Here is a 551847-nt window from a genome sequence, read left to right as displayed (position 1 = left end):
TCACACTCGCTACTCTCAGTTTCAGTCCCTGTCAGTGTCAGTTTCATTCTTGGCAGAGTTTGCACAGAATCCCCTGGGGCTCCAGGGTAATCAGTCTCAGAGGATATCAGGGGGAGGAGCCCTCTGGGTTAGAAGTTGGGGGCTGCAGCTCAGCCTCGATTTTGCAACCACGGCCAGTAAAAATCAACTATTGTTTCTACTGTCCAGTCTCCCTTCTCTGCTTTCTGCCCTGATTATTGGGCCCTGCCACCAGTTGTGTGGAACTCACAGCACTCCCAGGCAGCGCCGTTCAGGGAAATCTCAGCACCTTCTCACTTCTCCTTCCTCCTGTAGGAAGCTCTGGCTGTAAGATGCAGCTTTATTTCTCCCAGTCCACTGCCCCGACACCCGACATCCAGGGTTCTGACTTGTGGTAGCTCTTATGCTCAGATCCCACACTCGGATGTGCTGGTGCACAGTCTGCTGAATTCCAGATGTTCAGCCTATTGTTGTTTCAAGGGGAGAGATCTGGGGACATCTCTCACTCTGCCATGTTTACACTGATTCCTTCTTTTCACTTTTGAAAGGTAATATTTCAGGGTCTAAAATTCTAGGTTAGCAGATTTTTTTTTCCTCACAACACTTTAAATATTTCAATCCACTCTTTTCTTTTTAAAAGATTTCTGATAAAAAGTTGAATGTAAATCTTATCTTTGCCCCTCTGTAGGTAATGTGACTTTTTTCCTCTGGCTTCTTTCGGCATTTATTTTTACCTGTGATTTTCTGTAATTTGAAAATGATGTACTTAGGTATAGTTGTGGGGGTGGACATTTATCCTACTTGGTGTTCTATGAGCTTCTTGGATCTGTGGTTTGGTGTCTGCTATTATTTTGGTGAAATTCTTAATCATTATCGTTTCAAATATTTCTTCTGTTATTCCCATTTTACATATGTTACATCTTTTGTGATTGTCCCACAGTCCTTGGATAGTCTGTCTTTTTTTCAAAGTCTATTTCTCTGCTTTTCAGTTTTGAGGTTTTTTATTGAGATATCCTCATGCTCAGAGATTCATTCCTCACTATGTCTAGTCTACCAATAAACCTGTTAAAGATATTCTTCATTTCTGTTACAGTGATTTTTATTTTAGCATTTCTTTTTTATTCTTTCTTAAGATTTCCATCTCTCTGAATACATTGCCTATCTGTGTTTGCATGCTGTTTACTTTATCCATTAGAGCCCTTAGCATATTAATCATAATTGTTTTAAATTCCTAGTCTTATAATTCAAACATCCCTTCCACGTGTGGTCCTGATGCTTACTCAATTTCTTCAAATCATGTTTTTTGCCCATTGGTATGCCTTTTAACACATTTTGTAAGCCAGACATGACTTACTGAGTAAAAGAAAACTGTTGTAAATAAGCCTTTAGTGTGTGCTGACGAGGTGGGAGGTAGTTGGGAAGGGGAAGCATTCTATAGACCTATAATTAGGTCTCAATCTCTTAGTAAGTCTGTGCCTCTGAGTTGTGAATTTCACAAGTGCTTTCAAGTTTTTATTTTCCTCCCCTCTTAGGTGAGACAAGATGGATAGAGAGGGCTGGAGTTAGGTATTTCCCTTCACCCATGTGGAAGGCTAGAGCTGACTGTAGTTGGGTATTTTCCTTACTCTAAGATTTGACAATACCCCAGCAAATTAGGCTCCTGTTAACTAGTTTCTTCTGAGGGCAGACCTTGTTAAGAACAGAGTGCTCTGGTGTATTTCAGAATGATTCCTTGTCCCCAACCCCTAATGCAAGCATAGGAGACTTTTCTCTGTTGTTTACTGTGGGATTCTGGTGGAGCTCTTAGACATAAAACACAAAATTATGGCAGACGCCCTATGACTGGGACTCTCTGGAATTTTTAACTCTCAGACTTATCCACACTGAGCCTTCAGCAATTCTTCAATTATAGTTCAGGTTTCCTTGCCCTAGTGCAGATTCTCACTAAGGTTTTCACTCTTGAGTCTCTGCTCTAGTAAGGTGATGGCCAAAGCGGAGGGTGTTGGAGGGGGGCTGGGAGAATGGGGTGAATGGTTAAAGAAGTACAAATTAGTAGTTGATAGACAGTCACAGAGATGGGGAGCACAGCATAGGGAATGCAGTTAGCATGAATATATTGGCTAGGTGAAGAGCCAGAAGAGAGAAGGAGTAATTGGGGGTATCATTTTATAAACTATATAAATGTCTAACCAATGTACTGTATACTTGAAACTAATAAAGTAAAATTAAATTTTAAAAAAGAAAGCATTGATTTAAAATGTATATGGGATCGATATGAAAAAACTACAAAACTCTGATGAAAGAAATCAAAGATTGAAATAAATGGAGATATACATAGTGCATAGATAAGAAGACTTTGTTATTAAGATTTCAATTCTGCCCAACTTAATTTACAGATTCAATATCATCCCAATCAAAATTCCAGAAAGTATTTTGTGAATATCAACAAAGTGATTCTAATGTGTATATGGAAAGGCAAAGACCTAGAATAGTCAACACAATATTGACTTCAAGACTTGCTATAAAGCTATGATAATTGAAACAGTATAATTCATGAAAGAATAGATAAATAGATCAACGGATCAGAATAGAGAGACTAAAAATATAGTCAACTGGTCTTCAACAAGGGCACAAAGACAATTCACTAAGGAGAGTATGGTCTTTTCAACAAATGATGCTAGAACAATTAGACATCCATAGACAATTTAAAAAGAATCTAGATGCAGACCTTATGCTTTACCCAAAATTAACTAAAGATGGATCATAGACTTAAATATAAAGCACAAAACTATAAAACTTCCAGAAGATAATGCAGGAGAAAATTTAGGTGACTGTGTTTGACAATGAATTTTTAGCTACACACCAAAAATACTATCCATGAAAGAAAAAGATTGATGAGTTGAACTTTCTAAATATTAAAAATGTCTGCTCTGTGAAAACACTGTTAAGAGAATTAAGGAAAAGCTACAGACTGGGAGAAAATATTCGCAAAATACATATCTTTAATAGACTTGTATCCAAAATGTAGAAAGAACTTTTTAAACTCAACAAGAAGAAAACAAGCAACCTAATATAACAATGGGCAAAAGGTATGAAAAGATATCTTACCAAAGAAGATATACAGATGGCAAACATGTATATGAAACGATGATCAATATAATTTGTCATTAAGGAACTACAAGTTAATACAACAATGAGATACCATTACACACCTATGGGATGATTACAATCCAAAACTCTGACAACACTGACCAGAATGTGGAACAACAGGATCTCTCATTCATTGCTGCTGGTTATGCAAAATGGTATAGCCACTCTAGAAGACAGTTTGGCAGTTTCTGACAGGTAAACATAGTCTTAACATATGATCTAGTAGTCATGCTCCTGAGTATTTACCCAATTTAGCTGATAATTTATGCCCTCCTAAAAACCTATATGTGAATATTTATACCCCCTTTTATCATAGTAGCCCCAAACTGGAAACAATCAAGATGGCTCTTCAGTTGGTGAATATATAAAGTGTCATACATCCATACAGTAGAATATTATTCAATGTTAAAAAGAAATTATCAAGCCAGAAAAAGGCACTGAGGATACTTAATTGATATTACTAAGTAAAGAAGCTAATCTTAAAAGCCTATGTACTCTATGATTCTAATTCTATGACATTCAGGAAAAGGCAAAACTATGGAGAAGTAATAAGATCAGTGGTTGCTAGGGGCTAGAGGAGAGAGGGAGGGATGACTAGATGGAGCAAAGGGGATTTTCCAGGCAGTGAAACTGTTCTGTACAATACTGTAATGATGTATATGTGACATTATGCATTTGTCAAAACCTATAAAATGCACAATACAAATAGCAAACCCGAATGTAAATTGTGGACATATTGATTCATTAATTGTAACGAATGTAACATACTAATGCAAGATGTTAATAAATGGGAAACTGGGAACGTGGGGAGGGGTGTATATGTGAATTATTTGTACTTTATGCTCAATTTTTTTTAAATAAAGAAAATGGAGGAAAAAAAGTCTGATTACTAAAGCTGACAAAGCCTACTAAGGAAAGCCGGCTCTCAGTTCTTCTCACCCCCGCTGGTTTTCACCCTCAATTTGATCCCTGGAAATTCCCCTTAAATTTGGGAGATAATCTATGACTCTAAAAGACATTTGTTACATTTAATTCAGCATTTCTAGAGTAGGTTTTTAGTTTAATTAGTTCACAATATTGCTAAAAATGGAAATCAAATATTCTCCTTCGTATAAAAACTTCAAGGCTCTCCTGGTTGCAAATGTCAAAACCAAGTTGAATCAATTGGGCAAAAGGCAAATTTATTGGCTTATGAAATGTAATACTAAGTCTGAAAACTGAGGGAAAGACTGGTGCAACTGAACCTGCAGAAATAGCCACTGAGACACCTCTCTCTGGCTCACACCCTTAGGCAGAGCTGGCTCCTTCTTATCAATACTCCCCACACTTCCCCCACCCCATCCCCTACCCTAGCTTGCTGCATGGTCCAGGGTTCTATGCTAGCAGGCTGCAAGCTTCTGGACCACATGAAGTGCATAGCCCTGCTGCCCCTTGGGCCCTCTAGAGTTAGAGAAGCCTAAGTCCATTGCAGGCCTGGAGCATATTACAGCTACTCTTTTTTACCTCCCCACTATGGAAGGACGTGATTAAACTGTCCTGGAAGAAGGAGAGAAAAAGATTTGGTCAGAGCTCTGTGGTTGTTAACCACAAAAAAATAACTAATGAAACCAGGACACAAAAAGGAATGCACTGGAGGAATACAGGGGGCTCTAGATTTTAAAGAAGAGTGGATAATCTGGCCTTTAGGAGAGGCAGTGGGGTCACTCTGTAGTCAGAAACTAGAGGCAGGCTCTTCAGTGTGCTATCCCAGAGAGATAGCTAACCTGACCACACTCTGTCCTTGCTCTGCTTTCTGGAAAAGGCCAGCTGGAATGCCTGGGCTGTGTGCAGGAGCAGATGCCTCCGTCAGACACCATGAAAGAAGAAAGAGAACAATTTCCAAGGAAAAAAACAGGCAGACCCACAAGAAAGAGGAAGGATTGCTGGGCGAAGATGGCAGACATGAGTCTTAGAAGGATAAGGGGTCACTGTCAGGGCCAGGAGTTAGGCAAGAGAAGAAACAGCTCTCTCTAACATAAAACTATGATACTGCATCCACATCATGTGATGAGAGCATGTTTATATGATAGAGAAATTGGTAGGGAAATAACTTGGAGCTCTCCTGGAAGGACAAAAAACCTGCATCAGGATTATGATAGGGACAGAACCCACAGCCTTCATCCCCCAGTCATTGGGGTATTTTATTGGGCACATCTTCCTTGGAATCAGCAAAGCTTGAGTAAATAACACCTCCCTTTGAATCCAGCTGGTTCTGAAGATTGGCAAGACCTAGGAGAGAGTGCATTGGTCGCCTGGGGGACTGTGTGAGGATGGACATGTCTAGAATCAGGTAGGCACTGGGATAGGCGCTTAAGAGATTGCAGGAAAAAAAGGAGATTGAGAGAGAAGAGTCTGCTCGTGGACGCACTCCTCTGTCCTTCACACCTCATGATGCTTTTGGAGGTCCTTCTGACCCTGTGTGAAGGATTTAACATATCTCATTATAGATAGGTCAGGGGAGCATTTGGTTGGTGAAGAGTGGTTCAGCAGGGGATCCTGGAGAAATGATGGTCACCCATGGGTGGGGGACTCAGGTACAAACAGGGCTAGAAGGGCATTGGCTCTGTGGATATCTGGTGCTTTGGGAGTCAGTAAGACACCTACCTGCATGAAGACCTTAACAGGCTGGAAAAAAAAAAAGTCTTTCTCTGCAAGAGTTAGCAAGAAAATAAGGAGCCTTGAGGCTGTCCATACAATTACCCCACTTATTCAGAGACTGGCCAGGGACGATTCAGAGAGGAGCCACGACCTGGAGATAACCCATCACTCTACTTTCATAGCTGGCTTTTCCTAGCTCCCACCACCTTGTAGCTGGCAGATGTGCTGCAACCTAGTCTCCACTGCTCCTTCATAATTGCTGCCCTAGTCATGGCTGGAGTAGTGCATAGATAAAGGCTCCTCATATCCAAGTCACACACTACTGTCTGCAGCCCCATCACAGGTGGTCTCATTCTTGACGGGTAAGATTGAGAGTCAGAGAGGCTGTGTGATTCCTGAAGTTACACAGCAAGAGGAGCTTGGCCTTAAGACCGGCCCACTGTCTCATCCCATCTTGCTTCTCTTGGTCTCCTGATCTGAGAATCAGTACATAGTAGGGCTGCATTAGACTTCTCCTGAGTCCTGACAGTGGGGAGCACAGGAGAAAGAGTTGATAGTGTCATATAAATAAAAGTCAAATTGATGCCTGCCATCATCCATTTTTAAAAAGCATTATATAAACCATGTATGAAGTTTTTGGTCTTAATTCTGTAAGATAACTTAAGTTTGAATAGTATTCTATTAACCAACATGACTATATTTCTGCAAGCATAAAAAAATAAGATTTTTTTTAAAAAGCATTAACAAGAGTTTCTTTAACAGTCAGAAATTAAGTTTCTTTTACTACTTCAATTTATATTTTCATTCTACTTCTCTCATAGAATTTGATCCTAATATAATACACATTCTGTGCTTGAAATGGTTCATTGAGCACTGTCATATGTCTCTGTAACAAAAATATATGATTTTAATTTTAATTTTTAAAAGTTTCCCATAATCAATTGATTCTGTTTTTAAAAATGTCATCTGAGTTAAATTGTAACAATCATTAACACACAATTGAGCAATACATCATAAATATACTTAAATTTTAAAGAAGCATTAGATATTAAAACTTCAGTTTTGAGAGAAAAAATGGTGTAGATGATAGAGGCTCTGTTCATCCCTCTGGAGACCAAATCAAAGTTCTGACGAGAACCAGGAGCAGCAGCAAGGAAAAATTGCCTGGAATCTAGATGAACAAGCCATACATCTAGGGAGAAATCCAAGACAGCACCCTGCAACGGCAGAAGGTAGGACGGGGCAATGACGCAGGGCTGCCTGGTCTCCGGCAGCTGAGACAGAGGCTGCAGCAGCGGCAGAAGCCTCTTGAAGGAGCCTGAACTGGGTTTTTGTGGTGACAGACCTGCTTGCTCTGAGCACCAGCGCAAATTTGGCCACACATAGGGGGCACCAGGGACTTACAGGGAGATAGTGTTGGAGCGAGGGCCAAAGCGAGACGCGTTATGTACAGAAGTGCCAGCAGTATCCATTGTTCCCTGTTGAGCCTTCCCCACTCCCAGTGTGCAGACACAGCACTGCCATAGCCGTGACATTATCAAACTCAATAACAGAGGTCACTCCACTCAGAAGATTCCCTGAAATCCCACCTCCCCCAACTCACGGCCCCACCTAAGCTACATCTAGGTGTATCCTCAGTGAATCAGGTGCTTCTTGCTGAGACTCGCATTGGAGGCAGCCTCAGTTTCTGGTGTGGCCTTTTGAGGCAACTATAAGCACAGCACCTTTGGATTGTTTGCTGAATCTTAACAGGTGGCCCCAGAGGGGTAGAGGCTTGGGCTAAGTTTGGCCTGCAGCTGAACTCCTCTCAGGACTGTGGCACTGGACACCTACTTCACAGAGCCACACTAATAAGACCAGGAGACTTAGGAGCTTTGGTTAGCACATAGAAACACACATGGAAAAGCAGCCAAAATGGGAAGACAAAGAAGCAGAAACCATACAAGAGAAGAGAACAGAGATCCAGATATAATGCAGTCAAGTAATCTAACAGATGCAAAGTTTGAAACACTGATTATAAAGATGCTCAATAAACTTTTGGAAAGTGTAAATAAATTCAGTGAGAACGTCAACAAAGAGATAAAAAACATAAAAATAGAAGTGGGAATTATAAAAGGGAACCAGTCTGAAATGAAGAAGATATTATCTGAGATGAGAAGTATATTAAATGGAATAAACAAAGTGAATAAAGAAGAGGATCAAATGCCCTATCTAGGGGACAGGAAAGTGAAGGACACTCAATCAGAATGGCAAGAAAAAAGATGCCAAGACTATAAAAATAATTTAAGGAGGATATGGGACACTATTGAGGTTCCAAATATTCATCTGATTGGTGTAACTGAAGAAAATCAAGATGTTGAATAGCTGTTTGAAGAAATGATGGAAAACTTCCCTAACCTGGCGAATGAATTGGATATAAAACCCCAGGAAGCTCAGAGGATTCCAAAAATCAGGGCCCACACCAAGACACATCATAATTAAAATGCCAAAGGTTAAATACAAAGAAACAACATTAAAAGCCGCAAGAGAAAAACAAATAATTACCTACAAAGGAACACACATAAGACTGGCAGCTGATTTCTCAAAAGAAACTATGCAGGACAGAAAGACTTGGCAAAAAATATTTGACAGGAAGAAGATCCAGGATATACAACCAAGAATAATTTATCCAGCAAAGTTATCATTTAGAGTTAAAGGACAGATAAAGAGTTTCTCAGACAAAAATAAACTAAAGGAATTTATCACCACCAAGCCAATATTACAGGAAATATTAGAGGGACTTCTTTAAGAAGAACAAACATGTACCAAAAACAGGAATAAAGAATGGTAACAATTACATTCCTATCAATAAGTACCTTAAATGAAAAAGAATTAAGTGTTCCAACCAAAAGATAGCATGGCTAAGTGGATAAGAAAACAAGACCCCTACATGTGAAAAGGAAGGGGATGGAAAAAGATGTTGTTTTGATGGACCTAGAAGGTGTTTAAGTCAGACAGAGAAAGATAAACATAATATGATTTTACTTATATGCAAAATCTAAGGAATAAAAAGAATAAACTAATCAAAAACAGACTCACAAATATAGTGGACAATTTGGTGATGGACAGAGGGAAGGGAGGTTTGGGGGGCTGAGAAATAGGGGTGAAGGGCTAAAGAAGTCCAAATTAGTAACTGATGGATGGTCATGGGGATGGGGAGTGTGGCACAGGGAATTTAGTTAGCATTAATACGTTGGCTAGGTGGAGGATGAGGGGAGGGAGGGTTCAGTTGGCGGGGGTCGTTTTATGAACTATATAGATATCTAACCAATGTACTCTATACTTGAAACTAAATTAAAAAAATTTTTTTAAATTCAGTTTTATCGGAAGTGTGTCTTTTATTGAAATAGAACTTTTTTCAATTACTTCATGTATGTGTGAGTGAATACTGCTTGTTGCTAGCCTGAGACAGTTAATAGCCTGAGACAGTTAATCCTTGTAAAATCAGGGCCTTGGTTTCTGTTTTGCCTTTTAAAAAGCTCTAAAGGCTTTCCTCTGCCTGACTGCTGCATTCACAGGATCAGCTTGTGATTATTTGGAGTCTGGCTTGGTTTTCTCTTGTTTGTTTTCTTTTTCACTTAACAGCTGTGTGTTAAAAGTAAGTCACTCTTACTGAAGGATTTGCCTGGGATTTCTGTAGTAAAACAGAAGGATTTGCAACAAATGCTCAAAGAACCCTCTGCAAAAGAGGTATTTTTCAAGTGATTGAGAAGCTCAGAATATATTGCTTCATACAGGGGCTGCAAGCCCGTCCTCCTCATTACGCAGCACTGACAGACATCCCTGTTAATGTCCAATGATTAAATGTCATTGCAGAGGCCCCTCGTTCTCTACAAGTTTTGCTCCCGCAACTTCATCTACAACCTGTTCCTTCCTTTCCAAAGCTAGTTTCCCACTTATCAATAAGCCCACATTTCCCTGCATTTCGTTGGCCTTCTCCAGAAGTAAACCATGTGCCCTTCCCTATCCCATCTTTGGTCCAGCCCTAGGACACTGTGCTGAGCACGGGGGACACTTGGAGACAAATAGTACCATTGTTGCCAAATGAAAATAAAATCAGGCATGGACACATCCTCAAGTGAGTGAGCTGCAGGCAAGATAAGCAATAGGGGGAAAATGCTCATAAAAATGGTGACTAGTTCCCTCCTGGTAATTTATCCTAAAGAAATAATTCAACAAATAAAAAGTTCTATTTATATGGCAATTCATGAAAGCATTCACTGTAACAGCAAAAAAACTGAGAACCGCTTAAAATATACTTTTCAGGTGCATAAGTGAATTATGATAAATTCACTTGATTTGTTATGACGTGACCATTAGAACAAGAATTATGGCAAATTTAGGTAAATGCTGTGAATCAAGTGGTAGTTTCTGTCTTCATTGCTTTCCGCAATCCTGCCAAAATAAAAGGAAAAGAAAAAAATGTATAAACCTACAAAGGTGAATGGGATGGGAGTTAACAGTAGACAAGGAAGGTCAACAAAAATTCAAAAAAGACAGTAAACAGGGGAGTGATGCTCAGGGAGCAGAGCAGAAAAGGCCCAAGTGCTATGCACCAATGACATATGGGCTGTTGTTGTGTGTCACAGAAACTCAGAAAGTTTCCTGAATCAGAAGTCCCCAAGTACAGCGTGGGTAGGATGAGGCCTGAGGAGGAACCAATATATTTTCAAACCTATAGGATCTCAAAAAACAATTTATCTTGAATCATCTTATTGGAGGAAGCAAGTGGAAGGAATTCTTCACCAAAATGAAGGCCATAAACCAAGAAGAAAATATGGGATCCAGGAGATAAGATTCCCACAAGAGAGAAGTGAAAGGAACTCTTGAGATGTTGAAGGAAAAGTCCCAAGACAGTATCTATGCAAAGTCCAGGCTGGAGAAGAGACAGGAGGCCTTTGGGAGATATATTTACAGAGAAAATAGATCAATGATGAGAAAAATTATCTGATATACTTGGCAACATAAAAATATTGTAGTAATAGGTTGTCAGAGAGTAAGGAAAGAATTAGGAAGATTCTCAGAAAACAAAGCAAATTAAAAAGAAGGCAATAATTAACTCCAGGAAAACAATATGGTACACTATATAGTCATAATAATGTAAATATTATCAGTTTAACAAAAATTATAAGAAGGATATAGGGAAAAGAAGTAAAGGGAGAAGATAATAAAATCTTCATACAGTATAATTTCTAAAATGGTTGAATCAAGATATGGCTATATGAACATGTTTTTCAATAATAAGAAAATAAATGCTAGAAAGAACTACAAGGATTGAAAGTGGTTGTCTCTGAACAGTGGGAAGGATGAGAAGTAGTGAGGTATCTGAGCCCAGGCCCAGGCTCTGAAGGGTGAGAAGTAGTGAGGTATCTGAGCCCAGGCTTTCCCCAAAGTACATCCTGGAACAAGCATTTGGTATAAGCAGTTTATTTGGGACATGATTCCAGGAAACATTGATAGGCAAAGGGAGAAATGAGACAGGGAAAGGAGGGAAACCAGTACAGAATGAGCTAATAATCAGGTTGCCACTGTGAACTCGATCTTGCTGAGAATCTCTGAGGGACAGTGTAAAATACACCTCAGAATTGTCCCTAGTCATACCTCACTGGCTAAGGGCTGCTACTGAGTGCTATGTGGGTACCAAGCACATTCCTATGGCCAGTTGATACCTATAATTAGGAAGATGCAAGTGCTCAAGATAGGAAGTCATTAGTGTATAAAAGAACTGTCCACTGAGACTTCAGATAACTTCTGAAGTAGGTGAAGTAGATAATAATGGGATAGTAAAAGTGTTGCTACATACACGAAAGTATATTATACTTTATAAGCTACTAGTAGTCTTTGAGTCTTAAACTACAATGGAAGCTCTCTAAAATGACTTCTAGTCAATCAATAGATATCCTCTAATCCCTCTTCAAGTATAATACCCATTGCACATAAATGCTAATGGCTACTCTCAAAAGTGACTTCATACTTCCATTCCCACTAATCAAGTAAGTATGCTTACCAATGGTCAGTATCGGTTGTTCCTAAACACTTTTAGGCCAGTTGTACTTGTTTGTATTATGCGACTTAGTTAAATAATTTGTAAATCAATTAAATAGGAATAATGCAAACCAATGATATACAAATGCAATGTGGGCAAGACATCTTTAAAAGATTAGGGGAAAATTGTAAAAATCTAGAAGAGCTATCTTGATTTCTGCTTCTGGCAGTATGTTAAGTATTCTGAAAAACTCTCCATTCTGTGCCCTGATCTAGATGAGGAAATAAATAGTTTCTGTTGATAACTGAACATTTAGATCTAGTATTTTTACACTGCCCTAGCCATGAGGGTATCCTGGCCAAGCCTAAGAGATTAAATAAAATAATTACAGTTAAATCAAATTAAAGTATTTCTAGTTTAGTAGCACTCTCTGGTACCAAATCACCTGGGTATCAAATAGAAAACACCAATTGGAAACACCACTAGAAAACACCAATCATCTCTGGAGAAAAAAATTCTTAATCTAGTCTCCTAATAATTCTCACAGATGAAACTCAGCTGATGTCTGTCAACCACTGGCCATTGGTGCCAATTCAATGCCAATAGAAACCCCAATTTGGGGTACAGCGAAGAAGGAAACTTTAAACAGCTCAAGTGTGATACAGCACAGCTGTGAGACCAGCACAGCTACGGAACAGCTCAATAGTGTTACAGCTCAATTATGAAACAGAATAGGTATGGAACAGCATGGTTGTTAGGCGGCCCTGGGGTGAGGTGGCTCTCAGGCAAGTTGCCCTCTGATGAGGCCCCTCTCTAGCTAGATAGCTCTGCTTTGCTCCACCCCACCCTGCTGTGCTCTGTTTGCTCTGGCCCACTCTGTCAGCTCTGCTCCACTCCAGTCTACTACACTCTGCTCCAGCTAGATATCTTAGGTATTTCAGCACCAGCCAGAGAAACTCAGTATTCAGGGTTCCATGAAAAGGGAAAGTACACTCCCTGATCCAGGAGCTGATGTACATAGAGAGAATCTCCACTTGGGTCCCTGATTGGTTACTCCTGAGGCAAATGAGGATTCCAAATCTTCACAGTCAGATTGGTCCAAAAAGCACTGTCCTGATTGGTCAGAGTGGAGCCCCTCTGATTGGTCACCGAAGATGCTAACGGTAATACAGCTGCATAGACTGGACAGAAAAATCTCAGTCCTATTAGTTGAAACACAATTCTAGGAACTCTTTTATAAAGGTTCGGGATAGCTCAGATGGCAAAAACACAGTGTAGTCAGTATAGGAGGCAGGCAGTTTAGTGCAGGCTTTTCCTTAAAGTGGGGCTTGCATGAGAGGCCCCTGTTTAGAAACAGTTGCTAGGCTCTGCTTTTAAAATTTTATACCAGTTAGTCACCAGGAGCCCTTCTTAGTAAGTATCTTGTTTCTCCAGGTTGGCATGACTCAAAATGAAAATTCATTAATCAGTAGAGAAAGTAAACATCAGACTTAGCCCCCAAACACAAGATTTCAAGTGATCTTTGGCAAATGTGCAAAGACCATTGAATTATCAAAGACAGTTGGTAAAATTGTTATGTATGAAAAGTTTGAAGATATAAACAATGATGTTAAAAATGAGGAAGGTTAAAAATTCTACCAAAACTGAATAATCAAGGAAGTTTTTAAAATAAACATAGTTTAAAAAAAGAACTTGGGGGAGGGGGTGGTGGGAGACATTTAATGGCTAACTGCTAAAAATAAAAATAAAAATCTTATTGCCTAGATAAACAGCAGCTGAAGAAATAGTGAACAAGAAGACAAAGCTGAAGAAAATGCCCAGATTGCCCAGAGGAAAAAATAGATATGGAAAATAAGAAAGAAAGATAATAAGGCAGACAGAAGAAGACTTAACTTGTGTCTAATCAAAATTTCTATATGTGATAACAAAGAATGAAGAGGAAGTATTTGCCTTCATAATTGCTAATAGTATTTTCCAAGATCAGGGAAAAACTTTTATACAAAAGTACAATATTCACCAAGAAGGACAAAACTAAAAGACGAAGAGACGGTCTTAAAAAAAAACAAGTAGTAGTAAAAGTTACCTACAGTGAAACAGCAGTTAGACTTCTCTGTAGAAACAATGGAAGCCTGAAGACAGTGAAATAATATCTTCATAAGCTTAGAAAAAATAACCTAGCATTCTATGCAAGTGATACAATCTTTCAAGAATGAGGCCTAGTTCACAGATGACATAATCTTATGTGTAGAAATCCCTTAAGATTACACATACAGACACACACATACACTGTTAGCAGAATACGAAAATAAACATACAAAAATTAGTGTGTTTTTATAGTACACTAAATATGAATATCTTCAGGGAAAATAAGGAAAAAATCCCATTTACAATAACTTTAAAAAGAATAAAATACTAAGGGATTAACTTAACCAAATATGTGAAAGACTTGTACGCTGAAAACTACAAAACATTGCTGAAGGACATTAAAGAAGACACTAATAAAAAAAAAAAGGAAAACACCAATAAATGGAAAGCCATCCTGTGTTCATGGATTGAAAGACTCAATATTGTTTGGATGTTTGTTCTACTCAAAGTGATTTACATACAGATCTAGTGCAATTCCTACCAATATCTCAGTAACTTTTATGGCAGAAATAGAAATCCTATAATTCATATGGAATCTCAAAGGACCTGGAAAAGGTAAAACAATCTGAAAAAAACAAATTAGAGGACTCACACTTCCCAATTTCAAAATTTACTACAAAGTTGCAGTAAGCAAAACAATATGGTACTGGCATAAAGACAGACATATAGAACAAATTAAATAGAATAAAGAACCCAGAAATAAACATTGCATATGGTCAAATGATCTTTGGCAAATGTGCAAAGACCATTCAATGGGGAAAAGGTGTTGGGAAAACTGGATATCCACTTGCAAAACAATGAAATTTGACCCTTATTTTACACCATATACAAAAAGAGCTAAAAATGGATCAAACCCTAAACATAAGACCCAAAACTATAAAATTCTTAGAAGAAAACATAATGGGAAAGATTAATGACATAGTATTTGGCAATAACTCCTTGGATATGACACCAAAAGCACAGGCAAAACACATACAAGTGCCAGCCAGATTAACATAAAACCTCAGGCTAAATGCCTTTTTATCTTAGTTTCTATTACCCAATACATCATGTCCAGCTTTCAAGAAAATATTACAAGTTATCCTGAAAGAAAAAAATATATACAAAAACATGATTTGAAGAGACAAAGCAAGCACCAGAACCAGAGTCCAGATATGGCACAGATTTTGGACTTATCAGACCAGGAATTTAAAATAACTATTATTAATATGTTAAGGGCTCTAATGGAAAAAGTAGACGACATGCAAGGAAAGATGAGTAATATAAGCAGGGAGATGGAAACTCTAAGAATGAACCAAAAGGAAACACTATAAATCAAAAACACTGTAAAAGTAATGAAGAAAACTGCCTTTGATGGGTTCATCACCTCACAGTTACCTTTTTCTGTTTGCATGGTGAGAACATTTAAGATCTGCACTCTAAGCATTTTCTAGTATATAATACAGTATCATTTACTATCATCACTATGCTGTACATTAGATCCCTAGAACTTATTTATCTAATAACTGGAAGTTTGTGTTCTTTGACCATATCTCTCCCATTTCCTCCACCCCCAACCTCTAGTAACCACTATTCTACTCTGTTTCCATGAGTTCAGCTAAATCTAAAAAGATTTTACATTTAAGTGATATGATATACAATATTTGTCTTCCTCTGCCTGACTTATTTCACTTAGCATAGAGCCCTCAGAGCCCATCTATGTTGTTGAAAATGTCAGGATTTCCCCCTTTTTCATGGCTTTATCCATTCATCCTCTTTATCCATTCATCTTCTTTATCCATTCATCTTCTTTATCCATATCCATTCATCTGTTGATAATCGCTTAAGTTGTTTCCATATCTTGGCTATTGTGAGAAATGCTCATGGGACTGCTTTTCTTATTCTTAATTGATCTAACAGATAGCTGTTTGTTTAAAGTAATAATAGCAATGTATTAGGTAATCATAGTATATGGATAAGTGAAATGGATGACAGCAATGTTTGAAAGGATGAGAAGAAAAGTTGGAGATGCTCTGATATAAGGTATGTGACTGCCCATGAAATGATGTAGTGTTACTTGATAATGAATTTAGATTAGTTGCAATTCTAGGGCAATCACAAAAAAATTTATAAGTATGACTGGTATGTTAAGAGAGGAGACAAAATAGAATCATAAAATGCTCAATTAAAACCAAAAAAGATGAAAGAAAAGGGGAGATAAAAGGAAGCAAGGATCCAGTGCAATGAATTGAAAACATTTACAAGCATGGCAAATATTAAACTAACTACATCAATAATCACTTTAAATGTGAGTGGTCTAAATATATCAATTAAGAAACCAAGATTGTCAGAGTAGATAAAAATATATACAAGTCCCAACTATACATTGTCTATAATAAACCCACTTAATGATACAGTTAGATTAAAAGTGTCTACGGCCATGCTACCCTGAACAAACCCAATACCGTCTGATCTCAGAAACTAAGCAGGGTCAGGCCTGGTTAACACTTGGATAGAAGACCTCCTAGGAAGACCAGGTGCTATAGGTGTAAAAAATTAAAAAAAAAATAATAAGGGATTGTAAACTGACAAGGTCCTTGCAATCTGTGAGGTCAACCAAGGGTTGCTTCACCTAAAAAAAAAAAAAAAAAAAGATTAAAAGTGAAAATATGGAGAAAGATATACCATGCTACCACTAATCAAAATGAAGTTGCTGTAGCTATACTGAATTCACAAGAGGCAGACTTCAGAACAAGGAATTATTACGGATGAGGAAGGGCATTACATAAGATACTCTAGCAAATGAAAGGCGGGGGAATAGCACAAGAAAATCGATAGTTGATGATGTTGGGTAGTGGGTATATGGGAATTCAATGTATTACTCTATTTTTTTAGTATGTTTGAATCTTTCATAATAGGTTGTTTTGTTCAGAAACTGGTAGTACGTCTGAAAAAGGAGTAAAGGGAGTAGGGCCAAAATAAAAACAGATTAAGAGCTGAGAACAGTCAAATTGCTATATCTTCCCCTATTCCCCACCTTGACAGAAGATTGGTGGGAATGAAGAAAGGGCCCACAATTTGGGGCAGCAGAGAGGAAGAACCAGACCCTAATCCTGAAGACAAAAGACTAAAAATGAGTCTGGCTAGCCCTAAAGGAGATACTGACTTCAGAGTTTCCTCAACACAGAGCCCATGGGATCATATCACAATGAAACTCAAACTCCACAAGCCTGCCCTCTGTCTAGGACTTCCAATCTGCTTTTAATCCCTCCTCAAAATCATGAACCGCACATGACTGGACATCTGAGGAAACTTTTAATGTGGAAGATGGAGATGAAAACAAACAGGGAAACACCACCTGGAGGAAATAGAGACCAGGCAAGGGTGGAAGGGAAGATACATCCATGAAACAAGAAGAGGATGCTATAAAAAGGAACAGAGAGAATAAAAAGAGCTCTTGGAATTTGAAAACATGGTAGGAGAAATTTAAAAGTCAATGTAAGAGTTGGAAAGATAAAAATAAAGACATCTTTCTTCAGCAAATAGAGTAAAAAGATGTGAAAAATAAGAGACAAACAGGAAAATTAGATAATATGACCAGAAGTTCTACCACTCAGTAATAGGGATTCCAGAAAGAGAACAGAAAAAGCAAGAGGAAAATAAAAATCATTCTACTCACCTAAAAGATTTGTCATAAGTGTTTAAATATATTAAATGAAATGGCTAAGAAATGACATGGATAAGGCAAAGGTGAACATCAGTAGACTTTAAATCCACATGTGCAAAGCAAAGATTGCAAATTCAAAAGCATAGACACCACATGACAACCATATAACAACAAGAAATGCATGATCCTTGACTAAATCCTGGATTGTAATATATATAATTATCAAGGACATTATTGAGATAATTGAGGAAATTTGTCTATGAATGGAATAATAGATATTATTGTAGTAGTGTGCAATAGTATTGGGGTTCTGTAGAATTTATCTGTTCTTAGGAAATATGAACTGAAGTATTGAGAAGTGAGGTGTCAAAATGTCTGCAATATACTTATCTTCAAATACAGGGTCAAGGGAGAGAAAGAGAGAGAGAGAATTACAGAGACAGAGACAGAGAGAAAGCAATTGTGGCAAACGTTGTCAAATGGTAAAGTGGTGAATCCAATTGAAGGTTATTTACATGAGTGTTCATTGTATGATTCAATTCTTCTGTAAGTTTTAAATAAAAAGTGGAGCAAATAAAGGATTTATTTCTTTCAGCTATTAGAAAAGCATAGGATATCATCTTATTTCTTGTCTTTGTGCAGCAACCCAGACGCCATAGGCTCGGTTCTCTGAAAGTAGATTCTGAGATGGAATTTGGGATAGAAGATGTATATTGCGGTACAACACCTATGAAAGGAAGGAGGAGGTAGCAGGATTGAGCAGAGGAGAGTTAGCTGTGATACGGCAAGAAGAAACTTTGGCCAAGCTAGCTCAGAGCTCTGAGGCGAAGATGGCTCCATCCACATTGGGTCAAAGTGACTGGGCCTCTATATCTCCACTTCAGTCACTAACTGACATGGACTACTCTGGGAAGAGTAATGTGATGACTCTGCAGCTGAGGCAGATGGACCCTCTGACCCCAATGACCACCATTTCATGACCAGGCAACAAGTGTTTTCTTGATGGGGCCATGGCAGAGAACTTCTTTCTGAGATTATCAGGCTTTCTCTTTTCACACTGGAAGTTCCTCAACTCTGGAGCTTCAATTTTCAAATCTAAATATTATGTTCAATACTCAATTAATCTATCCAGATTTTAAATTGAATGCCTATTCTAATCTCACTATATATGGTGGTTGTTTGTTTCCTAGATTATCACAAAAACAAGTTTAATCTGAAGCAAACTTACCAATTTTTTAATTAAAATGATGATAGATAATAGATAGATGATAGATAATAGATAGATAGATAGATAGATAGATAGATAGATAGATAGATAGATAGATAGATAGATAGATAGATATAGCTAGATGATAGATGATAGATAGGTAGAAAGAAAAATAAATTGCATAGGGATGAGTGACGAGAATGAGAATTGCCATGGGGTCTTCTCAAGCTATCATTTTTAGATCCCTTTGACAGTGGCAAGAGTGCAATTAATGTTCCTTTCCTCTTAGACAGATAAATGCACAAGGGCAGACATGCAGCCTCCATGTTGGAGAATGATGGGGTGTGTTGGGGCCTGGGGTGAACTGGAGTACGTATTCCTTTACCAAGGGGACAATACCACTCAGCTAACCAATTCATCATGGCCATGTGGGAAAAAGGACCCAGAGTTTACAGATCTTCTGATCTCTCAGTAAAAAGCAGAAATCCAATTTTCATGGCCTATTTTTCAACTTAGCTCAAATTTTGTTTTAATACACTTTGAGCCAAATAAAATGTTCCTGTAAACTGGATGGAACCTGGGTAAAAGGCATCCCCACCAGGTGATAATCTGAAAAATTTTCTGTACAAACAACTGTGCCCCCCAACACCTGTACAGACAGACACACACACTCCTCCTTTAAAGGACCACAGCAAAGCTCCTACGATTTTATCAGTTAAGTGTCTGCTGAGAAGCTCAGAACATTACTGACATTCCATCATTGAAAACTGTAAACTTATACTTTAAGTTTAAAGTTTAAGAGGTGAATTTTATGATGCATGAATTATACCTCAATAGAGCTGTTATATTGTAAAAAGGCCAAAATATGCTCAAATACAACCTAAAACTTGAGGAACTTGGGCACCTTCCATCAACCACAGGTCAGGCAGTGCCCATGGCTTCAACCTTTTCTTCCTCCTCTGTCATGTGCCACACTGTGTTCCCATTAATCATTGATTTTTTTTTTGCAGATAATACTTGTTAAAGAATTAATAGCATTGTTTTAGAACTAATACTGCCTAAATATTGTCTTTAGTAGGATTGTAATCAGCTTTATCCACTTCCATCTAATCTGATTGAAGAAGATTTTTCTACAAAGCCTTTTTTGCAGTTGTTGTTGCTATTAAAAGGCCACCTATTCATATTTGCTTCAAACTCTAATTCCCAGGATCAATTTATAATTATAAGTTCATAAATGATCTAACCAGAGATTGAATTACTATACTTTTAATTAAGACATAAAAATGAGAGAGAGAGAAATGGATTTTCACATATAGTGGAAGGTGTGGGGGAAATGTTGGGTACTGCATTACTGAAAGTATTTTAGCCTATTTTCCTCAGTTCTGTGTTAAAAGTCTGTTCTTCATAATGCCTTTTGACCTTCTGCACTTACTCCATCATAATTATCCTTTAATACTCTTATAAATGAACTTTTAGCTTATCTTCCATTAATTCTTCAGAACAAGCAAAGCCATATAAATAAAGTGTTTAACCCTTTTGTGAATCCTCCCTTTCACAGGGGCAAGGTGGAAATTCCTAATCAGGGAATTTCATGACACTTCCATGTAGACCAAAATGTGAATCACAGTCACTTGCCTCTCTTCTCATTCCCAAGTGAAGATTTACAACTTGTATGTAGAATTCAGAGTAAGGAAGACCTGCTAGCACCAGACTTGGGAAAGCTGAGATTAGACAGCTAGGGTGCTAGAGGCATGGGGATGCTCAGCTTGGTGCAGAGCCCTAGAAGCAGGGCCACTGCAGGGCTATGTAAGCCCTGGGACAGGAGGGACAGGTCCATGGAGAGCAGGGCCTGCCTTCATCTTCAAGATGTGTGAAGAAGCTTCGATTTAGACTAGTAGCTCTGATCATGGTAAGACAAGAAGCCTGGGCAGGTCAACTTGAGTGCCCACTCTGCCACCTGGCAGATGTGCAACCTTCAGCAATGGACGTGGCCTCCCACAGCCTTCATCATCTCATCTGTAAAATGAGAAGGGTTGCAGTGTGTGTCATGCATGGTGTTGAAAGGCATCCCTCCCTGAAGAAATCAGGGCAAGTAGAGCTCCTAGCACAATATCATTGAGACTCACTGGCCAGATACCCTCCATGCATACCTGTACATGCTGAAGATACTTCTCGCAAACACCTGTCACCCTACCTAGGGGATTTTCTCTGGCATGGGTGCTCACATGACAACTGGGAATGCAAGAGAGTTAGTTCCTCAGAAACAGCCCCCAACCAACAGGGCAGGTAGCTGATGGACAACAAAAACATCTGCCACAATGGCTTGAAGGTTTAGAGAGTAAGCCAGAGCTCATCCAGGGACTCAATCTCGAAGGTCCAGAAGGATCCAGAAGATACAAAAGGATCAGACTTCAGTATCAGAGCATGATCTAGCAAAGGAAAGTTTCTGATTCAGTTTTGCTCATATGAAAACATTGCTTACAAATAATTATATAACAATAAATCACATTTAGTTAGAGAGTTAATGAACCAAATCTTACTGAAAAGTGTAAAATTTTATAAAAGTAGAACTGTTCCAGGAAACCCAAAACAGCTTTGACTACCTGAGTCTGCAACAGGCTTCCCTGAAGAAGCTGCCATGTTGGTGAGACAGGCATCTCCTTGGAGGCCTAGAACTTGGGCATCTTTAAAACTTGCTTGTCACCTCAGCCATTCTCCCTCCCTCATTTCCCACCTTCCTATGTCTTGCCACACCTCCAAGGAGCCAAGTTCTTTCCCCCACTTTGAGTTTTATATACACTGTTGCCACTACAGGGGGCACCCCCTCCTCTTTCTTCCTTGGCCAAGAGCTCCAACCTCTAGGAAGCCTCCTCTGGCCCTACTAAATTGGAGACCTTCCTCTGAGACCCACTGTAACAAGAGATGCCTCTCTAATCAGGTGCTTTGGGAGCAAAACATTCTGTGGGCAGCCAGCTGGTCTAATGACAAAGACCATGAGGACAGTGTGTTTGTTCCCTATAAGCTGTATGAAACTTGAGCAGTTTACTCAGCTCTCCTGAGCTTGTTTCCTTCTCTTTAAAATGGAGATGATAAATGTGCATTTTAAAAAAAATAAGATTGTAGTTAGTATGCTAAGTGTACATAACAAATGACTGGGAAACATTAATGAACGGGGTAAAAATCATTAAAGGTACCTCACTTTTTTTTGTGGGCTCAACACTCACTTTTCATGGCACACATGCCTATGAAGGCTTAGCAAACAAAATAGAGAGGGGCCCCCAGAGAACTCTCTTTCTAGTCTAGCCTGTGGCATAATACCACCTGGGGTATCCCCAGGAAAACAAGAAACAAGGAGCCAGCAGATGCCCCGAAAAAGTCCAGACGAGTAACGACAAAGAAAAATGAAGTTGGGAGATCCAGATTCCAGTCCCAACCCTGAAGCTCACCATCCAGCCCTTCTGTCTCTACTTCAATTATCAGTAAAATGAAGGCTAGATTAGACAGATTTGTATACTGTGTGTTTTAACTTTATTTCTGGAAGAGGAATAAATGCAGATGGCTCAAGCTTAAAATTACCAAAGGGCTCTGCCAGTGCCTGGTGGAGCTGTCCACAGGCCACTGTGTGTCGTGACTTTGCAACCACCAGGGAGGCAACTCATGGCAAGGCTGCTTGCTGTGCCCTGCAGTACCTCAAGATCATGGCAGGCAGCAAGTAAAACTCCAGCTGGACTCGTGGACATACACTTTTGCTTTCTGCTCTTCCCACCCCCTGGCTCAGGCATCTGTCTAGCTCTGGTATCCTCTGGAGGTACCATCTCTACCTCTGACACAGACTGCCTCTCTGCAGGCTGAGGAAGGCATGGGGCCTGGAGCCAGGGACCACGGCCTCAGGTGGCCCAGGATCCATCCTCATGTCACTAGTGATGATGAAGGGGAATGAAATCAGGGGCTCTCTCCTACAGCCCAGAATAAATATGCTGCTCCTTGGATTAAAAAAAAAATTACAAAAGGATATTCAATGGCACTCTCCCTTCCCCCTCAACACTGCTTGTACATGCTTCCAGAGGTAGTTCATACATTCACTAACAAATGCGCTATTCATTTTATTTATACAATGGCAGCTCCTATGCACACCTTCCGCATCTTTCATTTTTCACTCACCAACACACCTTGGTGATTGGCTCACATCAGCACACAGGTGCTATTGAATTTCTTTTCCTTAAGACTGCAGAGTCTTCCACTAGACAGAAGCACTATAAGTTTAGATAGCTTTTTAGTTCTGAAAATCCAAGCTGTCCATTCAAACCTGCCTTTCATCCTGGACAAAGTGGGCAACAGGAAGTTGGTCCCTCAGGAAAGCACACTTCTTCTCCCCAGAGGTACACTGGGGAGGGTCCCCTCCCAGAAATCAGACTACTTCTCATCAAACCTGGGACAGTCATTTTATAGCCAGATGGCATCTTGGTGGCAAACCAGTGCTGAAAGGCTTTTTTTTAGTATGGCCGGGCTAACACACAAGGCTCCTATTACCAAATGTAGGACACCCAGTGAGCTCACCCCATAAAACACTCAAACACATTCCAGAAAATGCCTGACCCAAAAAGACTGCCCCTGCCCTTCCCCAAAACTGGTCTGGCCCTTTTTGCCAGGATAATGTTCCCATCAGCCTGGTTCATCTCTTAGAAAAGAAAAAGATAATTAGGTCCTAAAGACTAAAGATGTTGCATCCTCCTTGGAACCCCTTGTCCTACAAACTATAAAATTACAGCAGGGTTGACTAGAAAAACTGTCATGGCTGCAACAATGTCCAAAAAGGAGGCTTGGGAAGACCACAGTATGTTCATCCAGCCACTTCACCTCCTCATTCTAGAGGGCAGATTAGGGTAGGGGGAGCCTCACAGAGAATAGAAAGAGGGATGGGCAGGTGCATACAGAGAAGGAGTAAAAGCAGACTGAGCCAATATCAGATAAAGATAAGTTAAGGTGGATATTGGATGTTGACTGGAAGAATGGAGAACTCGAAGACTGCTAAAATCATTTTAACAGAAAGAATATTCCAGATATGAAAAATAATAAAGTGGAAAGGATATTTTGAACAAAAAGAAAGACAGCATATTAATTATCTAATACTGTATCAGATTATCCCATAACTTAATGGTTTAAGGGAGCAATGATCAATTATTATCTCTCATGGTTTCTGTGGGTCAGGAATTTACAAACAGCTCAGTTCTGGTTCAGGGTCTCTAATGAGGTTGCATCATCTGAAGGCTGGAATGAGGCTGGAAGATCCACTCCCATGATGGCTCCCACACATGGCTGTTGAGTTGTTGCTAGCTGTTGGTAGGAGACTTTAGTGCCTCTGTAAGTAGGCCTCTCCACAGAGCTGGTTTAGTGTCCTTGTGGCATGGTAGATGGCTTCCCGCAGCATAAGCAATCCCAGAGAGCAAAATAGAAGCTGCGATGCCTTTTCTGACCTCACAATTGGAGGCCAGCCAACTTTGAGTCAGTGTGGGAAAGATTGCACAAGAATGTGACTCCAAGGAGGTAGCCCTCTTGGAGACTGGTTACCACAGACAGAGGGATACAAGGCATTCTATGGAAACAGAAAATTTTCAAGTTCATGAAATTCTGTAAACATTAGTAGATGATAAGAATGAAGAATTAGTGAGAAGAGGAAAAAAATAAAAGCAAACTTTCTTGTACTTGCAATGGACTGTGGTACCCCAAACTTTTTTTTCATTTTCCACCTTCTTTGTTATTTTTAATGATTTAAATATATATCAGTAATGCATTAGTAATGCAGGTGACAAGAAATGCCTACCTTGACCCACACAACCTTCAATGCTAGCCCCACCAGAGACAATCACCGTTGCCACATTGATATAACATCCCAGAATTTACCTTTACAGTTTTGTCTTTGCATTATATTTCATATGTCTGTATAGGTGTGAAATAGATTTCATTTCATGAGAAACATAATTTCATTTTGTTGTTTTTACATAAATTGTATTATGCAGTGTATCACTGCTCTTCAAACTACTTTTTCACTTATCAGTTCATCTGGGATATCATTCCATGCATTTAAGTCTACCTCATTCTTTTTCATTGCTGTTGGCACTCCATAGTGTGTTATTTAACTATTTGCCTAATAAAGAGGACTTGGGTTGTTTGTATTTTTTCTATTACTAACAATGATAAACCTTGTATATGCATTTTTGTATCCCATTTCTTTCTATGTAGTTTATCATTTTAAGTATATATAGATATAGATATAGATATACATGTATATACTTAATCTTATTGTGTTATGATTAGAAAGTGTGACCTATATTGTGATTTCTATTTTTTATATTTTGTTGACAATTTCTTTATGGCTTAACACATGCCCAATTTCTGTGAGTGCGCTATGTATGGTTGAAAATAATGTGTATCCTCCAATGGGTCAAAAGACCTATTATCTATTATATAAATATTGTCATCAGTGGTGTTCAAGTGCCCTGCTTATTTTTACTTTCTTGATCTCTTTAAGTTTGGGGAGATGTGCATTAAAAATCTCACAGATTATAACATTTTTAAATTTCTTTTTGTATTTCCATTCATTTTTATTGTAGATATAAAAGTTTTTCACATTTATTCACTGTGTTCTGTGTGTCAGACTCTGTGGTGAGGACATTGCCTATATTATTATCTCATATCATCCTCACAACAGCCTAGAAGAGAGAAATTATTATTATTATTAGTGTTTTTATCAGATGAGAAGCTCAAAGCAAAGAGAAACTCTAGATCACATACCTAGAAAGCAGCAGGGTCAAGATTTAATTCCTACACTTTAATCCAAGATGTGAACTCTTACCAACCACTACAGCTATTGTTTTTCATTAAGGTCTGCCATTATTTTATAAACCACTAAGGGAAAAAGCTACCAATTTCTCTGACACAATGCTTTCTTATCCATGAGAATTTTTATATTTATTGAAAGAGTTATTTATAAATGAAATTTTCTATTAATAGAAAAAAGAAAAATATGAGTGAAATGTATTAGTTAAGGTATTCTAAGGCTTGTTTTCTTTCAGAACCTGATGATTTTTGTTTTCTTTCAGAATCTGATGATTCTCAATTGCTTTTTGAATTAGAGCCATTAGGACCATCAGAGCTCTGGTCCCCCAAGAGCATGTTGAGACAGAGTTTCTTTAAAAGCTCTTCACTATCGTCTCTGAGGTTTCCTTCCTAGGTATTCACATCCATTCATACCAGTGCTGCTGCTTTATTGATGTTACCAAAAAGTGTCAACAGGTCTCAGATTATAACTCTCTCCAAATGTCCCCTACATGGCTTGCTGACTGAAGTGCACAGCTTGCAATCATCCATATGGCCATCAGAAGTACAGATCAGTTCATGGCTGCACAGTGTGTGCCACCCAGCCAATAGCCATTGAAAAACATCATGATAATGGCACATTGTAATTTCACAGCTGTTAAAAGGTTAAAAAAAGAGCGTCTTTGGCATATATTTCAAGACTATATAGTTAGGTACATGGAAATTTGTGGTACATTCTCTGGGTGCCTTGTACATTTATCAATATAAAATATGCTTTTCACTGCTTTCCACCTTAATTTCTAAGGAGAAACTATTTCAGAAATGCCCTAAAGTTTATTTTCAGCTCGGTATTTAGCCTAAATATGATATCTGTTTCCAAACCTGAAAACTGTAAACTGAAAAGTAGATGTGCAAAATTAACAAGAGAGTTATTGTAAGTTTATCAACACAATGTATTCTTGATGATTTAAACTTTCCTTCTGCTCTCCTGAGTCTCTCACAGCTAACCACACACTACTTTAGAGTCTGAATAGTGAATCCTACTAAAGAAATGTTTATGGAATAGGAAATGAGCCAAAGAAAGTGCCATGCTATTGCCACAGGCATAGAACAAATATGGCTAAGTTTCTTGAGTGAATTAGGAATCATAGGTATACATTGTTTTGCCCTCACTTTTCAGTAAAGTGTGTTAAGGGAGTAATTGTAGTGCAGGGTGATGTAGGAGAACTACTGTCCTTGGCAGATAGAAATATAAAGATGCTCATTGTTTCTCAGCCAAGACCTTGGAGCTGCCATGTGTGCACCTACACAAGCTATTCAGACAGGATGTGAAGTTATGTGGGATCACCTACTATCCTTTTGAGTTGCTGAAGGGATGAAAATGATTACACAAGACTGGTGGGACCAAGGAGCACCGCCAAAGACTTGGCTATAGCAAGTCAAGGCCAGAACCACATCTGTTTCAGTTTATCTCTATGTTCACAGAGCCTAGCAAGGTATGAGAAATGAAGGCAAGAAAAAGACATGGCATGAGCAGATGCCTTAGCTGCCCTTGAATTCCTGTATATATTCCTGCTGCCCATGTGACTTGATTGAAAGAAAGTCTTACAGAGCTGTGACAGGCCAGATGAGCTAGGATTCATTGAGCTGATCCAAGAGTCTTAGTTCTTTTAGTGAAAGAATTGGCATTGGGTCATGTGTCTTTAGAGCTTCCCAGACCACCATTAGTTGTGCCTTCTACTTAAAATCATTTGAGATCCATACTGCAGTGGCACAGTCATTGGTCACTCTCCAAAGCAAATGAGGTATTTATCCTCACGTGATCACAAGTAACAAAGACTCCACAGCATTCGTGGGTGAATACTTTAAGAACTTATCAACCCCCAGCTTGGAAATTCTTTGGGTCTTATCTAGTTTATTCCACTTAGTTTGTCCATGATAGAGATGTCTAGGTGAGGGACTGGCCAGAGATAGCACATTTCAGGAATGAATTACAGAGAAGTGACTGCTTTGTTGTTTCATTTCTTCCTACCCACCAATGTCCAGATAGTTATTTTGCTGAGGAATGAGCATGTCTCCATCATTACAGAGATGTTAGTCATAGTTTTTAAGTATAAAATTCATACAAAATTATAAATGCACAAATCATAAATGTACAGTTCACTGAATTTTCACAAAATGTTTACACTGAGATCAAGAAATAGAAAATTACCAGGACCCTAGATGAACCTTACCCCCAAGCACCCCTACCACGAAAGATACCAGTCTCCTATCTTCTGTCACCATAGATTATGTTTGTGAGTTATTAAACATTATATAACCAGAATCATACAAAGTGAATTCCTTTTCCTCTGGCTTTTTCACTCAATATTACCTTTGTGTGTTTATCCATGTTCTTGTTCATCCATGTTCATGTGGGTAGCTGCGATTCATTCACTGCCATTGCTGTGTAGTTATTTCACAATCAAGTTATCTATTCTACTGTTGACTGGCATTTGAATTATCTCTAATTTGGGAAATTACAAATAATGCTGCCATGGAGAGTTTGGTGAAAAAGGTTCATGTGTCTTTGCATAATCAGCTCCCTAGCAGAAAAATCAGTGGGATATGGCAGATATATATGGTCAGCTCTCATGGATACTCCACAAACAGTTGCCCAAAGTGGTTGTCTCATAATTCTATTAAATGATGCTTTGACTTTACATTTACATAATATTATCCCCACTGGTGGAAAAAACATGGCGGAGTGAGAGACGTTCCCAGATCTCTCCCCTTGAAACAACAATGAGCTGAATATCTAAAACTCAACAAAAAATACCCAAACTGCACACCACGACTGAGTGTGGGATCTGCGCATAAGAACTACTACAGGTCAGAACCCCAGGTATCAGGTGGTGGACTGGGAGATAAAGAAACTGCCTCTCACAGCCACCAAAGCTCCCTGTAAGAGGAGGGGGTGGGGTGAAGGCAAGGAGACTTCCCTAAACAATCCTGCCTGGAAGTGCTGGAACTTATAGCAGCCTGCTGCAAGGCTCAGTCATCAGGGCAGAAAGCAGAGAAGCAGGGAGGGACCACAGGAAATAATAGCTGATTTTTACCACTCCTGTTGCAAAACCAAGGCTGAATTGCAGCTTGCAACCCCAAACCAAGAGGGACCCTCCCCCCATAACGAGACCAATCACCTGGGAGCCTCAGGGGAATCTGAGCAAATGCTGCCTGCCAAGACTGAAGCTACCTCTTGCAGCCTCTGGAGCTCCCTGCAGGGGGAGTGGGGGAGAAGAAGGTACAGCAAATTCCCTGAACAGCCCTGCCTGGGAAAGTTGTGAGCTCCCTGTGGCCAGCTGGCTGCAGGGCCCAGTCATCAGGGCAGAAAGCAGAGAAGCAGCCGGCAGAGAAACAACAGTTGATTTTTACAGACTATAATTACAAAACAAAGTCTGAGCCACAGCCACCAACCTCCAACACCACAGAGCCCCAGGGGGATCTGAGCAAATACTACCAAAACTGTTGCTAACACTGACAGGGACTGAAACTAAGAATAGCAAGCATGATTAAATATCTATCGGAAAATAAAAACGCATTTTTAAAGCTTTATATAAAGCAGGGATCCAAGAGGCTTACGCGACACCTACTGGAAACCAAAACAAAAGCACCTTCTTTGCAACACGCTAAAGAGAGATCTTTATATAACAAGTCTTCTTTCTGGAAATAAAGCAGAATACATGTCTATTAATGCCCAGGCAGGGAAATAGCCCGTTAAATATAATGAACAACCCAGGTGAAAGGCATCTCAGAAAGAAAGAGAATAATCTCTAGAAAATAAGCTTACAGACATAGAAAAATGTGACTTAAATGACAGAAAATTCAGCATGACAGAGCATTCAGGATGGTACATCTGAAAAAACTGAATGAGATCCAAAACAACTCAAATTAACAATTTCAAGAATTGAAAAACAACTAAATGAGCAGAGCAAAAAGATTAAAACCCACAAAAATAACAGAGTAGACCTTCTGGAGATGAAGAATATACCACAAGAGTTGAAAAATGAAATAGCAAGCTTGGGAAATAGAGTCGACCAAATGGAGGAAAGGATCAGTGATATCAAAGACAGAAATCTAGAAATATATCAGAAGGAAGAAGAGAGAAACCGAAGAATGAAAAATAATGAAAAAGAAATTCAAGAACTAGCTGAGACCATCAGGAGAGGAAACATAAGAATAATGGGCATCAAAGGTGAGGAAAAGGAGCAGGGACTAGAAAGCATTTTCAGACAAATAGTGGACGAGAATATCCCAAATCTAAGGAATGAGTTGGAATTCGGAATTCAAGAAGTCAATAGAACACCCAATTATCTCAACCCCAAAAGGCCTTCACCAACACAAATTGTATTAAAATTATCAAAAATCAATTACAAAGACAGAATTCTCAAGGAAGCCAGGGAGAAAAAAATGATAACTTATAAAGTTAAACCAATTAGATTATCCTTGGACTTCTCAGCGCAAACCTTACAAGCCAGAAAGGAATGGAATCGAATTTTTAAGCTATTAAGTGAAAGGAACTACCAGCCTAGAATAATGTATCCAGCTAAGCTCTCCTTTAGATATGAAAGAGAAATTAAGACCTTTCCAGACATACAAAAATTGAGGGAATTCTCCACCATGAGGCCTGCACTACAGGAAATACTGAAAGGTGTCAGTTCACCTAAAAGAAAATGACAAAAAAAAAAAAATACATAATTAGGAGTAAAGTGACTATCAGGCAAATAGAAGCAGAGGAATGCAACCCATACTAAGAACAGGGCATTATAAACTTAAATAATAAGAAGAGCATTGTTATAACAAGATAGTAATAAACATTCAGCATACATAGAAACAAATTGAGATAACAATGACTGAAAAGGGGGCCGTTCAAATATTCAATACACAAAGCGGAGTGGAGATAAGGTATGTGCAGAAGAAAATAGACGACTGTATATATATATATACAGTCGTCTATTTTCTTATTATATATATAACTATCTTTTACATATTCATAATGGTACCATATGCTAAGATTAGGAACTGAAGCATATAACATAAAACAAGAAGGACCAGAGGGAAATCCTACAAAAGCCAAACCAAAAAAAAAAAAAGAAGAAACACAAGGACAAAGAAGCAATGGAAACACCAAGCTACCAGAAAGCAAAACATAAAAGGGCTATAAGAAGACCTCATATTTAAAAAAATCATCCTAAATGTAAATGAACTGAATTCACCAATAAAAAGGCACAGAGTTTCAGAATGGATCAAAAAACAAAACCCAACCATATGCTGCCTCCAGGAGACACATCTCAGCTCCAAAAACAAATATAGACTCAGAGTGAAAGGGTGGAAAATGATATTTCAAGCAAATGGCATTCTGAGAAAAGTAGGAGTAGTGGTACTAATATCAGACGAAATAGACCTCAAAATAAAAAAAGTAAAGAAAGATACTGAAGGATACTTCATAATGATAAAGGGAATTGTGCACCAAGAAGACATAATACTCATTAATACCTCTGCTCCCAATCAGGAAGCCCCAAAATATGTAAAGCAATTACTAACATTACTAAAGGGAGAAACAGACTAAAACACTATCATAGTAGGGGACCTAAATACCCCACTGTTGGATATGACAGATCATCCAAACAGAAAATCAATAAGGAAATAACATCCTTAAATGACACATTAGACCAACAGGACATAATTGGCATTTACAGAGACTTCCATCCCAAAACAGCTGCTTATACATTCTTCTGCAGTGCACATGGAACATTCTCAAGAATCGATCACATATTGGGACACAGAGATAGCCTCAACAAATATAAGAGAGTTGAAATCATACCAACCATATCCCCTGATCATAATGCTCTGAAACTAGAGATCAACTGCAGAAGTAAGTCAGGAAGAACCACAAATACATGGAGAATGAACAATATACTACTGAAGAATAACTGGATCAGAGAAGAAATAAAAAGAGAGCTCAAGAGATACATAGAAATGAATGATAATGATACTACAACATATCACAACTTTTGGGACACAACAAAAATGGTCATAAGAGGAAAATTTATATCACTGCAAGCCTACCTCCAAAAAGAAGAACAAGCCCAAATAAGCAACCTAACGCTTCATCTAAAAAAAAAAAAACTAGAAAAGGAGGAACAAATGAAGCCTAAAGTCAGCAGACGGAAAGAAATCATCAAAATTAGAGCAGAAATAAATGAAATTGAAAACAACAACAACAACAAAAAACAATAGAAAAAATAAATGCAACAAAAGCTGGTTCTTTGAGAAGGTTAATAAAATTGACAAACCTCTAAAAGAAAAAGGAGAAAGGACATAAATAAACAAAATCAGGGATGAAAGATGGGAAATTATGACTGACATCGCAGAAATACAAAGGATCATGCAAGAATACTATGAAAAAGTATATAACACCAAATTTAATAACCTAGAAATAAATGGACCAATGCTGAGAAAAATACAACCTTCCTAGACTGAATCAAGAAGAACTGGAAAATCTAAATACACTGATCAGCAGTATGGACATTGAAACTATCATCAGAAACCTACCAAAAAGTAAATGTCCAGGACCAGATGGCTTCACCAGTGAATTCTATAGAACATTCAAAGAAGATTTAATACCTATTTTCCTCAAACTCTTCCACAAAAATTGAAGAGGAGGCAATACCTCCCAATTCATTTTATGAGGCCAATATTACTCTGATTCCAAAACCTGGTAAAGATAACACAAAAAAAGAAAACTACAGACCAATATCTCTCATGAACATTAGATGCAAAAATCATAAACAAGATACTAACAAACTGAATACAGCAACATATTAAAAGGATTATACACCACAATCAAGTGGGCTTCATCTCAGAGGCACAGGAGTGGTTCAACATATGCAAATCGATTAATGTGATACACCACATAAACAAATTAAAAAATAAGAATTACATAATATCAATAGATGCAGAAAAAGCCTTTGACAAGATAGAACATCCATTTATGATCAAAACACTTAACAAAATAGGCATAGAAGGAAAGTACCTTAACATAATAAAGGCCATGTATGACAAACCCTCAGCCAACATTGTACTTAATGGTGAAAAACTAAAACCTTCTCTCTAAGATCAGGAACAAGACGAGGCTGTCCACTATCACCACTGTTATTCAATATAACATTGGAGGTCCTAGCAAGTGCAATCAGACAAGAGAAAGATATAAAAGGCATCTGAATAGTGAATGACGAAGTCAAACTGTCACTATTTGTGGATGACATGATTCTCTATATAGAAAACCCTAAAGACTCCACAAGAACACTTCTAGAAACAATAAGCAAATACGGTAAAGTCTCTGGATACAAAATCAATGTTCAAAAATCCATAGCTTTTCTATATTCTAATAATAAAGTCTCAGAAAAAGAAGTGGAAAAAATTCCTTTTGCAATTGCAACAAAAAGAATAAAATATCTAGGGATAAATTTAATGGAAGAAATGAAGGCCCTATATAATGAAAACTACAAGACCCTATTAAAAGAAATCGAAGAAGATACAAAGAAATGGAAAGATGTTTAGTGTTCTTCGATTGAAAGAATCATCATAGTTAGAATGACCTTATTATCTAAAGCATTATACAGATTTAATGCAATCCCCATCAAAATCTCATCAGCTTTTTAAAAAGAAATAGAACAAAAACTCATCAGATTTGTATGGAAGCACAAAAGACCCCGAACTGCCAATGCCATCCTGAGAAATAAGAACGAGGCTGGAGGCATCACTCTGCCCGACTTCAAACTACTACAAAGTGACAGTAAGCAAAACAGTGTGGTACTGGCAGCAAAACAGACACATGAACCCGTGGAACAGAATCAAGAGCCCAGAAGTAAACCCATATTTATGTGGGCATATAACTTTAGACAAAAATGCCAAAAACATACACTGGAGAAAGGAAAGCCTCTTCAATAAATGGTGCTGGGAAAACTGGAAAGCCACCTGCAAAAGAATGAAACTAGACTGTTGTCTATCACCACACAACAAAATTAACTCCAAATGGATTAAGGACCTGAATATCAGACCTGAAACAATAAAAAGTATAGACAAAAACATAGGAACAAAACTCAAGGACCTTGAACTTACAGAGGATTTTATGAATTTGACCTCAAAGGTAAGGGAAGTAAAAGCTAAAATAAATGAATGGGACTACATCAAACTAAAAAGCTTCTGATTAGCAAAAGAAATTGTCAACAAGGTAAAGAGACAACCATCTGAATGGGAAAATATATTTGCAAGCAACACCTCCAATAAGGGCCTAATATCCAAAATATACAAAGAACTCATACAACTCAATAACAACAAAAAATCAAATGATCCAATCAAAAAATGGGATGTGGACCTGAACAGACACTTCTCCCTAGAGGACATACAAATGGCCTACAAATATATGAAAAGATGCTCAACATCGCTAGCTATTAGGGAAATGCAAATCCAAACCACAATGAGATACCATCTCGCACCTGTTAGAATAGCTATAAGCAACAGGACAAGTAATAAAAAGGTTGGAGAGGATGCGGAGAAAAAGGAATCCTCATACACTTGGTGCGACTGGAAATTGGTACAGCCACTATGGAAAAATGTATGGAGCTTCCTCAAAAACTGAGATTTTATCTACCATATAATCTAGCAATCCCTCTCCTGGATATTTACCCCAAAGACATTAAAACCCATATCCAAAAAGATATTTGCACACCGATGTTCATAGCAGCCTTATTCACAGTGGCCAGGATATGGAAGCAACCAAAGTGTCCTACGATTGGTGATTGGCTAAAGAAGCTATAGTACATATATACAATGGAATATTACTCAGCCATAAGAAAAGATGAAATACTGCAATTTGCGACAACCTGGATGGACCTCGAGATAATCATGCCAAGTGAAATAAGCCAGACAGAAAAAGTAGAAAACCACATGATATCACTTATATGTGGCATATAAACCTAAAAGCAACAAATGAGCGGGACAAACAGAGACTCATGGACATGGACTATAGACTAGTGGTTACCAGAGGGTAGCGGGTGGAGGAGGAGTGGGGATTTAGATTGGGTAAAGGGGGTCAAATATAGAGGGATATGGGGGAGGGTAAATTGGGTAAAGGGAATCAAATATATGATAGCTGAAGGAAACTGGACTTTGAGTGGTAAATACACAGTGGAATATACAGATGTCAAATTATAACGTACACCTGAAAATTATATAATTGTATTAACTAATGTTACCCCAATTAACTTAATTTTTTAAAAAAGAAACAGTTTCATTTGGAAAGTTTACACTTAGGCTCAAAGTCTCAATGAGATTGTTTTCAAAAAAAAAAAAACCAAAATCAATGGGGATTCCTTCCATCCAGGTGAGACAAAGGGCCACTGGAAACCCAGGTGTCCTGTTAAAGGGCCCACACAAAGACTCACTCACAGGCACTCATTCAGGGACAGCTGCTCGAGAAGTGCCAGAGAAATACAGAGAGAAATTGAGTTGTGTGAATTTAGGGCAAGGCTGGAAGTACAACTGCCATTGTTCCTGGGTTGAGAACTCATCCTGTACAACTGGCAGGCGAGAGCTATCTTTCCTATTTGAGCCCTCCCCCATATGGCCAAATCTGAATTTGCATTGGCCTGGTGAACTCTGCACACTTCACTCTGGTGACTCCCTGGGCCCCAACTCCAGCCAACTCGTGCACCATACCTCCGAAGGCTTTTTTTTCTTTTGCAGTAGGCAGCCAGTGTTGGCCAATGCTGCAGTCTTTCTTGGACAGCTCTCAGGGGTCCCCGGGCGTCAGGTGTTCAGTGGCTGGCCTCGGTGTGCTCTATGTCTTCTGCTGAGTGACCCTAGGCTCAGCACCAACTCTGAGTCTGCATTAACTAGGCGAATACAACTCACCCTACCCTGGTGACTACCTGAGATCCCACCTCACCCAAATTATGTACTACCCAAGGCTCATTCAGAAGCTCAGCTTTAAGGGCACCCAGCAGGCAATGGCAGGCCACAGAGTGCCCTGGGCCTTTTGCTAAACTAGTAGCAGCCAGCCTTCATTTGCAGTGTGGGCCCTCCCTCGCACCTCCAGGACCAACACAGGCAGCGGCCAAGAGCAAATTTCTTTGTAGCTCCTAAAAGGTAGCCCCGGGCCAGTCACAGGCAGCAGCTGATCTTGGCTTCCCTGGGAACCCTCCCAAGAGGCCCAGAACCTATACACCTGGTAGCAGCCTTCAATCACAACAGAGCACCACCTAATTATCCCCACAAATGGAATGCCCAAAGAGTGGTCTTGGCAGGCACCAGAGCTCACTGAGGCAAATCCAGATCAAGCCCCTACTCTGGTCATGACCAATCCTAACAACCAGTCTGCCTGAAAGTCAATATCATGCAATGAGGTGCCAAGAGCAATCAAGGCTCAACTACAAGACGTGGGGTCATGCACAACCTACACAAGGGATGCTCCTGGAGCACTTACCTCAGGTAATCAAGGAGACTATGCCACTGGGCCCCACAGGACACCTGCTACATAAGGCTACCCTGCCAAGACTAGAACAGATAGCAGATTTACCTAACACAAAGATACAAACACAAAGAGGCAGCCAAAATGAAGAGACAAAAAAACATATCCCCAATGAAAGTATAGGACAAAACTCCAGAAAAAAAAAAAAACTAAATAAAATGGAGACAAGCAATCTACCAGATACAGAGTAATACACTGGTTTTAAGGATGCTCAAGGAACTTAGTGAAAAACTCAACAAAGAGATAGAAAGCATAAAAAATGACATAGAAACCATAAAAAAGAATCAGTCGTAAATGAAGAATACAATAACTAAAATGAAGAATACACTAGAAGGAATCGACAGCAGAATAGATGAAGCAGGTGATGGAATCAGCGATTTGGGAGACAAAATAGCAGAAAACACTCAATCAGAACAACAAAAAGAAAAAAGAATAAAAAAAATAATAAAGATAGTTTAAGGGTTTTCTGGGATAGCATCAAGCATACTAACATTCACTGACCATGACTACAGTAGAGGAGCTGTTGTTCAGGGGCTAACTCCATGGATAGGATTCATTTTAGCAGTGCTCTGTTGCCTGCCAAGTTAGCCCTTTGGGTGTGTCATTTGAGGAGGTGGTTGGGTAGTACTCTGGTGTGGTCTGAAACTGGCTTCTGGGTGTATTGTTTCTAGAGCTTCTTGGAAGGGACATGGGTGCAAGCTAAGGTCGGCCACTGCATATGCCCTGCCCAGGGCCACTTGGTATGAGCTGCAAGTCATCTGCAGATAGTTGCCACTTGTGCTGGTCTTAGAGGTGTCTGGGAGAGGCTAAGCTATGAATCAAGGCCAGCTGGTTCATAGTGTCAGGTTTGGGGCTGCTTAGCAAGAGGCACAGGGCATGCTAAGTCCAGAGGCAGCTTGTTTGGGGTTTATGAACCTCAGAAAGATTTTAGGATAGTCCACAGCATGAGCCAAGACATGCCATTTGTGTGGAAGTCACTGGAAGCAGCTTAGATGGGCCCAAAAGTTGGGTAGGGAAGGGTCTCAGGAATCACCAGGGCGGGTAAATGGTGTTAGCCAAGTTGATGGAGATATCAGATTTGGCACTGGCCTGCACCTGCAGGCTAGGTTGGGAGAAGGCTCAACAAAGGAATAATGGATTGTGCCAGCATGTCTGTCTGGGAGAAAGCTGTACTTTCAGCCCTCGCTCTAAAGCTAGAAAATTCAGTTTCTCCCTGTATGTTCTGGAGCTTTTCGAGCTGCTGCCCAACACTGGAGTTCAGAATGAGTGAATCCATCAGCAAGTAAGTTTGTGTGCTGGTCCTTTAAGAGGAACACCTGAGTCTCCAGTAGCCCTTTGTTTCACTCAGCCACAATCTACTGGTTTTCATAGACAGAAGTTGTGGGGACTTCTCTTCAAAGCACCGGAACTCTGAGTTGAGGAGCCAGGTGTGGGGCTGGGATATTCCTCAAGGAGGACCTCTAGGGCCAAGATATTCCTTTTGATTTTTAACTGCCACATATGGGTGTGGGAACAGCCCCTTCTGCATCTCTGCTCCTCCTACCAGTCTCAAGGAGGCTTCTTTGTATATCCTTAGTTATGGGACTTCTGTTCAGCTAGACTTCAGGCAGTTCTCAATGATGGTGCTGTAGTTTAACTGTGATTTTGATGTTGTCATGGGAGGAGACAAGCACAGTGTCATCTTGACCTAAAGTTTCTCCAGCTTCATTTTTTAAAAATTAATAAACACACTGTTTAAGAGTTCTAAAACATAGAAAGAAAGAAAGAAAGAAAGAAAGAAAGAAAGAAAGAAAGAAAGAAAGAAAGAAAGAAAGAAAGAAAGAAAGAAAGGAAGGAAGGAAGGAAGGAAGGAAGGAAGGAAGGAAGGAAGGAAGGAAGGAAGGAAGGAAGGAAGGAAGGAAGGAAGGAAGGAAGGAAGGAAGGAAGGAAGAAAGGAAAGAAAAGACTAAGAAACTATCACAAATGGGAGATTAAGGAGACATAATAGCTAAACGCAATGTGGTATCTTGGATTCTGAAACAGGAAAAAAATAACATTAGTGGAAAAACTGGTGAAATCCAAATAAATTCTGTAGTTTAGTTAATAGCATTGCACCAATGTGAATTTCTTAGTTTTGATAAAGGTAGCCTAGTTGTGTAAGTCCTCCCTGGACTTGCCCCATGAGTCCCTCAGAGAGTTACCAGTGATGCACAGCGGATACTGGTTTATGTTGTGGCCCTGAATTCTAGGATGATGAGGAAAAACAGAGGATGGCACTTTCCTGAATTTTCTCTATACCTTGGAAACCAATGTTCTCCAGCAACAGTCTTCAACATTGTTCTGCTCTCTGCCTCCTTCTGAATGTGGGGACATGGGAACACAGTACACACCTGAAAGACTTGACCATGACTACCAGTACATGCAGCCAGTGTTAATATAGTTAAATTACTTGGTCCTCATATGGTGCTTTCTGAAATATCCACAAAGTCGGGTCCCCACCCTGCACCATAAACATGTAAGGTAGGACTCTCTTAGTCTAGCCTTGAGGCAGACAACTGACTCTAGAGGGTATTTCCTGGTTCAGACTGGCCTGCAGTCCCCTCCCAACAATCCTAGAGAGCAGATGCACAGGTCTGGGGGAGGAGGGAACACAAATGCTGGGGTTCATTACTGAGTTGGTCACCCTGTATATGTGGTGCCTTCAGAAGGGCCTTATGGAATGTGTCCAAGAACTGTCCCCCGGAGAGGAAAGGCCTTGTGGGTCAGCTTCCCACAGGTACTGCACACTTGCATCCAAGGAACCCCAGACAGGAATATGGAGGCTACACCAGGGCTGGCACTCAGATTAGCACTCCTAGGCAAAGTGGAATGGCAGGGGAGGGAGAGAAGGGGCTAAGAAGATGAACAGTGGAGGAGCAGGGTCCAGTACATTTTCAGGACTTCTAGAGCACATACCCATTCTTCTGGCATCTTTGAGGCTCTTACCAAGTGTTCTCTGCCTGGGGACATGACCAAACCCAAATGAGAGCAGTCAAAAGAGCCAAAGAGCTAACATCCCTAGAGGCAGCCCTCAGCCAACCACAGACTATTGTTTGCAGATAAACACCCCAGCTTCCTGCCAACCAGACTGGTTTACACAGGCTCCCAGAGGCCCCCAGAAGGCTTGAGCCAGTGCCCACAAAAGTACACTCGGCTGTTTTCACTTTCTTGTCTCACTTCCCCAGTCTCTCACAGTGCTTTCCAGGATCACATGCCAAACTCTTTGCACCAAATCCTTGTCTCAGATCCACAGTGACTGAGCCATAGTTTGAACCCAGCACTGTCCGATTCAGGGCCCAAATGCTTAACAACTATGCTGCCCTCAGTTGTTGGGGAAATTAGTTACTGATAGGTCTCACTTGGCATTTTGGATCCATGCTGTCCCAGCCACTGAGTGCCATATTTCTGCCTCCCTGCTCCCACTAACATCTGACTATCATGAGCAAAAAAAAACCAAACACTGGAGATCCTGGGCACCTTCTTTGCTTCTCCAGATCAAAGGAGCCATGAAGTAGGGAAGTTGTTTATTCACATCTCTGTCCTGCATCTCAGTTCACCCAAAGCCCCGCTCAATCCTTCCATGCTATACATCAATCCCTGTAGCTCCACACTGCCCATGGCCCTTGCTTTATTTGTTATTTATTTTTCTCATAGAAAAATTATTTGTAGGACTGGTCCATTCACATACATTTAGACAACCTGAGGAAACAGCGGCTGTGCAACATGAGGGAGGATGACACCTAAGTTCCAAAGCCTGTGATGGATGTGTCTTATGTGCAACCAAACTAAACTTCCTCACCAGGGGAATGGCCTCTGGGCCTCATCTTACTGGCGGGTCTCAGCTTAACCCCCCTTCCAGGGGCTAACAGTGTTTCAGTGGAAAGGGAGCCTAGCACACCCTGGGACCATCAGAGAGGAGGTTTCCCCACATCTTTCTCCTTGGGCCACATGGGTGGGACTCCCTCCTGACCTCCTTTGCTGTCTCATTCCAAACTCTCCCCAAACCACCACAAAAATGTATCTCCTTAAACCAATAGGAGAAGTAGTACAGCTGTTGTGGTGATGGGTAATTTTGTTGTTTGTCAAGTGACCTCACTGAATTGTGTATTTGACAAAGCTAAGAGTGCTGACATTGTTCTATAAATGCCAAAAGAAGCCATTCTGTGATTCTCACTCTTTGAAAACTGCCAGTATGCATCCTAAATTTGAGGTGCTAGCCCAAGTGCTGCCCTGGGTTGCCTCAACCATTGAAAAGCCCAGTGATTGAGGTCTGCCAGGGTGGAGCCATGAGTGCTGGTTGGTATGTCTAAGTACTGTACCCAAGTTTCCCCTAACAAGTAACTGGCGGTGGGAATATTTCCAGAATATCACAGGTGGCACACTGGGTGGCCCTGGGCATCCAGCCAGTGTGTCAAGACCCTCCTTTGGGAGCACATCTCCACCAGCGCTTCCACCAGTCATCACATCTCCATTTCTCTACCCAAGCAGAGCCCCCTGAAAACTCACTTTCTTGGAACTCTGTCCCCACCTTGGCCTTGTCTCCTGAACTCTGATCCATGCCATCTCTTCCCGGCTCCATTATCCCAACCTCTCCGATTTCATCTCAGTCTGTTTGACAAGACTCCTGAGGCCAAATTTGTGAAACAGTGCCTTCTATTACCTCTGTTTGATTCTCAAAATTTTTTCTATGATATCCCATCCACAACAAGGTCATGCCAAATGACTGTTCCAGGCCCCCACTAGCTATTTGTTCAGGAAACCCTGTTACTGTACATCAGATGTATGTAGCGTGGGAAGACTGAACAAATGCCTGTGGTCAACAACGATGTGTCCCTGCCCTCCCATGACTTGGGCACTATCCCCACAAGGAGGCTCAAGACAGTGCTCTGGACTGCAGTTCTGAGGCCTGCTGGGGATGGGGGGTGGGGAGATGGGAGAAAGCCAAAGCCAGCAGAGAAAGAATAAGAGCTGCAGCAAGGAGGTAAGGAGGAATGAGGGCATGCAGCACAGGCCTGGGAATGGGCCACCTTATGCTGGAATCCCTGTATCAATATGCTTGTTACTTAATCCTAAACCTAAAGCCTCAGGTTCCTCTTCTCTGAAATGTGAATAATAACATCAACTACATATGTCTGCTATGGGGATGAAATGAGATAGGTGTAAACATTTAGCATAAGGCCAAGCCTGTGAGAAGCATCTGTAATCGATGCTATTATCATCACTATTGGCCATTTTTCACCTCTTTAAAGCCTCTTACAAAACCAGCTGTTATTGATGGCCCCTTGAGAAAGGAGAGCAGGTTTTTAAATCAACATGATTAAATTTTTTTTCTCCTGGCAACAATTGTTAAAACACAGGAGGCCTTGGAATTTCTTTTAAAAGAGCATTCCATATTGCCAGTCTTGGATGATTCTTGAAGAAAAAAAAAAGGCCTAGATCATTTCTTAACTTCTGGAGTCCCAATATCTTGATTCTATAATCTTCAAATCTCCCTAATTAAATTGGTTAATCGTGGAACCCTCCCCTGGCCTCAGTCCTTCCCAGGCCTTGCACTCATTTCATGCACAAATTCCATGCAAGGGACAACTTACAATGGCCTGATTACAAATTCATCTCCCCTCATCAACATGCTGCACAGACAGACTTCCCTACTCCACAGCCACCTGCTTTGTGAGAAGGCCAACTGGTGACTGGCAATTAAAATGTCTTCTAAGCAGACAAAAGACCCATTCAAGTATGCAACTATCTGAGGGCAGCCGCCACTCTTTTACTGGTGGTTAGGTTTGTGCTGCCTGGAGCCAGCTGCTGAATCCTAAGAGAAGAATGGAGCGGGCATGTGATCTGGACAAAAGCTGTTGGCCCTTGTGTCCCTAGCCAACCCACCATGCAGAGCATCCTCAACATATGGGTCCCCAGGGCCTTCCTTCACTTAACAATCATGACTTCCCTCTTTAGGAGACAATATATAGAGACATTAAGAAGGCTGTGTGACTGAATTAAATTTTCTTAGCAGCTAGAACCAAGATGCTAATTGGCTTGGCTCAAGGTTCTCCCCCTCCGTGAAACAGATTGGCTCATTTGTAGGTGACTAATTATTAATTGAAGCCAAAAATAGAAAGAGATGGGAAGGACATATCACCTCTCACTTAATAATGCTAAAGCTTTGTTATTCAAAGGCACAGTAGAAGGGCCTGGGGTGGGGGGAAGCAAGTCAGGAATCTCATGTGTACAAATTGTCGTGTTGATGCTTTTCTTCTGTAAAACATGGTGGAGAGGATTTTACAATAAACGGTTATCATGAGACAAGATAGAGGTAAGGGTGGGGTGGGGACAATGTCATCTCAGGCCTCAACAAATTTAAACTTTCGAGAGATCATCAGAGTTTGCATAGAACTCTGTATAAAATAGTGTAATTTTGACTTACACTGTCAGAATTTAAAAATTAAAAGGTACTTCATACAACCTTTAATTTATGTCCCATGAGGAGACCATATCTTTGACACTATAAATTAATACTTTTAATAAATTTAATAGTTCTCTTGTGAATGACACAACTTCATTGCATTGTATTTTGGTATATTAAAGGCATTTACTTGTTAAATTCAAATAACTGATATACAAATAAATTTTTTGGTAACCCATTTTCCCCCCACATTTATTACGAAAAATTTCAAATGTACAGAAATGTCGAAAGTGAACCCCTATTTAGCTACTGTGTATATTCTTCAATTGTTAAAATTTTGTTACACGTGCCTCATCACAAATCAATCCCTCAGTCCACTATCAATTCATCTGAGTTGGCGTCTAAGTTATTGATTAGCATCCTTCATTCCCCTAAATGCTTCAGCATGCACGTCAGTAACCAGAGGTCAATATTTTTATGGCAATTTTTACATAAAACATACATAATGTCACATTAAACTCTGAAGTGCACCATTCCATGAGTTTGGACAAAGTATGCACCTATGGCCAAAACCCTCTCAAGATAAACAACATTCCATTACCTTTAAAAGTTCTCTGCCAGGATTTCTGGTCAAGAGGTAAAGTAGGTAAACACAGTGCTTGCCTCCTTTCATGATCACATCAAAATTACAACTACAGAACACCCATCATCGAGAATCGCCTGACATCTAACTGAACAAAAGTTGTACGACTAAGGATATAGAGAAGAAAATGCCTCGAGACTGATAGAAGAGGTGGAGATGTGGAACAAACTAGTCCCACACCCACATGTTGGTTAAAAATCAGGAAATATATCTCGGCAGCAGGAGTCCGTCAGAGAAGCAAGGGGTCCCAGACCCACACCAGGGTCCCCAACCTAGGGTTCCAGTGCTAGGAAGAGAAATCCCCATAACTTCTGGCTATGAAAACCAGCAGAAATTGTGGCTGAGTGAGACAGAGGGCTGCTGGAGTCCCATGCAACCTCTTAAAGGGCCTCTGCTTGGACTCACTCACTGACAAACTCACTCTGAGCTCCAGCACAGGGGTAGCAGTTTGAAAGTTGCTAAGGACATATAGAGAGGAACTGAGTTCTCTGCCTTTAAAGTGAGGGCTGGAGGGGCAGCTTTCTACCAAACAGAAGTACTGACAGAAATCTCTGTTCCTTTGTTGAGCCCTTCCTCTTCCTGCATGTAGACACAAGTGCCACCATATCTGAGACTCCATTGACCTAGCTAACACTGGTTGCCCCACTCTGGTGATTCCCTGAGACTCCGCCCCACCAAATTTGTGGGTTCACCCAAGCAACTTTCAGTGGCTTTTCCATACAAATAGCCTGTCTTGGCTTATGTTCCAGACTTTCTCAAAATCTCTCAAAGATTTACAAACCCTAACAAAACAGCGTCTGGCCTCGGCATGTCCTGTATCTCTTGTTGAGCAGCCCCAAGCATGGCTCTAGTGGCAGCTGACCTTCGTTCATGGCTTGGCCTCTTGAGGCACCTTCAAGCCCAAAGCAGGTGGTGGCCATCTGTAGATTGCTTGGTGGTTCATGCCAGGTGGCCCCAGGCATAGCATATGCTTTAGCTGAGTTTGGAAGTGTGGAGAGTGGATTGCAAGCTGACAAGGTCCTTGCAATCTGTGAGGCCAGCCAAGGGTTGCCTCACCTCAATGAACCCTCCCAAGAATGGGGAGGTATGAACTGTTCTGGAAACAACGTGGTATTTCTCCAAGACAGGGAAGTACACTTATAGCTATGAACAGACAGAATGACAAAAGTTCATAATAGAATGTGGGTTGGGTGATTGTGACAAAGATGATCTTATCCTAGCTAGCAATTGTAGGCTTTTGTATAATAGCAGCTTACAAAAATAAAACTGCGCCACTACTCCATCATCAGTGGATAGTTGTCCTCCTGATCCCACTTTTGTCTTTCTCTTTCTTTTCAGCATCTCCCACTGTTCCTACTCAGGTATCAAGCAGGCTGCACTGGACGTGGCCAGTGGTGCCCGAACAGCTACCTGAGTACAGGAAGACTCAAAACAGATAAGTAAGGACACTCCCTCAAGTAAGTGTATACATAGGGTAGAGGGAGAGTTTAGAGGCTAGTCTATGAGTTTATGGAAGGTGCACCTGAAAAGTAAGAAAATTAGACTAGTACAGTCGGGAGTAAAACATGAGACAAGAAAGATCCAAAGACTGCAATATTTTTGTAGAAATGCTTAAAGCAATGCTTAAGGCTCAGGGATGGGGTTCTGCGTACTCATCAGATTAAGCAATTTTTGTTCAAGAAACTTGTCCTTGGTTTTCAGAGGAAGGCACAGTAAATTCAGAGACTTGGGAGAAGGTGGGGTTGCACTTGTGTGACCGCTTTTCGGCTGAGGGGCCAAAGGACTTTCCTATTCCTACCTTTGCTTTATGGGGTTTAGTAAGGAACACATTAGTCCTACTCCTTCAGATAGTCATCTCCCTCTTGCTTCCCCACCAGGAGAGATGGCACAGATGTTAAAAAGCACATGGAGGGGTATGAAGCACTGAAGAAGTCAGGAATGGAGTCTACTGTTCCTAAGTTGGAGAAGCCCCTTCCTCCGGAGTATGAGCAGGAATTCAAAAGAGAGGCCAGGAAATATCATCATCCAGAATCTTCAGATGAGGAAAAGTCTATCATGTTGTCAACTAAATTAGAAGAACCTTAGTATGATGATAATGGAGTACAAACTCTGTTAGAAATGAAATCTGCTTTGAGTAGAGATAAGAGAATTATAGGACTTGTTATTGCAGGACTAGTAGCTCCTATGTCATTAGTAGCTACTGCAGTAACTGCAGCAGCGGCCTCATCACAAAGTATACAAAATACTAATTTTGTTAATGAGTTGGCTCATAATACTTCTATGGCTATGAAGACACAGAAGGTATTGATTTAAAATTAGAGGTTAAGCTGAATGCTTTAGAATCTGTTGTAGTGCAGATAGGAAATGAAGTAGAAACTCTTGAAAAAAGAACAAGTTTGTGCTGTCATGCTGCATATAAAGGGGTATGTGTAACTAATGTAATCTATAATCACTCTAAGTGGAATTGGCAACGAGTGAGATTGCATTTACAAGGTATTTGGCATCATAATAATTTAAGTGTAGATTTGCATAATTTGAATCAGGAGATTCTGGATATACAAAATGCAAAGAATACTATTATCAATCCAAAAGACTTAACTAAAGATTTATTAGATAGTTTGCATGAGTTTAATCCTTTGAATATGCTTAAACATACTTTTTGAATTTTAGCTGGAAATGTATGCTTACTTGTTGTATTCTTTTGTGCTTTTTCAGTCAGCTGCTGAATCCTCCAACAAGTAGCACAGTCTCAAATTACATTGCATGCTCTGTGGCTTAAAAATAAAAAAGAAGTGGGAGATGTGGAGAGTGAATTGCAAGCTAACAAGGTCCTTGCAATCTGTGAGGTCAGCCAAGGGTTGCCTCACCTCAACGAACCCTCCTAAGAATGGGGAGGTATGAACTGTTAGGGAAACAATGCAGTGTTTCTCCAAGACAGGGAAGTATACTTATAGCTGTGAACAGACAGAACGACAAAAGTTCATAATAGAATGTGGGTTGGTGATTGTGACAAAGATGATCTTATCCTAGCTAGCAGTTGTATGCTCTTGTATAAAAGCAGCTTGCAAAAATAAAACTGCACCACTACTCCATCATCAGTGGATAGTGGTCCTCCTGATCCCACCTTTGTCTTTCTCTTTCTTTTCGGCATCTCCCACTGTTCCCACTCAGGTATCAGGCAGGCTGTGCTGGATATGGAAGGGGCTGTTGGGCTCCTCCCAGGAGGTGCCAGGGCTGGCATGCCCGGGGTCCAGCTTTAGACCCAGTCAAAGCATTACTCGAGGCCACATCTGAGAATGACATATCCAAAGGGCAGGCACCAGAGCCCTGATAAAGTGACTCCTGCTCTGTAGAGTCAGCCCTTGCACAACAGCTCCTTCATTGTGGTCACCAGCCAGTCATCACAACCAATCAGCCCCTGGGTCACTCCCTTCCACTGATGTGCAAACAGCAACCAAGCCTCAACTATATAGGAGGCACAAACAGCCAATACAAGAGACATGCCGGGACCACTCAACTCAGGTAACCAGGGAGACCAAGCCACTGGGATCCACGAAATACCTACTATAGAAGGTCATTCTAAGACCAAGAGGCAGAGCAGCTCTACCTAATACATAGAAATAAGCATAGGGAGGCAGCCAAAATGGGGAGACAAAGAAACATGTCCCAAATCAAAGAAAAGAACAAAGCTCCAGAAAAAGAACTAAACAAAATGGAGATTAGCAATCTACCAGATGCTGAGTTCAAAACACTGGTAATAAAGATGCTCAATGAATTTAGGGGAAGAGTAGATAAACTCAGTGAGAACTTTAACAAAAAGATAGAAAACATAAAAAAGAACCAGTCAGAAATGAAGAATACAATAACTGAAATGAAGAATGCATTAGAGGAAATCGACAGTAGATTAGATGAAGCAGTAGATTGAATCAGCAATTTAGAAATTAAGATTACAGAAAACAACCAATTAGAACAGCAACAAGAAAAAAGAATCCAAAAAAAATAAAAAAAGAATAAGGATAGTTTAAGGGGCCTTTGGGACAACATTAAGTGTACCAACATTCACATCATAGGAGTACCAGAAGGAGAAAAGAGAGCAAGGAATTGAGAACCTATTTGAAAAATAATAACAGAAAATAATAATAACAGAAAAAATAATAACAGAAAATTTCCCTAACCTGACTATGGAACTAGACATACAAGCCCAGGAAGTGCAGAGTCCCAAACAAAATGAACCCAAAGAGACCCACACCAAGACACATCATAATTAAAATTCCAAAAGTTAAAGACAAAGAGAAAATATTAAAAATAGCAAGAAGAAAGCAGTTAGTTACCTACAAGGGAGCTCCCATAAGACTATCAGCTGATTTCTCAACAGAACCTTTGCAGGCCAGAGTGGATTGGCATAAAATTTTCAAAGTGATGAAAAGCAAGGACCTACAACTAAGATTACTCTATCCAGCAAAGCTATCATCTAGAGTAGAAGGACAAATAAAGAACTTCCCAGAAAAGGAAAAGCTAAAGGAATTCATCAACACCAACTCAGTAATACAAGAAATGTTAGAAGAAATTCTTTTAGAAGAAAAAAGAAAATAGATAAAAAATATGAATGCTAAAATGACAATAACTACACTTCTATCAACAATTACTTTAAATGGAAATGGATTAAATGCTCTAATCAAATGATAGATAGTGGCTGAATGGGTAAAAAAAACAAGACCATACATATGCTGCCTACAAGAGACCCACTTCAGATTGAAAGACACATAGACTCAAAGTAAAAGGATGGAAAAGGTTTTTCATTAAAATGGAAACAAAAAACAAACAAGCTAGGGTAGTAATACTTATGCCAGATGAAATAGACTTTGAAATGAAGGCTCTAACAAAGAAGGACCCAGTAATCCCACTTCTGGGTATTTATCCCAAGAAACCCAAAACACTACTTTGAAGGGACATGTGCATCCGCATGTTCATTGCAGCATTATTTACAATAGCCAAGATATAGAGGCAATCTGGGTGTCCAGCAAAGAATGAACGGATAAAGAAGAAGTGGTACATATATACAAAGGAATGTCATTCAGCCATAAAAAGAGAATAAAATTTTCCCTTCTGCAATAACATGGATGGACCTAGAAGTGCTGAGTAGAGTAAGTCAGAGAAAGACGAATGCCATAGGATTTCACTTACATGTCGACTCTAAAGAACAAAATAAACAGATCAAGAAAACAGAAACGAACTCATAGATATAGAGAACATTTTGATGGTTGCCAGATGGAGGCAGATTTGGGGGAGGGTGCAAAAGGGAAGGGGATTAAAAAGTACAAATCTGTAGCTACAAAATAGTCATGGGGATGTAAAATACAGCATAAAGAATATAGTCAATAATATTGTGATAACTATATGGTGTCAGATGGCTACTGGATTTATTGGGGTGATCACTTTGTAAATTATATAAATGTCTGATCACCATGTTATACACCTGAAACTAACCTAATATTGTAGTCCAACTGTAATTGAAAAATAAAAAACATTAAAACAAAAAAAAGTTCTCTGCCCTCTTCCATTCAACCCAGTCTCACCCTCAGCTCACTCCCATCCCACCTCATAGGCAACAACTATTGATTTTTTTCATCATAGTCACAACTCATCTTTGCTATTTATATCTTAATATTCCTGGAACCTCAGTATATAAAAGTGGTCTAAAACTCTCTTAATTTCTGTGAGATACAGGGAGCTACATTACTATTCATTAAAAAATAAAATAAAATAGAACTACCAAATTATCAATGTACCCCTGTAAGTCCAAGAAGGCAGAGGGCAAATTCTAAATAATTAGCTGGTTTTAAGCCCTGAGTGCAATTTGTCATTTTCTTTACTGCAAACAGGGAAATTTAAGCCTGTTGATGTGGCTGTCTTCATGGGCCACTTCAGAACAGATCAATGCTTGACCGTACACTTTATTAGAGAACATGGGGCTCTTTGAATCTTTTGAATCAGAAATAAAACCACCACCACCACTACCACCAAAAAAAAAAAGGAAATTAGAAATTGATATGAGTCTCATATTTTTCAGGCAAAAATCATCAGTGGATACCAAAAGGGGGAGAAGTTTGAGTGTGAAGATATATACATAGTCTCAAAGTATTGCCCCACAAGATACTTACTAATTTCACAAAGATACATACTAACTTGACAATGAAGAAAGGGCAAATGCCATCTTAACCAAGGATAAAAGTCAACATCATCAGTGATTGGACAAATGCAAACTATGTGCCTTCTGATAGGATTCACAGAAAAGGCCCATCACCACTTCCGTGGTATTCATGACTAAAATGCACTATCTGAATCTAATCATAAGGAAATATCAGAAGAACCAAACTGAGAGGTATTTAACAAAGTAATTTACTATTAGAATGGTCAAGGTCATGAGGGAAAAAGGCTGAGAAACTTTTCTAGATTAAAGGAAATAAGACATGACATTGATTACAACATGTGATCAAAGACTTTTGAGTTTATATCCAGAAAGGAAATTGCTAGATCATATCTTAACTTTACTTTTAACTTTTTGAGGAACCACCAAATCTGTTTTCCACAGCAGCTGCACCATTTTACATTCCCACTAGCAGTGCACAAGGGTTCCAATTTCTCTATGTCCTAACCAACATTTTTTTCTTTTTTTTCATTATAGCCATCATAGAGGAAGTAAAGTGGTCCTACATTATGGTTTTGATTTGGATTTCTCCAATGTCTAATGATGTTAAGAAACTTTTCATGTGTTTCTTGGCCATTTGTATATCTTCTTTGGAGAAATGTCTATTCAACTCTTTTGATCATTTTTAATTGGGTCATTTATGTTGTAAATGTTATTTATATATTCTGAACACTAGACCCATTTTGATATAGAATTTAAAAATATTTTCTCTCATTTTGTGTTTTCTTTTCACTTTCTTAATAGTGAGGTTCTTTGATGCACAAAAGTTCAAATTTTGATGACATCTAATTTATCTATTTTTTCTTTTGTTGTTTGTGCTTTTGATGTTTTATCTAAAAAGCCACTGCCAAATTCAAAGTTATGAAGATTTACCACTGTTTTCTTCTAAGAGTTTTATAGTTTTACCTCTTACATTTAGGTCTTTGATCCATTTTTAGTTATTTTTTCATATGTGGTATAAGATAAAGGTCCAACTTAATTTGCTTGCATGTGGACATACAGCTGTTCCAGCACTATCTGTTGAAGATTTTTCTTTCCCAATAAATGGTCTTGGCACTCTTGCTGAAAATCAATTGACCACAGATATACGAGTTAATTATCTATTCCATAGCCTACATATCTATCTTTATGCCAGTATCACACTGTTTTGATTACTGTAGTTTTTAGTGAATTTGAAAGTGAAACGTCTGAATCTTCTAGCTTCTTTCTTTTTTAGTTTTCAGGATTGTTTTGGGTGTTTTCGATCTTTTGTTATCCCAGGTGAATTTTAGAATCGGCTTTTTTATTTCTGCAAAAAAAAAGACTGTTAGTTTTTAAAAGGACGACATTGAGTCTGCAAATCACTTTGGGGAGACTATTGCCAACTTAACAATACTAAGTCTTCTAACCCAGGGCTCTGTAACCCCTGGGCCATGGGTACCAGTCAGTGGCCTATTAGGAACCAGGCCTCACAGCAAGAAGTGAGCAGCAGACAAGCAAGTGAAGCTTCATCTGTATTTGCAGCCGCTCCCCAGTGCTAGCATCACAGCCTCAGCTCCACTTCAGATTATCAGGCATTAGATTCTCATAGGAGCACTGGTGCCTGGTGCCAAAACAGCTGGGGACTGCTGTTCTAATCCAAGAACACAGGACAGCTTCCCATTTATTTAGATCTTCTTTAATTTCTTTCAGCAATGTTTTGAAGTTTTCAGTGTACAAGTCTCATATCTCCTTGGTTAAATGTATTCCTAAGTATTTTATTCTTTTTAATGCTCTTATAAGTAAAATTTTCTTAATGTCCTTCTCAGATTGTTTATTGCTAGTATATAGAAATTAACTAATTGTAGTGTAGTGATCTTGAATTCTACAAATTTGCTGAACTTGTTTATAAGCCCTAGTAGGCTTTTTGTGGATTCCTTGGGATTTTCTATATATAAGATTATGTCATATGCAAATGTTGATATTTTTACTTCTCCCTTTCCAATTTAAATGCTTTTTATTGTCTAATTTCTCTGGCTAGAATGTATAGTACAGTGTTGAATAGAAGTAGTGAAAGTAGGCATCATTATTTTGTTCTTGGTATTATAAGGAAAGCTTTCAGTCTTTTATCTCTGAGTATAATGTTAGCTGCGAGGTTTTTTTTTTTTTTTTACAAATGCCCTTTATAATATTGAAGAAGTTATTTCTATTCCTATTTATTGATGGTTTTTATTATGAAAGGGAGTTGAATTTTGTCACATTCTTTTTCTGCATCAATGTGGGTGATCATGTGTGCTTTTTTCCTCATTCTATTGATATGATGTATTGATTGGTATTTATGTGTTCAACCACCCTTGTGTTTCTAGAATAATCTCACGTGGTCATAGTGTATAATCCTTTTGAAATATGCTGTTGAATTCTGTTTGCTATTATTTTGTTGGGGATTTTTCTATATACTGCTATAAATTGAATTGTGTTCTCCTCCTCAAATTTGTGTGTTTCCACCAATGTGACTATATTTGGAGATAGGACCTTTAAGAGGTAATTAAGGTTGCATGAAGTCATAAGGGTGAGGCCTAATCCGAGAGTACTTGTGGCCTTATAAGATCTCTCTCTCTCTCTCTCTCTCTCTCTCCTACAGTGAGAAGGCAGCCATCTGTAAGCCATAAAGAGAGAACTGTCCAGAAACCAACCCCTGCTGGACCTTTATCTGGGACTTCCAGCATTCACACCTGTGATAAACAAATTTTTTTTTAAGTCACCCAGTCTGGTATTTTGTTATGAAAATCCAACCAGACTAATACATATATTCATAAGGAATATTATATGTAGTTTAATTTTCTTGTGATGTCTTTGTTTAGCTTTCGTATCAAGATAATGATGGTCTTATAGAATGAATTACAAAAAATTCTCATCTCTTCAATTTTTCGAAAGAATTTGAAGGGATCGTTGTTAATTCTTTAAATATTTCGTAGAATTCACCATGGAAGCCCTCTGCTCTTGGGCTTTTGTTTGTTGGAAGGCTTTTGATTACTGATTCAACCTCTTTCTTGTTATAGTTCCATGAAGATTTTTCTATTTCTTCTTGAATTAGTTTTGGTAGTTTATGTGTTTCTAGGAAGTTGTCCATTTCAACTAGGTAATCTAATTTGTTAGCATATAATTGTTCATAGTATTTTATTATAATCTTTTTTATTTCTGATTTTAATAATTAAGTTTCTTAGTAGTCTACTAAAGGTTGGTCAATTTTGTTGATGTTTTTAAAAAACCACCTTTTGGTTTTGTTGATTTTCTCTGTTGTTTTCTATTCTCCATTTTACTTATCTCCACTATAATCTTTATTATTTCCTTCCTTTTTCTATCTTTATGTTTAGTTTGTTCTTTCTAGTTCTTGTGGTAAATTTAGGTTATTAATTTTTATATCTTTCTTCTTTTTTAATATAAGCATTTAGTTATGAATTTCCCTCTGAGCATTGTTTTTGCTGCATCCCATGTTTTAGTATGTTGCGTTTTGTTTTTATTTATGTCAAATATTTTCTAATTTTCCAGTGATTTCTTCTTCGACCCATTGACTGTGTTTTGTTTGATTTCCTTATATTTGTGGATTTTTCAGTCTTTCTTCTGTTTTTGAATTCTAGTTTCATTCCATTGTGGTCAGAGAGTTACTTTGTATAATTTAAATCTTTTAAAATTTATTGACCCTTGTTTTGTGGCCCAACATGTTAACTATCCTAGAAAATATTTCCTGTGCACTTAAGAAAAATGTGTATTCTTCTGTTATTGAATTAAATGTTCTACATATGTGTTAGAATTAGGTGATTTATACTATTATCCTCTACTTATTCTCTTCTGTCTAGTTGTTTTATTCATTTTTGACAGTGTAGTATTGAAATTGTCTCTATTTTCCCTGTTAATTCTCTAAATTTTTGTTTTATATATTGTGGGACTCTGTTACTACATGCATATATGTTTTAAATTGTTATATCATCTTGATAGATTGACTCTTATCAATATATAATGTTCTTCTTTGCTCTTCTAACAATTTTTGACTTACAGTCTGTATTGTCTGTGAATAGTATAACCACTTCAACTCTCTTTTGGTTATTGTTTGTATGGAATGTCTTTTTCCACCCTTTCACTTTCAACCTTTTTGTATCTTTGGACTAAAGTGAGTCTCTTATGGACAGCTTATGGTTGTATCAGTTATTTGTGCATTCTTTTAATCTCTGCATTTTATTCAAAGAGTTTAGAGTCATTTACATTTAAAGTAGTTATTTTTAAGGAAGGATTTACTTCTGCCATTTTGTGATTTGTTTTCTACATGTCATTTATTTATTTTGTTCATCCATTTCTATATGGCTACCTTCTTCTGTGTTTAATTGATCTTTTATACAATACTGTTTTTATTTCTTTTTCTGTATATTATTTAGTTATTTTCTTTATGCTTGCTTTGGGGATTATAATTCACATCTTAAACTAATAATCTATGAATTGATACCAACTTAGTGTCAATGATATCCAAAAACTCCGTTCCCATACAACGTCACCTTGACTCCTTTATGTTATTTTCATAAATTACATCTTTATATAGTGTGCCCAATAATACAAATTTATAATTATTGTTTTATGTATTTGTCTTTTAAATCATATAGAAAAAGTTACAAATCAAAAACACAATAATACTGGCTTTTATGTTTACTTATGTACTTACATTTACCAGTGATCTTTATTTCTTCATGCTGCTTTGAGTTACTGTTTAGTGTCCTCAAACCACCTGGCTTTACAACTGCTCAGATGTCTGCTTCCATCAATGTAATTGGCTCACCTTACTTCCTGTCTGTAATTCTCATAGCACTTAGCCTGGTGCCTTGCTGAGTGAATCGGGTTCACTTATGGTTCACAGTAAACAATGAGGTGAAGGAAATGCCTAACTATTCAGGGTATTTTATTTTCATTATTCCCAATGCTTCATTCATCTTGTATATTCCACATATGTATGTTCAAAACATAAAAGACTTGCTTGGCCAGTGGAAACAAAGGTGCACGAGTGGTCTCAAAGCTTAGTGACTGTTTTTGGTATGCCAGGTTGTAATTAAAAATAAAAACAAACACTTAGGTTGGGGTCTGTCTTTCGAGAGACAATTTGAAAACAGAAAACATTTAAAAGGTTTGAGTGGCATCATCATCATCATTTTGATTAATAAAATGATTAGTCTTGTTTCTGATAAGGCTGCACTAGAGAATATAGCTTTGATGTGGAGCCACAGCTGTGCCTCTTCAGTCCACACCTTAGTAAGAGATGCCTACTGGGCACTTGGCATGAACCACATACATGGAGAATATCTGCCTCAAGTGTGCCAAGCCCCTGTGGTAGGGGCAGTGGTAACCTCCAGATCAGCATCTAGAAATCAGGCCTGTGCCCTGGTCTATTCGTATTTGCCACACACAAGCAGGAAAAGGCAAACATGATTTCAGCTGGGAGACACGCAAGTCCTAAAGCAGAGTTAGAATTACTAAAACCTCCTCAAGGATTAAGTTTCTAACTCTCATTTAAAACTAATCTAATTCATGTGAAATTTTAAACTAAAGAGAAAAAAATATTAAAGTGGGATATACTAAAACACAATCTTTCCATATTGTTGAAAAAAGAATTTCCACTTTTCTTAACCAAATTTTGCCTTTATCTAAGTCTATAAAACGGCTGGATTACCTTAAAGGAAGAGACTGGGTTCAGTTTCTAGATCTGTGGAGTAATCACTGTACCTACTGAGCAGGAATCGTTTTCAGGCCATTTCTTACCTTGATCCAATGACATCAAAAAGATGCTGCCAGTGATCGTTAATTTCGTTGAGCTTGTCATCGATCTCAGCTGCTCTTGTCTTGCTGCTGGCCTTGATCAACTGGTCACCCATCTGCTTTAATTGTAACTCATTTTCACTGAACAAGTTTATTTCTTCCATGCAGTCCTGGCAAAGGCACCAAAACGCAAAGCTTCAATTACTACCAAAATTCATTTCTTTGCCAGGCACAAATATACCGTTGCCTCTTGAAACTTTAAAAATGAAAAAATTTCTCACACTTGTTAATACAAGTCTTCAGTGTGTAGCTGACTAGTCAGCGCCCACTTGGCACATGTGTAATACAGAAGGAAGCAGTTACTTTCTTGATTCGACAGCCTTGTTTTCCCCTCACAGGTTTCTTCTAATCTAAGCTACTTGAGAGTTGAGGACAACTGAGTATAATTAATTAGCCTAACATCAGTAAGAGTTTTTCTGAAGTTTAACTGAGTGGCAAGAATGTTCTTTCTACTTTCCCCGTGGGGACTAGTGACGTTTGCCAAGGGCAGCTCCCTAACAAAGACACCTGGAGAAGCCATAACTCACCTGGGATGTGAACTGATGCTTAAGGAGATGCTGACCCCTTCTCTGGTCAGACTTCCAGAGAGAAAGTAACCCCTCTCAGCACACAGCACCATGCCCACCTAGAATGACCCCACACCTTCCATCTCTCTAGAATCCTCACTTACCAGCTCTTCTCTGAGAAGAGACAGAAATAGTGAGAAAGTTCCTTCAAATTTCTAAAATGTTGTTGGAAACACACCTATAACATTATGCCGCTCTGAGCCCGGGCCTGAGGAGGGCATTGGATTCCGCGGTAGATGTAACTGTACCCATGGGGGTATTCCTGCTTACCTTCTGTAACTTCTCAATCATTTCTTCAATACTAATATCTGCTGTCTGCAGAACTTTGTTTTCCATCTGCACCAGCCACACACACAACTTTTCATTGAACACAATCCATGAATTGAGTCTGTCTTAAATCTCCTGTTTGCGTACAGACACCTGGAAACAAAAATGCATTTGGCAGCTGAGAACAGGCAGGAAGGAAAGCATTTCCCTTCCCCTCCCCCCATCAAAAGGACTATGAATTTCATTCATTTTAATCAGTAGCCCTATAGACTGAAAGTACTACGTTTTTGCCGCTTAAACTCCTAAAGTTTAACATCAACGGAAGTTTCTTACTCCTTTGATAAATGTCATAAAAAGCAACAAAATAAAGATTGCTCCTGAATTGTAACTGACCAAAAAGATCCAGTTTTATCCAATATCATCAGGTATATTAAAAATTAGAAACAGGAAAGGTTAAATGAATATATTAACCATCGCCCAAATTTCTTCTGTTCCTTGTTCTTAATATACATTTACTAACTGCTTGCTACATGCTAATTTATAACTTTATGACCCAAATCCTTTCCCTTTTAAAAAACGATCATCTTTATAGCTACTTAAGGCCAACATCCTGCCTATTTAATTTAAAATCTATATTACAGATCACAGTATAAACCTAACATTTCTAAGCAAATGGACCACAAAAATCAAAATCATTTAAATATTCTAGTGTTGTAGTTCAGAACAAAAAAAGTAAAATAAGATTAAAAAAATGCACATCACTCATCAATTCACCTTCCCATCATGTACTATAGCTCTGGATAGAAATCATGGCAATGGGACCAAATAATGGTCTGCAGCAAGCAGGATGACCCCAAAATACACAGTGCTCCATTATGCATAAACAACTCTTAAGCTGACATTGGCGAAGGGTCTTCCTCCTTAAAGGGTTCAAATCTGATACGTCAATAAATATAAAGAATGCAGATCTGACTTTCTAAATGTACAAAAGTCTTCTCAGGTCTTAAAAATCTTTAGACTCTTAAATTTAAAAGGGATAGCTAAGAGTTCTTTTGGCAAAAGTTTTAATACCTCACTTTACCGATGGTGAGACAAAGGTTTAGTTCCCAGAGATTTTCCTGTTATGTACAAAAAAACCCTCTGCTCTTCTCAGACTGAGGAGAAAATGTCTAATGTAGGGACACCCACCCAACCAAATGTGCTAAGAAGGTGAAAAGAATAATACCCACCCCCAAACAAGTTTTGTGTTTCTGTTCCTCAGGGCATCTCAGCTTCAAAAAATCCTGGCCTTTTGCACAGAGTCATTTTCATAATGGTAATAATAATCGAGAACATCTGGGCACCAGTCTTTGCTGCTTAACTTTTAGGATACTTTTCACATTTTATATTATATAAAAATTGAATGAAAATTTATAAAGGACATTTAAAAGTAGAGTACATTGTGAATACTAAAACCCAGAAGGAAGAATGTTTTTACTTTATTAAAATTCATTCGAAAAGTGTCTGAATTCCAACTCTTAATACATCTATTCTTAATTCACAAAAATTAGATTAAGGAATTTATTTTTCTTAGAATTCTTAAAACAAAGATCTATTAGCACTCTTTAATTCCACCCTGATCTTATCACAAACACTTCCTGTAGAATACCCTGATCACAGTGAGCTGCTGAGATACTAAATGTAGCAGTTAATCAGTTCTAAAAGAACAGCTACTTGAAATAAATATTGGGTTGCAAGTCAATGCAGAGTTTTCGGATAAAGTGCCCCCGTGCAGGCATAAGTACGACTCCTGCTGTCTGTGGGGCACCAAAGAGATGCTGCCGAGATTCTGCTCTGGACAAGATCTCTGCAAGTCCTGATTCTAATATTCCAATTAGTACTCGACACCTACACAAGACAGAGAGCAGAGCCCACACAACTGTTCACAATTGCAATCCCTCCTTCCCTAGATGATTTTTTAAAAAGCTCATTAAAAATGTGCAAAGTCCCAGCACTGAGTGCTGGAGAAACAAAGGGTCAAATCTGCTAAACCATGTTGCTGCTGTCTAAAGGCACAGCAGCCGGCCTGGGCTCCAACTGAAAAGGGCCTCCGGTTCAGTGAAATTAAGCTCTTTTCTACTTTGTCTGGCCTTTGGAGACATTTCAATAAACTCCACAACAGCCATGCCCTGCAGTTAACTGACATACTCTTAAGCAGAGGTCCTCCCATTGTCTGTGCAAATGCTCTTATTTGCTCCTTCAAAACCATCACGTCCTCCACAAGAATGTGCTGAGCTAAGTAGGTCTTCATAGTGTGAAGTTCTTTGAAGTTCTGAGTCCAGTTACCCAAAGACTTATCTAGTTCCTGCGTTTAAACACAAGAAGGGGAAGTGAAAAACTCAAACCTTTAACTCAAGCTGCTGTTGTTTCCAAACCTGTAGGCTAATCCTTTGATTGGACTCTGGGGGAGGGGAGGCCAGGAAAGGGGGTGGAATTTTCTGAATGAGAAACGGCCCAGGGTGAGCGTCTGCAGTTGTGGTTGGCCAGTTCTTCGCCATCTTTTTCTCAAAAAGAAAACTCTTTTCTACCTTCATTTTCATTTCCTCAGGTAGTTCAGTTTTTTATATAATTCCATTTTAAAGTCCTGTAGATATTTATTTGGAGGAAAGCAACAATCACACACATACACAATTCTGAAACTCTGTTACAGAAATGTATAAAGTGTGACTTCTCATTTTTAAAAACACCTAGGAAATGCATTGTTGCTACTGTGGCAATCATATAAGAACAGCTTCCGTTCAAAGGGAAATATTTTGGTTAACTTTCAAAAAACAAGTTAAATATAATGAAAGAAAAAATAAATTGTTCCCTAATAATTGGCAGAGATTAGCAGACAATTTCCTTTGGCCCTGAATACATTTACTTTTTAAAATGAAGTGTCTGTCAAATTTAAACTTTTTTAATTCTTAGAACTTAATCATGAAAGTTACTTTTACAACAGGGGAGGTAAAAGGAAAAAGCCAGAATACTCAGGAGTCATCTGGATTTTTACTTTGCTCACAACTCATACTTCGGCACATTTGAAGGGTCTCCATTCACACATATCTATTGGAATCTGAAAGAAGAGACTATTTCATTTACATCAGAAATAAAACTGAGCAGTGGTAACAATAAAACTGTGTTAATTCTGATTGATTTTCAGAGTTCTAAAAGCTACAGTTGCAAGATTTCATAACTTGCTGACAAAAATTTACATTTAATAACTCAGTCTAGAGAATTCTTTTTTAAGGTTGCAGGGAAATTAAGAAATAATATCTTTATCAGAAATCCCCACTTTAAGTTTTTGTTACCTAGTTTTGGCCTTATGATTCTAGTAAAGTGGATGACTGCGGATTCTGGTGTGGAACACTTAATTAGGTACATAATATAAAGGCGGTCACTCATAAGTGGAGGTATACCACTCACTGACTGAAAACTAGAGGAGACCCAATGACAACAGCTTCATATAATGTTTCTCTGCTCAGTGATGCTGACTCAGATGACTGCCCAGTAGGGAGGCGTGTTTAAGTTATCCACAGCCAAGTTTAAATCAATTTGGTTTGGAAATTTGGTTTCCTCCTATAACTGAAAGGATAATTAACAGGTATAAAACTTTTGGATATAGGCATTTTTATGATTCTTAACCAATATTACCAAAATGTGTCCTCAAAAGAATGACTCCACGTACCTTTTGGTGTTGAGTTTCATGTATTTTGGAGGCAAATATGTGTAATTATTCCTAGCTATTATTTAAATTTGTATTTAATTACTAGTCTGAAATACTACTCACTCCTTTACCCTGAAGCAACCACAAATATATTTAGTTAATTCCTACTGACATTTTTAGTTCTCAGAAACAAAGGTAATTCCTCAGATAAGGCTTCTCTGAGTCACTGGACGAGGTTGAGACTCCTGTTTTATGCTCTCATCATCCCCTGTCCTTTTACCCTCTAACACTCACCATGCTTACAATAATTCTCACACATTCCTATGCACATAGTGGGACTCTGGTTAACAGGTGTCTCTCCATAACCTAGACTGTCAGCTTCATACTGGCCAGGGCCATGACAACCTTGCTCACAAATGCAGTGCTCAGCACCTACCACAATGCCTTGTGTAATGTAAATCCTCAGATATCAAAACACATGCTTGAAAGGCATTGTCTTAAGAGCTTTAAAGTATTCATAGATATTTAGTGTAAAAAGCAAGGAATCGAACAATATATAGAGCAAAGTCTACTGTGGAAGTTTATTATAGTTGATGCTCATTATTTGTACCATTTCGAAAATCATGCTTCTGTCATTAAAATACTCCAGATTCTCTACCAAACTAATTGCAAGAGAAAACACATCAGACAAGTTTCCCTTTGTTAATGTAACCAGCTAAACTGTCTATATTGCAAATTTTTTTATATAATACATAATGTAAAACAAAGTTTTTTGGCTACATAAAGTGGTGCATTGCACAGGCGTTGGCTGGACTCTCTAATACAGGATGACAGCATTAAAGCCTTTGCCTGTGGACTTAACTTCCAGCGATTTGTCAAGTCTTTTTCTTTACACTACCATTGGGGTAAAAGAGGATCAAAAAAGAATGTGTATACATATAAATATTGACTTGTACGTGCACAGAATCTCTTTGAAAGAACATACAAAAAACTGGTAACACTGATTGCTTCTGTGGAAAGAAAGTGATGGGAGAAAAAATTTTCATGTACAGTAGACCCCACTTATATGCGGGGAATATGGTCCAAGACCCCCCAGTGGATGCCTGAAACAGCGGATAGTACCTAACCCTATATATACTGTATTTTCCTACAAATATCTATGATAAAGTTTAATTAATAAATTAGGCACAATAAGAGATTAACAATAACGAATAGAACAATTACAATAATACACTGTAATAAACGTCACATCAGATCTCTCTCTCTCAAAATATCTAGAATTTCTGAACTGCAGCTGACTGTAACTGAAACCATGAAAAACAAAACTGTTGGTGGGGGTTGGGGAACTCCTGTGTACTTTTTGTACCTTCTGAATTTTGAATCATGTGATATTACTTATTCAAAAATTATTTTTAAAATAAAACTTTCCCAAGGACTCAATCGTTTAACAAGTTTTATGAACAGATGTCCACCTATAGCAAATTTCACAATAGTGAAAAGTTAATATATAAAATATATAAAGAAATCAGAGAGAGAGATAGAAAGGGGATGGAAGGGGATGGAGGGGGAGCGTGAGCGCACACGAGAGACAGAAGTTATTCCACAGAGCAACTTGGCTGTATCTGGAATGTAATTTTCCAAGGAGGAAAGTAAAGCTCAGCCTGGTCAAGCGGCTAGTGTATCTCCCCCAAGTGATTCAGGAATGATAAACACTGCCCTAGACAGGCTTCAGATTACCTGGGATCTTTTGGAATATGGTCATAGGTTGAATGAAATCCATGTGGTTGGCCTCTCTCCCTGATCCTTTCCACTGAGATAGAATACTGAGGCTATGGAAGCTGAAAGGATCTCACTGGAAACTAAGAAGTGTGACACGTGGGAAAAATTATGCCTTCTTATGAGTTTACAGGGTGCATTCTGCACTGGTTTCTAGACTTTATGGAGGGAAATTCTTATGTGTCAACTGAGAGAGTGACTCCACATCCACTCATTTGATATTGAATTGTAGATCTAAACCTGAAGATGTAGAGATGATAAAAACTTTGAAAATTAAGGATAAGGAGGAATCTTCTCAACTAATAAAGACATCACCAGCAAATAAACTTAATGGTGAAATGTCTGAATCATTCTCTTTAAAAGCAGGAACAACACGAAGGAGCCAACCATCAGTGCTTCTACTCAGCATTGTTTTGGGAGTACTGACCAGTGTTGAAAGAATAGAAAAAATTCTAATTAAAAGGAAGAAACAAAAAAGGAGTCATCTTTCACAAATGGTGATTGTCTATCATACAGACACCCAAAAGAATACAAAAATTATTGAAATTAACAAAGGTTTAGCAAGATGGCTGAATATGATATCAATACATAAAAATAAGTCACATTTCTAGGCACCAGTAATAAAAAGAAAATATAATTTAAAAAGGTAGTATACTCAATAGCTTCGAAAATAATACACCAAGCAACAAATCTAACAAAATATGCACAATACAATATAAAGAAAATTATAAAACATTGAACATGACTAAAAGGGAAAAAATGCCATATTCAGGAATAGGAGTTCTCATTGTCAAAGAGATGTTAATTTTTACCAAATCAATCTATAAATTCAATACTATTCCATTAAAACTCTTATTAAGATATTTCATAGTTTGACAAACTGCTTCTAAAAGTTGTGGGAGATCAAAGACTCAAGAACATCCACACTAATGTGGGAAAACAAGGTATGGATTCATATCACACCTGAAATGAAGATGTTATAAAAGATGAAACAAGTAGGCCACTAGAACAGAGTAGAGAACCAAGAAACAAATCATATACGTGAATGTGGAAACTTGACATTTGACCTTGGTCTATTCAATAAACAGGTACAAGGACAACTGATTAGCCATATGAATAAAAAATTAGATCTTTATCTCAAAATGTATGCAAAAATCAGGTCTTCAATGAATAAAGATGGAAAGAGTAAAACTTGAAACCTGAAGAAGAAAATATAGGAGGGTATATTTATGACTCTAATTATAGAGATTTCCCAAAGGAAATAGAAAACACAAATCATAATTGAAGATATTGATAAATTCATCTATATTAAAATAACAAAAAATCATTTGTTCAGCTAACGACACCAAAAAAAAAAAGTAGAAAAACAAGCTCTTGGATGGGAGAATACATTTGCAATGTCTATGCTCAACAGAGTTGAAGTATTTAAAATAAATAAGCAGCTACTTCAAATCAATAAGATAAAGACAAACAGCTAACAGAAAAATGAGTAAAGGATATAAACGGGCAATTCATAGGAAGGCAAATCTGAAGGGGCAATAAACATGAAAAAAATGTTCAACTTACTAGTAATAAAACTACAAAGAGATACCATCTCACATCTATCAGACTACCAAAAGTTTTTTAAAAATTGGATAATACCAAGTGACTGGAGAAGAAAATTATATTGATATAATGTGTACAATACAGCAGTGAGAATGAATGAGCTATAGGTAACACAGATGATTCAAAATCATAACGAGGGAGAAAAGTTGCATCGTATGTGTTCTATAGTATGGTATTATTTATGTAAAATTTAAAAACAAAAATTATACTTTATTATAGTTGAGATGTATATTTTATTATACATTGAGAACTATGTACATATGTAGTAAAATGATAAAGAAATGCACAAGAATGATAAAAGACCAAATTCAGGGTTGTGGATACTTGTGGGAAGGGAAAGAACGTGAGAAATCATACAGAACACTTTAACTGTTTATGTTTTATTTTTTGGCTGGGTGATGGTTTCGTGGCAATCTGTCATATCATTTGTTATATTAGAAATATTGTGCATATTAGAAATTTTTACACGAAATAAAAAGATGCAGGGAGGAAGATATTATTTTCCAGCACAGCTTTGTCTACAAAGGCCTAAAATAGCCAGGAATTTTTGCTAGTGTGATATTAATTAGGCAGAATGTAGTTTGGAAGGTTTTATAAAAGTGCTATAATTGAGCAAAAAAACCAACCTACCAGCCTCTGAAAAATAAATTCTTTAGTCATACTTTCCTCTCATTTCAAAGACAAGGTCATCTGATAAGGGAATAGCATTCGATGTAATCTCAGAGGCCACATCTTATATTACAGAGGACAATCAGATAGAAAGAGGACCTGAAGCAGAAAACCGCCGAGATTCCAAGAAGTGAATTTCTGCAAAAGTCTCTCATTTTCACACATGGATCTCAAAAAGCATGGATTCTAATTCCTTTGGAGACCAGGATGCTTTGTTAGATAGAAGACAGGGAAAATGTTTTTCAAATGAACATGAAAACAGTTTCAACACAGAAACTGAAAGGTAAACAAACACTTCAACTTCTCAGAAAACAGTTAAGTGATTATCTTGATCACAACCTCAGCTTTCAATATCTTAATCAGCTCTTTTTCTTTATGGAGGTCCTCATGAAGTTCTGGAAGAGGATCTTCACTTTGAGCCTTTAAAACGTGCAGCCTGCTCTTCAACTCTTTCATTTTCTTTTCACACTGGTCCCATGTCTATTTGAAAACAGTATTAAAATTGGTAAGTACTTTGCTTCTTAAGAATGGATTGTAGAAACAGAATAACTCATTTAATCCATGTAATTGCTCTACTAAATGTGCTTTTTGTAACATGGAAACCCAGTTCCTGTCTTGATCAAACCATGATCTAAAAGAGCAGATGAGACACCAATTTGGTTCGATGCCTCTTTGCAGCTCTACAATGCGGCTCATTTCAACCATGGTGTTGGTTGGTTTTGCTTTGAAATACAGTTAACTCTTGAATAATGCAGGGTGGTGGAGGTGGTTATGGGTACCAACCCCCATGGAGTTGAAAATTCCCATATAACTTAAGTCTACCCTCCACATGTAGAGATTCCCAACTGCAGATCGAAAATACTGTTTTAGACCTGCAGTTGGTTAAATCCGCAGATGCAAAACCCTAGGTTGCAGAGGGCCTACTTTATTGAAAAAAAGAATCCGCATTTAAGTGGCCAGCACAATTCAAACCCATGTTGCTCAAAGGTCAACTGCATTTCTTCCTCCCTCCCCATATCCCTAACCTATATAATCTTATTTCTATTTTAATTTTCAAAAAGTTCACGTTTAAAAGGCTACTATAAGGATTAATCTTTAGCATTTACAGTCTTGGGCATGCAGTAGCACCAGAAAGCTAAAGCACTCAGCCACTTTTCTTGTCTTCTTTTCTAATGTCATTCCTCTGTTCTCTTTCTTTCCCTTTCTAGACATAGTTTGGCTTTTGCGACCCTGTCACAGTCAAGCTTCACTTGGTCTCCATTTCTCACTACTGCTCTGCCAGCCACCTTCTGCTTAGAACACTACAGTTTATAAAGTGTTTTTAATTCACTGTCTTATTGTAATTGTAATAACCTTAGGAGGGAGGGCAAGTATTATTATTATTACGTTTAAAATGTGAAAACTGAGGTTGAAAGAAAACTGACTGGTCAAGGATATAAGGTTAGAAGCGACATAGTCAAGAGGTGACGAAGGCTGCAGGCCAGTGCCATTTTTTTGCACTATATGTTTCCCTTTAACCTTTTACATTGCCGAGCAAATAAGATGCCTGCATCTTCAAATGCAGGATGTTTACAATTGATTTATTAGAATAAATTTCTACTCCTGAGGTAACCAAATATGGATAAACATAAAATCAAACAATATTCTATTCCTCAGGACAAATGATACCTAAACATACTTGGGCTGGCCCAATTTTATGGCAACACCTCACATAAGTGGAGGCCACCTGTCCAGCAATAAACTCTCTTTAACACAACCAAGAAGGAGACAAGGAGAGAAACAAAACTGTGAGTCCTTATCTCCCCCACCAAACCGTTAACTGCACTTACCATCATGCTTTACAAACACAGCAGGTGCTCAACAAATGTTTGCTAGTTAATGAATGTCATATAGTCTGCATACCAAAGAAAATTCAGATACTTTATTCGCAGGAGAGATGCTCAGAACCTAACTCAGCACATATTTATTCTTTATTCAGAAAAACATCTATGACAAGCTTGGTTATCTGGTTTAGACACACAATCATTTAGAGAGGAGAGCAGGCTCCTCTCTGTAAGAAGTAGGTATGCTCAGAGAAACAAAAAGAATAGACAGCTTCATATTAAATAGAAAAACCATAAAAACCACATAAGACTTCAAAGAGCATAGCAGTGTAGGGGCTAAACTCAAAGCACCTCAGAGTCCTTGAGAACTTGATATTTCAGCATAACAAAGCAATGACTTTCCTAATAATTCAAAACAAAATATTTCAGTTCTTATAGATAGAATCATAAATTATCTGGGAAAATAACTTATATGGAATGTCAGAAGCCAGCCGACCAAGTCAAACCAGGTACCTGAATGGGGGAGCGGGGACTGAGAAAAAAGAGAAGACAGACAGGGTGCAGGAGGGAGAACAGATCTCACAACTGTCTCTCCAAGTTTATTTCTTATGCTTCTTTTTATACATAATCTGTTTTGTGTATCCCAAAATAACATAAGATCGAGGTACAATTTTCGACCCTCCCTTTGACACTCCCTTCAACACTCCCTTCGACACTCCCTTTGACTATTCTTAATCTTCTTGCTGGAATTCCACAGAACCAGCCTTTTTCTTTTTTATGCAAGCAGGCCTCCAGAGATAATCCATGCACTCTTTGAATTTGGGGAGCATTAGCTCCCTACAATGGAAAAGTGCATTCTCTTTTATTACCAGAAAGATAAAGTATCATTGTGGTTATTTTCATATACTATACCCCAAAATAGAGTACATATGGAACCTTAACTCTACTGAACTCAAATAAGTTTCCTGTTTCATAAAAGTAAATACAAAATAGAACCTCAAGTGTTTATATACTTAATATTAAGCTTTTTCAATGCTATTATTATTCTACATTAAATAACTGGTATGATTCATGGATTAGGACTTAAGGTCCTTTGGGAAACTCAAAATCACCCTAAAATCATTCCCATTGTCACATAGCAAACAAAAATTCTATGCACTGCATTCAAATGCAGTATCATGAATGGACAAGTAAATGGTGTGTTTACCTCTATAACGCTCTGGAAGTGTTTAATCATCTCTCCCACTTGGAGCTTTGTGTCCTTCCAGTTGTCCTGAAGTTGACGGATTCTCTTGTCAATAGACTCTTTGCTTTCCAGGTTAGTTGTGTTCAGTAACTTTTCCCCAATGTCTAAGGTTAGTGCATAGGTGGTTTGCCATCTCTGAAAATGAATTTCTTTATTCTAAAAAATGAAATAAAATAAAAATTATTTGCTTAAGCCATTTCAAATTTATCAAAAGACTTGCTCCTCCTCTAGTCTTCCTTGACTTGGTCAATAGCATACTACTATTCACCAAGATGCTCAAGAAAGAAACCTAGAGTCATCCTGATTTAGATTTTTATTTACCTGCTACATTCAAATCATCAGTGTCATGTAAATGCTATCTATGAACATATCCTTCTTTATCTTTACTGTGATCACCTTTCTCTTATCCATCATAACAACTGTCTAAGACTACTGAAATAGCCCTGCTGGTTTTGGCAGACGGTATTTTTCACAAAATGGCCAGAGCAATATTCCCAGTCCCACATGCTATTCCAGAACCTATTCACTCTCCATCAAGTGGTGGTGCCTCTGACCCCTCCTCTTGACCTTATGTGGACATATGTGATGGCCTTGATTAACAGAAGATGGAAATGACATATGTGACTTCCAGGGCTAGGTCTAAAAGGCAGTATAGCTTCTTCCTGGATCTCTTTTTCTTGGGACATGTGCCTTTGAAGCCATGAGCTGCCACATAAGTCTGGCTACCAGAAGCCTCCATGTGAAGTGACTACAGGGAACGAAGCCCAGGAGCCCCAGCTGTTCCAGTTCCTAGCTGTCTGAGTCTTTCTAGCTTAAAAGTGCAAGACATGAGAGAGAGTGAGCCTTCAGATGAGTTCAGCCCCCAGTCACCATCTGACTGGAACTGCCTGAGACCTTAAGCAAAAACCACCTAGCTGTCAATCCCCAGAACTGTGAGAGACAATAATCAACGATGATTGTTATAAAGCAATAAATATGCTAGGGATTTCTGCTCTCTTTTTGCTCCCCTATAATCCATCCTGCTCTGAGCAGCCAGAGGATCTTTAAAAAATACAAATAGATTCCTGCTGCTCCCTCTTCCAAGTGAAACTCTTCCAAGGCCTCCTATTACATCGAGGCTGTAATCCAGCTATCACATCTCACCTGCAAAATGCTCCTCCCTGTCTGCCTCTCAAATTCATTTCCTATCACTGTGGCCTCACTGGCTATACTCCAGTGGTACTAGCTTTGTTGCTGTTCCTCTGTTTTGATAAGCTTGTTCCCATCTTGAGGAATTTGAGAAAGCTATCTCCTCTGTGTAAAAGACTTTCCCCAAATCTTTGCATGGCTGGCTCCTTCTCATCATTCAGGTTCTAGTTTAAACATCACATTCCTAGAGATCACTCAATTTAAGGTAGCCACCCAGCCCCTCCATCACTGGCCCTGTTTTAATGATCTACATATGCCTTATTGCAATCTGATATTTTCTTGTTTGTTTATTAATTTGTCTGACTGCCCCCATGAGTGTGGGGGTCTTCTCTTAATCTACGCCTTACTTCTAGCACTTAGAATAGTGACTAGCACACAGCGGGAAGTCAATTAACGTTTGACGACTGGATTAATGAAAGAGGAAAAAGCATGGGAGTTCAGAAGGGGGGTGTTCTATTTAGTTGTGCCTCTAGAGAGTGGTTCTATAGCTCAATGGAACATTCCCTGAGAACTGCCAACTAATTACTCTGGTCCTATGCTCATCAATCAACCTTCCGACCGAAAACTTTGGTGCCTAAATGAATTTGCCCTTCAAGAGCAAACAGGAGTCCCACTGTAAATTACTATACTGGTGGTCAATTTATACATTACTCAGTGCCTTAAAAACTTGGGTGGTGTGAGTCTGTCACCCCAAACTTCTCCCATTCTACCCACCCATCTCTCCACTCCATCCTTACTTCCATGGCCCAAGAGAGCCCCACTGTCTCAGGAAGAATAAATAAGACAGGGTTTCTGACCCCACAAGGCCAGAAATGAGGTCGGGTAAGGTCATGGTGACCCTACCCAGGCGGCTCCCCCGTTGCAGACAGGCCGTTTGAACCATGACATTGCAGTAAACACAAAACCTGAGGTGAATGAACATCTTCTGAGTAATGACCACCCTGTCGTCTCACGCTGCGACCGTGCATGCACTACCTTCAGCTCATGGATCAGACTTCGGGTCTGGCAGAGGTTGTAGCAATCCTGGCTCTTCACTGCAGACAGCACGTGGCTGGCGTCGGCGAGGAAGCGATGCAAGTCTTCCTTGGAGGTGGTAAAGTACTGCCACTGCCTCACCAGCCCATCGACCTCTCTCTTCCTCTGCCGAATGCTCCGGGCGGCGCTCTGCCACTGGTTCTTCAGCTTCGTGAACTTCGAAACAAATCCCAGTCTTGGGGAAAAACAGATGGTTAGAGAATCCTGACATGAACACGTAGGAAAAATAACTATTGCAGCATAAAAGAAACTCAGATTTGATAGTGATAGGTTCAATTTACATGGGAAAAAAACCCTTGAAAATCTTAGCATAATTCAACTTAAATATGATGGGAAACTTGGAGCTGGAACAGGGGCAGTATGTGGGTTGGCAAAAAGCTTTTAGCAGAAGATATCTGCACATGACCTGCTATTGTGCCAGCATGTAGGACAACCATACTCTTAAACAAACTGAAGTTTTAATGTCCGTTATGCCAAATGCTGTATGGAAAATTATATACCAGAAAAGTGGGAAACAGATGAACAGATAGGTATCTTGTAACATTATCTACACCTTGAGGGTTATACTTTATGTCATTTTAGCAATAAAAACATGCTTCCTGCAACAACTCAACTAGTTCTTTTCCAGATAAATGACACCCTTCACATGATAAATAAAGCCTTTTATTTATTATGGAGAAAGTCATGCTTTGCTATACTGATCAAATCAAAACTAGCCGATCATCTTGGAGCTGGCTTAAATTTATTACTTCAAAGCTAGGAAGAAATGGGCTTTATATTTCTTATTTATGCTGAAAGAAGATTCAGAGGTATATGAATGGTAATAGGGAGAAAAAACAATGTCTATCAGGATATGTGAGAAGTTTTTAAGACAGGCCACTTCTGGGCTCTGTTGCCACAATACCAGTTGTTCGTGCGGGCTTACTTTATTGTCACTGGGATGGACAAAGAGGCTCTGCTCAGCCTGACTGGCACTACCCAGTGACCCCAATCCCATGTATATAGCATAGAGAGAAAATCCCTTCTTTCACACCTGTGGCATAGCTACTTACTAGGAATAGCAGCACCTTCAGAATTATTTTTTTTAAATAGCAAAACATCATGAGGCTGAAGGTAGAGAGGAAAACACACTACAGAAGAATCCTTTGGAGTAAAAACTTAGTTAATTGTGCTTGGCAAGTAGGTATTTCCAAAGTGTCTGGTCTGCTAACCCTACCCAACCACCACAGGGGACAGTGCCACCACTGTTTTTATGGTCAAGTAGCCAGACCCATCCTAATATACAGTCAGAAGACTGGCCCCAGTCTGGCCTATCAACTGACACAGCTGCAGGGCACTGCCGCGGTCAAGACTCCTGTGGTAGCTGGCCTGCCCCGGCTGCACTGGCCCCGCATGCACTGGCCCCGCATGCCTGCACACTCCAGAGAGCTTACCTCTTCTCTATTTCTGTTATGTCCAAGAGTTGTAAGGACTGGGTGACATAGGAATCAGCAACTGTCTGGTTTATAGAAACTTCAGCTTCTAACATCTGTATGAGTTAAAATACAAATATCAGCTTGTAGAATTCATTGTGAATCTGGAGTTTACATTTCCTATTAAAATCTAAGTTCACAGAAGACATCTGAGATGATAATTTTCAAATTAATTAAGCCTAACTGCAAAAAGAATGCTCAACCATTATGTCAACACAACCTATAAATGTAATCTCAGAGGCAAAATGATCCAGTAATAACTATAACTAATCCCTGTTTATTGGGCATTTACTATTTTCCGGGCACCATGTAAACACATGTGTTGTCTCACTTATTCCTCAAACTTCAGATTTAAGTAGTATTAACATATCCATTTGAAGAGGAGGAAGCTAAGGTATAAAGAAGCTAAGTAATTTATGCAACGTCACTGAGCTTTTTGGCTGGATGCATTTTATTTTCATTGCATGATGTTAACATTACAATGCAGACAAATCAGTTACATTAAAAAGTTACAGTGAATTAATCATGCACTTTTGAAATGAAGGATCTGCCTGTAATCACCAAGAGTATTTCCAAATATAAATCAGCACAAGTGAAATTATTAATGCTGCAATTATAATTATACCAGGTTCTTTGATATTTTAGAGAATTACTCAGTAAAAATGCAAAGATGAGTTGAAGTACTTTAACATGCTCCTGGTAAAGTGATATAATTGCATTCTCTGGAAGCAAAGTTGTGCTAGAGGCTTCCACCTACTACAGAAAATCTAGGAGTTCTATGATTAACAAAATAGAGCAATAAAACCAAAAATTGAAATTTGTGAAATGTGTGAGAATTTTACACATGATCAACTGATAACAGAATTTGCTTAAAGACATACATTGATAGGTACTCACTGTATCTTATTTCAATCTGTCTTTCTCTGACTCCTGTCCCAGGGTGAGGGGTGTGAGGGTGACAGAAAGCACTGGTTTACCTCGTATGTTTTCTGCTGTTCCAGGAGAGCTGGAAGGCTGTCAGCAATATTCTCCTTGATTATCTCTTCTGTCTTCTCCAAAAGCTGGACCCACTTTTCACAGCAATAAAGAAACTTTTTGTTTAATCCGATTTCCTGAAGCTCACTATAAAGGTTTAAAAACAAACAAAATGGTGACATATAGCAATGACATTACTGAGCTCAAGCCGTTAATTTTACCTTAATTGAAACAGAATGGCCGAGATGGACTGTTCTGACTTGCAGTGTTCCAGTGCTGTTGCCATAGCCTGAATCCATCGCCAGTTTATATTTTGCAATGTCTTCACAGCTATGTCACTAAGTGGGAGCTTGAGACTTATTTCATTCAGATGTTCAACATCAAGGGATTGGGCTGTCAGTGCCAGTACATGATTCTGTTAAAAAGAAAAATTCTAGATTTTTAGATGCTAATAAGATATCGACATGATGAAAAGGTCTTAGAGATCCTGTAGAGCAACGGTCTCCAAACTTTTTGGCACTAGGGCCCAGTGCTCCTATGAGAATCTAATGCCTGATGATGTGAGGTGGAGCTGAGGTGGTGATGCTCGTGCTGGGGAACAGCTGCAAATACAGATGAAGCTTTGCTCCCTAGCCCACTGCTCACCTCCTGCTGTGCGGCCTGGTCTGTAACCCAGGAATTAGGGACCACTGCTGTAGACCATCCTTATCTCAAAGATAAGGAAAAACGGGGGCCAGAATAGGTAGATGACTTGCCCACAGTCAAATAGCTTGTTCGTGTCAGAACTCAACATGAACCCAGGTCCCTCAATCCTGTAGCTTTTCAAAAATGATAAGCTGCATACATGGCCAGAACCTAAACAGCTCAGGAACTAGAAAGAGATCTCAGGCTTCGTTTTTGAGGAAGACAAAAATAAGTTTTTGTTTGTTTGTTTGTTGGTTGGTTTTAAAGACCCATTCTGGACCTTCAAGTCCCATTTGATCTGCCAACTTTCCCTTCAACAGATCATGCAGTTTATCTACAAATCAAATGAAAACTTTAATCCTTAAAAGAACCGCAGCAAAGCAAAGTACTTAAAACATCTGTATTTTGGTAGAACATAAAATCGTAAGAAAGCAAACTCATCAAAATTTTATTTTTAAAATGATATTCCAGGGACAGTGTTTAGGTCAAGAATATGTTAAGCAAACATTCTTCACAATATCAACAGACTCTATTGTAACAGTCTAGGTCAGAGTTAGTAAACTTTTCCTGTAAAGGGCCAGATCATAAATATTTTAGCCTTTTGTAGGTCATATGATCTCTGTCGCAACTATTCAACTCTGCCCTTGTAACACAAAAACTCCAATAAGCAATGCATAAATGGAAGGGGATAACTGTGTGTCGGTAACACTTTATTTACAAAAACAGGTGGTGGATGGGATATGGACGGTGTGCTAAAGGTTCCTGACTTCTTTACATCATCATATTGGTCCTTAGGAGTATGCAGGATCCAGAATTCTTTAAATCTCCCATTCATTTATGTTAACTGTTCTAAACTTACTATGCTAATAAAAGAAAACATATAATTAATTTAATAGGGTATTTCACTTTTGATCTTCAACTAACTAGAATAATTGAATCACAACAGCCAATTCCTAAATTATTCTAGTTGACTGAAGCTAATTAGTAAAGACAGCAAAAGTTAAAAATCTTCTAAAATTACTGTGGCTATCACTAAAATAGATCCCTATGCTGGCATACTTTTCTAGACCTTAGGGATAAAAGGGCAAGAATGAATGACATAAATTACTGTTCTTTAGAGTCAAGATAAAAACAGATGCTGTAATGTGAAGGTAATTAGCTTATTTTTTATCCTATGGTGAATCTAAGTCCTTAGAAATAATAAATATTGGCAATACCAGGAATGACTCAGGATTTCCTTCTTTTTCTTGCTGGTAGAGTTTATCCAAATTCTCTTCTTCATGCATAATAAGACCTTTTAACGAGTCCAACTGGTCTCCAAAATCCTTGAATTGCGATAGGACAAACTAGAACCAGAGAAATTTTCATCAGGAACAATTTCCATATGCATATATAAGAAGCATAGCCTTAGGAGCTGACAAAAGTTCAAGTTGTTTTCAACCCCAGCAGCTCATAATTATCTTGAATATTCAGAAGACTTCTGATGTTTACTCTGTGCTTTTGGCAAAGCATCAAGCCTTTGGGGATGAATGGCTCACTAGCTTGAGGGGGCCGTGCAGAGGAGGGTTCATGAGTACTATGTTCTCACAGTCCTGCTAGTTAAATATTTTTTTCCTGATGGTACTGAGATGTGATATTGGAGTTCCATGGCCTTCTATGCAGCTTTTTCACAGTGAATGCATGAAAGGCTTTTCAAAAAGTGACTAAAGAATATAACAAATGGCCATGCTTTAAGTAACTAATTTTATTATTCCAAATGGAGATCCAAATAACTATGAGATCTGAACAGTGTATGAAATATATCACTTCTTAAATTAACATATTCAATAAAGAAGAAATGGATGCTTAAGATATGCCCATTACTCATGTAATTGAAGAATCACATGATTAAAGAATGATGTCAATGGCTGATATGTTCAGGGCAGCTTTATTCTGTAGTTGCCCTAAGGAGCAACTAATAACATATTATTTATATGTATATATTTCTTATATATTTGATCTATTTCTTATGTCCTACTGGGAAATGTCCAAGACTACAATATGAATGAAAAAATAAAATGAACCTCAAATTCATTTGCTTTCACAAGCAGCATCTTTTCCAAGTAAGAAGCTCTCTGGAGCGAATGCTGTTGACCAGAGAGAAGGACATGGGTGTCAGACTCTGTGGGTTGTGGGAGTCGATCTAGCAGAGTGGAATTTTGGAGAAAGGCTTCTATTGTCTTCTGCACATCATGCTGAAGCTCCTGGTGGAGAAAAAGCGATCAAAATACACTTCCTCTGCCTTTTACAACATGAGCCCCCACCACCTTGGGCTCCGTCAACATTGAGGAGAATTTCTGCCCTAAAACGGTGGGTTTGGCCTTTTGTTTCTGTTTATTATTTTAAAGAGCTGAAAAGGCTAAGCTTTAGTTGTATGATGTCCATCACTGGTGCTGTCCTGAAATCTGTCAGTTCGGAACTAAAACTGACTACTGACCAATAGAGTTGGGGCTTCTAGTTTATAGAAACTAGAGACCACTTGGGTAGAGTCCTGTGTTTTCTACTTCTAATCCTCAAACAATGTAAGAATCTGCTTTAATGTCAATACAAGAATCAATGTAATCCTGTCCTTTGAGACTTTGTGATGTCAATGGATTCATCTGCAGAGACTGCAGGATCCCATTAATCAAGCTATATTTAAGGCTACTCTGAAAATACTGTGTGCGACAGAAATACATATCTCATTAAACTGGTTAATACTTTTCAATTTGCCCTATAGTATGAGAAGATATAAAATGCAGCTGTTCACCCAGTTTAAAACTTTAAAGTAGTCACTTTCTGAGCATTCATTAACATTTTAGGATAAAACCAGAGGAACTTATACAGCTCTTAAATATTGTCTAAAAATCACTATACCCACAGAAAAGCCATATTAACACGGAGGCAAGTCCATGATTATTTCTAAAGTGAGAGATTAAATATCTATTATTCTTAGATGATCACACTCAGTTGAGATACTTTTGCTTTTGAGACTCTGAATGAAATTTTTGCTTTAGAGATTTACCTGCTGGAGTGGAAGGAGAGACGTGGAACTAGGTGGCATCAGGTGTCCCTGACCCAGCTACCTGTAGCCTAGACCTAGCCTCTGAGCAGCCACCTGTCCCTCCCAATCCCAGACATCCCAGTCTTGCCCGTGTCTTACACAGCCTGCTCACATACCTGTCCTGATTCAATTCTCTGCCCCTGTGGTCTGTCTAGTCCCTGGGTCATGGCCCTGTCTTGGCCCTTGGTTTTCCGTCTGGGCTTTGCACCCACCTTTACGTCCCGCAAGGCCGAGGTCAGGATCTCTTCCAGGTTGTCTCCAGACATGTTGATATTCGCGAGCTGTCGGTACTTCGCTTCCTGCTGCTCTAGCCTTGCTACAGCTTCCGTGTGAGCACTGGTGTGGGCCTTCCAGAGCTGCAGCAGACTCTGGGCCTTCCGCGACTGGTCTGCAATGTCCTGGTTTACCTGGGTCCATCTGTTAGGGCAACATAAACAACAGGTTCCTCATCCCATTCTTTCCCTTGCAGCGAAGGCTCAATGCACACACCCTACCAGAAACTTATTAGCAGTTGGACTATTAAATGCCTTTTTTAATTAATGATACCACCATTATATAAACAAAAGTCCAAATTGGGATATTTAACTGACTTTATAATTCTTAAAAAAAATTAAAAATATGTGATTGGTAAGAAATATTTATTGTATTATGAATGTCTCTTAGGCAAAGTTAGAGAAAGCACTGAACTGTACGCCTTATGAAACTTCTCCATGTTGGAGGGCCTCCTATTTTATAGAGGGGTCTTTAAAAAGGCCTATTCAAATAGTGTTTATATCAAATTTATTTTCCAATTATAAAAGTCACACGTTCCTTATATAAAAGTAGAAATAAATGAAACCGTTTTCGTTCCATACACATACTGCAGGACCTTGCCTTTCTTTCCCATCACTTAATCAGCTTTGGGCCATTCAACAAAAGGCCTTTCATATCTCACTCAACAAAATGAAAGTCTTGTAATTAACTAGGGCCACACTCCTTAGAAGGAGCTTTCTATCATAAGCACTTCATCGAAAATTCCTCTAAAGCCTACAAATCACTTCCCCGAGAGGTATTCTAACATCCCCTTTCTTCCATCTTATAATGTTTCCAGTGGATCAGACTGGCTATCTGGCCCACCCTCTAGTCTGTTTCTGACTGTGAGTCTGGTGTCCCTGAGGACAGCACTGGGCATTTAGTCTCTGCCCTCTGAAAACTGCTACGCTGGGACTGTAATTATGGCATTTCTAGACTGGTTATACTAAACACTTGTACAGGGCAGGTAATAGGCTTCACAACATCAAATCGTACATGAACTAGATCCTTCAAAACAGAAATGAGAACAGTATGAAACTAGCCATCTCAGATGATTAAGAGGATAAGGCTTTCCAAGGCTCATGACACTTCACCAACCACAAGTTATTAAGATATCTGATCTATTATTCAAATTGTATCTTAATGCATACCTTATGTGAGTATCTTGGCATTTCTCTTCGATTATTTCAGCAACTGAGGGGCAATAACCTTTGAGTCTTCCAATAACTTCCTGGAGTTTCTGCCAACTCCCTTCACTGCTCTCAGCTTCGTCTTGAAGAGACTAAGAGAACAGAGCAGGAACATTAGTTTCAGAATGGCTACTTCCAAAGAAGGCGGCAGCTTTTCAAGACTTGCTGTACATCACAAAAATAACAACATTCAAACATTGATAGGAGTAGGATAAATGATTAGAAATGTAAAGAAGTAATCAACTGAGAATGCATTCTTTCACTTTGTAAAAAAGTGTACTTAAAAAAGCTGCACCAAAATCCAAAACGTTTTCATTGTGAAATAATGCAGACATTATAAATGAAGAAAAATTCAATGTCAACTTTCACAGAGTTTCATTCACTTGGCTCATGTGATTCATTCTGGAATTTCCAGTTATACTTTTGCGGCTGCTTTTAAAGTATTGTTTTGTGCACTGTCGAAAGCACAAAAGCAACTGTGTCCACTACTTTGCTTCCATTGGAGATTTTGTCAATAAGGCACTGTGTCAAGATTGGGTTCATTTACCTGAAGGTTCTGCACCTGGCATCTCAAGGCCTCCAGTGATAAAACTACAGGCTTGCTGTGTTCCACGCAGTAACAGAATCGAATTGTCATCATATTTACATCATCATAGAGTTTATCATAAATCTTCCACTCCTGTAAAACGAACTGCATGGAGGTTTTGAACTCATTGACCTACATGAAAAGGTAGAGACATATTTAGAAAATCATTGAGAAGAGGCTCTCTCATTTTTTTTTCTTTCCAAGGACTCTGACATTGTATCCAGTTTAGGCATTTCAATTTGAGGGTATTGGAGGAGCTTCGGTGATTAACTGAAGGTGGAAAGAGTAGGTCAATGAAGAAAAACTATCAGAGAGAGCTAAGTTTTAGAACAGGTGAATGGAAACGAACCCTGAGACCAGAAGGATCAGCATGGAGAGAGTTCAGCCTAGCAGGGACAGCCCAGGGAAAGAACATTGGGTGAGGAATCAGAGTCTGCTAATGTATGCTTCACAGTATTAGCTTTCTGACATTGGGCAAGTTATTTAACCTTGAGTCTGTTTTCTCATGTACAAGACAGATAAATAAAATAAATAGTCTGTGAAAATGCTCTGAAAACTGTAAATCACTATAAATGTAAAATGTTACCTGTACCTGGCACTTCTGTCTGATTACTAGAGAACAAGCATAAGCTGGAGAGAAACATGCTTGGCCAAAATGACAGGCAAATGCTAGGCAGGTGGAAATGCAATGGTAGGCATATTTTGATCGTTTATAGGTATTGATGATCATTAAAGAAAGGAGGTTGAAACTTTTAATGATCTCAGGTACAATTGAGAATATATAAATATATTTTTATACGTATTATATAAAGAATACTTATAACTCAATAAAAAGATAAATAACTAAACTAAAAAATGGACAAAGGATTTGAATTTCTTTAAACAACAAATAGCCAATCATCACATGAAAAAAATGCTCAACATCCAGTCATTAGAGAAACGTAAATCTAAACCATAATGAGATATTACTTCACATCAACTAGGATGGCTATATTCAAAGTTGGATAATTACAAGTATTGCCAAGAGTGTACAAAAGTTGGAACCCTCAAAGATTGCTGGTAGGAATGTAAAATGGTGCAGCTGCTGAAGAAAGAAAACAGGCATCTCTTCAAAAAGTTAAATATAGAGTGATTATACGACCAGACAATTCTACTCTTAGGTGTATACCCACAAGAACTGAAATCAGTCTACAGCCATGCAACTGTGAACAAGCCCGATCCCGTCTGATGTCAGAAGCTAAGCAGGGTCGGGCCACCCAGGGATGGGAGACCGCCTAGGAAGACCAGGTGCTGTAGGCGTCAAAAATAAAAAATTAGGGATTGTAAGCTGACAAAGTCCTTGCAATGTGTGAGGTCAACCAAGGGTTGTCTCGCCTAAAAAAAAAAAAAGAACTGAAATCATATGTTCACACAAAAACATGTACACAAATGTTCACAACAGCATACTTTATAATAGGCTAAAAGTGAACACAACCCAAATGTCCATCAATGGACGAACTAAATGTGGTAAATCCACACAATGGAATATTACGCACCCATGAAAAGAAATGAAGATCTAATAAATGCAGATCTAATAAATGCTACATTAGTATTCTTGAAAACATGCTAAGCAAAGGTACATGGATGCAAAAGACTACATATTGTATGATTCCATTAATACAAAATGCTCCAAACAGGCAAATCCAAAGAGAGAGACAGTAGATTAGTGGTTTTCAGGGACTAGGGTAGGGAGAAATGGGGAGTTGACCGCTAATTGGTGTGGGGGTTTCTTTCTGAGGTGACAAAAATGTTCTAGAATAACAGTGATGGTTACAAATTTCTGAATATACTAAAAACCACTAAACTGCATATTCAAAAGGGTAAGTTTTATGGTGGGAATTATAAATCTATTTAAAATTAGTATCAGAGTAGAAACAAAGTGTGATTATTAAGTTGGCCCAACCAGATATCTTTATTTGCAGTATGATCTAGAATTTCAGATGTAGCCACACAGACCTGCATTCAGGCCCTCTGTTTTCTGCTTATCAACCACAGGGGCTATTGCACATCCACAGCGATAGGGAGGCTTCCTCAAACCCTGTCACAAACAGGGATCAACGAAAAACAACATGGGATGCTAAAAATGTTAGTCTTACCTTGGCAATTAAGTGGACCAAGTGTCTTTTATAAGGGCTGAAGGGCTCAGAAAAACCACCAGAATCATTAAGAAAGAGTAATAGAAAGGAAAAAAGGGAGGCAGGAAGGGAACTCCTTATACATGTACCTCTCCAAAGCTGGGACCTATCTGGGTGGCAGGGATGATTCGGACACAAAAGTGCCTATGGGCACATGACACACAAGGCACTGCCAGGGTTCAGGCCGCATACGGCCTTCTTGGCTTCTACACATAAAGTCTGTGTAATTTCCGGTGCTCTTAAGGGTAAACCCCTTAGAATATTATAGCTTCATGGAGAAGAAATGGCACATGTGGTTTGAGGGAAAGGATAGAAAACCATTAAGCAAAATTTAGTATACCAGAAACAAGCAGGAACATTTTCAAAATGTTAAAAGTAGAATCAGCCAGTAGGGCAGCATTCAATGAGTGCTGCATAGGCCATGCTACAAAGGTAGAAATGACAGTAGGTATTATCCCCATTTTACAGACCAGGAAATTGAGGCTTAGAGAGGTTAAGTACTTGCCCTAGGACACAGGCAGAAAATGGTGCTGCTAGGACTGTTATTTAGGCAGAAAATGCAAAGCTCTTGCTCTTAAACACTAGGCTATATTGACTTTGGAGAGTTTATAGTTGGATAATCTAGGTCACATGTCCTCTATATTTAAAAAAAATAGTTTTACTGAGATATAAGTCACACATCATATTATTTACCTCTTTAGAGTGTAGAATCCTCATAATTTTAGAATACTTTTATCACCCCCCAGAAGAAACCCCATATCCGTTAGCAGTTACTCCTTATTATTCCCCTAACTCTCCCCCATCCACTAATTTACTTTCTACCTCTACAGATTTGCCAATTCTGGATATTTCGATAAATACGATCATACAATATGTGGTCTTTTGTGACTGGCTTCTTTCACTTAGCATGTTTTCAAGGTCATCAATGTTGTAGCATATGTCAGTAATTCATTTTCACGGCTGAATAACATTCCACTACATTATACATATACACGCACACATACACACACACATATGTGTATATATATGTATCTCCATTTATCAGCTGATAGACATTTTAGTGGTCATGAATCATGCTGCTATGAATATATGTGTACATGTTTTTGGTGCAGACATGTTTTCATTTCTCTTGGGTAGATACCTAGAAGTGGAATTGCTGAGTTGTATAGAGTTATAGACTGTCTTCCAAAGCAGCTGCACAATTTTACATTCACCATCAGTGTATGAGAGTTTTGATTTCTCTGCATCCTTTGATAATACTTGTTATAGTCTTGCTTTTTATTATAACTATCCCAGTAAGTATAAAATGGTATTTCATTGTGGTTTCAAATTACATTTCCTTGATGTTCAGTGATATTGAGCATCTTTTCATGTACTTATTGGCCATTTGTATATCTTCTTTAGAGAAATGTTCAGATCATTTGTTCATTTTTTCATTTGTCTATTTGTCCTTTTATTATTGAGTTATAATTCCTTACATATTCCAGATGTAAGTCTTTTATCAGACATATTTTGCAAATATTTTCTCATTCTGTGGTTCATGTTCTTAACTTTTTGATAGTGTTCTCTGAAACACAAAAGTGTTTAATTTTAATGCAGTCCAATTTACCTATTTTTTCTTTGGTTGCTAGTGCTTTTGGTGTCCTATCTAGGAAACCATTAACTAATCCAAAGTCATGAAGATTTACACCTATGTTTTCTTCTAAGAGTTTTGCATTCTAGCTCTTACATTTACAACTTTGATCCATTTTGAGTTAATTTTTGTTCACGGTATGAATGTAGGGGTCTAACTTCATTCTTTTATATGTGAATATTGAGTTGTATTCATACCATTTTTTGAAAAGACTTTTCCCCACTAAATTATCTTGCATCTTTGTCAAAAATCAATTGACCAAAATGTAAAGGTTTATTTCTGGACTCTTAATTCTATTCCATGTATCTATATGTCTATCTTTATGCTAGTGCTATCTACATGCTTTTTACATGCATTCTCTCATTTAATCCTTTTCCCCACTCTATACTTTTAAGATACTGTAATTGTGCTGTAATTATATGTTCAAGTATGCTTCTTTCAGTGGCCTGTGAGCTGTAAGGGTAAGACTCATTTCCTTTCTTGCTTATCTTTGTACCCTCAGCAGTGAGCATAGTGCCTCACATAAGATATCTTTAACAAATGGCTCACACGAGATATGTTAAGCTCAATCCCCATTTTCCTGCCTGAGTTGTGGGAGAGGACTGAGGCTGAGGGTCACCTATGGATTCCATTCATATGAGCTTATTCCCAATTCCCTCTTGGAACAAATCGTTGAAAGTATACTTTAGTAGATGACAAATAATCCATAATAAGGACTCTCTGGGAAACATGGACATACCTATAATTAGTATTTAACACTTTTCTCCCTCCATTTGTGGACAAATGTCAAGTTTGCAATTTCTCCCTATGCTGGCCACGCCCCTGGCTTAATAAAGGCCTCAAGAGACAGGATCAATCTCTCTTAGGCACGTCCATGTCTAGGGGAAATCCGAACTGCTTCTTCATAGCTTCTCCTGTGTATCTGGCCAGGAAACAACACCAGATGCTCTGTTGGGGCATGGAGACATTTTTGTCTGTGTGAGTACATCAGACAAAACAAAGATAACCATGGGGATTTCTAGGCTACCAATGATGTTGGAATCAGCAGCTTTGCTTCTAGTTATCCAGTGCAAAAAAAGGTATCTGAAATGCTTTACTTTACTACACTTCTGTACTCTTCTCAGCAGCTTTTCAGCTTCTGGTATGGAGCAAGTCTCCACGATTAAACATCAACCAATAAGATAAAAGGCGGATATGTGACGAGAAATAGTGTACTTCAAATGAATTCTAATACCTGGTTGACAACACTGCTCCTCTTTTGAAATAACCCATCGATTCTGGATGCTGTTTCTTCCAACAATGGCATTGTCCCACTCTCCAAAGTCAGGTAACTTTGTCTCAACTCATCTAGTGCTTTGGATTTAACTGCAAGTTGATTTTCTATATCCTGGAAGAGAAAAAGAAGTTTTCATATGCATAATATCACAATACAATAAGGTGTAAGAGATAGGAGTTTGCTCTTTTCAAGTAAAAATGACATTAGAGTATATAATTAAATAACATTACACCAAAGACATTAACCATCACACTCTTAATTCAATTTTTATAATGAATTCTGACAATACAAATTTACATTATTACAATGTAAATTCTTACAATAATTTCAATTATTTCAAAGATCTAGATTTTAGAAGAGTCTAGGTAGCAAATACTTATTATCATAGTATAGTAGAAAGAGTCCCCATTCCATGTCTGCCCTGTACTGGCTGTCTAATGAGGTATTAAGTCATCAAACTCTCAAGTTCGCATTTTCTCATTTGACAGGAAACACTCCAATAATGAAAACACCTCATGTCGTGCATAACTTAGAACTCAAGTGAAACAGGGTGACCTTTTGGGGGATGGTGTAAGACTAAGCAGTGGAATGTAGGCTTCTAGTCAGGAGGCATATTGGATCTGAGGTGGCTGGAAGAATTCTAAAGTGGAAGCGGCTAGTGGGTAGTTAGAAACAGGATGTGACCGTTTGAAAAGCTCTCACATGGCGGTGTTGCTGCTCACGTGTCATGTACAGTATTATTCTGTAACCTTCTAAGTAAAATTGGGATATGACATAACTTTCCACCCCAACAGCGAGTAGTGCCACACCTGCATGTAGTGGGTACAGAAGCAGCATAACCTGGGATCTGCAGCCACAGGAACGGCTGAAGTGTTTTCAGTAGAGAGTGACACAAACAGGGCAGTGTGTAAAGACTGACCTACATTTGGGTGCGGGCACCTCGAAGACTAAATGACCTGGTAAATGACAACTAAACGAGAAGGCACGGTCAACACCCTCAAGCCCAGATGTGATCCAGACAGCTGTTCCAAAGGATAAGTGGCCCTTTCAAAACACATTACACAGTAGGTAGGAAAAAAAAAATCACTTTCCTTTGGAGAAACAGAATGAAGGACTCAATTACTGAAACTCCAGAGTAATTTTGTGACTGTTTGATAAATCTTTTAAAAAAACCAAAAATTGTAAACACCTAAGTCAAAATTTCCTTTGAGCATTTCTTTCTGAGGAATAACATTCAAACCTCGAAAATAACCATGAAAATATTTTGTTCTGTTTATCATAAAAAATGACATTTTGCAATTTAGTAAAACCCATAGATAATTATCTATTTGACGTAAGAAAGGAAGTACATGGGGGCTTGCAGGGGAGTCCCCAGAAACTACCATAGCTTGCCCTACTCCCTGGGGCATGAGTCATGCCTAAAGAGCCTGACCGAGTCGCACGGGACAGGTGTTGTGTGTCTTCTCACCTGACAATCCAGGAGCATCTTCTGCACCGAGATAACACTTTCAGGTTTTTGTAAAGTTTTCAGTCTCTCTTCTTGTGCCTCCATCCAGTTGTTCAAAATCTGTATTTTGTTTTCATTCTCAGTGATACTTTCCAAAAGTTGTTCTAAATGTTGTATCTACAAGTTAGGAAATAAGAAAATAAAAATTTGTTTTAAACATGTGCTTTAAAAATGTAAATGTCATGTCATGATATAATATTTTAAATAAGATAATTTTGTTTCTTCTCAGAAAATATTCTAATATTTTTCATAAGATTTCGCAATAACTTTTGGAATAAAGATTCATAAATCAGGAAATAGAATTAAATCTCTTTTTTAAAAAATCTGACATTTGAAATGAAAGCTAATCTGCTAAGAAAGGTGGCTGTTTTGGAATTCTATAATATCTGAACAAAATGAAATCATGTTGCTAATGCTATATATTTACATATACATACATATCTAGAGTATGTAAAGTTTTGTATTTATTTTCCAATGTCATAGGCATTTGCTGTATCATGACATATGCTGTATATTAACTTAAAAGGCTGCCCAATATTTCACGAAGTGACACAGTATATCTTGATTAATTATTCCTCTGTAGTTAAAAATTAAGGCATTCTACTTTCACTAGTATAAATAATTGTGAATTGAACACTGTGCACATATCTTTTTCTTTATAAAGGACTATTTACTGAAGATAAATGTGTAAGAGGTGCACTGCTAGGTTAAGAGATAAGAGATGATTATTATGATTCTTGAAATTTTCAGAATGCATTCCAAAAGAGTAATATTTAAGCCATTATCTGCAATGTATGAATGTGATAACTTTGGGCTTTTATTTTTATCTTATTAAATTTTTCTAAGTTAATAAGTGTGTAATGTTACATTAATGTTTATTTTTAATATCCGATAACTGAAGTTGTAATCTTTCCATGTTTGTTAATAATTTTCTTTGTGAATTGTCTGTTTTGTCCATTTATGTACTTGAATCATACTTGTATAAATCCAATTGTATGCACTCTCTACCCAATAAAGAAATCAACCAATTGTCACTATCAATGATATATAAATATTAAATATTTTTCCATGAATAAATCACTTTAATCTTTTCAGAGTTATGGAAAACCTACTAAAAAGGCCACATTTTTCTTCCTTTTATAATCTTTTCAAAGCTGACATATCTTGCCCCTTTTGAACATTTACTTTCACAGAAAGTGTCAAAATCTGACCATTTAGTAGCCTCACATAACACTTGATATCTTAAATAAAATTTCTCTTCTTCATTTACCTAGCTCAATTTCCCACCAAGAAATCTAAAAATCTATAAAAGAAGCCTATATAAGAAATCTAGAAAAGGAACATAAGAACTATTTTCATACTCTAATGGAGAATGCTTAAACACAAGATTTATAAAAGGGCTATAATTGAGATGATTACTAGGCTTAACTGTAAATTAACTATGTCTTTTAAGATTTTTCAGAACGTGGTATTTTGCAAAGGCCAAGTCATACATCACATTGTGACACATAAGCACACCTTTCTATTCAGTGTTCCATGTACCCGGTGCCATTGGCGGTTCATCTCTCCCAGGTGCTCTGCAAACTCCGTCCTTTCATAGCGCTTACTTTCTACATCACAGGTGCTTAACTGAAGTAATGACTGGTTAACAAAGTCAACTATCCATTGTTTATAGTCCATTTCCATTCTAAACTCCTAAAACAAAATAAAACAAAATTAAACAACCAAAGCCTGAATTGAAGTAGGATAACTGGAGGTCCCCTTTGGTGCACTCTAGGGGGCGCCAAGCTCCCATCCATTAATCAAGGTGCACCTGTCAGGAGGCACCAGTAAGGAGTTATGTTCTATCTTCTCCAACCCCACCAGATGCGTGGGGTTGGAGAAGTATTGAGTGAAGAGTATTTCTGGAAATTCCACATTCCTGGGAACACAAAGACTCACCACTTTCAAGGAGGCTAAAAAGTCAAAGGCAGCACCATGTATTGGTAGCTACATCATCTGAACCAATTCAGAACCCAGAGGCTGAAGAAGGGTTCCTATGAGAGGCCACCTGAGAGCTACAATGGAATTCAGAGCCATCCTGGGGGCTAACAGAAATAATGGGATGAGAAGTCTGAAGTTAGGACTCCCAGAAAACCCAGGACACCTTTAAAGAACTTTACCAGTTTAGGCGGCTTCTCCATTCCTGTGGGGACAGTCTAGGCTACCCGGTTTAAGTTCTACAGCAATCCCATCCACAGCCGATCACACTTCTGTCAAACCTGTTACTTGCTGAGTTTACCCTGACAAGCTCTAGCACGTCCTTCGGGGATATCCAAGGGGGAAAGCCATGAGGTATTTGCTAGGTTACTAGAACCTGCAAGAACACATACATGTGGACCCTATAAAGATGCCACTACTCACCAAAGTTAGGATGTGATAGAATATGAAAATAAAATCCTTGCTAACATCATGCTTTGTGATTAAGCTATTTATCTTCTGCCTACCACAGGCTCAATCTATCAGCCTGTGAGGCGTTTGAAAGCAATGACCAGGGTCTTTCTTCGTTCACCTCTGTGTCCCTAGGGGCTAACGCAATGCCTGGAATGCAGCGAGTGTTTGTGTGCAGCTTGTTCAATATTGCTTAAATCTACTTGAAGTCCAATATCATGGAAAAGGCCACATTCTTATCTGTTTTTAGGATACCAACTGTATCAACTTTTCCTTATGCATTCTCTTATTCAAAGAACATTTACTTAACACCTATTGGCTGCCAGGTATTGGGCTAGGTGTGCTATTTCACGGAGGTGAAGGATAGCCCCTGCTCTCAAGAAACTAAGTCAAGGTGGGGAGAGAAGCAAGCAAGCAAATTATAATACCATGTGACAGGAACTACTGATAGCGCAACGGAGAAACCTAATTCCAGAAAGTAAATTGATCTGGCTGGGAGAGTCAGGGGTAGATTTCCATGTGAGAAGATACTTGAGCTGACTCTTGAAGGCTAAGAAGATTTCTATAGTTAAAAGTGGAGCACTGGAATGCTAGGCCAAAGGTACAGCATGTTCAAAAAGCACGAGGAGGGAGATCACCAGAAGCAGTCAAGGGACCGTAAATCATTTTGTCCAAGCAGAGTCCAGGGTTTGCAACGGGAGAACAAAAAGACAAGGCTGGAGAGGTAGAGTGGGGCCAGAACCACTTATAAGCTTGGGTTTTGTCCTGTGGTGATGAGAGCTACTGCAGGAATTTAAGCAGAATAAGAGCGAGTATACTAACTTCTCTCTCGAGAATCATCCACCATCCCATTCCTCACACCTAGAATTAGTTTTTCTAAATTATATCCTATATGTCTCTTTGTTCAGTATTTCCTCTCTAATTGACTTGCTTACTTACTCAGTGAAAAAGCCTCTGGATCTTTTTGTATAATTACCTTGTATTTCTGAAGGAGATTTTTAACTTGAGATGCAGAACTCAGTGAAAGTTCAGAGTCTTCATTTGTGGTTTTATGTTCCACGTTGTTCATCCAGCTAATCATCTCTGTGATTGCTTTACGAGATGGCAATTTCTCCATCTGAAGCTGCAAGGACAAAATAATTTCCATTTAATTACCTTCAGTTAACAAAATGAATCAGGGCATCACTTAAGATGATATCTGATTTGATAGAAGGTCTTGCTACATAATTATGCAGGTTACTGACAAAAACAAATCCAGCATTCAAACTTAGAATAAGCGACCTCAAAACAATGACAATAACCTTCACATAAACTAATGCGGTAGTGCCGATAAATTGGGAAATAAAGTAATTAAGCCTGATTTCTCTCTCAAGAAAGATCCCATTGGAGGAGAGTCCAGTAATTAAGACCTATATTCAGTGGTGCCAGAGAAAAAAATAGGTAGTGTCAATGAAAATTATTGAGTCAAAGAAATAATTTAAAAATAGTTGTGAGCTAACAAGTGAATGCTAATTCAAATGCTGGGTCTTGAAGTGCTTATCGTACCTGGTGAAGTTTCTCTTGAATATCTGGAAGTTGAGTTATAAGTATTGTCCACTGCTGTTCAAACTGTGCTAAAGAAGCTCTCAGTGTAGCTGTATCAGCTTCTTTCAGGTGAAGAAGTTGGTTCCCAGTACTTAGGACTGCAGTCTTCAAGGAGGATTTTTCATCAAGTTCCTTTGAAAACTCCTACAGGAAATAGTTTTAAAATTTAGAAACTTTTAACATTTGAATATAGCACAGGAACTAAGAGTCAGAATTACTGGTTAAGAATCCAAACAAAAAAACTGAATTCAAATAGCAAATATTCGAATGTGAATGTGTAGTGCACACACGCACACACACACACACACACACACACACACACGCACATGCACACACACTTTCCTAAGTGTGAGGCACTGTTCCAGGCCTTAGATATACGGTGGGGAACGAAAGAGGTGGGATTCCTGCCCCCTGAGTGGCTTATCATCTAGTGGATTAATATTTTGAAAAGAGACAAATCAAGATTTCAATTTTTAAAAATTATGAAACACAACATGAAGTTCACATTAAATGAACTAAATGGGACATATTTTAACTAAAATATTTCAAATCTTTCCTGTGTACTTACGGGTTTTCTAAAGCATATTTTAAAATATCTACATTTTAATACCAAAGTGAGTAATCACAGCACAATATATAAAAAATGGTAAGAGAAAAGACTAAGGGAAAAGACTAAAGGGTTTCAAAAGTATCATTTATATTGCAAAAGTTATACTTTCCTTGCAGAAAAAATTCTCAAAACAGTTTTAAACCATGTAACTTTAATATTTATGAATTAATAGTCCTATGAGGTTTTTGTTGGGGCAGGGGACTTATTTTCTGCATTTGTAAAAACATGCCTGCTGTCAGAGAAAGTTTTAAATTTATATACATTTCATAGGGTCAATTAAAAATATACTTTATCGTTATTATAACTGTATAAATGGACAGTATAAAGAAATGGTTTGGAGAATGCAGCTCTCTTAGTCCAAGTCTTAATCCTTATCCATAAATGACCAGAGAGACTATCATGTCATTTTCCTGATCATTTTCCTGATATTTATTTCTGACCGATGATTATGAGCATATTCTATTATGACTTACAAAAAAATTGTCTATGTTGCTTCTGATTGTATCCAAGTCCTGAGACACATTGAGGGACTGTTCTTTCCAGTAGTTCAGAGTTTGCTGGGAAGATTCCAACCACTTGGTTAACTGATCCGAATCTCTGTTATAACTAATAGGAGCAAAATGCGGGAGAAAGGAAGTTAGAAATGTGCTCGATTGGTGGTATGCATCACCAGCAGATTTTCTTATTTTACTGTGTTTTCCTGTGTTGATCAGCCCTATTATTCAGAAAATCATGGTGTTTTTAAGGATTGCACCCTGTTTTATCCCCATGTACTAGATACGATTCTCCTGCCATTGTCTATGACTCTTATGACTAATCAAGAACAAAGTGACATTTTAAAGTCTAAAATACCCTTTGAAAATTTTTTTTTATCAAAGCTATAAATAAGTAAACCTACGAGCAAGGAGAGAGACTACTTTTATCCATCAAACGTCTTCTTATAGATTTGTTCATAATAAAAATATAATCAGCTCAAAGTGCTGTTGGTTAGATGCCAACATATTTACTTGACATGATGAAAATATCCAAATAAAATGCTGTCTCTCTTTTAACTTTTAAACTTCTTTGGATTAAGACAGCTCCCTAAGAGACAGGGGTGACAATGAGGTTTAAATGTTCTATGTTTTTATTCTGTACCTTTCCTTGAGGGTTCAAAAATTAGATCAACTAAGCAAAAAAAAAAAAATCTCTGAAGAACTCCAAAGACTTTTTCAAACTATTCTGTTAGCTGAAAATATTAAATATTTTTAAATTTTAAAACTTTTTGAAGGAGGTAAGAGAGCAATATCATGCATGGCATAAAGGTAACATGCATAATTTTATAAAATAATTCCCAATTTCCACAGAACTGATTATATATTATCCTGAGTCTTAGCAAACCAGCATCGGAGACTCTAGATTCTACTCAGCCAGGAAGAGGGACTCAACTGCCTCAGATTGTCAAAGAAAATCCACACAGTAAGAGGACTGCATGTAAAACCTGGCTGACTGTAGAATCTCTCTGAGGTCTTTCTCCACTGCAAAATTTGACGCCAATAAATCCCTAAGAAAACATACCTGAGCAGATGCCTGAGAAGCGTTTGTAGTCTGTGTAGTTCATGGTCAATTTTTTTGTTTAGGGACAACCACTGCTCTTCTAGTTTTGCAATCTGGCCCTCTAGTTCAGGACAGTTCACGGATCCCACCAGCTGTTTGCCTTCATTCAGAGTCTGGTAAAGCCGGGCATGCTTCTCATCAATGTTTCTTTTTATTTGCTAGTAAGAGTCATAGAATGAATTATTTAAAAATGAAACTGGCCAGTCTATTCACAAATTCTTCATTAAAAATCTACTGTAAAAGCTACTGAATAAACATTACCACTTTCCTAACCCTCAAGACTCTTGCAGTCTGGCTGGACAAACATGGTTAATGGCTTGCCTATCACCTTTCACAATGAGGGCTCCAACTACTGTATTTCTACGGCTCAGGTTCAGCTCTATGGACTTACACATGCAAAAAGAAAACAATTCACAGATTTAGATCTGAGAGTTCATTCCTCCACCTAAAAACAAAAAAAAGCTGGCAATCTACAGGGCGCAGTCAGCTTGCAGACAGGTTTTGTGTGACCTGAAGATTATTTTGAAAGACAGGAAATTTTACATAGAGATCAGGATTTCCTGTGACTCTGGGAAAACTGGATCTAGCCATCTGGGTCTGCATTCTCAGGGGGCAAAAATGGGCTGGAACTGAGCAGCTCTCTCTGGTTCCCCTCCACCACAGTCCCCACCACCCCTCTTCTCACTGTAGACCTGGTCAGCATCCCTTTTTCTGTTCTCCTGCCTGGCCCCTGTGAGCATTCTATATTGCAACTTAGGTATGAAAGAGGTAAATAAGAAAGCATTTATTATCCTTTAGACCCAAAAGGTAGGCAAAATTTCATTTGGAGAGTCCTCTAAATGTAAGAATTCAGTACGGAGAAAAGAAGAGGAGTTCAGGAGAATAAATTAAAGCAGAGAGCACATCATTAACAAAACTTCATGAAAAGAATAAAATTCTTCAAAATTGAATACAATGACCCCCTGAAGAGAACTCTGTCTGAAGGCACTTATCTTCCATGATTGGGTTCAGCCAATGCCACTTATCCTGACAGTTATTTAATCTTTAAAAATAAATTACGATCAAAATAGAACTTTTGCTGTTTTCCAGTTAACCTAAGCCTTTTAAAAAATTACCAGCTTCCTGACCCCAGAGAATTGAGATTTACCTTAGAGCAGGGGTCCCCAAGCCCTGGGCCTCAGACCAATACTGAGTCCGTGGCCTATTAGGAAGTGGGCCGCACAGCAGGAGGTGAGCAGAGAGAGAGAGAGAATGAAGCTTCATCTATATTTGCAGACGCTCCCCAGCGCTAGCATCACCACCTCAGCTCCACCTCAGATCATCAGGCATTAGATTCTCATAAGAACACTAGTCCCTGGTGCCAAAAAGGTTAGGGACCGCTGCCTTAGAGTCAGGCTCAATAAAAGAAGATGGCAAAGAGATCACTGTAGCTTTCTAGGCATTTAGAGAACGTAACTACAGTGTTCTAAGGTCCTCTGGAAAATGTTCCTTATAGGAGCTTAAATGTCTCCAAGGAATGGCAGAGCCTTGCCAAGAATTTCGTGCTTTCATTTTCCATCTAGTCTATTCGGGCAATGAATTTCCTTTTGAAGTTTTAAAGTTGATAGTTGATAGCAACCTCTAGCCACATAATTCAGCTTCTCATTATATATATTTTAAGTCAAAACTAAGTATTTTCGGTTTCTGTTGAGAAGATTTAAAACTCATTTTTATCTTGGTCATGTTCTCAATGCCACTTGAAAGTCGTTTAAAGGTTTTATCTTTTCTGTGGCACTGAAATCTGAGACATGGAGACTTCGATAATAATACTATAAGTTCCATAATTTTTAAAGTCTTATGATACTTGTAACAGGTAATTATCGTCTATCTCATATGGGCTATGTCCAGCCAGAGCTTCACTATAGTAATAAAACTAAATATATGTTTAGAGGCCCATGGTTTGCAAAGTTCTTTCTATACTTTAGCTTATTCTCATAACCACTGATATCCATCTCCTGAGACAGGCAGAACTAGCTTAATTATCTGTATTCTACAGATAAAGAAACTGAGGCTTAAAGACAAGGAAGGTGACAGAGCCAAAGTGAGAGCTAGGACACAAACCAAGGTCCTTGACTCCAAGGCAGATATGTGGTTATGCTGAGGAGTTCATGATCAAACTTGTAGTCTCCCCAAATATGTTCACGTCAGTAGTGTGATAAACAATATTTCATTTTAATTCAAATCATTCATCTTCAAAGTCAATCAGTATAGTCACGACAAAATAAAAAACACAAAGTGCTAGAGAGCATGTCTTTGACAGCTTAAATGGAAGCAAAGTACCTGGTAAAATGAAATTCTTTCCACTAATCTTTCTTCCGTCTCCTCCACCAAACTCACAGAGGGCAATGTAGATATAAGAATCTCCAGGTCCTTCTCAAGAGATGCATAGTTTTCATCAAATTCTTCCCATTTCTAGAGAATCAAGAACATAAAATCCAGTAGGAGCCCTTTTCTAGATTAATTTTGTCATTGTCTGGAACTAACCATAAAAATAAAAATGAACTCTGAGACTGTACAAAATTAAAGCACAGAATCCTGGGGCTTCTGAGAGATCTAATCCACTCTAGTATGAGCTCAGTGTCTAACGGAAAATAAGTACTGCCTTTGCAGAGAAGGTTTTTAAAAATCCAGTTGGCATTAGTGTTTTATGCTTGTCTCATCAAATTGAGGAGGGACTAATATGATTAAGTTAAGCTATGTTCTAGCATATACCTCTGTGGAGGCCTCAGGGCCATAAAACAGTCTCTTTTTTATTTGGAAAGGCGAAGTGTTCATTTTTAAAGTCTTTCTCAACAGATATCCTGTTAGGCTGCTTCTGCAACTCCCTGCTCCAATCCCTGTCCACCGAACACTACCCTACCATGCTGCTTAGAGGATAATTCCACTGTTTGAGGTGATTGGCTTACCCCTTTATCGGGGGAGTACTATTGCTTTCCCCGGAATCTTGCCTCATCCTAGCTCTGTTTCCATAGAAGCCCACCTCTAGGGTCTCGGCATACTACAGGGCAGACTTATGGACACTAAATATTATCTGTTGGAAAAAGAACCACTGTGCTAATTCTCGTATCTGTTAAAATAGAGGGTCATGTGGCTATTCGGGGCACCCACTGGGATTATGAAGTCTTTGAATACAATGAAATATCAATGTCGATTCGACACGCTAACTAGAAAATTTTATTAGCGTGAAATAAAACCATATCATATCACATTATTAAGTTGAATATTTCTTTGCTTTTTGTTTATTTCCTTTATGTGCTAACATCTACTGTGTTTAAAAAGTTAAAGGGGAAAACTTTAAAATTGAGAAAGCTTTATGCAAGCTTTTTTTCTTTGAATTGGGACAAGACTGTCACCAATCCACTTCAGCAACAGAAAGAACATCTGAGCCTGTCCTCTTCGGAGAGTACGGTTCCTGAACCACTGACTGCTTCATACTGATTCACTCAAGGTCTCAACACGTTTTCAATTTTATTTGTACCACACAAACCTGAAAGGTAGAAAGATGCTGTACCATCCCTAATTTACATATAAGAAATCTCAGCTAATATTTCATTCAGGAGTAGTAGTCAGAAGTAGAATAGGGTTTCACAATGCTCATTGTTCGCTCCCATTTAATTACTGCTTAATCATAACTAGATCCTTGTTTTTGACATCTTAAAGCGATGGTTGAAAATCTGGAATTCCCAGCTTAAGTACAAAGCTTATCTAATGCAAATACCTGCAATAAACTCTGTAGCTTTATTCCGCATTGGTGTGACTTTTCTTCTAGTAATTTAACTTCTTTTGCTTGTTCTGACCAAAATGACTCTTTCTTTTGTAACAAAGAAGGAAGCATTTTGTTGGAGAATGTCTGGATCAATAGCATGTCAGCAACAAGCTTCTGGAAAAAAAGCTGTAAAATGGAGGTTTTAATATTTATTTCTACTTCGTGAAAATTTTAAAAGAGCAAGCTACTTCAACATTTTATACTGTTATTTTGTTGTTTTTTTTTTTAATCCAAAATCCCAGGACAGCCATGTAGAGTCAAACAGAAGAGAAAACAAAATCGACTATGCATACCTTAGTCTTTGATGGAATTTTAACAAATCATGAAGAAAGACTATCCTAAAATATTTTCCATAAAACAGTTCATCTTAAAAGGGCAAATATTATTAGTCAATTTCAATTTCATATCTTCTTAAATCAGTTATTCTGAGGTTTAAGAAACTTTACAAAAAAGATACTGACATAGCCGATTCATTTCAAGACAATGATGGAAAGATGGGTTAGCCCAAGGAGCCCATATATTCAACAGCCGGGGGTTCCTCAACGCTGACTCAACTTCTATTCCATAAGATAGCTAACTAAAGGGAATTTGTTGACAGGGTCTGTTGGGATCCTGGTACCTAAAAGCTCCCAGAATGGCACTTTAAGAACTTTTAAAGGGAAAAGGTTTTCCTTCATTTGGTTCTTCTCCATTTGTAGCAGCTGTCCTCTCTAACCGTTTGGAGGAAACTTGTATGAATCCCTTCTGTTCCTTGATGAGGATACACAGAAGGGTTTATAACAGCAGGCAGAACAGGGCCAACACACTGTAGATATCTACTGATATTTTCTCCTCTTCCCCTCCATTCTTTATATGTATTTACCTTTGAAATTCTGACTCAGGTCTACTTATTAAAGGCTTTGAAGGCAGGAACTTTGTCTTACACATTTTTTATTATTAGCACTTAAGTTACTACATATCTTTAGTTGATGATCATGAAGTTTTTTAATGAAATGAATGGAAAACTAAAGAGTTTACTGTAGCATTACACTACGTACACATTTTTAATATATTAAATAGGTATTTCTTTTGATCTCAGTTTTCAGGAAAGGCTTACCTAAGTTGCCAAATACAATTTTCCCTATTGAATGCTCTCAAAACATGAATTCCAAATTTTAAATTTGTCTGAATGACTCCTCGGTGAATACGTCTTCTCAATCAACTGAAAACTTCATGAAGTAAGGAAATGTATCTGCTTTCATTCACAACCATATTCTTAGAATTCAACAGGGTTCCTGGCATAGTGAGCGCTCTAACAGATGTTTGTTAAAAGAATGAATGAATAATGTATATTCCACCAACGAAGAAAATGGACGCTCTCTGTTCACACTCAAGAAAAACAATCTGTGAAAAGGTGATCTGACCTGTGTATCTTACCTTGTGATTTTGTATTTGTGCCTGTAAGGCCACTTTACTTTTGGTTTGTTGTAAGTGGTCACGAGCAAGCTTTTCCTTGCCAATCTTCACTAGTTCCACCATGCCTTGCAACAAAGCATCTTGCTGGCTCTCAGAGATGGAAGGGCTACAGAGTTCTGAGTACCTGGTTCTCAGGATACCCCACATACTGTCCAGTACATCCTAAAAAGAAGGAATAGGTGTGCACAAACATTTTCATCCAACCATGAAAATAATCCAAATGAAGAACAAATCTAAACTCCCTTGGTAGAATTAAAAAAAAAGTCTTACTCTTTACAATCATAATAATTTACTATGATTGAATGTTTTCTGCTCAGACGTACCTCTAATTTGTAAACCTCTTGGAGTAAAGCATAAGGTAAATGAAGCCTCTCCCCTTCGGCTCTTAGTTTTGCCACTTGACCCTCAGAGTTCTGCAGTTCTACTGTATGTGCATCTGCTTTCTAAAGAGACAATGCAAAAAAGCGAAACCCTTAATAAATTAGAGAAGTGTATGTACGCATTTAAAAAAAATTAAGCAGTAAAGAATTATGGGAAAAACAAAAGTCCCACCTCCCCTGCCTCACCTCCAGCTCACTTCAAAGATCCACACTTGATAGTCCATTACCAGTGCATTCTAAGCATGTACCAGTAGAGGTACACATGCACATCCTCAAACTCACCAAATTGCACACATTCTGTTCTGCAGTTTGCGCTTTTCACTTATCAGATCCTCAGTATCTCTTCAAATCAGTACAAACGTCTGGCTTCTTTTAAACACACACATGGTATGTCATTGTAAGGCTGCACACTGCTTTAGTAATAGTCTACTCTTAATGGACTTTTGGGCTATTTAGAGTTTTTAATTTAAGCAGTACTGCCAGATCCATCCTTGAATATTTATAAACATATTTATCTTTACGCACTTATCTTATTTCCTTGGGATAAGTGCAACCCAGTACCTAGAGCAGTGCCTGAATATAGTAGGTCCTCAATTAATACTTGCTGAATAAATAAATGAAGCAAAATTGCTGCTGGATTGAAGAGTGTTTAAAATTCTGATCCATATCATATATTTACATATATCTATACATATATATACATATACACACATATGTATATAAATAAAAAGAATTCTGACATAGTCTAGCCAATGATCCCTAGAAGCTGAGACTAATCAGCTCTCTTATCATTTCCCAATGTCCTTACCAACACTGCACAAACTTAAAATTTTGCCCAGTTGAGAAGTGACAGTGGTCTTTTGTTGCTTTTACATTTCATAAAGTACTACTTAAGAGATATTTTTAAAGATCAACGTATTTTCCTTTTTTATAAATGTACGTAAGTAAGCCTTGCCACTGCTGACAAAAGGAAGTGGTTCAGAAGCAGAGCTTACACACAAGACTCTGGTCCCAGGTTAGGTCAGTTTGAGTTACTTTGACTTGATTACCTGAAGCTGTTCTTCAATACTCTGGCCACTAATTTCATTCAAAGACTGCTGTAAAGATGTTTTATTCTTAATAAGTTGATCATATAGTCGCTTTATTTCATTCTGTAAAAAAGGTAAGTGCAGGAAGCAGTGAGAGTTTCATTTAGGCCTTGAACACCTTTTTAAAAAAACTTAGTTGTCTTTTAATTTTTGTTTTCAGAAATTTCAAACATATACCAAAATAGAGAAATCTCTGCATTACCATGATGCAGCTTTGATAATTACTGACTTTTGGCTGGTTGTCTCTCTACGTACTCTCTTCCTGAGCTTTCCTGACTGTACCTAACCTACCTTCCTTCAGATTGTTTGAAGCAAATCTCAGATATTATTTCATCAGCATATGTTTCAGTATGTATCTCTAAAAGATAAAGATTCCTCCCTTTAAAAATACTACGAATCAAAAATAACTCCTTGGTATTAACGGTCCAGACGGGGGTCACATTTCTCTAATTGTCTATAATTGTTCTTTTAGGTTTGAATTGGAATCTAAATGAGGTCCAATCGCTTGCAATGGGTTAACAGGTGTCTTAAGTCTCTTATAAATCTGCAGGTTCCCCACTCATCCCTCATTTTTGTGTCTTGGAATTTTTTGGAAGGGGTTGGGGAATTGGGTCACTTATTCCGCATAGCTTCCCACTGTCCAGATTTGGCTGACTGCACCCACTGTGCCACTTAACATATTTTTCTGTCCTTGTGTCTATTTTACTTAAACTCTAGAGACTTTATTAGATTCAGGTTTGATTTTATGGGCAAGACTCTTTCATGAGTGGTGTTGTGTTTCATTCTTTTGTTATTAGAGCATTTGAGTAGCTTCCTAACCAGTCTACTTGGCCCAAGCCTCTCCTCCAATCTAGACAACTGCCAGATGAATCCACCTGAAACATACATGAGCTGTCATTCCTTTGCTCAAATATTTTAATGGTTCCCTCTTATCTAGAAATCTTCCCATACAACACTCATGAAGTGGCTGAATGTAATATAAGAATGAAACATTACTTTAGTTCAGTGTAAGTTCACACCCAACACTTTGGAAAGAGGCTCGCTTTCAAATGGTCTCCAACCACAGCAGCAGAACTAACTTTCATAGAAAGAATGTCTCACCGCTTTCCTTAGAGATTCCCATTCACATACGCTGCCAGGAATAGGAATTAATGGAAATTAGGAGGAGTCCGTGCTATAACGTCAAACAGTGCCAAAGCATGGCGAGCACCCAAACCTGTACCTGGTAACTGCGGTTGTAGTCAAGGCCAGCTTTCAGAGACTTGCTTCTAGACGCAGCTGTAGCCTGTGTGTGCTCCAGGTAAACTTGGAGGTTATCAAAACATTCAGGGAACAAATTGGTGTTCTTGCCAGGCCAAGTCATGGCTTTCAAAAGATTATCCTTCTTGTCACTCATAGCTAAGGAAAGTTTTTTCAGCTCAAGAGCCAGTGTCTGCAAAATGGAGAGGCAGGAAGACACAGTGAATGCGCTCTGAGCTTAAGAGGCTTCAGCTCTGGCTTAAATAGTGGGCTGTCTGCAGTAATGGTCAACACCTGGGCTTGCTGGAAATTCCCTACCTCGTAGTGCATCTGTTGGGCACAAATATCCCCTCTGAAGAGGCCGGGTGTCTGCAGTATCTCCTCCACACTGCCAAGGCAGTGACTGAGGGTTAGAAATAGTTCAAATAATTTTTTATCCAAATTTATGTATGTTTCTTCTGTCACATTTTCCTGAATCAAGAGGAAAAAAGAAATAAAAATCATTAGGATTCCTCGACTTTCTAAGCTTACACTTACTATGGTTTCTGTTAGAGCTTACAATTTGTTATCCTTTTTAAAAATTAGTCATTTCAAACACTTTGTGAACTAGGTAGCCAAATAAATAAAATTAAGATGTTAATTCTGAGGGAAACAAGTTTAAGAAACTCAATGTTAGGTAGAGAGTTGACTACTGAATGGAATTAAAAGGTAAATCGCAAGATGAAGGACTTCCTTAGTGGGGCCACCCAGGTGGACATGTGGACCCACATGAACTCTACTATCCCTCTTGTCACTGCTCCCTGCCTCCCACATTTTAATGTAGGAGAATGTGGGTTAAAGAATCCAAGGTATGGCCTGGAGAAGGAAAAGAAGTTATGAAACGTGAAGGGGTTGATTAGTAAGAGGTATATCTTAAAGATAGGAGTGGTACGGCATGGTGACTACACTTAAAAAATACTATATCACATGTCTGAAAGTTGCTGATTGAGTAGATCTGAAAAGTTCTCATCACAAGAAAAAAAACTTGTGACTGAGTGGTGATGGATGATAGTATTGTGTCAGCATTTCATAATATATACAAATATTCAATCATGTTGTACACCTGAAACTAACATGTCAATTATATCTCAATTTTTTGAGATAGGGATGGGCTGTGGAAAGGAGAGAGTTGGGGTGTCATTAATGGGCTGACTGTAAGAACTGAGGCCACCCTTAGATGTGGAACTCCAAGGGGGGCCCTAGGGTTGTGTAATTGTGCCCTGGTGAGTTTCAGAGCTACAGGTCTGTTTTAGCATAAACTGTTGGAACCATCTTTTTTTCTTTACCCAAGGTCACCTCAAATTTTTGACTGATTCAGGAGCATGTCAAAGCTAGTAATCGCACCAATTTGGGCTTTGCTTCCTACCATCTTCTCTGAAGGGTACCTAACGTTACCCAGCACACCATCTCGGTGTTAAGTCTACTCAAGGTTGGAAACCTTGCTCCCTCCTTCCTTCCTCACCCTTCCAATCTCAGAGCACCACTGCAGACAGTACTAATCAATCACAATCCTGGTTCCTGCTAATGGTGGACTCAGGTTCAGAAGCCTCTGCACTTGGTGCTCTAGGCAGCCAATGCCGTATTTATTAGAGTTGGCGAGAGAGATAAATTCTATTTGCAATTCTAGGACCCACTGCATCATGTGTTCTATTATTTGTAAAGAAAATTATGACCAATTTACAATATCACATCTCCCTTCTTTATGGCAATGAGGAAAACATATAACATGTAACTGCTACCTGTGTCTGAAGATTATTTGCTTCTTGACGCAGGTCTTCAAGTTGGGCAGTATACGTTTTCAGTTCTTCAGTTGTGGGGTATCTAAAGTTATACACGCTCACACTAGGCAGAATATTCACATCTGTGGCAACCTATTTGAAAAACGAAAACCTTATTACAGACAGTTTGAGATCCTGCTGATGTTCACATAAAATAGTAAAAATGCCTTAGCACGTCGTATCTTCCAAGTTACCTTCTTGGTTTATAAGAAAAAATAGGGAAAATAATAAAGTAATAAAAAATAACAGAAGTCTTTACTTAGAAACCTGAGGGTCCATTTAGATATCAAAACAAGGGAAAACAAACCATAATTTCAAAAATAAAGTAAAATTATTCATCTTTCAATTTAGTAGCAATGCTATCCATGTTGCAAGGTTAGCTGTTTCCCTTCCCATTTACTAGTAGACTCTTGGTATTTAGCCAAGTCTTAAAATAAAATATAGTCACCTAGGGGACAGATTTGCATCTTGATTTGCTATTGAAAAACAATATAAGCATTGAAAATGAGCTGTGACTTCAGAAGGGAGAATGATTCAGAGTTAATTTCTTTCTAAAACTGGAAAATTAACATATAAAAAGGAAAAGGGTAGCGTGGTGGGTGACACTGCTTGGGCAAAGGAACGACTGAAGGCATTCTACTCCTGGCAAGAGGAAGACACATGTTCTAGTATGGATGCCAAGAAGAAGCCAAGAGTAAGGCTAAGGCCCTACCAATGTGTAGGTATTTAACTGGTCAAATAAGGTTCTCTGCAGAGTAGAACAGAAAATTTCCCACCAGACTGGGGAACTGGGAAATTGTTGGTAACCTTTGCCTGGGCAGTTCAAGTGCAAAGGTGAAGGCAGCAGCTTGACTGCTGTGAGCAACAGTGCTATCCTGCTCATGCACTCCCTGCTTATAGAGAAATCCATCAGCAGATGGCACAGTAGGAATAAAACCAGTAATGGCCATGATAAGGTGTGTTGGTGGACAAGTACCACTGGCACAGGGCCGGCAAACTGTGGATTCCAAGTAATCTTTTGATGAATGAATGACATTCATATAGCACTGCATCATTGTTAAGTGTTTTCTACATCTTTCTTTTATTCATTCAATAAAGAGTAATTGAGATTTTATGATGGTCCAGGTGCTGTGCCAGGCACTCAAATGTGAACCAGGCAGGCACAGTCTTTCTTCTCATACCATCTGATGGGGAACATGGATAAATAAACAGGCACATAGTATAGGAAGAGCTACGATCAGCATCAGGGAAGCCCAGGGTGCTCTAGAAGCATAAAGGAGGGGTACTTCACACAGATTCCCAGAGGTGTGTAAAAGGGTGGGCCAAGTGAAAAAACCCACTTGGCATCTTTGCTCTCTAAAAAATAAATTGCTATGTAATGCAGAACATACATGTGTATTTAATGAATGCCTGTTAGACTTTCAAAGATAAACATGCTTATTTACACTGTGTACAAACACACACTGACCTGAGGCTCCACAAGCTGAGGAAGAGGCAGCTTTATTTTTGACGAGAGTTCATGATCTAAATATTGCCATTTATCTCCGCTTTGGCTCTGAGTTGATAAGACTGATTCTGGGGTATCATTTTCAAGGCTAGATGCCTCACTGCTTTTGAGCAAAAAAAAAAAAAAAGGTAAAAAGAAGAATCAACATACAAAAAATTTATTACCTTCAGACAATGTTTTATAAGTGAAAAACACTCTTAGTTCTCTCAACCATCAAACTACTGAATGTCCAAATCTTTAAAAATGTTTTACCTCACAGATGATATCTGAGTTGTATCTTTATCATGCTGGCAAAACTCGGGCCACATTTTCTTAGCATTAAATTCTATGAATTTGATTAAATCTTTCTGTTCCATTGGTTTCAACTCTAGAACCTATAATTGAATAAGATTGAAATGGTCCAATCAATCAAAGTTTTCAATTAATACCCAAGGGTTTCTTTTATTGAGATAACTGGATTTTGAACCATTTCCTAAATCATAATTTACTATTTCTCTTTTTTGCTTGCTTGTTCTCATTAACTTTTATTTCTCAAAAACCTATTTAAAACATTCACACATTGACCAAATGTAGTTTAATACGTATTACACACGTGGGAAATCACCAAAAATATAGTAACATATTTTGAAACAACAGGGAAAGAGGTGTTATAGTTAGAGATAAGTGCACCCTGAAGATAGCTGCTTAGTTTGATATAAGATGCAAGTTAATAAAGTAGCAAAATTAGAGTGTCCCCAACAGTAGCAGTGAAAGTGAAGCAGGTGCTGCATCAATGCTCAACACTCGGAGCTGCTGCACACACAGGGACACCCACACTTCATACTTTCCGTTCAGTCGCATAAGAAAATGCTTCAGTGGTGGTTCAGTATTTGGTTCAAAGGGAAATTCCGCATAGAAAGCTTTATTCTTATCCCTACAACTGTTGGGGGCTGAAATTACCTGCTGTTGCTGAAAATCTTTTTGTCTGATGAATTGTGGCCTTTCCATTACAACAGATTTAAATTCAGAAAGGTTATCTGTTTGGAGAACTTTCTGACGCTTTGAAGGTTTCCTTAGAAGGGTAGAATGCTGCAAAAATTTTTAAGATGGCAGACTATTTAAAAAGATGATCCGCTTTATTTCAATTCAATAACGAGACTATACAATGGGAACACTTTATATGAAGTAAATGACAAATGCATTTTGTTATTTACTATAATTTTACACTATGATTTAATGTACTTATTTCATAACAACTTTATAAACCACTACATTTGATGAAGTGGTCATCTTATCATTTTCTCAACTTATTTCAGCCAATGAATTACTAAAAGCCAGGAAATCTATTGCCTTTTTTCCTTAAGAACAAAGTAAAAAAGATAATAAAAACAAGAAATAGTATTAAGCTTATAAATTCAAATTTCCTCTGTGTCTACAACATAGATGTTTTAAAAAGAGAGAACAAATTAGAATGAAAGGGGAACCAAATGGCTTGTGTATCTTCAGCTAATCTTATTTCTGTGAATAGAAGTCCTCCAACTAGGAACCACCATCTCGTGTGTATGCAAATCTTATATAGCAAGATCCTACTCATGAGATGTACATTTGCATCTATAAACAGAGAATTCTTTTAAGTCACAAAAAACACTTTAACTATATAATACCTTCATCAGTACACATAAATATTTGTAAATAAATAACGAAAGCACCCTGGAAATAGGTTTTATGTTTCTGATGTCAAATTTTAATATTATCTATAAAGGCCACATTTTCTAGTCAATTAGTCACAAAATGCATCCTTTAAAATACATACTTCCTTTATGAAGAAGACTTACACCAGACCTCATTACCAGCAAGATCAACCCAATCAAACCAACCAAATCAAACCAACACCGTCACTAAAAACAACCTAGATAGGAAAACTGCATTAGCAAAATGAAATCAGTAACAAAAGCTGGAACAACTATTCCTCACAGTTTGAAGAGGACTAATTCTTTCTTACTTAGTATAATTCGCCTATAGTTATTTCATCACCTCCTTCTAGAGTTCTCTCCTGATGGGCCTATCACATATATATACACACGTATGTCTACATACATGTCAATGCATGGCCATATTTTACCTGGTCCTCACTGTATTTCTCTTGAAGCATTAGCTGGACTTTTTCCAAGTTGCACTTCACAGTTTTTAGTTTCAAGGAAAGTGCTTCGGCCTCCTGTTGGGTGGCTCCACTATCTCCCAAGCCCTGATCTCTGCAGTTCTCTAACAGAGAGGCGACCTTGTGCTCGATCTCTGTTAGCATAGCCTAGGAAATAAAATCATTTAATTATTCACAGTTTTCGTCTTAAACAAATGTTACACTCCAACACAAGTCTGATTCACTCTCTCTACCTAAGTGTGTATATAAGTCCCAGAAGCCCAGGTTGGAAGAGATCTTGAGGGGAAAAAAAAATCCACATAATTCCTGTGCTTTTCTACAGGGGTGCAACCAAATCGGCCCCAAATTGCAGCTGTTATTCTCTAAAAGAATCTAACATAAGTGATTCTACAATCACTTTAGAAAACACAGCTGAATGCATCCAGCATAGCATAGTAGTTAAGAACACAGACACCGAAACTAGACTACCTGGGTTCAGATCCCAGCCCTGCCACTTAGCAGCTGGGTAAACTTAGGCACCTTACTTTGCATGAGTGTGCCTCTAGTCATCTGTAAAATGGGGATAATATCAGAACTTACCTCTTGGGGTCATTTTGAGGAGTTAGAATTGAACCCACATACTTAGGCCAGTACTTGATACAAGTCTGTGCTGACTGTTATTTTTCCCCATCTTCCTAACCTTTTTCTGTTGCAATCCCAGTGGTGAGTAGTAATAAAAAAGAATTAAACAGAACTCTGAAAATCCTTTCCCTTGCTCTTTTCCTTTTCTTTCTCCAGCCAAATAAGCTTCTAAAGTATCAGAAGAAGACCACAGAAGAAATAATTTGGAGCCTAAAACAGTAAGTCATTGATATAACTTGTCAATTCACACATGGGTCTAAAAATAAATCAGCTGGATGAAGCAAGTTTCTCAATAAGACACTGTATTTCTCCTCGGCAGATCAAGTTTGCCCTCTCCTGGGGCTCAGGAGCCCAAACAGTCATGCCATCTGGCTGGGCACACACATGTAGCAGCACCTTTGACTCACATTCCAGTACTGCGATCATATGTGCTAAAAACTCAGCGCGTCACTAAGAACAAGCTCAGTTCTTTCAGAGAAACTTAAGGAAAAATTCTACCCTTAAAACAAATTTTCAAATAATATATCTAAAAACTCCTTCATCCAAGCAAACTACTTACTTGGATCTTGTACAGACTCTTCAAAGCTTAAACAATATGTACTCATAGATTTTAAGAGTGGCTATAAACAAAGCGTACTATAATTTTGCATGTTTTTTCCCCTCACTTAGCTATTTTATATATACTTTTTCATGCATCTACATATCTGTGCTTCACGATTCCCACTTTAATAGTTGCAAGTTGATATTACATTAATCACTTAACAATAGGGAAATTGTTAAGCCTTTAAGCTGTTTCCAGTTCTTCAATTTTGTAATCGATGTTGCCATAAATATTTTTCTCCTTTTTATGTTATTTTTGGAGGGTAATTTTAAAGTAATGGTCAAAGAATATTAAGTCAAAGATGAACATTTTATATGCTGGCTGCTGACCTTCCAAAACACTGAGCCAATCAGACAGAACTATCAGACATTAGTGGAGCTATTTTTCCAGAGTTTTCCATGATGATATAATTTTTGCCAATGTAATGCAGGAACAAGACAACAGCTACTTTAATTAAAATGTTTTTAATAATCAAAGCTGAACATTTCTTCTCAAATTACCGAATATAATTTTTCTTGACTGATCTGTTTGCTCCTATCCTTTGGACATTTTCCCACTGAGAACTTAGAGCATTTTTATAGACCACTGTAAGGCTTTTCATATGTTTCAATATTAAATATGTTACATAAATAAGCCAAAGATAGCCTCTGTATATTGGCCCTTAGGTTGTTTATTTGTTCACGGCAAGCCAGGGCCATTAGCTCAAATCTCACTGGCACCAAACTCAAAACTGGACCCTACATCTGTTAGTCATGGTTAAGACAAACTCTGGGGCTCTAAAAGACCCCGGCCTCTGCTGCCCTTTGGAGCTCTTAGACATTACCTAGGCACAAGGCTTCTCTGGATTCCCAGATCCCACCAATCCCCCGGGAGATTCCTTGTCCTCTTCCCCTTCCGGGTGGTGGCCCCACCCCATCCCATGCCACAGCTTCTGTAAGGTCTCCTGCTGCAAGGGACTTCCCAGTACACTAAGATGCTGCCAAAACATCACCCAAACAAAGCTCATTGTGTGCTGCCGCCACCTTGTGGTTGTGTCTTTTCTTTGAGCAGCCACCAAATCCCTGAACTCAATGGAAATGCCCCAAGGAGAGGATTTGGGGATGATCAAGGAGTTGGTATGGAGTCCACCCAGTGAGCAGGACAATCTATTGGCAAACTGATCCTAGATGACCTTAACTGGCTGGGACTTGACATTTGAAAAGCTACAGGTTCAGAGTAGCATGGCGTTGTTCTGTGCTGTAGTACCGTCCTGTCCAGACTCCCACACCTCATCAGCCAAGCTACACAGTTACGACAGTATTTGAGAATATGGTCTACAGTAGGAGTTCCCTGTGGCCAGGCTAGTGAGATCGGGGTACTCTGAGATGATGTCATCATCATTGGGAACCGCAGCAAGAGACAGCTGAGCCAATTAGGCAGAGACTACAGTCCAAAGCTGGTCTCAGCGCCACTGGGAGAGGCGCCTCAGCTGTTGTGGCACTCAATTGTGCTGCTGCAATGTAATCAGCCTAGCCCCTCCCTGGAGGGATATAAATATAAGGATCCCAATCTTGGGGCTGAGCCTGCAAATGTTACCAAAAGTGACTAAAGGCAAGGAATTTTACATTCCTGTTCCTCTAAGGAAGAGCAGGAGCATTCGCAGTAAAATGGCAGCAAAGCCCTTTTAAGTTATCTCGTCAATCTTGTAAATCGAGATATTGTTTCATTTCATTCTTTGATTAAAAATTCAAAGAACTTATTACTATGAATAAAAATAACCGTTAGCATTTATTGAGCACTTTTTATATCTTTTATATACCAGACATTGGTTTATATACCTTTTCTCATTTAATCCTGGCAAAGTACTAAGAGATAACCTGCTATATGAAGAAAATGAGGTGAGAAATTCACTTCCTCAAGTTTACAGTTAATGGGATGGACCTGGATTTGGACTCTAGATTCTGAGCTCTTTCCCTCTACTGTCTCCCCAAATACTTTGTTAATATAAATCATTTCAAGGAATTACCCAGAGAACAGAAAGTTGAGTGCAAGATAAACAGAGGGGTCAGAGTAATAAAAGGAAACACACTGTTGCTTTAAGAGAAATTCACCTAATCGTGGAAGGTGATTGGTGAACAGACAAGCCCTGAACTCCGACCCATTAGCCTTACCTGGCACCCTACCAGCTGCTGTTCCACCACTTGCTGCATGTCTGCATTTAAAGTTTCCGGCTCGAATGCCACGTTGGCTTGGTGTAGCCACAGCTCCAGCTCGGCCACCTGGGTCTTGCAGACATGGAGGACTTCTGCAGGCTCAGGGCTAGGTTTCTCCACCGTGCCCTCAAAAGCTCCTTGCTCGTCAGAAAAGCCCAGAGCTACAGCCTTGATAGGAAGTGTGGCACCCTAAGATAAATCCAAAGATAATCCAGCAGTGAAAAGCCAGGAGTCCAAAGTTTTCAGATTTGGACTTGCAAAGACCTGAGAACACACGCAGCATTTGTTCAAAAAAAAAAATAAACACACACACACACACACACACACAGAGACAGAAGTAAGAAAGAAAACTGCACCTCCACACTCATAGCAACAATCATGTGACCTGGCGCCCCAGGTTTCCAAGCAGCCAATCTGCAGGTACACAGGTACAGTGTTCCCAGGCACAGAGGACACAAACGGGCTCCCAGTTCATTAACAGTAGGCCCCAGGAGGCAGGTGAATATAGTGAGAGGGTGAGCGTGTGGGCGTGTGTGTCTGAAACATTTCAGAGAGTTGGCCAGTGTTTAAAGTGCGTGACACGTGATTAAGCAGTGCTTACATTGCTGTGCGCTCTGTTCAAACAGAAAAAAGAGATCTTTACACACTGGCTGGGAAACAAGGAAATATAGCATACACTTTCAACTTAATATCTTTTCAAGTAGTTAGATTATAAAATATTTTAGTTTTCTTTTCCCCTAACATACATGCTATGACTCATCTAAACTTCTACTAAAAATAGCTTGAGGCAGTCAAGTAATGAGCTTCGGTGGGATAATCTGAAAACATTTCTCCTATTCTTCATAGAGAATCCCTAAAACTACTTTTCAACCTCTAGATATTCAAATATTAAGGAGTAGATGCTTACAGTATAATATAAAAAAACTGTGATGTATTCTTTTTATATTGAAACCACAGAGCTGCTTAGCAATCCAACAGAAAAATTTCTCGGATACCAAATAAAAATATTCTAGATATTATATAATAGATACTTTCAATTTAGAAGTAAAAGATGATCTGATATAGAGATAAATTTGCTTTCCACATCCTGTTCCAGAATATTGAAAGAGTATATAAACCCTTCTAGAGAAATTCCTTTAGGTGTAAGGATTTGCGTTTTGCTCTATAAAATTATTGATCTTAATATATATTTTGTTATAGTTATAAAGAAACACAGTATTTTCTACAAGAGATTTTGCTAACTACATGTTAGCATCTAATAAGGAACAGTTTTGGCCAAATGACATACTTCTAATGAGAGCTGCAAGCAAACGTATACTCTAATTCAACTCAAATGCACGTTTCCCAATGTTTGTGGAATTTTGTTTAAACATAGGACTTTCGGGATAACTGAAGTAAGCAAAATTGGCAAGCAGCAACAAAAACAAGAGGGTACGGCAATATCATTCATTCTCACACACACTGATGAGTATCATGAAAGATGGTTTGGCAAAAGTGTCTCTGGGTTGTTCTTGTTCCCTTTCACCATCTATTAATTTCACGTTTGCTCTTTTCTGCCTAAATGCTACTTCTCCCCTGCCCTTATCAATATTTTCTTCAAGAATCACCTTCTTAAAGACGTCTTCCCTGGCCTTGTATTTTCTCTGCGGTTCATACAGTCAGATCTATACTTGTACTCAATTATACCTGTTTCAATTCTTCTTTTTTAATCCTGATTTTTAAAAAAAGCAACAGCTGTGTGATTTTACTGCCAGACACAAATTTCTAGTCAGATACTGCTCTATCTTAGTGGCAATGATTTTGGGATCCTCTTTTTTTGTCACATGAAATAACAATCTGTTAATATTAATACATTTGTAATAACAGATTTATCATCTGCCTTCTTTATTTATTCAAAAACATTATTTATATGCTACGCACATTTTTTTTTAATGCCAATATTGAGTTTCTTTGCTTTCTCACTAATGAGGAAACACGGAAGGTGGATATATAATCTGGGCTGTATTTGCTAGTTATTTGAACCTGAAGAGAATACAAAGGTGAATAGAAGAAAAAAAGTATTTTCAACCACAGGACATCAATAGCTGAAGGTGGCCTGCGGAACCCGCCTCTTTTTATAGTCAAAGAAACCCAAATACATTTAACTCTTAATCAGTTCACACACCTCCCATTTCACCCCATTGCTCCTGAGGAGCTCCGGCCTAGACTTAAGTTAGTTGGCCAAGGTCACACAGTTCTGAGATCATTTAAGTCTGAGTCCATAGTTTTTTCCACAATAGCATCTCTGTTCAAAATCTTTTCTCAATGATAGCCCCAAATTCTAAAAGCAGAAATTATTTAAATAAATGTTTTATGGTTGCACACTTTGGGTAGGGGATGGCAAAAAGTATTACCACAAGCATTTCTTGTGACAGAGAATCATGTCATCTTTACAGCATAACTGTAAATCAGTAATACCTAATTCTTTATTGGGCTTTAGAGCCAGACCACAGTGCTAAATGTGATACACAAGCCATCTCATTATTTTACACCACAAGCCCAGTGTACAGATGAGGAAACAGAGGCTTAGAGAAGTTATTCAAACTGCCTATGGCTGTGCAACTAGTAATTAGAGTCAGGATTCGATCCCTGATTTCATTGTGCCTTACAGTCTGCAAGTCCACATTCTTGACATAACTCTGCCAGCCCTCTAGTATTCAAGTTAGCCTCTCAGTTAGTGAATGTCACACTGCGTGATTTCTGCATCAACACATCACTGATCTAAGTAACAGCCTGTAGCTATGTATATTTCATGTCAAAATACCAGCCCTTTAAATTCACTCCTTAATATTTTACAGTCAATTATATAAATATCTACATGTCTCCTCCCGGGCCCATCCCTTTTAATAAAATGCAAAATTTCTGGCTAAAGTGCAATTACACAGACATGCTATTGGGATGGTAGCAGTTTATTTTGCGAGGCCAAACCTGCCTTGATTTCACATCTTTCAGTACTAAACACTTAAATTAGGAAGGCAGACTGGAATATTCTGGGTTTGACTCCTTACTCCTCCATTTACCAGCTGTACTTTTACTCCTTGAATTTTGATTTCCTCATCTGTAAACCTAGGGTAGGTATTAACCTGCCTTATTTAATCTGAGGATTAAACAGCAAATATAAAGGCCTCATGTAATAGGCAGTTAATCAATATTAGCTCCTCTCCACTTTCACTGCCCCCATAAGCTGTATCCACAGAAGAGAGAATTAGTTGTTAATGGAAAGACTAGTTCACTCTGTGAAACGATTAAGTGAAAAATCTTTACTTGCTCTGTGCCATGCTTACTTTCCATATGAACATCTGGTTGCAAATCTTCCAGTTCTCCACCTTGACAACACAGATGAAGATATGAAAGTTCACAAAGAACTCTTGGCTTGAAATACACAGTCTTGAAAACACAGAGAGCTTGTCACCTGTAGATACTCAGGTACCTAAGCAACTGCCTTGTTACCAACAGGGACTTACCTCTTCTGTTTGGTTGGGACTCAGGGAGAATTCTGGGCCTTGCTCAGTGCTTTGCGACCCTGGTGCAAGAATTTGTGCCATGGAACTATCACATGTGCTTATTTTCCCAGTTGCCTCCTGCAAAGAAATCAAAAGAGGTCCAGAAAAATTCCTGCTCTGCTGCCTTGCAAGTCGCTCTTCCTACACCTACTCATTTTATAAATCGCCTGCTTGCAAAAATGTTCAGACAAGTCAGATATATTTCGAAAAAAGTTTGTTCATTAGGGGAAAAAAATCACCTTCTTCAGGTTTGTCTTTATTGAAAGACTTAAATTTTCCAGTTTTCTAGTTAATGAGGAGCACAAAAAGATTGTATATTTAAGTAGATTATTATGAGAATTAAAATTAAATGAGATTATATGATAAAAGCCACATTTCAAATAATGGGGGAAAAGATGAATTCATTAAAACTGGGAACAACTATCCAGGCATTTCATGAAGACTATAACTAGGTCCTTGTCTCACTCTGAACAAGGAATTCTAATTTGTATCTAATATTTAATGAAAAAGTTATACCACAAAAATTCCTAAAGAAAATACCAGTGACTCTTTTTCTAATATAGTAGTGGGGAAGGACTTTTAATGCATGACGGTAAAGAAAAAGAATGTTAGTATTAACAACATAAAAAATAATGTGCACCACAAAAGACACCACAATCTAAATCAAAAGAGAAATAACAGATTGGGATAACAACTTACAAAGTGTTACTATTCTTAGTATGCTAATTACTCTTATAAATCAATAAAGAAAACATCAACCCCTACACAGGAAAACAGTTAAATGGCATGAATAAGCCATTCATATGAATGCAAAAGCCAAAAAACGCCTAAAGGGATATTCAACATTCTTAGAATATAAATGCTATTTAAACTACCTGTTAAATACGGCTAAGATTGAAAATACACAATATCAGCTGGGAACAGGAAAGAGGCATTTGTATGCATTTCAGATAGGAATAAAACAGATGTAGTCTTTCTCAAGGACAGCTTGGTAATATGTGTCACATTTTAAATGGATATATACTTTGATTCAGCACTTCCACTTACTAGGTGAATCAAGGTTAAACAATGGGAAAATGTCATGTACACACAAAAAATTGACCATGTGTGGTAGGAAAAGTATAGAATGTTGTCATCGACCAAACTTGATTGCTCTAGTGATAAGCTACGTGATCCTGCACAAGTTAACTTGGACTCTGAGTCTCAAGCTTATGATTGTTAAACAATGACAGAGTATAAAGTATCTAGCAGTTCTTAACCAAACATTATTTTTTAGTTCCTTGTATGAAAAACAGTAACTGCTGTTAGAAAGGTATGAACCAAGAGCTAAAGGTAAAGCTTGGTTTAAGTAGCTTGGTTTAACTTTTAACTAAAAGAAGGTAAGGATCATGAAAAGCCTGGAATGCCAGACTATGAAGTTTGCGTTTTATCCAGGAGATAATCAGAATCCATGAAAGACTGCAGATTGTTAATAGTTTTATGAAAAGCTATCAGTTAGTATTGTATAACACGTGTTAGGAAAAATGACTGAAGGCTGTAACCCAATTAGAAGACTACTCCAAAAGTCTAGGGAGCGACAATTGCCTAGAATATGATGATGGCAAAAATAATGAGAAAAGGATGTAAAGACTGAGTTGACATCACTTGACCACTGATTGGATAAGAAAGGTAAGAGAAATGAGGTATCTAAGATGACCCTGAAATTTGTCTTAGAATCTGAGAAAATAGTGGTGTCATTAATAGACACTGAGAAATGAGGAAGGAGAACAAATTTGAAGGAATGTTGGCAAAATGGGTTTGAGATGAAAGAAATAACATCCAAAAAGAGAAATCTATCAGGAAGGTAGAAATGTGGAACAGATTCAAGGGAAAAGTCAAGACTAGAAATGTGATTTGGGAATCACTGGCATAGAGGTGAGTACCAAATGTATGTGGGGGATGGGGGAATTGCTGTGAGAGAAAACAAAAAGGAGAACAGAACATTGGGGGACTATCGACCTACACAGGGATGGGGCAAGAGAAGGAGGTGCAGCAGGGGTCACAGGCAGACGAGACAAGAAAGTGCAGAATTTAGAAAGTCAAAAGAAGATTGTACTTTAAGAAGGATGAGGTAGTCAATAGCACCCAATGCTAGAGATATCAATAAGGATGAGGACTAATAAAAGGGTATAAATTAATGGTTCAGAAGTCCAACGGCATTTAAGTAGAGCCAGGACTAAAATCTTGATTGGAAAAAAGGGGCAATGGCGAGGAACACCAAGTAAAGACATTTAGCTGTAAATGAGAGGAAGCACAGTAACCGACATGGGAAGCAGGATCAAGAAATTCAATGCACTAAAGTACCATACTGAGCCCAGAACAGGACATAAAAATGCAGAAGACAGAGTTCTTGCCATTCATGAAACTGTGTCAGCGTGTACATAAAATTGTAGTAAGTCATTACTTCAGGTCAGAATGCTATTGGAAAACAAAGAGAAAGAGACGGGAGGTTTCTTGGAGGTGGAAGTTGAGATGGGCCTTTGTGGACTGGTGGGCAGTCTACAGGCAGATGAGGAGAGACGGGCTCCCAGGGACACCAAGTAGTTTCTGAAGAGAGTCTGGGCTCTGGGACACTCAGTTTGCTTGGGGGAGAGGCTCCAAGGAAGAGAACTGGTTAGGGAGGGAAAAACAGAATCCTTCGGAGGTAGAGAGAGAAGGAATCTGTCAAAGGCAGAGACCAGAGATGTAGGTACAGGCCCAGCCTGGTGCGAACGATTAGTGAAAAAACTGGCCTGGCAGCGGGAAGAGGGGCAAGAATGGGGAGGGGAGGTGTACGAATCATAATGATGCAGGCAGGGATGGTTCAGGAGTAAGGGCAAAGCATCCTGTTCACGTCAGGTATAATGATTTTATAAAGTGAGGGCATTTGCCTTCAATTTTGAGAATCTGGAGAAGATTTAAAAGGTCATAAGAAACAAAAAGACTTACCTCATTAACTTATCTTATACATTATTTTGTCAAAAAAGATTATAAGGAGATTCCCCACCACGACCCTGCCAACTACTCCCCGAAAGAGAGGTGTGTTAAATGCTTTGAAACTCTGTGATGAACTTTTTAGGTGCTCCTTCCCTAAGCGATCTTTCAAAACAGAAATTCTTTTCTCTGACTTATTATATATAACCTATCATCCCAGGCCCCCCTCCCCACAAATGTGTTCTGCCCAGTATTACCTGAATGATTGTTCCAGAGGACGAAGATGCTCTATCTTCCTCCATGTCCCTGTCATGCTTCCAGAGTGAAGACCAAGACACAGAAGATGGCTCTGCTTTCTTATCTCCTTTCTAATACAGTAATCAATTGATCAGCAGAGGGAAGTGATGTCCTACCATCATAACCAGCATCCTTCTCATCTCTTTTATGTAAAACTCAGTTTACCAAGCAGTATGATGATAGCCCTAATTCGGCCTCTCCCCCTATTTTCATCTCTTTGGCTAACTAAATCATACGTCGCCAAATATGGTTGCTCTTCCGGAGCCTAAAATACATTCTTAAAAGTCAGGAATCAGCTTCCATCACATAAAGATCTTTAAAACAGGGTGTTTTTTTTTTTTTTAAGGAATTTAATCTACTTTGATAAATTTAACCTTAAATGCTGTCTTTAAGATAACAGCCTGATGAATGTGTATTTTCTTTGTTGCCGTCAAAGACACTGGATATTATAAACATACCAGCTCAGAAGAAAGAAAATACAAGTCTCAAATTAGAATCATGTAGATGTGCACTCTTTTTTTGGCCCGTTACCCCGCTATATTCTCACAATTCTGTCTGCCGTGAAGGGGTATGATCAGATTACAAAGTCGTCTGATAGTCAGAGGACAGTTAACCTGTCCTCAGCTCTACCATGTCTTAGTGATAGACTGCGGGACAGCAAGTTGTTCTCTGTGACAGCGGAGCTATTTAACAATCTACAAAACGAGCAGAAAACATGTCTGGTGGTGACCTGTGAGGTAGGAAAACTTTAAACTGCTATAACTTTCTTCCTACAAGACCCACTGTAACTTTAGTTTTTAAAGTATGAGATAAGAAATTGGTATCAGGAAATACAACGGCAAAGTTCTCATTCAACCAGTTATAATGAAGTAGTAAGACCAGTAGTAGTTGCTAACCATCTCTCCGTGTCCTTGGCAATGCTGTTTTAGACTAAAAAAGTAATTCGAATATGGAAAAATAAGGTTCTAAAAAGCACACCAGGAGTACCAACCAAACAGCATACTCTCAAAACTTCAGAGAAAGTACTCAGAAGTCAGGATACGGCAAAGAACTTCATCTTCTCCCTCACCCCAAAAACAGTGTGTGAATTACATTGGTCGCTCTCTAGGGAGAAGCTGTTCAGATGCACTTAAATGTTAATGACATTGGAGACCTACTTTGGTCACCCTTACATCAGCATTAATTTAAAAAATCTTTATTGTTTCCATTCATTTTAAGATCTTCCCATTGCCCTTCTTTTAGAGATTTCGGTTCTAACAAACTTTAAACAAGAAAACCATTTTCCTTACTTCACTCTTCAGAGAGCTCTCTTCCACCTCTTCCCTGACTGCTGGCAGGAAAGGCATGGATCCTCTTCTGTTCAACTGAAAGGCACAGCACAAAGACACCTGCATCACCAAGATCCCAGTCTGGCTGCGTTATTATATAGCTAAGTTTTTCTTCACTTTATCTGAGATGCCCACCTACACAAGTAGCCCACTGGGTCTGGCAACTCCAGCTTATCCAGCCAATGTCATGATACAGGCAAATCTTATATCCCTTTCATTTACATCTCCCACTGTGGCCCCTTATCAAACAATTCAAGAATGTGATTCATTGATGTAGGTTCAGAGTGGATTTAGAGGTGCTGGGTCCATTTTGGAGTCTGCAGTGGGCTGACTTTAGTAGAAAGGTATTTCATAGGGTGACTCCCACCTACCTGCCTGTGGAATTTCATAAGCAAGTTCTTAAGTAACTCAAGCATAAGAATTCTGGGTTGCGTCCAAAACATACACCCTGAAGATTTATACTCATTCGTGAACAATCTCAGGTGAAGTATTTCTACTTTTAAAATCCTATAGTATATGCCACAGACACAGATGCCCCAGGTTTTTTTTTCTTTAGGAGAACAACACTACCCATTAAAGCTCCTGTGGAGTATGGGACTGGCATTAACCTAAAGTCACACCCACCTTCCACTCAGAAACGTCCCTCTCAGCCACTGCGTCCTCTTCTGACGCTCCAACTGGCAGCATTTCTTTTTCTACTTCATGCTGTTCTTGCTGTAAATGCTGGTGAAGTTTTAATATGGCAGCCTTTAAGTTCACCAGCAGGTCTTCTTTTTTCTGGTTCACACTCATCATCTGCTTTCCAATACCTTCAATTTCTCCCTGTGCAGAAAGAGTGTTTGCATTGCTTTGGGAAGTCCCAGGCTTTTGCATGCCCACAGGAGCCTGCTTCATTTGGTACATGGGATGAAGATTTTTCTGTGCTATTGGTTTGCAGAGCCAGGAGCCACTCTGGTACAGTCTAGTTCCTCTGCATCCTGGTTGTGTTTCCCAATGACCTGGGGAGGGTTTGCAAGCTCCCCTAGAGAATGCCCTAGTCTCACCTTAGACCTTGTCAGTCAATCTCTGGGGGTCAAGCCGAGGCTCAGGAATTTGTAACAAGCTCCATAGGGGACTGTGATGCGCACCCAAGGTTAGGAGCCACTGCTCTAGGGGCCATAGGATCCTAGAATCCACAGGGTCAGGGACCAGGAACAAGCGCCCCAGGAGATTCGTAAGTAGACAACATTGGGAACCAATGAGAGAAAACAAGGTTAGAATTCTCAAACTTTTATTATTGGCTGTGAAGGCTTCTTTAGTATCACTGAATTCATTTACTTCTTCTCACAGTCAAAGCCTCCTACCAAATGGAAATAAATAAAAAAAGGTACCGTGAAGTATAATTTACTGTGGGAATGATGGACAGACGATTCCAAGCTTTATAACGTTACTTTAAAATTTGTGTGATAGATATGAAAATAAAATTTTTTGTACATGGTAGAAATGAAGATGCTCACTGTCTAAGAGGGTTATAGAATTATAAATTTTAGAGAAACAGGTGTTATCTAGTCTGACAACCTCCTCTCTAGCAGCCCTACAAGGCACCGTTAAACCTCTGCCTGAGGTTTGCAGGAAGTGCTGTATCAAAGGGAAGCCTGCTCCTTTTTAGCAAAGCTTTATGTGTTCAAATTTTGTTCCTCATATATTACTCAAACCCCTATTCCATTATTCTTTCTTTCTTTCCATCCATCCACCCTACAGCTAGTCACAGAATCATTATTTTACAGACTGAGAAACTTAACATGTCTACACTTATAAGTGAGAATCCTGAAGTCCAGAGAAAGAAGGTGATTTTTCTGGAGCTGCAGCTAGCTCGTGACAGAGCACAGACTTGGACTTCTTGATGCCTAGCCCCCATGGCCCTTCTACTATTGCACACATTCCAACACCAGTACTCCTACTGAAGTTCAACTTCATGCGATCGCTTAGGGAAATGATAACTGAATTAAATCTGAGTCGGCTGTGGTATGTGTCAATTTTCAATAAACACTAAACTTCATAGGTATAGTGCCTCCCAAGAGACATAATACTGCAGCCATTAGAATGACACTTAGAGAAACACAATAGTCTGCAGAGCCACCGGCATGATGGAGGCATGGTAGGGCACTAAGCAGCCATGCTCAATAGCATCTGCAGACCCCTGGGGGTCCACATTCCATGAGGTCAAGTTCATTTTCATAATACTATTAAAATGTGACTTGCCTTTTTCATTGTGTTAACATTTTCCACTATGGGATGATGCAAAAAGCAACGATGGGTAAAACTAGAGCTGTCTTATATGAATAAAGGACAACAACTATTTGAATAGTTACTAGTTTCTTCACTATCATGCACTTAACTGTAAAAAAAAAAAAAAAGCCAGTTTCACTTAAGAATATCCTCGATAAAGAATATATATTTTTAATAATCTGTGTGACAAAGCGGGAAGCATGCTTAAGGCACTTCTGCAACATACCAAAGTATGAGGGTTGAGGAAAAGCACTCATGTGGTTATTTGAGTTTCAAGCTGACCTGTCGATTTTTTTCATAGAACACTATTTTTACTTAAAAGAAAAAAAAAAAAATAGCTGATATACTATACTTATATATGTAAATAGTAAAAGATTTTTCTGAAGAGATAGATGTTGATAAATGTAAAATCCTATTATTATCAACTACTGAAATGTGTCAACATTTGGAGAATCTGCATAATTAGTGAAACAATTTTTCCAAATGACCAAGCATGATGTTAAAAAAATCATGCATGGTGAGAAAATCTATTTAGAGTATAAGATAGACCAGTAGATTTTAATATAAATTAGGAAAAGTTTATTGACATGGTTTCAGAGTCCATTTATCAATGAACCTATGAGGAACTTCTACTTGCTGGAGTTTAGTGTAATTCCAAAGAATATCTACAATTATTCAGGGTCTTTTCCATGTACATCTTGAGAGGTTGGATTGTTTTTATAGACAGACAAAACTACATATCTCAACAGATCAAATGCAGAAGCAGATGAGAATCTAGTTGTCTCCCATTATAGAGTTTGCAAAAATGTAAAATAGTGTCACTCTTCTCACTACATTTTCATTTGAAAAATATAATTTCTTCCATAAATATGTTATTTCTATTAACATGTAATGGGTTTGTTATTTTATTTTTATTTTTGTAAGAGTTTACTTGAGCCAAACTGATGACATATGCCAGGGAGCAAGATCTCAAATGCTCCTGGTTTATTGTTATTTTAAAATAAATGAAACATATTTTTCATTTCTCAGTTTAAATTTTTCTATATAGGTAGATATAGCTCACATAAACTAAAGTTCTTTAGGATTCTCAAAGTTTTTAATATAAAGGGAAATTTGACACTTTTACAATATTGAGTCTTTAAAATTGAGTCTACCACTTAAGAGTTGTGTCACCTTGGATCCCTCTGAACTTTGCCCTTGAGGTCAAGTAATTTGCCCCAGGTCTCAGAGCTAGCAAGTGGTATAACCCAGCTTTGAACACCATAGCAATTCCTTGCCCACATTAACTTAATGGCAGGAAAAAAGAAGTTCTTTACAATCCTTGGCATACGATCAGGTTTTTTCTTTATAGAAGTACTGATTCAAAAAGAAAGACTGAAAAAAAACCTTACCAGTAAAGGGTTAACAAGCAAACCACTGTAGGTCCACATGACTGTTAATTATGGCATATGGAAATACTGCTTAGTATATAGAACTCTTCATTATAACAGCCTTCAGGGTCATTATCTCTAAAGGACAGCCTGCTCACACTGCATTTCCCCTACCCCAGAAAGCTAGATGGAAAGTCAGGTTGTCCAAATAAATATCTTGTGTTACACCGGCTTCTTCGCTACCAGGGCAAATTCAGACCAAATGAGGCTAAGGACACTTGAAGGTCCTTCCATTATGATAATTATATTCATCTATTTTATAAAATAGGAATGGCAAGTAAATATACCATATTTCAACTGAAAGAGAAAAGCAGGAAATACATTCTACCATTAAAAAGGCTTCAAGACACCAACGGCTTAGTAAGAGATTGGTGAATGAATGAAAGAAACATACCTGTACTTGTGGCAGGTCAGCAGCTTGGTCTGGTGACATATGTTCACAGGAGAACGCAACTGAATAATTATTTAAGATCTGTTTCAAATTTTCTATTTCCTCGTCGCATTCATTTGTCTGTTTTATGACTATCTATAAAATAACCCCCCCAAAAGAAGAATCTTTGTCATATCAAAGAAATAGATCGATGGGCTACTTCCAATGGCTATTCCTATCACAAGTTTCAATCAATTACAACGAACATGCACCCACACAGATTTCAAAAGGAAATGGTAACCTAAATATGGAAAACAACATTTAGAAAGCTGGCATCTGAACTTCTTGCTCTACTAGATGTCACGGAAGCTTGTGCAGTGCTTGGACTAGAGGTCTAAGTAGACACACCTTTGCTCTTAAGTATTTCCAGCCTAGTAGTGAGTGGTCTTGTTCTGGGAAGCATTTTATAGCAGGTTAATACAAAGTTGCTAAGTTTTATAAAATTATTGGTATATCACATATGCAATTTTAATACATATTCCATGTGAGGCTTTCCACATAGAAAGGTAACATTACTGATTCGTAGTGGAAAGAGCATGTGATGTGAGGCATGGCAAATTTTCCCATTCCAGCCACATCCTCTCCTGGTACCCACTGTGATCGGTAGCGAACATTTTATGAGTAAAAGGCTCAGGGGTTGAGAGTGGTCTAACTTTGCAGAATAAAGCAAAACCAACCAGACCAATACCTGGAATCCAGTGTTAAGTGATTCACAGAGCTCAAACCTGTTTGTGAACTAAATGATATGATCAAAGTATGATGAAATAAAGAAATGGACTTCAAAAGAAAGTCTAAGTATTTCCTTGGCATGCTTCAAATAAAGCGAAATGCCTTTTAAACTACAAAGTTTTGGGCCAACACCGAATTCTTCCTTGCATTTTCTTTAATAGTTAACCATACTTTTATCTGCAGGCTGGAAATGAAGAACTATGTTCACTGCACACACCTGTTACTCAGCCCTCAACAATGAGCAATAATCTCATTACTCCTCCCAAAAGTAATTTGTCTCATTTTCCACAACAAAGATACTTACTTACAATATCTAAAGAATTAAAATAAATGTACCATATTCTAATGCTTTTCATTACCACCAGGTTATTTAGCTTTGAAATATATGAGATGACATCTGATTTCTACCAACACAATAAGATGAAAAATTTTAGCACAATTTGACAGCTAACTTGGCACAAAATATAATTTCCTCTTCTATTTTCCCCCTTTCATCTTGTGAAGAAGCCACTTTCCAGCATAGTTAGGACTATTATTTTCTTTTCCTTACCAGGAGACCAATAAGCACAAAAAGATTAAAAATAATAGTACAAATTTTATATCTTTCCTTTTTCTTCTCTTCATATTATTAAAAAAATAGTACACTGAGTGCCAGATCTTTTCTCTACCTGTGGGTGTTAGGAAATGACATCAGCTGATCAGCAGCCAGTCCAGAGAGACTGTATGAGTTAAGACTCAAACCAGAGATTACAGTGTCCTCAAATCTTAAAAGAACACACAGTGACCACTTAAATGTGAATAGAATTTAAGTGGAAGAAAGAAGTAGCAGTTTCCTTCCTACAATCAGGTGGTGGTCGGGGAGGAGGGAAAAATAAACCTTTCTTCCTATCCTGATCCATCTAATCAGGAAATGCAGGCAAATGTGGGGAGGTCTACTAAGAGGGTTGAAAAGTCTGTGGAATTTAAGGTTCTTTCAACAACTTTCTGTTTTATGAGAGTGGTGGTTGACCTAGGAATACAAACCGAAGTGAAATTAACTTCCATCTAATGATGATTCCTGACTTGTCATTGGAAATCAATCGAAACTTAAGAAAAAAATAAAAATCCTCTGGGGAGAGACTTAAAGATGTCATCAGTTAGAAGAAAGAGATCCCAATATGGAGAATGATACCAGGAATCTAGAGACTCAAATTCTTGTCCTATTTGTACACAAATGAATCTCAACATAAGTTAATTCAGTGGTTTTAGCAAGTCATCTAACATTTTCTACCTTCTAATACTGATCTCTTTATAAGTAAAAATAGAGATGGCAAAGTGCCTACTCTCTCTGTATCAAATGTTTGAGAATAAAATGAGATCGATTAATATGAAAGTGGCTGAGATGTATAAAGAGATTATTATGGGGATGATTACTGCATGAGTCTGTTATCTTCATGCGATTGTGAAGGTACGGTTCAAGTTTGAATCTATTTCCACGGCATTTTACCCACATGGGTCTTCAATAACTGGAGAATGGAATTAAACAGACCATAGCAATGCTTTACTATCTTCAGCCAGAACAAGGGTAAGAACTGAGAGAAGTAACCATAGCCCCATTTGAGCAAGAAAGTACATTCTTATATCAAATGCCACTTCCTGGATAATAGCACAAGAAGACACCAAAAAGAATCAACGTAGGCAGCATCTCATCGGCACGGCAATTTGATCTACCGTTAAAACTAAAACAAAACTAGCTTCTGCTGAAAATTTGCATCCAATAAGTTGGCTGTCAACATAAACTACTCACCTTTAATAACTCATTTTGTTCCTGGGTCACATTTTCCAAAAGTTTTATTTCTTGTAAAAGCTGATTTGTCCGCTGAAACACAGGTAGAGGTTTCATGCCTGTCTGGGGTAACCTCAGTTCTACTTGGTAAGACATTATTTCTGCAATGGTTTTCTTCATAGGATGTATATTTTCAAGCAGGACCTTAATTATATCAGAAAAGCATGGTTCGCAAATTTAAAAAAAGGCTACTGCAAAATCTAATTATTCAAAATTATAATACTGTATAACTTAATCTTTATAGTTTTGATTTTTAAAACATTTCCTTAGCTAACACTGAAAAGGATTATTCTATCTCTTACGATCTGGTAGTTAAAGTTCTCAGAAAAGAATGCCTGAGGCAAGAGTAACTTCCTGGCACCAAAGTATGCATTCGGACAACCCTTTCCGTCCTTCTCTTCCTGCCAGCCTCTCTGCAGAACTGCTGTCTTGCTTTGCATACTGTCACCAGGCTGTGAGCTGTGTAACCGTGGGCCCTGCATCTTATTCACTTCCGTGGAACCGCACCTAGATGGGCCTTCCCACATAGGAGGCCCTCGAAAAATGCTTTTTGAATTGAACAGAATTGATCTGTCAAATTTAATAAGTCCTCAAAGTATAATTATTTTAATGACATCTGATCCATAGAAATCTGGGTTCACGAAATCAACAAATGAATGAAAAAAGATTATTCATTTTGCTAAGTACACTTCATATATATCATCTTGTTGAACCCTCACGATTACCATGGGAGGTATTATCAGAACTTCCATTTCACAGGTAAGGAAATTCGGTTCACAGAATACTGAAAACCAAGGTGAAATGAACTGTAAGAAGCAGTGCTGAGATAAGAACCCAGGCTGCCTAATCCCAAAGCACATGCTCCTAACCACTGGGCTGAGGTAGACCGAACACCCATGTGCAATTCAGTATGTCCCAGTTCCTGTGCTAGGGACCTTCTATATAATTGTCCAACATAACCACTATAATACTAATGTGCAATATGAAAAAGAATCCAAGAAATGTTAACAACTACTCAAAGTCACAGAGACGTTAAGCAGTGTAGCTGGGGCTAGAATCCAGTTCTCCTGATTTAGAAGCTCAAGATCTTGGAGTATTAAACAACTAGATTTGACCTGAAGGCAAAACTTTCAAGCTTTGAAGTTTTTGGAAGAAATTAAATGAAAAAAATAACCTATAGGAAAATTATTTTTATATAATAGTACTCTATGATTTAAAACATGATATTTATAGTTACTCATATCTCTTTCCCAACTTTATCATGCTATTACTCTAGCGAGACAAAATATTTTTAATTATATCGTATTAGTACATATCTAAAAATAAACATAGTAAGTATTATGAGAAAATATTTTAAATAATGATCCATAATTACCTCCCCATGCTTAAGATGTTCTTCGGGTGAAAAATCAAATATTTCTTTTGACAATAGGATAGCTTTGATTTTTGAAACTCTTTTCTCCATTGATTTTACTTCATTTTCAATAGCAACCACATCCTAGAATTTCAGAAACAAAAACACTCATGCAGTACATGTTGTATGTTAATAATCTATAAAACACAATTTATTGCCATTTGTTCTGTTCTTATATTTAACCAAAATATATTTGTCATTTATATCTCTTAAAAACTAACCAAGTGCACAGATAATGTCGATTGTTCTCAATAAAAATTGTTATTCTATTAAGCACATACCACACTACAAAGCATTGCTTACACCTTGTTGAGTCAAAGATCCTCACAGGGCCAGTTTCCAGTTACTTATACTATGAAAACAAAAGTACAGATGCTCCTTGATGTACAATGAGGTTATGTCCCTAATAAACTGAAAATATCATAAGTTGAAAATGCATTTAATAGACCTAAGATACCAAACATCGCAGCTTAGCCTAGCCTGCCTTGACTGTGCTCCTAACACTGACACTGGCCTACAGTTGGACAAAATCATTTAACACAATGAATACACTGTAGGATATCAGTTGTTTACCCTCGTGATTGTGTGGCTGCTAGGAACTGCAGCAGCAACACGAGAGAGTATTGCAGTGCATATCGCTAATCGGGAAAAGATTAAAATTCAAAATCTGAAGTATGGTTCCTACTGAATGCATATCTCTTTTGCACCATTGTAAAGTCAAAAAATCTTGAGTCAAACAATCTTAAGTTGGGGACTGTCTGTAGCATAATCTGAATTAATTTTTAAGTAAATTCTCAATTATCTGCAAACTCTAGATTTATCTTTGGAATGTGTTTAAACACTTGAATACAAGTGAGTCCAACATTTTAAAAATTCTCACCACTTTAAGTAAAATGATAAAGTCACTCTTAAAAAATGAATACACAAGGGGCTGGAAAAATTGACAGGATTTTCCAACAATAAGCTTGTTGCCATGCAAAGTGTCACTAAATTACTTTATAATTACTCACACTGTAAGAGGGCCTTTAAGACCTTTACTTTAGAGCTCAAAGAAGATGAACTATAGCAATGAAAAGGTACGGTTAATAATCAAGGGGACAGGGAAAAAAACTACATAAATATATACTGAGGGTTTCAAATTATAGCAGTTGGAGCCATTCAACATAGGACAAACAACTTTATAAGCAAGTGAAACAGTAAGTGTAGTAATTTTATAGTGATATCACCAAATTTTTAAGAAAAAGTTAAATTATATTGAGATTATTTTCTGCACCTTATTTTGAAAAAGGACATAAAAATATACAATGTATTTTAGAGAATTTCCATCAAAATTAGAGAAGCATTTAAAAACAGTGGAATAAGCTTCACTGACCAAGAATATTTAACAATAATTATTCCTTTAAGTTATGTAAGTGTGGTGTAGGGAATGTAACTGAAAAACAAAGGTAAATAATTAAGACTAACTGTACCTGCTTTTGCTATGTGATTCCATCCTTAAATAAATGCCTCACCCGTTTCAAGCTAAAATAAATACAATTATTTAAAAATCTAGCGGCTAGCATACAATAGCCCCTCAATACATATTTGCTATTGGTGAATGAAGACTTGGAAAGTTATGTTTTAATTCTCTCTTTACTAATCCGTGCTTTTAAACCAACAATCTCTCTTCTCTGACAAAGAGAAATCATTGAGTTTATTGGGTCAGGATTCTTCCCTTTAAATCAACCACTCCTGGACTGAGAATGGGAATATGATTTTTTCTTATAGTTGCACCATAGGTTGCAAAGTAAAATACAATTTAAGAAATAAGAATATAAATGGCAAAAAGGTACCAGATCAATGTGTCTTCATATAATTAGTTGATTAGCAGTATAACTTTAATATACTAAATGAAATATAAATTAGATATAAGAAGTCACATCTTTATAGTGCTAACTTACATCAGCCATTCGCTGAATCTGTGGTAGGCTCTCCATGATATTTTGTTGTAAAGCTGCTACTTGACGACTTAACTCTTGTATGGACTGTGCTAAATCATCTGTTTCAAAAATTACTGACAAGTCGTCTAGATCAGTGAAAACTGAATGTAAAAGATTGTGCTTCTGTTCTGAATCTTCCAAAGCCATCTAGATAATAGGAAACAAGGCAGATGGGGGAAGAAAGAAACATTAAGATACTGAAAATTGATTAAAATTTAAATCAGAGAAAATTCTGTAACTCTGTATGGTGACAGATGTTCACTAGATTTATTGTGGTGATCATTTCACAATATATACAAACATCTAACCATTATGGTGTATACCTGAAACTAATAAAACATATGCCAGTTATACCATGATAAAAAAATTTAAATCAGAGAAAATTTAATTTTCTCAACATTTCAAACTCCTGTTCATTTCCACTTTTGTAATAAAATGTTGAACGCTCTCTATGGTCAGTGGTAGTGGATGCCTTAAGAGAGTCTGCGATTTTGGTGGTCTAGCAGCCTGCTCCTCCAGCCATCTTTAACGAACCAAGAATACCTGGCCTGTAGGCCATCCCTCTGAAATTTGGAATTGGGGCCAACAAAGCCATTCATGCTATTTCCAATTAGCTGGACTTATAATTTTGGGAAGGTGGGTGTGAGAGAAATAGATAAATGAAGAGGGGATGAGAAATGAAGAGGCAGCTCAGTGGCTTGCCATTCCTGGTGCCAGTGTTCTCCTTAGGCCTTACCAGATGGTACCACTGACTTCAAGGAGACATCACCATAGCTTGAGATGACCTGAACAATGCAATACTAAAAGAGCTCTGTCTAATAAAACCAAATGAAAAATTATCTATTTTTTTAATTTCTTAGACATTCCTCCTTACAATTTCTTTCTTTTTCTTTTAATAATTACAATGTATCAATCTTCAAATTTAAGATTTCAAGATATCTTAGCTACCTATTGGAAATGTTCAACTTGCTATGTAGTCTCAAATAGTTCCATAAAAAATAACTGACATGAGAAAGTGCACTTACTTATATAACTAGAACTCTAGTCATTAAGTCTCTAAAAGTAATCAGGTTATTTAGAATTCTGTATTGGCCTTATTCAAAATCCTAGAAGGAGAAAACTTTAAGGAAAACAAAACTTAAAACCAATGTTTTTATCAATAATACTATTTATAATAACATCAAAATACATGAAATACTCAGGAATAAACTTAACAATTTATATGCAAGACCTGTACACTGAAGACTATAAAACACTGCTAAAAAAAATAAAAATAAAAAATAGGCATGTCATGTTCCTAGATTTGAACAGCCAATACAGTTAAGATGTCAATTCTCAACAAACTGATATACAGAATTAACGCAATCACACTCAGAATTCCAACAAACCTCACATAGACACTGACAAGCTGATTCTAAGATTTATATAAAAATCCAGACTAACCAAAACAGATATGAAAAAGAACTAAGTTGCAGAATGTATGTTACCTGATTTTAAGACATACTATAAAGCTACAGTAACCAAGATTGTGTCATATTGGTGAATAAGCAGAGACATGGATCAACAGAACATCAGAGAGAGCTCAGAAACAGACCCAAAAGGGACCAAAGTAATTCAATGGTGAGTCTTTTCAACAAATGTGCTAGAATAATTAGATATCCACATAGAAAAAAATAAACCTGGATTCTCACTTCATACCATATACAAAAATTAAGTTCCTTGAAATGGATCATAAGACCTAAAAGTAAGAGTTAAAACTATAAAATTTCTAGAAGAAAAAATAGGAAGAAATCCTTGTGACTTTGGGTTAAAGATTTCTTAGATACAACACACAAAAAAAAATCATAAAAGAAAAATATTGAAATTGGACTTCAACAAATTAATAACATTTTCTCTTCGAAGGACAATATTGAGAGAATGAAAAGACAAGCCACGGACTGGAAGAAAATATTTGTAAATCATTCACCTAATAAACAACTGGTTTTTAGGGTATTTTATAAATAACTCTTACAACTTAATAATAAAAAGACAAACTAATTAAAAATGGGCAATAAAAAAATTGAAATGACACTTCAAAAAGTAAGTGTACAAATAACAACACACGAATAAATGCTCAAATAAATAAATCATTAGTCATTAGAGAAATGTAGTTTAAATCACAATGAGATAATACCACATTACTAGAATGGCTAAAATTTAAAAGACAATATCATGTGCAAGCCAGAATACAGAGCAATTGGAACTCACATTGCCAGTGGGAATAAAAAATGGTACAGCCATTTTGGAAAAACAATTTGGAAGTTTCTTATCTAGTTAAATATTTACCATAAAAGCCAGCTATCATACTCATTGGTAGTATTTACCAGATGAAATGACATGAAAATGTATACAAAGATTTGCATATGAGTGTTCATAGCAGCTTTGCTCATAATGGTCAGTGGTAGGCAGCAGTAATCCTCACTTTCTGGTACTCATGCCCTTATAATCAGCTCCTTTGAATGTAAGCTGGGCTAATTTATTTCTAATATGACATGGCACGAAGCAATGTGATGCAACTTCCAAGATTAGATTACAAAAAAGACGATTTCTGTCTTGTGAGCACTCTCTTTTTAATTGTTGATGGAGAGGGAAGCCAGCCTCCATGTCATGAGGCAGCCTCGTAAGGAGGTCCACGTTTTTTTCCCCTATATATGGAAGTGGATCTTCTGTTGCCTGCCAAATGCCAAGTGAATGAGCTTGAATGTGTATCCTGTTTCCTCTCTCACCCAAATTGAGACTTCAGATGAGACCACAGCCTTGGCCAACACCATGACTGCATTCTCATGAGAGACCTTGAGCCAGCGGTACTCAGCTATGCCTGGATTCTTGGCCCACATTAACTGTGAGATAATAAATGTTTGTTGTTTTAAGCTGCTAACTTTTGGAGTCATGTGTTACACAGCAAGAGATACTGAATATGTAGCCCAAAACTTGAAACAAACCAAATGTCTATTAACTGGTGAAGGGATAAACACATTGCATATTTCCATAAATGTAATACTATTCAGTAATCACAGGAACTAACTACCTGTAAATGTAATGACCTAGATGAATCTCAAAAACTAAGTAAAAGAAGTCAGGTACTATAAACTATAGACAGTATGATTCTATTTATAATTCTATTTACTGTAGAAAAGGCAAAACCATAGTAATAAAATGCAGTGAGAAAGTGGTTACGTAGGGCTGAAGATAGTCGAAAGGGGAATGAATGACTGCAAAGGAACACGAGAAAACTTTTTGGGGTGATGCGAAATGTTCCTTACATTGTTGATAGTGGTAATGGTGGTTACACCAATTGTATACCTTTATCAAAACTCTTCTAACTGTACACTGAAAATAGGTATATTATACTACATGTAAATTATACCTCAATGAAGCTGATTAAAAAAATAAGCTGTTTTCCTATTTTTACGATGACAATTTATGTTGCAATGATGCTTAATTACAACAGCAATCTTTGGTTATAAACAGCACCTTTAGGTTATAAAAATCTATTTTAACAAATCCAAGCTAAATAAAAGGTTAGAGTGCAATAAAAATAGGCATTTTAAAGCTTAGTTGAGAGTTTCAATTATTTCTTTAAGAGTCATTTTAAAAATCAGTGCCTGGTAATGCTAGAAAAATGTAAAACGGTATCCTAAAAATAAGGACAAAATGGGGCACTCACATATGACTAGTTATTTGAGACTTACTTGCCATTGGGGGATTGATTAGGATACATTCTGTAAGAAATTAGCCTGCATCTCCCCTTGTCCCTATTTGAATCTAGCTCAAAGAGTTCTACTCAGCTCACAACCACCAGCAAATTAGGATGTCCTGAATAGTTTGAGAGATGCTTTCACATTTTTACATTTGTGTTAGTAGAAGGTAGCAAAGTCCAACTGCTTTTGCCTGAGTTCACATTTGTATGATTTTTTTTATGTTAAAAAAAAACTTATAATAAGCATTTGAGGAAAAAAGCATCATTTCTCTCTTCTGTCTTTGTAAACTCTGAAAATGGTGAGAACTACAGGCAATTTAAAATAAAGGAGGATGTGGAAAGTCAACACAAGAGATGGGGGCAGAAATCACAGGACGGGGGAAGAAAAGAAACAAATGGGAGAAAATGCAACATCTTTAGAACTGTTACTATGGGGAAAAAATATGCCGACAAATCTCAAACATCAAGGAGATATGAAGTCAACACTTGTTCATTTAGGAACACACTGTGCTATTCTAGAGATATAAAAAGGAGTTGGATCAACTTTGTGGTCTGATTACTCTAAAAACTGTTACAAAATAAACCTTTTCCTAAATGATTCTTTCTCATGGCTGAATAGTATGATAGAAGGGAAATGTGCCTTTCACAGTAAAACAAGCCTATACTTGGCATCTGGAAGATTTCCGGCAGTCAAGACCCGCACAGATCGAAGCTTTCATTTGTTGTCTTTATGAGCTAGCATGGAGACACGGGGTCTCTGAGGAGTACCAGGAAGGACGGGAAATTTGGAATCATGGCGTGCTAGACTTGGAGGAACCATAGATTAGTTTTCTAATGCTGTGTAACTAATTACCACAAATTTAGCAGCTTAAAATAAAACAAATTTATTATCTTGTGGGAACCGTGGCTCAGGAATCCAGGCCCAGATTAGGTGGGTCCTCTGCTTAGGAAGTTACAAGGCTGCAAACAAGGTGCCATCCGGAGCACGAGTTTCTCTTACAAGTTCACTCAGGTTGTTGGCAGAATTCAGTTGTAGGACTAAGATCCCAGTTTTCTTGCTGGCTGTTGACTGGGGTCACTCTCAGCATCTAGAGACCACTCCGGGGTCCCAGCCCCATGGCACTCTCATAATACGGCAGCTTACTTCTTCAAGCCGGCAAGAATCTCTCTCCAGTCTGCTACCAGGGAGTCTTACAATCACATAACCATGAGTAATCATGTATTCATGGGAGTGACTATCCCATTACTTTAGTCATATAATAATGTAACCTAATCAATACAGTGACTGTCTCATCACATACTTACATTCTTACCCTCAATCAAGAGGAAGACACTATACAAGTCATCATGTACATTAGGGGTCAAGAATATTGGGAGCCATCTTAGAATTCTGCCAACTGAAACCATCAACACGGTTCAGTGCAACATTCTTACTTCATAGATGAGGGAAACCGAGGCCCATAGAGGATACCCAAAAAGTCATGTAGTGGTTATCAGGACAGAAAGAACAAGATCCTGGTCTCTAAAATCCCTGTCTAGACCCTGTCACTGTTCTAAATTTCCTTCTGCCATTCAGTATGGTTGGAGACAAAAGTGAATTTTCAGGTTAAAAGAGAGGGGTGGAGGAAGCACAATGGTGATTAGTAAAGTCACTGATCATTATATGTAGATTCTATGACACCCAAGAAACACTGAAAGAACACTTACCTGAAGGGTGCTAGCGTGGTGACTCAGTGTCTTCGAAGAGTCATGGTCAGCAGGATTAGCCAGCAAACGACTGGTATTTTCTATCCAAGCTTCAGTATTCTTCAACAGATCATGGTATTCCTCCATCTTGATTGTGGCCTGTGAAAGAGAGGCGGTACTAAATTCAGTCTGACCGATGCCTCTACTTGAGTTGTTGTTAGCCAGTGGTATATGAGGCCTAGCAGGGCTCTACTCCCCATGGCTGGAGCCACCCCCTCCAGTTTTGATCTTTCCAACTTTTAAGACCAATCCTGACCATGGCTGGAAAGGACTTAATGAAGTTCTACCCCAAAACTACGGGTCTCAGCAAAGGACGTGAGTTAGCCTTGCAACTAGTCTGGTTCCCATTTCACACTTCATTCTGAAAACTGGATTTGTATTTTGTCCTCCCGGACAGGGCTTTGTCCTACAATATCCCAGTTCCTCTGAGACTAGGATCCTACCTAATTTTTGTCAGATCCATGTACCACTCACCTACATGACTCCGACTTAGAAGGAAAAAGAGAAGTGTCTCTTCTGAATGATATTCATTCTTATTGCTGGCCCCCTCCCTGGACTGCTGAGATCACTTGCTGGAAATGCTCTGTTGTGGTCTTTCTGCCAAAGGTCTTCTTCCTGAAGACTCTCCCGCCTGTGCCTGCAGCGACATCTGTCCCTTCGGTACCCACCTGAAACTATCGTGTGGCTCTAGTTTCAAGTCCTAAACTGGGAATTTGAGGGAAATTGGCTGTCTCTGAATATGTATTTTTGTTTTGTTTTAAACCCGTCTCAATACCACCACAAGCTATGTGTAGTTATCACACCTTATTTAGCTGTGAAGTTCTCGATTCTGCTCTCTGAGATACTTGTTGATACTGCTGGAAAGGAACCATCAAGTTATCCATCCATTCTTGAGCCTGTCCTGGATCCTGTTCGACAACGTCCTGAACTTCAGAATCCAGCTCATTTAGCTTAGAATGCCAGAAGTCTAGCTCATCCCACATTTTCTGGAGAAGGAAATCATAAGTCAATTTGAACGCAGATGCCATGGTTTATTGTATTAATTCCTAGTTTTCACATGGTATTTGTACTTGCAAAACAACATCGCAACAGTTATTCGCTTATGCCCAGCAACTACTGTGAAACTGAAAAACACTTTTTCTGAAGTCTCTTAACTCTAACCATATTCATTCATTTCATTACAAATTAGCTATAAAGGAACAGAAAGTCATGGACATTTCCAGAGATGAATGGCACCAAACAAGGTCATTGTAACCCTAATCTTTCAAGAGTGATGAGTTAACATTATGTTTAAAAGGGGCTCTGGTTAATACTTAAATCTATTTGGACTACTACATACACGTACTGAATCTAGAAGATATTAGTACCAATAGCTTTCGGCTCAAGAAACCAATATGTTGTCTGGGCAAAGAACATGTCAAAGGTAAAATATTTAATTCTTACTTAGTATTTGCTTAAGAACATGATTTCTAGAAATGGGAAAAGTGGACTGGCTAAATTACGTTCCTCTGCTTAATAAGAGTCCAAGATTTTATCCAATGGTAAACCATATTCTGACCTATTTTTAAAAGTCTCAATTCATATTAGAATATTTCCTTAAAACAGAGTAGAATAAGAATGCTTTCCATATGCAAGAGTTTACGTGGGAGTTAAGAGGTGGAATACTATGTTTATGTACAATTTTACCTAAGACTTTATTTCCTATGACATTTCACAGGGAAATAAAATTAGAATTTCTATTTTCCCATATCACCTTCCAGTCTAAAGAAAATCTGCTAATAGTATTCAAACCCTATTTTTTATTGTTATTGTACTTTTATTTGGCCATCGGAGTATTTTTTATTTTTCATTTACAGTTGATATATAATCCTATTGAAATATTTTTTAATCAAATAAGTTTCATAAATGTTCCATATTATATTCCCCAATATTATTTCACTTTAGAAAACCAAAGACTGAGAAATGCTCCAACACAGAAACATACTACCCTTTGTTTTTCACATTTATATTTATGCATTTATAATGTATATAGATTTTTTTCATTTATAATATTTTTACATCGGTCTTCCCGAGATAAGATCCTTCCTCTACTTGTGAAAAGGCTAGTTTACAATCATAAGCTGTCAGGGGTTTGGATCTATTCCCACGATGGAAAAACTGAGATTAATTCTTAAATGAAATCTTCACCAAGCCTCTGCAGGTGACACTCTCAGTAAGGGTGGCCCTGTGGGTTTGAGTTCGGATGTCTGCAGTTCAGATTAATACAAAGAGCACGTCCTGTGATGACTGACAAATGGGAATACCGAATGCTGAAGAAAGTTAAAGGAGAATGTTACTTTACCTTTTGAATTTCTTGAGCTTTCTCAATATTTTTGCTTTTCTGCTGCAACATCTTCTCAACATTATGAAGCCCATTGTTAATTTCATCTATTTTTCTAGCCATTGCATATGATGGTGAACTTTTCAAGACTTCATTGCTAATCTATTACAACAGGACAAAGACAATATTTAGTTCAGACAAGTTTTACGTGCTCTAGTCACAGGTCCAAATGATAAAAAAGGTAGTCACACTGTTACGTGCTTTAATTATAAAAAATCTTTTAAGGGTTCCGGGAAAAATTCCAAACCATGCTGGCTAACGCATTAATGAGAGGGTATATTAGCAACTCTAGGAAATGGCAGTTGTGCTAATGTGATCTTTTTTAAATACAATATTAAAAAAAAAAACACACAAAATTTTGTTGAATGTAATCCACGGTATGAACTACAGATATGTGCTGTCTTGGGAAAAACTGCTGAGTGGACTGCTTGAAACACACCCCAATGAAAGATATGAAAAAATTCCTGGGAGATAAATAATTTATTATATCGTCTCCCTACCTACTTCATAAGAAAATCCTCTCCACAGAATGGTTTTCAAAAAAACAAAACTTATTCTCAAGCCAACTTTTACAAAAATGTAATTCCCACTTTACTATTCATTTGAGTGGAATAATCTTCTAAAATTAGCTATTATTTGAGGATGCACAAAACTTAGTTTTCTCAGTGTGAATGTTTCTAGTGTATTTTTTCATAGCAATCAGAAATCTAGCTGCTGAATGGTGTAATTTTTTTATCTGAATGAAAATTTTAAAAAAGGTTATCTCAAGAAAATAACTTAGGCTAGGAAAGATAATAAATGCATGTTGAATGTGTCATTTTTCAAATACCTTATTAGTTTGTTTAGGCTATGCTGATAAGGTTTTCTTCAAGCAGCCACTAAATAATCAAATAATACTTTCTGCTTTTGTATAATCTTTTAACTCTTTTAAAACCACTATCATCTGTATAGCCATAGAGATTACAATGTTTCATTGCAGATAGTATACAGATAAAGAAAACTAAACACAGGCTAAATGACTTGCTTAAGATCTCATATCCTGTTAGTGGTTGAACTTGTCCTTAGAAGCCCCAAGTCACCAGACTCCAGAGTCCCAGGCTCTTTTCATGACATCGAGGGGCAGATAATTTTACAAAATGTTTTTATTTTACAGACCATACCATGGTCAAATTTTTAGAAAAAAAAATTTAATCCTATATCGGACTTTTTATTGCTATGTAACAAATTACTACAAAAAGAAGCTTTCTGCCATTTCGGGAGGTATTCTCCTGGCAGAAATGCCTATCATTTAAGAACGTTAGGAAAGATTGTGATTTAGGAAAAGTAAGGCAGCATCTGAATTATACAGAATGGTACTGTCTTGTGGCCTGAATCCTTTAGATACATCACACATTGAAAATCAGTTGCTGTTACAAATATATAAGTTACAGTTGAAATTTTCAATCTTAAATTTAAAAGACGAATCTTGATTACTAATTCACTTTGTCAGGTATTTTCACATGAAATATTCATGAGAACGAATTTAGTTTCTGTCAAAACATTTAATGTTCTCTTAAAATAAAATCAACAGAGTACATGATTCTTGAGAAAGTACCTCAAAACCGATTTTCTTGTATGTTAAATCAATGAGATTTCTTATAAAAATATATTAGGAGTTAACATGTTTTTTTACATGGGTTAGATTTTCTTAAGAAATCTGTCACAGAAGTTAACTAAATGTGAAATATATTTTTGTGTGTGTGCATTTAATATCTATTTTATGTACTAAGTATTATAAGTTTTAAAAGCAACACAAAAATCCTTCTGTGGATGCTGGACCAAGTAGAATTTTGTTCTGCTGGATCTGGGTTGCCTTTTTAAAATTCAATAAAATTGTCTTGCTAAACTCCTCGGTCTCTGGTACTATGAAACATTTCCACTGTTTCTTCTAACCTGGACTTCCAGGTATAAAGATTTGTCTATGTATAATTTGTAAGAATTGTGCTATGTCGCCATCATTAAAAAGACACTACGTGTTAAGCGGTATCCCTAGGGAGCTGTGAAATGTGTATTCTTACTGCCCTTTGTTGCTACTTCAAAATGTTCACAGAAAATGTTTTAAAGCAAAGTATTCTTCATGTCCTAAATTTAAAAGTGATTCTTCAGCTAAGAAAAAAAAAAACCCAAGATAATGTACAATTATTTTTAAATGCAAGAGAAGAAAAACTAAGCATCATGACAACTAAAAAGAAACAGATTACCTAATTCTGTTTTCTATGTGACTTGTTTAGAGCAATTTCATCTCAATATTCAATACACAAAATTAACGATTAACCAAACGCTATAAAAAACAATTATAGCTGGAATCAGGGCAAATGAAAATATGATATTTTCTTTTCATTCAACTTCATAAATAATAACACTAGTACAAACATTATTATTACCTTCTCATCTATGTCTTCTAAAGCTTTTCTGCATTCTTCCGCCTGGGATTCAATCTCTGCGGGAACTATGGTGTACATTTCAGAATACTTGATTCGGAGTTTTTCCATAATATTTTCAAAAGTTAGCTTCCCTTTCTTAAAAATGCTTTGAAGCTCCTAAAAACATCAAGAGAGTTTCAATACTCACAGGATGGGGAAAAAGTTTAACACTAAAAATGAAATCAAGCCTTCTAGCACATCCTTATGATTTAAATAAGCAAATTTTGCATGACAAAACCCCACTTTTGATACAAGCTGATTAAGCCTGAGAGATACTCAGCCTGGTCAGATGATGCTAATTTGTAAGAATTAAACTTGATATCTCTTCAGAGTGTCAAACCATTGTTCTTAAAAAGACATTACAACATCTCCTGCTTCTAAAGTACCTCTAAGGACTTAACTGTATCTCAGTTGCTGTCTTGATCTAAAAAGCTGCAAGTAGCAAAAAGTTTCAAAGAAGTTTTTGTTGTTGTTATTAACTTGTTGCTATTTCTGCTTCTTCCTACATTATCATCACAATAATTCAAGGCCACTAAAAGCCCTATGCTTGAAGCTGAAGTGTCTGCTTTCATGTAATTAGACAGCCCAGCAGAGTTCAACTTCTTTTTAAAAGGAGGGTTCCAGTTCCACGCAAAGAATGCGGGTTTCAGGAGATAAAAGAAACCTGAACAAACAGTCTATTGGTTGTGGCCTAGAAACCCAATCTGATCTACGTTCTCTTGCACTAATTATAAAGGAGAAACTCATTTGTTTGGGAAAGTTTCCCAAAGATCAAGTGGAAAAATACTTCTTGACTTTGCTGTGGCTTTTTGGGGTTTGCTTTGTTTTTACAGTAGCTGTTCAGTAGCATTATTTGTGTTAATGGATTGAGTCACCACACTGAAGAATGATTACGATTTTGAATGATTCCATGATGTGATACTGTTTTCCTTTTCTAAACCCTCATTAGAGAACAAATCTGGAGAGAAAGCTAAAGAACAATGACATTCAGATAAAACTGGGGTTTGAGGTACAGTGTCATCCTATTTTACCTAGACCTAATCTGGGAGTACAGGTTTTCATTCGGTGCTACAAAGATGGCTTCCGAAAGAAGGCTGCTGTGAGAGAGAATAAGTTTCCTTTTTTAACAGTGATAACCAAAAACTCTGGTTAACAATGGCATGCGACTTTTGAATAAACTTCCCAATGTCAATGTGTCTGTTACTATTGGACTGAAATGAAAAGAGATCATTCTGGGGGGAGGGGGAGGAAGTTCCCAAGTGACACAGGGGCATGTGCATAATCTCTGTGATACTGTGATATTAATAATATATAGAGACATTTATAGATACAGATATTTGGTCTTCATCACTGGTTATTGGCACAGCTTCTAAAACTCTTGGAATTTCCTGGATAGGGGTGAGAGGAGTATCTTTTGTTATTTATAACAACACTTTTTCAATCCTATCTGAGTTTATGTCAATGAGATGACTCTTGGGGGTGGGGTCCAAGATAGCTTCAGGATGGGGGCTGGTTACCAGAGGAACCAACCACTTGATTACAGTGGTGGAATTTTCCGCTCTACTTCCCAACCACAAGGAAGGGGAGATGGGCTGGAGGTTGAGTTAGTCACCAAAGGGCAATAATTTAGCCAATCATGTCTATATCGTGAATCTCCATAAAATCCCCGAAACAATGAGGTTTGGAGAGCTCTAGAGTGAGTGAACACATCAAGGTATAGAGGGTTGGCAAGGTACTAGGGGGAGGGCACGGAAGGTACCTTATACCTTACCCTGTACATCTCTTCCATTTGGCTCTTCCTGAGTTGTATCCTTTATAACAAATCAGTAATAATAAGTAAAGCTCTTTCCCAACTTCTGTGAGCCATTCTAGCAAATTATTGAACCTGGGGGGAGGGAGTTTGTGAGAACCCCTGATTTACAGCCTACCAGTCAGAAGTACCAGAAGCCTGGAACTGATCACTGGTGTCTGAGGTGGGGCAGTTCAGGGAATGAGCCCCAACCTGGGGCAGGGGGCGGGAGAGGGCTAGCAGGGAGGAGGTCGCCTCCATGCTAACTCCTGGTGGTTAGTGTCAGAATTACACTGAATTTTAGGACATTCGGTTGGTGTCCGGGGGGTTGGAAATAGGTTGGTGTGGGGGAAAAAACAATAACACATATGTGATGTCACAAGTGTTGTACGTAAAAACAGTTCTACCTTGTCAGAAGTAAGATATTACATCCTACTGAAGTGAGTTATGTAACATGCTACTCTTCAGTGGTCTGCGGCCCTGGTTCAACAAACACACTTAACATGTGGTTGAAGAAGGGCTGCTTGGTCCAGACTGGCCTACTTTCCAACCTGGTCTCATCCCTGCTCTTTGCTCTCCACCCACACTGATCTTTCGTGGCTCTGCCCACACCATGCCATGGGGCCTTTGAGAGTGCTTTCCTCTCTCTTGGACCATTCCCTCCTCTCTAGACATTGAGCTACCTCTGTCCCAAGGACTCTGGATTCAAGACTGCCTGTATCGGCCACATTCACCACTTCATTTCTCACTTACCTCAAACTGTTCTGCCTTTTCTGGGTGGTCTTGTAATTGCATATTTTGGAAAGAAGCTGTGGTCTGTTGAAATAGATTCTTCAAAGTAATTATTTCTTTTGCGAAAGAATGTCTTTCTTGGATTTCATTCTGTATCAATTCCTTACTTTTTTGAGCTTTCTGGAAAAGACTAAAATATAGTATCAAAATAACATTGTTTTTCTATCCCGCTCTTTTGTGAAATAGTTTTATTTCAGCAAGTAACACAGTATCTGCATAGCTCACGAAAGATCTTTTTCTTGAGAAAAAAGTACTAGTTTCAATGATTTAAATATTGCATGTACAAACGTATATCGAATTCTATCATTCAATCAAAAACCTTTCCAAAACTTTCACCCCAAAATATCCTCTTTTCACACTTTACATAACATTTGCCAACTCCTCTTTTTCTTCATGAAATCCTTGCGTTCCACGGAACTGACTTAGAGATGTGCATGAAGACATGAGTGGGTCCTCAGGGATAGACAACTCAGCCTTTACATCCTAGCTGACCCCATTTACTGTGGATGTACCCACCATATTAATAGAGAAGTTTAAGGGGGTAAAATCTTTCCTGAGAGCTATTAGGTAAGTATCTTTAGCTATAAATTACCGCCTTTAAATTATTGACCCAATGATTCTGCTTCTCAGCATCTTTCTCAATGAATTAATCACAGATGCAGATAGAGATTTTGGCCTAAGAATATTCATTGTAGTGCTTTATAAGAGTAAAAAAAATTACATATAATTTAAAGGTTCTTTATTAGGAGCTAGTTCAATAAATTATGGCATATCCACATGGAGAAATATTACGCAGCTATGTTTTAAGGAGCATTTAATGGCAAAGGAAAATAAACATGATATGTTGATTTAAAAAATCAGAATACAAAACAGTATGTTTGTTTACTATGTTTACAATTTGTTTAAAAATATAAGCACAGTAAAAAAGGATGAGAAAAAAGTGACTGGCAGTGGTTGTTGCTGAGTGGCAAAATTAGAGATGGGTTTTATATTAATCTTTATAATTTTCTCCATTCTCTAAACTTCCTATAATAAATATGTATTGCTAAATTAGAAAAAAGCAAACAAAAAAAAAATGAAGTGTATTCACCCTCAGTAATACAAAGATGAAGAACGTGAGCTTGTTTAAATGATCATTATTAATCTTTTCGATCCCTTTTATACCTCAGTGTTGACTCAATTCTGTCATATCATTTGTGATTATTCTATAATATTTTTATGATCTTGACATTCATTATTTTCTCAAGTTTAAACTTGAGTTGTCAAGCACATTTTTTAAGTTTTTCATAAATCTTACTTATCACATCGTTCTCGCATAAATGTAATCTCTTGAAATGCGGGAACAGTTTCCACAGCCGTTGAGCTTTCGGGAGCATTCCGGATGCTTTTAATGCGCTGAAGAAGCAGGGTCAGTAACAGCTGCTGCTTCTCCACATTCTCTTCATATTGGCTTAAACAGTCTAGTAGCTCAGAGAGTTCCTCTGTGGTGGCTGCTTCTTTTGTTTTGGAAATTTCAGGGAGTTCTTCTTGAAGATTATCTAAAATAATTGCTTCTCGTTCAATCTAGTTCAACAAACAAAAACAAGAGAACGAAAATAAGTAAAATAGACTCTTTCCATTTCAGGAATGGAAAACATACCTTGGCAACCATAATGTTTGTATACTGGCTCTACAAAAAGCACCTGATGCCATATCCTACTTCAAAGTAATATATGTCTTTTTATAGCTGGACTATTATACCTCCATGATCAGAATCCCATAGTTCCCAGCTACTGATCATGTAGATGTGTGATTAAAATGAAGTACTGCTGTTATGAGCTAAAGGAAATGCTGTTGAATATTTTCATAAGTAATTTCTTTCTCTTTCAGATTTCAGTTGCATAAAGCAACTATTTCTCCTGAGATACCCATAAGGTAGTTAGAATGAGCTTCACCAAACTGCTTCTACTGAGTATTAGAGGTTAGAAAACTACTGGATAATTTTTCTATGTTTCTTTTCTTTCACATCCCCTTCCAATGAGCTCAAAAAAGTAAGTCCGGTATGTCCTCATTACCCTGACACCTACACCAATGGGAAAGCAGCCCAAATTACTGAACTAATCATGTACTTATTGACAGCTATGTGCAGAACCCAAAAATACATTACTTACTACATCAAATAATGGGAAAAAATTGGAGTTCTATCAGCCCTGAACTCAGAATGAAGACACAGAGAATGAGATCCCTCTTCTGTGTCTCCTCAAATTCTCTGGCCCTCGCCTCAGCTGCACAGTCCATTTACCATGATCTGCTCTGGCACTGTTAACTCTGCTCCTCTATGTTCCAACCAAGTCAGGCATCTAGCAATCTTGACATTACAGAACATCACACCAGGCAACTATATTTATGATATCGTCTAACTGAAATGATGAATGAGAACCCGGATGACAGAGGGTAGGAAATGAAATAAAAAAAAAAATCTAGGAATTCCAAATTACGTTTCCAGGGGCCCAATGGTCTGGGGCATGCCAGAACCTCTATAAGGTAATGATCAAGTTGTTCAATCTTGTACCTCTACCGCTAAAAAAAAGGCACAGAACTAGATGAGCCTATGGAATTTTGGAGGCAATCCGTATATGCTATACTTGGATATATTGCTCAGATCCATTTATCAGAACACTGTCAATGTTAAGGAGGGCCTGGACAAAAAGAGGCACATCAGCAGGGCTGGGCTGTGGTATAAGCTGCCCTGCCACTTAGGCTATATAATCCAGTTGAGTCCCAATCGCTAGAATACATGGGTGCAGCGGTAGACTAGCCCCTCTCCAAGAGACCCAGTTAAGAAATTTGTGCTTTCCATCCCTTCAAACCTAAATTCAGGTAGATCAGAAGTCCTGGCTCTCATGCAGGTAGCTATATTTCCACTAGGGATTGAGATAAGTGTTCCACTGGGTCATTTTGCAGTCCCCCTGCCAAAGAACCAACATGCAAAGAAAGGAACTGCTATACTGACAGAGGTAATTGTACATCTAGAGTTTCCAACATGCATCCAGGTTCAAAGAACTACGTGTATAATCTAGGACTTAATGGAACATCTCTTGGTGCTTCTGTGCCCAGCTATAACCATAAATGGGCAACTGCAGCAACCAGGATCCAATAGGAGTAAAGCAAATAAAGGCTCTGATCTTTCCCATTTCAGCTCTCCTAGTCCCCCACTCCTGTTCCCTAAGATCACTTTCCAAAATAAACCACCTGCCTGCAAGTCCCTGTCTTAAGCTCTACTGTCTGCTGTGAGTTGGTAAGTGATTAAGGAGGGGAACACAAGAAGAATAATTTTTATTAGCACAATAATTTTACTCAAAAGCCGGGCAATTCTTCAACTTGTGAATGGATAAACAAACTGTTATATGTATGCTCAGTAAAATATTACCCAGGAATAAAAAGAAATGAACTACTGATTCAGGCAGCAACATGAATGAATCTCACGTGCATTATGCTTAGAGAAAACGGCCAAACTCATAAGGCCACAAATTATCTGTGTCCATTTATGTGTCATTCTGGAAATAACAAACTAGATTAATGGTTGCCATGGGCTGGAGGCAGATTCTGTTTAAGAAAACAGAGGTAAGACTGGTGGGTGAAAGGGGGAATAAATAAAAATGTAAATTTATTTTTTAATTTGTAAATTTAAACAGAACATTTAAGTTTTCAAAAATCTACTTATGCGAAACCTTTATTCCATAATGATACTGCATTATTATACAATTATGGACATTTTATTTATTTATTTTTTTATTAAAAAATTTTTTAAAATTATTTCACTTATTTATTTATTTGTTTGTTTTTTAAACACCTATAGCACCTGGTATTCCTAGGTGGTCTCCATCCAAGTACTAACCAGGCCCGAGATCAGACGAGATCGGGCGTGTTCAGGGTGGCATGGCCATAGACTAATTACAGACATATTAAAAACAGAAATTCATTTTGTATATATAAATTCACCAAACATGCTAACAGGATCTTGCATGTACAGGATCTTGCATGTACAGCTCTTTAGTTGATAGAATTTTTCTTCAATAGATAAAAGCTATTTTAAAATCTTACCTCAATTTGGTATGCACAAGTATCATTTACATTGATAGTTTAGTGGTAAACGCCAGAGTCTAAGTTTGAATTCTCTTGTACCATTCACGTGTGAACTGGGGCAAGTTACTCAATCTCACTGTCTCACTTTCCTCATCTATAAAATGAGGATTATGAAAATATCTACCTCATAGGATTATTGCAAAGATAAATGAAAATACATGTAAAGAGCTTAGAACTCTGTCTGACACATGCCCAATAAGCACCCACCAAATTTCAGTAGTTGTTATTGTTATTACATGAGAACATTTTATTTTCGTTCCTCCTTAAAAAACATTTTATTAGCAGATAATGTCAAATGTTTGTATGAATAATTAGAGTCCTAAATGAATGGGATCTGAATTAATAAAGCATAATTGCAAATGGGTATATAACAATAGAGAGACAATGTAATAAAATAAAAAGAACGAAAGCTTAGAATTAGTCTAGACCTGGGTTTGAATGAGAGCTGTCCCTCAAAAGTATCTACTAAATGTCCACTAAGTGTAAGTACCTGGTTGGATTCTAAAGTAACAGCAGTGAGCAAAAGAGATATGGTCCCAACCTGTAGGAGTCTATAGCTCAATCACTAGCTGGAAGGTCTTGTACCAACTTAAATCTCTCAGTGCCTCAGCTTCCCCATTAATAAAATGGTAATAATTCCTGAAGGCAATACAAGGATTCAGTGGCATCTTGTGTGAACTGCCTTCTTTGCGCAGCACACAATCTACTGCAGGAACTCAATAAATGGTACCATTGTGGATGGGGAAGAACTGGAGGCTAACAGTCCTGCTGAAAGTGTATTTTACAACGTTTCTTAGAGTTTTAACATTCAAGAGACTATTTACTAATTAACCCTACCAGCACCACCAAAATGATATTCATTTTCAAGAACATCAAGTTTTAAGCACGAAAATGTGACAGTACTGAACATTTAAATCCCAAAGTATGAGCTCTACCTCTAATGAAGTATTGATTCATTATATTTCTCTCAAGTAAATTCAGCAGGAATTTGAGAAGAATAAAAGAGAAGAGTTTCACCTAATATTCTGATTTGTATTTCATTTTACCTGATCCTTTGGAAAGATTAAAGAATACCTCAATATAATTTTACACTGTTTTAAATTTTCTTTCTAAATATATGTGAACCATGGTTAAATTAACATGTGTGATGGATATATGCTATGTGATTAATTCTTTGAGACAGTCTTCACAAAGAACTTCAGACATATGTTTAGGTCCACGCTTAACAACTGTAGTTAATTTCTATAGCTAATAATTATAGTTAATTTCAAAGGAGTTGGAATTATGTTAGGAACATAACAAACTAATTCTAACCTTTAGTACCAGGTAGAGACAGTTATTTTTAAGAGCGCTTTACTTCATCTACACAATATAGATTTTAAAGCTTGAAAGACAAAGTAATCACTTATTTTTAAGAATTATCTGATACCAAAAATTCCACTATTATGAAAGAATTTGAATCATTTCTCGGAGATTATTTTACTAGGACCAGACCTCTATGAACATTTGCATGTTACACATATGTGATGTAAACCAATGAGAGAGGTTGAGGCCTTGTTTTACATAAAAACAAAATGAAAAGTAATAAAACGACTTAAATGACATATGTTAGGAAAACTGTGAGGTGTGACTGTTGAAAATGAAGCACTTACTTCTTCACTGACAAATTTCCACTCCTGCTTCAGTTCTTCACACCACATCTTCCATTCTTTAGCAGCTTCCAGCAAACTCAGCCATTTCTCCCACAGAGCTGACACGGTTCTGAGCAAACATATGCCATTATTATCTGTGCACCTGGGTCTCAGATATCTGAGGGAGTGTCGTAGTTTCATTAATTCTTCTTTGGTTGATACAAGATTTGACACTAAGGCCTTAAAACGAAAGAAAGAAAGAAAAAAAGAAAGAAAAGGAACAGGAGGGCTATAATGTCTATTAATTTTTCTGAAAATTATAAACTATTTTAAATCTTGAACAATTAATGATTTTAAATCATCCACAAGTATTATATGATCCATTTTTTAGTCCTCTGGGAAGCCAATTTGAGACAGATAAGAATGATCTATGTATTACTGTATTGCACATAAATATAAAACTATGGGGACAAATAATAACCTATAAACCAATTTTTTCAAGTAAGAATGTGTTTTCAAAGGTGAATATCCTAGAAATCAATTTTGTTAAGTCTCATATTTTACTAGGTAGTTAATTTGCACAATACTTACTGAATCAACCACCAACATATTATTTAGGTTGTTTGTTTGGGGTGGATGTTAAGCACGGATGATTTAGAATGTTCTCTTCCAAATTCTAATAACATAGTACCATAGAATCGAATAGATAAAAATAAGCAAAAACTAAAATTTATTACTATTACTTGGTAATAGAGTATAAGAAGTAATCAGAATTTAACACTTATGATAGTTGCATTAAATTCTCTGTCATTTTAGTTGCATTAAATTCTCTGCCAGCAACATCCAACAAAATAATATGAAAGGTAAAGCTTTAGAAAGAGTGATCAATGGGACAGCTTGCTGCTGGGGAGACAACGGCCCTGTGAACTTGACTGACCAAATCTCTCAGAACCACTGCTTCACTTTTCCCCTTGGCTTTTGGTCTCAGCACTTTTCTTGAATGTACGATTCAGACTGAAGAGTTCTGTGGGCCATAACAGAGCACCGTCCGCTGCTGCCTCCACCTGTTTCCTGCCTTTTTTTTTTTTTGCACACAATCTTACTGGAGATTTGCAAACACTTTTACCTTGCTCTGTTCCAAGCATTCTAAAGCTTCTTTGTAAGACACTGGCAATGGGGACATAGACATCCCGAGAACTGTTTCCATATGGATGAGGTCACTGCCAATTTTCTCTTTAATTTTTCCATAGCATTTGTAATTCTCGAGACACCTAGTGAATTAGAAAAAAAGTGATATTAAGTTTCATTTAGGGCATAAATTCTGAAATTCCCAGAATGAATTCTGAACACAATAGAAAACAGAATACAATTCTTTTTTGCTATTCAGTGTATTTCAATGAATTTTTATTGACTACCTCCTCCTCACAGGGACCTGCAGAAGACCTTTACTGCCAAGTTTAACAGGCAGATAAGACTAGTCTGAAACACCTTAATTGGAAAACTGCATTTTTTAACACTGCTTATGAGGTGTAAATTGATATAACTCTTGTAGAAAACCAGTTAGTCTTAAAAATGCTCATATCTTTTGACTCATTAATTCAACTTTTGCAATTTAACTCAAGGAATTAATCCTAAAACGGTATAAGGAATTTATCCTAAAACTAATAAAACCTTTTGTACAACATTTTTATTTACTAGACTACTGATTGGCAAAATTGAAACACTTCATATATAACAAAATATTTAGGATAATAAATTTTTAAAGCACATGAAATATTTAGGATAATGATTACTTAAACAAAAGATAGCTGAGTAAATTACAATAATCCATTTTATAAAATATATAGCAATTACAATTATTCCTATAGAGTCTTTGTTACAATAAGGAAAAGAGTTCATTTTATAAATAAGAGGCAGCATATTTTTATATAGCATAATGTTGTGATATATTTAAAAATAGTATGAATAAACTTATGTATTTAAAACAGATACAGCCTAAATCCCCCACTAAAATCAATTAAAAATTCAGTATCAAGTATTTCTCTTAACTCTTAAAACACAGTAATATGCTGGCAAAAACTTAAGGAATATTCAGAGGCCCCAAACTAATACACTGAAATAAAATAAACTCTGGAGCCGTTTCTTATTGAGGACATCTCGAGTTCTAATCTTATTGATGTGAACTTCTCCTGGAATGCTGGGGACAGTCACCCAGGACAGATGTTTACTAGGAGACCTCTTTGCAAAGATATGTGTTACACATATAGCCACAAAAGATCAACCTCCAAAATATAAAATAAATTCCTACAAATCAATAAGAAAAAGATGAACAACCCAATAAAAACTGTGGAAAGGCTTGAACAGGTATTTTTCAGAAGAGGAAATTGAACTCAGAAGAGGAAATACGAATTCAAATGTGAAAGAAGAAATATTTTTAAAAGAACCTCAAATTCATTAGCAGTAATAGAGATGCAAATTAAAACCATAATGAAATATTACTTCTCATTCATAAGACTGGCAAAAATTAAATCTCACAACATCAAGTTTTGGCAAGGATATGGGACAATTGGAACACTACTATGCTTCTAGTCTGAGTAGAAATGGGTAAAATTTTTTGAAATTTAAAAATTAAGATATGCATATTTTTTGACCTGGCAACCATAATCCTAGGTATACACCCAAGGGAATCTCTTGCTTTAAAAATGTTCTTAGCAGAACTGTGAATGCAAAAACGATGTAATAACCCAAATGTCTATCAATAGCTGGGTGATAGACTTTTATTATAGATAGGAACATAAATAAATTTCAGGATAATGATGAGTTTGAAATAAATGAAGTAATAGAAAATACATATACTTGAAAATGGGACACAAACATATGGTAAAAATATTTTTTAAACAATATAAAGTATTTAGAATAATGATTACTTCTAAGAGAAGAAGGAATGAGCACACAATGGAATTCAAATCTCATAATGTTTATCTTTGAATCTTTGGGTACAAAGCTGCTGAGCACTATTCTTTATAATATATGCAGATTTTTGTTAACATTCTGCTTGAAGGGGATTAAGAGGTACAAACTTAGAGTTATACATAAGTCGCAGGGATGTAATGTGTAGCACAGGGAATGTGACCAATAATATCACAATAACTTTGTGACAGATGGCTACCAGATTTGTGGTGATCACTTCGTAAGTTGTATGAATGTCAAATCACTATGTTGTACACCTGAAACTAATATAGCATTGTTTGTCAACTATAATTAAAAAGAGCTTCACATTCCAGAGTAGAGGAAAAAAAAAATGGAAACCAAAAATTCTGCTGTATGTACTCAATAATAAGAAAAAATATTATATCTAATGTGTAATAAATGTTATTTCTAATGTATTTCTAATAAGAAAAAATAAGTATTATTTCTAATTATGCATAAATCTATATTTTATGTTCGTAAAGCATTACCTTAGGAAAGAAGTACCTACCTTTGCATTTCAGCTTCCTTTACTGTGGCTGCCTCCATCAGGGCTGAGTTCTTAGAAACTATCTCTTGTAAAGTACACTGAAGCTGCAGTTTGGCCTCAGGGCTGGCTATGCTCTCCAATTTCTCGGTAAGGTCCTGGATGTCTGCTATTGAGGATTCCAATTCCTCTCGTTTCCAGCGAGGCATCACCAGTGATTCTTCTGGATTATCCAGGTCTACCCTATGGTATGCAACGATGGCTTCAAGGGCAGTGATGATCCCCATCGCCCTGGTGACGGCCTCATTGTAGTGTGTCATATTTTCATAAGCATCATTCAAGACATTCTGGTAAACAGGAGATTAAAAGCTGTGACGAAATTGTCAAACTTCTGGGATTTTTATCATTCTTGAATTTTTGTGGTGTACTGATAACATGCCTCTGAGTCTTATGAAAATCAGCATCTCATGCTTTTAGTTTGACTAGTGTTTTAAAATGAGTAAGTTTTTGTTTGCATAAAGAAAAACTGTTTCCGGATTTGCTAGAAAATCTAATCTATAGTCAAAAATACATTTCATGAATCATGTCTGATGATTTATGTTTCTGCTCTAGAACTCTTGTATTAGACTATGAATTAAGTAAAACAATATATTTAATGTATACAGCCTTAATCAATATTTGTGGAAAAAGATGAAAAGGAAACAAACAAAACCACCCAGAACCTCTTCTGTTTTTAATTTAATGGCTCTGCCACTAATTTTGTTTTGAGCACATCACTTAATGCCTTCAGACCTCAGTCTTCTCAATGAAATGAAAAACATTTGAAAAAAATAACTTTAAAGGTCCTTTGCAGTCCATTCTAATCATATTATTTTCGAGATTTATGTACATTGCTTCTGGAAACTATTAAAATCAAATAAAGAAAGATACAGAGAACAGACTGCTGGTAGCCAGAGGTAGGGGTGGGAGTGGGCAAAATGAGAAAAGGGGGTCAAAAGCTACAGACTTACAGTTATAAAATAAAAAGTCATGGTGATGTAATATATGACATGGCAACTATAGTTAATAACACTGTACTTCATATTTGAAAGTTGCTAAGAGACTAGATCTTAAAAGTTCTAATCATAGGGGAAAAAATTCTGTAACTGTATGGTGACAGATGTTAACTAGACTTGTTGTGATCATTTTGCAATATATACAAATATAGAATCATTATGTTGTACACATGAAACTAATGTTATGTGTCAATTATACCTCAATAAAAAAATGAAGTAGAGAAGTATTCAATTTACTCAACATTTGTTAAGCATCAATTTAAAGAACATATTAGGGTTCGTAGAATGGACATCACATTTCTGCAGCATTTATACCTATCAAAATATTGCAAATATATTATCTAATAAGTCTTGAATTAAAGGGAGTTAATTTCCCCATCCTATAAATTTAATGTGACAATTCTGAAAACACAGTGAAAGGCATTATATTAAACACAGTGTTTTCCAATGTTGCCTATGATATCTACCCTATAATTGCAGGAAAGAAAGAAGTAGGTTGGAGTCACTCTGCAACAGAGGTCAGCAAATTTTTCCTATAAAGGGTCAGACTAAATATTTTAGGCTTTGCAGGCCATCTAGACTATCACAACTACTCAGTCCTTTTATTGTAGCACGAAAGCAGCCACATACAATCTGTAAAAGAATAGGGCAGGGTTGTATTCCAATAAAACTTTATTTACAAAATCAGGCACTATGGGCAGACTTGGCCCACGGGCCTTAATTTGATGACCTCTGCTTTAAAATCAGACAGATCTTAACTTGAATCCTAGTTCTGTTACTGTTACAAGATCCTGAGAAAACTGTTGATGTTTCTGAACTTCAATTTCCTTATTTTAAAATGGGACTATAATAGCACTCACCTCACTGTTGCTGAGATGATTAAAGGTGAGGTGTTCAGCACAGTGCCTAGACATTGTAAGTTCTAACTGAATGTTAGTTATTACTCAGTGTTCTTTTCTCTACACCATATTTCTTTCATTGTGCCCTACTAGTTTTAAAAAACAAAAACAACTTTGCTCTAAGCTCAACCGAGGCTACAAGGGATATAAAAACAAGGAATAAAACTCATCTTTTCCCAAACTATGTCTTTCGTTTATGTAGGTTTAGCACTATTTTAGATGTAGAATGAGTTGGGATTATGAACTGACACTTTGCAATTTTTTAATTGACTATTCTGAAGAGAATTTTCCTGCAGAACCTGTAACTTCTTGAGAAGTGCCAGTATTAACTGAAATAAAACATAAAATCTTTGAAATAAAAATAGATGTTAACCACCCAATTTAAAAACTTACTGTGCGCAAATCGATGCTTGTATTAAGCTGCATGTAAAGATGTTCAATGTCATGTAATTTTGTCTCCACATCACTAGCTTCAGAAGAGTTTTCTGCTATTTGCTTCTCAGTAACAGTTACAGCTTTAATGCTATACATTTCCGCCTGAACTTGTTCTTGAAATGCTTCGCAATTATCCATTTCACGTTGAATATGTTCGATTTTCAAATTTATAAGTAAAGGCTGTTGTAACTGAGATTTTATCTGGTTCAAAACATGTAAGGAATTTTCTAGTTTGTCCTGAAAATTCTTTTCATCTATTTCTTTTGGTTGGGATTCTAGTGCTATGTTTTGGAGAGCTCTGTGTAACTCATCATTTTCTTCTGCATATGGCTTTATTTGTAGTATTTCTTTCTCTTTGAACAAGTCACCAAAGGCCTTATTTTCACTTAATTTCTTTACTATCTCATGATATAAGCATATGGCTTTCTCGATTCTCTGATTCAAAATTTGAGCACTGAGTAGACGGCTTTCTGGTGAAGTATTAGAGGCTGTTAGTACTCTTTCAGCCCTTTTCTTAATTTGCAAATCCATTGCCCTCAGTTTACTTAGTGATGCTTGATATTTGCCATATTCTTTCATAAATGTGTCCAACTTCTTAATTTTTTCTTCGAGTTCCTTTTCTTTTTCAATTGCTTGGGACCGTAACTGGTCAAGCTGGGAACAATCCCAGTTCAGTCCTATATCGTCAAATACTTCTTTAAGTTTCATTAACTGTAAGATACTAGATTGAATACCAGTGAGTCGGTCTTTAAGACTATAGAACTCTTCTTTAACATCCTGATTTACTTCTTGCTTTAGCAGCAGTTCATTGTGCTGTATGTTATCAAGTTCCTTCTGAAGCACAGATGTTTGTTCATGGAATTTTCTGGAAAAATTTATCTTGTGTTCTACTTCATTACATTTATTCTGAATGAATCTTTGTGTTCTGTTGGCTCTCGTCTTAAGGTTTTTCAATTGATCATCCAGAAATAATCTTTCAAACACATTTAGATCCTTACAAATGTTTGTTAGTTCCTGAAGATGTGCTGAGATTATGCTCTCAATTTCTTGCAGTTCCTTCTGAGAAGTCATCAAAGTGACACGCTGATGTTCTAGTTCAGCTTCTGTGGAGGGTGTTCCCATTTTGGGAACTGTCAATGTTTCACTTCCTTGGAGAGAAAGCTGAACCTCCCCAATTGCTGCAACAAGTCTGCTTCTTTCTTCCAATTTAAATTCTAACAGCTGGGACCTTTGAGTCGATTTTAAAACTAGCATTTGGCATTGACTTTGTAAGTCCTGTAGGAGGTTATTTAATTCATCACTCTCATGTGCTGTAAGGTTAGTAATGTTATTTTTGACGTCTTCAACCAGTGACTCCACAGCCTGCTGCTTACCCAGGATGCCATCGTGCATCACTTTGCATTTTCTGATCTGAGAAAGAATGTCATCTGGGAGAAGGGAAATGGTAGGAACGAGTTCACCTAAAAGATTCTTGACCCATAAGATTGTCTCTTTCACCTTGTTTCTCACTTCACACTTCTTGATCTGATTTTCCAGCTCTCTGTTTAATGGCTCCAATGCTTCCAATTGCTTCTGCAAGTTATTTATTGCATCTTCCAAAATCTTCTTCTCTTTTTCTCCCCAAATCCTCTTCATCTGGAGTTCAGCTTGCCCCTTTAAAACAGACAACCTGTGCTTGAGAGTCTGGAGTTCAGTGACCAAGGCAACCATACTTTGTGTCCCTTCCTGTTCTGGCGAGCTCAGCCTTAACTGGAGACACTGCTGCTGCTGCTGCAGAGAAATGTCAAGGTCTTGGATCTTACTCATGAGAAATGTAAATTCCTCATGTTCCACCACTTGCTGAGAATACTTCTTTTGAACCAGTTGTTCCACTTGCTCCCACCCATGTTCAAGTTGCCTGATCTGGCTTTCTAACAACTTCTTATCCATGTCAGTCAGACAGTTTGATAAATTTTCCCATTCAATTTTCATCTTGCTTAAAGAATCTTTTGCTTTTTCTACTGATGCCAGCAATTTCTGAATTTTGGCCAGATAGGTTGCATTGTCCAGTGATCCCCTGAAAAAAGAAGAAAAATGGAGCTTGTTAATATTTAGATAGATAACATTAAAAGAAATTAATTCTGCGTTGAATTCACAGAAGCGAAGATTAGGTTGTCTATAAGAGCACTATGTCTTTAAAATAAAATCAGAATCTTGTTTACTATGGTTTTCAATTAGTTTGGGACACTGTAGAGAACTCACCTATAATATATGAGTATCATAAAAATTCAGAACCACAGAAAAAGAGTGAAGAATGAAAGGAACAATATATATAAAAGTACTCTGTAACCTGTGAAATACTTGCACAAAGGTTAGTCTAGGGCTAAGAGAAATCACTACAACAGTCAGCCCCTTTGTTATCTTCTTTCCAATAATAATGATATACTAAGAAGGTATAATCATCAGGCTAATCTTTTGAATACAAAAATGTTTCCTCATAGAGTATTACTGAAAGTAAACCTCATTTAAACATAAATATAAACATAATATAAATAATGAGAAAATGTTTACATGTTAAGACTATAACAATTTACTATTGTTTTCAAAGCCAAAAAGAGTACATCTATTTTAATAGGAACCATTACAATATATATATATATATATTTTAAATATGTTCCGAAATATTTAAACTAATTATGCTGATATTAAACAATTGTATATGTTTCTCTCCATCCCCATAGTTTAGAATAAATTCTTGATGAAAAGAATACTGATTTCCACAGAACTTAAATCTATTTTGCAGATATTCAGAGTATGAATTAACTGTTTAACAAATTAATTTTTTAGATTTGTATAATTTAATTATAAAATTAGTATCAGTAATATAATTTTCTTGCCTGAAACTAAGTTTTCTTTAATGGCTTCCATATGGAATTAATTTCCACACTGTAGTATTAAAATCATAATATCCTTTATAGTATAAACTCTTAAAACCCTAGGCCTGTCCAAGATAGGGGAATTTGTGCTTGAATAAAATGAATGCAAGTCTTAAATTTTTACACTTACACTTTTAGACTCTCTTTTTCTGTCAACAAGGCTTTCATCAAGGATTCAACTGCAGCAAAGTGTTCCTGAAAATCTTTAAGGAGACAATATTGGCTTTCTTTATTTTTCTTCAAAGTAATAAGTGCCTGAAGCAGATTGTCCAAGTGCTGCACTGAATTCCTTGTACTGTGGAGAGCCAAGGCACTTGTTTCTGTTTTGTTGAAATATTCAGTTTGTTCTACTGGTTCAATGGCTGCCTTCTTTGCTTCCAATTGGCTATATAATTCCTAAAAACAAGTCAAGGAAATCGGTAAGTGTATATTCACTCATTTACTTATTAATTAATTCATTCATTTTCGAACTCTATCCCAAGATGATGTTTTAAATATTTCATTTGCACATAGAGAAACTTAAGGCCTGACATTTAAAAGATTTTTTTCACTAGAATTATGTTAAAATCTAGACTAAAACTCACCATTGGTCTAGCATTTAATAGCAATTAGATTATCCTATTGTGTCAAAAGGTTCTATAACGTCAAAAGGAAGATTTCTTTTATTTTTATTATTTATATACACCTCCTATTTCATGTTTTAGATACATGTTTACTGTATGTAAACCTAGTTAAAATTGTAGGGTCGTTTTTAAAAATGTGACCAAGTATTGTACTTTTAGATTACTATACATAGCTATATGTATATAAATACATAAACACGGCTATCTAAACACAGGTATAAAAACATAATGTTGATAATCAGAAAAAATAAAAGGAATCTGTCAAAATCAGATGAATATATATGACTAAGAAAAGGCATGATGACAAGTCAGAATCTCTAAATTTTGTTACTGAATAAGTAAGTTTTTAGGAACTTTGTGAAAAGGAACACTAATGGTCATTAAACTCCTCCACTTTTTAAATGGAAAGAGTTATACAACTTACTGATGAGTACATAATTATATAGTTACCAAATTGATCATCAGGCAAAGGTTAAATAAGACTTTTCACTCTGTGCAAGCAAGTTTCTGGTAATTAAAAGATATTGTATCGCTCTGGATAAATGATGCAATCATGTTGCCAGTGTTTTTCTTGTTTCCATACCTCTATCTCTTTTAATTGTTCATTTCTTAACGTAACATCTAATTCTAAAGGTTGATTTTGCAGCTCATTGACTTTCTGCTCATCTTCAGTGTTTTTCATGCTTTCTTGAACATTGAGAGAAAGTTGTTTTGACAAAACCATTTCCACAGCTGAATTCTGAAAACATAAAAAGATTAATTGCTGAATAGTCTGCCTTTCAAATAAATAATTATTTTTCTTGCTGAAAGCACTGCAGTGTCTATTTATTCATATTAAAGACTTTTTTTAAAAAAGTATATTTGAACATGACCAAGGATAATTTTTCCATGTAACATTTAATGTCAATATTGATATTTCAAGAAAAGTTAAACTTTTTTGACAAGACAATATAGGATCTAGCAATGTTCAATTATATACAGAGGCATAATTTATATAATCAAAGAAAGAAAAGATATGAAAACAGAAGTTTCAAAGTTTATACTTAGTATTCACCATGATGCCGAGAGCAGGGAAAATAATAAACATTCAATGTTACCTATTAATAGTTTAAAATAATAGTGGATAAATGGAGGAAACAACAAGATTTCATGATATTAAGAATGATTTATGCCTTAACCAGTTTGTAGTAAGAATTTTAACCTATGTAAGGCAGAACAGATTATATATGGAAAAAATTTGATCTTTTCTGAAAACTATAAGAACTTGAGGTTCTCAGTAGGATAGAGACAGCATCTGCATTCATTTATTCATTCTTTCAACAAATATTGGTTGAGCGTTTACATGTACCAGGCACCATGTTGGTAATTTTAAAAGATTTCCATAATTTTGCTAAGATATTAGTTTTTATTTCCAGGTTATTTTACAAATGAAATGCCATTTAATTCTGCTATATACTTTCATGTCAGTAAAATCTTTGAGGTATCAAGTCTATGAATAAAATGTGCCCATACCCCAAACACGGTTACATTTGTTGTCTTAAAAATACTACCTAGATAGTAATGTAAGATGTTAACAGTTTGGGAAACTGGGTAAGGGATACATGGGAACTTTCTGTACTACCTCTGCAACTTTTCTGTCAGTGTGAAACTATTCTAAAATTAAAAGTTTATTTAAATAAGATAGGTTCTGTCTGGAGCTTCACTGATACTAAGTGATTAAAAATTTTCGGCTGGCTTTTACTGGTTTTGAAATACTTGGCTGGCACTAAGTACAAGTCATTTCTCTAAAAAGAAGACAAATGATTGAAATGATTTTGCAAATTTCCTCCAGTTCAACAATTCATTGTGGTTAAATCTATATGGAGGGCAGCATAAAGGGAAAAGGCCCGGGAAGGCTATGAGAGGAAAGGACAGGTGCCGCAATACAAGCTTCGCAGCAATGGGGGCCTCTTTGCCGTGAGCCACAGGATATGAGGTGGACGCCTGCCTCTTTTCCACCTGATGGTTCCTGTTACTTACAATATCCTCAAACTCCACATGAGGAACAAGAGCTAAAGGTCTAGATTCTAGGTAAACTTTACTTATTACTAATCTTCTACTAAGAATTCATAGCCCTTGGTCTCTCTTACCTGATGGACGAGTGACTAAGAACTAGCAACCTTTGCAATGTGCCATTTGTAATCTGCCTTTAGTGGTCAGAGAGCGCATTCTGAAAAACCTGAAATCACCCCAAAACGCCATTTGTTTACTAACCCCCACAGCCATGTTCCTATGCTGGCAGAATATCCAACAGAATCGCTCAAACGAACATTTCAAATTTAAAAAGTAACATTCCTTTGCTCATGCCAGAGAGGTTGGAACACAGATTGAAGGTCCTGATTGGCTCATGAAAGATTCTTTCGTAACCAGTCATCCTTTGCTCATCACCCTTGGCTCTATTTTATTTTGATTTTGTGGGCTTATTTAAAAGTATAAGCTATTTCAAATATACTTAAAAGAATAAATTATGACAGATACTCATTCCCCGCAAAACAAACATATGTGATATCATTTTCCATATTAGAAATATAATTTCAAGCCCAACCCTTATCCCTTTTTCATCTTTTTTCCCACAGAACCACTAAAATCCACACATACAAGTTTTATACTTTTAATACACATATTAGTATTTATACAGTACTCATGTATTTTTAATTCTTATAAAATTAGAATCATGCATATATTGTTTTATGTCTTTCTCCCACTCAGTTGTATGTTCTGAGGTTTACCCGTGTTGACAGATATAAAAAGTACAGTCATTTTAGCTTTGTGTACTATTCTGCTTTCTGGATGAACACGACAGCTACTATGAATAACATTTTTCCAATTTTTCCCATTATAGATGTTGCCGTGATAAATATCTTTGTGTGGGTCTTTTTGCACAAATGTGTGAGTTTCTTTAGGCTATTTTCCTCGAACTGTAATTACTAGTGACAGAATATGCTCCCTTTGATTCTCAATAGTTATCAATTTTTTCTCCAAACTGAATTACAATTTTTATACCCACCAGCATGGCAAAAGAATTTGTATTTTCCCTAATCGTCTCCAACATTTGGCGCTAACAGACTTTAATTTCTGCCAATGTAATGGGTGTGAAATTGATAACATTATTTTTTAATGCTATTTCCCTAGCTGCTAACAAGACAAAGCTATTCTTCATATCCTTATTGGTCACGTGAGTCTTACCTTCTCTTCATAGACTTTTAATTGAGATGCCATTTTGGCTGTTCTTTTCACATTCTGGATACTAATCTTCTAACAGTTTTATGCATTGCAATTATTATCTTCCAGTAGAGATAGTCTTTAAACTTTGTATCTTTGTATGGGGTGGCTTTTGTTGAACAAAAGTTTAATGTTTTAATGCAGTCAAGTTTACCAAATTCATCAATCTTTTCCTGTTTTGGATTCTGCTCTTAAAGCCTGTTTAAGATAGTCTTCCATGCCCTGAGATCACAGAAATAGTCCTTATATTTTCTTGCGAAGGTTTTAAATTTTTTCCCTTCATATGTAAGTTTTCCTGTAACATATTTTTGCATAAGGTTTAAGAAAGGTAAATTCAATCTTCGAAAATTTAAGTATTTTGCCTCACTCTAAACTGACAGTTTACAGGCCTTTTTAGTTGTATCACAGCAAAATGAATAAAAGACAGATGGTGAAGGGTACTAGTTTTGAAGATACAATTTAAAATAATTCTAATCCTGATTTTCTTGCCTGAAGCAAAAAACTCATTTTCATCTGTTTTCCTTTAATCTTTGCTAGACTATTAATTTTGAGCCATTATGTAATATATCTGTCATAGGCAATTAAAACATGGTCTTATCAGGAAAAAAAATTGATAGTTTAGTTGAATATGAAGTGTAGGTTGTTGACATTAATTTTTGTAGGTTGTTGACATTAATTTTTGTCCCAGCCCCATGAAAATGCTATTACATTGTCTCCTGGCTTTCGGTGTTAAGAACTCTGTTATCAACATAATTGTTCTTTTTTCTTTGGTTGCCTTTGAAATTCTACTTTTTGGCTTTAGTGATATACTACTTAAATACAATGTATTTATGTAATAATTTGTTTCTATTTAGCTGTTTAAAACTCTCTGTACTTCCTGAAGTTTCAAATTTTTCCCTAATTCTGGAAAATTTTCAGCATCGCTTTTCCTCCATTCTCTCCTCCTAGAATTCTTATCAGAATTGTGTTAGCCCATTTCAGTAAAGCCTCTGGGTTTCTTAAAATCTCTAATTTTCCATCTTTTTATAGCTCTGTGTTGGATCATGGGTAATTTTCTCAGTCACAATTTTCTTAGCTCTAGCTAACTCTCTCTTCAAGCTGAGTCAAGTTTGCTACTTAATGTGGCCAGAGTAATCTGAATTTCAATGATTATTCTTTTACTTATTGAAATTTCATATGGTTTTCTCAAATATTCCCCTTTTTTTTTCAAAGTACTTAATTCCTTCCTTATGATTTCAAATCCTTCTTTTATACCATACTCATTTAAAACATATTATTGTATAATATCTTCCAGATTGCTGCATTGTCTCACTTTCAACATTTGTAGTGATGAAGACTTTTCTCTGTAGTAGAATATTCCTTGGTGTTATGGATTGATTGATTTACATTAACTCATAGTTATCAGACTTTTTTTTTTTAACTCCATTGTGGGAATCCTTATGTCCTGATTGGTAAAAGTGATCCCTCTGTGTGGATTTGTTTGCTTTTTCCAGGTACCCCAAAAAGGGAGAGAGGGAGATAGACAGATCGATATAGAGTCTGATTTTCATGTTAATTTCTGGACTTGAACTGATCCACAATGCAAATAGTATAGATTTGGACTCTAAAACTATTTGAGATACAGGATTTGGTTTAGTTTCTCATGAGAGACCTTTTCTTCCCAACTATAGTCAGAACAAACTAGTCTTGGTCCTTTCTCTGGATAGAGATTTTTTAGTCTACCTTTCTCCCTAGGTAAAAACTTTTCAAGAGGTGTCTGTTCCAGAGGATCCGTTCCAATGCATGGCCTCTCATGCGCCATCATGAACTCTAAGGCCCTGGACACCTGAGTCTGTCTCTTCTCATGGTTCCTGAAATTTCTCTTTAAAAATAGCATAAACATAAGACAAAGTATAAATTTTAAATAGTGTAATAAGTGTATATACTGAGCCTCTGAGCATAAATGGAATTTTTAAAGTAAAAAATAAATTTCAAGTGAAAAACTACCATTCTATCAAAAGCCTGGCTGAGTTATACTGCCAACTCCAATGTACTGTATATTTGAAACTAATTTAAATAAATACATTTATTTTTTTAAATGTTACTTTTTTTCAATCACACACCTTTCCTTAGATTTTGTTCTACTTGGAAAGGAATAGGACCTAAGAGAAAGAATATCATCAACTCTCCTTAAGGACAGGACTACGATGTTTCATCTCTATGTTCTTTAATTCACAAAGTAAACATTTTACTTTAACACTTAAAAACAATAAGCTCTAAACCACTGAGCATTGTCTCTAGCTTAGCAAATATATCAGCACAGCCAAAGAAGTAAGTCCATACAGCGTCAATATCTCTTTTCCCATTCAGGGCAATGGCCCGGCGACTGTAATAATTCTGTGACAGTGAGAAGCCCAAATCTATCACTTGTAACCTACCAACCAAGAGTGGGACAGTGTCATATAAGCTCTAGAGGATATATTTCTTTCTTCTCTAAAGCATTTCAATATGCTTTAAAGCAGTGAAAAACAATTCTAAGCATAAGCATACCATATCATCACCATCAGAGACAAAACTGAAAGGCAGATCAACAGTCTCATAGGCTGCCTCTTTGTCTTACTTAGCATGTCTAAAATGTTAAGGTGACCTGTAAGGTACTCATGACTCAGCCAGCCTCTCCTATCTCTCAAGCCTCATGCAGTCCTCTACTTTCTGTGCAGTGGCCTAATTTGTTCCTGACTGCTCATGCTCTCTTCTACCACAAGAGTAAATTGCTCTTTTTTTGTCGAGAATGCTTCCAACACCCCAGCCCTGACCTTTGTTAATTCCAGTCTCAGTTCCAATGTCATTTCCTTAGAGAAGTTCTCTCTGACTACAGCTCAAGTCAGACTCCTTTATTACAGACTATCGTAGAAATGTGTTCCTCCCTTTAGTTCCTAGAATTAGTCTCTCATTAGTTAATTAGTTGATTAATATATATCTCTTCTTATAGACTAGAAGCTCTGTGAGATTAGAAACCATGTCTATTTTCACTTACCAGTGAACCCTCACCGCCTGTTCAATAAATTTTTACTGAATAGACATACAGATGAATTCACGTTAATGAAAAAAGAATTTTATTTAGTCTTCAACTGTCAAGATTAACAATCTGTGGGCTGTGAAGAAGAGTGGAAAGAAACTGAGGACCTGTCAATCTAGCTGTTGTTGACCAGGCATCCACTAGGAATTATAGGAACAGGGTTTGCTTGGGCACAACGAGAACAGAGAAGATTTCACTCACTCACAAGAAATCAATAAAAGGTCCACTGAGGTCAGATAGCATGAGCATATTAAATTTTAAGTAACAAGCCACATAACGTATTTGATAAAATGAGGGAGTAAACCACTTAAGCATCAGTCTGGTAGAGGATGCCCGGGTTCTAGTCACAACTCTGCTATGACAATTTGGTCAATAATGTCTCTGACTTCAATTCCATCAACTGAAACACCAGGGTTAGGCTGTAAGTTTTCTAAGGTCTCTCAGCCTAAGATTTCAGAACTTTGTAGAATGTTCTAAAATGCATGCTTCTCGCAGATGTTAATACAGTACACAATGTAAGCCATGTGTCCTGTACAGGGATAAATTCTGGATTGTGAAAATACCTCAGAGTAAAAAGCAAGATTTGCACGCTGGCCAGAAGGAGCAAACAGTATACTTCAAAGACAGAGATGACCCATGGCCCAACTATATGTTTCATTACAAAAAATTTTTACTGTGTTATGAGGATAAATAACACCAGAAATAGACATCATTTACTCCATAACTGAACACTCTTTCTCCACCAAGTGGTTTTCCCTCCCATTCTAGTGTTAACTCCATGTTCCTGGTTGCTCACCCACAGCTGGACGCCTTGCATGTTTTGCCTGTATCTGCGATCATCTGCCTTCCAAGATTTTCTATGGATATCTTCTTAAACACTGAAGTTATGAATGCTCAGAAATTTTTGAAAAGAACAAAAACAATTCAGACATACTGACTAACAATGATACCTAATGACGAGATTAAAGAGGTAATTATAGACAAAGGGATTTTTAAACGCAATGAAGGCATGTAAGTTGACATTTGGGAAGAATGGGGCAAGAAAGATCATTCAATACCAGTTAAGCTATATTGTTGCTTTATAAATTTTTAGAAAAATAATAAATTAGAAACCTATTGGTTTCCCCTGTTTTTTCTCTTTATCATTTCACTTTATGGACACCTAAAATCTTAAGAGATAAATCAGTCCTCACTTTTCATCATATCCTAATTTGTTACTTCACTTATATAAACAATTTTAATAACGATTAATAATAGAACTTTTAAAAGTCATCTTTTGAAGTACCATAAATAATTAATAACTATATCAGAAGGGAATGATGGAAGACAATTCTGCCTTTCCAAATTTAAAAACTCTTATAAACTAACACTTATAAAAATATTCAGTATGATGTTGGATCATCAGCACCCATACTCTTCAGACTAAGTTTTTGTGCCTCTAAGTCTGCCTCTGCCTTAATATTTTCGATACTAAAGACAAATTCAGCCAAAAGTTCAGATCTAAAATATTCCCTAAATTTCATCTAAAATGAAACTCTTAGCAATAGATTCAAATATATACATGCTATAATGGCAACTTTTGAAAAGTGTAATCGCGCTTTCAGCAAAACTCTCAGATCAAATGAAATTTATTAAAGAAATTAAAACTTCCTGTAAGTTCTTCTCGAGACGATTGTAGATATCATGAGGCCTCTCTAGATTCCAAAAAGGCATATATTATGAACATTAATTAGATATTTAATTAGTGTTAGATTTTAAACTGTGACAACTATATCCCCATATTCTAACAAAATGACTAGCACAAAAGGGGTCTCAATAAATGTTTTTAATTCATAAGTGCTTATTTTTACTATCACAATGTTTTTATTAGATTTATATTTCAGCAAATTGTGCTTTTATGTGTTCTATGTATTCATTACATAAACTCCTACTTCAGTAATTTAGTCTTACAAGTCACATTATATTTGTATTATATTTGTCTATGCATATTTTAATCTTTTACTAGCTGCTCAACTTTAAAATTTCTCTTGATCTAACATAGTAAATACATCCAGTACTTAGAGAAAATAAGCAGATTCTGAAAAAAAGATTCATGTTACAAAAGAGTAAAAGAAAAGTTTCTAGAGAATTAAAACTAGCTTCCAGTAATCAAAAAAAAAAAACATTCTAAGGAAGTATCCTAAATTATCAAGAACTTGTCATTCAAGATTTAAATAAAAGCTTAATAAATGTTTTAAAAATTCTTATTATTGAATTATGATCTTTATTCAGGTTTCAATATACTCTATTGAATTTTGGGGGTTCATAGCCAAAAAGGGTCTGAGAAGCTAATTTTAAGGTTATTAAACAACTCCTTCCTTTCTATCCTAATCCAGAATTAGCACTCAGGTATTTTTTATTTTTTATTTTTTATTTATCTATGGCTGTTAAAATTCTGTTAGCAAAGATTCTTTTACACATACAACAACGAAAGTCTCACCCACAGGGCCCTTAATCCTGTAAGATACATTTCCTTAGCGATATCTAATATTGTGGAATTTATAAGAAGTCTTTTCTCATGGTCAGAAAGATGTTCTGTTGGCATTTAACCTTGGCTTACACACTTCTAGAAAACCCTGTCTGGTTCCTCTAATCCTCCTTGCATATCTGTTTTAGGAAGACAACAGAAGTACACATTTTCTTCATTCCTGTTGACTATATAGTCTATAAAAAACTGATGAGAACTCACATCTGAATGGTCTAACCTTTGCTATTGTCTCACTGGAACCAAGACTGTGAAATGCTCCCTAACAGGGAGACCCTTTCAAATATAGTTTACTGGATGGCTCTTTGTCTGTGTCTTTTCCATTTTAATCTCTAACCTATGAGAAAAAAACTTTAAGAGCCAAAGGAAAATGTACCCATTCGGTTGTTTAGAATAAAAACAAAACAACACTTTTCTATCTTCTCCCGAGGGGAAAATGAGGAGCCCGAATGTTGATGTTATCACACCAAATGATCTGACATTTAAAAATACGTGTGCAGTATAGGGTTAACATAAAAAAAAGAAAGAAAGAAACCTATCCTTTCGAACAGTCTCTGATTTTATTATAAAATAAACCAAAGTGGGGCGGGGGGTGGGGGTGTGGAGAGTGTCTTTTGGATTTTTTCTAAAAGAATGGGTAAAGTACAGTTTTTTTCTTTGCCTTTTCTAATTTGCCTTTGTGCTCTTGACCCAAGAAACTGTATCTGATTACATATCAGAGAGAATAATAAACCTAAATTGATGACTGACATTTTAACAGACTGAACAGTAATATTTCACCACTGAAATCCTGGACAGTTTTCTAAGGGTTCTTTCTACAAGTGGGCAACATAAATAGCCAGCACATTGAGGGTTTAATTATGAAATCAGAAGACTTGATTCACGACCCTCTTTTCAAAGCCCAACACCTCTTCATTCTCAGACACGATGTCTTAGAGATGCAATCACAAGCACTTACCTTGTTTATTTCCCAGTCTTCCTCCAACTTTTCTACTGCAGCTGAGTCCTGAGTGGACTCCTGCATATCAGAAGTGATCTGCTTCTCTCTGCCTGGCAGAGTAAACTCTCCTTCCTTTTCTGTTGAGCATTTTGATTTGAGAATGCTGTTGAGATAATTTTCCATCTCCTGCTTAGCAGATTCAAGTCTGTTTTCCAAATCTTTTTGTTTATGCTTAAGTGATTTTATATCATCTTTAATAATCTTCTGTCCCACTGAAGATGTATTCTGCTTGATGGATTTTGCTAAACCTAAAATCTTCTCTAATGTGCCATCTTGTAAATGAAGTCTATTTTCTAGCTCCTGTGAGTGGAGAAAAGATTGTCACAAGAAGTATCCATTCAATTGTCACAAGAGTTTAATTGACTCTTATAAATCACAGCACATTCTGCTTTACTAGTGGGAAGAATAAAAAAATTTATCAACTCATACCACAAAGAAGAAACTTTGGGTAAAATTTAAACCAAGACAGCATCTCAGATCAAATTCTCGAAACACATTTTCATGTGCAAGTAGAAATTCATAAGAAGTAACAAATTTTCACAACACAGTTCCCGGTATCTTGAAGGCAGTCAATATATATTTGTTGAGTACATATTTAGTTCAAGATATAGACTTTTTACATAATCAAAACACTGAAGCACCTACTACTTGTAAAACATTGAACAAAGAATAAAAGGATCATTTAGAATGTGCCCATATGAATCTAGTGTTAATATTTAAAATTTAGAGCAAAGCTTAAATCTATCTAGTACAATATCTAATAGCAGGAAATCAATCAATATTTACCAAATGCATGAACAATTGAGGCTAATTTGAGAACTCTAGACTCAAAATGAATCTAAGGTTCTATAGCAACTACTGATGTTACTCTTGAAACAGAATAAGCCTTAAAGTTACTAGGTAAACAATATAGGTTTATTAGTCACTATCCTAACAGCCCACACAATAAATATGCATTCATTCAATTAACAACAAGTATTACAAGGTTTAAAGTTACCTAGATGAATAAAATATAGTCCCTTCAAATTCTTATAGGCTAGTGAGAGACAGAGAAGTAAACAGACAATTGTAATAGGAAGTGAAAAGATCTATACTAACACATATGCCTAGGTCACTGAAACGTTTTAAGCTGAAAGAAGGGAGTTCCAGGTTGGCATTTTAGAAAGGTCCAGCACAGCCATGGGGAAGGTTCACTGGAGAGGGTGACACTGCATTCAGAAGTCTCATGCAGAGATCTGTGAGTTGGGGGCCTGTTCTAAAGCAGCAATAACAGGGATAATGGGGGAGGGACAAACTGTAGAGATATTCCAGAGATGAAAGAGATAGCACTCGATGTCTGACTAGATTGGAGAGTCTGGGAAAGGTTATCCAGGCTTCTGACTTGAAAGCCTGGAGAGGTGGTGGAGATATTCTTGGAGTTAGAGAACATAGTCGATAAAGCAGTTTCATTGGTAGAGAGCCAGGGGATAAAGAAAGGGAAGGGGATGATGAGTTATTTTTTAGACATACTGAACTGCAAATAACTGTGAGACATCAAGTACAGATGTCTGCTGGGATTCAGAAAAAGTACTCATCAGACTAGGGTCCGAAGCCTTCACTCTGTCATTTGACCTGAGTGCCCTTGAAAGTCCTTCACCTCCCAAGGACTCAGTTTATCATGTGTAAAATGAGGGGTTTGAATTTGATGGCCTCTGAGTTTCCTTCTGGCTATAGCAAAAGTCTATATTTTAATTTTCAACAGAAGCCCGAGCTCCTCAGGATTAGGCTTATGTCTTATACTTTTCTCAGTATCGATGGCACTCAGTGTCTTGGATATGATGAACCCTCAATGTTTGTCACACTACCACTGCTAAAAAGGGAGAGAGACTTGTCTTCACGTCAGGCCATTCTACAGGAGAGGTCTGGCTTAATTCCCAAGTCCCTAAAAGGAGAGATGAAACATCACCAAGCTCACGCCAGCAGTGCTGCCCTGAGACTCACCCCATGAAATCTCCAGTCAAGAAACTATGAAAGGAGGAGTAAAGAAAAATGCTTTACTTTGTTTTTGTCTAGGAGACACCACTGGGGCCTATTTATGTTGGCTATGCAAACAGTGAGAATCTAAGGAATGTGTTTTGAGGGTGTGGGTAAAAGGCTGTAGTCCTCATTGTATCCGGTTAGGTGTTGCTGGAGAGAGTGGGAGAATTTTGGAAGCCCTACATCTGGAAAGAGCGTGAATAAATGATATAACTCCCATCACCCCATGATGAAGAACGCAAAATTGGAATATTTCCCCCTGGATTTTGTTGTATTAGATGCATCCTTGACTACTCAGTTTCTTTTGGAATCACTGTGCTGTCTCTGAAAGATATCCAGGAGCTACAGACGGGTCAGGGGTGGAACTGTCTCTGAGGGTCCTGAACGCAGGGACTCAAATTATAAAGGCATCTGTCCACAAAAAGAGTATTCCCATTTTTTAATAACTGGGTAGAACTTTAATTATCTAATAGTCATCTGAATGGCACCTGAATTTCTAAGCAAAGACACTGACTAGTCAAGTCGTAATTAAAATTGAGTTTTTAAAATATCTATCATGTCTGGACGTTGTTTAATACCTGCAGTTCCTGTAGTTTTTCCTCAACTGCTGTTTGATCCACAGGCTTGTCAGAAAAACTAACAAATTCCTTGGAGAAATTGTCCAATTCGGTATGCAAGTCTGTGATGCAAATCTGGTATGTGTGGTGTTCTTGAACATGACCTTCCAATTTTTGCACGGAATCCTAAAAATAAAACCATTGACAATTTGTGAATTATTTCTTTCTGAATTTTCTCATTCAGAAAGTAAACTGTTCATAAATACTTGTTTTATGAGAGTTCATCTTGAAATAGGAATATGGCCATCAATCATCTAGTTCATTTAGATTTCAGTGTTTGTGATCTTTCACTGTAAAATTCCCTCTTCCTCCACAAAAATGACCTTTATTAAAACCACATTTCTTTCCCCTGTGCTTCTTTGCCTTCATTTCATTCCTGAAGACAATCTATTTGTCAAGAGATTTACAAAATGAAATGGCTACAAATTATATCATCAAATCATAAACATCTATAATAAAGCAGCTTCCTTAATTATCCTTCTTACTAAAACCAAGTAACCACATTTGGAAATGAGACTATATATATGAGATCAACCTAAGCCTTGATTCCTTTCGTAAGATTCAAACTCCAAAACGGTGTGTTAGGAAAAAGTAATACTAACTCGAAAGCAAAACTATCTTCAGGTTATCTTCCTAGAATAAGAAAATAAGGTGACTACACCTGGTCAGAAAAGTAGCAACTATTAAGCTAAACAACTTACAGCCAACCGGATATATCTTAACCCCTGTGCATTCCTTCTATCTGTATAAGGAGGTTTTCTTACCCAGGTAATTCTTATATTGAAGCTGACTTTGGAGAACCATAAATAATTCTCTTAAGAGAATACACTCCCTCATGACGAGCTAACATTTTATCTTTTAACTCTTTTACTGCAGATCACGTGGAAAGATACAAAGGAGGGACACTGACTAATAAGATGGTTTATACGGAATACCAGATACAAATTATTACAAAAGGTAGATGACAGATAGATGGATTGGTGGATAGATGGATGCAGAGATACGTGGATGGATAGATGGATGGGTGCACAAATGATGATGCATGAATAACTCTGACACCATCACCTTCATCGAGATGTCTAAAAAATCTGAACTCTTCCTATTCCTGAAGTGGAGAACTTCAGTGAGAGAAAATAATATCACCACCAAATAATACACAATGGACCCTCTAGCAAAACTGGATTGATTCCTCCAGTCCTGAGGAGTTAATAATTTTATCTTAAAGTGATAAATTAAATTTTAAAAGCTTTCAGTTTACTAAAAGAACAACAAAAAATAGTTTTATATGTAAACCTTCAATAATTATGCATAACTATGACAATCATTTAAAATTTTATTTTGACCACTTCACCTCTAGCTGCTGAAGAAGACTTTCATGCAGATGCTTTATTTCCAGCCAAGGCTCTTCACTGAAGTTGGGATTTTTAGTGCATTCTAAGAGGTAATTTCCTTGAGATTTTAACTCCTTTAGCAAGGATGTCAAATCTTGTGCTTTCTGGAGGAATTTCTTATAAATTTTTAACTGAGTTTTCTTTTCCTGCAAACCGTGCTGCAGAGCAAAGCCCGCTTCTTGTTTCTTCTTTAGTTCTGTGAGCATTAATCTCAGGTCCTCCTTACTTTGCAAATACTTCTCTCCTTCTAGTACAAGCTTTTCTTGATGGCTAAAATTAATGAAATATTTTACAAAGGAAATGACACTAAGCAAAATGGAATGGCATTTGCATATTATACAAATGCAATATACATTATAATAAAAAGCAATAAAACAACACTAATATGTATTACTCCAAAGACTCTTCTGGCATTCTAACATTCTAAATAGCTCAGAAATTAAGACAAATTATTTGTAGTATTACTAAAAAAAAAATATATATTGTTTTTTATTATATAATTTGACCTGAGAATGAATACTTAATAATTTCGATTTTGAAATATCCCAGTTTCTATTATATTTAAATATAATTATATTATCCTATGTTCTTCTCTTTCATGTAAGTAAAATAAATAAGCATTCAGTACATTGGCTAACTAGTAGTATATGCTTTCGATAGCTTAAACTTAGCTTTCATCTGGTTGTCTCTTTAGAAAAGTATAAAATTCACATTTCCATCAAACATTAAATGTAACATTTATGATGTGATATGAATTAAAAGTTTTCACCAGAATCATGTCCATTGAATTCAGACATTTATCAATGTTTACAAATTTAAGAATCTCTCACGATATATATTTAAAAGCATTAATTATTCTACAGTAAAACTAGGCAGGTACGGAGGTTGTCTGGGGGAAGGGAGTTTCAGGGAGGAAGTGAAGTACTGAAGGTGGAATGACAGCCAGACTATGTTAATTTGTTACCAGGGCCCCCACCCTTTGATGCACCAGCCAAAGTAAACGCTTGCCACGGAGTTAGACACTTTTACATCTGATCCAGAGAACTATTCCTCTTCCTTTCTGCTTGACATTTTGGATGTCCCTGACCTACTGACTTTCTCTCCAACAGATATTATATCCAAATCCAGGAGGCAGACAAAACATGCTTGTTATGGCTCCACTGTACAGTGAAGAACCATAAAAGTGGTGAAGGCACGCCCTTTACCTTAGATACGTGTTGGCTAAATGGAGTGTGTTGACCCACTGGTTCTCAATATCAGTAACGGTCTTTGAAACCAAAGGAACCTTGCTGGTCTCAGCCTGACTCATGATCATCTGTATTTTAGCGTCCCCTTCAGGCTTTAGTAAAATGATTTCCTGAATTAAATAAAAAAGATTTAATGATCTCATTCATATCACTTAGGGATAGTACATATATATCTTTTTCATTTATAAACATTATATTCAGATTCTAACTGTAGAGATTTCAAAATTACCCTTTCATTTTTAATATGCCCAAAAGACAAAGATATCTCCTCCATGTTATACCGGACTGATTCTTAATAAACATTTGTCACATTGATCTGACTGCATGCCTGCTCTCCTCTTGAGTTTCAACTGCCTTCAAAGAAATAACATGCCAAAAAACAAAACAAAACAAAAAAACCCTGGCAAATTTTATCTATTCCATTATTTATGAATGGAGAGTTAGGGTATCAACCTGAATGAGACATTCTTACACACCCCAAGATGAGACTTACAGCTTCTCACAGGAAATTACGGTGTCCCTCTTGTCAAATCTTGTCTCCCTACCATGACGTAATTAATGCCCATTCCCTGTCCTTCTCTTTCCCTCCTTTGCTCTGAACTTTCGAGCTCTTCCCTTCTTGGAAATTATTTTAGATTCACCTTTTCTGGAAAACCTTTTGGATATAATTCCAAAATATTCCACTTATTTCATTAAATCTCACCAACCCTAAGCGCTCATTATTCTTAACCATCTCTTCCTCTAACAATGCTTTGGTTAACATGATTTCAATTCTTCTGAGTTTCTTTTAAGCACATGTGCTTCTGTCCCCTGCACTTTAAACTAGCAGTATTTATTGAATCTCCACTTCGATAAAAGTGAGCTGGAGATTCACTTGCGTTCTACAAGCCACTCGGTATCTAGTCATCTGTATGAACCTTACATATCCACTCTGCAGAAGAGTTCCTCTCCAGCCCTTGACATTGCTGATGCCTCTGCTGTACTGATACATGTTTTATATCCTGGCAAACTCCCACCTGCCACAGCTCCAACTTATTGCCTTTATTTCAATCCTCTGCACTCAGTGAAGATGAACAATAACTGAGAATTGCCCTCAGAAAGGGAGACTTTTCTTTCTTCCATAAGCGTTAAAATAATTTCAGAGCCATTACAGCCCTTCTCTTTTATAAGCTCAGTCACCTGAATGTCTCGCCTTTCCACAGTGATCCTATTTCCCATTAAGAAACAAATCTTTGACATTTTCCTCTAAATGTTTTCAAAATTAGAGTTCACTCTGACCTCAGAAATTTAGTTTCCACAGTTTTACCTTTATTTTTTGGATTCTTTCCTCAAGTGGCATGTGACCTTCAGATGAATTCAAAACCATAAGGGACTCTTTGATCCCTGTTATCCAATGAATTACATCATGTACAAGGTCATTAAAGCTCTGGTCCTCGGCAGGAGGTAATTTATCCTCTTCCTCAATTTCACATATTTGTCTCAATAATGCCTGGTATCTATCAATCAAACGTGTTGATTCCGCTATTATTTCTTCTTCTTCAGTAAGCCCATATTCCTTTAAAGAGTTGTTCAACTGGGCCGCAGATTCAAATTGTTCCCTGTAAATATCACTGAAAGTTTATAGGAGCCACAATACCATGTAAGGAACCATAGTTCCCAGCACATATATTTTATGCAAGATCAGCTATACCTCTTCCTAGCTAGAGTCTGGCAAACTAGCTCGGTTTTCTCTCTTGACTCTTCGATTTCTTTCCATTTGTCTTCTTGATTAGTCAACCACGTACTCAAATTTCTATGGTCATCCTGTAGTCTAAAAGAACACCACATGTTAGAATATAAAAGAACCAAAGAGCGTTTATTTGAAGAGAATGTTGGCATGAATTTTGGGAGCCAATCAGGTTTTTAGTACATTTTTTTGCTATTCTTTGGAGAAAATTTAATTTGTAACATTAAAATCAGAATAATAGCCTGTATTACAGTGGGATTCTATATAACAATGAGCCACGCAAATATATCAAACAGGAAACAAACAAACAAAACATTTCGGCCTCTCCTTTAAACCTCTGTCATATTAAATAATTTAAAGAATTCTCTAAACTTCTATCTTCCTGGAGTCTAACTTAGATTTGACAGTGTATATTTAACATATGGTATTTGTGTGTATTATGTATCTCAATGCTAGCTGTACTGAGGCAAAGCACATATAAAAATATAATTAGAAAACATGTTAATTAGATGTCATCTTTATTTCCTACCTCAGTAGCTGCTGCACGTAGTCACCAAGCTCCTTTGCTCGCAGCTGGCATACGGACTCCATTTTTTCTAATTCAATTTCTTGACTTACAATCCAACTGTTAAGCTCCTTAACATGTGCTTTGGGCAGATGTTTCTTCACATGATTCAGTACAGTTTCCACCTGCTGTATTTTACTGCCTCTTTCTTCAAGAGTCAAAAAATCCTTAAAAAAGACAGAAAGTCTGTGTCCTATCGGCAAGTCTAAGTATGGTCACTGTCACCCCTATGACACTTTCCAAGACAGTACATAGACATGCCATCTTCTTAACATCCTATACAAGAGGAGTGCTATGGAGATATAACTCCAATAAAAAAAGATGATTTATGTTAGTTCTAGAGTGTGTACACATCTGACTTTCTGGAAATGATATCAAGCAAAGTAATACAGTGCCACCGTGAAGGTCAGCAGAAGCAAGCCTAGGAAAGCTGCATTTTTCTTTCCTGGCCTTTCCTAAATACTTGTTCATTTCTGGCAATCAACATGTAAAACTAAACAGACTAAACAAACCATTCTCTATTTAACTTTGTACAAATCAGAATTTATTTCAATGTTTGTGTTTAAAGGTTAGAGCTGAAGACCATGTAATGAGCAAAGTTAAAGGCAGAACAGAGCAGAGCAGAGCAGAGAAGAGACAAGACAAGACAAACTGGAACTTTAAACTAAAGGCAGTTCTATTAATAAAGAACTTTAAACTAAAGGCAGTTCTATTAATAAAGAACAGCATCATCAAAGCAAGGAATCAGAGAACGTTTAATGCCATCGATAAGCTTGAGAGCATGACTTACCACAAAATTAAAGTACTAATAATCTACCCTAAAGTATTCAAGAGTTAAGGGTACAATACGCATTTTAAACGTTCAGGCACTTGGCCTTTTATTTCAGGCTACCCTCCATAACACTCTGACCAGCAGTTTATTAAAGTTTAACTCAATTTTTTAAAGAAATATGGCTGGGAAAAGTCTTAAAAAATCAAGAGATCTCTTTCGGGAAAGTAAAAGGGATTACGAAATCCAAATTAGGTAAGGTCTTAATTTCTCTTATCAAATATGATTTTAATGCAACTTATAAACAGCATCTTAGAACAGGTGTGAAAATTGAACTTGTTTAAATCACTTGCACCCTTATCCAGTAAACATAAGAGTTTCAAAATATCTGGGGAAAAGCCAAGTTATATGGAAATACTATCTCTGCAGGGAATTAATAAGTCAAAGTAATTATTATCCTATCTACTTAAATATAGTTCTATGCCTCTAGTATTTGAGTTGTGATAAATTCTAATTGAAATTTATACACATCTTACAGAAAGTTTTTGTAGCTTTTGTTCCATACTCGTTTTTGTTTCTGATGATTCAAAACATTCCTTAAGGTTCATTTTAATGCTGTTGAACCAATCATTAAAGTTTTTACACTGATCTGCAGAAAGAAAAAAAAAATCTGTATTCATTCAAGGAAGATGTCATATATCTAGTTAAAGTGAGAGATTTTGAAACTTGCTTCCTACACCATAGATACAAATCATTGTATAAAGAACATGGTAATAAGTTGAAACCAAATTTTGAGGACTAATAGAGTCTTGAAAGTAATTGTGGTGTATTTTCTAGACTAAACCTCCCTTCCAAGCATACAGGACACCCAGAGACACTAGCAGGGGCAGCCTGCTCACAGGCACGTCTCCAGACACACTCAGCACAATGAGCAAGTCAAAGAGGAGGATGCTGGTGATTCTCTTTCTTGAAACAAAGATTTGCGACTTAAAAGAAATGGATGCTATTTATGACATGCATAGATCAGTGAGTACTTCCTCCCAAAAGATTTATACGAATAAATCCTTAATCAATCAGTCAGTCAATAAATAAATCAATCAATCCATCCTTTTCCTTAAATATAATCTATGCAACCACCTCTAAGTGAAGCTTAGATTAGCCTTTGTATTCACAGTGCTTATTCATACTTCAAGATTCCTAGAAAAACAGTAAGAGAAACATGACACTCACCATTCAATAACTTAGAAAAGTGATCTTGCAAAACACTTTTTTTGGTATTAAATAAATCGCTGACACTTTCATATTGCTTTTTTAATTCAGAAAGTTCAGGAGTCAGACAACCTATTTGATTCTCAAGTAATATCATACTGTGTTTTTGCTGTAGAATTTGCTGTTGTATCTCCTAAATATATAAACAAACAAATAATCATTGTCTTAAAATGAGCTCAATTTACACAAAGCATACCAGATCTCCACTGTTTTTGTAAAATTCTAGGTGGTTTTCTATTGGGTGGATTTGTTTTCTCTTAGCCAGTAAATGTATAATGCAAAATGCAATTTAATATCAAATCATCACTGTCCACAAAGCAAGTTAAACAACCAAATATACACAAATTGTTCTGAAATTTTCCCCTAGGCTTTCGTTTTTAACTATTTGTATTAACCTCAAGAGGGAGGTCAAGACCATCAGAAATAAATGTGAAAATAAATCTGAACAACAGAAGAGAAGCCACTGGAAAGTACCTCTAGTTTGGTAAAGATCTCCAAGCTGTCGGAAGGAGACAGGGCTTTCAGGAGGGACTCAGTCATCCCAATCTGGGTCTTGGCTTGATCCAGGTCCTCCCTTAGCTCAGCGGTGCTGCCACTGAGTGCAGAGCAACTGGGTTCTCCTGTTAAACGCATTTTTACATCCTCTATCTTATTCAAAATAGAGGTCTCCATGACCTGAAATCATGAAACATATTAAGTACTATACCAGACTTTACTGAACTAGATTTTAAGACAACCATATTGCTAGAGAAAGGGTTGAAACTTCATTTTAATGTTAAATAGTCTTCTCTACGTCTAATTCTTCATCGTTATACATCACTAATAGGACAATTCGATTGTGGCCTTTAAAGAAAAAGAGTTTTAACATGAAAAACTGAAACTGACCTTTTGATTTTTTTATGAGACCAATCTAAATCTTTTCCCTTAAAACAAGTTTTATCTAGCATACCAACTGAGGTCATTTCATAGCACTCATTTGAAAATATATAAAAACATACAGTAATAATTAAATAGCCAGCATTTGTTGAGTGTTTATTATGTACACAGCATCACGACAAGCACTTAATGTACAAAAATACAGACTTAAGGTTAAGTAAGTGTGCTCACGATCACAAAGCTAATAAGTGGCAGTGCCAGTACCTTACCCAGAAAGTCCGATTCACATTCAGCCATATGAATATTCATATTTAGCCACTATACACTTTGAACTATATAAAATTGTACAAATTTCGTCCACGACAGAAACTGACACTTGGGGTAATCTCCCCGTTTCTCCATCGAGCAACTAATAAACCTACAGTCACTCGAACCATATTCTTTTTCCTACACTCAAGACACTCATGAGGAAACCCTTGTTATTTTCATGGGTTCACGTAACATCTCCCCCTCCACACAAGAGGCCTGGGAAATAAGTGAAATGAGAATAAAAGAATGCAAAAGTCATAGTATTCATTCTAAATGTAGAACAAAGATAAACTATGCTATGCAGACTATCGAAAATTCAATTGAACTGAATATAGAAATTGAACAAAGGTGAATTAAAGAATGATCCTAATTTTATTTTAGGTTTAAGATTAGAATTCTGGTTTATAAACATTACTTGAGAATACTTTCACTGTAACTTTTAAATAAAAATTCTCTTACCTGTAGTTCAAGAGGTATTTCACTGCTTTGAAGCAGAAACTGTATTTTAGCCACTCTTTTTGAAAATTCTGAAGGTTTCTGTTCATAAACTTGTAACTCTTCCTAAAACACATAATTTGAATAAAAATATTTTCATTTTATACTTTATTTTCTGGTATCCACAATTGCTATTGTTAATACAGAAAAACTGAGAGAGCCTTTGAATTGGCCCTAATCACTTGTTTTTTTGATAGAATCCTAGGAGTTACAAACCTAGGTGCCTTCATGGGTCAGGCAAACATTACAACTAAGTGAAGAATTCTAGCTGTAAGACAATAGAGAGGGGGCTAGGCTTGTACCATACTGGCATGTAGGACCTACCTAAAGGAATTACATTTCATAAATTTGTACATATAAATTATGTCAACACACATGCACATACACACACACATCTCGCTGGCAGAATATGGCCCCCAGGCTGGCAGCTTATAATCCTTAACTTCATATTTTTAAACAACCTTAACTTCACATTTTTACATTTGTCTGTACTTCAAGAAAAATTTAAGGGACTCAGTCATACTTCATTTATACTTAGGAAAGTCATAGTTTACTTCATGATTATCATCATACACCCAGAAAACTCATAAATCTGCATACATTTTGAAAATCTTTTCCAAATGTGTAAAAATGGGTATCTGAATTTAAAAGTGAATAAAATGACAAATTAGAGAAAAAATTAGATTTGGAGCATTAGACTGGACATACTGTAAAGCCACCATGCATACATACACACGTTTTGATATTATATTGAACTAGATACAATTGCCAATATTTCACTGTTTTTGACCTACCAAGATAGTGATTTTATATGGACCAAACTAATAATATGTAAACAAATAAAACAATTAGGAAAAACTCTTCCTAGAGTTAAACCATATAATTTTAATTCTTTGTACATAGAAAAATCTGAGATTATGGTTTTAAAAACTAGCCTTTTTAAAAACTGTATAAAGTTGATATGCAGCCTTGTGTTTTTCTAATCTTTTTGAGGAACTGCTTAATTCAAATTATGAATAATCCATAATCATGATCTAGATCAGAGATTAACAGAATAAGGGCTGGTAGTCTGTTTTCATAAATAAAGTTTTATTGGAACCCAGCTACTTTCAAGCACTTATGTATATTATCTGTGACTGACGGCTTTCATGCTGTAAAAGCAGGACTGAATAGTTGTGACAAATGATCTACAAGTGATCAAATGATCTACAAACCTAAATATTTACTATTTGGCCCTTTAAGAAAAAGTTTACCTAATCCACGGGCCTAGACAGACCACCTGGGAATTATGCATTTTGATGGTGCTTCTGCTAGGAGTTTTTAACTTTTTATACACCATAAAGCCCTCTGGCAGTCTGGTGAATCCTATGGACCCTTTGCATAATATTTTAACCATAAAACAAAATGAATGATATAGGACTGTAAAGGAAAAAAATTACTGGGTTAGTTATCAAAATAGTAAAAAGAATTTATACTATAGCAATATATGTGTTTCTCTATTAATACCTTAAATAACAGGAAATAGCAGTACACCTATTAAATACCATATTTTCAAAGTAGTGATAAGGATAATAGTTGCAACGATAGGATGATGATTTTTAAAATATGATATTCTTGATAACAATGTCACATATAAGTTCATCCTACTATGTCTGTTGATTATAACATATACTACATTTTAGTTAAACATTTGTGAAAATAAAGATGCAACTTCTCTCATGTAAAGCCATTTCACCCACGAACCCCTTGGGTGTCTGTGAGCCCCAGATTAATAATCCCTGCTAACATCTTCCCGGATATTAAAAAGAAAACAATAGAGTCAGGTCCCACTCAAGAGATAATGAAAAAAATAAAAGATTTCTTTGTGATTTCTCTACCCCACATAAGATAGCAAACTCAATACTAAAATGTCAACTGTGTAAAACAAAAGAACAAATATATTATCTCTGTTAAATTACCTTCAGTTTTTCTCTTTCTTCTTCAGTCAGCTGATGCAACTCCATTTTTCGAAGGACCTTTTCAGTCCATTCATAAATTGCATCCCTTAAATTAAAAAGTTTGTCCCATAATGCCAGAGCTCGGCCAAGATTTTCATAGTAGTCTTCTGTCTTCTCATTTATCTACCACAAATAACAAAGAGAAAACCATTGTTTCAGTCAAACACTATTTTTAAATAAAATTTGAGTTTACCTTTACTGGCTATTTTTCTTTATTCGTTGACAAAAAAATTGCTTTAATATATCATGTAGTTCTTTCTTCTACCAAAAAAATCTTAGCTGATATGCTACAGCTTATATGCAATTGAAAGCAATAGTCTTCCTAATTTCTAAACTACAATAAATAAAACATGCTTTTAAAAACCCCAATAAAAATATAACAAATTCTTAATTTGTAATTTAAAAAAATCATTGGTTCTCAATTTAAAATGTATTAAATAAGTATATAGTTGAAAATCAACATCTTGTATGGATGAGTAACATATTAACTAGTTTATTTTAAATAAGTTGAGTTTGCACTTTTATATTTAGGGGATTATGGACCCATTTGTTAGTAGTGCCTATGTATATGCCTGGGTTATGAAGGTAATTCCTATGACATAAACTTTATATTATTTGAACATTTTACAATGAGCACTTCTGAATTTTGTAGTTAGATAAAAATACTAAAGATACAACAGAAAAGATCAATTTAATTGTTACATAATAGAATTTCTGGTCAATTCAATTATCACTTACATCAAGCCATCTATCCACAATAATATTAGCCTCTTTCTCAAAAGGAGGTTCTTCAAAAGTTCTCATTTTATTTAGATGAAATTGTAGATTTTTGCAGATCTGGTTAATCTTGTCTACAACTTCTAAATGTTCATTAAATTCTTCTTTGACAATTTCAATCTAAAAAAGATGAAATATGTTTTGATATATTGACATACACAAACTGATAAAAATTACAATTCTATCACTGGTTTTTATTGTCCCACTTTCTCAGTGAAAAGTATCTAGAATCCTAACCATATGGTTTAATAATAATTCTATACCAAATTTTCTTCCCACTCTGCATGATGAAATATGGTCTAAAACCATGTTTCTTATCCACATGAAATAATGTTTTACAAAAAAATCCCCTCCAATTCAATGGTATAAAAATCAAAGTTCCTAGATTCTACCAAAAGGAATTATCTTTATAATGCTGAAAAAAATAAGTGCTAATCTGAATAAAACAGAAAGAATCTAAAACATCTTTAATATGACTTCTGTTTTAATCTTACATGATTCCAACGCCACCATCATTTCTAATACGGAAAGTGAAACACTATTTTATGAAAAGCCCAATGATCTTAGACTATAACAAGAAATTTTAGTATTGACTAATGTAATCTTAATGTTTTATTCAATTTACAAATCTTACAAAAACTTGTTAAATAATTACATAAAATCTGAAAACAATTTCTCAAAAGCAAAAATCTAAAAATTATACCACCTCTGGGGGACTTCTATTCCAAAGAATATGGAGTAAACATACTTTTCCCTATTCTTCCCACTAAGTACAACTAAAAACCCTGCACGCCATACACAAAACAAACTTAAGAAGATTGAAAAGTAGAATTCAAGAAAGGAAAATGACACATTTTGTGTGTGTGTGTGTGTGTGTGTGTGTGAGTGTGTGCGCGCGTGCGCGCGCACGCGCGCGTGCGCCTTATTGCTAAATTGTATGCCTGAAACTTACTGGATTTTGTTAACTGATGTTGCCATAATAAAATTAATTAATTAATTTGAAAAAGAAAAAGAAAGGAAAATGGCTGGGGGCATCAGCTCCTGAAGAACAACCTACTGGCGAGCTCCCTGCATTTTGTTTTCCCTCTGATATTCCAGACTTGTGTGCTGGAGAAGCCAGTACCTGGTAAAACCACAGACAAAAAAAAAAGCCCCAAGAAAAGCCTGCTCTCTTTAGCCAAAGAACCAGGAATAAGACAACCTAGCAAGACAGAAAACTTTGAAAAAAATAATTGCTTACAGGAAACAAATGCCACAGAAAAAAACAGTGCCCGGCCTCCACCATGAGAGCAAAGGTTCAGTGTACAGCCTTGACTTGCACCATCACCAATCCGTAACAGGAGCCCCACCTTCACTCAACCAGGGTGGTGTCAGAAAAGGAAAAACAGAGAGCCAGGACTTTCACTCCTGGGCAGTAACAAAGCATCCCCCGCTGTGATGTCAGTAGAGGCCACACAGGGTAAGCAAGAGCCAGGGAGATATTAGGGGAGGCCTAGTGGGAGCTGGAACTCTCACCCTAACCAGCAATAACAAGGAGCCCCCCTATCTCCGGTGTCAAGAAATTATCCTTGACATGATTACCCATAAAGGTGATCCCAAGGAATCTACAAAAATATTCCTAGAACTGATAAATAGGTTCAGAAAGGTCAGAGAATACAAAACAAACAAACATATAAAACATATAACAATCAATTAGCAATGAATACATGAACAGTGAAATTTAAAATATAATACCATTTTTAGTTACTCCAAAAATTACTACTTTGGTGTAAATCTAACAAAACATGAATAGGATTTGTATGCTGAAAACTACAAAATGTTGATGAAAGAAATCAAAAAAGGTCTAAATAAATGCAGAGACATATCAAATTCATGGTTTTGGGTACTCAACATAGAAAAGATGTCAATTCTCTTAAAATCGACATATAGGCTTAATGTAATTACTATCAAATCCCTGTAATACTATGCTATAGATACAAAAAGATTATTCCAGGGTTGGTGGAATGAGTGAAGGGGGAGGGGATTAAGAAGTACAAATTAGTTACAAAATAGTCATGGGGATGTAAAGCACAGCATAGGGAATATAGTCAATAATACTGTAATAACTATATATGGTATCAGATGAGTACTAGATTTATCAGGGGATTACTTTGTAAGTTATACAAATGACTAATCACTATGTTGTACATCTGAAGCTAATATAATATTGTATGTAAAATGCAATTAAAAGGTAAAAAATTATTTAAAAAATAAAATTAGCTAGAAGGAAAAAGAAATATTTATATGGAATGGTAAAGGAACTAGAATAGCTAAAACATTTGAAAAAAATAGTAAAGTGGGAAAAATCAGCCTACTTGTTTTTAAAGCCTGTCATGTACAGTAATAAAGTTTATGGAGTAATGGGAGCGAAACAGACACACAGATCAATGGAATAGAGGAGTGAACCCAGAAATGGACCCACACAAAGATGCCCAACTCATTTTTGACAAAGGTACAAAAGAAATTCAACAGAGGAAATAGTCTTTTCAACATACAGTGCTGGAGCTACTGGACATCTCTAGACAAAAACATGAACCTTAACCTAAGTCTCACACATTATACAGAAACAAATGGATGATGGACTCAAACGTCAACCTAATACTTTAAACTCATAGAAAAAAGTAGAAGAAAATATTTAGGATCTTGAGCTGGGCAAATAATTCTTATACTTTGACACCAAATGCAGAAACCAAGAAAGGAAAAATTGACAAACTGGATTTTATCAAAATTTAAAAATTTAGCTCTAAAAAAGACCCTGTTAAAAGGATGAAAAGACAAGCTATAGTTTGGAAGAAAATTTTTGCAAACCACATTATCTGGCAAATAACTAGTATCTAGAATATATAAAGAACTCTGAAAGCTCAACAGTTTAAAAAAAAAATCAATCGATTTAATTAGAAAATGGGCAAAAGATAGAGATATTTCACCAAAGATGACATACAGATGACAAACACACACAAGAAAAGATGATCCATATCATTAGCAATCAGTGAAATGCAAACTAAAGCCACAATGTGATACCACTACATACCTATCAGAATGACTAAAATAAAAAACAGACAATATCTAATTCTGGAAAGGATGTGGAGAAACTAGATCACTCATATATTGCTGGTGGGAATATAAAATGATGTGGCCACTCTGGAAAACAGCTTGGCAGTTTCTTTCAAAACTAAACCCACGATTAACATAGAACCCAGCAACTGTACTCTGGGGTATTTTTTCCCCTGAGATATAAAAACTATGTTCACAAAAACCCCTTACGTGAATGTTTATAGCAACTTTATTCCTAATAGCCAAAAACTAAAGATGACCTTTGATGGGTAAACAGTTAAATAAGCCATTGTAGATCCACACCATGGACTACTACTCAGCAAAAAAAAAAGAAGGGGGCAAATCATCAATACATTTAAGAACCTGAATGAGTCTTTAGAGAATTATACTGAGTGCAAGTTGGCAATCCCAAAAGGTTACATACTGTATGATTTCATTTATGTAAGATTTTTGAAATGATAAAATTACAGAAATGGAGAACATATTAGTGGTTGGGAAGGGGTGGGGGCTGGAGAGAAGTGGGTAGGACTATAAAATGACAACATGAGGAACCCCTGTGGTGACAGAAATGCTCTTTATCTTGACTGTCAATGTCAGAACCCTGACTGCAACACTGGAGTATAGTTTTATAAGATTACACCATTGGGGAAACCCAGTAAAGGGTATACAGGATCTCTCTGTAGTATTTCCTACAACTCCGTATGACTCTACAATTATCTTGAAATAAAAAGTTTAATTAAGAAAATAAAAATTAAACAAATTTTTTTAAATAAAAAAATTACTGGGGAGGTTTCTGTCTCTAAACTGGACACTGACTGATACACTGGGAAAGCTGAGATGCAAATCCAGGTGTTTTTTTCTCCTAGTTCAGAACTCTTTGCATTTGGGCATAATAAATGTTCAAATAAATGGAAATCTATATACATTCACATTTTATACATTTATATATTTTATTATTCTCTGATATATATATATATATATATTCTCAATACGTTCAGAAAACATTGTTGTTACACTGACACAAGCTACCAGTGGGTGAAGAGAAAAGAAAGAGCAGGAGAGGGTCCTTTTAGCGTTGACAGAAATTGCAGGTTTTGTTCTAAAATGAATGGAAGGAGTGAAATAAAGGAAACTAGGACCCTCTGACATTTCCCAAACTTTAATAGTCCCCTGACAGTCTAGCCTTCTAGTCTTACCTTTGCACTCTGTCTTTCATTAAAGGGAGTGGAAATTTGGCACCATATCCTAGATAAACATCCAGGTTTCTATGGTTTTGAAGGACAAAAGTTCTCAGTGGTATCATATTTCAGCCACTTGTGGAAAGCATTATGACAATATGTACTACAGAAATTAACTGTTTCTGAAGACAGTACCTAAGTCATCACAAAATTAACTGAAAGTTATGTTAACAATCGGTAGTGCAAAAATTTGCTTTTTCCCTGACAGTTAAAAGTGTCTGAGAAAAGAATTAAACACCAGTATTCTAGAACTTCTATATCTTCTATACAGATATATTATTTCAGCAAACATATAAAGTGCCCATATGTAGACACCAAACTAGGTACAAGATTTTCAAAATTTTTAAAAAGCCTGTACTTTTAAACATTTCTTAAGGGTAATTACAGTTATTTTATTAATTTAAAAATAAAAGACTCTTTTGTGAGCAAACTTTTACAGGTGAGAAAGAGGTACAGATGAAACAAAGTTTGCCATATACATATTTCAAATATGTTGTCAGGGAAGGCAATATTATGATTGAAATATAACTTTGTAGTCAAATAGACCTGGGCTTAAATAACGATCTTGCCATTTATTAATTACTTGTATAATCTTGGGGAAGTTACTTAATGTCTATCCCCATTTTTTTTTCCTTTTTTTTAATTAACAGAGAAAGTTATTAATCGGACAGTCCAAATTCCAAGACATAGTGAGCAGGATCAGCGTGCATGAAAAATTCTACACATAGATACAGTTATTTTTTTCTGCTTTGTGTTGCTTCCTTATTAGTGCTGGGTAAGATGAATTACTGCTCTTTGAGACTGGCATTATGCACCTCTCTTCACTAAGCTAAAGAACCCAGGTCACTGCATCAATATCTGAGCTACTCTGTGCAGCCAACCAAATGGTGATAAGATTCTAAGATCTGAATTTGGATCTTTTATTTGGTCAAAATAAAAGCCTTGTAGACATGTAGGCTGGCTTGTATGCTTGAACCCATTTTTTTTTTTTAATTCATTTTTTACCAGAACACTTGCTGGGGTAATCGGGCACTCATGCAGATAATTAAGTGGTATTATTTGGTCTTATTTTTTTACTATATGTCTCCCTTGACAAATCCCACAATAAATTGTGAAAACTGGCAAGGCAGGACTGGGAATTTTTTGTTCTTTTCATAATGCTATCTTAATAACAGTAAAACCTCTGCAGTTCCTACACTTCCAAAGTTCTCTACGCCTTAGTTTTCTCACCAGTATAACAGGGCTAATAATACTTAGCTTGTAGGGTTATTATGAGAATAAAATGATATAATAATATGTAAAGTACTTGGCACATAATGACCAAGCCATCAATGATGGACGTTATCATTATCATCATCATTTTTATCATTTTTATTATTTCTGGTAGTAGTAGTAGTATAACTTAAAACCACAAGCTCACATGGTAGTACTATTTGTAGAGAAAACCAATTTTTCTGGTTGGAACCAGACAGGTTGCATCTGAGTAACTCCAATCAACTGTCTGCTCGAGGTCTTGATGGCCTCCCTCTATTAAGTCTCATAGGAAACTAGTCACACAGTCACATTTTGTACAACTGGTATCTAAACAGGGCTCTTTCTGACCAGTTTCAAGAAACTGAGTATGAGAAAGTGAGTTCCAGACAGGGGCTATTCTTCATCTGTGGCACCGGCCATGTGTCTATAACTTCAGCTTCAGGGACAAGAGTTCTAGATAAAGAATAAATTGTAAGAATCTAGTCTATGTAAGCTTCTACTGATGTTGATATTAGCAACTGGGAAGTTTAACAAAATTGCTTTCTAACAACCAGATGAATCAAATAGACTGTATTTCACACATGCTTTTGACATTCCAACAGCACTTTAGCATAATATTCATAAAACCAATAGGGAAAGCAACTTTCTGGTATATAATAACATAGTGTAGTGTAGTATATATATTCTTTTCAAACTTCTGCCACTCCATTCTTCTGCCACTCTAGTTGATAACCACATAAAATCAAAGAAAACGATGACACCTAGTGTCCGAAAATGATATTCTTCTTAGAACATGAAGTGATTGGTGAGGCTATGAACACAGATGGAGCAACTTGGAGATCAGCTTACACGACTTTATAGAAAGGGAATACGTAAAAACGTAATTTTTCCTTTGTTCACTAACAACAGAGGGGACTTTCCTACTATACTCATTCTCTCAGGACTGCAATGAAGTCTCAGGTTTCCTTTAGGTAGAAGGTCAGTACGAGGATTGTTACAACCTTACAGGGCAACCCCAGACTCCAAGAGAACCGCACCGTCAGTATCAAAACCCAAGCAGAAACTAACCACCTAAACTAATCAACTTGGGGGATGACTTTTTTCCAAGCTCTAGTAATACATTCAATAAATTCTTAAATATTCTTAGATATCTGGTAAAATAAAGTCACTAGTAACTTCTTTTAAACCAAGTTTCAAAATGACTCCATTTACAACGTCCTCTTTATAGTCAGGTTCGTGGGCGAGGCCACTGTGCAGAGAGTTTCCTTTGGAACCTAGACTCACCTCTGCTATCCTTTTCTTCAGGTTCTCCTTTCCCATGTACGAAGACTGAAGGGAGATGACATTCTCTTCTTTTTGAATCAAAGTTGTCAAGACGCTTTTAAAATTCTGGTATTGTTTTAGGAGCTCCAAAACTCTTTCGCATTGGTCGAGGCTATGAAGAGAAAAAATGCAAAACAGCTAAACGTCTGAAAATAACAAAACCGTTCTTTCTAAGTATCCTACAATAATGACTAATAACTTGCAGAAGAATTTTTCCTCTTGACGTGGTTTTCAACAGAAAACAATTTAACCTAAGAAAAATTGTACATGTATTTATCTGGCAAGTGGATGATACAAATAATCACTGGATTAGTATTTTCACCAGATCAATATTAAAAAGTCAGCAGACATACGATCTAAAAAGAAAAATAAGATTCATAACCTTAAGGAATCAGCATCGCAATCTTATCCTTAACCAAAAGGTATCTTGGAAAACAGTGCCCTCCCTAGCATTGCTCTTGGAGATTATTTCAATATTAATTCAGTGAGTCACAGGTTGTTTATGTTTATTTAACTCATTCTAGGTTTTGTCCTTTTTAAAAAGTGCAATAGTACAGATAACATGGCAGTTAGGGCTGGGCACTAATCAGTCATGGGACCTTAGATAAGTTACTTGAGCCTTCAGAACCTCAATTCTTTCCTCTAAAATCGAAGGGCAGACTACCTCGAAGACCACGGACAGGCTTTATCTTGACCACTATACACTGAGGAAACAGGAGGAATACGCAGATGGAATTCTGTAGTGAAAGAATCACTGACAGCAGAATTTAGGGAACTCGCCAGAGAGCTCAGGCAACCAGGGACAACAGCAGATCCGCCACTTGGCCTCGAGGGCAAAGAGGGAAAGTGCCCTGAGTCAAGAAGAAGGACACCTGTAGGAGTTGCTGAACCACATGCTGAAAAAGGACGGGGATGGTTAAGACCACCTTGACCTCTCCCTCTTCTTGTCCTCTAATCTGCTGGTACCTCCCACTTCTTAACCCAACTGGAACCCTTCCCGACCACTCCCACCCCCAGGCAGAGAGTAAAAGGGAGAAGGCATGGATTCAGAATTGCTGGGACTGATAAGTAATGGCTGTCACACAGTTAAGAAAACTTTCGAGCCTTACTCAGGCTCTGCAGGAAAGATGGTGGCAGCTGACAGGCAACATCTGCCATTCAAGTAGGGTTGTGTGGTAAAATAATGCCGCCAGCCCTCAGAGATGTCCATGTCCTAATCCCTGGATCCTGCAAATGTGTCACCATACATGGCAAAAGGGACTTTGCAGATGTGATTAAGAGTCTTAACCTACGACATTATCTTAGATTATCCAAGTGGGTGAAATATAATCATAAGGATCTTTCTAGAAGGGAGGCAGGAAGGTCAGAGTCAGAGAGGATAATGTGACAAGAGGAGAAGTGATGGAGAGCACAAGCGAGTGTGTGCTAGGGGCAGTGGGGGGGATATTTTTCCTTACCATTCAGTGACCGAAGCTTTTGTGTTCTCCCACAAGAGTGCTGTATTTTGGCACTGTTGATTCAGAGCTTTTTCTCTGCCATCTTTGAATTGTGGAAGAGAATGAGCCATTTCTTGCAAGTGTTTCTTCTCTTCTTCATAGTCATCTAGCTCCTTATCCAGTCCGATTAATGATTTTTTCCTTGATCATGAAAGAGAAACGTTCAATAGCCAATTATTAGCCAACTTGATTTGACACACATGTGAGTAACTGAGGGGAGCACGCTAACTTACATTTGTCCTCAGGAGGTTTAGGAAGACAAAAATTACACATTCCTATGACAGAGTTCAGGAGGCTCTCTGCATTTCCAGAAGACTGATCTGGTGTTTTCATTATAATAAATATACAAAGCCAGAAACAGTAACATTTTTTGTGTGTGATGAACACACTTGTAAAGGGTGTACATACGTATATGCGAGAAAAGAGAGAAAGAATATGTGTGTGTATACGGGTGGGAAAGAGAGCTTGGTGTGGACAGAAGACAAGTGGTGGAGCAGAACGAGGCTCCTAAGCAAGGGGAAGGCGGGGGCAAGGGGAATCTCACATTTCTACCCTGTGTACAAAAAGCTTTCCCACATCGATAAAAGTCACTGGAACTGAGGATTTTCATGTGCAAACTAATCCTGGTGGGATTAACTCCATTTGCCTCAGTCTAAATTGCTTTTATCATACACTATCTCTACTTCTCCCGACTTATCTGGAATCCACTCCCATAAGGCTTTCTCTCTCTGTGTATCCTCCAAAACTGCTCCTCAAGACCTCCAGTAACCTCCACATTGCTAAATCCATGCTCGAGCCTCCTGCTCTAATCGGCAGCATCCGACACAGCTGCTTACATCCTGTTCCTTGAAAGCCCTTCTCACTTGGCCCCCAGGACTCTTGATTTTCCTTTTACTACACTGGCCACTCTTCAGAATCTTTGGCTGGTTCTTCGTCATCTCCTGGATCTCTGAACGTGGAGTGCCCCCAAGTATACAACGTGGACTCTTCTCTATTTTAACTCACTCTGCTGGCAATCTTATCCCTCTCATTCCCAAATGTTGCTAACTCTCACATGTATACTGGTAGCCTAGACCTCCCTCCCAACTCCTGATGCCATCTATCTGTAAGAGTCTTACTGATATTGCTACTTGAATGTCAAACTAAGTATATTGAATCTATCATTTCTAAAATTGAGCAGGCCTATCTTTCGTGCAATACCAGATAAACTTCAGCCTTTCTCGCTTCAGTTAATGGTACTCAGAAAAGTGAAATACTCAGTCCCTCTAAGCCCATCTTGTTCAAGCCTGCACTGTTCCCATGACCTTCAGGCTAATAGCTTCTGCTTTTGTCTTACATATAGACACACTAATCATTAGAGAAATTCTGCTTGCTTCTTGAGTTTTACCAAAACTACCTCGCCTCATTTTCCCTTCCCTTGACATAAAAGAAGCCTGAACTCTGTACTTTCTTAAGACGGATTTGAGAATTAGGTCTCCCATCTTCTTGGTTGGTGCCTCTTCAATTAAGACACTTTTTCTTACTCCAAACTCTGACATTTTCAGTTTTGGCCTTTCAAAGCACCAGTAACAGAAAGTCTAATCTTTCTTTTAAACCTTCGCCCAATGTGTCAACAAATCTTTGTAGACTCTACCTTCAAAATATATAGAGTCTTAACACTTTCACCACCTCACCACAGGTCCATACTACCATCATCCCTCACCTGGAATACTGAAATAGGTCAGACTAGACTTCCTGTGTCTTCTCTGGACTCCTACTGTCTACACCCAACACATCAGCCAGAAAGAACCTGTTACAATGAAAACCAAATCATTTCCCTCTGCTCAGGAACCTCCACTGACTTCCCAGTGCCACTCAAAGAAAATGCCAAGGTAATCACATGGGCCGCAAGTCCGTTCATGAGCTAAGCCCTATTCTACTCATTGCCTCTCTGACCCCTTTACATACCTCTTCCCCTCACCACTGACCCTCTCACTTCCTAGTCCCTTCTCAAACATGCCAGGCCCGGTGCCACCCCGGGCCTTTGTCACTCCTCCTCTGGCCTGATAAGCTCTTCTTCCAAGTCGTCACTTGGCTAGCTCTCTCATCCCACCTTACTCAAAGGTCATCTTCTCAGTAAAATGTTCCTGAAAATCCTATTTGAATCGCAACCCCCTCATTTTTCTTGCTTAATTTTTCTCCATAGCTTTTATCATCATCAAACATACTAAACATCTTACTCCTCTCACTAAATAAGCTCCATGAGGAGCAAGAATTTTTGTCTATTTTGTTAACTGCTATATCTCCAGGACAGGCTACATACTTGGTATATCAATAACTAAATTAAAAATTAAAGCAACTTACTACTTAACAATGTATAGTTTTCATTTATAAATATTTATTACTTATTATTCATTAATCTACAATAAAAAAATTATTAACAATGACTGAATCACTACATCAGTAATTAGTTTAATACCTCATTAAGAACTAGGCACTGAGGAATGGAAGTCTCCTTAAGACTAAGGCCACAGGGAAATTTCAGAGGAAAGAGCTTGATCAGCTAAACAGATGCAAGAAATTACTGAACCTGAGGGATGAGAAGTGGGCAGAGGAGACAGAAAGTGGGAGAGATTTAGAAAGGGAAGGAAAAGTGACTCTTGCTAACATTTTTGTTTTCAAGACCTAGAGGCTGACTTTGAATGCCAGAGTTAAAACAGCAGCACTCATACAGAAGGCTTACCAAACTCAGTTTACCCCAATTCTGCTCAGTCTCCAGAATCAACACTAACCTTAGCTTAGTTCAATCTCGTGTCCCCCCAAAAACCCCCAATTCAGTCCCCACCCTAATCTTGTTGGGAGGAAGAGGAGGAATCAAATAATGAAGGAAGAAGTCGAGACAAAGTATGGCATGTGCATCTGCCACCACTTGTTTCTTTCTTATCAAATGTGTGGAGTTTTCCAGGTCTCCTCCATCAGGAGAATACCCTGATAAATACCCCTAAAGGGACTTGGAAGCAACTCATGTCCTTTATGCATATCTAATTTCACTACTCCTTTGTCAATGAGAATGAAAAGTTTAAAAAAAAAAAGAATTATGTAACATTTGGTAAAGGCACAATATCAACAAGAAAAAAGCTTATTTGAAAGGTCTAGAGAAAAGAATGCTGAACACTGAATAGGGTGGGATGGGATAGAAATGGAAAGACACAGGAAGCACGTATTTCACCTAGTAGGTATCTGGAAGTACAGAAAAGTGTCACCTTGGATGGAAATGGATGGAAACAATATTTACCGTTGTTTTACAGCTGGGACAGTTGGATCCTTAAGACCAATTTTACAGATCTGATTGTGCACATCTTGAATATTTTTCAAGAGTTCACTATTTTTGAAAATACAAGCCTCCAGTAATCTGTCTTCTTCAGTGAGTTCCTCCTGTCCGCCATAGCCGCGTGTCTCAAATAGATTTTTGGATAAAGCATCAAGAAGTTTTTCACAGGAAGTATCTTCACCCCGTTCGGCATCTTTAAAGCTTATGTCAAGCATCTTCAAACGTTTATCCAAATGTCTGGCCTTATCTTTCATCAGATAAATTTCTCCCTCTTTATATTTTACAGTCAAAGTATTTTCTGGTACCACCTGTGAACCTGAGGCTGAAAGGTCTGTAACAAGCTCAACGGAGAGTTCGGCTGCTCTCAGAGAAGCCAAAAAATCTTCCAGAGCCCTGAGCGCATCTTTACTCCTCTGGACCCTGTGGTTCATCTCTTCGAGTTGCCCTCTGTGTTGTAGTATAATGTTCTGTGTTGCATGTAGTTCAAGTGGGTGTAATTCCTTTAATGCAAAGTTGCCCGACTGCTCCAAATTGTTACAGATTTCGATCTGTTTTGCTATGGAATCTTGGATATCCTAAAATAAAGGTAAGAAAAGCTGAAAAGACTGAGGCAGAAAAACGAAAGACTGCACGTCAGAAACTAACCTCAAATTATGTAACTAGACTTAAATCTAGAAAACCGCTTCTCAGTTTAACCGGGGCTGCCAGTTTTAACAGAAGGAAACATTTTGATGACAAATGATCAGATGGCCTAACTGTTTTATTATCTGATACCCTTCCTGATGTTTCAATCTCCAAAAGAAAACAAGTATATAAATCTATTGCTTCAGTGAAAATAATTAAAGATTGAACTGTTGAGATATCTGTTTATAATCTGAAAAAACTTATTTATTAAAAATAGGATTTGGAATAAGTAATCTGTGGAATATTCTAACATAGGTATATGAGTCTAGTATGATATTTAAGATTTCAGTCATTGGAAAAGGCATTTATAAGAAACCCTTCATTTCTAATTCAAGGAAAATACTTCATTACTTATTCCACGGTATCTACTTCCAAATTTGAAAGGAATTAAAGAGTTGAGAAATAAATAACAAGTCTACTAAATTATTGAAGATTTTTCTGTCATGGCTTGTATTCTAAATATATACTCTTGATGTATAATTAAAAATGCATAAATATCTGAATCAATTATTCTATAAATATACTGTGAGAATTTATATTTACCCTCAGGTTTTGGTAAATGCCATCAGCATCGGTGAGATGAAATTCCTGAACAGCTACTTCATGGAGAAGAAGCAGGTCTGAGCCACAGAGAAGAAGCGATTCCTTCTCCACAGGTAACACAATCTGCAATGCGGCCTCTAAAGACTCCATTCTGGATGAAAAATAAACCAAACATGAGGGGAAAGAAAACACAGCAAAACAATATCCTATGAAACATATTAAGGTCATTACTTAACCAAGAACAGAAAATAACTGTCCAATAAATATACATGCAATGATATGTACAGATCACCACTTTAAAACCCAAACCCAACAATCCAAAATGCCAAAGAATGAGTTGTTTGCTATAGCCAAATATTCTTAATAATTTAATAGATAACACACTGAATGGAAAATGGTAAACTATACTAAGCCTTTCCCTCTATTTCAAAATACAATTACTGAATGTAATTTAACTTTGCCTTGATGACAAAGAAATCTCATTATGAATACTAATTATTTTATTTGTAGAAATATAATAGAGTTCCAAGAATAGGCTCTACAATAATAAATTGAAATGTGTGACTCTGGATAATTAACATATAGACTCTGAGCCTCATTTCCTCCTATACAAAATGGGGATATGTACTGGGGATGCACATCCTATGTATAGGAGTAATAACAGCACTCTCATTTTAGAAATAAGGAAATCAAGGCCCAGAGACTTTATGTGACATAGCCAAATTCACACTCAAGGGGAGAGAGCTAGAACTTCAACAGGCTTGAGGTTCTAGCTAAGCCTCTGGCCAGTGGTGTGGCTTGGGGTTAGGTTATTTAACATCCCTATCAGTTTGCTCATCAGTAAAATGGCAATCATAATGGTAGCCTCTCTTACTGTTGTGACAACTAAATAAAGTAACATAGTTGATATAGCTTAAAATGGCATTTAAAAAATTTAGTAAATTCATTATTAATAGATCTCAGAACCATACCTGTTATTAAGAGTCATCTGAAACTCGCTCTCTTTTTCCTTTAATCTGTCTCTTACTTTAATTATAAAAGGCTTCTTTATGTCACTCTCAAGCTCTTCTAACCTCAGTGAAGTGATTTCGAACTCTTTCCAGCAAGCATCAGTTTCATTTTTTAAGACCTAGATGAAACAAATAAATTAACAACTAATGGGTTAATAGACACAATTATTCTGTTCGTACAAAATGAGACATCCACCAACTGTGGGCACAAAGTTTCACATGAAAATACCTTTTAAAAATATTTTCTAACCATTTACAAATGAAGTATCCTTCAGGGAACAATGGTATTAACTGCGCTGTCCGGGGACCCATTTAATGAAGTCAAGGGAGCCGAACAACGTGGCTTTCAATGGAACCCTAACTCCCTTCCCCTAAGTTACGTAGGTGCACAGAATACGATTCAGAAAGACACATACAGAAGTAAGAAGAGATATTCTATTTCCTCTAGATAATAAATCTTTGTTTCTCCCTAAAATAAAAGAAATTTGGAGTTAACCAAAATTACTTCTATCAAATGAGAAGTGAATAAAGTTAATTTATGATTTATATTTAAACACCTAAAAATTCTACACCATTTCAGCTACTTATCTTAGTTCTTAAAAAAAAAACAAAAACAAAAAAACACTACTACGAAATTTTACTGCACGCTCACTAGTATAATTTGTTCTTCACTTTCCCCAAGGATTAGTATAGCTTTTCTAACCAACTCATTATTCAGTCCCTGGAGCAAGGTCATGCGACAATTTCTTAATTGCGTTGAAGACATGCCAAATCCACTACTTGAACAATAGATATTATAACTTATGAATTTTGTTTATGCAAAGGGAAAATAAAGAAGAGCCAGACAGTAGAGTATGACTCAGGAACTGGCATCATGAAAGGAAGACGGAAACTAGAAAATACGGGAGGGTACTGCAGGAACCACCCATGGCCCTTTCTCTACCTGATGGGTTTTCTGTGAATGCTCACTCAAGTGTACTTCCAAGCATCCAACAAATGCTGCAATGCACAGATCATCTTCAAAATAAGGAAGGTATTTATTTGCAGAGTTTATAATTGATGTGCCCCATCAATAGACAGTTTTTCTATAGCTCCTGAATCAAATGCAATACTTCTTCTGATGGCTCTCCAGGAAGATCAGCACTTAAGAGTGAAAACTCTCTCCACTGCCTGCCCCCTTCCTTATTGCCCAACATCAGATAGACACTGTGACAATTTGGTTAAGATGATGAGCAACTGAAACAAATATGTAGGGTTTTCATGTATTATTAACTTTAGAGCAACACAGAAGCAGTGTTGGTTGAAACTGCCTCCAAACACATTGTTTTCACCGACTCATCTAAATTCTCATTCCCATCCCAAGAATAATCCAACATTTTGCAAACCACAGTATCTAGAGTATCAAATTGAGCATGAGCAATAAATTAAGACCCTGAACCAAAGTCTTTCCTGGGTTTGGTGCTTGGATGCAAATCACTTTCTGGAATTGGGTGACATTAGAAATGCAATCCAACAAAGTGAGTTCTTGTTTTTGACCTCAGCAAAAATGGTGAAACCTAAACTCATGATGGCATTATTTTCTAATAAAAGATAAACTTCTCTAATAATATTTTTAATAATTACCTGTAGATCTGTCAGTTTTTCCTGCAGACAAGCACTACTTCTTTCCTTGTCACTTGGGAAATCAGCAGTAATTCTGAATTTGTTGTTTTGCAGGTGTAGTTCAAGAGTTTCTCTGTGTATTTCATACCTGGGAAAAATTAAATGTGACATTACTAAATTTAAAAAATAAAACAAAAATTTTTTTAATTCCTGTTGATCATGCATGAGGAAACCCCAGGGAATTTCTGTTTAAGTTACTAGACCACATGTAAAAATTGACTAAAAGGCAATAAAAACTTATTAAAGTATAACATGTTTCATCGATGAAAGATATTTGGAGGACTTTCCAGTTGTTTAAAGAGTTTACCTCTTATTATGCTGAGCGAAGAAAGATAAATACCATATGATATCACTTATATGTAGAATCTAAGAAACAAAAGGAACGAACTAATCCAAAACAGACTTACAAATACAGAGGACAGTGTGGTGACAGCCAGAGGGGAGGGAGGTTGGGGGGCTGGGAGAAAGGCGTGAAGGGTTAAAGAAGTACAAATTAGTAGTTAAGAGATGGTCACGGGGATGCGGATCACGGCATAGGGAATGCAGTCGGTGGTAATGTAATGGCCATACGTAGAGCCAGAGGGGCGATAGAGTAATTGGGTGATCGTTTCATAAACTATATAAATGTCTAACCAATGTACTATACATTCGAAACTAATAAAATGCGTATAAGAAAAAGTGTTTACCTCTCTAGTAAACTATTCATAGATGTATTGTGATCCTTTTCAAACTTCTCCGTATTTTCTTCCTGTTGAGGCTTTAACTCTGATTCCAGACTCAATTTTTGAATCGACTCCATTGCCTAAGTAAATATGCAAATAATAAACATAGAATATTCAATATACTTATCTAGAAAAGATAAACATTTTATGATGCAAAGGCATATCACCGATTCTTTATAACCCAAACCAGGAGATAATATAATTTGAGGTTTCTCAGCTCAGAGAAAGGTCTTTCCATAGGACAGAAGAGATTATTATTAGACTGAGTCTCATTTTCTAATTAATAAGTCAGCATAGTGAGTTCTCCCAACCCCTAAATGCTCTTTCTTCTTGTGACCACATAGCCACAGCCACAAGCAGACAGAAATCCAGCATGCAGGAGCAGACTTCTGAGAACAAATATACCTCGTTCCTTCCCCACACCTTCTGACTGACTGACTGTCTGGGCTGTGAAATACAGTAAATGCCCACTTACCTAGAATTCTAAATGAAAATTTAATTCTCAAGGAAAGTAAAAGAAATTACAATGAGAAAAAGACAAATAATAAATGAACTAATTCAATTCAGTGATGCTGAGGCATCTGTACAGATGAAACTCAGCCTCTTCTATTACTTCAATAGTAATGTGCACAGTCAACATGCATTTATAATGGTTCAAATAGTCTCTTTTTGAAAGAACTGTTTGTATCCTCAACATAAGATTGTTATGCTTGCTATAGCTTTGGTTCATTCTAATTCTTTGAAAAGTGATATTCCTTGCATTATTTAGGTAGGAATTCTCAGCTGATGAAAACAAGCAAATAATTAAAACCAACACTTAATGAGAAGTGATTATTGTACACTTGGCCTTTTTCATTAGGTTTATTTCTAAAATATGTTATCCACTTTTGACACCTTTTCAGTTGATGGCTGATTATCTGATCTTGCAGATGGCGCCTCACTGTGGGCATTCCTCCCTCCATTCTCAGATGTGTTCACGGACCCCCTAGGAAGAAATGAAAATTGCATATTGAAATAGAGGGAAAAAATGAAGCCTAAAGAAGAATGAATAATAAATAATACTCAATGTTATTTGATTTTGCAAGAGGCTTTATCTCATTTTTTTCCCTGATGCAAAGCTATTCTTATGAAGCACTAACTTGTTTTTCGACGTGCCTCCCGTGGGCTGCAGTGCCATGTGAATCTCGGAAGCACATTTCCGAAGTCTTTCTATCTTTTGTTCATAATCTCTGAGCACTCTCCTCACTTCCTGTTGACTCTTCTGCGAAGTCAGCTCTTCACACAGTTCCCGCAGGACAACCATGTGGTGATCAAGCTGGTATAGACTGCCTTCCTCAGAAAAGCAGGCCTAATTGAGGAAATAAAGCAGGAAATGTTTTTCAAATGAGTTTACATGATTAGTCCATGAGGATTAGAAACTAACAGATGTGCGTGGCTTTAACAAGATGATCCTTCATAGGCCTGTCCACGGTGTGCCTGCTGTGGTAGCATAGCAGTCACTGGGAAAATAAAGATGAGGCTGTCAGGCCTAAAGGGAATCACCGCAGTCTAGTAATGTAGTGAAGGACACCAAAATATGTCACCCCAAAATATATGCCTCTTTGACAAGATTATTTTGGGCTGAAGGCAATTAAGAAGCAGTAAATACAGGAAAAACTCCTCCTTTTCTGCCTAAAGACAGGAAATAAAGTCTCCCTTTACTGGAAACAGATTCTCATCAGCCCACATAACAGGGGCCAGAGGAATCTGCAAACAAATGTTAAACTAACCCTTATCCTATTAGTTACTTCTTCACCATTCACTAGCCCCTAGCCCAAATCCCTTTGTCTTGTCAGTTCTTCTCAAATGTATACCTTTGTCTAAAAGGTATAAAAGACTCCTGCTCTTGTCACTTCTTTGGATCTTCAATCTTTTGTAAAGGCTCCTGTGGTACATGTAAAAAATTCGATAACATGTATATGCTTTTCTCTTGGTAATCTCTGTCAGTTTAATTTTCGGACCCAGCCAGGGACCCTAAAAGTTCTCAAGGAGAACTTTTTCCTCCCCTAGAGCAGTCACACACATAATGAGCTCACAGTGCAACGAGTGTTAGGACAGAGACACTGCCCGCCTTCTCTGTCTGTTAAGACGGAGAAAACCTACTCCACATGAGGAAACCAGCTGAGCTCGATGCAGAAAGGCATAGGAGTCTTCCAGACAAAAGATGAGAGAGGGCATTCCTAGCAGAAGCGGCAGCCAAAAGAAAAGCTCCAGATGTTCAGAAAGGACAAGTAGCCTCGTACGGCTGGAGGGCACAACACAGAGAAAGAGATGCTGAAGGCATATCCTGATGCCAGAGAATGAAGGACTTGCATGGCCTCCTAAGGAGTCTGGAGACATCCTGGTTGTCAGGTAAGTCAGTGGCATAAGGTCTGTGGTTCAAAGGGGCAGCTCTGGTGATGCGTTTGGAACATGATGTAACCTTCATCGTGCTGAGAAAATAACCTGGGCTGAGGGAAGTGGCAACTCTGATGGAAAAGAAGAAAAAGCAGCAGTTGTTCTGAAGTGTAACAGATGAGACCTGGGACCTAACTCCATTAAGGCTAAGTGGGAAGGAAAAGGGAAGATGCAAAGGGAGTTCTGAGATGGCAAAGTCTTTCATAACCAGGATGTGTAAAGGGAAGGAACATTTGAGGAGAGAGATTATTGGTTCGTTTTTTGAACATGCTGAATGTGACGTCTCTGAAGAACACTGGTGATGTCTCAGTTAGAAACAGAGGAAAGCTCAGAGGAAACGGCTCAGCTGGAGATAAAGATTTAGGGCCATCACTGTAGAGAGGGCAGCTAAAACCCCAGAGTGCAGAAAATGGCCTAGAGCAAGGATGAAATTAGCCAAAAACAGACCCCCCAAAATAAAACATTAAGATAACAAAATTAAAAAGGGGTATTTGTGAAGTACACTATAAAGAAGCATCCCCTCCCCACCGAAAAATAAGAAAAAACAAGGAAGATTGACACTAGGAAAGCCACAGCAAAAAAAAAGTTTAAAGGAAATGAAAAGAGGGGTCAGTACTATCTAAAACACAGAAGCGTTCAAATAGGATGAGGGTCAAAAGGAGATTATTAGGTCTGCCCCAGTTGGTTTACACCCTGATTTGATATCTTTCACAAAAGCTGTGCTTCTGAGGACACTGTGTCCTCACTGAAAGCAACTGTGGGTGCTTCAGCAACAGGTGACATGTTTGTAACCAGTCTCAAGGACGGAGCCACTGAAACATATCAGAAAAGTCATGAAATATTAACTCAATGCTGAATTTTTTCTCACTTCTAAAAAGCAAGAAGCGCAGGCTCTAGTTACAACTCAAACTGTATATGAGATAATCCCCAGAGGACCTGACGGCTGATGTAATTTTCAGAGCAGATTTAATCCTAAGTAAAAGATATAGACAACCCTTTAAGAAAAACCACAAAATGTAAATAGAAACAGGTGGTTTACCTCATGTTCCTTGATGAGACCCTTCGTCTTTCCTCTGCGAATTAGTTTCTTCTCTTTATTTATTTGTTTTTCGAGTCTTGAAATACTGTCACTGAGTTTTCCTTTTTCAATGTCTATTTTTAGTTGTTGAATATACAAAGACATTTCATGTTGAAGAGACTGCAAACAAAGGCACATATTAACCATGGGAACAGAATGTATTAAAAAGGTTTTCATTAAAAACACAATAAAAAATACTTGTAGTAACAAAGGAGAGAAACAGAGCTTATGAAATTCTGATTCATCTTTGTGTCTTTGGGGAGGATGTTTAAATGTATACCAGATCCATAAACATATTTTTTTTCTTTCTAACAACTAAAAATGTGTTTTAGCTGGGAAAGACACTGTTAAGAGAATTAAAAGACAAGCTGCAGACTGGGAGAAAACATATATAAAATACACATCTGAGCCTATGCAAAAATAACAAGTTACTATAATGTATAATCTGGATGAGATTATGAAACATAAAAAAGAACATTGACAGAAAACTGGAAATATGAATAAAGTATAAATTTAGTTAATGATGTATCAAGATTAGTCCATTAGTTGTGACAAAGATACTACATTAATGTAAGATGTTAATAATAGGAAAAACTGGGCATGGGATAAAATGGAACTCTTTCTACTATCTCTGTAATAACTGTAATAATTGTACTATCTCTGTAAATCTAAAATTGCTCTAAAATAGTTTATTTCAAAATGTGTTTTAAGAAGACCTTTATGAGAATATATTCAATTATATTACTTTATTCTCTCCATATATTCATACACACACACATAGTAAATACTAAATACCATTTACTGAACACAATCTCTGTGGTGGGTACTTTATATAAATCCTTACAGCAATCCTGCCAAGTCAGTGGAATTATTCCCATTTTATCAGTGAAGCTCCTAGTGGTTAGCAACTTGCCAGGGGCACAGCTGCTGAATACAGGTCTGTGTACTTGCCACCAAAGCCTATACCTATGAAACTCTGGGTATATGTGTCCATATGTGGCGATGTGTTATCTTAGTCAGGATCCAATCAGAAAATGAGAAAACACTAACTATTTAACACAGAGAGAATTATATGCAAGGGACTGATTACACAAGAGATGAAGGCCAAAGAGGGGACAATAAGGTAATCCAGAGATCAGCAGCAGCACAAAGTTACTACCACTACTGGGCTGGAAACTTCAGTGGAGCCCAGGCAGAAGGGTCAACCACCAGAGTCTGGAATTATGGAACCTGCAGCCAGGGGGAGACACGGCTGCCATAGACACTGTCTGAGAGAGAAGAAAAGAAAGCCTCTGGACTCTCCCTTTTCCCCACCTCCATGCAGCCCTCTAATCTCTAGTGTCGTCACTGGTTGAACACAGACAGAAGCCAAGTGCTGCAGGAGCTGAGATGCACAACCTCCAGGGATCAGCCCTCTGTGATACAGAGTGGACAGGGGCACCACCAAAAATGACTGACGCCAAACAGCTCCAGGGTCAGAGTCATAAGCTTAAGCCCCACGTACAAATGCGTGTTCTTACCTCCCACTTGGCACAGACATCTCTACTCTTTTCTTCCAAAGACAGTTTTACATTCTCAGTTACATTCTTTTTCAGTTCTTCAACAGCTTTCAAATACTTGGCCAGACTTTTAGAATTAAAAATTAATAGGGCTTCCTAAAAAAAACAAAATACAAACAAACAAACAAAAACATGCAAATGAGACCATGAAAGCCTCATTCTATTGCCAAGTCCTCAAAGCTAATTTTGGTAGGTCTTTCACAGGTAGAACCAGGAAAAGGACTCTATGAAGACTAGTTAAAGATTTAAGGGAGACTTCTCTTCATAAAGTGGGGTTGATATTCCATTTGCATGCCTGAATTCCTTTGAAAAAAAATTGCTAAATATTTCTTATTGAAATGTAGTTACACATTTGAGGCCCAGATAAAGACTTCTTTATGATAACGATTTTTGTTGCCCCTTTGAAAAATAATTAAAAGGCTTGTTGTGCAGAGTAATGAGCCACTGGCAAAGTTTCCTATAAAATTCTTAAGTATTGAGCAGCAATCCACTGCATAAGCAACACAATATGAAGGGTATACCAGTGTGTATTAGAGATTAGTGTTACAATGAGACAATTTATAGTAGTGTTGATATGGCAAATATTTAATATTGTACATAAGCATTTTATGCTGTAAGGCAACATTATCTTTCCATGGACTAACCACATTGGTAGTCCCATCCCACAGAAAGAGGGGCAGTGATGAGGGATGGGGACTGCCTTGCCAGGAACGTGTCTGCTCCTTACCTCACACTTACTCGCTCTTATAGAGTATTACCTGGCAATAATACTCTAAGAGCAGAAACCTGGCTTAGGTAATTGGAGAATGACAGAAGAAAAAACAGTGTGGGCCTTGTGAAAGAGGCAGAAAATCTGTAGGGGATGAGAAGACAAAAGTAATTGTAGGGGAGAAGGCAATTAAGAAGGGTGGGAATTCGTCCACATACTCATTACATTATTTATTATGGGCCTAGCACAGAAAAGGTACAATGCTGAGCCCCAGAGACCTCCTCGAAGGCCTCCTGCTGGGTTTATGACCTAGGGAAATATTCTAACCCTATATGCTAGCAGGGGGCTCCTATGACCCCTGTCCTGGGAGACACAGAGGTCTCAGGGAAGTACCTGACAGGGTATGGACCTTGCATCTACTTCACTAAATGCCAGGCACAAAGGGAGTAAATCCCTAGCCTCAGATTCCAAAAGGAAGGTGGTCGGTGAAGGAAAATGGTGTGAAAACCGACTGACACTTCTGAGTCTTCTCTCCGGAAGAGAAGAGGTCTGGAGCATCTACTTTTTCTTTTTCCTTCTCTCCTTGAAATGACGAAATCTATTCCCTGGAAATCCAACCTAGGATTATTTAAAAGAACCAGAGATTCTTAAGGTCAGTTCAGCACTCACAGTAATCTGAGAGTAAAAGTGGGGGGAAAAAAGACAAGGAATTGGTCAAAGTTGGTAGCTAGCAAAGTACAACCGGCATAAGATAGCTGTGGGAAAAGCAATGTTGAAATGGCTGATACTAAGGTTCAGTATGGCTATCAATCCTGAGAGCCAAAATAGGGTTGAGGCCCAGAAAAGAGAAGGAGGCCACATGAGGACGGAGCAGCTGTTACGGGAGGGCCTGCTCCTGAGACTGGACGCAGTGGCACTGGACATATTGCTTTACTTCATCTCTACCTCCCACAAAATGCCTAACTCATTTTAAACATTCGAGAAGGGTGTTAACTACTGAATAAATGAACATAGGAAACAACATGTATTACCCTAGCTCTCCAGCAGTCCAAGGATAGAGATCTTGTTTTACTTTTACTTCCTATTCACCCCACCAAGTACCTCCCACCGTGTTAATTAATAAGAGTCTAACGTGGATACATTTTAAGCTGCCCATCAAACCATGAAAAATCAGCCTAAAACTGTCTCCGTACAAAACATTACTGGATCTTTATCGGTAAACATGCACCCAAAAATAACTTGTATCGAAGCATTTTAATAATAGTTTTATTTTACATTTGGAGAATTTTAACTACTCAAAGTGTCTTCACACACTTTATTTTGATTTAAAGCCTCACAATAAGTTTGGCAGCTGGATAGTGCTAGAATTATTATGCCTGTTTTAGTGATTAAAAAAGCCAGAGAAATTAAATTCTTACTCGATGTCATAAGAGTCAGTTGTGCTCTTTACACTATATCACTGAATCCATTTGGCAGGTCTATAATAATATTCTAAATTTTAAAAATTCTTCCTTTGAATGTTTATTTTTAAGAGTCTCTGGGGAATAATGAATAAAACTGGTAAATTTTTAAAAGTTACAATAACGCTGTATATAATTACAGTGATGGAAACATTTTGATTTCAAATTATGGGTAGCTAAATAATAAACACACTACATTTGACGGCTGAAAGAGTCCCACCTTATATTTTGAAATGAGTCCACTCTGGCTCTCTCTTTGGCCAAGTAACTCCTCAGCCCTTGTAATGTATGATTCCAGTTCCTTCAGTGATTCTTCCACCTTCCGCCTGACATCCAGGTCTGGTGAAACATCAGTTGAGTTCTTCAACATTGCAACTAAGTTTATCATGTTGATCTGTTAAGACAAAAAAATTCGCAAGTTAACACTTGGCTCAACTTCTTTTAGTAGCAACTAATATTTTCCCACTAGACATAAGAATATCCTATTTAATATATTGGTATTTTCCAATATGCTATAAACTATAAAAAGAAATATAATGCAAAAGTAATATTTTACAAAACATTTCCAAACTACAGTGCAAACCCCATCTCTTTCCTGTCCTCCCACTGACCACTCAGTTTTAAAGATTAAAATCACGAAATATGGAATATCAAAGCAAGACCTGGACTCTCTCTTTAGCTTCTTGAATCTTTGCCTGAAGTCCAGCTTTGAGAACATGTTGGAGGGACTCCTGGCTTGAAATATTTTGTACATCCATTTGTAAAGTGTCTTCCATTCTGGACACAAGCTCTTCATACATAGAGCCTTTGGCAATAAGATGCTATTTAAAAAAATTAAAGTGAGACCACTATAAACATTCTGATTATATGTTAAACATTAAGAAGCTCATCAGAAAAATCATAAAAAGTTAATTATTAATCTAAAATGAGACAAATGTATACTCTAAAAATGTTATTTAAAAAACTCATTTTTAAATTTATATTAATACAATGAGATCCTGAGCAACATACTCTTTTATAGATTATTCTTTATATACTAAGCACGTCAATAAAATAAAGACTAGAACTAATACAATGCCAATAGAGAGAAAAATAAGTTAAGAGAATAATAATAAACTTTAAAATTAAGTTGCTCTAAGTCAAATCAGTTGGAAAGGAATTTGATAAATGTCACTGGAGAAAATGATTTGAAAAATCATATTTTGAGACCCATGCTTTATATAGACTATAAAAAACAAATCTCAGATGTATCAGAAAGTTATATATAAAATATGAAACTATAAAAAGGAGAAATCATCCATGAAAATTGATCTGTTCTCTGGGTGTGGAGGGCCTTTTCAGACATAAGAGTAGCGACAGAAACGGCTACATAAATTTTTAAATTTTCTATATAAATAAACTAAACAACTTAAAAGTCAACAATTTGGTAAAAATATCTGCTACACAAATGAAAATGGGTCATGATTCAATGAGTTCATAATTTCAACAAGAAAAATAATAAGATCCCAAAGAAAACTCAGAAAACACAAGAACAGATTAATCACAGAAAAAAGAACTAATGAATATAAGACAGTTCAATCTTACATTTAATCAAATAAGTACAAATTAAAATAAGGTATTTTCAGTTATCAAATTATCAAAAAAAAATTTTACTTACAACTCAAGAGTGGCATGAGAATGATAAATCAGAAATACTGTAGGATGTCAATTATGTAAATGTTGATCTTGTTTATCTTAGAGCAGTGGAATTAGGGTGATTTTTATTTTCTTCTTTAAACTTTAACTCATTATTTGAATGTCTAAAATTAGCACGTTCATTTATAATTTCAAAATTTCCCTTTTTAATTATGAAAGTACCAAAAGCTCATGGAAAATGTTGGAACGAAAATAGAAAGGTACAGCATATAAAGGAAAAGTTCCCCTTCTTCCCTATCTCTCCTCAGTTGTCATTTAATCAATTATTCACACATTCTTCAAAAAATGCTTTATACCTACTATGTGCGAGGAAATGTGCTAAGAGGTGGGCATAATGCAGGATCAAGATAGAGTTAGTTTTTTGTATATCTTTATACATATTTTTCTATGGATATAAATGCATAAAGGATAAAAAAGCAACTGTTTTAAAAAGAAAAAGATCACGTAAGCCATACTGTTCAGTAACTTGCATTTCTTGCTTTACATATATCTTGATCCAATAAAGATCTACTTAATTCCTTCTTAACAGAAGTATATTCTACCACATAAGCATTTTCCCTGTTTATAAGAGAGATCATTGTTATTTTTTGTAATATTTTTTAAATACTGAATTTCTCATTCCTCACTCATTTCTTTTACTGAAATAAATTCCAGATACAACAAATAAATACATATAAAAATTAAATTAGAAAAGCAAGATTGCACAGGTAAGTTTATATAATATTTTCAAAGCAATAGGAAGTATCACTCATAAACAAATGAAAACACAAAATGCTATATAGATACACCTTTTCAGAAACGTAGATTTTTAAAAATTACATAAACGTTCTTTTTTTTCCTAGGAACTTTCCATCTTATTGTAATTTATGACATGCTCCATAAGTTTTATGGCTGAGCTTGGAACTCAGTAAAAACCACAATTGTAACTTCATTCCCAGAGGAACTGAATGATATTAAAACACACTCTTGCCTCATTGCTTTTCAATGAGTCGACTATCTGAGAATAAAGACAGAGTGGAGTTTTAACAACATCTGTCATCCTCCTTACATCACGTTAAGAAGGAAAAGCGGCTTAATCAGTGGATGAGCTACCAAAGCCTAGACTGTATAAACTCTTACATTCATACTACACTGAGCTATATGAGATTGGACTCTCTCATTTCACTGCCCTCTGAAACAAGAGAACATTTTACTCTCCATTTTGCAGCTGGGAAAATTAGTTGAAGAACTTAGACTCAAAAGGTATTATCAGTGGTCTTCTAATCTATCTTGTCTTCAAGCAAAATCACAGCAAATGACTAGGGATGAGACTCTATACCATTATAAACCCCAAACAAAGAATATTCAAACAGTAGTCTTATTACTCTTAACTCTAAAACTTTTCATTTATCTTAATACATAAGTCTACAACCATGAAAGCTGTCCTTTAATATTTTTACACTCATACCTGTAGAGATTCTTCCATTGAGGTATCTATATCACCTTGATGTCTCAGAAGATCCGAAACAGATTTGATTTCTGCCTCCCAGATTTCCACTTGTCCAATGAGTTTTTCAATCTCTTCAGCCACATTTAGTTGCCGTGCAGATTTTCCATTTTCTTTTTCATGTTCTTCCTCAGCCTACAACATTCAAAATGATCACAAAGAAAATGACAACATTTACATTATAAAATAATTAACTTTAAAAAGTTATATCTGTTTTTCCTGAATAGTGCCAATTCAACTTATTTTAATGATTTAAGACTTAGTTTTTGAACAATGATAATAACACTTTATCATAGTACATATTTCTTAAATATTAAAAGGTTTGTTTACATATATTTTAATGATAATATCATTCCTATCAGCTACTCTTATCCCCATTTTACATATAAGATAAAAACTTATAAAATTAAGGTATTGATTGTATAAACACATTCTAAACCTTATATACAATTTAATTAAATCTAGCTATTAGCAATAGCAGTTGTAAAACATTGTCAAGAAAAGAGAATCAAATTTCAACAAAATTAAGCCTTTTCCCATTAATAATCTCTCAATAGCCTATAGGTTGATATGCCACAGCATTATATGATAAATACATTCTTAAAGTTATTTTTAATCAGATATTTTAAACGCATAAGAATACAGTATTCCGTATTCTTCTATTCTAAAAGTACATTGACAAATTCAGATCTTTCAAGATTTTCTCTTATTAAGTTTTCTTATACTTAGTAGGAAAACCCTGGCACTCCATTATAGCAACTGGCCAAAGACAATTAAATACTACATTCTTAAGTAAAATTTTATGTTATTATTCTGAAAGAGACACATTTAAAAACCATAGGTATTATATTTTACCTGTGTACGATTTTTATTTTGTGTTCCTTTTCTTATCTATAATCTAAAATCACCCTCTAAATTACCCAATGAAGCAAGAAATAAAGATTATATTTTCCCCCATTTTACGGAGAGGAAGCAGGACCCAGGCCAGAGGCTAGCCCGACGCTAGACAATTTCTGAGCACTAGTCGGAAGTAATCTGAAGAAAACATTTCCACAGCTCAGAAGTCATGACTGCTTTGCATGGTTGCGGAACTCCTCCGTAGGTGAGGGACACAGGCTTGAACATTAAAGGACATTTCATGAAGGGGGCCACCTAAGCATTTTACTAGAAAATGATTATACTTTAAGTGTTAGCTAATAATCACATTTACCACTGTTCCAACAATATGGTTTTTTCAAAATAAAAACAGTGAAGTTAAATTATTTCTATATAGAAATGGAATCCATAAAGTATGACTATTTTACCTTTATATTCTGATTGTGATTTTCAGGAAGTTCTACTGACATATCTGTTGAAAAATCAACAGTTACTTTTTCTTCTTTAGATAGCTGAATATTTCCAGAACTGTCAAGAATGGGCTGGTTCTGTATTTTTATAAGTGGCAGCTTCAATTCCTATAAAAAAATTAATGTCATAAAATTTCATGCTTATAATTTCTATGCTAAGATATATCATCAACAATAAATGGACATAATATATTTGAAAATATGAACATTTCCCACAAAACACTTCAATCTCAAATTGTTAAGAATAAGAAACAAAATAACTTAAAAACTTAAATTCAAAAATTATTTATTGAAGGTCTTCTTTTTCTAAACACTATGCTAAATATAAAGATAAATAAAGCACAGTATATGTTCTCAAGGAGCTTGAAATCTAGCAGGCAAAAATGCTTCTGCTATTTTTTAATGGTAAAAGAATTTCAAACAGAAAGCTGTATGTCATATGCACACACAAAAACATGTACATGAATGTTCACAGGAACATTATTCATAATAGCTGAAAAGGTAGAAAGAAGCCAAATACATGAACTGATTAATGATTAAATAAAATGTGGCATCGCCATACAACAGACTATTATTTGCCAATAAAAAGGAATGAAGTACTAATAATATGCTACATGGATGATCCTTGAAAACATTACTCTAAGTGAAAAATGCCGGAAACGAAAGACCACATATTATATAATTTCATTTATGTGAAATATCCAAAATAGGCAAATCTTTAGAGTTATGAAGTGGATTAGTGGTTGCCTAGGACTGGGAGGTTTGGAGAAAGTGAGGAGTGACTGCTAATGGGTACAGAGTTTCTTTATGAGGTGATGAAAATGTTCTCAAATTGATTATGGTGATGGCTGCATATACAAAAATTCTGAATATACAAAAAAAACCCCTGAGTTATATACTTTAAATTAGTGAATTGTATGGTATATAAATTTTATCTCAATGAAGCTACTACCAAAAACAAACAAACAAACGAAAAAAAAAACTTACCAGATGAGTTTTGGGGATAAACTTTCTCCATCTTTTATTCAACCTTCTCAGTTCTTTAGAAATAGATGATCCAACTTCATCATTGCTGACTTGAATTAAGAAATTTCCCACTTCATTTAAAGTAGTATGTTCTAGATTCCACTGGGATAGTGTCTCAAAGGGAACCTACATAACATATAAGCAACATAATATTTTAATGACAAAATATTTGTCTATTTTAGAGTTGATTCTAAGCAAAAGTGAGCATAAGGTTTTTGCAGAGACTCTAACCCTCCACTTGGAAGATTCCCCCATCCTTATTGGTCTATCTCTTCATACTTAATCACTAATTGGCAGGTGCCAGCTGTCTGTCATCATTCCTGGCCCTGGACTTTTAGGAAGCAACTGATTGATCTTTCTACATGGGTAATGAGCTTAGAGCAAATGTTCTCAAATTTTATTAGTTCACAGTGCCTTTAAGTCTCAGCAATTTTTTCATGGATTCCCAATGTCAGAAGGATGATCTAAAAGTTCTCATTTTTAAGTAGTCAGGGCCAAACAACTTAGAAATAATTTGCATGGTGTCCAACAGATTGACGTTGCTGTGTCTCCCTCAAAATTTAAATTATCTCGAGAGTACTCTCTTGCAGCTCAGAGAACCTTAGCAGAGTTTGGGAACCGCCAAGTATAAAGTTTTATTTTTCTCAGAGTTATGTGAATTTTAATAAAAGATCTTTAAAAACAGAAGAACTGTCAAAAGCCAAAGATTTGAATTTCTAGTATCAGTATACGCAACAGGGAGAAGTAATGACTCACTAAGCTCTCCAATATTCTTTTTGCACTCATACATTTACATAAATTTTACTTTCATATAAACAGCTGATTTTCCATTGAGCTACTTGGAAAATGTTTAATCTGAGAGGTCATCTATAGCCATTTGCAACAGAGGAAAACAAAAAAGAAAAACTACCTCAGAAAATAATCATAAAACAAATTATTACATGTATAACAAATGACAACAATAATGAATTACACTGAAATTTCTTCTATAGCTCTATAGAAATCTGAGGTATTTTGCTTTTCCTCCTCTAGAAACTCAGGAAGGTTTTAGAGCACAAAGGTATTCACTCAAATGGAAAAATTAAACTTTTAAAACATCAATTTATTTTTTAAATGTCTATATGCTATCTGGTACTCCAAGTCTTTTATTTCCTTTCCAAAGAATGTGGCACTATATCTTTCAAAGGCTACACTGTGTATGTAAATTATACTTCAATAAAGCTGTGTGTGTACGTTTTTGTAAAACCTATAGTGAGGAGAAAACTTCCTTTTGGAGGTTATATTAGGAAGAAACTAAACTCTTTCTAAACTCTAGAGAATGTTCCAATTGTCATGCTTACTCTTCCCCAGCCTCTCATTTTTAGACGGAAAATGAGGGTCTCCAAAAAACAAAGCAACACACGAACAACAAGAAATACAATTGAGTAGGTGCCATTAGAATGCAAATACCTCTTTAATCTGTTCCTTCTTTGTCTCCTCAAAACAAGCCTTTAGTAAGCGAAGATTTTCTATGTAAGTAGCCCAACATGTCAGAACTTTTTGTAGAGTGGACTTCACATTATATATGCTTTTCCTATACACAGAAATATTATCTTCCAGCATCATATATTGTTCACTAATACTCTGATATTCTCCACCTATAATGTTGACAAAACAAGAAAATAATCTCAAAAAGTTTTTTATTAATAAAATACTGTTAAGAAAAATATTTACATATTAATTAACAAAGGCAAAATAAATATGTACTTTAATATTAAAAGTGAATGCAAAGATTTTCCAAAGAAAACACACATATAAAACCAATTTCTAAAACATTACAAAGAAAAAGAAACAGATGAAATGCTATTTTAAGTGATGGTCATTCCATCAAAAAGTAATTATGTAGCTTTACCCAAATTCTTATGAATTTCTTCACATTTTTGAAAAGATGTTTCAAGTTGAGCGAGGAACTCTTTTTCTTCAATAAATTTCTGGGGGGGGCGGGGCGGAAACATAAGAACAGTTTTTACTTTTTAAAATGTATCAAGAAATCCAGATAGAGACACGTAAACACACATACGTTTACTGATGAAACACTTAAGGGCCAAAATTTCTTAAGGTTTTAATATTACATATTTGGGTAGAAAAAGAAGAGCAAATCAAAAAGAAAGATAGTTAAGGTCTAGGAGACATAAGTGTGAACACAGATATTATGGAGGTATGAAATCTGAAAAGTTTATCTGAGTGTGGTGATGGGGTTCTACAATGGTTTTCCTGTCTCATGGGAAAAGGCACGTTAAAAATAGCAATGTGAAAATCTCCTACTTCACATATTTATTAATACTGCATAATTTGTATTAGTTTCTTTTATTTCATATGTTTTATTAACACTGAATAATTTTCGATTAGATATATTAGAGTAAATTATAAATAGATACCATCCATCGTGTAAAAGCATTTGAAAAACTACCATTAATCAAATTATGATGTGTCCTATTGCAAGCAAATTCTGCTATGGAAAAGTACAGAGTTAATTAAATACTCATATGTATTGTGAACTTATTATATGCCAATGGTATGATTATTTAAATGGAAAAAAATTTTTAAATCAAAGACAAGAAATGAAAATATTCAAAATTTAGTCTAATTTAGAATGATGCTTCCTATCTGGGAATGTACAACATTTAAGTCATAAATTGTAAAATCTCTCTTCATCATGTTTTTCCATTTTTTAACTAATCTTGGATTTTTCTTTTTTGTCTCTCATACCAAAAAGGAAACAAAAAGATGATAAGGACTAATTGTAGAAAAGACATTTCTAAGATGCTTTAGTTGTAATTTATAAATGAACACACATATATTTAAATCACCTGAACATTTTTTCCTATAAAGTGTAAGAGGTAAATCCCCTCCCCTAAAAAAGCCTCATGATAGCACTACTGCTTTTCCCACTCTCAAAACTAAAAGGCTAAGATTAAAATGTTCTAAGAATAATTTAATTTTGAATAAACCCATGAATCTGAGTAGGAAAAAAATATTAAACAAGGTGTCCAATAAGTGAAAGTAGGAATTTTTAGTGGAAATAACTTCAAAACTTTCTCTATTATGTTACTTTGCCTGGTTAATACAACCTCCCCTGTTGTAGTAAATAATGCTGTTTTCTCTTTCTTACTCTTTCCTGATGTGTTATTTGACTACCTGTAATTCTTTTCTCCAGGCAATTTTTAAGCTAATGAAAGCTACCAAAAAAATGCATCTCAGAACCTTTTCAGGCCAAAACTGTGCCAAAAAAAAAAAAAAAAATGCAAACCCAGCACCCAGACATGTAGAATAGTTATCTAAGCCATGAAATAAAGAAGCTTACATGCCAGTCTTCCATCAATAATTCCACAGATTCTTTGCTCCCATATTTTACGTTCCAAACATCTAATTTTGATTTCACTTCATCTAGTAAACCAAGGACTGAATACTTATAGTAATGAAATTGTAGAAGTGGAATGAATTTTTTTCCCGAAATGTTGTTGATTCTGGAAAAGAGTTTTAGAATTTAACTTAGTATTATGGCCGAATGTTGAGATATATGTTTGGCATTTTAAAAAATATTGGGGCTCTAACTTTTTCTTTTAAACACATGGTAGTCAGATGTGTCCTCAAATCTTTTTTAAACAAAGTAAAACAAACATTGTGGCTAGATACATAACAACAATTTCTAAGGTGAAAACACCTAACAGAACGTTTTCTGAAGAAACTATTCCTATTGAGAAATACTGTAATAAAATGTTAACCTCCAAGCTATTTTACTAAATTTGAAAACTTCTGTATAACTAATGCAACTCTAATTTCAACGTTATATATTAAAAACAGCTTTCATTAAGGCTAATACTCTCTGTAATCATCCTGATAAGCTGCTTATGAATAATGAGAAAAGAGATGATGTGGACAACCATCAATTAAATAATCTCTATATTAGCACTGTTTTAGAGTTTATAAAGTGCTTTCATTTACCTCCTCCCATTTCACCCAGTATCCTTATGAGACATGAATAGGATTAACATTATCCTATATTTACATATGAGGAAACATGTTCAGAGAGACAGAGTAACTTGGCCAGAACCAAGATACAGAGCTTAGTTCCTTATTCTAAGTCCAGAACTTTTTCTACCACCACATCCCACCATCCAATAAAAAGATGAAGTATGTTTGTGTGATATAATGTTACTAATACATAAAACAAGAAGGTACTGTTACCAAGATTTAAAGAACACATATCAGAAATTATCTAAATATCTATTTTTCTGGTCCCCTTAGCACCATGTTAGTGCTCAAACATGCGAAATGGTAGTGTTACAAACCGTCTTTTCATTTCCTCCAATTTATAAGATGGTACCAATGGCAAATGTTTTTCATCTCTGTTTTCGAATACCAGGAGAGTATTCAAATGACAGTCAAATTTGTCCATCAGACTCTGAAAAGAAATTAAGCATGACATGAACCAGATTTATTGCCAAACACTATAAATGAGGGTTGGTCAATCTTATTCACTGTGTATGCATTGCATCTTTTTTCAAAAAAATCATAAAGCCTTTTCTGTTTTTAATTAAGATTTTATAAATAAATATTTTCATCATAAATGTTTAAACTAGAACACTTTTACAAAGAGGCAGACTGCAGTTTCTTTTGCAAAAGCGTTATTAAAATCTTTTGTTTTTGGATGTATTTTTCCATTCTTTTATGGGCCCAAATGTATAAACCTCATACATCAAATTCTTTCACGCCATTTTATTGAGAAACCAATCTCTCACTTTTTAAACCAGCCTCCCGCCTCCTTTTCTGTCATACTTTAGAGTTACTTTAAAACTTACTAGATGCTATTCTTATTGTTTCTACCTTTAAACTAGTGTAATGCTCATGACGAATGTGAAGGTATCCTCCGGGTCCCATACATCTCCCAAGGAATCATTCTAAACCATCCTCAAATACCCACTATAGTTCTTTCCCTTCTTGCTAGGACAAAGTCCTTCTCAAGAAGAGTCCCTAACAAAGTATAGACTTTTCAGTGCTTCTTTTTTCTTTTCCAACCTTGAATAAAGCCATTTTCTCTTGCATTAGAACTATGGCTTCACAGTTATCCTGGGAGGCTGGCAAATCTTCATCCATAAGCTCTTCTACCTCCTGGAGCCAAGCTTCAACTTGATGGAGGGGTGAGGGCAAGTCATCGTTCAGCTTTGTTTGCCACATATTAATCTGAAAAAAAGGGAGGGTGTTCTTCAGCAGACATTCTACTAGTTTATTTCTTCACACATAGCACATTTAATTCTTTAAAGTTTCTCTGATCTGTCAGTCGAGAAAATCTTTATCAATGTGTAAACTTCTTAGTTCTAAATATCATTTGGCTACTTGCTGCATGACAAGATAATTTGTTTAAAACCCAAAGAACACAAGGATAAAAACAAATGTTTTGATAAATCCATAATCAGTTATGAGAGGGAAATTAGAAATATTTAAAGCATCCCTCAAAGCAGGGGTAGACTACTATAATGAATGATCATGATTTGAAACGTTGTATGCCTTTGTGTTCTCTGACATTACAACTATATCTTGCACATGGATTTATATTTTCCTCACTAGCCCTAATTGTATATTCACATTAGATATCTCTACTGTATTTCCTAAATATTTGTCCTTCATCAAAGCCCCCCACGATGCAGGTGAACTTCTTCCTCAGCCTTCCCACCACTCCCTACATGCATACGAGTCACACAAATGCCAGCTACATATTTCCCCAAACACTGACTGCACTCCCAGGACTGGCTCCTGCTGCCCCTGCTACCTGGATTTCCCCCACTGTTAAGCACTGTTAAAACTCACTCACTCACACACTTACACATTCACTCACTCACTCATTCATTCATTCATTCAGCAAAAATTCACGAATAACCTATTATGCTAAGAGCTGGGGAAAAAGATATACAGAAGGCTTTTGGAATAGAAAGGAGACATGGTGGCCACACACCACAAAGAACTGTGCAACAGCTAGATGCAAATCAGATGTACACACATGGCAACTTAAAAATATATGGATACATAAATACAATACTTGCTTTGTAAAAACATATAAATTAAAGATAGACATTAAGCACATCATAATAGTGGCCTAATGAGAAAGGGAAATGGAAGGACGGCATAGGTATAAAAGGAAATAAAATTAAACAAGTGAATAAAAAATAAGAGTAGGCCTTACCCAAACCCACGTGCCATGAGAGAAGAGTAAGTTTAACACAACCCTCTACATCTGAGGGTCAACCAGATAAATAAAAGTTACAGCTCTTGCCTGAAACACCTAGCCAGGGAAGCAGACAAGTACACGGTTATAGTAAAGTGTGGTCAGTGATAAAACAGCATCAAGTAGAAGGGCCAGGGGAAAACGTTGGAAGAACACAAACTGCACAGTGATTACCAGAATTCTTAAACACAATAAAAACCCAATCTACAGCCATGCTACCGTGAACAAGCCTGAACCTGTCTGATCTCAGAAGCTGAGCAGGGTTGGGCCTGGTTAGTACTTGGGAGACCACCTAGGAAGACCACTTGCTGTAGGTATAAAAAATAAGAGATTGTAAGCTGACAAGGTTCTTGCGATCTGTGAGGTCAACCAAGGGTTGCCTCGCTTAAAAAAATAAATAAAAATAAATAAAAACCCAGCTTTGAGACTACCTCCTCTCTTGATGACTCCATTAAGAATGTGGCTTTTTATCTGAACTCACACAGCTCTTTAATGGCGTTTTTGGTATTCTCATTTCAAAGACACTCCTATGAAGACCAAGAACAAATCAAAATCTGTTTCACTTAAATGACTTCCTCTAACAAAAGTATGAGCTGTAAGTCTGTATTTTCTCTTTCTGTTATAGTTCTACTAAATGAATTGTCACTATTAGAGTTAAATTGTTTTTATATAGAAGAAAGAATAGGCAAAGTTTGTATACTATACGGGTTATTTGATTCATCATTAGTTCATTCAAAAACATTTACTGGGTACTCACTACATGCAAGGTATTAAAGAAAAAATTTAAAAAATATATTAAAGAAAAAATTTAACCAACTACTCATATATAAAGGTGTTAAGTGAGGACAAAGTGAGGCTCCTTTAAGGCCGTCAAGTGGAACTATTCATAAAATAGAAGCATTACTATTACAGGTTTTGCATTGTTTTTTCAGTTTTATTGAGGTATAAGTGACAAATAAAATTATAAGATATTTAAAGTGCACACTGTGGTGATTTGATATATGTACACATTGTGAACGAATTGCTACCATCCAGGTAATTAACATATCCATCACTTCACATATTTACTTTTTTTTTTTTTGGGTGAGACCACATAAATTGTTCTATTAGCAAATTTCAATGATATAATTCAGTGTTATCAACTATAAACACCATGTTTTACATTAGATCCTTAGAACCTATTCATCTTATAGCTGAAAGCTTATACCTTTTTACTAACTTCTCCCTATTTCCCATAGCTACCAGCCTCTGACAACCACTTTTCTACTGCTTCTGAGTTTGACTATTTTTTTTTTTAGGTTCTACATATAAGTGATATCATGCAGTATTTTGTTTCACTTTAATTGCCTTACAAATTTATGTTCTCAAAAGGTATACGGCAAAAAAAAATCTACAATCTTATTAAATAATTAACTATATACCATTAAGCCTCCAGTTAGAAAAATAATGGAAATAAGTTTTCATTATTACAAGTTTTTAATATAAACAAGTTAGCATGTACTTCTATTATATCTAAATTATTTGTGCGTTTGCCAAAAAAAATAAAAATAAACCAGAAAACTAATAAATGATTGAATTACAGAGAGGCTAAGAATGCCTCTAATTCAACTGTTATTCTTTCACAACTAAAAGAAAACTATCTATTTTTGGAATGAAATCACGTGTGTGCTTTCTGACTTAGGGCTGTCCTCTATGTAGCAGTCAGAAGAGGAAAGATAGAAGGCAGTGTTTACCTTTCAATCCTCTCCTTTCCCACTCAGCTTAAATAACTGGTTCTACACTTTCTTTCTCATTGTTGGAAACCACTTTTGAATTTGGCTGAAAATGTATATAAGATCTCGTTAGGTCAAAATAACATAGCATTGCTATTTTCGATAGCAGGCTTAAAATGAAACCATTTACTATGATATGATGCTTTGAGATATCTGGGTTCTCAAACAATTGAACCAAAAACTGTCTAGATGGTATTGACTTTTAGATACCTGATGACTTTAACTTAATATGTCTCATTTTGCTATACTAAGAAAATGAGCTGTATTCTACCTAAGGAATGGATTTTCAAGTTACTATCAAATAGTTCTTTTTACGGTTTTTATCATTATTTTGGGTAATTTTTCCAGCTCTTATTTCAGAAAATTAGGCTATGTCTCTGTGGCCTGGAACAGCCTGAACTATACATACCATATCTCTTCCTCTCCTTCCATTTTGTCAAAGATTCATAACAGACAGCTCCTGCCCTTGACCCGGGCCACTGTCAAAGCTGTGATCAGAACACAAGCTGAGAACGCAATGAGCACTGCAGCTTGATTAGAAGACTTTTGGACTATTTCTTGAAAATTCGGACACCTAAAGGGTGGCTCTTTTAAGCCACTAGGCTACTATTTAACACACTTCATAAATGGTGTGAATGTATTCTAAAATGGGCTGTTGCTCCTGACAGCCAAGAGACAGCAGGGACTGGTAAACTTTTCTAGGGCCAAAGAGTTATTTTGACTTACAGATTATACGATGTCTGTTGCTACTCTGTAAATTCACTAAAAATCATTTAATTTTCCATTTAAAATGAGTGAATTTTATGGTGTGTACACTATACCTCAATAAAGATGTTTAAAAACGAATAAAAGTAAAATAAAGACATTTAGACATCAAAGAAAACTAAGAATTAGCTCCCCACGGACCTGCATTATAAGTTAAAGGAAGTTTTTCAGTTAAGGGATGTAAGTTCAGATGGAAACTCAAATCTCTAGGAAGAAATGAAGAACACTTGAAATGGTAAATATCTAAATAATATAAAAGACTAATTTTTCTCTTAATTTCTTTAAAATATGACTTGTAAGCAAAAATATATAACATAGTCCTGGGAACTTAAAAACATGTTTGTATCATATATATTTATATGTAAAGTAACGACAGAATAAAGAAAGAGATAAATGAATCAATTTAACTGCAATATTCTGCATGTTATAGGAAGTTACACAGTAACTAAGAAGTTGTATAACTTTAAGTAGGCTGTAAACATTTTAGAATGAATAATGTAATCCCACTTAAAATATGATAAGAGATAGAACCAAAAATCCAACAGATAAGTTGAAATAGAATTCCAAAAATGTTAAGATAATTGAAAATGAAGAAGAGAAAGAATAGAGATACAAAAAAAGAGGGAATAAAGAGTAAAATGTTAACCTAAATTGAACCCGATCAATAATTACATTAACTATTAACTGACTAAGCATTTCAATTAAAAAGCAGAGACTGTCAGAGTGAATAAGAAAGCAAAACTCAACTATATGCTCACTGCCTGTTAAGAGATGCATTTTATAGGATGAAAGTAAATGAAGGAAACGATGTGTCACAGAGGCAGCATCAGAAGACTGGAATCAAATTAAGTAGACATCAAGAAAAACAATATTGCCAGAGATAAACAGGAATATTTCATAACAGTAAAAGTGTCACTTCATCAGGAAAACATAACAATCATCAATGTACACACCTAATAACAAAGTTTTAAAATACATAAAGCAAAATTTGACAGAATTAAAGAAAGGATTCTACAGATTCTAACAGCTCTCTCTGGACAAAATGTCAGTTAAGACATAGATAATCTGAACATTATCGACCACTTTGTATTAACTGATATTTATTGACTACTATACCTAATAACTACAGAACACATGTTGTTTTCAAGTATAAATAATATGTACACCAACACATACCATATCCTGGGCCATAACACAAGTCTCAATAAATTTAAAATGACTGAACTCATCCAGTTATATTCAGACACACATACACACATTCATCCTTACTTATTCTTTCTGGGCTTGTCCCTATCCTGTTTGAGCATCTATTGATAGTGACACATGACACTGGTCCATGGTAGAGAGGAGGCTGCAGGTCAATCAGAATATAGATAATCTATCATGGCAAACCAAGAACTGATGGAAAATATAAAAACTTTGGATAAGCATGCATTTTCTCTAAGCAGAATACTGTAATATTCCTATTTAAATATCAACCACTACCCAAATGAGTCCACAGAGAATACAGAACACCCTCCAACTTTCTGTTGAAGCATCTATTCTCTGTCCTTTACAGCAGCGGTCCCCAACCTTTTTGGCACCAGGAACCAGTGCTCCTATGAGAATCTAATGCCTGATGGTCTGAGGTGGAGCTGAGGCAGTGATGCTAGCGTTGGGGAGCGGTTGAAAATACAGATGAAGCTTCGCTCACTGGCCCACCGCTCACCTCCTGCTGTGCAGCCCTGTTCCTAACAGGCCATGGACCAGTACCAGTACACAACCCGGGGGTTGGGTACCCCTGCTTTACAGAATTCTTCATGAAAATCTAAAGCTCTCTTCCAAGAAACAAAGTGGCCCTGTGAAAATGACCTTCCAATCAACACAACACAGTAACCTGGTAGGTGAGGCCATCCCAGGCTTCTCTCAACTGTAACTCATCTTCATTCAGCTCATCCAGATTCCCTTTTGTTGAAAGGATATCCAAAAAGGATTTTTTTTCTTCATTGAATAATTCCAAAAAGGACAGCAGGCTCTACAATTAGAAGAATATTTTAAAGATTGAAATGCTTAAATCAATTTACAAAATGTAATCTGCATATTTAAGGTCTATAGTTATAGTTTATATTTAAATTTTTACTTAGATAAAGGCAAAATTCCCTGAATTTAGGATCTTCTCATGATTCACTTTCTTTCTTCAATTTACCCTGATAATTTTGGTGCTGTCATAGTGACACAGGTCACAGCTTGTGTCTTGTGTAAGTACTGTTGGATTTCTACTGGAACAAAGTGGCAAGGTCACTCAGCTCTAGAGAACAAGTCATGATGTCACATGGAAAATTGTTTGTCTGTCCTCCCCAAATATGTGCTCACAACAAAACAAAAATAAGTAGAAGTGAGAATTATATGACAGCAGTCATTATGTATAAATGGTTTTTGAGGTCTCTATGATTAACTGAGCTTGAGCCAATTCTTTTCAAGTCCTTTTATACACTTTAGAAAATACTTTGTCTCTGCCTTCAAAAATTTAATAAATAAACTTTTCTTGGTTTTTATTTGTGTGCAATACTGGCATGCAAGAGTCATCGATTCCATAAATATTACTTAAAACATCCTCCATAACTATTGGCAACATTTTTAATTAAATTTTTTTGAGCAAGGTGAAGGATAATTAAATTCTTTCTGATAATTATTAAATTCATAAAGCCTTTTATTTAAGAAATGTGATCTGTGGTACCATACTAAATGAAAGACATATGTGACAACAGGACACTTCCAGTGGATGCTGAGCATTTTGTCAATGAAAAACCTATTAGGCCAGAGTGAAGAGGGAAAAAGCACAAGAAGCCTATGCAGTTCAGATGGAAGAAAGATGAGAATGCCTCATTCCTTTCTTTTCTGATGGCTCCAAACCCAAAAGGATGGTGTGGTGGGCAAGTCACACAATCCACTGAATGTTAGTGTCAGAAAGGCTGGATTCGCCCAACTCCCTCACTTATAGCAGGTCGGAAAATGGAGCCCCAGAGGTGCTCCATTTATTAACATGAGAGTACCTTCATCTTATTCAAGATGGAGAACTGGTGGGGAGCACAGAGTTACACAGACAGTGGGTATAAGAAACAAGACTGCAGAATCTGTACTTTGTCACCTATTAGTCTCCTTCAAGATGGTATAAGGAATAACTGCTTACCCTGGAGAGGCATCAGGACGTAAAGAGAGCTAGGGCTTTAAAGTTATACTTCAATTCAAATCCCACCTCTACCTATCAGTAGCTATGTAACCTTAGATAAATCACTTAGTCCCTCTAAATCTTATTGTCTTCAACTGTAAAACTGGAATAACAATACCATACTCAGCAGGATGTCTTAACATATAAAATGCTCATCAGCAAAGTGCCTGGTACAGAGCAAATGTTCAAATGTGGAGACAGTAACAATTGTCATTATTCCCCCAAAGGACTCCTTGGTTGAGGCCCTGTACTGTAATTCTGGAATGACCCCATTCCTGATTTCCTGATTTTTCTTCCATTCAATATTCATTCTGAAAAGCAGGTTCTGCTCTAGACCAGAGATTGGAAAACTTCTACTACAGAGGCAAGATAGTCAATATCTTAGGCTTTGTGGGCCATATGGTCTTGGTTGCAACTATTCAACTTTGGCACAGTGTGAAAGCAGCCACAGACAATACTTTAATGGGCATGGCTCTATTCCAATTAACACTGGATTTACAAAAACAGGTGGTAGGGCCCATAGACTACGGTTTACCAAAGCTTGCTCTAAACCCTTGCTACTTAAAGTACTCTCAGAACCAGCAGCATCGGCACCACCTGGGAGCTTGCTGGAAATGTAGACTCTCAGGCCCCACCCCAGAACTACCGATTTTGAATCTACATTTTAACAAGACCACCCAGGTAATTCATACGCACACTAAAATTTGGAAGTCCTGGAATTCAGCCTTAAAACTTGTTAATTTAGTATTTAAATAATTAACTATGAAAGATTATTTCCAAAAACATCTTACCCTTTCCTAAAAGTAAACTTCAAATAAATTGCTGTTTAAAGTCAGCCTTGGGGTTAAGAATAGTCCTATCTCACGGTAAGAATAAAACGAGTTAATATATATATTTTTAAAAAGTCATACTTACTTCATACTTTTTACAATAGGTCTCATTTTCTGAATCCTTTAGCATCTTCTGTAGTTTTTTCTCTTGTAGAGTTAACCAGACCATAGCATCTTCCATCTTTACCTGTAATTCACATATACACGCATATTTAAAACTATCATAACTTGATTTTTTTAACAATAAAATTAACAACTTCAAATATCAGTGAAATAATGCAATCATTACAGACCAATGACTCATTGTGCCAAAGAGGAATTTTACCTGTTAACACCTTAAATTTTAAAATGGATTAAAACTAGCATCTGAGGACAATGTGCTAAAGAAAGAGAGCAAGAAAGTCCCCATTTTTATTTTTGGCTTACCCATTTCCATCATCCTTCAATTTTAGAGACCATTACTCTAAACTATTTATTTATAGTTGGCATTTCAGAATACTGCTTTCCGATAACTCTAAATATGGGTTAATTCAAGAGATGTTCACATCCACCAAATTATTCACTGGCATCAAAAATACCTTGAATATTTTAGAGATCTTAAAAATAACACTATTAAAGGTCTTGGTTATGCTATCATATAGAAGTAAGCGACAATTTTTTTCTTAGATTCTTGCTTAAGTGGTAAGCTTGCCTATATTTGGAAGCAAATTTTACTGCAGGAGGATAAAGCAAAAGAAGTTACATCTTATTTCTACTCTACTTTAACCTTAATTTGCTTTTTTTTTCTATTAAGCGAGAGTGTTTTCTATATATTTTTGCCCCTGATTTCATGGAAGATTGAATTTTTAAATTTAATTTTTAATATGAAAATTAATTAGAAAAGAAGAGCTCCTCAGCAGGTCAGAAATCAGTGAACTGAATTATAAGCCTGAGTCTCAGCTTGAGTCTCTCTTCCAGAGTTAGCAACAAGCTGGTTTGGTGCCTCAAACATAACAGTTGGGAAAACATAGGCCTAAATTTGTCAAATAAAATACAAACATATGACTACTTGAAAACATATCTGAGAAAGTAGTTTAAATAAATTATAAAATAGCACTCGAAAACATTTTACTAAATTCACAGCATTCATTTATCTTCATAGAAGCAGAAGTGTTTATTTTCAGCTCAGTGATTTTTATGAAATTTCCACCCACAATATTTTGTATCATTGACTACAAGTCAAAGGAAAAATTGAATAATGAAATAGCAATCTGATGATAACTCGAGTATCTCAACAAACAAGGATTGAGTGTAGAAACATAATGCTTCCATAAATTATATGATTCCATTTATATGAAGATAATAGGTAAAATGGAAATATGATAAAATTAGATTGTGGTGATGGCTGTACAACAATGTAAGCATACTAAAAATCATTGAATTATAAATTTTCCATGGTTTAATTCTATAATATGTAAACTGTCTCTCAATAAAGCTGTTAATAGCACTGGAATTTTTTAAAGCCTGCTAACTTAATTTGTCCTATGTAGTGCATACCTAAAAGTTGTTTTAGACAATTCAGCAAAGTTTAATAAATTACTACTTTTAACTTAAAAAAAAAATACAGGGAAAATTAATCTATGGTGAAAGAAATTGGAATACTAGTTGCCTGGGGTAGGCAGTACAGACAAGAAAGAGGCACAATGGAACATTCTCAGTAATAGAAATGTGTTACATCATTACTGGAGTATTTTCTACATGGGTATATGCATTTTTCAAAACTCACAGAATTTCACATTTAAGTTCTGTATGCAAATCATGTCAATTTTTAAAATTAAACCATAAGTAGGGTACAACAAAAATGAACCTGATTTGTACTTATAAAGACATACCTGAGTCTTCTCTCTAATCCGAGGTGCAGCCTTTGAGTACTGCAGAAATTGTGCCACGTAGGTCATGATTGATTTTTCGTCAGGATTAACAACATCCACATCTGCAAGATATGCCACACTACCACTTAGCTATAGATGCGAATTACTGTGATTAATACTTAAGGACAGGCTATGCCATAAGAAAGCCTTGAAATAAATCAAACTAGTCATGCAAATGAATCAAAACCAGCCATGTAATCTCTGGTCACTCGCCCTGGCTCCAAGACTGGGTGGTGGCTAAGTGCTTAGATCTAAAGTCAAACAGAGCTGGGTTGAATCCTGGCGGTAGCACATCCATAGCCTCAATTTCCACTATGCATGTTGTACATATAAGCACATAAGTAGGGAGGGTGGAAAGGAAAACACAAAGCCCTCCTCCTTCCAGAGACACGGTACACAAACTCCAAGAGTACATGGCAACGGGCATCCTTTCCTGACACACTGGTCTCAACATGTGTGCAGTAAAGCATTTCTGAAAGTATATAACATAAGGAAGACATGATTAAGACATTCACAAGATTTTATTTGTTCATTCACAGAACAAATATATTCACTGAGAGCCTCCTATAGGCCAAGTTTTGTGTTGCATTAACAGTCCATGATAAAATAAATTTGGAAAATGCTGAATTAAACAAAGTTTATAAAAATTATAAATTCCTTAAGCGCAGAACTTCTCCAGACATATAATAAATTAGGTAGATCGCAAAATCACAAAGATGCGATTGTAATATGTCACAAACAACATGAACATATAATTTGGGGATGTCTCCTGATATATTCCCTCAACAACCAATGAATGTTATTGAAAAGAAAATCTTCTGTGCTTATTTTTAATTCAGTTAAACTAAATTCAACAAATATTTATAGAAACCAACACATGTAGGTCACAAGCAGGGATTACTGTACGGCTCAGTCCTTGCTCTTGAAGGATCTCAGGTTTCATCTCTTCAATCTTCCATCAGGTAGATGCTAGATGCCTTAAGACATTACCTGGCCCCCTCAAGGAGCTGACCGTTAGGTAAAAGACAAACAACAAACAAATACAACACATTATGCACGCTTTAGCAAAGATGTTTTACTGGGCACAATGAGTGCTCTAAGTCAGCTAACAGAGAAAGTGAACCTAATTTATATCTAAATAATAGAATTCAAGTCAGGAAGCATATGAAAGTATCAAAAATCCAGGAGTGGGGTGTCAATAAAGGAACAATCCCTAAGAGTTATATTATTCTATCTTTTACTGAAAATAAAAAAGATAAATATCAAGATATGTAAAATAATGATACTGGCTTAACTAGATATTTCTTTTTGAAAGAACTTCTCATTTTATATGAAGCTGCACATAATGATTAAATGTTAAATGTTTAAATTATTTAACAAAATTATGTCAAAAGAGAATTCCTTTATTCAAATATGACTATGGTATTTGCTTTGCATAAATAATCATGATGTATTTCACATTTTTTATCTACTACTTAAGCTATTTAAACTGTGTTATGGGTAATCATTCAGTGGAAATTTGCCTTTATTATATTATTTATTTCATTAGTTGCCTAGTTATTTTCAAATACTAAAAGATTAAGTATTTTACACAAATAAGAAAGATTTGGAGAATCGCAATATGAGAGAAGTATTTTTAAAAAAAACAATAATCAGAAATAGGGACTAGAGCAAAGCACAGGGAAAAATTAAGAAAAAAAAGATAAAATCAAAAAGGAAAGAAAAAGACAAAGAAAGGGAGAAAAAGAAGAATGAGGAAAAAGGGGAGTAAAGAAAAAACAAGGAGATGAAGAAAATGTTAACAAAAAGAATAACAAAAGCAACATAGAATCAGAGTAATGTCAAACCTAATATATAGAAATATAGAATCATTAGGCTGTGAATTAAGAAATACCATCTAATTCAACTCATGAAAACAAATGAGGTCCCAAAAGGCTAAGTAAGTACCTGTAACAATGAGCAAACCCAGCACCCAGATCTTGGTTTCAAATACCATGCTCCAACAAAAGGAACCATGGCTCTCGGGAGAAACGGCTGATCCCGGAACTAGGCTGGGACATACACAAGATGAGCCGGGAGAATTTTCTAGTGCCAGAAAGTAAAGACATACCCGAAAACAAACAAGCAAACCCCACATTGATGGGGATATGTCAAAGGAGCACAGGAACAGAAAGAGCTCCCAACGGCCAAAAGTTTGAGCTTTAAAAAACATTTTTTATCTGAGCAGTAAAGTAGTATTGATACAACTCAAATTATAAAATAACATATCCAAGAATCTATACTGATATAAATAAATGGTTGGATAAATAAATAAATGGAGGAGAACAGACAAATCTAAATAATTCATGTAGATAACCTGCCCTCAAAGAAGGTGCACATAACTCTCCTAACTATGGGCTGTACATAGAAACTTCCCTCCAAGGAGTGCAGTATGGAAGGCAGGGAAATAAAGAGTAACTGAGATTAACCAATTGATAGATATAATTTTGTGAAATTTAATAGAGAGTTTTAAGTTAGTGCAGAGCCAGAGGAGAGAAAGAGCAATTGGGGGATCGTTTCACAAACTATATAAATATCTAACCAATGTACTGTATACTTGAAACTAATAATAAAATTAAAATTTTAATAATGTAAAAAAAAAAGAAAAAAGAGTTTTAAGTTAAATCCTACAGGATTAAAATTTAATGCTGTTACGTTTGCTAACATATGGATACTATTCTCAAGTCAACTTCACACTGGCCATTGTTTTAAAAAGAAAGAAGTTTCTTTACCTTCTGGTTCCAACAACATGGGGATTTTTAATTCTTGTTCTGCAATTCTGAAGGCTTCTTTCAGATTGTCTTTGTTGGATCTGTGCTTCACACTCTTCATGTCAACTAGGTCTGGTCGCAACGCATGAATGACAGCCAAAAAAGCCATCCCATTTCTCCAGCTTGACTTAAAATCTGTCACACGGACAGATTCACACCTATCGCAAGAAGACAAAAACATGATAAATACTATTTAAAAGAATAAATCAAAGGACCCCCAACTATAATCAACAGTAATTAAGTTTCAGTGAATCAAATATATCATAAATCATTCTAGGAAAATATTTTATTTTAATCTTTTAGTCAAAGTAAAATGCCAAGTTTAATAAGGCTCACAATCCTACAGAACATAGGTTTTGAAAGTGCAGCCTTTGGACCAGCAGCCTCAGCATCACCTGGGCTGCAAGTGCTAGAAATGCAAATTATCAGGCCCTATCCCAGACCTTCTGAATGAAACTCTGCAGGTGGGCCTGAAATATGTGTCTTTAAAAGCCTTCCAAGTGACAACGATACTCACTTAATGCTCTTCATTCAATAATCTGATGGCTCAAGACCAAATTTAGACCTGTATATATAATTAAGTTCCTTTAACTAAAAAAAAAAAAAAATTTTCTTTCTCATTGGAACAAATTAAGTGATATATTGTACCAAGTCAATGGCCAATAGTTCACTGGATAGACAGATCTTGTCGCACATCTGTAGTCATTACAGAAGAGTGTCTAAACAAAATACGTATGTATTACAAAGGAATGTTACTCAGCTCTAAAATGGAAGGGCATTCTGACACATGCTGTGGCATGAATGAACCTTGATGATATGCTGAATGAAATAAGCCAGTTACGCAGGCACAAATAACTTGATTCCACTCATTTAAGGTACCTAGAGAACAGTGAAATTCATAGATGAAGAAAGCAGACTGCTGGTTGCCAGGGGCTAAGGGAAGGGAGGATTAGGGTAGTTGTTTAACAGATACAGAGTTTTAGTTCTGCAAGACAAAAAAAAGTTCTGGAGATAGACAGTGGTCATGGTAGCACAACAATGCGAATGTACTTAATGCTGCTAAACTGTACACACAAAAAAAATGGTTAAACTGGTAAATCTTATGTATATTTTACCACAATAAAAACAATTTCTTTGGGGAAAAAAAAGCCCATCATAGCTTGTTGTCGTATTTGGAATAACATCTCTCACTCTGGCCCACAAAGCCTTATAAGATTTTGCTCCTGCCTAGCTCGCCCCACTTTACGTCTCCCATCCCTCACAGTGTTGCAGCCACACTGGCCTCATTCCTGTTTTTCAATGGCCATGCTCTTTTTAATCCTGCTTGGAAACTTTTTCTCACAGATCTTCATACACCTGAAGCCTTCTCCTGCAAGCCTCAACTCAAAGGTCTCCTCAGAAAAGTACTCCATGACCACCTAAGATAAAGGCAACCCCCTCCCTATCTCTGACATTCTCCATCATCATAAGTTCTTCCTAACCTTATTGCCAAATATAATTATACTTATTCATCCGCTTCCTCCAATAGGGTGTGAGCCCCTTGAAAGCAAGGGCCTTATCTTTCTTGTCCATCATGGTAGATTCACCACTCAAACATTACCTGGCATATAAAGACACTTAGTATATATATTTCAAATCACTCAATCAATTACTAATCTGTATTTGACAAGGGAATCACTATTCTGTATTTGACGAGGGATGAAGATATTATAAAAGAGTATAATTGCCTACAAAGTGTGGGAAATAGTCCGGAACAACTATGGTTTCTTTTAATATCCCATTTAAAAAAAAAAAAACACACAAGGAAATTCAATGGACTAATTTAAGGTATAAATCAAATCATAAAATCTACTGAAGAAACAGTCTGCTTCATATGACCTGTGCTTTCCTTAGGAAAAAAAATCTAAATTATGACTGTGATAAACTACATAGTTTTTTTGTCTTATTTAACAAATACTTATGTAGTGCCTACTGTGTCTAGAAATTGTTCCAAATGCTTTAAAAAATAATAATTCTTATAATACACATAACAAGCCTATGAAGTAAGTATCAGTATTGTCCACAGTTTATAATTGAGGAAACACAAACACAAAGAGATTAAGTGTCTAAGGTCACCAGTTAAAAAGTTCTGAGAGCCAGGACTCAAACCCAGGTATTCCTGCTTCAGAGTGTATGCTTAGATACTAAACCAATAACTAAAGAGATGGGGGCTGGGGCTGGGGCTGAGGGCAGTGTCAGACCACCTTCAGAGTGCTGAGGGGGCCAGAGCCAGCTCAGTGCTGGCTGGCAGGCACTGCACTCAATAAAGCACTGAGCTGGCAGGTCAGCTCTACGCTGAGGAGCTGAAACCAATGTCACAAAGAACATATTGCTGCCGGGTGTTAGAGAGGGCAGGGTCACGCTCCAAGGTAATTGGTAGGATCTAGGCTCGTTTAGAATTCTCCAATGGGGGCCCAACTCATCTCCTTCAAAAATAAGAAAATACAACATATTTCTTACATCTAAATCCTAGATAATCACAGAATATTAAAATAAAATAACCTAATAATACCACCAATGATGGCCAAAACTAGGATAAACCTTTGATATATTACTTAAGAAATAGCACATCTTAACAAATTTAGCCTAAAATCTGTAGCTGAAAAATAAGGACACGAGGAAAAGTTAAACTGCGGTAAAATATATGAATTTTGAAAGAGTTTAAACCTATTTACACATAAATGAAACAAATCTGAATAATGCCTTTTCACACATGCAATATTTTAGATTAAAGAATTTAGAAAACTGAAGTAAAATTGTCTCTGGGAGATTCAAGAAAAAGTTCATCTAATATATTTAAAACCTATAAGGTATGGATGTTTGTGTCTCTCACAGAATATAGAGAATGAATGACAAAATATGGCTGAAAGTAGAAATTAACATCTTAGCCTTTTATTAGGAAGGAGTTACTCAGAAGCCTAACATTTTATGAAAAAGTTGAGCAACATATTTATGCCCCTATTTACCCAGACGATACAATGAGGTGACAAAGAATGCCCTTTGAACTCCAGATCTCTTCTTGTGGTGAGTTCTCCTGCATCCTAATTCTTTATTTTTCCCAAACTGCATCCCAGCAGTTGGTTAAAATGAAATAATAAATGTCTCCCAAAAGCAGAAAACACTTTTCTTTGTAAAAAAGAAATTATAAGTGCTAACTTCCCTTCATCATGTACATTTTGTAAAAACACACACTCTCTTGTCTTTTTGTTTCCTAAATAATCTCTGATTTTATAAACAAAGGGGACCGTGGTCTTTTAATCTAGTCAGGTACAGCACAAAGAGATAATTTTATGAATTGGTTAGTTATTCACTTATTTGTTCATTCACCCACTCAACACACATTTATAGAACACCTACCATGAACTCATATTATGCTAAGTTCTGGGGATGCACAGTCAATTCAGACACAGCTCTGACTTTTAAAGAGCTCTTAGAGTGGTAAAACTTTTTGAATCTAAATCCACCTTTCAGATACATAGGGGAAATGTACCTAAAGGAAAGGATACTGAAAGACCACTTTATTTGCACACAGTAATAGGCCACCTACACATGTGGGTAGGAATGAGATAAGTTACTCAGATGATACCACCTTCTGTTCTTCAAAATCAAGAGTGGCTAAGCTTATGGACTTCTACATTTGGAAGATTCACTGTGAGAGGGATAGTGAGCATTTTCTTTGCATGAGAGGGAAGTATTCAGGTGGATGTTACACCCAGTATGTCTGATTTTCAGACCCAGAGGTCAGTGAAGTTGTGTTGGTGGGTACAGCTGTCATGTGTGTCTCCTCTGCTCGTAGCAAACTACTTACATGGCACATTGCTCCTGAGCCCACAAGAGAAGAGCCTTCTTTGCAGACATCTGCCATCTTTTTTGGGCTTTGGAGCATTTCTTAGCTGGAGGACTTGAGGTAGGAGATGACTCAACCACACTCACATCGTCAAGGGAAGGTTGACTATAATTGCAAGAGAGAGTCCGGGCAAGCTCCTCAATCTAAGGAAGACATAATAATAGTTAACACAGAGAGAACCATAAGTTAGCAGCATTGAGGCACAACTTTCAGCCAAAACAAGACCTAAGAAGTATTATATAACAATGACAGTTTACTCATGGTGAAATGAGCACTAGACAAATCCTTGAATAATAGCATCTGTCATCTGGGGCTAAACTTTGGTTTTCTTTCACTGGACTCAGTCATGTCATTCCACATTGAGGGCAAGCATCTATTCATCTCCCTAAAGTGCTTACAGAGTATTTTACTAGTGCTCAACGTCTGTCAATCTAAATTGAACTGAACTAAATTGAGCTTCTACTCTAGAGTATCTTCAGAGACTGGTCAATTAAAATCTATCTTTGATCATAAACCATTAAGAAACAAATATACATATGGAAAAACATATGGACAGATTAGGTCTCAGGAAAGAAATGAAATTTCCATTAAGTATATGAAAAAATAACCTCATTAGTCATTTAATAATCTAAATATATACAGCTAGAAAAGTTTTTCATATATAACATGGGCAAAAACTTTAAAAGTTAACATTTAGTGATGGTGAGAGCATGAGAAACTGGATATTCATATATTCCTGTAAACACAAAAATTGGTTCCGATTTTTTGGAGGACAATATAATAACTACAGAAAACTTTAAACACTAAAACCACAAATATAGAAGTATACTTCTCTCAATAACTGATAGATTCATGTAACTGAAGTAGATGTGACTAACACAATAAACAAACTTGATCTCATTAGCATACTCCATTGTACCTAAAATGGCAGAATCAAAAAATTCTCTTCAAGAACATAGAGAATATTTACTAAAATTGACCTGCTGAGCCATTAAGCAAGCCTCGGAATTTTGAAGGACTGAAATCCGATTAAATTCTTTGACCACACAAAAATTAAGCTAGAAATCAGTAAAGAAGATATAACAAACAAAACCCCCAAATATTTGGAAATTGAACAACAGATTGTTACAGAACTCATGAATCAAATGAGAGATCATAATGAAAAAACATTTTGAACAGAACAGTAATGAAAGTATGGATGAAAAGATGCAATATTTTAAAGATGTCAACTTTTTCCAAATCGTTGTATACATTCAATGCAATCCTCATTAAAATTCCACCAGATCGTGTGTGTATAAACTAACAAGTTATTATAAAATTTACACGACTATCAAATCAACATGTTGTATACCTTAAACTTATACAGTGGTATATGTCAATTATATCTCAATAAAAAAAGTTTATATGGAAATTCAAAGGGCAAAGAAGAGCCAAGATAATCTTGAAGTACAAATTGGACAACCACACTATCAGATATCATCAAGGCTGACCATACAGCCAAAGAAATTAATACAGTAGAGTACTGGTGCAAGGATAATAATGGAACAGAATAGACAATCTGAAAATGAAGCCACACATACATGGTTACTAGGTTTATAAAGGTGACATTACAGTATAGTATGAAAATCATAGTCTTTTCAATAAATAGTGTTGAATCAACTGGATAGCCATATGGAAAAAATAAATCTGAATTGCTTTAACATAACGTACTCAAAAAAAATCAACTCATTCTTGAAAGACTATAGATCTAAATGCAAACTGTGAAGCAACTGAGCTTTTAGAACTGTGTTTTCCAATATGATAGCCACTAGCCACATGTGGCTATTTAAATTTAAATTAATTAAATAAAATTTAAAATTTAGTTCCTCATTCATACTAGCTACATGTCAAGTGTTCAAGTGGCTGGCGGCTACTGTTTTGTACAGTAGAGCTAAAGAACATTTCCATGACAGCAGAAAGTCCTACTGGACAGAACTATTCCAGAAAATAATGTAAGAGAATATCTCCATGATGTTGGCAAAGGGAAAGATTTCTTCAAAGAACACAAAAAGTGCTAGCCACCAAAAAAATTGATAAATTTGAACTCCATTAAAATGATAAATGTGTGCTCATTAAAAGATTAAAAAGGCAAGCCATGGAGTCAGAGAAGAGATCTGCAATTTTTATATACTCAACAAAGGACTTGTATCCAGAATATATTTTAAAACTTTTATAAATCATTACACACAACAGCATAGCTATGATAAAAAAAAAAAAAACCTTCAATGCTAATTATCAGTGAGGATTGGGGCAAGGAACTCTCAAACTCCAGTGACAGTATAAATCAGAACAAATCTGAAAAACTCTTTGGCCGTAACTATCGAAGCCGAAGATCACATGCTCTGTGGCCCAGGAGTTCGATTCCTAGATATAATACACGTAACAGAAATGCAGGCCTGTACCACTGAAGGGCACGTACAAGAATGTTCCTAGCAGCTTTATTCGTAATAGCTAAAAACAAGCAACAAAAAGAAATGTCCATCGACAGTAATATGTTAAATAAGTTTTGGTTCATTTGTGCAACTATATAGTCATACACAGCAATGAGAAACAAAGACCCACTGATACATGCTTTAACAGGATGAATCTCACTGACATGATGTTAAGCAAAATAAGTCAGACACAAAAGAGGATATAGTATATGCAAGAGAATTCAGTGATAATTCTTTTTATGTGGAGTTAAAGATGCTAAATTAATCAATGACAGAGATCAATGTGGTAGTTATCTTTATAAAAGGAAGGCAGTGACTAGGAGAAGGACCTGGGCATTCTGGGATATTGGCAGTGCTCTGTATTTTTATCTTTGGTTAAATGCTGGTTACATGGATGACGGGCATGCTACATGTCAACAAAAGTTTATTTACGATATTAAAACAAAACCAAAAAAAAGCTTTAATTTTGCAAACTTTATGATTCAACAATTCCACTTCTAAAAATTTGGTCCACAGAAACAATTAAGATTGTATGTAAAAGTTTTAAGGGTAGTCTTTTTGGAATTGCTTACAGGCACAAAAAAATTGTGAGCATTCTTTCTATTAATGAAGTGCAGTACTTTTACATGCTTCCATTAAAATATATATAAATTCAGAAGGATGTTAATTAGAATAGGTTGAAAAAGTATGAATAGCATGACCCCATTTTAACATATACATATATGAATATATATATTAATTCTTGCTGCATATATCATGAAGACTGCATACCAAATTATTTAAGGTAGAATTACAGACGACTTTATTTTCTTTTATTATCTATACTGAAATTTATATTATATTTTAAATACCCTGGAAAGTATGGATAATAATAAAGTAAATGCCTAGGAATGATCGATTTTTAATATTTTATCACATTTGTTTCCTATTTTTTAAAGAAATAAAACACAAATACGGTTTAAGCTTCTATCTTTCCCTCTCCAATGCCAATTCCTTCCTTTCCCAGAAAAAGAAAAAAACAATCCTAATTTACCTTTCATCATCCTCAGACATATTATTCTACTGTAACTATAAATGTAGGTATCCAGAAATGACATATAGTCTCATTTTGTATGTTTTAAATTTTACATAAATTAGTTGTTTTCTATTTTTTCTAAAATAAGCATTTGCTGCCCACATAATTTTAAGTTATTTTTAAAACAACTATGGAAATACAGAACATGCAACTTTCTAGAAAGCTGCAGGAAACCTGCACTCATTCAGAATCCCAGGCCTGAAAGAATGTATTTATCAGCCATAGTGTCATAAAGGCAGGACTATAACTTATTTGCTGTTATTTTCTTGGTGTCCTAGCACAAAAGCTGGTACATAGCGGGTGCTCAAAAATATTTTTGGCATAAAATGAATCTGTGAGTCAGCCTTGGGACAGAACTGGATTTTGTAGGATGATTAGATTGGACAAGGGTCCTCAAAAATAGAGAGTTTAGTGGGTTAGTTTTCAAGAATTTACTCCAAAAGCTTCCTACTCTCTTTTCTACCAGAGTAAATAAACAATAACAAGCAAAACTACCATGGCAGGTTCTATTCAGACAGGTGCTGCTATTGAAAATTCAGGATATCATGATAATACAGTTTTTCATTTTCAACTAAAAAACTACGTAAGTGGCAAAAGATCTGCTATATATTTTCCACTTGCCAAGATTTCCAGAGTGTCCTATTTCTAGAAGAAGCTCAGGACTGAATGCATCAAGTCACACTTATTGCATTACACTTATTTCATACTGCAGTAATTAGAACAGAAATTACTTTCATATCGCCGAACTACTTACATGAAAGTGCAATATAATTGTCCAAATTAGGCCAAGAATAATGGATGGGTTTCCATCTATAATATCAGCAACATGAATATTTATCAGCTTGATCTGGAAAAGAAAAAGCGCAGGTTAAAAGGAGAAACTATTTCACAGTATTAATCTCTCCAATAAATTTTCATGTGAAATTCATACTCACTGATCGGTTTTTTAGGAATGTCAGGGCATATTCTATATTGATTCTACACTGGAATGTATTAGATCCTTTATCTCGAGGCTATGAAATTCAAGCACAATATATTACTTGGAAATATGAATTTTTTAAAAAAGTCAGCATAAAGTTTCTCAATGTCGTTTTACAAGCTTACCAACTCTTGTCCTGAGAGTACTTCTAGCAGGTCCAGGAGGACGTGCCCCTTTTTAATGTCTGTGAATAGGTCTGATATCACCGAGGGAGGAGTATGCTGCAAAGGTCACAAAAAGAATAATCTCAGACTTTGGTCCCAAAACACAATAACCGTAAGAATCTCATAAATGTGCTTTGTGTGTTTGCAAAAGCTAAGATTTGGTAGTGATTTTCTTCTTTACTAAAAGAATGATAGTAGAACACACACAGTTCCATATCAAAACATGGTAAGTAGTGAACTTAATTCATCTCATGGCAAATTTCCAGTAATGCAACACTCTTTCAGCTTTCACAGAGAGCTTAAAACCCGTGCGTAGAAGTGGCATTCAAGACATTCAGAATCAGCCAACAGTGACCCATTTGGGAAGAAGATGACATTTCTGAAGTAGCCTGTTTATGAATTTACCCTGTTTAGAATTACGAGCACTGTGTTGAGGTGGGTAGACTATCAGGAGAGGCACTTTCATTTTGTATCTAGGTTACTCTAGGCACTTGGCATCGCTGAATGGCAGGCTGGCACAGTGATTATGATCAAAGCCTCTGGGTCCAGACGGCCTGGGTTTGTATCCCAGCACTATCATTTACAAGCTCTGTGACCTTGGGCAAGTCACATAATTTCTCTGTACCTTAGTTTCTGTGTTCTGTAAACTGGAAAAATTCTGTCTATCTCGTGGGCATGCTGTGAAATCATTGAAATGCAATCAGTAGTTGGCAGAGGCAGTCCCTGCGTTAAGATGGTTTGACTTAAGGTTTTTCGACTTTACAATAGTGAGAAAGTGATATGCACTCAGCAGAAACCATACGTCGAACTTCGAATTTTGCTCTTTTTCTGGGCTAGCAATATGTGGTAGATACTTTCTCCTGATGCTGGGCAGCAGCAGTGAGCCGCGGCTCCGTCAGCCATGCGATCACGAGGGTGAACAACCCACGCCCTACAGTGTATTCTAGGCGTTAGATGATTTCTGCCCAACTGTAGGCTAATGGAAGCCTTCTGAACATATTTAAGGTAGGAATCATTATTATAATTTCATTTGATAAAAGATTTGTTGCTGCTTTAAATATTTTTATAGCACCGTCTCCCATATACTTAACAAAAGTACTTCTTTTTATTGCTGGGAAAGAACAACAAATATACAAGAACAAGATTAAGGTGATATTTGCCACATTCTTTCAACCTTTTACTTGTCACCAGTGCCATTTTTGGGAACCAAATTGAAGGAGTAGAAGTAACTTAAATGAATTTATAGTTTACTTGCTCTTTTTTTCCTCACCTTTGCCAACTGTGAGTTTATCCAGCAGGTGAAAGTTTTCTTCTGAGTGTCTTCCTGTTCAGCTATTTAAAAAAGATAACAGCAGTTATAAAATGAGAAGCCTCAGAAACCATTTAAACATATCAAAGCCTCAAAGGTCTGTCACTCTGGGTGTGTGTGGGTGGTGTGGGGTGTGGGTGTGTGTGTGTGTGTGTTTCACACCCTTACAAACCTTCTAGGACTTAATCTTAATTTCAGATGTTTGTCCAAGACTGTTTTGGAAATAGGGTGTCGATATGAGACATTTTTTAAAGTCACAGGTTAGCTGGCAAGAGATGATGGTTTTTAATACTTTTTACTAAGAAAAGAATTAAGTACCTACATGGCCTTGACAGTGCTATACAAAGAACCATGAGCAAAGGGAAGAGCTCCCAGCCCAGGACTTGCAGTCTAAGGCAGCGCCATGCGGTATTTAAAGATAAACCACAGAACATCTGGAGCTATTTTAAAAGGCTCATAAAATCGTTGCAGTTTAGTCTTGATATTAATCATGAGTATTCATCATAGAGAAGATACTGCCACTGAATTAACTGTAAATGAACCACAATTAGAGTCAGAGAGACCTGCGTTCAAATTCTGTCTCTGACACTGCGTAGCTGTATGACGCTGAGCAACTTCCCCATGGAATAAGGTAAGCAGCACTTATACAGAGACTGTTAACAATTCCTTTAAAGTGAACAGACTCTAGCACCCAGGGAACACATGTGAAATGTTAGCTTTTACTCTTAATAAGTGGGCAGGAGTCAAGGGAAAGATCTGAACACGCAGAGTGTATCTTCTCTTCCTCCCCAGCGAGGAGTGAACCCCACACCGAACATGCTTCCCCCAACCTTCTATACCCTTGGCTTCAGCAGACACCCTCAGCTCTGAGGCTTAGGGTTAGCCCTGCACATAAGGACCAACTTTCCATTTTCCCAAGTCTCCTCACCCTGCTGGACTGGGATAAGAATAAGCCCAGACACCCACTCCTCCTTGCGCCTAATACTCACAGCTTTGTCAGCACTGCCCACCTCAAGTTCACAGATCTCATCTCATTATGACTTTATCCCTGCTTATGTCGGTGTACACACATACGCGCGCAAGCACGCACACACGTGCATACACAAGCACACACACACGTGCATATACATCCCAGACTCTGAGCGCCCCCTCAATTCTCTCACTCTAATTTCCATAAGACTCTGCATATCTCCCAGCTGTTCTCATTTCCCATCTCTCCTTAACTCCTAAAACCCTTCCACTGATGCTGAAATCCATAGTACACCATCGGCATAATTCCCTGTGTGCCCACCACCCTCTCCAGGTAACTGAAACCTGGCCCTCCTGAGAACTCTGCTTTCCCTGCAGCCTCTCATGCAGTGCCCGTGTTTTCTCTTACAGACCTTGGACCACGGCTGCTTGCTCCTCGCTGCTACTTTCAGACTCTCTGTTACTCTCTCTGTCTCTGAAATGTTCCAGCTCTGACTCCCATGTAATCAGACGGTCCCCTACAATACAGTCACCTACTTACTTCTGTTACTCCTCATCATTTCTCAAAGGTTTTAGTTCCTTCCCCACTGCTGCTCCCTCCAATACAACTCCTGCCTGATTCTTGGCAACTTCAACATACATACCGATGGATGTTCCAACCTCCTGGTCTCTGTTTCTTGAATTCTTCTTCTCCAATGAACTTGTCTTCTGTCCTGCCTCAACCACTCACTGTCATGGTCACACCCCAGACCTTGTCATTACTAATAACTACAACTCATAATCTCGATTTCACGCTTCCTACCTCTCAACATCTTATCTTTTCAGTTCATTCCCTCTAGTATTCCAACTCCAACAATTGTTGGATTCCACTGACAACTCCAAGCCATCCACTCTGCAAGCTACATGCTGTCCCTCACCCCCTCAATATCCTTCCTTTCACCCTTATCCAAATTCCATAATCAATTATTACAAACACTCCTTTGCATCTCTCATTATGTTCTGAGTGCTTGCCACTCCAACACTACTCTCTGCTTACTCAGACCTATGTGCATGCTGTTGAATCTGGCTTAAAGAAAATCCATAACTGTGCTTGCTGACTGGTCTCACCATGACCCGGGTCTAAGTGGGCCCTCAGTGCTGCCTGGCAGTCAGACTATACTGTCCTCTCCCACTCCCTTACACTGCAATTTCATACCTTCTTTCTCAAACTTCCAACACCTCCTCTCCCATCCTTACTCTCAGCTGAGACCTTGCTTCCCAGGACAGGTAAGGAATCATCCACTCCCTAATCTAAAAACCTATCACAGTGCTCTGCCTCCAACCCTTTAGCATAGTAAACTAGCCCTGCTCAGACCTAAAACCAATCCCTTCATTAATTCATTAGATCCCATCCTTTTGAAGCTACTCAAGGACATTTTGCTCCTTTCTCTCCTATATCATTTTCTTTTTTCCCCTCTCTTTCACGAACCATCCTCATCAGTACAGATCCATGCTATTCATTCATCCACCTAAAAACAGTAACAAAAACAAATGTCCTTAACCCCGTTCCCCATGAGCTACTGCTTCATTTGTCTACTGCCCACTGTGGCAAATCTCCTCCAATATACGTATCTACGTTCATGGTCTCCAGGTCCTCTCCTCCTTCTCTCTTAACAGAACCCACACCAGTCAGGCAGGCCCTCATCATTCCACTGAAACTACCCTCAAGGTCATCAATGACTAATCACTAAAACCAATGGTCAATTCTCAGCCTTCGTCTTTCTGGAGAAAGCAGGAGCATCCAGTACAGATGATCACTCTCTCATCCTGCTCCTAGGCCCCTACACTCTACGTTTTCCTCCTGCACCACAGGTTGGCTTCTCTCCTCCTCTCATACCTCATATCAAACGCCTCAGGAAATCCTCTTAGGTCCGCCTTCAAAATATATTCAAAATATGACCACTTCTCACTGCTTTACCATAGCCACCCTGGCCCCAGTCGCTTTTCCCTCCACCTGGATTACTGAGATAAATTCCTAATACAGGTCTCCTTCCTTCCACACTTGTCCTCTAAATACCGTTCTCAACACAGCAGCCAGAGTGATACCAGAGTGATACTGCTAAACTGCTAACTCGGATCAGGAAGCCCCTTTACTCAAAACCCTGCAAGGACTCCTCACTCCGCCCCTTATACTGACAACAAGTCTAAACACCAATGGCCCCCAATCCCCTTTCCCCGACTTGCTCATCCTTGTTCATTCCACTCCAACCAGTCTTGCCTGCCTGTTTTTCTCAAACTCTCCACATTCCCGCCTTAGGGCTTTTGCACTAGCTGTCTTTGCTTCCAGGAATGTTCTTACTACAGATATCTCCACGAGCCTAACTCTTCATCTCTTTCAAATCTTGGCTCAAATAGCAAGCACATCACCCGTACGATCTATTCTGACCACCCTGTTTATAACTGGAACACCCCAACTCCTGCTCTATTTTTTCGACAGGACTTATCACTATTTAACATTCTATGTAAGTTATATATGCAGTATGTGTGTTATTAATGCCTTGCTCTTCTCCCCATAAAACGTAAGCACCATATAAGCAAAGATGTTTTTGCCTGTGATATATTCCAGGTGCCCGGAAGAGCCTGACCCAGAGTAGACCCTAAATAAATACTTACTGAAAAACTAATAATTTTACTAATTATTATTATTTTTACATTTTGTTTACTATACTGAGAGGGTAAATCTACCTGTATGTGTCTACATTTCTTTTTCTAAAAGCTGTTCCACCTTCTAATACTTTGTTTCCTTTGACTCCTCCCATTTCCTTATTAATCTCTATCACAGCAGTAACAGACTGAAAGAGCTGGTATGACGTCTAATTTAAGGTCTCAAAATTTTCTGAATTCGATGAGATTTCAGATTGAGAAATAGAAGAGAGTCTGAGTAAGTGGAATTTTAGGGTGTTTACAACTGTTTAGTAAGTATTGTGACTGATTAGAGATTAAAAATGCATTTTGCCTCATTGGATCTTTTTTCTTTTTGGTTTTTTTTTTTTTTCAGCAGGAAAAAAAAGCTTAGAAGGGGAAGTAAAGAAAGCAACAGTACACTTCCAGAAGTGGAAGCGGGCCTGAGCAAGAGAAGTGTAGCTCAAAATGCCTTTTTTTATCTTTTTAAAATCATTTCATTTTTTTCTGTATAACCAATTTAAATTAGTAATAGCCCAGTGACTTACACATTACAGGGTGCTCAATAATTGTTACCTGAACTGAATTCAGTTCTGACAATCCAACTGGATAGACAGTCTGAGCTTTCGAGAGTTATTTTTGTTTTACATAAATCTCACTTAACAAAAGAATTATAAAGACCACAATTTTGTCCTATAATTCAATATGTCATTAAGTCTTCTGGAATCTTCGAGATATGTTTTCTTTTTTTTCTAGTTCGGTAGACAATAAGACAATCATTTTTAAACATGTACTGATGTGTCCCAGGAAGTGTACTCAAAAGAAAGAAACTAGAGGACAAGTTTTTATGATTCCAGGATCAAGTTACATGCGCATAATATACATTAATCAAGACCATGTATAAAAGCAGGGCAGAACCTATCCATTATTTTAACAATTAAACAAATCTAAAACAAAAACAAAACAAACAGAAAATACCAAACATGACTCTCTTCCTACCCTTAACGAACTGAGAGGTTTTTCTTTCTGGGTGATAAAAATGTGAAAAAGAAACTAATCAGGAATACTACCAGGGCCAGGAGGTAGAGCCTGTACTAACTTTAAGGGAGTTACAAGGGGTAAAAGAAGGAGGGCACCTTTAAATAACCATAGAAGAGGTGAAATGCTGACATGACACAAAACTGAGTGCAAAAAAAAATTAGGTGCCTAAAGAGTTTTACTATTCCATGTCCCCCCAGAAAACCTCAGCCATTTTGAACTATTTTCAAGTAAAATGAGGAATCGTTTCATCCCTATGCGATGCTAAGCAAAAGAGGCCTTTGGACTAAGCAAACTGAAGACTATGAACCTTCCTAGACTGAGAAAACAGTCAGCAAAACCAGGGCTCTACCTAGATTGTCCAAACTGGAGCACCTAACCTAACACAAGGGTGGACTGAGGAATACTCAGGACAGGAACATAAACTTCAATTTAACATAATCAAAAACTTTCCAGTGAAAACCTTAAGCTAATCCTGTTCTAATTCGATTAAAATCTAACAGAAACAAGGGGAGAAACAATAAGAAGAGCAGTCGGATCAAATCCCCACCTGGTACTCTCCAGTTAGCAAAGGAAACAGTGCAGAAACGAAAGCTTCAGGAAAGGATTTAGAAAGGAAACGTCATGGCTTTTAACTAACTCATTGTCCGCACTTAGAGACGACTTCGTCATCCTGGAAATCCGAACCCTTCAAATTCAACAAGGACCCTTTGCTAATGGCAAACAAAGACGTCCCAGATGCAATTAAACACCTTTGTAGCAGCTCAATTAAATGGTCTCATATGTACCATTTCATTTATCCCTTGACACACTTCTCTCACATTTTTATACGGGCTTATCCCTGAAAAGCAGTATTAACTCGGCAGAAACAAGAACCAAACAGCTCACCCTATGGCAGGATAAGTAACCTTTTGTTCTTTTCATAGCTTGATCCATTGGGGAAAAAAATAATTGAGAGCCACATGCTTTAAAGCAACTTAATTTGAGTGGGTGAGATTTTTTTTTTTAACTGCTGGTTTTTTTTGGTTTTTGTTTTTTTTTTTTCATTTCCAGGGTAACTTTCTAATAAAATAATAAAACTCTTCTCATAAAGGCATGTAGAGAATAGGACCTTTTAATCAGCAGATGTTAGAGACAGAAATGAAAGAGAATAACAAAACCCATTACAATGATGAGTTTCTTAAATTGCCAAGGAACAGAGAATGAGAAATTCTCTATCCTGATTTTGAAGGCAAATAATAAATACATATAATGCAGGAAAACGTAGTGAATTTCATTCAGGCCCATATAAGTAACCTTGATTATCATTTAGAAAATATCTGACTGAATTTGAGAAATGAGGCACAGAAAAGACTTCCCCTAGGTGTCATTACCATAAAAATAAATTTAATCCCTGAGTCTGTTCTTATTCAAACTGCCTTTTGTAAACTGGCAATTCATAACCTTAGCTGGAAGGGAACTTAAATGAAAACAAATTAAGTGCAATTAAAGAGTATGAATTTTAAGTTCTTTATAAAGCTCATTATAAAACTACCCTGGCCACTGGGTCTCAGCAAGGTCCAGTTTCACCAAAGTTCATCTAAAATGTTGACTCCAGCAGTCCTCCCTGGTAGTAAGAATTCAAAAGCAGTTACCCCAGGCATGAGAATCACTAGTTTACATTTTCACTTAAACATAGAGCAAAGCATTATTACGATGTTTATTCTCCAAGAATATTCTCTACTGCATGTGGTCTCTGAGGAAACTATGCAACCTCCCTCTACCGAGGAATTTCCCTTCTTCCCTTTCTATTATTGGATTATTGATAACAGGCTTACTGCGCGCTGGCCCCAGATTCATTACTTTGACCTTTCGTACTCCTCATTAAAATCTTTTGATCATTTCCTAATTCCTTAATGAATAAATTATAAATTTTTAGCCTAACATTCTCCATCGTTCATAATTTGACTCCAATCTACTTTTTCCTGAGTCATCTCCCACAACTTCTCTACTCATGTCCTATTTCTCCAGCCAAACTAAAATAGAAACAATTCATCCCAACTAAGTTTCACTCTCTTCTGCACTGCCATGCTATCTACCCTCTGGAATGGCCAATCTTCCATTCTCCTTCTGCATTTACAGAAACTCCAGCACTCAGCTCAGTGCACTTGGTAAGCATTCAATCAACATTTGTTTAAATAAGATACATCCTGTTCAAATGCCCCCTTACCTAAAGTGAAACAGATATAATGTCTTCTGGCTCTGGCCTCCAATGATACCTTGTTGGATCTTTCCCTATTATTATTGCTAACAGAAAGTAATATATAATCCTCATTAAACTTTTTTTTCAAATAGTAACAAAAACTAAAAGTTAACCTAACACTCCCCAAACTCCCCCATTTTCCTCCCCCAGGAACAACATTAATTAACAGTTTCCTATGCATCCTTCTAGAGTAAGCATGTAAAGGACATAAATTCTAAAGGGCAAGAATTTGTTTTGGTTGGTCACTGGGTCTCTAGCTTCTAGAATAATACCTCACAAGTAGAAAACATTCAGGTAATATTTGTTGAATGAATGGATGCATGTATAGGTAAATTAAATGAATATATGTAAGAGTTTCATTTTTTAAGTTGATAATTCAAAAAGCAGAGATTAAGGTATACTACTTAAAGTCGAAAAGCACCTGCTAAGTTATAAAAAAAAATTTTTTTAAAGAGATTATAAACCTTCTAAATTACAGAAAAGAAAACTATATCTAGGCAGTAAAAAGAATAAAGTAGATATATGTGTGCTGATGTGGATACACTGAGTAACAAAGAGCAAGTTGTAAAATGGTATGTTTATTGTTATTTTATCTGTACTTTTATTAAAGGATAGCTATATGTATAGCCCGTTTGTTTCTAGCTTATGGTAATTACCACCAGCTGCTCATGTACTATAGTCATGTACCTGCATGTGGTTTCTCTCCTCCTCAACGTATGAAGCTTAAAGTTAAACATTTATGCTTTTCTGTTTTTCCTTCTCCTTAGCACAATGCCATGGAGAGAAGAGGTACTCAATAAACAAATATTTGTTGACTGAAAGATTTGGTAAATATTATAAGTCTGGAGGATCAAAGTGACTTGTCATTACATAAAGAAGAATGTACTAACAATAGTTACTAGGCCTATGTCATACCCTAATCCTTGTTTAAATAACCCCAAGGCAATTTCTTTTTTCTACTAATAAAATGTCGTGAACGAAAGATTATGTACTAATGAGACACTGCTGCCATTCTCTAAAACAATACTGCCAACTCACTGTTAGCTGGGACAGACCTGGTAAGGATAACTAAATTCAGATGATAACGCAACACATTTTAGCCATGTGCTCCAACAGCCGTCCCAAAGAATCTTAATCAAGTGTGATCCAATAGGAAGGAAACTAAAAATAATGAGGCCGTCTCTTCTATTATTTCTCATGGAGATGATAAGAAACACAAATAAATGAAAAAACAAATTAAGGGAATAAAAGCACACACTATTATATAAAAAAAAAAAGCCTTAATATTTGAAGAATAAACAGGAAAAGACCTGTTACTTAACTACAAAAGGAAGACTATTAACTAACAGAGAAAGTAGGGGGACAATTTACAACACGTTTTCTTGCAACCAACCATAAGCAAACAAGTAAGAAAAAGAAATACTGTAGTACCAAGACTGAGATCTTGTTTATTGAACCAGAAAAGTGAGTTTAGAAAGTAAGCCCTAGCTAACATAATGTAAGCACAACCATGTCTCAAACTCAGAATTCTTTTACCCTACATATTTCCCTCCTGGAGAATCCATGTTGTCACAATGGAGAAAACGGCACTTGCCTATCAAATTCGGCATTCCAGGACTAACATCAAAGTCTCCTTCCATACCTCTCCCAAACCTGTCCTCACTCATGTTTCTACCTCATAGATTTGACACCACCATCCTTTATCATCCTCAAGTACAGCCTACCACCAAATCCTGCCAAATTTGCCTCCACATCTCTCGGCTCCCCCAGCCCTCCTGCAGAATCTACCGTTAGTTCTGGCCTGGGCTACTACTTCCATGGGCAACCGCGTCTGCTCCACTTCCTTCATTCTATTCTCCACTTCAGTCAGTAAATCTGAATGTATTACCCTTTCTGTCCCGTTAGTGGTTTCTCTGCTCTGAAGACCAAGAGCAAAATCTGTAACAGCCTAGGAGGTCTTATGTGGTCCACTCCAGAGCATCTCTCCAGCCTCAGGATACACCACTCTCCCAAGTGTCCAGGACTCCAACCACCCCATCTTCTTGCAAGGCCTTTAGAAGGTATGTTCCCTCCTGTCCCGGCCATTTGCACAGGCGCACCCCATCCCTCCCTTCACCTAGTTAACTTCTCCTTATGCTTAGGTCCCAGCTCAACTGTTGCATCCTGACAAAACCTAAGTCAATCTGTCTTTTGTTATTTGCTCTCACAGAGCCATGGGTTTCCACCCCCTATTTAGCATTTGCTTCTACCTCTTGTAATCAATGACAAGGTTAAAAGCACTGGGTCTAGAGCCAGACTACCTGATTTGATTCCGTGCCAGCCCTTTATTTGCTCAGTGTGTCTCAGTCTTATCTATAAAATGAAGATAACTTCACAGAGCTGCCAGAAGGATTAAGTAATTATGCTGACATAGATCAAAGGTCAACAAACTATAACCCAAAGGCCAAATCTCTTCTGCTGCCTGTTTTTGTAAATACAGTTATACTGGAACACAGACACATTCATTTGTTTACATACTGTCAGTAGCTACTTTCATTCTGAAATGGCAAAGCTGACTAGCTGCAACAGAGACCATATGGACCTCAAAGACTAAAATATTTACTACCTGGCCCTTTATGGAAAAAGTCTACCAATTCAAAGCATAGACTATGATTGGTCTACACAAACAAAAATTAGCTACAACATGGATGAACCTTGAAAACATTATGCTAAGTGAAAGAAGCCAGTCACAAAACACCACATGTTATATGATCCCATTTGTATGAAATGTCCAGAATAAGCAAATCTATAGACAAAAAGAAAAGTAGACAGGTGGTTGCCGAGGGCATATGGTGCCAGAGCTGGGGGAGGGAGCGCTTAAGAAAGATAGCTAAAGGGCACGGGGTTTCTTTTTGGGGTGATGAAAACGTCTTAAAATTAATTGTGATGTTTGTACAACTCAGTGAATATATTAAAAAGTACTGAACTATACACTTTAATGGATGAGTTATATGGTTTGTGAGCTACATCTCAAATTATATCTCAATAAAGCTGCTCCAAAAGAAATTAGCTAATATCTGTGATATTATTAGACTATCTGTCTCCTCATCAGCCAATGAGCTCCATGAGAGCACGAGCCAAGCCTGTTTTTGTTCCTCATATTGCCTGCGGCACCTACTATGGTGTGTTTCATTTTGTACAAATTCAGAAAATATTTGTTGAACAGTTCAATGGCTGGAGGAGGAATGAGACTTTGCTGCTATTTTTCTCCAATTAATATAGAGGTTTAAGTGCTTAGTTTGTTGGGAAAATATATCACATACAATAAACGATTTCTATTGTGGGCCTTAGCATGTGGAATCCAGCAACTTCGTGTCCCCACATGAACGAGCCACACCCTTGTGCAAGCACCTGAGATTTTCACACTGAGGCTTTTGTTTCCAACCTCACTAGCCAACATAACTCCTGGCTCTCTAAGTAGGCAAATCTGGTATTTCTAGCACAAGAAAATGAGCCCACAATACATATAAAATGCCAAGAATCTAGGATGCTATTTATCTCTTTCTCCCCTTCTTCTGACTCATCTGAGTTGTTCAATAAATATCTGTGGAATGAAATTAAAGAAATAACTACATTTCTTTTAACACGTATTTCTCACTCCTTACTATCAATTGTCTACCACATAGAACTGTGAGTGCTTTTTTTTGAAAATCAAGATGTGTGAGCCTGAATACCTTCCACTGGGGCAGCAGTCCAAACACCTCTGACTTTTGAGTGCAAAAGAACCAGACTACACCAAAGAGATCTTTGCTGTGATTATAAATCTAGAATTCTTACACTTTTGAATGCCAGCAAATTACTTAGGGCCATTGCTTAAGTGCAGGGTTGTGGGTCCCAGCTTCCAGAGATGCCAATTCAAGGAGTTCACACAGCTCACTTTGAGAAACAGCTCTCTAAAGTTATTGGACTGATTTACATGGGTGACTTATGAGGGAACAGGAAGGGCTTGGTACAAATAGTGACAAAATAATGAACTCCGAGATATTAATATAATGTAACTCAATATAAATCCATTGTAACATGTGGTTATACTAAGACACACTTGGAGGGACTCAGAAAGCTTGCTGAAACAACTCAAGTCCAGGAATAAGCGGGAACTCAAGGGTAAGGCCCGATAACTCAATTTCATTTAAGTCTTTTAATGAAGTAGTTAGGTAAGCATTTTATAAATGAAAAAGTTATAGCTCCCAGAAGATGAATTAGTTTTATTAACTCCTTCAATAAACATTTATTGAAAGTTACTATATTCCAGACACTGAGCTCCAGATCTCACATGTGGTTGGGGAAAAATTCAAATCCAGATGTCTGATACCAAAATCCATGTTTTTTCATTCTAACTAAAAATCAGCTGAATTGTCAGATCCGTGGCCCCTCCAGCGACCATCCTATCTTTCTCCTCTCCTTCAAACCCAAACTTCATGAAACGATTATCTATCCTAGCTATCTTTGCTCTTCACTTCCAACCTACCACTCACTTCTCGAAAAATTGGCTTCCACCCCAACCATTCCACTTAAGTCTCGGCTAGGCCACCTATCATATTGCCATTGCTGAATCCCAGGGATGTGTCTCAGTACTCACTGTTCACCACTCGCTCTGTCTTCGGATTCCATGACACCACACTCACCCGGTCTTCTTCCTAGTTCTCTGGACACCCCTCCTCAGGCTCTGTTATGGACTTTTAAAAATTTTCCTGTTTCTGTAATATTCTGCCTAGGCCCGTCTTATCTTTTTCTAGACATTTTCATCTAACTGAAGGGAACAAATTACCATTACATTAATGCCTTCCAAATCTTTACCTTCAGCCCAGGTGTACATTCCACCTGAGTTTCATGTCTATATATCTACGTATCTCCTGGGCATCTCCGCTTAGTTATTCCAAAGACACTTTAAACTCAACATCTCCAGAACTGAGTCATCATCTCTAACCAACTCTTTCCCCAACCAAAGTTGTTCTACTGCATTTTTTTCAGTGAATGGTTCCATCATCCACGCATTTGCCAAGAATAAACTCAAGTCGTCTTTGATACTTCCCTCTCCCTCACTCTGCCATACCCAGCCAATCAAAAAGCCCTGAAAATTACCTCAATAAAGCTGAAAATAAAATAAAATAAAATAAAATAAAATTTAAGTCCTTAAAATAGTACCTATTAGATATCTCTCAATACCCACTTCTCTCCATTCCCAATGGCACCATTATTTCTCAGCTGGGCCCCCATAACAGACTTAAACAGTCTTTCTGTCTTCATACTCACTTCCATGAGACCACACCCCACATAGCAGCCCAGGTAATTTCTAAAACCAGTTCTGAATATGTCTCTACTCAGAATCCTTCGACTGCTTCTACTTGGGCTTAGGAAAAATTTCAAACCCCTATATATTTACATGACTCTTTATAGCCTTATCTCTTCACATCCTCCTTCAAATTACAATCCTCAGTCTCAATGACCATCTATTTCCTTGAATATGTCATGTTCAACTTGTTCAGCTTTATCTTCTGGCTTTCATGCTGTTACCACCACCTGGAGCACTCTTTCCATCTTCACCCTGCTCATCTGCTAACATACTTTAGGCCTAAGCTTCCTCTGGGAAGCCTTCCCTGACCCCTCAGTCTGGGTTGGGTACCTCTCCTCTATACTCTATAGAACCATGTCTTCCCTCTCCTGCAGTACACATCATATGATACTGCACCAGTCTATGTACTTGTCTGTGTCCCTGGAATAAGAACATACGTTTCAGGACATGCCATCTCATGTGTTCATCAGCATAGTGCCTTGTACACACAAGTAGACGTTCAGAAATACATGTTGAATAATGAGTAAACAAATAAATGAATGAAGCTTTATGAATAAATTGACCTATATGTAGAAAAAGCAAAACAAGTAATAAAATAGTATTTCTTTCCTTAAAAAATCCAACATTTCCCTTCATCAAGTGCCTGATATTTCTGCTGTTCCCCTTCACGGCAAAATTTCTTTAAAGCATTCATTGAGTCAGTATCTCCACATCCTCACCTCTCCTTCTTTCCTCAACCCACCAAATCAGGCCTCCACCTCCACCACCTGGATGTGGCTCCCCTTACCAGGGCCACCGACTAACTCTACGAGACCAATCCAGTGGCCACGTCTTTATTCTACATGACTGACCATACTACCTTCTTGAAATACTTTCATAAAAGAGGTTTCTATGCCATCACACTCACGTGGTTTTCCTTCTTTGTCCCTGGCTACTCCACAGTGTCCTTTGCTCGTTCCTCATTTTATACTTGACCTTTAACACTGAAAGACCCAAAAGGTCTGCTCTAGCTACACATTCCAGAAGTGATCCCAGTCCACAGCTTTAAATGTAAATATAAACGAATGAACAGGACAAACAAACAGAGACTCATGGACATGGACAATGGACTAGTGGTTACCAGAAGGGATGGGGGAGTGGAGAGGGGAAAAAATAAAAAAAATAAAATGTTAAATGTAAATATACCAGCCATACGCTGATGACACCCAAATTTATACCTCTTCCTAGAACTCTGGATCCTTTCAGCCAACTGTCTACTCGACATCTCCATTCAGATTATCAAATAAGCATCTCACATCAATCATGGCAAAAAAAAAAAAAAAAAACCAACAACTCCTGATTTCCCCCAAACTTATTCATCTACCAGTCTTCTTAATTTCATCAACTACTTTGTTGCTTAAAGCAAAAATTTAGAAATTATTAATTTGTGAATATCCTCAGCATTCACAAATATCTTTTAAAAATCTATGGTTCTTCATCCCATTGTACTGATCCAAACTACCATGATATCTCACTCGGACTACAACAAAAGCATCAAAACTGGCATTCTTGCTTCCTCTCTTACCCCCAGATAATTCCCTCACCAGCCTGTTCAGCCCTGCCTTGCCTTGTTCTCCAATACTAGCTCATGCCATCCCTTGCCCACCACAATCCAGCCACCAGGGTTCCTTTGCTCCATGAATTCACTAAGATTATTTTTCTCCTTGAGCTATTCCCTCAGACTGGAATGCTCTTCTCTTGTTCTTTGCAAGGCATCTCCTTTGTGTTATTCAAAAGCTCCTTAAATGTCTCCTCCTCAGAAAGGCCATCTCGGCCCACCCCAACTAAAGGCACCCAGGCACTATCAAGTAAACCCATTTTTATCTTCTGCATGGCTTACCATGTGCTGAAATTTTTCTCAATAATTTATTCTTTGTCTCTCTAACTTAAATGCAAGCCCCATGGGCACATAAACCTTAAAACTAGGTTATCATATGCTTGATATGAGGTAGGGTCTCAGAAACACATGCTGCATGAATGAATCCATGAACAGATTTATCTTTACTCATAAAAACTAAATTATGTAATGAAGTAGTGTGAATTTTGTTTTGAAGACAACGAACCCCTTGGAAGTTCCACCAAGAAAACATTCAGACTGAGGCAGACAGTAATACATGGCAGAACTAGTTTCCACTGTTAATTTAATAATCCTACTTAACTGAAGACAAGGCCAACAATTTCAATGTTCTGGAAAGATCCTTAATGTTTCTCATGTTTGACAAGAGCTTTTGTATTCTGCATTTGAGCTAGCTGCCCTTCTTCTCATGACATTTTACTGCTAGTGTGATTGGTAGCCCCCTGTGCAATAGAGACTGAAAGACCAAGATATGACCAATTACTGCTGCTCCATCCTGAATGTGGACAGGAAGCATGTGTGGCTACTCACCCACCATTTTCTTCCTATGCTCACTCAACATGCATCGCCACACAGACCGTCAATGACCAGGAGAGGTTATTCACCCAGAATGTCACGTCTGTCCTCCAATGATGTACACATTTAGAACTTCAAACATTTAATCCCTCCAATAAATCGGACCTATCCTTTTACCTACCTACCATTTTTAAAAATACACGGTGGTGGTAAACTTCAATTCTCATATATATTAAGAACAAGTGCAGTTACCTTTTACCAAAACTTCCCTAAAAGTTTTGGAAAAATAAAGCCAGAGAAATTGTAATCACCGATGTTGAAAACAGATATGGGAAATAATCCTTGAAGAGGATTTACAATGACCTTCGATTTTCAGAGTGTAAAATCACACACCAAACTCACCAGATGTTTATGAATTAATCTAGTATAATGACTTCTTACTTTTCCATTTTCAAGGGGAAATTATTTTGAGTTTTATGTTTCCTAATAAACTACTTCAAGCTCTGAATAATTAAGCCCCCTCCAACACACACACACACACAAAAGCTCAGAAAAATCCTGTATCTCCCATGGGGCTAATTAAAAAGGATTCCGATTTCTACAAGGAATGAATGACATCTTTGTTAACCTACTTTAACAGGACTCTAAATGACCCTGGATTTTTCTTGCCCTAGTTTTCAAAATGTAACTGACCCAGAATAAAGTAAGCTTATCCCCAAACTCCTGGCAAAAACAGAATCAAAATTCCCAGAAGCCAAAACTCTGTATACAACCTAAGAAAAAACATTTTCTGTGCAAAACACTGTGCAGTGCAAACAACATTGTTCGAAGAGCTCTTATTTTATTTTTCATTTAACTGGAATATTTTTAAGATTATAAAGCTTTACTATATCAAGGCAAATAATCTTCCAGGAAAACACAGCAAAAGACACTGTCAGCTACTGTGATATCAGGAACCTTCTGGAAACTTTTGTGTTGGCATAACACAGCACGAATAACCAGTGAAGGACTTTAACTTGATTATTTTCTCTGGGTGTAATAATCATCTAATTAGCCAAAAAAGACCCCAGAGATGATTTACTTTTATTCATAATAACTGAGCAGTCTAACTTGGTTATAGAAGCCAAAAATACTGCTTTTTAACACATGTCCTTTTCTTACTCTTCATTCACCATCTCCATCAAAATTCCACATTGGGGACTTGGCTGCAAAAGGGGAGAAATTTCACCCAGAGCCTTTTATTAATCCTGTTCCTCTTTCTCAGACTTCGCATGGCTTTATTCACTCACCATCATAAGGCAGAATAGAATTTCTCTCAGAAACATGACACTAAAGTACTAGGGAGCCCCGAGACATCGTACACACACCTCCCTTACTCATATATAAGCACGCCGTATCTCCATTCTACCTGACTGATGTTCCTGAACACTGAACAGTTCTTCTAATTCAGGGTATTTTACGTATTTTTAATATTAGAATACCCACTCATTTATTCACTATAAAGTTGTTTATTAAAAGCCTCAAATATGTCAGAAACTTCATTGGCAATAAAGATATAAGAGTACCCTACACGCAGAGCCCCTGACACACACACGGAGGAACTCAGAAGGCCTACTGAAGCAGGTGATGTCCCAAGATGAGTGGAAACTCACGCTCAAGGAACAATTACAGGGGGTTCGGCAAGAAGACAACAAACTCCAGGAAGTTCTTACCAAATTGTTTGATTTTTTACAGTGAGAGGAATATGTAATTCATCTTGCAAATAAAGTTAGATAGGGCATATTTTTATTCTTTACCTGCCTATAACTCAAATATGAAAAGATATTCCAACAACATTTTCAATCATATTTTGGTTAAGTTTGCATGTTGGATAACAAAATTAGGACTATGATCCTGTATAGTTAAGGACTTCGAACTTGTTTCATACGAATAATTAGATTCGCATCCCAGGTCATTTTCTCACTTTCACATGACATCAAAAGCACAGCTGGACTACATGCTTCTTGAAGCTGCTCAATCTATTCATCTTTGTACCCTTAACATCCAGCCCACTGCACATCCTGATTAACTGAATAAAATTAAACATTATAGCACACTATTATGCTTGTAATCTAACCCACTGAACACAAATAATTTCTAATGGTATTAAAAATAATACATAAATTGAAAGCCTCCCTTCTGATAGATACTCATAAATAATGAATAAATTTAAATAGAGAATTACCTAACCACAGAGATTCACATTTCACTACTGAGCCCTACCAAGTAATAATATCTATCCAGAAGGCATAGAGGGCTTTTTTAATCTTTTAAAATATGCCATCTAGACGATAACAGTACTAAATAAAACATATGAGCATTGTTTGAAATGACACAGTAACGGGGCTAAACATGGCTTTATACAGGTTCACGAAGACAGTTAACCATTTATTCACCAGCATTTTGGCAGGACTGCATGAAAGTTAACTCCTCGTGCGGTGGCAAAGGTAATAAAATACAAATCTCTGCCTAGTTCTGCGTCTAATTAACGATAATGTTCAGTACTCAGATGTTGTTTTTCCAAAGCAGTGGCCTACCTCATTTTTTAAAACAAAATAATTTGTTTCTGTTATGTGAACATACGTATTATGTCCTTTTATGGCCAACAAAATATTATATTTACCTGTTCAAAAGAAATAACTTAAATCTGAAATATATAAAGGGTTCAAAAGAGTTCAAAATTGCCATGGCTGTCATTTAAAATATCACGAGATGAGTCAGCCAATCAGTGAATATCACTTATTATTAATTGGACTTTCAAATGGGTCCTCCACCTGTATTGTGTTTTTTACTCTTTCCCTGGCATAGAAGCAGTTCTCATGAGTTTCCTTATAAATGGTATCTTTTATCTACAATTCATTTTAAGCAGATTGATATAAAATAATATTGAATGGCCTTATTATTTGCTGCTATTAAAATACTAAATGAAAGCACACTAAATAAACACAGTTAATAATTTGGACGTTTTATGTGCTACCACCATTATCTTAAGCAGCTCAGCTTCTAAACCTTGGAGCCGCTCTACCTTTTTATCCATGTTCAATAGTTGCAAAGCCCTACTGAGTCTTCCACTTTAATGATTTTCATATCTGTCTCAGATTGTCATACTCACTGCTGTAACTCTAATCCAGGCGAGCACAGCTCAACATCCAGACATTTGCAAAGCTTTCATACTGGTTCCTCCAACGCCACTCTCTCGCCCTTTTCGAGTCTTCCTGTGCCTCAAAACCAGGTTAATCTCCTTAACGCACAACTCTGACCTCTGACCAGATACTATAGTATCATTCGCAAGACCCGATAACTATCAACTGCCTAAAATCAAAATCCCCAAACTTCTTGGGTTTGAATTCAATTCCCTCGAGGATCTTAATATGAGAAATATTTCCGAAGGGATTCCTACTTTGGTCTCACGCTAAATTGAATGGTAAAGAAAGTCCCTTCCAACTTGAAAATTCTGTGATAGTTATCTATCTTGATCCTCTACTGCTCACATAATCATATCAATCCAATACTTCAAAGAATTATTCCCTCAACATATCCTTCCCACCTGAAGAGCTTAGGAGAGATGTTATTTCAAACAAAACATGCAGTTACTATTTTCTTGGGATAAAAGGAAAGGAAGCACCTATTCTTTTGCCAGGAAAGAAATCCAATGGAAAGATCTAAAGAAATTCTATAATGGACACCCAGGTAAAGCAAATAACTTTTAAAGACAGTCATCGGTTTTAATAGCTTGAACTTTCATATATCAAGTTCATTTAAAATATGGACCACCCATAGTAGTACAAAATGCACTAAATTCCATTTTCACATTAATATTTTCAAATTCACAAATGCCATTCCTTTCTCCTCCCAACAATCCAATCAGTTCAGTGCTATTCTCCTCACTGGACTCAGAGAACATAAATATCTCCCTACAAAAAGGGAAAAAGGGCCCTCGAAAATTCCTTCATAAAGACATTTTCTCAAGATCGCACAAAAGATGAGCAAAAAGATGAAGTAACTTGTTTATTGTCCTGCTCTATGAATTTCAGCAAAGCACTTCCTGATTCCTCAGGCCTGATTCCTTGAAGGCCCTGCACGCACGGGATATCTTTTTTCATAGCATATCAACAACGAATCACCACATTTTCATGCAGGTATTTTAATCTTTTCTTGAGGATATTATTCTGAGTCAGTGTATGGCCAGAATAGTCTCATCTTAGATAAGTTTTGGCTAAAATAAAGTAGGCATCATAAGTTAAAGAGGCATCTAAATAAGGTTCTGAAATGAGGGGGAAAAACTTTCTTATGAGCAGTGATCCTGAGCCTCTCACATTACATAAAATCTCTTTTCTCATATTACTCCAAGGATCATTAAGCACATGTGAATTTTGTGAAATACAAGGCTGCTTACGTAGCGTACAAAGCCGAATGCTTTTAAGACTATTGCCAAAAGCCTGCAGCTCAGTAGTTGCTAATGCGCATAATATGTTCTATCAATTTTTTCCTAAATAACTAATCCTGCTATAAAACCAAGTTACCTTCAGAAATATATACAAGTTCCTTCTTTCCTTCCTTCCTTCTTCCTTCCTCCCCGCTTTTTTCTTTCTTCTCTCCCTTTCTTCCTCCCTCCTTCCTTTCCTCCTTCCCTCCTCTCTTTTCTTTCCTTTCTCTATCTCCCTCCTTCCCCGCTCCCCACAACTAGGCTGAAAGAATTATCATAAATTTGCTGAAAACAGTAAAGAACTTAAGGAAACCTATTCATTTCACAATTAAGCTTTCATTCTATAGTCATGGGAACTTCTTGGCTGGTATCCCAGAGGGTACCTGGCTAATGTGAGCATCCCTTGCCCAGTGTCAATCTCACCACATTATAGTATTAGCTTTCCACCTCTGTCACTATAGAACAATGCATCCAGCACCATGATCCTCTAAATACATCATGAAAGAAGATCATTCACGCTGGTAGTGAATGTATATCACATTTCCACTGCAAACATCCCATACTCATCTCCTATTGTAAAGCAGATTTATAACCTAATATGATTCAAAACACGCGAATAGAAACCACTCATTTCTCAGTAATTTGCTAATTATTTTGAGCTACTTGTGAAACTGAGATCATTAATGTTACTTGAAGCTGCTCGACTATATTCTGGCTATAAAAGTTTGCTATGGATTAACTGAGATAAGGCTAAGATTTAAGTGGATTTTCCAGAGAAAGTTGTAAGGGAAATTCTCTCTTTCAAATCGTTCTTTAAAATGTGTCACAGGGGGTGTGGTGCAGTGGAAAGAAAACTATCTTCCAGGTCGAACCCAGCTCTGCTGCTCACTAGTATCTGACCCTGGGAAGGTAATTCCATCTTCCTGAGCCACAGTTTCCTTCCCTGTGCCTTGAAGATAAAAATATCTACCCTACAATGCAATTGTGAAGATCAAATGAGATAATGTATGTAAGAGTGCTATGTAAGCTAGAGCATGTACATAAAAGTCTTGGAGCACACTTTGCACTGAGGAAGAAAATATTAACTATAATAACTATAACGCTATAAGTGCTAAAATAGGTACTATGGGAGAAGAGAAGAGGAAATGTGAATCTCAGCCAAAGAGAGCGCAGGGCTCAGGAGGAGGCTGAGTCTGGCTGACTTTGAGACTGATAAGGGGTAGATGAGGGATGGATAAGCTGGACTTCTCCCAGTGGGAAGATGAGGCAGGGGAGCTTCAGGGGGTACAACCTGAACAGAGGCACACAGGAGGGGGAGTATGGCCCCTTAGGGAGCTATGGGGATGGAGCACAGGGTATACCTGTGGGGTGAGGCAGGAGATGAGGGCAGAGAGAAAGGTAAATGCCAGAAGGAAGAGCCTGTGAGCCACATCAAGAAGTCTAGACTTCATCTCACATGTGATGGGGAGTCCTGGAATAGATATCAGAACAAACAAACAAAAAGAAAACAGCAAAAAACAGATTTCTGGTTTATAATTTTTTCCTATCAAACATGCAGTTTCTACTCTAGGTGTGTGCTTGTGGGCAAGAAATCTTTTGAGACAAAGATTGTCACCGTAAACATATAAAAAGAAATTACAATGCATGTATTGAACTTCTACTCTGTGTCAGGTACTGCACTAAGCCTTTTGCATGCACTACTGTTCGTTTTCAAAATGTAGTTGCAACATAGGCATTATCATCTATATTTTAAATATGAGGACAGTGACTCAAAAAAGATAGTCTCTTGTCCAAGTTCAAAGAACCAGCAAGTGACAGAACCAGGAAATTAGTTTTATCATATGGTCTGTAACTATATATGGTGTCGGGGGTACTAGACTTATCAAAGGAATCACTTCATAAATTATATAAATGTCTAACCACTATGCTATACACCTGAAATTAATATAATATTGAATGTCACTGTTGAAAAAAAATTTATTTTTTTTTAAAAAGAAGAAAAAATAAATTTGTTTATCTAGTTACTGATGCACTATCTTCCTGATACATTTTAGGTTACATGAGTTACTATTCGCATGCCACTAAAATTTCAGAGAAAAATAAGGGCACTGATTCTTTTCAGTTAAATGAAAATTTGATTTCAACTATTTATGAATATTATATAATACTATAAAAAATGTAGAGAATTTTTTAAATTCTTACCTAAAGTACTACCTGTCAACATATTATGTTTCTTAGTCTACATAAATTACATATTTATTTTTAAAAGTCTGATACAAAAAGGAAATACAGATGGCCAATAGGTATATGAAAATATGCTCAAGTTCACTAATCATCAGAGAAATGCAAAGTAAAACCAAAATGAGATATCACCTCACACCTATCAGAATGGCTATCATCAATAAATCAACAAAAAACAAGTGTTGGCGAGGATGCGGAGAAAAGGGAACACTCATACATTCTTGGTGGGACTGCAAATTGGTACAGCCACTATGGAAAACAGTCTGGAGGTTCCTCAAAAAATTAAAAATGGATATATCTTTTGGTATTTGGATATACCTCCTGGGTATTTATCCAAAGAAAATCAAAACAATAATTCATAAAGATCTATGCACCCCTATCCTACGTTCATGGCAGCATAATTTACAACAGCCAAGATATGGAAGCAACCTAAATGCCCATCAACAGACAACTGGATAAAGAAGTTATGGTTCATACATACAATGGAATATTACTCAGTCATTAAAAAAATGAAATCCTACCATGCAATGACATGGATGGACCTAAAGGTTATTATGCTGAGTGAAGTTAAGTCAGACAGAGAAAAATAAATACCATATGATTTCACTAATATGCAGAATCTAAGGAACAAAAAGAACAGACTAATCAAAAACAGACTCGCAAATATAGAGGACAATCTGGTGACGGCCAATGAGGAAGAGGGTTGGGGGGCTGGGAGAATGGGATGAAGGGTTAAAGAAGTACAAATTAGTAGTTGATCTATGGTCACGGGGATGGGGAGCACGGCATAACGAATACAGTCAGCATTAATGAAATGGCTAGGTGTACAGCCAGAGGAAAGAACGAGCAATCAGGGAGATCGTTTCATAAACTGTATGTCTAAATCAATGTACTTGAAACTAATAATAAAATAAAATATATTTTAAAGGCCTGATGCATACAGGTAGAGTCTATTGCAATAGCTACTGACTTCAAAGTCAAGAATCTCATCATTCAAAACATTTTTAATTAAAAAGAAAATATCAGAAAGTCATTTTGAGATTTTATCATAAATGTCTCAAATAAATGTAATGTACAGCATGGCAACTATAGTTAATAATACTGTATTGCATATTTGAAAGTTGCTAAGAGAGTAGATCTTAAAACTTTTCATCACAAAAAAAATTCTGTAAATATGTATGGTGACGGATATTAACCAGACTTATTGTGGTGATCATTTCACAATACAATGGAGTATCAAATCATTATGTTGCACACCTGAAACTAATATAATGTATGTCAACTATACCTCAATTAAAAATTAATAAAGAAAATTAGAAATAAAAATAATAAATGACTCAAAATCTATGGCTTCTAAGTAACATTCTAAGAATGTTGCTTAATACCATAGTTCATAATCTTAACATTACTTTAACATACAGTTACAAAAAAAATTTGCAAAGACTTGCCATAGCCGTATTTCTGGTACACTAACTAACTTTACTCAGCTCCAAGATTTGCTTTATCAACAAAGGTAGAAAGCCTAGTGGCTAATGAATTTTCAAAGTACAAAACAAACATTGCCAAACTCCACTAAAGCACTTAAAAAATACAGACTACTTACTCTGCATAAATATACACATGATTCACATGATTGAAATGTCAACACTCACTCATAATTTTACTATTCCTTTCTATTAGTGCAAAAGAGGATGTACATTTAAAATAAGCTATGCATAAAGATGTAAAACAAGTACAAACAATACCAAGCAAACTGTGGTTAACTAATTCAATTTTCACTACAAATAAAATACACTCAGAGTGAAAAACTGAGATACCAAATTCCTTCCAGGTATTCCTTAGTTTCTAGAGAAGTGAGCTAGCAATAAAAACATTTAAGTAATATATTAAAAAGTTCTACAATTGGAAAAATACACAAGAGAGACAGGAAGCGATGAAATTTGTGAAGAGACGAGGGAGGGTAAGGTTTCCACAGTTGCTATGGGTGTTATCCGACTCAATCTTAATTACCTTGCAGTGAAATATGGAGATCATCGATGCCCAAGGAAACCTGTTCATCTTCAGTGGGAAGCACAGGACTGGATGCCATCCTTTGATTCAGTGGAGATTACACCATGTCCATATCAGTTAAAGAAATGAACTAAAAGTAAAAGGGATAAATGTTCATTAGTAAGTCCGCTGCTTTGCATTTCCAGTAAACATGTATCACCAGAGAGTAACTGAAACCAAAACCTGCCCTCCAAAAGCACCAGAGTTTTCTAGAATTTCCTTCGTTCATGAGGAACAAAGTGACTACGCCTTCTTTTCTGAATCATAATCAAGATTTTGCCCTGGGACCTATTCACTGGAGTTGCTGGCAGAACTCCAAAAAAGCCAGCATTGTGGATTTCACATCTGTGGTGAAAAGGAAAGCTACACGGTTAGATTCCATATCTTGTCTAGAGGAAGCACAGTTGACACAAACTGGTATCTTAGGAGTCTTTGTGTATTTTCTTGTCAACCTTCACCCGGCAAAGATTTTCTTTAAAGTTTTTTATCTAGCTTAATTCTTTTTCTGCTCCATAAATGTTACCATTTACTAGAACAGTAAGAGCTGACCCTGCATAGCCTATAAAGTGAAACTAAAAAATACTATATTGAAAGAATGTTTAACGGGTTATCTGTTAGAATGAATTATTTTCCCAAGTACTTGTCTTTCTCCCTACACATTTCTTTCTCTTTCTCCACTTTGACTCTTAAAAAATCCTTCCAGTAAGAGTAATTCTTACTCTGCAACTCTAAAAGTATTGCTTCATGCATGTGTATGCCACTATTAGTATCTTGGGGGTTGAGAATAAAACATTGACTTCTCTCATACAGATGATGATTTTCTTATCAAAATAAACCTAACCAAATGTATAAAAATATAAAATGTATTAGAGGATAAAGAGAGGGATGAATAAATGTACAGATATGTGGTCAAGCAAGGACAGCAAAATGTTAATGGTAGAATCTACGTGTTGGGGATATCAGTGTTCACTGTAACATCTTTTAACTTTGCTACATATTAGAAATTCTTCATTAATAAAATGTTGGGGGAACTAAAAACTAAATAAACTTGAGGCACCAGCTAGATACAATCATATTAAAATCACTAATCAGTTAATCCTACAGGTAGACTTTAAAATTTCTATCTTGCCTTCCCCACTCTCTTTTTAGCACCCACAATCCCTTCTATTATCTCTCCCATGGATCACTCTGTTGTTGAAGATTTTACCCACCAAATAAACTGTTTATTAATTAATAATTAATTGTTTTATCCTCTGAATTAAGATGAATCAGAGACCATCTGATGCAATAGTGTTACTATACTGAGTTGGTGGGATTCTAACCAAAATAAAAGCTGTTTGTTAGTTCAGGTGAGCCTGTGCAGCCTGAAGAAGGATAAAGGTAAAAATATCCTCAGCTTCTGATGTACTAAGGATCTCCACTCCCTCTTCCTGTACCCAAGGGCTACTAAACTCAAAGCAAAGACAGAGAGCACTTCATGATGTCAGGAAACAAACTGAATTCCAGAATGAATTTCCTAAGGGCACCCACTATTCCCTGCTCGGGCTATTTAAACAAACAAATAAAAAAGGGTAGTAACAGTAGTAGCATAAACATTTGTATAGCACTTACAATACACAGGCACCATTCAAAGAACTTTGCATATATAATCTCATCCGATCTTTATGACAACTGCATGAGTTAAGTACTATAATTATCTCCATATTTGAAAAGACAAAACTGAGATACACAAATGTCATATACAGCTGTCCATAGACACATAGCTAATAAATGATGGAGCTAAGATTTGAACCAAGGTGGTTTTGGTTTCATACTCCATGTTCTTCACCAATACAAGTTGATACCTCATAGGGCTAGCTAAAACTGCCCAGATTTCATTTATTCTTTCTTTCCTCATTCACTCAACAAGGATTTTTATGTGCTAGACCCTGCTGTCAAGGAATTCAATCTTCTATGAATGACAAATCAATAGAATATTGAGAAAAATCCTCTAAGAAATATATGCAGAACATTCTATGGAAACAAAGGAGAAGGCGTGCCCCCATCAACCTGAAGCTGGAAATAGATGTGGCTGTCAGGAGTGTACTTATTATAAACAGCTTTTCACCCCAAATAGTCTTATTAGCATTACTCAGATAACACCTTGAATTCAATAAGAATATCTCTGAAAGCCACTCATCGCCATTCAATATTAATCAAATAAAAGGTAATAAATGTAGAGGAAAGAATTTCACTTTGCCTTATTTATATTAAAAATAAAAATGGAGCAATAGAGAATAAATCGACAACCAGAGAATCAAGAAATGTTCCTGTGAGAAACTGGTACGTGGGATTCATTATAATTGTATATTAAAGTTGTTGAAAAAAATTAGTATTAGTCAAAAAAATGTCTAGACTTAAGAATAACTTTGCCTGAGAGGTTATTTTAAACAATGAAAATTTATTGGCAAAAAGTCAACAAAATATAATAATTATTTGTTTACTGAAAAAAAAGGATGAAGGCTCGGCCAAAACCAAAGAGCCTATCAACCAGCCTCCCTGAGGGCCATCCTATCATCGATGTTCAGACTTCCCCATGCGGAGCACAACAGCTGCTTTCTCAGGGAGGATCAGCGCAGTGGAGCCCTTCCCCAGTGCTCCTCGCAGCTTTACTTTTCCTTTTCAAATAAAAGTTACACCCAATTCTGTAACAAATCTCATTTGCTTTAGAATGAAAATAAATTAGACTAGTCTTAAAAGTGAATAACGGACCATCTTCAGGTACATAACCAAAGACTGGGCAAAGAATTAATATAGCGGCATTACAGATTCTAAGATCAAGTGGAATCGTATGGAATGACGTTTTAGAAATTCATGTATATTGATATACGTGCTTTTACAAATGGCATAAGCTATTTTGAAACAACTGTGGTTTGCTTATGCAATATATCTTAATATGTCTCTGGTATCTCTAAAATCTCAAAACACTAGAGAATTTCCCCTTTTTAAAGAAATCTTGGCATTTACTTTGTAGTATTACTAGAATTTTTTTCAACTTAAAATGAAATCTGAATAGAGATTATTGCTAATGAAAGCAATTCTAAATGAATTTTTTATTCATTTTACTTATCTGAATTTTAAATTGTTCAGATGAATACATAATTCTGCTACAGTAAGAAAAATGTTTTTGTTTCTATTTTAACTAAATGACAATGGGAACTAAGGTATTATTTGGTTCAGGGTCAGTTCTATGATCCATATGCTATGAAATCTATATCTGTATCTTCTTCATAAGGAAAAAAATACTCTCTTGACACAAGTAAAACATTAGGAAAATTCTCTGAGTTTGTCAAAAATTTCTGGAAAAGTCTCTTTAAAGCCTTTTTGGTAGCTCAACAAGTCTCTTATTTTCTGATTATTAGGTAGTTTGCTAACAAGCCCTGCCAATTTTATAGCACTGGCGAAATCACTGTGTCAACAGGGAGAAAGGGACATCTCTATCTTATCTTCAAAGGCTGATCAGAAGGTGTAACATAGCGGGATGTAGTAAGTACGCTCAGTTACTTCTTTAATGGTGATTTAAATGTTAACTTTTTTCCCTGGGGTGCCTCCCTCCTTTTTGTCTTTTCTTCAGCTGTTATTTATTGACCACCTAGGACATGTGAAGGCTCTCCCTTCTGTCAGCTAAGTTATAGAGCTATTCCTAGCAACTGACAGTTATTAACTTCGATCTGCTTACAAGCTCACAGAAGAAAGTTGGTGACACATTTACAATAAGTGTCCTCGTCTTTTTTCCATTAACTTTTCCTAACTCTGTTATTACTTATTTCTTCATCATCATCTGACCAGAAGCAATCGGTGCAAACTCCCACACCAGATGATTTTTAAAGTCTACTCTATTATCTCTTTTCAGGGACATTATTTTTTCTAATGACCACCACAAAATGCCAGAAAAATCATTCCTATCCATTATCACTACACATTTGGGAAACAAACATATAACAATACTCTGGCTATGATACCACTGTGCTTGCTGCCTCACAACGAAGCAATGTCACTCTTCAGCTAATACAAACTGAGCCACTAAACCACCTACCTCGACCATGATAAAAGCATTCTGACTGAATGTAGCCAATTCCCTAAAAGAGCCCTCTGTTGGCCTTGACCAAGTCCCAAGTGTTCTGAACCGCAGGGTGCAGTGCTACAGAATGAGAATGACATTATTTACAGGTGGTTGTTGGAATTCAATGAACAAACACAAGAAACTAAAAAATGACAGTAACGACTAACATTATTGAGTGCTTACTATGGGAGATGTATTACAATATATAAACGTTCTTTATTATAATTTGTGAAATGAATTTGTCAGGATTATTCTATTTCTTAATCAGCAGTAAAAAGTAAAAGCTAGTCATAGTACTAAAATGAAGGGTAAAAAAAACTTAAGGAAAATGTCCAGCACTACAAAATCTTATGTGTTAAATCAGCACCAATCCAGAAAGCATGCACTCAGAAAGTAATTATTTTTAATTTCCGCCAGCACATTTTAACCTAGAAATTCTGCCCTTGCACTCCACACTCACATTTTCTACAGCTCATAATTCCCCCAGCAAATGTCCATGCCTTTGTTACCACCATGTCCCCAATCTCCCAAAAACCCTGGAGTTAACTTTAAGTTACAAGTACTGACAATGATTTGGGTTTCTTTTTTCCCATATATATCTCATCATTCCTTTTGTTACCACTTCTCTCTGTAACTCCATTATTTTGTTCTTAAATTGCTACCAAAGATTACAGTCTTTCCTATCAACTCCAGCTTTGCAACCCGCTTCTTTCAGGAATCCCTAAGAGATCTGGGACATAGAAGCAAGAGATACTGAAGAAGCTACGGATTAGACATGGGTCTGAAAACAAATGGAACAGAGTATGTTGAAAATCAGGGCTGATAGCTAGATTTTAGGCAGGTCTGCAAAGCAACGATAGGGCCTCCAGCCCTCACCCTCCCTACCACCTCCCAGCACCTCCTACCACCTCCCAAGAGTCGTGGCAGCCAGACCTATTCCCCAGACCCCTAGTTCCACCCACATGTTGGATTTCAGAGGATCTTTTTCTGGAGAAAGTAAAAGCCCCTAAGGAAAAAACCTCCAGATATTGATATTTGGGGTTCCTCAATAGAAAGGTCAGTTTTCTGCCAAATTTCTACTGTGAAATTTCACTAATGGCTTCTTCATTCCTTACTCTTAAATATGAGTGGACAACCAAAGATTACCAGATATTCAGGGAGAGCCTCAAAGAATGAAAAAAAGAAATCAAAACAAACATAAAAGTGGAACCTGGAAGAACTGGCAAATGTAGGAAAGAAAAGGAAAAAAAAACTGAAACCGATAACTGAATTTTTTTTTTTTAGAAATGCACCATAAGATGAATTTTATGTTAAAGCACATAAAAGGTTTCACAATAGCAGTTGCAAACAGAATCGACATTTTTTTTTTCATTTTATATCTTCACAGGACAATGTACTGTATAATAGGAGGGTATGTGAGTGAATCGGTGATTTTAAAGGTAGTGTTGCTCTTATTAAGACAAAGTTCTAATTTAGGGTCTGAGAAACTTTTTTAAAAATATGTACCTCCATTCGTTCCACAAAGGATTTGTGATTCACAAAACATATTCACTGTTCGTCTGGGTAGAAATGCTGAGAAGTTTGGGAGAGGATTCCGGGAGCTCTCATCAGATGACCTCATTTTTCTAAGGAAAATAAGAAGGTAATCTGCTGGGAGCAGGGGGAGCAAGCGAGGGGTAGGGTCCTTGAGAAATGAACAATACGTGAAACAGGTCACAGCCGAGAATCTGAACCAACTGACCAGAGAGACATACAGGGAGTCTGAGGGCAGTGAAGGCGCACTGAGACCAAATCAGCGCTGGCTACAAAGGGATCCAAACAGCATTTTGGGTGCAAGGTTCTCCCAGGAGGACTCTATACTCAGGTAGGATCAGCAACTGCTGGTGAGTTAATCAATTTCTACTGACCAAAAAATGCCCTAAAATTGCACATAGACGAAAGGAGACATGTTCAAGAATGTTCATGGCAGAACTGTTTATAACAGAAAAAAAAATAGAAATATTCAAATCCCATTGGTAGGAGAAAGGATAAACTGGTTGATTCACACAAGAGAAGACTATTCTATAGCTGAAATGAACGAACGACCAATATCAGCGAGGTTATATATCAAAACTATAAAGTGGTGGGTGGGAAAGAGCAAGTGCAAAAAAACTGATATACCAAGAAGTCATTTATGTACTTTATGTAAATTTTAAACATGTGGTAAAGGAACAGAAACGTGCTCAGGAATGATACCCACCCCCAAGTTCAGAGTGGATGAGACTTCAGGTTCATAGCGAACTTTTTCTTTCCTCTAAGAATTTAACATCTAAGTAGGGAGTACCTTATGGATGTTTAAAATATTCACTAAAACTGCAACAGAATTCTATTTAAGTTAGAAAAGAGAGATGAAATGGTTGAAAGAGCTCTAGACTCTGGCTTTAGTACCAGCTCCGCCACTGACTGACCACATGACCTTGGTTATCATGAGCTTCTCCAAGGTCCTGTTGGCTCTGTCTGAGCCAACTCATAGATTTTCAGGTTCATGGTCAAGTATCTAACCCAGAGTTCTCTGCTGCACATTTAAAAACACTGGATTACAAGAAATATTCACAAATGAATGCCTGAAAAACCGAGTCCACCCGTTCCAGGATGTTATCTTTGGATTCTGTCCAGCCATCAGGGGGCTGTGAACCTGAACTGCATTGTTTTACCCCTCAGAAAATTGCTTTTATTAAAGTGCATCCTGGTATAATCCCGTAAGCTTTACCGAGCAGGTTATTCTAGGAGACGATGAAGAGCAACCTACTGTTGTTCTGACACCGGAGGTCAGCAGCACAGCCCATCCATGAAAGGGTCCTTTCACAAGAACATGTTGCGAAAATTCTCTGGGGTCTCAGGACCCAGATAAACTGATCCGGAGCATTTATTTTTTTAATCTAATGACCATGTTATTTTTATAAACAAAGTTTTCCTCTCTTTTTCTGGCTGATATAGCCCAGATCTAGCAACTACAAATGACTTTATGGAAAACAAGCTGCCTTCCTACTGGCTTTATTCATCTATCTTTATTTTTTCTTCAATGCAACATCCTCACCTATTTTTTTTTTTTATTCTATTGAACTTTATGTTTCTATGTTAACTACTTCAAATTTTATCTGGAATAAGGGAGGTTACAAATAAATTAGTTTAATTAGCCCAGATTTTCTGTAAGGACAACAGATGTAGCATGTTGAAAATTACAAAATGAGATACAAATGCAAATTGTCCTTCATTAGTGAGAAAGAAAATTTTACTGGTGGAAAACGAAAGTTTATGTGCTTTCGGTAAATGAAAGTTTTGAAATATTTCTCGATGCCAAGCCACTTAAAGACATTAGATTCCAGTTCTAAGCTCTAGAAAGAGATCTATTTGAAGACAACACTGGAAGTACCGCTAAAACATGACGAATGACTTTGTGGCCTACTTTATCATTTCTGCCAGGTTCTGTCTGCTCCTGTCCCCTCTTCTCGTACTAAGCCTATGTCACATATAGCCTCATTCCCATGGAGACCCTGAATCCTGGAGTCTTGCTTATAAGCAATGGATTAACAATGCCTCCAGTAGGGTGCGGAACACTGAGAGGTAGGTGGGAAGGTACTGAGGGGCATAATAAATTAGTTTACTATTATTCATAAGAAAAATATATTCCTGGGAATTCCTTGCACTCAAGAATATATGTTTTTAATGTCTATACTTCTCGTGAATATGTTCTTACTCTGCCTCTGCTCTGTGTCTCCATTCCTGCCCATCAACCTCCCCTCTCTTGTAGATCAGCAGTCCAGGCTCTGCAGGGTTTGTTTTTTTTCTCTCTCTCTCTGTCCCAGCTCCTTCCCATTACAGCAGAGCAAACAGAGTATCCCATAAAATGCTAGCAAACTAAAATAAAAAGAAGCCACCATAAACATTACATACATCCTTGAAAATTTGTTAAAATCATAGCATCTTAAACAAATTGCTTAAATTTTCCAAATAGTGAAGAGAGGTAAGTAATTAGGTCAGCTTGCCATTCAGTAAATTGGCTTTAGAAGAATTGGCCTTCTTCCCCAAATAAGTAGCTGTGTGACTAACTTATCTCACTTATCTCTGGTCTCCACTCCAAAGATAACCTCAGCCTTGCACCCAGCCTAGCTGATTCCCATTCCCTAGTTCCTGTTAGCTCCTTCCTGATATGTCATATCGGAATATACTGCAAACATCCTAGCACCAATTTAGAGGCTATAGGTCCTAAATGCTATCTTAAAATGCCAGCTAACATGGAGAAACTCATTCCTTAGAAACCACCGCTAAGTTCACCTGTCCCTTTAGACTAGATCCTTTGGCCTTGAGTCTTTTTCAGATTCTAGACAGTGAGCTCTGACTATGTCTTGTTTGTTGTTGTATCCTAATCATCTAGCATAGAGTATGGCACATAAGTACATAATAAGTGTTTGAGGAAAAATGAAGAGTGAACAAATAAATTTAAAAACTGGAGCAATGTTGTTGAGGACACAGTCTACAAATCTGAGCTCCTCCCATCTCCCCATCTCCTACCTCACCGCCCCCCCATAAGCAGCTTTTTGTTTTATTTTTGTTTTAATTTAGTGCCAGAAAATACTTCATTTCCTTGGAGAAACAGGTTGAGATTTTGCTGTTGTTTTTGTTTTATTTTTGTTGTTGTTTTTCTTCCTGAAAATAAGAACCATATAATTAATGTTCATTTTTTCATTTGAATAGTTCAAAAACACAGAGCTAACTTTGAGGTCAAACTGTAGCAATTATGTAGAGGTCCTTGTTATGTTCATTTTTTACTGGCTTTTGTCTCGCTTTGTGTTTTTACCTTTTATTGACATATAATACCTGATTTTATACATATTTCTTGTGGTCTTCTTAAACCCTTGTGAATAAGATAGCGAATGAACTAATTTAAAAACTATATGAATAGATAAGTGAGCAAACCAAAACTCAGGAATATACTTTACAAGGATTTTTTCATATACAAATAAAACTAAAAATAATTTTGAAATAAAGGTCTTCCCAAGTCAAGACATAAAAATATAAGTTAAAACTTCCTCCTTCGATATCTCCACTTGAATTGTTCCCCTTCTTTCCATTTTCAACAAGATTGTTTTTTCTCCCAGAATAGCCAGAATTCTTGGCCATAGGAAACTGAATTGCCCTCAAATGGATGTATTTTAAGGTAAAATGCCTATTTCTATTTGTAATGATTTTTTCTTGAGTTTTCAAGGTTTCAGAGGAACTTTGGTCCCAAATTACCTGGAGAAAGAAAGGTGGTTGAGGGGGTGGGGAATTCTGTTAAATTTACAAAGCTGAACTAGTCCTACTAAGCCGTGGTCAAAATAGTTGCATGGACAAATGGTAAAATTCTGAGAACAGAAGTGACTGAAATGTTTGGGAAATATGTGCAGAATCTCTCTGTGATTATAACAGTGTTTTTGTCAAGTGTTTCAAGCAACATAACTGTACAAGCATTTTTACACATGTTTCTGTTGGGTAGCATTTCCCTGCTGATGAAAGATTTGTTGTTAAAATTCCAAACACTAGTCTCTCCGAGATATTTAAAAGAAATATTTCTATATTTGAAATGTCTGCCAACAAATACAAATGCCAAAAATATGTTGGCTGTTAAAATGAGAAGTTTGCTTCTGAAATGTAATATTTCTTTAGAATAATATTTGCCCAATTTTAGGGGCAGCTGCAGAAATGTTTTCACACTGAAATTAATTTACTATTAAAAATGGGCAAAGGCAGAGTGATTTGCTTTTTCCTTTTGGCCTGCACTACCGTAACTGACTCAAATTACACACACCTTTATCAACTGATACACCAGCTGTGCTTGGCCAGGTACCCATTCTCTCTTGTTGACTTACAGAGGAAATTAGCAAAAAGATAAATAAGCCTTTTTTCAGATAAGGGTCTGTTTTGTCTTATGACCACATCCCACGACAGTCCTCAATCACATGTATATGACTGCTAAGTTTCCTGCTTAATTTAGAAGCTTTCTGACCCTACTTTATTCTACTACTCAGGCTTAAGATTAATATAAAAACATGAACCAAATTCAAGGCGAACTGAGAGTTCTAGATGAGATCATATTAATTCATTCATTTAATAGATACTGGTTGAGTGCCTACTATATTGCCAGGCACTGGAGGAGCAGGTGAATGAGTGGGAAAGTCTTTCCAGAGACAGAGACAAAGTGTCCGGGAAACTTAAAACAGCAACAACAACTAACTGCCTGGGGGAAATCCAAAAAAGCAAGACTTGTCATAACAGGCATAAATGGAAAAGGAGCAATTTCTAGCTTCCTACCCTCAAGATTTCCCTGCTAACGCAGGTAGATCCTAGAAAATGTAAACTGGTGGATGAGAGGGCTGGCGAGGACAAGTAAGTCTACTTAAATGATAAATCATTAATAAGTGCGAAAATAAGTTTGTTCCTCCAATCCACCATAACAAAGCCAAGGATCAGGAAATAAATCCAGGTGTTTTTAGAGAGTGGAAAAAAAAATCCTTTCAATATAAATTACACTTACTGTAAGGCTAAAAAGTTGAATTACAGTTCAAATTTATTTTCTACAAAATGGAATATACATTTTATTTACTTTTAAGAGGATTTTGTACTACAAAAGTAGTATGTGCTTATTAAAGTAATTTAATGTTACAGAAAATTTTTTTAAAAATCAATAAAATCTATCCATAACCTCACCATCCAAATACGACCACTCCTAATATTTTGGTGAATTTTTAGATTATTTTTATCTCTAACACAGGCTTTTTTCTTTTACAGAACTGTAATTATACCACAAATATTTTTTATTCTGCTAAATATTAAGCATCAGAATTTCCATTTTATTAGTCTCCATAAATATCATTTTAATACCTGCATTGTAGTTTGATGGTACATAAAATTTTGATTTGGAAAAGAGCAGTAAGAGTTACTCCTAAATCTTCTCGAAAAAAAAAAAAAAAAAGGAAAAAAATGTTATGTTATTATTTAGCTTTCATTTGTTTACTATTTGTAATTTAACCAAAGAATATTAATGTACAGCTCATATGCTTCAGGCATTATGCTTGCTGGGTGGCCAGCAAGATAATCAATCCTTGGGAAAATGGTCTCCAGGACAAGAGGGATTCATATTCCCTCACCTTATCTGATTCCTGGCCATTTTCACACTGTGCTTCAGCTCTCTTCTGTGCAGATTAAATCAAATAATTGAGCTATACTATGAGACTAATTTCCAATAGGGTAGGCATGGTGAATGGGCAGCAGTAACAAGAACCTAGGCACACCTGATCTAGAACATAAAACCAAGATCTCTGCCTATGGTGAGAGAAGCAAAGACCAGCACATATCGGCTGCTCGCAGGCTGTCAAGTGAAAGACAGTGCTTCCCATGTGGGTTTGGGATATCCTAGTCACACTAAGTCTAGTCTGGGATGCTGAATGGTCTTGTGAGGAGGCAATGCCATGTCGCAGAATTATTCCTGGACTAGTCAATTAGCAGACCTGAGTTCTAATCCTCGTTCTGGCCCAACCATAGAGAATGCATTTTGACCCAAGAGTAGAGAATGCATTTAACATATCTGAACCCTAATTTTTTCATTCATAACAACATATGGGTGGAGCTAGATAGTTTCTAAGAGCCCTTCCAGCTCAATAAAAAAATCTGTGATTTTATGATACTATAAAAAGCAGGACTCACAATCCACAAAAGCAACAAACCCAACCATCTTACCACTTTCTAAGCATTATTTCAAACATAAGGAAAGAAGAAAAAGTTCCCTGTTGCTCCAGAAGTTATATATCTTCCAGTTCAATCACTGAGCTATTTTGAATTGTGATCGATCTCCAGTCTGGCTGACAATGCCAATGAGGCCAGGACGGGGTATGAGCCTCTGGATCCCTGTGAAGGACAATCAGCTGTGCTCCTTCCTAGGCCCACAAGCTGAATGCCCTCCCCATGGACCTACAGACAGTGTCTGATCTCAGTTCATATCTGCCTTTCTTATGGAAAAGCTCAAAGTATCACCTTAAATGACTGAAGGTCACATTCCTGTTATTTGACATTCTCTGACAACACAAAAACTAGAAGATTAAATCTCTTTATTACTGAAAAATTATTTTCATTTTTTTCTCAAAATTATTACTTACATGCTGTTATGGTTTTCTTTATAAATCTTTAATAATTAGAGAATATTCCATACCATTTAAAAAACACAAAATTAATAAGACTACTCCCTAATAAGTATAAAATATACTGTCAAAATTTTAGACACCTACTTATAAAATATAAAATGGATATACATACAGCAGGTAAAAGAACCTTACACTTAATAATCGTCTTTGCACCTAATAATCACACAATGTATTCTGAAAGTCTACCTACTTCTTGAAATCAACCTCTATAACTTAAAAAGAAAAAAAGGAAGAAAATTCTATATAATAAAGAAGTGGACAACAGAGCATGCATTCCACCCTGCCTTACAGGAATTACTCTTACCAAAAAAATCCTTACTTATCTGAAGATCATGAATCCAAAAAAAAAAAAAAGTATCATCAGCTAGCTCTCAATTACCCAAGCACACACGATCCTTTTTGTAAATTAGTCATAGTCCCTTCCTGCAGCCAAGGACATTACAAAGGAGTGTTAAATTGGTGTGTCTGCCTGTATGTATGCCTTTGTAGATAGTGAGCTACCCAACCATGCATTTGGAATCTTGTTTGAGACAGTGGCCGTGGGAATATTAAGGCTACTTTCATCCTGTGAAACATCTCTGTGCTAGTATGATGCAGGTAGTCGTAGGGTTTAGTCACTTAACTACAAAGCAACACAATCCCATGTAGGCACAGGGATGGGGATGGTCAGGTTCAACTATGAAAATCAGCATCCATTCAACTTGCTTATTCTTGGAACATCGTCCCTCAGCTTCCATTAAGTGTTCAATAAATGTAGCGGCATGTCTCGAATACACGTGTAGAATCAACATGCATACTGAACAGCTCTACCTCAACAACCTGCAGTGTAACATACTCAAAATAGAACATGTGACTTCACTTTCAGCCATGAAGGAGTTACAGAGTCCATAATTAACCTTCTTCTAGAAAGTTTTAAAAATAAAGGAGACCATTATTTTGAGACCTCAACTGGCAATGCAAGAGTATCACCCTTCTGAGAAGGGAAACAAGCAAGGTGAGCCCCACAACTACCTGTGCTTTCTACCTGCAGACAGTGTGCAGACCTCAGCACTTCAAGGGGAACACCAAACAGAGCCTGACAATTTCAGTGAGATCAGAATTCAGAAGGCCAAGGGGGCCAGAGCAGAGAAGGAAGCAGAATTGGGTAGAGGAAGAAGCTGAGTTGCAAAGCAGACTCCAGAACAGCCTGTCCCAACCACAGTGAGCTCTGGAGGTTAAATGACACCTACAGAATTGTCCTAAGTTGGAACTAGATGGCCTGGCCCTTACAACCCCACCTAAACGGTCATTGGATATGGGACCTTCGATACCTACTCTACCCCTGAGAAGGGGCATTACCCCAATAAGGTGGTTCACTGATGCTGAGGCTATCCCGAAAAGGCTGAAGGCGCTCTTCCCCAGAGGCTAGGCAACCAGCCCCTCATTAAAGGGAGATCTGGACAGCACAACAGTGTCCACTATAGTGAGCTCTTAAAATCGTCAGCCTAGTTATTTTACTTCCCTGCTTAAAACACTTCAAAGGCTCCCCATCGACAGCACAGCATTCAAGGCTCTTCAAGAGAGGGCACCTTCCTATGTCATCCCTATCTCTTGACACTCTTCGCATAGGCCCAAGGCTGCAAACATGGCCAATGAATTAAAGTTCTCTTTAAGGTCCCAAGTTCTCTCACTTTTCTGTCTTTGCTCATGCTGTTCCCAAGCCCAGGCAGAGTGAGGCCATCTGCTTCTGAGCTCCCTATACACCATACCTCGAACTCAGCACAAATATCACAATTGGTAGGTCTACATGTCTGAGATGGCAATTGGACTCTGAGCTCCTTGAGAATAGCATTTTTTTTTTTGTAACCTTAGCACCAACCACCAAGTCTGATGCAAGTAGGTACTAAACAAATATGCGAGGAGTTAATGGAGAAAGAGATGGGTAAATCATTAAGCATTCTCACCACGTACCTCCTACCTAAAACTGGGCTGTGAGTCACTTCTCCCCTCCCCCCACAAGGTTTCTATACCCACTTGCTCTCTAATCTTATAAATTTTACCCGCACTGTGGTCTATGACAGGGCCTGTTTTCTCCATTTAATTTACCATTGATAATCTGTCTTGTCTGATATAATCTAGGAATGGAAAGGTACTCAGGCTTCTCTTCTGGCCCTGACATCTGCCTGTGGCTCTTTAAACTTTGGCCTCCATGCCTGTTTTTCATTCCTGGGCCAGGCTAAGGGGGCCCAACCCTCAGCTCTCCACTGAGCCATCTACTACTACTCAAAACTCCTTCATGAAATTCTCTTCCTGATGCCACAACACAATTTTTAAATTTCAAAACAATTCACTAGCTTCTGTATTTTAAGCAACAGAAACAGTGCTATATTTCATTACAGAAAACATCAGGCTCTGGTCTAGATTTTCTCCAACTTTAAAGTATCTCTGTAGGGAAGGGATATTTATCATCTAAGATACCTCTTTTATTCTTTTTTGCATTTTTGGCCTTTATTATTAACTGATACTTCTTCATACCTAGAATACGATGAAGCTTGTACTTTTATAATATAAAAGAACTCTGAAGCTTTGCAATGTCATAAGAGATTATCAACCTCAAAGAAAAAATTCAGTTGGGTTCAATATGTTTATAATAGTAATAGTCTGAGTCTCTGAAAATTAGCAATCTAAGTATGTTGGGTCTAGTCACTCTCCATTAGACAGAATATGAGACTGTATTATTCCTCAATCATGCTAGAAAACTGGTAGAGAAAGTTAAAGACACAAACATATATCCAAGTAAAACCACTTTAGACAAATTATATTAGTGAAAGTTTCAACTACATTGGTAAGTGCTATGTATATATCCTAGAACAGCAGCAAATGATAGTTAATACTTGACACATCTAAAACTAAAAGATTCCAACAGTGGAAAACATGTCTTTCTCCTCTCATCCACCTAAAGGTATAAGTAAAGAATAAAACAGACCAAGACAACAGCTTTACAGAACAAAAAAGAATATATACAAAAGCTAGGTAACTAGTCCTCGAATAATCTAAAACTGATTATAATCTCTCCTATATCATACATGCTCAAATATATTTTGCCCTTTTCTGTGCTTATTGAAACTGAATTTGGTTATAAAGATCATTATTATACAGTGTAATAAAATATCCACAAAAAGCAAGCTTCATTCCAAATATCAAAGGCCAAAAACTGCTCACAAAGATTCATGTGCAAATGGAACTCATGGAATGCAAATAATTCCTAAGGCTCGGCTCATAAGACTAAACATGGTTGAAAGGACAAGATCACAATGCTTTATCTACCACAGTCAATACAGAGTGTGCCTATCTACAACTACATTTACTCACTGCATACGATTCCGTTAAGAAAAAAAATAGAAGGCTACATAAAAGAAGTTATAATGAATGGGTAGTGTTTTTTTTTATATTGTTTCTTATTTCTAACCTTTATGTTGTAATAAAAAGTAGAGTGAAGAAATACATGCTTGACACTGAATTAGAAAATATAAAACAATAAAGAAAATCTAAAGCTTATTTACCAATAAATACCTAATTTAGAATAAAAGAGTGCTTACTATGCACTAAGCATTTTACATACATATGCATTTAAGCCTCATAAAATATCTCTGACATGGATACTAATAAAATCACCAGTTTAAAGATGAAACCAAGGTGGGGGGAGGGGTCTTATTCCAATGGCTCAGCCCGTGACTGGGTCTTGGAGCCATATCTGTCTCACTTCTGCATCCACGGTCTCAACCCCTAGTTCATATAATCTCAAAACAAGATAGTCAGATAAGTCAACCTTTCAAGTAATTATATAATTTACTCTTTTAATAACATCGACACTTGTTTTTAGTGTTCACTTCGGCGACCCATATACCAAAAACATTTGTTTTTAATCAGCAGTGATGGAAATTTTTTGACCCACTAGAAACAATATCTGGAATATATAATTTTTCTTTGATGACTTAAAATCATTATTAATATTAATTACCGTACTCATCTCTGATGAAAACCATGTATGAAATCTTATCTAGCTGTTCAATAAATTCATTCTAAGTCAGTCATTATTGAAGGAGACATTTTGCAGGATGCGCAAAGAAGTAACTGCTTCTCATGCTGGTTCTACCACGTCACCACGCCGTTACCATAAGCAGGCCCTGACGCTCCCTGACCTCCACTTCCTCTGCTGTAACATAGGGACCTATGGTTCCACCTGCCTCACAGAAGTTATTAGAAAGTCAAATAAAATCATTGGTTTTTTAGAAAGTCATTAGAAAGTCAAATAAAATCAATACGAACAAGATCAAGAAACTGTAAATTTCAACAGACTGTAAGCTTTATTATTTCCCATCAATGAAATGCTTAGACTTTAAACTCTTTCTCTCGGATATTATTTTAAAGAGGAAGGAAATTCACATATGGATAACAGTCTCCACAATTCACTAGTAATTTGTCTGGCTGTCCAGTCAGAAGTCTGTTACAGTTTCCAATGATGAACATCAGTAATTGTGCCTCCTGTTCTAATGGCTTCAACAAGGCCACATCACTAAGGCTAGGAGAAGTTTGTATTTCCTCAAGGTGTGAATATGTAGTATCTTAACCACTGGACATTTGCACAAAATGCAGCAACAGGCTCCCTGATGTGGTAGACTAAATTCATTGAAAGAGCAATTAACTTAGACTTTTTCTGTTTCTTTAGAGAAAGTAATCTGTGTTGTATCTCTAATGCAAAGGATCAAATTCTTATTCTATAGCAGAGTATCAAACAGAGTATTGAAGACAAAAAACAATCATGTGAATGGCTTCATAGGTAACTGAAAGATATAAAAAGATTCCTCTAAAAAACAAACCAAGTTCTGATGCACATGAACAGATAATTCACATAAGAGAAAATATAAATGCTAAACAAACACATGCAAAAATGTTCACCTTCCCTAACTGACAAAGAAACCGATATAAAAAGAAACTGATATACCTCTACACTATATATGCAATAAGCATTTTGAAAATCAATATGGTGATATGCAACATGAATCATAACAATGCTCATACAATTTGACTCAGTAATCCCACTCCTGGAATTTATCCTAAGAAGTAATTCATTAGAAACAAATATATATATGAATTCTCAATATTGGAATGCTTTGCAAAATTTGATACATTAATATAAAAAAAATCTTTAATCAAAACAAAACCAATCATTACAAAGTCTACGAAAATATTAAATAAGAAAATACTGATAAACGGAATACAAATGTTAATGTTAAACAGGAATTGTAACCATATCAATATATATACATGTAGACAAAGACTAAAAGGTAAAAATAAAAATTGTTAGAGTGATATAACTTATGAAATTCTCATTCAAAATCTTTAAGCACTACTGCTACCTCATCTTCTAAATGAAAACTATGTAACCCATACCATTTTTAAAAGTACTTAAAAACAACTTTTGCCACATCCCTTCCACCAACTGAAATACATAGAATGCAAAGATTGTCAAAAAATAATAACCAGAAAAGAAAATATTCCCTTAAGAATGAGATTTTTTATTAATAAAAATAATAATAATAAACCTAATTCTTTTCAGTGCCCCTGGGAAGTCCAACACTGGTTGGCACTACAAACCTAAGAACCCCCACAATAACCTTTCCTAGTTTGTTGAATTCCCTGCACTGTTTTTTCAGACTAACTGAAAAATGTAATCTGTGGTATTTGTAAAATATGTTATCTGTGGAGTACTAAAGGGAAAACAGAAATATTTTGTCTTCTGTTGTTTATTTATCTGAATACACTTAATTTCCCTCCTTTGTCTCGGACCTTGGAAGATGAACTTTGGAAGTTTCTTAGTGGAGTTACATATCACTCTCCCTTTTTTTCTCTGCAGACAATTAAGGGTCTATGTCAAATTGGTTTCCCACCTTCCAGCTCCCTTTGTAGGATGTGCTAGCCCCCTGGGGAGTCCTTCTTGGAAGAAAGGAAAGCTGACAGACTACCTAAGGTCACTGTCAGAAATCAGGGGATGGAGACCCTTGTGGGCTCTGCCAGCTCCTCACACAGCTTTGTGGCCTAGATCCCTGGGCTCTGCCTGTCTCCTTCCTCTACCCTACAGTTCAGCATTCACTGCGGCTGACTCTGGGGCAGGTAGCTCTCCTTTCCTTGCCTGATAGCAGAGACTATTTGCAAAAAAGAAAAACACTTAATCTTCTGATAAAACTAGCATAAAGGGAAGCTTCTCAGTGCCTTTTATTATTGAGACGAATTAACCCTAACTCAATTTTCCCATTATAGTCTTTCCGGTTTATGAGGCAATACACAATACACCTCTTTAAACGCCTTAGCATCTTTCAATTACAGAGACTCCTCTTGCATACATTCTTTCCCTTGATGGCGCACAGGGTCATTCCTTCTCTAATCTTATTACTTCTATATAAACAAAGACTCAAAGGTTCTGCTGGAAAACTCTCAAGCTCCCTGGTCTGAAGTCAGGGATTTCCATTACTCCTGATGTTAACAGGACCCTCCATGCCCTATGACACTTCACTATAGGCAAAAGACCTTTTTTCTTAGGTTTATTATCTCAAAATGCTAGTGTTTCGTTATTATCTGTATATTATCATCTTCACATCCATCAATTCCTCTGCCCCAAATATAAAAGAAGGTTCCTCAAGGATCTGGGGTCTTTTATATGTTAAAAGAACCAACAACACGTAATGAGCAAACCAAGCAAACTATATTACTTAATGGGTTCGGTCAAAAACAAAGGGTTCAGATACTCAAGGGTTATGCCTGAATTTTCTTAATTGCCACTTTAAACAGGGGCTTCCACAGCAGAAACTGAAAAGCCAGAAATCCAGGGAGAATGGATGTCAGCAAATCATTATCTTGATTCCTGTGCAGCCCCAAATATAAGAGATATTAACAGACCTGTATATGCAACCAATCCTTCCCTTCACCCACTCACGACCCCACTCCCACCACAAGGGTAAGCATCACCTCCACAGCAGAACTGTTACTGGGGTTGCAGACCCCACCGGGTGCTATGGGTATATCGAGTGCAAACCAATGAGATCTTGACACGCCAGCCCTGCAAGGCAGAGAGCCACATTCATGTTCCCACATGTGCCATTTCATATTCGCCCACCCACTCACCATCCAGAGAAGACCATGTGTGCCAATTCAATGGCCCAGCCTGTAAAATGCAGAAAGCCATACCTTGAGACACCTTTGTTGGGTAAACAAAGGAAAAAAAGAGGTAGACAGAGAATAAGAAAGCAAAGGAATATAGGCACAGGAAAACACAGACACATTCATTGTAAAACATAAAATATGCCTCTTTGTTCCTAAACACCACTGGTAAATATCAAACTCCACTGGCTTTTAACAATACCATGGTCAGCCCAGAAAATCAGAGCTGTGACATGTTACACCAGTGTAGACCTTCCAAAGCATTCTATAATTCTATTTCAATCACAATATTAAAATGTGGAGATGATTCTTCTGTCCACTTCCATGGTTTCCTTAATCTCTATTAAGACAAAATATGACTGGAGATAACCAAAGCAACTGCCTCCCAGCAGGAAAAACAGGAGCTTTCAGAAACCTCTTGTTTCTAAAAATCCTTCCCAAAAATCCTCTGGCCAAACTTTTGACCTGCTTTACCAATTCTTGGCTGTGAGTGGTAATAAAAAGTAAAGTTTTGGTTATGAATCATAGTTTCTATTTTGACAAAAGTTCTAAGTTATAGACCTCCCTAGTTTTTCTTCGATCTGCATGGCCTGCTATTTTTATAAATGAAAAGAACCACCATGCACCCTTTTTCTCTCCCTGAGGGCTTCCCATAATCTACTTATAAAACTGGACGTTTTCCAAACCTAAACATAATTTACTGTGCTATTTTTGATGACCGGCAATTTTGGTTTTGTTTTTCTCTTATCCTAAGGGAAAATCAATTGCCCAGCAAATTAATGTATCCCTCATCCTTTCATCCTTAGAGACCAACGATCAAAACTGATTTACGTCTCAAGTGGTCTATTTCTGGCGCTGAGTGGATGTTAATCCTCAATAACAGGTTTGTTGGACTAAGTAACACACTGGGCACCCAAGGATAGTGGTTCTGATCCCCTTTTCTTTTACTGACTCACTGGGAGGCCTTGAACGACTCATTATATTATCTTAGTTTCTCTGACCATAAAAGACAATTACCAAAGCTATTCAAAAGGAACATATTTTTGTTGTTGTTTTTTTAATTAAGAAATAATTAAAATGCAATGGTATCCACTATTGCAATTACATAAGTTTTAAGCAACCAGCTCAAGCCACAGCCACACAATCTACATCTGTTTCCTTCATAAAACAACCTAGCACACACTGGAATTAGGAACCAAGAAAAAAATACACTGTAGTTGCACTGATAATGAGATGCATTTCCCTGAAGCCCCGGAATCAGTATACAAGCAGGGGCTACTAAATCCATCTGAGCACCTGCAGCATCACGGGGGCTTTGAGCACTCTCATTATCCAGGGTCTTGTCTGGATCTCACAATGTCAGGTTCCCAGGATGACTCTAACCCATCCATGCTACTGGAAGCACCCCAGAGGTATGAATGAGGCCAGGCCTCAGTCTACTTCAAGTTCTCTAGGGCTCAGGGTCTACCCAAGAGGCAACCAAGCAATGGGAAATTTGGAGAATCCAGGCCCCTAGGTGTGAGACCCTTTATAAAAGGGTCTTTCTATTGGCAAGACGGAAGAAGGAGTACTCAAAATATGAGACATTTTACGTTTCTAAGGTCAACCCATAGCAAATTCTTGGGATTGGCTTAGGAAAAAGGTAAGACCCTCAGGTCCACTGTAGTTTAAACCAGAATCATGGATCACCCTGGTCCACAGGCGGCCCCTCCCCTTAGAGCACAGGAAAGTCAAACGGAGGGGTCTTCTAAGACACATCCTTTGCAATAGGCACTTAGGCTAGGGATCCGCTTCCATCCTGAGGTTTCCGGCATTGTCTCGGGGTTCGGGGACCCCGGAGAAGGCATAAGCCAGCTCTTCCGCCACAGCAGCCGTGCATCACCTGGTGACACACTGTTAGTCCCTCAAATACACCTGCTTAAAGATTCGTGCCCCCCCCCTAAAAACTTATTGTAAATATTAACATTTTTAAAGTTTTATTTGTTACTATTTAGGATATGAGGGTTTTTTTCAACCCCATGTTCTGGCTGCTGTTGATTAGTATTTCTTAACTCACTCAATTTTCTCTTCTATTCTGTTCATCTAAATCAATCAAAGTACTTTCACTTCACCAACTGCATGTGCAATGTCCCACAAAGGTCTGTGATTCCACAAAAGCGGGCACAGCTTGAGTGCACTGGGCCAGTAACATGACCGCACCTCACCCGCCCCAAGCTCGGCTTCCCACTAGAAGAAGGAAGTGATGGGGCTGGAAGAGAGCCCTAGTGTTTTGTCATTGTTATTGTGAATCTTTAAATAGACTTTCTGCAAAGGGTTTGGGGTTCTGTTCACAAAGACCCTGTGGGATGGTCCGTGCTGCTAATCTCAGTCTTTGATTTTTATCAACAACACATACTGCATTATTACTAGAAACTGGAGTTCATAAAGTTAAAACTACCCGCTAAAAATGAAATCAGGACTCTTAAAAGTCAAACACTTGAAAAGATTCTTTTTATTCATGTGATTATGATGATAAAATCTAATTTGGATGACACCATTTCCGAGAATGCTTTCTTGTCCATGTTAACACCATGCCCTTTACACTAACAAAATTTCTTCAAACACTTTTCCCCATTGACATTTTTGTCCTCTATCTCATTAAATCAATTTTATATGGCAAGACATACAAGGAAAAAGAGAATTTCAGATCAATTGTGGTCCGATTAATTTTGACTATGCAAATACAGAAAGCTAAAATAAAAATGCAGCTTGTTTTCAAAATGTTTATATATTGCTAATTCTTCCAGCAAGATTTTTATTTTCGCTTTGGGATTACCCGTTTAAAAGTCCAGAGTTTTTGTTTCTTAAAAAAGGAGTTGTGGCAAATGGGCACAAAATATTTCTGCCTCTAAAAATAAACATTTTCCTTTTGAACAACATTCTTAACTTTAAAGTTCCAGCTATTCCCAAATGGAAGAGACTAGTTGATCAGCAATTTGTAAGAGAAGAGAGCTCAGGCAGGTTGCAGAAATTCTTCTGGGAGACCCCTGGCCTGTCCTCTACCCACAATATCCCAGTAAATTACAGTATTTAGCTCCCAACAACAAAAGAGGCCTACAGCACCAGGAGGGTGGGGATGAGGCAGGGGTGAGGCGGGGGTGAGGCAGAGGGCGGCGTTGTACCTCCGTTGTGGGATCTGTTCTACTAATGGGGGACGGAACTGATGCTCAGGAAAAGGCAACTTCTAGTACTCAATTATTTTTAAATGTTTATGTCCTTTTATACAACAACAACAATAACAAAAGGTTTAAAAAATTGAACAAGATGTTGGATACTCTGAAGAATGGCCATCGAATAGATAGATGCAAGTGAGTAAAAAGAAACAAGAGAGAGAAGGAAGCAAATAAACCAGGAAAGCAGAATAAATAGGAAGATTACACTATCCAAGCCAACAAAAGGTTTAACTGTCTTAATCCTGGTGCTTAAAGTCCTTGAAACAATAACCTCCCAGAAAGCAGATACAAGTAGCTAACAAAAGAACAAATATCTCTGTCAAGTCTCTGTTCACTGGAGGATAAAAGAGGGAGAGAACCACAATCATGAACAACCCGGAGAGTTTACGTAAATAAAGTTCTGGAAAGGAACTTCCTGAACAATGGCCTGAGTCCTCCCATGCACGTTACAGTTTCCATTATATTCTGTGGCCCATCCATGGTTCACTGAGGAAGGAAAGGTGCCAACCACTCTCCAGCTTTATTCAGTGAAGGAAAAAACATGAGACTTTTATAATTTCCCATACAGGCTTTCCTCCCACATTTTGGAGCACGATGAAGTCAATCTGTACAACGAAGTCAACCTCTTCACTGCATAAGCATGTAAATATGAGAAAATAAAATCACTCTTTATAATCAAGAGTGTAAGACTGTCAAATCCAATTTAAATCCATTTGTCTCTACAGTCAAAGCCCTATTAACACTAAAACAATTCCATTGGTGTATTTCACATCAGTCTGAGAGGATACTGAATTTCCCTTTTCAAATGTGAACAGACGTCTGTAGCTTCAATGACACTGAAAAGGCAAAGCTATGATAGGTTTTATGTGGTTTCTTAAGTATAGATATTAATGAGTATTTGTTTGTTAAACAATAGTTTCCAAGAAAATACAAAAATAATATACTTAAAAACCAATAAAGAAAAGACAAACAACCTCATAGTAAAATAAGCAAGAGATAAGAACAGGTGAGTCCTAGAAGAGTGCATAAAAATATTAAATATCCAAAAATAAATGATTGGATAAATAAACTGTGACATGTTCATACAATATTAAACAATGAAAATAAATGAATCAGAGTTACACATATCACTATGGATGCATCTCACAAATATAAAGTTGAGAGAAAAAAGCAACTTGTAAAAGAATGCATACAGAATGATGCCAATTATATATAAGCTCAAAATACTGCTCCGGGGTTTATAATGGGCTTATACTCAGCCAGTACACCTTGGCATGGCTGGATCCAGTGTTTACAGCCAGCATCCATTATGGCTGGCAGTTCCCATGAACTATCAGTTAACAGACTTTGAAAATCATCCTTAACATTCATATTCAACAAAATTGTAAAGAAATGCCTGAGAATGATAAACGCCAAATTCAGAATAGTAGCTACCTCTGAGGAAGAAGAGTCAAACTATATTAGTAATATTTTCTTCCTTAAGTAAGATGCTAACGTACTTAAGTACTTACTATATAATGATTTATATCTTTTCATAGGTCTTAAATAACACCCACAATTTAAGTGTATATATACATGCACACACATGTGCACTGATACATAAGACAGCAAGAGCTTTGGGCCAGGAATGTGGAGAGAACAGTTTTAATCCTTATTCTGTCGATTACCTGTGGACCTTACCGTCTCTGATTCCGGGTTCCTCATCTGTGAAATAAGAGGATTCGGGCATTATTTGGTTCTAAAATTCTGAACTGAGTTCCATGTGATGGGTGTTGAACTCTCTGGACTGTAATAACAACCCATCGCTACCGTCACTGTTTGAGGAATAATTCACACGTGAGACGAGGCTTACTGTCACTGTGGATAGCACACAAACATTTTAAAGCTACCCCAGTAATGGCCTTAATCCTGCCACACTCCTTTGTGATGACGGTAGATCTTTGAGAGCTGGCTGGTTTAGGAGAGAGGGTGATGGATACCAGTAAAGAGGAGGCAGTTTAATTGATCCAAGACAAAACATTACTTTGTATATAGTTATGCTTACAGATTACTGTATATAATCATGATACTCCCGAGGTGAGGAAACTGAGACCATTAATATTAGTTATTTATTCAAGATCATAAAACTGTCTTGGGCAAATCCAGGATTAGAATTCATAATTGGTATCCTAAAATGATACTGTTCTTACTCAATTTTATATCTGTCTTATTAGCGACCATTATTTCTCACCCTCAAGAACCTGTCTTAGAGAAAAGAGTTATCCTCTAAATTCCCTACAATCCAACTTTATTTAATAATTTACCAAGACTTCCATAGTACACAAAGCAAATAAACCAGCGAATCCTTCGATCAATCAGTAAATCATTGTAGATTTTATCTGTAGATCACAGATCTGATATATGAAATTTAATTTTAAAAAGTGTTATAATTTAAAATAAAAAATAACATTGTAGTAACTACGTATGGTGTCATATAGGTACTAAACAAATCAGGTTGATCACATCATGAAGTATATAAATGTCTAATCACTATGTTGTACATGTCAAATTAATATAATGTATGTCAACTGTAATCGAAAACTAAATTTAAAAATAAAAATAGTGCATAAAAAGTAATAAAATAAAAAATAAGTGACATTTCCTCTAACCACTTCAGATTATGGTTCTAATACTAGAATTTTAAGAAAATTCTATGAGGACCTTTTTTAAATTCAAATCTCCCCCAAATTAAAGCTCTTTTCTGTCTTTTTTGAGTTTGTGTTTCTCTTAAACTCTACTTCCAAAGAACCATCTATTACTATGCAATTGCACTGATAAACTGGGAGTTCTAACTAAATACTTGACACCCAGTCGATTTACCTACCATTAAATCGAAGCATTCTGACTGGTTAGTGGGAAAGGAAAAAGGAAAAAAAAAAAAAAGATGACTAATTAACAGTTCCATGATTTAGAAGCTATTTTTTCTAGGGTGCCAGCCAGCAGTGCAACTCTTTAACAGGTATTTAATTGTTAAAAAGTTGTTGAATCAAGCAACTATGGAAACAGTGAGTGTCTCTGAAAAACAGATTTGATTTCTGAAATAGCAGAATTCAAACTATGAAATTATCCCTTCCCCTAGGTTTCCCTTGTCACTTGCTAGAGAGATTGCAAACTAGTTTCCATTTCATTTCTAAAACATGGCTCACCTGAAAAGAAACAACCAGAATTATTTGTTTCTGAGTTTTCCCTAAAGATACATATTTGTCAAGTGTGTGGGAACAATTGTAAGACCTGATTTGAGGTCATATCATCTCAGGAAAAGAACGGAATGCACTTCTGTACATACTAAATTATCTTTGTTGTTACAATATGTGCAGTAACTCCATTGGAAATTTGTCTGGGTTTAAAAAAAAACATATTTCTGTGTACTTTTGAGATTACTTTATTATATCTTCTAGTTTATTAAAATATTTAGAAATTATATACCTTCTTATGAAAATAAACATCCAGAAACATGAATAATCCTTCTGACCTCTTACCTCCAATAACTCAGATTACAAAATTCTAAGTTTTTTCATGGAATTTCAGACTACAGTTTTGAGGTTTCTAAGAAATATTTTTCCCTTCTCTCAAAGCCTTCCCCATGGACATGTCCCTGACCAGACCTCAAAACACATATAACATAAAACTCTCAAAAAGAAACATCACCTAAATTCTCTCCATCAGTGAACAAAAAGAAACCTCACCTAAATTCTCTCCATCAGTGAACTCTCCAAAATATGTCTTATGAATACCCAAATATTTTCCTGAGTAGAACCAAAACTAGAACTACTGAAGGATCTTGAGAAGTAGGACCACTAAAACAAGAGAAAATCTGTGTAATCCTTTAGCTGCAGCTTCACCAACTTATTTAGTTAAGAAGCTGACTGACTCAGTACAGTACTGAGATTTGTATCTTTTTAAAAAGCATAGTTCAATATTTGCACATTTCCTTCTAACAACCTATAGTGCAATAAAAGTGAAATAACAGTGATGTCTCCTTTGTTTTAGCTTGAAAGTAAGAACCAGTGAATTCTCCTTACGTAGGCAACCAAATTTGTAGGTTCTCTATTTGATAAGTGATAAAATTAGAATACATAATATTTATTACTTACTTTAAGCCAGACATTTTACACGTACCATCTCTTTAATTCTCACAAATCCATAAGATAGATAGACACCATCTACCCCACTTAGGGAAACAGAGAAGTTGAGTAACTTGCCCAAAACCAAACTGCAGGTTACTGGCAAGATCTGCCTGAACACAAGTATGCAAGGCTCCACACTCCACGTCCTTAAAAGAAACTTCTGAACACACAAGATCTATCTAACCTATTCGAATATCCCGTAATTCTATAGAGAAATTTACTAGAGCACATATTGTCTGATCATTCAACATATGAAGTAATTAACAGATTAATAGATGACCAAACTAAAAAGGGACTATGTTAATTTAAATTCTCTGTCCTTTCTCTTCAGAAAGAAAGGAAGGAAGAAAGTAAGAGGAAAGGAAGAGGAGAGGAAGAGGAAGAGGAAGAAGAGAGGAGAGGAGAGGGAAAGGGAAAGGAAAAGAAAGGAAAGGGAAAAAGGAGAAGAAAGGAAAGGAAAGAAATTAGATGAAATGTGTTTTGTGCTCACTACTGCAATGGCAGTTAACTGGCAACCTTGTGTAATAAATTAACAGAACTGGTTTAGCAACAAATAAGAAGCTCAAGGTCTCTAAACTCTAAACCTAGGTATGTCACTGATTTAAAAGGTGATCCAATAGCACTTAACTGAAGTTACACTGAATGTTTATGAATTTACAGAACATAATCTAAAAGAACCCATATTTATGAAACCTCAATAATGAACTCTGATACCAAATGTCTAGTTAAAAAAGAAAAAGCGCCAATTCTAGCTACTTTTACTAATTACTGCCAAGGTTCCAAGTGTTCATAAACATTCAAATGGGATAAACATAGAACTGTCCCTCTAGGGACAGAGACTACGGAAATGGAAAGTGAAAATAATATGAGGAAAGGCTCCTGCTTTTTAAATATGTTTGCTGCATACGTGTTGTTGGATTTTTGCAATTAAAAAAAAAAAAAAATAAGGCTCAAAGTCTGCCACACTTAATTTTTATCAGTATCCCATGCTTGACCCAGGTTATACATTTCATTAATAAGAATATCATTCTCTCTGCCCCTTTCATCCTCTCCAACTCAACTAAAACAAGGCTCATTGTATAAAGTTTTTACCACTCCTACCCGAATGTTTTCATTTCATTAGAAGCAAGAGAAAAAAATTTTTTGAAGGACTTCAACCTTCAAGCAGCTCTAAAAGGAAAACACTGGAACTTCAGTAATAAGATTGGGAATGAAACTCCCACAACATTCAAGTAACAAAGTTAAACCACGCAGTTAGAGGGTTATTCTCTCTGTCCTCATCACAGAGGACATGTAATGGGAGCCTGAATGTGGAAACTGATGGGAAGTGCCACTGTGGGCCCTGCTGCCTTCAGTACTCATTCACTCATTCTTCCACCCTGGCTCTCCTCTTGTTCCAAAGAGCTTGAAGAGAAAGATAAAAGAGAGAAGTGCTTTGAAATTAAGGTTGATATTTAAATACTACCAGGCCTCTTCTGAGCCTCTATTTCTTTATCAATAAAAATACTATTTGTTTCCAATAATGATTTGTGAAGATGCTTAGCATAAAACCTGAAATACAATAGGTACACAATAAATGTTAGCTTCCTTCTCTAGGAAGTAAATTTCTGTCAGCTAGATGTCCACTAATCTTTGAGTTCAAAAGACCCATGAGCCTACCCCACTGCCAGACCACCATTTCCTCCGACACCTTACCCTCCTAGGTTATCTCGCTCTCAAGTAATGACACCAACGTTGAGTTTAGAATTCTTAATTTAGAATTCCCTCTCTTCTATCTCCTTTTAATCCCCTCTGACTGCTCTCTACCATTCACCTGGACTTCTGAAAACATTCCTGTGTTTAGACTCCCCGTCTCTCTAATATATCTTTCAGAACATGACTGGGAAACAGCTCACACCAAGCACCCACTTTGTTTGGTTCCCTACTGATAAAAGAAGGACAGAGTTCAAACACTTTTGAGGGCAAAACTCCCCAAGATCTATCCATGAACCATCCACCCAGAGCATCCATCCGGAGCTCTCCCGCCACATCCTGTCACGAGCCCTGGGCTTTAGTTGGTGCTATTCTTCAGCCTGCAATCCACTCTTCCTCCATTCCTCACCTATGAAAGACCTACTCATCATTCTAGACCCAGTTCAAATGTCAACGTTATACAAAACTAGCCCTCATTTCCCTAAATGTGGCATTACCTACCACTTACTTTGCACCCACGGCACTTTGCTTACACTGCTGTTGGCACTTCTTTCATTCTGCATCACACTAGAGTGATTTGTTGACAAGGCTATCTCTCCCAGTTCCTGAAGAAGAAGGGCCATATCTGATTCATTTCTGCATGCCTCCCTAAACACTTGTCACTTAACCCTTGTTCCCTATACCCTGAATGGAATGTAATAACTGGCATTCATTACTATGTGTTCTATAGTGTTCAACTGTAGATACTATACTGTCCATTACCTGTATTATCTCAGTAATACTCATAACACTCCTAAAAGGTAGGCCACATTTTGGCTTTTGTTTTAACAGGTAAGGATACTCAGAAAGGATATGTGATTTGCCCAAAGTGATACAGTTAGTAAATGGCAAAGCCAGGATTTGAACCAAAGTCAGTCTGATTTCAGAAGCTATATTCTTAACTACTACACTACACCACAGACATTTCCAAGATTCACCTGTTCCTTTAAAACTGATGAACATGGGGAGTATCACTCAAGATCAAGAACCCCATAAATTATATATATCCTGTCGGTACACAGAGGCCATTTAGGTTCTGCTCTAGTCCACAGACATAAACAAGCAGATTCAGTCTCCCAGGTTCACTTATTTTTCTCCTTTCTTTTCACCCCATCCCCTAACCCCTGAAAAACAGATCAGAAGAAAAACGATTTGGAATTAAATCTTTCCTTTTTGTGGAACACACATTAACAGTAAGTTTATAAGGTTTAACAGGCATATATAATCTGAAAGAATATGTTGAATCATTTCAAAACATACTTTCCCTGCTCAAACCTGAAATCAGCAGCCGTTGCTAAGAAAACACAAGGCCAACTGCGAGACGACGCGATGACTCAGAAAGGAGCGCGTGTGAGTGCCTTCCTAGTCTCGGAAACCATCACCAACAGAGTCTTGTACCAAATCAGCAACCTGTGGTTTTAAGCATTTCAGAGTTTCTTTTCATTTGGCTCAGAAGGAAACAGAATCAGTTCTGGATTAAACACTATTTATAAAATTAATTATTACCCAACTGAATTGAAGCTTGCTATAATGAAAAAAGGTACAAAGACTACAAAGGTAACACCTTCTTTTAAACAGGTCCATTAACAGAGGAAAGTTCTTACTCAGTGTCATCAAATGAGTGACTACAAAGGATATTCAAACAAGAGAATGCTAGTAACCTATTTCATTAACATACAAGTGCAATAATAAAACATGCCTTTAACTCTTTCATAAACAGAATTTGTAATAGTCATTCCTTTTTTAAATTTTCTTTCTGAAAAATTAGATCAAATTTTTTAACTAAAAGCTCTAGTATGCATTATTCTATCAAACAATCTCATCATATATTGGCTGTAACCTATCATAGTACTAACAGCTTATTATATGCATTTGAGTTGTGGGAGGGGGTTAATTATTTATTTTGGAACAGACTTGAACAGCTTTATTTTTTTAATTTTTAAAGTTTTTTCAATTACAATTGACATTCAATATTATATTAGTTTCAGGTGTACCACATAATGCTTAGACATTTACATAACTTACAAAGTGATCCTCCCATAAGTCTACTACCCACCTGGCAACATATAGTTATTAAAATATTACTGACTATATTCCCTACACTGTACTTTACATCCCTGTGACTATTTTATAACTACTAATTTGTACTTCTTAATCTCTTCACCTTTCCAACCCACTCCCACCCCGCTCCCATCTAGCATTCACCAGTTTGTATCTACGAGTTTGTTTTGTTTGTTCATTTATTTTTTTTAAGATTCCACGATTCCACACACAAATGAAATCATATGGTATTTGTCTTTCTCTGTCTGACTTATTTCGGCTTTATTTATTTTGTATAAATTTACAATTAAAGTAAAAATTGCTTCTAATAAGTAGCATTTTTTAAATGAAAATTCACCAACATCTATGGTACAACCCATTAATTAATGTAGCAGATGGACACAGTCAAACATGAACATCTCAGTTATAATGCAATCAGCTTCTACTGAGGATACTGTAACTTGTACTCCAAAAGCACAGGAGAAAACAGATAGTAAATCTGTGTAAATTAATTCTGCCCCCTCTCTCCAAACAGAACTATCTCACACCTTGAGCTCTAACCAAACAGGTTCTCTAACCTTGATAAAAAGACTGTGTGTAGCACATTAACTAAGAGGATTGGATTTTTTTTTAAAAAAATATGTATTGTTCCTCCCTAAATGCTGAATGCCTTTTCTTTCCAAATGAGACAACATTATTGCTGAAATAAGTAATGAGAATGTTTAAATATATTAAAAATTTGCCTAGAAAACTGCAAAAACATTCTTATATCTCTGACTTCCCAAACCTGCCTTTCAAATTCAAGTTTCTTCTTCCAGCACAATATTTCAATTTTGGTAGTGTATGAGTGTATATTCTTTCCTACTATTCTGAAATATTATCTATAAGTATAATGTATATATTGATGAGGGTACACAAAAGTCTGATAAAATATATTCACTGTTGTAACCAATATAATTATTTTTAATGAATTTAATGCTAATAAGAATATATGTACACAAGTGTCCATATTACTGTTTTGTTTTACTCATCTTTTGTGTAAATGAACTCCAGATAAACTTTATCTATAATTTATAGTGTAGCCATGAAACAGCTATCTGTGATTCAATTTCAAATTCATCTCTAACATTTTAATAGCTCAAATAATTTAAAATCTAAATTATTTATGGATGAAATGATAAGATGTATGGAATTTACTTCAAAATAATCCAGCATAGGGGGACAGGTGAGGGTAAAGGTAAAACTAAATTAGCAAGATTTAAAAATTATTACTACTAGGTAATGTTTACACAGTTTATTTCACTATTATCTCTGTTTTTGAATATATTTAAAAAATTTTTTAAATTTTTTATAATGAAGATTTTTAAAAACCTAATTTATTATTTCTCCAGTGTCAGGAATAACTTTATCATCTTAAAATGTATTTTTCCCACATAGCGATAAATATTTCACATGACAACTCATCACAGGTGCCAACACTGCTTTAAAGTACTGAGGAATAGAGCAAAAGAAGTCACCACAGTCAAGCTGCTAAATTACTAAACTCAAGTAGGTTGAGGTATAAGGAAATGATTCTATTCTTGTTTTAACTAGCCTGGGAACTTAAACTTTCAAACTACCCAGTCGGTACTGCATCAACGCCTGGACATACATCGAACCTCCAGATAACTCTCTGAGAAAAGAATGTTCATGTATCCAGACCACCTGGTTAGCCGTTATCCAGACTGACATCTACTCTCTGACCACAGGGCTTCTAAAGAATTACCATCTTGGATCAATCCAGAGAATGCAGAACTGATAATTCTCAAGAATGCACTTTTTACTATAATAACTCTTAGCTTTTCTTTCTTCTTCAGAACATATCTGGGTTTTCGCCTATGTTCTTAGTTTGCAAATCCTAAGACCCTTGAATAAACCTTTAACATTTATTTCTAGCTAAAGCCTCCAGACTCTTTTTAATTAGTTCAACGGTACAATGGGCTAAATATCACATTGCTAATCCATACTTGTAGAATTTAGCAGCTGGGAAAAAAAAAATCTCAGCAATCATCTAATCCTCTATGCCGGTGTTTTACAATCTTGAGTATGCATAAGGATCACTTGGAAAGCTTATTAAACACAGATTGCTGGGCCCCGCCCTCAAGGCTTCTGATTCAGTGGGTTGGATGCTGCGGGTCACCAGACCACACTTTGAGAGGAATGACTCTAAGTTTACTCCCATTGCCCTGTGAGTGATCACCAATTACCATATCAGAGTGTATGCTCCTCTGCCTGTGGGCCTTTCTCTAACTTGACAGTTGGCTTTCAAAGGCCAAAGACAAATTTTCATCAATGTGCCAGAGCCCAGATTCAATAAATATTTACAAAATAAATTAATCTGTCAAATGAACTGCATTTTCCACTCATTTATAGATGAGTATTTGTCAGTGTGCTAACATTTAGAATAGGGGTCCATTTACACACCCAGATGGACAGCAGCTACCCATTCATGACAAATAGCAAGCACTGGACATACCTAAAGGAAGACTAAACGTCAGCTGGAACCAGAACGACAAGGAGAAGGAAAATTTTAGAGATCCAGAACTGCATCTCAGATTGCAGTTTTCAATCTATGGACACTGACAAGCAGAAGCTTGAGGCTCACGTGTGTCCAACGTGTTACTCTGACCTGAGAAGCTTGGGCAAACTGATTCTTTCTCCAACATCCACCTTCCTCCTCCTAATGCTGCTCAGAAGAAAGAAAAGAAGCACAGCACAGTCTGCGGAGCCTGTCTGGAGAGTTCTCCAAGTCCAGATGTTCTGAATGTTGTATCCTGAAGTAGCTTTCAACTACAGCAATGATCTGTTCAATGACAATTCAGTGAATCTAGTTTAAGAAAATAAACTATGCTCTGATTTCTGAATTTAACTACTTCTTTAAAATTTATTCTAACTTTACAAGTCAGAATATACATTTTCACACATAGGAATCCAATAACCTCAGTATGTATTATTTCTTTACTTTCATTTAACAACAGTAAGATGAATATAACCTATGTAACTTGCACAGGTAAGCATACAGTTTAATTATTATTACCTAGATTATTTTAAAAAATAATTGACTACTCAAACAATAATGTAGTATAGGGTTTATAACAGGCAAAAAGCAAAATGTATGACAACAGCACAGAGGTCAAAAGGAGAGAAATAGAAATATACTATTAGAAGGTTTTTATACTGTACATGAAATGGCATAATACACTTGAAGGTAAACTGCAATAAGTTAAAGACATAGACTATAAACCCTAAAGCAACCACTAAAATAGTGAAATAATGATAGCTAATAAGCCAAAAAATATATAAAGTAGAATGATAAAAATATTCAATTAATCCAAATGAGCACAATAAAAGAGGAAAAAGGAAACAAAGAACAAATAATAAAAACAGAAAACAAATGGCAAGATTATAGAATTAAACCTAACCATATCAATAATCACTTTAAATTTAAACCTAACCATATCAATAATCACTTTAAATATAAATGGTCTAAACATCCAATTAAAGGCAGAGATTGTCACACTGTATAAAAAAAGCAATGTCTTCCAAGGAGGTGGAACATAACTCTCTATTCCTTACGTGTGAGGTACACATAGTGACTTCCTTCTCAAAAAGTACAGTACGGAAGGAGAGAAAAGAGTAACTTTACAGTGGAGAAACCTGACAAACACTACCTCAGCCAGGAGATCAAGGTTAACATGAATGGCGATAAGTCATGTTGATGATATGTTCCTTTAACATGGTGTCATTAGAATATACATTCTTTTCAAGTGCACATGAAACATTTACCAAGATAAATTATATTCCAGGCCATAAAATAACTCTAAATAAATGTAAAAGAATTCAAGCCATACAAAGTATGCTCTTGGACAACAATGGAATTATATTAGAAATCAGTAACTGAAAGATTTCTGGAAAAATGCACAAATATTTGGAAACTAAGTAATATACTTCTAGGTAACTTGAGGTCAAAGAATAAATCAAAAGAAAAATTAAAAAGTATTTTGAACTGAATAAAAAGGAAATCAGACATCAAAATTTGCGAGATGCTAAAAAAAGCAGTACTTAGGAAATTTATAGGACTAAACACCTATATCAAAAAGAAAAAAGGTTACAATCAATGACCTAAAGAAACTAAAATAAGAACAAGTTAAATCCAGAAGAAAGGAAATAATAATAAGGATCAGAGTGAAAATCAATTAAATAGAAAACAGAAAAACAATAGAGAATATAAATGAAACCAACAGCTGGTTCATTGAGGAGATCAATAAAATTGATAAACCTCTAGCCTAGGGTTTCTTCACCCTGGCACTATTGACATTTTGTCCAAATTATTCTTTGTTGAGAGGATCTCTCTTTTTCATTGTAGGATCTTTAGTAACATCTCTGGCTTGGACTCACTAGATAACCATTAGCAAATGCCCCCGTCAACACACACAAAAAATCAGTCTCCAGACAGTATATTGTCTCCTGAAATCGCCACATGTTCCTGTTGGCAGCAGGGAGAACTTCAACCAACACTTTGCTCCACAAACAAAAATTAACTCAAAGTAGATGAACCTAAATGTAAAATGAAAAACTCCTAAGAGTTTTATAACAGTTACGAAATAAATCTTTGTGAAATTGAGTTAGGCAAAGAATTCTTTGGTACAACACCAAAAATACCTAAGGAATAAATCCATAAAAGAATAAACTGATAATCTGAACTTCATTAGAATTTTAAACTTTAAATGATCAGAAATAGTGTTAAGAGTATGTAAGATGAGCAATGTAAGACAGGCAGCAGACTGAAAGTAAAGAACTCTAGAAACTCAAAAATAAGGAAGCCACCGACCTGATAAAAAAATGGGCAAAAAATGTAAACAGAAACTTCAGCAAAGAAGATATACGGATGATAAATAAGCACATCATTAGTCATCAGGGAAATGCAAATTAAAACCACAATAAGATAGCACTACATAACCAGGAGAATAGCTATGAAAAGCCTGACCATACCAAGTGTTGACAAGGATGCAGAGCAACTTGAACCCTCATATACTACTTTGGGAATATAAAATGGTATAAGCAGTTTGAAATATATACCTGTCATATGATCCAGCTATTCCACTCCTAGACATTTACCCAGGGAAAATGAAAGCAGATGTCCACACAAAGATGATGCATAATGTTCAATATTCATAGCAGCTTTATTTTTAATAGCAAAAGAACTGGGGTGGGAGGGGGGGAGCCAAATGTCAGTCAGTGGGTGAACAGATAAATGAACTGGGATATATCCATACAATGGAATACCTCTCAGCAACAAAAAGGAATGAACCGCTGATACACACAACAACGTGGATGAATCTCGAAATAATATGTTAAGTGGAAGAAGCCATTTATATAAAATTCTAAAAATGCAAACTAATCCATAGAGTCAGAAAGCTCTCTCTGGTTGTCTGGGGAAAGAGGATAAAAGGAAGGGCCAGAGGGAGAGATGGTCTTACAGGTCTATCTATGTAAAATAATTAATAATTTTACACTCTAAATATGTCGTTTACTGTATGTCAATTATACTCAATATATTGAGTTATTTTAAAAATTATCACACAAAACTGCAAAGTACAGACAGTCTAAGATAAAAACAATCAAAGAGGAAGAGCATAACCTGAAATGTCATGAAGAATTAGAATTTAAATATATGTGATTTTAAACACACGTGATTTTACATGATTCCAGACACAATCCTTTAGTTGGTAAAAGTAGGAAAAGGGCATATGACATAGATCATTGCTAGATATGAAATCAAACAAGAAAAAAAAAAGCAAACACAAAATGAAGCCTTAAAGAATAGGCTACAGCATTTAACATTAACATTATTTCTTAATTAAGATGTAGCCAATCTGAAATATTTTGTAATAATAAAGAAAAAGTAATTTCGTCTTTTCCAATTGGGCCTGTCCAACTCTCAGGCAGAATTAGATGCTTCCTTCCTACCACAGCCCCCCATGAATACATCTTTTCTATGTATATTGCAATGGCCTATCTTCCCACTAGACCAACAGCCCCATCAGGACAGAGACTATGTGTTCTGATGTTGGTTAATGGTCAAATATAAGTGCTTTAAAGTCTGAGCCTGGCTTCCTATTTTAGGCTGTGTCATTCACCTACTCTAATCTTAGAAAGTTACTTAACCTCCTTGATGTCCAGTTTTATAAACTCTAAAATAGGGCTAATAGGATATACACAAGGATTCGAGGTGAATTTATCCAAACCTTGGCCTACAAGGCCCTGCATGACCTTTCACCTGATTACCACTCTATCTTCATTTAGATCTCTTCCTTGAGCTGACAGTGTTTAGCCAGAATGACCTTCTCTCAGTTTCAGAAAATCTACACAACAGAGCTCTTTCAATGCTATCTCTTCTGCTGATCTTCCATGCTTCTCTCCTCTCCACAGCCTCCTACCCCACAACGTGGCTAGTTCCTTATCAGTCTCGACTTAAATGTCACCTCCATAGAGAGGCCTTCTTACTATTAACATAGGAACCCCTGGTTATTCCATGTCCCATCATCTTGCTGTTTCCTTCTTTCCATGTAACAACATTCATTCAACAAACAGTTCTTATGCCCCTACTGTATTCCAGGCACTGTTCCAGATTCTGAGGATACAACAGCATTGATAGAATGTACAATCTAGTGGGGTAAGGACCATAAACGAATGAGTAAAATATAGAGTATGTTATGGAGAAAAAAAAAAATTGTGAAAGGAGGAATGGGAGTTGCCAGGGAGATTGTGATTTTAAGTCTGGGGTTTAGTGAAGGCTCACTGAGAATATAACAGTGAGTTAAGAGAGCAGAACCATACAGATATGGGGCTAGGCAGGAGCATTCCAGGTGGAGGAAACAGCAAATTCAAAGGCCCTTTAACAGCCAAGAAAGCTAGTTTGGTTTAGAAGTATGAGTAAGAAGAGCAGCAGTTAAAATAAAAAAGATGACAAGATGGGAAGTGAGGAGAACCAGATGGGGTAAACTCTGGGGGCCACTGCCAGGTCTTTGTTTTTCACTCAGACAGCCATGGGAAGCCATTGGAAGGTTTTCAACAGAGGAGTGGTGTAATCTGATTTACCTTTTAAAGACTGTGAATAGTTTGGTAATGTTTTTTATGTTCTGCCTATCTTCCCAGTAGATAAGCACCAGAACATAGTGCTGTCCTCTGCACTATAACTCTGCACTATAGCATCTACCGCAATACATTGTAGGTGCTCAATAAATATTTATCAGATGAATGTAAAACAGTTACTGGTGCAGAGTAAGCATTCCATAAATGGTTACTTGGGAGTGTAGCTTAGTGGTAGAGCAAATGGTAACTTATTATTTGGCACCCCAGAGTCCAGCACAGTGCCTGGGAAACGGTAAAAGCTTGTTTGAATAAATGAATGAATAATTTTGTGAAATTATGGAAAATCTGTATTTAAAACATGTGAGTAATGACAAATGAATCAATTGCTTTTCACCCTTTCCCATACTTATTAAGACTACTGAGGGCATTACCTAGAATAATGCCTATAACTCAGTTCTCTAAAAAGACTGCAATGTCCTGAAAACATAATTAGCACTAAAGCACTAAAATGCTTGTAAAATATCTAACTGGGTAAACTTATTCACATGACTTTTTAAAAACAATCAACGTACAAGGCTTAGCTGACAAACTGATTTGATTTTGATTTTTGTTGAATTCAAATAAAGGTCCTAAACTCAAACATATGGGCAAAGAACTATGAATTTCCACTTTTTATTTATTTTGACAAATCCAGAATCTGCAACACTAGTAAACTTAATGAAAATTAATTACACCTGTTCCCTTCTCCCTCGGTGTGCTTGTGGGGGAGGGGTGTGGGGGAGGGTAAGGCCATTCAGTAATTATCTCAGGAAAAGCCCTTGGGAGTCTCAGCAGTTTTCCAAAAAGAAAACTAAACAAGGAGTTATGCAGTAAAGTATAAAAACACACAAAATGTTCCATCTCATGAAAGGTCAATACTCTCCCCTGATGATGTTTACGATGCCTCAATGGCAGGGTCTCGAGAGTAAATACCGCGCGAGGTATGGCCCGGATGTTTAAAAGTGGCCGAGCCTATCTCTGCAAGAAAGACTTCGGAGCTATGGAAACGTTTAGAAAAGCATATGAAAGTTGTCTGAAATCAAACAAACTTTAAAAAAGAAAAGAGCGATGCAAAAGTGTTGAGAGCGGCTAGAAGGAACCTGCTCGATTTGGCTCTGACTTGCTGGTGCTCGTACACAATCGTGCCTGCTGGCAACTAGCTCATACGCTCCCTTCCACTAGGGGAGGGGAAAATAATAACTTTCGGAAATAACAGGCGTCCACAAAGACAAATGTTACACAGGACTTCTCAACCTCCACCAAATAGGGTGACTAATGTTTTGAGCTGCATTGATTCCCTGTAAGTCCCCCACCCCCTGCTTTTTGCTTTTAACATAAGAAAAATAACCTAAGGAGAAGGTGCTACCGTCAGACCCGCAAGGCAATTTCAGACAACAAAGACCCCAAGCAATCAAAATGGAATTATAATCCGAGCAGCCCGAGCGCTCGGCTGCCGTGCGCGCCGCGGTTCCTCGAGTACCCCGCCCAGCAGGTCGCTGCGCCCTCTCCAGCCCCGTGCGCCCCGCCCGCCCATCCTCGGGTCCCCGGGGCGAGCCTCGCGCCGCCCACGATTTGGCAATCTGCGCCGCGGCTCTCCGCGTTCTATCTCACGCGGCGTTCAAAATCTTTCCCGCCCAGGCGTGACGCGGGGAACGAAAACAATCAGGATACCCCGAACGCTGGGGCCTGGGCACGACGCGGGCGGGGGACCGGATCAGGGCCAAGCCCCCAACGCAGCCCCCTTCCCGACCAGGCGGACCGGCGGGCTGGGGCCCGGAGGTGACACAAAGAAGCCGGAGAGACGAACGCCACCCGCTGGCGCTCACTCCAACCCCGGAGCGCCTCGCCCGCTGACAAGTTTGCGGCGCCCTCCACGCACCCCGCTCTCCCCACCCGGACAAAGTTTCCCGTGGCCGGGCTCGGACCCTGGCATCGGGTGGGCTCCCGTCTCCCGCCGCGCCCGCCCACGGCTAGGGGACCTTCCCTTCCTCGCCTCCGCCCCTTCCCCTCCCTCCCGTTCTTCCTCCCTCCCCGCCCCAGCCCGCTCTCTGTGGGGCGCACCGGGGTGCTGGGGCCCTGCGGCCGCGCTCACCCGCTGCCGGCCTTCGCGAGGAGTGAGGACACGGGCTGGGGCCGGCCCAGGTCCGCGCCCCGCTTGCCTTGCTCCCTCGATCGCCTTTTTTGCTCGGTCTCCCGCTCCCTTTTTCAGTCCAGCGGAAGGCTCGGCGCGCAGCACAGAGCGCTCCGCTCCTTGGATCTCGGAAAGCTGCAAACCACGCCCCGCGCCTTCCCCGCCCGCCGCGGGCCGCCGAGTCCCGCGCTCACCGCTCGGCGGCCAGTGTTGAGCCCGCCCGCGAGCTCCGGGGGCGGAGCAGCCCTCCTCCTGCCTCCCCTGCCCCCCGCCCCACTACCCACCCCCACACAGGCCCCGCGGCTGCCCAGGGCTGGCAACTTTCTTTCCCGTGTTTTGGAACATCTGAGATGTTTTGAGGGAGATGCTAACTCAGAATACAGGTTCACAACCAGGGAGGAGGAAATGGGGGAAGTTCCACAAACTCACTCAAAAAAGCTTTTCTGGACAATTTCTGCGAGGAACTTTTCTAACATTCCTGGACTTCTGAGTCTTGGATGTCGGGGTTAAGAGAGCAGATCTTCGAATTAGCTAGCAGGCCTTAATTAAGTCACTTTAACCTTTGTGCACTATTTGTAAAATGAGGAATTTGGATTAGATGGTCCTCAGGATATGGATCAGTATTTCTGATAGCATGGTTCAGACCTCAGAGTCACCTGAGGGAAGGGGAGGCTTTTAGTAACAATGCATATTACTGGGTCCCTGCCTCCCACTAGACGCTGGAGAGGAGAACAGCCTGAGTTTTATGACATGATATGCGACTTCCAGGTCTGAAACTCAGTGGAAACTGGATCCTTGGGAATCCGTCCTGCAGGTGCCAGTTTGATCTTCCAGCAAATTACTCAATGCCTTTGGAATCAGAATGACATCACTTGACTCCCACTTATCTACTGTGCTACTGTTGCAATATTACTAAGACATTCAAGGTTTCTAAATGAAAGATATTGTATCAACTCACTATTATTACATAAAGAAAGCAGTGACTTTAAAATATTTCTCTATCGAGTTTGTATCACAATCAAATTTAACTTCTTATTGAGTCCAAGTTCACATATATCATATGGCTACAGAATCTTGCGTGAATTACTTAATTAAATTTGGTGCTTATGAATCAGCAAACTAAATAAGTGGTAAGGAGTAGAGAAGAGATATTTGGTAATGAATTCAGTTAATATGCATTAATGGAAAAAATTAGTTGTAAACAGTACCCACAAAAAACTCGTACATCTGTGAGTACCGGGATGATTAAGGTAAATTATTTGAAATGCACACTTTATTGACAATCAGTAGCTCAACTCTTCACAAACAGCACACTACCAATCTACATGCCATTCTCTGTATTCCAAGATAATCTTTCTGACAGTATCACTTCTCTTACTGTAGTAGGTTTACATTATTTATTATTAATGGCTTGGGTCACAGCAAAGGTTTCTAAGGCAAAAAGATCCTTCCGGTCCTGGGAAGTCTTTTCAGAGAAAAAAAAACCATTTTGCCTGATACAATACGTGCAAATTAAAGAGCCAATTTCATAGAGAAGTTGGGCTCCAGGGTTCGTGGATCTGTCTGTAAAGCATTGTCTACTATTTTCCTTCTCTGTTCTATTCATTTCCATTTTATAGCAGTTGCTTCCTTCACAGTAAATACTGCAAAATCATCATGGTAACAGTCTCTAGAGAAAACGTTATTAATAATTTCTTAATTAATGTTCCCTTCTAGGCATCTATGCCACAGTACTCAAAGCGAAAGGACTCTTGTTCCATGTTGTGTCTAGTGCACTTAAGAGAGTCTAGAATAAAATGTCTCAGAATGTTTTCAGATGTCCCCCAATTAGAGTCTTCTAATTACCTGTGGTGTCTCCTAGCCATGCCAAGTTAATACCTACTTTTAAATCAGCAAATTAAACTAATGGCAGGAATACTGAAACAGATCCTCCATACTTTGAAATGAAAATAAAATGCAATGCTCAGCCAAACAAAGACACACCTGTTTCTTTTGAAACACAACACTGAGCATGTGAATAGATGGCTCATATGCTTATACCTCTGACTGACAGACTAAGGGTTGCCATGAACCCAGCCATGCCCACATTTTTCTATGCACCAAAAACACAGAGATAATACAATAACATAGTACGATGTCATGCTATTATTTACATCAGGCCTCTATATTTATAGCAAAAGACCCATTTGACCCAATAGCTCACCTAAGAGACTACCAGCTCCAATTGTGGCAAATGCAAGTTTTGCAAACTGATCAAACTCAAAGCATCTGTGACTTGGTACACAAGCATGCATGTGGTGACAACTATTGAAGCAGACATTCAATACATACCTGTACATTGTACTGAGTAGGCATTTGAGCAAGTTGGACTTCCTCATGCCATTAAAGGAACTAAATTCACCACTTTTTAAGTTAGGCAGCAACTCCTCTCCGTCACAGTACGGATTTCTCTGAACTACAGTTATCTTTTACAGTCCTGCATCCTGTACCATATGGTGAGTTCCTTGTCTTTATATCCGGAGTGCCTAAACAAGAAAGGCAATGGATTTTATCTTGGGAGCAAATTCTAGTCTTGTACTTGGTGCCATATTGGAAAGGGCTGTGGGACTGCATCTAGGCTTGGCAAGAAACAATATAAGTTGGTTAGTAATTGATCTCTGCCATGAGCACAGAAGTGAGGTGGAGGGGAGTATTGATATTGGTATGGTATATTTATCTACCTTGATGGTAATAGGAGATAATAATGTTAAATAATTGGCCAGATGGGTAAGGGAATTTAAGACGAATAAGAAGTATTTTTACCCTAAGAGGCAGGTATAATATTAATTAATCTGAGGCAAGGTACGATCATCTTACTACTTGCCCCTATTTTATTAACAAGTTACTAATAAATAAAGAGGAAAGGAGACTAATTTAGAGCTAAACACTCCTTGTTAGGATGCTAACTCTGAGGACCTCAAGGAACAATCTTTTGCTGCAATATTTTTTACCACTTTGGGAGCACTTGTATAAACCTGGGAAGAAAATAGCTGGCCAGGAAAATGGCTCTGTTCTTTTGTTCAAGAGTCTAATCAGGCCTGTAAAGGCCTGAGCTCCTTATCGCATTCTTGTCTTACTTCCTGCCAAACCTGGAAACTAACACAAATAAATGGCTAATTGCTCCCTTGCCCAATGTGATCTTTCTGACCCTCGTCCTGACTCAAGTAGAAAGTTGTGTCCAACAACATATAAGTGTGCACTGCCAATTTATCTAGTAGATGGTCTCCTAAAATACTCAACCAATAGAATGAGTTTCTGACAATTGAATCAGAGTCCAACATTCTAGAGTTTGAAGACAAGCTAAAACAAATATGTCATGATTCAATGAAATCGTATTTGTAAAGTGTTAAGCATGGAGCTGGCACTCAACGGATGACAGCGGTTATTGCAATTATTTTAGTCAGTAATGAGGCTGAGAAGGGTATTATTTCAAAAGTACTTTTATTGAAATGGTAAATTAAAGTATTGGGTTTCTAAAAATTCCATAACTCATCTCATTTTACATAGGAGAAGATTGAGGCCTTAGGATAAAATATAATGCCTAATGGCATAAAACTAGTAGTGGTAGTCCCTGGATTAGAACCTAGACAAGTTTTTAGCAAAAATAATTGTATCATTTAGAAGAATCCTGTTGTATATCTTGTTATTTGTTTTACTCTCAAATACAGTGCATTGAATTAATTTTTCTGCTCAGCTCACAGTGAAAAACAGTACAAATAAGAGACATTAATATATGTCTCTCGGGACAAGCAGGTCTAATGGCTCGAATTAAGCAGAAATTTAGAAAACATAAAAAATAAGCCAAAATTTAACCTAGTAAAGATAGAAAACCTAGACAAACCAATTTTATTGGAAGAAATTAAGATGTCAAAGGACTATCCACACAAAAAAGTACCAGGCCCAGATGAGTTCACAAGGAAATTCTTCTAAATCCTAAGATCTGATACTTAGATGCTACATACATTGTTTCAGAGCATTTCGAAAGAAGAAAACCTTCCAAATTGTTTTTACAAGGCCAGTATAATATCAATTCCAAAAATATGACAGACCAACCCACTCTCACTTATTAATGTGACTGTAAAAAATTCTAAGTCAAATATTAGCAGCAGAACCCAAAAGCAAATTAAAAAAAAATACTTTATACAAGCTTACTCCTTGGTATTTATACAAATTAGTTTAAAATTTATATCCACATAAAACCCTGCACATTGATGTTTATAGCAATTATGTCCATAATCACCAAAACTTGTAAGCAACTAAGATGCTTTTTAGTAGATGAATGAATAAATAAACCATGGTATATCCAGACGATGGAATATTACTCAGCACTAAAAACAAATGAGCTATCAAGCATGAAAAGACACAGAAGAATCTTGCATACATACTACGAAGTGAAAGAAGCTAATCTTAAAAGACTACATCCTATATAACTCCAACTGTATGGCATTCTGGAAAAGGCAAAACTTTGGAGATAGTAAAAAGATCAGCGTTTTCCAGAAGTTGAGGAGAAAGAGGGATAAGTAGGCGGAGCACGAAGGATTTTCACAGGATTGAAACTATTCTGTATGACACGATGATGGTGTAAACGTATCAACACACATTCGTCCAAACCCATAGAATGTACAGCACCAAGAGTGAACCCTAATGGAACCTAAGAACTTTAGCTGATAATGATGTATCAATGTAGGTTCATGGGTTGCCACAAATCTATCACTCTGGTGGGGGATGTTGATAGTGGGAGAGGCTGTATGAGTGGAGTAGCAGGGAGTATGTGGGAACTCTCTGTGCCTGCCTCTCTGTGTTGATGTGAATCTAAAACCTCTCTAAAAAATGAAGTCTGTTAAAACTAAAAAACAAAAAATGAACCTTTTGACCAAGATAGATTTATTCTAAAAATGTAAAGATGGTTCAATATTAAGAAGACCATTATATAATTTATCATATTAATAGATATAAGGAGGAAAAATTATGAGATTATTTCCACAGGTGTTGAAAAGGCTTTTGATACAATTCAGTATCTATTTTTTAAAAATCAATAAAATAAGATTGTTAGATACTTTCTAATGTAATAAAATATACCGCAACATCTTACTTACTGAGAATACATTTAAGGCATTCTCACTATGGTCAAGAACAAAGCAAGGATGCTCACTATCTCCACGATAACTTACTATTTTAATGGAGACTAGCCAACGTAATAAGACAAAACAATTCAATTAAAAGCATAAAATCTGAAGAAGTGAAATGACATTTACCAATGTTATGAGAATACACCTAGAAAACTCAAGGAATTAATGTTGGAATCAGTGTTAAAACTAACACAAACATTAAAGAATTCAGTAATGCTGCCAGGTTTAAAATTAACATGTGAAAATACCCTTTATATATATCAAATAATAAGACAGAAGATTTACTGTAGAAGTAAACCTCATTAACGAAAGCAGAAAAAAGGTAAAATACTTAAGAGTAAACTTAACAAAAAAATATGCAAGCTTATACGAGAAAAATCTTAAAACACTCTTGAAAGACACAATAGTAAACTTCAACAAAAGGATCCTTCGTTCTTAGTTAAGGCAAATAAAATCATAAAGATGTCAACTTTTCTCAAAATTAATATATAAATATAAAGCAAGTCCATAATCATACTATCATGATTTTTTTTTCTGAAATAAGTTGATAAGCACAGTCAAAAGATGAATGACAAACTAGGATGAAACGTTGCTACTTCTGTGACAGATAAAGGACTAATTGCCCTAATGTGTGTTTTAAATGAGTAAAATCATCAAAATCCAATAGAAACATGGGCAAAAGATATGAACAGACAATTCACAGAAAAAGATACATAAATGAATGTCAAATATATGAGACAATGTTCAAGTTCATAAGAATAATCTTAAAATTACACTGACATATCATTTAGTACTTATTAGTTTGGCAAAAATTCAAAAGTTTTACAATATACTCTGTTCGTGTGGCTCTATGGAAAAAGACTCTCATATGTTGTTGCTAGGAATGTAAAATGAATGGTTCAACCCAATATGGAGAAAAATTTGGCTATATCTAGTAAAGCTATACATAATCCCACTAAGAATTTACCCTGAGGAGATATCTCCACAAAAACAAAACAACATATGCACAAGGTTTTCTGCTGCAGCACTATTTGTTCCACTGCCAGATGATTTCTCTCAGGTTTTGCCAATAAGCGAGAGAAAGGAAGGCAGAAGGAGAGAAGGGACTTGGCTCCTGTTTCCAGCTCCTATTGATCCCTCCAACAGCATGACAGCTATATCTCCAGCCTTTGAGCATCTTTTGGCCTCACTGCTTCAACTGCTTAACATCTTCCTCCCAGAACTTGCAATATCAGTCTCAGAATACTCTCCCAGACATCCGAGCACTCGCTGTGGGATACCTAAAAACCAGCCCCATGGCATCTCCCGGAGGTCCCAATATGGACTATCTCCTCTTGAGGCTTGAGCAGTCTGTGGGAGTCCCTAGGTTCTATTTACGCTACCTCTTCCATTTTGTTCCTTAGCCCTAGGAGTAATGTCTCCTTCCTATACTTATTAATTAAGAGAAACCTAAATAAGTGAAAGGATATACCTTATTTATGTAATGGCAACGAGTAAAGCACCCTTGGCAGAGACATCATAAAAACTGGGGTCCCTGAATGACCCCATAAGGCAAAACCAGTCTTCCAGGCTAAAATGCTTATTTGAAAGAGAAAAAAAGTTTATATTTGTTAAACCCTCTATTACGGGCTCTCTTTTCTATAGCAAGCTTAGCTTCACCTACACTAAGACATTGGATTAAAGATTTAGATGTGAAAAACAAAAACACTAAAACTTTCAGAAGAAAATAGAAATTATCTTTGTAATTTCAGAGTATGGAATGATTTCTTAAAGAAATACATTAAAAGCACTAACTGTAGAGGAAAAAAAGCACATTTAAACTAAGAACTTCTGTTCATCAAAAGACATCATTAAATGAAAAAGACACGTCACAGAAAGAAGGCATTTTCAACACATATAATGAATTAAGGTCTAGGATACAGAATATATGTATAACTTCTACAAAATCATTGAAAAAAGTAGACAAACGAATAGAATAGTCAAACTTCAACTTTAGAGAAGAGGAAATCCAAATTTGTTCAGATTAAAATGTTACACCTTATGACTAACCAGAAAAATTTAAATTAAGACCATAATGAGGTAACATTTTTATCCACTAGATTGGCAAAATCTAGAAATCAGAAAATACAAAGTACTGATGAGGATGTGGACCAATAGAAACCCTTATACATTACAAGTGTAAATTGGTAAAACCATTTTGAAAATTAAGCTCACATTATCTTGTAAAACTAAAAGTTTGCAAACTGTAAGGCACAGGATTCTCACTTCCAGGTATACATCATATATATCTTGGATATGTACAAAATGTACATGTATATGATATGTACCAATATGAATATGTACAAAAATAACTCATATATACATTTCTAGTACCATTATTTTTTAAATAAACTTTATTGAGGAATAACTTAGAATAAAATGCACAGATTTTAATTGTACAGTTCAATAAATTTTATACCTGAGTTACCACTTCCACATTCAAAATATAGAATTTTTATATAAGCCCAGAAAATTTCCCTGTACCCTTTTGTAGTCAATCCCTTCCTCCAGGCAACCATTTATCTGATTGCTATCAGCATAGGTTAATTTTATCTGTTATAGAATTCATAAAAATGAAATCATACAGTGTCCATCTTTTCATACTGGCTCTTTCTCTCAATATAATGTTTTTGAGGTTTGTGTTTTTGAATATGTTTTATTCACTTTTATCACTAATTAAATTTCCATTGTATGAATATATCACACTTGATAATGGTCATTTGGTTGTTCTCATTTGGGGTTATTATAGATGAATCTGCTGTAAATATTCTGCACAAGTCCTGTGGACATATGTTTTCATTCTTTGTGGGTAAATACCTAGGAATGCAGTTGTTGAGTAGATAAATGCTTAAGTTTATTTAAAAAATTGGTATTGTAACTATAATCAACAGGACAAGTAATAACAAATGCTGGAGAGGATGTGGAGAAAAAGGAACCCTCATACACTGCTGGTGGGACTGTAAATTGGTACAGCCACTATGGAAAACAGTATGGAGATTCCTCAAAAAACTAAGAATGGATCTACCATATGATCCAGCAATCCCTCTACTGGGTATTTAACCCAAAGACTTAAAAAACTATATCTGAAAAGATATTTGCACACCGATGTTCATAGCAGCATTATTCACAGTGGCCAGGACGTGGAAGCAACCGAAATGTCCTACGATAGATGGTTGGCTAAAGAAGCTGTGATACATATACACAGTGGAATATCACTCAGCCATAAGAAGAGATGAAATACTGCCATTTGTGACAACATGGATGGACCTCAAGATAATCATGCTAAGCGAAATCAGCCAGACTGAAAAAATTGAAAATCACATGATGTCACTTATATGTGGGATATAAACCTAAAAGCGTCAAACGAACAGGACAAACAAACAGAGACTCATGGACATGGGCTATAGACTAGTGGTTACCAGAGGACTGCAGACTAGTGGTTACTAGTGCGGTGGGGGAGGAGGGGGGAGGGTGAAGTGAGTAAAGAGGATCAAATATATGGTAGCTAAAGGAAACTGGATTTTGGGTGGTAAACACACAAGAGAATATACAGATGTCAAATTATAATGTACACCTGAAACTATATAATTGTATTAACCAATGTTATCTCAATAAACTTAATTTAAAAAAATAAAAAAATAAAATAAATAAAATAAAAAATTGGTATTGTTTTTCAAGTGATTGTGCCATTTTACACTTCCACAAGGAATGTACGAAATTTTCAATTACCACACTTAGTATCATCAATCTCTTTTTCTAATAAAAAAAATTTTAATTACAATTGGCATTCAATATTATATTAGTACCAGGTGTACAGCACAGTGGTTAGATATTTATATAACTTACAAAGTTATCCCCACAAAAAGTCTAGTATGCACTTGACACCATACATAGTAATTATAATATTATTGACTATATTCCCTATGCTGTACTTCACATCCCTTTGACTATTTTGTAACTATTAGTTTGTACTTATTAATCCTTCACCTTTTCGCCCAGCCCTCATCAGTCTTTTTAATGCTAATCATTCTAATGGATGTGAAGATGTCATTGTGGGTTTAATATGTGTTTCTGTGGTTGGTGATGTTGAGTATTTTTTCATTTGCTAATTAGACTTTTATATATATGTAAGTATGTATGTATGTATATGTGTATGTATGTATACACACATATGTGTATATCTACTTTGTGAAGTGTCTTTTCAAACATTTTGTCCACTTTTAATTGGATTGTTTGTACTTGTCAGAGTTCTATATATAGTCCACCATCAGATTTACATACTATCTTACAAATATTTCCTCTCGGTCTGTGACTTGACTTTTCAGTTTCTTACAGATATTTTGGAAAGCCAAAAATATGGGTTTTGTTCTTATTGCTTGAATTTTAAAATGTAAATTGTCAACAAATCGATAGCATTTTTACTTTATAAGTGAGGAAAACAGTGTTCATTATAGGTTATTTGTCAAGGCTTCTCATTAGAATAAGTCTTAAAATATGGGTTATATGGTAACTCCATCTTTAAAACTTTTCGAGGAACTGCAGGATTGTTTTCCAAAGTGATTGCACCATTTTACAATTCCACCAGCAATGTATGAGGTTTCCAGTTTCTCCATATTCTCATCAACATTGTGGTTGTCTTTTTCATTTAATTATTTGAGTATATGCAGTGGTATCCCATTGTGGTTTTGATTTGCATGTTGAACATCTTTTATGTGCTTATTGTCTTTTGCATATCTTCTTTGGAGAATATCTATTCAGATACTTTGCTCATTTTAAAAATGAGTTGTTTGTGTTTTTATTATTGAGTTGTAAGAGTTCTTTAACCATTCTGAATGCAAGGCCCTTATCTAATATATGATTTTCAAATATTTTCTCTCCCATTCTGTGTATTATCTTTTCATTTTCTAGATAATTTCCTTTAAAGAACAAAAGGTTCTAATTTTGATAAAGTCTAATTTAACTATTTTTCCTTTTGTTGCTGTGCTTTTGGGTCATATTAAGAAACCAATGCCTAACCTAAAGCCATGAAGATATATATCTCGGATATTTCACCTATGAGATTTATAGTTTTAGCTCTTACATTTAGGTCAATGATTCATTTTGAATTAATTTTTGTATATAGTGTGGTGTAGGGGGGTCCAGCTTCATTTTTTTGTGTGTGAATATCCAACTGTCTCAACATTTTTCATTCATTGAAAAAGCTCTTTTCCCCATTGAATTTTCTTGGCACTCACATTGAAAATCAGTTGACCATAAATGTAAGTTATTAATTCTTTCCTGTACTTCTGAATTTACATTTTATATCTTTCCTACATCCTTATGAATTTCCCTTAGCGTTTCTTGTTGTGGCAACATTATTCATAAAAGCAAAACAAATGAAAGGTTCCAAAATGTCTATAAATGAAAGAATGAATGAATAAAATGAGTTATTTTTTTATAATAGAATATCATCTAACAGTGAAAATGAATCTACCATAACTATATACAAAAACACAGACAACTCGTAGAAATAAGATATTAAGAACTCTGACTTTTATTCTGTGTGTGATAATTTATTGTAGTGTTTGAGAAGAGGGATAATATTATGTGACTTACATTTTAACAGAATTATTCTGGGTGCTGCATTGAGTATAAGACTGTGGGGTGGGAGGGGTATGGGTAGAAGTTGGCAAATCCACTGTGAGGCTATTGCAATAATTCAGGCAATGGATAATGGTGTCTTAGACCAAGACGCTGGTAGTGGGAATAATGAAAAGTTATAGAACTCTGGATGTATTTTGAAGGTACAACTGACAAAATTTGAGGGGTGTCAGTGAAGAAGAGGAATCAAATAGGTTTTAGAATAACAGGAAAATGAGTCCATTCTAAAGCATATTTAAGAATAATAGCATAGTTGGTATAATGATATTGCAAAAATTATGAAGCATAGCAATGTTTTTAGTCTGAACAAGTGGAAAAATAAAGCATTATTACTCTCTGCACTTTTCTATATATTTGAAAATTTTATAATACACAAATGCTGAGAATAAATAACTTTTTAAAATAAGAATTATAAATATGAATTAAAATATTAATGAAAATATTTGGAGATTTTCAAAATTAGAATAATATTTAAGAAATGAAATACTAGAAAGCACTGGTGGGAGTATCTCAATGATAAAGATTAAATATAAAAAGTTTCCATGAAATTTTGTATTATAATAATTATTTTTTTATTTTTTATTTTTATTTTTTAGGCAAGGCAACCCTTGGTTGACCTCACAGATTGCAAGGACCTTGTCAGCTTACGATTCCTTATATTTTTTATTTTTTACACCTACGGCACCTGGTCTTCCTAAGTGGTCTCCCATCCAAGTACTAACCAGGCCTGAACCTGCTTAGCTTCTGAGATCAGACAGATCAGGCTTGTTCAGGGTAGCATGGCCATGGACTATAATAATTATTATGTATACATAACAATGATTTTATCCGTTTTAAAATTTTCTTTATTGATCCGTGTTCAGCATCTAGAAAGAAGGCACTCAGTAGACTTGAATAAATTAACAAAGAGAGCCTATTTCTTCTCCAGGTCCAACTCTTTACTTATTAAACTCCACAAATGCTGTTTGACACTATTCTGCATGATAAGAATGAAGAGACAGCAACATACTTGTTATTATTATCAGAGTAAATTTCAGTTATTATTAAATCTGAAGAACTTTAAACAAAGAAAAACCCAGAAATAAATTTTCTAAAAGAGATATTTTAATCTGTAAAATATGAGCAAGTTAAATTAAGAAATTCAGAAGAGTTCCTTAAATATTCTTTGTCATATGTATCTTGGAATGTGTCTACTTATAAGATATTACAAAAAAATAAGACTATCTTTGAGATAGAAGATAAAGCAGCTTATGTTCTGCAAGGCAGGATTCTATGTTGGTACATTTATCATTCTTACTAGGTGATAGCAAAGCTGACTCAATGATTAACACAATGGTTATCCAAGTGAGGTTAGCATACCACTGGGGGTCACATGATTATTTTAGTTGATACACAGACACACCTTTTTAAAAAAACAAATCTGCAATTCCATGGATATCAATGCTTAGGACTAGGTTAAAGTAGGTATTACAAAAAAAGGAATATGAGTCAATTTAAAATTATTTTTAAAACAATAGCCCACTTGGTATGATAAATATCACAACAATTGTGAAGACAGCAAGTGAAAGACTGAAGTTTTAAAAACACTGGATTAAAGGAATAAAGTAGGGTACAAAGTACATTGTATGCCATTAGTAAGGAGTCGTTAATTTGATAAGATTTGGAAAGGGAATTATGAATCTGGACAGATACTACTTCTAAATGATTCATAGACAATGATTCAAGGACAAAAGATAAACAGATGATATTAAAGAAAAGGTGCTAGTACTTAGCTGTAGTTTTATCATATACAAAGATAGATAGTACTTGTGTCAAGCACTGGTCAGCTCACTGAGTGTCTTAGGCTGTTACATGTCTGTCTTCACATATATTATCTACTTGAGAAAGAAAAGTACGAGACTGGGACTATATCTGTGTATTCAACCTCCTTTAGAATTTGATAGAGTGGAGCATATATGTGGATATTTAATAAATATTTTAATATTAACAAAAGAGCAGTATATAAGATTGATTCAGAAATAACTTTTCCTTGGGGAATAACATGGATACAAAAAATATATATATCATAACTACACACAGTTCAGTGAATTTTCACAAATGGAACAAAACCATAAAACATCATTTACCCTTTATTTTTAAACTATCTGCATTGCCTAAACTTATTTGTTCATTTTTACCTGAATGAAACAGAACCCTTGACTACTCATCAGGATTTCATGCCATGTCATATCTTAGATCTTCATAACTGTTGGTGCTTTTAATTTTTAAAATCTACATGTAAAATAACTGAGCTTCTTTTTTTGTATTATTTGTTCTTCTCCCTCAATATGGGGCAAAAATTACCATTAGAGTATTATCTCTGGAGTACCATTTAGAATTCTATTTATTTTAAGCACCTTGAATTCCAACATCAATGGATTTTATTCTCTTTATTTTTCCTGGGAAGCCCCCTCTCCTTTTGTTCAATTAGAAGTCGATGTATCCGTTATTACTGACGAATAATATTTTTGGTATATTTCAAGTAAGTTGCTAGGCTCTAACTTATTAACAATTATGACTTTCTTCTGGCAATTTCTCTTCTATGAGGATAGTTAAACACCATAAAACATGGATGGTGATACTTGTATTCTGGACACCTGGTTAATTTGAAAATCATAATTTGGTAGATTAATTTTTTAATCCATTACATTTATTTAGAACATTTACCCATAAATCTCTTTGTCATTGCAGGATATTACAAATCAAAATAATAATAATCATTGTGAGGTGCAAGAATAAAATAAGAATATGAACATAGTTCTCATGAAAATTTTTCTTGAATTTTCAAAAAATTTATTTTCTAGTTAGCTTTTAAAATAATGTATACTATTTTAATTACTTCGATAGTCATTAAGATTCTTAGAAAAATGAGTATTATGTTCTAACGTTCCCTACCTCCAGAAGTAAATGGCAAGTATGTGTTTTTAGGAAAAAAGCTAATGAAAATAGATCAATACTTCAACATGCTGGAGAAAATGATAAAAAATGTTGATTTGTAGTTTCCTTGTTCTTGCTTTATTGCACTGGCTAGAACCCCTAGTACGATGTTTAAAAAAAAAAAAAAAAACCTGATGAGAGCGTATATCCTGACTTTGTTCCTATATTTTGGGAAAAAACATTCACTCGTTTGCCATTAAGTTTTATATTAGCTGTATATTTTATATGGTACTCTTTATCTGTTTGAAAAAGTTCTCTTTTCTTTCTAATTTTCTGAGAGTTTATTTTTAATCTGAAATGGATGTTGGATTTTATGTGAAGATTTTTTGCACATATTAAGAGATGATCAAACAATTTTTCTTTTTCAGTCTGTTAATATGGTAAATTGCATTGGTTATTATATTAATTATAATTTAAAGGATATGTCAATTTGTACTTCAATTGTGCTCAACTGTAGCTTCATTTTAAGTGCCACTATATCAGGCAGCGCAGCTCCCCATGTCCTTAGCTACTCTACTGTACTATTTTCCACAACAATTACTGAAAAATAACCTCAGCCAGATTCCCTCCACTCAGAGAATAGAAAACACACAATTTAAAACTTAGTATCTGTGTGAATTAGGTATTATTTTTTTCTAAGTTACAGATTATAAAACTGAGATCCGAAAGGTTTGGTGTCACGCACATGCCTGTGAAAGAAAAAGACAAAGACAACCAAGAGTATAAGTGTGCTTTTCATGACATAATCTGCTTTCTATAGTGTTAGGAAGAAAATGAAACCCAAAAATAAGTTCTTTAATATAGACCAAGACCTGAGAAGACAATAAATAACCTAGCAAGATGCAGAAACTCTTTTAAAAAGGCAGAAGCAAGCAGAATTGAAATGCCCAAACTCCCTTCTTGGACAAAAACTGGGCCTGGAGCTTTGGACTAGGTAAGGGTCTTATGAGATGAAGTTAGAAGAGAAGTGAGGTTAGGAGTGACCTGTACCTTATGGCATAGGAACCATAAGGAGCCAAAGTCTACGTTTTGGCCAAGGAAACAAAGGTAGTCTGGAACTGTCAAATCCAGGGGCAGAAAGAATAAATGTGGTCTAAAATAAATGATCATCGAAAGTAGTTAGATCACATAAGCAAAATGGCTTATGATGTGGAAACATGATTGCAGCCTAAAAGCAAGAGAACACGAAGAGTAAAAGAACCTTTCACAAGGATTCTGCCACTGGGAGGGAGAGATTCTGGGGTACACTCATGGTGATGCATAACGCTCCTAGACTTCATTGAATGTCTGTTGGAATCATTAAATAGGAAACAGAAAAAGGCGTTTGTAGACCTGGAAACTCCCTAAACACACCATAAAGATAATCATGGATTCTTCCCACTTGATTTTAACTTCATCATGTGGCTAGAGCTAATTCACTGTGTTGGAAAACCTAGTCTCATACCAGAACCAGAGACCAATTTTGTCCTTTGTTTTGGAGAATCAAAAGAACTCAATAACTCAAGTGATATCTGAGCTGCTAGCCTGCCTTTGCTTTGTTCTTCCAGGACTTGGGTTATTCTGCTTTATTCTTACTATTAAAGATAACCCCAAAGTTCAGAAGACCTAAATTTTATGCCTTGTTGTCAAACCTGTCTTATTTGATTGCGTGCCTGTCTAAACATCTGTCTCAACAGTGCCTTCACTCATATGCTTGTCTCTCTGTTCATGATGGGAAGAGTGTTAAAATTTGAATTTTGTTTTTTCTTATGTATTTAAGGTTGTTCATATTTAAATCTTTTGTGTCAATTTTATAGGTTTGTTTTTTAGCAAATAATTTGTTCTTTAGATCTAAATTGTCACATTTTTCTGACACGGAGTTATTCATAATAATTTTTATCTTTTTAATGCCTATAGGGTCTATAACAAGTCCACCTTTTATTTGTTATTGATAATTTTTGCTTATCTCATTTTGGTTATTGGTCTTGCTAGGAATTTATCAATTTTATTAATCTTCCCATAGAACCTATTTTTGGTTTTGTTAATTTTTTTCATTTGCATGTCCGTTTTTCCATTTATTAATTTCTCCTCTTAACTTTATTTCTTTTCTTCTACTTTTTGGGGTTTAATTTGCTGTTTTCTAAATAGGTTATTGACACGGAGACTTAAACGATTGAATTTCAGCCTTTTAAATTTTAAATTTGCACTTAAAGCTATTTTCTCTCTAAGCACTATTTTAGCTATATCCTGCAAATTTTGTTATATTCAATTCAAAATATTTTAGGATTTCCACTGTATTTTATTCTTTCATCTATGAGTTGTTTTTAAAGTACTTAGCTCAATTTCCAAAAACTTGGGGATTTTAAAATCTTCTTTCTGTTATTGATTTTTGGTTTAATTTTATTGTAGTCAGAGAAAATATTTTGGATTACAAAGTCAATCCTTCACAATTTGTGAAGACTTGCTTTATGGCCCTACATATAGTCTATTTTGGTAAATGTTCTATGTGTATTTGAGAAGAATATGTACTCTAGTAGTTGGGGGGATGGCATTCTGTATATGTTGAATAGGTCGAATTGATAAAGTATGTTGTACAAATCTTCTATATACTGATTTTTGGTCTGCTTGTTTTATCTGTTACTGAGAAACGTGGGTTGAAATCTCCAACTATCGTAGATTCATCTGTTTATCTCTTTATAGCTCTTCTGTCAGTTTTTGCTTCATGTATTTTACGAAGCTATGTTAAATATGTGCCTAAGACAACAAAGCTAGTAAGTTGAGACTTAAACTCAGGTCTGACTGTAAAGTATTTAAGTACTTGTAGTACTTATCTAATAATATTGACTTTAATTAAAATGATGTAAAAGTTATAGAACTTTTAAAAACAAAAACTGATTTCAAAAAATGTTAACTAAATTCTTTAATTTGAATCATTCTTAGGGTAGAAAGAAATTGGCAAATGAGAGACCAGTTACAGAGAATCTTTCTAAACTTTTTCTTTTGCAGCTGGAAAGTAGTTTTGATATTCTAAAGTCACTTTCCACTTTCTCTTTATTTACACTGAAATATCACAAAGGGCCATAAAGGAATTCTTAAACTTAAAGACTGTTAAAGTGACATTTATATAGGAAGTGGTTTACAGTCTAGGAGCTTAACTTTCTCTTCAAACAATTCAAGAATCGTCACTATTCTTTCTTTCTCTCTTTCTCTCTCCTTCTCTCTCTTTCGTTTTGGAAAGCATTAATAGCCTTTTGATTCTGTTCTCTCTGTGTGGCATATGTGTCATATCGTACTGTGCTTCCATCTGTTCTATTTCAATATAACTTCAGGGAGAGGGAAACATTCAAGGACTCAAAAACAATATGCTAGTGGGATTTTTGTTTCTATTTTGTTAATAAACAATGGGGAAAGAAAAATGAAGAAAAATTCTGATTTATCTTTGAAATTCCTTGAATAGAGAAATGTTCAGTACTACAATTTTAAAACTGAAATATTATCGTACTTTACGTTTTGAAGACTTGGATCATAAAGGGGTTGGAATGTGAAAGAGGGAAAGAGTATTGAAGAAGTGTTCTGTTTATACTCAGAAAAATGCTGATCTTGGGTTGAAAACAGGACATAGGCCAGGAAAAGTTAAAGGCCTCATCAAAAGGCCTTGCCCCTAGATAAACAGGCTAACAGGAAAATGAAGTTTGTTACTGGACTGGGCTTTGAGAAGTTTCATTCCTCAGGCTTTGGATCCTTTCAGATCTTCTGGCAAAGCCTAAATTCTGTACAACAAATTCTTTCTTGATTTCCTTTTGAAGGAAATTATCTTGAGATAAGATTAGAATGGGTCATCCGGTGATATCTTTTTCTATTAGAGGAAAAGAAAGAAATATGCTATTCCAAGACTAAAGAATTTAACCTTTTATAAAAGTGCAAGGCCATGTTAATTTTTCAAGTGCAACAGTGACATCCAGTGGACAAAATAGTTCAGTAATTTACCAAACAGGTGAACTAAACCTGTTCCATTTGTTATTAAGAACAAATATGTTCGAAAATTTTTCCTCCCTTAATAAATGTTTTCCCCTCTAAATAAAGGCCAGTGGCCATTGATAGAAAAAGTTTCCCATGTTTATATTAAAAAAGCTCTCAGTAACTTGTGTGACAGGGTCTTGGGCCTCACAGAGAGTTGCTCAGCAGAGTGAGTTAATATCCGGCATCCACAGAACTTATCTGGGCAGGGGAACAAGACCTGTTCCTTGCTACCTTTCCTCCTGCCATTAGAACTCTGATGAGTGTTATGACAGTAGCCACACTTTGGGGGAAGCTCTGATCATACTCTTTAAAGGTTCTTGGAAATAATAGTAAAATAATATCTCTTAGAGACCCAGTTTGGAGTCTGGTTTGAGTCCAGAATTGGGAGAAGAGGATTAAAGTAAGGTTTCCAGGTCAGACATGTGCATGAGGAGAAATTTAATTCTATGTTTTAATATACTAATCCAGAGCAACTATAACTAATTAACTAAATACGGTCATTGATAAGTTGTACATTGTTCTTTTTTTTCTTTCAGGTTAGTTTTGCTAAGTAGTCGTAGAGAATTGCTCTGCCCTCTCTAGAAGACATGACTGGTTCTAATGTATAAAAGGACTGATGACTAAAGAAAGTTCCCACTAGTCAGTGTCTACTACGGGCAAGCCAAGGTGCTATAAGATTTCATGTACATTAATTCATACCGTGTGGAGTACCACACAGTCCTGATGTATAGGCATTGTGGAATCTATTTTTGTAGATTAAAAAAATGAGGATCCAAACAAGTTACATAACTCAAGGAGCAGAATTAGAAATCAAATCTTGGTTATTTCAGTTCTAAAGCCTATTAGCATCCAAATAGGAAATGAAGAAGTCAAACTCACTATTTGCAAGTGACGTGATTTTCAATGTAGAAAACACTAAAGACTCCACAAGAACACTACTAGAGACAATAAGCAAATACAGTAAATTTTCTGGATACAAAATTGACGTTCGAAAATCCATAGTGATCCTATACTCTAATAATGAGGTTTCAGAAAAAGAAAAGGAAAAAAATTCCTTTTGCAATTGCAACAAAAAGAATAAAATACATAGGAATAAATTTAATAAAACATGTGAAGGACCTATATAATGAAAACTACAAGACCCTATTAAAAGAAATCGAAGAAGTTACCAAGAAATGGAAAGAGATTCCGTGTTCTTGGATTGGAAGAAACAACATAGTTAAAATGACCTTATTACCTAGAGTATTATGCAGATTTAATGCAATCCCCATAAAAATCTCATTGGCATTTTTTAAAGATAGAACAAAAATCGTCAGATTAGTATGGAAGCACAAAAGACCCCAAATTGCCAAAGCCATCCTGAGAAAAAAGAATGAGGCTGGAGGCATCACTCTGCCTGACTTCAAATTATATTACAAAGTGACAATAATCAAAACAGCATGATATTGTCAGAAAAACAGACACATAGACCAGTGGAACAGAATTGAGAGTCCAGAAGTAAACCCATGTTTATATGGGCAAATAATTTTTGACAAAAAAGCCAAAAACATACAATGGAGAAAGGAAAGCCTCTTCAATAAATGGTGCTGGGAAAATTGGAAAGCCTTCTGCAAAAGAATGAAACTAGACTGTTGTCTATCATCACACACCAAAATTAACTCAAAATGGATTAAGGACCTGAATATAAGACCTGAAACAATAAAATGCATAGAAGAAAACATTGGAATTAAACTCATGGACCTTGGACTTAAAAAGGATTTTATGAATTTGACCTCAAAAGCAAGGGAAGTAAAAGATAAAATAAATGAATGGGACTACATCAAACTAAAAAGCTTCTGCTCAGCAAAAGAAATCGTCAATAAGGTAAAGAGACAAACATCCGAATGGGGAAATATATTTGCAAGCAATGCCTCTGATAAGGGCCTAATATCCGAAATATACAAAGAACTCATATGACTCAATAACAACAAAAAAACAAACGATCCAATCAAAAAATGGACAGAGGACCTGAACAGACATGTCTCCCTAGAGGACATACAAATGGCCAACAAATATATGAAAAGATGTTCAACATTGCTAGCTATTAGGGAAATGCAAAGCAAACGAGATACCACAATGAGATACCATCTCACACCTGTTAGAAGAACTGTTATCAACAGGACAAGTGATAACAAATGTTGGAGAGGATGGAGAGAAAAAGGAACCCTCATACACTGCTGGTGGGACTGCAAATTGGTACAGCCACTATGGAAAATAGTATGGAGGTTCCTCAAAAAACTAAGAATAGATCTACCATATGATCCAGCAATCCCTCTACTGGGTATTTACCCCAAAGACTTGAAAACTCATATCCGAAAAGATATTTATTTGCGCACTGATGTTCATAGCAGCATCATTCACGGTGGCCAGGACATGGAAACAACCAAAGTGTTCTACTATAGATGATTGGCTAAAGAAGCTGTGGTACATATACACAGTGGAATATCACTCAGCCATAAGAAGAGATGAAATACTGTCATTTGTGACAACATGGATGGACCTTGAGATAATCATGCTAAGCAAAATAAGCCAGACTGAAAAAGTTGAAAACCACATATTATCAGTTTTATATGGGATATAAACCTAAAAGCAACAAATGAACAGAACAAAGAGAGACTCATGGGCATGGACAATAGACTAGTAGTTACCAGAGGGGATGAGGGGGTTGGGAGGAGGGAGGTAGATGAGGTAAAAGGGGTCAAATATGTGGTGACAGAAAGAAATCTAACTATGGGAGGGGAACACACAATGTAATATATATATGCCTTATTGTTAAATCGTACACCTGAAACTTATTGGATTTCATTAACCAATATCTGCAAAAAAAAATTTTTTTTGAAAAAAGGAGTATTCGAGGCTCCTCAAAACTCCTGCCGGAGTAGTAATTTTGAATAAAATTCATACAGGCAGGAAATAGTAAATAATTGATAGTAATGCTACCCCAAAGTGTCAATTGAACTGCTATATCTTGCAGGTAGATATCTAAGATAGTCCCTCTTAGAATGATTTTGACAGTGTGTCTGTCCATCAGACTTGGGAATGACATGAAACTAGAAAGGATTATAAAATATGGGATCCACACAGATTAAGAGAAGGCTAAAAATAATGAGGCAAAATAAGAGAGCTGAAACTTAACAGATATGAACACTATGCCAGTTAATAATGAATTTGGCTGTATATAACAGAAAACCTAAATTGATAATAGCTTAACCAAATGTGCAATATTCGTGAAAAAGAAGTGTGATAGTACTCCAAGCTCATCAGACAATGCCTGGAGGGAGGCGTTCCCACTATAGGATTCACAAACTGAGTCATGCTCTCAGAAGGCTGTTTGGATGATGAGGGGACTCAAAACTGTGTCTATGAAAAATCCTTAAAAAAACTGAGGTATTTATTCTGGAGAAAAGAAAAGGTATTTAAAGTACTATCTTATGAAAGGAGAATCAGATTTTCCTTGTGACATTCAAAAGAGCAAAAATAGGGTCAACTGGTAGATGTCAAGAGTGGCAGATTTCAGCTCACAGATTTTTTTTTTAATTCAAGGAGATAACAAATTTATAATAATAATAAAAATAATATCTATGACTTACTGAGGATTTACAATATATCTGGCACTATTCTAAGTGTTTTACATGAATTAACTTATTTTAACCTCAAAATTATTCTAAAAGTTTAGACCTATGACCTCATCTCACAATTATTATAATTTCACAGATAAGAACTGAATTTATTTGTCCAAGCCCAGACAGGTAGGAAGTGGTAGATTTACATTCATGGAATCTGACTCCAAAGCAGTAATTCTGACTGTTCTGTGTTCAAACAGAGTCTTGTCAAATAAAGGTAGGGGTGGGGTGGGGTGAAGGATGTCATAGGCGGATCAAAGCCTGGTTAGGATGAGGTAACTTACATAAGACTAATAGCTACATTTATTGAACATTTGCTATGTGTCAGGCACTAGATTGAAAATTTCAAATGCATTAAAAGAGAAAATCTGGTGAAGCACCTGGAAGAGCATTGAGTTATTACTAATCACTTTTAATCCTCCTATAAATTATACCAGATGAGTATTATTGTATCCACTTGCTAATGAAGAAACTAGAGGCTTGAAAGATGAAGTAAATTGCCCAAAGTCAGTGATAAAGCCAGCATGTGAATTCAGCGCTCCCTGATACTATAGCCCTATCTTTTCTACTATGCCATGTTTCACTAGAGCACCTACTCTTCCAACCTGGAAGTTCTGTAGTTCTGTGAAACCAGTAAGCAAATGGTAAGTTTAACTTAAAAAAAAAAAGTCTATGCAAACTTAGATAAATCTTAGAAATTAGTAGACTATTAGCTATTTAAAGTTAAATATTATAATAAATATATGTCAGAAATACAATGAAATGAGATTGAATATTCAAATCCACTTATATACCAGCTAAAGATTATTTTCCTGGTTCTTCTCTTTAAAAACTCCATCTGGAAATTCTCAGGTACCAATAAATGAAGAGAAACTCAAGCCAGAACGGTGACCATGTGTTAAAGCCAAATGGCCCTCAAGGACAAGAACTGAATATAAGCATAAGTGCTAGGGTCTAAAAGCCCTTGAGGAAATAGAACTTGATACCACCAAAACTGACACAGACTCCTGCACAAGGTGGAACTATAAATGAGTTCTCTATACAAAGTTGGCAGCCAGGACAAGCTGCTCTGCCTGTGAAACACAGAGAAGAAAAACTCTACCCATTAATGTGTGTAGAGACATGCATGGAAACAGGCTAACAGACTGGGCCATAGATGGAAAAAAAGTCACCAAGAGAAATTCGAACCCAAAGCCTTTGCTGGGAATGGGTGTGGGTACAAATTTGTACTGTCTTGAAGGTGACAAATCTGAAGTCCCCCCACCACCCCCATTGAACTAAAAAGTTTTTGCACAGCAAAGAAAACTATCAACAAAATGAAAAGACGACCAACTGAATGGGAGAAGATATCTGCTTATGATATATCAGATAAGGATTTAATATCCAAAATAGATAAAGAACACATACAATAAAACAATAAAAAAAACCAAACAATCCAATTAAAAAATGGGCAGACCTGAATAGAAATTTTTCCAAAGAGGAAATACAGATGGCCAATAGACATATGAAAAGATGCTCAAAGTCACTAATCATCAGAGAAATGCAAAGTAAAACCACAATGAGATATCACCTCACACCTGTCAGAATGGCTATCACTAATAAATCAAAGAACAAGTGTTGGTGAGGATATGGAAAAAAGGGAACTCTCATACACTGTTGGTGGAAATGCAAATTGGTACGGCCACTATGGAAAATAGTCTAGAGTTTCCTCAAAAAATTAAAAATGAATCTACTTTTTGACTCAGCAATTATACTTCTGAATATTTATCCAAAGAAAACCAAAACAATAATTCATAAAGACCTATGCACCCCTATGTTCATGGTAGCACTATTTACAATAGCTAAGATAAGGAAGCAACCTAAATGCCCATCAACAGATGATGGGATAAAGAAGTTATAGTTCATATATACAATAGAATATTACTGAGCCATTAAAAAAATGAAATTCTACCATTAGCAACAACATAGATGGACCTAGAGGTTATTACGCTGAGTGAAATAAGTCAGACAGAGAAAAATAAATATCATATGATTTCACTAATATGCAGAATCTAAAGAACAAACTAATCGAAAACAGACTCACAATATAGAGGACAATGTGGTGATGGCCAGAGGGGAGGAGGGTTGGGGGCCTGGGAGAAAGGGGTGAAGGGTTAAAGAAGTACAAATTAGTAGTTGAAAAGAGGATCACAGGGACGGGGAGCACAGCAAAGGGAATTTAGACAGCAATAATGTAATGGCTATGTGTAGAGCCAGAGGGGTAATAGAGTAATCAGGAGGACTGTTTCATAAACTATATAAAAGTCTAACCAGTGTAATGTATACTTGAAACTGATTTTAAAAAGTTATTTTAAAAAAGTCTGGTTATAATCTTCACAGAGGAAATAATCAAAACTCTAAGGGGAGAAAAGACATTATGAAAAAGAATAGAAAGGAAACAAGAGATATGACAATAATTTTAAAATCACCCAGAAGTTAGTGCAGAAAAAAATAAAAAGGAACAGAATATATGAAAAAGAAATTAAGAAATATGGAAAACAGAATGAGAAACTCCAATATGCCTAGTAAAAACTTCAGGAGGAAAAAGTAGAGAGAATGAGAAGAAGCAATATTCAAAAAGATGGTGGTAGAGAATTTTCCTAGACATGAATCCTAAGACTGAAAAATTCTAGTGAATTTCAATAAAGATAAGGAGATGAAAACCAACACCGGGACACACTGAAGTTAAACTGTAGGAATCGAAGATATTTGAAAAAATCTTTAAAACTACTGAAGATGAGTGGCGGGAGCATAGGAGCATGGGAACAGATTAGTAAAGAATAATCAGACAGACATGGACTTCTCATCAATAGGCTTTTTAAATTTTATTTATTTATTTATTTATTTGTTTGTTTAGCGATTATAGAATCCAGGAAAAAAAAAGAATATTAAGGAAAACAAAGCTTAACAAAGTTAGATAAATATCTTCTCAATAGCTACAACCCTCAGACATCAGAATTGGGGATAGCTACCAAATAGCTCTTGCTCTGTATCATATCATTAGACAGAACTGTGAAGAGGGCCTGTGAGAATGAAGTTTCCACTAGGAGCAAAACAAGTAGCAAATTAAAGTCATATTCTTGTGTTGCTCTTTGAAAAATTGTGGCAATTCTTTCTGCAAGGGCCAGACACCTTTGCAAAGTGTCAAATCACGATCAATAGTATGATTCCCTTACTGACCTTTCATTTATCAGACTCTATTGATTAGAAACTTTATTATGTACCTATTGATTAGAAACTTTATTATGTACCTGTGGAGGACAGACTTCCCATAATATGACCACTATCTGACCCATGAGCTAGACTTAGGACAGAATAAACATTGATTATTGCAAACCCCTCTTAGAAACTGTCTTATCATATTGATGTCCATTCTATCATAAATGATCACCCCTCCCCGGCCTTCCATGATATGCTGGTTCCTGGAACAGGCCATTGGCCTGATCTGGTCAAGTATGTAAAGTAATTTCTTGTACCTTGTAGCATTCACATGCTAGTACCCGTAACTATATCTTTTTTGCCCTATATAATTCTTTGGTGCCTGTTAAGCACTGTGGGGATCCATTCTGCCCAAGATACACTTTGTACCTTGTATGTAAGTTCCCTTAATAAGCTCTGTTAATTTCCAGACTGAAGTGGCCAGTCTCTTTGATCTTTCTCTCCCTTTTGCTTACAGAGATAGATTTTGAGTTCAGGGCCTTTCCCTGGGTCTACATGTACAAACAATATCTTGGGAAAATGTTCCTCTTCAATATTTTCCTTAATTTTTCACAAAATTTTGCCACAAAATGGAAACACCAATATTATTTTTTTCTCATTATAAAAGCAAAAGACACTCATTGCGGAAAAAAAAAAGTAAAAGAAATCAGAAATGTACATGGAGGGGTAAACTCTGAACTTATCACAAACTCACATATACAAAAATACAGCATTCCTTATCTTCTGTGACTGACTTAAACTTCCTCTTGAGTTCTCATTGTACAGATGGAAAATGGAAGAGGAATAGGAATGTGAACCAGCCAGTTAAAGTTATCTCAGTTCTTTCTGTTTCAACATCTCATTCCAGGTAAGTGTATTTGAGCAATCCTCAGGAATCCACTTCTGAATTTTCGAACTTTAACTCTCTTACAAGTTTTTCACTTCTAACATTCACTAGCTATCCTTAATTCCAATCTTACTCTCTTTGATGAGGATCTTACTCCTAACAAATCAAGCACAAGGAGGGGAATAAAAATTTTTCAGACATACGAAGACTCAAAAACAAGCAAAACAAAACTCCTTTGCACCTTTCTGGGGAAGTTATTGAAAAATGTGCTGTAAAACAAAAATATAACCAAAAATGAAAATAATTTATAACATAGAGAACAAGAGGTCTAGATAAGCCAAAGGTGAAAGGACTCACCGGGATGACAGAAGTCATCAGGCACAAGGGTACACCAATTCAGATTAGAGTAGATCACAGGTACCACCGCAGACTTATTTGGAATGTCAAAACGATAGAATATTTAATTCATCAAAACCTCTTGAAAGGATATTCAAATGACTGTCAAAGGGTTTCAGGCTGAATCAGTGGTAAGTGCATTAAAAAACTGAACCAATCTAAAAACATGATATTTAAAAACATTAAAATTTAATAATTTTAAAAAATTATTAACTCTAGGGAAAATAAAGACACATTCAGAGAGGAATCACACTATACTATTTGTCTCAGCTATGGATAGTGTTTACATAGTCATAATCATGTAAACCCTTAATAGTGATTTAATCAAAATTCTGATAGAACAGTTTTTGAATTATGGGGGGTAAGAGAGGATAGAAAGAAGGGAAAAGTAAGTATCTGTGTGGTGGGTGAAGGAAGAGCAAAGAGAGTTGGGTCCCTATCTTCCACAGTAAGAAACAGATAGTCTTTAAAACAGAAAAATCGAGAAATAACAAGCACATTGTCCAGAGACATGACTGTAAACATAAAAATAATCAGCTATGAGGTGAAAGTGGTTGTCTCTGAAGAGTGAGTCATAGGTAGGAGGCCAGGATTTTGCTATTTTTCTTAACGAAGCTTGAATTTCTGGACTCTTTAAGCAAATTGCATGAATAATGTTGATAATGACAAAACAAAAAGTCTTCATATTTGTTTGGTTGTAGAAAACGTCTCCAACTATTAAATCTTGTAGATTTTCGTGGACAGATTTTTCATACCAGACACATATTGTCCTTTTTTGAATGATGCTAATTCCTTCAAGTAATCCATCCCTAGAAGTAGATCAACAAACATATAATTGCTTCATGAACAGGTCTGAAGTGATGAATAAGTTGGAGTTTTCATATTGCCAGGCAGAGTTAAGCCTGAGTAGATCCTGGACATAAGTCTTATGTTTTTAATTAAGGGCGGAAATAAAGTGGAGTATTCTTTTCCCAACTTCTTAGATTTCCAGAACAAAACAACAAAATCTGAAGAGTAGAGAATGGTGGGATTTATCAGTATGAAGGGTTTGTTTTTAAGAATAAGGATCACCATTTTAAACTTAACAACACTAAGTGATCATGTTTCATCATTATTACACTCAGGTTATGCATTTTTCCTACACTTACAAATATAACAGTCAGCCACTGAATTTAGCAGATATACACACATGTAGCACACTTATACACATACATACTGGTAGTGTGAATACCTTTTTAAACTTATTTTGATATGATTACAAATTTACAAAAAAGTTGTAAGAATAGCAAAGGAATTCCTGTGGATCCACCAGACTCACAAATTGTTTATATTTTGCACCATTTGCTTTATCATTCTTCTTCTGACATATATTTGTTTGAATGTATGCATGCATGCATGCATATATATGTATGTATATCGTTTCTGAACCATTTAAAATTAAGTTGTTATACTCTATTTTATTTTCACCCACTAGTTTAACATCCACATGATACCTAACTTCATCAATTCTTTTACATCTTTTAGTTAGCATTCTATTTTAAGTCAGTTTTCCCTTCTTTCTTATTAATTCATTCATTCATTCATTAAATCATTCATATCAGTATGGAATCTTATTTTATTCAATGGATTATACTCCGTTTCTATAATTTATTTTGATGCTCAAATTGTCTTAAATTTAGGTAGTTAGAGAATCTTCAAGTTAGATCCTTTGTACCTTTTGACACATTTTAATCTGTCAGAGGCAATCATTTTTATAATTTTTTTCCACTTTAGATTAGTTTTTCCTATTCTAGAACTTTATATAAATAGAATCAGACACTATGTTCTCTTTTTGTATATGGCTTCTTTCAGTCAGAATGTTTTTTATCTTCATTTTTTTTAAAAAAATTTCTCTCCTTATGACAATTGTTAGTTTCCCTTGTACAATGTTTAATAGAAGTGGTGACAGTGGGCATCATTATTTTGTTCCCAGTCTTAGGAAGAAATTAATCAACAATTCACCATTAAGTATGATAATAGCTATAAAATTTCAACAGATGCTCAGATTGATGAAAAGTTTTAATCATGCTGAATTTGTCCAATGCTTTTTCAAATGCTTTCTGCTTCTGCTGGCATGATCATGTAGTTTTTATTCTTTATTCTGTTAATGCAGTTAATCACATCAATGTACTTTTTAAATGTCAATCCAACCTTGCATTCTTAAGATAAGGACTATTTGATCATGTTGTATTGTCCTTTTTATATACAGCTGAATGGGATTCACTAACATTTTGTTAAAGATTTTTCCTCTATGTTTATAAAAAATATTGGTCTATAACTTTTCCTTCCTTCCTTCCTTCCTTCCTTCCTTCCTTCCTTCCTTCCTTCTTTCCTTCTTTCCTTCTTTTCTTTTTCCTTTGTGTATGTCTATGTGTGTGTGTGCATGTGTTGTCTGCATATGTGTTGCCTGTGTGTATGTGTATGTCTTTTACGAATCTTGTTATTAAGGTTATGCTGGCTCATAAAAGGAGTTGAGTTGTAGTTGTCTGTCTAATTTTCTGTAAGAATTCACGTAAGATCGGTGTTATTTCTTCTTTGAATGTGTGATAGATTTCTCCAATGAAACTATTGATTCCGGAGTTTTCTTTGATAAGTGTTAAATAATGAGTTAAATTTCTTTAACAGATATAGAGCCATTCGGTTTCATTATTGGACTATTTTGGTAAGCTGTATTTTGCAGGGAATTTGTGCATTTCTTCTAAAATATCAAATTTTGGTGGTGATAAAGTCGTTTATAATATCCCTTACTATCTTATCAATGTGCGTAGAATCTGTAGTGATAAGCACCCCATTTCATTCATAATATTGGTCATTTGTGTTCTATTTCTTGATCAATCTTCTCAGGTTATATTGATTTTGTTGGTCTTTTCAAATAACCAATTTTGGCTTAATTAATTTTTTTATTATTGGTATTTTTCCTTTTAATTTAGATCTGCTCTTCGCTTTATTATTTCCTTCTACTTAATTTTTATTTCCTTTGCTCACTCACTCTTTTTTTATCTTTTCAGAGTTCAGTCTGAGGTCATACTTTCAGACCTTTTTTATTGTCTAATATGAACATTTAAAGCTATAAACTTCTCTCTAATCATTGCTTTACCTGTCCCCTCCAATTTTTCATGTGTTATGTTTTTAATATTTAGTTCAAAATATTTTCAAATTTTTCTTGTAATTTCTTCTTGAACCTAAAGTTATTTATAAATTTTTTGCTTCATTTGCAAATATTTAAGAATTTTCCAATACCTTTTTTATACTGATTTCTAATTTAATTCCATTATGGTCAGAGACTATGCTCAATATCATTTCAGTACTTCAAAATTTATTGAAACTTATTTTTTTGACCCAGTACATGGTCTAACTTGGTGAATATTACATATGCACTTGAAAAAGATGTGTATGCTACCATTTTTGAGTGCTGTGTTCTATAAATGTCAATTAGTGCAATTTGGTTGATTGATAATTTTGTCCAAGTCATTATATCCTTACCAATGTTCTTTCTACTTGTTCTATAAATTATGGAGAAAGACATGCTGAATTGCCAACTATAATTGTAGATTTGTCTGTTTCTACTGTCTGTTCTTTCAGTTTTTCCTTCCAGAAGTTTGAAACTTTGTTATTATACGTTTGAAACTTTGTTATTATATGTATACACGTTTAGTATTTTTTATGTCTTCTTGATGAATTGACTTATCTCATTATGAAATGTCCCCTTTATCCCTGATAATATTCCTCATCTTGAAGTTTACTTTATCTTATATTGACAGTCCAGCTTTTTGAAAATTCATATTTTCATGGTATCATATTTCCATTAAAAAAATTTAACCTATGTCTTTCATTTTAAGTGAATTTCTAATGGACAGCATACAGTTGTGTATAAACAGGCTCTGCCATTTAATTAGAGTATTTAGTTTATTTACATTTAATGGAATAATTAATATAGCTGAGATTAAGTTTATCGTTTTGATATTTTCTATTCGTCTCATCAGTTCTTTGTTCTTTTGTTTCTTCCTTGTCTTATTTTGGATTGCATATTTTTAATATTCCATTTTATCCTTTCTATGGGATTATTAGCTATAGTTCTCTATTTTATTTTTAGTGGATGCTCTGAGTTTGGCATTTTTAACTTATCGCAATCTACTTTCAAATAATATCATACCACTTCACATATAGTGTAATGACCTTACACTCCCCTTTTCCTGTCTTTGTGCATTATGGTCATATTTTTTTACTTCTACATATATTATAAACCCTATAACACTGTAATTTTTGTCTTTTATTTAAATAATCAATTGCCTTTCAAAATTAAATAAAATGAGAAAACGTCTTTTTTATATACCTACATTTTTTACCTTTTCTGGCATTCTTCATTCCTTTGTGAAGATCCAGATTTCCACGCTGTATTATATTTTTCAAGTCTGCTGGTGATGCATTCTCTCAGCCTTCATTTGTCTGAAAATGTCTTTATTATGCCTTCAAATTTTGAATGATATTTTTGCCAAAAATGGATGCTACATGGTAGAAACTCTGGAGGGTGTTGAGTATTGTTCTATCAAGTTAACTTAGCTGGACTTGAATTCCAAACTCTGTTTCCCACATGGTTGACAGCAATTGTAATGTCTGCTTAGATCTTTTAGCCTGCTACTTTTAGTTGTGCTATTTGGAGTCTCTCTCATGAATGTGCAAAATAGAAGTCAAAGATTTAGGCAGAATTTATATGCAGAATTCACTTCTTCCCCTTAGTTGTTATCTCCTTTCCAGGATTTTCTCCTTCATTTTCGGTCATTCCAAGGAGCCCTAGAGACTAGCTTTTTTGCTTGAGTTCTAGTTGCCCCATTCAGCATAGACTAGGGAGTGCCTGCAAGACAAAATCCATAAAAATTGCAGATATTCCAGTGACTTTCCCTTATTTTAAGGGTTGACTTCTCCTTAGTTTCTGGTAGCTTTTGGTAACTCTCCAGTGCCTTCAAGTAAATGTTAATAATATTTTATTTAGGGTTGAAATTGTTATCTGTGACAGGGCTGATCCAATGCAAACTACTCCACCATTAACAATAAGATGAATAATTAAAAATTATAATTATTTTCTTTGAGTTTTTCAAATCTGAGGTCCTGAGACTACATATACCAGTTTGTGTGACTACTATAAGTAGAAGATATCGACCATACTTGGATATGTTTGCATTAGTAATAACTTACTTTCTGAGACTGTAACGGGAAATATGGTTTCCAACATTTCTTTTCTGAATTGCAAGACTGTCCTTTGTTCTGACAAAGTGCTCTGTCAAAGCAGTCAAGTGCAAATTCTTTCAGCTGTGAGTCATCCTTCTCATCAAAAGCCTCATAATGTAGCTTACTTATTTTTTCCATTTGTTAAACAAAGGAGAATTTCCCTTTCCCTTCCATAACAGCTCTATGTTATTACTTTATATGTTAGGCTACTGTGCATGATTTTGTTTAAAGTTTACCACTGTTAAAAAAAAAAGTTTGTAAATCCTAGCCTAGAAAATCTCTAACAGTTTCTAAAATTCAATAACAATATATTTTAACTTGCTTGACTCTCAAAGAGTGATATATTTATATGAAAACAATCTTTGACATTGAAATTCCTACTCCTAGGTGATCTTCAAAGTGCTGCCTAGTGTTTGATAGCAGGTGGAATCATTTATCAACAAAATAATCCTCTAATTTCTTTCTATTGGAACTCATTCAAGGATCTATAATGCAAAACTCTCTTTACTAATTATTTTGCCATCAACATCACTAATCTGTACTACTTGGCATTTTCATAATAGTAATCAAATTAAAAAACAAAAAGACTTGTGTTGAGAAATGCATACTGTTCCCAGCAAATGTCATTTAAGTAATGTCATTTAAGCATATATAAGCTGTACACTGAGCTAAGACTTCATAATAATTCAGAAGTGTGACTGTGCTAACCTCCTAGAATCAGACACATTTACAAAAGACAGTCACTGCCTAAAGGTTTATGCAATCATTTCTCTGATTTGTTGTAAGTTTCATCATTGTTATCATCTGGATATTCCTGTTTAATTGCGATATGGAACTTATTACTCATCTCCTATCATCTTATTCAAAAGGAATATTGTAATAAGCACTCAAAGCTTCCAGTGAACGAGGATGCTGTTTAATGAAAAACAATATACTAATGTAGGTCAGAATGTTCCCAGCTGGGTGTGCTTACTAATTTACCAAATGCAATCGAAGACTTAAAGGTAAAGTATTAGGTGCTCTTTTTAGCATGTTAAGTGAGAGGCCCACACACAAAAGCTATTATTGTACCTAATCTAAAATACCGGTAGCCCTACCCCCCACCTTGTAAGCTTATTGAAGACACTGACCATGTCATCGTATTATTAATCTTTGTCATTCTGTCAGTGTGAACATGTTGTCTTGTATTTTGGCAGGTGGTCAGGAAATGTTTGTTGAATAACTCCATCTTTATTTGGTAAACTTGGCCATAAGTAAAGTCATTCAGTTAACAGAAAAAACTCAGGACCTGATAGTCTTTCATATCTGGGATATTATTATTGTTACCATTTTTATTTCTACTACTAATGCAATAATTTAAACCTACCTACCAAATTATGTTATTGTATTGATGAAAAATTCTCTCTTGTCTTCAGTTTCCTGAACAGTAAAATGAGGGAGACATCTAGTTACACTCGATAATCAACTGAACGGCTATGTTACCTACAGCATGTTATACAAAGCATTAATAATTTTATCAAAGTTGTAAAATTCCCATAAGTGGTCAGGATCTCTAATTCTATAATGATGTTGCAAAAAACAAGAAGAATTCAGTTCAAACAAAAAATTCTCTGTGAAAAGAATAATCACAGGCAAATGCATTGCTGTCTGAACTTTTCATTTAAAACTGAAGTCTTTCGCTTTAGACACAATAATCTTGTTTCAACATATTTAATATATTCAACATATTAAATATATTTAATATGTTGAAACAAGATTATTGTGTCTAAATACAACGTATTAAAAATAGTTCATTTTAAAAATGCGAAATAGCTATAGCTGGTAGGTAGCTTGATGGTGATAAAAGGAACAATTCTTAGAATTAAAACTAACAGGTAATATAATGGCAGAAGAAAAGACCAAGAAGTAAGAAAACTCATTGTGTATGTTGGTATTAGCAAGGGGATCAGTGTGGCTACAGCAGATACTGAGGTACAAAACAAGAAAGGTCAGCAGGAGTCAGACTAGGAAAGGCCTTGAATAATCCTCTACTACCTGGAACATTTGTACTTCATACTATGGTAAATAGGAAACCTTGACGCTGTCTGAGCATGGAACTAGTTGTTATGTAAACCATGTTTGGAAGGTAACTATACGAAGCAGAGACCAAGAGCCAGGGGATAAGCCCTACTCTCAATAAATATAGAATTAAATGAATACTTTCTATTTTACTTTATTAATGTGAGATATTTCATAAATGCAAGCAAGAGAAAATACAATAAGTATGTACAATTTAAGGAATAATAAACACCAGCTTTTAAAGATTTAAATACTTTTTGCTACCTATGTATATGTTTCCTGTTATATTTTAGTTTTGCCAGTCCTTGACCTGTATATAACAGAATCATCCTCTAAGTATTTTTCTGTGATAGCTTTTTTCCCTACGCTGCATTTTTGAGATTCTCATCTATATTCGTTAATAACTGTAGTTCATCCTTTTTCACTATGGTATAATAGTCTACTGTTTGAATATACCACAGTTTTATCCTTTGATAATGTTTCCAGTTTTTTTCTATTATGAACAGTGCAGTAAAGAAGCTCCTGCATATGCCTACTGGTGTATGTACAAATGTTTCTCCAGGGTAAATGCTATCTAAAAGTGGAAGTGCTGGATCATTGGAAATGAGATTTTCAACTTTTAAGGCAATACTAATTGTTATCAAAGTCATTAGCAAATTTACAGTGCCATCAGGACTGTATGACAATTTCTCCACTTTTTCACCAACATCAAAAAATTAATCAATTTTCCTCAACTATAAAATAACAAAATAATCCATTTAAAAATGGGCAGAACTGAACAGATGCTTCTCCAAAGAGGAAATACAGATGGCTAATCGACATATGAAAAGGTGCTCAAAGTCTCTAACCATCAGAGAAATGCAAAGTAAAACCACAATGAGATATCACCTCACACCTATCAAAATGACTATCATCAATAAATCAGAAAACAACAAGTGTTGGCGAAGATGCAGAGAAAAGGAAACCCTCATACATTGTTGGTGGGATCGTAAATTGGTACAGCCGCTATGGAAAACAGTATAAAGGTTCCTCAAAAAATTAAAAATGGATATACTTTTTGACCCAGCAATTGCACTTCTGAGTATTTATCCAAAGAAAACCAAACCAATAATTCGTAAAGATCTATATACCCCAATATTCATGGCAGCACAATTTACAATAGCTAAGATATGGAAGCAACCTAAATGCCCATCACCAGATGATTGAATAAAGAAATTATGGTTCATATATACAATGGAATATTACTCAGACATTTAAAAAAATGAAATCCTATCATTCGCAATGACATGGATAGACCTAGAGGTTATTATGCTGAGTGAAATAAGTCAAAGAAAGATAAATACCATATGATTTCACAAATATGCAGAATCTAAGGAAGAAAAAGAACAAATTAATCAAAAACAGACTCACAAATATAGTGGATAATTTGGTGACAGACAGAGGGGTGGGGGGCTGGGATAATGGGGTGAAGGGTTAAAAAAGTACAGACTAGTAGTTGATAGTGGGTAGGGAGCACAGCAGAGGGATTGCAGTTAGCATTAATATCATGGCTGGGTAGAGGGCCAGGGGAGGGAAGGAGCAATTGGGGGAATCGTTTTATGAACTATATAGATGTCTAACTAATGAACTGTATACTTGAAACTAATTTAAATAAATTATTTTTTTTTAAATTAACCAATTTTTAAGTTTTTGTAAATCTAGTAGACATGAAACGGTAACTTGCTGATTTTAGCTTGTATTTCTCTGCTTGCTAATGAGATTAAGAATCTTTCTATATGTCTATTGACCTTACTGCTCCCTCTTCTGTGGAATATATAACCATATCATTTGCCCACCTTCTGGTTGGGTTGTATTTCTTCACTGATTTGCCAGACCATCTGTCTCATATCAGGTTTGCATATATCCATATACCTGTTTCTAGCATCTGTTTCTAGCATCACTTTTGGATGAATTCATTTTTCTCTTATTTGAATATTTAAAACTGATCAGCTAAAAAAAAACTACTTTCAATGAAAGTTTCAGTAAAGGAATTTGTAAGAGATTCTTGAAAATACTCAGTAATCACTGAGGATTTCTGTGCCACCAGAGGGAGCTCAAAGGGGTCCATGAATGTTCAGGACTGCATTCAAGCATACAAAGGCTAGGGGTGTCTAGCTTTACGGAGTATTTTTTATCACTCTGATTTACATCAGGATCTCAGGGTTTTAAAACATTTTTGCGGTATGTCTCATGTTTTATTCTATTATTTTACTATTTTTATTTCATTTTTTCACATCACTATGGCATAAAAAGACACATCATGAGATGAAATAAATATTGCCTGTAGGATTTTTAATGGCCTACAGGATTCTCTATTCTTAGTATATTCCCCAGCCACTAGTCTTGACCTTCTCTAGACTCTGGGACCAATCTCGAAGGAGGGAAGTTAGGTGCACTTGCTCTGGTCACTTCCTGCAAATTAAGCTTGTCCTGTTCTAATCTTGTTGGCCAGGACTAATAATGGGATTCTGTCATTTAAACCCTCATTACAAGTAACAAGGTTTGTGTTTTGTTCTTTGTCACCTGGGCTTCCATCTGAAAACCAGTACTTCTATGACTGTTCCTCCAAGAGTCCAAAGTTCTGACCTGAAACTGGGGCCAGTGATATGGACCCTGTACTCTGTTCCTCGAGGCACTGACAACTAGGAATGCAGAGTGACTTTCTGAGCTAGAGTGTTTGTTTTTTCCACACTGCTTTCTGGGATAGAGGCTAGTCCTAGAATATGGACAGGCCACAAGTCAAGTTGCTTAGTTGTTCTCTCTTTGTTCTGGCTGCTAGGAATCTGAAAAATCAGATGTTTATTACTATAAACATAAACTATGTTTTTAATAAACTATAGCTTTGCTAAAACATTTATTGATATATTTTCATCTATTTGTTAAACCAGTGAAACTCTTTGTTATTTACTTTTGGAATATGGCAATATAAAAGATTGACAGAATCTTTGCCACCAGAAGCCTATGGTCTAGCAAGACTGCAAGGCATCAAACAAGTAGTAACTGGGTAAGTGCTACAAAAGGAAAGACTCAAAGTAGGCTTAAAACACAAGGACTTAACCTCAGCTAGTTAACATTTATTACTGGATATTTGCCTTTTATTCTAGTTTTTAAAAGTTGTTTTGGTTTTACAGTCTAATTTTATTTCAAGTCAATGCAAATTCATTTAGTGGTAGGCAAAGGTGTGTTTATGCACATAATTATACACTTTCAAATATCTTCTTTCACAACAAATGCAAGATGATATATAATGAGAGTACTTACTAGAATTTCTGAGCTGGGGTTTCGATGCTTCGACTTCTAATTTAACAAGCGGACTCTAAGTGCTATAGACACTGATTCAACATGAAAGGAGAGAATATGAGGATGAGAGCTACTGCAAAAGGGCAGTCTAGAATGGAGGGAAGCAGGAAAAGAAGATTACTTCCCTGAAGAGTCCGGGCAAGTGACATCCATGGGTCTGGTTCTAGCATCTGAACCAGGTAAAGCTGAGATGTTGAGAACTGGAAAGGGCTTCCCCCAGCAAGTTTGCCATGCAGGTATAAGGACTCACTGTGGCCCAAACATCCCAATTTATAAGAGAAGCTAGAATTTCGATTTTTAAATGAACCTCAATTTTTAGTGTTGAATAACTTAAAACTTTAAAAAATAATTGTACAAACTGAAGAAAAAGTCTCTGCTTTCTTGTGATCTTTCATTTAGACTCTGTATTTCATGATGACTTTCTAAACATTAAATCATCACCTGACTGTCAAAACATACGCCAACTAGATCTTGTTCTCTCTCCCATTTTACTCATCTCTCCCTCTTTTCTACCACCAACCTTCAATGCCATCCTCATTCATTTGCTCCTAGTGTTCTAGCAGAGGTCAAAGGGCATTTTTGTCTCTCTCTTCTCAGAGTTTTCTTTACAGAGGGAAGTGAAAGCAGACAGAATAGGTGAAATGCAAACTTTTTTTTATTTCCCTTTCTTCCCCTGAAGTGTTCTACAGATTGAAAAGCTTAAAGAACATTGTCCCATAATTTCCTCTCTACCTAGAGAACAGTCCACTTAGAAGAGAATAATTAAAAGCTTATTACCACTGCCAGATCTGTGCTTCTGTAATATTGTACAACTCCCTGCCAGTGGATAACTGAACATAGTATGGTACTTAACTATGCAATAACAAAGAAACTGCCCCCCAGTTTATACCAGCTGTCCCAACAGTTGTTTCAATTACACAAGGATGATGCTCTACCTTCAGGCAAATAGGTGTTTAAAATTTAAGATTGTAAATTCTCCCGGAAAATTAATTACACTCTTTGGAAATTTTTGTTCACACATTAGTTAGGTAATACTAATGGCAGATAAAATTATAAAAACGATTTGATTATTTACTGAAGATGCAAAATAAATTTGATATTTGGTAACAATCCTGTACTAAGTCCAGATATAGTTAGAACATACTATTTTCAAATTGTCTTCTCGTTAGTCTTAAATCAACTCAACAATTATTATTAGTATTTCATATCTCCTATTGTTTCTAAAAAGCCTATCACAAATAACTGTGAATTTGAGAAATTTTAGCAAAAGAGCAAAAAGATGTAATAGTGTGCCTCTTCTCTAGTGGCTTGCCCTCAGATCCATTCCTTGCCCTTTCCCTACTCTGTTCTTCATTACAAGAAATTACTTTTCCAAAACTCCCTTGCCCTATGACATCCCCATGGATTTGGTCATTAGTCAGCACTGGTGAAAGGTTAGAGGGGAGGAAGGGCGAAGGCAGGGATTTCTTCCCCCTTTCTGTGGCAGCATCTGTCTCCTAGGTAACTCCAGATCCCAGGGAACAGCCCCTCTCTCCCTCGCTCCAAAGGTCTTGCTCTTACCTGACAGCCCACCCCCAGGCTCTGATGACGCCATCTCCCCGCCACCTTCCCCTCAACACTCACTGATACAAACACAGAGGAGCTCTTTGTAAAGTACTCTTCTAACCTTTCAGGTATGTCATTAATCCAGTCTGTGTAGACCAGCATGTCAGTTTTAATTGTGACCAGACATGCCCAGATTTAGTCATATTTTTTACCTACAACAGCTATCCCCCTAATTTTTATTATCCTGGTCTGATGCCAGAAAATTCCATTTTACAAATTTGTTTTGCATTACCTTTATTGCCTCCCTTTTAAAATTTCTTGGGAAGGCAAAAGTTTAGCATTCAGTCATAGGTCTGTATTTCAGCCAAATTAAAGTATGATTCAGGAGTTAAACTAGTTCTTATTTAGCCTGTAAAAGCCATGAGTATTGCTTTTTTACATAAGACTTCAAAGGGAACCTCCCCTTTTTGTAGGCTTCAATACTCTTTTCGTTTACATCATGTTCTTCCAACTCTTTATTTCAAATTTACAATAAAGGGAAATAATAGTATAATACTACTATTAAATATACATAGTATATGTAGAAATAATAAATCTACATATAATCTTTGCCTGAATTCACTACTTGTTAGCACTTTTTTCTCTCCCTCCAAACCATTTGAAAGTAAGTTGCAGACATAATGACATTTTACTGCTAAATAGTTCAACATGTATTCACTTACATAATCCATAATGATATATTTATGTCCAAGAAATATAGACGAAAAGGGGGCACTGTAATAAATTATAAATTCGTAACTGGGCAGGTCAAGTTGGATAGTTACCCAGGCCTATAACTTCTTAAGTGAAAGGTTTTTAAGCAAGTTCTGTCCATTGTTCCTGTGCATCTAGGTTAACACACTTTGCTAATGCCAGAAGTAATATCCCTTAAAAGTGTAACCTTCCTTAAGAAAGCACATAATCTTGTAATCTAACCTCTGCCTTGCTTTCTCCCACCTGCAGGTAATCTTCTTTACATTCCTTCCTTAATTTCAAATGCATAAAGAAACTGCAAAACTGTTACTCTCCAAAGCACTTGAGATCTTGCTCCCTGGTATATGTGATCGGGTTTGGCTCAAATAAATGCTTGTAAAAATTCTCAACAAGTTTGGACATTTCTTTTGCCCACAGAAATTCAACAATATAGTCCATTCTAGTTTCTTGAATTGTGCAAAAAATGTTGTTGCTGGCTTTCCCCCCCACCAAAAAAAAAATCTTTTTTTTTTTTAAAGAGAATCACAAAGTTTATCTCAAAATCCATAATTATAATGGGACATTTTAATATATTTTCTCAGGAAATGAAAAACATTTGTTTGCATACAACAGCTTAGAAAACAGTAAATAAAATGTATTTTATGAAACACCTATAGAAGTGTTCATTTAACAACAACAAAAAAAACTCCACATACCTTTAATTACCATCAAACATAATTGAAAACAAACTGAGGGATTACATTCAGATACAAGTAACAGGAAAGACTCCAGTCTTCCCGACAGGAGAAAGATGTTTATTCTCACATGGAAGGTGTGGGTCAAGGCAGCCACTGCACCAGCATCAGACAAATAAACTCCAAGTCCTTCATTTAGAATGTACCATTGATGTCCTGGTGAATCGGAAAAGCATACTCACTAGCACTGTTAACTGCATAAGGTGTTTCCTATACAAAATAGACCTTATATGAGTATTGATAAAGATGAACTAGAACTTTAAGCAAACATAATCTGTCAGGAAGATCTGTGGGAGGAGCTAGGGCCTATGGAATTTCTGATGCTCTGCATAACCGTGAGAACCCTACAGGAGAGAACCCTATAAGAAGAACTCTACATTTGTAATAAAATTCTATAGTTCTAACTTCCTCGTCCATTAACTTCCTTTTCCCTTATATAAATACCCCTCCATCTTGGCACACAGGCCATAGTGCTCACATGGCTTACCATGTCTGCATGCTCTGGGTTGCAACCTTTCTTTCACCCAAATAAATCGTTTTGGTGAGAAAAACCTAGTTGATATTATTTTTCAGTCAACAATATAATCTAGAGAAGATGGGAATCAGATATAAGCATAAAAGTCAGAATCAGTTTCCTGGTGGACACAAAAGGGCTTACAGAAAAATCCAAACTCTGATGGATCTTTGATGCAGATCTTGAGAAGAAATCAGTGGAAAGCTACACCTCTTAGAAAATAAATATCAGATAGTTGGTGGTAGTTTTGAGGATAGTCTTGATTAGAAGGTCAAACAATCTGAATTATGGGTTGGACGATGGTGTTCCCATAGCTACTATGTCTCTGTCTGCCTGAATGGTGGCTCCAAAATCTGACTAATGCCTTTCGTTTTTGCTTTCCAAACCTCACGCAAGTGTGGCTATTAATGAATTCTAACATGGAAGCATAAAGAAGGTGGATTTTGGAAAACCAAGTTCCTAACATAACTCATGTGGGAGAATGTCTCCAAAGCTAGATTCTGTTGCCCTATCACAGATCCGTCTTCTCAAATAAAAATCTATTCACCAAATACCAGTCAGAAGGAAGGACAAACAGCAAAGGCCCAAATAGGAAACAATAATTTACATGAAACTGTATTCTTTCATAAAATTGCCATACATAAAATTTATTCCAACTATTTATTAGTATGTAAAATAGAAAAAGGCTCTATATTCATTACTACCTTTTAATCTTATATACTATTATTAAAAGACAATTATCAGGATTATCTCAAATGAAATTCACTTCTGAAAGTCATTAGTAGAATTATGTACTATAAATAGAGTTTCAACAAACATGATATACCTACAATATTAATAAGAACTCTTTCATTTTGAAAGTTTTCTGGCACATTATACATGAATTAATTTCTATCAAGCTTTCTCACATTACTTACATTTCTATTTCTTTTCTATGGGAGTCTTCACATGTAATGGTTGGGCCAATTCAAGTCTTTCCCACACTGTTTACATTCAAAGTTTTATCCAGTGAGTTCTTTCAAGTGTTTGAAAGGAACTGGAATAATTAAAGCATTTCCCAAATTCTGCGATTTGGTATACTTTCTCTCCAGTGGGCATTGTCATGTGTCTTTAAAAGGTTGTGTGATAAATAAAGGCTTTTCCACATACACTCATCAGGTTTTTCTCCAGTTTAAGTTATTTCACGTGTTGTAAGGAACTAGGATCTCTGTAAGCTGTACAACATTGTTTATATTCCAACAGTTTCTTTCCAGTGATTCATGGGAGATTTCTTTCATGTTTCTGAAGATTGCCCGAATACCTAAAATTTTCGCTACATTTTTTACACTCATAAGGTTTCTTTCCAGTGTGATTTCTTCCGTCTTTAAAGATAACCGAAACAACTAAATGCCTTACTACTTTTTTACATACATATGGTTTCTCTCCAGTGATTCATGTATTTAAAAACTTTGACAATATCTGAAGCCTTTCTCACATTACTTACATTCATAAGGTTTCTCGCCAGTTTGAATTATTTTGTTTTTATTTTGTGTTCTCTATAGGCTTTACCACATTGCTTACATTCATAGGGTTTCTCTCTACTGTGACTTCTTTTGTGTCTTTGTAAGGTGCTGTAATATCTATAGGCTAGCCCACATTTCTCACATTCATAGAGATGTGAGATGCATGTAAGGAATGTGGGATAGCCTTCAGATGTTATCAAAGTTTTCAAACATATGAAAGAAATCCCACTGGACATGTAGGAAGGTGGGATTTTGTAAGGTGCTGTAATATCTATAGGCTAACCCACATTTCTCACATCCCTATGAATGTGTAATATATGTAGTCATTACCACATTGTTTACATTCATAAAGTTCTTCTGCGATGTGAGTTCTTACATGTATTCAAAGAGAACTGAGACAATTGAAGGCTTTACTACTACATCTTTTATATTCATAGGATTTCACTCCTGCGTGAGTCGTTTCATGTGTTTAAAAAGTTTGATATCTATAGATGTTTCCACATTGTTTACATTGATAGTTTCTTTCCAGTGTGATTTCTTTCATGTTTTTCAAAACATTGGAGATAACTGATGGCTTTTCCACGTACGTTTATATGGCTTCTCTCCATAATTCTGATATTCATATGGCTTGTGTCCAGTTTGACATCTAATGTGCATGTTATGGCATGAATGATGCCTAGAGACTTTTCCATACATACTGTTTTGCTCCAGGAAGAGTTTTGCTCCAGGAAGAGTTTTCTTGTTCAGATTGAGATTTAGAATAAGCATGAAGTTTTCTTCACATTGACTACCCTCTTTCCCATCACACATTCTATCATATGACTTCTTAGTTTTCGCCCTCATTTTTGTATTGAGCTTCAATGTCATAATCTTCCCATTTTCTCCATAATGTCCTCCTTTTCCACATTTCACATCTGAGAAAAGTGTTCTTGCCCTCCAATTGATGAGGTGAAGGTAAATAACATCCTTAAGTATTGAAGCCAAGTTCCTGAAGGTTTCCTGTATCACAGCTCTATAGAGTTCCTTCTGTGAAGGAGCCAGTAAAGCCCGTTCCTCCAGAGTGAAGTTCACAGACATGTCTTCAAAAATCACTGAGTCCATTTCTAGGCTTCCTGGGTCTCGATAAGTCCTTCCTATACAGATAACAGCTGGAGAGAAGCTGTAACACACCCACCAAGGCCATGAACAGCAGGCAACACCAATCCTGAGCTTGGTTCTCCCCAATAAATCTTTAAAAGGGGAAGCAGTAGGTTAATATAGCCTACTTGATGACATAAAAGAATGTTGAATAAATGTCGGTTTTAGTTAGGTCTTGCTTATTTCATTATTTATTTATATATCCAATGAACAGACAGATTAAAAAGTTAAATCAGCTAATTTTGCTTCTCTTAAATAATTTTGACTAAAAGTCTAAAAGTGAAGGTGCAATTGATTCACTTAACTTAGATTTAGAGATAATCTGTCAATGTAAGAAATGTCCATCCTGTGAAGAATTTTATAAGAGTTTATTTGAGCCGAACTGACAACAATGCTGGGGAGCAAGATCTCAAATGCTCTCAAGACTAACAGTTTTACAGTTTCTTTAATACATTCGAAATTAAGGAAGATTACATGGAAGTGGGAGCAACAAGATGGAGATTGGATCACAGGATAGTTAACAAGATAATGTGCTCTCTTGAGGGTGGTTATAGTTTATTTCAAAGGTATATTAACCTAGATGGACAGAAACAATGGACAGGGCTTGATTAAGTCAAAGATAAGCCTTTGACTAAAGAAATTATGTGCCTGGAGTGTGACTACCAACCATGACTTGCTCAGTTAGGAATTTACAATCAGATCACCCTGTGAGGTTACTTTCAATAGAACCTTTTTTTTTGGTCCACAACTGTACTCATTTGTTCATATTACATATCTGGACTAAACACTTTCAAAATAAAAACCAAAAAAATGACTGTGTTGCTCTTCCAGTTTATTACCTCCCTGATCCTTTCTATTTAGCATATTGAACAAACATTGATTGGTTTATTAATTATAAAGTTAATAGTTGATAAACCCCAATCCTTAATATTTTCTTGTATCAGTAAACAAGGTTCCTCTTCTTCAGGGACATTAGATTTCACACACACACACACACACACACACACACACACACACACACACACACAGCTTACATGACTCAGTATTAATTTTCCTTCCTCTTTTTGTATGCCTGCCCCAAAATGAAGACTACAGAGACTGGAAACGTCTTTTGAACTCCTGCTTGAATTCCTTGAACTATTTGCTCATTCCTGAGGAATAGTGTACTGGAAGGCTACTAGAATAATAATAAGAATAATAATAAACACAACTCTCAAAAAACGCATGCAAAATCTAGCACCAAATGCCTGAAAAATTTAGTTCTCACTTTCTTTCTACTATTTACTCTCAAATCTTTTTTTTTTTTTAATAATGGAAAAGAACACATCATGTAAATAAATGTTATACCCAAGGTTATTTAACTTTTTAGTTTTCTAAGGCAATGGTCTCCAAAGTCTGGTATGTATCCTTCAGGGCTACACAAGACAATCCACTGGGAAGAAACTATTAAATAAATGTCTATTTATACTTTTATTTCATTCTTTAAAAAACCTGTGTACTGTATAATGTATATTATGTATTAGCACAGTGATATATATATATATACATAATGTAGAAATAAATAAGTAATATGCAAAAAAGTCTAGAGATCACTCTTAAAGTTCATACACTTTGATTTAGTATATTTTGTTCATACTTTGAAAAAGCTCTGGGATAAACTTTCTTTTTCAAAAGGAATAAACTGAAATGCACAGCTAAAAAAAATGTTAAATTATTACATTTGGACTGCTAAACTTTACAATAGTTATTTCTTCTAATCTTTTTTTATCCATTATTTTATATAGATAAAATCATATGTATAGATAAATCCTATGCATTTTTTGTTTATAAAATACATTCACAAATACATAAAAATATTTGAATATAATTCATAGCTTCATAAATACACATTTTAATGATTGCATAACAGCCCATTTTGACATATGTGCCCTCATAAATATTGACATATAACTGATGTGCAAAAAGAATTGTGGTGCTGATAACACATCTAGTAAATCCATCCCAAATGGTTTTACGAGAGAAGCCTTTCTTTAACATGCTATTTAGATAGATATGATATTCTATAGTAGGCTGGCATTAACTAGATATATGCTTTTGTTATGTGAGGATTTTATTTCACATCTATATTTCTGCTTCTATGACACATATACTTGTATATGGTATACATATATGTACACATATACAGACACACACACAACATGCACACGCCAAAGAAAGATCCCTTAATGTCTATTAGACCAGAGGCGTGGTACCAAAGAAACCTTTTTCCAGGTGGTCTGAAGGCAAATGTATGTAACCATAGAGTCACTGCAACTATATTTCTTTTGCCAGTGCCCTCAAGCTATTGGCTGGAATTCCATTAAAAAAATTTTAGTCTTCTTGTGTGAACTACAGAAAGAAGGATACATCAAAAGCCAAGTGGGGGTGCAGGGTGAGGAAAGGCTGAAATTATAAAAGAAATTAAGTCCACAAAGTCAGTGAAAGAAAATAAAAGCAGTGAGCCAAAACAAAGAGGTGCTATAAACAGCAGTCATTGAAAAAAAAACATGTCAAACAAAATAAGCAGCTTAAGTTATAAAGACTAAAAGAGATTGAAAGCACACTTTGAAATACGAAACAACTATTTCCAGCACTCTAATCCTTCTTTAAGTTGTGTATTCCTTTCTTTGGTAATTTGCGCTAAATTACTGAAAACAAATACTTGACAAGAGACAGATGAACGGAATTAATCTTTTAGCTTTCAGTTAAACTGGTATGAGGCTAGCAAGTTTATCAGCATTTAATGGATAAATTTTTGAATAGGTATGAGATGCAGTTAATATCTCAGACCAATTATTTTTTAACATGCCTGGTGACATAGTTTTATTCCAATAAACATTAGGTTCTTTGAACAAACATGACTAAAAAAGTTTTATTTTCAATCCTTTAGGAGCAAAACTCATTGATCAGAAATGATTAAAATTTTTACCCTTTACAATTTACAACTTCCAACATTTTCAATGTTAAGGGAACCAAAAATTTTGCCATCCTGAAGCTGTTTTTTTGGGATATTAATTTTAAGCTGTTTCTTAAGAAACAAAAGACTTAGAAAGAACCTTTCATCCTCTTCCCTTTCCTGCCCAAGAGATTCGGGCAGAAAAACCTGCCGTAGGAAGGGAGCCTTGGCTTAATTACCTTAAGATCTTCACCCCAGCATTCGTCAGGAATACTAAGCCTGTTAGCTAGACACCCATTGCATCCCATTGCTTCTTAGTTGCCCAGCAAGAATTTTCTTGCCATATATGTTCAGTCCGCTCTTCCTGGACTACCTGTAAATTGCCCATTCTCACTTCTGACATTTAATACTGCCCCCCGCCTCCTTTCCATGCCTATGTGAATTCCCCAGGCACATGTATTAAAACTCTTATTTTCTCCTAGTAATCTGTCTCTGTTAATTTGATTATTGGCCCAGTCAGAAGAATTTAGAAGGTGGAAAGAAAAGTATTAATTTTTTTAACCCCCACAGTTTTGGAGAATGGCTGGGACACTGCTAACACTCTGGACTACTATAGTTGAGAGATCATGGACATCTGACCACAGCTAGCAGAGAGGGTAAGCATTTTTTACACTGTCAGCCTCTCTGATCTCTTATCTGTGGGGTCTGATGGGGGTTGGAAGTAGACCTCTTCTACATTTAGATTTGCATGAGAAAATACTCGTGGAGCTAATTTCTTGAGCAAACATGACTCTGGGAAAGGCTTATTTTGAGTATCTTGTTTTCTATAGATCCTGTTCTTTCCAAAGATGGTCTATTATCTCTGCCAGCTGGATGAGGCATCTGCATCTGGCGAGCAGCTGAACAGGCCATGGGGCCAAGCTTAGGGAATCTTAAATCTTATTCTGTTCAAAGGGGAGAAAGAATGTAATTCTCTGTGTTTTGAGACAGCTGTTGAAAAACAGGACTCCCCTTATTTCTTAGGCTATCTCTGGGAATGAACTGTGGTATTTGCGAGGGCTTCATCCTTTGTGCTTTTTGTAAAAGCATTTTGCTTCCTTGGTTAGACCATAAAAGGCTTATTGTTTTGAATCACTATTAAAATCTTACTTTCACTGGCCAGAAGATGGATGCCTGGAATTGGAAAAACTTCTAAATTGAAATTTATTTTAGAGAGCTCTCAAACTGGTATTTTAGTCATTAAGACACCCTTAATAAGATGGAAGTACATAAATTAGAAATCAGTCTACTCAGACCCCTTCCTATTGACCTTCAGTTAAGAGCAAATGAAAAATCTTGTGTCTTCTCTATAATTTTTAGTAATTCTGTTTATGTTTTTATCTGTTTGTTATATCTCTTTGTCTGTGTTTATATATGGTATAGTATTTTCTACCTCTGGATGGTATTACTAGTTTATAATATTTGATTGGCCAAGGAATTAAGCGGTTATATAAATTAAGAAATAGAAATGAACCATATATTTTTTAGGATCACATGATCTAGGAAAATATTTGATACTAATGTAGGGAGGAGACAAAAGAACTAAAATCAAGCTACATTCAGAGACTGCAATATGCTGATCAGCTCTGCAGCCAGGCCAGGAGGACACCTGCAGAACAAAGGAAGATTTCTGCGGAGATTGCTAAAAAACAATTTCCCACACCTGTGAAGGGGAAGCAGGAAAAACAGAGTCTTTAAGTGGCTGCCCCACACAAAACAAAATCGTTAGTTCCCTATGGCTAAAACCATAGAGAACCTGTGGATTAAAGGATGGGAACTGCCAGCAGTTTACGCTACATATTCTTACCTTTTCATGCTACATATTCTTACCCTTACCCTTCCTCACTGTATGTCCATATCAAAGGAAATGGGTAAACAAAGTCCTTAAACTGTAACTCACAGGAACTAAAGAATGGTATATAAACTGAATTCTTCAGAGTCCCTCTCAGTGTCTTTCTCTCAGTGCCTTTACTCTGTTCCTCTGAGTCTTAGGCTCTCTCACTCTCTGCCTCTGAGACCACACTCTCTATCTATGGAGCGCTACCCCTTCTATAATAAACTTTCCTGTTGACTCTAACTTTGGCGTGTGTGTCTAATTCTTTCCACACTCGGTCAAAGAATCCTCTTCTCAATGCAGGGCTTGATCTTCCCCAACTCAGGCAAGTTTGCCCTGTCCTGCATTAATATTAAAGCAAGTTGAAATTTGGCTTGATTAAATAGACATGTCTTTTAGAGATACTAACATTAAATATGATTAAATATGTTTTTGATTTACATGGGTTTACAAAAATAAGTATATTTTATCTGTTTTGAAATTTTTTAAGAAAGTAGATTTGGTGTAATATGAAATCTCATAGTGTTGCTAAGAACTGATAACTATGTAACTCAAATAAAAAGTTTTTGATAACTTTTTAATAATAATAATTTATAATATATATACATATGCTTAAACATAGTTTCCCAAAATCTGCTGGTAACTTGAAACTTTAGAGTTTTACTGACTTAAGTTAAATGATAAAAACTATTGAATATTTAGATATTTCTAAATAATATGAAACTCTGAAACATTAGTTACCAGATAAGTCTAAGTTTACCTGCTTTTGGTTTCTTATTACAGAGAAGCTAAAAGATAAATTGAAATCTGTTACTGAATGTTTTGTACTTTATAAAAAATATTTGTTTCTAAAAAAAGTGAATATAATTGCCAATGAAAGCCTGTGTTTCTAAAGTTTATAAAATGTATTCGTAAATTTGCCAATTTAAAGAATACTAATTTCTTACTTTTTAGTTGTCACTAGCAATTGAGGTTCCTAAGAGTTAAGAATTCTAATTAAAATGGAAAGAAATCATATGTTTTTGGTACTAGAAGGTATAAGGTATGGAGATACATTTTGAAGAAAATTAAAAGAAAGTAGTTTTCCCTAAAGTTGGTTATTTCTGAATGAGTAAGAAGAGGCAAACTAAAAGGGATGAGGAAAATTGTAGAAGCTTTGTGTAAGAGAAATCTTAAGAAAATTTTATGTTAAGCTGAATAAGATTAGAATAAAATTAAGTAAATAAATTTAAATATCAAAAGTAATAAACAAACAAACAAAATGGAAACAGACCCATAGATATAGAGAACAAACTGGTGATTGCCAGATTGGGGAGGATTGGGAGTCTGGGTGAAAAAGGTAAAAGTGATATAGGAAAGAGGCACAAGAACTACACAAATTAAACCAAGTTGTATTCAGAACGTGCTACAAGCTGCTAGACACAGGAACCTGGCTGATCAGCATATGGCTAGATCACAGGGAACCTACAGGAAGATTCCTGCTGAGATTACTAACAACTACCTTCTCATACTTTTAACTCTGCATACCCATACCCGGAAAGGAAAACAGATTTAAACTGAATTCTTTGAATTCTCAGGGTCTCTTTCATTCTCTGTCTTTGAGAGGAGACCACGTCTCCATGGAGCGTTATTCCTTCTCTAATAAACTTTCCTTGTTTCTTACTCTGACGGGCAATTGAATTCTTTCCTGCGCATAGTCAAGGTCTCTCTCTCTGTCTCTCTGTCTCTCTGTCTCTCTGTCTCTCTGTGTCTCTCTCTCTGTTCCTCTCTGTCTCTCTCTGTCTCTCTCTCTCTCTCTCTCTCTTTCGTGTGTGTGGGACTTGAGTCCCCACTTGGGGGAATTCACCCTGTCCTGCATCAAAGGAATTAAGAAGTACAAATTGGCAGTTACAAAATAGTCATGGGGATGTAAAGTACAGCAAAAGGAATATAGTCAATAATATTGTAATAACTATGTATGGTGCCAGGTGGGTACTAGACTAATCAGAGGGGATCACTTTGCAAATTATATAAATGTCTAACCTCTATTCTGTACACCTGAAACTAATATAAAATAATATTAAATGTCAACTCTAATAGAAAAATTAAAATTAAAAAAAAAAGCTGATGCAGAAACAGAGTTTGGTTCTTTTTCAGTCTGTTAAAAGGACAAAGTTTTTCTGTATTCAACTCCAGGTAAGACTATGAAAAGTTATATCTTAGAAAGTGAAGATTGTATGTTTTATTAAAATAGTTCTTAATTAGGTACTTAATTACTCAAAAAATCTTCTCAATCCTAAAACCTAAAGTTTTGCTAAGGCATATTTTTATTTGATACCCTTTGTTGTCATTTTGGGTAAATGGATAATTTAATATTGTTTCATAATGATATGTCATCTTTTTGGTCAACTATGTTTGACAACTTTCTCAGGATTTAAATTTGAAAAAGACTTTTTTCTTAACCTGGAAATGGCTTTAAGTTATTCCAATGGGCTCCTGGAATACCTCAAAGATTTGCTCTCATTCTCCTCAAAAAAGACAATTTTGAACTAATTAGGCCTATTTGATATGCTAAAATTACATGAGAAGCTTTCTAATGTAAGGAAATAATGATTATGTTATATTTGTATGCATATATCATGATTAAAATGGATGTTCTAGAGATTATAAAAAATCACCAACAGTCTAAAAAATTCTAATGTAATTTCATTTGTAATTCTAATTGTTATCTTAAAATGTTATGTTACAGAAAATCAAAGTTCTTTGTCAACTGCATTATAATCAGATATATAATCATGTCAAGTTTTTTTTGGTCATTTACATATAGTTATTGTTTGACTGATGCTTTTGCAAATATTTTTCATCTTCAGAGAGAGCCACAGAGAGGACTGACTTATTCTAAAAGACAGGTTTCTGAGAATAAATTTTCAGATCATACCTTTTAAACTGGATAAAAATTAATAGGACTCTAAGGAACAACTAGATTCATGGAAACACTGGCAAATGATTGGGATAAACAAGAATTGATTATATGGGACTGAATGAACTGAGGATGATTATAATTTTTATAACTTTTTGTTTGAAATATTGCTGATTTTTAATTTTTTTGTTTTCTAGATATAAGAAAACTTGTTTCTCTTAAGCTACCTGTGACTAGAGCAATTTGATAAGTTATACCTTTATAAGCAGTATTGAAACTTTAAATTTTTCTCCCTTCCTGATCCCACAAGAATTTAGAAACTAAATGAATGTTATTCTTTTTATGGCAATATGGTTGTTTGCATGAATACAATAAGAATCTCTTCTTTTTATAATAGGACATAAATTGGAAACTGGCATTATTACCATGGCTTTGACTGGAATGTCATGTTTGAGAGAGACATGCATAGACTCTGGATGTTACCAGAAAGCTCTCAGGGGTTAAGATTCACTTTGAAGGCCAATAAAAGCCCCTTGGAAAAATAGCCTGATACTTTGTTTATATGGTTTACAGCAATCTTTCCAGGTAAAGAACAGAAGGTTGCTTTCCTCAGAGGTAGCAAGGGAAGAATCTCAAGATAATTTTGGGGGCCTCAGAACTTGAATTCCTCCAAGGAATTCACCCAAACCTATAGGTATTGTAAGTAAAGCCTGATAGCAAGGATGTGTTTTGGCTTCTTAGTCCTGAGAGGCTAACTAAAGTTTAACCTGGAGATTTCTTATGAAATTCCAACAAAGCAGATTTAGAAGAGCCTCTATGACCAATTGCTATTCTTCTTATTCTTATGCAAATAAGAGACCAAATTTATTGACATTAGACTTATGCAATAAATAAATTAGTCTTAATTTGGCTATCTTTGATAAAAATGAGGCCGATTTTAGGGAGAATTATGTTTCAATAGAAACTATAATATGCAGTTGTGAATATTAGATTCTAGTTGTCTTTAAAGTTTTATTTTTCACTTGTAAACTGGATAAATCCTAAATTTTTCTCGTTTTTTAAAATATTCATCTATAACCCTCTGAACTAATGTCTAGTTTTTCTCCTATCCTTTAACTTGGAATTATTGAGAACTAAAACTTTTTTTTTTCTGAGCCTTGCAATTACAAACTGCAGCTAGATGAAATGATATAAACTTCAGAGAACTCGCCACAACAGCTCATGCTTAAACAATCTCAGTGACTGACTATGTAAACTACACAGTTTACCTGCATACCTGACGATAGCGTCAGAGACATTCCAACTGCAGACCAGGACAATCAGCTTGTCACCGCCTTACTTCATTCCAGCAAAAGAAGCTTTGAGCCTTATATCTAGAAATCTTGATTGACAGCTTTACAGTTAAGCAACCTGACTGCTTACTTAGACAAATAGGCCTTGCTTTGAGAACCCATCTGCATCACTGCGTCCTGAAATGAGACTCAATAATTTAACTAAACTTATTCTCCAGACCAAATGATTGGATCAATGACATAATGGAGCAGCCTACCAACTTAGCTTCTGGAATGTGAAACTTTTAAAGTTTCAAACACAAGATTGAAACAAACCAAAATTTTGCCACCTTGAAGCTGCTGTTTGGGATATTGATTAAGTTGTTTATTAAGAAGCAAAAGATTCAAAAAGAACCTTTCGTGCTCCCTCCTTTCCTGCTCCCGAGATTCAGGCAGAAAAACCTGCCTTCGGAAGGGAGCTTTAGCTTAATTATCTTAAGAATCCTCACCCTAGCATGTGTCAAGAAGACTCCAAGCCTGTTAGCTAGATAGCCTATGACCCACTGTTTCTTAATTGCCCAGCAAGAATTTTCCAGCCACGTATGTTCTCTTTCTTGACTACCCATAAATCGCCCATTCTCACTTTTGATATCTAATACTTTTTCCCCCAACCCCCCCAACTCCCACTTTTCTCCTTTATCCAAAATGTCTCATACACCCAATGTTGCCTCACTATCTTTGGAATTTTCATGCCCATGTGAATTCCCCATGTACATGTATTAAAACTTTGATTTTCTCCTGTTACTCTTTCTCTGTTAATTTGGTTATTAGCCCAGCTAGAAGAATTTAGGAGGCGGGAAGAAAAGTATTAGTTTTTTTTTTTTTTAGCTCCCACAAATGTTTGAATATTCCAGTAATATCCAAAGTTTTCCTATTTATAATGTTCAACAAAAATCTTTAAAATTACGATTGACTCTCACTGGAATGTGACTGTATATAACAAAAGGGATAAAAGTAAAAAGAGTCTTCACTTGCCAAAGTTCTTTTGTTAATGGCATCAGGAATGTTTTCTAAAACTATTTTAACAATAGAGTGAGGATCAGAAGAATATTGTAGTAATAGCTGACACATTTAGTTGCACATCTATTTCAATTTACTGGCAAAAAAGTAGAAACATGATGTGTTTTACAGTTGGAGAGGTATTTCTTGACTTCAATGCACTTATCTAATCAATTCAATACAGAAAGTTTATCAGATAGGTTCCACATCCTTGCACAACTACAATTAAAAACATTATTAATTCTTTAGTGGGGCAATAAAATTTTTCGCATTTTTATATTTCCTTTATTTCATAGTATCCCCTCATCTTTTTTCTTTTTTATAAAAATATCATGAAACACACAGCAACATTGATAAAGAAATTCAATCGAGGGTTCCCATGGGCCGTAAGTTTCTAAAATTTCACAATTATTGTTATCTATGTATTTTATTGACAAATTGTCTCTTTATGTATCATATACTTCATAACTGCCAATTTTAAATATCAACTCTAAACAAAACTGACTTGACAAATTCATTTTAATCTCTAAACCAGTTTTTCTTCAAGTGAAGTATTAAGTTATTTCAGGATATTTCATAGTCCAAATAAATTTTCTTTCAGTGACCAAAAGATAGGAAATTAGAATAAGGGATGTGAGGAAATAAGAAAACTTAAAAGCTACAATGAATACTTCAAAGGGGAAAAAATAGCAATTTTAGCACATCGTAAAGAGAAGACGATCAACAATAATAACTACAATTTATTAAATGTTTCTCATACGCCAAGTGCTATGTTAAACTTTTTACACAAATAACCTAATTTATTCTTCACAAAAATCCCTATAAGGTAAGCATTATTACCTATTCCAAAATTACCGGGCCAACAAGTAACAGTGCTAATAATTGAATCTACCAGTCTTTGAAACTTATCTCCTGACCATCACACTACTGCCTTCAACACAACAGGAACTGGAGACTAAATTCTGTAAACATAATGTAATTGCTCTGAATGCTATGGGAGGTAGAGAGTAAGTGTTTAATAGTTTACAAATCAAAATGGAAATGGGAAGAAAATTGAGGAGATAATGACAAAACTGTCTGTAAATGAATTCCAAAATTTGGATAAAATAAAAGAGTCTGTGAGGAAGCAATAAAGCCATGAAAAAAAGCTATTGGTGTTGAAGTTGTGGAACCACTAACTAGAAAAATTTGTGAATCATTTTTCATAAGTCATAAAAATCACATTACATATTGCTGCAATACATGACTTTCTTGAGAAATTCTATTAATAGAGATGATCTTGAACTATATAATATTGTTGAGTACTTTCTAGACTCACGCACCAAAATGCTTTGTATATATAATAAGAAAGATAATAATTTATTGGAGATGTTTCCAAAGTTTGAGAATTTGAAACATGAGTGAATATTGAAGATTTAAAGTTATTTTTGTGAACAACAAATGCAACATGCTGAACATGAAAGGCCACTTTAGTATTGGTAGTGAATTGTCATAGTCTTTTTTCTACTCAGTAGACACTTCCTGTTTTCTTATGGGGACTCAAGTTTTTGTGGTTCAGATAAGATTAATTCCATACTCCCTCTCAACCATGCATGAACATACTACCACCACCACCACCACCACCATCACCTTAGGAGTGAACAGGTGGTGCAGACCTAGCTAGATACTGCATACTGTGGCAGCAGAGATTGGCTGTGAGGAAGGACCCAGCAGGGCTAATCATAGTCCTCAATGGGACATTTGCCAATAATGTTAAAGAAAAGGCATTCTTCTGCTGCTGGGATCACCAGCTTTGAGAATATAAGCCTAGAGCTGCAGATGGCCATCTTTGCCACCATTTGGAGAAAGTCTGTAAGAGAATAAAGCCAAAAACAGGGAGAAAAAAATGCTGAGAGTGGGTGTGTGACAACATTCCAATGTCATTATGTGAGACTCTGAATCTAGCTGTAGTCGAAGCTGGAAGCAATTCTGCATTTCCCAGTTATACAGCCAATAGAAGCCCTTTTGTGTTTAAACTAGTTCGAATTGGGTTTCTGCCATTTGTGAATAAAAAAAAAAACCTTGACCATACGTACACTGTAAATGTATACTATAAATCCAGAGATACCCAGATATTACTAACATCTCAGGTGCTTGCACATCAGGAGTCCATAAGCTTTAGCAAAAGTATTACAGCCTTTGTTTAGGTATGATAAAACAACTCCATCATGATGACCCTAATTTTTAAAAATTTGTGTTAGTTTCTTTTATTTTTAAATGTATCATGTATACAAAAGGCTACAAAAACACATCTGCACAACTTAGAGAATACTGATAAAAGAGACATCTACATACCAACCCTGAGATTAAGAAACAGAAAATTGCCAATAGTTCAGAAGTTCACTTTGTACCCTTCCTCCATGGCCTAAGAAGTAACCACTATATAATCTTTGGGTCTGCTTTTCTTTGGTCTCTATGTAAATGAAATCATACCATGTTTTTCTTCCGTGACTTGAATTTTTCTCTTAAAATTTTGTTTTGAGAGTCACCTATGCTGATATGTAGAATAAAAGTTAATTCATTTTTACTCCTGTGTAGAGTAGTCCTTGTGGGAACAGACAACAATTTGTCTATTCTATTATTGAAGGACATTTGGGTTTCCTACTTTTTGATATCACAAACAATGTTTCTAGGAATATTATTGTATGTGCTCTAAAGGTACATGTGCAAGAGATGTCTTAAGGTGTACCTAGGAGTGGAAATGGTGGGTTGTTGGGCAAGCTTGTGTTCTTTTTTTCTAGAAAATGCCCAGCTATATTCCAAAGTGGTTGTACAAATTTAGACTTCTATCAGCAGAAATGTGTCAAAGTTTTGATTGTTCCACATATCCTTGTCATTACCTGGTATTGGCCAACTTTAAATTATTGCCAGTCTGGTTGTTGTGAATAGGTATCTCTGGTTTAAAATTTCACTTCCCTGATTATTGAAGAGGTTGAGCATATTTTTATACGGTCATGAGCCATTTGCTTTCTTCTTTGGCGATATGCCTGTTTCTTGTAAACACTTTTTGTTTTTAAGTCTATTGAATTGATCCATATTTGCTTTTGTAGTTTGTGCTTTTTCTGCTCAATTTAATAAATTTTAGTCTACCCCTAATATACTAAAGATATGTTCGTACATATCATTTTAAAAGTTTGATAGTTTTGCCTTTCACATTGAGGTCTCAATCTACCTAGAATTTTCTTTAGTGTATGGTATGAACTAGTGAGCCAGCACTTTCCCATAGAGATTCACAATGGCCTCAGTGTTATTTACTGAATGCTCATTCTTTCCTCCATGATCTACAGTGGCCATTATGCTTGAGGGTTGTTCTGTTTGTTTGTTTGGACTTTATTCTGCTCCATTGGTCTTTGTTTACAAGTACAAGTCCATGCCAATTGTACTTTGCCTTACTGAACTTACTTAGTACAGTTCTATAAGTCTTGTTATCTGGTAGGTCAAGTTATCTCACCCTGTTCTTCATAAGTGCCTTGGCTGTCTTTAGTCCATTTTCTTTCATATATATGTTAGAATTAGCTATCAGCTTCCACTAAAAAAATATCCGTATAGTTTAAATTTTAATTTAATTGATCTGTAGATAAATTTTATTGTGACTTTCATCTACTGAGATGATTATATGTTTTTCTCCTTAGATCCATTAATGTGGTAAATTACATTAATCAACTGTCTACTATTAAAACAACCTTGTGTTCCTAGGATAAATCCAATGTGCTAGCATTTTTAATACATTGTTGGATTTGATTTGCTAATGTTTTGTTTAGAATATCCACATGTCATTTCATGAGTATAAGTAGCCAGTAATTTTCCTTCCTAGTACTGTTCTTCTCTGATTTTGGTTATCATATTAGTCCAATTAAATATTACACTAGAAATGGTATATCTAGAAACCATATCAACTCTGAGTCATCCAAATAATAGAATAGTAAATTAAGTTATAGTACATAGCCCTAAACATTCATTGAATACATTTCCATTAATATACTTAAAATCTGTACAAGCTACTATTTATCTATAGAAGAATAATATATATATTTGTAAATACAAATATTATTCCTCTGGAGATTTCTGAATTATACTGAAGATGAACTAGTTAAAGAATGCATGTAAGGCAGATAAATTCGAAGTAAATGCTTTCACCTATGCTATTATTCTTTATATTTTAATCTTCTTTTACTTCTATATAAAATATTTTTTCAGCTATGTGCTGTATAGGGCAGTATAATAAGAGGAAAACAGTACTCCACCAATACTCAGCGACTTAATTCTCACTCCAGCTCTGCTACTTTCTAAGTTGCCTTAACTATAAATAATGATAATAATTCATTACAGTACTATTGTAAAGATCAAATAAAATAATATATATGAAAATCAATTTTATGTAAATGTACTATGTAAACTATGAACTATATTCTTTTGATATTGTAGTATTCTTGATAATGTATAAGACTATTTCGTTTAACTTCTTTTTTGATTAAATATATTTGTAGATGAAAATGCAACTACTTTTAAATATCTAAGTGGCTGAAATTAGTTGTAGAGCTAACGTAAAAATATAAAAAAATGGAAATTATGAGGTCAAAACATTGTTCTGTTCTCCTCAGATGGTAAAGTAGAAATGGTATGGATTTATAACATAATTTATGCAGGAAACGAAATAATTTTGTTCACCAAGCAATCAAATAAATATGAAAAAAAAGAAAAACTACAAAAGAGTCTCCTTTTGAAGTGATATCCCACTTCTGGATGGATATATAAACTTGTTTGTGGTGTTAAAGAAAAAATTTTCATGATATTTGTTAAAGACGGTGAGGAAGATTTTATTCACAAGGGACTACTGCAATAGGAGTTTTGCAGTAGCCCAGAGAGAGTAAGCTCAATTCAGAATAAAGAAGGACAAAAGAAGATTTATAGCCAAGGAAGAAGATAGAGGTCAGTGGATGGAAAATTACTAAGAGAAAAAATTACTAAGAGGGATTCTTGCTAGTTCAATTCAATAGGATTCTTGCTGAAGATAGGTCAGGGTGGGTGATAAGATAGCAAAGATGCAGGGTGAAGAGTTTGATCTGATAAAGAGGGTAATCAGATATCAAGGATTGGGAATTTTCACTAAACTGACTTAGCAGGATTCCTGCTAAAACTGGACTAAGCAGCCAAGGGCAGAGCCCAAACTTGGTACATAGTTGAGAAGAGGGCTCAAGGAGCCCAACTTTGGCTTAGTCAAGGAGAAAGTCTTTGTCAGTGGCTGTGATGTCAGTGTCTTGACTTGATGGTTTAATTATCAGCTTTTTCTAGCCTCATATGGAGAAAATATTAGGTTGTTTCATGCCAACTCCTTGTTATCCCTGTTTCAGTTAACCTATAAGCAATAATTTTAGTATCTGGCCACTACTCCCATTCTTAGTGACTAGCCCAGGGCATTAAATTATAATGAGAACAGCTTTGAAAACAATGAAATGGCTATGCTCCAAATAAATTTAAAACACTGAAGTCTTTGTCCTCCTGTACTTACTGGATGTGGGTGTATCAGAGTAAATAATGACTCCTAGCTGTTGAAATAAAACTCATATAAGTTTGGCCTTGACCTTAAAAGAATACTAACACTTTCACTCCTCAATAAGAATCTGAGAATAACATAACACTTCTTTATTTTATTTGACAATGTTGAACTTTACTTGAAGGTTATCAAGTCCCGTCACCCTTTTTTGAAAATAGCTTACTTCAAGGAACTACTCTTCCCGATACGACTTAGATGCTTGCTTTGTTTACCTATGACAATGCCAGAAAGATCCTCCAAATTCCCATTCTTTGCCTCATAAATGACAAGCTGAGCTGTTTTGTCCCCACTGATCAATAGGAACAAAATCGTATTAATCAAATTTTGGCTAAGTCTCTTTCTTTTCTTCAGGACCCTAAACACTGGCCCACTCTGAGCCCCAGCCAGCCTACGGTCCCTCCCTAAGGGTAGCTCCCTGAGAAGTTGACCTCAGGGTAAAACATTCTCTCAGCTACTGTTCTTTCATACCATAACTTTCATCACATGTCCCCAGACTGGTTCTTTCTAGCTGTGTTCATTCCTCTCTATAAAAGAAATATCTTTTTTGTCCACCACTTGAGATGCTTGCAGGCCTTATGGTCTCAGGGTTCTCCTATTGCAACAGTTCCCCGCACCCCCACCCCGCCCCGCCCCACGTGGATAATCCTTTAGATTTGTTTTTTATTTGACATAGTATATCTTTGCTTTGTTTTGTTTTTATTTATTAGGTCACTAGTCAATTATAAAAGGATAGGACTCAGGAAGAGCCAGATGGAAGAGATGCGTAGAGCAAGGTATGGGGAAAGGCTCGGAGCTTCCATGCCCTCCCTCTCCAGGTGCCATTCTCCCCACATCTCCACATGTTCACCAACCCAGAAGCTCTCCAAAACCTGTCCTTTTGGACACAGTCTATCTTTGAACATGACATTTCTTCAGCTGATTTCACATTTCATTATAAATAGAGGTACTTTCTGAATACCTTACATCTGCCACCTTCTTTCCATTGCTGTTGCTTCTGTTCAGTCCCCTTATTAACCTTATTCTCACTCATTACTAACTGGTCTCCTCAGCCTCCGATTTTGTTTAATTTCTCACATTGCTGGCAAAAGAATCTTCCTGAAGATTATGACTCCAATCTCAGCATTCTTTTGCACTCTAATTGCTCTTTTTTGTTGTTGTTGTTCTCTGTTGCCTAAACATGATGTCCAAATTCCCTAACATGGCTTTGAAGTCTTTCCATAGCAAGGTTCATCTCTTTTTCCTCCCATGAATCCTTTTAGCAGTTTCTGAAACCTGCCTTCCTTTTTCCAGTCTCATTGTGTTTGCCCATTTTCTTATTTTATGCCTTGAATGTTTTCCTCCCCAAATTCCCTACTCTTAACATTCCAACACAAATGTGATTCCTTTCCTGTTTGGGAATTAATCTCTTCCATTATTATTCCCAGTGTCTGCACCTCCATTCAAACATTTAACACAGTTATCTTTTATTACAGTAACTTGTATACATTTTAAAAAATCTCTTCTAGATTATAAACTTCTTGAGGGCAAAGCAATGGCTTATTCCTCTGTATATCTTCTCTAGCCCTTAGCTTAATGCCTTGCATTTGGAAAGCACTTGGTATTCATTCTTTTAATTAAAATGAATGGAAAACTATTTCCTTTGTGGCTCCATGTAACATTTTGTGTAATGTATGTTTATTATATCTTAATGACCAACATAACATAATGTGAGAGTTCAAGACTCAGAAGGCAATTGAAAGTTGTTTACCGTAAGGCAGAAGATGGAATTTCCTAAATAATGATGGTGATAAGAGAATAGCAAAGATCAAATTGGTAGTTTTAAGAGTTCTTGATAGGCAATGAAGCATAATCCGTTAACAGTGTGGGATCTGGGTTCAGACTTCTGAAACCAGGCTCTGCTACTTACTAGCTCTGTGACCTTGAGCATATTCTTTAATGTCTCTGTGCCTCAATTTTTCATATGTAAGCAGAAGATAGAAAGAAGATCTACCTTACAGGGTTGTTGTGAGAATTAAATTACCATCTGTAAAGCGCATCAAAGATCCAATTAATGTTACCTTTATTATCAAAAACTTCTATCCAAAAAGGAGAAGTTTTACTTTCTTGTTGCCTCTTAGTGACCACTTAAGTCAAATTATTCCAAAGAATTTATTACCAACTAGCTACTGGAAATATTGGTTTGATTAGAACCTGTAGCATTTCTAAGAATCATCAGGTCTCCTCAAAGATTTGTGTAAAGATGAAACAAGGGAATGACCTCTTATAACCCACAGCTGTACTAAAAATGAACCAAAGCCAAATAATCAAGTTCATACACATTTTTATAATCTCTTTAGTCTTCAGTATCTTTCTAGGGAAGTTCTATAGGAATAGATTTCCAAAGATCATCCATTTATATTTATTCATTCAGTTATTCAGTAAACATTTTAGGTGCTAGGGATATAGAAATCAAGGATAATGTTCCTGTCTGCAACTAACTCATGGTCTAGTGTAGGAGATAGTCTTGAAAGACTCAAACAGGTGAGAAATGGAAGGAAGTGAGATTAAGACCAAGAGGAATAATATAAACCAACACACAGAGGCACTAAGAAGCATGAAATGTTCAGGGAACTTTATTTCAGAATCATTGATCACAGAGTGAGGATATCAGAGCAGTGATAAGAGAGAGGGACAGGATGATGAAGACCTTGTGAAGCCTGAATAGCACCTGGCTTCCCTCACTCTGTCAGCTTGCATACCTCATGGGAGAAGGGGAAAGAAAACAAAAAGCCAGGTAAGTTTGCCAAACAGCCTCTGTGAACCCAAAGTTCTGAGTAAATTAGACCTCAGTCTTCTGTTCTTCCATATGTATCCTGGGAGACCTAAATTTAGTCCTTTGTAAATGCCAAAGTATAATTTGAATTTTATCCTACAGGAAATAGGGAAACACTGGACGATTTTAAGCAGGGTAGAATTTTTATCAAGTCTGTTTTTCAGAAAGCAGTTTTGAAAGCAGTGTGGAGAGAGATTTGAGGGGGATGATGAATGAAAGCAGAAGTGTGAAGAAGAAAATGCATTTTATCTGAATATATTGAGTTTAAGATAATGATGGACATTTGAATGACATTAAGATAACAGCAGGATATCAGACTCAGTACTTTAAATAAAATTTCCAAGGTATATTCTGTCCTCAACACACTCTCAGCCCAATTTCCTATAATTACTACAATTATATGTATGTGGTTGTTAATTCACTTTATAGTTTAAAAAAAACTTTCTTACCTATATAAGCCTTTCCATAATCCTGTAAGGTAGATAGGACTATTATTCTTCCCATTTTGCAATGAGGATTTATACTTCTGAGATCATTAAGTAACTATTTGCCCAAGATCATAGTGGAAGTCTGTGGCAGATTCAGGCCCCAAATCTAGCTCTTCTGACTCAAGATAGTATTTTCTCCAAAACAGTAAACTGCATACATTTATAGTAACTCATCAACTCTTTGTTCAGGGTCTAATTTGCCCCCAGCACTATGTCAGTGGAAATGAAAAAGAATTAGAAGATCAGCATGGATCCATGCCTCTGAGAGACAGCAGCATTATTTGTTGGCAAAGCTGTAGACCAGCAATCAGATCTGGCTTCCCTTGTGATTCTGCCTCTCACCACACTCATGATTATATTTTATTTGAAAATAACAGAAACCAACCTCAAACAAACATAAATAGAAAAAGAAACTTATTGGCTCATGAAACCCAAGGAAGAATTGGAGAGTCAAGCGTCAAGAAAGGCAGGGCTGCAGAGGTGAGCCTTAGGGACAATTGGAATGAGGGGCTCAAACCTTGTTAGGAGTCTTTGAAATCTTTGGTTTCTGTTGTTTCACTTTCTCTCACTGTTACCTTGCTTTCTCTAAAGGAAGAAATATGTCTACTGTGTTTCCGAGTTTAAAAGTTAAAGCTTTAGCCATTGGAGAGCGATCACTCCGATTTCTCCTGGCCCAAAGCACAAAAATCTCAGGGAACCTATTCCCTTAGTCCAGCAGAAATCTAACCCGTGGCCACCAGAGGAATCAAATCCATAGAGTGCTAGCAAGATTATCCTAGGTGTTTATTTTCTTGGGTACTTTATCAAAGGCATGACCCTTGAATATGGGGCATAATATAGTTAGGTAGAAGGAAAGAAAGCCAGTGTTCCAGGTAGGGGAAGGAGCCTTTGAGTTAGTGATACAGGTGGTTTATGAATGAAAGACAAGCCCGATCTGAGTGGTGGCTGCATCCTTGTTCCACTGGAAATAACATTGCATTGCTAAGGTAAAAACTGATTATGATGGAACTAAAAGGTAAAATATAGAATTTGTTCTAGTTGAAGCAGCCATTATTGGTTTCTTGTATAGGTTCAACAAGAAAGTGACTCTGAAACTCCACTTTGAAACGTAAACAAATCCTCAACCACTTCCTAGAATGCTCCTTCCTTATCAACTGAATGTGGTTTAGGGTTGTGGCAGTGGGAACAAAAAAGAATGGGTGAGAGAAATTAGAGAAGTAAAACTCAAAAGACAACACCTAGTCATCTAATCTGGGAGCCTAAAAGAAGACATAGCACTTGATAGTACTCTTAGTGAGAATATGAACATAAGTATCTTCAAAAAAGGAGATGTGTCTTAATAACATTGTATCTCCAGGAATTTAGCACAGTTGGTGCTTAATTTACCATATTAATATACTGAATGATTCTTATGAAATTAGGAAATTAATAAATTGGATTCTAAACCCCTTCTAGCTCTACCATTTTGAGTCCATTTCTAAATCCTGATCTTAAAAGTCTTCAAAGTCCTCAAATAACCACACACAGAATAGGTAGGTTTTTAAAAAGGTTAAGATGGTAAATTTTATGTTACATATTTTTGACCACAATGAAAAAATGTAAAAAAAAAAAAAAAGATAGGTTGTTTGTTTTACTGTACTTTCAAAAATATACATTTGAAAATATTCCAAACACATTTTACAAATATTTTCACCAAAGGGTAAAGTTTATAAAAACTCGACAGTTCTTTGGAAAATTAAACTAAAAATTCTAATTGATGGAGAATTTGGTATATTACAAATATAAAAATACTAAGGGTAAATCAATACCTACCAAAATGTCTGGAATGATGAAAGGGCAGATGTGGTTGGTGATTTCAAGTATTGAACTTAAAAAAAAAATCTTCTGTGTTGGGTATACACTTGTATTTCCAATTATTTCTGGAAGAAAAAAAAAGTCATGAATCAGATTTTAAGAATAAGAAAAGTGGATCTGAAAAGAGATGTAACAAAGGGGGAAAATTTTTAGGAAGAAAAAATGGTTTAAAAAAATATAGAGTTGTAAAATAAAACTGAGTGTAAATAATCTGTATATTAAGGAAAGAATTCCTTGGTCATCTCAGCCTACATGAGATAAAAATAAAGTGGGTGGGTAAGTGACCATTTATTTTTTTGCCTGGAATACTCTCAGACCATTTTTCCGTAAGATTAAAAATTTTTTTTTAGAATCTTTGGGAGAAGATATTTGAAAGGTTGATGCATAGAAAACATAAAAGATAGAGAACTCATTATCTATTAATTATAAAACTTTATGTATATTTATCACATTTTATTTTCATTTATGCTATAGGATTCCTTTTAAATTATTTAAAAGGAATTTGAATTTCTTTTAAATTGACATACAATATTAGTTTCAGGTGTATAACACAGTGATTAGACATTTATATAACTTATGAAGTGACCACTGCGATAAATCTAGTTATTGATACCACACACAGTTATTGCAATATTACTATGTTCCTTATGCTATATTTTATATACTCATGATTACTTCGTAACTACCAATTAGTACTTCTTAATCTCTTCTCCCTTTTCACCCACTCTCTCAACATCCCTCCCCTCTGACAACCATCAAAATATTCTCTGCATCTGAGTTTTCTATTTTGTTTATTTTGTTCTTTAGATTCCACATGTAAGTGAAATCATATGGCATTTGTCTTTGTCTAATTTACTCTATTCAGCACAATACCTTCTAGGTCCATCCACCTTGTTGCAGTGGCAAGATTTTTTTTTTTTTAATGGCTGAGTAATATTGTATATATGTACTACCTCTTCTTTAGCCATTCATCCATTGATAAACTCCCAGGTAGCCTCCATATCTTGACTATTGTAAATAATGTTGCAATGAACATATGGATTCACGTGTCCCTTCAAAGTATTGTTTTGAGTTTCTTTCAATAAATACTCAGAAGTGGGATTACTGAGTCCTTCTTCCTCTCTTGTTATAGCCTTTGTTTAAAGTCTATTTTGTTTGGAATAAGCATTGCTACCTCAGCTTTTTGTTTGTTTCCATTTTCATGAAATATCTTTCCTATCCCTTTACTTTCAGTCTGTGTGTGTCTTTCAGTCTGACGTGAGTCTCTTTTAGGGAGCATATGTAAGGGTCTTATTTTCTTATCCATTCAGCCACCCTTTTGATTGGAGAACTTAATCCATTTACATTTAAAGTAATTATTCATAGATATGTAGTTATTGTCATTTTGTTATTCATATTTTTGACCTTCTTTTTTTTTCCTTCTTCTTATAGAAGTCCCTCTAATATTCCTTGCAATACTAGTTTGGTAGAGAAGAACTCCTTTAGCTTTTTCTTGTCTAGGAGAAACCCTTCGATTCTAAATGATAGCTGCTGGGTAGAGTAATCTTGGTTGTATGTCCTGCTTTTCATCACTTTGCATATTTTATGCCAGTACTTTCTGGCCTACAAAGTTTCTGCTGAAAAATCAATTGACAATCTTATGGGAGCATCCTTGTAGGTAAAGAATTGTTTTTCTCTTGCAGCTTTTAAGATTCTTTATCTTTAACCTTTGGCATTTTTATTATGATGTGTCTTGGTGTGAGCCATTTTGGATTCATCTTATTTGGGACTCTCTACATTCCTGGGCTTGTATGTCTATTTCCTTTGCCAGGTTAGGGAAGTTAATCATCATTTCATCATTATATCTTCAAATATGTTTTTAATTCCTTGCGCTCTCTCTTGTTACTCCTTCTGTTACCCCTATGATATGAATGTTGGTACGCTTGATGTTGTCCCAGAGGCTCCTTAAAGTATCCTCGTTTTTTTGGATTCTTTTTTCTTTTTGCTGTTCTGATTGGGTGTTTTCTGCTACTTTATCTTCCAAATTGCTTATTCGATCCTTGCTTCATCTAATCTACTGTTGAGTCCCTCTAATGTATTCTTTATTTCCGACTGGTTCTTTTTTATGCTTTCTATCTCCATTTTTATGTTTCCTATCTCTTTGTTGAAGTTCTCACTGAGACCTTTGAGCATCCGTATAACAAGTGCTTTGAACACTGCATTTGGTAGATTGCTTGTCTCCATTTTGTTTAATTCTTTTTCTGGAGCTTTGTTCTTTCATTTGGGATATATTTCTTTGTCTCCCCATTTTGGTTGCCTCCCTGTGTTTGTTTCTATGTATTAGGTAGGGCTGCTATATCCCTCTGGTCTTAGTAGCCTTATGTAGTTGCTGTCCAGTGGGGCCTAGTGTGGCACGATCTCTCTGGTTGCCTTAGCTGGTGCTCCAGGTGTGTCCCATGTACGGATTCTGTGTGCCCTCCTGCCTAGTTGAGCCTTGGTTGCTGTTTGCACGGCAATGGGAGGGACTGCCCCTCAGGCTGATTGATTGTAAGTACTGGTGTAAGTGGCTAGTGACTAAAGTGGATGAGCCGTTGTGCAAAGGCTGACTCTAGGGAGAAAGATTTGCTTTGGCAGGGCTCTGGTGCCTACCCAGTCTGCCTTTGGGTGTGTCATCCTCAGAAGCAGAACTGTGTCCAAAGAAGGCCACCGGGCATGTTGGCCCCAGGACCTCCTGGGAGGGGCCCGCCACAGGCCAAGTTTGTCTGCAGTCTGTGCCCTGACTGGGGCCACCTGGCATAAGCCACCAAGTGATCCGCAGATGGCTGCCACCTGTACTGGTCTTGGAGGTGCCTCGAGAGGCCAAGTCATAAAACCAAGGCTGGCAATTTATCTTTGATTTCCTTCTCAGTTATCTTAAGCACAGTTCTGATGTTGTCACACTCTCAATTAAAAGCTTTGCATGACTGCCTACAGCCTACAAAATAAAATCCTCAGCTTCACAATTCAAGGCCTTTACAACTTTGTTCTCTCTTCTCTTTGTAACTCCATTCCAATCACTTAAATTTCCTAATCTGTACTCTGTGAACTATTAATTGTTTACCAAATACATCTTTCTAGATTTCCATCTTCTGCTGTTACTCATTTTCTCTTCCTAAGATGGGCTTCTCCATCTATTGATATCTTGCTCTTTAATTACGATCCAGCTCAGCAGGATCACCTAACACCTTTTCTTGCTGTCCTTAGTCAACTTGTTTCTTCTTGCCAGAGCTCTGTTATGTCTTTATTTTGACACTTTGTATCTGCTCTGTACTCTAGAGGTGGGCCTATCTCAGTCTCCCATTTATATTGTGAGCGACTTGAGGGCAGGGATAGTTAAGGCCTAGCAAGAGGAGTGGGAGGAGAATAACTCTCTCTGGGAAAGCAGAAAATATTTCCAATGACATAAGGGCGGTGGAATTTTCCAGCCTGTTTTTTGGAAGAGATTCAAATTCTTTAATTATAGATATTCACCTTACCCCAAATAATTTTCTGGAATTAGAGTTCTGAGACTTTCTAATAAAAACTATTCTTTCTAGAAGTTTCTAACTTGTGAGATATGGAACATTAAGTCCCTAAGTCAATCTTATCAAACTCAAAAATCTACACACTGCACTCAGCCACCAATTAATTTCTTATGTGCAAGTCCCCTATTATTAGAATTTATTAAAAGGAAAGTCTAAATTTAAGTCAAGAATAACGGATCTCTTAATTTATACCAAAATATTTGATCAATAACACAGTGTTGTTCAGGGATCTACATCTAGTCTTGCCACCACTGCTCAACTGGAACGTGGCTCTCAGAACATCAACACAGACAGCTCTGTAATTACTCATGATTACTAGAGTCGAACGACTCCGGGCGCGTGGTGGTTACTTTGCCTTCATTCACCGTTCACCATTTGATTCTGTGCCAGCAGGATATCCGGGTGCTCGGCCACTGGCACTGCCGAAGCTGGCACCAGGAGCGTGGTCTCTGAGCCAACGTTCTACAAAGCTGGCGACACCAGCTTGAGGGGAAGGAAGGCTTAAGTTGGACGCGCAAACTCGCGCACGACCAGTGCCGCCAGGCCTGGTGGGTATTCGGGCGAACCTCGAGGCAGCGTGGGACGGAGTCTCAAGCACCCAGACGCCGCCGGATGCTCCCAGAGCGGCAGTGGGGCCAGGGTGGGGCGCGGCGCGCGGCGGCGCGTGGAGGCGGCGGGCGGCGGCGGAGCGCGCGCCGGCGGGGGAGGGGCGCGCGGGCCGGGAGCGCGCGGCGGCTGCTGCGGCCTGTGGCGCCGTCACCCGGCAGAGCGCGGAGGATCGAGAGAGGCGCTACAGCTGCAGCTGCTGCTGCTGCTGCTGCTGCTGCTGCTGCTACTGCCGCCGCTGCCGCCGCCGCCGCTGCCACTGGCCCGCCGCGCGGGAACGGTTAGGGGTTGCGCCGAGGGCCGGCCCGCCCTCCCGCCGCCGTCCTCCCGTCCGCGGGCCGCGCGGTTCCCGTTATCATGTCGCTGAGGCAGAGCCTGGCCCAGCTGGCCGGCTTTCTGCAGGAGCCACAGAAAGTGGCCCGTTTTCAGCGGCTGTGCGGGGTGGAAGCGCCGCTGAGCCGCTCCAGGGCGGTCGCCGCCGACCTGAGTGAAGATGAAGGGAAGGAGGAGGCGCCCCTCTCCGGAGACTTTCGGCGTCGAGAGCGGCAGCCTGGGGCGTGCGGAGGCCCCCAGCCTCCCAGGAGCGACCGCAATCAGTGCCCCGCCAAGCTGGGCGGCGGCGGCGGCGACGGCGGCGGCGGCGCCCCCAACGGCGTGCGGAACGGGCTGGCGAACGAGCTGGGCCCGGCCTTGCCGCGGCGGGCGGGCGCCCTGCGGCGCAACTCGCTGACCGGCGAGGAGGGCGAGCTGGCCCACGTGAGCAATTGGCCACTCTACTACCTGTTCTGCTTCGGCACGGAGCTGGGCAACGAACTCTTTTACATCCTGTTCTTCCCCTTCTGGATCTGGAACGTGGACGCCCTAGTGGGCCGGAGGCTCGTGGTCATCTGGGTGCTGGTCATGTACCTGGGCCAGTGCACCAAGGACATCATCCGCTGGCCGCGGCCCGCCTCGCCGCCGGTGGTCAAGTTGGAGGTCTTCTACAACTCCGAATACAGCATGCCCTCCACCCATGCCATGTCGGGCACCGCCATCCCCATTTCCTTGGTCCTCCTCACCTACGGCCGCTGGCAGGTAAGGTTCCCTCTCCTCGCCTGCGGGAGTTGAAGAACTCGGAGTTCTTTTTTTCTCTCCACGGTTATTTTAATTTGGCTGTTCCCCTCTCAAACTTTTCTGCAGGTTTTCACAGTGCCCGCAAACAGGCCCTTTTCTTTCTAGGTTTAAAAAAATTAAATGATCAGAGGAAACCTAGAGACTTAGCCATCAGACTATATTTTAATAGTAATGCCTTTCTTAGAACCCAAAGGAAACACTGTTCGTGAAGTAATATATTATCATTGGTCTTTGGTTGAGTTTTTAAAAGGTTTTAATTTTTCGATGCACAGAATATAATTGATTAATTATAATGTCCTTATAATGAATTGTTAGGTAACTAAGACCCATTTTCACCGTAGTATATGGTGCCTTGCGCCAAACTGTTTGTTTCGGTCTTGAGCTTTACTCTGAGACAGTGTTTATAAAACAGTAGTATAATTTCAAAACAGACATGGTCGGTCCAGGCAGTGGGGTAATGAATTTTAACGAAAGCCACCCTTTATGGAAGTTAATGGAGAACAGCTTGAATTCTCTTTTTAAGGGGTGTGGTTGCTAATTTGCTGATAGTCGCCAAGTTTATCTTCTGGATCACTGATATGTAGTATCAGTTGTTGAACTACAGTATATTATGTTAGCTTTAAAAATGTATGGTTTTATTCTTAATATTTGGGTTTTCGATCAGATCAGTGAGTTTGTAAAAATGGCAAGTATGACAGCATGGCCATCCTGACAATTCGGGATGATGAGTTTTTAATGTAAACGTTTTATATTTTGCCTACTTCTTTTGGGTTCCCATTTTTCAGTTTTTCATGGTCCATAAATTAGATTTAAAAACTGATTATTGCAAAGAGGAAAATTTATTCTTATACTGATGTCTTGTTTTATGTCTTTTAAATTGTAAAATTTGTTCATCCTGCAGACCAGTCTCTTAAGAATAAAGTTAATAAATATAAGGAACCTAAAGAATCAGACCTTCTCAACTTTTTTTCTGTTTCAATGTAAAATCCCCTTACGTTGAGAAAACACACATTCTGTATAAAACAACATTAAAACAACATATGATAAGCTTACTTCTCCCAAATTTAGTTTCAGTGTAGATAAAATCTTGTTCCTTGGACACTTCTTACAGTAGCATGGAAAACATGTAATGTGCATAGTAAGAATGACAATTATGAGGAACGAGTACCATGGACAGGTTTTTTCCCTATTTAACCAAAAGAGATTTACAGTGATAATTAGATTGTAAAACAGTGCTTCCTGTTTTGCATAATAAATATCTCAAATTTTATTTAATCTAAATATTTCAGAATGTAAGGTCATTCATTTATGTTTGGCGTGATATATACTGGTTAGCTAATGATGTTTCTCTTATGTTCATGAGATTTTCAGGATTCTATAACTATAGGGCCTTTTATAACTCCTCAGTTATAAATTAGAAGTCCAAGTAAGAGAAAATAATTATTTTTTGTTCATTATCCAGTCAGAACACATGCTAACAGGAAGTCTGAAGACAGTACTGCTGGATTGTGTACAGATGCTGCTATCAGTATTCTAACATTTCAGGGTTATTTGAATCATCAGAATAAGCTTACCTTATAGTTTTTGAACAACCTTTTATATTCAAGGTTTGAGAAATTTGTACATCATACAACTTTAGAATTTGAGCTAGATAGGACTTTAGAAATTACCTAGACTCAAACTGTCATTTTACAAATGTGGAAACTGACTAATTACATTAGAATTAATCTTATATAATTAAATTTCTTGTTTAACATTTTCACTCTACATTTGAATGATTGTTTATCTTTGTGTTAGTTGTTTTGAAAGTAAGGCTCCCTTATATGAAAATTTTATGCTTACAAATGTTTGACTAATAATTAAGTACAGAAATCAAAATGTCTTTTTTACCTTTTTACTGTCTTTAATCCTTGCTGTGAATTGAAAACAAAGTACCTTCCTTTGCTTAAGTTGTTTTGGTCTTCTTCTCTGTCAATGAGTATTGTACTTCGGAGGCTTATATTTCCAGAGTAGATAATGAAGAAAAAATATTAGAAACTGGGAAAAGAATTAAACAATGAAAGCCTGGTGTTTTTCTAATTAATAGCAGTTTTGGTTGACAGTCCTGTCCTGCTGTGCCCCTACTACTTATTCAGGACAAGTGTGGTTACTTCTGTATGCCTAGGATGCTGAAACATCTTTGGAAACTGAGTTATCTTGTATACCATCGCTTTGGTTTGGAATAACTGCTTGTTCCTCCCTGCCACGTATCGTTCCTACTTGAAATCTGCTCAAGATTCACCTCCTACATAGAGCCTTTTTAATTAATCCTTTCTGTTTCATTATTCTTCATTTGTTTTTAAAATGACAGTAGACAGATTACTTGGGGGCTTGTTTAAAGTGCCTGTTTCTGCACCTTCCAGAGATTCTGATCCACTAGATAAGTAAGGAGCATTGCATTTTACTGAAGTTCTCTTAAGATTTTTTGAGGGAGAAAATGTACTTTCTTCAACCCCTTCCAGTAAAATTAAGTCTTAGTGCTTAGGATAGATAGTTTATATTTCTCCAACATTGCTGTCTCAGCTCTTTTGCAGTTCCACTCTTTGAATCTTTTTCAGGTATGTTATAATACAGAGAGGGAGGGAAGAGCAGTGTGGCTCAAAGGAGTTATTTGATACTGGAAAAATTTTTTTTAAATGTTATGATGATGCATGATAGAAAGTGTTGTGGCATTTCTCCCGCTATTAAATAACTCGAGATCCAGTGGCCAGGATAATGATTATTGCTCTAATATTATTTGTTGGAATTTTTTGTAGGCTGAATTAGAAAAAAATAGAAAGTAAGGAGACTCAGATATTAAGAACATAGTCTTTTAAAGAATAATCTTAAGTAAAAAATAAGGAATTCCTTTTGTATTTATGGTTGAATGTTCTTTCCAGAAATAAAATTCTTTTATTTTATTTTAATGCCTACAGCACTCCATCTTCCTAGGAATAAAATTCTTAATTTTAAAATTATATGGCATATGATGAGTTCTAATTATATACTTGATGGAATAACGTTAAGAAAGTTTTAGATGAATTTTATTAAAAAATTAGTGTCATCACATCCTTTATAGCTAAACCCATTCCCAACAAGTCCATATGTTTTCACGACTTTTAATATTAATAGTTATGTAATATTATTATTAACATTATTAACATTTATTAAGGTCTTACCGTAGGTTAGACATTGTTTGAAATGTCTGTTACCTTATTTAGTCTCCTGTTTATAACATCCCAGTGTTTCGGCCTACTATTAATAACAAGTTTACAGATTAGGAAGCTGGGAGGGAAGTTTAAATAACTTTCTCAAAGTGACACAGCTAGTAAGTGGCAGAGGCTGAATTAAACAGACTCCAGAGCTTATATGGAAAATTCTTTTCAAATCACGCTATGATTTTTAAATAATATTTGCAACAATAAATATTTTTGAAATAGATATGATTGTGTTCTTAAAATGCAAAAATAGCTTTTATATGCCTTAAGATAATGTGTGTATACGTACATACCTAGTCAATATCTACAAATATTAAGTCGTTGACTGAAATCAAATACTAATTTGACTACCCTTTTCCTGTCTTCCTAACATAAATAAAAAATTCATAATGTAATAAAAACTTTGGAAAATAAAAGCACCTAAGATATTCTATCAAAATATAGTTTATTGTGGATAATAAAGAAAGATATCTGTGAGATCATGAAAAGATAAAGGAAGAAAGGCAAGAAGTAAGTTACGAAATAGGAGAAAGCAGAAAATACTTCAGGAGTCAAGGGAAACTGATCGCTAATAATTCTGGGAAGAAACACAGTTTATTAAAAAATCCAGTTGGTTTGCTACTTTATTTCTTTTTACCTAGCATGTTACTTGTGTTTGAAATGTACATGTTACTGATTTTATAAATGCTTATTATCAATTATTGACTTAAAATTAATTTTATTTGAATAAGTAATATATTGTAGAAAATTAAATATTTATATAAAAATATGAAGAAGAGAGTACATTTCTTTTGCTTTTTGTTCCACAGCTATTTTCTGTTCCATAGGATATTTTTTACAGGATTTATTTTTTTATATTTTTGTTTAGCCTTCTAGAAGTAGTCTTTACTTGTATGTATATATATTTATACATAAATATATATGTGTATATTTATATAGTTTATTTTTCATATAGATGGTAACATACTATTCTAGACCTATTTTTTTCATTTCATATTGTGGAGATTTCCCTTTTCTTTTACCCAGCAATTAATAAATACTAATTTTGTGCCTGGGATTGTTTTCAGTGCTTTAAATCACTTAACTCTTCTAATCCCCATAAAATCCTACGGGTATTATTTCACTGGTTTGTAGAAGAAACTGAGGCATAGGGAATTTAAGGAACTTGACTTTGCCTAAGATGACTCAGCAAGTACATAACAGAGCTTGGATGGAAACCCAGGCAGTTTGGCTGCAAAATGATATTATACTTATGTGTTATATTGCCTCTCCATATTAGTATTCTCCATATTACTACAGTCATGTGCCACGTAAAGGTGTTTTTATCGAGGGACCACATATACGAAGATGGTTTCTTAAAATCCTAATAGAGCTGAAAAATTCCTAGCACCTGGTGATATCATAGCGATTGTGGTACCGCAACGCATTACACAAATACTTACTCTTATGTTGCAGTAGTCTTCAGTATTCAATACAGTAACATGCTGTACAGAATGGTAGCCTGGGAACTCTAGGGGAACAGAATTTGTCACCCCAAAATACCTCTATCTGTTTGGCCTAAGGATTATTTTACGCTGGTTAATTTTAAGAAACAGCGGACACTTGGGGAGAAGCTATGAAATCAAGTAGATGATCAAGTAGAAGTTACCCTTTGTGAGAGATATTAACATTTGTTAGGGAAATCTCCAAATTACCTCATCTGAAAGAAGGGGATAACTTTATCTCTGTAGGCTCTTCTTGATGCAGAAGATGGTGATATAAATTTATATAACAACCTTACTCTTGTTTACTGTTCTTTTTCTGGTAACCTTTCATAACTGACTCCCCCCACCCCAATATCATCTTTTGTTTTCTGCTAAAGATTACTATCGGTATTTAAGGTGGTGGTTTCAGTCATTTTGGTGAGTTTTCCTGGGTCTCTCCCATGTATACAGGAGGTATATGTGTTATTAAACTTCTGTTTTTCTCCTGTTAATGTGTCTTTTATTAGAGGGATGTCTCAGCCAAGAACCGAGAAGAGGGAAAATTATTTTCCCTCCCCAGAAAGCCTAGGTTTGTGTAAGTACACTCTCTGATCACTACCACGAAATCACCTGATACATTTCTCAGAATGTATCCCATCGTTAAGTGGCACACGACTGTATATATAAGTTTTCCACATTTGCATGACATTTCAATATATTAATATAGTACAATTTATTTAATAAGTTGATTGTCCCCAGTACTGCCTATTCATAGCCTTTATCTATTTTTTTCTATTAGATTGTTGATATTTTACTTACTATTTTTTTTTTTTAACTATACCTCTTTGGGTTCAGTGTTGCTCTTTCAGTAGTGTTATTCCACTTCAAGTACAGCAGGTCCTCAAATAACATTGTTTCATTATAATGCTGATAAAAAAAAATAAATTCCTCGACAGGCTACTATCTGTGTGAAGTTTGAACATTCTCCCTGTGGCTGCATGGGGTTTCTCTGGGCACTCACTCTGGTTTCCTCCCACATCCCAGAGATGTGCACATTAGATTAACTGGTGTGTCAGCATTGTCCCAATCTGAGTGAATGTGGCTGTGTATGTGCATGGGACCTGCAATGGAAGGGTTCCCTCCTTGGGCCCTGAGCTGCCTGGAGAGGCTCCAACCAACCACAACCCTGAATTGGAATAAGCAGGTTGGAAAACAACTATGTTACTTTTTAAATAAATCTTTCTTAAATGTATGTATAGCTCATATTTATTTTAGTGTTTAATATTAGGGGTTTTAGTGATTATTTAGAAGCTTGGTGATGTATTTGTGACCAGAAATATGGATAGGAACTTAACTTTTGTTATCAATTAGCCTATGGTAAAATTGGTTTCGTTATACTTTTCCTTAAAGTTGCAATTTCCAAGAACCTGTGGACAGTGTTAAGTGAGGACTTACTGTATAGCATAAGAACCTTGCAACAGTATACTTTCATTTTTCCTCTTCCCTTCCTTGTGTTATTGTCATGTTTTACATCTACATGTTTTAAAACTCACAATATGTTGTTGTAATTTTTGTATAATGTTCCAGCATTATTTCTAGAAATCTTTTTTTTCCTCCTCTTTTTCCCACACTCTCCCTTTCTGGAACTTTAATCTCCTGTATGTTAGACTGTTTTAACACTGGTCACTCACAGACCACTGATCTGATAATGATGATGATGACGGTAATGATTATTACAGTGTTTTGCTCTCTGCTTCATTTTGAATAGTTTCTTTTACTATGACTTCAGGTTCACTGATCTTTTCTTCTGCAATGTCTGATTTTCTGGTTAACTCATCAAGTCAGATGGGATATAATTTCCGATAGTTTATATTTACAAGTTCCATTTAGGCATTTTTTAAAATCTCTCATTTCTCCGTTTATTATGTTCCTGTTTTTTTTTTTTTTTAACATCCTTGAGTATGTTTATAAGATTTTTAATGGTGGTTTTAAGGTCCTTATCCACTAATTTCACCATCTTTGTCATCTTTGTGTGATTCTGATATTTCTCCTGGTTATGGATCATATTCTCCTGCTTTGCTTAGTAATTTTTATAGAGTTTAAGATTTTGTTGTACTCCTTTAAATAGTGTTGGACTTCGTTCTGGTGTACTGTTAAATTGCTTGTCAGTTTAATCTTTTTAGCTTTGCTAGAGTGGGTTCAGACTAACCATAATCTAGAGCTAATTTACCCTCACTGGTAAGGTAGTAGCCTTCTAAAGGCTCAATTTCCACAACACTGTGGTGGGAAAGCAATTCCAGACCTATGTGAGTTTTGGAAATTGGCCTACTACTTTCTAGTCTTTTTTTTTTTCCCTAGCCTGGTGGGCTTTTACTCCATATATGCACTGCTTAGTCCTCATCTTAAAATTAGTACTCACCTACAGATCTTCAGGGCTCATTCTCTGTGCCAGAGTCCTCTCTCCAGTACTTTCCTGCAAAATATAGCTGCTTTTGCCCTCCGGGAACTCTTGTTGCCTTCCCATCAGTGAAACTGCCAACCTTTGTTTTGGTTCCTCCTCCCATGTTGCATCCTGGAAAATGCCTCCAGCAGCAAGCTAGGGCAGTCATAGGGCTCAACTGGTTTGTTTTCACAGTCCTGTGCTGCTTGTTTTCAAATAGCTGAAAACAGTTGTTTCATATAATTTTTCTAGTTTTCTGGTTGTTTACAGTGAAACAGCTGTTCTTACAACAGTTAATCCTTTATGGGCAGAAACAAATCCTCTCACCTCTACTACTGTTTTTGTTTTTAATGTATAACAGCTTATTGAGATGTAATTCATGTACCATACAATTCACCCATTTAAAATACAGAATTCAGTGGCTTTCAGTACATTCATAGAATTGTACAACCATCACCACAGTCAACTTTAGAACATTTCTCTCTACCCTGAAAGAAAGCCAGTAACCGTAGTAGTTATTGTTTTCCTCAATCCCAGGCAACCCCAGGCAACCACTAATTCACTATATATTTTTATAGGTTTGCCTACTCTGGACGTTTCTTATAAATGGAATTGATGCAGGACAGGGTAGATTTCCTTGAGTCGGCAGGAGACCAAGCCCTGCACCGAGGGAAGAGGGTTCTTTGGTGGAGAGTGTAGAAAGAATTCAACGCATGCCAAAGTTAGGGGCAAAAGGAAAGTTCATTAAAAAAGGGGGAAAGCAAAGACAAAAACCTAAGACAAGGAGAAGAAAAAAGCCCCAAGTGTTTGGGGAATTCTCTCTTTATATATCATTCTTTAGTTCCTGTGAGTTTAAAAGACTGTTAACCCATTTCCTTTGATATGGACATACAGTGAGGAAGAGGAAAGAGAATATGTAGCATGAAAGGACTGCCGGCAGTTCCCAGCCTTTAATCCACAGGTTCCCTATGGTTTTAGCCATAGAGAATGAACGATTATGTTCTGTGTAGGGCAGCCACTTAAAGACTGTTTTTCTTGCTTGTCCTTCACAGGTGTGGTAAATGGCTCGTTAGCAACCCCAGCAGAAATCTTCCTTTGTTCTACAGGTGTCCTCCTGGCCTTGTTGCAAGGCTGATCAGCATATTGCTGTTTCTTAATGTGTGTGATGTAACATTTAATTCTTTTGCCTCTTCTCTACATGTGAAGCATACTATATATAGTCTGTTGTGACTGGCTTCTTTCACTTAGTATAATGTTTTGCGATCCATACATATTATAGCGTGTATCAATACCTGTCTTTTTTTTTTTGCTGAGTAATATTCCTTTGGATAGATATACCACATTTATTTTTTCATCTGATGGACGTTGCGTTCAGTTCTTGGTTATTTGAAATAATGTTGCTGTGGATACTTTTGGATAAGTTTTTTCATGGACATATGTTTTTGTTTCTCTTAGGTTATTCATAGGTTTTTGAAGCCTTTTATGTTGTGGTGAGATTAGCCTTTTGTTTGTAGTATGATTTGTAAATGTCTTCCTAAATTGTTCTTTTCTGACTTTGCTTTTTTTCCAAACCCAAAATCTTTTTATGTATCAGTCTTTTATACCATGGGTTCTGGGTTTTGTGTAATATTTGGAATGGCCTTCTACTATGGTTTCTTACAGTACTCTAATGGTTTCATTTTTTTATACTTAAATCTTTGAGCCATTGCTTGCTTTGAGGAAGGGATTCAACTTGATATTTCCCCATAACACCATTTATTGAGTAATTCATTTTCTCCAACTGATTTGAACTGTCACTTTTATCACATATTAAATATAGGAATATATTTGGGTCTGTATTCATATTTTCGACTTAGAATTGATATATGTGATATATGTGGGCAAGTTCTATACAATTTTTGTAGTTTTATAAATATAATTTTTTTCAAGATTGTTCTTGTTTTTACTTGTTTATTTTAGAACATGTCTAGTTCTAAAAAAAAATCCTTTTGCTATTTTTTTCTTGGATAGATAAAATTTTACCCTCACATTTAAGTATCTTAATTTACCTTTAAATGGTTTTATATATGTGCGAGGCATGGATCTGATGTAATTTTTTCATATAGATAATTGGCCTAGTACCATTTCCGAATAGTTTATCCTTTCTCTACTTTTTTGTAATGCCACTTCTGTTATATGTCAAGTTCCCATATATCTATGGGTCTGATTCTGGGTTCTCTGTTCTGTTTCACTGGTCTATTTGTCTCTTTATCAATATCATTGTCTGCTTTACTTGCTTTAGAGTAATGTTGAGATCTTCTTATGAAAGTTCTCTACCATGTTCTTCGAGATTGTCTTGGCTATTTTTTGAATATTTGCTTTCAATATACATTTTAGAATCAGCTCTTTAATTTCCATGAAAACTCCTGCCTGGACTTTTACAGAAATTGCAAAAAATTTATAAGTTAATGTAGAGAGAATTGATAGTGTTACTATATTGAATCTTTTTATCTGTGAATATGGTAAATCTTATTTAGGTTTTCTTAAGTATATTTCAGTGACATTTTATGATTTTTCTCCATATGTATCAAGCATATGTATCTTTATTGTAACACATCTTTTATTAGATTTCTTTCTAGTTTATATTTTTTTATTACTGTTGTAAATGATATCTTGTTAAAATTCAATTCTAACTTTTTATGGCTGGACTATGGAAATGCATTTGATTTTCACATATTGATTAAATATGCAACAACCTTATTCAACTCTCCATTAATTTAATAATCGTATATATATTCTCATCTGTTTTCTATAGAGAAAAATCATTAACTGAGAATAAGGACAAGTATTTCTTCTGTTGCAATTATACATTTTTTTCTTCTCGTCGACTACAAAGCTTTACTTAATGATGCGTATCCACAAATATGTAGTCTTTTCATTTCTAATAAGTTCTAGACAATAACATAAGCCCTACAGATAATCAAGGCAAATACAACAAATATGGTTCATTTCTTCGAGGAGATTAGATGGATGTTTTAGGAAGACTGTTGTGTCTGTAGTATGGAAAATGGACTAGAGAGAAGCAAGACTAGAGGCTCAGGGATGAGGTTACTCCACCAGTCCAAGGGAGAGATGATGGGGATCTAGATCAAGAGACTGCAATCAATGGCCTGCTGCCCGATTTTATATAATTTTATATAAATGGTCTTTATATTTTTAAATAGTTGAAAAAAGTCAAAAGAAGAATGATATTTTGTGACACTTATAAATTATATGTAATTCATAATTTTAGTGGTTATATATAAAGCTTTATTGTAACACAGCCATGTCCATTCTCTTACATACTGCTTGTGGTGCTTTCGTGCTACAATAGCAAGTCGAGTAATTGTGCCATCAACTATATATAGAGTACAAAGCTCAAGATAGTATTTGGCTCTTAACAGGAAAAACTTTGCCAGCCCCTGATCTACTATCAATGGCAGTAGAGAAAAATGGATTAACTTAAGAGTTATTAAGAGATAGAACTGACAAAACGTAGTGATTAATTGGATTTGGCAATAAGAGGAAAACAGGAATAAAAGGTTATGTCCAGATTTCCTATTTGGAAAGCTGAGAAAAAGGAGTTTGATTTATAGATATAGAAAATATTGAAAGCAGATCAGATTTCAGGGAAAGGAGCAGGAGCATGGAGATGAATTCTGTTTTAGATATGTTGAGTTTGAGGTGTCTGTAAGACAGCTATCTAGAACCATCTCAGAGGCAGTTCTATACATTAAGGAGACCTAGACAGGTTTGGTGTCATCAGCATACACGGGTGGAATGAAGTGATGAAAGTTGATGATATTGCCCTGGGGAGAGTACACACAGTGAGAACAGATGGTTTAGGAAAGCCTTTAAAGACATCAATATTTAAGGAATAGATAGGGTAAAAAGAACCTGAAACAGGATCTGACAAGTAGCAGTTTGAGAGGCAAGAAGGTATCTTAGAGACTATCTAAGGCTCTGTGTGTGTGTGTGTGTGTGTGTGTAGGGGTCCTAGTAACCTATTTGAACTAGATTAAACAAAAAAAACAAAAAAAAAAGAGAGAAAAATAAATTCATTTGAAGGCCTGAGTTGGGGTATCTTATGGACATCAAGGGCAACAAAGTACTGTCAGGCCTTCTGAAGGATTGGAGCCAGGCTCAGAAATGCTATCAGAACTAAAGGCATGCCATACATTTTTGTTTCTTTCTCCCGCTCTCCCTCTCCTCCTCCCTTCCCTCCTTTCGTCCCTTCTTCCCTCCTCCCTCCCTCTGTCCCTCTTTCTTGCTTTGGCATGTGTATGTCTCTCACTCCTAATTTTACAGTATTCCAATTCGAGCATACAACAGAGACTGATTGACTTTCTTTCAGATTACTATTAGAGAAAAGAATCTAAGCTCAGTCCAGCCAGTGGTTTTACTTCTCTAGGGCCAATGTCCATGCCTGATTATTCAGTAGCTGTGGTCAAGAGAGCAGCAGGATCACACAGTATAAGGATGTCTCTAGGGGCACACTGCTGGGTCTAAGTGAGGATGTATACAGAAGAAAAAGGTGTAGATTGGATGATACCATAAAAAGAATATACTATGAAGGGAAACTACAAGTGAAAGAAAGAGGATGTTTCTAGAAAAGGAATTATATTGTTAAATGATAAGAGGACAAGCAAGATAAGTACTGAAACTTACAGAAGACTTGAAAAATAAAAATAGGAAACAAGATAGTATTAACTTTTTCCTTACAGTTTGAAAATAATTGGGACCATATTGTATATGGAGCTTATCCTTTTTTATTTAATATTATATAATGATTATTTGTTAACATGGCTATACTATAGTACCTAGATTTTTAGTCAAACACTATTCTAAATGTTTCTGTGAAGATTTTTTTTATGACACATTTTTTACATTTTACATGAGTAGACTTTGAGTAGAGTAGATTATCTTCCATAATGTAGATGGGGTTTTATTCAATTAGTTGAATGCCTGAAGAGTAAAAAGACAGCCCTCCAAGGAAGAGGGGATTCTGCTTGTAGACTGCCTTTGGCCTTGAGTTACATCAACTCTTCCCTTGGTCTCCAGCTTGCTGGCCTACCCTGCAGATTTTGGGCTTGCAGCCCCGACAATTCTTAGAATAAATCCAATAATAAAGCTAATTCCTTACAGTAAATCTCTCTATATACACACATACTTATATAAATATAAAATCTTTACACACACACACACACACACACACACACCATATTGGTTCTGTTTCTCTGAAGAACTCTAATATATTATGTCATACGTTTTCCAATCGGTAAAAATTCGTAGAAGACATTCTTAATGAATAAAATATTTTTATATTCCTACAAAATAGTGTTTACACTACAGGGTTGTCCTTACTGTTGATATTATTATCTCCATTTGTAGACAAGGGAACTGAGGTACCAAGGGATTATGAAATTAAGCCCATGTTCCACACCTGAAGTAGTAGCACCTTTTAAAGAGTCTGCCTTGCTGACAACCCTTTAAAAGTTCCCTCAGCTACTGGGCACCCATATTTTTTCTACATGATCTTGTCCTTCTGGAATTGAGAATAGGTACTGAGTTTGGGTGGGTTTCCTCAATGAGGTAAATTCAGAAACCTTTATCTACCATGTAGACTAAAGAGCAAAGAAGCTGGTCTGCAGAAGAAGAATAGAAATATGTAAAAGGAAGAGATGGTCTCATTACTGTCCATTTTGTAGATCCAGTTTCTTCTTGAAGCTTAGTTTCATTATGCCATAAGGTTCTGTGAGATATTCTCTATCCTTATATCTTTATTTTTTCAAGATAAGTTGATTTCTGTTATTTACATTTTTACTTAGAGTCCTAATAAATGCATATAGTAAATGCCTGGAGCCAGGTCTGCGTAGTTGCAAAAACCTGTATTTTAAACTACTGTATTATAATCAATCAGTATTGCCTTATTCATTGTTGTGTGGTATATTTATAGTTTTATGATAATAAACATTTAATATATGGATTCTTATATTTCTATATTATTAGTATATAATTGTAGGAGAGAGATTACTAGGCCAATATATATACATTTGGAACATTTAGAGCTCTTTTATATGTATAGACAAAATGCTTTCCAGAAAGTTTATACAATTTTCAATAAACTATCAGTATATGAGAATAAGGCATATGTGTCATTGATGCATTATCCTTGTCATCTGTTGTTTACATATATATTGTCCATTCCTCAAAATATTTTTTTTCTGGTGTCTGCCATATTTAATTTACTCTGAAAGTTTTAAATTCTATTAAAGATAGTTTTTGTATTTGCCTTAATTGCAAGTCATTTTACTGACTTCATTTACTAACTTTGATGAATGTGAATGGAAAATGCCTTAATATAAAAAGTAATTCTGATTATGTGTGCTAGTTAAGGAAAGCGTATCAGTAAGAAAGAATAAAACTGTTTGGTAGAATAACTGAAGGAAGTGTTTAGATAAGTGTTCCTGTAGTAGGATGTGTAATGAAAAGATTAGGTGGTGGTATGAAATTAAAAGCATCTAGGATGTCCTGTGATCTCTTTCGGGTTTGGTAAATTATTATTAATTTGAAAATAATGTGAAGGACTTGTAAAACCTAATTAGAGGAAATATATAAATTCAGTAGATAAAGTCAACATTCTCTAAGAAAAAGAAAATGGAAACTAGGAACTCCTACCAAACTTAAAATTATTACCTATTTGTATAGTGATAAAAGTGTAAAGTAACAAGCATGGTAAATTATGAAAGGCATCAGAATTGGCCACTACAATATAATACTACATGTTATTTAGCATCCCTGGATATGTTTCTTTGTCTCTAAAGAGACGGGAGTGGAATTAATACCCTTAAGATCTCTTATACCTCTAAGTGAAATTTGTACCTAGTATCCATTGTAAGAAAAACTTAAGTTAAAAATGACTGAGTTATAATCTGCTTGATCCTAGGGGTACAGGAATTAAACAAACAACATACTTTTATACATGGAGGGTAGTTTAGCATAGTGATTAAGAGTTCATGAATCTCAGCTCATAACTTAATACATACCTGTTTGACCTTGGGCCTCTCTTTGCCTCATTTTGATTTAAATTAGAATACCTACCCCATTTGGTTGTTCTCATGATTAAATTAGCTAATATTTTTAAAGCTCTTAGAATAATGCCTGGTCATAATAAGTGATATGTTAAATAAAATTATTTAATCAAAATAGCATGTTTGCTTATTTCTCCCAAAGTGCTGAGAAAGTGCTTTTGTCACCCCAGACTAGATTTGCTCCCAACCTTGGAAATTTGCATAGGGATTTTAAAAAAGCAATCACCACAGAATCCACATGAGACACTAGAGCAGTTTTCTGGGGCCATATAGTAAATAGGGCTAGATTATCCAAGAGACAATTAGATAAAAAAAATTCTTTGATAGGTTGGAATTGGAATGTATTAATGAATTGGAAACTGCCTGCAAGATGGATTTGCTAAGTTTCTTTTATTTCTACTCTGGTTTCTGCAGAGGAAATCAGGAATTTCTTGTTCACCTTGTTCATTGTCTATCTGGAAAGCTGTGGTCTCCTGCAGCTCTAAAATGATAAAAGCTGTAACACAGTCTTTCTCTTTCTTTCCTCACAAATCCTTTCCCTATAATCGGAATTGAGAAATGGATCCTATTTTGTCAACATTAAACTATATTAACTAGTATGGTAATAAACAGTACTTTCCTTATGGTTTGTAATGTAAAATATATTTTAATTGTAATTGATGTTTATATGATGAGTTCTATTATTAAACTGATCCTGAGTTTAAAAGAGAAACTAACTAAATGACATCAGATGTGGATAGGTCAAAATAATAGATTGAGTTGAAAATGTTTCAGTTCACATTTTTATCATTAGTGTATACATTAAATGATTGTATATGGGTCAGTTTTTGTTTTACCTATTTTAACCCATGTATTATTCTCCATTAGCCTACCAGTATGGAAAGTACTATGAAAACATGCTATTTTGATTAAGTTTTTTGGCTTATTTTTGCTTTTAGTATAGAAATATAGTTTATAATGTGCTATTGTATGAAATGAGTTTTATATTTCTATGCAACTTGGGTTATTTTATTTTAGAAAATGTATATTAGTTTCAAAAGCTTAAACTACAGAATCTGTACCTAATAATGTTTATTCTAAACAAGCATTGGAAATTCTCTTCCCTAAGTTTATTCAGGATTTTCAAATTGCCGTTTATTATGGTGGATTCCAGAGATGCTCTTAAAATGAAAGGTTAACACAGCCCAGGTTTGAGGCCAGGAACTGAGTGATAACTATGCTATCATTGGTAACCCCAAGTTATCGTGAATGCGATACTGTAAGACTGATGTTCTTAGTGGCCGGAGGCTGTATTTACTTTATTCAGCAAGTGTTTATTGACTGCTGACTGTGCAGACTCTGTTGTAGTCACTGGTAATACACAGTGAACAAAAAGACTCAGATTCTTGCCCCCATGGAACTTAGATTCTCGAGGAAAGAGATAGACAATAATAAAAAAAATGATTACATAGGTATATTAATATACATGTACATATAGAATATATATAAAATATTTCCTAATGCATAAATATGTCCTGTGTCAAAGATAAGAGTTTTTAATTTCTCTCAGTAATGTTTTGTAATTTTCAGTGTTCCAGTCTTTCACTTACTTGGTTAAATTTATTCCTAGGTATTTTGTTTTTGGATGCTATTGTAATTGTTATATTAATTTCCTTTTCAAGTCTTTCATTGCTGGTATATAGGAATGCAGCTTTTGTGTGTTGATCTTGTACCTGGCAGTTTTGCTGAATTCATTTATTAACTCTAGTAGGAGTGGATAAATGAATGTGGATTCTATGGGATTTTCTATTTTTAAGATGTCATCTGTGAATAGAGTTTTACTTCTTCCTTTCCAATTTAAATAAAAGAAATCTTTTATTTCTTTTTTGTGTCTATTTGCTCTAGCTGGAACTTACTATACAATGTTAAATAGCATTGGTGAGAGGTGGACATTCTTGTCTTGTTCCTGATCTTGGGGAGGAACCATTCCAAGTCTTTTGCAATTGAGTATAATGTTATCCGTAGATACTTCATAAATGCCCATTATTATGTTAAGAAAGTTACCTTCTATTCCTAGTTTTTTTTGAGTGCTTTTATTATGAAGGAATGTTGGATTTTGTCTTTCTTTTTGCAGCAATTGAGATGATCATTTCTCTGCTACTGCTAGCTTTGCACTTAATTTTCTCCTCTTTTTCTAGTCCTTAAGGTGTAGAGCTTTGACTTATTTGAGATATTTCTTCTTTTGAATATACACCTCCACTGCTATACATTTCCCTTCAAATGCTGCTTTCACTGTATTACATAATTTTGGGTATGTCGTGTTTTTGTTTTATTCATCTCTAAGTACTTCCCTGTGATTTCTTCTTTGGGACATGGTCATTTAAGAGTAGTTTAATTTTTACATACAGTTGATCTTTATTATTCATGGATTGCATATTTGTAAATTTACCTCCTCATTAGAATTTATTCATAACCCCCAAATCAGTACATGCACAGACATGTGCAGAGAGGCGAAAAGTTTGAATCACCTAGCATACATGTTCCCAGCCAAAGTTGAACAAGGCAGTGCTCTGCTTTCTTGTTTTAACTATTATACTGTAAACGAGAGTCTTTTTCACAATGTATTTAGTGCCTTGTTTTCCACATTTTTTGTGCTCTTCGTTTTGCTGTTTAAAATGGTCCCTAAAGCACAGTGCTGTAGTGGTATCTAGTATTCCTAAGCACAAGAAGGCTGTGATATGCTTTGCAAAGAAAATGTATGTGAGGTAGATAAGATTAATTCAGTTATAGTTCTGTTGGCCATGAGTTCAATGTTAATGAATCAACAATCAGTGCATCCAGAAAAAAAGAAGAGGAAATTCACCAATTTGTATGTAAGGAAAGTGCTAAAGTAGTATCTGTAAGAGTATGATGATGTTATGGAAAAGATGGGAAAGTGGCTAAATTTGTGGATTCATAAGTTGGCAGTCAGTTTAAAAAGAAAGAAAGCATAGTGGACAGCATTATCATGAGGCTGAAAGCCAAGGAAATTTGAAGTCATGTTACCTAGAGGAAGGAAAATGTTAAACTCTTCTTGGGTTGTGCTGGTTGGATTGTACTTTTCAAAAGGCATGAAAAACTTGCACTGATCTTGAGGGAAGATCAAGAGGCTGCAGGAGACTTTAAAATATCAGCTAAGTTTAACATAGGTAAAGGATTGCAGAAGAGCAGATTTTCAATGCTAAGAAGGCTGGCCTGTAGAACCATCTGTTTTTCTCTTCAGTTCTGTCAATGTTTGTGTCATTTATTTTGGGCCTCTTGTTTAATGTGCATATGTTTATAATTGTTGTATCTCCTTAATGAACTGGCCTTTTATCAACATATACTGTTTTTAGTCTTTTGTAATAGTTTTTTGCCTTAAAGTCCATTTCATCATATTAGTATAGCCACCTAGCTCTCTTCTGGTTACTGTTTACATGGAATGTTTTTCCATTTTGTTTTCTTTTAACCAGTTTATGTCTTTGTTTCACTTGATATAAAGTGAATCTCTTTAGGCAGGAAATAGTTGGGTTATGTATTCTTATCCATTCTGCAACTCTGCCTTTTGATTGAGGAATTTAAACCATTTCCATTTAAAGTAATTAGTGATAAGGAATGACTTCTGCCATTTTGTTGTTTGTTTTCTGTATGTCTTATACCTTTTTTTGTTTGTTTGTTTCTCATTTCCTACATTATTGCTTTCTTTTTTGTGTGATTTTTTTTTTTTGGTAGTATACGATTTTGATTCTTGTCTCATTTCCTTTTGTTATATTTTTAGATACTTTCTTTGTGATTACCATGGCGATTACAATGAACAATAAGATACATTTCGAAGGTATAACTGATACTGTTAATGAATTGGATGATAGATATGAATGAGAAACTCAAATATAACAAGATGTTTGGCCTGTGAAATGGAACAATAAAGTCATTTACTAGGAAGGAGATAACTGCAGGAGTAGCTGGCCAGATGGGGAAATGGAAGAGAAATCAGGAGCTCAAATGTGGTCATGTTATATTTGTGATGCCTGTTAGACACTGAAGTGGAAATACCAAGCTAGAGACAGAAATTTGAGTTATAAACATAAAGATTGTATGTAATTCCTGAGACTGGATGAAATCATTAAGGAAGTGAGTATAGATTAGAAAGGAAATATCCTAAGAACTAAGCTCTGGGGCACACTAATACTAAGGAATAGTGAAGAAAAGGAGAACTAACAAGGATGACTGTAATGGAGCGGTCTATATATTTTTTACATATTTATAATAAATTCTATTTTTTGGGAAAGGATAATTCTGCACACATCTATTTTTCTTCCAGTTAACATCTAAATGAGGATAGTGGTCCTAAATTTGTTTTCAGAGACAGTTTAATATAAAATTAAAGGTAGACGAAGTTTGTGTATTCTTAAATATAAATAAATGTGCCAAGGGAATTGGTTACTATGGATAATTCTTCCTCTCACAAAAAGATCACATTTTAGAAATGTTACTTTTCTATAGTCTATCTAGTTTATTTCCTTTAGTCTTAAAAACTATAGCCTTTTTTTATTTGCATAAATTTAACTGATGAAATACTCCTTTGCTTCGATACTTCGTGATGCAGAATTCTGTTATTCAATGGAGAGTAAATATGAAAGTCACGTAGTGAGAGCTGGATTAGATATTTCCCCAAATGTGTTACTTTCCAGAAAAAAGTCTAGGGAAAATATCCTGAAGATAGAGACTAATGGCTTAAAAATATCAACCAATCAATAAGAATAAAAATGACTTATTCTTTTCACAACTCTTCACCTTACCTTAGTGAAGTCTAAAAGTGCTCTGGAAAAGGGGAAAAGGAAAATAAAAGGCTCATAGCTTCTTCTTTAGCTTCTGCCTCTAGATTGATTGCATTCCTTTCCTATTTTTAAACACCTTGAGCATAGTAAACCTGAATAGATGTGTTTGAGTTAAGTTAAAGCCAGTTTCATTGTCCCTGTTCAAAACTCTCTTTCCCTTTCGTTCAAGTCTTAGCTTTTGAGACTCTATAAATGAATTTTTCTTCAATCTTTTGTGTACAAATAGTTCCCATCAATAACTTTGTACATTTTTACTTTCTTATAGGTTCCAAGTGAAAAAGCAAAGGAGAGTTTCTTGGTTGTCGTTTACTTCTTTGAGTGTCCTTTGCTATTAACAGTTTTTTTTTTTTTAATTAACAGAAAAATTAAAAAGGCCTGAGTGACTGATACAGAGACAGAAGCCACTGTTATCTCTCACGTACATTATACCAACAGCCTCCTAACTAGTTTCCCTGTTTCCACCTTCGATCTCTTATTATCTAATCTCAACATAGCAGCCATCATGACACTGCTCTGCTCAAAACTCTGCAATGGTTCCCCATTTGATTCACAATAAAAGTCAAATTTCTTATAGTGGCCTCTTGGGCTCTCCTTGCTCTGGCCCTCATACTTCTCTCACCTCAGCTCCTACTTGCTTTCTCTGTTCTGGACACATTAGTCTCCTTACCAGCCACATTTCCTCATTAGAGACTTTGTTCTACCTGATCCCCTTGCCTGGTATATGTTCCCTCTCAGATGTCTGCTTGGCTAATTTCTCTTGCCTCAAATCTCAGCTTCTCAAAAAGCCCACATCGACTGTCTTTTATTTAATAATTTAACCTGTCCCACACACACTCCTCAACTCCTGATCCTGTTTCTATTACTGTTTTAATTATGATAGGCTTGGTTATGCTCTGGGAATGACTTAATCCCCAAATCTCAGCTAACAACAAAAGTTTATTTCTCGTTTGTGCTACATATTTATTATGAGTTAGCAAACAGCTTTGTTCTCCTTAGAACCTCAGGAACCCGGGTTGAAAGAAGTTTGCCCATCCTGTGATAAATCTCAACATGTGCCTTCCAGGGTCACACCTGAGGGGAAGAGAGAGTTCATAGAATGATTGAAAGTGTCATAAGTCACTTCCCCCCACCAGCTCATTGCCCAAAACTAGTCACTTGGACCCAATCTAGCTGCAGGTAAATAAAATGTAGGAGGGGCACAAGGAGTATTTGATGAACATTTAACGTTTCTTCAATACCTGCTCTTTCTTTATTTCTCCATAATACTACCACGTTTTATTACATATTTTGTATATTTTATATATTGTATTACTTAACATTTATATCTAATTTACATATTTTTATGTTTGCTATTTAGTGCCTCCCCCCAGCAAGATTGTAAACTTCTACTAGAAAACCACACCACTTATAATGTCTTGCACACCAGCCTTTGCTTATCGTGTTCCTGCTGTTTGTAATGCCCTCCACCTTTTTTGCTCTGTACTCACTCCTTCTTTTCTTTAAATACTAAATCCTACTCATCTTTCAGGACAACCAGAATTTTACTTAATCTGGGAATCTTTGTTAACATACTTAAACTAAGTTAAATGCCCATTCCTTAGACTCCTTCTGAACTTCTACTATACTCCTGTCATAGCATTTACTTTATTACATGGTAATATCTGTTTGCCCCATTAACCAAGTTCCTCATACATATGGAAAAATGGCCAGAAAAATAGGTAGAATTAAAGAAGAAACTGAGGATCTGAATGAACAAGGGCAATGTAAGTAGGATGGAGAAGAGATGACAGAATCAAGAAATATTTCTAAGGTAAAATCAGCAAGAGTTGGTTATTGGTTGAATATGAAGGATAAGGAAGAAGTCAAAGATAATACATAATTATTTAGATCAGTTCTTCAGAAATTTGAAGTAATGACGTATAAACTGCCTCAAATGTGCCCTTTCCCCTTTCTTTATAAACTTATCATCATGCCTATCCATTCTTTTTTCCTCCCTCTAATCCCAAGAGATTTAAAGCCAACTCAAACTAGTGCCATTGAAAGCAAAAATTGTCTACATATTGTTTTTTTTTTCCCTTTTTATGACCTTCTGCTCCCAGTTTCCTATCAAAATATTTCACAATGAGATTACTATTTGAAATTTTAGTGAAGGGGCGGGGCAGAGTGGAAAACAAGTTACAAAATGTTGTATATTGAATACAGGATGGGGAAATGTCAATAGAAATTGCAGATAGTTACTAATGGAAGTGAGAAGGAGATAATATCCAGTCTTCCTCCCTAAGGAAGTGAGGGCCACTACGTGGGCCACATTCAGGCTCTATTTCAGAGGTGCTTTCATTTTGGAACCATATTAAAAGTATGTGTCTTACCTGTTTTTATTTTTCTGTATCATGCTGGTAATTCAATCTTTACTGTAGAAGCAAAAATGAGTCAGTTCTCACAATGAAGAGTATAGAAACATTAGATTTCATTCACTTGGTCATTCATGCAAAAGTATTTCTTGAATGTGTACTGTGTGCCATGCTTAGGGTTAGTGGTGGGAATACAATGGGGAGTAAAAACACATCGTTTTTGTTTTCATGGAATTTTATAGTATAGCGATTTATTTTTTATTTGCTTGTTTAAATTTACCCTAATTTATTGAACTAATTTTACTTTTTTTCCTCTTCAGTATCCTCTTATATATGGACTGATTCTTGTTCCCTGCTGGTGTTCCCTAGTTTGCCTAAGTAGAATTTACATGGGAATGCACTCCATTCTGGTAAGGAAAATGTGTTCATAGTGGTTTTTTTTTTTCTGAAATTGACAGGCATTTTAATAATTTTTAGTCATTTGCAAACTAATGAAACCTAAATAAGAAAATAGTTATTGTAAATCTGTGTTTTGTAAAAGTAACATGTTTTGTGAAGTTTTAACATAATCATCTATTTCATAAAAAAGAGTTCCCAGCAACCATAGTAACCAAGTATTATACTCAGGATAACATTTTTCCATTTTTCCAGTCTCAGTTTTATTTTCCTTCTCATTCTCTTCTATGCCTCTTGTAATGCTGAGTCAAAACCAATAATGTGACTACAGAAACCAAGGAGAGATCTATTTATTAATGAAGACCCAGTGACTAGAAACTTCAAATGTACTTAAACTATCCTGATACCACTGATATATACATATTAAACGCTAGTTTTCTTTTCCAACAATATTTTAGGGCTCACAGCAGATATTTTTTTTAAGAATGCAATTCAGTTTCAAAAGCAGCAGCACGCGGACCTTGTACTCTTTTTTCAGCCACACCTACTCACTTCCCTTCCTCTCTGTTCCTATTGACATTCCCTTAGTTCTAACTTGCTTTATCTTAACCAGGTTACTGCAACAGCTTCTTAATTTGTAGTACTATTTCTGGTTTGACACATCTCCATGCAATGTTCACTCTCTTGTTATAGTATACTTTCTAAAACATAAATACAATAAATACAAGGGGTGTTTCTTACCTTCATACCTTTAGGATTGCTGTAATTTCTGCTTGAAATGTCCTTTACTTTTCTTAGCCTAACTATCTTATCCATTCTTCAAGACTCAAAAAAGTGCTCTTAAAAGCCTCGTTATCTTTCTCATCTTTCGTTTCTTCAGACTGGTTAGGTGACCCTTCTTTCCAGACCATTTTGAGCATAATTCTGGCATAGCATTTATCCTAAACAAATTGCTTTTTTTCTTATCTGTCGCCCCTAGACAATGAGCAACATGAGAAAAGCAACTGTATGTTTTCTCTCTCTATCCCTTGTATCTAGTGTGGTGTCTCTTAAGACATACTATGAACATATTATGTTTTATGTTGCTAGATAAAGGATCAGAAAAAAGGTGGAGATACATGAAATAATTCACAGAATCCAAAAATTTCTAATGGGTTATACCAAATTTTTCTTTAACAGCTTTCACTTTTAGAATTTTCTACTCATAAAAATATCTCATTAGCTTTTGTCATAGCTGTGGAAATACTGAGTTTCTATTTCCTACTTAGATTGTTTGCGTCTAGCAGCTACCCCTTCACTAGTAAATTTCCAGAAGTCCCAAATATGATCTTAATAAGCAAATTATTTGTTTGACTTTTTATAATTAACACAAATTGTGAATTTATATACAGTTCTTTAAACTAATCTCTACTAATTTTATAATGAGACTAAGAATCATAGTCTTATATCAAATCTAATATTACAAGAAAATATTATTATCCTTCTCTGCCTTGTTAGAGTTATTTCTTTCTACTCCCAAAAGTTAGCAATGTCACTCCTAAAACACTTCCAAATGGTTATGCAACTTTGAGTGATAAAACAATGAATCCTTGCTATTTCTTGAAGGAAAAGATACTAGATAAAATTATCTATCCCTAGATTCATTATTGTTATACAATGAGTAATAAGAATCTGATTATGTTGAATATATAATCCCAAAGATGTTGCTCTTTAAAAAAAAAAAGTGTTTAGAGGATTCATCAAATATTCAAGCTGAGTTTAGTTAATTTTTTTATACCAGATAATGTCTACTCTTGAATCAGATGAAATAAAAACAATATTAATTTTTTTTTGTCAAACGACTCTGATAACTCTAGTCTTTTTAACGATTCGAAAATCATCTTGTCCCATGTATAGTATTACAAGTTTTTCTTTTTTTTAAAAAAATAAAATCACAGATAACATGCAAGCATTATAAATTGTGATTCTATGTTATAACCACAACCATTTCTAATCAATAATATATTGCTTATTATTTAATTAATATGTGAAATTATACCCATTATGAAACTATTTTCTTGATCATAATGTGTATCTTCACTGTTTATAATGAAATTAGTATGGAACTGTAGGCAGAATGTGCCCTAGAAGTTGCTAGTAGGTGCTCAGATATATTATCTAAGCTGATATCTTCATTAACATTAAGAAGAGTGTTCTAATAATGTGTTCTAAATAATTTATAATGAATACTTCTTTCAGTATTTGCTATATGCTGTGTTATTGTTACAACACTAAGAGCAACAGCTTTGTTTATTTTTAATATCTGTCTATTTTCCTAAATTGATTTTTTTTATTTCCAGAAAAGTAAAGTTACTATACCCATTTTTTCTTTATTATCAAACCTAGCACTCAAAATTTAATTTCTTAAAACACAAGTTATTTTTAACTTATTAGACTGAGTATTTGTCAAATTACTGTTTATTTCTACATTAGTAAAATTATGAATATGTGGTAATTACATTTACCCAAAATTGTACTAAAAGTTTATATGTATTTATGGAAAGGCTTTTAAGAAAGATAGTGAGATTATAAAGTAGTATGTACCTCTGACTCCTTTTATAACAAGAAATAAAAATCAAACTGGTTAAGCCAATTAAAAAAACTCAAACTAAGTTGTAGAGAAAGATCTAGATCAGTAAACACTAAGAGTTTTAATAGTAGTTATTCTTGGATAATAACTATTTGTTATTGTTTGTGTTTTCTAGTTTTTCTTTAGTGAACATATATTAAATTTGAATTTTATTATTAAGGATGGATTTTGAAATTTTGATCTTAAAGAAGTCAATCATGGGCAGTGAATACACAATGCAATATATATATGCCTTACTGTTGAATTGTACACCTAAAATTTACTGGATTTCGTTAACCAATGTCACCATTAAAAAAAAAAAAAAAAGATAATCAAAGACAATCATTCCAAAAATACATTTTTGCAGTTAGAAACCCTGTTGGCGTCACTGGCAGATTAAAATTAGAAGCAGGAATAAAAAAAAAAAGAAAAAAGTAAAATTAGAAGCAGGACACCTGAAATATAAAAACAGACAAACAAACAAAAAAACACCTGGAGACAACTGGAGTTCTAAATTCTAGTCCCAGCTAATGACTAGCCTCTCTTGTTCTATCTCCCCATCAGGAAAAACAAAAAAGGAGAAAATTCCAGATTTAATACATGGTAAATGTTTATTGAATTTACGGTATTTGATATTATCTATAATAAACTTGATAACCCTGAATATTCCACTTAAATGTATAATTTTTAACTTTTAGGGAATAAATTATAATTAATAAGTATCCGAAATTATTTGCTAAATTTAATTTTGGAAAATTTGCTACTTTGAGTTTTTTATGTTACCTCTAACATTAATTTTATTGCACACTTTGTGTTGTAATGCTTAAAAGTACTTAGTTCTACATTTTAATGTAATACATTAAATATCACAGTGAGAGCCACCATGTTTATGTCTTGAACTCAGTTGTTTGTTCCTTCTGGTTTTGTTGCATGGAAGTCAATATGCCCTCACTAATCAGGGTAATATCATAAGCAATAACTCGGAAAAGGAAGCAGATTTGTATAGAGACTTGTAGCAATCTAGGTTTAATAGTCATGGAAAAAGAAGTAGAGGATAATAAATATTGGATGTTTTATGTCATACTGAAATATAATTTTAAAAGTATAATTGATATGTTATTTTAAAGAATTCTTTTTTCAAAGAATTAATATAAAAATGACCAAACAAAAAAGTCTTTAAAAATCACTTAATTGATTTTTCCACTTTTAAGGTGTTATAAAAAAATTTTACAGGCATAAACATCTATACTTACATCTATAATATGAAAGAACTGTAATTTTTTTTAAAAAATTGCCAACTGAAGAGTTATTAACCCTTCTTTCACTTAACCTCTGAGTATATATGGATGGTTTTATATAAATAACTCATCAGTTGTCATTTACTTAAAACATCTAATCTGGTACACATTCTGTGAGAATTATAAGACTCAGGACATTTCCAGATTAGCATATAAATTAAATTTTTGAATCAGTCATGAAATTTAAATAAAATAAAGCAACAGCTTCTGTCCTGGTAGCGAAAATCCTGTAGTTATTCCCCAAGACCTGTGCTTTTAATTACAGGTGAGGAAAGAAAGTTTAAGATAGCAAACAAAGGAACATAACCTAATAAACTGAAATTATTTGGCAATTAGGAGTTTGAAATATGAAGAATAGAGTTTGACAGTCATAATTTGAGATCTCCATATTCAAAAGTTTGGTCAGAATTTGAGTTACTTTTAGAATCCTTGAGTAACTGCAGTAAAATTCAATTAACCGGATTTCTTAGGTAACTTTTAGTGTGTATCACTGAGTTTTCATGGAAGAACTCATGTTCACAAAAAGTGTTGAAAATTTAGTTTCTCTTCACTCCCTATGTCTGATTCCTGATGCTGAGAATATTCCTTTTTTCTCCCAACAAATGTATTGAGCACTTCGATCTATGAGATTAAATAACTAGCTACATGACCTTAGTCTAGTTTTCTTTATTGAAAAATTGGTTAAGTGAGTTAACCATAAACTTTTATGAAATTTGAACACTTCTGAAAGGGGAAAAAAAGGTACTTTTAATATTTATTGTGGGAGCAACAGAGCAAAGTGAGATTGTCTCAGACAAGCCATATTAGGATGGTTTTGAGGATTAAACGTGACAATAAACGTAAAGTATTACAACAGTGTTTTTAGCACAGAAAATATTATTATTCCCTGAAAATGTCTTTAGCCAAAGTTCAAGAAATTATGTTTCATCTATTTCTCTTACAGTTCTTGTCAGGCAAAATGTTATAAATCTAAAGAATTATTTTAACTGTCTTAATTTAACTAACCAAATATTTATTGCTTACTATGTGCCAGTCACTGGGTCTATATGTATAAATAAGATGAAGTCTTTGTCTTTGAGAAATTAGTCTAAATATTAATATGTAATATAATATGTAACAGTAATTCTCAACTGGAGCTACGCAACAGAATAACTGGGGAGCTTTAAAAAAAAAAAAATTGTGATACCTCACTCCAGTTCAATTAAATCAGAACCTCTGAGGATTGGCCCATGCACCAATATTTTTGTAAAGTTCTCTGAGTGATTCTAACAGGCAGCAAAAGTTGTGAACAGAGTCAACAGGAGAAATAAATAAGCAAAGAACTGGAAAACAATGTGGTAACTGTTACAGCAGGAATGTAGAAGATGCTAAGGAAGCAAACAGGAAGAAGTTCCCTATTATAGGGTAGGAAGAGAAAGTTTATGGAGGAGATAGATGCCTGAGCAGAATCTCAAAGTATATGTAATAGTTTGCCTAAAATATAGATGGGAAAGGTAATTCCAAAATGAGAGGAGAGTATAAATTTATTATGGGATCTGGCATTGAAGCTTAATGATAGGCATAAGCCAGATGTGAAATGCTTTATATGTCCTTCTAAGAAATTTGAATATACAAGTGGTATTTATTGCCTTAGTTGATACTTTCAGAAACATTTTGTTGATTATATCTTTTTTGCATTTACTATAAAAGGAGTCACTTATATATAAAACAATTAAAATTTGAAAGTCTCACTCCATATTGTAGAATAGGAAAATATCAGTGAAAACTTGTTTTATATAGAAATAAAATTTTAAAATGTTTTTCTAATACCTATAATACAATTATTGTTGAAAAACAATGAAGATATTCATTTACAAGTAACTTAGTAGATTTTGTTAAAATAGATTTAAAAATTCCTATAAAGGATTTGTTCATTCATTCATCCATTCAACAAGTATTTAAGTGTCTACAATATGCTAAGCTACTTGGGAAGGTGGTGGTGAACAAGAAAATCTATTTCCTGAAAAATTTTTAGTTGAATATTCAATTCTTAGTCTGTTTAGTAATTGTATCTTCTGTATCTGTTTTTATATTACATAGTATTCTGATTGGAGTTGAATATAGTTTAGAACAATGATTTCAAGCATTGTATTGTTGACTTTGCCAATCCACGACAAAGTTTTTATTGGATTGCTACTGCACAGTGAGGACAATGACAAGAATTTGGGGTATATTGAAGTCTTCAATATTAAAGGCAAACTTAAAAACTTTTGAATAACATTCCTTTATGATCTTGCAGCAAAAAAGGCTTTCTTAAGAAATACTGATATGACTACATTAAAATTTAGAACTTTCAGTTCATCAAAAGATGCCATAAAAAAAATGAAAAGGCAAGCCACAAATTTCAAAGATGTTTATATTACATATTGTTGATAGATTTTATTGATAAAGGATTTATATGAAGACTATATAAAGAAATGTTAATCAGAAAGAAGAAAATCCAAAAGGACAGTTGCCCACAAATATACATTGCATAGAAAAGGAATAGCCCATTACTTATAAAAAAAAGTAATCAGGACAATGCAACAACTGATGGGATATAAACTTTTACAAACATTTTGAAAAATTTTTAGTGTCTTGTAAAATTGAACATGCACATACCTATGATTCTGCCATTCCATTCCTAGATATATATCCTGGAGAAATTCTTGCAGACCCACACCAGGGAACATAAAAAGAAAACAAAGTAGCTTTGTAAGACAGAAAAACAAGTAACTAGTCTGCTCAACTGTGTTGAATAATGTTGAGTGACCACTGTTATTGGCAGCATAAAGCCAAGTAGTATGAAAAGAGTGGTTTCAGTGCAGTGATGAGTTTAGAAAAAAAGTAGAAAGTGAGGAAATGGAAGCAATGAATGAACATAAGCAACCCTTGACAAAAAATTTTCAGTGATAGAGAGTAGATCGCAGTGGTTTTTGTTTTGTTTTAAGGAGGAAATTCTGGAACATTTTTGTTCATGTCAGGAATGAGTCAGAAAGAGCTTTATTTCCTTCAGTAAACCATTTTTTTATCACCTACCCCATTGTTCAGGCTTAAAACTAGGAGTCATCTTTGATCCTTTTTTTCTTTTGCTTCTCTCCCGCATTCAGTCTATCACAAGTTCAAGTTGTCAACTCTAATTTTAAAATAGTATACTAAATTCATCCATGTACTTCTTACCACTGCTGTAGCTTCCCACCAGTGTCTCCAGTGGTCTCCTGTCCATTCCGAACTTTTCTTCTATAACTCATTCTCTACACAGCAGAGTACTGCACTCCTACTTTGGAATCTTTTAGTGGTTCCCTATCATTTTTGAAATAAAATTTAAACTCTTTACCTAGCCTATAAGGGCCCTACATGATTTGGCATCTGCCTATCTCTTTGACCTCATACCTTTTTCCTTTGCTCACTATTTGAGTCACACTGGATTTCTCCCAATTCCTTGAACTCACTAGGTTCTTTCCTGCCTCAAGCCCTTCAGACTGTATTCCCTTTCCTTGGAATACTTTTCCTTAGATCTAAAGATAGTGCTGACTCCTTTTTGGAATCAGGTTTCTGCTCAAGTGTCACCTCCTCAGGCAAGTTTCTCTAATCACTCTAACAGGGCCTTTCATCTTACTATTCCATTGCCCAGTTTTAGTTTTCTTCATAACACAACTATCTGAAATTGTAATGTTTATCTACTTTTTTTTTTATCTCAGAGTTATTGTCAGTCTTCCCCACGAAAATGTAAGCTCTATGACAGTAGAATCTTGTCATTTTTTAAGCAATGTACCAGTCCCTAAAGTAGCACCAGGCACATGTAGGTACTCAGTAAGTATTCGTTTAGTGAATGAATGGCAGAAGGAAACTACCCAGGCTTTGTATCCTCTTTAATCATGAAATAATTATGTATTTAATGAAAACAAAGATGGTTACTTTGATAAATAAGTATACTCTTTTTCCCAGAAATCAAACTACATAATTCAAGCATAGTTAATTGTTCATTAACTTATAAAATTTGTGTGTAGTATATATGTATTGCCTTAAATTTATAAATACTTAAACATTTATATATACTTTTAGCTTATATTGTTAATTTATAAAAGGGTAGAACTGTGAAAACATAATTCTTTTATTATTAATCTTCTTTATCATTAAAATAGTTTTTAGACCAGTTAGTAAAGTTTACTTTGAGAATGAGAATGTGAGGATATTTTAAAAATTTATATCTATTAATATTTGAAATGTGAAATATATATTTTAATGCCAAAAATAGTATTATACTAAACAACTCTACTTTTCTCTTTTCCCAGGATATTATTGCTGGATTCCTATATACCATTTTAATCTTAGCTATCTTCTATCCATTTGTGGACCTGATTGACAACTTCAACCAAACTCACAAATATGCTCCTTTAATCATCATTGGGCTTCATTTAGCCTTGGGGATCTTTTCTTTCACTCTTGACACCTGGAGTACATCCCGAGGAGACACAGCTGAGATTCTAGGAAGTGGTGCTGGAATTGCATGTGGATCTCATGTTACCTATAACATGGGTCTAATATTAGATCCTCCTCTGGATAGATTACCTTTAGTTGGGCCTCCCATTACAGTGACTCTGTTTGGAAAAGCCATATTGCGGATCTTCATAGGAATGGTATTTGTACTAACAGTCAGAGATATAATGAAAAAGATCACCATTCCTTTAGCCTGTAAAATATTCAATATACCATGTGATGATATTCGAAAAGCAAGACAGCACATGGAAGTTGAACTTCCTTATCGGTATATTACCTATGGAATGGTCGGTTTCTCTATCACGTTTTTGGTTCCTTACGTATTTTTCTTTATTGGTATCTCTTGATGGAGAAATATTGTTTATAAGAAAGAAGGGTATCAGTTATTAATATCTAAAAATATATTCTAGTTAAAAGCCAAATCAGAGTTAGGCTTTTGCAGGAATTTAACTTAAATAATTATTTAAGTAAATTCATGAGTCATTGCATTTTATCATCCAGATGTTTTAGGTGAGCTGAGCTATTTCAGCACTGAGAAAATGATAAGTATCCATTTAGAATGTTCATGTAATATTTGGAGAGTTTTGTGCTGTTATGGATTCAAGTTATATATAATATATGTTAAGGCATATAATTATATATCTAATATATGTTATATATAAAATAACATACCTGAGTTTTTTAAACTGTGGGGATGTATTATAAAATCATTAATAATATGCAAATAGCTGTGCCTGTGTATTTGGACTTAATACAGGTATATTGTTATTAACACATATATTTAATGTTTATTTACTATGGGAGCCATTTCCTAATTAAATTGCATAATTACTAGACCGGAATTCATATGCTACCACATTGATTTACTGCCTCTTTTTACACTGCCATCACCTTTCATGTTACCCAGGATGTTGAACATGGGAGGCATTTTTAATGGACCAAATTTTCAGAAAAATTCTTTTTTGGATACCTTTTTAAAAATTTTTTTTCCAGTTCTGTACACTGTGTTGAATGTACTTTATTTGCAGTTGTTCTGGACTTCAGTTTAATAATTCAGGTACTGAATTTTATTGCTTGCTAATTGTGCCTTTCTGTTGCTGTATTGAGAAATGCCATGTATACTGTGATATAAAAATAAGATGCTAACTTAAGTTACATATAATCAGGCAATATTTTTAAAATATATGTCAAGCTAACAGGGCTAGAGTAAAACACTTAATTCTTTAGCCTTTGTTTAGAAAGAAGTGTGGAATGGGCTAAACTTTCTAATTTATTGGGAAACTAAACCGATAAATATTTCCATTTTTGTAGGTATTTTTCTGTGCATTGTAAGTTATAGGAACAAGATATATTTTTTGTACATTGTCTTGATTGTTTATACGTAGATGTTTCCAGTGAATGGAAATGTAATTGAAATTTATAGATGGGACAATGCACATGCATCATATGTAAACAAACCTTTTTTCTAAATTACTTGGAAAGGATTGGATTTAACAGTTACCTTTTAATACCCACTTATTAGCTACTTAAGGTAAATGATAAAATCTAAAAGTATCAGTATTTAGATCCTATTTCAACTTTTTATTTTCACAGTGGAAAATTTGGGTATAGTATTAAACTATTCTTTATTCTGTTTGTGCCTTTATATTTTGAAGTATAATTAGGTTAACATTATTTATTTGTAGTAAGTTTTTCATAAAGAGGAGAATTAACTTTCCATATACATGAGCATCAGGTATGGAATTACTGACTTTAGTGCAATATCTGCCTGATTATCCAGAAGTATCACTTAAGATGTTTCTATTTTGGGCAGCATAACTATTTGAGCTCATATTTTTATAATTCTGATTGAGAATTTAGGGACATGGTAATTTTTACCAACATTAAATCAGATAATTTTAAATAAGCAACTAAATTTGGGACCTTTACTATTAGTTAAAAGGAAACCAAGGCACTTGGGAACATACCGGTACGTTACGAAATGTGCAAAGAACTTTTATTTCAAAATGTGTTTAATGAATTGAGTTTTTGGGACTCTTTCCTATAATGTGGGTCTATGCTATCTTATTAATTTTTATATCCAGCTTTAAAGATATTTGAAAGTATTCCATTTCTTTGTTTTATTATTTTCTGTTCTATGATAGTTCCATGCTAAATGTATTTAAAAATAAAAGCCAAATTCAGGATTGGAAGGTGTTTTGTTTTGTCTGTCTTCTATGCATTTGTCTCTGTATTATCGGCTAAAGATTTATGAAGTGTCTAGGATTTCCATTTTAGCAGGCTTTCTCCCTGAAGCATTTTATTCAAAATCAGAGTACTGTTTTCAGTAATAGAAGGCACTGATTAAATATTTTTTAATATTCTGTCTTTGAATAAATATTTGGAATGTACGTTAAAACTTGTGTCAGCGTTCAGTAACTTTCATTCCTCTAACATTCACTAGGAGCGCTAGCTCTGTATGAAACATGTTGGGAGATGCACAGGTGGATCAGACATGGGATTATACCTGAGATTATAATATGTTAGACCAGACATTTATGCAAAGAGCCATAATCTAAGAAGAAAGTGGTCAGTGTGCCTGGTACATTATAAGTGCTCAATAAATACTGGGAAAATGGATGGATGGATGGATGGGTGGGTGGGTGGATAAATGGATATATAGGGATAATGCCATGTAGGAGGAGAATCAGAAGAGGAATAGATCTACAGCTGAGAGAATTTAGGAAAGCTTTGTGAAAAAGATAGCCTTTGAAAGACAAGATTGATTTGAATATCTAGAGATTAGAAGGGGAGCTGGGAAAATGCCTTATGGTGGTGATATCTTGTCATTTCTGCTTCAATATCAATTTTCCCCCCTCTCCCTTCCAACTGAGGGGTAGAGCTGATATGTTCAAGAAAATGTGGGAAATTTATTTGGTTGTCATCGTGACTAGGATGGTGGGGAAGGGAGACGTCAGAGAATACTGCTGCACTTAGTGGTATGCTGGCCAGGGCTTTTAAATATATTGCAATAAAGAACTTTTCTACCCGAAATACTGACAGTGACCACATTGAGGTAAAAGAAGCATCATTACAAGGTTATAAACAAAGTGCTGGCATAGATAGCTGCACATGTTTTCTGCTTTTGTAGCCAAATCAAATGGTGTGACAGGGAAATAAGATTGGAAAGGCCTATAGTGGATGCTGAGTAGACAGAAGCTAAACCTTGGTCTTAAGGAAAGGGGGGCTCAGTCAAGGTTTTTGACTGAGGGAATGATCTTGTCATATCTGTGCTTTAGGAAATGCCAAACCTCTACTTTTCAAAGTCTTTTAGTGAACCCACATGTGAAGTGGTAAGTTCATTTTTTAAGCTAAGAGATTCTATATTTTAAAAGCTGCTCCATATTTAAAGCATGATAAAAATACAATGCATTCACCAAATTATGCTGGGACAATTGTGTTTCCATTTAAGAATTAAAAGAAACTTTAAGTTAGATCCCTGTGTAATCCCACAAATTTGAGATGGTTTGAAGAATTAAAAAAGTATAAAGATGTTAGGAGAAAATGTAAAGTTAGGATGTTAGGAGAAAAGCTGAATACTTTAGGAACCCTGGGGTTGTGGAATCTTTTTTTTTTTAATTTTTTTTTTTTTTCAGTAATAGACACTGAAGAAATTCTTTAAAATTCAAACTGACCTTGGGTTCCATTTATGATCGATATTACATTGTATTTTTAGTAAAACATTTCATAATTTCTTTTAAAAACACATAAAATGTTTCGGTCAAATCTGTGGCCATCTGTACATAGTTGACTGCTAAACATTAATTCATGAATTAATCATAATAAACACTGAAACGGGTACTTTTTCAAGCAGAATAAACATGGCTATTTCATTTTGTGATTTTTAAAATGCCATGATATGTGAATTGCAAAGACTGGATCTGCCAGAAACTTATTATAAGACCTAATATAAAGCAATGCTACTACGGATTTACATAATTATTTTATTTGATAGCTTTCTTTATAAGTAATTTTTTAAAATGCGTCTTTCAAAGACAACAAAGATTAATTCAATGATATAAATATAATTTAAAGGATATTTTCATAACTTTATAAAGATGAATATGTAAATACTAAAATGTTTTTATTGTGTATAATTGGAGTGTTTTTATTGCTGTATAATTTTATATAGCAAAGATTTTTTTTGTTGCCACAGCAGTTTTATTCTTAACCAAGAATGTTTACTCTAGATTTAAAAATCAAACTTTTTGTTAATGTCACCATAATTAAAATAATAAAATTAGAAATTCTAAGTCGATCACCTCCACAATAAATAAAATGGATAAATAAATAAAAACCAAACTATTTAATCTGGACATCAGTAAGGGCCAATTTTTTAAATTCAACTTTATAGTTAAATTTATTTTTCTGAAGGGAGTTTTGATTGCTAAGGAGATATTTTGAGAAAGGGAAGAGGCAATAGTTTGAGAAAGAGTAACAACATAGTATGCTGGATATTTTGTCAAATTTCGGTTATATTTTTCTAGTTCTTTCTATTGTATACATAAGTTAAGAAAAAGCTTTTACACTTGAATTTTGATTGTGGTTACATGAGCTATAAATAGCACAATAAAAATAAGTTTTAACATGCTAATTGTAAAGGACATTTTAGAAAGGTCTGAATATTTAAGCCCACCTGACCACTCCAGGTCTTTATAAAACATTTTCTCATGAGTCACACAGTAGGGAAAATTCAAAGAAAAATAAATGAAACATTAAAATAAATTTTTTTTAGTAAAAATGTTTACAGAAATAAGCACTAACTAGCAGGTATTTCCTAATTTGCCCTTTTTTCCTTTCATCATCTTTAATTTTGGTGCATTTTCCATGATTGTCTAAAAAGCCCAGCCCCTAGTACTGCAAACAACAGGATATGATAGAATGTTTGTTTTTTAAGTGTTTTCCCCCATTTTCTGAAAGCCAAATTAATTTTAAAATTGCTTTATGACCTATACTGAATGTTCATAATATCTGCAATATCATTAGGTTTATTTTCAACCTTAAATGTCATAAAGTCCTTTATTTTAGTTTAAAAGTTCATACACTTACCAACAGATTCATACAAACAGATCAAACTGCTGGTTACCAGAGGGAAGCAGGTAAGGGAGTTGGCAAAAAAAAGGTGAAGGAGAATGTAGTCAATAATATTACGACGTCTATAGCCATGCCACTTTGAACAAGCTGGATGTCTGATCTCAGAAGCTAAGCAGGGTCAGGCCTGGTTGGAACTCGGATGGGAGCCCACCTAAGAAGACCAGGTGCTGTAGGTGTAAAAAATAAAAAATAAGGGGTTATAAGCTGACAAGGTCCTTGCAATCTGTGAGGACAACCAAGGGTTGCCTTGCCTAAAATAATAATAATAATATTGTGATGACTTTGCACACTGACAAATGGTTACTAGACATAGTTTTGATGGCATCATAAGGTATATAAATGTCGAATCACTGTATCGTACACCTGAAACCAATATAATGTTGTATGCCAACTATACTTTTAAAAAAAGTCCCTAAACTTAACAATTATGTGGTTTGCAATACTTGACTTAATACATAAAGTTTCCTTTGTTACATAATCAGTGACTTTTTTTAGATACATGGATTCTTAAAAAAAAAAAATTAACATAATAGTATTACCTCTTCAAATAGGTTTATCCCTTGTCCTAAATTATAGCTTCTTGTAACTGAAATCCATTGTAACGCATTTATGTATTTTAAATTTTTTTGTCTTCATCTCTATGGTATAAGCTCCATGAGGAAAAATAGCTTGTTCCTCTATTTACTCTGCATCCCTGGGTTATAGCAAGCATTCAATTAATATATGTTGAATACTCAGTCCCTACAAAGGCTTCAGCATGTGCATTCTTCTGGGGAAAAATTCTACAACTTTCTTCAGATTCTCAAAAATGTCAATGATCTAAAAAGTTTAACTGTTTTAAAATTTTAAGTTGTAAATTTTTATGCTTCTAATTTATCTGGTTAGAATTTTATCACTTTATGCAAATATTTAAAATGTTTTATGTGTATTTACTATAATTCCCTGTTGAATAGAATGCAATTTGTATCTGAATTAGTTTTAAGATATTTTCTTTAGAATTAAGACCAAATCTGGAAAGAAAATATTCAGTATATATAGGGATATAACTTTAGTTTTTAATAATATATAGAAATGTGTTCATTAGCATATTTGTACAGTTGCTCTTTAATCTTTCATATAACAAGCTACTTCACAAGCTGAGTTTTATAATTAAAGTGTTATTTATAATTAAAATGGAGATGAGATATATTCAGGGCTTAAATACCAACTTTTTTACTTAAGCATATTTAAAGGCTCCCCTGGTCCCTAAGGTTTCCGGGCCCAGAATTTTTTTTAATTGAGCTATAATTGACATATAACTATATTTCGTTTTAAGTGTACAACATAATGATTTGATACTTGTATATATTGTGAACTAATCGCCACAGTAAGTCTAGGTATATAGTTACAAATTGTTTTTTAATAAGGATTTTTAAGATCTACTCTTAGCAACTTTTGATTATGCAATATAGTAGTATTATCTAAAGTCACCATGCTGTGTATTACATCCCCATGACTTACTTTATAACTGGAAGTTTGTACATTTGGATCCCCTTTACCCATTTCACCCACACCCCTCCAGGCCCAGATTTATGGGACTCAATTGGAGTTGGTAACAATAACATGGATTCTAATTTCCCTATTATCTAAAGGGTGCTCCCTTTCCACCTGGGTTAATTTAAGGTATAAAATCCACCAAACTTATTTTAATGGATAGTGTTAGTTTTGCTCATTTCTAACAAATGCTGTGATAATGCTCTTAGAATAAAGTAAAAAAAAAAACAACAATACTTCCTCAGCATTTTCTACTCTGCAGAATGAATACGTTTTAGGTAGAAGAAATAAGATGAATTAAAGCATGGAAATGGGATTGTGTTTCAAATAGCTTTACAAAATAAACATTTTAAGAATTTTTATTTCTCTTGGCAGCATATTCCCAAAATCTTATTTAAATTATTCATTGACACAAGCTGTAAATTTTAAAAATTAACATGTAACTTAATTTATATCATTAATCAATTATAAACCCAAATATGACATTTACATCTGAAATATTTTTCTGCCGTTCCTAAAAATAAATTGTCTACACTTTCCCATTGTTACATATGTTAATGGTGAGTTTAGAATTAAATATATATATATGTATATATGTATGTATGTATATGGAATCTTAGAGCCCATATATATGGCAACTTCTCACCCAATTCATAAATCTATAATAATAGCAGATAATCATGTGCAGTCTTCTTGAATATTTCCTCAGTCAGGCAGGCTATAACTTTATGATGCATTGTCGAATAGTTCTAAATTAAAATTTTGAGGGGCTAAGCAGCATGGTGGGTCAGAGGATACATTTTAGTAGAAGAAATGGGATGAACCAAAGCATGGAAATGGTGTTGTGTTAGACATGTTTGGCAAACAGACTGCAGTTTGTCTGGAACATCAAGGTACCTAGAAAGGAGTAGTAGGATATAAAGCTGAAAAGTTTGTTAAAATGTCCTGTACACAGTGAGTATTGTGAAGTGTTGCCTTTTCTTTACCAGTAGTAGAGCTGCACTATTTACTGCTCACTTAGCTTGTGCGTGAAATTACACCCAACTCGAAGGTATCAAAACTATTGTTTGATACTTATTATTTCTTTTTAAGATCTATGATAAAAGAATGATATGTTTTGCTCTTAGTGTTGTTTATGTATTAAGAGAAAAAAGGCAATTTCTTATAATCTTGGATTATATGGTAAGAAGCTCAAGACCCTGAATATTAGTGACATGAATCATGATTGCTATAGTGCAGTTAGGAGAGTTAAGAGAACTTTGTGAAGTTACACTCTCCAATCTTGGGAGCTTCTCCAGTGTAATCCAAAACTGGCTCCTCCCATGCAAGGGCAGGGAGAGACCAAAGAAAGTGGCAGACCACTCCAGATATCTCCTCTCAAGCTCACAGAGGCAGCTGTTATCATGAGTCCTTCCAGTCCATTTTTTTTTACTTTTATGTGCATATCTGTATATCCATAACCAAAATATATTTTTTTGTTTTTAATTTACATCAGTATCATTCAACTGCTTTTTTTCACTTAGCATGATGTTTTTGAGATATATCCATGCTTATAATGTGTAGATCTAATTTATTTGTTACCTCCTACAGTTGACCCTTGAACAACACAGGAGTTAGGGGCACTGCCCCGCCCCCCACCCCAGACCTCCTCCAGTCAAAAAATCTGCATGTAACTTTTGATTCCCCCCCCAAATTTACTAATAGTCTACTGTTGACTGGAAGCTTTACCAGTAACAGCTGATTAGCATATATTTTGTATGTTATATGTATTAGTATACTGTATTCTTACAATACAGTAAGCTAGAGAAAAATGTTCTTAGAAAATCATAAGGAAGAGAAAATACATTTATAGTACTGTAAGTATTTATTGAAAAAAATCCATGTATAAGTGGACCTGCGCAGTTTAAACTCATGTTGTACATGGTCAACTGTATATATAGTATTTCCTCATATAATTATGTCACAATTGATTCATCTGTTTCTCTACAACGGACAATCTAGATTATTGATATTTTTCATTAAGAAAATAATAGACTTTATTTTTTAGAGCAGTTTCAGGTTCACAGTAAAACTGAAAGTACAGAGAGGTCTCATATTTCCCTGGGTCCCCTCCCCTATGGCTCACACAGCCTCCACTATCATGAACATCCTGCTCCAGTACATTCTATAGGTTGACAAATGTACAATGACATGTATCCCTAATTATAGTATCACACGAAATAATTTCATTGTCCTAAAAGTTCCTTGCTCTACCTATTCCTCCCTCCCTCCCCCTAGGCCCCTGGCAACCACTTATCTTTTTACTGTCTCCACAGTTTTGCCTTTTCCAGAATGTCATACAGTAGCAACCTTTTCAGATTGGCGTCTTTCATATGGTAATATGCAATTTTATATTAATGTGCTTCAACGTTCAACACAAAGAGTGAGAGTTAATATAAACTATGGACTTTAGTTAATATATCTATATTGGCTCATCAATTATAACAAATGTACTAATACAAGATGTTAATAATGGAATAGAGGATATATGGAGACTTTTAGTTTTTCTATAAACTTAAAATCGCTAAAAAAATCAAATAAAGTAAACTTACAAAAATTAATTAACAACTAAATTTAAGATCTAAAACTATAAAATTCTTAGAAATAAATAAATAAATATTTGTGACCTTAGATTAGGCGATAATTTATTATACATGATACTAAAAGCATAAGCAACTAAAGAAATAGATAAAATAGACTTCATCAAAATTGAAAATTTTGTGTCTTAAAGGACAGCATCAAAAAAGACAAAAGACAATCCACATAATGTGAGAAAAGTACTTGTATCACATATCTGCTAAGAGTCTAGTATCCAAGATATATATAAGACCTTTCAACTCAATAGCAAAAAGATTAATAACTCCATTTTAAAACAGGCAAAGGATTTGAATGACACTCCTCCAAAGAAGATATACAGGTGACCAATAAGCACATGAAAAGATGCTCAACATCATTAGTCATTAGGGAACTGCAAATCAAAACTACAATGAGATATCACTTTACACACAGTATGACTGTAATGAAAAAGATGGACAATAACAAGTTTAGTGAGGATGTGGAGAAATTGGAACTCTCATATGCTGCGAGTGGGAATGAGAAATGGTGCAGTGAATTTGGAAACAGTTTGGCAGTTCCTCAAAGTGTAAACAGTTATAACCCCACAATTTCACTCCTAGGTATTATCCAAGAAAATTAAAAACATGTCCACATAAAAACTTGTACATGAATGTTCATAACAGCTGCAAAGTGGAAACAACCCAAATGTTCATCAAGTGATAAATGGATAAACAAAATGTATGATGTCCAAAAAATGGAATATTATTCAATCATAAAAATGAATTAAGTACTGATACATGCTACAAAATGGATAAACTTTGAAAATATGCTAAGTGAAAGAAGCCAGATATAAAAGACTACATATTGTATGAATTCATTATATGGAATGTTTAGGTAAATCTGCAGAGATAGAAAGTAGATAAATTATGCTAGTGAGCAGGGAAGGAGAGATTGGGGAATAACTGCTAATGGGTATGGGGTTTCTTTGAGGAAATGATGAAAATGTTCTAGAATTAGTAATGTTTGCACAACTTTGTGAGTTGAATTGTACATTTTTTAAAAGCGAAAACTAAAAAGATTCTATAAACACCTCTGTACCAATTTCCTTGTGGAATTATACAAGAGTTTCTCTTGGGTACATATCCAAAGTAAAATTATTGGGTTATGAGTTATACACATTTATAATTTTAGTAGATAGAACCAAATTACTATCCAAAGCAAGTGTACCATTTACACTGCCAATAAACAGTACTTTTTGCTTCTCATCATTGCAAACACATCCTATATTTACGCTTTTTAGTTTTTACCGATCACGGTTATGAAATGGGATCATATTGCTTTCATTTGCATCTCTGCTCCTTAACGCAATGGAATACTTTATAGCCATTTGAGTTTACTTTTGTGGCTTGCCTACTCATGTGCTTTGCCCATTTGGCTATTGGATGTCTTTTAAAAATTAATTTTAGGAGTATTTTACTCTTTATTTAAATTGCAAAATATCTTCTCCCAGTCTGTCACTTGTTTTTTAACCTTGTTTATCATATCTTTTGCAGTACAGACTTAAAAAAAGTCTGTACTGCAAAAGATATGATAAACAAATAGTAAATTTATTTATCTTTATGGTTCATGCTTTTAAAGTATTATTTATGAAAGTCTTCCCTACCGTGTGGTCACAAGATTATTTCCCCATATTTTCCTCCAATATTTATAAAATTCAGGTTTTTTTTTTCTCTCCCATCTGTATTTAATTACTCCATCTGAATTTTATTTTGTGTGCATGATTTGGGACCTACTTTTTATCTTTATGGAGACTCAATTATCTTGATATCATTTATTGAAGAACCACTTACTTCTGATGTTACTTATATCACAGGTTAAGTTCCCATATTTGTATGAATCAATTTCTAGGCTCTCTATTTTGTTTCATTGATCTCTGTCTCCTCTACTTTTTATATTAGTACACTACACTTTTTACATTATTACAACATTATACTCTTTACATATTTTAGCTTTTAATGTCTTGATATCTGATAGTTTTCATTGTTCTCAAAATTGTCTTAGACATTTGTGCAGCTTTATTTTTCCATGTGAATTTCAAAATCTGGTTATTAAGTTCTCTAAACTATGTTGTCACATTAATTTCTAAAATAATTAGGAAAGAAGCACAGCTTTAAAAGATTGCATTGTCTCATCCACGTACATAGTATATTTATTTATTCAGCTCTTTCATGCCCTTCAATAGTTACTTTTTCTAAATGCTTTGTGCCACTTTTATTATATTTATTCTTGGGTTTTTATAGTTTTTGTTGCTATGTCAGTTCTATCTTTAAACATTTTTTCCCCTAATTGGCTATTTCTGGTATAAAAGAAAGTTATAAATTTTTATATATTGATTTATTTCCACCACCTTTCCACAGTAATACTGCCATAGTACTTCCACAGTAGAACTGATCATTTTTCTTCTATGTAAATGATATCATCTGCAAATAATGGCCTTTTGACTTTTTCCTTTAAAACTATATGCCTCTTACTTCTTTTTCATCTTTGTGCTTTGACTAGAGCCTATAGTAGAAGTTATAATAGTAACAATGATAGTGAGTAATAGTTATAGTTATTTCTATTATTTTTGCCTAATAGGGTTGATTTCTACATTGTCTCTTAAGGTATCGTCAGCATTTGCAGAACTTTTTATATTTTATTAGTTTTTCAAAGAATAATTTTTCAGCTTTAAAAAATTGTTTTTTCATTAATTACTTCTATTACTTTTATTTATTTTCTATTTTCTTGGGGTTTACATCTTCTTTAACTGAATATCTAGCCAATTTACTTTAAATCTCTTTTGTTTTCTAATAAATTCATTTAATGTTATACATTTTTCTCGAGGGAACATTTTGCTTCACCCAGAAGTTTCAGTATTAGTGCTTTCATTTTCATTAGGTTTTAAATATTTCACTTTTTCTTCTATGTGGTCAGTATTTGAAAATATTCCAGATATTGTTGAAAAAATATCTTTGGAGGTGAAGGTCTTTATATACTTATTTTTTAATGGATAATTTGTCACCTACCTTGAAAATCTTTATATATTTATTTAAGATTGTTAATCTTGTTTTTGAAATCTGTCTAGCTAATTAGGCTATTTGGGGGCTATTTGATCTATTCATTTATTAGAGAAGTTTGTTAAATTTTATCATTATGATTATGAAACTATTATCTCTATAATTTTGTCAGTTTTTCCTTCACATAATTCAAAGATATGGTGTCAGGTGCATGCACATATTGTATGTATGAATGTCATATTATTTTGATTGATAATTTCTTTTATCAGCATGACACACTCCTCTTTTTCTCTTAAATTTTCTATGTGGACTTATTTACGATGTGTTTCTTAAGGAACAAATACTGAGATTTAGTGTTTTTAATCAAATCTTAGAGTCTTGGTGTCTCTCTAAATCTGAATCTGTTTGTTTTACACTTATTGGAATTATTGGTACATTTGGGCTTTTTCTGCCATCTTGTCTTACGTTTTCTGTTTGTCATACTTTATCCTGTCCTCTCCTTCAACTCTCTCTCTTCAATGCATTCCAATCTGACCTCCATCCTCACCACTCCACTGAAATTTTTCTGTCAGGTGAGCAGCAGCCTCCATGTTGTCAAATCCAGTGCTATCTTCTCTGTCATTTTTCTGAACTCTCAGCGGCATTTTCACAGTCTACACCTTTTTCTTCATGAAACAGTTTATTTTCCCTTCCATTATATCATATTTTCTTCTCTCATTGGCCCTCAGTCTCCTTTGCTGGCTACTCCTCCTCTGAGAACTTCTCGACTGAAATGCCTCAAAGCTCATTCCTGAACTATTTTCCACTCTCTACATCCTTTCCCTAGGTTATTTCAACCAGTTCCTGGATAACTCTACTCCAATCTTTTCCCCACCTAAACTTCAGATTCATATATCCCACTGTCTACTTGACCTTTCCACTTAGATTTCTAATGGGCATCTTGAATTTAACATATGCAAAGCAGAACTCTTGATTTTCTCCACCATACCTATTCCTAACCTGGTCCTACTCATTTCAGTAATACTATTGACCCCTGAATTTTTCAATCTAAAAACCTAGTAGTCATTGTTTCACTTTTCTTACCCTTCACAAAGTAATCCATTTACTATCAAAGAATAATTTGAATACCTCTACTTCATTGCCATTGCTTCCCTGGTCTAAAGCACCATCAGCTCTTATCTAGACTACTGTCTAATAGTCTCCTAACTGATCTTCCTGCTTCCACACTGGCTTCCTTATCCCTCCAATGATTCATTCTCCACACAGAGATATTTAAAAATGTAAATCAGGTTATGCCACTCACTTTCTTAAAACCCTGCAGTGTATTCCCAATGTAGGTGAAATTAAATCCAAACACCTTTATAATGTCAACGGCCCATACAATCTGGCCCTTCACTACTTCTTTGTCTTAAACTCTATTCCAATCATAATGGCCTATTTCTCTTAACTCAAGCATCAGAGCCTTTGCCATTGCCATCTTCCCTGCCTGGAACTCTTCCCTGTAACTCTTCCTATAGATGGCTTCTCCTCATCATTCAGATCTCAGCTTAAACAGCATCTTAATGAAGTTTTCCCTGGTCATCTTACCTAGTGGAACCCCCATTTGCTACATATTTTTCTTTGTCACATTATCTTGTTGTATTTTGTTCACAGCACAGAAATTTTCTTGTTTATTTGCTTGCTTGTATATTCTTTCCCTACTATCATAGAAGATCCATGAGGGCAGGGACCATATCTTTCATGTTCTCTGCCTTATTCCTAGCACCTAGAATTAGTAGGGACTCAATAAATATTTGTCCTACAAATGACTGAATGGATATACTTTATTATTTTATACTGCTGCATGGTACAATTACATAAATATAACAGTTTATTTAACCATAAACCTATTAATGAACTTTCAGATTGCTGCTAATTTTTTTTTTGTTATAACAATGCTACTGCAAATATTCTTGTATGTGTCTTTTCTTGTAATTGCATGTGACTGCATATAAGCAGGGACCCAACAAGAGATGAATAAATAAGACTCTATCCTGTTCTCTTCCCTGACATCATTTCTATTTCCTTTTCCCACAGAGATTTAAAGAGCCCTCATACAGGGTCCTCAAAAAATTAAAAATGTATATACCTTTTGACCCAGCAATTGCACTTCTGGGTATTTATCCAAAGAAAACCAAAACAAAACTTCATAAAGATTTATGCATCCCTATATTCATTGCAGCACTATTTACAATAGCCAAGATAAGGAAGCAACCTAAATGCCCATCAACAGATGATGAGATAAAGAAGTTATGGTTCATATATACAATAGAATATTACTCAGTCATAAAAAAAAAAATGAAATCCTACCATTTGCAACGACACAGATGGACCTAGAGGTTATTATGCTGAGTAAAATAAGTCAGACAGAGGAAGATAAATACCACATGATTTCACTTATAGGTGGAATCTAAGGAACAAAAAGAACAAACTAATGAAAAATGAACTCACAAACAGAGAGGACAATCAGGTGATGGCCAGAGGGGAAGGAGCTGAGGGGACTGGGAGAAAGCGGTGAAGGGTTAAAAAAGTACAAAATAGTAGTTGACAGATGGTCACGGGGATAGGGAGCACAGCATAGATAATGCAGTCAGCGGTAATGTAATGGCTATGTGTAGAGCCAGAGGGGTGATAGAGTAATCAGGGGGATGTTATAGTTTCATAAACTATAATGTATTGTATACTTGAAACTAATAATAAAATAAAAAATAAATTAATAAAAAAGAGCCCACATACACAGAGTAATTTTTAAAAATTAAAAAAGTACTTTGTTGTTAGCTCAGATTAAAAGAGAGTGTTCTTGCTTTATCATCCAGAATGTATTTTTTATCTTAGCCTAGTTTAAAATTCTCTTGTATCTCAGAAATCACCATGGAATTATTAGAACATGACCCTTGAAATTACCTATGTAAATAATTTTAAGTTTGATCTTTCATCTCATCATCTTATTCATCTCTGTTGGCTCCCTGCCTATACACATCATCATCGATGTATATTAGCATGTTAAAAAGTCCTATACTGAACATTTTATAATGATCATTTTTAGTGGATATTTATTGCTGTTTACATTATTATACTTCAAATTGTTGATATATTGAAATAAAATGTATAATTTATTTTAAGAAAATTAGTGGCAAGAGTTAAAAGACAACAGATCTGCTAATGTTCTTCATGACCAATAATTTCTTATATGCCTTACTCTTTCCCTTTATTACTGTTTTTCTATGTTTTTTACTAAAATGAGAATGTTTTATTCCTCATGAGCACTATATACTGTACCTAACCACATTAATTCAATTGTAGAACATGTTCCTTTGGATATTACAGAGTTTTAAATTATAAATAATATTGATAAGATTGTATAACTAATTCTCAAATATGAATTCCGACAAATTATAAATGTTTTATCAGTTCGAACCCAAGAATAGATTGCAAAATAACACCTGTCAATGAACTGTAAAAGAGTCATAAGGGCTAATTAACATATTTTAAGTAGATAATAGTCTTTACAGTTTATTATTACTAATTCACCAAATAAAACATGTATTCAAAGAAACATGTGAACACAATATAGAGCTTGAAATACATGAAGAGAAGTAACAGAAGTACATGAAGACAAATAACAGAAACTTTGGTCAAAATAGTTTTAAAAAATAAAAGGAATTAAAAGCCTCATTTAACTGAATGCCCAGAAGTAGTAGGCTTCAGGTCAGGCTTGTTCTAGTGAAATCTAAAGCCATGGAAATAGATATGATCGCTTCTGGAGAGAGTTTAGAGTTTTCACAACACATGTTACAACTCAGGACAAACACCAATCAACTAAGAGTGTTTTCCTGAGGAGCTACATTGTGAAGAATTATTCAGATTCTGTCATAGATGTGCTACAATCAATTAATGATGTCTGTCCAAGGGCAAAGGGGAGAGGAGGTAGAAGATAAGCCAATGAAAGGGATACTAAAATCCAGACTGAAAGGGAGGAGAGAGTTCCCAGAAGAACAAAGAAATCAACAAAGAGATCATTTGACACTTCAAATGCTAGTAGAAAGATTCAGGATGAGGATAGAGAAAAGCCATGGGTTTCATGTTTACCTCTAAGAAAGCAATTTCAATGGTATCAGGGGTAGGGGCAGTAGTCAGACTATAATGAGTTAAGGGGGAAAAAAGAATTAGGGTATGAGGCAGTAAGTACATTTCTGAGGTTTACAGATTTGTGATACTGGTATATACTACACACTAGAATTGATTTTTATTACATATAGTTTTAAAAATCTAATTAAATCTAAGATTAGACTGCATCTAAATCAGGAAGTACATAAAACCTAAAGTGAACAATATCCATCAAATTTTAAGCAATAAATTTTAGTACCATTAATCTAGCTTTTATCTCACATTTGTCAAACAAACAGAAAACATTAGGGAACCACATCAAGGGGATGAGCTAAACTACTTGGAACAGTGATATCAGCATGCAGTTCCCTGACCAGTAGTAGCCACATCACCTGGGAACTTGATAGGAATGCAAATTCCCAGGTACTGTCTCAGACTTACTAAATCAAAAACTTGGAGCCGGCACCCCAGCAATTGAATAAGCCCACCAAGTGATTTGACGCATACTCACATTCAAGTTACTGTATTACTTCAGCACTTTCTCATTAAATAAGACACATAGTTATTAAGTTACTCATCTACTTGGTCTGCCTGACCTACATTACCTAGATTCTGTACTGCCAAAACCTTTCAAGGGGTTAGTGCCAACTAAAAGTCTTTTAAGCATAGTGTGATCTACTGGTCAGCTGCGGTCTACTAAGAAAGGTGAGCTAGAGGAAAAATGATTACTCATATTGGGGACCAGCAATCCCAAGTGAGAGAACCTCTAACTCCCCATGGCTTGAACTCAGAGGTCTCAGGCACCTAGAGATATAATTCCTAACACATCAAAACTGCATACAGTAATTTCTGACACATTTATCTGTGATGAACATGTTAAATTTTTGGCTCACTAACCAATTGCAACATGTGCCCTGCAAAAAATTCTTCCCTTTTTCTTTCTACAACAGTTTATTTGCACATCTGTTACATTGCTCTGTTATATTCATATTATAATGCATTTCAAAATAATCTGATCTCTTAAAAAGATTTCTTCATCTGGAAAACATGCTTGTCTTGTTGGGATCTCCCTTTTGGCCTTATGATTATTCAAGGTCTTTATCTATGTGTATTTAATAAATTCAATTTCTTCCAGAGTAAGGTGAACAAACTGAAATTTCTGACTTCCGTTTAAATTTATCCAGATTTTCAAATCAGCATTTTATTTTCTGCTATGCAGCATTCCTTAAAGTCCTGAACTTGAAATACTTCACTTTAACGGCATTTCTATTGCAGGGGGGAAAAAGCCCACAAATACCATAATAAAAATTTACATAAAGGTATAAAACAGCTAGAAAGAAATGCACATTTCTCTCTTGCTATTATTGGAGATTAAGACTCCAAGAAAGAATCCCATTTGATTAAGTATTGAGTAGAGATGAGGAATGTTTTTCCAGGTCTGAAATAAATCAATAACTAAAGGTTGAAGACTTACCAATTGTTAACTACCAGTTAAAACTTTAAAAGGTTAATTTTTAAAAAGATTAATTTATATTATTACCAGATTGAAAAATTAATCTTTGTTGCCAGATTTACACAGATCTTCTTCTCTACTGTGTTCAAAAGAGAGCATGACTAATGCTTCGTTGGTAATTTCCAATAGTATATACCTACCAATGTATCATTAGTAATATAGGTGAGACCTTAACCTATATATGCTACCTTTCTCAAGGTTTTCAATATATAAATCTTTCAAATAAGTGTTCAATACAAATTCTGGTGATACAGGTTGGCATTTCTTAAAAAGATTCTGTTCTTTTTTGTATATGGTATTTCTAGAATAGTAGTCTCAACATTTTAATCTAATGAAGAAAGTGCTCTCACTAGAATAAAAATTACATTTATATTTCAAAATTCAGTAATTTGTGTAACCCAGGGAAGTGGAACAATAGTTTTTTTTTTCCAGAGAAAGAACATCTCTATTTCTATGCAGCTATTCAAAACAAATGTGGGAGTTTTGCAAAATCAGGAAATAACAGTAACAACTTACTTTCACTGTCCTTGATAGAGAAGTCATAAAACTAATCAGCAGTAAGTTGTAAATATTTTAAAAATAAACTTTATGGATATGTAATTTATGTACAATAAACTGCACACATTTTAAGGATGAAGATCACTGAGTTAAGTTGTAAATTTTAATATCTATACTTTAAAGTGTATTAATTTAAAGCTAAATGTCAGTTAAACAAAATTTACCAGAATGCTTTGAGATGAACTATTTAACTTTTTAAAATTAGTTGAGTGTTAATAAGAAAGCTCTTTTGGATGAAAATCTTTTAAAATTTACAAATAAAATTTTCCACGACTTTGTAATTACACTTTTGTTTTGTTTTGTTTTTATTTTAAACTACAGAGAGTCTAACCTCTCCTTACAGTCAAAATCTGGAACAGCAAGTTTTCAAGTGTTATTGTAGTCTGTATCAACACCCTATTGTCGGAGTTAGGGGCTGCTTTTTCCTAAAGGGGAATTGCAACAAAGAATTCTGATTGGGTACATGACATTTTAATGTAGTCATTTTAGGTGGCCGTTTTGGTGCATTGATATTTTTAAAACTATATCATAAATTAGTAAAACTTGCCCATAGTTACATAAAAAATTAAAACATAAAGTCTCCTCCCTTCGGTTAAATAATTTTAGACCTCAGAGGTAACCATTGTTGACCAATTCTTCTGTAGACATTTTTAAATGTATATACTAGCATATATATTTTTTAAAGTTAATTTAAATAAAATGAACTACATATATAGTGCTCTACAGTTTTCTCCATTTAAAAATGTATATGGAGGCTGTACCTAATTTTAATGCCTAAATATTATTGTATCCTTGTAGCATAATTTAGTATTCCATTTGTACATTTAAGATCTTGCTAGGTTTTAAAAAATTACAGCGATACAGTGACTAATCTTATATATACATTTTTATGCATTTATGAGAAGCGGAATTAGTGAGTCAAAGCTTTTGTAAATTTTTTGGTGTTGACAGATGTTGTCAGATTGCTCTCCAGACAGGTTATATCACTTATAGTGCCACTAATGGTATGAGAGTACCTGCTTCCTTATTCATCACTGATACAAGATGGATATTATTGAACTTTTCTATAATTTACACTCTGAGTGAAAAATGCTTCATTCTTAAAATTATTTTTAGTGTTATATATTGCATTTATTTATTTACAAGGTTAAGCATCTTTCCAAGTGTTTATTTTTTTCCTTGTGTTACATATTCATGCCTTTGTCAATTCTTCTTTAGGCTTGTTTTTCTTTCTCTTACTGATCTGTGAGAGTTCTTTGCATATTAACTCTTTCTATGTCATTCACACATATATATTATTCCAAACAAAAATAAATATATGTTCTTATATATGTAATACTGTTCAATGGAATATTTTATGTAACCAATAACAAAAGAGGTGGCAAAGGCAATTCTCTACATACTAATATGGAATTAATTCTAAGGTATTTCCAAGAAAAAAAAGCAAAGAGAAGAAAAGTCTACCAAAAACAGATTTTATACACACACACACACACACACACACATATATCTATATATGGCATAGGTTATCTCTGGAAATAAGAAACTGGTTGTAGTGATTGCCTTTGGGAAGAGAAATGGGGAGACGGGAGGGGAATTTACTTTTTAATGTGTACACTTTTGTACTGTTTCAAGGTTTTTTTTTTTTATCATGGATGTGAATCACCTATTTAAAATTTATAATTTTTCTAAAGAAGTAAGATCACTTAAATTTACCCCTTTTCTTTTATGGCTACCCTATTTTCCCAAAACTAATGTTGAATAAGCCATCTTTTACTTATTATTCTGAAATGTCATTTTATCATACACTAAATTTCCACATAAATATTAGTTTTTTTCTGGATTCTTTTTTCACCTTCATTGATTTGTTTATCTGGTTGCAAATGTTTGTAGTTTTATAATAAGTTTTGATCTAAAGACTAATCATCCATAAATGTTCTTTTAAAAACAGTTTTCCCATCTATTCTCAGATTTCTAGATGAAATTTTTTTTGGCCAGTCATAGTTTTTATCGTGGTACAATATACATAAAATTGATCATTTTAACCATTTTTAAGTATACGGTTTCCTTGTGCACATTCACATTGTTGTGTAACTAACTGTCCCACCATTCATCTCTGGAATCTAGATGAATTCTAATAACACTTTGTTAAGTTCCCAAAAATAACACTTGACATTCCGATTGTTATTAATGAATATATAGATTAATTTATATAGAAATAACATTTTTACATTGTCTTTCTAACAAAGCATAATATATTCATTCTTTCTTTCTCTCTCTCTCTCTCTCTCTCTCTCTCTCTCTTTCATCACTCACTTAAGAAACATCTACTGAGTGCCTGTTATACCAGAAACTCTGCTAGGAACTGAAGATATAAATGTAACTAATGTAATAAATGTTATAGATTTTATAAAATCCAGAAGGGGGAACAGTGATTAGTCAAACAATTGCACATATAAACATAAAATTGCGAAGCTTTAAGGGAAAGATACATGGTCATGTGGTGGGCTTATAATAAGTGATTTAATTTAATCTGGGAGGGTTTGGGCAGTATTCCCTTTAGAAGTGATAACTGAACTGACTCTGGAAAATATACTCAAATCATCTTCACTATGCTCACGTTGGCTTCATACAGGCCCAGCACATTTCTTGAATTTGTCCCTGAGTATATAATCTTTTAAATAGTATATGGGATCTTTTATTCATTTAATTTTCTAACTGAGTCTTTTCTATTTATGGGAAAATTACTGATCTTTGTGTATTAAATTTGCAACCAATTGCCTTGAGGATTTTCTTATTATTTTTGAGGGAACTCATTCTCTCATTCTTGTACTTTTCTGTCTCAGCCAATAAGATAGGAATGTGCCAAAACTTCCATTCTTTGGAAAGTTTTAAGGGAGATGCTGCAGCTTCTCCCCACATCTGTAAATGCAAGAGTGATTTTTCTGTGTGTTGAAATGGTGATAATATGACATCTATTGAATCACCTTTTTATGGGTAGAAAATGTGTGAAAGGCCATGGCTCATATATGGTCCATCTGTTTTGGCTCTCTATAGTCAATAAGAAAGGTAGACCCCAATCTACCACACAACAGACTTGTTTACATGTTTCCTCTGTTGACATAATTTCCCATTATAGGAAGAATGTTTGATTTACACACACATTACTTCATGTAAAGTTTCAAGTTGTTTGGCGAAGAAAATATGGAAAATTATACTTTCATTCTTACATCTTAGATTTTCACCTCTTTTAGAATGCAATTAAAATACTTAATTGTATCAGCTTAGAGAGTTTGATTAAAGAATAAGAACCATTCTGCCAGCGTGGCACTTACTACTTACTAGACCAAACTTTGTTAATTGTACATTCATCATAAAATTTTTTAAGTATCCACTCTCAATCTTTAACTAATAAATTATCTACATGTACTGTAATAATGTTCTTTATATTATAACATTGCTTAGGGATTTTTAAAGAATGACAGCTAAAATAATTTTTACTGATTTTCATATATTTGCTCATCAAAAACATTAATAATAACTTCATTATTTTAGAAAATCTTGGTTTGACATCTTGGCTATAAATCGACTTGAAAGTCTCATTCTACATTCAATTTATTACACTTCTTGGTTTTAATGTCTATCATAAATGAAAAACATACCTTGAAAAGGTACTAAGATTTAAAAGGAAATAGTACAAAATCAGGATACTCATTTTTTCTGTCTTATAGCCTAATTATGGAAAGGTTTTTGTTGAAATTTCACTAGAAATATCCATCTTCCCTAATGTCAATTAGAAGATGTTGTATTTTTATGTCTAACAAACAGATTAAAAATCTACAGTAACTCTTCATTTGGAAAATTTTCAAACAAGGTTGACAATTCTGTTTCCAAATTTCAGTGTGTCTGAATTTTTATGGGTGACAAACTTGCGTCATTTTCAGCAATAAAATCACAGAATAATAGAAACATTTCCAAAAGTGTTTTCAAATTATACTTGCTTTTGATAAGCAATTACTTTTCCGTTCATTATTAAAAGGTCTTTGTTACCTTGAAGCAACAGATAAAGTGTTCCCTTTTTCTGTTTCCCCAAAATATCTGCCAACATTGCATTTTACAGAGAGCCACTTGTCAGCACAGGAAAGGACGGGAAATTTGAAACTTTCCTTTTTGTAAAAGGAAATGTGTAACTCATCTTCACTTTGGCAGATATTTTAACTATTTTGTCAAAAAATATCAGTGAACCACTCTCTTGTTTTATGAAAAAATGTTATGCCCATTCTACAGATAATTAAAAAGTATTTTAAAGAGTCTACACTAAAATGTTTAAGTCTTGGTTTTATTAAAATGACTAGATATATGATATCCTACTGAAGTTTGCACAATTTGGTTTTAACTTTCTTGTCATATGACTTGCCAATGAAAAATCCAGGGATTTGATTTTACAGTTATTAAAACATATTCCATAAAATTCATTTATTTTAGTGAAATTTAATTGCTCCACTAAAAAAAAAATCTGTTTTATTTTCCCATAAGAAACTGTTTTTATTAAAGTAGTCATTTATTACTGAAAACATACTCTCTCTCGGATATCTTTCTTTTAATAGAGAAGAAAAAGAATTCTTCCTGTACTGCATTATTGATTCAGAATTGAACAAATACCATAAGCTGAGACATATTAGAAACTTATACTGAATAGGAACCTCCTACGAGGCATTATTTGTTCTAATACTAGTTTCTTCAACTTTCAACAATATTTTCTGTTGTTCAACAATATTTTCTATTTAATGTTGTTCTTTCAACAATATTCCCTTTAGAATATGTTACCTAAAGAATGTGTTTTAGTTTGTCTCTTTTGTAAAATTCTTTAAATTATTTTAGCCATTTTTAACTGTAGAGGAAAGAAACATCTCCCCAATGGTATACGAGCTGGTTTCTTTTTAGTTGTTGCCATTTTTGTTTTGTCTTTCACTGTAAAGTAAGAAAACTCAGAAGAAATGTTAGAATTCTATATACTTATCACTTAATGTTGAGATTTAGCTTCATATTCTAGATCTATAGATTTTAAATACCTGATAATAATGATGTTTTTATATGATCACTAGCTAATATGGCAAACCATTATAGTCACTAAGGCCAGACTCATTTGCTAGAGAAGTGGATAGAAATCCATATTTCATATAGTTTTATTTATAGTTTCTAATTCTTTTAGCTGACTTCTTGTTAGAGCTCATTAAATTCATTTTTATCCTATATTTTAGCTAAGAAGAGATTTTACCAAAAATTGGAAAAATAGTTCTTCCATTTTGTTGTTGTTTTTGCTTTTATTATTGACTTTTTCAATGCCTGTCTGCTTTGCATGACTGTTTTTAAATCATATATTTATTGTCTTAGGCCAGGTTCTCAAGAAGTAGAGTCTAAGATGAGAATTTCTATGCCAGTGATTTTTTGAATCTGGTATTGATAGACATCATGCACACAAATAAAAGTTATTTGGGGTCCTCAATAATTTTTAAAGAGTGAAGAGAGGTCCTGAGACCCAAAAGTTTGAATGGTACAGGTACACATGTCTCTATGTACAAAAAGGAACACAGTAATGCTAGGAGAAAGAAGATGAGTGAAGGAGAGAGCATTCTGAGATCTTTGGCTGTGTGTTCATTTTTAGAGGTGAAGATCTGTGTGTAGGATGAGAGAGGGGAATTGGGAGTCTATTGACAGACTGACTTTTGGTCCTATGTCTAATGCCATCTTGTGGACTTGGTGCCTGTCAGCACTCAGCCTATAAGAGGTTCTTCAGAGTTAATTAGCTTGCTTTTTATTAACATTGATGACTTCTGTTCCTTAAATTATTACTTCATCCATCCCGATAAATCAATTACCACTCTTCCTTTATATTTTCATCTATAAATCCATTTAAATCTCCCTTGTTTTCTCTTTCATTTGCTTGATACTTCTGGATTTTTTTTTCATTCCTTTATGATCATTTTAGAAAATAGGAGGAAGCAGAGAGAAATTCTTGTTACTCTCCTTTTTAAAATCAAAAGTCTATTGAAGTTTTAAGTAGAAGAGTTAAAGATTTCTTATTTTTTTTTTTTTTAAAGATACAACAATGGTAACTTTGTAGAGAAGAAGCTGGAGAGGGGAGAAAATAGAGGCAGACAAAGTTGGTTTAAAGCTATTGCAAAGTCCAAGCAAATCTAATAGGGTCTGAAATAGGGCAGTAGCGGTGGGGGAAGCAAAACCAAACCTGAGAATGTTTTGTTTTTCTCCCAGGTACTGTCAACATGTGACTGAATGAAAAGGGTCAAAAATTATATTAAGGCTTTTGGTGTGGTTGGCTGGATAGTAAAGTCACTGAGAAGGGAACACAGAAGGTGGAGAAAATTTTCTGTGGAGCTCTGGGGACATTAACATTTAGGAGGAGGCAAAGACTAAAGCTATATTCTAGCAGTCTGAAGAATAAGGGTGACATGATGAAATGGAGGTAGCATATAAGGTATTAAAGAAAATTAAATAAGTCAGTGGGCAGTCAGGGTCACAGGAAAGTTTCTTATAGAATGGAAGAGACATATTTGTAGGAAGAAGGAAAAGGTAGAAATGAGGAAGAGATTGAAAATAAGGTGAAGATACAATTGATCATTCAAGGCCCCAGAGGATATACGATCAAGTGCATGAACAGAGATCAAACTCAGAAAGAAGGGCACTCCTGTGATTCCTAGGATCTTCTTCCAGGGTTCTTATTCTCTCTCTCTCTCTCCCTCCCTCCCTCCCTCCCTCTCTCTCTCTCTCTCTCTCTCTACACACACACACACACACATCAGTTCAATCTATAGTAAACTAACTCATTGCAACATATATCTTAAAATGTTATTCAGTCCAGAACAACACAAAGGAGTCTTTATCAGAAGTTTTAAAGTTGGCTTTGGCATTTCTAGTTCTGGTTCCCACCAAAGTCTCTCCATCAGTATGGGGTAAACAGATGTTTCCCATGCTCTCTGGTCATCCAAGAGATAACTGCTGTATCAAATCTCTACACACAAACTCACACACACATCATACACAACCTCCCAAGGACACTACTTCTCAGATAGAATATAGAGTTATTCTATCACTCTCCAACCTCTTAGCCTGCTTTATTTTTCTTCAGAGCAGCAGGGCCAATTTTCAGTCAATATACTTTAGCACAGCTACATCAATTACCATAATATTGAAATGCCCTACTTCTATGATGGTAAGTAAATAGTTGATGTTCCAGATCCTGAGTGTATCCCCGGCTCTTGCTATTCCAGCACCTCCCAGACCTTCCTATGATCCAGCAACTAAAGACATAACACCAGTCACAACAAGGCTAAGACTGGCTGATGTTTTTGACTGGTGGTAGGATGGAGTAGGGAGAGTGTGTGGGAATGTAGACAAAAGCTAAAGCTTATATACTAACACTTTATTGGTAAGCTCAATGTCAAGAAAGAGTAATCAGAAAAGGTAAGCGAGGCAGGGAAGAAAGACAGCAAATACAAGGGAATACAAGGGGATGTGATACCAAGCTGGTCATATCAGTGTTATTTTGATTATTCTACCCTGCATAGCATTTATCATTAGCTAAAATTACTTTATATGCTTTTTAATATATATTATAGATATTGTCTGTCTGCCAACTGGAAAGTAAGCTGTATAAAGGCAGGGACTCTGTTTTAACATTGTATCTCCAGGACCTAAAATATACTAGGCATTTAATAGGTGATCAAAAATATTTGTTGAATGAATGAATCAATTCATATTAAGGAGAACATTTTCTAAATAAAAACACATTTCATGTAAATTAAATAAATGTAGTACTTTATGTTATTTTTGCAGAGTGGTTTCTGTTCCTCATTTTTTATCCTCCAGTTTCCTAATCATGCCCAGAGGCCTCCTTGTGCATTAGAAATGACCAAAACAGTGACTATTTCATGTTATGTTGTCATCTTCCTCTAGGGTTACCATCTGTCTATTCAAATACCCAGCAAAACATTGAAATCCTTGCTTCTCCTTATCTTAGCAAATCAAGTATGCAGGTAAGGTTACTGTTAAGGGGAAAGAAGGAGATTTATTTTTCTTACCCAGAGCATTCTCACAGAAGTCAAAAGGGTATAATTTATCCCAGTTATACTTGGTTTTATGCTTTTGCTTTTTGAAAGAAACAGTTCTCTTCACTGCTCATGCTATTCTAAGTAGTTGTCAAGTAATTTTTTTCAAATGTATCAATTTTCAATATTTGAATTGAAGGGTGAAAATGCTAATTAGATTAATATATTCATGACTGAGACTTAATCTACTTAATGTTTCTTTTATCTTCTAAATTTTCACTTCATCAGCCTGAGAGCAGTCATCTGTAATTATCTGATTACAAAATTTATTTAAGCTGTCAACTCTCATTGAGACTCCATTTTATTTCCATCATAATGTATTTTTTAAAATGAAAGAAACATGGTTCTGTTGCAATGTGATATTATTGCTCAGATATTAAGATGCTAGCAATAATGATCAGATCCATCTTTATAATGCTTGGCACAACTTAGGATATTGTGTATTTTGCCAAGGAAATTTATTTACTATAATGCTTAGAAAATTAAATCCAACCTCCTACTAAATGCTTTTCTAGAACAGGAGATAAGAAAGCATCAATTAACAAGTAAATCCAAAAAGACATAGACAACGAGTACGAATACTATTGGTATTTGAGTCTGGGGGCTAAAAGTTCCAGAACTCCTACAAAAGAAAACAGAAGGCTTTCATATCTTTTTTTCAACTCAGATAAATAATTTTGTATTATACCCTCACATACATCAGCTGTAGGTCACATTCAAAAAGAAAAAGCCTAAGAATATCAGATTAGTCAAATAGTCTGTTTCACATAAGTTTTCTTTTTAACACTGGGCACTACTCTACTTTGCCTAACTTTGATATACTTCACTTAAACTTTCTTGATTCCACTTCCTGGCTGTTGTACATTCCTGATGCTATTATTTTATTTTATTTTTTTTTCAAGGATAATTTTCAACAGTGAAAGGGCTCAACAAGCATCTTTCTTTTTGTCATCCTTCCTATAATCTTTCAGAGCAAGAGGTGTAAGTGGATCAAAGATTGGAACTTGAACTAGTATTTCCTGAATGCCCACAATGTGACAAGCACTGTGCTAGGTGTTTTATTTACATTGTTAATCTTTATAAAACCCCTGGATTAGAGAGATGAAATAAATTGCTCAAAACCACATGCCTAGTTTTGAGTAATAGTCCTTATTAAAATATCTGCCTATTGTGATTATGTTTGGAAAAGAAGTCATATAATTTAGAGATACAAAGAGTAATATTTACAAATAAAATGATGTCTAGGATTTGCTTATAATCTGATAGGAAATGTGGTGGGGTAGTGGGTGCAAGTACAGATATAACAAGTTAAGCCATCAGCTGAAGTTGGGTGATAGGGTCATATACATAAGAGCCCATATTTTTTCTGCATTTGTGTATGATAGAACTTTTCCATATTGAAGTTTGTAAAGGTAAGTACAATCTGAAAAGAAGAATCAGGACAAAATGGGTGCAAGGACTGAGGAGAAAAAAGGAGGGTATAAATGTGCATTTGCCTTAGCAATTCAATAACTTTGAGCTATGTTCATTTAGAGCCACTCTTGTAGCATATGCCCTGCCCCAAATAAACTCTATATGCATGGGCAAATAGGCACTTCTATATCTTATTTAAGAAAGAATTGAATTTATTTTCATAGCAATTAAGATCCTAAACTGCTGCTTTTGGTCCTAACCATATTTCTCTGTCTAAAATAAACTATGATCCTAATTCTTACTTAAATAGACCTAGAGACTAATTTATCAAATACTCTAGCCTTTTCTTTTCCTCTTAACTCCATTTAAAGTATTTTTAACTATTTGTTCATTTGTTCATTCTTTTTAACTTCAAAGTGGCAGTAAGAGAATATACAGCTTAAACTAGTCAATTCACAACTTTTGAGCAGCTGTAAAGAGGTTTACTGGTGGTAGTTGGTGTTTTTGATTAATATCATTATCAGTTTCAGTACTAGTTCTGCCTCTCCCCAACTTTCATCTGTCTAAACTAAAAGGGGTAATAGAAAGTCCATCTTAAAACTAAAGGAGTTAAAACACTATCACTATTTTGGAAAACAAAAAACTAAAAACAGTTTGGCATGGTGACTGGTATAAACCAGCCGGCACCTGTCACAGGATGTCCTCACTACCACTCATGCTCTCTGGCTTCAAGGGCAGTCTTGTTGACATTTTTAAAAGCTCCAGAGCTGATAGCTTGCCAGAAAGTACTCCTTAAATAACAGAGGTATGCATGTCTAGGTGTGGACCTTATATACTGGGAAACCTTCAAGGGGCTCTGGGATTCAAGAGTTGGTCAAAGGCATATGATGCTTAGGAATGGAGGCAGAGGTTTCAAATGTAGGCTGTTAGGCAGGGAGTTAGCGAGGCAGGCTAGAATGAAGTTTGAAGGCAGAATGTTTCTTTCAGATGTATTTTACCAGAGTAGAAAATGGGATTGATCTGTACATGGCATATGCTTACACTAACCCACTCCCACAAATATAAAACACAGCGTTAAACATGATTCTCAGGAATGACTTCCAAGTCTGAAACCCCACTCTCAAATGAACTTAGGTTCTTCATCTACATGTTACTATGAAGGTATTGTGTAGATGTAATTAGTGTTCATAATCAATAGACTTTAAATAAAGATTATCCTACCTAATTTGGATGGGCCTGATTCAATCAATTGAAAGACCTGTGGAGCTGGTTTCCCAGAAGAAATTCTTTTCCACTTGAGGACTGAAACTTCAGCTCATGCCTCAGAGTTCTAGCCTGCTATTCAGATTTCAAGCTTGCCTTCTAGCTAGCCCTCATAATTGTGTAAGTCAATTCCTTGCAAAAAATTCCTTAATATATGCCTCCTGCTGGTCCTGTTTCTCTGGTTGAGCCCTGATATCATGATTGAGCGTATTTCCAAGTCGTATTATGAACAATTTGGACTTTATATTTTAATAATAGCAAATACAATTTTTTTCTGTGTATATAGGAGTGAGTATGTATGGGGAAGGTATACACACATATATATATTCTCTTTTTGACTAGGCCTGCCCTTGGGCTCCCATATCCTTCCTTATAGTGGTGTCCAGTTCTAGCAAGAATCCTCCTAAGTCAGTTTAATGAGAATCCTTCTCCCTCGACATCTGATTGGGTTCTTGATCCTACATTATCCCCAGGTGGTGTGTGATTACCCTGGACTGCTTTCAGTAAGAATCCTGTTGAGTCGATGTAGCAATAATCCCCCTTTCCCCTGATGTTTCTTTGTAATTTTCCATCCACTGATCCTGACAACCTGCTCTTTAGCTATAAATCCCCACTTTTCCTGTTGTATTCAAAGTTGACCCCACCTATTAAAACCTCCACCATAATAGCCCCCTTGAATAAAGTCTGATTTACCATCTTTAACAACTATCAGGAATAATTTTTTAACACCTCCAGACTCTTTTGATTACATGCTTTTTTTACCATTTGCTCCAGTTTATATATACATGTATATATATAGTTAGATTTTTAAAAATTTATACTGCTATATCATGAATAGAATGTTTTAAACCACAGAAATGGAAAGAAAAACATTGAGATTAAAAAGTAAATACAAATAGGGGTTGTAATTCTTTTCCTGCATCTCAAGTCATCTTGTATTTATCTCATGTTGAGGTAATTTCTTAAATGATTTCCCAATAGATGGTATACAAAGATGATTTCAGGGTTCATACTTAAAAGGCAGAATGGTGCCTGTTTTTAATTTCTATTTTTAAATTCTCAAAAAATAAGTTTTTCACTTTAAAATGGAATACTCTGGAACTTCCAAAAGACTCCAAATGAGTGAGCACTAATGACAGTTAATATAGATCAGCCAAATGTGCTCACAATACACTCAGTTGATTTATCACTCTGCTGAACACTGATAACCACAGTAGCAGTCTTCGTACCTGCAGTTTTTAATAGTTTTTATTTAGTCACATGAGTTTAATTTATATCCTAAATGGACCATTTATTTAAAATAGAAGGCAAAAAAGAAAATACCATTAAAATGCTAAGTAAAAGAAAGCATTATAACTGATAATTCTGCATTTTTGCCTTAGGATGATTTTCATATCCACGAACTTCATATAGTACACCATATAGAACAGTAAGAGGAGAAATCTAGTGATTACATCCAATTTGGCTCTTCATTTATTGAAAATAAAAAGAAGTCATATCTCTGATGTTTCATTTACAAATAACCTAAAACTTTCTCTCATTATTTAGAAACGATACAAAAAATTATAATTTGATTTTTTAAACAAAAATTTAATAATTCCAAAAATCAGTCATAAAAGTAGTTTTTGCTTGGCTTTAATCCTGTAAAGTGTAATTTTTAATCTAGAAATGTAGAACTATTATATATCACAAACCCTGATTTTTCTTACACAAAAGTTTGTATTACAAGTTAAACAGGAAAAAACTTATCAAAAGAGAGAACTTCACTCAGGAAGTTTTAGTGTTTATAGATTAATAATTTTATTTTTGCTAAACACAAAATGATGAAGTATTACTAAATGGACTTACAGAAATAAAAGGAATTCATGCTTCAATAAAGGCAAGGAAACACTACCTTAAACTAAAATAATGTTTCTAAAAAGGGTGAAAATGAACTTCATGATACAATCCTAGTATACAATGTGTGTACCTCTTGAAATTGTTCACTCTTGACATTTGGATTACAAGACTATTTTCCTGTCAAGACAGCAATCAATTACTTCATGTAATATCAACGCTTGGTTTATGTAAGCAGCTGCTACCCGCGCCATTATAGTTACGTACAATTGCTAAATACAGGATACTATTCGAAAACTCTCAAATGGACACTAATATAAAAATCAATGACCATTTTGTCGTAATAGAAAAAAATTTACAAACCAAAAATATAAGTATTCTCTCTAGTACAGTAATTACAACGTCTAGCAGAGCACCGGCCACAGTAGGAAAATGTTTGAAACACTAATATTTATATCTTACATACAGAAAGTCTTTCCAGTTTTCCTATCCTTCGTTTTAATGGTGCTAGTAAGTGAAAGGATAAAAAACACAAAGGAACACATCAGAACCACAGTAAATGTCAGCGTCTATTAAGATTTCAGTAGCAACAACCCTTTAAAGCTACAGTATTTAGGCATTCAGGACTACAAATCAGAGTGCCCTGGGGCGAAGGTGGAGCTACCTTAAAATTGATAACTTTTTAAGCCAATGACACAGCCAAGCCAAAGAGGGCATAAAGGATTGGTTCCTTTGAATCCCAACACTGAAGTCATACTTAGAAGTTCTGAGCGTATGTCGGTGTTTCAAGGCCCAATTCTAACTACTATTTCTCACTCGGAGAAGCTTCTTGGTTACCATTTCTCTATCCGAGCCTGGCTCGGTGAAAGTTCCAGCGTCTAAACCCTAAAAGAAACTCACGTTGCCAGTGCCAACCGAAGGACCCAATCGCTCGAAGAAGAGGCAGAACTCGCTTTATTCTTGTCCTTTATTGGCCACGCAGCCAAGAGGCCCAAGATCACAACCAATGAGTCGTTGAAACATCCCTTAACGTAACGTAACGCAACGTAACGTAACGTAAGGGTGGCTGTGTACGGCGCTTATGTAACTGAGTCTACGCAGGCGCAGACATCCTGTTTTTGTCCAATCCGAAGAGAGGTCGGCTCCCGGCAATTCCTCGCGCCTCCCCGCCTCGCCTCTTGCGCTTCCTCTGGGCTGTAGCCCGCCTCTCTGCTGCTGACCAATCTTCTTCATTTTCCTTGGAGCGTTTACCCAATCAGAGAGGTAGACAATGCAGTTCCGGTCATCATCTCTGCGCCTTGACTGAGCCTAGATTTCTCTCCCGCGCCGATTTTGGGCTTATAGCTGAGGTACATTTCATAGGGCCGGGCTGGGCGAATCTCCCGGGTGGGCAGCTCTCGACGTGAGGCGGCAGTACTGGTTGAGTCCAGAAAGCCAGAGCCGCTGACCCTCTAGCGCGAAGAGCGTTGGGAATGGGGAGGAGCCGGAGGAGAAACCACGTGTTGGGGCTTCTGGTGTTGGGGTCCGAGTCTTTGTCAAACTCGTTCAGTGTGTTCCCTGAGCGCCTTCCGCGGATTAGGTTGGCGGCATCGCTGTCCCCAGTACTTACTGTGGGTCATTCTCATTGAAAAGCATAGAGCCTTTTGGCATGTTTTGAAGGGAGGGTAGCATTCTTTCCAACCCACCTCCTGGGTTGGTTAATTTTCAAAATTAGGAAGCAGATTTTCATTTGTGGAAAGATGTCATGTGATGTAGTAGAACTGCGAGACCAACTATTGTGTTAAACACTTTATATCTGTTATCTCATTTAAACCACATAGCAATCTAAAGAGGTAGGTACTGTTACTTAAGTCCACGTGTTCTCTTCGGCTTGTCTTTGACAACTGATGTGGCATTCGGTTTCCATGAACGTAAAATTAAAATGTATTATTTGTAAAATATTGCTCTTGTTTTTTGTCTTGAAGTTATTTTATAAAATAATACAAGTAAATGGATTGTTATTATCGAGGTAAAATCCAGTAGAAAGACATCAGTGTAGGAGCCACCTACTATCCTTTGGGGAAGTTGCCCACTCAGCCTCAGCTTCTTCAAGTGCAGAATTGAAATCAGTACCAGCCTTCTCTACTTCCCAGAGTTGTGAGGATCGAATAAGATAATGGATCTAAAATATAAATTACTGATGTTAACTACATATAACCTTGTGCTTTTCAAATTCTTTCTTGTGGAGGCTAGACCGTCATTTGAACCTAGTGCAGACTATATAACCTTGATAACATACACCCTAGTACCACTTAAGCCTATGTTGTAGCCGCCAGCCCCCGATAGACACACGGACCACCAGAAACCAGTGAGTTATAGGAAGCACACTCTTTATTCAGCCAGCTGGGTCTGCCAGGGGTATGCAGACCCCAAATTAAGCAGCCCCGAAATGTAGAGGTACAAGGTTTTTAAGCCTTAAATCCCATTCCTCATTCTGTCTTAAACACAAAGGTATATTTTTCTCCTATTCACTACCTGTAAACCCACAGGTCGGGTGTGCAAGCAGGGGTACAGAAGCAGAAAGCTTATTAGAATGTTATATTCCCATGGGTGATAGCCTATGTTCCCATGGGCGATAGCCTATGTTCCTGTGTGCGATAGCCAAGCAGTAATTTTCCAGCCAGCACACCTATGTGTCCCACTTACCATCTTCCCCAGGTTCAAGACAGTATTCCTTGTAAATGCACAAGTCTTGCTTGTCTGGTTTATAGCCTTACCTTTGGCTGCTGTAAATAGCATAAAGCGAAATTAGATCAGCCCACATAACTTTTTGTGAGTTATTTTCGCTCACATATTGTGATCCATGTAGTTTTTGAGTTGTATCTTTGTCCTAACCTAAAATCATGATTTTTTTCTTGCATCTTTTATCAGTTACAAATAGGACTGAAGATAATGCTTACTTTCCTTTTCTCTATGATGCTTTAAAGAATTACTTTTCCCACCATTTCTACATATTTAAGATATTTTCATTTACTTGATAGCAAAAGACTGTAATTGAAAATGAGAATTTCTATATTTCTGAACTGGATTGCTATTCATATTAATTTAGTTCAATATTTTAAGGCCAGTTGTGTGCAAATCACTGCTAAGCTGTTGAGGCTATAGGACTGACCTTTGAACAACACAGGTTTGGATTGAGCCAAGTCACTTATACGCAACCTCCCCCCCCCCCCCCGCAGTGAACACTGTTTTCGATTCACTTCTTATAATAGCCAGTTTACTATAGTCATAGGTATGTGTCCCCCAGAGAAGCATGATCTCAGGTAATGGGGATTGATTATAAGGAAGCCATTCAAGCAACCAAGCAAAGACTGGATTCTATTGCTCTTAAGGCTAGACTTTGCACTAGGCTTCATGGAGAACTGGACTGGTATTTCCTCTTCGTTGATATCCACCAATCCCCTTAGCTAGAAGACAGTAGCTCCGATGACTTCAGTTTGTTGTCATATCTTAAGAAGGTAACCCCCTGTTTGCTTTCTCATGTCTGGCTGGAATTCATAATTCTCAGGAAACAGGATCTGATGAGTTGGGTTTGTTATCATCCGGTTGTTGGGATAAGATTGTGAATAAACCCAGCTCCTAGTAGGCATTTGGTATATGATAACTATTCAGTAAAGGTCTCTGCTTTTTGCATGGAGTTGGAAGGGGAAAGGGCAAGAAAAGCACATGTGAGACATTTTTATCAATCATGCATACACTATTTTTTCTCACAGTTCTTTGGCTAGAACTCAGGTAGTCACACTTAAATGGTCCAGTTATATGCCTAGCTGGTGAAGTGCTAGCTGGTAATTAGCAGTCTCTGCTATAATGAACACTACCACTAGCCAGCTGCTTAAGACTTGTCTTCAGCTCTTAGTTTACAGCTTTTGGTTTCTGCATCCTCTGAACTCTGTTGGCATCCAAATACCTCTCTAGACAACCCTATTAGACAAAGTCCTTTTTAAGCTGGCTCTATACCTGTGCTGTCATCAAGTCTACAGGAAAAAGCCTCACATCCTTTGTCCTGACAAAATGGGTGTACAGGCCAATAACAGTGCAAAACAGCCATTTCTCCTTGTTCGGTTTGAGCAGGTAGCCAGCCATTGTCTATTAGGCTTTTCCAGGCATAGATCCTATATCAATAGTCTACAGGGGACCAAATCAAGGCCTCTAAGTTTGAGCTACTCATGCATGTTAAAGTAGGAACAGAGAAAAAAATTTCATAGTATTTTCCCACAAACAATTTCCAAAGGAATTCTTTTTTCAGCCTCCACTTTGGTGCTTTTATTCCCTCAAAATGGATGTCAAGCTAATGATTGCAAAACTAGTTTTAGGCCACCTTTGCAAACCCAATGTGGGTGGTCTACCACCTAACTTTGGGATGTGAGGGTATAGTATGCAGTATAGTATAGTATATGCTGCAAAGTTTTTGTTTTTGTACACTTAAAGTGTAGTTTATTAGACTTCTTTGGATGATTAATTATATAACTGATAAAAATTCTCCCAGTAATCCAACTGTAACCTATTTCACTTATTTGTTAAATGTTCCCATTTGATTCACTAACCCTCTCTGTTCCTTGGATGGGGTAGTAATCCAAATGAAATAAATATGGAGGAATGAACATTTTAAAAAACTCTTTGAAGCTGATACTACCTGGGAAGCTAGCATTTCTCAGTGACTGAAAAATTCCTTAGGTTTCCTCATCATCACACAGAATTATTTGATCGTATAAATTGCCTTATTTGGTTTAGAATAAATTTCAGTGATTGAGATTACTCTAGTTAGAAGTGATTTTTTAAAAAACTCTTGAAAAATAGTACTATTGTTGGGTCACTTTATTTCACATTTTAGCCTTTAAAATTAGATTCATTTAGATTTAATAAATGCAGGTTTTTCTTGGGTTCTGCTGACTTAGCTGGCTTATTCAGCTAGATAAATTGTACATCATAATGAGATTTTTAGCAAAACTCTTAAAATTTAAGGATTGTAAAACCATTTTTTGTAGTTTACAAATTTTCTGGGCTTGTGATTTTTTTTAAGTTTACCACAGTTGTTTGCCTCTTCAGAAGTTGACTGGACAAAAAAAAAAATGATAAACTTTTTGTCTATCAAGTCTTTTAAGTTAATATTAGTGTTAAGTAATATTAATCTCCAATTTCATTTTGATTTGCTAACAGTACAACTTCATAGGAAAATTAAAAGACATCTCTTTTTCTAAAGACTAAGGCTTGGTGTGCTATTATAATGAAAAGGATTTTCCTGATAATTTACAAGAGATAAGTGACTCCTTATCTCCATTTTCTTTGTAGTCATTCATCCTGATCATTATTACTTTCTATTGGCTTTTTAAAAAAGAATTTCACCATTCTTTGAATTGCAGCAGAGCTAATGGTTAAGAGCACAGATTCTTAAACCAAACCTTTCCTGAATTGAGTATTGGCTTCGATTACTAATTCTGTGACCTTCAGCTGTTCACATGTGACCACTGTGCTTCAATTTTCCATCTGGGAAATGGGATAATTATAAGCACTTCATAGGATGTTATGAGAATTAAATTAGTAAATATTTGTGAGGTGTCAAAACAATGCCTGACAAACACTATTAAATAAATTGGCTCATTGATTTTATTCAATATCATCATGAAGTGTTAATGTGAAATAATAGCTAGAAGAGAAAATGCTCTAGGACCTGTATTTTAAATTTATTGTATCTTATAGCTGATATTTTAAGTCTTTCTTTAAGACTAAATATTTGACCTAGGCAACCAAAATTTGCACTGAATTTCACATCATTGATATTGCTCTCCTTTTAAAAAAACCTTTTTTGGTGTTCAGACTTTTCACATGTATATGCTTTAAATATTTCCAATGTATATTGCTTGATTGATTGTTAGTGATTAATTTCAGTCAGTGCAAATAAGAATTATAATAACACTGCTTTACATTTGAGTGGCCATTTAAAAATGCTTTGTGAAATATGTCCTTTATATCATTTGAGAGTCAGTGTAAGAAAGCATTTAAGAGTGTGGGCTCTTGTATCATATTTGAGTTCGAGTGGAACCCTGCTTTGTATTTGTGAGTCGAATGACCTACTTTTCCTAAGCCTCACTTTCTTATTATAAAATGGGGAAGTAAATGTACCTACTTTATAGGCTGTCCAAAATGTTAAATGAGACATAATGCATATAAAGCGTTTAGAACAGTTCTTGGCCTATAGCAAGAATTCAGTAGATCTTAGATTACTGTTATATCATTGGTGCATGCAAAAGAACCGATAAATAGAGCAAGTGGAAAGATGAGAAAAAACCAAGATTCAGATGGGATCTGTGATTTACTGAACGTCACATGCAAAAGAAAAAGAAAAGCCACTTCTAGTGCAAATCTTTTCCCTTCAATACACTGCCTCCTTTTCTGTGGTAACACTTCTTGAGCTTCCTCATATTGACTTGATCCATCCCATTCCTTTGTTTCCCATTATGTTTCCAGTTCTTGGCTGTTAAGAGTACATTTCTATCTTGGTTTTGATCTAATCAAAGGCCTTCCCTTTCTTCAGGAATCCTTCCTTTAGCTCATTCTCTATTACTTAGACCAAAGTTGTTAGCATGCATCACAGAGATATCTTTTCAAGGAAGATACTGACACAATTTTATAGTGGTTAGTTTTTTTTTTAAGTTGTGATTTTATTGGCTTGTCATTAATTTATATTTAATGTAATGCTGAATTATTTTTATGAAACTATTTTATTCTCTCCAAACTTTTCCCTTTTTTTCCTGAGACTGTAAAATCAAGTTGAAGTTTTTCTGAGGAACTAAGAAAGGAGTTTGAAAATCAAACAAATCCCCTGAGCTATTCTAAAAATAGGAAGAATACAATTTATGAATCATTGGGTTATTTTTGAAAATCTTGAATTATTAAAATGTAGATGTATCCTTGGGCATCGAAAACATGTTTATATTTTGTAAGCACATTTGTAGGAAATTTGAGATAATTTAATCCTGTATTTTTGAAAGAAGAGCATTTTGAACATACCATTTAATTCCGAGATTTAAGTATATAGGACTAGCTATTAAATTACATTCAACCAGCAGGTGTTTATTGAATACTTTCTGTGTATAGTGTAGTGTATAAGTAAGGTGATGTTCCCAAATCCTAATCGTTTCCTTAGTTTCTTCAGTTATAGCCTTTGTGGAGCTTTCTATGACTTTAGGAGGTTGGAGTGAATTAACCTTCTCAAAGCTGTGGTTATGGATGTTTCATCAATGTTGTTACTCATTGATTTATTTCTTATGTAGGAGCTTTACTTTCTCCAGAAAAGGGATAGCCACTTCTAAGGTTTCTTTGTGTGTGTGTGTGTGTGTCTGTCTGTCTGTCTCTCTCTCTGTCTTTTCCTTTGACATTTCCTTTGTCTCCCTCTGTTGAGTCTGTTTTGCATGTGTTTGTATTTTTACACTTCTCTCACAGGAAGTAGGCTTTCGTGAGGTAGGCTGGTAGTGGGTTAATATTAGAGAATTAGCACAACTCCTGTCCTTAAGACATTTATACTCTACAGTGAGGAGAAACAAATATAAATATATAAAACATAACAAGAAAAATAACTTCAGTTTATTTAGTATATGATTATTGATGTGTGAATAACATAGTATTTTGGCATTCGGAGGAAGTAGAAACTTAATTTAGACTGGGTTAAGCAAGATTTTATAGTGCTAGTAGCTTTTGAGCTAGATCTTGAAGCACAGAGAGGTTCCAGATAGCTCAAGAAAATGATGTAGAATGTTTAGAGAGAATAGCAACCCTTTTTACAGTTCTATTGTGGGAAAAATAATTTTACCCATTAAAATATTGAGAAGTCTGGGGTTGCTATAAAATAGTGTGCAACTTACATGTTCAAACATTTGCAGCTCATGCAGATCAACAATAGAATGTGTATGATACTTTATAAGACTTAAGATTTTATTTTATGTGCATAAGCACTATTTATGAAATCATATATTTGCTTTTATTTTCCATTTAGTATCATGCTGAATGTCAGTATTTTTAACAACAAATTAGTTTCTAAGAACAAAACTTTTATATGATATTTCTCATGTGGGAAGTAAGATTTTGTCAAGTGTTTCCTATTCTGCTCTGGTCAGGCCAGTAGGACGTTATTACAGTTCCAGAAGAGAGGTAATGAAAAACCAAAGGAGGATAATGGCAGGGCAGCAATGAGGAGACAGATAAGAAAGGTGATTTTCAAAGTAAGATTTATTAGCTTAGTTGAATCTTGTCCTTTGCCTCCGTTTAATCAAAGGCGATTCTAGATTTTGAGCCTAGATGACTGAGAAGATTGTGCAGTTAACAGAGATGAAGAATACAGGTATTTGAGTTACATTTTGGATATATTTAATTTGAAGTTTTGGCAATGTGTTCAGAGGTAGGGGTCTAGGCAGACATAAGAGATACAGGATTGGAATTTTGGAGAAAGATCAGGGTTCAGGATTAAATCTAGGAGTTCACATAGAGGTAACAATTCACATAGAGGTTGCCAGGGGAAGAGAGGGAAAGAACAACTAAGAAAAATTCAATTCAATTCATTGTTAATGGTATTAATTTAAATAATTTCTAAGTTAAAGTATCTTTCTGTTTAGAGACTTTGCAATTAAGTTGTGAATGATTTTTTTGCTATTCTATAATTTTTGGACCTGTTGCTAGATGGCAGTAGTAATCAGTGCCAAGGACAAGTCAGGCGATTATTTATTTATTTTTCAATTTATTTATTTATATTTTTTATTATTTATTGGGGTAACATTGGTTAATACAATTACATAATTTTCAGGGGTACATTATAATTTGACATCTATATTCTATTGTGTGATTACCACCCAAAGTCCAGTTTCCTTCAGCTACCATAATTTGATCCCCGTTACCCACTTCACCTTCCCCCTGCCTCCCTGTATTTGACTCCCTTTACCCCGTCTATCTCTCTCCTCCTTCCCACCCCGTACCCTCTGGTAACCACTAGTCCATTGTCCATGTCCATGAGTCTCTGTTTGTTTGTTCTGTTCATTTGTCACTTTTAGGTTTCTATCCTACATATAAGTGATATCATGTGATTTTCACCTTTTTCTGTCTCACTTATTTCGCCTAGCATGATTATCTCAAGATCTCCATGTTGTCACAAATGGCAGTATTTCATCTCTTCTTATGGCTGAGTAATATTCCATTGTATAGATGTACCACAGCTTCTGTATCCAATCATGTATTGTAGGACACTTCAGTTGCTTCCATGTCCTGGCCACTGTGAATAGTGCTGCTATGAGCATCAGTGTGAAAACATCTTTTCGGAAATGGGTTTTCAAGTCTTTGGGGTAAATGCCTAGTAGAGGGATTGCTGGATCATATGGTAGATCAATTCTTAGTTTTTTGAGGAACCTCCATACTGTTTTCCACTGTACCAATTTGCAATCCCACCAGCAGTGTATGAGGGTTCCTTTTTCTCTGCATCCTCTCCAACATTTGTTATTGCTTGTCCTGCTGATTATAGCTATTCTAACAGGTGTGAGATGGTATCCCATTGTGGTTTTGCTTTGCATTTCCCTAATAGCTAGTGATGTTGAGCATATATTTGTTGGCCATTTGTATGTCCTCTAGGGAGAAGTGTCTGTTCAGGCCCTTATCAGAGGTGTTGCTTGCAAATATATTTCCCCATTCAGATATTTGTCTCTTTACCTCTTTGGTGATTTCTTTTGCTGAACAGAAGCTTTTTAGTTTAATGTAGTCCCATTCATTTATTTTTGCTTTTACTTCCCTTGCCTTTGAGGTCAAATTCATAAAATCCTCTTTAAGTCCAAGGTCTTTGAGTTTGGTTCCTTTGTTTTCTTCTATGCATTTTATTGTCTCATGTCTTATAGGCAGGTCCCTTAATCCATTTTGAGTTAATTTTGGTGTGTGGTGATAGACAATAGTCTAGTTTCATTCTTTTGCAGGTGGTCAGGCAATTATTTAAAGAGAGTTTGATAGCTGAAGCCTAAGCTAAGCATTTTCATATGTTTAGTAAAGTTACAATTGACAGTACAATATTTTTAGTTCTCTTTAATCACATCAGATCTTAAAGTAAGTGTGAAAAATTTTTCCTCTTAATATCCGGCTTTTGCAGGATGGTTCAAGAGTTATGTTTTTTGTTGGTTATTTCTCTAATATCAGAATCTTTCACTAGGTTCAGAAGAGAGGAAATGAGTTTAGAACATAACTAGATTCTGATCTTCCCACGATATGGCATAAAGTGGTTAAGAGAGCTAGACTGTCCTGCTGTATCTTTACATGAGTATAAAGCTATATTTATGTTTAAGGGTTTTATCACTGTTTTGATTTCTATTTCAGCAGATCCCTTTTGAATATTCAGATTTAGAGTATTTAATAGTAAATCTACTTCAAAATATAAATTATCTTTAATTATCAATTTGTAAATATTTATAAAATATTATCTTGTTATATGAGAGATATGTTGACATGATTATAAGCTATCCAGTGCCAGGAAGCCTCATTCTACCTTAATATTATTTCAATCACTAGTTAACAGTGGTAATTTAAAGAATTGTTAATGTGTTAAAGCATCTTTCTGTTTGGTGATATTTGGGAGGAACATTTTGTTCTGTGAATTCACCTTGGAAGTATCTAATCTGCCTGTCGTGTGTGTATATATCTGTTATCATGGTTAACAGCATGGGATATATGTATATAACTTATTGGAATTTGCGTCTAATAGTTTTTTCTGCAGGTTTGTCGTTTGACACTATTGGATTCATTCTGAGTATTTAATTTGTAGTAATTAACTTATTCCTTATAACAACCCTGTGAAGTTGGTACTGTTATCCCGTTTAAAGGAAAGGAAGCTGAAACACAAAGCCAATGAAGCCAGGATGTGAACCCTAATAGTCTGACTATATACCTATTTTCTTAATTACCATGTAATGCCTACTTTACTAAGCCTCATTTAAAAAGCAGTAATAAAAAGATAATCTTTTATGTATTGGTAGGGTTAAATGAAGCAATGCATGCGAAGAGACTGTTACAGTAACCTTGATATTAACAATCAGTTAATATTAGCTGTTGTTTGGCCACTTTTTAAATTGTCTTCCAATTCTTTTTTTGGTCTCCTTTATAGTTTTTTATTCTTCCTCTGCTCATTCTTTAAAACAGTAGTGTTTTAGGGTTTCAGTCTTGACCTGCTTGTTTATGTAATTCTGTGTAATTCCCCTTCAGGAGATTCATCTCCTTTCCTAGTTTTTAACTACTGCCCAATTCCTATAGTCTGATGACCCAATTCCATACTTTTCCCTCTGAGCTCTGTAGGCTAATATATCCAAATGTCTGTTACACATCCTCCTTTGGCTACCCCCAACTCTTCCCATTCCTCAGACTTGTTGTGGATAAAACTGAAAATATTTTAATCTAAAATAGAACTGAAGGGTATGAAGTGGAGAATCTCATGCAGGTGCCCTCGGAAAAATGAAACTTAAAGACTAGAAGATTGATTTCTTGTAAATGTCTGATTTATAGAAGATTGGAGCTTATCCTCTGACCAATGAGCATCTGCCAAGAATGTCTCTGCATTTTCGAACTAGCGAACTCACTACGTGGCCCTTGGACTTTTCCCTTTTGCACCCCTTACCCATAAAAGTAACCCAATCTTCAACAGATTTGCCCTGTAGTTCTTTGCAGTTTGCATGTCCCGAATTGCAGTTCCTCTGCATTTTGAATAAACTCAACTTCTGGTAACTTGAGCTTGTCTGTTTACCTCTTTCCTTTTTTTTAGGTCAACATTACATTGTGTCAGAGATGAGATTCGAAAGAGTCGACCACCAAGGAATGACAGCTTCTGGAATCAAGAGAGGCACCTACACTTGAGCCCTTTGCACTCTTTGCTTCTGTGTCACTGTAGCTTTCGGTTTGGTAAGTGTCCTCCCATCTCGAGCTCCCTCCTTTTGGCCAAGATCTCTCACTTTATTCAGGTTGTGAATAGGGACAAATTGTCCTGGTGAGTACCCTTTTGTTTCTGATAATGGGACCTTAGTCATCTGAATGTTCTAAGGGTGGCCCTCTTTAGGGAATCCTGGCCAGTTTTATGTTCAAAAATTAAGTTCTTCCTTCCTCACACTCATTTTTGACTAAATGAACCAGTCTCACTAAGGATAACTTAGAACTCCAATAGCCATAATGGAGAACCTTTGATGTCCCCAGACTTTTTCCATGAACTAAGTTAGAAGACTGGCTACAAAATTAAACAATGTGAATGGGGTAGTTATTGTAATTGGTATGTGGAGGCCTATAAATGTGTTCAGGGTTCTAAATTGCCTCCTTATAAAATATTCTTTCCAAACTGACTGAAGCAAAGAAACAACTTAATAGTAAAAAATACCACAGGTTCCTTCCTCTGTGCTGAGCAAGGTCCCTGCTAACCCCATTGCTCCACCTCTTCGGTGTCCCTCTTTGCCTCCTCCTCACCTCTTCCCTCTATCTGAACTTCCCTTCTTTCATATTACCAAAGCCTCCTCAATGAAGGCCATTAATACCCTCCCTTTCAAAATTAGACTTTCTGAGGATACTACTAAAACACCCCAAATTTCCTCTACTTCATTAACAAAGGCTGAGCTTAGAGCTATAATTAAGGATTTTCCCAAGGTAATGGAGGATCCCCATAGATTTGCTGAGAAATTCAGTATTGTAACCATAATTTACCATCCTGGTCTCTCTAATCTCCATCAATTAGTCCACATGCTTGTCAGAGAAGGTCAAGCCCAAACTAGATTAAAACTGTTGGCTGGAAAAACATCGACCAATCTCTATGATTTAAACTAAATGAACTACCAGACCTTTTATAATGTTGAACTTATGATGTAGTCAAAAGGCTACACCAAGCCATCCCTAGAGCCTTTCCCAAACCCGTGGACTGGAATAAAATTCAATAAAATTCAAACATTCACTTTGAGCCTGCCAAATCTATTCATAACTATTACAGCAGACTCCAAATTGTTTTCAAAGAAAATTCTGGACTCCCTATAGTTATTGAATCCATCCAGGTAGCTTTTAATTCCATTTTCATAAATGGCCTAAAGGACTTATCCCTGACCTTGTCAGTCTGGCTAATCAATTAATTTGCACCCTAGAAGATGACACCAGAAAAAAGACGCTAAGATTTGAATCTCCAGCTCCAGCAGATGGAAACTCCAAAGCAAATCCGTCCTGTAGGACTGTGTCATTATTGCAAAAATAAACTTGGCCATTGGAACAAGGATTGCTACAAATTGAAATCTAGACAGTTGCAAACTTCGAAGAACTAACAGCCAAATCTACCCCAATGCTGGGACTTTAAGGACAATAGGGACTGTTTTCCATTCTGCTATTAAATGGACTGGGAGAAACTACTTTCCAGACTGGGGTGAATTCCTTACAGTGTTACTTGACACAGGAGCTATTCTATCAGTGTTCAACCCCACTACAATTAAATAGTCCCTTCCTCAGAGTAATATATATGTTCAGATAGTGGAAGTCTTAAATAAGCTGCAACATGTCCCTGTTTCTTAGCCCATGACTTTTTGTCTGGGACCTTTGCAAGACAGACACCCATTTCTCCTGAGTCATTTGGCTCCTGTGCATTTATTAGGATGAGATTTCCTGGCAAAATATAATGCCTCCATTTTTTTTTTTCTTTCAGAAGCAGGAAATAGCCCTTGAGCTCATATCCAGCAGTCGGGCAAATTCAACCTCTTTGCCTTCACTTCCATTCTGTAAACCAAAGAAGTCCAAACCTTGGACTCATCCCCACTATTAAACCTGGTACTCCTCACTCTTTAGGCAAAATCCTCAACAGACATAGGCAGAATTCATAATGCCCCTCCCAGTAAGATCCAGATTGACCCCTCAAAACCTCTCCCAAGAATAAACCAATACCCTATAAATAATGAAGCATTACAGGGCATAAGGCCTATTTTAGAGACCATAAGACTCAAGGACTCATTAGCCTGTGTACTAGTCCTTGTAATAGTCCTATTTTGCCCATAACAGTGGCCAAGGATGGAGATTTAGGATGATAAATAACATCGTAATTCCCCTACACCCTATCCTCTAATCCCCACATGCTATTGTGATCCATTCCTACTGAAAGCAATACAGTGAATTTTTAATATCTCTCTTAATAGAGATAGTATCTTTTTGCCTTTGCTTGGGAAGGACAACAATATACCTAGACAGTCATGCCTTGGGGCTTTACTGGGAGTCCTTCTTCTTAAATGACCTAAAATTCTCTGGAGGTTCCATTTTACTATAACATACGGATGATTTACTTTGCTTGCCCTCTCAAGGCTCCTCAGAAAGAAAAAAAAAAAGCAAAAACAGATTTACCTGTTGAAAATCTTAGCCACTAGGGAAACAAAGTCTTAAATGAGAAATTGGAATTTGTTCAAACTCAGGTCTGATATTTAGGATATTTAATCTCAGTATAGGAAATACACCGAGATCTCCATAGGCTTCAAGGCATTTTAAACTTTCCAAACCCCCGAAACCAAACAGCAATTACGTGGTTTTCTTGGACCAGCTGGTTATTGTCGTAATTGGATTCTTTAATGACTTAGCCCCCATATGTCTTGCTAAAGAACGCTAAACCTGACCCCACTGTTTGGAATGACCAAGGTAGCTGGTCTTTAGGACCTTGAAGGAAAGCTTAATAAATCTACCAGCCCTTGAACACCTAAAATATCAGCTATCCTTTTTCCTTTTTGTATATGAGAAGGAGTGGAATGCCCTTGGAGTACTGACCCAAAAACATGGAGGCTATCTCCGATCTCTAGGCTACTACAGCCATCAGTTAAATCTAGTGCCCGAGGATCCCCCCCCGGCCCATGCCTTAAAACTATACCACTCTTTTAGCATAGGCTACTGAAAAGATAGTTATCAGATCCTCCTTGACCATCTTTGTGCCTCACCCTGTCGAGGCTCTCTTAAATTTGCTCCACACTCAACACCTTCCAGAAAGCCATCTTACTTCCTATGAAATCCTCTTACTAACCGCCCCTTATATCACTCTCATTCACTGTAACAGTCTCAGCTCTGCTGCCCTTCCTCCCTCCTCCACTGACAAAATTCCCTTAGAATGACTGATTTTGATGGATCACCTGTTGAGCCTTTGTGATAACTTACAGGAAACCCCCTTGGTGAACGCTAATCTTTCCTAATTGACTGATGGCTCTTCCCTAAAAAATGAAAATGGTAAATTTTGTGCCGTTTCTACAATATCAACTAATTTTAAACGTCATTGAGGCTGTGCCCTTGCCTTAGGCCACTTTAGCCCTATAAACTGAATTATATGCCCTCACTCAGGTATGCATTTTAGTCAAAGGCAAGACAGCAAACATCTATACTGATAGTTGATGTGCATTTGGAATGGTCTGTGACTTTGGAATGTTATGGAAACAACGAGATTTCCTCATTTCCAGTGGAAATAAAATTAAGAATAGCCCTTATGTCCAAAATATTTTGGATGTCAAACTATTGCTAGCAGCTCTAGCTATCATTAAAGTCCCTGAACTTTCCAAGTCTGATTTTCTAGAAGCCAAAAGAAGCCACCTCATCAATACTTCTGCAGAAATCACCACTGTTATGAGATCGACAAGCTAAATCTTTGTCATCGTCCAAAGGGCTACTCCCACTGGAGGGGAGACCAAAAGGAACTAACCAGAGGAAGTACAACAGCTGGCCTCTGAAAGAGAAAAACAAAATTGAAATTCTAAAAGCTACTGGTTCCATGAAGAAAAGGGACTCTGGTTTGAAACCAATAATAAGTAGGTTTTGCCAAAAAAAAAAAAAAAAAAAAAAAGATCTAAAATTTCCTTTAATAACCACCATACATTAATTAAACCATATGCACTGAGAAAATAGTAATATATATGAATCAGTATTGGTGGGGAAATATTGGCAAGGCCACCAAAAGCACTTATCTTGCTTGTTTCTCCTGTCCTAAATTCAACCAAGGAAAGCCTATCTGCACCATCTCGGGACATTTTGATTTATGCAGTGGACCATTTGAAATCTAGCAGAAGGATTTCATGCAGTTACCTACATCTCATGGGTATAAATATGGTCTAGTAATGGCTTGCAAGTTTTCATATTGGACTAAAGCATTTCCATGTAGAAAGGCAACTGCCTCTTCTGTAGCTAAAGTTCTTTTAGGAAAGATTCCCTTTGGGGAACCTCTCTGGAACTCTTAGAGATTGGGGAACCCATTTTACTGGACAAATACTTTGACAGGTCTGTGCCATCTGGTCAGTTCTACAACATTTCCACTGTGCTTAATACCTCAGTCTTTAGGACTGGTTGAACATACAAATGAAATCAACAATACCCAATAGGCTAAAATAGTTGAGACCCTCCAAATACCTTGGCCCAAAGTACACCACTGGTTCTTCTGAATCTTATCTGTTCCATTTGAGATTCATAACCTCTTACCCTTTGAAGTAATTATTACAGGACAGCCAGTGCAGTTAGTCCTGTTTCCTTTGACCCACAACTACTGAAAGAGGACATGCTTCAGTTTTTTGAGGGTCTAATTAATTCTGTTTGACAGTAATTAGTAGAACAACCTCTCCACGGCACGCTCCTGGGAGATGAAGATGTCAAACACCACACGTTACAGCCTAGAAGCTTTGTGTGTCGGAAAGAGCATCTCCATAAAAACTCCCTCCAACCTGGTTGGAAGGGCTCCTACTAGGTGTTGCTGACTAATCCCTGTGCTGCCAAGCTTGAAGGGATAGACTCCAAAATTCATGTGTCCCATATAAAAAAGTTCCCCTAAACGTGAATGGACCTGCACTCCAAATGGTAACTTAAAACTCAAAATGTCTGAGGACTAAAGCAGATGACATTGGAGGTAGACAGCTTTCCTAAAATATCCAAACCAGTCCTGTGTAACCTCCCACTTTACCCTGTTCTGTATCACAAAACCAAATCTTGCTGCTTAAAGTTCTTATTTTCCTGTCTCTGGCTTTCTTGCTGCCCTCTAGTTTTTACCTTTAACACATCCGTTTGTTCCTGCCTTACAAACACTCTGATTCTGCCAGTCTTACTGATTGTTGGATTTGCGCCAGAACTAATAACACTCATAATGAATCTGAACTGGTAGCCTGGCCATTATCTTTGGAAGGATGGCAAAAGCTGTCTGACTGAGATGTAGGATTTTACTTTGGTAACTTTGAAGCTGTGCATATTCTCCCTCTGGTAAATTGGCACCAGACATTACAGCATTCCATAGGGTGCCCCCATAAAGGAATACTTCCCACTCATGTCTGGAGTCTTACCCAAAATCTTTTTTTGTGTTTTATAAACATGAATGGGACTGGCAAAACCCTGGGCTACCTCCCACTGAACACTTGTAACTATACAATTTTATGTGACTGAGATGATCATGAGTTCACTCCCCGCTGGAATCAAGAAGACTATAATTTCTCCTCCATTAATGTATCTCTGTGGTGGGGTAATGAAAATTATAATGGTACCAGGGAATGGGAAGCAGATGTGCTTCCTTTCAATGGTACTTTATGGAGACTTGATCAAAAATGTGGTGAATGGTAAGGACTTAATTCATCTTAGCCTCCTTCCTGGAGATTCCCCAGACCTCCGTCAGAACTGTACCCACGACAATGAAACTCACTTATTGCTCTAAATATATAGAAATTTAAGATGTTTTTATAACCATCCCCACCATGCTATCATGTGCTATGTGTAAATGACTGTGTTTTTGATCATGAAATCTCTTTTATTCCAGGAAAAAAACATCTGGGCATAAAGGTCCACTTTTGCCCTATCTTTAGAAAACACTGGTTATTTCTTTCTGTGTGGAAGAAACATATACTCCACACTCTTCCTTAAATGGACAGGAAGCTGTGGAGTTGTTCTTTCCTAATGCCAAAGTCAGAACAGCCCTCCCTTCCACTGCCTGTGTACCTAATCTGGGTCATTTTTCCTACCAAGTTAAAAGTGCATCAAAGCTGGGATGGATATAATTTTGGATAGATGCTCACAAATAATTGCATAATAAATAGAAAGGGATTGGGGCATGCCTTTACCTAAGCCTTTTTCCCTTGGGTTTGAGTAATGGAACTTGAAAAAGCAATTCAGACCTCTCTATAATCACGGTGACTACTTTTAACACTTCGTTAAAGCTTTTGAATATCAACAAACTTAAATTGATAGCCTAATGAAGTCTTACAAAACCATAGAACCCTAAACCTCTTCACTTCAAATAGGGGAGGAACATGTGCCCAGCTTGGAGAAAAATGCTATTTTTATGTTAACAGGTTGGGGAAAATAACGTAAGAACTAAAAATAATGAAGGACAATATCAAACTGTTAACTGACATAGGCCAAGCCCCAGGGACTTAGGACATTTTCAACCTATTAAATATAGATAGTTGGGGAAACTGGTTGAGTTTATTCTAGTCAATAGCTATAATTGGACTTTACTCTGGATATAATCCTCTTAGTTAAATCCCTAGTGTCTTGTGCCAGCAGGCAAATGTCTTCTTCCCAGATGTATGTACAAAATAATATTCTTTTCCTTCCAAGGCTTATCTTAAGGCTCAAGTGACCATCAAAACCAAACTGATCACCTTAGAGGAGTTTGACTGAAATTCCTCATTTCTTGATGGTTTTGTTGTTCAAATGAGGCCAAAATCCACTTGCCATTTTCCTCCTCCATGGGACGGGACATCTGAGGATGGTCCTCAGCTCCAAGGGACACACAATCCACTTATGATTAATGACTTCATGATTTCTCTGACTAAACAAAATACCCAAACAATAAGGTTGGTCAGTGAAAAATTTTACTAAAAAGTGGAAAGTGTGAAAGGATGTCAATCTAAAATGGAACAGAAGGTTATGAAATGGAGAATCTCATGCAAAACGAAGACTGAGAGACAGATGTCCCACAATGCCTGATTTACAGAAGATTGAAATTTATCCTCTGACCAATGAGTATCCACCAAGAATCTCTCCCTGTCTTTGAGCCAGTGAACTTGCTGCGTGACCCCTGACTGGACTTTCCCCCTTTTGCACTCTTTGCCCATAAAAGCAACCTGACATAAACCTTCAACAGACTCACTCGTAGCTCACTGCAGCTTCCACTGTCCCAATTGCAATACCTGACTAAACTCAATTTCTGGTCATTCGAGTTTACCTCACTTTACTTCTTTTCTTTTAGGTTGACAGTTTTCATTTTCTTAACTGATTTTCAAAAAGCACAAGTTTAAATTTTAATTAAATAAAAATTTCTGGTTCATGCTTTTTGTTTTCTAAGAAATCTTCACCTAACCCAGGGTCATAGGTTCTCTATTTTTTCTCTAGAGGTTTTGTAGTTCTTGCTCTCACATTTAAGTCTATGATCAATTTTGAGTGAATTAATATTTCTTGTTCTGACTTCTTTGTCTGATATTAATAAGCCACTGCAGATTTCTTTTTGTTAGTGCTTATATGGTATATCTTTTTGTATCCAGTTACTTTTAACCTAATGTATATTTAAAATATGTTTCTTTTAGACAATTTATATTTGAGTCTTGCCTCTCCTCTTCCCCACAACCTAAGAAATTCTGCCTTTCATTTGAGGTGCTCACACCATTTATATTTAATGTAATTATTGACATGGGTAGATTTAAATCAACCATCTTGCTAGTTGTTTCTATAGTTTTCTATTTTTCTCATCAGTTTTTTGTTCTTTTTTTTCTTCTTGCCTTCTTTTGGATTATTTTTTATGATTACATTTTATCTCTGCTATTGGTTTGTTCATTTACCTCTTAAATTCCTTTAGTGGCGGCCTAGGGTTTACAATGTATTTCTTTTAACTTGTCAAAGTCTACCTTCAAAAAAGATTCAAAGTCTGCCTTCAAATAAGATGATACCATTTTATGTTGTAAGAATCTTGCAACATTTCCATTTCCTCTCTCCCATCTCCTTATTGTTGCAGTTATATATTTTACTTTTAATAACCTCCCTATATATTGTTGCTCTTTGTTGCTTTAGACAATTATTTTCAAATTTAAAAGAAAAAGTCTTATATTTACTCTCATGTTTATTATTTCCAGAACTCTACTCCTTCATGTCAGATTTCTAGTTCTCCTACTGCTAAATAACTTTCTTTAACATTTCTTGTTTTGCAGATCTGGCAGTGATTCTCCTCAGCTTTGTTTGTATGATTGTCTTTTTTAAATTATATTTTTGGAAAGGTATTTTTGCTTGGTGCAGAGCTATGTGCTGACAGATTTTTTTCCTTTGCTTCCAGTGCTTTAATAATGCCACTCCTTTGTCCACTTGCTTGCATAGTTTTTGTCTACCTGTTGGCAGTCACTCTCAATTTCCCCTCATCCTCCAGGACCTGGAAACCATTAATCTTTTTTGTCCAGGAGGCTCTTGGCTGTCATAGTTCAGTACCTTGCTCCTTCATTTCGTTCTGGTGTCAGCTCAAATGTCACTTCATGGCAGAGGCTTTCCTTTAATGAGTGAATCTAAAAGGCCTTTCCAGCTTCATTTTTCTTGCCTTACCCAATATTATTTTTTATAATACTTGTCATTGACTACTTTCACTATTAAAAATAATTATTTGTCTCTATATCTGTCTGTCCCCTCACTGCCTTGTTGCATGAGGGCAGGGATTTTGCTTATGTTCTTTCTTTGCCCAATTCAGTGTGTTCTAGGACTGTTTTGTCAGCCCTTTAAGAATTGTTTTTGAATTATTGACAAGGGTAATTCTTTAGGACTTTTGAGTAGATTTAATATTGATATTGTTTATCAATTTCTAACTATAACAATATTCAATGGGCTGTTTTTTTAAATAATGTTATTAATATCATTTGGTTATAAGCCATGGTTCTTTTTATCTCCCCTTTTTATTTTTGCAGTTATTAAAGAGAGCATTTGCTTAATTTTTAAAAACATCTATTCAAAATTAGTAAAAGAATTAGTAGTAAACATATCGTACCAATTCAGGAATTGGATTGTTCTACATTGCCACTAACTGTTTCAAATTAAGACATCTGGTGACTGGGGAAGTTTAGTTTCTGTGTTCAGTTAACCAGCTGGTTGTTCTGGAAAGGCAAAGACAGATAATTGTTCTTGAAAGAAGCTGGGGTTTTCATAGACTTACTTTAAAGGGTGAATTTTGGGTGGAAGATTTACTTGAGAAAATGGATGTCTCAGGATGTTACTGAGGAAAATGCTTTTTTTTTTTTTCTTTAGATAACGTTGAATGTCTTATCTGGAACCTGATACTGATAATCTCATACTGCATGAAATAAATGTGTCATTCTCTTTCACCTCCTCCCCCTTTCCCTTAGTAACAGATTCCTGCACTTTAAAAACTGTGCTTTCCCTAAGAATTTTAGTGTATTTAATGCATGAAATGCCATATGTTGCTGCAACCACTATCTTGAACGTTCATATGAATAAGAATAGCATACTTAGACTCACTAAGCAGGATTAATTTGCAAAGACATTGTCTCAGTCATTAATGAATATGATATTTAAAATTACATGGAAGTTATAGCAGATGTCAGTTTAGCATACTTTCCCCAAAATATTCAGGACTTCTTCCCAATTTAAAACAAATGGCTCTTTAGTAAATTGTTTAAAAGCCAATTCTGTGTTAGTTTAAAATGTACACACAAATTTCTCTAAATTTTTGATATGAAAGTTTTCTAAGACATATTCTACTTAAGTTAAACCAATGCATGCCTTTAATCCCAAAGTATTGTTTCCTCTAGGACATAGTGGTAATGCATAGGAATGACTGTTTTTATTTCACTCTTCCCTGAAATATTAATAACCAGATTCCTAAGTTTCACCTCTGTAGTTTTGCTTTAGATAAGCTGACATTAGATATGCTTCATAAATAATAAGCTTCTCTAATGTCCAGTATGGAGCTTTTGTGGCTACCATTAAATTTTTTGGATTTGCCATTGACCTTGCCACTAGCACATGACATTAGACATTAGTAGCTGCTGCTTCCAGGTGCTCTGCTAATACACCCTCCCCCCTTTAAAAAAATAAGTAAGATATATGTGTTTTATACAGGTAACATAGTCTACTCCTAATTTTAAAAAATAATGTGTTTACTATAGAGGCAGCATAGTGTAGGAGTTAATAGTATGGTTTCTGGAACGGGAATGCTTGAGTTCAGAAACCAGCTTTACTGCATATTAGCTGATTTTTTCATCAGTTTAATGAACATAGCACTTATAGTCTTATAATGAGGGTGTATAATCATTATTAAAAATTTTAGCAATGTAGAAAGATGTCGACATACCACCTGTCGCACACACACACACACACACACAAACCCTAGATGCTTGAAATACATTTTATGAACATTATTCCTGACATCTTTCTGTGCATATCTACAGACAGGATGAACAGAAGCATTCATGAATAGGAACTTTTTTAAAAAGATCTAATTGGCTTTATTAAGCAATTCATGAACCTGGCAGCATCTCATCTAGCAACTAGCAGGGTGCTCCCAGGAATAATTTTATTAAAGTGGGATAGTATACAGTTTCCAACTTCTAGTGATTCTATGCAGGATTTTTCAACTTTATGATGGTGCAAAAGCAATATGCCTTCAGTAGAAACTGTGCTTCAAATTTTGAATTTTGATCTTTTCCTGGGCTAGTAACATGTGGTATGATGCTCTCTCCTGATGCTGGATAGCGGCAGTAAACCACAGCTCCCAGTCAGCCAATCACAATGGTAAACAACTAATACCCTACAGTGTACTATGTTGCCAGCATTTTTTAGATATTGTGTTTTGTGTTTTCATATCTATAAAATGTCCATCTGTGTCTCCTGCTTATGGTTAGAAGAAGAGGAAGGCAATTACTTTCGAGATGAAACTCAAGTTAATTGCCCAGCATGAAAGCAGCAAGCCAGAATTACATAAACTATGAGATATTCAACACTATTATAAAATGGCTTTGCGTTAACTGATATGAGCAACTGTAGGCTAACGTAAGTATTCTGAGCATGTTTACAGTAGGTTGGGTTAAGCTATGACATTTAGTAGGTTAGGTGTATTCAGTGCATTTTCAACTTAGGATATTTTCAATTTACAATGGATTTGTTAGGACGTAAACGTTAAAGACCATCTGTATTATACATTCTTTCTAAATAGTATTACATGTAATGTAAGTTGGATTTAATAAATGAAAAATAAATAAAATGAGCTTTTTGGCATAGGAACATTTCTAGTGTGTGAGCATCTGAAATCCTTTCTATCTAGAACTTCCTAACATCCATGATGTGTATCAAGGTGCATTAAAAACAACTTTTTATTTTGGAATAATGTTAGGTTTATAAAAATATTGCAATAGTATAGAATTTCTATATACCCTTAACCCAGCTTCACTAATATTAACATAACCATGATACATTTGTCAAAACTAAGAAATTAATACTATTAACTAAACTACAGGGTTTATTTGGATTTCACCAGTTTTTCCATTAATGTCCTTTTTCTGATCAAGAATCTGATCAAGGATACCATGTTGCATTTAGTCACTACATCTCCTTTGTCTCTCTCAATCTGTGACAGTTTCTCAGACTTTCCTTGTTTTTCACATCCTTAAAACTTGACAAATACTAGCCAGGTATTTGTAGAATGTCCCTCAGTTTGAGGTTTGTCTGTTGTTCTCTCATGATTAGACTGGGTTTATGGATTTGGGGGAAAAATACCATGGAAGGGATGCATCTTTTCATCATGTCACATAAGAGGGCAAGTGACATCAACATGACTGATGTTAACCTAGATCAGTTGATTAAGGTGGTATATTCTAGGTTTTTCTGCTTGAAGTTACTGTCTTACTTTTTCCATACTTTATTCTTTGGAAGCAAGTAGTTAAGTCCATCCCATACTCAAAGGCAGGAAAATTAAGCTCTACCTCCTGGAGGGATTATATCTGCTTATATTACTTAGAAGTCTTTGGTAAGGAAGATATGTCCCTTTTTCCTCATTTATTTACTTATTTAGTCATTTACTTTTTATCAGTATGTACTCATGGATATTTATTTTTTGGTTACAATCCAATATTATTTTGTTGCTCAGATTGGTCTAGAGTGACTACTGGGAGATCTTGGCTCCTGTGTCATTTATTTATCTATCTGTCTGTCTGTCTATCTATCTATCTCTTTATTTATTTTAGTACTTCTTTACTTTTTGGCACTATTCAATGTTCTAAGCTCATCTTATATTTTCCCTGCTCCTGACCTAGAATCAGTTATTTGTCCAAGGAGCTCAAAGGGTATTTTTTAACAGATTAGATCTTAAGCCTTTCTGATTGGTACCTAACTAGAAGATAAGAATAAAACTCTGGTAAGAATTATTTTAAAAGTGTATTTATTTTAAAAATAAAATACTTTAACTTCAATCTCAGAGAAGTTCACTGAGAACTTAAGTCAGTAAAACCTTATCATCTTCTAAAATATGTTGAAGTGTATTTGCTTTTTAGAACTGTGTTTTTCATTATAAAATGAAAAAAAAATCTCGAAAAGCACAAACTCCATTTGCTATGTCAATAATTTATTCAGATTTGAGTTATTTATATTTGTGTTCATGTATTTTTTCATGTTGATTCATTTTTTAAAAATAGTTTTAATACAAAAGTAACATACTGCTTTTTAAAAAGGCAGTTTTTTAAATCCTAAGAATTATAGTTTTAAAAATGTGAATATGAAATGAAATTAATAAATAAGGCAAGCTGAATTAAAATTTATTAGAAAGGAAATTAATATTTGTTGCTTATTTTCTTTATACCAAGAATTGTGCCCTCTATATACTTCTGCTCTGTGTTTTGCATCATACCATAATCATCTCTGTCCTTGTTTCTATTACCCTTTATTGTAATTGTTTACTGATCTCTCTCCCATCTTCCTGAAGATAGCCAGTATGTTTCCCCACCAAATCTCTGGCATTTAGCCTAGCCCTTAGCCATAATAAACAATATCGTGTCTATTTTTATCCTTATTTTAAAGATGAGGAAACTGACACTGAGGGTAGGTAATTTGTACAATGATGACTTTGCTAGTTTGTATTAGAACAAGGGCTTGAAATGTGGTGCAATAAAAAAGACCTATTTTTTTTTTTTATTGTACCAGATTGACAATTTCTTGATAAGCTGGGAATACTTAACTGCATTATTTCCAAATAAACAATCTCTGAAAGTATTCATAAGAAACTGGTAACATTTGTTGTGAGAGAAAAGGGGCTTGAGGACAGAAATGTTTCAAGACATTAGTTTTGAACCTTTGAATTTTGAACCATGTGATTATTTTAGATATTAAAAATATAAATACATTTTAAAAATAATACAGAAATTACCAGATGGAGTTTTATATTAAGTTTTTAAAATATTATATTATTTCATTTTTTTTTTTTAATTTTGTTGATACCTTTAGAATCAAGGAATCCTACAGTTATTACGGAGCAGAGATTTTCTGAGAATTCCTTTGTATATTCTATTTTTCCCTTTTATTTTGGAACAAAAACAACTAAAAAGGTGGGGAGGGGGAAAGGATAGAATTTCTAAAGGGAACAAAAGATCAGAGTCCTCCTTTTTAATATGAATGAAATTTGACTTTTTAAAGTATGTTCCTTAAGTCTTTCTTTGTAGGAGCCTCTTATATTAAGTCTTTATTTGATTATCTCCAATTACCATAAGCAACTATCACTTACTCTTTGCAGAAACTCTGCTGCAAACTGACTTAAATAGTCAGAAAATATGGAATCTCATAAACATGGAATAAAAGTTCTTTCCATCAGTTAGATTGGGTACACTTTAGAATTAGTTTTCCTCATCTGAACAGATTGTAGTTGGGAGGGGAATACGTGCATGGCTTAGCAAAAATGTAAGGTTTCTGAACCAAATTACTGGTTACAAGATATGGAATTACTATGATTGGTTTAGGCTAATCAGGATCTGCCCTGGGAGCTGGGGTCAAGTCCTGAAATCATGTTGATGCCACATGGAGAGGGAAGAGAGGAATGACTTGGAGGGTTTCCATCATACCGTCTACTTGAATTTCTTAATTGTCCTTCAAATAAAATGTGATGTATAACTGACTGCTCTGTCTCTAATAATAACTTTTGAGGAATATAATTGTTCATGCTAGATGCTGGATGCATGGGGTTTCTTTTACTGTTCACTACTCCATACAAATTCTTTAATAAAGTTTAAAAAAAATAGTGGGACATAAGACATTAAAGAATAAGTGATGGTTGCTTATGGTAACATTTTTCTAGGTTGTTGTGTGTTTTTTCAGTCCTCTTGCTACTTTTATTCTCTGCTTTTATACAGAATTAACATGTAATTCCTCCTCTAATAGGCATATTCCTTAAGTAAGGTTGACAATAATACTTCAGTACTTACGTAGAAGAGCAATAGCATGGTTTTGGAATGAACATAAGTTCACAGGTTTTGAAGTTACAACTTGGGTTTCAAACCACACTCCCCTGTGTGCTCCCTTTAGGAGCTGTGAGAGCATTGGCAAGTTACTCAGTTTCTCTGAACTTCAATTTCCTCTGTAAAATGGGGATAATAATACCTATCTCATAGAGCTAAAAGATTAACATTAAAAAATTAGATGTAAGTTTCTAAGACATATCTTAACCTTTGTTGAATTCTAATTGTTTATTTCTTTCTCTGCAAGGCTCAGTTATTATCCTAGCCCAGTTTGATGGATATGATAGCATTATTGTAGTTGAATTATAATTACATATTGTGAAGTTATTAGAATCCATTCTTGAATGACTTTTCCCATTAACTTTCTCACTACATTTAGAACATTTGCTGGACCTCTGCATTTCACAATCATCATAGTTTGTTCCTTATAGTCAATGGGCGATATTAAGTTTTAGCTGTGAGGAATTAGATTTTTTGACTCAAGTCTAATAAATAGTCTCAAAAGAAAACTAGTCTTTTATCCAATATACACTTCAAATACAATTGTTACTCTTCGGTAGTTAAAAAATATAATGTACGATGCTTATGCTGTCAGATATTTCAAGTATGATGACCATTCATACCTGAAAGATAGAAATATATCTATTTTTAAGGATATTTCTCATTTCTGATTTTATAGAATATGTAGAAGACTTAGTATAGTAACTTTTGTAATCAATAGTTTCTAGGTATAAAATGTATGTTATTTTCTTTTAGTAGTTTTTTTGTTCCTTGATTAAATGGGAAAACAGCTACTTCTTCATTATGGAATTATTTAAGCTAGCTTCCCTTCAGATTTCATATTCAAACTTAGCAGCCTGTAGCTCAAAAGTAGGATTTGGAAATTGATAGTAGGAATGTTGGATATTGTCCAAAGTTTTTGGCTTAGATAGCTGGATAGATCAGAATGCTGTCATTGTGCCAATACCATTGACTAAAATGGAGAAAATTGAGAAGTTTACGTTTTTGTTTTTATTTTTAAGGGGAAGGCTTGGTAGGGCAGCATAGATAATTAGTTTCATTTGGGGTATACTGGGACATATTTGAGGAGAAATGGCTAGTAGAATGTTGGAAATAGATATTTGTAAATAGAGAGATGAGATCATCGGTATATAGGTGGCACATGAAAACATGAAGGTGAATGAGGTTACCCCATGAGAGTGTAGTGAGAAGAAAGCCTATGGCTTCTCTTGAGCACTGGGTAGTGGATCATGCAAAGAAAACTCAGATGAGGGCCACATGTAGAAGTAAAATAGGGTATTCATCATTTTGGTTGATTCATTGGTATGAAAAATTAAGAATTAACTATATAGCCTTGGAAATTATATTTCAAATATGACTCACATATTAATATGTTTAAACATAAGCTAGGGATTTTCACGTTTCCTCGTAAGAGATCAAACTATTTTACTGTTTGTGTCTATGGAAGAATATAAGCTCTATAGCTTGAGAGTATTGTGGAATATAGCTACCTTACCTCTGATATCTTCCTTGTTTTTTCTCTGCCTTTCTCCCTCCCTCCTTCCCCCCTCTCTCCTTTCCTCCCCTTCTCTCTCTCTTTCTCTCTCTCCTTCCCTCCCTCTTTCTCTTTCAGTAGTTTATTTAATTTAAACAGTGTGTCACGTGGACAGCCATTGTGATTGTTAACCATTGCTACAGTCTTGAAGGTTATTTTCCTGTAGCTTCAATCTAGAGCCCACTCTGTCTGCCTCATCAATCACCAGAATCCTTTGAATCAAAAACCTTGCAGGACTGTTGAATGTGAAACAGACTTTCCAGGAAATATAATGGAGGGAAGGAGTATAGTACTACTCTCTTGCTTGGGTTTAGCAGTCCATAGTCATACTCCTATAAATTACTATTAGCTTAAAAGTCATATTAAACTTTCTTATTGTTTAAAATTCCTATCAGTCTGATTTTTCATATGCAGAGATCACATATGAAGCAATAGCAAAGAATTGTTTCTTTTATAACCTCATATTAACACTGAATCTTTCAAGAATGGGCAGTTTTTATCGGCAATTAAAAAGGGTTTCTTCTTGGAGTACATAAGCACTACACTCTTAACTAAATGCACATTTTAAGATATATTTGAATAGCTTGTGGTAAAAAAATTATGTTAAATAATGTTGCTTCACAAATAAACATCTTTCTCTATATTTCCTTTTGTGATTAATTTAAAGTACTATTAAAGAATGGCATTATTTTACCAATTTCCATGAGCAGAGCTCTCCCTCCAAACACACAGGCACATGCAATATATTTTTACATTTATTCTTTTTCTCTTAGAACTCTTCAACTCTTAATGCATGAAAGTTGAAGCAATTATTCATTTATTCAACAACGATTTAGTGATAAGTAAGCAGGGAAGAGTCAGGTAATAAATTCAATAATAAATTAGGATTTTTCAAAAATACTGAACGAAAAGAGCAAATTGCAAAAAGACATAAATATGATGCCATTTTAATAAATTTTTAATCATACGTGTTGAGTTTAATATTTCATTTCTTTAAATAAAAACTGAAGCAAATGTGATAAAATGTCAACATCTGTTAAATCTAGGTAATATGTATTTGGGTGTCTTATACATTTTTCTAGGCTTTGTACAGTTGATATATTTCATAATTAAGCATTTTTAATTTCTAAATTAATAAAACAGCCACTATGATAGGGCTACTTTAGGTTGGTTAATCAGGAAGGGTCTCTCTGGGAGGTGACATACCGAGACCTGAATAACAGAAAGGAGTTATTCATGCAAAAAATATAGAGAAAGTATTGCTATAGTTCTGAGGCAGAAGCAGGCATGACATGTTTAAGGAAAGAAGGCTGTTTTAGCCTATCTGATTGGAAAACCAACAGTTATGCCGACAGTGAAGGTTACTACCACAGCATAACTGATAAAAGGCCATTTATTATATTTACATAGAAGGAAACTCACCATTTTCAGACTTAATTTATTCTTACAAAGTTTTTTCATGTAGGACTTATAAACTAATGGTATTGTATCAAAAGGACAGAAAAGCTGGCTTGAAGGGTTTCTCAGTGGCCAAGTTTGAGCACCAACAAAAACTACAAAGTGATGGATTATAACACAGTTTTTTAAAGTCATAATTTCTTAGCGATTTTCAAGAAGAGAAAGGAAAAGTTTCTTGAAAGAAGAATGCCAGATAATGATAGAATTAGAAAATGGCTGTTTTGTAAATCTCAGTATAACCATTGATTCAGGCAAAGATTATTCATGGATGTTAAAATCTTTGGATGAAAGGTTATTGGAGAATAGGATATTCATAGAGTCTCAAAATATCACTCCATGATTACTTAACTAACTGCAAAAAGAAGTACCCAGCCTCACCTAATTGTATCGTTGCCAAAAATGTTAAACTAGAATCTAATCATGAGGAAACAATTAGAAAATCCAGAATATGGGACATTTTATGAGACTACTGGGCTGGCCTTTTCAAAAAATTCAGTGTCATAAAAAAAAGATTGAAGAGGTGCCACAGTACTTACGAATGAAGTAATGTGTTGTCTGTAATTTCAAATAGTTTATCAAAAAATAATGTGTGTAAATTTTTAAAAATTCAGAATGAAAGTTGGAGAGGATGCTTATTTCTGTTTCGAATTCAAATTTTTAATATTTTTTGCCCGTTGATGTAATTGTGCTGTTTGGAGCCACACTAATAGATCCCAGTTCTTTTCCATGTGGTGTTAGTTGTAGTGGTAATGGTAATACTAGTAATTTTTATATAACATCTGTTGGCTATTATGACATGCTAGACATTGTGCTGAACATGTTATTTCAGTTAATCCTTCTAACAGCTCTTGAGTTCGTACTCATTCTCCTTTTAAAGATGAAAAAGACAGATGCTTAAAAATCTATCACTAAAGCAACAGAATAAAAAGCACTTCAAATTAATGAAAATGTGAATTTGTGAAGTAGTCTAGAATATTCAGGGGTGAAAGCAAGGTAGAAAAATCTGTAGTCAAGTCACTGGACATTCATATTTTTCTGGCCTTGAACTTGTTATACATACAACCTATCCTTGAGAGGCAATCTAGTGTGGTGGTTAAGAGCACAGTCTCTGAGACCAGAATGCCTAGGTTCAAATTCCAGCTCTACCATTTACCAGCTGCTACTGCTTGAGAAGTACTTTTCCAGCATTCTGTACTGGGCACCTCTATTGTATTAGTTTCCTATTGCTTCTGTAACAAATTGCTACAAACTTATTATCTTATATGCTACAAATTTATTATCTTATAGTTCTGGAGGTCAGAAATATAAAAAATGCTTGAGTGATTTCATCACTATGTGTCTCTGAATATACACCAAGTGGGTCTTAAGTAGCAGACAAGTCCAGAGGGCTGCATTTTCATCTCGAGGCACTAAAAGATGTTTCCTTGCTTTTTCCAGCTTCTAGAAGCTACCCACTTTTCCTAAACCAACACTGTATCTCTCTGTATCTCAAGTATCACCTTTCTTCCATAGTAACATCTCCCTCTGACCCGCATCTTCTACTTTCAAGGACACAGGTGACTACATTGGGTCCACCAAGTTAATACAGAATAATCTTCCTTTTTTAAGGTCAACTAATTAGCAACCTTAATTCCATCTGTAACTTCAATTCCTCTTTTCCATGTAACCTAACATATTCACGGGTTCCAAGAATTAAGGTATGTTCATCTTTGGCGGACCATTTTTCTGTCTACACATCTATGTTTAGATTCTAAAGTTATAAAAGGCAGCTGGGACCAGAAGATAATTACAAAGTGGAGATCCTGGCCAATGCTGAGGACTATGAGTAGGACCAATAATTGAGTTTGAGTTAAAAACAATTACTCAGCAACATATGTACATGTTTTTGAATTCTCTTACTGGCATAAAGTATATATGGTAGATTCAGTATTCAAGAGTGAATTAGAAGGAGGCAACTGAGTTTTAGTTATGTCGTGGTAGGGAAATGGTTAAAATGTTAGAATTTTAACATTTTATTTTTGTTGGTTTATCCAGCTCTCAGAAGGAAATGTTCTTGATTTAATTACAACTTTAGAGAAGCTTTGGATTTAATTTTAATTTTTGTATTTTTGTTACAGATTTTTACTACCCTTGGATGCTACTCTTGATATGGAGAAGATTGGGGAACAATTTGCTAATCTGAACATTGTTAAACGTTCCTCAGGAACTACAGAGTCTCCTTATTTGCTTGGCATAGACACATCAAAGACTGTACAAGCAGAAAAAGGAAACTTGGTTGCTGTTTTGTGTTCTAATGGATCAATCAGAATATATGATAAAGAACGGTTAAGTGTACTACGAGAATTTAGTGGAAATCCTGGACTTCTTAATGGAGTGAAATTTGCAAATTCTTGTGACAGTATCTATTCATCATGTACTGACGGCACCGTAAAATGTTGGGATGCTCGATTAGCCAGTGAAAAACCTGTCCAGCTGTTTAAGGGTTATCCTTCCAATATTTTTATCAGTTTTGACGTAAACTGTAATGATCATGTCATTTGTGCTGGTACAGAAAAAGTTGATGATGATGCGTTGTTGGTGTTTTGGGATGCAAGAGTTAATTCTCAGGATTTGTCTACTGCTAAAGACCCACTCGGTGCATATTCAGAGACACATAGTGATGATATCACTCAAGTGTGTTTCCATCCGAGCAATCCCAACATGGTAGTCTCAGGTTCAACTGATGGCCTGGTAAATGTATTTGATATTAGTGTTGATAATGAAGAAGACGCACTGGTTACAACTTGTAACTCGGTTTCATCAGTAAGCTATATTGGGTGGTCTGGGAAAGATTATAAGCAGATATACTGCATGACACATGATGAAGGATTTTGTTGGTGGGATCTTAATCATCTGAATACTGATGAACCAATTACGTGTTTGAACATCCAAGATGTCAGAGAAGTAATTGATGTGAAAGGAGGTATTTTGGACTATTTGATTGGTGGCCTATATCATGAAAAGATGAACAAGCTGTTTGTCATTGGAGGAACAAACACAGGAATTATTCACATAATGAGCTGTACTACATCAGGATTGATCCATGTGACCAGCCTGCAGGGAGGACATTCTGCTACAGTCCGTTCTTTCTGTTGGAATATGCAGGATGATTCTTTGCTAACTGGAGGAGAAGATGCACAGTTATTACTTTGGAAACCTGGAGCAATAGAGAAGACATTTACAAAGAAAGACAGCATGAAAATAGCATCTTCTGTGTACCAGCGAGTTCGAGTTCACAGTAGTGATTCTTATAAGAGAAAGAAAAAGCTGTGATGTTACATTGGGAATTTACTTGATAGATTTTATAGTTGCAAATAATTATTTTTATGTACCACCTGTGGAAGACACGTTTAAAGTTCATATGTGAAAACAAGCCAGTTAGCAAACAGTCCTGGGAAAATGTTGAGAATGATTTAATTTGAGTCTTCACATATTCTAAAATTATTTTTTAAAGCCGCCAATTGAGTATATAATCAGTGAGTTGAAAGTAAAATTACATTATTCATTTTTAAAACCCATCTGTTGAGTTAGTAAATGTTGAGTTTAAAGAAATAGCTTCGATAAGGACTTTTTAGACGTAGATGGCTGGTGCAACTTAAAAAAACAGGTGGTTTGGCCTATGTTTTTTAAGCTCAATTTTTTTACATTTTAAATCATCTATTATTTATAAAACCAAATGAAACTTTTTTCTTCATTTGAGGAGCTCCTACTTAATATACATAGATTACATTGGAGTATTTAAATATAAATATTCTGAGTCTAAATGAACTAAACTTTTTTAGAAATAAAATGACTTGAATCTAATAATAAAGTATGTTTAGTAAATATCTGCACCTTTACTCCAGTCTAATTGGTTAAATAGTAAACAGGTGTTTCACTGATCACAAAGAAATTACCATGAAAAATTCCTTTTGAGTATGGTGTCAGATGGGTATTAGACTTATTGGGGTAATCACTTCACAAGGTATATAAATGTCTAATCACTATGTTGTACCTCTGAAACTAATATTGTATGTCAACTGTAATTTGAAAATAAATTTTTAAAAATTTCATTTTGAGACTCAAAGTGAATATAGAAAAATGAAAGTATAATAGCAGAATGACTTTATTTAAAAATCTCCTAATATTTTGTGATAAAATTTTCTTCCATAGTGTTTCATTCATAATTTTAAACTTGAATTTTTGTTTACTGCTAACTTTTTAAAATTTATTTATTTAAATTAATTTCAAGTATATAGTACATTGATTGGACATCTCTATAGTTCATAATACTGCAATTTTTTTATCTTTCCTTTTAAACGCTTCTCCAAAAAAATCTTAAAATCAGTCCCTCTAAAGGTTTGTCATCTTTTCTTATGCTTAATTAAAAATAAAAATATCTTTTTATCTTTTGCTTTAGAAATGTCATGAAAAACAAACATTACTTTAGAACCTTTTACATTTCTCCTTAATTGTTAATAATAATGACTTATCTCTGAGACTGTAATACTGTGGGAAATTTTTATTTTTTCTGTAGAACACTGCAGCTTATATTTAGACTGATCTAGCTTAACTCACAAGACTGAACAGTAGGTGAGTCTCAAACATATTCAAAATTTATAATTCTTTTTCTGAGAAATTCAACTGTTCTTGTCCATACCATAAACCTGAGGATAATTATGGACTTTTTCCTTTTCTCCTAGCTAGTCAATCACCAATTCCTATGCCGTTCTACCTCCTAAAATCTGTTGTCTTTTCACCTTTACCACTACTGCCTTAGACTCATCATTTCTCACCTAGATTACAGACCCTGTCTCTAATCTCCAGTTCATTCTTCCCACCACATCTAGACTGAACAGCAAAAACATAAATTTGATAATGTCACATGCTGCTTAAAATTTTTCATACATTTTAATCTTTTGATAGAGGACTATGTAAAAATGAGAAACCATGTTTTCAAGATATTTTAGGATATGAGACAATGCTGACTACATAGGAAAATCTGGTTAAAAAGACTTAGAGAAATGCATTTATAAAATAACATGAAGTGAAGGAGGAATATCAGAACAATAGAGCTTTTAAAAATACTTACAGTTCAAAAGTAGTTAATGGAGTTGGAAAATGCAGGTGAAGAAATATTTTTGAAAGTAGAACTTGAAGAGCCAGAAAGTGAGAGAAAAGATAAAAAACACAAAAGATAAATATAGGGTCCTAATATATCAGACTAATAGTTTTACAAGGTGAAAGAAAAATTTTCAGGGAGAGCAGAGGGATTAGTAAAATGAAATAATGTAAGAGGCTCTTCCAGAACTTCTGTCTTCAGATTGAAAGGCCCAACATAGTCTCAACTGTATTGAATGATAAAACCTACACTAAGGCATACCACTATGAAGTTTCAGAACTCCAAAAATAGAGAAAATCCTAAAAGTTTCCAAGGAAATAGGGAAAAACAATCACTTAGGAACAGGAATAACATCTGTATTAGACTCCTCATTAGCAAATCTGGATGACAATAGCAGATCAATGCCTTCAAAATTCTGAGGACAAATTCCTGCTATCTGAATTTATGCTCTCATTAAGCCAAATTTTGTGAAACATTCCTTGCTGCTTGCTCTCTGAAACAGGAACCAAATTTCTTTGGGCCAAATTTATTACGGATTATTCATCGCTAACAAAACTTATAAGCTGAACCAGAAATAAAAGATGTGCATTTCAGGAGATACTTTTCCAATCTATAATTCCATGACAGGTCGAACTGCTCTCAAATGTGAAGTTAACATTTTCAGGCATGCAAGATGTCAAACTTCACTTTCCATGCAGCTTTTAAAAAGGTTACTGGAGGATGTACTCCACAAAAAATAAAGGACTAAATTAAGGAAGACAAGATACCAGGAATCAGGTCACCAGCCTAGCATACTGGCAGGATTACAATATTTAGTCCAGATTGGAACAAGAAGAGGTATCAAGAAGGAGATATCCAGGGAGAAAAATGAACTGACAGGTTACCCAGTGCATTCAATCATATGGAAAATGGTATAAGTGGATTAAACTCACCAATGAAAAGAGATCCTCGTGTTGAAAATTTTAAAAGGTTAAAAAGTAAAACCCAAGATTTACTTAAACACATAGGTTAAAAATTAAAAGGAGAAAAGGTATACCAACCCACAGAATGGGAGAAAATGTTTGCAAATAGTAGACAAGAACTTGTATCCAGAACATACATTTACCTCTTACTATTCAATAATAAAAACACAACCCAATTTTTAAATAGTCAAAGAGTCTGAATAGACATTTTTCCAAAGAAGATATACAAATGGTCAATAAACACATGAAAAGCATCATTAGTCATTACAGAAATGCAAATCGAAACCACAGTGAGATGCCATTTCACACCTTTCAAAAACGTGTTGATGAGGAGAATTTGAAAGCTTCGTACACTGCTGATGGGAATGTAAAATGGCATAGCTATAGTTTGGCAATTCCTCAAACAGGGTCGACCCAGCATTTCACCCCTAGGTATATGCTGAAGAGAATTGAAAATATGACACACAAAATATTGTACATGAATGTTCATAGCATTATTCCTAATAGCCAAAAAAGGTGGAAACCACCCAAATGTTCATCAATTAATGAATGAGTAAAATATGTTATGTCCATTACAAAAGAATATTATTCAGCCAAAAGGGAATAAAGTACTAATACATACTACAACTTAGATGAGTCTTGAAAACATGCCAAGTAAAAATAGCTACAAAAGACTACATATTACATGATTCCATTTAAGTTAAATGTCCTGAATAGTCAAATCTGTAAAGAAAATGTAACTGGTAGCCTAGGGCTGGGAGGTGAGAGTGGAAGGGGAGGTTGGTGGATGATAGCTAAAGGATATGAGATTTCTTTTGGAGGTAATGAAAATGCTCTAAAATTGTGATTATGGTTGCACAACTTTGTGTGTATATTAAAAACTATTGAATTATACACTTTAAATAGATAAATTGTATGGTATGTGAATTATATCTGAATAAAGCTATTAAATATATATATACCAAATATGAACCAAAAAGCCAGGGCAGCAGTCTTAATTGTTTACAGAATGGAACTTGAGGCTAATGTAATGTTGTTTCCAAAACCAGATGATAAAAAAGTTAGGTCTATTTTGTTTATGAATATATATTCATAGTTAAAAATATTAGCTAACCAAATCTAATGGTGTATTCAAAAGGAAAAAAGTGACCAAATAAGATTTATCTCAGGAATACTATTCATATGCCTCTACATCAGAAAACCTGTTACAGTAATGGACTAAAAGGAAAAAGTCATCTTAATTGATATAGAAAAATGTAAGGTTTCGACTATTTATGAAAAATATAAACATTAAGTTATCAATAGAATAACTTTAGAAGGGAATGGAAATGGGTTTGGAAATAAAAAGAAGGAAGGGAGGAAAGACGACAAAAATAATAGGAAAGAAAAGATCACTTTGAAAGGGTATTGCAACTGTTGGAGAGTTTGAGAACTAATAGGCACATGGAAAACCATGCAAAGGAAGAGTGGGGCATAATTTTTAACTCCAAGGGGAAAAAAGATTGTATAAGAAAATAAATAGAATAATAATACACTACTTGACCCAGTAGTGAATAATATTAATGTAGTCAGAATAATGTAAGCACAATATTGGTTTAATCAAAAACTTTGAAAAACTATATCGGGAGTAGGGAAGAGAAGAGGAAGGAAGGGGTGTGCAAATGCTTGGTCTTTCTCTTCGTAGTAGAAAGTCAACATTCTTCCTATGGATAAATCAAGAGAATAGCAGTATAAGTATATTATTTAGAATCATGTAAGTAAATCACCTGCAAAACAGCTAAGAGTTGACAGTGGTTCCCTCTAGAGAAGAAAGGCAGAAGAGGGATAGGGGAGTGCTGTTTTTATTGTTCTTTAATTTTTGTTATATGTACATATACCTTGTAATCAAATATTGGGGTACTTCGGCTGCAAATAACAGCTAATTCAAATTAACCAAATAAGGAACGTATTACCTCATATAAGTTCAGAAGCACAAATTTCCAGGGTTTGGTTGTTAACAAGAATGCAAATTCTTTCCATTTTTTTGCTCTGTCAATTTTCATCTTGTCAACTTCAAGTACACAAGATGACTACAGTGGACCAATGATCAAATCCACATTTACCAGTGTCCATTGGGAAGAGGGTTGTTACTTTGCCTGTGATTCTTTGCCCAAAATAGTCACAAGCAAGAGAAATGTGATTACCACCAATTGGCCCAATCATGATTCACTGCTTGTGGGGCTGGAGATAACATGCTCCTCTGAAGCACATGGGTTCGGAGAAGGGTACAAAATGTAGGTTGGGTTAATGACTAGTTGTCCTACAGATATTACTTGATTGCAATTATGTATATGTTACTTTAAAATGTTTTTCATTTTAACATTGAATTAAATAATATATTTGTGAGGTAATAGTTAACTTGCATTGTTTTACGTTAATCAGTACTCAGTAAATCCAAAATATTCCACCTTTATTGGATTGTCGTTTAGAGAAGAGGTAGATATTTAAAAAAATAAAAGGAGAAACTGAAAAATGTGTCATGATTTTTGTTGTCCTTTTGGCATATTTTATGTAATCTACTACTGCAATCAGCAATGTCATATTAATTCAATTTACTATTCAGTTACTGACCCATTAGTAAATCTATCTCTCAGACCTGCAAATCAACTCTTATTTATCTAGCTTTGAGATTACTCATACATTGTCTTCTACACTTTAGTGCTGCCTGGGTTTTGTGCATTTCACTGTCCATTAGCTTCTTGACCATGTAAAGTGCCTGATATTAAAATCATAGTATTTTGTAGCCCATTACCCTTTGATCTTTCCACTCTACACCTTATGCATAAGCCAAAAAAACAAAAAACAAAAAACAAAAAAACACACACTTATTGAAATCCCTGAATGCACCATGAAAAGAATGCAACTACTCTGCATTGGTTTCATTAACTGAAAAATGGAGATAAGAGTATGTGACAGAAACTGCAAATTGTCTCCCATTCTCCTTTCTCATAGTTATAGAATGCTCAAGTTTTAGGTGGGGAAGTGAAGCCCAGAATAAAGGCTGTATTTCCCAGAGTACTTTACAACTGTTTGTGGTTATAAGACTGTTGGGGTAATGAGATGAATGTGGAAACTTCTAAGAACCTACATTAAAGAACAATGTTAAGTTTCTTATGTCCCCTCTCCTGTCTGGAATGTGGATATGATGGCTAGAATTCTAGCCAACCTCCTGAACCATGAGGATGAGGGCCACAACTAGCTTCTAGAGGTGTTGGCTAAAATGAGTTTGGGATCCTGAGTTTTTTTGGAGAAAGAAAGTGCTCTATTATTTAAGCCACTGTTAACTTTAGGTCTTTATTATAAGCAGTGGAGTCTAACTGATAATGTATAAACTTTAAGTTTGTTGACATTACATGAGCTACTATATGTAAAAACTCAGAACAGTATTAGAGAGTAGAGTAAGCAGAGTGACATTTATAATGTTATACTATTGCCATGATTTGGTAAAGTTTTTCCTTCTGTGTGGTGGTTTGTCTGGTAAACTACTCTTTGCCCTTAAGAACCAGAGCAATTATTTCCTCTGTGAAACTATTTCTGATCCCCACCTGGGGAATTAACCCTTCCTCCGCTTTATACTTCTTTCTAATCTTGTGTATACTTTATAGCAACTTGCACATTTTCGTTGACACATTTGTCTCCCTACTAAACCACTCTCTCTCTCTCACACACAAACACAACTGCAGCTCTCTTTCAATAAACATAAAAATTTCATGGCTCACGTAGATTCTGATAATGCCCCTACATCTATCTTAACATTCAATGTACCAGTCCTGCCAGCCACTACTGCCTCACCCAAAGATCATGATATACCACACCTATAAGAGACATAGCCCTCCTCCTCTCTCCTGGCCTACTCAGTTGATAAGATGAGATAAATATTGGACTTGGCACTGTAGTAGATGATGCTAGAGATAATAATATGATGCACAGAGTCCAAAAGTAAGAGGGAAGAGGAAATGATTCATTCTGGTTGATGGCTACATGTACACCTGACAGAACAGTCTGAAAAGGAAACAAAAATTGACAGCATGTCATACGTGTAACAGCAGAGGTGTGTGAGTTAAGTACAATGGAAGCAGAGAGAAAACCACATTGGCAGGTGACTCTAGATGGTGCTTGGATCTGGAACAGTTCAAGGCTTATAGAAAACTCAATCTAGCTTTAAAAGGAGTTGCCAAACGGATTGTTGCAGCTCTGTCCAGCCAAACGACAGTAAAATCGTGCCTGGCTTAGCGCTCTGTGGAACTCATAGCCAATGAGTGTCTCGGGGGAAACAGTACTTGGTTAAACCTATTAGAATTTCATTTAACTCTTGGGCCAAGCTACATTTTTGCAAAGCCCCTAAGAAAATATGGAGCCTGTATTCTGCACTAGAGGAAAGAAATAAATGAAGGCACAGACAGCAACTTCATACATAGTCTAGTTTAATCAACAAGGAGGCTACTAGAACAAAAATCAACCAAACAAACAAGACTCAAGCTAAATTAATGCAGCATTGTCCTTAGGCTAGGGAATAAGGACAGAAGGTAGAAAACTGACAAACCTGCTCTTAACTAGAAATGAAAACCTAAAAACTAACCAGCAAGTTTTTACAAGGCAATCTTACAAACATTAGGAATACCAGAGAAGAGATATTCAGCTTATTGTTGTTTCAAGGGGAGAGCTCTGGGGACGTCTTTCACTCCACCATGTTTCTTCAAAACTCTCCTACCAGAGAAGAGAAAGAACCTGAAGGTACCCAATGGCAGGATGAGTCAAGGGCAGGACCTTGAACTGGCACTGAGGAACATTTCTCCAGAATAGTAATTTTAACAACTTCAATTATTACCTAGTGGTACTGTCTAGAAAACAGGCTCAGGCAAATGGTGTTCTCAGAATTAAAAAAATAAAAAATAAAGACATAATAAATGCAGTGAACCATCTGTAGAGGTAACTCACCCTAAGAAATGTTTTGTGAATGTGTTTGCAGAGAAGTTTGGGAAGACCTGAGTCCAATGTTCATAACTAAAATTAACCACATATTTTATGCCTCTGTGCCTTTGCACATGTTATTCCTTCTGTCCATTTCATCTTCTCTTGCTCTTTTCTTTTTATTCTCCAGTCTATCAGGCAAAGAATTTTTTTCAAAATACAGGCATCATCTTTTCTCACCCCTCGCCTAAGAACAGAATGAATCATTTCCTCTTCCCTCTTACTTTTGGACTCTGTGCATCATATTATTATCTCCAGCATCATCTACTACAGTGCCAAGCCCAATATTTATCTCATCTTATCAACTGAGTAGGCCAGGAGAGAGGAAGAGGGCTATGTCTCTTATAGGTGTGGTATATCATGATCTTTAGGTGGAGCGGTAGTGGTTGGCAGGACTGGTACATTGAATGTTAAGATAGATTTAGGGGCATTATCAGAATCTACGTGAGCCATGAAATTTTTATGTTTATTGAAAGAGAGCTGCAGTTGTGTTTGTGTGTGAGAGAGCTAAACCATGCTGACTATAGCAATATATAAGAGGTCCCACAATTTATTATATTAATCTGCTAGTGTGAATTTAAATTCTTCACTAAGAGAATGGGAAAATATTTCACATAATCACTAATCAATCTAACCTTGTCTTTTATCTCTTTTGGGGGATATGCCTATTAGAAGATATCTTTCTCTTGAATTCTGTCTCCTTATTTGAATGGAAAAGAGTTTACAATTCATTCTTCAGGTATGTACAAAGCATAATTCCCACCGAACAATTTGTTCTAGGGTCTGTATCCTTTAAAAATTCATGCAATTTGTGTTAAGCCTAAATTTAATTTTTATCATTACAGTGTAATCTCATTTTCTCCAGTTCCTTTTATAAGTTTGTATAATAAGTCCAAAGGTGTATGGACAGCAGCCCTTAGCAAGAGAGCTTACCTTTTCCATGAGACAATATCTCCCCTCAGGGTGCTAACTCCTCTCTCTGCTTCCACACACATCCCTATTTAGAGTCATCAGTCAGCGTACTGTGCAGCAAGCTGGTCAGCAGAGAACTTCTCTCGGTGTGACAATGCATTTGCTTCCAATGCCTTCTGTCAAGGATCCGTGGGGTCTGGAAGAAAAGAAGGGAAATACAGTCCTGCACTATTAGCACTTTCTCCTGGCTTTTCCTACCTGGAGCACTGTCCCATTAATCCAGTAGGACCTTATTATAATCCCAAGGCTTCCTTCCCCAAGCTCCCCAAATCCACATGGTTGGTATGATCTTTTGCTACTATCAGAGCTTTAGTCTGAATTTATCCTAGGGATGGTATCATTATTCTGGCAAAATTCATGTCATTGAATGTCTCTTTGCCATCTGTGTCCTACTTCCTGCTTGCTGTAATAAGAAGTGCTAAACTATTCCCTCTCATCAATGACAGCACCCACTTCTGTGTTTAAGTTCAATTTTTTAAACTGTAGCCAGCAATATGGTCTTTTTATTCATGCACTCACTCATTCATTTATCCATTTTTGAGTGCTTATTACATGCCAGCCATTGCGCTAGTTACTTGAGGCATAGTATTAATAGGTCTTTCTGTCATGAATCTTCTGATCTAGTGACCCTGATTTTGGGTTGGGAGGGGGTGTTAAAAGTGAAGAACAGCTTGTTAACTGAGACTGAAAGAAAATGGAAGCGTCTACAGTTGCCAACATTGTAATTAGTGCATCTTAAGTAAGAAGATTAAACATATTTTAATGGTTATATATGAGCATGATTGCTAACTTCATTTAATTAAGAGAGAAGGCAATATGCTGCCTCTTAACATATTGCAGTAGAGTCCATGAGAATGGGGCTATCTGTTTAAAAGTTAATATGGTTCCTAAAAAAAACTGAGTATAGAATTACCATATGATCCAGCAATCCCACTTCTGGGTATATATACAAAAGAATCGAAAGCAGAATCTTGGAGAGTTATTTGCACGTCCATGTTCAGTGCAGCATTACACAATTGCCAAGAGGTAAAAGCAGCCCAAATGTCCATGGACAGGTGAATGGATAAAGAAAATGTGGCATATACATAGAATGAAATATTATTCAGCCTTAAAAAAGAAGAAAATCTTGTCATATGCTACCATATGGATGATCCTTGAGGATATTGAATGAAATAAACCAGTCACAAAAGGACAAATACTGCATGATTCTGCTTACATGAAATATCTAGAGTAGTCAAAATCATGGGACTAGAAAGTGGAATGATGATTGTCAGAGCCTGGGGGATGGGAGGGAGAGATGGGCAATTATTGTTTGATGGCTGTAGAGTTTCAGTTTTGTAAGATAAAAACAATTTTAGAAATTTGGTACAGAACAATGTGAATATAGTTCACTATTGAACAGTACATTTAAAGATTTTAATTTAAAAGAGAAATTTTAACATTACATGTTTTTGCCACAATTAAAAATAAAATTAAAACATTAAAAAGCTAACATGGTTAACATGGAAGCAACTGTGGGTATGATGGAATGAGTGTTAAATTGAGGTCGATTAGAAGATTGGGGTTGCAGACTTGGCACTGCCAGTTCCTAGCTGTGTGACCTTGGGCTTGCATTTAACCTCTAATCCTCTGTGTCCTCACTGGTAAAATGGAGATCATGTCACCTACTTCAAAGAATTTCGTAAGGGTTAAATGAGAAATGTGTGTACAAGTTGGCAGACCCTAAGCACTATTCAAATGTAAGGCATTTTGATGGTGATGATGATGGATTTTTCTATTATCTGGCTTCACTACTCTTGTTTCTGGCCACATTCAGGCAGGGGGCATATTGAGGCACCAACTCCAGCTTTTCATTTTTCCTGCTATTTTCTCCACTTCAAAGTTACAGATGTTAAAAGTGGAATGCTTAACCTGGTTGTTGATCCTCCTACCAGCAACTTATCTTACTGTTCTCTAGGCAAGTTCCACTTGTCTTGATTTTCTTATTTTAGTTAACTCAATCATAGAATTGGAGAGATTAAATACAGATACATAAGAAAATTGAATAGCAATGCAAGTTGGTGGGCTAAGTCCTGACTAGGACTCTTTGAGTAAGTAGGACTCCAGCCAGCCCTTGAAGGAAGGAAAAGATTTGAATAAACAAAGCAAGGGGAATGGAAGGAAGGGTTGGTATTCCTGGTGGGAGGGAACCTCGTGAGCAAAGTTTGTGGGAAAAAATAAATAAGGAAAGCTTAGAGGACAAGGAGGACACTGGCCTGCTTAAAATGATGAGCCTGAAAGATGAAAAAGGGTACAGATAATTAAGGTACTTCAGTAGCAGGCTGAGGGTATTGGATTTTAGTCATTTTAATGTGAGAATAGGGAAATGAGCTGTTTGAATGCGTGTTTTATACCAAAATAATTCATGAACCTAATGCAATTACAATAAAATCTCTATGGCTTGTTTAGGAGAAGTCTATAAAATGATACTGGAATTCAACCAGATGAATCATCAGGTGACAATAAGAAAAAGATTTAAAAGCATAATGAATAAACTGTGGTGGGAAAATGGGTTACTTATTAAAAATATCAATTTAGGTTTCCATTTCACACCATATACCCAAATTAATTTAAGCTCAATTAAAGAATGTAATGTAAAAGAAAAATAAAACAAAAATTAGAAGATAATATAGATAAATGTCTGTTCTCTAAATGGGTAAGGAATTTTTTAGAGCAAGAAAATCTATATACTGTTGGAGGGGTTGTTAATTGGTACAATCATTTAGGAAAGCATTTTGCCCCATCTTGTGGAGCTCAAGAAGCACATATCCTACGACCTGATTCCACTTCTGGATACACACTCAGACTCAAGAAACCATAGTACAGAAGGAGATGTGCCCAGCACCACTGTTCACATCACCACTGTTCAAGACAGTAAAATGCTGGAAACAATCCAAAATCACAAAACAAGAGGATGAATAGACTGCAGAACATTTATAAGTGGACTGTTATATAGCAGTGAAAGGGAACTAACTAAAGTATCTGCATCAACACGTAAATTAAAAACACATCACGTTGGGTGAAAAATTAAGTTACAGAGGATAACATACAGTAGAATACCAATTATATACAATCCTAAAATATGAAAAAAATGCACTGCATTCTGTTTAGGAATATGTACATATTTCGTACAAGTATGACATCATGAGAATAAAAAGCACTAGATTCAGGGTTGTTGTAACCTCTGAGAAAGAAGGGATGTGATGGGAGAAGGTTACACAAGAAGCTTCCACTGTGTTGGTTTTATTTCTAGAGGTACGTAGGTCTTTGTTATATTATTCATTGTGGCACTATGCAAGTCTAAAATGTTTTGTGAAATAAAATGTAAGAGTAATGCATATCCTTATAATAAATTGAAACAATATCTAAGTATATAATTTAAGCTTTACCACTTGCCTCCAACCCACACTCAAAGGTATTCGCTGTTAACAGTTCCAAGTGTATTCTCCTAGATCTTTTCTAGACATTTACCTTTTTTTAGACATCTGCATATTTCATACATCAGGTTTTTCTTAATATAAATAGGGTGCTACTTTACCTATAATTCTATAATTCTTGCTTTTTTTCACTTCATATCATAGATACCTTTCCATATGGGTAACTATACATCTCCTTTATATTTAATGGCTGTATAGTATTCATAGTGTGAATGTGCCATAATTTATTTAATCATTCCTCAACTGATACATATTTAGGTTGTTTCTATTTTTTTATTATTAATGTTCCAAAATGAATATCCCTGCTGAACTTTAGGGAATATTATTTGTTTGAAAGATTTTTAGGGAGAAGAATTTTTAAGAGAAAGACTTTTTAAGAATTTGTGCTTAGTAATGAAAGAAATCCCCAAGGAAATCTGGTATATTCCTCTAAGTCAATATGTAAAAACTTTATGTAAGTCAATCACAAAAACACTAAAACTAAAATAGAAAAATAAGCAAAGTACATCAATAGACAACTTGCAGAAAAAGAAATCTAAATGCCTACTAAATACATGGAAAATATTTTAACTATCCGATTCTATAATCAAAGAGATGAAAGTTATAATTAGTTTCATTTCTTTTTTGGCCTACAAATGTAGATGAGATGAGAAAGGGAGTCATAGTGTTGGCAATGTGGCAGAACTTAATCAAGAACTTAAAAATGTTCATATCCTTAGACTATTCATTCCACGATTATAAATATAATTTGAGGAAATAATCCAAGAGGTTGTAAATAGAGATTCATTGCATGTATTTTGGGGGCTCCTTTTTCTTCCCCAACATATACTGAAACAGCAGAGAGCCCCCAATATTCGTTTTGTGCAACATGACTCTGATACTCTGACCACAGCTGATTAGATGGGGCATGTGTGCCTGACCCAAGCTGTGCGAGGACCCCCTTTCCAGGGTTTTTGGCCTCACCTCTGGCGGCTCTCCCCAGTGGAAACAATTGAAATGTGAGAGCTTGCTCTGCCATGTTACTGTCATGTAGTTTTATCCTTAGAGAAAGCCCTTCTTTAGCGTGAGAAAAAAATGGAGCACAATCACAGCAAGGGACAGAGACAAAAAAAAGATCCGAGGGCTTTCCTGTCCTGCTGCTAGTTCCCGCTTACTGAGGCTAAGTGCATCCCTGCCCAGAATTCTAATAACAGTTTCCCCGCTTTGCTTATACTGGCTCCCTCCCATAAGTCCCTGGTAAGGCTCCTGCTGCTTTGACTCAAGAGAGAGAACCCCAGGTTTTGCCCTTAACCTCAATACCCCAGCACGCAGAGAATGGGTGCAGTGCGTGGGGGGAGGGGGAGGGAACAGAGGGGCCAGGAAGGGGAGGAGGGACATGAGTACCCTAATTTCCAACTCTGAAGGTCTACCAAGGAGGATAAGAAGGAATAGAAGGAAGGATGAAATACTGATTGAGCACTTACAAATAAAATGAAAATAATCTACGTGACTCACTTTAGATAGATCCTGGCCCATGGTAAAGAATACTTTAAACAAACAAACAAACAAACAAACAAAAAAACAGGTGCCAAGCCAGAAGTGAATGAGAGTTCTAAGTGTCATAAGGTTCAGCTTAAATATCACCTCCTCTTTTTCCTTGTTGTTGTTTCTTTTTCCTTTCCCATTTTACTATCTCAGTCACAAGGTATTGCACTGGGCTCTGGGCTACCATAATAATTAGTCCTTGATGGTAACTTCTTGTAATACACTAGAGTGATAGTATTTATCATGTCTTATTCAGATTTGTATTTCCCCAGAGCACAGAGTAGGTACCTAAATGTTTGGAATGAATTCGTGAGAAAACGATTAAACAAAATAATGAAAATGTAATTAGGAAAGTTCTCCTATATTAAGTGTTTAAAGGCTTATTGAAATGTACTGATCATCATAATGATGATGATTTCTCTTTAAAAGTGTTTTAATTGTATTTTTACTTTATTTTAAATTGAGGCATAAATTGATATATAACATTATATTATATTAGTTTCAGATGCAGAACATAATGATTTGGCATTTATTTATATTGTAAAATGATTACCACAGTATGTCTAGTTGACGTTCGTCAGGTGATGATCTCTCTTGAAGTTGAGTACTTGCCACAGTTTGCCTATGAAGCTAGTGACTTTCATGTATAACATTTTTCTTCCAAAGGGTCAAGACATCTGGAAGTTCATATTTTGAATGAATCTCTTCGATGCTTGTTTTTCAAAAATATTTTTTCATAAATACTCTGTTCCAGTTGCCAACTGGTTTGTTAACTAGGTCACTAATCTTTCAAATCTGAAAATATATGCTTTCTTGACTTAGAAAAACCATCAAACAGAATATTTTCAAATAGTGAAGGTGACTACTGCTGTTTCCATTGTTCTCAAAGCTCTTTAGACATAAATTCTCCACTGCTGCTCAAGTCTCTTCATTATGAAGAAGGTTGATTTGGATCCACACTGTGATGTAACTCTACCAATGTGCTTCTCACTAAAGACAGAATGGGGAGTTCTTTGATATTTTGGAGAGAATTAAATATCAAAGGAAGTAAACAGGAAAGGCTTCATGTTTTCTATATATTCTACATAGCACTGTATACAAACCAGATTATATAGACGACTTCTAGCGGGTTCGGGTAGTAAAATAGTTTAGAATTTCAGTGCCTATCTTCTAATCTTTATTCCTGCCCAAGTTCTGCCACTTACTGGATGTATGACCTTGGAAAGAAAATAAAAGCTTCCTGTATCTTAGTTTCTATATCTGTAAAACAGGATGAAAGTACTTATATCAATGGGTTATTCCGAGGATTAAACAAGATAATACATGCCAAATATGTTACGGTTCCTGGTTCAGGGTGTTCCATGAATGGGAGTTCATGCTGCTGCTGATGAAAAACTTGGACGATTGTTTCTACTTTCTTTATGACCTCACTTAAGACATTTAACCTCTATATCTTATTTGTCTTTTTTTATGTAAGATGGAGAAAATAGTAGCCTTGTATTTAATTACTTGGCCATATCATTAACAAACAATAACTTACAGAGGTAATTTGGTATAGTAGCCCTTGGAAGAAATTGTGGTTCCAATTGTGGTTCTACTAGTTACTAGCTGTGTGACACTAGACAATTTCCCTGATCCTCACTTTTTAAATTTATAAAATGGAAATAATACGTATCTACAGCGTTAAGGTTCAGATTAAAGAGTGCATATGAAAGTGAACTAAATTGTTATGCACATGTTTAATTATTATTATCGGTACCATATAAGGTTGTGTATGCTGTTCTTATTGGTTTATTTTGTTTTAATAACACTATGCTCAAATTTAATTTTCACCTCTTTTTAGAACATTTTAGCAGCAATTTATCCTATTTTCATAGATTTGACTCAGTTTTATGGATTCTTTTTTCTCTTTTTTAGTCAACATTATTTTACATTAGTTTCATATTTATTGATACCTTAAAGACAATGTTTTCTGTGATAGATAAGAACCCTCGATGTAACTTTCAATCATAGGCTGCATTTTCTAAAATATGGCTTTTTGTTTTAAGGGTCACAGTAAAAAACAAGCTATTGAAAAGCTGCAGTTTGCTAAGAATAAAGCTTATTTTCATGTCTGGCAGGTCACTGCCCTGTCTCCTCATGTAAATGTGTTCTAAGAGGATGTAACTCTTCAAATATAATTCTTAAGAATATCTACTTCGAGTCTTAAAAAAAAAACAACAAATAAATTAGATGCGATGAATTACATTAGGAAAGAATTTCAAGCAGGGTCATTTTGAATGGTTACTTTTGTGCTTAAGATTAGACTTCATTTAGTTGAACCCTTAGGAAATCACAGATTCAGGGCCTAAGAGTAAATTGAGGTTTGAGAGGTTAAGTGACTTGCCTGTGCATTATTAGTCAGGATTTTTTTGGGTGTATAGAAGTTCAACTCTGAAATAGCTTAAACAAAAAAAGGAATTTACTAGCTAATATAACTGATAAGCTTCAGACATAGCTGAATCCAGCGGCTCCAATCATATCGTTAAAACTTGGCTTTTGTCAAAATTTCTTCCACAGTATTGCCTTCCTCCAGGATGGAAGAGGGGAAGGGAGATGGTTATAAGTAGCTTACATCATTTCTACGGGTTATGATCCAAAAGGAAGAGGCACCCCACTCCCAGCATTCCCAGAGTGAATCTTGGGGAAGATCCAATTGATCCCCTTGGTTTGTATACCCGTCTTTCTGGGGGTACTGAAGAGGGAAGTAGCATGGGTAATAGTCCCACCACGATCACATAAAGTGAGGCAGTGTGGTCCTCAAAGAAAAAGTGGGGATGGATGGGAAGCAGATATGCACTGCACCAAGGCCAGGTCATTACTGAAGGTAGGGCTAGGACTAGAAAGTAGAATCTCAGTCCTGAAGTTCTGGAGGTTACAGTGAGGAAGTGACATAGGTAAGCTTAAACTAAGAATAGTTAGAGTCTCTTAAAGGAATATAAGGTAGAAATGAAGATAAAGCTCTGAAACAATGTTAAGTCAAATGACCATTTTTCCTTTGAGAAATATATGGATATTGTAAAACACAATTCTCTGTTATTGCTAATGAAAGGTCCCCACAATTCTATAATATAGTGTAGAAGTGGATTGAAAGGCATGCTTTGTGTTCTTGCTCCTTGTTTTCTTCCTGTCACAGTGGAGTATAACAATAATAAAAAGACAGAAAACTTCTTAAAGTTTCTAGATGGATAAAATATATTAAAGTATGAAGAAAGTGAATGATTATGGTAATAACTAGTGTTTTATTGAACAGTTAACATGTGCCAGGCAGTGTAGAAAATGCATAACCTCATTTAAATACGATGTCTATCCTGAGTTAGGAAGTGTTAGCCTGCTTATTTGCAGGTCAGGGAATCAAAGCTGCGAGGCATGAGTAATTTTCCCCAGCTCCTGATTATTAGAGCTGGGATTCCACTTTGAGTATATCTGATTTCAGGGTCTGTGTTCTCATCATTATGCTTATAATTATAATTAGTTACAGCTTTAGTTCATTTAATTGTGCAACTTGGCCATTTTACAAACAAAATTATTACTTGTGGTACATTGTGTTTTGTCCTGTGTAAAATAAAGTGTACTTGAAGTTGGCTTTGTCTCCTTCTCTTCTCCCTCCCCATTAGTGACACAGGGCCCTTATTCCTGCCTTGATCCATCGGTGACACCTAGGGCCTCTCACTGCTCTGTAGGGAACTAGACCATCTAAACATTTTAAATCTTGAGCAATAATTATACACATTAATCACATGGAAATCCATGGATAACCTATAACCCTTGAGGCACATCTGAAAATGTAACTATATTATTTAAATTGTGATACAAGAAATGTGACTGCTGAGGGTGTTTCCTGTGTAGATAAATGTGGCTCCAAGGAATGTAATACCAAAGCCCCTTGTCTACACTAGCTGTGTACATACTCCTTTTATTTTTTTTTCCTGAGAACAACTCTTGCCTCAGGTTTTTTCAGTTCTTTCCTCTCAACCCACACTCAGCTTCATGTGCCTTCCATCTTCCACACACAAATTGTGCTAGTTTACCTGTTTTACCCGCACAGGTGTTTTCCTCCTCTACCAGTTGATAACTGGTTTGACCACACAACTGCATTTTCTCTTAGCCCTTCTTTAGCACTAGTCAGCTATCATTTGAGTCTATGTCTACATGGCCAGCCCGCCAGTAGATTCATGATAAGCTCAGCCTTGGTATCTGGTGAATGCTTATATCAGATAGTGATGGACAGTGTTTTGTCATTAGATAATGGCTTTTCAAGTGGCTACAATGTATTTCTTGTTATATTATCTACAATAGCAGTCTCCAAACTTTTTTGATCATTCATTCCCATTACTATGTTCTTGGGGAGCAATTCTTTTTTTTTTTAATGAAGAAAAAGTAAGATTTATTGAAAGTACAATTTAGAAGGATACAGGACACACTAAGGAAGGTTGCAGCCCTGCGGAATTTAGCAGTTGAAGAGATAAAACAATATGCCCCAAAGGCAGGGGTGGGTTTCCAGCCAGGAATGCTATAACCGTTGGGGAGCTATTCTTAACCAAATACATGTATATTTATTTATAAAGTATACACACTTGCTACCATCATTAGCTTATAACTCCCTCTCGCTACATATAATATGTTAGGGTGAAGTTCACTGTTAATGACAGTGGATATCAATCTACATTCTAAATAACCTTCTTGATGAACTTGACTTTCTTTTAGCCAAAATTTGGATTTAGTAGATTAACTTTGAAATGTGGCTGTGAAAGATCTGATATTTTAAGTGTCAGTTCTGTCATTTGCTTGTTTTCCTTTGATTTCTTTGCAAAAGACTCTGGTAAAGTCAATTGTCTATTTTTTATGGGTTAATTAAACCTAGGTAATATAATCAGTAAATCCACTTAACTGAATCTAGCAAACTGCAGTGTCACTATATGTTAGCAGGGATGACTGGGTGGGATCAACACTGGGTAACTCCTACTTTTCCTTTCTGTTCTAGGCCAAGAGACCAGTCCATGGACTGAGTGCAAGGTTACTCATTCTGTATATAAAATATTAGTCAAGCTTAATGCTTTTTAAAATTTGTATTAAGCATAAATGGATGTCTTCATATTTTCTTCTCCTGCATTCCAAATGGATTGCCTATTTCTGGGGTACACACACCCCTGGGACGCATGGACCTCCTTTAGAAACGATTGGTTCAAGGAACAGTTTCTCGCATAGGAAAGGATGTTTCGATTTAAAAAGATCTGCTCATTTCAGTTACTCAGCCATTTTACAGAAAGTTTTGAAATGAATTGTCTTTATAGAAATCCATTATTTGCAAGCAAAATCCCCACTCTTCAAAATGTGAAATGTTCTAAGCAACAGCTGTGAGTACTTGAAGCATGCTCTACTCTTTAACGGTTTAACTGTTGCCAAGGAAAATTTAGTTAGCTTTAGAATCTTCCTTGGTTTTAATTCTGCATTTACCTTCAACCAGAGATTGAGCAAGTTATGTTCTTTGTGGCTGGGACACTGAAGTTTTCATGAAGACTGGTACAAGAACTTGAGATATGGAAATGTAACTTTCTTGAAGGTAAGGAGACTGGTATTGTATCCAGTTTTATAGGGCCTAGTGGTGATGAACTTTATCAGAGCAAAAAATGGGCACTATTATTCAGTGGCCAATCATCTGGAGTCTGTAGGGGGAGCCTGTTTTCATCCATGAGAGCCATCTTTTCCTATTTCTCATTTCAGTTCAAAACAGGAATATTTTTTCTTTCATGGCACATAAAAAAATTTTTTTCCCACTCAAGCCATTTCCGGGAGTGTGCATAGAAATCTGCAACACTTTAGTGTTAACACAAACAAGAGAAAAGTAATGCATTTTTTGCCATTACTTGTGCATATGGCAAGGTTTTATTTATACATAGTTCTATTTCCTAACTGTATAAAAAATATGGCCTATACTGAGGGAATAAACTAGGCTACAGAACGATACACACTGTATTAAAAGAAAAAAACTTGGAAGTGCACTAAAATGCGAACAGTGGTTGAAGGGTTATGAATGTTAATTTTTTTCCTTGCCTCTTTTTTCACTTACCGAGTTTTGAACAATTGGGACCCTGACATTTGCAGTTAGCCTTAAGAAGTTTCTTCCTTTTTCTTGCTCCCACTCCCCCCAAGTACCCGCAAAAGACGTATGTAGCGTGCCTTCAAATTGAGCTGCAGTCCAAGAATATTTTCTGGAAATGCATCATTTGGCCTGAGGCTCACCAAGGATGCCAACACATCTCTATAAATATTTTATCACTTGTTCTAGCTAGAGTTAAAAGTCAAGGTTTCACCATAAACTCTTTCGGATCTACCCTCACAATTAAAAGCTCCCAAGCTCCCAGTTTGGAGCGGGATTTCTCCGCGTTCTGTTCAGCAGGAGGGCCAATGCAGTGGATCTCAATAAATGCTTGCGAGCGTAGAGACAGCACTTCACCTGCATAATCTACACTGAACCAGCCTCAGCCAAGACTTGTAGGAGCTCCAGGGAGCTGATATTCAAGAGAGGTTCAGGGAAAAGGAGACAAGGTGAGAGAATTCGAAGCGATACCCAACCCTTGGCCAGGCCCCAGGGGTTCAGATTTCGGTGCCAGGCCTTCCACGGGTTCACCGCAGAGCGACTGCTCAGGGTTTCACAGCGGGCTGCAAGGGCCCATATACACAGGCGCGGGCTGGGGATCTTATTGCTGTCCACGCAGCGCTGGTTCCGGTCCTGAGTGGGGGCTCCTCGAGCCCCGAAGGGCCACCCCAGCCGATAAAGGGGACGGAATCAAGGCACCGGGGGCTTCCCCACCCGTGGCCGATTCTTGCCCTTAGAATCCTCTGGTTGAAGACGACCGCCGCGCACAGCGTGGAAACGCATTCCGTTGCTCTGTCAGTCGCACACTTCCCGGGATTAAGGCACGCCTCTCGGGCCTAGCGGCGGCTGTAACAACCCTCTTCAGCCTCCCCAACCCCAAATGCCTGGCGGAAGCGGCGGCAGCGCGGCCGGAGATCGCGCTGCATCCGGGTTCCTCTCCCCTCAGTCCAATCCTCGGTCTCAGCTCTTCCCACCCTCCTGTTTCTCCGCCCCCCCACCGCCAATCCGGTATCGGCTCTCAGCCGAACATGCTGGCACGGGAGTGAAGGCGGACTCCGGCCAATGAGGCCTCGCTTCCCGTTTGAAGCCTCCAGTGAATGGGCGCGGGGGGCGGGCGCTGCTGGCCAGAAGGTTTGGTTGAGAGTGTGCCATGGACTCAGCCGCCCGGTGATATTGACAATAGGAGAGAGAAAGGGGCATTGACGGGGACTCACCGCGGATATCGAAGGGCGGCTCTGGCAGCGGCGGCTCCAGCGGCTCCTACTCCTTCTCCTTCTTTCTCCTCCTGCTGCCGCTGCGGATCCAGTCTTCCTCCTTCCCTTCCCCCCCACCCCACGTCGTCGCCGCCGCCGCCAGGTCCGGGGCAACGAGCAGAGGCGCCGCCCGCCGGGAATGTGAGCAAGGAGCCACCGGCGGAGCCGCAACGGGGTCGGTGCCGATTTGATGGGACGGGCCCGCGGGGGAGGATCGTGAGGCCGCCGCCACTGGAAGCTCTGAGGTTCAAGTCCGGCCGTGAGGCCTAGAAGCGCCGCCGCCGCGGAACCGGAGGGACGCCGCGCCGGACTGCCGTCGCCCCGGGTTCCCTGCCGCTGTCCGGACCTCCCCCCCGCAAGTCCCGGTCCCTCTACCCGCTCTCGCTGCGGCCCTCTCGCGCGTCTCCCGCCCCTCAAAACCACAGATCATCTTCGGATTCTTCCCCAGAAGCTTCAAGGTAACTTCGTCCCTCCAGCTCAGCGGTTCGCCTGCTTCCTTTCCTCTTACCAGTCTTCCTGGGGAATCTGCAGGGCACCAGCCTCGGGAAGGCCTGGCCCAGGCAGCTGAGGGGAGTGCAGATGCCCGGTGGGGTGGGGGGGGGGGCGGGAGAGGGAGCGCCCGTCCCACTTGTCTGATTTACCTCAAATGCTTCTCATGATGCCTCTTATTCACTCTGCCCCCTCCCCCCCTTTCTCCACCTTCCGGCATTGGAGGCGTATTCTTGTACCCCTTATCCACTGACAGGGGCGGGGGGAATGGGGGATTGGTGTTCTGAGGATTCTGTAGCAGCTTATCTTCAGGGCTTGCGGTGGGGGTGGGTAGGAGCAAAGGGAGCATGTGAGCATCCCCACAGATAAACCCATTTCTAGTCTTTCTCCTTCATCCTAGTACCCCCTTTGGATTATCCTGAGCCTTGGAATGCCCCGTGCCCACTGCTTAGAGGATGATAAAGCTTCGGGCGCCTTGGTTCAGGGCGAAACCTGTTTCCCGGGGCTTTACACGGACCCGCTGCTACTGCACGTTCAGTTCTGCAGCGCTTTAGGGTTGAGATCCTTGACGTTTATTCGCGGCCGCGGGTATAAGGGAAAATGATTCTTTTAAAAAAATATTACTATCAATAAATAATCTTTAGAAATAGGGATAAAAACGAGACAAAAAGAGTGATAGAGGAACAGAATTTACTGAAATCCTGTGTTGTTACAGTTAAATGAAATCTAAGTAATTCACATACCAGATTGGGAAAGCGACCCCTAAATTTACAACATACAGATGTATGATGTGGAGCTTCTTGCTTATGCAGTCTTTATGAAAATTTTAAAGTGATCTTACTTCTTCTGTAGTCATTCATAGTTTGCAATTCCATTTTGAATGTCACATTTTTAAAAGCTAAATTAGGTTTCTAAAAACTAAAAAAAAAAAAAAGAGAACCAAACAAGACTTCAGAATTCCAGACCTCCACATCATGTGGTTTTGTTTTTTGTTTATGTTTTTGTTATTTTTACTTTGTTAGAACCCAGGTAATCCAGGTAACTTTTTATTCTCACGCGTTCAGGAAGAAACTACTTTACTCTTTTATTTAGAGCTTAAAAAATACTTGTTTTATGTATTGGAATGACAGGTGAGTAATTGCATTTTGGCATTTTCCCCATATGCATTATATCTATTCAAGTCTGCCATTAATCTTGCACAGAACCTCGGTACCATGGAAATGATGACATCTGTTTAAATTGGTAAATGAAATTGAGCTTAACGCTTGTTACTTTTGGGGAATAGCTTTCATTTTAATAATTTGATAGGGTTAAGAAAAATCCATAAGAACTGTTCATCAGTTTGATGGAATGGAAATTAATATTTGATCATGAATTTTAAGGGAACTCAACTAGGTTATCTAAGTAGGCTGTGAATTTAAGTTTTCATTTCAACTTTGGTGCACCATTTCATCATAGTTTTGTTTATTAAGCTTTAATAACTTAAGATGGCTTCACTCAAAAAGAAGACTTCTTTGAAATGATTTTTAATTATGCCTTTTATGTGTTCTGTTTAAAGTAATCTAGCCTGTCCTCATTTGCCGTGTGGTGTAGTTTATCCTAGCTAACACAGCACATTGCATTAAAAGTCATGCCTAGATAATTTCGGTAGTTGTAAATTTCACCTTGCTGTGATACATTGGTCTAGATTCTTGAAGTACAATAGGAGTTTAAACTCCAGAGCCCATTCATAGTATTAAATATTGTGGGAAAATGTATCGATGGAAGTTTTCCAACTGCAGAATAGCTCCAAAATTACTTCAAGAATCTTGAGAAGAGCTTTGCAGTTCAAAAATGAGTAGCTTAGAAGAGTTCTTCAAGTCTAAATGAGTATCTGTAATGTTTTATACCAAGAGCAGCACAGTACATTAGAATATTGCCCAGTACATTAGAATTACAATATTGCTTATGTAGTAGTTATAGTACTTCTATTTTCACCAAATTTTAATGTTTTCTTATTGAATATGACTTTTCTTAATTGATTTTATTTATCACATATTCACATTTTCACGAATATTGTATACGGGAATTTTAGAATTTGTGTAACCTACATGTATTCTTCCACTTTGGAAATGTGTTTATGATACTTCTTTCTCTTCAGTAGGGATATGTCCTCAGCACCAACTACTCCTCCATCAGTGGATAAAGTAGACGGATTTTCTCGGAAGTCCGTCAGAAAAGCCAGACAGAAGAGGTCACAAAGTTCCTCACAGTTTAGGTCTCAAGGCAAGCCTATTGAGTTAACACCTCTGCCACTCCTGAAAGGTAAGGCTCATGACCAGGTGATAGATTCCCCTTCAGTTGATCTTTTTTTATATCTATAAGTTCCTTTTTGTAGAATTTGATATTTGTTAGCATTTTGTGTTGCACACTGAAGGGAAGGATGGGAGATTTCAGACATGTTGAAGTCACTGATGTGTGACCAGATATACCCATTCTCCTTTTTAAAGAGCTCAATTAAATATAAATAGCTGTGGACAAATGAACAGAAACTTATTAGGAGAATCTCTCACATCGATACATAGGAAAAGTGAATGCCAGAGAAACTTTAAGATGTCTGTACTTTTTATTTTTTCTTCTATTGGCATTTAGATGTATATGTTACATGCAGTGACAGTTACAAATTGTACAAACTTAATCACAGGAAGTAGACCTAGTAGAGGAGATGGTACCATGAACATATATAGAAAATGATGTTTGAAAGAATTAATTTTTAAAAATCAAGAAAAAATAGTAACTGATGACATACATTCTTGTTTTTAGATAGTACAAATAGAAAATGTATATGATGATTTTATTTATTTAATACTACTTTTCTCTTTCCACTGGAATGAATTAAAGACAAGTTTTTAATACTTTTTTTTTCGAAATTAGACCTTTCAACTTTTGTTTATGTAGATACTTTTTGTTCTTTTAATTTTCATCTATTTCCTTTATGTTTAAGAAGCATTGTTTGTAATGTATCAGAACATAGCATTTATAGCATGGAAACATCAGAATCTACCTTTGAAGGTAGAGTTTTGTCTGCCTAACACTTAAGGGTGAGGAAAAAGGGGACATGGATAACACAATGCACTTTAATGGCTCAGAGGAAATCCCAAAACCTGGTTTGTTAGTTCATTAATGAACATTTCTGTAACAATTTGTGAAATCAGAAGGTATTCTAAGAAACACTGGAGTTTGCCTAGAGAGGATCCTCAAAATTTAGCCTAGGATATTTCAAGCTTGTATTTTTCCCATGTTTACAGTTTTCTTAAGGGAGGGAGATTTATGAGATTCTTGAAATTGGTGAAACTACATGATTATTGATTACTATAAAGATGATAGGTTTACCAGTTAGTAAAGATGAGCTTCTATGAGTTTGGGGGGAAGGTGGTATTTTGGCTAAAGACTTTGCTGTAAAAATGAAAATAGTCTTTATGAGGCTTTGGAAGAAAAACTAAGGAAAAATTCTCTAGGGTTAAAACTAATCATACTTGAAATACAAAACTGGGAGGTATGTTAGATATTTTAGTAATTTAATCTGAACTAGACATGTAATAGCTGTTAGCATCTATATCCAGCAAAGGACTTTATTCTGAGGAAGCAGATTAAATTTTTTAAGGGTTAGAGATAATTTTAAAATTTATTGTTATATTTACTTTGGGGGACTCCTGGTAGACATTTACATTAAAACTTAATAACTACTCATAGGCAGGGTATTGGTTTTGTGGGTGGTGAAAGAGGCATACATGAGAAGAAATTGGCACATGTTTTAATATTTTGTTGTCCTTTATCTCTTTTTTATTGTAGTAAACTATAGATAACAACATTGACCATTTTAACCATTTTTAAGTATGTATTGAGTGTAGCATTAAGTACATTCACATGTGCATCCATCACCACTACTCATCTCCAGAACATTTTCATCTTCCCTAACCGAAGCTCTGTATCCATTTAACACTAACTCCCCATTCTCCACTACCCCTACCCACTCGGCAACCATCATTCTACTTTCTGTCTGTATGAATTTGGCTACTCTAGGTACCTCATATAGGTGGAATCATACAATATTTGTCTTTTTGTGACTGTTTATTTCACTTAGCATAATGTCCTCAAGGTTCATCCATGTTGTAGCATGTCGTGTCAGTATTTTCTTCCTTTTTAGTGCTGAATAATATTCCATTGTGTGTATATACCACATATTGTTTATCCACCTGTCAATGGACACTTGGGTCACTTCCATCTTTTGATTATTGTGAATAACGCTACTCTGAACATGGGTATACAAGTGTCTGTTTGAATCTCTCTCTTCACTTCTTTTGGGTATATACTCAGAAGTGAAATTGCTGGATCATATGTTTAATGTTTTTTGAGGAAACACCATACTGCTTTCCACAGCAGCTATATCATTTTACATTCACACCAGCAATGCACAGGGTTCCAATTTCTCCACATCCTCATTAGCACTTCTTATTTCAAGTTAAAAAATTTTTTTTTGGATAATAGCCATCATAATGTGTGTGAAGTGGTAATTCATTGTGGTTTTATTTGCATTTCCCTAATGATTAGTGGTAAGCATCTTTTCATGTGCTTTTTGAGCATTTGTATATACTTTTCTCATTTTTTTTTAAGTGAAGTCTGGTAGTATTGAAAAATTTCCAAGAATTTTGGTCTCTAAGAATATGATTTTTCTGAACTTGTATATTTTGCCAGCATAGGAGAATTAGAGAGCAGCAGGACCATATAATGCTAGATATATCCAGAAACTTAATTCTGGACAGATTAAAAGTGATTCTTGTATAGTAAGCCCATTCTGGGAAAATATTTTGGAAAGCACTCCATAAATTAGATTTCCATATATATAGATAAACAAAGAAGTTACTTTCAGCTATAGACTTCAGAAATGTATATTTGCTCTTGATTTTTTTTAGTGAATGAAAACAGTTTGTTAAATGACTTTTTTTTTTTACTATTGACTTTTTTGTGTTGCAGTGTCACCAACTTTATGAAGTAATTTATGGAATATAAAGAAAATATAGGGAGGACTTTTTTTTTTTTTGCCATTTCTTTAGAAGAAACTAGAGTAAATTATATATGCATGCCAAAGAATAGCTACTGATTTAATTTCTATAGTATCACTTTGAGTAAATTGGTAGGTTTGAGTTAATTTTATTTGTGTGTACAATATAAATTGCAGTTGAAATTTGTTGCTTTAAAAAATAAAATAAAAAACATCCTCAAGGTCTTTAATTTAGGAGAGTTTGAGAATGGAAATTGTGTAAACAGTTATTATGTAACTCAGTTTTAATATGTAATTTTTGAAAGTTCAAAAATTAGATATTAATGATCATTTGTTTTGTGTGTATGTATTATCAGAATGTTTATTTTATGCATATAATATTTGACTGACTTGTAACTAATACGGCCATTTAATTCTTACCTTAAAAGTCTTCTCACTTGCAGAACCATAATAAAGTGAAAGTTTCTTCTGTTTTGCCCTTTTGCTAATAGGTGGGGTTTTAAAATTTGTATTGATGATGTTATTTTCTATAGAAAGAAACACCAACATGTAGTTTTCTGTAAATATAGGGTGAGTGACCTCACTTTTTCTGGAAATACAGACATTTAATATAAATGTATAGAAACCTTGAAATATAGACATTTGAATTTTCCTCATTGTCACATACTTCTGAAAATGTTTTCAGGATGTCCTAAAGGTTTTGCGCTCGAAAGACTCTTAGTCCTTTTATTGACAAAGGAAATCCAGTAGGGTAAACCTCAGTGCCTTATGTGCTAAATAAGAAAGTAAAGACTTGGATGCTTTCCTTGTTGCCTACACAATAGGACATGAAGCAAGCTTTTACAGTTATTTAGGTAAGTCACTGAATAAGGACAATCAAACAAAATACTTAGGCAGATAGATACACATTTAAAATAAATAATCATTATTATTATTAGTAGTAATAGTAATAATAGTAGTATCTGGTTGAATGATTTATGTTCTCTCCCCACCCTATCCTCCCTTACCTTACTTCCAACTTTCTTTGACTTAAAAGATTATTTAAGTTTAGATTTGAATGAAATGTTTTTGAAAACTACCATCTCTGAAGATGGGATTATAATGAAGGTGTCATCATTATTTCTAGCCAAACAATTCATTATATGTTTTTGAAGCATTTTACTGATAGTTTGGACATTTGGTATTAAACATTCCAAAAACTATGAGTGGAGGTTACTGTTCAGCAGAGAGAAACTCTTTGTCTTAGTGTTGAAACCTTTAGATCAGTAACTTTGTGTTTCTATAACACTCCTCTAATGAAAACATTTTTTTCAAAACTCTAAGATTTGATTCAGCTTTTATTTTTAGGTAGGGTGACAGTTTGTGAGGACTTTTTAAAATTACAATTTAGTTTTTGTGTTTTTCTAATTATTGGATAGGATAATTCTCTTTCATCTCTGCTTTGTATAGTGTAAAGAAGGAATATGCATATAGAATTCCCAATATTTATAATGGGCTAGTGTATTTATGATGAAAATTGTCTCTTAAGGAATAATGTCCTTTAGTTTAGTGTTCATCTTCCTCTTTGTAGGCTATGATGCAGTGTGGCATAGGGGAAGGTATATGGGTTTTGTTGCCCTCAAGAGGCCTACCTAGCTCACTAGCAAATGACTTAACTCTTTTTTTTTTTGTCACCCTGCCCTGCCCTGTGACTTAACTCTTAGAAGCTGTTTTCCTTGTCTACCAAATGTGGATGATGATAATAACCAATAGATGTAGCAGTGGCACATTCAATAAATACTAGCTATTATTACTTAACTGGGATTTCAGAAGTTAGAATATGAATAATGTGGAATTATTATTTGACTTTTTATATTTTTTTAGCAAAAAGCTGAAATTGGAAATGTCTCTGAAAATTATGAAACAAGAGCATAGTTTTGCAGTCATGAACCTTTTTCAACTAGAAAATTCAAAGAAACAGTTTGCAAAAGTATTGAATTTAGTAGACTAGGTATATTTAAGCATCTTTATTTGGAGATTTTTACTGTATTGATATCCTGCCACATTTTTTAGTGTAATGCTTTTTATTTTTAACTTATTCATTTTTTGAATTGTTAATACAATCATATGGTTCAAATATCAAAAGATATAAAAGGATGTATAGTGAAAAATCCTCCTCCCAACTTGGTTCTCCTAGTTCCCCTTCTCAGGAGCAATCAGTCATAATATTCTTGTATAGTTGGTATAGACGTTCTTAAACCTTTGATTGAATTTGAAATGCGTTGAGCAGCCTGAAATTATATGCACATTTTATATGTGTATGTTCATTTTTTAAATGGGAGAATTCCATAGCTTTTTTCAGATTCTCAAAGCGGTGTCTGAATCAAAAAGGTTAAGAATCATTGATCTAGTGTGTACCTTAGATTAATGATGTATGTTCTTTAGACAGCTAAATTGTAGTGAGAGAGAGGGAGAGGTGTGTGGGGAGAGGGAATGTGTGGGGTTGGGAGTTGGTCTTAAAAATTAATCATAAGCTTTACTTTGGAACCACAAAAACAACTGTAAGTTAATAGGTGTTAACATTTAGCTTTGCAGCCTTTGAAACAATGTGGTACTACTTCTCTTTTGGGGGAAGAAATGATAAGATCTTTCACAACACTAAGTGTCAGATTACACCATTTTCATGTGTGAAAGATTATACATAGTCGTAGTGAAGAAGTATCTCATTCACTTTTAGGCAGGAATATTTTTTTCTTTACATATCCTAATAGTATGCTTCTGTAGCATAGAGAAAATTACCATACAGAGTCTTATGTGGGCCAAAAGAAATTGAGAGTAAGCATTCCTGATTTATTAATCATTTAAAAGTAGGGTAACAGCTTGCATTCATATCTCATCCAAGTGTGATAATTACTGCCTAGTTCTTAATCTAAGGTTCATGGATTTCTGTTTGGGGACAGGGTGCATGTATCATGGATGGGCTTCAAGGTTCTAAGCACCTTCTAAAATTATATGTAAAGTTTCTGTGCATGTGCAGTTTTTTTGAGGACAGAGTTTATTACTTTCATTAGAGTCTCAAAGATTTAACTCTACCATTTCTGCTTTTCCCTATAGTTAAGAGTTTTTGGCTTAGACTAAAAGATTGGGTGTTGTCATTGTTATTGTTATTATTTCTGAGTATCATGTTAGTTGTGTGTGTGTACATGCATTGGTCACTTACCAGTAAACTTTGTAAGCTGTAAACAACAGAATTCATCATAATGTGGGTGTCTTCAGGATATAACCCAGCCAGGGCATAAAAATATTGAGGTACCAAATAAGTCTTCTCATAAGGTGAAGTGGTCTTTTTCTACCTAGAACTTTCTTCCCCTGATTTCATATCATTCTTCATGTCAGCTCAAATGGGACTTTCTTAGGGACCATCCCCCATGACTTTTAAAAATAATCATTCTATCACTCTCTTGTCTCTTGCATCATATTTATAATCTGAAAATTATTTTATCTTTGTTTGTTCACTTGTATGTTATCTGCCCATTAAAATGTTCTTTGGTGTAGAAACCTTATTTCTCTTATCTCTAGGGCCCAGATCAGTGCCTCTTACATAGTTGGCATTCAGAAAGTAATTGTTAGTAAATGAATTAGCATTGTTAATTGACATCTAGGTTATTAGTAATAGTAGTATAGACATTTATTTTTCTTTCTTATATATTTAAAAAAATTTTTTTCCTCCAAATCCAGGCCACACAGATTTTATTTTAACTTGTAATTTACACAGATTTATAAACTTGTTTAATGAAGACTTTTTATTTTTGAAGGATCAAATTGCTGAGTGTTCACTTAAAATCCTGAGAATGGTTTTGTGCTTTGATGATTCTGATTATTCATGGTTGAAAACAGAAGCAGTATCTTGTGGAGAGAGGATGGAATGGATTTGTTTGACATACTGAGTGATTCCTTTTACTTAGGAGATTCATCACTTTCATTTTATAGAAGTTAACATGTTCAGTGCAGTGAAATCCCTTTTTTTTGCTGGTATTTGAGGACTGATTTATGGGCTCAACAGATCACCAGACTTTCTTTTTTTTTTCCTATGGTTTGAGAGAACAGCATATCTGAATATTATAATGGACTTTCAGAACAGGGTTTTATGATCAAATTTTCTTTAGTCAAACCCTTTATAATAATGTTAGCTTTTAACATTAATTAGATTTTGTAGTGCTAGGAAAAGAACAGCAAAGTTTCTAGATATTTCAAAAAGGCTAACTAAGGTAGTTCTTTGGTTTATTTGCCAATGATGACATCCTCTTTTACTATTTAAAAATATTTTTCCACCCTTTGTAATTGAAGATTTTATAAAACAAATAGGCATCTTCTTTTTATGTTACAGTAGAATTAAGTGTAAAGGAACATATTAATTGAATAATATATATTATTAAGTTGTCACTTAAAGTATAACAGGATATACCTACTATATATAACATGTATTACCTAAGGGAGACAGGTGGCCTCCCTGAGGTAAGAATGGAGGCCCTGGGGTCACACACAGGTAGGTTTGAATTCTGGGTTTACTCACAGCTATGTGACTTTTAAGCCATGGTTTTTTATCTCTAAAATTAGGAGAGTATTAGAACCTCACAGAGTCAGATTAGGTGCCTTCAAGCAGGTAAAACATTTTGCTCAGTGTTGGGTACATTGTAGGAGTTAAAGAATATTAGCTTTTTTAAGTATAAGGAGAGCTGTATAATGGAAAATGCTTACCATTGTTTTTCAGATGATTTTTATTTCTTTAACATATTATGTGGATTATTTCCACTTAAGGAAGAAAAATATGGAGTGTGTATAGCTGTGAGAATTAGACTCTTAAAGCAGAAAGGAGAACTAGTTCTTATGGAACAATTTCAGCATTACTGGTTAGTCAACATCAGTTTCAAACTGACTTATTTCAGGAATAAGAGCTTAAAGTGCTTAATGTAATTCTTTTCAAGGGAAATTCCATTTGTGCAGAGTTACCAGGGAAAATTATTGTTAAATAAACTTATTTTGGAAGTCATCTACTAGAACAAAATCTCCAAACTTTTTTTGTAATTGCTTACTTCTGTCAGTAAAATAACATAGATATTTATGCATTATGTGTGTGTGCTATTATACAAATATATAATGCCCATCAAGACCATGCATAGACATAGAAAGTTAAAAAGGATGATATTGAAAAATAAAATGTATAGATGTTCTAATACTTAATTTTGTACTTATTTTTCCCTTGCCCATCCTACCAACACATGCACTGGCCCTGAGCACATCTTTGTTTTGAGATTTTACCTCCAACAGTGAATTTCCTCTTCAAGTTTTGAGCTTGTTAGTTTTGTAGTGTTTTAGTTTTGAGCCAGAGGGAGAGGAGAAGAGTTGATTGATAAAACGTCTTTCTTTACCTTCTTTAGGTTTTTGTCCAGGCTTTTGAATTTATTGCACTTTAAAGAAATAATCTGAATTGAGGATTTTGCCAGTTTAAAGAGTATCATAGATGGTTCTTTGTCCAGGGCTCTTATCTTGCTATTGGTAGGTGGATTTCACAGGGCCCTTGACCCTCTTGAAATTCCGGGCAGTATTTTATATCTCCGTGCAGACTGACATTTTTCTGGGCAAAGGCTTTCGAGCTTTCAGCAGATTCTTAGAGGAGTTTCTGCTTTGAGTGGTGGGCGTCAGTCTTCTCAGAGCAGAGAGAGAATTTGTCATCTAATCCCTTTCTGTAGAAGGGAGATCTCATGGCAAGAGGTTTCTTCTGCATATCTCCTGATTTTTAATTCCTTTTGGTATCAAACAGAATTTTAAAAGGTGTTTGAAGGAAGAAGTTACTACGTGTCTCCAGTGCAGTTGTTTGGACATTTTTGATCAGTATCATTTGAAAAATTAAGCCAGGCGAATAGGACTATTGAGGGTAAAATTAACTGTGCCTGTAAAAAAGCATTTTTCCTGTTCTAGCTAGGGATCTGGAAGAAATTGGGAGGAAAAACTCAGATTATCCTTGCTGGTGAATAAATAGTTTAGCAACCAATGAAGGAGCAGAGAAGCAGTGTCTGTTGGTTTTCTAGTATGCCAGGCGATATGCTACGGAGTATCACATTGAAGCTTTTCAACAACACCAAGAGCAAGGGATGTTTGCTGTTAACTGGGGACCGAATAACTTGCCCAATCCTGCAGAGAGAGCCAGGGCTGGGATCCTATGCCCATCTGGTTCCAAAGCCAGTGCCTTCTCTCTAATGTGCATTAGCAGTAGATGGACATAGGTGAGTACTGGAGCTGACTACTTACTATCTTGCTCATGCTGTGCTGGGGTGATTTACTTATTGAATCATCTTACTACATCTTGAAGGAACCTGACAATTGTAAGGATACCAAAGTGATGAGAAGGAGAAGTGGAGAAGATAAGGGGAGAACAGCTAGCCTGGTGGCAGCACTATGGGAAGATATAAGTGAGTGGTGATGGGGAAGAGTCCTGAGCAGCAGGCCTCAGACTTGACTCTTTGAAAGGGCCAGGCAGTGCAGCTAAGAGGCAGGCAGGAAGGGTAGCTGGCCCTTCACAAAAAGCGGGGAGATGCTGCTCTGCACTCCAGAAGGACTCAAGTGCTTCTATAGTAAAGGCATCTCAGCCATGGGGATGCTAAGGTTTGGTAAACTGGTAGCATTCCAGCAGTGGTGTCCTTTACCATTCATCTTTCCATCTTTGGGGAACTAGTTTATTGTAGAAAAGGGCATGGGTTTAAGTCTAGGCGATAGTACTAGCTTTATGAACTGAGGTCAGTTACTTAACCTCTTTGAGCTTCATTTTCTACAAATGGGACTGCTACTTCCCAAGGTGGTTTTGAAGAGTGAGGTAATATGGATAAACTGCATAATGTGTGGTCGCTTGCTTAATAAATATTCCTTCTCTTATCATTCTTTTTGTCGTTGATCTTTCTTTGAGTCACTCCTATGGATCTGGATCTTGTTTCAGAGTACAAAGTGTTGTGAGGGAAGAGATCTGGCAAAATTTCATCCATTTATGTAGCACCATGACAGACTTTCATTTTGTGGTGATGTTACATTTTAATTTAATTCGTGGTTGCTCGTGCCTGGAACACTGTTCAAAGTAAAATGGTAAAACAGTAAAAAGAACATAGAGAAAACTGGGTCTTGGCATCATGTCAAGAAAAGTACTGTCTTCTAATAAGGAAGATACAGACTTTCCAATTAGCTTTTACCAAACACCCCCAAAAGACAATATCTGAAAATAGAAGGGGATATTCCTCTGCCACACCTTATAAGGAAATACAATGAGACTTTAGAGTAGGTCTAGGCTTCCAAGGAGCTATTTTATAATAGCAGTTTGGTAATACAGCTATTGGGTGCCTTGTGCATTAATTGGCATACAACACTTTTCTTTTTGAATGAATATTTTGAAATCAAGGACATTTGTAGCAAAAATGAGTTTCTTTTGAGGGTAAGAAGGCTACTTCGACTTTTGTATCATCAGGTTAATTTTCCAGAAAGATAGTGATGCATCAACAGGCCTGGTGTTTTCCCCTAATTTGTGAGGAGAGGTCAAAATGATTCGAAAGCAAATTGATAGAAGGGACTTCTTAAAAGTAAAAGAAGTTTTAGTGCTCTCTGTTCTGCCCCTGTCCTTACATGCCTCCATGTACATTTGATCTCCAACCCCACCTACAACTGATCAAACTGCTATTTTTAACATTAATCAGCCATCTAGAAATAATATGATAGTTTAGTCAAAAACAGTTAAGATCAGGTTTTAAAATTCATCAGTTCTAAAATTTACGTGGATGTGGCTGGATCTAGAAGGAAATCTGTCCCTGAGGTTTCAGGTATAAGGAACTTTGACGTAAGTTTTGGCTGCTGAGAAAACTTCGCACTTTATTACCTAGATTTAGTTATTCCTTAAAGATTTTGGATAGAGCTATATTTTGTTGTATTTAGATTCATATCTTAATATTGTAAAAGGCATTTCAGCTAATGATGAAATTTAAGCTTTTCTGGTTTAGTGAAATGCTCTAGAAATTGTATACTTTAAATGCCCTTGGATTTAGGAGTGGTAGACCCTGTACTCATACTCTGGAATTATTGTGAGTCTCCAATGAAATAGATTGGGTGCAAATGTTTTTCAAAGTACGTACGAAGCAAACAGCTATGAAAGGAATCTACATATGACCTGGTTAAATAGCCTCCTCCAGGGACCTTAAATTCTCATTTTTGTAGTTATTCTGTGGGCTATGTAATTCAGTCCATTCATTCATCAAATTTCTGAGCAGTAGGATGCACTAGGCACTGCCCTAGGAACAAATGATGCACAAACCAGAAGGTTGACGAAGTTCTTCTTTTCAAATGGCCATTGTCGCTGGAGGTCGGAAACTGATGGCACTATTTAGGTTGTCAGGGCCAAATCATTCAGGCTGGGTTAAAGTTTGTCCTTAATCCTGTCCTTGTGCATATGTGTGAATATACGACCAAAGAATATATAAATCACCCATAAACCTCCTACCCGGTCACGAAGAATAATATTTTTCCTTCATGTTTATATATTCTTCTGTTATATTTAAGAATTTTTTTTGGTTCTATGATTAATAGCATTATAATTACTTTGAGATAGTCTTATTGTTGGAGTTGGAATTAGAAAAAGTTCTTTTGCCATGGTAACATCGTGCTTGTCATTTTATGATACTGAGGTTTCTTTGAAGATTGCTGGAAGATTACTTTGAGACAGTCTTATTATTGGAGTTGGAATTGAAAAAAAATTTTTTTCTTGTCATAGTAACATCATGCTTGTCATTTTATGATACTGAGGTTTCTTTGAAAATAAATCACTTAACCATTGCTTGCTTTTAAAAAAATATTATGAAAAATATTTTTATTATTACTTTCAGATTATAAACATGAAATATACAAAATATCTTTTTAAAAACTAAGTAAAATCCATCTGCATGTCCACGTATATGCTCCATAGATGGCATTGTTATTAAAATGCATAATCTTAAATTTTAATGTGTTTTAATTCATGTGTTTTATGAACTGCTGCTTGGAATAGTGGGGGACATAATACAATAGATTTAATTCATTAAAAGAATAAAGGTTTAGAAGATTAGAGTTAAAATTACTGTCAGGACCAATTGAAGTTCATTAAATGAAGGTGCAAGCAACAGTAAAACTATAGTTAGTCAAAGCAATTAACATTGGTTATGGTGTTATAGTTACTGTGAAGATTGGAAAAATAAATAATTGAAAGTATTTAAAATTTGACAAATCGAGCGAAGTTAAAAATTGAATCCACCTCCTTGCTACTTGCTAATTTAAAATTTTCTTTAGCTATTATGATTTAAATTATTGAGCGTTATCTGTGCTGCACTCTGTGGATGGTGGAAATTGAGTGGAGTAAGTGCTTTTCAGTACCAGTGCTTGAAGTAGAACTGCATTGAGTGGTTTACTAAAATAAGGAGGAAAGCATTATCTATGATTATCTCAGACTCTAATCTGTGGGAGAGTCCAACAAAATAAATAAAAGGGCTGTAGAGTTTGGAGTTTTTGACAGTTAGTACTTAAATGACCTCTCTTGTAACTCAATGATTAATGAATTTCAAAATAATTTTAGAATCATTTCATGATTAGTCAAACAATGTGCAATCCTGTGAATACAAATCCATATATAATATTAACGTAGAATTGGTGAAATTGTATTTCTTTAAGGTTTTACTTAATGGAATATTACTTTTCTTTTGCATGTTAATATGAGTAGGATACTACACCCACACCTACATTTCTTGGCTAGAAACCCTCCACCCCCTTTTTTTTAAGCAAGGCTGTTTATAATTCTGGACTGTCTCTTAAGAGAATGATTTCTTTACATTAGGGTATTATAGTTAATGATTACTATTCATTTCTCTCCATAAGTGCAAGGGTAATTGAGCAGTTATTTGCTTCTTTATTGGTGAGATAGTCATGAAGTTTTGCTTGACTCATTTGAAGATGAGAGATCAAAACCCTCTCCATAGGGTAATTTGGAGGATTGATTGAGTTAATATAGCTAATGCTTAGAGCAGGGTCCAGATCATGGTGTTATATAAATGTTAGCTATCTTTGTCATCGTTGTCGATGTTATTTATTTATTTATAAATACTGCATATTATCTGTATTTTAAGACTTGGCTTTCAAGTGGATCATTTAAAGATGATTTATTTCTTTATTCTATTATTTAGGGAAGTGGCTTTTTTTTTTTAATCCATTAAGTATCTATAGATGAAATTGTTTAAGTGAAGCAGTATATCATTATATTTTGCATTTGCTAATGAACTTTATGAAGCATTTAAAAAAGCATTTTTGAGTTAAGTAACTTTTGGAAGCTGTCAAAGTGAGTATATTACTGAACCTAAGGACTAGTCCAGGCAAGTGTGAGCTGTTTTGCTTTATGACAGATGTTACAGCATTGTGTTCACCTGTCTTCCCCAGCTGGTGCATGTGGTTTATGTGGTGGGGATTGGGGAGTTAGATGTGTGTGATGACACTGAATGTGTCACTGTGAAACATCAGGACTGTTGGTGGTTAAATGTAGTTAACAGGTTGATAAATGTTAACCTAGACAGATAGAAAATACCCGTTAACCTAACATCTTTCTTTAAGTGGGAGCATTGAAAAATTAAAAAAAATTACAAATAAAAAAGATGTTGCTAGGAGTTTTGCACAAATATCTTTGGAGCAGGTGGCTTAGTATATGAATTTTGTGTGTGTGAGAAATTTTTTCTTCATCTGTGATTTTTACCTAAAGCTAATATTTGTGAACTGAAATTATGGATTTGTTGAGCACCTATAATTTTGATTAGCAGTGAAACCTGTATTTAATCTTCATTCAGACTTAGAAAGTTTTTTCCTTTGTTCTCCCTCATGAGAAGTTACGGTTATTACAGTGTCCAAACCACTCATTTCTTATACTTATCTCAAGATAATGAGTGTCATCATTGACATGCCTTCATTTTCTATTGAGACAAAATGTATTTAACCCCAGTGGATTTTTTTTTTCCTTTTATAATGAATTCAAATAAAATAAGTAACTGTGAATAAAAATATTCACAAAAGCAACACGCACATATATTTAAAGTAGGTATAGAATGAGGGAAATCAGGGTTCCAAGAAATCACTGGTAATAAAGTTCAGAGTTCTGTAAGTGTGACTGAGTTGGAATATCAATCAGAATTCTCCCTTCCAAGTTATCTTTTTCAGCTGATAGATGCTGCTGTTTCGTTCTACCTTGCGTTCTTACTTTTTAATCCTAAATATTTTAAATAAAGATTCCAAGACTGAACAGTGAAAGCCTCAGTGAAGGCAGGGCACTTTAGGTGTATACACTATTTGACTTCAGCTTTATTGAAGAAAGAGACAGTCTTCTATAGTTGTTCGTTTTTCCCCTTCCCATCTGTTAAAAAAATTAAAAAAAAGTTTTTGACATTTATTTTTTCCTTCTCTCTGTATTTTTCCTTCCTTAGTTATTTTGCAGGTGAGTTTGTTTAGCTCTATATGCAGGCTATGGCTAAATCAGAAATACAGAGGTAGCATGAGAGACTAGGGAGATTGATGATGAAGACACAATTCTACCCTGTTGCATGTCCAGCAGGGTAGAGTTATGGGAAGATGATAGGTTTGTGAGCCAGCCAGCCAGCCAGCCAGCCAGCCTTAGAATTCCAGCCAATTGTTCTTGCAAGCTGGGTGATCTTGAACAAACGACCTTCTCAGAGCCTCAGTTTGCTTACCTGTAAAGTGATGATAATATTACCTGCTGTGCAGGATTAGTTTGAGAGTTGATATATATGAAATGCCTAGACCAGTACTGACACATGGCCCTTGGTAATTGACAGTTGTCATAATATTTCCATCCTTGAGGTCAGGGACCATGTCTATTCATGACTGTGTTCCCATTGTCTAGGATAGTGCCCCTTTCACATCTTCACTGCTCAATCACCTGTTGAGTGAAATCATCCTTTTTAGGTAGGAAGAGAATTTTTTTTCTCTCTTTCGTTCTTTTTAGTCTAAGTTCTCGTATCCCTCTTTTTTTTTTTTTAAGCTTGCAGTTATTAGTTGAAAAAACATTTGTCCTGTTGAACTTCACACATTCTTAATTTGTCAGCCGTGCCTATTATTAACATAAGCATTTTTGGCTTTAATTTAAACTGTATTTTATGTACAGTACAGTCTGAAAAAATCAGTTGAATTTAATACAGTACTGTTTTAAAAATGGTAAAATTTCAAACATCCAAAAGTGGATAGAATAACAGTTTTTTATATGGTGATTTTTTTATTAATAATAATTTTAATTACAGTTGGAATATGATATTAGTTTCAGGTGTACAACATAGTGACTAGATATTATATAACTTAAAAAAGTGACCACCTTGATAAATCTAGTACTCATCTGACACCATACATAGTTATTACAATATTATTGACTATATTCCTTATGCTCCATAACTATTTTGTAACTATCAATTTGTACTTCTTAATCTCTTCCCCTTTTCACCTAGCCCTGGAAGGGAATTCCAGCAGTGCTGACTCATACAATCACCTCTTACTCGTTCTTTTTTCTGGTTTGTATCTTAAATAGTCTTAATTTTTTTTTTAAATGAAGAGAGTTTTATGCAATGAGCATAGCTTTAAAGACAAAGGTTTATGATTACGGCCCACTCCGGTCAGACAAAAAGATGCAGCTTTGGACAGATCACAGTCTTTGAAAGGCCCACGATTATCAAAGATTGCCAAGTGCTTTGATAGACTCTGGTTTTATCCTCAAGTCTCTTCAGCTCTGATTGAGCACTGGCAGTATCTGATGTGTAAAGAGATGAGTGAGTGTTCATTGAATGAATGAAGGGATGGATATGGTGATTATTCAGATATCAGAATTTAGTGTGGGTCTTTACTGGGTAATATTTGATTAACTTGGGAGAGCAAAAACAGTATACAAACATTGAGTGAATTTCAGTACAGTAGGCTTGACAATACAGTAAAAACCACCTCAATTTCTTGTTACATCTCGAGTTTAGATTGGACAGAGATTTGCTGGTTCACAAGAATTATTGCTGGCATTAACCTGGCGCTTTGCTGCTCTCCTTGAAATATACATAGAAAACTTTTCGGTGGGCTGGAAACCGGGACCTGAAAAGCATTACCTTTGTATAGTCTCTGTGTGGATATGTGGGGGATGTGTGAGTGGAAGAGTGAGCTCTGGGAGAGCACATGATATTCTAGTCTTTTCTCTCGCTCTGGCCCCTCTTGCCTTATAGGGATTTATGTCAGCTCAGAGGCATTGGTTCTGGCTCATCATGATTGATGAAAGATAACTCTACTCCGCTCCTCTGTGTAGTTTCTCTTTCCTCTTAGATGGACTTCTCTCTTCATCCATTCTGTCTTTATTTTTGTTTGAAGTGTGTTCAGGACATTTAAAAAGCTTATTTTAATTCTAGCCTTAAGCAATCATAATTAAAAAGTTTCTGTTTGCTGCTGCAGAAAGTTTCTGTTTGTTATTGCAGAAAGCCCTCCCCCTTCCACCCCCTGCCTCCATCTCCCTACAATTGTACATTTTTTAATACTTGGGAAGAAGTGAATTTGAGGTTATCCATGTTTCTATCCCTTCATTAGTGAGTATAATTAAGAGATGCAAGGATTTGATGTGGTTGGCTAAATTTTTACGTAGCAGGCAAACATAGTGGTTCATATTTTTGAAAATCTTTGTACAGTATTTGGAAAGATCTTCTAACCTCATTTCTGGGGCTTTTTATTTTGCTATGCATAATTCGATAAGACTCGATCTATCTATCTGTGCTTGTCGTCCTTTGTACTTGAAGGAGATGCAGCGTATATTCTGAATAGACCGGTGCATAGCTCCAGGAGGCCTTTCTTTGGTAAGCATGTCTTCAGAAACAGAGGTAATCAAGATTGGTTTCCAAGAATTTTCTTTCTTCCTGAAAACTGATTTCATGTGTCAAATATAAACTAGGCCCATAAACTCTGGCGAATGCTCTCATTTAACCATCCAACTAGTTTCTGTTTCAGTTCCAAAAAAGGTAATTTTTCCTCCATTCGTTAAATACTTAGGTTTCTTTTTTCTTTTCTTCTTTTTTTTTGAGGGAGAGTGGGGTCATTCATTGCTGTTGAGTTCTCTTTAGTGATAATAGATGAGCTATTATCTATTTCAAATTATTTCAGAAGTCAAGTTAGTCAGTATATAATAAATACTAATGTTAGTTTTTATAGAGTTTAGAAAGCTCTGATAGCAGAATACGCATGTAGGGAGGATTCTACTTAATTTATAGGGGTAGCTTGAAGGAATTATAAATGTTTTAGTTTTTAAAATTGCAGTGTCAGACATACAACTTTTAAGAGAGAATTAGTCTTAGGAGATATAAAGAAACTGTAAACAGTGTTTATATGTGGGGAATAAGGATGGAGGGTTTTACTTTCTACCTTGATGTTAAAAAAATTATAAAAGAAGGGTATCCATGTGTTCGTTTTTCAAACTAATAGAAAGTAAGCAAACTACTGGGAATAAAATGATCTGTTGAACATTGGTGATCATTAGATTAAACCTTTGTATAATAAGTTGTAATGCAAGGAGATATATAGGAGTCTTTCTATAGAGCATAAATGCCTATACTCAAAGTTATTAATCAAATTAGCAATCAGATTAATAATCAAAGTATTACTTGGTATATGTATGTTTGCCCTTTTATCCTTTCATCCACCCATCATCCATCTACCTATTTATCTGTATCAGCCAAGGAGGAGAAGTCCAGCTTGTGATTTCTTTAGTATAATTGGTTTCCTTTTTATAAGAGCTTTAATTGCTCATGTATCTAGATAACCTTGAAAAAACATTATTTTTGATGTTCAGCAGGAGGGTGTAAAGCACTTAGTAATTTTCAGAAATAGTGTATGAGACATTGAAAAGAGAAATTCTATTGGCGTGAAATCTTTTATTCTCCTTGTTTTCTGAGATTCTTATCTTGGTGATTTCGGCACATAAAGAACTTGGCTCCTTGATTGTCATCACACTTTTTATGAGCTACGCAGTAATCTGTGACTTGTGCTCTCTTCTTTTCCAGTCAGCTCATCAGCACAGCAACATTGTGCCTATTCTCTGTCAGTTTACTTTAGAATTGAAATTTTGTTTTTGTGTAATGCCATTAGAGAAACCAAGAGAGCTTAGTGGTTTGCATTCGATATGGGGGATAAAAAGATATTGAATCAGCTTTTGCTGCTTAAGAAACCACTCTAAACCTCTGTGGCTTAAAACAACAGCCATTTATTTAGCTTGCCATTCTGTGGTTTGGCGATTTGGGCTGATTTCAGCTGTGTGATGGTCCTGGTCTCTGTTGGGCTCCCTCTTGCACCTGCAGTCAGCTGGCAGTTGATGATCTCATCCATATATCCGATGGTTGGCTGACTGTTGGCTGGCTGTGGGTACAGGGATTTCTGGGCTTTGTGAGTTTTATCATCCAGCAGGTTAGCCTGGGCTTCTTTACCTGGTGGTTTGTGGGATTCACTAGAGCAGTAAGAGAGCACAGATGCTTAAGTACTTTTCAAATCTCTGCTTACGTTATGTTTGCTATTATTTCATTGGTCAAAGTAAATTACAAGGGTGAAATTCCAAAGATGGAGAAAGACCCCACCGCTTTGTTGTAGTAGCTCTAAAATTATACTGCAACGCATGAGTACAAGGACGGAAAGAATTTTTGGACATTTTTGCAGTCTGCCTTGGATATTCTAAGGACTTCAAATCATGGTTCAATAGATATTGTCTTTTTTGAAATATATGTAGAATCCAACCACTTCTCACTACCTCCTCTGCTACCTCCTAGTTGGAACCACTATCATCTTTGCTCCTGTTTCCCCCCTTCCCCCCTGTGCGATATACAGCAGCCAGAGCAAACTTTTAAAAATGGTCAGATCATGTCCCTGCTCTGTTCAGAACCATTTAGTGGCTTCTGATCTCATTAAGAATAAATTTAAATTCCCTACTGAGGCTACAAGACTTTACATGATATGTCCCTTTCTCTGACCTCATATCACTCTCCTCTTCACTCATTCTATTCCAGCTACACTTCCCTCCTTGCTGTTTCTCAAATACACTAAACATGCATGTGCCTCAGGGCTTTGCATTTTCTGTTTTCTTGCCAGATATTCAGCATGGGTCTCTCCTTCACTTCTTTTAGGTCTCTGAGATGCCTTTATTGATGTCCCTGCATAAAATAATGTTCATTCCTACCAATCTCTGGCTTGCTTTATTTTACTCCATAGCAGTTAACACCACCTGACACTTGCTTATTTTCTGTCTCCTCCAGTTAAAATGTAAGCTCCATGAGGGCAGTGCCTTTGATTGTTTATCCCCAGTGCCTAGAACAGTCCCTGCTGTAGGGCATATATGTGCTCTCTGTTCCTCAGTGAATAACTGTTAGGTCAAATTCATCAACTTGGTCTTAGTGGTGGCTCTTTCCTAGAGCTAGTGAGGCCTGTGTCTCATCATTACTGGGCTAGAGGCAACCTGTCTCCTTCCTTTGCTTGATGCTCAGCTGGACTAGTGTAATGTTATTTAATGAAATGTTCATCTTATACCCCTTAAAAAATGTAAGCAATTTTACCTTGGTGAATTTGAATCATTTTTTTTTTTTATAAATAACTAACTTCATGGATTTAGAAATATAATCATTCTACTACATGCTAATGGTTTATGAAAGTACATGACTATACATATGTATGTTTTTTGCAGAGGGTGGCACATGGAGCAAACACTCTAGGCTAGACATGGAGGCTCAGGTAGTTTTTGTGGTGTTACTACTTTTTTTTTTTTTTTTAAAGTTCTTAGTTTATTAATCCTCTTATGAAAAATCTGATCACCAGACAGTCACTGATGAATCTTTACTCCTTCTCTTGTCCAATTTCCACCTCACTTTTGGCCTCACCAACACTGCAGTCCCCCCAGCTCTCTTCATTATGTTCTTATGTTTCTTTTGCTGTTTTCTTGAGGTCTTTTTCTTCTCATTCATGCCATGTCTTGCAAGTCTATGTTTGGGTTCATTTTTTGTTTGTATAATCCAAGGAATCATAAATCATGCCAGAGCCAGTTGTCTTGCCACCACTGAAATGGGTTAGAAATCCAGATACAAAGATGATATCTGGTGTGGCTCTGTACATTTTGGCTTGTTTTCCTCAAATTTCTGTCTAAGATACTGTTGTCTTTCCAGGATGAAGGACATCAATGACAATTTGTTTCCGTTGAAGTAGCCTATTGGTCATGAACTTCCTAGTCTGGATAGTTACTGTGTCATTCATGATGGCGGCAGAACCTCAAGCAGCCAGGGAGGAAGAAAGCACTACCTTCTTGTACTCTTGAAATTCCTTCACTCTCCAAGTCTCTTACTTTCTTTCTTTCTTTTTTTTTAAAGACCTGTATCCCAAATTCCTCAGGCCCCACTGGGCCAGGCTCCTTCTGAGCTTTAGTTACCTGTCCTTCCAATATTATTTATCTCTCAAATGGTTTTCTTATAGCTGCTTCTCAGGCTTTAAATATGAATTCTTTTAGTTTACTATTTGCAGGTATGTGTTTGTAACATATAGTCAAACCTCTAATTTGGAATAATAAGACTGGATGGGAATGAGTTGGAGGAAGGGCAGTCTGGCTTAGTTGAAATCTCTGAATCACAGAATATTTAAAAATAAAGGCAGTTATATGATTTTTAAATTATAATGCATATGATAGACTAAGATGTAAGATATAACTGGGACACAGTGAGCTGTGTGGAAATAGTTACGGTTCACAACAGGCCTACAGAATAAGCTAAGAATTTTAAACAGCACAATCTGTGTCAGGGTTATTTAACCCAGAATTTGAAGGCCAATTCAAAGAATCTGAGGGATCATTAATTTCTTGAAACCTTTGATTTGAAAGTTACTGAATTTTATATTAAATTCTCCCAATTGATAAGGACCTATAAATTTGCAGGTGCAGGTTGACTTCTACTTGATGATCACATTCTTTAAGTTTTAAATGGAAATATCAGAGAGGAGGAGCTGAGATGTGAGGTTTCACTGCCCTGCTTCCTTCCTCCCTGGCCCTTCCCATCCCAGAACGTGGATGGATACGTGTTAATTTTTGTTGCCTCAAAGCTGGTGAAGTTAGAAAGCTGAGAAGTAAAACAGGAGTGGGTTTTAGGTAATTCAGTGGAAAAAGAGTGTTGGTAAATGACAGCAGGGACTTGGTACTGTTCTGGACTCTTGCTTCTTTTGACCGGAAGGGGCAGGGTTAAGAACATGCACTTTGGAGGCAGATAGGCTAGGGTTTTAGTCTAGTTTTTGCAATTTACTATTTAAGGGATCTTAAAAAAAGTTATTTAACCTCTCAACATCTTAGTTTTTTTTGTGATTAAAAGAAAAAGGGTGAGTGTGGATAGCGCCTCTATCTTAGATTTCTCGTAAGGAATAAATGAAGTTATGTGTGTCATAGGCTTAGTACTGTCAAAGGTACATAGTATATGCTCATGCAGTGTTAGGCAATATATACAGAAGGCATACTTTCTCAAGAATCTAGAAAAATGATGACACTAGGAAGACTTAAATGGGTACCAGGGCACAGTCTTCTGTGATGTTTTGGCCTCTGAAAATATCGAATAGTTAGTTTTTGTGAGGGACAGCATGAAGAGTGACAGGCAGAGGGGATGGGGTTGCCATAGTATTCACTAAGTCAGTAGCTGGGGTGGGTAGTGAGTAGAGAGTAGTTTGGTGAGGAATGGGAAGGGCTTCTCACAAGTGTACGATGGCTGCAACGACAGGAGTGTGAGATGTGTGTGGAGGGAAGAGCACATACTTGGTGGTGTGCACAGTGAGTTACGTGGGCAGGAAGAAAACATTGGTATGTATACGAGTGTGTTGGGGATCGGGGTGTGAGGATGGGGGCTGGAGTGAGAGGCTTTCAGGCTTCAATTTGGTGATTTCATTTGATTCCAAAGCCAGTCAGGAGCCACTCAAGCTAGGACTCTGCAAAAGGGAGTGATACAAACTAAGGATCTGGAAGAATTCCTGCCTGTGTAGGGCACCATCTCTAGGATAATGCTCAAGTCTATCCACTCAAGGACCCCCAGGCATGAGAGAATTAAAAATCACTCTTGCCAAAATCATGCAGTATTTTTGAAGTCTCGTTTTTACTTTAAAAGTTCAGAGATTTTGCATTTCTTAATATATTAGCTTCTTTTCATTCTAAAATTTGGTGTTTTTAGTAAAGTTAATGGCTCCAGGGAGATGTGCCATGTTTATCCTGTGGCTTCTGGAAGGCGCTTACACTGCCCTCCTTGCATTAATCCAGGAGCGAGGTAATTAGTGAGTAGTGTATTTGTACTGCCAGGACAGAGGGGCCTTAGAAGTGGCTTCCTACTCACAGCTGGCAGGCGGGAAGGCAGGCAGCAGATGGTGCCCCTCATCACTCCTGTTCCAGCATCGGAGGCCCCAAATCCTTTCTGTAAGGCGTTTTCAAAGTTTTTGAAAGCTCATTGACAGTCCTTTAGTGCTCACTGTTTCCCCATCTTTTCTTTTTCTTTATGTGGCATAAAATACCAAACTTCTTTCTTACTGCTTTTTGTTTGAACAATTTATTGAGATATAATTTACAATACCATACATTTAAAGTGTTCAATTCGGTATACTCACACAGTTGTGCAACTGTTGCCACTGTTGAAGTTTAGAATATTTTTGTTCCTCCTCAAAGAAACTCTCTACCCGTTATGGGTCATTCTTTACTCTGCTTACCCCCACTCCCGCCACCCTCATCCCTAGACAATCACTAATCTACTTTCTGTCTCTGTAGATTTGCCTATTTTGGACATTTTCTGTAAGTGGAATTATGTAATATGTGGTATTCGTAAATGATTTGCATTTTCCTTATGGCTCATGATGTTGAACATCTCATCATCTTATTGACCATTTGTGTATCTTCTTTGGAGAAGTGTCTGTTCAAATCATTTGCTTATTTTTGGTTTGTCTTTTTGTTGAATTGCAAAGTTTTTTTATGTTCTGAGTACAAGACATTCACTGGATTGTCTTTTCACTTTCTTGATAGTGTCCTTTGAAGCAGAAGAGTTTTCGATTTTGATGAGGTCCCATTTATTTCTTTTTTTTTTTTACTGCTCGTGATTTTCTTATTGCTTTTTAATCCTTATCTATTTGGCAGAATATTGGGCTAGGAACAAGAGAACCTGGGGTTTAGTCAATTTTGTCACTAATGAACTGGTTGACAGAGGACAACACACTGTTTGCCTTGCCTACACCAGTCTGTCTTCCACAAAAGGGATCTTTTCCTAAAAAAATCCAAGCTGGTCATGTCACTTCCTGTCTTTATAAATGTCCATCGGTTTCCTATTGTCCACAAAGGATAAACTTGTACTTAGGTTTATCATTTAAAGCCCTCCCGCAAGCTGGCCTGCTGTATTTCTTAAGAACATCTTCAGATGTGCTGAATAACTCACCACTGTCTCACCTACATCTCATTTTGTTGTACTCTTCCTGCTTCATTACTCTGCATGTGTTTTCTTGACTAAGTGCCTTCCCTATACCGTTCTTCTCTTTATGCAGTAAACTTCCACTTAGCCTTTAAGGATCTAGGGCAAATGTTCATTGTTGTGTCTGTGCAGTGCCTGGCACATTGTACATGCTCAGTAAATATTTGCTGAATGAATGAATGAGTGAAAGAAATACTACCTTTTCTTGAAAGTCTTGATGAGCTTTTTATACAAAGTTGTTATTTCCTCTCTTGGATTCCAAAGTGTATACTTTTTAGTATCTGTTATAATATACAAACACTGTTTTGTAATTTATTTGTAATATCTTTCTCTCCCACCCAGTGATACCCAAGGAGGCAGATGCTCTGTTTACTATATTCCCAGCCTAGTTTCTGGCATGCGTAGTAGAGTAGTATAAGGTAAGGTGGTCAGCAAATGCTGCCTGCGAATGGATGAATTTCTCTGGAGAACTCAGTAAAGTGAGAGAAGGAATCCATCTTCTCTAGATTATGGTTCTCAGCTTTCATGAACCAGTTTAGATTAAGATTATAGAGTATGTACAGAAGCACATGAGGAGTTAAATCTTACAGAAGAAGATAGTCTCCAGTTTGCAGTCCAAATTTTGACAGAGACTGGAGACAAGCCGGCTCTGAGAACACAGCCTCCCTTACCTGGTCTTTTGAGTGTGGGAAAGGAGTGGGGAGAGCAGAGTAAGTGGCAGAGTTGAGCACACAAGCAGGTTATTATTACCATTCCATAATAAAAGTAGTTACTACCAAGTTTAATTATCTTTTTAGCTTTAGAGGTGTAAAGTTGCTTTTGGCATTTTTGGAAACTTCCTTGGGGTTTACCAGATTACAGAATCCTTCTAATGTTATGACAGAGGTCCCCAAACTTTTTGGCACCAGGGACCAGTGCTCCTATGAGAATCTAATGCCTGATGATCTGAGGTGGAGCTGAGGCTGTGATGCTAGTGCTAGGGAGCAGCTGCAAATACAGATGAAGCCCACCACTCACCTCCTGCTGCGTGGCCCAGTTCCTAACAGGTCACGGACTGGTACCAGTCTGCAGCCTGGGGGTTGGGGACCTCCCTGCTATAAGATTTCTTCTAGCTCTAAGATTTCATGTTTCAGGACTTTGTCTTTGCCATGGAATATTTCTTGATTACTTTAGTTCTCAATGATCTCTATCTTATTAACCTAAGTTGTATAAGCTATGTTTATGTGTACTGCATCGTGTCATTAATACTAGGAACTTGCTAGGTGTTGGAGTGACAAAGATGACTAAATTAACATTGATTTAACAGTTTATTGAACATATATTTTATGCTATGCTCTGGGGATAAAGTGTGAATAAGATAGACAAAGCTCTTTCTTACATTATACAGGTTGTAGCTTTTCATGGGTGTTGGTTTTCCCTCCTCAAATTAACTGTAAGCTGTTTTTCTTTTTCCAGTTTCATTCTCTCAATCATTTTAATACACCAAATAAAGAGTTCTCAGGAATAACTTGATTGACTTCTTTAATAGGGTTCTTTTGATTGCCAAGAAAAACTCTGCCAAAAAAACATGAGGGCTATTTGGAGAAATCAGAACTTTAAAGTTTATAATATACAAAATATATATAGATATTCCAAGTGGTTGTTCAGGTAGTATGGTAGGAATAATCTGTACCTGTGGCTGATTTTTCATTTGGAAGAAAAATTTGTAAGTAGCTTGGAGTATTATTTAGATCTTCTCATACTCCTTAGCTCTTTAAACAGATTTCATTTCTAAATAATGAACTTATGTATGCAAATTTTAGACTCCGGATACTAGCATGTGATTTTGGTACTGCGTGCTTCATCAGAGCGTCAAAGAGTTTTTTTGTTTTTGTTTTTTTTTTTAATGTTAAAACCAAGGCTATGCCCTTACTTAATAAAGCAGAATGCTGTTTGTTTGTTTTAGTTGATTGAGTTTTTCCCCCTGCCCAAGTAGTTTTCCTCGCATTCTACTATTGGAACCTTTTTAAAAGAGATTTCAAAGCCCTCATGCAATTCTCATAGTTTCGCTATTACCTGAGAAAGACTATTTATGATTTTCAGATGTGAAACTCAGTGAAATACGTAATACCTTAAAATGCTTTTGGGGAAGGATAGTAGTAGGGAGTAATAAAACAGAATATCTTTTAAAACAGCTGTCTCTCTTGCAAGGTTTAAAATGTGATTTAAATGTACTGAGTTTTGCCCTTACTACTTTCACTGTTACCTCCATGCTCTGGAGTTTGAAGTTTGAAGTTTTCAATCTTCAGTGTTCATAAGAATCCATTGAAGAATTGGTTCGAGTTGTCAGTTCTCATCTGCGCTTCCCAGTGGTTCTGATCAGTAGATCTTGCCTGGGGATGTGTAGGCCAGATGGTTTGGTTGCCGTGAGCCACAGACCGGACATTGATTTGGAAGCTTCACAATGTTCCTTTCTAACCTCTTTTCTTAGCACTCTCCAAAACAGGCCATCTGGCCTGTTCCCAGACTGTTGCCCCACACCCCATGTTCTTGAATGGCCTCAATGCCTTTGCTCTGTTCATTCTCCGCAAGGTAGAAATGAATCTCCTGTCTCCTTAGGGCTCAGCCTAAGAGGTTGGCTTTCTGAGTGGGTGCCTTCCTCTAAACTCCTTTGTATATGTGGTAGCCTTTTAAAAAGTTGCCAGTATTAGGAGTTACTCATAAAAATCTGGATTTCTAAAAAAATGACCCAGTATTCTCTCATGATGACTATTGGTTCAAGCTGATTAAACAGTGTTTGTTACTTTATAGTTTGCAAGTCTCACACATTCCTGTTACTCCTTAATTCTGGACAGGGGTCATTTATTTTTACCTTTGTGCTGCTACCTTATTTTCATTGAGCTGGTTTTACTCATAAACTTTCCTTCTGATTCTTGCGGTGTATCGAGTATGTAATTCTTGATATATGGTCCGTATTACTTGTTGAATCATTCTCATATATTGGTCTGCCTTGCTTGCTAATGTATCGTTCAGGGCTCCCATGCACAGCTTTATAGGTTGTACACTGCATAGCATGTGCTGGCTCTCTGCCTTTTAATGTAAAATTTAGTCCTTTTCTCTCAATAAGATTGTAAGTGCCTTGAAAGTAGGAATAACTTAGATTTTTGTGTTCTCCATAGCACCCAGTAACAATTTATATTCAACTTATTTCTTCTCATTTTTTAAAATCAATTTTATTTAATAGAAAAATAAGGTAGTATTATTTTATCTTTTATTTAGAAAATAACTGTACTAACAAATGATTTAAGATTAGCCACAGTCTTAAATTTGATGAATTTTTTTTATTTATTAGAGTTTTTTTCCCCCTACCAGTGATTCATTACATTATCATTCAGTAAGTTTGTGACAAGTAATGTTTTAACAGCCATTAAAAATAAAGTACTATTGATTGAATATTATCTTATGGAATATACAATTGCTAAAGGAGATTTCAATGTAAGGATTTCAGTGAGAAGCCTTGAGCTAAGTTTTTTTGAATCTTGCCAAAAAAAAGGAAAAAGAAAAAGAAAGAAAGGTACAGATTGTTTATATGTGAGTAGTTGAATGTGGTTTTGGTCATTTTCTAAAAAAGAGAAAAACTTTCAAAGTCGTAAGTCATACATGTATTATCGTAGAAAATACTGATGAACATGACAGAAGGAGGTAAAAATCATCCCAGCTCTCAGTTCCAGAGATGATTGTCATTTCAAACATTTTGGTGTGAATTTTTCAAGTTTTTTTTTTCCTGGGGGTGGGCGGTGGTGTGGTAGTGATGGTGACTATATTTGTATGGGCTCATCGTCTTGAAAATAATTTTGAATTTATTTGTAAATAAACCAAAAACATTTTTTTATGAGAGGCTAATTCTTTCTTATTTCAGTATTTATCGTTAACTAACCTGGTAATAGTTTAACAGGTCATCACTATGAATAATTTATGTTAATTTGCCCTTTTATCAGGTCAAATTGATTAACTAGCTTATCCAATTCATAATACATATCCTAATCAGATCAATGCTCATTGAACCACAACACTGAAATGTAAAGAATATAAAGCAGAATAGAATATTAGGTAGGTAGTATGTGCTCCTGCTTCGGTAAACTACGTCTCCATTTGGGGAACCACCAGCTTTTGTTTTAATATTGAAAACTGAGCCAGGACATTTTTGCTTGTAGTTTTGGGAAGGAGAATGGACATGTTCAGTTTCTCTGCATTTCAGAGAATGATGATTTATGATACAACGTTTACATTTCTCCAGTTCCCTTCTCATCTTTCCAGTCTTCCAAACTGAAAGAATCCAAATAACTGCTAGCTAGTGCCAGCAGAGATTTCTGTGTTCATGGAAGGAGTATAGTATAATGGAAGAGACTAGGCCTTGGAGATTTGCTGTTTTCTTCCTGTGTGTGACTCAGAGTGAGATTTAAATCCCTTTGAGTCAGTACATCTATAAAATGGGAATAGGCCTAAATGCAAAATATTAATTTGATGGGTAAATGAGATAAGTACTTTTTCTTCAAATCTCCAGTCCCACCTTGTTTTGTTCCCTACTTCCTGTTTCCTGTCTACGCCCTACCAGGAACGTGCAGCCTTTGTGATGGCCAGCTGGGCATGAATTATCTTGAACCCCCTGAACCTCCTGAACTTCTGTCCCGTCTCTCATCTTGTATGCATCAGTATATGTTTTCTCTCTTACTTCAGTGCAGACGGTGTTCTTCCTCCTGTTCAGTAAAGTCATTTTTCTGTCTGTGCTCTGGATTTATCTCTGCTATCTCTAGTCCTTGCTCCATTGGTCATCTGGCTGTTATCTTGGCTCTCTTCTTCCTCTTCCTTTTTTTCTTGGTGAACTCTTACTGATCTGACAAGGTGTAGCTCAGATGTCACCTACAGGAAGCCTGTGACTTCCCTGGCCTCTGGGAGATGTCCCTCTTCTGTACTCTCACAACATCCCCAGCGCTCTGACAGTGCTCTTCTCACAATGGCATTTGGGGTTTATGTGCCTGGTGTCTTCACTGTAGGGTAAGCTCCTTGAGGGCCACGACTGTATCTTCTTTTCCTTGTGTAGGGCCTGTGTGAACGAGTTGGATCAGTAGGATGAATGGCGAATGTATAGCTCTCCAAAAAAAAAAAAAAAAAATTTCATTTTAGGAGCAGTATCCAAAGTGGATTAAGTTCAGCACTCTGAAGCCAGACTGCTTAAGTTCCTGCTGCAGCTCAGCCACTTGTTAAGCCATGTGCCCTTTGGCAAAGTGCCTTAGTCTCTGCTTTTCTCAAGTGGGGCTAATAATAGTATTTATCTTATAGGGTTGTTATGAGAATTAAGTAGCTAACAGATGAGTAGTGCTCTGACCATTGTGGCACACAGTGAGTGCTCACTAAGAATTAGCTATTTATTATTATTGCTATTACTATATTTTATTACTATTACTATATTTCATGAGCTTTTCAGGTGCCTTCTGATAATTTTTTGCTAATCTGATAATTTTGATTGTATAAAATCTGAACATGGTAAAGTTTATCCTTCACATAGATGGTATTTGATTATTTTAGAAATGTTTTCATTGCATCATGTTTCTTTTGGTTCTAATGGCAAGTGGAGGAGTGAGGAGGATGAGTGTTATCATTATCACCCTCATAATTTACATAAGGGAAGTTACTGGTGATCAGAGACAGGGCCAGCACTTCCTGCCTCTAAATCCAGTGCGCTCTTCTCTATGCTGTGTTGATGGTTCCATTAAAAAAAAACCTGAAACTTAAAAAATAATTTTAGACTTGAAGTTGTAAAAATAGTCAAAGAATTTAAACTCCTGTCGACCCTGATATTAGCATTTTATATAACCATCATCTCCATTTTTTCCTTTTGAGTATGGTTCAGTTTTGAGTATATTTTACCACCATCTTTTTTTTTTAAACAGCTTTATTAAGATATAATTCCCATACCAGGCAATTCATTTATTTAAAGTGTACAATTCATTAGTTTTTAGTATATTCACAGAATTGTATAACTATATCCTTAGTCTAATTTTAGATAATTTTTGTTATTTCTAAAGGAAACCCCATACCCATTACCAGTCACTCCCATTCCTCTCTCTACCCCCAACACCAGGCAACCACTAATCTACTTTTTGTCTTTGTGGATTTGCCTATTCTGAACATTTCAGTAAAACTTCCATTCCATCATCTTTGGATCTTGTTAGCATTTTCTGTGTAGACTTTGGAGCTACCCTACCTTGGTTTAAATCCTGGCTCTCCTCCTAACAAGAGTCTGACTGTGTACTTGTCATTTAATTTGTCTCTGCGTTGGTTTCCTAGTTTATAAAGAAGGGGATAATAATAGTATCTACAAATGAGGTTGTAAGAATTAAATGAGTTAACATGTAAAAGAAGTTAAAACTATATCTGTCCCCAGTAAGTACTCTGTAAATTTAGTTGTTATCATGCTAGGATCTGTCATATTTCTAATTAATTTATTTTGCAGTTTTCCATATTGGTGGTATTTATTGTTTCTATATTGTTAATAGCTAACTTTATAAGAGCATAAAAATTATTCAGGTCTGTTTTAATATTGTGTCCTAAATCTTGAGTTTAGACTTTAGTCATTGTAAATTATTTCCTGTCACAAAGACTTAGTTGGTGAAAACAAATTGCAGCATTTGGCAGTGTAATTATGTATCTTCATTTGGCAACTCGGTGTATTTATTTGAATGAGAGATGATGCACCCATCTGATTTAAAATAAAAGTAAATCTAGGGCATTGGTTTCTGAAAATCAAGTTGTACTTTCACCAAAGTTTTGGTTTGGTTCTTGAAAGTTGCCTCTGAAACCGATTTTTTTAAACAAACTTTTTTTTCATTGACTTCCAAGATCAAAGAGGAGATATGTTCCTATAGGAAAAATTCATGGTGCCAAAAACATATTCACCACCACCACCTTCATAGGTGTGAAAACTCTGAGACTCAATTTAAATGATCTGTAGGATAGTAAAATGAAGTGTGAGAATGTCTGTTTAAAATAGTTATCATTGTCAAAATAATTTCAACATTAATATGAATCAAATCTAGATTAGGACATGTGAGAGCAATTGTGAAATACTAGATAAGACGCTGGAGATGCTGGACTGGAAACCAGAAGTTCCAGGTCCAGGACTTGTTACTAGTCAGCTGAACAACCTGGAGCATCCCACTTATGGTCTTTGGCTATAGTTTCCTCATCTGTAAAATGAGATAATGGGATCAGAATAGATGGTCTCTTGGGGCTTATCCAGAGGGAAAATGATTTGATTTGTTTCTCATAATAACAAATGAGATATTACCAGACTTCTCTGTGCATTAGTAAGGGAAGGATATGGAAGAGAAATCTCTAAATTTGTGGTTTTACTGCTCTTTTCCCTATTCTTATCATTATGGCCCCAGCCTTTCTCGTTTCACAGTGGGGTAGCTATTTTATGATTTGTATTTTTGCATTTCTGCCATGTGTATTCATCTCTTTTGCTGGCAGCTCTGAGCTGTAATACCTTCAAAATCTTAGTTATAGATTGCTTAGTTATAGATGCTCTGGCTGGGAAGTAGAGCTCAGGACTAAAATCGGCCTTCCACCTGTGGTGGTGGAAATGGAAGCTGGTATGTCCTGTGTTCCAGTGTGTCCTGAGCCCTTTTATAAGTAATTTCATTTCTTAAAAATTGCTTATGAAGTAAATGCTAGGATATAAGTGATTTTTACACCTAAGTTCTATTTTACATTTGGAATTGTAGTTTTATAGGGGAAAAACATACTGGAACCTGACACACCATAAATTTTCACTTAAGATTCCAATTATTTTCTTTAAAGAGCCATTCTTTTTGTAGCTAGGCAGTTTTATATTTCATGTTCTCTGCCATTGGTTCTCAATTGTGAGCTCTGAAAGTTGGAGAGGTATATGAAGCTTTTGTAAGAGATGCAGCCATCTACACGAATCTCTAAGCTGTAGACTAAATAATAGGCCTGGGCCGTAAATGTAGTGGTGTTTTTCAAGTAGTATAGGTGATTAATAAAGCACAGATTTATTTAAAGTCATGTACTGAATTCATAAAAAATTATTTGTGATTTATTTTATTTAATGATATCAATGATACAATTGCTAGTGTGTAAAAATCTAAGAACACTAAAACCTTCCAAAGGTTCATATACATGAAGCTTGGAAAATATTCTTCTTTAAGACTGTGTCAAGAACTTAGTGAAATGGTCAGAGGATACACCTGATATTATACAGTTGTTTAGAAGCATGTATATATTAAGTAGTTTCTGTTTCAGTAAAACTTAAGGAATTTAAGCAATCTTTGCCTTTTTACTTTATAAAAACCACATTATTTGTTTTTTTAATGAATTTAGGGTATTGGGCCTCAAGACAAAAATGACATTCAGAAAACTCCTTAAGACTTGTTTGATCTTAAAAAGCTAAGTTATAAGAAAAGATATTAACTTCATTTCTTATTTATTTATTTAACCTCATATCTGATAAGAGGATGATTTTGTTGACTGAATCAGCATCATGCTTAAAATAAGACATACATTATAGAAATTGAATTCAGTTATTGCCAAAAGTTCATCAGATGTTTTATATTCTAAGTGAAGTAGAAAGTGAGATTTAGTAATATTCACGACAAAATATTGAACAATGGAGAAGTACGATACCAGGTGATACCACAAACATGAGTGTGTTTCTGGCCATGAAAGGAACAGTGTTTTGTGACAGCTGGCAATGATCATTGACTTACCTTTCCAGTTTCTGGATACACTTTGAGCAGATTCATATGTTTATACTCAGTTACTTACCCTGTATACTGTCTGTTACCTTTGGAGGGAGAAGGACTGTGGTTTATCTACAGATGGTGCTTGTCAAGAAAGAAAAAGATTGTGGCCTTTAGATGTGGAGCCAAGTTTATGAAATCCATGAAGCCAGGCTTCACATCCAGGGTTCTAATTGAATAAAAACTTTCAAGGTTATTTTGTCATATTGTTCTTTCAAAGGAAAGTAAATACTATCACATTCACATTTATGCAGCTCTAAATAAAATGTTTAGAAATGGTATCATGGGTCTTATATATTTGTGAAAACTGCCTGAATAAAGTTAAAATGTCAGAAAAACAGGAAAACTTAAGCAGGAAAAAATAATTTATTTTTAGCCATTTAGAGTGTTCCATTTAAAAGTAGTTAAACTGTCTAGAGCTGGGGGCAGAGGGAGGGGTATAGGGTAGTTTAAAGGCCATAGCTATTATGGTGAGTGCCTGACATTTTGTTTTGAAGTATGTCTGCTCGTTTATTTTACAACCAGAAAAATTTCTTGGAAAACTGCCTTTTTTACAGTACACCCAGATGAAATAGTTTATTATTCCAAATCTAGAATTGAGATTTTAATTTTTATTGTTAGGGCTGCCAGTCTTTCAGACATTTGACTTTGATTATTCATTCAGGATTTAAATAGGAGAGAAAAAGCCATATCAACATTTTGATCATTTAGACCAATTAATTGAAAAGGAAAATAAGAATCATTTACATTTTATTGCATGTGATCAGACTGCTAAATTAAATAATACACATTAAACATTTTAAAATAAATATTCTACTAAATTAAACTACTTCTCGATATGTTCTTAGTTGTTGATTAAGTTTATGGCTCAAGAGGGCAGCTGGGTGAGGTTTCTACCTCTTTTAAGTTGGTTTGGCAAGTGGAATTAAGCCTTATGTGACTTGCTTGAAGGCTTAGCATTGTCAGCGTAATGTTGGTGGACAGGTGGTGAACACCAGTACATCCCAACGTGTGATACGGAATTATTCACAAAGCTTGATTTGTAGAAAAAGTGACATTTGCAAAGAAAGTTTTTAAGCCTTAAATTAGCAAAATGAAGACAGCCCAAATCTAATTTTAAGTCTGTGTTTTGAAAATTATTGTTAATAGCTTAAAAAAAGGCATACTTGTCAAAAAAAAAATGAAAACAAATTGGTATGTATTTATTTAGACTTTTTTCTTTGTCTACATCTACCTATGTATATACATGTTTAATTTTACAAAAAATGAGACCCTACTCTCTTTCTCTCACTATATATATTTCTTTGTACATTTATTTCTCACTTAATAATTTGCCATATTGTTGCTTTTTAAAAAAATGGCTGAACAGGCTTTGAAGATGTTAATAAACAGTAATTTATTTAAAAACTTTCTCAATGATAGTATTTATGGTATTTCCAATTTGTTGCTGTTGTAAACAGTGCTGTGGGAACTGCTTAATACATATCTCTTGTGCGTAGGTAAGTATATCTGTAGCAAAGATTCCTAGAAGTGGAGGTCTGGGTAAAATATGAAAAGATTGGTAGATGATGCCAAATTGCTTTACAAGTAGCAGTTTATATTCCCAGTAAGGGTATCTGAGAGGACTGTTTTCCCACAGTCCTTAAGTGTTCTCAGGCCTCTTAAGTTTTGCTAATTACATGGTTCAGAAAGTAGTATCTTATTTTAAAACTTTATTAAAAAAAAATTAAAAATCTCAATTTAGAAGTTGGAACATTATGACTTCTGAATAGTTGACTATCTTTATGGTCAATCTGATAAAGAATAATGTTTAGAAACTAAATTAGTTGCAGAGGCAGAAGCCGGCCCTCTTCTACTGTAGTTAAGGACTCAATGTCATGTGAAGCTGAACTGTTTCGTATCTGTAGAGAGCTTCCTTATGTTGTGACCCTTCGTGTTTGGTAGTACCAGAAACTTCGTCAGAAATACTTAAGTCAGAAATACTTCTTACTGCATGTGCAAGGCCAACCACTTGATTGCACCTTGCCACCCTGGAAACAAGAGTAAGCCGCCTTTGATTTGGTTGCTACAGCAACTTTTTCTAGGTGCTTTTGCTCTATATCAGTGATTTGCGACCAGGAGCATTTTTGTCCCCCAGGGGCCATTTGGCAATGTCTGGGGACCTTTTTGGTTGTCACAACTCTGGTGGGGAAGGGAGGGAAGAGATTAATCTTGGCATCCAGTAGGTAGAGAGGCCAAGGATTCCACTAAGTATCTTACAATTCACAGAACATCTGTCCACAATAATTATCTGGTCCAAAATACCAATAGTGCTGAGATTCATAAACCCAGCTCTATGCAAAGAAGTTAGGGTATTTCAGCCTTACAACTATCTGATTCCTTTAATTAAACCAATTCTGCCCCATTTCTTGCAGTTGTATGCCAGGCCTGTCTTTAGTATATCACGTGACTATGGCTAACTTTGGCTTCCTTCGGGGACTTTGTTGTTAGAATTTCTGGCTTTTTTCTTCTTCATATTTTACTCAGAAAGATAGGTAGAGCTTGGCAAAGTAAAGCCTGGTATAAAAACCTAGCTTCTGAGTTCTCATCCGTTTTCTGGTAACTTCTGAAAGAATTGGCTATCATTATTTTGCTAGTAAGTACCTTTCCATGCAAATGGAGAAGTAAAACAAACATGCCCTTTCCCCAGAAACAAACACCCAATCAAACAACAACAACAAAAAAACCAGCAGCAAAGACAAACAAAACACCAGGTGAACAAGGTGAGCATAAAGTAATTATCCTTATTTCACATTTCAAGTTCGTACTTGACCTGGGCCAGCATAAAAGAAAACTAACTGGTATGACTGTCCTGAGTGCATCTCCACTGAAGAAGCTGGGAGAGTCCAAAAGAATGTTTTGAGTCATCAGATCCTTTTAAAATACCAGATGTTTTCCATGGGTTAATTTAAACCTATTGTGACCCTTTAAAAATCTTCACAAGAAGCCTCAGAGCCACAATAGCACAGAATACTGTTCGTTTAGTAGAGACTTTCTAAAGGGCACCTTTATATTTGGCCACACTTCTTATATTATCAACTCTCATGTAAGAGAAGAACAGATAGGAAATTTTGGGTTTTAACAAGAAAGAGCAGCTGCTTGGGGTAGAAAATCTCATGAAATAAGTTTGTTTTTGAATAATAAGGAAGTTCTCCCATTGGAAAATAGAGTATATTCTTCTTTTCCCTGACCATTTAGGTTTAGGCTAAGCATATGAAGTTTATATTAAGGTGTAAGAATTCAGTGTGCTATTTATTCAAGATATATCTTAATTCTTGTTCAGAGGTAGTATGATGTAAGTCAGGTTATTGAAAAACAGAATGATTGGGTTTCTTTTATGACTACAGAATAGAAAGGTTTTGGGCTATTCCAAGTCAAAGGAATGGAAAGTTTCCTCCTTTGTTTTTCATTCTTTCTTTATCTCCTTTGTTTCTTCCTATGTCCTAGTTTAGTGCTCCCCAATAAAAATATGATGCAAACTGTAATGTGAGCTACATATGTAATTTTAATTTTTTATTAACCCGATTAAAGTGGAAAGAAGCAGATACAATTAATTTTAATAATGTTTTCTTTAACTCATAACTAAAATACTATTATTTCGGTATGTAACAAATGAGTTATTTTACATTTTTTCATACTAAGTTTTAGAAATTTCATCTGTATTTTATATTTATAGCACATCTCACTTAGGACTAGTCATATTTCAAATGTTCAGTAGCCACATGTGGGCTAGTGGCTCCCATATTGGACAGCTTGGATAGCACTATCATTTTTACCCCAGTTTTACTAAAGTGTGATTGACAAATAAAATTGTATATATCTAAAGTATACAATGTGATGTTTTGATATATGTATGCATTGTGAAATTACCATAATCAAACTAATTAACATATCCTTTAGCTCACATAGTTAAACATTATTTTGTGATGAGAATACTTGAAATCTACTTCTTAGCAAAATTCAAGCATACAATATATTATTTTCAACAGTCACCATAGTGTACATTAGGTCTCCAGAACTTACTCATTTTATAGCTGAAAATTTTTTCTCTTTGACCAACATCTGCCCATTTTTCCATTCCCAGGGTAGCACAATCTTAATTGGACTGTTTCAGTTCTGCAAAGATTTTACTACCTATTGCCTGTTACAGGACATTTAGATAAAGGTGATCATATGCTAACACATGTAATTTAAGAAAAAAAAAAAAGATTTGGTAATTGGTAACTTTAACTGCTCTTGTTTAAGGTACTTGAAATATATCATGTTTCAACATTGTAGTTGATGGCATTAATTGGCCTGAACTTCATTGTGTTTGTGGCTGCGCATATACCAATTTTCCAGTGATGTGTATTCTTTAAACACTAGCTGAGAAAAGCATCATTCAGGGAGGGTAAATGACTTTCACTTGAATTAAATGTTAGCATGCTCTGATAGAAGCAGTCTAAACCCCAGGAAGCTTAGAGATAATGGAAATTAATAATTATGATATCTGGTGACAAACATTGAGTATGGAGCTATACAAACCCATGAAGAAGAAAATAGGCTCCTTAAGACTTTATAGACTGAAGATAGGACGAAATTGGATTTCAGTGTAAACTTCAGTAAAGGAAACTGAATTTTGAGACAAATGTAATTTGTATTGGGTGAGAGTATGTGAGAGTCAGTGACACTTTAAAAGTAAATCAACAATATTTTATGCTCATTTTTTACTTTCCAAATATTGCACAGTGAGCCTGTACTATATTTATAATCAGAAATAAACTCTGCCCCAATTAAAAAAAAAAAAGACTTAAAGAAAAAAAAGTACAAAGCCAAAAACCCCAAACCACCAGTAGTACACAAAAGTGAAGAGATTTGAAGACCTGGATTCTAATCCTGGTTCTATCATTAATCATGTCTGACTTGGACAGTCAGTTAACATTTCTGGGTCTCCATTTCTTCATCTGCAAAGCCAGAAATTAAAGTTAATTAGGTTCTTTAGGTCTTTTTGATCATCCAGTAATAAAATTCTATGATAATTTTCATGAAAGACTGTGGGAAGTTTTTAGGAGGAATATATGGCTTGAAGAGAGTGCAAGAGTTTCTCCTGAAATCATACATTAAATGAATATTTATTAAATACTTGCTAAGTGCCAAGTATTGTCTTTTTGCCTTAAAGAATTTGGAAGAAGTTGTCCTAAGTTAGGGAATGGGAAGTGCAATGAGGTGGGGTTGGAAAGAAGGAATTGAGCAAAAAGATGAGAGTGAGTAATAGAAATAAAGCGAGGTGCTTCCCTGTTTATTTTCTTAGTAACATTTAACATTTTGGAGACAGGGAGAATTTAAAGAGGTATTTGGGACCATATGAAAGACAAATAAGGAAGAGAAAATTATTAACAAAACCTTGAGAGTACTGTAATAAAGCAGTATTTGGAATGATCTGAGAAGAGAATATTTGGACTGAGTCTAAAAGAAGAATTAAGAAAAAATGATTGTTGTTGAGGTGACCAACACCTCAACACCTCACTTCTTTTGGACTGAGTCTAAAAGAAGAATTAAGAAAAAGCGATTGTTGTGAGGATAGAACCCTGAAATTAAATGTTGTTGAATTTTAGAAATAACAGGAAGGATCCTTTGGCATAGTAAAGATGTAGAGAGTATACAGATGAGCGTATTACTGGGTTTAAAGATGTTTTGAAAGCTGAACGACCGATTTGTGAAGTAGAAAGGATTAAAATTACAAATTTGTTAAGACTCTCAAAACAAAGATATTCCTCCCAGGCTTATATAGCAGTCTCTGAAATGTTTTTTACAAATCATTGGATTGATTTAGTCCACATCGCTGGCACTGACCCTGTCCATTTACCCACACTTACACTATGCTTCCTTTCTGCTTTTTAACCATTTTCAAGCTTATTTTCTTCTCCAAAGGACTAACCTGAAGAAGAAAAACATCCATTGCTCTGGTGAAATATAAAAGAGACAGGATAAAACATTTTAATTGTTTAAATTCCGAATCTGCTTTCTTAGTGGAATATAACACTTTTCTCTTATTTTAAAATATTTTAACAACTTGAGCTAATACTTGTTTTTCACTTTCAAATAATATGTTTAGTTGATAGCATTATGGAAACTGAGGCAATGTAAAGTAGGATACTGGCTTTGTATTACTTTCTGGACAGATAGCTTCCTCTGATTCTTCTTGAGATAGAAACTGCTTCTTAAGAGCCTGTATACAGGCTTAGCTTTGCGGGCAGCCGTATTTAAAATATATTATTGGTTATAGATACACATGGATTTGAGATAGCTCAGCTCTATTCATGTTGTGTGCTGGTCTCATAGGTGCTACAGGGACACAAATATAACAATACAATTCCAAGAGGGCTGGTATTATTGCATCACATAATCTAGTTAAATGCAATAAGTACAAGCTAGGGGCCCTTGCAGTTCAAAAGACAGGAGAGATTACATCAGGCTGAAAGAATCACTAGTAAAGGCTTATGAAAGGAGTGACACTTGAAAGAGACCTCTTAAGGATGGATAGAGATAGAGGCTAGAGGGTATTTGATGTGCCTAGACCAGGGGAGTGAAGACTTGCTTAAATCTTTAGCTGAACTACAGATAACAATTTGGCTGGTTTTAGAGTTTATATGGAGTAGTGGGGAAGGAGGAGGCAAGAAAGCAGAAGTAGGATAGGAAAGAAAATAGAAAAGGGGGAAATGGTAGAGTACTGTGGAACTCATAGTTTTTGCAGCTTCATATTCTGGTATACGCCAAACTATGGTGTTGGTAAACACTTTGTGGTGAGAATTTGCAGTGTTTAATTTAGTATACATCTTAAAATAAGAATATTGGTATAATACACAATAGATCTTTATGTACGAGTGTGTATGTGTGTAATTTATTCCAGAAAAGAGTGTTTCTTTTGGGGTTCGTTAGAGAACCTATCATTTGTACAAATGTGTCCACTTATGAGCACCTTGGAAATAAATTACTTCCTGGTGGAAATGTATAAAGAGTGAGTGTGAGTGTGTGTGTGTGTGAGAGAGAGAGAGAGGGAGGGATGAGGAGGGGAGATGGGAAGAAGGAGGAGGAGGAAGTTGTTAGGAGAAGGCACAAGAGGGCGGCAGGTAAAAGAGGAGAGGGGAAGAGAGGAGAAAAATGAAAAGGGTTGGGGAGAGTAGAGCTAGAACTATATGTAATTAGGGCACATTTTTTAGAGGAAATGCGTTTGGGAGGGTTCTCCATCACAAATGTTTGTCAGTATATGTACAACCACACGGACTGCAACAAATTAATTCTAAGTTATATATTAGTAAAAATGAAGCCACCTATAGATCCTATAGACTTTTTTCCCCTTAACTTAATAAAGGGTAAGAAAAAAAAGGACGAGGGCATTCACATTTCATAGTTCATACTTATTGCTAGTATCTGTTTTTCTACAAATACTATAGTAGCACCAGCTCTTCTGTGAATCAGAGAGATTATCAGGCCAAAATTCTAGAAGAGGAATTGATTGATGCTTCATTTGGATAGAACATTTACTTTTGTAAAAACAAGGCAGGTGAAAAGGCTATTTAAAGAAATGAACTGTTGCATTTGGACATAATAATTGCTTCAGGAGAAAGTTTGTTTTTTCTTTCTTTTTAAAGTGCTGAAAAGTTATTTTTAAAATAAGAAGGGCTGTTGCACTGCTCCTTCTCACGGGAATATTGTCAAAAGTGCTCCCTCTGAAGAGAAATGAGCAAACTTGTGCAGTTTGCTCTGAGCAGCTCTTTGCTGCCTTGATCTGTAGTAAGTTTAATATATTTTAATTGTGAATCATTGAGTGGATTAGGCTATAAAAATTGAACTTTGTGATATCCTGGTAGTGTTTTAAAATCTCATATCTTTTATATTAGAAAATCGTGAAGGACTTAGCAAATATACTTGGCCTAGATTTAGAATCTTGTTGTGTCTGGCCTTTCTGATCTCTTTAGTAGGTTCTGAATACTTCTTTTTGGTTTGAATTACAACATTGTTTCTTGTGGTTCTGAAAACTATCTATAATAGCCTCATTCTTGTCATTACCTCATTCTTAAGAAGCTGCCTTTTGCTTTTGGGTAATGGTGGATTTTTTTATGTGATGCATGCTTAGGAAAGATGAAAAAATAATAGTAGTGTTGATGCAGACAAGTTCTTTCTGAGAAAGGGAAGGGTTAGAAATCCTTGGTATTCTTTATACTTGATGTGTGTGTGTGTGTGTGTGTGTGTGTGTGTGCGCGCGCGCGCGCGCGCGCGTGCACGTATGCGCGCACGTGAGAGAGAGAGAATATCTTATCCATTCTGATGCCTTCAGTGGCTCCTCTTAGACTCTTCAGACGATATTTCTATATTTTCAGGTTAGAATTTTTGCCAGTCCAGACCTGCATTTCTAGTTACTCCTTGGTCCTTTTCACAGGCACTTAAATTCAGCATGCAGCAGACCTCTCTAGGATTTCTTTGGAGTTTTCCCATTTTTAGGACGTGGCACCATCATCTCCTTTGTGGCCCCAGCCAATCTGGGCTCAGTCTTTCTGCTTCTAGCTGCTCAGTATAGCTTTTTGAGTCTGTCTTGTTCTCTCCTTTTCCCATCACTGCTCTACTCTGTTATTTCTTACCTGGCCCCATGCAAAGCCACTGTTCAGAGCTGCCTGTGTAAGCTTTCTGTATCACAGCTCTGTGATAGAAAGCTTCATTGGCTACCCCTCACTCTCACAGAAAATAGAAACCCTCTGATCTGACCCTCACTGCTTCCTCCCCGCTACTGTTGCTTCTCTCAGTGCTTTCACACATGCTGTTCTCTGGGCTCGCAGAGCCCTTCCTCCTCTTGTGCTTCTGGCTAACTTCTCTTGTTCTCTCAACAGTTTGCTCAGACATCACTTCCTCTGGGAGGCAGAATTAAATGCCTCCTCATTCTCACAGAGCCTTGATCAGATCTCACGTAGTACTTACCACAGTGATGTCATAACTAGGTAAATGTCTGTCTTCTCCACAAGGCTGTGAATGCGCCCTACTGAGAATTGTAACCCTGCTCTCCTCGTTTGCCTTTTTTGCTCTGCTTTTTATTTTTCCTATTGTACTTGTCCCCTTTTCACATACTATGTAATGTTCTTATTTACAATATTATCTGTGTGTCCATGCTAGAGCATAAACTCTACCAGGATAGGAATCTTTGTCTGTTTTTTTCATTGCTGTATCATTAGTGCCTAGAATAGTGTTTGACGCCTAGAAAATACTCAGAAATGTTGGTTGAGGGACTGCCTCCTTGTATGCCAGGGCCCAGCCCACAATAGGCACTGGATAAATTAAATTCTCGATGAACAGTTTATTCTGTTAGACTTTCTGGGGGATGTATGCCTGTGCCCTTCTCTGATACTTAGAAATAAATGTAATTAAATACTTTTTAGGATTTTTATGTATTCAAATAAACTCATCTTTTTGTAAAAGGCTGGCTTGCTATCTATATTTATTAGTTTCAGATGTCCTAGTTGGTAGATGTGTTTTGTGCCCACTTAAATTACCCCCTTTCTTATATAAGCCCCAAATCAACAACTAAACAACTAAGAAAATATTTTATTAAAGCTCTGCTTTCAGAGCACCGTTTATATAAAGTCCAAAATTACACATGTCCCATGGCAGCAATTTTCAAATATTTGAAAAAAATTTTCAAATAAAAGCTTGTAAGGATTTTGGAAAACAGTTTTTTGCATTGATTCCGCAAAGTTTTTCTTCTGTGTTTCAATAATTGTGTCACATGTAATTTCTAGAATGTTATAAATATTGACATTTAGAGAATGTCAGAAAGAGAAGTCTGGGTGATGAGTCCATGGGGGTTTATTATACTGTTCTTAATACTTTTGAGGATATTCTGATATTTACATAAAGGGAAAATAAGACAAAGCAAAGATTCTCTGTGGAAAGTGTTCTCATATATGTACTTTGGTTTGAGACTATTGCCCTTTGATATCACTAGCACTATTAGTCTTAGTGCCATTAACAAAATAAGGTATCCTCTTAGGTTGAACCAAATGAAATTGCCCATATTTGACCATTTTTGACCTATAAAAATGACAGTTTCATATGCTTCAACTTAATGATATTTGATTGTATGTATTGGTTTTCCCTCCATATCGGTTTAATTTCACTAATTGGAACAGAGTTTGATGGCTTAAGGAAAAAATTTTTTCAAGCTCTTTAATCCTCAAACACTATCTTTTTTAGTTAAGATTTGTCAAAATGAAGTCTTATTTGCTCTCAATATGGTGGTAGGTGCTATATAGACTGAGTTAAACACATAGCTACATTTTATCTTTATTGTACCAAAGACTTAAGTTACATTTTGTTCAGCTCTTTATTCCTGAGTGTGGGCAAACAAACTGGTCAGTTCATTTAGCGAGGTGCTGAGTGAATAGAAGAGAATGGTCGGGACCAGACTGGTGAAGCTGTCACTTGAGTAGTACCTGACAAGTTGATTTTAGAGAGAAGTTAATCTTCTAAAGAGCTCAGAGTGTGCCTCTGTGTTTTTGTCTTTGTTGTGAAGTATGGGAATAATAGACTGGAGACAGAAAACTGTTCTTAATGCTTTCTTTAGTGAGAAAAAGATTGGGATCTAGAGAAGTGAAATGAAGTGATTTAATCTGCTATCATGGTAAGTCACGGATCAATCAAGTTATTATGGATCCTCAGTACATGCTCCATATCCCAGACCAGTTCTCAAAATTTGTTGCCCTAGCCAGCTTGGCTGTCGTCATTCAGAGTTTCCTGGCTCTCTAGTTACATGCGTTACTTTTATATTATTTAATTTAACAGAGGATTTTAAGTATTTAATGCATTTTGGCATAGTCAGGTATCATATGCCATAAATTACAATAAACTCTGGCTTTTTTGATACGTAGAACTAGCCTCTGAATTTTCTTTTTGGGGAGCTCAGTAATGATCTTTGCCTATGGTACAATTTGCTTTGATACGTCAACCTCACTGTAGTGAATCTCAAATATCATATACTTATTTTGTGATAACTCATAGAAGAATTTTGATGTTCAAAAATGACCTTGAATTCATACTAAAGTAATTTTTATGTTTTGAATGGGGGTGGGTGGGGGGGAAGCTGCCATGGTTTAGAACTACTAAGTCAATGATTATAATTTCATCTGAGTTTGTAGGGTGACTTCCTTGGTACAATTTTAGATGTATGTTTCAAGTTACAGGTTTCTTTTAGGTAGATATCATGTTTGTGTTTCCAAACCAGTAGAACTTAGGGTTTGGCAAAGATTTTTTTCCATAATTTTAACACACATATGTGTAAAACTCAAATCCCATTAAGTTAATATACATCATTTTATATTTATCGAAAAATACAAGATCATATAAAAGAATTTAGAAAATCTAGTATGGCATTTTTCCATTTTTTTGCTACTTGTAGTAAAGAATTCCTTTTACATCCTGATCACAACACACATACACACACGGAGAAGTTCACATGTAACCAATATAAATGTTAAATGCAGAACTTTTATTTACTATGTTAAATGCACTTGTTTCTATTATGTTCTCTTCTACTTCATTTAAAAATATATGGTGTTATAACTACTTATTGAGTTTGAAAAACAATGAAATAGGACGTATATATGGCTCAAGTGCCTGGAAGGAATTCTGGAGTACTGTGTTGAATATCAATTGCCCATTAATTAACTTGTGTAATCTTTCTTCTCTACCTCCATTATAAAGGGTTACTCTATGCCCTGCTCTGTACTGACTGCCTAAAGCAAATATGATCCTTGTCCCTGTCAACTGATAGTTGTTGGAGCCACTTCAACACCAACGGGAATCCCCAATTTGGGGTGCAGCGAAGAGGGAAATTTTATTCAGTGCAAACAGCTCAATTGGGATGCAGCATGGCTGTGAGAACAGCATGACTGTGGAACAGCTCAGTAGTGTTATAGCTCAATTAAGAAGCAACATAGCTGTGAGGAAGCCCTGGGGCCAGTCTCCTCTCTGGCTAGAGAGCTTTGGTCTACTTTGCCTTGAGCTGGTCTGCTCCAGTGAGACCATCTTTGATGCTTCTGTTCCACCAAGGGAAACATAGTCTTCAATGGAAAGGGAAAGTGTGTCCTGGGAGCCAGAAGTTGCCTGACTTATATAGGCAGAAGTCCTTGCCCCTGGTCCCTGATTGATTTGCCCTCATGCAAACAGAGACTCCAAATCCTTGCAGTTTGCTTCGTCCAAAAAGGCACTGTCCTGATTGGTGGAATGGAACCACTCTAATTGCTCAGTGAAGATGCTGATGGAGATATAGTTATATAGCTCTGATTGGATGGGAAAAGCCTTGGTCCTATTGGTTGAAATACTATTCCAGGAACTCCTTTATAAAGGTCGGCTTAGGTGACAGAAACTAGTATAGTCAGGCAGTTCAGTTGGGAGGCAGGCTGCTTAGTGCAGGCTTCTCCTTGAAGAGCAGTTTGTGTGAGAGGCGCCTGTGTAGAAATGGCTGCTCGCCTCTTTTTTAATTCGAACCCAGTCAGCCACCAGGAACCTTTCTTAGTAGATATCTTCTTCAGGATCCACACCCCCTGGAAGGTTATATTCGTAATAATAATAATGATAATTGGCACCTGTTGATCTACCTGCAAGGAGATTGTTGTACCATTAATACCAATAGCTACCACTCGTTGAGTGTTTTTTACTTGCTGTAAGTGTTGTACATTTTGTTGTCGTTATTTCTAACCAGCTTGCTGGGAGAGTGGTATAATTCTCCCTCTGGATGAGGAAACCAGGGCAATATTTAATGAGGGAACCAGGATTCTACTTCAAGTATGTCTAATTCCAGTATGTTCTCTTTCCATGGAACCATTCTGCTTCCTTGTTGAACTTAACCCCTTGTTGAGTTGTAACCTCAATTTCCTAATTCTTAAAAAAAGAAAAAAAAGGTTTGATGTTGGATATTGTGTTGCTGAGGATCAGGAGTTGTGATTTGATGTTGAGCAGGTTGTTTGAAAACAGTAGACACAGTGTTTAGTTCTACAAGATAGGTATCTACAGCATAAAAATCTTTATTCAATTTGCCCTTCTTTGGTTTCCTTATTAGTAATTTCAACAGATAACCAAATATTAAATGAACTAAGTATTAAATAAAACCGAGCTATATAACTTTGTTGTTGTTGTTATTATTTGGGATGCTTCAAATATTCACTTGAGATTGCTTTTTTTGTAGTAAAGTCATAAAACTGCTTTCAGTCTCAAGTGAATATTTGAAGCATCCCAAAGCTAAATCATATCAAATCGTTTGCCTAGGTTTTGATAAGAGCAATATCAATTGGAATTTGTTGTTTCTCATGTAAATTTTTAACTCCAGTGTACATGTTTAGTAAATGTTTTTTTTTTTCAGTAGGATCTCATATTGGATAGATTAGAGACTCTTAACCTTATGGCTCCCCTGCATTTATACTTTTCTTTGTAAGGGCCTGCCTTAAAATGGGGACTTGCATTTATTTGGCAGTTAATTTTTACAAATATGTCTGACTTCTCTTTCCCTTTTTCTCTTTATACCTTCTTTCACTGCATTTCTTTCTTTCTTTTTTTTTTTACATAAAGAAATCAGTAAAATGATAGAAAAAGTCATTTTATCATAAATATTATAAAACAAACCTTTGGGCAGTCATCCTTTAACTTGACCATTCTTTCTCAAAGCTTTGACTTTCTTTTTCTTTTGGAGGTATCATCTATTGATCTATTTCCTGCTCCCCCCAGTTTCCTCTTGCTTTTCTCAATCTTTTTTCCCCCACTGTTTTCATTCTACTTGATGATTGTGGAGATTGAGTAATACTGGTAATAATTACTAGTATTTATAGAGTTATCATGTGCCAGATATTGTTCTGAATGCTTTACTTAATTTAGCCCATTTCACCCACTCCTGATGAAGAAAGAGCAGGGACTCTGTTGCTTGGTTTCTCCTTAACTGCCATTGTGACCTTGGGTAAAGTATTTAGTCTGTATCTTACTTTCTCCATTTGTAAAGTGTGGTGTTGTTAGATAATTTCTGTATACCACAGAGAACATTGCCAGGCTCAATAAATGTTGGCTGCCATTATTATTATTATTATTATTATTATTATTATTGTTATTATTATTGTTATTGTTAAAGCAGATTGGCAGTTCCTGGAGTGTATTGAGTCCTCAGTAAATGGTAGTTATTCATATTATTTAGTATTACTGCATTGCATATTTGCTTTTATATGGTATATTGAGTTTGGCCGAGGCAGATATGAAATAGTAGTATTCTTATATGCTGTCTTAATTTCTAAATGAGAGTGGTTTTATTATTTATGTAGTGATGCAGATGCTGATAATCTATGGCTGTGATCCAAATATTTAGTAGATATTGTGGACTTCATAAAGGATTCTCCTGAGAAGAGCCCATTGAGTTCAATGGGAAGTGGGGAGAATATTTGGTGCTCGTAAATAAGCATTTTAAAATGGAGTTGTATTGGATTTTTTGTTGTTGTTGTGTGTAGTAAAGTCATAAAACAAACAGGCTTTCTAACACTTTACAGTCTAAATGATTCAACTTGTTATTTATTTTTTTTTACCTATTAGTGGACACTGGGCAGGTACGGTAATGTAGCTTTTTATTCAGTTAGGTTTGTGTTGAACATCTGATCTTATTCATGAATTCCATGAATATTAAGCAATTTATAGATAACTTTATGACTAGTTGTTAATGAACAGGGTTGAAATCAGTGGAACTTCCAAGAAAGGATAGAATTGCAGTGACCACTAGCAGTCTTATAATGAGTTCTCTGTACTCATTAAGAAAAATAACACAGTAACATAATGAATGAACTGTCAAAATTGGCTTTCTAGTAATATATCGGTGTAGTGGGACATTGAATGCCTTAGAACTGATAATAATAACATAACTAATATTCATATTATTTGAGTCTTTTTCAGAGTCAGTATGGTATGTAATATTTAAATTATCTAGCAGGGATTTGAAACCCCTTATTGAAGGCTATATAATATAAGCTTTAGTGGAAGGAGCAGTGGGCTCCTTGTAGCATACAAGACATAATTTTGAATGTGGTCCTTGTTGCTTACTATGTGTATAATTTTGAGCAGATCTTCAATCTTTGGTGCAACTCAGGTTTTTCAGTTGCAAAATGAGTATCAAGCCTTAGCCAGCCAAGTTCATAGTCATTAAGTTAAATAGTATGTTTTGAGAATTCCTTGAAAAACTTTTGAGTACTGTACAAATGTATATTAGTGTCAGCTCTACTTTCAAATTCAAGAGCATTGGGTAGTGGGGGGTGTTCTGGCTCAAGCTTGTGTTTATGATTTTAATTTTTTGTTTACGTTCATCAGTGGCAAGTATAAGCTTTAAGTATCAATCCTTTTTTGACCAATTGTAATGAATACTGTATGCATTTGTATCTGGCTATATAGACATATGCATATGATTACAGTGCTGTTCATGACATTATAGTTAAGCATGTATTAGAGTTTCCACTGTAAACTTTCTTTTGGGTTTTCTTTTTTTTTTTTTCATTTTAGCTTGGCTTTCCTGTGGTATAAAATTATAGGGCTTGAAAGTTTTTGGATGGAAAATTTTTTTTTATAGGGAATGAGTGCATGCTATTAAAAACTTTGTGTCTTGTCTTGCATTTTATAACAATTTATTATAAAAGTCTAAAAAACACTTGTACGTATTTTTTCTTAATGATTAAAAAATATATTTGATATTGTGAATCCATACTCATAAAGTTTTCCTTTGCTGTTGTAGTTTTTCCTCTTAAAATGATCACTGTCTTTAATGTATTATCCAAGTTAAAATAATGTAAATTGTTTTTATAAAATATAAAGAACAGTGATATCTTGAACACCAAATGTCAGGTGTTCCAGAACAAAATGAAACAGCTAAACCAATGTGCAGTTTCAGTTCCCTAAAAAGTAAATCAAATCCAAACAGAAAGAATGTTGAAATCTTTAAATGAGAATATTGAAAGACCAGAGAAGATTTGGAATCTTCATTGGAAAGACTTAACACCAATGTAAAGTAGTCCTTTAAATATTAACAGAAATAACAAGCCAGGTAGAGAATCCGAATAACCTTGGTAGTTGCATTTCGCTTGGTACGAAGAGGAGATAGATGACCGAACTTATGTCTCTCTATATTAAATAATTCATTAGGATTAACCCTTCCAGGTGGTCGGTCCTTCTAGTGTAAGTTGTGGGTATTAGATGAAAAAACAAAAATGGTTAGTGATAAGCCAACTCATGTTGCTCTGTAGCAGAGGTGATAGAGTAGTGTAGAGGTGCCAGATTGCCTGGATCTGAAGCTCACCAAGACCCCTTTTTAGCTCTGTGACCAAGAACAAGTTACTAAATATCTCTGGAACTCAATTTCCTATATGTAAAATAAGGATAATGATAACTACTACACAGCTTTGTGGAGAGTGTTAAATATGTTAATACATGTAAACTGCTTAGAACAGTGACTGTTTCAGAGTAAGTGCTTACTAAGTTTTTACTATTATGTATACATGATAAGACTGGAAAAGGATGACTCATTCAGAATTTTCTGCAAGAACTATTTATTGTGAAACAGGAAATGGCTCTTCAAAATGTGTCTTTTTCCATACCTGATTTGTCCTTGCTGACTCTTATTTATTTTGGTTTATTCATTAACAAATATCTTTTGACATTGTTTATAGTGTTGCAGATCCTAAAGGGGCAGATTTTCTGTAGGAGATCATGGAATTCTCAGTAGAGGATAGATTGTAAAAAATAACACCAGTGAGGGTTGTGTGAATGAGGTTCTCCCAGTCCATCTGGATCTATGAACAATCTGTAGATAAAGCATCTGGTTTCGTCAGAAGTTTGAAACATACACATTTTGTGTGTGCTCCTCATTCCCACAGAGAGTCTGGTGCATATTTTTCCAGCTTTTTATAATATGAGAATTTCTGAGATCTAGATGAATGTCATTTAAAAAGATTCTCCTGAGCTTGCTGCACTTGGTCCTTTTCAAAGAGACATTGTCATTTGCATGCAGTGTTTGGTCAAGTCTTTGGACTTCATGGTGGCTCAGATACTATTGCTTGGTCAACTCATGATATCAGAGAGCTAGTGGTACAAGCGAACAGTGTAAATTGTTAAAACTTCAGAATAAGATATTTTCTATTTTTATCAAGATTTGCTCCCCTCCCTGCCAAGATCTGTTGATAAGGTTTGCCTATGATCAGTGAAAGTAGAATAATTTGCTGATTTTATGTCTGAAATTCCCATTGTTAAGATCAGGCCATTGAATGAAGCCATTTTGATATTGTTTACATGAAGTCTTTGCAATAGTATAGATATGTTTCTTCATGTAAACTCCTTAGACCTTTAGCAGCCAGGGTAATTAACCACTGCATTTTCAGAGGGAAAGGCAGATTTTTGTGGGCAGGGTGTGATTGTGGTGAAAAATACTGTGTGCCTAGGGGGATTGAGGTGTGCTGTAAAAAGGGGAGGTAGAAGATGAGGACGAATTCATTGCTCCGGGTTTCCACTAATCTGCTGCTACATATATCTGTCCAAATTAATGTCAATTGAGGATTCTGTTTTGCTGTAAAATTATCATCCCTTCTGGTTCTGTGTAATGAAGCTGTTTCTGTTGACCCAAAATAATAAAACTGAATATCTTGCAGCCTCAGTTTTCTCATCTGTAAAATCCTACCTGCCAGGGTTTTTGCAAGGCTTCAGTGGAAGGATGCAGGCTGGAATATTGTAGGTCCTCACTAAATGGATTTACCTTTCTTGTCCCTTAACTTGGTCCATGAAATTTAGGTACTTAATTTCATTTTTCTTTTATTTTTTGCTTTTATTTATATATGTTAATCTTGCTTCTCACCAGACTAAAGGTTTTTGAGAACAAGCATATTTCTTTTTCATTCCCTGAGGTATGTGCTCTTATATTACCCTGTACTGTTCCTTAGAGCAACCCGTTTTACTTTTGTATTTATTTATATGACCATTTAATTAGGTTTTCTTCCCTTTTGGTATGTAAGCTTTATGAAGGCTAGGATCTTTTTCGATTTTGCTCAGAAATATATACTTAAGATCTAGATTAGTGTCTGGCGTGTAAAAAAGTGTTCTGTAAATATTTGTGGAATGAGTGAATAAATGATTGATTATTCAGTTAAACATACTAGATTCTTAGCAAATAGTTCTGGGAAGGTTGAAACCGCCTATCATATTCCTTCCAGACTTAGCCTGAGGCCTTGTAGGCGGCTATAAAAAGTTTTTAGAATTTTAGCTAAGACCTTAGATTTTTAACAAGGTGTGTGGAAAAGAAAAAAGGTTTACAAAATATTTCAAAGTGTTTTAGTACTTAATGTTATTTTAGTGGGAGGTCAATAATGTTGTAATGAATATATTATTATAAAGAACTCTTTACGTATAAATTACTATTATTTATTTTTCTATTTTTAGCTAATATTTATGAGTATTAACATCTGTGAATACTAATATTAATTCAGAATTTGGACTCAAAAGTCAAAGCTGTCAAACATTGCTTGCTTTTATTTCCTTTGCAAATTTTGCTTAAACCCTACTGTATCTGAAAGGAGCTTTGAGGGATGTGTGAGAACCGGGCGTGCCCTAGTCTTGGCAGTACTCATCCAGATTGTTGAACTCTTCATAAATTCTTTCTTGCCTTTCTGTCCCAAATGCTCTGTTAGTCTGTTATCCATTTATCCAAATGCTAACTCTCTTTACCCTCCAGGATTTTGACACATTGCTGATGCATGTCCTGACAGCTGAATCATTTCATATATCAAATTGAGTCAGCATCTTCACTTTTCCACTAATCAAATTACAATTTTATTTTGAAGTAATCTCACTGGATATTAAGTAGGTCAAGCTCAAAATTATTTTCTTCAAATATGGCTTGCACAACTAGACACCAAAAAAGGGAAGGGAAGAAACCCTATATGTGCCAGTGCTTTATATTCATCTGTTAAGTATTTTTTAAGAAGCTTTCATTTATCGAACATTTTCCATGTGCCAGGCATTGTGTGAAACTTTATATGTATTATCTCATGAAATTCTTTAGCTAGCACTGTGACAAAGCTTCTAAGATTCGTTTTGTGAAGGATACTAAGGCTCAGTGTTTTTTTACAACAATTTAGCAACTGAAGTTTATTGAGCATCTGAAATGTTGCAGACATTGTTCTATGTATTTAAATTTTTATTCACTCTCTTGATCCTTAAGTCAACTATACGGGTTAGGAACTATTATTATGCCCTCGTTTACATATGAGGAAACTGAGGCACAGTGACTCATCTGTTGTTTCCCACCTAGGAAGTGGAATCTAAGCAGTCTGATTTCATAGTAGACCATTGTCTAAACCACCACACCACACTGCCCCAAATTGCCCAGCTGGTACATGGTGAAACCTGATTAGGACGCAGGCCCCCTGACTTCAGAATCTGTGTTTGTGGCCTGTAGGATGTCCTCAGCCATCCGGAAGAATGCAGAATGGGTTTACATTTATTTTCACGTTCCCAATTGTGCTGAAAGAAATCAAATTGTGTTTCTGTGATGTTCCTCCAGAATCACAACTGACAGACTTTTGAGATAGTGGATGTAGTAGCCCAGATTTGTTACTCTTATTAATGCCAAATCTTATTTTTCATATTTGGTCTGGCTCCTTAAACGGAAGATAGAGTTATATGTTTTCTGATTGGGAAAGTCACTTTTCATATAACTGAAGAGAAAATGTTTGTGCTACCCAGTGGTATGTTTAATCCCTAGGATACCACATTGGGCATAGAATACTGAATTATATCAAGATTCAGGAAAAAGGCATGTGCTTAAAATTGCATCATTAGCATGCTTATCTTTAGTTTTCAGTGACTCTAACTATGCTTAGAGACAGACATTTGTGGTCAGGAAATCAGTAGCAAAGAAGGGATTTAGGTTGTAAATATGCTGGCTCAAATTGGTGTCCTATCTTACTATTAAGTGTTTTAAAATGCTTCTCTGCTCTGGAAGTGTTAAGCTTTCCAGATACTGTGTTTATCTTTTAAAAACTCTTTGTATTACTTTTCTCTAAGTTTTAATTTTGGAGTTATACACTCACGATTATACATGCCTGTATACGTAGATACATAGACACAGTACGTTTCTCTCTATTTTATGCTTGGCAGTACTACTTTTCTGCACACTAGGAATTACGGTTTTAAAATGGATTTCATTTTTTTTAGTATGGTATTTCAAATTTGAATTGTGGATTTCCTCAACCCTCACATTTATATTTAATTTAATTTAGTATGATGAATAGTGAGTTCCATAATTAGTGGGGTGTGCTACATACCATCACTGGTGTCATTGACCAGATTATGACCTTAATTATAAATGCACACTCTTTTTCATTCTTGGCATTAGAGGCTATTCCACCCACTCTGCTCACTCAGTCCTGTGTCACTCTCAGGAGCTTAAGGTCTCATATTTAAAACTCCCAACTGAGGTTCAGAAATAGCATCTCTAAGCTGGCATTGCAACATTGGATTGACTATTTTTTTCTACTTTAAATCTTAAAAAAAAAAAAAAGTTTAATGATGTCTTTGGTGTCAATTGTAAATTGTAAAATAACACACAGTTGGCTTAATTGATGTTAATGTGATATCTATCTGATTTGTTTTTAAAACTCATACTGTTAAAATAGATGCAGGTTCATCCCATTCTGAACTAATTCACATTGTTGTTAATCCCCAAAACAAATGGAAAGTAAATAGGCCACTTAATACCTTGTAGTCTTTTAGTCCTTTGTAAGAGTAATCTTTCAGGGAGTGGGGAACCCTCAATTAATTAAATACTCGAAAATAATGTCTTCTTCTATTGCAATTTTTTTGGTGGGGGAGGGTTGACCAAAGGGTAAGTGCTTATGGAAAATTTGTAATTCCCTAAATTTGGCTTTACCTTATGAATGCCAAATTTTGGGCACAAACTGGAAGTTTATTCTATTAATTCCTTTTTATCACATTATAATTTTATGATTTATTTCTGTCTTAGCTAAGTGGAAAAGAGAAGATATGGTTATTTGAGGGTTCAAACTAGATGGCCATTGTTTAGTTGAAGTTTGATATTTAAATTTCAACAAAAATTAAATGTTTCTAAAAATACTTGAGAATTTGTTTTATAATGGTTTTAAATAATTTTGAAAGCATGCCAAAAACTAAGTATTTTTATACAGAAAATAGTTTTAATAAGAATTATAAAATAGGGAGTCAATTTTATACTATATGTTGTAGGTACTTGGTAGATGTCTGTCAAATGAATAGCTGTTTTTGAAAAGTACTTTATACTTTGTAGACTTTTAATTTAATTCTCACTCAACCCAGTGAAGTACATTTTCTCAGTTTTATAGAACTAGAGTTAAGGTTGTAATCCTAACAGTGTTTCACAAGGCCCAACATGATTTCCTGCAGCTGCTCATCCCTTAAATAATCTTCAGGCCTATCTCTCTTATTTCTCACTCTGGCTCCAGCTCCGTTTGCTAATTCATGCTCCCTTCTGCTAGAATACCTTTGCACTTGCTATCTACTCTGCTAGCTGTTTTACCCCCAGATACCCTCCAGATAGCCTCACCTCCTGAAAGTACTTGCTCAGATGCTGTCATCCAGGGGAACACTCTATTTAAAATTGTACCCTCCAACCCTAGCATGCCAATTCCCTCCCCCTTGCCTTGAATACTCTTTTCCTGCATAGCATATACCATATATTTATTATTTTTAGTTGCTGTTATTTGTCTCTTCCTGCTAGAATTTAATGCTTCATGAGAGAAGGGATTTTTGTCTTTTTCATTGTGGTATCCCAGCAATACCTGGACCTCAATGTAGGTTAAATCAATATTTGGAGAATGAATGAATGAATGAGTGAGTGAGTGCAAAGCCCATGCCCTTTTCACTAGATCTTCTCATTTTTAATTTATTAATGGTAAAGTCGACCAAATTATTAGTTGATTTTTTTTTTTTTTTTTTTACTATGGAGGGCATTTCCTAATTATGCTACTTCATCCGTTGTGCACTCATCTTCATTTTGAATATTTTTCTCTCATCTTTGAATATAAACTGTGCTTTTATTTTTAAAAGTCAGATTTTTTTTATAAAGTGTTAGACAATAAGGCATTATGTTATTGAATATTAATAGTGGGAGATAGCTAAAAGAACTAAGAACTGCATTTTTGTAGTTAGGTTTTTATCAAGTAAGCTGGCCTTATTTTTTCGTTTTACATTCATTAATGTTATAGTATTAAAAAACCACCCTTGTTATTTGTACTTACATATTTCCAGCTTTTTTGAGATATAATTCACATATAACATTCTGTAAGTTTAAGGTATATGACATGTTGATTTGATATACTTATGTATGACAGAATGATTACCACCATAGCTTTAGCTAACACCTCTATCTGGTCACATGATTACCATTTCTTTTTTTTGTGGTAAGAACATCTAAGGTCTACTTTCTTAGCAACTTTCAGTTATATAACATAGTATTGTTAACTGTAATTACCATACTGTACCTTAGATCCCCAGAACTTATTCATCTTATAGCTAAAAGTTTATTCTCTTTGACCAGCGTCTCCCCATTTACCCCAACGCCCAGCCCCTGGTAACCATGAGTCTCTGTTTCTATGAGTTTGGCTTTTTTAGATTCCACATATAAATGATATCATATAGTATTTGCCTTTCTCTATCTGATTTATTTCACTTAGCCCATGCTAGTTCTTAAATTTGCATTTCGTGGCTCGGTATTATTAAAACATTAGGAACAAAAAAAACATTAGGAATGAATTTATTAAATATGTTATATTAAACCTTTTTTTCTATTCTTCAGTTTAATTTTACTCCAGAGGAATAAAGTTTTAGTTTACAAGTGAAAATAACATTTAATATATAGAATTTACTGACTTAGCCTGCATTTATTATGTACCTATCATATTCCAGAAAGTTCTGCTAGGGGCTGGGTATTAAAAGATGAACAAGACACATGATTTGCTATTTTAAAAAAAAGTCTTTTTTTAAAAAACTCTAATGTGGCAAGCTCTTGAATGGAGGTACATATAAAGTTTTATGGGAATTTTTATGTTATAGAATTTCTAGGGACTCATAGCTACTGTAAAGTGAGGTATTTCTGTACTATTGCAGGTATATTATTATCTTTTCAGCTTTTACGGTCCATCACCTAAATACAATTGAAATTAGTCCTGTCATTACATCTGGAACTGTTACCCATGCTACTAAAAAGATGTTGGAACAAGGGAGTGATGTGGCCCAGAGATTCCCAGATATAGGGTGGAAGAAAAGCTTTTACTGGTACTGAGCAAAATGAAAAATAAATAGATGAGAAGGAATGTGTGAGGAGGAGAATATACAACTCTGTGTGTATACAGGATTGCCAAGCCTGCTTTTTAATTTTTTTTCCTCAAGCCTGCTTTTTAAGGAAGGATTGTTTTTTATTCTGAGATTGTCTTTTCTCTTCTTTTATGGTTCAAAAGGTCCTTTCTTTTTATGAAATCATAATGAAAATAAATGGTGGCTAGTTATTAATTTAATGCCTTTACCTTAAAAAAAAAAGACAACCTGCTTTTTTGTGTGATTTTAAAATTATGTAAATAAGGTACTTAAAACCCTCAAAAGAAGGAACCGCTGACGGAAATACTTTAAATTGCTGCATAATTCTTGTACGCCTTTTTTTGGTATAGCCCAGCATTCTTCAGGAATTTTGTGTATTTAAAAGGCCCTGGTTCCTATGCTCCTGATGTCTCTATCTTAGGAAATAAGCCCTTAGGTAATGAATTAATAATGGAGAGATTGACAATGTCAGTCAGAGGTTTTGGTGGCTTCTGTCCTGTAGGTGAACTTGGGAGCTGGAAGGTAATCTACATCTATTATTAGGAATTGATCAATTTTAAAATGTTTTATTATCCTGATAAATTTCAGTGACTGCCTTGGCATTAGAAGATAAAGCATGAAGGATAGCTAATGAAAGGTTGGAAACAAATATTTATTAGAGGGTGTGTGTGTGTGTGTGTGTGTGTGTGTGTGTGTGTGTGTATGTGTGACATATGTGCGTTTCTATTCTGATTGGAACATAGTGTCAAAATGCTGTGAAAGCCCTGAATCCTGTAATTCTATTGCTGAGGCCACTAGTCTGCATCAGTGGTGAGCTTTGGGTTTTGGTTATACTTTGGAAAGTATGTGTGTTGGCTTTTGGGAAAGGTAAACTGGAGAGATCCATGAAAGAATCCATGTTGATTGTCCAAGCTGGTAAGAATAGTATATTATTATTTAAAACTGGAATTTACCCACCTACCATTGTTCACTAGTTTAAGGCTGATTTTTAAAAAATTAATTAGTTAATTTTTTAAATTGAAGAAATGATTTAAATATTTTTTCCCCCATCTATAACCCCCCTCCCCGTCCCCACTACCCTCTGGTAACCACTAGTCCATTGTCTATGTCCATGAGTCTCTGTTTGTTTGTCCTATTCGTTTGTTGTTTTTAGGTTTATATCCCACATATAAATGCTATCATGTGATTTTCAACTTTTTCTGTCTGGCTTATTTCGCTTAGCATGATTATGTCGAGGTCCATCCATGTTGTCGCAAATGGCAGTATTTCATCTCTTCTTATGGCTGAGTGATATTCCATTGTATGTATGTACCACAGCTTCTTTAGCCAGTCACGTATCGTAGGACACTTAGGTTAGTTTAAGGCCGATTTTATGGTTTAGGTTCTTAAAACATGTAAATACCTACAGAAAAGTAAATAAAAATTTCCTTTACTTTTAGATTGCAACTTTTCTCAAAAAGTAACTGTGACAACTTATTCATAGCTACAGTAGTGGTGATGGCTGTTAGTTGCTATTATCACAATCATCATTATCGTCATCATCATGTTAGTTGTTATTATCACAATCATCATTATCATCATCATCATGTTAGTTGCTATTATCACAATCATCATTATCATCATCATCATCATCATCATCATCATTGTCGTCGTCGTCATTGTTACTGGTATGGGCTCTGGAGTAAGACTTCCTGGGTTTGGATACCAACTGCAGCCCTTACTAGTGGTTGATGTTAGACAAGTGACTTAGCTGTTCTGAACCCCAGTTTTTTCATCTGGAAAACTGATATTTTAATAGTGGCCACTCATAAGACATTCAGAGGATTAAAGGGGATAATGTATGTCAGGAGCTTAATACAGTGCTTTGGGAGAGTTAATGTTCTTTATCATTGTCGTTCTTTTTTTTACCTTGAAATATCAGTCCTGGTCATTTCTGCCTTTCAGTTTGTTATTTAATTAATACTCACACCTTGGTCTCATTCTTTTGATACTATTTTGTCACTGTAGCCATTCAATGAGATATGTTTTGAACCTTTGAAAGAAGTGTATGCTAATAATCAGCTAAGTGTTTTTCAATTTTCCTAATAGATTGGTAAGAGTTCCAAAGGCAGCCAACCCTACATTAACTTATTTATAGCTGAGACCAAGAAGGAACGCTTTCACTCATGTGGATGTTTTCAAGGACCTTCCATTGCTTGCAAATGGAAAGTTTTCACTGTTAGCTGTAAATAAACTGAGAAGGAAAGAATTTCAGAGATGAAGGAGATGAAAGAAAGATTTTAAAGTTGTTACTTTAACGATGGTGGTTGCCAACTGTGGCCACACATTGAAATCACTTAAGACACTTTTATAAAATACAAATACCTAGTAGTGGAAACACCATACCGCCACCACCACCACCATCATCGACAACAAACGTTTTAGAACCCACTACTTTAAATACAGTAATAAAGTAATTGGAATGGTCAAATATTTAATATGTATTTTAGTTAACATGTTAGTTTCTTATTTGCTATTTATAGGAAGTGTCTGTGTAATCATACTTAGGAACATTTCATAGGATGTGAAGCCTAATTTTATTATTTCATTTATTATAAAGATTTATAAATGTCTCCTGGTTTCGATGAAATGTTGTTGGTTATATCTGTAATTTGGGGAGTATCAAAATCAACTCCGTATAGAAGCATATTCCACTAATAAAATAGAATTCTTTTAAGTTTCCTGAAATACGTGCTTATAAAGGGACTGCTCTCTATATCTGTGTTTAGAAGTAAAGTTGGTGGCAAGAGTTTGGGCAGACCACATGGAAAGGCAACTAGGCATTTTACCACATGTGCTAGCATGCCACACTTTAGTCCTTCAAGGCTAAGTCAACTTAATATTTTAGTGTTAAGCTCTCCATAGTACTATGGGACTAGTTTTTATAAATATAGGCTTGTATGCCTTATGCAAGCAAAATTCTCACTGGCTTTGTTGAAGTTTTAGAGGGTTTGGGTGAGGGACTGACAGCATGCAGGGATGGGGTTTTGTATACTTTTTGTATAACCAGGGAAAGTTCCAAAGGATGAGGTGGTGGGGACTGAATACCACGTTTATATGCTCAATCTGCATTGATAACTTTATTTTTTGTAAGAGTTGGAGAAATAGGTGTAAAAGAAGGGTAAAAGCTTATTTTCAGGTGAAAAGCATTGTTAATTTAGAAGGATTTTATTTCAGATGTTCTGAATTGAAATAACTGGTTATCAGTATTGTTCATTGGAGCTTCCAATGCAAACATGAGCATTTTTAAGAAATACTTATTCACTATATTTTCACATTTTAACAACCTATGTGTAAATAAGTTACCAGCTGAAAAAATTCTTTTTCCCCAAACCAATCTTCCTTCTCCTGTGATAGTATGGTTAATAAATATAATGATGTGGGCCTTCTTTATTTATGTGATTGGCGTATTTGCAAGTGTGAATTTAATATTCTGATTTTTAACAACTTCGATTGACTAGAGTCCCAGAGCACCAAATCTAGAGGACACTGGGCTCATGTTTTTCTTCTACCTTTGCTACTTTTTGCTTTGCAAAGTCCTGACTGAGTCAGGCCCCAAGGGATAGTAGGCTGATATTGGATTCGTGATCTTGTGCCTCAAATGTTAGATGGGATGGAATAATGGAAGCTGTTGACTAGGAAGGAATGAGCTTCTTCTGCCAATTATAAACAAACAAGCAAATAATAAATAAACAACCAGCCCTCAAAATCATACTGACGGTAAGGGGAGGTGTGTGTATATGTGCGTGTGTGTGTGTGTGCGCACATGTGATGAGCGTGGGTGGATGGGCTGTAGCTAAAATGTATACAGTTCCTGTTGACTGTTCTTGAGACACAAGAAAAATCTTTGTCTCCTAAGTGAATGTGCATCCTCTTCTGTTGAGTTCTGTGTCTATTTTTCCATCACTTTGGCACCTGTACATTTTAAAATTATTTAAATATAACACCTTGGAGGTGGGAATAGTTATTTTCTCCAGTTTATTGATGAAATTTGAGAGGAGGATGCTAGGAAATGGTAATAGAAAAGGTATATGGGAGAAAATGACTAATGCTGAAAAGGAAAGAGAAAGACAGTACAGTGACAAATATAACCACCAAGTAGGTTTACCACTTAGTTGGTCACTGCATTCTTTTCTGGTGTGAGAAACATTTTCTGGAAATCAACAATTTTAAGGGTTGTTCCAGAGCAGTGGAATCTGACCTCATGGGATCTTATAAAGCTGTGATAATTGGATCAGTTATTCTTTCCTTTAAACAAATACTAACATTGGATGGATGGATTGTTATGCTAATGACCTTCATGATGTTGCGTAATTATTGATTCCTCATTAATTGTGGTTAAGATTCTGTGGGACCCCTCTCCTGAGGTCAAGGATAGCCCATGTAGGCCAGAGATTTCCATTGGAAGAGAGATGATGACACAAGCTTCCACTGCCTGGTCTGCTTTGGGATTCTAAGATGACCTTTAATTTTTATAATTTACATTTATTTCTAAATCTATAATTTATATTTTTCTTCAATCTAAGTTAACTTCAGAAGTATTTAGATTTTTCAGGTAGCTTGAATTTGGGAGGCGGGTAGCTTTGAGTTGTTTAGATCTGATGTTACTGCATTGTGGTAAAGATGTACTGCTTGTCTACTTTCTTCTTTTTGTCATTTATGAGATTTTCTTTATGGCCTAGTACTTGATACTTTTTTATAAATGTTTCTTTAAAAAGAATATTTGTTTCTGCTTCTGGGACTGGATCCATAGACATTAAACTTTCACCTTTGAAACCTTCTGGATTATTCAGAGAGTGTTCCTTCTCTAATCCTGGCCTTCCTACCTTTTCACATTCTACCTTTTTATCTCACTGGGACCAGGGAGGGTAGGGTAAGGACTTCGGGAATAGCATGGCTATGTGGAGCAATCTGAGGGCCAAGTATTACAGAAGAGCCCTTTGCTTTAACTGATTAAGTTAAGGCATCCTTCATCCTTCAGCGTGAATGAAAAAATTTTAAAGAATATTTATTGCCGTAAAGGAATCGGCTGTATGTGGAAACCTCTCCCTCTCTTTTTAATTTGGTCAATCTTGATTATTTAAGTTCTTTAATGTAAGGAGAGAAGATCATTTTAGGAGAATTTAGACTATCATAAAGGATGAAGCATAGCATTAGTCTCTGGGGAATGGGCTAGAGGGGGAAGAGAGAAGGAGTTCAGCATGATCCTTTATGAAGGAGGCACGTTGGAGAATAATTTGTTGATTTCTTTCTGCATTCTCCCTCTTTTCTCTTCGCACATACCCTGTTCTAGGACTATGGTATTACCTTTGCCTTTCACTGAGTTTGAATGTCGCATGGTGATGAAGGTTCCAGTCTCTGGAGCCAGTCCGCCTGGGTTTGAATCCTGCCTCCACTACTTGTTAGCTCTGTGACTCTGGGCAAGTCACTGAATCTCTCTCTGTCTTGATTTTCTCATCTGTTAAATTGGAAATAGTACCTACTGCATAATGTTATTGGGATTTAATGAGATATAATATGTAAAAGTGCTTAGAATAGTACCCTATAAATATAGCCAATAAAACTCATGAAATATAAGCTGTTGTCATTGTTCAATTAGACAGGTGGATGGCTTGCTTCACATTTGTCTATGACATTACATCAGTCTGGATAAATAAAGAAAAAAGTTCAGCTGTATAACAACAAAAAAAATAGGACTAAATGTTAACTACCTGTATTTTTTGAATAGCCAAATATATGACTCTCTTGAGTATTATTGCAGTGACCACAGAGATTAATTCTTGTTGTCACTGCTGAAATATGGTTTGCTTTTTTGAGGAAAGATGATCATTTATAGATGTTTTCATAATTCGTATGTGCTGAGTTATGGAGTTCTTCATGTAAATGGTCTGGTTTTTAAGTTTTTTAAAAGTTACTTTATCAAAAATAGGATTAATTAAAAGTTCTCCTGAAGATTTAACTTCTATGTTACATTAACAAGCTTTTTCTTGTCCCTATATAGCCTCATAACAAGGTTTGGGGTCGGATTTAGAACTTAGAAGACTTTAGTAATCAACTGTAATGGTTCTGTACGTGTAATCAGCCTGGTTAAGGATGTGTAGTCATGCTCATATCATAAGCAGCCTTGTTTAGTTTTTGCTTATTTACTTTAAACACTGAAACAGTTAACAATTAAAGAGAAAGTTTGATCTGACTGAATTTAGTTCTTACAGTCTAAAACTAGATGTTTTGAAAGTGATTAAGTCTAGGAGCATAGATAGAATAAGACATATCTCATGGCTTAACTCAAATTCCAGTCTTTGACTGTAGGATACTTTAGGCCTTTGGGGACCTCTGGAGGTGGAGGTGGGAAGGGAAACTCATTGGTTAAGAATAATTTCTAAATTTATCACTTATTTTTGCTGAGAATAGAAGTGATGCCAAATACTCTCAAAAATATTGACTATTTCTTGTTCCCTTATATCTGATAGAGAAAGCCTATGTTTTCAGGTATCTATCCACTCTCATTTAGGCTTACCTCTAAAGTTAATGCCAACATAGATAGACAATGTTTTGGGAGAATTATTCATGAAGTCCTGAGTACTTGGGCTAGCACTTGGGCTGCGTGAAGAGGGGAAGGGGCTTGTGGAAAGGAGTCACATGGACTCTGTGACCAGGAGCCTAGCCCTCACTCCCTTATGCTGGGGCTGCTGGTGGCTGTAAGGTGGGTGCTGTTAACAGTTATACTTACCTTCAGCGAGCAGGTGGCCCATGCTTGAAAGCCATTGTGAGGCATTTACTTGGAGGATGGCAATTAAGGGTGTTTGCAAGTAACTGGACAAACGTTAAGTCCTTGAGTAGTACAAGGGGAATATGAGAGTATGGTTAGGGACTCTGCACTGTGCCCAGCCAGCTCCATAACTCATTTATTGTGGGACCTGTCTCTATTGAGTGACTGTCTCTATTTTTATTTTTGGAAAATAGAGAATAATAATATAATGCCACCTGCTTACCTCTAAGAGTGTTTTGAGGATTAATGAGTTAAGCGCCTTGGATGAAGGCAGCAGAGCTTACTCTGGTCATAATTTCATTGCCTTTCTGGGGAAGCTCCAGTTTGGGGAATAAAATAATGGAAAATAGATGGGAATGGAACGGCCATCTACAACTTAGTCGGTGTGTTTCAAGTTCAACTATGGATCGGGTTTCCATTCTAGCTGGGGAATTTTAACCTAAAATTTCTACATATTTTTTATAAATGACACCAAACCAAATGTCTGACCTGCTGTTTGTGGGAAGAGAACAGATGTTTATTCTGAGAATATGTTAATAAAGATACTAGTGGTTTTCTCCCACTGTAAGGGAAGAAAGTGGATCAAAAGAGCATAGATTTAGGTAGATTTTGGTCTCCTTGTCCTGTTACTGATGTGGTCTTTTCAGAGAGTTGTTGATTTTTCAAGTTTCTTTCACAAAGAAACTCCATAGATATTAAGCCAAAACAAAACAAAAAATATAAACACATACATAACACACAACAGTTGCTTTAAATACCAAGGATGTCAGCATGAAATTAAAATGAATCGACTGACATTTCTGCTTTGAAATTTTTTAGTGAAACTAATTTAAACCAACAGTGAAAACTTCTGGCTTTTACCTTATAGTGGGAAATTTGACCTTTTTCAGTGTTTTTGGCTTAAGATATTGACATTGGGGTGTTTTTGGTTAAAATTTGCTTCAACTCTAATGGCTCTTGGGATTTCGGTCAGTCTTTGGTTGTGGAATAGCAAATGCTGTCAATTGTGTTGGTACCATATAGTTTTCAAAGACAAGGTCTCGGAAGTAGTGGATATGGTGTCCCCTCCCACCCATGTGTAACTGTGAAAAAAACACTGTTGTCATGTGAATTCTTATTTTTTTGAGCTTGCTTTTGAAATAACTTACACAGAGAATTCCTGTTACCTAGAAATTGATGACAGACTTACACCATTTCCTTTTTTTTTCTTAGACGTTCCATCCTCAGAGCAGCCTGAACTGTTCCTAAAGAAACTTCAGCAGTGCTGTGTCATTTTTGACTTCATGGACACGCTATCTGATCTTAAAATGAAAGAATACAAGCGCTCCACTCTTAATGAACTGGTGGACTACATTACAATAAGCAGAGGCTGTTTGACAGAGCAGACTTACCCTGAAGTAGTTAGAATGGTGAGTTTCTTTTTTTCGCCGCGGACACTTTTAAGCACCTTCCATAGTGACTCACAGGTGTATTTATTTGAGAGTTAGGCCACTGGAGGTCACCTCCACAAAAGAGAGCCAACCTTCTGAGAGCTAAGCACAAGTAGTCGGCATAGTACTAGAATTTGAAGAGTATTATTTCATGAGAATGAAATCCAGAACTTTTCACCTACAACAGTATTGGAGGAACCAATGACTTCAAACTATGAAGCCAAGATTGCCAGGGTATTATTGGATTTCTGGCATTGGGAAAAGAACACAGGAGAATCAACAAAAGTTTTAGATCTGTGTTTGAAAAATATTCAAGCCTGTTGGATATCTTGACTTTTCCCCTCATTCACTGTGGTATATTAGAAATGGCTTTAAACGTAATAAAATTGTGATTTATAGAATCTAGTTAAAGCCTTTCTTGGCTTCATAAGCTAATTATTCTCTTTATAATCTTGAAGTCAGGGGTGATGTCTTTCATTATTTTTGAACAGTGTCTTATACTTTGGTTTTGTTGGCAGTTAAGAGAAGAAACATTAGCATAATGTAAGTAATTATGTTTTAATTGTGTCAATAATTATATTAGTTTTTCAAAAGCTATTAGATTTCTGTGGGAGGGTTGCCTTTCTCAGCATTCTAGAAGCTCTTGGATCTATAGAGTGCATTCTGTTTGGGGGGTGTGGGCAAAGGGAGGGGCTTCTTTACAAAATGATGAATTGTGCTACAGAGATCCAAAAGGGTCAGCGCATATAACTCGAGAAACTTTGATGTATGAAGGTCACTTCAAAACAACATCCAGTATATTCCTCAGATCCATATCTGAGTCTATATTGCATTATTAATTTACAGGAATATAGTACTAGAATATTTCGTAGGTTAACTATTAACATTGTGTCTCTTGAGCAGGGCTTCTCCGCCAGGGGCAATTTTGCTTCCCAGGGCACTTTGGCAATGTCTAAGAGACATTTTTGGTAGTCACAGCCAGGAGTGGGAGGGGGAGAGCTACCAGCATCTAGTGGCGAGAGGACAGAAATGCTGCTAAATGTCTTAAGATGCACAGAACAGCCCCCACAAAAAATTATCTAGCCCTAAATGTCAGTAGTGTCGCTGATGAGAAACTGTGCTCACAGTTTGGATGCTATCTGCACCTCTTAACCTAATACTTAGGATCCTCTCTAGTCCACTCGCCTTCTGCAGGGGATAGTCACTTGGATTTAACCTATCCATGCTCTCAGCCAACAGAGGCACCCACAGTTTATAACATTCTTCTACATCTTTCCATGGATAGTCCATGAAAATGTCAGCATATATAAACATACATGTATAAATGTTGGTTTTTTTTGTAAACACAAATGGTGGCATACTCTATATCAATATGTAATACGTATCACATGTAAAGCTGCCTCATGCAGTCTTATGGCTGCATAATATCTCACTGTGTGAATATACTATAATTCATTAACCAGTATCTTGTGAATATCCTTGTATACATGTCACTGTGTCCCTTGTGTGAGAACATCTGTATATTTACTGATTTGTTTTTTAATAGCCACCCCTTTCCCCACTGCTCTGGACCTTCATGTATTCCCTGCCCCCTGCCACTAATTCTCATTCTCCCTTTCCTTTCAAGACCTGGCTTAAAGTGCTACCAGTTTTCTCGGGGGGGGGGGAGAAGCCTAGTTTTTTTCTCTTTCCTTCAGTTCCTCAGCTTCTTGGCAACTCACCCTTTTAGGTTGGGTTGTTTTTTTCAGCAGATTTGTTCATTTGTTGCTTTTTTATCCTTTCACACATTTGTCTGATTTTTCTAATTAGACTCTAAGCACTTCTAGGCAGAACTGTGTCCTGCACATCTCTGTGGCCTCATAATACCTCCAAGCCTAGGCCTACCTGGAGTTGGTTGGATCAGTAAATGAATTTCTTTTTAAAATATAGCATTTCAGGCTCTCAAATCACGATTAAGATATTGAATGTCATTGGATTCTATTCAGTTTTTAAACCCAGTATTTGGCACAGTACAAAAAGTCTTTCATTTTTATGAACCAGCTTGGTTCTAAACCAGCTTTGGTCTTTTAAAGTAGACCATTTTCTCTTCTCCCTTACCACCTCCCTCCACCCCCATATCCCCTGTCACCAAAAAAGTTTTTAAAAAGATTTCTGTCAGTTATATGTGAATGTGTGTTTAAAGTATTCTTGAGCCCTACCTTAGGAGGTGTGAATCTGTAGCATGCATGGTATTCTAGAACATTAGAAAATTAACTTTCTAGATGGTAATAGAGGGTTCTCAGAGGTATAATTTATTTTTCATATCTTATGATTTATAAAATTGCTAACTACAAATTTTATGTGATTCTTAGTCTGAGGCATTTACAGAGAAGGAGATAGTATGGTAGAGCAGAAACGACTTTGGAACTACACAAACCTGGTTCAGGTGTCAGTGTTGGCCACTCTTGCTCTATCGCCTTAGATGGAGCCCTCCATCTTTGGGGCCCTCAGTTTTCATGTGGTGCTAAGAAGTACGTAGGGTTGAGAGAAGGGTGGCTCTAGTCTCTCTTACCCTCCTCCATAAATAGTTCAGCTAAGTAAAATTGTCGTGCTTTGTTTCTACATCAAGTTTCTCACTACCTTAAATGTTCATACAGCCTAGTAAGCAGGGAGTCTGTAAGAAGGGTTAGAACCAACTCCTCACTTGGTGCCCTCTATTCCCTTCCATTTTGTCCCCTCTGAGCACCTTGTATATAGAAATTCTGGCTCTGTTACTGCTTGTTTTCCTTGTGTGTCATTACCTGCCTTTTTGGTATTTTGTGGGGATTTGTGATGATGTGTGAAGCTCTTAGAACAGTCCCTAAAACATGGCAGACAATATCTTCTCCTCCTCCTCCTCCTCCTCTTTCTTCTTATTATTATGTTTTGATAATTTTGTTATTAGGTACTTGGTTTTACAATCATTGGTGGAACCCGGAGTTCTTGTTTGTGGACTTAAAATGCTCTATCAGCTAGATATGTTGTATTCCATTGCCTCAGTGGTTTTCAGATTCTCTGATTCCAAGATGATTCTGCCTGTTGAACAGTCATTGTCCCTACCTATTCCATTCTTGTTACTATAATATGAAACTGCTTCACTAGGATTAGTGAAGGAAATGATAGTGCTTTTAATGAAATATCAATGAAGCTATTGTTAGGTTTTATAAACCAGTATGAATAATGACTTATGATGGCATGTTCTGGTGTCAGCATTATTACCAAAAGCTTTTATTCCAACCTGATAGGACCTATGCTTTGAGAGTTGCTGTTCCTGTTAGGGGAAGAAAAGAGTGACAGATAAAGTGATCTATGAGTTGAAGAAACCATGATTGCATTTAATTAGAGTCTGGATATCACCTACAGGTGGCTAGAATTGAGAAAGAAAACTCTTTATGTGTAAACAAAATAAAACAATATAGCACCTAACTTACCTGCAGAAGAGTAATATGGGGTAGTGGCAAGAGCCCCAGATACAGAATGTAGAAGTCACTGTCCTTATTTCTCACTTAACTAGTGGTAAGATCTTGGGTGAGTAATTTCCTCTCTAAGCCCCAGCGTCTCCTATTTTAAATGGAGGAATTGATGATGATCTCTCACGTCCTTCCAGCACTGAAAACATCAACTCTTTGGTCATCACGGTCTACGAAATTTAGAATGGATTCTGCCATTCTTAAAGTTTGCAAACCATTGTCCAAGTAGTTGCTTAGGTAAATGCTTTGTTTCATGTATTTCTCTTGGGGTCACATCTAATGGAAAAAAGAGTCAGGACTTTTAGTTCCTCTAGCTTTGGCACATCCTGCTTTGTATCTTCTCGAGTGTCAGGCTTGTCCTTGAGGCAGTATTTTTA

At 36.0% G+C, this 551847-nt stretch overlaps 4 protein-coding genes, 2 long non-coding RNA genes and 1 pseudogene across 14 annotated transcripts in view; 3 read left to right on the top strand and 4 right to left on the bottom strand.

The window, feature by feature from the left end:
• Positions 1 to 56227: 56227 nt before the first annotated feature.
• LOC120603831 (uncharacterized) lies at positions 56228 to 58450 on the bottom strand. The gene is made up of 2 exons (XR_005653184.1): positions 58324 to 58450; positions 56228 to 56289 (listed from the first exon to the last, which is right to left on the bottom strand). It is a non-coding gene; the product is annotated as an uncharacterized LOC120603831 (long non-coding RNA).
• A 12090-nt stretch (positions 58451 to 70540) lies between these two features.
• Positions 70541 to 297261, bottom strand: LOC120603797 (nesprin-2-like). Of its 4 annotated transcripts, none has more exons than XM_039864585.1 (93): positions 297139 to 297261; positions 257171 to 257300; positions 233764 to 233825; positions 232455 to 232550; positions 232286 to 232363; positions 232105 to 232197; positions 227766 to 227947; positions 223880 to 224076; positions 221070 to 221170; positions 219284 to 219385; positions 217037 to 217174; positions 211420 to 211584; positions 210693 to 210805; positions 209705 to 209867; positions 208253 to 208331; positions 207811 to 207998; positions 206323 to 206487; positions 205294 to 205443; positions 203951 to 204124; positions 201471 to 201629; positions 201029 to 201202; positions 198601 to 198735; positions 197042 to 197200; positions 194706 to 194914; positions 194461 to 194551; positions 193531 to 193646; positions 192806 to 192932; positions 191144 to 191301; positions 190173 to 190323; positions 188910 to 189520; positions 185597 to 185776; positions 184101 to 184251; positions 177193 to 177351; positions 176416 to 176577; positions 174422 to 174523; positions 173252 to 173452; positions 172739 to 172910; positions 172045 to 172157; positions 170704 to 170906; positions 170139 to 170258; positions 169755 to 170046; positions 168407 to 168558; positions 167162 to 167471; positions 165772 to 165936; positions 163136 to 163477; positions 153918 to 154073; positions 152842 to 153107; positions 149755 to 151852; positions 147432 to 147754; positions 145080 to 145224; positions 143975 to 144193; positions 139495 to 139760; positions 138159 to 138327; positions 135578 to 135733; positions 133116 to 133256; positions 131578 to 131760; positions 130736 to 130873; positions 125251 to 125436; positions 123272 to 123394; positions 121858 to 122040; positions 119307 to 119438; positions 115839 to 116036; positions 115176 to 115250; positions 113847 to 113957; positions 110599 to 110715; positions 107054 to 107284; positions 103646 to 103828; positions 102484 to 102612; positions 101797 to 101918; positions 101506 to 101647; positions 99996 to 100130; positions 98539 to 98691; positions 98204 to 98413; positions 96943 to 97044; positions 95837 to 95956; positions 95475 to 95675; positions 94011 to 94184; positions 92573 to 92704; positions 90215 to 90411; positions 89131 to 89263; positions 88009 to 88191; positions 87440 to 87586; positions 85552 to 85728; positions 83995 to 84150; positions 82485 to 82637; positions 77405 to 77575; positions 76819 to 76949; positions 75589 to 75793; positions 74358 to 74537; positions 73512 to 73640; positions 71871 to 72025; positions 71613 to 71757; positions 70541 to 70691 (listed from the first exon to the last, which is right to left on the bottom strand). In XM_039864585.1, exons 2-93 carry the CDS (start codon positions 257247 to 257249, stop codon positions 70593 to 70595), a joined length of 17019 nt encoding a protein of 5672 aa, XP_039720519.1. In that variant the 5' UTR covers positions 257250 to 257300; positions 297139 to 297261; the 3' UTR covers positions 70541 to 70592. The 4 variants fall into 4 exon arrangements, with proteins under 4 accessions (XP_039720519.1, XP_039720523.1, XP_039720527.1 ...); XM_039864589.1 differs by having other exon boundaries at positions 99999 to 100130; XM_039864593.1 differs by having other exon boundaries at positions 101506 to 101644.
• An 11436-nt stretch (positions 297262 to 308697) lies between these two features.
• LOC120604016 (uncharacterized) lies at positions 308698 to 308815 on the bottom strand (annotated as a pseudogene).
• Positions 308816 to 365159: 56344 nt separating this feature from the next.
• SGPP1 (sphingosine-1-phosphate phosphatase 1) lies at positions 365160 to 398685 on the top strand. The gene is made up of 3 exons (XM_039864612.1): positions 365160 to 365994; positions 387788 to 387877; positions 396083 to 398685. Exons 1-3 carry the CDS (start codon positions 365278 to 365280, stop codon positions 396632 to 396634), a joined length of 1359 nt encoding a protein of 452 aa, XP_039720546.1. The 5' UTR covers positions 365160 to 365277; the 3' UTR covers positions 396635 to 398685.
• On the bottom strand, positions 386033 to 428631 carry LOC120603825 (uncharacterized). 2 transcript variants are annotated; one of them, XR_005653178.1, is made up of 5 exons: positions 428360 to 428631; positions 401376 to 401587; positions 394410 to 394455; positions 387486 to 387527; positions 386033 to 386187 (listed from the first exon to the last, which is right to left on the bottom strand). It is a non-coding gene; the product is annotated as an uncharacterized LOC120603825 (long non-coding RNA). The 2 variants fall into 2 exon arrangements; XR_005653179.1 differs by lacking the exon at positions 394410 to 394455.
• Positions 428632 to 428661: 30 nt separating this feature from the next.
• Positions 428662 to 460833, top strand: WDR89 (WD repeat domain 89). 2 transcript variants are annotated; one of them, XM_039864623.1, is made up of 3 exons: positions 428662 to 428808; positions 439272 to 439493; positions 459073 to 460833. In XM_039864623.1, the coding sequence occupies exon 3, from the start codon at positions 459104 to 459106 to the stop codon at positions 460265 to 460267; it is 1164 nt and encodes a 387-aa protein (XP_039720557.1). In that variant the 5' UTR covers positions 428662 to 428808; positions 439272 to 439493; positions 459073 to 459103; the 3' UTR covers positions 460268 to 460833. The 2 variants fall into 2 exon arrangements, with proteins under 2 accessions (XP_039720557.1, XP_039720565.1); XM_039864631.1 differs by having other exon boundaries at positions 428663 to 428808; positions 439272 to 439408.
• A 20469-nt stretch (positions 460834 to 481302) lies between these two features.
• The window catches only part of PPP2R5E (protein phosphatase 2 regulatory subunit B'epsilon), a 130318-nt gene continuing 59773 nt past the window's right edge, over positions 481303 to 551847 (top strand). For 2 of the 4 annotated variants that reach the window (XM_039864573.1, XM_039864561.1), the window contains exons 1-3: positions 481303 to 481889; positions 484061 to 484224; positions 547765 to 547961. In XM_039864573.1, the coding sequence (XP_039720507.1) occupies positions 484068 to 484224; positions 547765 to 547961 (354 nt within the window). In that variant the 5' untranslated portion in view covers positions 481303 to 481889; positions 484061 to 484067. The remainder of the gene's footprint in view (positions 481890 to 484060; positions 484225 to 547764; positions 547962 to 551847) is intronic. The other 2 variants (XM_039864568.1, XR_005653130.1) reach the window with 2 other exon arrangements.

This window comes from Pteropus medius, unplaced genomic scaffold (genome assembly GCF_902729225.1).
Source record: "Pteropus medius unplaced genomic scaffold, Ma_sr-lr_union100, whole genome shotgun sequence".
NCBI lineage: Eukaryota > Metazoa > Chordata > Mammalia > Chiroptera > Pteropodidae > Pteropus > Pteropus medius.
This window is presented reverse-complemented; position numbering and strand designations above follow the sequence as displayed.

Excerpts from the sequence above, each read along its gene's own strand:
- LOC120603797 (XM_039864585.1), bottom strand. The coding sequence starts at position 257,249 with ATGGCATCCAGTCCTGTGCTTCCCACTGAAGATGAACAGGTTTCCTTG. Across the intron at positions 217,175-219,283 it reads CCTATTGTAAAAAGTATGAA|AGCCTGCTGTCCTTTTTGGA; the intron begins GTAAGTATGACT and ends TTCTAATTGTAG. Across the intron at positions 138,328-139,494 it reads ATGCGAGAACGATGTGATAA|TCTTTTCCAGAAAGCTCAAA; the intron begins GTAAGATTTATG and ends ACTATATTTTAG.
- SGPP1 (XM_039864612.1), top strand. The coding sequence starts at position 365,278 with ATGTCGCTGAGGCAGAGCCTGGCCCAGCTGGCCGGCTTTCTGCAGGAG. Across the intron at positions 365,995-387,787 it reads TCACCTACGGCCGCTGGCAG|TATCCTCTTATATATGGACT; the intron begins GTAAGGTTCCCT and ends TTTCCTCTTCAG. Across the intron at positions 387,878-396,082 it reads TGGGAATGCACTCCATTCTG|GATATTATTGCTGGATTCCT; the intron begins GTAAGGAAAATG and ends CTCTTTTCCCAG.
- WDR89 (XM_039864623.1), top strand. The coding sequence starts at position 459,104 with ATGGAGAAGATTGGGGAACAATTTGCTAATCTGAACATTGTTAAACGT.